Source organism: Lineus longissimus, chromosome 13 (assembly GCF_910592395.1).
Source record: "Lineus longissimus chromosome 13, tnLinLong1.2, whole genome shotgun sequence".
Taxonomy (NCBI): domain Eukaryota; kingdom Metazoa; phylum Nemertea; class Pilidiophora; order Heteronemertea; family Lineidae; genus Lineus; species Lineus longissimus.
This window is the reverse complement of record NC_088320.1, coordinates 6670810-7075906: the sequence shown is the minus strand read 5'-3', so window position 1 is coordinate 7075906 and position 405097 is coordinate 6670810. Positions and strand designations below refer to the sequence as shown.

At 40.8% G+C, this 405097-nt stretch overlaps 17 protein-coding genes and 1 long non-coding RNA gene across 27 annotated transcripts; 9 read left to right on the top strand and 9 right to left on the bottom strand.

The window, feature by feature from the left end:
• Window positions 1–10733: 10733 nt before the first annotated feature.
• Window positions 10734–29497, top strand: LOC135498220 (mucin-like protein). Its single transcript, XM_064788431.1, has 28 exons — window positions 10734–11325; window positions 11696–11817; window positions 12368–12685; window positions 13265–13478; window positions 13750–14001; window positions 14341–14544; window positions 14854–15056; window positions 15415–15582; window positions 16154–16334; window positions 16776–16942; window positions 17271–17394; window positions 17572–17904; window positions 18476–18658; window positions 19324–19584; window positions 20006–20128; window positions 20832–20957; window positions 21229–21357; window positions 21763–21888; window positions 22252–22377; window positions 22503–22625; window positions 23217–23326; window positions 23513–23577; window positions 23878–24050; window positions 24857–25000; window positions 25682–25810; window positions 26192–26270; window positions 26433–27231; window positions 27452–29497. The coding sequence occupies exons 2-27, from the start codon at window positions 11707–11709 to the stop codon at window positions 27217–27219; spliced, it is 4959 nt and encodes a 1652-aa protein (XP_064644501.1). The 5' UTR covers window positions 10734–11325; window positions 11696–11706; the 3' UTR covers window positions 27220–27231; window positions 27452–29497.
• A 5862-nt stretch (window positions 29498–35359) lies between these two features.
• On the top strand, window positions 35360–71292 carry LOC135497858 (sonic hedgehog protein-like). Its single transcript, XM_064787825.1, has 4 exons — window positions 35360–35515; window positions 47174–49623; window positions 64725–64986; window positions 68344–71292. The coding sequence occupies exons 2-4, from the start codon at window positions 49315–49317 to the stop codon at window positions 69015–69017; spliced, it is 1245 nt and encodes a 414-aa protein (XP_064643895.1). The 5' UTR covers window positions 35360–35515; window positions 47174–49314; the 3' UTR covers window positions 69018–71292.
• An 8265-nt stretch (window positions 71293–79557) lies between these two features.
• Window positions 79558–132476, bottom strand: LOC135498078 (prohormone-3-like). 3 transcript variants are annotated; one of them, XM_064788238.1, is made up of 5 exons: window positions 132155–132476; window positions 99769–99810; window positions 92204–92279; window positions 84768–84818; window positions 79558–81219 (listed from the first exon to the last, which is right to left on the bottom strand). In XM_064788238.1, exons 1-5 carry the CDS (start codon window positions 132284–132286, stop codon window positions 81056–81058), a joined length of 465 nt encoding a protein of 154 aa, XP_064644308.1. In that variant the 5' UTR covers window positions 132287–132476; the 3' UTR covers window positions 79558–81055. The 3 variants fall into 3 exon arrangements, with proteins under 3 accessions (XP_064644308.1, XP_064644306.1, XP_064644307.1); XM_064788236.1 differs by lacking the exon at window positions 84768–84818 and adding an exon at window positions 84886–85077 and having other exon boundaries at window positions 132155–132472; XM_064788237.1 differs by lacking the exons at window positions 84768–84818; window positions 99769–99810 and adding an exon at window positions 84886–85077 and having other exon boundaries at window positions 132155–132473.
• Window positions 132477–134890: 2414 nt separating this feature from the next.
• On the top strand, window positions 134891–137813 carry LOC135497916 (poly [ADP-ribose] polymerase tankyrase-2-like). 2 transcript variants are annotated; one of them, XM_064787939.1, is made up of 3 exons: window positions 134891–134975; window positions 135162–135295; window positions 135790–137813. In XM_064787939.1, the coding sequence occupies exons 2-3, from the start codon at window positions 135215–135217 to the stop codon at window positions 137494–137496; spliced, it is 1788 nt and encodes a 595-aa protein (XP_064644009.1). In that variant the 5' UTR covers window positions 134891–134975; window positions 135162–135214; the 3' UTR covers window positions 137497–137813. The 2 variants fall into 2 exon arrangements, with proteins under 2 accessions (XP_064644009.1, XP_064644010.1); XM_064787940.1 differs by lacking the exon at window positions 134891–134975 and having other exon boundaries at window positions 135045–135295.
• A 13943-nt stretch (window positions 137814–151756) lies between these two features.
• LOC135498030 (FMRFamide receptor-like) lies at window positions 151757–305769 on the bottom strand. Of its 5 annotated transcripts, XM_064788161.1 has the most exons (7): window positions 305504–305769; window positions 276856–276884; window positions 269542–269611; window positions 261491–261551; window positions 179617–179682; window positions 157114–157502; window positions 151757–154305 (listed from the first exon to the last, which is right to left on the bottom strand). In XM_064788161.1, the coding sequence occupies exon 7, from the start codon at window positions 154180–154182 to the stop codon at window positions 152893–152895; it is 1290 nt and encodes a 429-aa protein (XP_064644231.1). In that variant the 5' UTR covers window positions 154183–154305; window positions 157114–157502; window positions 179617–179682; window positions 261491–261551; window positions 269542–269611; window positions 276856–276884; window positions 305504–305769; the 3' UTR covers window positions 151757–152892. The 5 variants fall into 5 exon arrangements, with proteins under 5 accessions (XP_064644231.1, XP_064644229.1, XP_064644230.1 ...); XM_064788159.1 differs by lacking the exon at window positions 269542–269611; XM_064788160.1 differs by lacking the exon at window positions 269542–269611 and having other exon boundaries at window positions 157323–157502.
• Window positions 288411–296624, top strand: LOC135497580 (dentin sialophosphoprotein-like). Its single transcript, XM_064787337.1, has 7 exons — window positions 288411–288570; window positions 289528–289665; window positions 291109–291190; window positions 292034–292151; window positions 292483–292623; window positions 293241–293359; window positions 293678–296624. Exons 2-7 carry the CDS (start codon window positions 289532–289534, stop codon window positions 295625–295627), a joined length of 2544 nt encoding a protein of 847 aa, XP_064643407.1. The 5' UTR covers window positions 288411–288570; window positions 289528–289531; the 3' UTR covers window positions 295628–296624.
• Window positions 305770–311875: 6106 nt separating the features above from the next.
• LOC135498017 (proton-associated sugar transporter A-like) lies at window positions 311876–318850 on the bottom strand. Of its 2 annotated transcripts, XM_064788131.1 has the most exons (4): window positions 317886–318850; window positions 313514–315124; window positions 312651–312826; window positions 311876–312498 (listed from the first exon to the last, which is right to left on the bottom strand). In XM_064788131.1, exons 2-4 carry the CDS (start codon window positions 315105–315107, stop codon window positions 312268–312270), a joined length of 2001 nt encoding a protein of 666 aa, XP_064644201.1. In that variant the 5' UTR covers window positions 315108–315124; window positions 317886–318850; the 3' UTR covers window positions 311876–312267. The 2 variants fall into 2 exon arrangements, with proteins under 2 accessions (XP_064644201.1, XP_064644202.1); XM_064788132.1 differs by lacking the exon at window positions 317886–318850 and having other exon boundaries at window positions 313514–315197.
• A 1364-nt stretch (window positions 318851–320214) lies between these two features.
• On the bottom strand, window positions 320215–322886 carry LOC135498129 (uncharacterized). Its single transcript, XM_064788303.1, has 4 exons — window positions 322721–322886; window positions 322493–322618; window positions 320807–321053; window positions 320215–320380 (listed from the first exon to the last, which is right to left on the bottom strand). Exons 1-4 carry the CDS (start codon window positions 322883–322885, stop codon window positions 320283–320285), a joined length of 636 nt encoding a protein of 211 aa, XP_064644373.1. The 5' UTR covers window position 322886; the 3' UTR covers window positions 320215–320282.
• Window positions 322887–324675: 1789 nt separating this feature from the next.
• Window positions 324676–326417, top strand: LOC135497906 (uncharacterized). The gene is made up of 4 exons (XM_064787899.1): window positions 324676–324878; window positions 325151–325276; window positions 325510–325756; window positions 326202–326417. Exons 1-4 carry the CDS (start codon window positions 324714–324716, stop codon window positions 326297–326299), a joined length of 636 nt encoding a protein of 211 aa, XP_064643969.1. The 5' UTR covers window positions 324676–324713; the 3' UTR covers window positions 326300–326417.
• A 761-nt stretch (window positions 326418–327178) lies between these two features.
• On the top strand, window positions 327179–335196 carry LOC135497905 (uncharacterized). The gene is made up of 17 exons (XM_064787898.1): window positions 327179–327259; window positions 327443–327482; window positions 327886–327906; window positions 328163–328320; window positions 328664–328777; window positions 329077–329176; window positions 329518–329648; window positions 330005–330085; window positions 330391–330575; window positions 330974–331008; window positions 331556–331667; window positions 332511–332639; window positions 332987–333051; window positions 333444–333563; window positions 333857–333982; window positions 334420–334629; window positions 334838–335196. Exons 1-17 carry the CDS (start codon window positions 327185–327187, stop codon window positions 335155–335157), a joined length of 2022 nt encoding a protein of 673 aa, XP_064643968.1. The 5' UTR covers window positions 327179–327184; the 3' UTR covers window positions 335158–335196.
• LOC135497907 (uncharacterized) lies at window positions 335197–338394 on the bottom strand. 2 transcript variants are annotated; one of them, XM_064787900.1, is made up of 4 exons: window positions 338311–338394; window positions 337850–338057; window positions 336975–337177; window positions 335197–336670 (listed from the first exon to the last, which is right to left on the bottom strand). In XM_064787900.1, exons 1-4 carry the CDS (start codon window positions 338314–338316, stop codon window positions 336629–336631), a joined length of 459 nt encoding a protein of 152 aa, XP_064643970.1. In that variant the 5' UTR covers window positions 338317–338394; the 3' UTR covers window positions 335197–336628. The 2 variants fall into 2 exon arrangements, with proteins under 2 accessions (XP_064643970.1, XP_064643971.1); XM_064787901.1 differs by having other exon boundaries at window positions 337020–337177.
• A 17495-nt stretch (window positions 338395–355889) lies between these two features.
• LOC135498079 (homeobox protein rough-like) lies at window positions 355890–359638 on the top strand. Its single transcript, XM_064788239.1, has 3 exons — window positions 355890–356971; window positions 357629–357863; window positions 358280–359638. Exons 1-3 carry the CDS (start codon window positions 356464–356466, stop codon window positions 358440–358442), a joined length of 906 nt encoding a protein of 301 aa, XP_064644309.1. The 5' UTR covers window positions 355890–356463; the 3' UTR covers window positions 358443–359638.
• A 5850-nt stretch (window positions 359639–365488) lies between these two features.
• Window positions 365489–371645, top strand: LOC135497787 (uncharacterized). The gene is made up of 5 exons (XM_064787677.1): window positions 365489–365892; window positions 367270–367514; window positions 367873–368191; window positions 369147–369277; window positions 369462–371645. Exons 2-5 carry the CDS (start codon window positions 367448–367450, stop codon window positions 369779–369781), a joined length of 837 nt encoding a protein of 278 aa, XP_064643747.1. The 5' UTR covers window positions 365489–365892; window positions 367270–367447; the 3' UTR covers window positions 369782–371645.
• On the bottom strand, window positions 365886–367077 carry LOC135497788 (uncharacterized). Its single transcript, XR_010448958.1, has 3 exons — window positions 366769–367077; window positions 366529–366620; window positions 365886–366303 (listed from the first exon to the last, which is right to left on the bottom strand). It is a non-coding gene; the product is annotated as an uncharacterized LOC135497788 (long non-coding RNA).
• LOC135498358 (acid-sensing ion channel 1-like) lies at window positions 371256–379036 on the bottom strand. Its single transcript, XM_064788615.1, has 6 exons — window positions 378774–379036; window positions 375186–375442; window positions 374616–374941; window positions 374173–374271; window positions 373117–373288; window positions 371256–371320 (listed from the first exon to the last, which is right to left on the bottom strand). The coding sequence occupies exons 1-6, from the start codon at window positions 379034–379036 to the stop codon at window positions 371256–371258; spliced, it is 1182 nt and encodes a 393-aa protein (XP_064644685.1).
• Window positions 379037–380484: 1448 nt separating this feature from the next.
• Window positions 380485–384624, top strand: LOC135497785 (E3 ubiquitin-protein ligase Midline-1-like). Its single transcript, XM_064787675.1, has 3 exons — window positions 380485–380546; window positions 380869–380957; window positions 381771–384624. Exon 3 carries the CDS (start codon window positions 381786–381788, stop codon window positions 383763–383765), a length of 1980 nt encoding a protein of 659 aa, XP_064643745.1. The 5' UTR covers window positions 380485–380546; window positions 380869–380957; window positions 381771–381785; the 3' UTR covers window positions 383766–384624.
• Window positions 384625–389049: 4425 nt separating this feature from the next.
• LOC135497918 (cerebratulus toxin A-III-like) lies at window positions 389050–391591 on the bottom strand. The gene is made up of 5 exons (XM_064787943.1): window positions 391484–391591; window positions 390912–390997; window positions 390403–390550; window positions 389694–389776; window positions 389050–389186 (listed from the first exon to the last, which is right to left on the bottom strand). The coding sequence occupies exons 2-5, from the start codon at window positions 390967–390969 to the stop codon at window positions 389116–389118; spliced, it is 360 nt and encodes a 119-aa protein (XP_064644013.1). The 5' UTR covers window positions 390970–390997; window positions 391484–391591; the 3' UTR covers window positions 389050–389115.
• Window positions 391592–401805: 10214 nt separating this feature from the next.
• LOC135497902 (cerebratulus toxin A-III-like) lies at window positions 401806–404352 on the bottom strand. Its single transcript, XM_064787892.1, has 5 exons — window positions 404240–404352; window positions 403668–403753; window positions 403159–403306; window positions 402450–402532; window positions 401806–401942 (listed from the first exon to the last, which is right to left on the bottom strand). Exons 2-5 carry the CDS (start codon window positions 403723–403725, stop codon window positions 401872–401874), a joined length of 360 nt encoding a protein of 119 aa, XP_064643962.1. The 5' UTR covers window positions 403726–403753; window positions 404240–404352; the 3' UTR covers window positions 401806–401871.
• Between the last annotated feature and the right edge of the window lie 745 nt (window positions 404353–405097).

Here is a 405097-nt window from a genome sequence, read left to right as displayed (position 1 = left end):
AGTTTTTGCAGATTCCGCGAATAATCTCAATTACTGTAGAATGGAAATATTTCGCGGATTTAAAATTTTCGCGAATGCCAAGCGATGGACATTTCGCGAATCAAGATATTTTCTTCTAATGAAATTTACATTGTCTACCTTGACATAGAGCTCTTAGTGAATAGGCGCTGCGATGTGGATGGCTATATGAGAATACTGAAATCCACTGCCAACAGGTCTCAAAGTTGAGCAGTCTTTGGCGCATTCAGATATTTCAACTTCAAAAGCTAGTTCTTTAAGAAGACTAATCAGAACCCTCAAACGCATATCTGAGACGGTCATATATCACCCTCTTATAGAAATCCACCTGATTGTTATAAAAAAACTGTCTCTTAACAAATCATAAACTTAAATCAATCTAATATCTCATCTATTGATGATTTCTTTGACATCTTTGAGATCACACATCAACCATAAACCCTGAGCAGGACCCGCATATGCCGAAATTAAATTCTCTTCATTTTATGTAACCATTCAGGTAGATAATCACCGCGTTATAAACTTAATACAAGTCGATCATCTCAAAGAGTTTAATCACAAAATGTATTCATCCTTGGGTTCATAGCTTCACATAAAACCGGTCGATATATATTTGTTATTGTCACCAGTCACGAATGCTGTCTACAAAAAATGAAACAGTCTTTCTTCCAACTTGAACAATCGCTCACAGGAATGACATCTTGTCTGATCAGAAGGACAACAGAGCCATTCAGATGACTCAAATGGCCCGTATATGTCATACATTTTTATAATATAATCTATTTTGTTGAATTACCACAGCAGTGTTTTTGGGGAGAACAAATTTAATCTCAATTTTTTTGATTTTCCGTACGTTAAATTGGGACCCTGTCAATCAATCAATCAGTGTCGGCATTTATAAAGCGCTCCAATTACTCAGCGAGTGGGTATTCTGGAGCGCTTTTTTCCCAAAGGCTTCTGCAAAAAGGTAGGCCTTTAGGATTGATTTGAAAGTCTGGAGGGAATCAGTGTTACGAAGCTTTTGCGGCAGCGGGTTCCACAGTTTTGGAGCAGCCGCCGCAAACGAACGACCACCAAGAGTCTGGCACTTGAATCGAGGAACCTCAAGGAACATCGCAGGTCCTGATCTAAGGCCTTGGCGATTAAACCTTCTTAATTGAATCATGGATCTGAGATATCCCGGAGCCTCCCCATTCAAGCACTTGAACACTAGAAGCAGGATCTCGTACTGGATTCTGAACTCGACTGGGAGCCAGTGCAGGTGAACCAACACAGGAGAAATATGGTCGAACTTTCCCACCAAACACACAACTCTCGCGGCAGAATTGAAAACCCGTTGGATTCGGTTTGACAACTTGATGGGAATACCATTTAGGAGAGCATTACAATAATCAAGGTGGGCGATGATAAAAGCATGTACTAGGGTCTTGGTGGATTTTTCTGAGAAAAAAGTTCGGATTTGTCGTATCCGATAGAGACCGTAGTAGGCCTTGGCAAACACTTTGTTTACATGTGTCTCCATTGACATGTTGCAATCGAACCATGCACCGAGATTGCGGACACATTGGACTGGTTTGATTATGTCCCTCCAACCGTTATTGATGCAATGTTCACCTTTGAAAGCTGCTGCCGTGTGCCAAAGATGGCAAACTCAGTTTTAGTGTCATTGATCATGAGTTCATTTTCAATATACCATGCTCTAACTTCAACTATGCATCTCTCGGTGGCTTCCACCGCTTTAGTCTGGGATGTTAGTAGCATTGGTTTAAAGGCAAGGTACAGCTGATTGTCATCTGAGAAACCGCGGGCAGAAGGTAGATATTTTGAGATGAGGCTGTACAATCTTGGCACGTAAAAAAGAAAGAGAACGGGGCCCAGGCAGCTTCCCTGTGGCACGCCACATCTAAGCGTAAAGTCCCCCGACTCTCCCCCTTTAAAACAACGTGTTGCCTCCGGTCTCTAAGGTAACAGCTTAGCCAGCCAAGGGCACTACCACCCACACCAAAGTCAATGTTCAAAGTCTCCAGACACTTGGAAGTGTCTACAGTATCGAATGCTGCACTAGAGATCCAGCATCACCAGGAGCACGACTTCTTGTTTATCCATGCTCATGAGAATGTCATTTTGAACCTTGACTAGAGCAGTTTCAGGTGAGTGGTTCTTCCGATAGGCGGATTGCACCACAGGCAGTTGCGCGAAAGACTCACTATGTGCAACCAGTTGTTGGACTACCGCCTTCTCCACTACTTTGGAGATGAAACTCAGGTTACTTACAGGTCTGTAGTTTGAAAAGACCAGATCAAGTCCTGACTTCTTCTGTATACCGGCAATAAATCTTGTTGTCGTCGTCTGGTAAAAAACGTTCCAGATTATGAACTTTATCTCATCTACTGATTTGTTTGACATCTTTGAGATCACACATCAATCATACACCCTAAGCATGACAGGTATATGCCGGCATTAAATTCTCTTCATTGTAACCATTTAAAAAGAAAGCCACCGCGTTTACAAAAGAAATCATAAACTTAATACAACTTACAAGTCGTGTCTGTCAAAGAGTTTTTATCGCAAAACGTATTCATCCTTTAGTTTATGGCTTCACAAAAAACCGGTCGATATACATGTCGACCTGTTATTATCTCCAGTCACGGGAAAAAACTTAGTATTTCATCCAACTTGATATATCGGTCTACCTCGTCTAAGGAGCGGCTTTCGCAATGTGATCATTGGCGTAACTTAAATTCACAACCAATGTCCAAAGCCACTTTACAACACTTGCGAAAATCACTATAAGAGATCAGCATAGAGTCTGATGATATACATGGGGCGGTGCATGGTGGCGAATAGGCACATTATACCTTAACGACTTATTTTGTAACTTTGAACAACTTAACGTATAGTCATTCACTGCACGGTTCTGCCTGTTCACAGGTTATTTCATTTACTGCACAGCCAGCACTGCACTGCACAACTTGATGTTAATTGTTCTATCCTGCATGAATAAATAAATAAATAAAAGGATTGTCTTCATCAAAACAGCTGTAAACGTTTGAAATATCCGAGAGTGGAAAAATACCAATACACTGTAAGACAGTTTTGAAATGATTTTGAAATCCAATCACCATTACAGCCATTTTGTTTCTAACTCTACCTGTTTCTAAGGATGAAGTAGATAATGTCTGCTTTGAATAGCCATTCGTCTGTGTGTGGCAAAAAGCAAGAGATTTTCGCGGCGAAATTTTTATGTTCTACCGTATATACATCAACGTACTGTCATGTTAAAAGTCGTGGAGGAAGATCTTATAAGTATAACAGGACAATAGTCATAAATAAAACAAGTTTTTGTAATAATTTAATATAGAATTAAAGTTAAAAAGAAAAAGAAAAAAGAAAAGAAAAATCATGAAAAAGTAATATCCGACATTCGAACCTGGGTCGCCCGGCCCGATTCATAAATGAGCGGTCCTAACGCCTACGCCGCAAGGCCATTCTTGAGTTTAAGACGAATGTAGATTATCATGATTTGGACGAGTTAGATTAGCATGAATTATCAATGAATCTATGACGTAGTATCAACTTCGTGACAACGTCTCCTGTTACGCCTCTAATGTTAGAATACAAGTGTATACAATACCATCCTGCGGTGATCATACCTATATACATAGTTTTCAGTTACAGTAAAACTAAAGTTTACACCATGACCCATCCCAAACAGCTACGACTACAGTTGCGTCTTCTTTCGACAGTCTAGTGTCATGTTTTCCGATTCGTTTGCCATAACTAAAATACATGAACTTTTCAATTCAATATTTACATATCTCGTTTAAGATTCTAGCGGCAGTCTATCAAGCAGCAGATACCGCTTCAACCCATCTTCCGATCTGCCGTCATCGAGCAACTTTAGCTATTCAATACGTCAAACTTCTTCAGGAGCTTCCTACAGCCTGCCGTCGATGTCATCTTACTCGTCCTTCGATCAACCGCCATCGAGCAGCGTAAGTGGTGGATTCTGGCCATCGTCAGAGAGTAGTGGAATCTTCCAATCAACGGCATCTTCTAGCAGTGACTCAGCCTCGTATTCCTCCTATCCGTATTCAATTTACCCAACAACTGGCGTTACCTATCCAAGTTCCTCAGCAAGCGGGACCTCCTATTCACGTTACTCAACAACTGGCTATACCTATCCAAGTTCCTCAACAAGAGGGAACTCTTATTCACGTTACCCAACAACTGGCTTCACCTATCCAAGTTACCCAACAAGGGGGAACACTTATCTACGTTACTCAACTACTGGCTATACCTATCCAAGTTCCTCAACAAGGCAGACCTCTTATCCACGTTACTCAACAACTGGCAACACCTATCCAAGTTCCTCAACAAGGGGGAACTCGTATCCACGTTACTCACATACTGGCGTTACCTATCCAAGTTCCTCAACAAGGAGGACCTCTTATCCACGTTACTCAACAACTGGCTTTACCTATCTAAGTTCCTCAACAAGTGGGAACTCTTATTCACGTTACCCAACAACTGGCTTCACCTATCCAAGTTACTCAACAAGGGGGAACTCTTATCCACGTTACTCAACTACTGGCTATACCTATCCAAGTTCGTCAACAAGGCAGACCTCTTATCCACGTTACTCAACAACTGGCTATACCTATCCAAGTTACTCAACAAGGGGGAACTATTATCCACGTTACTCAACAACTGGCTATACCTATCCAAGTTACTCAACATGGAGGACATCTTATCCCCGTTACTCAACAGATGGCTATAACTATCCAAGTTCCTCAACAAGGGGGAACTATTATCCAAGTTACTCAACAACTGGCTATACCTATCCAAGTTACTCAACAAGGAGGACATCTTATCCACGTTACTCAACAACTGGCTATAACTATCCAAGTTACTCAACGAGGAGGACCTCATATCCAAGTTACTCAACAACTGACTATACCTATCCAAGTTACTCAACAAGGAGGACATCTTATCCACGTTACTCAACAACTGGCTATAACTATCCAAGTTACTCAACGAGGAGGACCTCTTATCCACATTACTCAACAGCTGGCTATACCTATTCAAGTTCCTCAACAAGGGGGAACTATTATCCAAGTTACTCAACAACTGGCTATACCTATCCAAGTTCCTCAACGAGGAGGACCTCTTTTCCACGTTACTCAACAACTGGCTATACCTATCCAAGTTACTCAACAAGGGGGAACTCTTATTCACGTTACTCAACAACTGGCTATACCTATCCAAGTTCCTCAACAAGGACGACCTCTTATCAACGTTACTCAACCACTGGTTTCACCTATCCAAGTTCCTCAACAAGGAGGACCTCTTATCTACGTTACTCAACAACTGGTTACACCTATCCAAGTTCCTCAACAAGGGGGAACAATTATCCACATTACTCAACAACTGGCTATACCTATCGAAGTTCGTCAACAAGGAGGACCTCTTATCCACATTACTCAACAGCTGGCTATACCTATCCAAGTTCCTCAACAAGGGGGAACTATTATCCAAGTTACTCAACAACTGGCTATACCTATCCAAGTTCCTCAACGAGGAGGACCTCTTATCCACGTTACTCAACAACTGGCTATACCTATCCGAGTTCCTCAACAAGGGGCAACTATTATCCAAGTTACTCAACAACTGGCTATACCTATCCAAGTTCATCAACAAGGGGGAACTATTATCCACGTTACTCAACAACTGGCTATACCTATCCAAGTTCGTCAACAAGGAGGACCTCTTATCCACATTACTCAACAGCTGGCTATACCTATCCAAGTTCCTCAACAAGGGGGAACTATTATCCAAGTTACTCAACAACTGGCTATACCTATCCAAGTTACTCAACAAGGAGGACATCTTATCCACGTTACTCAACAACTGGCTATACCTATCCAAGTTACTCAACAAGGGGGAACTCTTATTCACGTTACTCAACAACTGGCTATACCTATCCAAGTTCCTCAACAAGGAGCACCTCTTATCCACGTTACTCATCAACTGGCTATACCTATCCATTTTCATCAACAAGGGGGAACTATTATCCACGTTACTCAACAACTGGCTATACTTATCCAAGTTCGTCAACAAGGAGGACCTCTTATCCACATTACTCAACAGCTGGCTATACCTATCCAAGTTCCTCAACAAGGGGGAACACTTATCCAAGTTACTCAACAACTGGCTATACCTATCCAAGTTACTCAACAAGGAGGACATCTTATCCACGTTACTCAACAACTGGCTATACCAATCCAAGTTACTCAACAAGGGGGAACTCTTATTCACGTTACTCAACAACTGGCTATACCTATCCAAGTTACTCAACAAGGGGGAACTCTTATTCACGTTACTCAACAACTGGCTATACCTATCCAAGTTACTCAACAAGAAGGACCTCTTATCCACGTTACTCAACAGCTGGCTATACCTATCCAAGTTCCTCAACAAGGAGGACCTCTTATCCACGTTACTCATCAACTGGCTATACCTATCCATTTTCATCAACAAGGGGGAACTATTATCCACGTTACTCAACAACTGGCTATACCTATCCAAGTTCGTCAACAAGGAGGACCTCTTATCCACATTACTCAACAGCTGGCTATACCTATCCAAGTTCCTCAACAAGGGGGAACACTTATCCAAGTTACTCAACAACTGGCTATACCTATCCAAGTTACTCAACAAGGAGGACATCTTATCCACGTTACTCAACAACTGGCTATACCAATCCAAGTTACTCAACAAGGGGGAACTCTTATTCACGTTACTCAACAACTGGCTATACCTATCCAAGTTACTCAACAAGGGGGAACTCTTATTCACGTTACTCAACTACTGGCTTCACCTATCCAAGTTCCTCAACAAGGACGACCTCTTATCCACGTTACTCAACAGCTGGCTATACCTATCCAAATTCCTCAACAAGGGGGAACTATTATCCACGTTACTCAACAACGGGCTATACCTATCCAAGTTCGTCAACAAGGAGGACCTCTTATCCACATTACTCAACAGCTGGCTATACCTATCCAAGTTCCTCAACAAGGGGGAACTATTATCCAAGTTACTCAACAACTGGCTATACCTATCCAAGTTCCTCAACGAGGAGGATCTCTTATCCACGTTACTCAACAACTGACTATACCTATCCAAGTTACTCATCAAGGGGGAACTATTATCCAAGTTACTCAACAACTGGCTATACCTATCCAAGTTACTCAACAAGGGGGAACTCTCATTCACGTTCCTCAACAACTGGCTATACCTATCCAAGTTCGTCAACAAGGAGGACCTCTTATCAACGTTACTCAACAACTGGCTATACCTATCCAAGTTCGTCAACAAGGAGGACCTCTTATCAACGTTACTCAACAACTGGTTTCACCTATCCAAGTTCCTCAACGAGGAGGACCTCTTATCAACGTCACTCAACAACTGGCTATACCTATCCAAGTTACTCAACAAGGGGGAACTCTTATTCACGTTACTCAACAACTGGCTATACCTATCCACGTTCCTCAACAAGGACGACCTCTTATCAACGTTACTCAACAGCTGGTTTCACCTATCCAAGTTCCTCAACAAGGAGGACCTCTTATCCACGTTACTCAACAACTGGTTACACCTATCCAAGTTCCTCAACAAGGGGGAACTATTATCCAAGTTACTCAACAACTGGTTTCACCTATCCAAGTTCCTCAACAAGGACGACCTCTTATCGACGTTACTCAACAACTGGTTTCACCTATCCAAGTTCCTCAACAAGGAGGACCTCTCATCCACGTTACTCAACAACTGGTTACACCTATCCAAGCTTCTCAACAAGGAGGACCTCTTATCCACGTTACTCAACAACTGGTTTCACCTATCCAAGTTCTTCAGCAAGGACGACCTCTTATCCACGTTACTCAACTACTGGCTTCACCTATCCAAGTTCCTCAACAAGGACGACCTCTTATTCACGTTACTCAACAACTGGTTTCACCTATCCAAGTTCCTCAACAAGGAGGACCTCTTATCCACGTTACTCAACAACTGGTTTCACCTATCCAAGTTCCTCAACAAGGACGACCTCTTATCCACGTTACTCAACTACTGGCTTAGCCTATCCAAGTTACTCAACAAGAAGGACCTCTTATGCACGTTACTCAACAACTGACTATACCTATCCAAGTTCGTCAACAAGGAGGACCTCTTATCAACGTTACTCAACAACTGGTTTCACCTATCCAAGTTCCTCAACGAGGAGGACCTCTTATCAACGTTACTCAACAACTGGCTATACCTATCCAAGTTACTCAACAAGGGGGAACTCTTATTCACGTTACTCAACACCTGGCTATACCTATCCAAGTTCCTCAACAAGGACGACCTCTTATCCTCGTTACTCAACAACTGGTTTCACCTATCCAAGTTCCTCAACAAGGACGACCTCTTATCCACGTTACTCAACTACTGGCTTAGCCTATCCAAGTTCCTCAACAAGGACGACCTCTTATCCACGTTACTCAACAACTGGCTTAGCCTATCCAAGTTACTCAACAAGAAGGACCTCTTATCCACGTTACTCAACAGCTGGCTATACCTATCCAAGTTCCTCAACAAGGGGGAACTATTATCCACGTTACTCAACAGCGGGCTATACCTATCCAAGTTCGTCAACAAGGAGGACCTCTTATCCACATTACTCAACAACTGGCTATACCTATCCAAGTTCCTCAACAAGGGGGAACTATTATCCAAGTTACTCAACAACTGGCTATACCTATCCAAGTTCCTCAACGAGGAGGATCTCTTATCCACGTTACTCAACAACTGACTATACCTATCCAAGTTACTCATCAAGGGGGAACTATTATCCAAGTTACTCAACAACTGGCTATACCTATCCAAGTTACTCAACAAGGGGGAACTCTCATTCACGTTCCTCAACAACTGGCTATACCTATCCAAGTTCGTCAACAAGGAGGACCTCTTATCAACGTTACTCAACAACTGGTTTCACCTATCCAAGTTCCTCAACGAGGAGGACCTCTCATCAACGTTACTCAACAGCTGGCTATACCTATCCAAGTTACTCAACAAGGGGGAACTCTTATTCACGTTACTCAACAACTGGCTATACCTATCCGAGTTCCTCAACAAGGACGACCTCTTATCAACGTTACTCAACAGCTGGTTTCACCTATCCAAGTTCCTCAACAAGGAGGACTTCTTATCCACGTTACTCAACAACTGGTTACACCTATCCAAGTTCCTCAACAAGGGGGAACTATTATCCAAGTTACTCAACAACTGGTTTCACCTATCCAAGTTCCTCAACAAGGACGACCTCTTATCAACGTTACTCAACAAATGGTTTCACCTATCCAAGTTCCTCAACAAGGGGGAACTATTATCCAAGTTACTCAACAACTGGCTATACCTATCCAAGTTCCTCAACGAGGAGGACCTCTTATCAACGTTACTCAACAACTGGCTATACCTATCCAAGTTCCTCAACAAGGACGACCTCTTATCAACGTTACTCAACAACTGGTTTCACCTATCCAAGTTCCTCAACAAGGAGGACCTCTTATCTACGTTACTCAACAACTGGTTACACCTATCCAAGTTCCTCAACAAGGGGGAACTATTATCCAAGTTACTCAACAACTGGTTTCACCTATCCAAGTTCCTCAGCAAGGACGACCTCTTATCCACGTTACTCAACTACTGGCTTCACCTATCCAAGTTCCTCAACAAGGACGACCTCTTATTCACGTTACTCAACAACTGGTTTCACCTATCCAAGTTCCTCAACAAGGACGACCTCTTATTCACGTTACTCAACAACTGGTTTCACCTATCCAAGTTCCTCAACAAGGACGACCTCATATCCACGTTACTCAACTGGTTTTACCTATCGAAGTTCCTCAACAAGGAGGACCTCTCATCCACGTTACTCAACAACTGGTTTCACCTATCCAAGTTCCTCAACAAGGAGGACCTCTTATCCACGTTACTCAACAACTGGTTTCACCTATCCAAGTTCCTCAACAAGGACGACCTCTTATCCACGTTACTCAACTACTGGCTTAGCCTATCCAAGTTCCTCAACAAGGACGACCTCTTATCCACTTTACTCAACTGGTTTTACCTATCGAAGTTCCTCAACAAGGAGGACCTCTCATCCACGTTACTCAACAACTGGTTTCACCTATCCAAGTTCCTCAACAAGGAGGACCTCTTATCCACGTTACTCAACAACTGGTTTCACCTATCCAAGTTCCTCAACAAGGACGACCTCTTATCCACGTTACTCAACTACTGGCTTAGCCTATCGAAGTTCCTCAACAAGGACGACCTCTTATTCACGTTACTCAACAACTGGTTTCACCTATCCAAGTTCCTCAACAAGGACGACCTCTTATTCACGTTACTCAACAACTGCTTTCACCTATCCAAGTTCCTCAACAAGGAGGACCTCTTATTTACGTTACTCAACAACTGGCTATACCTATCCAAGTTCCTCAACAAGGACGACCTCTTATTCACGTTACTCAACAACTGGCTATACCTATCCAAGTTCCTCAACAAGGACGACCTTTTCTCCACGTTACTCATCTACTGGCTTAACCTATCCAAGTTCCTCAACAAGGACGACCTCTTATTCACGTTACTCAACAACTAGCTATACCTATCCAAGTTCCTCAACAAGGACGACCTTTTCTCCACGTTACTCATCTACTGGTTTCACCTATCCAAGTTCCTCAACAAGGACGACCTCTTATTCACGTTACTCGACAACTGGCTATACCTATCCAAGTTTCTCAACAAGGAGGACCTTTCATTCACGTTACTCAACAACCGGTTTCACCTATCCAAGTTCCTCCACAAGAACGACCTCTTATTCACGTTACTCAACAACTGGTTTCACCTATCCAAGTTCCTCCACAAGGACGACCTCTTATTCACGTTACTCACCAACTTTAACTTTCCCAACAACTAGTGGCACTTACTCTACAAGTGTGACTGACATTCAGTCAAGTTTCCCATTTGTAGACAGCACGGATGCAAGTTCCCGTTATTCGAAGACCTACTCAAGTGCACTCTATAGCTCTGCGACCTACGAAACAACGACTACTTCAGAACCGACTACCACAGCATTTGTGGATGGCTGTGCTGCGTACTCACCTTGTCTGAATGGTGCCACTTGTACGACTGGTGCAAGCAGCGGAGCTTTCAACTGCACCTGTGCGACTGGCTACTCTGGAGACACATGTACCGAGGGTAAGTAAAACTCTCTTAAAATAAAGGTTTTGGAGCTCTTGAAAAACCGCTTGGGGCACTACAGCGAACACAAATTCGTACTCCGTTGGGTTTTCTCAGGTTGAGTTTTTTTAGATTCTGAAAAATCTGGTTAAGTTTTTTTTCTCATTTCTCTGAAACACCTCTAGAGTGTGCATATGTGTTGGCTGAAAAGCCCTAAAGGTTTTCAAATGTCAAAACCCCCTTATTTCTATGAGTATATGCAGTTTTACTGAATTTTATGACATCGGAACAAAAGGTCATTACAAGCTTATCAACACTTAAGTTAAAAAGTAGCACAAAGCACAAACAAATAAAAAATAACAATTGATATAAAACATTTGTTTTTCAGAAAAGACTATCATGCCCTATGCTGACGCCGACTACAGTGTTACCGGTGATGACTCTTTGAGCTATGGAGTTTACCTTCCTGGAGGTATGCCTTTCGGATCAGAGAACGTTCAAAGACTATTTGTAAGTTTACACTGTAAATGCTACCATAACGAATAAACCTATGCATCTACCACTCACGACATGTAAGGATGAGGTAATTTATGTTACCCAACATTTTGTGATTCTATACCAACATATTAATAGATCAGCCAGCGGTCCTTGGTGTCGCCGCGTGGATAGCGCCCACAGAAACTGTTTGCAAATGCCAAGGAACCACGATCTGACATCCATGACGAGCGTATTCCCAATTCATGCTTGTTATAGTCGACTGCTACACCGCAGTCGGGATCATGTTAGTTAAATCTACATGATGGACCTTCGGTTTTTGTGTTTTTTGTGACAGGCAACGTTTGTTTTGTTCCAATCCGTCAAGTTCTTCGAGAGAAATATATAAACAATAGGGTACAGGACCAAACGGGATCTGCCGATAAAGTTACTTATTTGGCTTGGTGAAGAAGTAACCCTACAAGAAATGCTGTTGATATCCGCTATCGGATTCATCCAATGGCGTCCTCTTCAATAACATAAACAACGAGTATTATGAGAGTGCTAAACAACATTTCTTCTTTAGGTCAGCACCAACGGTTACGTGGTCTTCGATCACCGATACTACAGCATCTCTCCATCAACGTCTTCATTCCCCGCACCGTACGGCAAACCGCTCATCGCCCCCTACTGGACAGATCTTGACGCACGCTATACCAACGTCAAATTTGACGTCTACCACGACCGAACGTCGAAGAGAAACCAAAATTACATCATGGCGGCTCTTGGGAACTACGTCAAGAATTTTAATTCATCTTACAGTAGCTTTAGCCCCAACTTGGCTGTTGTCGTCACGTGGCCTGAAGTTCCCCCGTATCCAGCATTCACCTATCGTGGAATTGAGGTGGGCCTCCTTTTTTATCATCATTCTTTTTGTTAGCACTTTTTTTCGTTTTTCGACTCAAATTACCATAAATGATCATAAAAAGTGTATCGATCTTCCATAATCTGCTGCTAACACTTATATGTCACATAATTAGACCATGTGGAAGAAAAACCTAACTTATTCGCACTGGGCTTATTAATTCTCGAAGCTAAAAGCTAAAAAATGCTGTTTAAATCGGTCGGCAGCGTTAATTCTTGACTTAAGCTTGATTGTAAACCCAGTTAAGAACCCGCATGGAGGCATATGGTTGGACGCTTTTTTCTTTCTTTATTTGGTGTGAAGGCCAATTTGAGAGTTAATCTAAGCTATCAACATTTTAGAAGGAGGTTTCGCAACTCCTACCAACACTGAAGTATGAAGTACGACAAAGGTCTGTCGTGTCATCACCAAAACCTCTTTTGCCATGATTTATTTTTGATGTCAGGTCTAAACGGACCTGCGTTACGTGTTGTGAAAGCCCCATCACCCATCAGTACAGTAATCCCAGTGGGAGTATTCCATCGTGTTGATCATAATCATATCGCTTTTGGTTTTTAGAGCGCCACTATCCAGCTCTCGTTGGTGACCGACGGCACTGATTCCTTCGCCATCTTCAACTACTACAACATGACCTTGACCCCTACCACGTTCTGGCGTCGAGTCGGGATTGGCTACACCAGCTCGTCGCGATATGGCGCGTCTTTCTACGAGAAGAACGCCCTGTCTTTTACTACTGACTCGTACATCATTGATACCATAGCTGGAAATACCGGTGGGTTGGCCAATCTTTGTCACAGAGGTTTGTTGTTCGATATTGAGAGGATCGAGGTCCGAATCATATTTTGTGTGGAAACTGCCCAAGTAGAGTACGTTTAGTAATTGCGCGTCTGAAAGTAAATTTAGCTCCCCCCCCGAAAATAAGTATTGTTTTTAGTCTTTTTCCAGGAGTCTACATGTATGGCTAGAGGAGTGAAAACCTCAAGTCAAGTTTTTCCCAATCTGAAAACCATGTGGTTATATTATACGGTCATGTATTTTTTTAGGCGTGGCAGGAAAATGGATCTACAAAATCAACTCTGCCTCCAGCGGATCTTTCACGCCAGCTCGAATGTGCTTCAGTTGGCACAGCCAACAGACCGCCTTGATCGCCCGGAACACTTGCCCGAATACACATTGGCAGGCAATGGTCGACTTTCGTTACCGTTACATGCATTACATGTACTATAATGGGTACAATATGGACCCAAGGGTATATTGCTTCATCCAGAGGTTCATGCGATATGACTGGGCTAGCGGTAAGAATGTTTCGCAGTCTCTGAATCTATAGCTAGCCCTTTTTAACAGTTGATAATGAATCCGCCTCATAATAAGCTTGTTTGTTATTTTTTCAAATATGTGTAAGAAAATTGTTAATAATAAAGAATACGATTACCGCTGCCTTTTCTTCTTTACCATCTGATTCTAGATAATACCATAAATTTATCAAAGAATTCCTCAATTTGGCTGAATGGAATAAAAATGCACTCTCACCCACTGTAACATTTCTTAATATCCCTGAACGCCTGCGTTTACCCGGTGTAAAGCATCACCCGATATAAAACATAATTTACATCATTAACCTCATTTTCTTCAAGGTCAATGGATCCGTGAGATGTGCTGTTACGACATGATTTACGGATCACTGGAAACCAAGAGTCCCAACGCTGGATCAGCCATTTCTAGCCTTACCAACGATTTGACAGGGAAGTCCCTCTGCTGTTTTCAATCAAACTTTTGCCACCTGTACTATGAGATGAGGCCCATCTCCTACAGCACGTCGTACCGGAGAATGTTCTTCAGTAAGTACAGACAATATCTGAACGAGATAACTAGAAGCTGAAAGTACCCCGGACCTGTCAAACAGAGTTATGACATGTCAAACCCAGTAAAGACGAGGCGTTTTGCAGAAGTTTATGCAGTTATTCACAACTTGCAAGCGCTTGACCGACTTGCGAGGTTTGAATGACCTTAGCCAAAATGTCCCATTCGCGAGTGTTTCGCAGTACCAGGTTAACAATAATTTGATGAGGTCCCATGTCTAATTGCCAATTTGCAACATGATTCTACTGCACAAAAATACATTTATATTGTGCTTTTTTTATCTCCAGCCTGGATGTGGGGAGACCCTCATATTAAGACACTCGACGGGGCCTCCTACACCTATAACGGTCACGGCGAATACCTGATGATGCAGACTACAGACACCACCACCATGATCGTCCAGGCCCGTATGGAGGTTGCCGAAAGTGGTGTAAATGCCACCATATTCACCAGTTTCGTAGTCCAGAGTAACCAGTCGGACATCGTCCAGGTAAACTCCACGTTTTCTAGATTACTTGTCCATTGACCGCGGAGACTAATACTTGTCTGTTTGCCAGTACGTAGAAAATAATTTCGCTTGAAAATACTTTTTTTGCGGCCTATTAGCCACCTTATTTGCCTTCAAAGTCTTTCCCCAAATTATTTTATTCCTCGAACGCTTGTATGCTCCTCAGAAAGCTGATTTGTCGCTCTACAGACCGTTTCCTTTCTTACCCTGTGAGGGTTTAATCTTAGAACGGTCCGTCTCCAATAGCATCTTGATGCCCGCAGGTGTGAACCCCCCGACCCGAGATCGACAGCCACAAGCGAAACCAACCGCTTTTCATTGGAGTTTTATTCACATCTAGGTCAACCTTAACCAAGCCAGAGATGCCATGTTGATCTACGTAAACGGAGGTGCCAACAACTACACCATTGCTGACTTAGCAAACGAAACAGAGCATTTGGGTGTCAGTCTGTCCAATGCAGCCAACGGATCTCTGCAAATTACATTTGAGACTGGATTTGGTATAAAGGTAAGTGGAATATGAAAAAGAAATCTTAGGCCCTCAGATTTCTTTAATGCCACGGCTGCTCATTCAATCCGAATGTTGTATTACATTCATATCTGTTTACGACCTTTTTCCATACACCTTTCCATACACGTTCCCTTTTTATTACTCATTTAACCAACGTGGTGTAATGCTAAAGTTAGTTGGACCAGCTTAAAGCTGGCATTATACCTATTATTACTGGTTTATTGCTGAAAATAGCCCGTAGCATTATAAACATATTTTATGTAACCGACCAGTTGCTCTCTCTACTTATGTCAGTGAGCTGGCATTAGTATAACCTATGTTATCTCCTTCAGTTAAGTCCATTGAACTAAGGTTAAGTTAGGACAAAACATGTCGCTGGCGTGTTAAAAGAGCAAACGGAAGGGTGCATAAATGGAACGAAAATAGGCCTTTCTACCGCCGAAACCAATATTCTTTGATTGGTTATGAAAAGCTGCTCAGATTTCCTCATATGCAACGTTGAAAATGATTGTACTCGGAAATCTTTATTCTGGCCAACTTCAACTCGCTTTTTTTGCTGAACTTACAGTTGAAGATAGGTTACAAAGCTCTGGAGGCGGCGGTCCAGGCTCCTAATGGTTACGAAGGTTTGATCGAAGGTCTGTTGGGGAACTATGATAGTGACAGTACCAATGACTACGTGTTCCGGAACGGAACCATGATCAGCAGTAACAGTTCTGAGAGAGAACTTTACGCATTCGGAAAAACATGTGAGTGTGGCTTTAGAATATTTCTGAAACAGTAAGGTGTTTCTCTTATAAAACGTTTTATTTTATTAATACTAACAAAATATGATCTTTGTAAATAAAATCTGACACTTACAATGTACTGGTGGGTTTTAAGGTGATACTATGGAAAACTTTAAACGCAGCGTAGGGCAGCAATCATTTTTGCTTGCTTAGTGGTGATGCGATAGCCTTATTATAACAAGACAAATTCCAACTCTATATCCACGGTAATGTTGTTCAAGATGGTGGCAACTTACTGGTTCTGGAGGCGTTGTAAGGAACGAAATCAGCGCCCCTAGTGTAAAGATTGTGGTAATCAGTTTTCTGCCCTGAATTGCTGGTCCTCTAAACAGTATTTGTTATGAAAGTTGAATAATTAAATACATGTATAATTAAATGAATGAATTATTTTTTTCATTTCAGGGCAACTGACCAATGAGTTGGATTCCAAATTTACATATTTCGGCAACGAGTCGTTTGTTGGCTTCCACAACAAACCCGCATTTACCCCAGTATTCGCCGACGAGTACAAGGATAATCTGTTGTCCTTGTTCAATAACGATACATCACTGTTAGCCGCAGCAAACTCGGTAGGTTTTTGAATATACTTTGATATATTTGTCTATCGTATACGATATCTTCAAAGGGAAATAGCAAAGTCGGCTATATTGACTTCACCCGGTCATACTTCGACTCCCCTCATTCAGTAAGTTGTAAACGTCAGAATTTTCGCAGGAATTTGTGAAGAAAAGGACTGGATCGTTTTGATTGGATGAAAATTGACACTTTCGGGCTTGCGTCTCCGATTTAGTCGGGGAAATAACCACTATGAAAAATAAATAGGCGCGAAAATTAAGCGATTTACGGTACAATATTTTTGAAGCACTTCTCATCCTTAACCCCCTTTCCATTTTTCAGACCTGTTATGGGATATCTAGCTACATGTCGTGCATGTATGATGCCGCAAGTCTGGGAACAATAAACGCTGCTAAAAGTGCTGTCTCACATACTGAAGATGCCGACAACCAAGAAAACACTATGAGTACGTATCTCAGACACAATGGAGAGGTTCGGATGGAGACATTTAGATCATGAAACAAAATAGAGGGGCTACGTTTCAAAAACAGAAGGGTGGTTAGGACTAGGATTCTGAGAGGCAATAGAGTGGTAAAGATTGTAAGTAGGTAAACTAAAACTTGCCGGCGATTTCGTTTTCTAGGCAACAATCCACCGACCTTCTCCACGATGAACTCAACCTTGACTCTGTACCTGAATTCAACCAGCAACCTCACTCTAAACGCAACAGACCCAGAAGGAGGTAAAGTGACCTTCAAACTCTCAGGCAACTCGACGGATGTCGCAACAATTGACGATGTCTCCGATACTCTTTCCATCACTCCGGGAGGCAACCCGTTCTTCATCACCGTGCTGGCAGCTGATTCGGCAGGATCGTCGTCGGCATGGCAACCAAATGTTTACGTCTGTGATTGCCTGAATGGTGGAGCCTGTGATTTTTCGTATGTGGACGAACCATATTCGGAAAGTAACTCAGGTAGGGTCATTTTGTCTTCAAACATCTAACCCTGTAAACCCTTGCCAGTGCTAGCGTGAACTATTGCCACACATAATTCCCAGGAAAATAGTGAGAGCCTTTTTTCTATCATAATGCGACAGCGATACGTTCTGATCCAAAGTGAATTCAAAAGCGGTCAGAGCTCGGCACAAATGGGCTTAGAGCTCAAGAAACCTTTTAAGGCTGAACGAAAAAAATTTTAAAAATCATTTGAAAAAATATATGGAATAAAATGTGGAAAATATTTCCATTCATTTGGAGAAAATCCCACTTCTGACTTTGCAGAAATACCCTACAGCCTGTTCTTATCTCCTTGGTTAGTAGCTTTCATAGTGCGACCTTAAGTGTGATTTTACTGCATATGAAATTTTGAGCATTTTCCGTAGGTTAGCACGATGACCTCGTGATGAGGGATGACATTTCTAAAAATCGTACAGGACGGTACCTCGAATTGAAAGAATTAACTCCGAAAATGTGATGCTGATTCTCCAGGGTGATACTATGTACCTATTTATCGCACCCTATATATCTTTGATTCAATATGTTGCAGCTAATTATTACGGAGCCGAATGCACGTGTATAAACGGGTATGTCGGGGACAAGTGTGAGACAAGCCCGTGCGATGCCGAGCCCCTCCCGTGCTATGAAGGTGTTGTCTGTAGTCTAGTGGACGGAGCGGTGACATGTGGTGCATGCCCGACCGGCTTGAAAGGCGATGGAAACAAATGTTATGGTGAGTGCGACAATCATACTAAAGAGTTATTACATAAGATGACATATCTTCCTGATACCTTTCGCAAAGAAATATTGCTGGGCTTTTCCGTGAGAATGTTATTTTGCAAGAAAGGACTTTGCATCCAGAGGCTTTGAAGAAAAGAAAAAGAAAAAGAATTACTAAAACGTGTCTGACAAAAACACAGATAGAAGAAAAGTTCCTATGTGTAACCTATGTGACAATGACAGATTAGTACACGGAGCTTAATACGTGATTGCAACTCGTGTCAGAGTGTCCTTCACCTAATGAGACACTGCATATAACGTCCAAATTCTAAAATAACGCGTAAAATGTTTTCTTTAACTAGATGTATACCCGGTTCAGTTGTGTGCGGGAAATCATCAGTTACAAAACTCAGCCTTCAGTCACAGCGGGTTGTGAATAGAGACGTATTGCATAATGGAACTGTACCGGGTCTAGTGGAACCAAGCATACGTCTTATTCTTCTACTTTGGGACGCTATACGAAACGAATACGAGAATGTTGAATTTATATTGGTTACTCATTCGTCTTCGCGAAAAATATGATATATTGTGATTTAAAACCTCTCCTCTAAGGAAATATACGTTAGACCTATTGCTTATTAAACTTGTAACCACCGTATCGTTAATTTCTTTCACCAGATGTTAACGAGTGTATTGAAACCCCAAACATCTGCGAGGATGTCTGCACCAACGTTATGTTCAGTTACTCGTGTTCCTGTACCAAGGCTGGCTTCGAGGTGTCAACAGCCAACAGCAGCCTGTGCGTGGACGTGGACGAATGCGCCTATGGCTTAGATGACTGCAACGCAACCCTCGGGGAGATCTGCGTTAACACGGCTGGCAACTATAGCTGTGAATGTAAAAGGGGATATGGAAAGGACGCTGACAATTATTGTATCGGTAAGTTATTTCCGCAGGGCTTCCTTTTTTCATTCTTCAACTACCAGCGTTGTGTTGCGAGAAATTTGGATTGATGACAATATTGGGTTTATTTGGCCGGTTACATCGACTTTGGCAAGCTTGGAGAAGGAGTTGGTCACGCGCAACTTGGGATAGGGTCTTATGCCATGGAGTTGTTGGGACAAAATGCATTGCTGAACATTAGCTCTTACGGTAATTCAAAGATTGCGGCAAGCGAAGCTACTCGCTGAAGACCACAGGCCGTGTGTCCGAGTCAGATATCAGAATATCCCAATTGATGAGTAACTGCCATACCCTCCCTTTTTCTTTTTACCGTACAAGTGTCATTTTCTGCAAATTTGACCCTTGTAAAGGGAATAACTGATGTCTGATTTCATTTATATCATTTCATCTCTTTCAGACATCGACGAATGCACCGTCGGCAGCCATGACTGCGATGCCAACGCCAACTGCACAAATAACGCCGGGAGCTGGTCTTGCTCATGTAACAGCGGGTACTACGGAAACGGTACCTCTTGCTCTGGTAAGTCACACTACATTCTTTAGGCCTCGCTAGTCAAATACATTTTGAAAAATCAACCAATTGTGTTAGTGAATCTCTTACATTGCAGTGTGGCATTCTTAATCTAACATACGGTGTACTGCGAGCACTTTTCCATCATAAGCACCCGGCAAACGAGCGATTTTCATTTTGGACTTTCATTTAGGACTTAGAGGAATACGCGATGATTCGGGACTGGCTTTGCCGCGTTAAGCCCGCAGCACACTAGCCGCCAACTTTGGCGACAAGAAGCGTTCAGCTGACGCCTCTCGACGCCAAAGTTGGCGGCCAGTGGATCTCGGTCAGAGCACATCTGCCCAGAATCGGCGTCCAGTAGCGTCTTTTCCGCCTCTTTAGGCTGCCATTTTGAAATGATGTGACATCAAGACGCAAGCTGATTGGCCATAGCCTCGCCGCCGACGCAAAGTCAGGCGGCCATCCGTAGCACACATGGCTTCTTCTTGCGTTCATGTTAGATATTTGGCGTTTAGTTGCGGCAAGTGGCGGCAAGAAGCCGTTCGTAGCAGACTAGGGATTTTTCAGGCGTTCAGGACTCTTGCGGCAAAAAACGCCAGTGAACGCCGAAGTTGGCGGCTAGTGTGCTGCGGGCTTTACGCGTATGTGTTTCATTCTCTGAGGTGCTAGGAACCACATAAAATTATTTCATTGGCACTTTTTCTTACAGACACGGATGAATGCGCGAACTCTGCCCTTAATGACTGTCAAATGTTCTGCAACAACACATTAGGTAGCTTCAACTGCAGCTGTACGAGTGGATACGAGTTGAACAACGACGGCAAATCATGTATTGGTAGGTACCTCAATGTCTTTATGCGTTTTCTGCTGATAAAAGGCAAAATATTCACCCAAACAAAATGATTTTCCTGAAACAAACTTGACTGGAAAGTTTACGACATGAAATTATGACTTAGGACACCTCTTAATCAAGGACGGTATTTGGCAGAGAGAGGTTTCACATATTTGTTTTTCAGATGCTGTGGCTATCAAATAGCTCATATCAAGTACAGATTTGACCTTTCACCCATACGTGCTTATATTAATGTACTACCAACCTCTTTCAGTTGCTGCTGGTAGTGAATGCAGTGGTGGCAATACCTGTAACCAACTCTGCGCAATCCAAAATGGCGTCGACACTTGCAGTTGTTACAGCGGTTATGAACTGGACTCGATGGACAATACCACTTGCATTGGTAGGCATTTTGAGCATTGTTCATCTTAAAAGGTTCGAGAGAAAATTCAAAAACGAACCATGTAGATTACGTTCGGATGCATACTCATTCATCGTAGACGACACGGTTATCGATGTACATATAACTCGGTTTAATATTAAACGCTAAAGGCAATTGCTTTAGAACTTTTCTGGTTACGAATGTCAGTATGTCTAATTTAGGAGCAGCTAGTTCTGCGGAAGCTTTTGTTTTATGTGAAGTGGACACCTCGCTTATCACGATAATAGCATTTTTACTCTGCCCCGTAATATTGTCACGGATTCAAAAACGAAGCCCCTTGTTGGATTTGGCCCACGGCTTATAATTATAATGAAGATTATTATGCACATAATGATTTCGGGAATGTTTCAATTTATTCCTCTTTAGACATCAACGAATGCAACCTCGTCGTAAACCCTTGTACACACATCTGTACAAATAAGATTGACGGCTACAAATGCTCGTGCAATTCCTCCGGTTATTCTTTAGCGAACGACGGCTACACATGCGAGAGTAAGTCATGTTAATTTCTAATCGTTGCGGAGTAGCGGTGTCGCAGCATCTTGACACACAAGGCTCCGAGATCGCGTCGTCTCTTAACGTTGACTACAATAATGCTATTGAGGTTGTTAAGGCCCGGACAGATTACCGATTACGCATAACTGTAAGGGGTGGCGTCTACATGTAGCCTGTGGACATTGTTTTTAAAATGTGTCTGGAACACTTCGCCATCTTTTGATGAACTCTCCATTTTCTTTATCTTTCTCATTGATGAACGTACCCTCAGCTGATGTACCTTTGGCACATATTTAGATATTTTTCCCAACTTTCAGATGTGCAATTATTCTTTAAGTATTCCACTCGTCCCATTTTCAGACATCGATGAGTGCACCCTGGGTACATCTAACTGTGCCGCCAACACGAGCACATGTACCGATAATGATGGCAGCTATTCGTGTGCCTGTAACAGCGGTTACAGTGGTGACGGAACATCATGCACAGGTGAGACATGCGCTTTACGTTTCCTTCATCTTATAGGCCTACTGTACTGTATTTATTACGGGCGCAGTTCTACATGTACATTCTTTCAGCAGTGTATTTTAACCACGGTGTATTTCTTTCTTAAGATATTGACGAGTGTAGAACCAGCGATTGTTTGGCGAACGCAAACTGCTTCAACTACCCAGGAAGTTATAAGTGCCAGTGCAAACTCGGCTATTATGGCAACCCCTACACTGCCTGCAATCTTGGTGAGTGGGAAAATGAGATGGATCAACTCTTTAAGCTCGACCAGATCATGCCGCAGAGCTAAGGTCTAGGCCCCTTGCTCTGTAGCAATTCGTTGTCTAATCACTGACCCTACAAAAGAAAAGGTTAATTTTTGCAGTAAATGTAGGATTTTCTATAAGAATATGGCCTAAGAATACATCTGCGGCATGATACTGAAGACATTCATAAATCTACCTGTGTGTGCACCGATCTTAAATAATTGTAAGATTTTCATGTCAACTTTATTTTTCGAAGTCACGTTCAAAAGAAATAATGTTATCGCCACAGAACATTTCTTTCGGAAGTAGTCAAAAATAATTTACATGTGACATTCTTGATGACTAACATGAGTTTGTTCTATCTATAGTCCAAAGTACTGTTTGATCGGTGTTAGTGCAAAAAATGTGTGCAAATAACTGTACATACCAGAAGTTTTCGGCAGAAAATCAACATATTCTGAAAACGTCGCCGGGTTGATCATTAGACACGCAAGTCAGGAGGAAAGTTCATTTTGACTATGCTAAAGTTGCTATCTTCACGGTAACTCATATGATAATGTGTTTTTCTCCCAGCTACACATGCCTATACCGGCAAGTTCAGTTTGACCGCGACATTCGACAGCGCTCTCAGCGACACTACCACAACCGCCTATCACACACTTGCACAAACCATTGAGGACAGGGTAAGAGATTATCAGAAACGACCTATGTGACCCAGAGGTCGTTTCAATTCTTTCAGTTCATTGGGTTGGTTGTGATGATTTCACAAATCGTGTTTTATAAGTTGATATCGACTAATTTAAAAGTTGAAAATCAGTATACATGATATTATTTGCTTTCTCTTAATCACGTATACATTTCCTTTTCAGCTTTTTAGTCATTTTCTGACTTACTTCGCAGTAACATTTAAGAACGTAACAATGGTAGGATTTAGGTAGGCATATTCAAACACATATTTTAAAAGATACTGACCCCACTCTCATATAAAGCAAAATTGTAAAAGCCGATAACTGGTTTTGAAATGCTGAAACAATATGGGCTGGTACATTTCCGACTTATTTTTACAGAACGGTTTTCCTAAATTTAACTAAGTACGACTTTGGGTCGGGTGACACACACTTAAAGCGCATTGGCAGGAGGAAATACTCCTCGTAGAATTGAACCTCCGAGAGCAGAGCAGACTCCTAAGGAGAAGAAGAAGCTTACAATGTATGCCTATATTTTTCTGTTTTAGCGCTGGAAGTACTGTCGCCAGTTTTTCGCTCACCTTTGGCGCTGGCACTAGCATCTCCAGCCCGACCTTAAGCAGTGTAAGAACTACTCTCGGCACACTCACCTCCAACTCCGGTGGCAGATGCTTCATACCAGGAATCGGAGCATCCGTGTGTTCAAGCGTCTCTTCAGCTGGTACGTGGTTTGTGCGGGATTAGTGAGTTTTCGCCAAACCCCCGAAACGCCAGCGCGAACGCTTGTCCCATTGTTCGACATCGTGATCAGGAGCTCGAACAATGGGATAGGCGTTCGCATTTGCGTTTCGGGGATGATCCCTAACTTTACTTGAGCAATGAAAACATATATTCAACGGTTCTAAATAACATCTCTTTTAGACATGATGTAAAATAGAAATAAATTGAGAAAAGTTGAGAATATATTTGGTCACATGATGTGCAATGTGACCAAATATTCTCAACTTTTTGTGATCATTTTCCACCTTATTCAGAGTCTGAAACATGTAAGTTTGAATTGTTACTAGGAATATGATTAAAAACATGTTTTCATCACTCAAACCACGTTAATAGGTTACTGAATTCCTCCACAAGGGAGTTTTGTGTACACCAGTGACCTTTTTGTACAGCATTGTGTACTTCTGTTTGTAAACAAACCCTTGCCTTGGATTGGAAGATTAGCAGCTCTATAGCACGTAGGAACAACACCATGAATTATCATTTGTTGAAGCGAGGAAAGCGTGTCAATCAGTCAAACAATGAGAGGAACACTCAGTAACGGAAGCACTCAAAAACCTAGCACCGCGGTTCTCTCATTGTTCTCAAAAATGCGTGCGCGGACAATGCGAGACTTGTACAACGTAGTGCATTGGCATACACAGGCAATGTACAAGTAGGTTGCTGTCGTGTTTAGAAAAAAGCTCCTCTGGCATGATGTGAAGGATACTGTTTCTCTACAAGTTGTCTTAACAATCCTTCTTTTTGCAGATTTCGACGAATGTAGCAACAAGGCTCACAACTGTACGGCTTCCAACACAAAGTGCTCCAATACTGTTGGATCTTATGACTGCGTGTGCGTCTCGGGCTATACATCGACGGGAACAGACGCGAATGGAAATCCCATCTGTGGCGGTGAGTTCACTTTTGCTATTGCTATCCACCCTAGGACCTCATGAGCACTGACCAAGTTAAAAGCAGTATGGTCAACCACATGTAATTTATCCTTTTAGTTCCAGCTTAAATTTGCCACATGAAGTGATCCCCTTCTCGCAGTATCAGTCCGATTCATAATTATTTTTCAAGCAAGGCAGCATATCAGCCTGTTTTGGACCATTCTGATGGGTCTGTGTGGATGTATATACTCAAGTTCCAGTTATTTAAGACCGCTTGATAAACTACTTCCAAGACGAAACACTGGCCGAGCCGGAGCAGGACGTAATGACCAGCGGACAACTCGGTGTGGCCAAACAATTCTCTATCCAAATTAAACGTATAGTATGGCATCAAATGAATGAGCTTAATGGAGTATTTAGAACCGGTCTTTCATATATGTATATGAACCTAGAATACGTATATGCATTTAGATGTATTAAGGTGGTGATCATCGCATTAGGTGTAGGGTCAAAGCTATCACTATGAAGCTAAAAGTGATCGTTATCAGCATCGTCGTCACCATCATCATTTTGGCGTCATGGTCGAGACATGGTCCTCTTCATTCATCTTACTAGGCTTGCTACCTTTTGAATACTCACAATGCGTTTTTAGACCCCGGGGCCAGTAATTAATGAAATAACATTGTGTTTTCTTCCACAGATGTCAACGAGTGTTTGTCGACCTGTACTCTTGCCCACAGTGAATGTACCAACTCCATCGGGAGCTACACTTGTTCATGTGCCTCCGGGTACGTCAGCAAGGACCCCGAGAACGTGGCATGTTTATATGGTAAGCTTTCTAAGAAGGCACAGGCGAATTCTCGTTAGCTGAAAGCAGGGAAAGTTTCAAGTGGTGTGGGGTGGAGTGGGGGTGGGACATCCCAGCGGCAGAATTGTGCTACATATATATGACCAGTCTCCCACTTCTGCCAAATCTATCGGAATATGATTTTCGGCCAAATCCGATACACTATGACCTCTATTTTAAACCCAACCTTGAATGATTTGGCCAAGACCAGAATTGTATAATTTACCAATAGACACAAGTACCCCGAAACCATTGGAACCAACCGAAGAAACTAACCGCCAGCTTTCCAGTTCATCAATCAGTTTATATGCTTAGTGATAAATTAATTGTGCAACTTTACCTGAGATTTTTGCCTCTTTTCAGATGCCTGCGATTCGACCCCATGCCAGAATGGCGGCGCCTGTCAGTCCGATTCTTCACAGTCAAGCGGTTACACTTGCATGTAAGTTATAAACATGTCGTACAAAAATAAAGTACACGTTTAGCCTTCATTTAGCAACCAGGTGCTAATCACCAACTTCACAAGAGGGGAGTAATGAAACTATCTGTCTGCAATTGCCTAGCGACAATACCGATTGTTGAATAACGTTTTTTTCAATTTCAGTTGTCCGAGTGGCTACTCCGGCGATAACTGCGAAACTTACGAAAAAGTCGCTTCCAACACCATAGTTGCCATTGTGGTGGGTAGCGTCCTTGGTATCATTGCCTTCATCCTGATTACGATTCTGGTCATCCTCCGAGCCACCGGAAAACTGTCTTGTCTCAGACCAAAGAAGACGATTGAGCCCATCGGCTTGGTGAATGAGGACCCAGTTGTTTCCATGAGCAAGCAGAACCGCGGTTTTACGATCGATTCGTACACGAGTGAGTCGGACACTCCGGTCACACAGAGGGACGTCTCTCGACATGGTTACCCCAGCGAGAAGGCGATGTATGTTGAGGATATGATCCGGCAACACCCTGTACCCATGGTACCTTCGACTGCTGCCGCAACAGTCGCAGATGGCCATCATCCCATGCAGGTTGATGAGCGTCCCAATACTGGACGGGCGGCCAGTGCAGGCAAGCAGGGATCCATTGCCGCAGGGATGGTGGTAGCTACTGGCAATGTTGGACGTGGCAGTGCCTCAACACAAGGAAGGCCAAGCTCGAGCAACAGACGGACCTCTAATGCCTCTGGAAAGGTTGAACAACACAGCCCCGATGTTGCCTCCACGCCAGTCGGAACTAAAACCGAGTCGGCACTCGGTCAGGGCGGAAGTGGGTCACTGCTACCCACGGAAAACGAACCAAACTTCTTTGACGTTAGGGGGAATGCTGAAGTAAGGATACCGTCTGCTAACGCCAACGCTGCTCAGTCGACCAGACCAGGATCGGGGACGTACATGTAATTAGTGAGTGTGGTAAGTATCTTATGAAATGTTCAATTCGACGAAAGCTTGGGGAATGAGTGCTTCTGTAAGAGCGTAATCAATGGCCGTATACAGCCACGCGCCATATTTAGTATAGAGAATAATGATTAGATCTAGAGTAAAGAGTAGGAACTCGTGAATTTGTGAAACTAATAAATTGGCTGCTAGGTTTGAGGCTCAAATTGGCAATCTTTTACTCTTTTAATTTCAGACATCGCCAAATGCCTCCACGAAAAATGAAACTGACGACCTTAAGGGATTTGCTGTTCTTGCATGATTTATTTTGGAGGGAATTAAATCTTTTTGAATAATATTATCAATGTATCTGTATTTTTTAACTACTGTTCGAAGTCCACAATGCGAACTACATTTGAAGCCAGATGATCAATTCGATGTTTTGCTAGTACAGGAAGCATTGGATAAGGAGAGCGGATGTGTCCCTTCCTATCCAACACTGAGCAAAACAACAACGAATTGTCAGGAGGGCTTTAGTTTTGGATGCTGTTCTGACATGCAAAACAACTTACTCTTTTTACTTTTATGAGGTCATTTGTTGAAGAGTGTCCGACTTTTAACCAATGCGTCGTGGTTCGAGGCTTAGCCAGTGACACTCGGTAATTTTAACTGGCCAGAAACGGACCTGTGTTGCACTGTATGGTCGCTACTTGGTATATACCGAAATGTTTCTCGACTAGTGTTCAGGAGTCATTGTTCACATGTAACTCAACATACCTTACATAAGTGTAAATAGAGTATTTGCAAACCCTTTGGATACAGGGATATTGGTAACATATATATATAGTTCAGTCTGGTGTGCGCTAGTAACTTTTTTGATATTCTTAAAACCGCTAAATCTTTGTGGGATTTTATGTTCGTGGCTTTCGCTGTTAACCTCGATTGGTTGAAAAAAAATTGATTGGAAAAACTAAAAGGACTTTCAAAGTCTGCCAGAATAAAAATCATAGAAGTTTTATTCTGTTTGAGATATTTGCGAAGATTTGACGGTTTGTGTAGTAGTAACATGCCATAAACCTATAAATATTTTGAAACATTCTTAATATGTTGAGGTTTTTTACAAGCTTTCTGTGATAGCAAGTACATGTACATGTAATGTTGAGTGAACCAAAAAGAAAATATTAATAGATGGACATTATTCATGTTTCTCAGGACAAAAACATGTAAAATGAGGTTAAAATCCCTGAGATGTGAAGGGGTTTTATATTCAGGTTGAAGGATATGTAAATGTTAGCATCTAAAAATTGAACACAAGCCAGTTGTATCCATTCAATATGGATATGAAATCAACATACATTCCTCGTTTCATTACCCTGGCGTTATATTCATAATGCAATATGATAGTCACACCATTCTAGAATATGTACATGTATTTGTACTTATCGCTAGTCAGTTCGTTACAAGTCTTTGTGGGGAAAATATATTAAAAGTGCCAAAAATTATGTACATACCTGTAGTATATAATACACATATCCTTAGATCTCTGTAGCTATTTCATGATTTCTTGAACCGGTTTCCCATGGAAGGAGTGAATGGGTACTGTCATAATGGGTGTCACCTGTAGCTGTAGTACAATGCATTGCACTGCATGCACTGCTAGTTTTGCCTGTTCGGCATAATCAATATCCTCATGTGACTAAATTTTCTAGCTAAAAAAAGAAGCCGTTCATTTCATACGTTTCATACGTACACACAATTTTTCTGATTGAAAGTATACCCCTTGTTACACATACATATAGCTCTATCGCCGAAACTACCACCTGCGTACGTATGCAAGAATATCGACTGTCGATACTGGCGAATGTAGCCGGGCCTTTGGCCCAGTTGATGTCGTCTCCTGCATCATACTCAAAATGAATACTTGTTTTTGTGCGAATGTGATTCAATATCGTTTGTTTTTTCGTACTTGTTAATATTACGAATTTCCGCGAGTAAAGATATTCAAAGCAATGTGAACATACCATGTGTTCTTACGGATGTGTGTATTTTTTATGCTGTTGCTGAATATAATAGGCACTATGTGATTGTTAAATGTTTTGAGTTTTTCAAAAAAGAGTTGATAAATCATTCGCTCTAACTGCTGTGAAAATATATGCATGTTTGTAAATAATAAAGTCTAGATACACTTTCAAGTAGCAACCAGAATTTTGCCTATTTGACCTGTTGGATGGCGACCCTGGTCTCCTGCATGTTCTAACTTGTCGGCTTTTTATATACTTTTGATTTTGGAATAAACTGTTGATTGCAAAAATGCCTTCTCCACCTTTCTACTTGCAGATCCATGAGGAATTAGGATGTGTCCACCATGAGATAATCTAAGTATCAGATGCTAAATGTTCTCTTGAAACATGTTGAGGATTCAGTGAAAGATGACGAATAACAAATGAGGGAATATTAGGGCCGTTTATCAAACAAACCAGACCAGACAAGACCAGATCACATCACCCACGGCCACTGATCACATTCGTGCGGCCTTCAGTGCATTTCAGATTCGTTTGCCCTTTCATCACATCGGGTAGATTTTATTTGGGTATTGTTGCTACATTGTAGTATGTCAGTGCATATCCGGTACATTTACAAGATTTATCGATTGACTTTTGGTGAGGTGGTCGAATCACTGTGCAGTTATCTAATCTGTTCCAAAAAAGCGATTGCAAATGAAGAACAAACGCATGCTAATCATTCAGATCATTTTTCAAAATCAGAACTGCAGATTTCCTATCGTCAGTGCTTCTTCGAATAAATAGCCTATCTTTTGCATGATTGTGCTGAATCTGCATTTAGTCGCCGACGGGGGAGATGTTAGTTTTTGTGTCCCCAGGGGAGGCGTTTGGTTTCAATTCTAGCTCCATTTGCATCCTGCGGGGGAGGAAAACTGTCAAATTGTTGACTTGGCGGAGATGAATATTCAAAAAGTGTTGCTATAAATCTCCACAAAAATGATCGTATGATAAGAAATGAAAATGAGGTTGCAACTGCATAATATTAGTTTTATTTTTCAGTGAACAGGACACTTCAACTGACATGCTTTTCTCCAACGCGGAGTAAAAATGTTTACCTTGTTTGCCGACATGGTAAAGTGAACCATTAAATGTCTTTGCACAATCAGAATGAATTGAAAAAGGACTTTTGCTAGAGTGTTTGGTATGTGCCCGTCCAATTGGTCAGTTACCGCGCCAATCATGGCGTATTACTTTGGGCAGGGCGTCACCCGACCACGGCATTTTCGCTCCTGAAAGATCTTCACCAAAGGAGTAGGACCTGGGACCAGTTTAGTGCAATGAAACCTTCGCGACTGTGCACGTGCGTTGAACGAGTATCGTGACAGTCTCTCAGTTGAACAGTTAGCTTTCTACATCTTGACCCTCAATGTATTGACATTACTCAGCTTCCAGACAACGCGCGTCGGTGGAGGTTACGGAGGTAATACCGCTGGAAGTTCAGTGTGGCTTTCTTGGCGAGGGACGTTAGATAGGTAGGTACCTGGGAACCGGTCAGTTCGTATGGCGCCATGACCGAGTCGTATCCGAGTGCATTATTGGCGAAATATCTGTAGTGTCATGAGGGGCAAAGCCATGGGAAGCAACAGGTTATTCGGCGTACGAGTGGAGTGATAGACATAAAGAGAGGTATTTTGGTGCCGGGAAATCCAGCGACTTGCTTCATCCGTGCGCTAACCCATCTTGAATCACCCCTTGACTCGGCCTGCTGGGGGCACAGCGAAACCAGATGATTGAGGGTTAAGACACACAAAGGCCATCTTAGTGATTATCTGGTTATTCAAAATTCCTAATGCGGTTGGTAGGACTCGGAAGTGTCATTAACAGACGCCAACCGCACAAACAAGTCATTTCTACTTCAGCGATCATTTTCCATTATTATATCAATCTCAATAATTTAATAGTTACGCAGTTATAGCTTATTGCTGAGAAGAATATCGATGCTCTAAGGCGATTTTATCACGGATGCATCCGTGATTTTATGCTGTCTTCGCTCCCGCCATTCCAGGACCGACATTCAATCTGGACTATAGTGCATGCGCCCGTGTCCTCGATTCATCCTAGTTTCCTCGTCGATTGGTTTCGGTGGCGTCTAACACCAACACTCCTCGTGCTTGTATACCTAAACGAGTGTCTGGCGAGCATGCTTCAACCCGATTTTTTTCTCCTAGAGGTTGTTGTCCGGAGTTGGTAATCGGGCTAGTCAACCTGGCGACCAAGCTAGTTCAGCTTGGCAATCGAGGCGAGCAGACCAGTGATCTTGACCAATATACTATCGGAAGATTTCTTGGTGAAGGTTGCTGATGATAGTTGCGCGGGTAATCCGGTGTAGAAGTTCGATTGTCCTGTGATAGAGTTCAGGGAACAAAAGAATCATGCGCTTATACATGCTTCCCGAAATTGGTGGCTTGCATTGGAACTAACTTTTTCCCCCTTGTCCGTCATTAAAGGCATTCAAGTGTGTTGGTCAACCATGACTATCTCCTTTGTCCCTCCACCATAAGGCCTAGTTTCCCCTTATGACATCACTATTTCGGACACTCAGCGCCCCATTTCTGGAAAGGTGTATAGTCTCTGAGGTGTTGACAGCCATGGCATCTACAGAACCTTGTACCATAATCCGTCAGAATAAAATAGGGCCGGACCCTTTTTTCAGGAGGACATTTGCTACTTCTGCACTTGCCACAAGACTAGAGACTGCAGAAACGCTTGATTACTATACGGTCGCCGAACTTTGGAAAGCATCATGCAAGCCAATCGGTTTGCGGTCATGCCATAGTTACTCAAAGTATTCGATAATTAATTAAGAAGCTAATCTCTTTGACGCAAATCTACGCTATGGCGGTACGTTTTTTGCATCATCCGTTTTTAGGCAACTTGTGTTGTTCAGATGATTTATCGTTTGAAACAGGAGTTGAATTTGATTAACATGTAACATGTTACTTATTGAGAAGACGAAACGCATGTTGCTGCAATGCCCTCGGTTGACAAAGTTCTACCGTATTATTTCGGTAGTTAACTCTGGCGCCAATGCGGAAGAGATCGCGACTTATCTATTAGTTTGCCGGTCACCATAACGACCAGAATTGATTGTATGTCCCTGGTGTATCCCTGGCAGAATATTAAGGCAGATATTGCCCTCTCCTCGGGACGTGATCTTTGTTGACATGGAAGACGTATACCGGTAAGTAATCAGTGATCAACGATCAGACGGGTAATGCTGCCCAGGACTTACGGGGGCTCGAAACGTTATACTAACATCATAGTTGGACACCATATTCAGAGACATCGCTTATGACCTTGGGCAATGGACTGTACATCGACCTCGATTCTCACGTCCTGTTATGAGAAGTAGAACGGCCCGCACTTGTTGCTCTCGCCAAGCAAAATATTACATCTGAGAGGACAGTCCTCATACGGTGAACCGTTTTACTGATCCAGAGCTTACTATCAGTGTTCGTATGCCAAATGAGTGATTGGCTCTATCATAAAACCATATCCAGCTGAAAGAGTCAAACCAGGCCGTTACAACTTTATCATTTTCATAAACGTATTTTGAGAGCACTCCCACTAGGAGACAAATGACTATGTGCACCAAGTAACCAGACTCAGTGACCGATTCATGGGAAACCTGTTGACTATACGTCACATCCGCAATTACTGTTATTCCAACAAGGCTGGCCATGGTTTGACTCGGACGGACGCTGAGTGAGAATGTTCAGGGGTTGTCGATGAGTGTTACACACTTTTGCACCGACATGAACACTCTGCTACAAATGGCACCCTGGCATTCTTCAAATTCTCTTCTTCCTCCTCATATCTCTTTGCCTCCCCCTCCTTCTCTTCCTCACCCTCTTCTTCCTCACCCTCTTCTTCCTCCCTTCATTTTTTCACTTCTTCGTCTTCGTCATCTTCAGCGTTCGTGTGAGCACCGGTTGCGTTCTGTATGGATCGAGCAGGAGAAAAACGACACACAAATAACCCAATAACTGTTTATTTTGACTTGGATTTGGCCTGTTGGCTGCCTTGGCAGAGACAGTGGTTCAAACTCTGACAATATCTGAACCTGTACGCACAACACCCATTCAATTATTGGTATTTTTAAGTCCTGTGTTTTTCAAAATGACATATTAAGAACTTGGGGTATTAACTTGACAAGCAATATATCGATTTTAAATTACATTTCTTTGACATTTTTACCCCCGTAGATTATATCAATCAATTAGGAAAAATGTGGATGCACGCTGAATAACACAATGTATAAATGATTGATTTGGCGGGTTCAAAGAAGATACGGTCAACCCGTTTCAGCATATAACGTGAACACTATGCTATCCTGGATAAGCGACTTCGAATTCAACTGACAATGTTACTGATCCTGTGGAAAAGGATGTGTCTAAGACCATGGGTGATATGAATAAAGACTAGCAAATGATTTTATCTAAATCTCCATGTACATTTACACTAGGCCTTCCTGTACAAAACCGGAGTAAAAGCATTTGCTAGTCTTTATGTAGACAGAAGGAAGGCTGGAATATGTGGTACTATATTATGTACATGTTTATCGAGAAATTTAATGATGACACCATTAGAATTTCGATCCAACTGATGAAAAACCAAACTGTCCAACTTTTCCATTGTTTCTGTAGTATCGAGCTCTTTTAGGCATTAAAATGACGTTTTTAGGGGATGATGTAACGTTGCAACAAGGTACAATCTATGTATTTCGCCCCGTTTTATGCGGGATTGTGGATTTCTAGCATAGACAATTATATTGTTAAACGTCTAGAACCGCACAGGGTATTACTCAATTGCTGTAACACTTGTTGCGTGAGAAGCAGTAGTGGGATCAAGTAGCTTTTGACCACGGATCGGACCTGTCCGCCGACCTTTCCGGCGGCTGCAGAGTTCAACGCAGTGGGGTAACTTGACTGTGCTCTTAAGGAAACGAGGGTGGACATGTGAGGGTTTTACTCAACTGCTGACGGACTTTTGTGAACGGGACAACAGTAAACGTTCTAACATGATGGAGGTGGCAAATGCTGCACTGCATTCTTTGTTTGGCACACCGTATGCGTCACATATGATTCACGTAGTTTACTTCGAGTAGGACACGGCGTAATTCAGTGTCAATTCAGATTAGACTTAGAGAACCAATCTCAAGGCAACTCAGGGGAATTAACGCTGTAACTGCCTTCGACGGCTGAGTTCACCACACCGAGAGTCATCAGCAGTGCAGGAAAATAAATTCTGATATTTGATCACGACCCAAAGTAAGGGCTGTAAGATTTTGGCTGGTGACATCCAAAAGCTATGAGTCTCTTCTTCACATGGTTGTGGAAGAACGGGGTGAATTAATCAGAGATGTCGTTGCACTGTGCTCAAGGTGACGCCGATGACTTTTAGATTTGAAAGAATTGGATTCAACGCAGTAATCCAACTAAGTGAGTAAAATAATTGACAGACCAAGGTGCTTCAAGGTTTTCCATGTACGTTGTACGAAAGTACTTGGCAAAGCAAGCAGGAAAACAGACAAGAGAGGAGAAAAATCAGCGAAAAGCTTCAAATGAGGCATGCAATTGGGTCAATAGAAACGATCTCCAATGTAAAACCGTTAATTCCTGGGTATACGACAACATTAGTGGTATTTATTTTCAATCTGATCAGGACATCTAAGAATGAATTCTGATTCTTCCCCTCACATTAGCAGTTACCAAAGTAGATAAGGCCAAGTCAAGTTGAAGCTAGCGTTTGTGACGAAATTTGCTATCAATACCCAGACTCAGAGTATGTAATTGGCAGGTCTCACTACTGTTTACACTTATTCAAGTTTCTACCGGTCGCCCCTGCGCCGTCTGTCCGTTATAAGGGAGGAGGGTAAACCCGAAACGACACTCTGTCGCAAGCTTCGGCAGAATAAAGGCTTAAGGGCCATTTGGGTTAAATCTCGAAGGAACCGCAAGACGTGTCCGATCCCCTCAGCGAATATCGATCCCTATTTCTGGGAATGCAGTAATTATCCAAGAGGACAATGTTTGTGGATCAAACCAGCGGGTCACTATTACTTATTGAGCGAGAGAGTTAGGTCGCGACGACCGGACCGACGCACAGACGGTGGGGTATATAACCTGGACCGCGGAATACTAAAACACTCGATGATGTTATCTGGATCAGTTATAGAGGAGGCAGATTTAAATCGGTCCTTTTAGCTTGGTTACTGCTGGTGTTCTCGGATTACTTTGAAGTTGTACAGTTACAAGGTAAGTTACAGTAGTTTCTTCCAGGTTCTTTTTTTAAATGGTGTAAGCAGTTGTCGTTCATTTAACTACATTTTTTTCATCTTGAATATAATTGTTGCGCAGTGTTGGTGCCGAGAAGATGATTATACCTTTTACTTTTTGTGCAAAAGACATGATCACAAAAATAGATATTGATGTATAAACAACATTTTGGTTTGATATTTTGTTTGTTAATTTGTTGCTGATTACATAGATGTCAGACGTATAACTTCCAATACGCTAGTGTTGGCTCAGGTCACGCTTATGCAATTCTCCGTCCGCATCGATTTCCTAAAGGTCTCCAATGGATTTAAAAATCATATATACTGTAGACTATGTCCACTGTATGTTGCATTCATGATTAAGTTGGTGCTTGTTCGAAATTGCTTAAAATCATATCTACACGAACTTCGGAATGTTCGCTGATCGATTCCGCGTAAAATCTTGATGCGAAAGAAAAATTCGCGAAATACATATTTTGTGTTTGGAAAAACCGAAAGAAATTACGTAACCACATTGTTCTCCAGTCTATCAAAGAGTCATTTGAGTAAATCTTGATGACGTCGATCCCCTATAAAAAAGCTTTCAATGTGGTCGATGGACCTAAACAAATCAACGTAATGTATTATAGGAGCCAAGGGAATCGTGGTATTTGGCCGGGATTAAGACCGCGTTTACGTCTACCGTTTATCATGTTATTATCGATTATGTTGGCTCCTCGTCGATCGGAAAAAGATCTTGGAATGCGATTTTTCTCTTGATACTTGTTGCATCAGAAGCAGTGGAAACAAGTAGTCTTTGACCGCGGACCTGTCCGCCGACGTTTTCCGGTGGCTGCAGAGTCAAACGCTGCGGGCATCTTGACAGCGCTCTTAAGGAACAGAGGGTGACTGGCATGTTGTAGTTAGTGTCGTTCAAGAGAGTCTGGAGTACATTATTGGGTTCCTACGATGGCCACATCTGGTTCCGTGGAACCCAGTTAACGAGCGGTGGTGTAGTGGTTATATTGGATGCCGAACACCCGACCAGGTGGTTGGGGCTCGGGTCCATCTCAGAAAATGTATGCTCTCTGACGGTAGTGGTCGAAGATGAATGGTTAGCTACTGCTCTTCTTTGATATTCCTCAAAGACCTTGGAAGCCAAAGCGCCTTTGGAAAGGATTTAACTTCAATTTCTGTATCAGACACGAGGGCAGCCTCTGATAACAAACTGCTAATAAAGGTTCTCGGAATGTGTCATCAGTCATCTGCTGAGACATGTTTAAAATCTTTGAGTTTAGAGATAATTTGTAGCGGATTGTCTGAGATCTCTTCGGTTTAGCTGCTCACATTTGAGGGCAATAATCAATATTAAGGTAACGCTTGTGGTAGGAATAAGGTCGTGACATGTTGCTGAGGTCTTTACTTAAGTTACACTTCCTGCAGATGTTGGGCGAGTGTTGTATCCTCAAACAAATGAACAAAGAACTTCGCAAACTACATGTAGGGCTTACTCATACCCCAGGCGTCGATATATTTTTATCATAGTCGGTTTCCCACCTCATCTTTGGCTGACAAAACGTCAGTAAGTCAGTGTATTCCTTTCCCTGTCGGCAACCGTTGGATGACTGTGAATCGAAATGCTACTTTGTATGTTTCAGAGTATATAAGATAAATCCCCATTCTCAGAGATCGCGTGAAAACAACTTCGCTGGAACTGTGCTGAAACTTTATTCGTGCATGATTAGGAATTTGGGCCGGAATAGACTCGAACTAGAAGTCTTGCCATAAGGTGATTCTCGAAATAACTTGAACAGAGAGCTGTTTTATGGGACACATACTGTTATCAGTACGACCACTTAGCTATGAGTAATGTTACTTTCAACATGTTAAAAGTTGGAACTTATATGTTTTAGTGGCATAAATAACGGAGATTGATTCACCTGGTTAAGTCAATATTTGTGTTTTTGAGTCAATTGCCAAATAACTTGGGTATAGCACTTCACTTACATTGAACAACAAACGTCATTTTACACATATCTAAAAAGGAAGGCCATAACTCAAACGTTATCTCTTGATAAAATCACTTTTCTCGCTGATGATATGAGCTTGTTCTAGTTCTGTTAACACTATAAGATCATATCATCAACGACCAACGCCAAACCCAGCGATTTGTGATTTTACCGTTGACGAGATCTTTTAGTCGATTATAATCACAGGTCGCAGCGATAAAACTCGCCCGTTTGCGCGACGCCTAAAGCTGCGGAAAGCGAATGATCGCCAAGTGGTTATCGGGTGAAGAGGTTAGTGTGGCGTATCGATGTCGGAGAGGGAGCGGAGGAGGATTAAGTCCTCCTTGACCGGTATATATCTCGGAGTGTCCTCACTGGAGACGTAAGGGGCGGGAAATATTGATCTTGGTGGGTAATTGACGAAAGAGTCACACTGCACTCTTAGAAAGAAAGGTTTTTCAGCTTTCGAAAAACCCGCGTCCTCACAGTTCAGCACTAATGTCGAAATATTGCAATCGACAACCCAACCGCGTTGAACTGCGTGATATTGATGATAAACCATTGAGCGGACAAATGAGTTATTTGTCTCAATATCGGAGGCTATTAAAGACGGAGTAGCAGTAGTAATGGCTTAATCTCTGACTCACACTCAAATCTGTTGCTACTGTGAGAAATCCGGGAATTAACCGCAAGTGGTCAATTGCGATATTGCTCATTACTAGCTTGATAACAACTTGGATGAGTAACGGGGCAACTGATTTGTGATCACAGGCGATGGTAGTGAGACAGTGCAATCGGACACCGCTCGGGGTTAATCAATTTTCAGACTTGAGTTCACTTTCCTTTGCACCGCGCTGTCTTGTGGCGGTGGCTTTCACGCCCAGGTTGCGTGTGGTTGGTCTCAACCGCCCTTCGTCCAAGGGGTAGTGGTATGACGGTGATGCGGTGAATTTTCCCGAGAATTATCACACATAGAGAGCAATTAGTGAACATTTCCTTAACGGGGAAACAAAGTGTAATGAGGTCAAGATTACATACTTGTGTCGTATGGAGCCTAAAGGTTAGCGTGATTGAGTTGTTGCCTAATGTCCATCGAGATCAATCATGGTGACTTGTGTATCATTAAAACAAAGTACTTTGGTAGCTCATAGTCCACAGGATTATCAGAGAGTGCGACGATCATCCTCCTACCAGTAGACTCCCTGGGCAGCCCATTGCGTCAACCTAATGGGGTCTCACGAGGCCGGCCCACTACGTCCGGAGTGTACACAGACATGATATACTGAATTTAGGAGATTCGAAGCCATAACCTCAGTCTCGGTCGTAAGAACATCATACAAGCCATGCATTCAACCACATTCCACAGGTTGCAAATAATTCCTTCGCGACTATTCGAAGGTGACATCATCGTCAAAGATAGACTCGTTTCGTCTTGAGCTTCAGGGTCAGATGCATTGAGGTTTCGCCTAATGCCAATCAGCATCCATATCGATCACTTTGGCATCATTAAGGACATGTCAATCGGGAATCCTGCGGTGCGTCAGTGCTAAAAAAAGATGCAGCGTCCTCCGGTTTAGGTAAAGTTGGCAAAAAACTAAATTACTCAGAAATAGCGCCAATGTACGTGGGAAATTTCTAGAAAGTCACTCAACTATAGAATGAACTATAGTTCTCAAATTGGTTCGTTTCTGTGGGGAATTGTGGTTGATGTTATATTCATTTCATTGTCGAGAAACTCAGCATCCGCCACCACGTGGTAATCAACACCATTCGTAGCGTCACCTCACGGAGTGGTTTAGTCCAGGGCAACCATTAGTTCCCGTAGCCCTCCATCGATCAGACAAAGCTACCCCGGGAAGCCGTCGCTTTCATCTCGGGAAGTGGTTTGTATTCATACACGGTCATATCAATGAGCACTTGATTACATACTTCCGTATTCGGCGTCTACGGTAATTGGTCATTCAGTAAGGTTAGCCGATGGCGTCGACCGGCTGAGGTAGTCAGTGCAGGGGCTTCTCTCGTCCGGGTGTGTTGACAATCAAAGCATCAACACAAGCAACCGAATTGGTTTAACCTTGTCTTACGCCGGAGTGGAGTGGCGTCATTTTGACGACATTTTAACGCCAGCGTTAGTGACATAACTTGCTTTGACTCGGTGGGCCACTTGCATGGTTACTTGTGTGAAGGAATAAAGCATGTCCATGTGGGGGCACCCACATGTAACAACTATCTCAACCTCAGAATAAATGCAGATCGGTCTCTTTGTGAGCGACCACATTTTATAACCAGAAAAAAATATATGCGCAGACTGAACCAGTTGATCGACCCGAAAGATTGGTACAGTCCAGTATCTGTAACTTGAAACTATTCCTGATGATTCTCAGCCAGACTGTACCGCTGGAATGATTTGGCGAATACTATCTACTCCCAGTGAAGGGATTTTGCTGGCTGGTCGGAAATCTCTGTGTGAGAATGCGATAAATCTGCTGTCTGAGGCTATTCCGGGTGCGCCGTGGCTGGCGGCCTGCCGAGATTGAGGTACCACTACGGACAGAGGTGTCTTGTTTCATTCAATTTGGCAGTCTGGGTCTTTGGTAGTACATTACTGGCAGGTATAGCAGTCTTGGTCTTTGGTAGTACATTTTTATACGGGCAGGTATAAATAAAGCGGTTCACAAATAAACCGGATTAATGATGCCAAAAGCAAAGATGCGATCTTTCTTTCCCCCGGAGATTTCTGTTGCGGTGTTTTTCTATTATTTTACATTTTATAGTCCCGTTTTGCGATGGAAACGAACACTGTACATGTACTTCTAAATAAGCTATGTCGAATGACATTGACATCTTTCGTATAATTCCTTTGGAATGGTTACAACCACGATGTTTTTCTGTTTACTCAATCCCTACAAGACATTTTAATAAATCTAATCTTTCGAGACAGCTCTTTATATTTGTTTATTGTAAGTTTTGATTGGGATTCGGCGGCGTCAACGTAGCAGCGAAGAACGCAATCTCATCAGACATCGTATCACCGATTACCCTCGATTACCTTGGCTGTGACCAGTCGTAATGCCTATCGCAGCTAGGATCAGACGGGTATAATTCCAGGGGCAGTGATATCCATCAATGTGGCATTAGTAAGATCACTGTCAAAGCATTAGGGAAGCTCTAGTTGAGATAAGGCGAGATGACAAGCAGGTTCTTGCTTAAGGACGGTATGACCAATCACACGCCGAGTACTGTCCTTCATTGGAACAGTTGTGCTTTTCCGTGAAAGCATTTGACAAACGCTTAGCGATAATGGGGCGATTTACATGAAGGAAGGTGGTAATGACTGGACTTTGAAGTAACTGAACATACTGTTTCCTGAAAAGACCACTCTTGATAAATCCATCTTAAAGTGTACAAGATGTCTCGCTGAGAAGTGATTGTCAATAAGTACACTTGTTGGCCGAATAACATGCCAAAGCCTCCGATGCTTTATAATGTTTCCAAGGTAGAAAGAGGATTACCATCCAAAGTCAACAAAGCTTGCGATCGACACAAATTCAGACCTACTCTTGCTGTAGTTTTCTAAAGCAACTTTTGGTCAATATACTGACTACAGCTTCAGGTCACGCGTACTACGACTTGGTCCACCGCCAGGCAGACAGAATACTGTCTAGCTTCATGTACACGGAAGCTAAATGTCCACAGAGCGAGGGATCGAATTGCTTAGATGAGCAACACATTCTGCTGGCTTCAAATCGAATAAACTGTCATTCCAATTGTCTAGCCGGGTTGACGAGGCGAATGATGTGCCACTACGGATCGTACGTAGTAGCGTTCGTGTACACACCGATACGGCAGAGCTGGGTGCTCTTATCATATTATGTGATGGAGAATACGCAGAATCTCTGTGACAAGGTGAATGTGATAAATAATGCTTCTGTTCGATCCGTCCACTGTGGAACATCAATTCCTAACTGCTTTTATTGATTATACATTTTTTAAAAGATTACCAATCTTATCCATAGAGATTCCATTAATCCGTTTAAACACTGCTCCAAAATCGCTGTTGAACATACCAACACGGTAAAATCTACAGAATAGGCAGAAACGACAAAAGTATGAACTTTTTATGCTCATCACATCAAATCAGAGCCATTTTTAGGTCAATACATGGTTCTTTACTGCAACCGGTGCAGTGGTTTTGAATGTCCTACAGCATAGAATGTCCGGGGAACAAGTGTTCTATTCTGCGTTTAAATCCCTAATCTATCAACGGTCATGCCCTCTATAGAACTAATGCGTCAGAATACAATAAGACCGGACACTTTTTCCAAGGTGACATTTTCTACTTCTACACCGGTGCTGAAGAAGGGAGGATTTCGCCTCAAATAATTAATCGGTTATGGGTGATGTCTCGACAACTTTTTGAAGAAAGTTCCAGAAAAAAAACATGGCGTCGAGATGGCGTACAAAAGGTTTCAAAAACGCGAAACCAAATGGAAAATAATCACTTCAATAAAATTAAATAAACAAATTACGCTGAAAACTCATCAGATTTCATAACTGCATGCATAAAGGCGTTATCTGATCGCAAAATCCAATAAACCGGTCATTAAATTCAAACAGAAATATAAAGGAGGCAGGACGGAGACGGTAAACTTAACCAGTGGAGCGAGCGGTGCCTGGCCCGGGCTAGACTCGCGGCGCTGGGTCCCCGACCGTAGACACGAGACTATAGCGATTCGGTTCCCTCAAGGAGATGCTCAGGAATGGCTAGAGCCATCCAGACTCGCCAAACAATGGTTAAGATGCTCTGGGTTATTGGTAAACTTGTTGAATGAGGGAAAATATTAGCTATAAGCAACGTCTCCAAGATCTTAGTGGAGCCACGATATAACAGTAGCCAATTGGAGTGCGTTAGAAAACCGTTAGTGGTAATTGAAAATGTTTTAATGCGTTCTGATGTCAAGGTCTTTCGACTATTTAGCTGTTCGTTTTTTTTATTTACATATTATAAACATGTTCTTGGAAAAATAAACTTCGAAGTGTAACCGATAGAGTGCCTTGCTCATCTTTATGACTGTCGCCAGATCCAAACTATTCTGAGCGAACCTTTCGCATCAGTACTGTTGGCAATGGGCCACTTGGTCAGCGCAATTCGGCAAGTCAGTCCTTTCCAGTTCCTGATGTTAACCATAGATGGCATTATAAAAAATGAGGCGGGCATAAAGGCTTGCTCTTCCAGGCCACAGGAGGCATGAACAAAGCATCAAACCCTGTGAAGAAGGCACAATTTGCATTATAATCTATCAATCTGATTGGCTCATTCAAACGCCATCAGAAATATCTGTTCAGTTCTGTAAAGGCGAAGAAGTGTAGCTTATACAGTACGTCTCCGCGTGTTGGCCACTGCGACATGTCCAGCTAGCAACATGTTCAGCCAAGCAGTTTTCCCGACCATTTCCGAACATGAATTAGGACATGCGAAGATAGCCAAATGCAGAAAGGCTTTGACTTCGCGGTCCATCGTCAATGTATTGCATGTGTATACGTCGCAGCGACCAGAAAACTTACCCTCAGACTAGGAGCCCCTCTTTACAAGCTTTCGACTTTTGGTCCATTTGGTCAACTGGTCCTTTATCACGTGGCGTGACCAACTTCTTTCGATTCACAGGAACTGTGGACATCTACGCAATATCTTTGGTCATAAGCTTACCATAAAATCACAAAGATAAAAGTGTACGATGGCTTGACAAATTTGTCTAACAGATTCTGGGATGAATATTGCTATGCATTCGAGACCAATATCAACAGCGGAGATGACTGTTTTCGAGTTTTGGTGACAAACCTGCTTGAGTGAGGAATGATTGAACGTGTCTGCTTCCAAGAAGGGCCAGTTGGTGCCGCGTGCACCTGAATGTACGCCGAGTAGACGAAAACTCCCATATCGACGGTGTCCATACATTTCGTTTTTGCCGTTGCAAAGATGTTAAAACGACATCAATATCACTTCATATATATCGCGATATCATATTCATTGATAGTGTCATTATTACATGTAATGTACATGTGAAATGCTTTGAGAATGCTGTACGTTGTAAAAAACTCTATACGAACTTTTGAAACACATCGCAATATGGCAATAATCAGCTGTTGCATTGCCCCGAGGCATATATACTTAGCTGTCGTTTGCAAGATGGTACTGTGTGTTCCTTTTATTAGTTTTCTTATAGGCTCCCAATGACACAGGCAGACAAGCAGGCAATCGTTATTGTATCTGATTGCTCAGAAATTACTCTGATTATAATTGACAAAGCACAAGATTCATAGGGGCACATATTCCGTCCGTACTGGCGCATATCCGGTCGGTTAAGGTGAAGTCGGGAAGTCAAGCAACTGCTAAGAAGTTAAACATATATGATAATACGCTCGAGAAATTAAAGTTAGAAATCAAGACAGGTAAATGAAGGGCAAAATAGGGTATTTTCAAATTTGAACTCAAACAGTATGAATGGTATGTCCTTTGGACGCATAATTATGCCGGAACAATACTCACCTACCGCAAGGGGTTAACGAACAAAGGGTCTGAACCCATACAGTAACAATATAACCATGGGTATATTTACCAAATAATCACAACCATAGTCTACAACAGACGCTCCCGCGGCGTCGCACGATAAGAGAAATGATTAAAAATCTCCACCAACAGTCGTCTGCTGGGAACCAATAATTGGATTACTCTAGTAAATAGTTGTTAAAGCAGACTGATTAAATTGTTGCCTTTGAGTCTTTCCGTTCCGTTTCCGCATACCCGACTGTTAATGTTCAAAGATCCCGATATGTAGAACATGGGTAAATGACCTAGCAATATCATGGCTACTGTTTCGTCGTTTGAGGGCAAGGAGGAAAAAGGAAGTACGTCACTTCGTTGTTTCTGACATACCCTATGAAATGCCCTCTAGACGACATTCAAGTTCCACAGTGCGCGCACATCCGAGCTTCTGCAGACAGAACCTCGTTTTTCAAAGGGCTTCCCCAATGACGTCACCGGCACGTGACATACAGAACAGCAGAAATACAAGGGATCGGTCCCCTGTGAAAAAGTAAAAGTGGCACGGCAGTAAAGCAGGAACTCTAATATAACACGTAGAAGACGCTCTTCCCCTATTCTCCTTGATTCAAGGCAATGGTCCTATTAAAATGAGTGCCACGACTGATATTTCAAGAGAGCACGTATCGTGTGCCGAAACAAAAAAAAAATTCTCGAACTTGAGAAGGTCCAGACAAAATTAATGGTTATTGGTTAGATCACTGTTTCAGCAGACTGTTGCTCAATCCACGGTGAGTGAACATTGCTTGAAGCAAGATCAATTATCAATTATCAGCTATCAGCCTCTTTTGAATAACCCTTTAGAGGACGCAATGGGACTTCGTGATGGTGAGATGGGGATAAGAGTGACGAATCTGGGAAACTCGCATCTGTTGAATCGGTGGACACAGAAATGCACTAATTGGGAAAATGAACATCGGAAACAACAAATATTTCCCGGAATTGTCTCGTTTGACTATTAAACTCTCAATGATAGAATTTTCTTTCTGTGTTCTTTCTGACATAGGCGATGCATATACCGTAGTCATTGAAGGATGTTTCGCAACAAGCGCAAGAGCCCACTTTTTATTTTTACCGCCCGAGAAATGGTACCTTCTCATTTCCTGTTTAAAAGTCTGGTGCACAGTTTGCTAAATTCAGCGAGCCTAATAAACTTGTAAACAAAGGGGCCCGCAAAAGGGCTCCATTCATAAACTCGCAGATGACTTGACGATGCATCAACTACTTTGAAACCGACTGAGGCGTGAGAAGGACATTGAATTGCTCCTTCGAAATTCTCTTGAAGACCAGATAAGCCAGAACAAACACAAATGCAATAGTTTCTCCGACCTGTCTGGCAAGGTGTCAAGCTTTTAAAGTCAATCTCTATTCTAAAAAATCGTTGAAAAAAGAATGAAGCCATCACTTCTGAAAAAAATTGATCGGTCACTCAAGGAGTCTTATGAGCGTTTAAGCCAGAAAACAGGCGCCGTGTTTGGAATATTGCCACTCAAAGTATAACACCCAAAACAGATCACAAAACTAAAATAGAGACGAGGCCATTGGGGAATTACGTGTGGAGGGTCAAGAGGAACATATTGCATACCGGGTTGATAACTTGTGGTGTTCCTCACAAAACGCTTGTCAAACATGGGCGGATTAACATTTTTCGTCCTTGTTGAGTTTTGTTCCCATTTTTTGAATGTTTGGCGCTTTGTAGTTCGGTGTCATTTGAGCAATTATCGGGATAATGAGAGGGGATGTTGTCATAATCCAAGGCAAAGTTATAGCGCACGCGACTCATTACATTCTTCGACAAGAAGACGGTGTCCCCAAGGGATTATTCTAATAAGCTAAAAAAGTAAGGAGAGCAATTTAGTATCAATCGACTAACTTTGAAAAAAATACTTTTTGACATCATAAAAAATCATACCACCGATAGGCAGTCTTAGAATGGCTACCCTTTCACATGTTTACACTTTTACAGCATGATGAATCATATATCGATCAAGTGACTGTTGCTGTATTAAAGAGGTACACCATTCCGTCACATATGTTTATTGATAGTCCAACTACTTAGTACATGTATATATATTTCCCATTTTGAACACCAGGAGATGACGTAAGCCTTTATTATCAATTGATATTACTAAAATCACTCAAAGACATCTTCCTTTCCTATTAAAGCATGACTCTTGTTATGACATAATGTACAGATTGGTGTTCCACACGTTCCCACTTGTCGCGTATATCACACTGAGAAATAGTTTAAGCAATGCATCCTTTAATGATATCGCCATTGGATGTTTTCAACAGATTGTCGTCAATTAAGTATCTAACCGCAAACACGGGCACCATAATGAGTGATAATTAATGTCATTCATTGATGTCTATGATCTCGTTTGGTGGTCTGGGAAACATTGAATTACACCAAAATGCATCGATTGTTCGGCTGTCCCGATATCATGGAAAGTCATATTTGACAAATCATAATGAACTCCAGCGGAACTATTCGTTACGATGACTGGTTTTGGGAAAAGTCCCCTCGAATAACAATGATAAAGATGCCCGTAATTGAGATGTACAAGCCCTACAGTTTTTTCACTGCAACCAAAATATCGCTTATCCGATTACAGGTTTTGTTGTTTTTGTTCATGGTCTTTGACATCTAGTTCATCTTAGTAAAGAATATTGGAATAACTACAGGTGCAAACTCATTAGCGTTTGACGACACTAGAGATGACGATTTAATTAGAATTTATGCGCCTCTTGGACTTGAGCGAAAAATTAGAATGGTTATTTTTACTTTTAAGAACAATCCGAAATACATGTATTGGGGTGTCTAGCAGTTTTTGCACCTGAGCAAAAGTAAAAAGATATCAAGGATTCCTTGTAGTTTTGAAAATAATTAAAATGGCACATATCCAAACATCAATTACAGGGTATAGCAAATAGCCCCAGCGTTACATACTTAATACCACATTGCACAAAATCCTAGCTTGGATTATACACTCAACACGATTTTCTATAGTTAACCACATATGCATATAAACTCAATTTATACTTTCAGCTTTCGATTGTGCGCTGCCCTTGTCATAGCTTGAAGAAAACGAATGGATAGACGAGATAAAACAACGTAATATAGACTACTTATGGTTCGCCTAGACAAGACGGGATTTAAGACGTTTACAGGCCAATAATAGCCGCGGACAATACTTTAATTCTGAACTTTGAAGGACTGTCATTCAACGATAGGTCGCTGTGGGCATTGGGAGAAATGTGAGATCATCTCGGAATGCGATCGATTGGAATTGAAAAAGACACTAGGCGTGCATCCACAAGTTGAAAAAAAACCCTCAATTTGAGAAAGGAATTAAATGATATCTGGATTTTAGCCAGTTCTTGTCTTTTGGAGATAGATAAGCTGTTATGAGAGAGTACAAATGAATTTCAGAGGATTCGTTATTTCAAAACAACCGCAAAATAGGATATACCAAGACTTACTGTTTTATTTATCAGGTCTGTGACTGTGATATATTCTAGGATATTTTGTAAACGTCTAATAAAATAGTTGATTAGCCTTGATTTGGATGCAACTGTCTTCATTTCTTGCAGAAAGAAACGCATATCGTCCTATAGAGACGTTTGCAGCAGTTGATAATACACGTCAGAACTACTGGACGCAAAAGACAATATTATGAGATCGTTGGCCTGTGCGGCTCTGGTGCGGAGATAATCAGACTTTGCCGATAATTCCATCAACAAAACGGACTAGTTGAACCTTTAGGGAGACCATATTCTGAAACCTTTGTTTTTATCTAGCAGAGATAAAGTAGTGACGCATAGCGAAGGTCTGATATCAAATTTATTGTTAGTAAGTTTTGATAATCTCATATTTGGAGTTGAGCGGTGAAGCGTAATGAAGTTGCTATCTTGTTCTATCACAGGATTTCGAGGAGTCTGTCTGTTCTAGAAGCCGCTATTGGCCCTCTGACCGACCCAGGCGATGACGGACAGCCACTTGTTCTCGACACCGACGAGGCCACTCAACACTGTCCGTCACATTTAGTCACCAATCAGCTCCGATGGTCGGCGACCTCGTCAACAGACGAGATCAACACTCCAATGATTTCAACCACGGTGCATCATGTCCGACCACTCTTCGCACGCATTCCCTCATAGGAATATAACCGAAACTAATCCACGTAACTTCCTCGTTTCTCATATTAAGGAATTTGTGATTTTGCCAAACTTTTCACATCTTCCAACCTGAGGTTTAAACTCATCGTATAGGCATAAGTGTAATAGTGTTAAGGATTTTTGGGTGTCATAGGGATTCGGCCAAAATTGCAACGCAGAAGGAGACGGTGCCATTCTCAAAGTTACTTGCAGAAGTGTCAAATCGGCATCGAGGGACATCAGGGATTGCGTAGCTTTTCGTGACTCTTCCTGATGTAGGTCTTTGAAGACATTAATTTCGTATGAGACGAATAAACCAATAATTATAGTACATTCGATTTGCACAAAATCTCTATTGATTTGCCAAGAGTGGACCAGGTCGGTGTTTATCAACGTCCTTTGCATTCATATTGTCTAATAAGGTTAGACACACAAGCTGATTTTTTATTGACTGGTCAAATATATAGACGACATACCGACTTTAAACGGCCAAACACATTACAGTGACTAAACCTTTCCATGGGATTGGTGAGATAAATCACAAAATACGTTGAATAAAGGAAGAGAGATCATTCTTTCAGTGAAGTGTCGTCTTGTCTTAGTTGGGATATCAAGAACGTGGACCCGAACACGAGAGGACCTTTGGCGCTGATAAGAGGAGAGCATACAACTGTTTGTATAGAACAAAGTGAGTCACATAAATGGTACAATACTATATATGAAAGTAAAACTAAAGGGAGATTCGGTCCATTGGAACGTGATTAAGTCGAAGGCACAGAACAAGCTCCTCTAAAAGTGTCAAATAACTATTTTCAGGTTTAAAAACGGTCCAATATCCTGTTAGTTGATACGGAAGTGCCTGTTTTAGGTAACTCAAAAGTTGGTTCTGCTTTTTAAACTTATGTGTCTTGAATAAAACGTAAAAAGGTGGATTAGTGTCGCTCAAGGGATTAGCATTCGAAGAAGACAAAAGAAAAGACCTTCCTTTTTCATATCGTGCTTATCAGCACCATTGCGAACTCACAGCACAACATGGCCAACAGGACGAACCAAAACATACAATTACTTTTCCTACTCTTTCTATTACTTTTTGAGCCCGCCTCCCAATGCGGCCCAGGGCGGGGGTCGGGGCGGCGGAGGGGACCCAAGAAAATGACTCCATTAGTGTACAAGCAGCATGTGCCTAATGTCTCGGAAAATACGCTCGGAGCTAGCGGGATTGGGGAGGGAAAGATATCAAGGACGGATAAGAAAAAATTCAATCAGTTAGTTGTAAACCATAATCCAGATATCGTATTTCGGATGGAGGAGCGTACGGATGCTGACAGACGGATGACTCAGGTAAGTGCCTTCTTCATCTTCAGATCAAAAACTGTTTGAAGTTTTAAAAGTTATCATTTTGTCTCATTACTAAACTGTTATACTTTACCATGTTGGCTCGGTTGTGAAAAGTAAGATATGTCACCAAGCTGGTGTTGACCTTAACTCTTGCAGTCAGGCCCAGTAGAGGTACATTCAAGTTAAGGTTAACGTCAGTTAATTTAGTGATTAACTTTTTTTAAACAACCAGGGCCTTGCAAGTCAATTTAGTGATTAACTTGTTTTAAACAACCAGGGCCTTGCTCTCGCGAAAGTTCTCTAGTTCTTTATCTCTTGCTCAGTTTCACAAATATAAGACCAGTTGATTAATCACTACACATCGAAAGAATGACCAAGCTAGAATATGATGCCACGACCACTGAACAACCAATGATTTGCATGCTGCGGCCAAACCGTTGTCTTTCCAAAAAAGAACATACAAATTTAATGGCAATGAAAGACCATACGAATATTCTGAGGGACTCTCGACAGCAACGGTCTTAGATAGGCGAAACTAGAGTATGGTTTGACAGCTTACCATGCGTGTGAGTTATAACTTGTGAAGTTTTCTTTCTTTTACCAATCCAAGCTTGAATTTAACTTCACCAGAACACGGACTTACATTGTTAAATAAGTCACTGCAGAAGATGGAACAATGTTCACCAGCCTGTCGACTAAACAGTATTTAACACCCGTGAAACCTTTTTCTTAGGTACATTGTAGATGCCAGAACAGCAGAGACAGATTTTTAAGATGGACGCTTTCTGCATGCATGTCAGTGTGACACCCTGTATATGCCTTTCGGGTCAGCCAGCGACAGGAAATGAGCATGTGGTATTTTCTATCTTTAACACAAAAATTCGTGTTTTTATAAATGATACCAGATTGACTAAGGCTTATAGAGGACATATCTTGTATTTGTTTTGACCCAAGGCTATCGGGACACAGACTAGTGTCTCGACCTTGTTCATGCATACGTTCAGGATTAACTCTTCCTTTCTCTGAAAATTGTTGTCCATCGAATTTCCCCACGGGGCTTAGAAAATCTTTATATTGCAAGGTTGGTTTGCTCAGAAAATTTGAAATTTGAAATGGAGTTTGATACTTCAAAATTATACCAATGAACATACCTCATATGAAAAGATACATTGCAACTATATCGTTGCGCTCACCACCATATAAAGCACTAACATACATTCCATAGGCTAAGGTTTTATCACGCTGGTGTGTCAACTTTTTAGCCCCTTCATATCTCCAGTTAACGACAGCGCATTCCAGCTCACATTTCAAAAATCTCGAAACCCCTTTTCATTAAATAATGACAGGTGCCTGACACCTCGGGAAAAACGTAATTGCGACATTCCTAAATACGCTGAGAAAACTGTGCAGTATTGTTAATGCAAAAATCATTATCTTTTTTGAATGGTTGCTGGTGTTATACCGGCTGTATCCATGGCCGAGACTACAATGGTGATGTAACGCCTGATGATCTAACCTCGTAATCCACAGACAGGTTAGAGAATGGGAAATATTTGAAGCAAAACCGCCTACCATATTTAGGCAATGTTTGGTAATATGATTTATTACCATCAGAAAAGTAACGCCGGTGTAGCAGTTTAAAATGTCCTAGGATAGAATGCCCGGGAAACAAAGGATTCTATTAGGCGCTTCAATCTCTGAGCTATTGACGGCCAGGGTCTCTATAGAACCATATTGCAGAATACAATAGGGCCGGACACTTTTTCCAGGGGGGGCATTTGTTACTGTTACACCGGGCAAGCTGAGCAATTAGGTCATGATGCTGAACTATGTTTAAGCAAGTACAATAGGATAAACTTTAAAGTTTAACTGTCGGAATAATTTGCACCAACTATCACATAACGTATTTTATGTAATTCCAAGACACCTTGGATGCAGCAAAGCACTATTTTTAGTGAATAAAAACACAAGGTGCCTCATTTTCGTGGCAGCGGCAACCGTATCCGCTTGAAAATAAAAATCAAATTCAGTTCTTTTTTATTTATTTCTACAATAAATGAAAATAGTTGGTAATGACACTACGTGAATTAATACTTTTTCGGAAATACGTACATGTATATACAATTGATATTAAAAATCTATTATAAAGATGTTGATGGGTAACACATTGACCCCACCTATGACACCTTGTTTATTATGTGCATATCAAGTGGACAATCCCGGCTCGATACCCCGAAGATGTTTAATCTAAGTATCCGTATATTGATATTACAGCCAACCTGTGCATTTACGTCCCTCCCACCAATTTGTTTTCTATAAATAGGCCTGCTTTATGAAACTCCCATGGATTTAGAATAAATAGCGAATAGTTTTGGAATACCAGACAATTGACATGAATAAGACTGGCTGAAATAATCAAGTTTTTCAAATTGATGTATAAATCCTGAATGTTTCATTTGCGTAGCCTTGTAGACTCCAGCTTCTGACGTATTTTGAAATGAAGTGGCGTACAGGGTCGGTCATGTTCCCCCGGTCGGGGAGCTTCCTGCAATCAAAGCAGCTCTCTTCAAGCTTTACCGAAAACCAATTATAAAAGTAAAGTTAGCATGAAGGTAAATATGGCAGGTTTGCGGAACGGAAATGTTCCATGTGCTAGACTGTGGGCAACTTGTTCGGGGACGTAACGATGATCTGCCCGCACTGTGAGTACTCCAATGCCCACTGGAGCTAGGACATCCGGATTTTAAGATATTTTTCCTTCACCAGGTTTCGCAATCACAACCAGCGACGGCGTGCGAAGTTCGAAGGCCAGAGGTGTCATTAAGTCATGTGCAAATTCATAAGCGACACTCGTAAATCATCTTCTCGAAGTAATAGGGGAGATTTTCAGAGAAAACCATGGATAAAATACATTTACATACGCATACTTCGCACATGACGGTCGTAGCTCTTCGTAAGGCTGGGGAATCCTGGCTAATATCGTCTGGTTAAGACAACCGTTTTCAATATAACCATGGTAACAATATAACTTTATTGGTCTGATTTGGAGAAGTGTTAGCATTAATACATATTTTGGATAAAACATGATAAATTCCGCTGTTGCGAATTATACTCTCTCACTTAGCATGAGGATAGAGATTAGCATACCATTGAATAAAGCCCTGACGTGATTCACACAGGCATGTAGATCACCCCGTCCAACAAAAAAGAAGGCATTTTTTCTTAGCAAACACCTTTTCATTGTGAAACAATAATTGGTTTAAAACATGTTGAGTGGTAGCCGAGAGTGGCTATGTTTGTATGAAAAACCAAAGCATAATATGAACGGGCTGTCATGAGGTGAAAAGGTCGCGCGCCTTGCTAGGCGTAACAGATAATTGTTCGATTTGCTTAAGGTGTGTTGGACATGATCCTTACGTAACTTCTGTGTTGCATGTACGGCCGACAAGCGGTCAAAACGCTCGAGAAGGAATGTTTTTTTATTGAGATAGGAATGCCCCTCCAACCTTTGTTCAATTAAGAATTGTCGTCGCGATCAAAGAAGGAGATACGATAAATAGTAGAACTGGTAAAAAAATACACGGTCGTGAAGACGTAGAAAATATAACCCCTGATTAACCCGTGTTTTGATGTATTTGCATCGATGTGAGAAGACTTATGCATTTTATGAAGTCTTGCACAACGTCTGTTTATCCGCACTTATATTAATAGATTAGGCCCGGTGTAGAAGAAAAAATGCCCCCTGGAGGAAGTGTTCGGCTCTATCATATTCTGACGGATTATGGTATACAGAGGCCACGGCTGTCAATACCCTACGCCCCTGCACACAGTCGACCTTAAAGAACAGCAAATCCAGGATCAACATGATGGCACATAGCCTTAGATTTAGTTTTAGTAGCTGATAATGCTAACAAATACGTCTTTTTCGTTTGGGAAGCCAAAATATAGACATGGCGATATAGATTTCCATTCATGTCACAGTCACAACATTCTTCATAGGCTTTGGCACAGATTAGTGTGAGAAACTACCAGAAAGGCAAAGAAACCCGAAAAGCAATGTTAGTCTATAAATCGTAACTGGATAAAAAGTTTAGGAATTGGCTTACCAAAGGCTCCAGTCTGTGACCTAACCCTTATAGGCCTGGTGCAACAAAGTGCAGGTCAATATAACGACATCTGATATGTACTGACGGATTTGGCAAATATTTTCCTACGGTTTTGCACACACGTCGTCAGAAGGCTATCATATGTCTTATTCTTGACATATCCTAACTTAGACCTACACAGCAAATATGCCTATGCGTCTCTGGGCCCACGCCGAACATACCACACCAGCGTCCGCCTAAAACGATAGCACCAACTTATCATTGGAAAAAAAGGTATGACTGGATTCTTTTTTACAAGTATGAAAGTAAGGTTAAAGTGATTTCAATGGTGTACGAAACGTCAGGTCGAAGCTTTCAGCCAAAAAGAGAAACCAGGTTGATTTTAAAGTTGAGTTATGATCTTTGCACAAACAAGACGACAAACATTGTTCATCTCTTCCTTTCTCTCGCCATTTTACAACCATCCTGGAAAAATCTTTTGAAAACAATACCCTGAAATCATTGCGAGAATCTGATTTAAACGCGGGTCTTGTGGTCTGAGTGTCATGCATATCGGGTTTCTTTAGAGATAATCTATCATCAGGAGTATGGCCATTCTTAGGGATCCTCTCTGGCTCAGCATAGTGTAAATAGGCCTACTTACCTATGAGTAGACATGATAGAATGATAATTGGTCATTTTAGGGTTCCGGGCTATGATTGCAGGGCCATAGATTGGTGTTTGAGTATCAATTTGGCCCTCTTCAGGTTGAGATCGTGGCTTTGATGTTGTTTGGAGTTGTTTCAGAGGGGTCATCGGCAAGACAGGGAGACCATACGATGGTGGGAATTCTGTCCCATTGAATTTACACCAATATATTTTTGCAAAACTTTGTGACGTAAAAAAGGAATTTCTAATCAAGCTTGCAAGGAATCGACCTAGTTTTGCTGCAAAATCGGACCAATTCTTGCGTCAATCTTTCGTTAAGTACGTTCTGCCATAACTGATCGCCAGAAAGAGATTCTTGCTGACAGCGTATGTTCTACCGGCGTCACCAGTTTTCTCCTACTTTACATAACAAATCGTCCAGTGTTGCATTTCAGCTATAATGGTCATCATCTTGACCACCACCAAGGTTTTTGCATCTTATCAAAATATACCCCGGCTATGTTTAAAGGGAGTATAAACCATGTGGTTATAGTCAAACGCTCATCTATAAGATTTTACAGCATACATTATCGTTCCTCTTGGGGTTGTAGGTGTTAAGCGTAAGCAAGACGCGGGAGTGGTAATATAGCCGTCCTTAATCCTCTTGTCAACTATCCATGTCACCAACACAAACCAAGGTTTGCATACAACTCCCCCGGCCAGATATCAAACTGAAAAAAATGAAACACTCTCCTTGATATGGGGTAGTATTTAACCTTTTTAAACAAATCCGATAATCGGGTTTTTGAGAGAATTTGGTTCAAAAGTAAAGCTTGTTAGAGGATGTGTATACATAATACCTGACATGAGAATATTTTCCTGCGTGCCACATGTACACCCCACTGACAGATACAGTTGATTCAAACGGCTTGAAAGCTCACACGTCTATAAATAAACAATTTGATCGATATATCTTTTTCCTACGCCTACAACGTGAAAAAACGTGGAAACTTTTTATTCAAAAATCTCTGAAAAATTTATCAACTTTTAAAAGTGGTCAGTATTTCTTTTGCCCATTTGATATGGATACAAGCAGTGCATCTTAGAGTTACCAGCTACTCTAGAATACAATACAGTGTTTCCTGTGCATATAACATAAGATATATTCTAAAGCGATGCTGTTTAAAGTTTGAACTGCGAAAGTATTCGGTCTCTTTTCCAGCACGAGGCAGTAGATCATTGCTTCAAAAGCACTGTGATAGCTGAACCATATCGTGTCATACACAAATATTCCTGTTTGTGGCATCGCCACGCAAACTTCTTAATATCTAGTAACTTATACAGCTGTATTGCAGAGCATTAAAACGTTCGCTCCTGAGTAGTTATCGAGACAATTTGTCAGAAACCAAGCCCTTGGGACTGGTCTATCACTCTCTATTTACACTCGCGGAGCATTGAGCTGAACGACGATGTATTTGACGACTCCTTTTAGTGTAATATTAATATTACCATAGCTGTCGGGCATGTTTGAATGTTTAAGTAGCGGACTTAAATCTATTGCAATCCAAATATAACACCTATGTGCTAATGTTGAAATGTTTGCGTGAGAATTCGCTGAAAGAAAATGATAATGACTCCAGATAGTCATGAAGGTATTGATGGCGATCGTCGATACGAAAAGCTATAAAGTAATACGTACAGGACGCCAGCTTGCGAAGAAGAATGTTAAAAATTGTCGTCAGTTGCCAGACTGAGCATGTGAGGGGCTTTTTCGGTTTTTTTAACAAGGTTAGCATTACTTAACCTATGGACATCTCTGTAACACCATGTAGATGTTTGAATAGGACCGAGTCAAGTCGAATACTCTGAGGTCACTATCAGGCAAAATGGAAAAGGTTTCCGATGACCATGTCTTCAAGCCCCTTTGAGGATTACTTAGCCCGAGATGAATCTGTGTAGTGGTTTCGTAGATTGCTGTCCGTATACTGCGTGGGCGTCGGAGCGATGGCCTTCAAATAGGCGCCTGCAGCCGCCTTACTGACATGGTTTCGCTTGCGGCCAGGAAGTTCTCAACAAGGGTAATGCCATTTCCGGCTTGTTGTTGCTCAAGACGACGTATACACACGTATTCAGGCAGTTACTGACCATATATCGGAGAAGCACACATCAAATATACCCCCCCCCCCTCCCCCACTGCGATAACTTGATATGTATTTAAAGTTGCATCGTAAAGAAATGATCCTCTGAACGTAATGTATCTCAATTACGTTACGTTTTTTTGCCCCTTACACGTAATGATACCCCCACCCCCTCCTGCCCGAATCGGAAAACACTACTTCCGGTTGCATTGAGCGCCACACATTTTCTGTTGGTACTAGTTCGGAAATCCCTCTATACCACCTACAAAAGTATTAGACACTGTTTATGATAAGTAAGATTATAGTTAACTTGAGTCAATACAGATCAAAGGACACCTGGGTCATCCGCGGGGAATGTATGATTTTGGGATAGTTTATTGTATTTGCTTTGGATCATCATTACTTTTATGACGCATTTTTATTCCGACTGGTGACCGAAAATTCAGTTCGTATGATAGTCGAGCTGGAATTATAGGATGATAATGCTAAATATATATAATTAATATCGGTAATAATAGAGGAGCACTAAATGCCATAAAAAGCATCGCTATACGTGGCCTTACGACACGTGAAATGTCTGCTCATTTGGTGTATTTTCCTCAGGAGGTGAACACGTATTTTCAAGTTATACCGATACCACTCATATCAATACCGTCACATTTTATCCGTTCAAGTCCTGTTGAATCTCTAATGCTGCCTTCTTACTTGAAAATATAGATAACCAAGTGATTATTTTTGTCTGGCCAAAGCACAAAACAAAGAAGTTTGTTGTTACTTGTCAATATCATAATATGTCACTCTAATGTGGGCAATGCGTATTGGTCAGATGATTTTCCACCCTCTTTTGCTACGGCATAAGAGTTAATTTCCGTTCGGCCGATTTAGACTTTTTCAAAGATCCTCGCTGGATATTGATGTTTTGAATGAAACCCAAGTTGGAAATTTTTACTCCGGTTTTACCATAACAGTACAGTACTGAATCGTCAATGTCTTTGTCACAAAACATACAAAGAGTGCGACTGTTGACCATTTCGAAAAGCTAGAAACCGACTATGAAACGCCGAAGTCACACACTCTCGGAGTAACCCGAATCCCAGAAAAGAGGGAAAAGATGGATCGGATTACAGCCATATATTTGCACAGACAATGGCATCGGCGACAGCCATGTTGAAAGAATGACGAAACAGTTTGAGCGACATTCACGAGAGAGTGAGAACCGCGAGACGGGTATGACTGGAATTCGACAAGTGAATTTATCACTTCTTTAAAAGTATGTTTGTCTTTGTTGGGTAAACACGATCGATTTGGAAGTATCAATGTATACTCATACCGTGCTGACGCGAAGGACACTGGAGTTTTGATCAGGTCCTTTTACGTTCTGCCGCAAGGTGGGGATGCAAGCAGTAAAAAGTCTCTAGCGTCTTCATTCTGCGGCTAGTATCAAAGGATGGGACCTAATATGTATGGGATACTTTTAGTAGTTGAATTGGCTTGATTGCATTATGCAGAATCTCAGGTACTCATCGTAGACTCTTTAACTCGAAGAGACTTAGAGTGTTGGCTTAACCGGTCACACTCTGCCGCTAGAGCGGTGGAGGGTCAGGGTACACAATCGAACTAAGTGAGTACCATTCGGAATCGAAATCAAAGGTTGCGTGCAAACACTAGCTATAAATAAGAACGGATCGGTTTGAAGAGAGCAAACTTTCGCAGCCCTCTTAATTTAGGAGTGTTTGACCCCGTAGTTAAGTCAAGAAGTAGTTCAAACATTTAGATTGGCGGTTGTCAGTTTGGGAGGTTGTCGAAGAGGCCGCAAGTTGGAGTGGAAACAGTAAACCTGTTTTTCGCGTCCCCTCGTCAATTCGGCCCGGGAGTTTCGAACTCCTCATTGAACCTACCAGATTGCAGTAGTTTCTTCTTGAACATATTAGACATTTGATCAAGATTACTTTTTGTATGTTTTCGTCCTCTGTACTTTGTCGGGCTTCTTTCAAGAGATTAATTGATGCATGTAGTTAAAATAACGTAAATTTGGTGCCATTTTCTCTAAAAGCTCAAAAACTAGATGCTCAAAAACCGTTATACTTATGAGTGTGTGAATGTCTTTTTCGTGTCTTCTAGAAAAAAGCCAGGCGAAATTTGTTCTGTGATACAAACTCCTTCTTAAAGTGGCTGAGGTTTCTTCACTCGTCAGTCTGATCAATCGCAATTCATCTTTCGAAAAATGACAAGGCGCATCATACCTGTGAGTATGGCGGACGATTTCCACCAGTTTATCATAGCATAGCTTCACCATCATTGGTCCCAATATGACAAGACATGCACCATTCACAGACAAGACAGGTATGTAACTGGTCTCGAATAATTACGGCTGTAACAAGCCAAATTTTTACAACAGTTTGCTGCTCAAGGTCAAAATGTTTGTCTGACTGTCTCCTCGCTTCTTGATGATGTCACTGTGATACCCTTGCGTCACCGTGTAGTTTCCTGGAATTCCGTGCATTTATGAACAACGGAACATGCAATTTCCGGCAGCACATGGCGATTGCTGACTTAGATGGTATATCTCTCAACAACGATTGGCCAAGACAAATGAAATCCAAACCACCATAACTGAAGGCAAACAATGAGTAGTACATGTAGTTGGCCTCTGGGAGGAACTACCTTGCAGGTTGAAACCGCATCGTCAAAGTTTATCATACTCTAGCACTCTTTTACGTATAAATTTTAGAACTCCAACTCTGACGTGTTTCATTAGAAGTTGCATTGCAATTGGTGTAAGATGTAAAATTTTGAAATGCCCTAAGGATAGAATGTCCAGGAATCAAATGATAACATCATGCGCAATTAATATTTGAGTCATTAACGTTAATGGTCTCTGTGAAACCATATGCCATAACCCGTCAAAATATAATAGGGCTGGACACTTTTTTCAGGCGGACACTTTCGACTGCTTCACCGGCTTTGTTGGCCAGTGCTAAGACCAATGGTCTGAGCCACCCTGGTTGAGGGTTTGAACCAGGGTTGGAGTACGCCTTCGTGTGATAGAGACGGTGACTATCTCTCTCTCTGACATCGAAGGTTTCCTGTGAGGTCTACAGTTTCCTCCTGCATTACATCACAAAACTCCCAATGTTGTTTCTAGAGCTTGAAATAATGTCCGAGTTGACGCTCAGCTCTCAATGTACTACCAGTGATTGAATACTGCTTTATAGAATAGCATATAAGATATTCACGAAAGGCATTTGTATCAGCAGGCCCTTATATACAGAACTCATAGCTATAATCATGCAATAAATGGCATTATATGCGGGTTAAATGGTTGGCAATGATAAGTCAATGAATGTAACACAAAAACACAGACACGAAAATGCCAACAATGTTTTGTGCAAATATTGATGATTGATATAGTTCAATGAGTTTATCTTGTCTCTCGAAACTATTTCCTATTGCACGTTATATATAAGTATACAGGCATACAGGGAGCATATATTTGGTGCGTCATGATCCGTACAGTTTATTCACGCCCCCTTTATTAAGGCGGTTCGACCCGACCCTTTACGCAAAGATGAAGGTTTTTGAGCTCTGGGTCGAAGCTCATCTTGCGCGAAACGGCACGACGCACCAGTACCCTTGTCGCCCATGCCCATATCAACAAGTCATTTAGATTGATGTGATAGACCATTTGTGCGAATTCCGTACCTTATAATAATGAAAGTGTTTTGTCTTTAAGACCATCCATATTCAATGTTGACCTATTTCGCATTCCGCAAAAATCGCCTGAAGGCAATAACGTGACGTAACAACGTAAAAAAGACATGTACATTTGTCGACTACAAAGGTCTCAAAGCCCACGCGAAGAAAAAAGATGTTGCAGCAAGTGCACTGTGTGAAGGATGGACAAAACTGCATCTCATATCCTGCAGGTGTGCCATCTCTTTCAGGCCGGGTGAGACTGTCCAGGCCAGACGGAGATTTAGATGCGCTTTCCCGCAAGCGGTGCGGAGACATCAAAGAGAGCCTGCTTCATCGCCATGAAGAGACATGACTGAAAGGTCATCGACTGGAAATCTACGGTGATTGAGATGGTCCCTCCGTTATCAACCAACGCCATGTTCAGTCGGTCAGCGTACTGTACTGTCTTGATGATATGGCCAGTCCGGTCAGACCACGCGGAGGTTAAGTTCACCACTTGAGAACATGCGACAGAACAAGGCGCTATCAGAGCGATAACACTGTATTAATATGATTTATATTGAGACCAGGAAATTATTTGAGACGGTATTGCCCATTAAATGAACATTTACCTTTCGAGAGGAATACCTTTCGGGGCCGCCTGGTCGTTCCAAAATCCTTAACTTTCAATTTTGTTGACATATTTGGCCGTCATCATAGCCCAGCACTAATATAGCATGGTCACTTCAGCGTGAGCATGCACAAAGCCTTGTCGGATACTTAATAGCTAAATCACCAAGATTCTAAAAGATGGCCCTTATTTCTCTAACACCTGATACGTGGAATCATTCCCTAAACCTACCCTCAACTTGTGGACTGATACATTTCCTGAGATTTCTCACTTTCTCGCCGTGAAGAATCGAGACAGCATTCTATTTCTGATGTCTCAAAAGTCGTGATATCTGCTTGTACAATACATGAACAATAAAGCATAGGTGTAATCGGTAAACAACATACATTTATTGTGATAGAGACGAGGCAAATGCCTTTGCCGAACCGCTAAAGTGGGAATATCATGTAGGCGAAGGTATTTCTATTTAAACAACTAACTACTTTGTTATTCTGCGTTTCTTGACCTACGTTCAAGCCAGAGTGTACACTTTCCCTTTTAAGGCCTGTGACTGGTTTCATATGCCCGATCAAACACGTCAAATTGAAGTGGATTAAGAACAAAAATAGTAATGGATAATCCTGCCTATTTGTAAATCTGCCAGACCGTATTGTCCTTTTTTAAAACTCGGCTGACGTTTGATTCAAAATCTGAAGTTTTCAACTTTTTTTCTCGCCTACTACAAAGGATCTTCAACTCCCTGTGGATTTCTTTAGGCATACCTGTCTACAGGGCTTGACTACTTTTGGTAACCACACACCACAGATCCCTAAGTTTGACATAAGAATTTCCAATATTGTTCAAAACGATTTTTTTTCAAATGACTTTAAGTGAAGGGATTTGTTAGGGATTATTCTAGTTGATTTGCACTCCAAACGAACGTACTTGACTTTTTCGCTTGACCAAAATTGCATTAAGACTTTTCGGCTTGTCTTTCACTTTAAAAGAGCCGAAACTAAACACTGTCCGATGATCATGATCATCCTCAACACTCCCATGATATTGGTCCGCTTTGTTTATGTCATGACTAGAAAAGCTCCCAGCACATTCTTACTCTGCTTTTTATTGAACATGGGGCGGTGCACTGCTCTTTATAGATAATAGGGTTGTACACTGCTCTTTTCAGACCACAGGCTGGTACACTGCTCTTTAAACATAGGGTGGTACACAGCTCTTTATAAATCATAGGGTGGTATACTGCTCTTTATAGATCATAGGGTGCTAGAAGCGCATTTTTGACGGTAAGTTCGGCGTAGCTCAGACCAAGTCAAACATGGATCGAGAATTGCCTTTTCCAGAATACGACAAAAACGGTATATAAACGTGGGTTCTATCAACCGATTTTTGTTAGAAATGGCTGCCGGTTTATGACGCTGATCAAGCCCACTTCAACGTTCAGCCAAAACTAGTTTTTTTCTTCAAAACTCAATCCAGAGGACATCTCACAACACACACATACCTCCACCACATCAGGTGACAGTGAACAAAGCGAAATCCCCTTTCATTTCCAATTATCGCCCTCTGAAGACGCTCCCCGGCAGCCACTTCAGACCTAAGTCTGGTGTAATGATCCTCAAATGCGGCGGAAAATTGCCCCCCAATCATCGTTAATTTCCAATACAAAGGATTCATTTGCCATTGTCACACATTTACAGACTGGTACCTGTGTACAAATATTTTCTTACAGCATATTTAGCTTGTCTGACGATTCAAATGGTGTCTGTCACCTTTTGATTCCGCTGTCTGTTAGAGAACAGAAAAAAGTGCGCAGGGCCTTGTCTATAAGGGGAAGTAGGAGGGCGAATGACCCCCAAAGGTCACCAAAAAGTTGTTGTTTTTTTTAGATTCGAAGACAGATATTTCTTGTGCCCCTCCTCCTCCTACCATCTGAACCACCAAGGTTTTACATCTTATCATACCCCGGCAACGTTTAAAGAGAGTATAGACCATGAGGTTAAGGATGCCTCCGCCCTGACCAAAAAGCTGGTGTGGGCCTGGTGTGTCCCGCAAAACATGACTTTTCTCTTTAGACTACATAACTAGCCCGGATAAACTACATAATTAGCGCGTATAGCCAGACCTGTCCGGAGATAACCGGGTGAAAGTGTAAAGTCTTGCTTCTGACGTGGATTCAGCACTGAGTCAACGTTAGCCCTTCAGACAGCTCGGATTATGAAAGTGATACCCGGCAAATCACGGTCTTGACTTACCAATCAAATGGCGAGTAATTGCAGTTGAGCGTATGATTTATACAGACCATTCCCTACCACGAGAGACGCGAGAGGATCGTGCATGGCTTGGTCTGCTGTAATGACGAGCAGGATCATTCTGTTCTCGACCTTTACTCGGTTTTAAAAGAGCTAGGACCTTGGTGCGCCTTGCTTGGGGCGAATTATCTTACGTCAATTCAAACCTTGATAGTCCAGGCAATATTGGAAAAAAACATGCCAATTGGCAGGCTCCATCACTCGGATTTAGCCGAGTGACGAAGGTTTATTTCATCATGACAAAGTTCTTTGTATGACGCATTCGAAATGAGTTTTACAGCCAGGACACTGCAAACAATCTGTACACTTTTTCTCGCCCAATTAGTAAATTACATAGACCCTATTGTATTTACTGACCATCGCCGGAAAGGCGCCGCTTGTCCCCAAACCGTGTGTCAGCCGTCTCAAATATCCGTTAAGCTTCGGAACCGACTTGACATTTACAGCTGCGGAGATTCTTGCCAAATAGTGCATTGTCCATTATCAAAGAAGATCAAGTTGCAGTATTTACGAAAGAAATGGAGCGTAAAACTTACAACATCTCAAGAGAGGTGGCTCCAAAGTTCAGGTCAAATATTTTGAAAATATCACTGGCGTTAAACATACACGGCTGAGTGCGTGGATTTTGGAAGGAATTTGGTCCGTGTATGTACATGCATATTTAGTAGCTCTGAGACAAGTGACTGCCAGTCGTCACCATAAAACCAGACATCAATTGTCTCAAAAAAGCAACAGATGTTACAAAATAAAGCGACAATGCGTGCAGAAATGGTGAGATCAACATTACACAGCTCAGCTTGAGGCTTTTTAGTATATCACGCCAGCTGGCACAATGGCACTATCGTAGCAGGATGATTGATATGTACGGTCACAGGCCTTTGTGTTTCAAAGAATAATTGCACTACAATTATCGATAAGCAATTATGTGATAGAGTTATGCATAGGTCTATGTAACGCTTGCGGTCACAATGTTTTAACGAGAAACACATCGTCATCCATTATAGCGGTGGACTTTCGATTGCAAGTGCAGCAGAATGATTCTCCTGATAAATGTAATCGTTTGTTTTGGTAAATTCGCAGGTTTCCGCCGATTTTATTCTCTTTCAATCACCGAATTGATGACATGACTTCGCAACTTACATGCACTCTTCATTTTTTTCTTTATGCATATTTTGTGGTGTACGACAAATGCACTTAATTTTTCGACAGCATTTGGTAAATTATATGACAGAATAAACTGTAAAATGCAGAAGGAGCAACCTGCATTTATCATTGGATGAACTGCGACGGACAAGAATAATCTCACTTCCTACCATTTTCAGATTGTTTTGCAAAGCAGTGAGGTGAATTCAACTACTACATTTGACTTCTTCCACAGACGTGCTACACACTCTAGCTCATGGTAGTTTCCTATTTTTCTTCGCAGGATAGGGATCACTACAAGTTACCATCCCATGCAGTCACCTAGCTAATTACCATAGTGATCTTTACGCATACTCCCTAACAGACTGACGGCGGGAAACCCCCTTTTATTTTCCAGCGCTGTAACGACAAACTGAGAATGTTAGCGGTATCAGTCATGATGGGTAACCTCAAATGCTATCCCCTCTTTTATTTCTAGCGCTGTAAAGACAAACTGAGTACGTTAGCAGTGTCAGTCATGAATCAGTGGCCGGGGGTCAGACTGAGAGTGACCGAGGCCTGGGACGAAGACAACGAGCATGCCAGGGATTCATTACACTACGAGGGCAGGGCGGTGGATATCACGACCAGTGATAGGGACAGGGCGAAGTACGGGATGTTGGCCAGGCTGGCTGTGGATGCTGGCTTTGACTGGGTTTACTACGAGTCGAGAGGACACATCCATTGCTCAGTAAAATCAGGTAGGGTATTTATCTTTTAACTAAGATTTATTGCCGATGTGTTGGCAGGGCTATGCACGGTAAAAGCCCCCCCCCCCCCCCCCCCCAACAAAAAACCCAACTACATTTAGAAATTAATAAGGGTACCATCATATACCCTAACGCTGCTTCTACCCTTTGATACCAAATGCTTCACACACGGAAGAGTAACCTCAAATTCCGGCTACTGTATTTGCAAGATGTCCACCACGGCTTCCTCGCAGTTTTTATCACGCCAGTTATTGCGATCACAAATCAGAGATAGCACTGACCTTTTCACTTTTACTGTTATTTCTTGTTAGTTAATTGTTTTCACCTGTCATCAGAGGGCACTTACGATGGCGAACAGAGTATGCAGCGTTACACAAGATTTATTACTAGAACACTGCATACGAAACTAATTAGTGAGGCCATTTCGTTAGGCAAAAATACATCATGTTACATTTCAATGTACTATTGTCATATTTCGTCATACGGCCTATAGAATAATCCGTGACGATTTTCTTAATTAAAAAACAAGCATGTTGTTGATATCATCATGTTTAGAACATGTTATCTTAAGATAACTGAGAATATTGATGACCACCTGTCAAAATGGCGCATACTTGCTAAGCTTTTCTTCGTCATGTTGACTTTAGATGTCGCGCTTCGTGAGCGAGCCAATCAGTGCGGGCGTAACAAGTGTGTTCGACAGCTTAAGTCGCCGGCCAAGAGTCAAGAGCATATTTCGGCTCCAGTTAAAGGCTGCTCGACAATCTATCAGTCGTTCACATAAGATTATATTCTGAACTTGACGATGTCAATTTAACGAGATAACTGTCTTTTCACTTTTAAATAATAAAAGAACTACCACTTCAAGAATGGCATGAAATGTGGATTGGATTTCAAAGTTGGGTAAACCGCACCTTTCGATGAGGGGGTGGTCATCGTGTGTCCCTGGCCTGGCGTAATCAATGTTTTTACCTACTACAAATGCGATATCGAAAGGCTTACATCCCTCAGGCCTGGATAGGAAGATGAATATCCGGTGCAGACGTACTGTTATTTTTCATATACATACGTCATTTGAATTTTAAATGTATTTAGTGTCTTTGTTCATGTTTTTTTTCGAAAACTGGGCCCATGTCAGATGTACAATGTATAAGTAATTGCATATGTCGTGCATGTGAATCGATCGGAATACCTTTGCGGAAAAATTTCATACTGCCATGCCAAACTAATCAATGTTGCCAAAATGTTAAGTGCCATAAGTTTTATTGCCCATACGATTGCGTTCTTATCTTAGTAATCAAATAGCCACACAATTAACAATGGTCAATTGAGAGTATCACGTATTGAGTTGAGAAGACGATGATGAATTGATCCGGTCGTATAGGTCAAGTGCTGAGAATGATATTGAGAGGGGATTTGGGAACGGTGAACAGGCATGACAGCTGATGTACATTTTGCCTTGAAAATGAAATGCGAGTTCCTATGCCATTTCCATCTTATAGTACATGAGTGTACACAAAGTGATAGGTTAAGGTGCATGGCAAGCCATGTGCCCAATAATTAAGAAAACCTGGTTTTCTTCTTTAAAGTAGTTTCATGGAAGAAAACCACGTTTGGTTGGGGCCATTCAGGCCTTCCGACCCTGATATGGCAAACACAAACATTACAGAACACTTGATATTCTCCGTATTTTGAAAATGAAGAGCATTTAAAACCATAACTAGTTCAACAGCCTTCAGAATCTTACTCTCCTGGTAGTACCATGTCAGTTCTCCCACCGAGACATTTAAGCCTCGACGCGAATAAAGAACAAAATTATCCCCACTTCATCTTAGGTGTTACGACTATCACTACTGCTTCCTATTGGCACGATAGCTGGTCAAGTAAGCGTGTCTATATCAATCCTGGATCGAGACCATTTGTCACCAATCTAGCGCAAACAGGACAATCTAATCATCGCAAATATTGTCAAAGGGTATTTGTTTGTCTTATATTAATACAGGACGCCAATCACGCTGTCTGCATTGCCAATGGGAACCTATCCAAGTCATCCCTGATCGTCCCTAAACAGTCTATCAATTTATGGTCCCATGGCCATTAGCACTTCAGACTCTACACAAGTCGCAAAGAGAGGAGCTGAAGTGCGTCACTTTGGGGATCTTATTGTACTCTATGCATCAAATCTTAGAGCAATCGCTAATATATTCTTTTTTTTCATTAGTGACGTACCCCATTAGTGACAAGCCACTTAATTACCGAACAGCAGCCATTCGAGGCCTGATCTGTTGTAGGGGAAACACTCACAGACGCTACACCGGTGCAGCAGTAGAAAATATCCCCCCTGGAAAAGTGTCCGATCTCCATTGTAATCTGACGAAGTATAATATACATTTTGTACATGTACATGTTGTTCTATGTCTAAAGAGGCCATGACCATCAATTGCTTAGAGATTAAAACACATAACAAATCCCCGTACAATTCAACCTTCCACACCGACACTTATCTTGGACACCATGTACGACTGAATCCATCGCGTTCGATCCGTCGTGTCTCTGTGTTGAAGCAAATAAATTTGATTGGCCGCTTTTGCGCATTTGTGAAATGTGTCATCGGTATTTAGTTGCGTGGGTTCGGACAGTGCAGAAATCTGATAATATTTGCCCGGAATCATCGTATTTCCTTTGAAGACACCGTGGTCATGTTCACTCCAAGTTATATTTTCAAGTTTATCCGTCTCTGCACCCAGTTATTTAACACCATGGGCACGAGGGCTAGTTACCGAGCATATGAAATCCTGCTATTTGGGTCACTAAATGTTGTGTTGGTTGTTATGATCTTTTGTTTCAAGACCTCTTCCAATGTGGCCGCATCTGCAACCAATGTTAATAATGTCTGTTCCATCACCCGGCGACAAAATGCAAAACCACAAGTTTGAATAATATTCAGGCAATCAAACGTGTTGTCAAATTATGAGTTCTGTTCACCTTGGTGTCCTCCCTTTCTATTAGCATCAATCTAAATTCAAGTCTGGTTGCCAACGAGCGGCATGGCCAAACCGCCTCAATAATCTTCTCTTTCGTAGTGGACCGTGACAGCGACAGGCGGTTATGCAATCCTTGCTCGGATAACTGCGATAACTGGGTTCCTGATTCGATATTCCTTCCCCGTCGAATACTGCGGATCCATCACCAGTCGCATACACATAATCTGACCTGGCCCGTGTTCAATTTCAGCTGCTATGATCCGCAGGGACGAAACTTTAACCAATAAAGAACAAACACTTGTGATTTAAAAGCAATGTTGTTCGTCTAGATCACTTTATAATATTCCTTCTGTTACTTTTTCAGATTCCTCGGCTCAATATGGCGGAGGATGTTTCCCGGCCGAGGCAGTCGTCAACACTGAAAAGGGTGCAAAGCTAATGCGAGACCTACAGATAGGAGACAGCGTTTTAGCAATGTCCAAATCCGGTGAGGTTCGATTCAGTGAAGTTATAATGTTTATGGACAGGCAACCAAATGCCACAGCATTATTTTACCAGCTCACAACAGATGCAAATACCACCCTGCAACTCACTCCGAGCCACCTCGTATACGTCAGTCGTATGCACCAATCAACAATACTACAAGCAAAAACAGTGTTTGCTAAAGACGTCAGAATTGGAGATTACATGTTCATCGCGAGCGGGCGGCGGAAGGTTCGCCCTGTACGGGTGGTGTGGTTGAGCTCGTCTGTCGAGCAAGGTATATATGCGCCGCTCACGGGGGATGGGACGATAGTAGTAGACCGGTCACTCGCTTCATGCTACGCCGTTATAAACTATCAGAGTATCGCTCATTTTGCATTTGCGCCTGTCCGATTGATTTCCTCTATAAAATCAACCTTTCGCGGGCAAGTATCTGAGCAGGATAAACGAAGGGACACGGAAGAAACCACAGGAGTGCATTGGTACCCTCGGACTTTGTACGACATTGCTCCCTATGTTCTTCCCGATCGGTTGCTCTATTCCACAAATAATTGAGAGCTCATTTCATCGCTATTGAGATTATTTATTATTTTTCAAAATTTGAAGACGTCGGTTGTTCGTTGGTCGTGCCTATGGGGCATGGTCGGTGAATAGGTTTGAAAGAAGTGACAGTGCAGATTCACCTGCGCAAGCATGGCTGTTGCATGCCGGGAACCGGAAATGGAAGCTAAATGGACATCGCTTTGAGTTGGAGTACGGCATCACAGCATCAAAATTATCGAAAGGTGGTTATCTCTTCCACGTTCACGTTGCATTTGGTAGCGACAATGCGTACGTCGGGAAAGCAGACTGATGTAATACAATGAAGAAAAGGTTTAGAAAAACTGTAGGACCATAAGGTAATCTCTTAGGAGAGTTCTAGCTATATTCACAGCGGTTTGAATATAGATACTTTATTGTGACTAATACTGAGCAAGCTTTTCATACCGACGGTCATTGGCTTGGAGATTGATGTTGAAGTTTTCGAACTCCGAGTGAGAAATTCGTAAATGTCATCTGATACTGGGATTAGAGAGTCGTTAGCGATATACTAATAACCGACTATGATAAATCTGCCTGAGGAAAGATTGCAGTCAGTGGCAGTCTCGAAGGTAACGGCGTTTCAGTGGTTTACGAGGAATCATGAACGTAACTCATTTTAAGAATTCAGAAACAAACTGAAGAAATATAATTGTCCTTTAAAAACCGAAATTTCGATTACACATATACTTGTAGTGCTGCTTACGAAAACGGTCATCATAACCTTACCTAAGGACTAATAGCAACCTTATAGTGCTGTTTAGACCAGCATCGGACAAACTTCTTGTCATTATCAAAATGACCTTTCTGGTCGATTTACATTTGCCGCAAATTTGCAATCGTATATAAGGCCTAAATTGCGGAGGCGGGATTGGGTCAAGCAAGAGACATTCCTGTGAGATGTTTTACAGTTTTGTCTTAGCACATGATCTGAAGAACGCGATTGACCTATATGAAATCTCTGTCATATCGATCTGAGTTATAAGAAACGGTTTGTGCCATATTCAAGTTTAATGTACAGGCCTGCATGTACATTGCGCGATCTGAAACCTGATGTACGAAATTTCTGGTATTTTAGGGAAAATATCACAAATTTTATTATTGATTCTAATGATATACCTACGTGCATGTAGATATTGGCTTGTTTGCTAACTTTGACTTAATGAAAGATCAGTGAATGATGAATTGACCGGGCTCATTTTGGAAGAGTAAGGGAAGCTTTTTTGAAGCAAACAGCTTGTATCAAGGTAATATCAAATATTAAATACTGCAATACTGCACTAGGGTAAATAATACTGTACAATGTGAAATACGCTACAAACCGTTCAGCCAGGTCAGTCAAAAAATGATTTGATCTTAAAATTGCGACGACTGCCTTTCGATCTGTTCCAGTTCAGCGCAAAGGGAGGGTAAAATAGAAAATAATTGCAAAAATTTCGTTAAAGACTTGATTCCACTCCTTGAAAACTATACTCGGGTTCAGCGTTTAAATAAAAATTTAGAAGGTTGGTCAGAGGCTGAAGACGCTAGCCACAATATGGGGAAATATTTACTTATGCGCTGGAGTCGAGCGCAATTTTCCAGCCGCGGCGACCGCAGCGAGATTTTAAGATAATTGTCTTCATTCCTGATCCACCCAGGCGAAAGATTGTAATGCCTGTCTCACCGGAATCCCTCCACCAGGACCCTGGGAACCCGCTTACTATTCCATGATCGAATGGCCGTTGAAGCCCGTCTTTATCAATAATTGATGTCATATATCCATCGGAGACATCAAAATAAACTTCAGACAGAAGCCATTATCCTGTCTGACTGCCATGGGAACTGTCTCCCGCCGTATGACGGGCTCATTAAATCTACGCACAATTTCACGGCGGAAATGCACACGAACCGTCTGGCTGTGCTCAACCATGGTGGCATGTCTGGGTTTAGAGTAACCATACTCTCTTTACTTTCATAAGATCAGTTGTGATTCCTATTACTAACATTGGCTCATGTCTTTGGACTGCGATGCTTTTGGTCACAGTCTCTTTAGGCAGGCAGGGCCGGGTGCTGGTACTCCTCGTATACACAGTTCTCGTGTATGAAAAAAGAACACTCGAAGAGGCCAGAAATGAATACATGTATCCGAGACTGACCTAACCGAAGTAAAAGGAGGTGATTTGATTTCAGAATAATGCAATTTGTTAACTGGCCCTATTTAATTGCATTGGCCTTCAAAATATTGAAATATAGCGAGCTGTGTTTTTTTTATTTTCTTCTTCCTCTTCTTCTTTCCATTTAGGGAGTTTTCGCAAATTCCCCGAAACACCAACGCGAACGCCTGTCTCATTGATCGACCGCCTGATGACGAAGTCGAACAATAGGATGGGCATTCACGTGGACGTTCCGGGGGATTTGCGAAAACTCCCTACAAAGCTCTCGCGCCTTTCTATTTTTGAGATTAGCAAACATTTCAGAAAAAATAGCTTTCTTCAGTCTTAATTTTGGCGGATTGCAAACATTCCTTTCGTTTTTTTGAAAAATATTTTCGCGATTTTTTATTTCGTTAAATCTGCGAAAATAAAAAGTTGCAAAAATGTTTGCGATTTACTGTATTTTTAGAAGATGCATGTAAATATTCGATCGCATGTATAGGCGGGTGTACAATGTAGCTGATCACATCGTAAAAATCGCCCTGGAGTATCAACTGAGTTCAAATATTTCTAACTGATAGAGTTACACAGTGATTTCACTATAAACAAGGAGACAATCATTACACGACAATCTTTATTCTGATGAGTGTTATTAATTTTTATATTGTTGTACTTTCTGTGCCGTTTTAATATCCGCCGTGAGGTATCACTAAAACTTTTTGATTGAAAAAAAAACTGATAGTTTTCGCGCTGCCTTTTCGACGATGGGTCGTCTTATTAGAGAGGTCAAGAAACATTCCAGGTAACGTAAGCACCAGTGTTAACGTTAATCTTAACGAAAAGTTATCTTAATCTCTCCATTGCCTGATCTCACGTTTTTTCATGTCGCATGGCGTCACTTATGTTCAAAATATTGAATGAATTTTCTTCTACGTGTTAGCAAGTATACATTAGTCCATGCTTGGTATTAGGGTAGGAAAAAGGTAGTACTTTTCAGTTTCGGAAAATGAAGGCATTGAGGTTTTAAAACATTTCAAGGGGATATAGGTTCGTATTTTCAAAAACGTACCGGCGATATTTAGGTGTGTAAATATTCAAGCAATAATATATGTTGAATATTTATATCCAAACAAATAAATTGACTATTATAACAATACCTGATTGGGTAATACTAACAGCAATATGTATACCAGCAAATTGCATAGCATTGGCTGAAGTTGGCCAGTCGGTGAAATTGGCCAAGCCTTAACGGGAACTGCTGTATCCCGAGAATTTCGTCTTACGATTCCGTAAGATTCGCGAGTCATGGCGTCAATGTTTTGTTCCCCGCGGAGTTTTCTTCAAGGAAGAGCATGGTTCTACACGGGAAATGAGTATATCCTGTAAAAAGTATAATTTTACAAGGCCGTTCAAGATCTGGATTTCCCCCCCGGTAAATATATACTGCAATACCTAATACAAAAAAATAAACTGTATGTTGTAAAATCGTTCAATTTTGATGGACAATGTAAGAGCTGGAATAACTAACCATGAAATTTATTCAATTGGGATGAGGAATAAGTTATTAGAGAGGCTTGTAAATGTACCATCAAATTGCACGTTCGGTCATTCAGTGCCAGCGGCGAATTACAAGTACAACACAGGATGAAAATCACTTGACCATTCGAGTTTTACTTCTTGGCACCGGATGAAGAGTACATGAGATCATACGATTTTGCCGTGCCTTGGCTTCAAATGGTTCACTCTACCATTGGAATGCAGAGTGTCAATTGTCTGAATTTGCAAGGTTACACGTGATTCTAGCTTTCCTCTTCATCACTTTCGGGCATCCAATGAGCGTTGCTCGCGAAGGAAGGGCGACGACACTTACAGAGGTTGTTTCACGTATAGGCATGCGCAGCCACGCCCTGACGACGATAACTGCTTCGATGTCGCCGCTCATTGTTTGTGCCCAAATAATTGTTTCCTACATGTGTTTGAAATGGCTTTGAGTCAGCACGCTTTTGTGAAGGTAGATAGCTTGAGCATCATAAGTCGCCGACATTACAACTATCATGCAACATCAACTCGCTCCATTCTTCACTGTCTCTGTCGTGACGATAGAGTCAGGCGCCCTAAATTTGTAGATCAGATAGTTGTTGTCAGAAGCGGTTCTTTCGTAATTCCTGTTCATCTATTATTACTACACAATACATGTATGTCTAATATACGTGCATGTATGTGTCTTGATTTATCAATCATACCCCTCCCCCCACCCCGTAATGTGTCTTCGTTTCAAACCTATATTTTACTACGTATAGCATCCCTTCGCATACCCATCATGCCACTCCTTCCTCCTGTACAAACAGCCCTGTCTGGGGTTTGTCTGGAGAAAATTAGATATATTTTTGTATCATACAGACAGGGCTGTGTCATCTAGTTGTATAGCAGCCCGTGTGGGCTTTTTGTAGTTCGTCTGCTTAGCTATGCAACTGCAATTGTAATAAACGTTAAATGTTAAAATCAAAGTGTTACTTAATTCATTTAATAAAATCGTCAAAACCCTTCAGCCAATGTAATATTTTTAATCACGATCTCTGTTCGCGTTGATGTAAAAATGGTTCAAAGCCAGTACTTGTTTCAGAGGTCAATGGGTTTACCTCGTCCAGGTCAATATCTCTAGACATCGCCAACACCACCACCCTGGAGATTCGGAGGCCAAAACGTCTACCTTACCTCAAAGCTAGTGAAAGCAACATATCAGTTTCAGACAGTCACGAAGTCGCCAAGCCGGATTTAGAACCAATGTTCGTCAGAGTCCGGTCTCTGGGGAACTCGGTGTCTAGGTTCGCTGGCGCTGCAATGTTGCCCACGGAATTTATTCTCGTTGCTTACGTCTTGGTCTCATCCTCAACAAGGCCCTTGGGGAAACTTAGTTTAACTTGGATCGTGTTGATACAGAACTACCCAAGAGGTGAAATGTTTGCGGTTAGTTTGTTGAGACGTATTGAGCCTGTTCATAAGGATCAAGTATTAGTTGATCGTTCGAATGACGTTTTCGACCTTTTTCAAGGATATTCGTTGGAGGTGTGTGAGAAGCCGATATGTTGGAGTCGGTACTTTACTCATTCCCATTTGTTAACTGTCGTATTGAGCTCGGCGCATTGAGGGGAACGAACCACCTGTAGCCGAACTTTCCATCTATAAGTGTCTGCATCCGCTTCGAACTGCATGTCCTCACCCCGAACATGTTTGCTTACTGTTGATATTGGCCTATTTTTGTAGGGAACCTGTGTAATTGGTCTACAAGATTGATTGATTAGGGGATTTCCCTATTGAATATTTCCTATCGAATTGATTAGAGAGAGATTATTGGATTTGGTCATCAATGTCTGTGGTCCGCAGTAAGCCGCTATTGTTATTAAGGAGAGCTGCAGTCAATTAACCCGAGTATCATCATGTAAACGCCTGTATCGAAATACTCTATCTAATTGCTGGCGAAAATACACCATGGTAGTCTCGTTCTTCCGAGGCGAGGGGGTTTCCATCAGTGCGACGGTTGTGAAAAAGGAGAGTCCTGCTGCCCAGGGTAGGTCGGCCTGAACATTAAGTTAAACGAATATGCATCTCTGATAATAGAGCAGGAAGATGGCACTCGATCAGCCCTGGTCGGCAAGGTACATGTATAAGCTTGAATATAATAGCAAAGGATATTCTGAGAACTCAAGCCTTGGCGGATCGCACCCGTGGGGCTTTGATCGTCGATGAAAGGACGTAGCCTGTGAGATTGGCCATCTGAAGAAGAAATCCCGTCCAAAGACGGAAAGAAGCAAACTCTCAGGCGTCTCATCGGGCCTTAATGCAATTTACTGTGTATATTGAACGTAGAAGAATATCAGAACAAATCCAAAACGGGACCTGCCACTAACATCGCGAAAATATGAAGGTTTTTCAAGAACTTCCACGTCACGAGAAGTGATATATTTTCAGCAATCGTACTAGATTTAAGCCATTCACTCGTCCCAAGGGAAACATGCCAAATTAGGCTATTTGTATGCCGTATCAGTCGACCTCTCGTAATCAGAAATAGCTTGAATAATAACTGATAGCGAGCGAGTTTCCTTTGGGAGGTGTAGGCGGTAGCTGCGATTACGATCTTCACTTTTAGACGGGAAAGCGATTTTACATATCTTGCTGTCACAATCAGTGGCCACTGGGGACCTAATAGAATTTTTACTGTAAAGATTGAAACGAGGGCATTCATAAAATTGACGAATGTTAGCTTCGATATTTTTGTTACCATATATTAAATAAGACTTGTTATAAGTTAAAATAAACTGCGCAATCATCACAATACAAAAAAACCCATAATTTGGAGATAATTTGGAGACTCTACCAAATGAAACCTTATTAGACCGCGGGGGTGTTATATGCTGCAATTTGCACGACCGTCGTCAAAGTAAATCAAGTCACTCTTGATAAATAGTCTTTTCGTATTGTCCAATGACTGATTAGTGTTCATGCTAATACTAACAAATGCCTCAAGGGAGCTCGTAAAATTGTTATAAAGCAAAGAAAACTAACACACTCCGTGGACCCCTCCTCCCGAGGAACTGTATCAAGATCGTGACCCGGCATTAACATCTTCGAACTTTCATAAGTTGATGCATAAACGCAAGTTGGAGAGGAACCCATGATGTCATTTTCTTCGACCATCTTCCCATCAGACAAACACTGTCTGATCTTTGGCGTCCTTGTTGGCAAGAGGATAGGCTTTTCCCCACAGCCATTGGCTGTTAGTTGGACTGTGGAGCAAAAACTCCGCCGAAGTCACATTATCGATTGCGAGTCTCTGTAAGTATGAAAAGCCATTGATGGTATTGCCATCTTTAAGAACAGCACTTACTCATTCTTGGTCCGAACCCATGAACACATTTAAAAACAATTGTGGTTTTACATAGTTTTGACTCGTAGTCTTGCTGAAGAAGCAAGTATGACCATTTTTTATTTTAAATTAACAATGCACGTTACATTTAGTTCAGACAACTATATATTATGTAATGTAACAATTTGTTTCATATACAACGCCATCTATGTTTCCCAACTGAAAGGTCATAACTCAAGGTTTTAAATATCTCTAATCGAGTTGAAATATCCTCCTACTCCTCCTCCTCCTCATCATCATCATCATCATAAGCTGTGTCATGATCCTTATAGCGATGGACCATGATCTTGACGTTTAAAATGTTCTGACGGGGTGGCGAGACCTATATGCAGCCCCGTGGACGTACGCAGGGCTATCGATTTCATCACATATTCATCGATTGTTTAGTTTTGTCTGTGTTTTCCATGTGCCAACCTCTTTATGGAGTTTCATAGCAGAATAAACTCAAAACCAGGTTACATCATTATCTTCGAAACATACTTTACCAACAAACAAACACCATAACATTTTCAGAACAACATTAACCAAAAGATACGTATAACGAGGCTTCTCTCCACTCGATACACTGGCAAGTGACCAATAACTCACAACACAACATCATTTCTATCCACGTTCTCGCCTCAAACTGTCTTTCAAATCCAACACAAAAATATGGACCAACTGATAGATCAATCATAGCCTGCTATTGCTACGTTTCAAATTAATGGACCTCTTGTTGCATAATATGCTGGTCTGTAACACCAGGCATACGAATATAATAATGGTGAGCAAGATCCCGGTGCCTGCCACCATCACACACATTAAATTACTGCCATAAGTCTTGCCATGGCATTCAAACGCTCGGTACAATCCTGCAAACTGGTTAAGTCATGGTCAAAAGCATATGAACTGAAAACAAGATACCCTACGCAGAAAGTCTGGCTGATACAAGTCGCTGCGATCGGCCAGCTTAATCCATTCAACTTTTTCCGCATCCTTGCAACAACGAGTTGAAATAGCACCACTGTGGCCCCGCACCAAATGCTGGTGCAGATGTAGTACATGTATGACCGGAAATAAAGTGACGCTAGCCCCATGAGCAAGATGAAGGTCGCAGATGGCACAATCACGATGGTAGCCCAGCGTAAACTGTTTTCCATCCGGAGCCACTCGGCGACTGCAGGGTTGTACTTGGACAGTACCCCGTGGACGGAGATTGTTCCATACTGCAATGGTGACGTACCGCTGCTTGACACGGTACTTCCATCGTGATGATTTCGTGGAAGCAGTTCTCGTGGAATACGCGTTTTCTGTTCGTCGACCGAAAAGTCTCTCAGCTCTCTGATTGCGCTGGATTCCCCGCTCTCCAAAAGATGCTGTGATTCGTCGTTGATGGAATTACCTATGGGTGGTGTCTCCTGTTCCTTTGACACGCTGCGATATCCATTATACATGATGACCTGAAGCGTTTTACGAAAAGAAAGGATATAACAACCCTAGAGTAGCTCAACCACTATCTTGCAGTACATTTCAGAAAGTTGCCTGTGACTGGCAAATAGCGGCTTCACACTCTCGCCACCTATCGCGAGTTTATACGCAGGAACATTACAGAGTTGGTCGTCGATTTTTCAGTCTAGTTTGAAAATAACAGTCGTCGTCGATACCTTGCACAGACATACTCACGTTTATTTTGACTCGATATGTATACCTGTCGATTGACCCATCGATTCAGCCCGAAGTAGGAACGTAATTGTGTCAAAAAGACAAAACTGTCTATACATGTATATGGTTGTCGTTTAAAGGCCGATAAAGAACAGTTATCTTCCACTCGCTCTGTAATTTAAAAATGCCTATACTCGGCTCGTCTAAGTAGAGGTCTAAGTGTGCGCGTTCCAGAAACACATTCGGGAGTTTAAGAACAGCAACTTTTCACGAATCCTTAAACGTACGTATACGGATAAGACTGCGCAGAAAGCGGACGAATTATGTGTACAGTTCCATCCGTATACGCATAAGGATACGTGATAAGTCACTGATCTCAACTTCCCTTTTATTCAAAGATGCCTTGTCCAAATCCGATATGCTGAACATGATATTCGACGCGTATTATTTGAGCATTGTACAATGTGTATACTTACTTACCAGGGTCTTTTAAAGATGCAGATTCAAGTCAGAAGGTTTCTTTGCAAGATGTCTTCAATGTACAGGCATACGGAGGGTACTTGCAACATGTCTTCAATGTATAGGCATATCGAGGATAGAACAATCTGACTAGGTAGGTGTACTTGACATCGTGATATTCTAACCTCAATAGTGTATGTGAGCCCTTTAAACTGCGCATCTAGATTTAAAGTAGCCGTCCTATATCACATACACGAGTACAGATTAGTAGAAAGCAAGCCTTAACAGAAATGTAGAATCATCTATATCGCTTGAAAGTCTTGGCATCGTGATCCAATGTCTCCTGAAAACAGTGGTCAGTCCGCATCGTGGAGTCTATCTGCGGTCTAGAATGATTCAGTAGGACGGGGTTGTTTTGGGTGGCGTTTTCATTGAGTTCACACCGTGGTCTCCACGTCTTTTCATATACTGTTCACCAGTTGGGCAAGGAGTGCTTGCATTTACGCAATGTTTTGTAATGTATGGATAGGCCACGCCCTCTTTTAGCGTCCGTATTCCACGAATAGCATCAGACAGGTGACCGTGACCTCTATCGCAAAACCGTATATTAGGTCAAACGATCAAAGGTACGTTGGACGTCGTCTTGTAGTAGGTCACGACACGTTCATGCTGGTCATCCATTATTTATCTTTGTGACTATATTTAGAGAGAAGTATTGGACGTCATGATATATTACGTCTTTTCATTGGCAAGCACAGGATGGAGGAGTGAAGCCTCGACTACCCGAACTCTGCCAAGACGACATATCATCGCCATAGGGTTTTTAGTTTCGCTGTTGCCGTACTCCAGTTGCCACTGATGAATATCTGAGACAATTTCTAATCAGCTGTTAATAGTCAGTTGTGTATATACACGTACATGTACATACAGTCGTTACAAGATTCTTATCCTTCGTTGACATCATCTTACTACATGTATTATCTTGTAGAATTTGTGCATGCGCAAGACACTAGGGCCGTTTAGACGACGCGAAAAAATCCGGATGCGTCCCGAGTCCGGATTAATTTTTCGTCGTGTAAACGCAAAAAGATCCGGATCAATGTGGTTGCATCCGGACTAAAAAGGTACCATCGCCTTGGGTGGTTTTAATCCGGATTCATCCAGATTCGATCCGAATGCGGTCTTTTCGCCTGTCGTCTAAACGGCCCTACTGTAGAGGAAATTGAATGTAGATCTTATATTCGGGATTTCTAACCTGTGTGAAGGTGTATGAAGCCGTAAAGTGGATCGTTTGGGGTCTACTTACATGTATACCTGCAGGTCCTTGTTTTTCGTAATAAATAAAGCAAAGCGCATATTCTCAAAGTAGTCTTCTTTAATTCACTCATAGGTTAACATTAAAACAAAAATGACCGTGAATAAATCACATTCACATGATACACATTGATATAGACACAACATACCCAAATTAATAGGGCTGATATTTCTCAAGAGTATGTTAGTTGATAGGAAGGTTATGTTTGACGGTTTATTATCGCACTGTTTTTGACTTATTGATTGTTTCATTTTGTCGGCACCAACATCCTTTGTCTATGTATGGTCAAGAAGACGAAGATAAAAAATATCGCTTATATATATATAATGATATTAGTTCATTCAGGTTGTAAATGATTTTTCTTTTGTTTAATGGGCCTGATTAAAAGGTTCAGCCACTCTCACCAACGACGAAGAAGTAGAAGACGTGGGAGTCGGTGATATGGTCAATCCCTGCGGAATTTATATTGAACGAGCCTCACTCGCAAATCGGCTTTCGAACTACATGTACGATAAATTGTAAGTAGAATCGGGGACATCTTTAAAGAAGATGTTACATCAAAAGTACATAGACCTTTCCACTGCGAATGGCGTCGTTGGTAAGGTGGGAGACCTAATCCGATTGTAACATTGTACGGATGAAATTAAAACCGCCTTATAGATTCTCGCAAAAGCGAGATATGCGATTAAATTGTATATGTAAACATACATGTAAGTCTACTTCAAAGAACCGGAAAATATAGGGATTGTGTACAGTGAGGTTACAATAAAAGGATTAGATATGTATTAGGTCTCCAACGATCCACGATCATACATTAGACTAAACTATTTCATAATTTCACTTGATGCATACTTCAGTCTTGAAACCATTCTTTATCTTAAAAACGAAGGCAAAATCGCCTGACTGAGGTCCCCGATCTCAGATCATCTTTTACTCTCAAATTATGACCAGCTAGTGTTTATAACTCTTATCTAACGTTGCGAATAAAATTCTGAAATAGCTTAGTGCTACATGTACATCCGATAAATGAGCTTAAACTATTGTAACGAGGGTACGTTTATTTGTCTTTTGCAGTATCTGCGTCGTTGAAGATATTGCATTGAAATTCACCAACCTGCGGAAAAAAGGTAGCGTCAATTCCAAACGGGACCCTAATGATATTGGAAGAGGTAATTTGAGAAAATGATAAATTTTTGATATTCGATCTGTTGTAGATCGCCGCCAAAGGATACTTCTTATTGTTATGCCCGTACACTATTTCGCTGTGTAGATGAACAGCTCGATATATCAAGACCGTGTACATTCCGAATTCTGTCACGTGTCCTTTAGTCACGCGATGATAGTTCGGCCAATCAGATTCAAGAACCTATGGTGTCAAGATGGCAGCGGACTTTCTCTCGATGAGTTAATCATTCGTATATTTTTTCTCCCAAATAAATGTATAACTATCTTTCTCCAATCAACTTTTCCAATGAATTGAGGTTAGACATGTCAGACATTCAAAGAAGGTATTTAATTATATTCTGTCTATATGATGTGTCTACTTCTTGATGATGTTGTTCCCGAAGCTGGTGCTTTTGATACACTTGTTCAGACCCGAGATTTGGTGGCACATTTTCTTGGGCTTCCTTCTGAAGACTTGGACATACTGGCAGCAGAGGCCATCAGCGATAGAGCAGTCCGAATTATCTTCACACACATCTCCTGAAAAAATAGGGTCAAGCATAAACGTATTATGTAATTACAATTTCGATATGTTAGAAATATACAAGATGTAATGTAACCAGCACGACTTTAACATACATCAATAAAATGTAGTTTGTTATCATTTAATGAGCCGGGCCCCGGATTGTGTAAGCTGACATGTGGCCACTGGTAGGGTAACGAATTGCAGTGGTTTATCATAACACTCTTTGACATTCCGGGCTTGATTGTCCAATATTAGTGTTACAAGTAACAGGAATAAATCAAGTGTAGGCTGTCCATATTAGGGTCACAAATAACATGAATAAATCAAGTGTAAGTTCTCCATATTAGTGTCAAAAGTCTTATGAATAAAGCTAGTGTAAGCTGTCCATATCTATTCATATCACACGTAATCCATCCATTCTGCTTTTTTACCGATACCAGTGTACAAGGTTAAGAAAGATGGAGATGCTGTTTGCCTCAACAGCATCACCCGAAGAAGCGCTTCTCTGCAATAGCAACTATTTCTCAATCGATTGATACCAACTTTGTTGGTCTGATATAAAGATAAAAGGCGGCTCTCAGAAATTCAGTTCCTCGATCTGTTTGAAGCTAAATGCCAGTATTCACCACCATTATCACTATTCCCTCGACTAATGTCAGGCACGATGCCTCTCCCCAAATCCATGTAAGACATACTTTTCACATAACCTTTAACAATGTTTGATCTCGTACCGTAAGTCGGTTTTATGTTGGCATGATGAAGTTTATTCTCAAATGAAACCTTTAACAACATTCACATAAGATTTGTTTCATATGTAGGTTTACATAAGGGCAGGGATTTTGCCATACATAGGACATTGACGAAAATGTATTACCGGTACAACATACAAATGCCTTGAGTTGTCTTAAGACCATTATTCTTTTTCATATTATTCAAAGATACTTTCACTTCTAGCGATGTCCAGAAACTGTTACCTGCTGTAAATATGTACAATTCAAACACACACAATCACTTAACCTTCTTATTTATATTTTCAATCATTTGCTACATAATCCTCTAATTCGCATTTGTCTGTTTTACAATACATTGTAATTGAAGAAGGGTTAAACCTAAAAGACACGCAAGGGAGTCGTTTTATTATAAAACTTTCTCGGACAGGATGACATGATAAAGTGAACAAGGGAACATCTCCAGTTCATAATCAACATTCAACACCAGCCGTGCACTTGAGAGCAATTCGCCCATGGTTCTAGGTAGGTTGGGATGAGTATGCGGATGATGCCTCCATGCTTATGATGCTCGATAGATACGATGAGAGTAGACATTTGGGGTCACGCAATAATACACTGAAGAAGGCTGTGGAAGTGAGTAATGGGGGAATGCGTGTATGTGTGTGTCATTCAGTTCAAACGGTTATAGAGATGGGTATACCATATAGGGCCGGTATATAATAACATATCGGTACTTGGTCCCAAAGAGAGCATTCACTAGCAGTTTCAATGCAACTTCAAAACGTGCTTTACAACTTACCGAAACTATTAGCTTTGTTAACAAATAAAACTATGCAAGGAAAAATTATGAAATTTAGCTTACGTGTACTGTCAAGTGAGATATACTGTACTTCCTAACCTAAGGTTAACAGTAAGGATTATGTCCGCCAAGAATAAATTATTTCCGGTAATGCCCACTGTTTGTAATTTCCCTTTGACAGGGGTTTGAGGGTTCAATTTGCGTTTCAATAGTGATTTTAATTCAGTAGTCATGCGTGCCAACAATGGACGTGTGCATTACAGGAAATGTTATCCGAGGCCTGGTGATCATTTCCGCATTTCTTGATAATCGGGCACTATTATTGTTTATATTCCTAATATAGGTAAACTAGGACATATTATGCATGAATCTATGTCAGTGGGCGGCCAAGTTTATGCTAACCAGGTATACTAAACCGAGGCTATAATCTGCCAGCAACTGGGTCATTTTGGATATCAGTTACACTTTGGCTACCCAGAGCACTCACTGCCTGGTATCTTTCGTCACTTTCCGCAGGGAAATGTTTTGTCTAGAAATTGAAATAGCAGAGACGTTAACATGATTGGGATGAACATGATGAAAGCGCTATACACTTTATTTAACCATTTTAGCATTAAGCATTTTGAGAGGTATACTAAGAGAAACAGCTTATCAGCAGAATTGTTGTTTCACTTGAAAACAATAGACTCATTCTGAGTTTATCTTTTCTTGAAACCTTCAAACCAACCATTTGATGCAGCAAGGTTTGAGCGTTCAGGTTTACTAGTTACAATGTCGGCTTGGGTTTCTTCAGGAAGCTGGTCCCACCACTGTTGAAACTCGATCATCGCCCTCTCCTTTAGATCTTCGATACTGACTAGCATACCAATTTGTCTTTTATCACGAAACCACTCCGACATCTCAACTTCCATCTCAGGCCAATACCCTGAAAGACAAAACATAGTAATTCATTATTTGCAACCTGACAGCCATATTGAATATCGGATCACGCCAAATTTCGCAAGGAACCTTCCTCTATAGTCACCCCAAGATACACAACAACAAGTTTCATGGCAAAATTGTCCACAAACGTACAGACGGACATCGGACGCTACGACAATACCCGTCGGGCTGATGGGTAAAAAAGGTGCTATACAGCAAAAAAATTGCTATACATGTACACGCCATAGCACCTCTATTGTAGCCCTAGTTTTCAGAGTGAAGGGTTAAAGTGCAACTCACCGACATCGCGGTCCTTGACCTTGCGCTCTTGGCCCCTTTTTTTGCTGTGGTCAAAATTGTGGCGAATTGTCTCCTCCTTGCGCAACCAAGACAGGAACGTGGCCTTCTTGATGTTGTGCTCTTCTGAATACAGCCTTACGCATCTTTGTTGGTTTCGGTACCCGTCTATGTGCTTCAGCTTTTCTTTTAAAGAGTAAGACGCGAACATTCTGCGTGCCATGATTATGCAAGCTGAGCTAGGGCTTCTATGAAGTCTTTCAAGCAGTCATGGTCTTTATACCATGCAACAATGTTCATTTCCACTCAAAGCTCGTGACAGTTGTTAATTTCACTCTACTTCAGATTTGTTAGTTTCACTATTGAAACACAGATTGAACCAGTCAAACCTCTATCACGCCACGTGATGGCCTTGGCTATCACTAAATTATAAATGGGCATTACCGGAATAAATTATTCTCGGCGGCCATATTTCTCACTGTTAACCTAAGGTTAGGAAGTACAGTATATTGATCACAGTCAAATATCAGTAAAATGATAGAAAGAAGGGAAATTGTACCACTAAGAAACTGTATAGCATAGACATTTAGTTTCCCCACACCTTGAACACAGAGTGAATATTTTCTCGAGAGGATTTCCCATCCAAACTTCTCCTTGAGGAGTATAAACTACTATCGAATTCTAAGCAAAGGTATCCTCAACATTTTTACCACTCGAAACTTTTACATTTACACATGCATATTTTGGATTCGCAACCTGTAGTATCAAACTAAATTTTGACACGAAGACAGAAAACACTAAGGAACGCACTTACCGATTCGGCTGCCCTTATTTAATGCATAGGTTTCACACTCCCCTATGGAGCCTGCAACAAACAACAGAAAAATAAACGGACCAATAAACTATAACGCGCATGCTCAGAGTCTACTTACCCGGTTGACCCGACTCGGCCTTCTTGCCAGTGCCAGTGTCAGCGGCAGTGTCAGTTGGCTCTTTGCACATGCGCAGTTTAACGGCGCCAACCTGGGCCACAGTGGAGCATTTTGTCCAACCAGGGCAGTCACTGTCGGTCTCGCACACGGGAATTTGCTCTTGGTCCTCAGCGCGGCAGAAACCGCTCTTTCCTGGGAAACAAAACGAAAGAGGGAGTCAGTGTGAAGGGAGGAGAGAAGACGAGACGACAGGTGGCAGCACTGACTACAGATTACAGATGGGGTTGATAATGATAGTGTTTTACAACGGAAATATTTTTTTCAAAACGCTACCCGTTATTCCTTTTCTTTCCCTGCAACCAAAGCTGTAGTCACAGGGATACACATTTCAGTTCTACATGCAATTGCGAGATGGCCGGATCGATTGTCGTTTTCGGACACAAGCACACATTAAATTAGATATCTTGTATCAGACTTGTGTCAAGAGATCGTTAAGTTGTTATAAGATTTCTGATAGCTGTGTCGTTACCGCAGCGTTATGTTGCAACCTCTCATGCAGTATAGGTTTTTCGCAAAATGGCAAACGCACTTGTCGATTTCTCTTATTGGGTAGGATTTTATTGAAGGAAGATCGACCTAAGGGGTCAATAAGATATTGACGAAGGACGAAGATGAGGCATTGGGTGTTTCACGTCATCCGTAAAGGCGGACAAACTCGACAGAAGATTTGTCATAAAGTCTTGCTTGTGATCGACCGATCTTTTTTTCGATGTCTGCCCCTAACCACTTTGAGAAGTGGTTTCTGTGTAGTATAGACCTGAGGTTTCTCAACGCTTTAACACAGTCCGAGGTACCGGTCAAACAGCGATTTCTTGCATCACCTCATGCAGAATTAACTAACATGTTGCCAATAGAAATCTTCCCGAGAGGAATCTCCGTTCTATATAACTGGAATTTTCATTATGATTACTCGTTGACAAAGAAGGCGGGTGGTGAATAACAAGTAAACAAAATATTACATTTTGGAAAATAGGTAATCAAATTTGTTTTTTAAATTGTCCATATTTAAAAAAAAACGGCTGGTAATGATCTTGTTGCAAATATCGTTCTACGTGATAATAGAATTCCTGTCCAGCTGCATATCAGAAAAAATATGAAACACCAATATTGCTGATCTCCAGAAATTTGAGTGCAAGCCGGCAGGGTATGACAGCATTTTCTTTTGAAAAAAAACAACAAAAAAACAACAAAATTTCCCTCTTCTGGAATCATTATTTTTTACGATGAAAGTGTGGAAACATATCAGCCACCTCGTAAATCCCAGAACACTCTTAATTTATTCGCGATAGTCGACAGCTTTTGCGAATTATAATAGCTCACATGAAATATCGACGGTTTGATGTTCAAAATTTGAATAACTGGTGGCATTTATGCGCAGCTTGTGAGTCCCTCATATTCGAGGTTTTCTGCAATTTGCGTCTTGCATATTAATCAAAATAACTGGCAGTTGTTTCCTTTGGGTGAATATAGCAATTAGCCAAAGCTCTGATCGAGGCCAGAAACTAAACGTAACGATCTTGCGTGGTAAAGAAATTATCCGTGTTCGACTCTTACTCCATTTATCAAGAAATGATTGCATAAACACACAAGTGCTATGAAACACAACGTGTAGCTTCTCATGGACAGACGAAAGTGTGATTGGGCGGTTTCTTGATTGTTGCTTCAAAGCTTCGGGTTTGGTAAGCGCAGAATATAAGGAGATTTTCTTGCACGCGCCGGGTTGTCAAAGTACATGTACATACTACATGTACCAGTTGCCATAGTCACAATGGTATTGTCAGAAGCTGTGTTGGGACCTAGCTGTTTCATTAGGAATTTGCACACTGGCACAATCTTCTCTTTCTCGTTCTGCTTCTGCCTTGGTGGGTTAGATAACCAACCCAAGGAATTTTATGATCATGCTGTATTCTTCCTTGCTTCCTGTCACGCTATAGTCCATAGACATCAAGATTTGATTCGATTGGAGAAATACATGCTTCCAGACCGTACTCTCCTGCATGCGTGCATTAACCTGGTTTCGCAGGCCGCAGCGACAGCCCCCGGATCGATTGTGATGTCCATATTAGTCTCGGCCCAGTGATGCCATGTCCGGCTACTCATCAATATAAACCTTACCATTCTACTAATCAATCAAGTAAAGACAGGGCCATTTGCCTCTCGTGATCATTGCATGTGGGTGCGGTGCTATAAATATAATCGTACACGCTCTTTTGCTATTGGAGACAGTATGTTGTTTGGCTAAAAATAGTTCAGGGAACGCATACTCACTCCCTTTGGTATACCCGGACAGGGACGTTACGGCAACAGACTATTCATTCCTTACCTCAATCAGTATGATCAGTCGGGGAAAGATAGTCTGGGCTGGCCAAGGGAAATTACTTCGGATTGGTGTTGGAATTGGTGATGCGCGGAAAGGGGAATTGTTGCACCGCAGCTACGGGATACGTTTGGTGTTGGTGTATGTGTTATCTCATAAAAATGCTTCTTTCCTGAAGTAGTGCAATGTACTCCTGTCTCTTAATGCTAAGTTATGTTTCTTAAAGTGTAAAGTTCGATGATAACCTCTACTGTTGTTGGTATATGTTGGCTATAAACCTCAAACTTAACTAGAATCTTTAATGAGCGTTCATCGGTTGTCGAAAAATATGATGAAGTCTTACTCGCTATTCGCGGATTGGAAATTATAAAAATCTAAGTACTGTGAACAGATGTCACGTTTACACTAGCAATATCATCTACAGTATCAAGTCTTACTCGCTATTCGCGATTGATAATTATAAAAATCTAAGTACTGTGAACAGATGTCACGTTTACACCAGTAATATCATCTACAGTATCAATGTTTGATACAGTATTGTTAGTGATTTGAAATAAAGAATACGTTCTATTCTCACATGGGTTGACAATCGTTTCCGCTGTCTTTATTCTGAACCAAGAAAGTCGCGTCTATGTCCTGTAATCACTGAAGGCAGATAGACAATAGTTGTCACTTGCAAACCCTGTAAAGCTTCTTTTGTCTCACTTAATTAACTAAATTATTTACAAACATGACAATTTGCATCCGTTTATCATGTACAAAGAACACAAAAGGCTCTGCTGAATATTCATAAATTAAAGCCGACATCAATAACGCGGGAGCCAGTTCAGATAAAAACAAGACATATCGGCTGGAATATCGTGTTTTGATATAGCAGCGTCTCCCTTTCCTCTAGAAAAAGTCAGATCTGTCATCATTTGTTCGAAGCATATTTCAATACATTCTATTGGGGTTTAGAGGTTTTGGCAGTTGGTTCTAAACATCAGGAAATATTGGCTAGAAATAAATTGTCTTAGAAAGTGATTGCATCCTTCGATTAATAACAAGAGCTAAATTATCAAGTCAAGAAAATTGATTTAAAGGACCGCCCGTATCTTTTAGCGTGAGGAAAGTCTAATACATTCGTGCCTAACACATGGCTCAAGAGCACATTGCCGAATAACTGTCTTTAAAAATATGACGAGATTGCCAGACGCAGTAATGATGTGTCTCTAATGGAACTAATCCGAACATGGGGCTGCATCTTTCCTTGCATTACGGTAAATAACCATTAATGAGGTATATCATTTAGGATTCACATCTCGATCAAAAGCATTGCAACAAGAACTTCCTTTACCCGTAGTCTGTAGTCGGTGTGCCAAAGAAAATAAAACGGAAAACAATAATATTTTGATATCAAGTTTTGATGACAAATGAATTGCAAAATCAAATGGTTACTAGGGTAGAGTAGTATCTCCTCTACACGGTGGCTAGTAAGTATATATTATTCGGGGGTTTTGAGAAATAAGTGTGAATTTTTCCCCGACTTCTCACCGGAGGGATTAGTTATTATCATCACAGGTAGAATAATCCTAAACTGAGGTGGAGACTATTGGCTGTGAACATAGTTTCTACCCGAGGTGAGAATAATTTTTACGTAGGGTGAAAATGTTTCTACCTGAGGGAGAATAGTTTTTACCTCAGGCTTCTACGAGGTGATAATTTTCCCCCCAGGTAAGAATGTTTCTACCTGAGGTGAGAACAGTTCTTACCTCAGGTGAGAACGTTTCTACATGAGTTGAGAATAGTTTTTACCTAGGATAAAATTGTTTCTACCTGAGGTGAGAATAGTCTTTACCTCAGGTGAGAACGTTTCTACATGAGTTGAGAATAGTTTTACCTAGGATAAAATTGTTTCTACCTGAGGTGAGAATAGTCTTTACCTCAGGTGAGAAAGTTTCTATATGAGTTGAGAATAGTTTTACCTGGGATAAAAGTGTTTCTACCTGAGGTGAGAATACATCTAGTTTTAACCTAGGATGAAATTGTGTTTACCTGAGGTGAGAATAATTTCCACCTGAGGTGAGAAGTCGAAAAACTAAATTTAATCCTATCAAAATAACCACGATACTTACTAGCCAGCGTAGGCCCAGGGTCATTTCGATTGATTACTATGACCAATGTTGATCACAAAAAAATTACCGCACTACATTTGCTGGAAAACATGTGCGTCGAATGCAGACCAAGTCACATATGATGCATGCAGCTTTGAGAAGTTCGAAAACGTATTATAATATACATGCACCATACACATGCTCATGTTAGACACTTGTCATCATTCCATATTAGAAACAACATCACCCACTTTCTTCAAGTAACATTTTGAAATCCTATCGAGTTGGCTCATAAGAAGCCGTGAATTCTGCTTCGTTGAGGCATACACAAGTCGTCAGCAAAAATTAACCAATCACGGGGGAGTAATATTTTATGATTTCTGATTGGTGAATTAAAAAAATATTTTCATTGTAGCCAACACACGATAGAAGAGAGAATTTAAAGAACATGCAGAAAGAAGGTAATCATGCAGGATAGATGAGGTTTTTGGAGTAACTCGGGTGGTTTCAATAACTTTGACGCATGGTATTAGGGTGAAGAAAATGTTTTTTGTGGCTCAGCTTGCAGTAATGAAATATTACCCTTGTTGATCTAGGAACTGTGAGAACATTAGGGCCACTGATTCTGCCATTGTACAAATTAAACATCAGAGGCCTCTGAGCGAAAATGCTCTCATTCATTGCATTCAGATTTCAATTATGTTTAAAGCACGAAACTAATTTCGAAATTGGGAGAAGTCTGGGTTTTTGTACTCAAAACATAAATAACCAGAGGCGCTCCTAATCTAATAGAAGATGCTTTTGAATAGAATTACTTCATTTTAATCTCAATTTCGGTTGAATTCAATCCGACGTCTCCTTCAAAATAGTTGTTTCAGTTTCTTCGAAAAGGTTCAAAGACTGTGTCCTACATATAGGAATAGGCATCGCGTGCGAGTGAGCTTGTGCAGGGGAAGGGAGGGGGACAGTTACAACAAAACTGGATTCAACCGACGTCAAAGTTATTGAAAAAAAGCATCTACAATCAGCTCTTAAAGGTAGCACACACCTACAATGTTACCCCTGCATCAGACCAAGAGCAAATTCGAGATCACGCGACCTTTAAACCTGAAATGTGCAATTGCAATGCTGGATATACAATTATTAGTTACGTATTTGTATCCACTTGCTTCGTTCTTGCTACCCATGTCGATCAGTGTAAGCAAGGATTTCTTTTTAAAACGTGACATTTGACGATATAAAGGACACACTGAGACATTTATAAAGCTTACAAATAGCTTTAAAGAGACTTTGCCTGCCAAGATTCCACGTAAAAAAATACCAAGAGCAACAATTTCTTTCATGAAACGTTCGTATTAGAAAGACGCACTTTATTTATAACCATTTTTCGTGTCATAGCTATTTCCGTTATAGTGTATCTTTCTTAAATCAAAGACAATTTGACACATTAACATCACACAACTCTGATGGAAAAACGCACGAATCAAGCCAACATCATTCGACAAATGTTAGTTACAGATATAACCAAGTAAAGATTGATCCATACTTGATATTACGAAAGGACTACATAATGTTAATTCACTACTCATCAAAAACGCTACCACGTATGCATACTACTTGGCCCAACTCACGAAACATTACTTAACTATACGTTATTTTCATATACTTGACATTTTATACTAAACCAACGAAATAACAATAGCATAATTTATTTCACATGCTAAAACCTTAAAACAAACTGTAATCAAGTTCATGCAAAATACTTTGAATATTCAATAGCTTTTCAAGAAAATTTAATTAAGGCTGAAGTCAATTTGATAACATCATTCCAATAATTCATTCCTAGTAGGAAAGTATATCTAAGTGGCCGGTGCACCTAGAAGCAATGTGTGGTTAAGAATGATGTGACCTAGTATGTTTTTCACCGATAGATGGCGTACCTTTTTTTAACTCTATTGTGAATTTAATTCAAAAGTGGAGATTTTGAAGAGTGTGTCTGGAGATATTGCGAATTGTGCCAGTACTGGAACTGGCGGTGAAACAGAATATAAAGATTCAGTGTAAGACAAATTTACACATTCACTATTATTGTGATGCATCTCATGCAAAATGGCCGACCTCCCAGTTATGCATTGTTTTTGGTCGAAACGCATCTTTCAACTAGATGTTTAGCAGTTACTTATTACTCTGAACAACACTACTGCAAAAGGCCGACGAACTTTAAAGGTCGACGATTGCAAATTAATTTGATAACTTGAGAAATCCAGCATTACGAATATCAAGACGAGGAAAATAGATTCGTTCCCGCGGGCCCTTGCTATCGCAGTGAGCAATTACCACGCTATAACTTTGATAATCGGTGCATTTTTGTTCCGGTTCTCACAGTTGCAGTGAATTTATTGCCATCACAAACGACCGCAAAACTCAAGGGAATTCGTTTATCGCTTGTGTTTTAATGACAGGAATTAAAAGTGAACTTAATGCCATGATCTTATGACCTTTGTTAGGTGGTGACTCTACACTGCGCAGAGTGGTGAAACTTTAGCTGAGGTAGAGCGAGGTTCGCGACGGCTATATGTATGTTTGCAATAATGACGATGTTTCTCGGACATACAATCCGGCAATACAAACCTATTCTGTTGTGTGTGCTCTTTGAGTGCTGTTAATCTTTACGCTAATAACAAAACTATGCATCTAATAAATTGGGCTATCACATGTACTCTAAACGACGCCATCTACCGGTGAAATTAGAACTGTCTCAAGCAGGATTAGACATGTACTAAAGCGTGTATGCTATTGTGTTTGATAAAAGGCTAGTCAACCTAACAGGCTTCCGTATTATACTTACCGTCATCTACGGTGGCGCAGTAGTACCCTTTGCAGCATTGGCTGTTTTGCCAACACAAGTCCCGGTTTCCGCCGCACTGCAAATATACAAATGAGATACAAAATAAAAAACGGGTACGGTAAATCACCAGGCCTACTTATACACACAGTTGTCGATCATTCAAACTAATTCAAACCAATATTATGTTAGCTTATGGTGGTTGAATATTCTCTTACCTTTACACTTAAAATCAAGCAAGAGGTCTTACAAATGTCAGGGAAGGTACATGTAAACAAAAGTCATTATTTTTCTCTAAAATGACCAACCGCAACTTTGGGTCATTCCAATGAATTGAAAGTACGTCTTTGGATCTACCGAGGAACTTTGCAGAATTGCTACACCTGGGCAAAAGATTCAGATACAGATTCTCAACTATTTTAAAAAAGGCCATTCAAATGATTAATCAGCTAAAACATTGTTTCAAATCATCACTGGACTATATCATTACGACATATGGAGAAGAAACTGCACAATTTTGAAATGCACAATTATTTGGCGGAGAACTATTTTAGCCAATTCACTTTGCCACCTGCGTGACTTCGTCACGATCGTCACGTGGTGGCGACAAATAACATTAGAGAGACGACGTCTTCAATATCGTCCCCGAGTAGACCCTCTGTCATTTAGAATGCTCATATAACATAATGGAAGATGTAGATATTGCGAATGGAAACTCGTACTAGTCGGATGTTGTTTTCACCAGATACATTAAAGCTTTAGGGAGAAACCGCAAACGAAATGAAAATTTAAAAAAAAGGAAAAATAACAACAACATTGGAAACAGAAATAATTGTAATCTCCCCAGAACAGTCGACAACTCGTGATCTAAAAGAACATCAACTTATTGCAGCAGCACACGCAGTAGGTTGATGCCTTATTACAGTCATGCCATTGCACCAATGCTTCTCAACCGAGCCGTGCATCAGGATCTTGATGATCTAACTCCCCGAGGCCCTGTTGGGTAAATATTGAAGAATCAGCTCATTGCAAAGGCTGCTGTGGGATCCCAAACAATCGGCGCAAAGATCTTAGGACGGAACATAAGTTCAATTTCTTCTGCAAGATTAGCTGCTCCCTCCTGTTTCTTTATGGCCGAGCGAAGGAGATAGCGCTTAATAGCACACTCGTGTTTAGTTTGTAGTCCCTCTGGGTCCGAGATAGAGAAAAACAAAATTGGATATTTCCAAAGAGGCGGATGTTAGATAAGGTCACGTACTGCACATGCCCTTGCAAAGATTGTAACTCAATGATGATTTGTGTCATTCTGCTTAGCTCGTGGAAAACTTGATTGCTCATAGAATGGTTAACACGACTAAGAAACGACCCTTTAAAAACTGGGTAGTTTTCAAAGGCTGAATCATAAATAACATGCACATTATCTTAAACCAAGCTGGTCAATGCGAGATATTGTGATATTCGGATAGTCGATCACCCCGTTCATTGAAAAGGCTATGCAGTCCAACCTCGCACCCATTATTGGTAAAGGCGTACAATGACTTGGGACGATGCTGCGGTTGCCTTTTACCGACCGGATATGACTTTTGCCGTTGATAAAGGGGCAATCATTTTGTAATTAATTCAAGAATAGATTTATTTAAAATTGTATTGGAATATTAGCAGTTCATTGTCAGTATAACAAAATTTTGTTCAGATTGGAATCGAAGAGCTTCGGGATTCGAGAATGATTTCCAGGCTCAATAGAAAATCTATGTGTTAGCGACTTCAACAAACAAGTTAGGAACTATCGGACTTTTAAAATCAACAATTCGACATATCGAATGCAGACTGGTGCATGGGTGTCCCTTCGAATTTCATGTATCGTGGAACTGTTCTTTCAACTTTATGAATACGTACTATAGTCGAGTGCTCTTCTTTCTTTAACAACACGACTCACTGCTAGAACATTCACTGACTTGATATTTCAACTGTGGCTGAGTTCAGTAAGCGACAGCTCCTTATTCACACCAAGAAATGCTCGTTTCCAGCCTACTTTGCCCTAATCCCCAACAGGTCATGACGGCAACCTCCTCGCGTTTATCATTTTTTTCAGCATGACTTTGATAAACATTGTTTGCGCAAGTCAGTCTACCCGGCAGTACCATTTCGACTCGCCACTATTACAGAGCAAATAAAGCGGCGCCGCGGAGCTGTCACGTAAAAAATGAATGGGCAAGCAAATTAGGCGGATGTGTTTAGAGGGCAAGGGGTAGCACTGTATCAATGTTGTATTACTTAAGCGGGATGAGGCTCAGGATGTTAAGCATAAAAAAGGAAGTATGTGGCTTTGTTGGGCTGTAGCTAGCAACAAAGAAAAAAACATGGCATGACAGCTAATGCTAAGGGATCAACAGTATTCGATCACGATCCATAAAAAGCAAACTTGGCGAAAGCCCCAACAGCCTCCACTGGCAAGAAATATGTTGCTTTCAGCTGTGACCATGCCTCAGCTGGCCACAGGTGCGAGAAGAACTCGTACATGTACGATATAGTAGACGGTAAGTGGTCAGCACGTACCTTTATTGGACAACCTAAATGACTAGCGGAACGAACATCGACGCAGTTAATCAACCTCTCATTGCCAGTAACTGGAAGGCAGTTGAAGATGATGTGTTTTTGATGGTATGATGTGACATAAGGTTGGGAAAAAATCATATAGTGCAGCATATTTTCTTCCGGAGGTATCGACTCACTGGGGAAAAGTACAGGTGTCTGTCAAGTGGATGAATCGGTCATATAATCGCGCGAAGGACAACCAGGACGATGATACTGATCGACCAAGACTATTTGACCCAGTGATGTATGCGCATGTCAGAGGTGGCTAGTTGTGTCGAATATGACTGATTCGGCGAGATTGGTAATATCTGATGGATGCCTTGTCCTGCTCCGATGTGATGCATTTCTGGTATTCATGCAGATGACACAATGAAATAGACAATGCGCTCTTAAGTGTTTTACTTTCATGTAGCTTTAGAAGTGGAATAGCTTGTGCAATAAATACGCTATATTCAACTAGTCCATTATGATTGTCCATCATCTTTTATTGGTTAGACAATAACTTTGGACTCGTTTTAATCAACCAAGGTAACGGAACTAATGGAAGTCATCATCATGGTTTAACAGCCATCTGTTCTGAACTTATTGTCCATTTGAACGCAAACTAGGCACATAACCTTTAGAAATGCTTTCCACAAATTGCATAGCCTTTTGGGGATACGATGTCTTTTCTTGCTTATTTACAACCTTTCGTACTGCCCGATGTGATTAGCAGTGTTATTTATAACAATTGGAACTACCCAATGGAACGTTTAGGAATTTCACAGGCGTATTCCAAATTAAAGAATGCAGTTAAACTCTCAGGGACGCAATTAGCACTATATTTTGTTTTACAGCCCACTAGGTCTGCATGTTTAAGTTAATTGGAACCAATTAATACTGTTCAGGGCTCGTAGTGTCCCGTTGAGGCTGCTTATAAAGTGGCACCAGGACACTGATTATACACCATGCGAATATTATCGTACACGGGGACCAGGGGAGCCAGCACGATCGATGCAATTGCATCCTCCCAGTTGGCCAATTAAATTCTTTTCCATTTTTATCCTTTCTTCAGTATTTATGATTTTTGTCCGATTCTACCACTCCAACACTGTAATGGGAGGCCCTTGTTTCTATTGTGTTGCAAAGGTAAACCAATACCTTTACCCACCATGTTTTTGGAATATCGATATATTGTGTTGGTTATGGACGGTTTTTCCCGTTTTATTGTGTCTGTCCCCTATTGTTACTCTTGTGAAAAGCACGGAAATTACCCCCATTAGCCAACCGAGCTTCATGATTACACCAAGAAACTCGTGTTGGTCTTCTGTCGATATAATTACATGTAAGTTTCCAGTGAATCGTACTCGTTTTGCTCTTGATAGCCTTGTGTGCTTCAGCGGTTGATCAACCAGCGAACAATTCTTAAAGTAAAAAAAATACGTTGTGTATTTTGCATAATAAATCTCCTCGAATTCGATGCTTCAGAGGGAAATACCCAATAACAGACAATTATCTTACAGCAGTGTTTGGAATTGCACCCAATTATGAATCGATTGTGAAACTGCAGTTGGGGCAATAGCTTTTTGAAGCACAAAAAAGGTAAAGAATGTCACAATTTTAAACGAAATGAGGTTAACGATATTTGATCGTTGACACTTAAGGAAACTTTATGAGAGATTTAGTTGACTTCGAAACTACGAAACTGCTTTACCACATGCGATTAGTGAGATTTCGACTCGGAGGAGAATGCGCTAACCACGGTCAACAACATCAAGGAAAACATCAGGAATGTTTCACGTCACGTTTGTGATAGAAATTAGTCGTTGCTGTATCTTCCAAAAGATGGATGAATTCTTTGTAGCGTCTAATCATAGGATATTTGTATTGGGAACGCCAGTAAAGATGGTTCTCGGTTCTATGTGTAGTACTAATCATTTCGTGACTTATTTTGTTGTCAACCGTGCTGCAGGGACACCAATACACAGAAGACAACAACATGTGTTACACTGGGACCAACTGCTGCCTAGCTTGATTTGAACTGAGGTGACTAAAGCATGCATTGATAAATTATGCAGCAAGACAGATTACTTTTACTTCCACCCTTGAAATAAAGTACAAAAAAACCAACAGTGTTCTCTTATGGGATGACAATAACTAAGTGGGCTTCTCAAGGAAAGTATCAGCATAACCATTACCATCTAAAATAGCGTTAATGACTCGGATAGTTCGCACTAAGTGAATCAGCCTAAAACCTGACGTGTTTGCTAATGAGTCGCTTGTGCGGTACCTGATCTTTTGATTGGACCTGCAAAGGTTGGTGGTATTTTTGTAGTGATTGAATTTGATATTATATTACGTAAATGCATGTACATATACCTACACATGGTGTCATCAAATGTATGCCGATCAGAGCCAACAAAAATGTTTGTATTTCTTCCGTTATGGACTCCGGGAGCATTCACCTCATTTGGATATCTTTAATTAGCTTCCAAATATACTCCTAGGTAAAAATAGACTGGGATGAGAACAGCGGAAACATTGTCTCAGGATACCTGTAGGAATATAACAGCCTGTCTATCTAGAGCGGCTGCCTCACCCTATTAAAAGTCTAATGATACATGATTTTTTTCGAAAATCAGCCATCCGCTATTAAAAGGGACCGAAAAAAATAATAAAAGGGTTGAATATCTACTGACGAGGCTTTGATTACAATGAACTGACATTGTTTGAAAGCCATATTTTACTTCCTTTTTCTCAAGATGTAAGATGCTGACAGTGTCTTCAGGAGGCATGTGATTATATTGCATCAAAGAGTAATGTTTAGGTGAAAAGCGTTATTATGTAGGAAAAAAAGATCGTATGTTGTAGCAATCAACAACGGAAGATGAAGGATTATCTTCTGTTCCTATTCTTAGGACTAGTCGTAACTATAGATTAAAATTATAACTGATTAAAAAATTAAAATTGTAAAAGATTTAAGTTAAAATTAATATAAAAAAATGATTCCGGGGTCAATGCGGGCCTTTATACCGTACCATAACAAGATTCAAGCAGAGTGTCATTTTCTGCGCGGGATTACGGCACCAGCGTCCTCACTAAAAATCGCTCCGATGAAAAAGTGATTCAACAACATTCACACTTTTACCACTATCAATGCTCCTTGGACATTTCAATACCGTCCTGGTGACCACGCACCAGTCAAATTGTAGCATGCTTTTCTGTTTGTCACATTGAAAAAGGGATGTATCCAAATCTTGACAAGCTTTTGCTATTAAAACGTGTTCAAAACATTATTCGGCTCCGTATCCGAGTTGACTGATCTCAAGGCAACAGTGTCTGTTCAGTCAATAGTTTTGTTGCGCATGATTTGATTACGATCTTCCTGTCAATATGGTAATTTTCTCAAACCGATGGCATTGCAAATTGTTCGGTTGATGCGCACTTTGGCCAGGAACTCATTTTTCGATGGAATCGACTGATGGTAAATTACGAATACGAATAGCTGCATCAATTTCTTTCAAGATTGCGGAATCGTTCCACGCAATTGAAATTAACTAACAAAATTATCGTTGAGATCTGCGCCACATGCCGTGCCGATAACAGTTTCAAACTTGACACGAACTATTTTTAGAGACTAGCTAAAGGATGTCAGAGTAGACAACCAGTTCACCGAAGGGAAGTTGCGCAGATCTGTGGCATTGCTGTCGGTTCTTGTACATGTAACATACTTTCAATTTCTTGACTTCTGTCGATTAGGGGTATACTAGTAGTTGATGGTTCATCCCGGATTATAAGAACTAACCAACAATGAGATAACACCTTATGCGTACAGATCATAGTTCAACGAGGCATTTGCACCAAAGCAGAGAACGTGATGTGGTCGTGACACGATAGTATGAATAAGTCACCACGCGCACGAATCTAACTCTAAACAATATAACATTTCTAAAGGAGGTATTAAACATAACAATAATCCACTATCAACCAAAAAGGGGGAAAACGCAAAAGAAAAGGACAATCGACAGCGAGTGAAACCACACTGTTCTGCAGTCAAAATGATTGATAGCTGATGTATTCATCATCACGGAACGATATAGATTTCGCCAAAAACCTACAAATCTCTTATCGTAGTTCTCACAAGAGCATTGCACCATCTCGAGCTCCCAACGATAAAGAGGTTAGATTTCTTTTCAGTGCATTCATTACTGCTGTAAAAACAGGTTTCACTTTTCAAAAGCAGCATTTAAAAGCTTGGAGTTGGCCAAATTTAGGTGATGATCACTTTCGAAAAACGCCCAACTTCTGCTTGAATCATGCGAAGCACTAGATCGTGCACATTATACATCGGCAAGAACCCGTAATATGTAACGGGTTACGCTGTCTTTTTGCTCGTTACTCTCACCCGACATGCCCGATGCCCCGCTATTTCCTTGATAAATATCGTGCATCCATGCCTGCAAATAACGATGCTACTAAAAAGCTGTGAATTAGTCTTGTCGTGATTGGGACGGCTACACCTGCATTGCAAATGAGGTCAAATTAATTGGATGAAGCATAGGGTGAAGCGGCTCACTGCATCACGATGGCATGTAATATGTCATGTTTTCGTAAGCAGGTGAAGGAAGTGAGGTTTCATGATCCTAATGTCGTTAGATATTATGAGGATGGATGTAAAACTCGGCACAATAATCATCCACTCGGAAACACCAGTTTGATACAAGAAATGTCTTCAAATAATTTGAGGGCATTATCACTGAATATAGAATAAAATCGTCCACTTATTACTCGTATCTTTGCTGGTGATGTTTTTGATGACTTGAAGTGTAACAGTCTACATAGCGTCGGTTTGTTGACAAACGCGGCTGCAATGACACGTTCCTACCACTGGACTTACTGTACCACACAACTAGTGCAAGACAACACCGTGCAACTGGACACCCATGATACTGTGACCAAGATGATCGCCACATAACACTTCTAGGCCTACCTACCTTAGCTGGTGCGGTTCTCCAACCACCGTGCCTGTACAAACCCTGTAAAAATGAATATAAATAATTTCATGGCCAATAACCCCTTTCTCAATTCTAACCAAAAGTTTCGGAAAGTGTCAGTGTCCAATTCAAAGCACGACAGTCTTTGCGGATTGCTTAATACAGGCTATGTAACCAGAGAAGAAATACACCCTTGGGTGGAACTTGGGTTTATCGCCATACACCATATAGGACACTAGAAAAAGCAAAAAAATTAACGAGATGTTTTGCGCGGCATTTTGCAAGCAAATCGCCTGATAGCACAGGAAGATCCTTTTCCGCGTGGAATTAAATAAAATTGAGAACTTTTGTTCTGATAATTGGTTTAGTTCACTATCGGCTCTTCCGAAACATTGTCACATAATTAGGTAATTAATCAACTATTCATCAGTCTAAAGTGTACGGAGAGGCATTTCTAATTAAGGTGTAACTTATTGTTTCTTTTTTACTTTTTTCGCTCCCTTTCCTTTTTTCTAGAAAATATTTTAGAGCATCGCACTTACACCATGATCCCTTTAAAAGTGTAATCAAGATGAAGATATCTATTCAAAAATATTACTTTGGCAAAAATATCAATTTTCTGTTGTACCATCCGAGTTAAACTTAGTTTTCGAGCTTTTTAGCAGCATACAATATATGCAGAAGGCTATACACCTTTCCAGAAATGGGGCGCTGAGTGTCCGAAATAGTGATGTCATAAGGGGAAACTAGGCCTTATGGTGGAGGGACAAAGGAGATAGTCATGGTTGACCAACACACTTGAATGCCTTTAATGACGGACAAGGGGGAAAAAGTTAGTTCCAACGCAAGCCACCAATTTCGGGAAGCATGTATAGCAAGACGTGTACAGATACCAGTAAGTTGATGACGGCGATATGGCTTCAAAGCACTCTCTCGGTTATTCACTAGCTAATAACCACGGCTGTGGCTAAAGGTATCGGCTTGCCCAAGAAAAATACGTGCTTACCCGGAGAGGAAATGACGACACAAAAGAAACATACACAAGATTAGTTCATACTTAGGGGCGTAAGGCCCGCATTTATCATTTCTATCCGATTCTACCCCTCCAACACTGTAATGGGAGTGCCTTGTTTCTATTGTGTTGCAAAGGTTAACCAATACCTTACCCACCATGATAAGAGAATAGAGTCTGGTATCCCATTCACCGCGGTGCATCTTGATTTTCGGGAGTATTGCGTGACACTGTCTCCTTTGAGTACTGTGTGTACAGAAGTTACTTTGATATACAACACTGCAATTAATACGTATATCAATAAACCTACGGTTGATAAGCAGCCGAATCGATCTATCGAAAAAGTCAATGGTGTATTTTTAGCAGAGTCAGTACTGTAAAAAGTTCGTCGTTCTTGATGATTGGATTGAGGTTTTGTCTGACGTAAAAGTGATACTGTTGAAAGAGGTGGATTCACATTAATTGGCCGACGGGAAGATTGATAGTGAAATTGATATTGTTGACCGAGTCTTAGATTCGCACATATGTTTCAGTATATAAAAAACATCGACACAACTTGAAAAGTTGAGAAGAAAGAAAACTTACAGTGCTTTCAAAGCAACTTTATTTCTTAAAAGAATCTACGAATTTGTTGGGTGATACGCAGCATCTCTCCCAATCCAATTTTCGCAGGTTGTCTATTGTACGATTTTGATACGGAGATGACTGAAGCAGATAGGACGCAAAAACTACGTTCTCTTTTAAGCAATATTCTGTACCTACTACCGAAAATGCTCAGACTAATGTACTGTATCCCCTATGAGACTCGGCAATTTGCAAAATAATGTATAATTCAATTCGATACGATATCGTAAGAATTAGATAAAAAACAGTTGTGAAAAGGCAACGCATTTCCTATTACTGGATTTTCTACTTCATGTAACGGGAAGATTGAATACAAGATAGAAACTATGAGTGTGCATAAACTGCACACTCAATGCACTTTAGCAGCAAGGAGCAGTGCTGATAATGAAATTTGTGGTACGTGATTGTATCGGGATTTGGATTTGAACTCACTATGTTGGTTTGTTGCTTCGGATCTTGTTTACAGTTGCGGCGTTTTTCGGGGTTATCGACATTATCGAAAGCTGTTTGACATATTTTATTTTCGTTATTAGAATTTGTTTTTCATACAAGTTCTACAAGTTCTACAGGTTTTATACGCCACAAACTTAAAATAAATTTGATCTGTTCGCAATGCTTACGATAAACGTGCAACGGCCTTCTTGCCATAAACACCACACTGACGAAACAATCACTGCTAATCAAGGCAAAAGGTTGACCCGTGGTGCTCCCAATGGCTCATCACTTCTTGGTAAGGGCTGAACCTGATAATTACCAGTAGACAATGAACACCATCACAGCTCATTGGCCACAAGTCTGATAAAGCTGTCTAATGTTTTCATCTAAAAGCACCATGAATACGCAGTGCATCTTTTTCAATGCAATAGTGTACATCGATATGTACGTGTATTCGCCAAGTTGGGTTGAATTTGATCCGTGCTGTGCAACTTGGTGTTCTGTGGGCGGATGCATATTGTGTGATGAAAACATAACGCGTTAAATTAACCGAACACATACAGCCTGGTAAACACAGTATAGGGTAGGTGTGTAGACTTAGGTGTCGTGTAAATCACATCATGTTCATTCATAACAAAACACCTCAAAGTAACTTTTAAAGGTTTCGAAATGTCTGTCTTTGCTTCTGATCTTTTATCTACATGAGAATGCATTTTCACACTTATCCATAGTGCTAAAATGTGCGTGGTGATATTAACAATCACTTAAAACTGCTAAAAGTGTCGCCTGTCATGGCTTTTTGCAATTTACTTGCAGTCTTCTAATTAAGTCAGAATCATAGCACATGTAAATGATAACAAAAGTGTGCCTCTTGCATGACAGTGTTGTAAAATAGATTTTGACAGGCCTTATGGATTTATTTGTTATAAATGAAAATGCCAAAGCGTCGTATATGACACATTCCAAAGTTCACTGTGTATGTAACAAGGAGAATTATCTGTGTTGCTAAGAATAGTTACTTTTCAGTATCTTTGACGCCACCCGTTCGAATGTTTGATACATGCGTTGCATATCAACGGCTTATGAGACCCACGTGGAGTTAAAAATAAATGTGAGGAAATCCACATGTCAGAGCGTGTAATGAGCCACGATCATGTTTACCCTGTTCCCGAAAATAACTCAGTTTCTGCACATGATTCAGCGTGCCCGCACAGGTAGACCTCAATAAGCGAAACATCTACCTCCTCCATTATTGAACGTAATGGCCAATGGTATCGGTACATTAATCATAGATAACGCGACTCTCCCAGGGGTAGTTTGCGGGCACTGCCCTGGGCACAGTATTGATAGAGACTGATGATTGTTCATATGGGTTTTACAGTTCTATAATTGTCTATCAGTTCCTTGAGGTCTCATGGAAGTTAACCGAACACCGGTTTGTTTGGACAGTGCCGCCCGAGTACGGCTGATGTTACCATTATTTCTGTGGCGGTTGGCGTAAGTCTTTGAGGCTAACACGTTAAAGCGCCCGCACACGAGCAATTTTTGTCGCTGCAACCGGCTATCAAGCTCACATGAAACAAAAAATCGCTCGTTGGTGGTATAGTCATCACAGGTGCCTGCGACAAGAAGCGGTGATCACTATCGAACCCAGCAATTACCAGTTTTACCCACAGACGCGAGAACTTTTTGTCGCGCGTACCTGTAGCAGCGATGGTTCCATCTGTTATCCAATAGCCAATTTAGCGATGTAATTATACAAGTATCTTGAAACAGTTTCGTCTCTGCTATATTTGAATTTTCGAATCGTTTTAATAATAATAAACATCAGGTAAATTCAATATAATCCTTCTCCATACATGTGCCCACCCTTGTACTCTTTTGACATAACTCAGCATGGATGTGTAGGCCTGTGATGTGAAGTTGTTTTTTCCCTAAATCCCTTTGATATGATTCGACAAACTCGACAATTGTCTAAATAAGCACATAGGATGAAGAACATGTGACCCGCTCTACCAAAACTAGGCGCTTGTCGCATCTGAACTTGACAGGTTGATACGGACGTGTTGTTCATTTCTCTTTTGTAGACCTTTTGTGAAATGTGACCAAATCAGTTTGTAATAGATTTCACAAAAGGTCTACAATAGGGAAATGAACAACAAGTCCGTATCAACCTGTCGAGTTCAGATGCGACAAGCGCCTAGTTTTGGTAGAGCGAGTCACACATTTGGTGTCACAGACAATATGACTGGTCAAATTGAAATAACTTTTCTCAGTAAAATACAGAATGAAATGAATCGGCCTAGAAATCTTGGGGATTGGTAAACCCCTTTCTTTAATTATCTTTTCAAAGTAAGTCAGAATAATATGTCCAATTTTGACAGTTTCGTTTTGGTTGGCTATAGCAGACCATCGTTCTGTCTGTCAACTTGTAATGGATATATGAACCCCCGGCAAATATTGGAAGACATTGCATGTATTATCAATCATTGTTCCATCGCTCATTTATATGTATTGCAATTATCTTTACTGATGACTTGAGATGGTGCGGCTAGAAACACAGCTGGTGCCGCGGACGTCATGTATGATGGATGGTACTAATACTTAGAGTCGGGAGCAAATTTGACCACCATAAGGTTTAAATTTTGATCCCACTTCAAATGATACCATCTGGTTGGTAAGGTTAAGATAAGAGTCATGAATTTATATAGGTTAAGGTTGTGGTTTTAAGTCTTCTATCTGATCAGCTACTCATCATTTCGTTGGGGTATGTCGCTTGAACTGACAAATGCCCAACGGTACGAGGAATCTATCCTAGTTGCGTGTCTCATTCGAAGGAGGAGGTAATTTTAATTTAGGGTGAAGTATCTTGCTCAAGGTCAATGTGAAGGTTGCGGTTTAAAGTCTTCTACCTTCTTTATCTTCAGCTTCTCAACGTTTCTCACTTGGTGGGGGTCTTTTGCTTGATCTGACACAGGCAACAAGTACAAGGAATCTATCTTGGTTTTGAGCTTCATTCGAAGGAGCAAGTTTAATTTAGGGTTACGTGTCTTGCTTAAGGAGACGTAGACGAACACTCGGCGATCCTTCCTAGAGACGAACCCACCACGATATGAAGTTAGAATTCGTCTAAACAAAATAGTTCTCGTTCTAAACAGTATCCCTCCACAAGTAATGAATCGTCTTGGTACCAGTATCCATCACTGCTAATATGACCCCAAGGACAATGATGTGACAATAAGATGTATTGGCCACAGCGTACAGTTGAGTAGATCTGTTTGTCGATTCTGAAATGGCGGCAAAATCTGTTGACTTTGTGTGGCGTGAAATTGTGTAGCATAATGTGTTATTGAGGCAAATGAAAAAAAGGCAAATAGGTAGACGAGAGACGGCCTAGTGAATTGAAAAGGATTTCGCACGACTAGCGTGTCAGCTTCCTCTCACTGAACGTTGCAAGTTCTGGAATCCCAGTTCACAAGCTAACGGGTCGGTATCACATTGCAGAGTTCAAACACAAGTATTTGATTAGGATTTCTGTGAATGCAACAGATGGTGAATACGTTTATGATTGTATATAAGCCCGCCTTTCGATGTAAAAAATTACATTTTGTAAATTGCTGTTTAGTCATATAACTATGATACAAACAACTGAGAGTTGCCCAAAGTCAGTCCCGATGATTTGACGGACCCACTAATTGGTCTGAAATGGCCGCCTAATTCACTTGATGTGATTGGCAGACCTGTTGTCACAAATCACCATAGCTATATTAGATTGCTAATTGCCTTTCAAGTAGCCAGACGGTAATTAATCTACAGGGATTGCTATTTATCAAGAAACTGAAAGCATTTTACCGAGTTGGCGTTATTACCACTGCATGAGAGGGAGGAAATTTTCGGCTAAAACTTTATATTGAGATGCAATTAGCGGGTTAAAGATATCAACAATAATTGTCAAAAACTTTTCGCATCGGTCAATAATCCAGCATGGCAACGATTGCCAAAAAAATACTGATAAGTGGTGGAAATATTTTCAATTGTTTCATGCGTGATATAAACTAGGATGGAGTAATATCGAATACTCAAACTGTTAACCGCCAAAAGTTCGCAGGATTTCAATTTTTGCAGATTTCGTAAATAACTAAAACAATGGATTTTGTAATCCGCTAAAGTGATATCGTGACATTTTTATGCGAATCGGAAAAATTATTAGGCGGGGAAGTCTTACCATTTAACAGTAATATAGTATATACAGTTTTCTGACTTGTTGATTTCATTTCATCATTGTACGTTTTTGATACAGGAACGTTAATTTCTTTGTTGCTTTGAACGTCATATTAGCTATCCATATTGCATGTCGTTTTTATAGTCGTTATCCGGAAGATTTAGGCTACACTTGTCGGAAACGTTGGTAAAAACATGTCAATATCAGCCAAAAAGCACCCGGCCAGAGACAGATAAAGCTTTTAGCTTTGACTGATGTGTACATAAGTAGCTAATGCGAACTTGCTATCTACATGATGTGTCTGATTATTGCTAACATTGTTTGCAGGAGTGACGAAAATAGTGATGAATGTTGTAAAGTAAGGTGCAGTTATGTGGTTCGTTGACACAGAACCATACTGAAAACATATCGAAGACACCCTTATATTTCCTATTTTTAATGATGGATTACCTCGATTTAACCACAGAGATGTTTCAGGCAACCATAACCTCACATAACCATGACCCTTGGGTTGGTATAAAATGTTTCGCAATCAGATCCCCGGTGGATTATGCCTAAAATCTATCACTTTAGATGAGTTTTCATAGCAATTGATACCTTGCTGTTGTTGTTGCGCCCAACACCGCCAAGGCATATCAGGTACAGCTGTTATTTGACCCCAATTGAACCTCAGCTGCCGCCTTGCTTTGGGCTTACACTTTAGCTCTACCCTCGCGATGACTTATGAGACAACCAATACCTCCATTTCGGTAAGGCAATGGCTGCTTGTTTTTGAAGAAAGCTATGCATCAGACATATTTACTCTGATTTGTTTTCTGTTTCAACCAGCATCAATGAATCAATCACGGAATACTATTCCTAGCAAAACAATCATGACAATTGCTGATGGCACAAATAGCTAATCTATTAGGATTCAATGCATAGATAACTTCGCTTAAGTAGTTGTTGGCGCCATATATATATATTTACCCTGGTGGCATGGCCTTCCGCTATTAAGTAGTCATAATCTTCTTTCGCTAATCGTGTGTGGGAGGGAACACCACTGCAACTCTATGTAACTAGGGACGCTATCGCAACGAGGGCAAATAGGTACAAAGAGCACATGAAAAAATACTTTGAAAATTGCTAGGGATTTGTTTGATAGATATCGGTGAAAGGAATCTTAAGATATCTTGTGAAAATTGTATGTTAGTGTAAAATATAGCTCGAAGTGAATGTTCTATCAACTAGCCTAAAAAATCAAATCAATAATCAGTATGCATTAAGATAAAGAATGTACAAGTTGCCAACTTTTTAATTAGTTGTTTTTCATTGAAACATTGACGCAAGAGCATTATCGTGACGTCATATCGCCGGCGACATTTTGATTTATGAATGGAGTCGCTTCCCTTTTCGTCTGAATCAATTTCTACCAACTCGCTGTGAGGTTTACAAGCACAAATATCTCATGATTTATTCACATTCTCGATTTGCGACATGTCAACAAATAAAATGTGCCGCTCACGAACGAAAGTATAGATTCATGGATTGCCACTGTATGCACGCTTGCCTTGATTTGGTTTTCGACAAAAATTGTGTGGACATTACGAAAGAACGCCAACCACGGTGGTGATTTGAATTAAAATACCGGTTACGGCTACTACAGATTTGCTGGATACGTTTGTCAAAATAATTATTTCCAATGTTTGAAAACGGTCGGTTTGCCTTTTTTGTCAGTGAGCTTCATGAGAGCTAGCTACATCCAACTGGTTTATTAGTCCACGATATCTTAGAGCGTACTCACCGACGACACACTTGTTTGACACAGACCCGGCTACAAAGTCCCTGCAATCAGTTACCAGGCGGTTGTCCCATCAGTATTGTGATTGCTACATTGGCTATTATATATATCTAATTGTGATACTAACGGTCATAATGGTGCAATCACGGCCTACTTACGAAGGTGATTTACCCAAGGACCCTTGGGTGTCGGGCGTGATTGACCACTTGTTGGATCGAGAGTTATTGATATGTTCGGGTGTGTCTCCCGTCTGCGCATGATAGCCACGCATTTTCTTACGTTCATTTGCCCTTTCTGGTTTTGACCCACCTGAATACTGTTTCGTGGGGGTCGATGCTCTCAAGATTTGACAACCCCTTGATAAGGCAGGATAATAGAACGAGGTGCAAGCGGGCTTTGATTAAAGATAGTAGACTGTGTATTGGCCTAGGCCTGAATTCTGTTAACTACGAGGTAGGGACAAAATATCGTAAAAATTGGTCTCTAAGAAACTATCAATGAAAGCTATTATAACCGACGTCTTTATCCTACCGAAAGGCACGATATTTCTGTAATGATTGCATCAAAATAATGATGAAAAAATCTTCTGATATTAGTTGTAATCTCGTGTAATATGTATTCCTATGTCGTGAATTTTACCGAACTGCCAGGAATAAGATAGAACGAAACTAAAGTCTTTAGAAATGATGAAACCGTAATAATATGCATTTCCATTCGATGCGATAAGATAATCAAATAGAATGACGCAAAAGTTAAATGAAAAGAAAGCGCGAGATAGAGTCTTACACAAAGATGAGCTAATGATTCAAAAGCAGTTTGATAGTCGTTGATATCTCAGAACATGGCACAATCAATGTCACTTGAGTGTATAGATCGGTGGAGCTGTCTAATGGACCGATAGCCAGTTTACGTGACTCTGGCCCGAAGCTGAGGAAGACGTGTTGCCTGATTACGCTAAAGCCGCACCGGCGTATGCTACAAGTGCTTTGAAGAAATAGGGAACACTTTTATCCGAGATTTCGTATCGGTGTCCGATTGCCTCGTATCGGATCTTTCTTTCCGCCTTGATTGATATGTTCTGTATCAATGTAATGGTTTTAGTTAGGGAGACTCTGTCTGGAACGATAGAACAGGGCGAAGACCTGTGTGATATCGATGGGGATGATGATCAATTCATGTAATCAGAGTATTTTGTTTGAAAGAATCTGATGCCTAACCGTTGTGGCACATACATACTCATGCCGTCTTGGAGGAGGACTACTACCTGCTCCCTGTAGATAACACCTCCAAAAGCAGAACGAACGCTGGGAAGAAGAGGAAGATGAATCGTAGCTGCATGCATACAATGTTGTGTCACCCTACCAGTCTGGTACACACTGAGTGCATACAAATCCATCCTTACTTGGAAAATACACTACAATTATCTGCACACATAATCTATTTGCTCTAATATTTTAAAGCCGGGTGGCAAACAGGAATTGCATTAGCACGTGTTGGCTAAAAGGTTATTTGTGGCATGTGCAAATCTTTATGTTTGTACAAATTGATGATCAAGGATACTGTTTTCGCTTATTATGGCTTTTTGTGGGGGCGGGGCGGAAATATTTAGGCATGGACATGATATATCACCGGATACACAAAGATTGACCTGAACTCAGTGAATTAAGCGAGAACAGCATAGTTTGTACTTGAACTAATGTGACCGCTCGTAAACACTCTGTCAAGAGGCTGCCGCTGGTAAACTAAGTTAACTTCGAGGAATAAGAGGCAAAAAACGTGATATAAGGTTAGGTTGAGGGTAAATGAGGGTAAAGGTAAGGTTCCAACGTGACTAGGTCGGGGTCAGCACGTGCTATACAAGAAGACTATGCATCAGCATATATATATTCCATTTCAACTGGGTCACATAGAATCTGGGACGTAAGGACTGGGAGAGCCACTTTGATTTGGGGACACCCAGAATCAAACTTCACCTGGTTATTTTGGGGTCGCATAGACCTTCGAAACACATACATTTGGGACTTATAGAAACCGGGACGTATTAGTACCCATCCCCTTAAAATTGAAGAAGTGCCCTTACGAAACTGTCGGCATAACATTGACAACAAATATGGCGCATCATGGTACAACGTTGTCCCTTTTAAATTGTTCTAGCGAAGGGCGCATCAATGGATAAGAGATGCGGCAACCGGGTCGGCAATAAGGCAAAGTTGACAACTCAGACCTTCTCAGAACCGACACGTCACGGTGCCGCCTCGTTTATTTACAATCGAGATAAAGTTCATTGCGAGCAATTTCGGAATTGAAATATTACGCTAAAAGGGCTTATTTTTTAAGTTTTCGTAAGTTCCTTTTAGCACGAGAACATCAAACGTTAATGCATAGCCTCATGTATGCCGCAAAATACTTTCACCTTGGTATTTGTACTCTGAATACGACACGCAAAGTCAAACAGTTCAGCGGCCTTTTATCTGACATCGCCGCTGAATCTATTCGAGGCGAAGGAGGTACATGTACCCTGCGTCACGTTACCAAATCGTTGAGGTAAAAATAAAAAATAAAAGTGTTCTATATCTTTCTGTAACGTTTCAGTATAAATGTTCTCTTCTCTCATAAAGAGTTCAAATAAGGTTGCTAATGAAGGACAGCACCAGAAAACGAAGTAAGTAAACATACGAGGCGGATGCGAGGGCGTTAGTTTTCATTCCGACACTTGACATTATTGAGGTCACCGCAGTCCCCCTACTCCCCAATGCATCATATGAACTATTGGCTATTGATAGCCGAACCAATTTAGTGAATCACTCGTACAAATTGAGCTGCCGAGTCTATTGCTTCTGAGTGGTGATTTGGTTGACATGGTTGATCTTTATGCCCGTCCCGGCCCGGCTGAAGATTAACAGCGCAGCATAGCATATCATTTATAACAAGCTATGATTTGATTTCGGTTTACATAACGATGCACGTTTGGCATTTACTTATGATAGGCAGTCCGGGGTCTAGCGTGAACCCAGTGTCACAACAACAGATAACTCTCGACTGAATAGCTTTTAGGAGGACTCGGAGTAAGCATGAAGCCGGACTTTACAGCAAAGTTACATTTCGAAAGTTCTTTATATGGCCACGCAGTAGCCGGTTGAGCGACGCCTGTACATCATGCCTATCTTACATGTAGTGGTAGGTCCATGTAAAATAGAACTGCAAAACCGGCTATATAATAGCGTCGAAACAGTGTTAACTACCTCACTATATCCTTGTCAAATTTACGATTCCGTTCTTACAAAACACGGCCACCTTCAATGGTGGCGGCGTTGAACAGCGGATATTTTGAATTCACGAATCGCGACTATTCGCGAAATCCATCAACATAAAATGTCTGCTACCAAAAGCACATGTCTGCATGAATGACCCTCTCTTTCTCAGAAGTTATAAACGACATGTTACTCTTGAGCATACTGCCTGCCTCACACAATCTATAACGCATTTCTTCAATGCCAAAAAAACACAACAAAAATACACTTACAAAATCGTTTCTAGCGGATATCATCCGACATGTAAGAATAAGCAGTTGTTCGCCTTTCTCACGACCGTGATCATTACAAAAGAAACGTATGATATCAAATGCATCGCTGAAAGTGAAATCTATAAGAATGCCTTTGATCTTAGGAATCAACCTAAATGAACAATGTAGATGCGAGTCATTATAAGGATCGAATCCAATCATGGTGTTTGTACTTGAGAATTGGGTGTGGCTATATTGGGATATCGTTAGTCTTTCTGTCGTAAGGCTGTTTCAGTTCGTTTCCGCATGGTTGTCGTGAATTACAACTCGTACGCTATTGATGGGCAGAGTAGTGCCTTAGGGCATTTATGTATTATTACCCCAAACGGAAAAGCCACCCTATCTCCAGCAATATTCTACACCGAAATGATCGCCATCGCTGTCACCAATTGAAATCTCTCTCTCTTAAATATCCCATGTGTATCGCCTTTACAAAATACCCGGCCTTACACGTAACTATCTTCATATCGAAGCCACTTTTACTGACCGTTCCAACAATTACTGATGCTAACCATACGTCGTCGAAAAGAAGCCCAAGAGCACTGGCAAAACGTTGACGGCTCAAGCTGCAAAATGACCATGATGGTTCGTATATCACATGCTCCACTTCTCACAATGGTCGTATTTAGCATTCCCGGCGTCACGGTAATAATTCTTACCCTTGTCCTCTGAGTGTTCTATTTCGTTCGAACCACTTATGTAGATTTCATTAGGCGTTTGGCTGATGCGGCCAGGTCTGTGATGAAAAGCCGTCAGACCGTTATGGTTCTTTTTCTACGGACACATTCAACAGGAGTGGCGAACACAAAGATACGGCGTACCAGTCGTTTGAAACATATCTGTAAAGCAGCGATGTACACGTAATTGTATACGCTTAAGCCATTTGCAATGAGAGTGACCCGACCCATATAAAGGGTTAGTGCCTTGGTCATGAAATGGAGATAGTCTTTGAACAGAACGAACACCTAACATCTGGAGCCTTTGAGAAAAAAAGCATGATGATCATTAAATAAATGTAGAAAAAATGACCTGGAATGTACATGATTGGAAACTGTACTAGTTTACGACAAGTTTACGACAATGACCTTTGTGATGACCGAGAAGAAGGCATAAAACACGACTTCCACGCGGTCATATTGAAGTCCACTGCACCACGAAACAATTCAAATGCCTCTTAACCGTCACTTTAGTAGGTGCGTGTTTATAAGTATTTACATTTAGACAGTGGAAACTGGTTCACTTAAATTAATGAGTCCAAATTTGCAAATAGATTGCTTTCAGCTTCGCGCACGCTTCCATCTAACTGATGTGAAGAAAGTAATCAAAACGAAATCTTGAATTCAATTTGAAGAAACGAAGTGGAATTGTTCCGTAGGATCACTTCCTTATCTCGGTCAATTCACTTCCTCATTCTCTGTCAATTCAAACTGAACTGGTAGACTGCCCCATTAGCCAAGCTATAGAATTTCCTTTCGCAGTCCAAGGCTTATCCGTGTTTTATAAATCCCAGAATATCCCCTACTGGCATGTATCAATAGCCAAGATTAGGCAGACTGAATCCCCTATACTGTATGGGGAGGTTCATTAAGACAGCTGTAGAATCTCATGAGAATGGCGAAGCTTCTAGTCTACTCTTGCAGACTGCCTAGCATTGGATCCATTCAAGATTCAATGCCACTTTACAGTTAATCCCTCCCACGAACACATTGAGATCTTAGCCAAATGTTCGTTATAGCGAGTTGTTCATTATACCGAGGGTGGACGCATATTATGCACAGCTACAAACACATGTAACTACACTATACAGTATACACGTCTGGCAAGTCCGAGTCGTTACCCCGATCGACCAAACTTCAAAACTGATTTTTAAATGAAAACAAGAATTTGACACTGTAGTAGGCCTATGAATTATGTGTGGACATTTGTACTGACCGCATTCTTGGTTACCATCATGACAAAAAAAACTAGCATTGAAACACGCAAAAGTAATTTATTGCAATGCAACATAATTAGTTGAGATTCTTAAAAAAATTATATTTGACTTTGACGTGTGTCGCAATTTTCCTTATTTCTTAAAACCCATTTGAAGCTCAATGTTAATTGGTGGGGCCCTGTGGGATAGACCATGATTTACCAATCATCGACTCGTTTCACCAATGCACAGTACTAACAATCCATCGGAAGCGTCTCCCGAGGCCAGCACTAAATTCTATCAATTTCGTATTTATCGTCAAATTGGCCATAGATCCCGACGGCCTCAGATGAGCGAGAAGATGTCGGTGGATCTCGATCTATAATTTAGTTCTTAGGAGAGAGAGGTGTTATCTGTTCTATGAGGTGCCGTGAACCATGACAGGGAAAACGTGTTCTTGAATTGAGAGTGGTATGTAATAAGATATAATGATGTCTGGTTTGATTGTGTTCAATGAAGTGATGTATCATTCACAGAGGAGAAAATAGTGTCATTATTTTATTGCCTGTCTGAAAAGTACTTCGTTTGTCTCTTTCGAATAGGATTATGAGGCTGGTTTCCTCGTGATCCGCACGAACGACCTATTACCAACTACAAAGATGGTGGTGTCATCAGCTCCTGTGCGAAATCACTTAAAATAGTTGATGCTCGGTCCGGCCACGGCGACAACCTTTCGAAACTCCTCAATTCGAACATGCCAGGATCGAGATACCAGACACAATACAGCTGTCTTAAAAACTAAGAAAGATTCCCCATCCGTGGATATCAATGGTTTTAAGCCCCTGGTAGTGGAAGTATCCCGTTGCGTTTTTTCTTGACCACTCTGTATTGTTTTCTTGACGGTCCAGAGCAGTCGCTTGGGTTTCTCCTATTCCTGATATATTACAAAACGTCTTTGTTTTGTTCTGTATTCATATGCAGTAACAACCGCCCAAACCCTGGCCCCACGTGCTCCCGGTATTCAATCAATCGCATCACTCGCATGGCTGTCATGCACAATCACCCCGTGCAGAAATGGCTCAATTCTTTCCTCCAGTTGCCACCTTTTTACTACATGAGCGATGATCACGCCTGATATTATTTCATTACCCAATATCGACCAGAAATTGTGATCCAAGTCATTCGTGCTGCAAAATCGACGCCCCCGTGTAAGCTGGAGGTTATACTTTGTCAATGAGCCAGAATTGTGTAATATGCGTTGGTGTAAACCAAGAAAAACACCATTATTCTAGCAACTGTATCTGACTTGCCAGCCAAATCACCAAAGTGGACAATATACTTCTTGCAAAACAATACAAGGCTGAGACTACTTGACATTTCTTATCCGCGCCATGAAAATTTAAGGAAAAAACCGCACTATAGATTTACCACATAACTTGTTTAAAATCTCCAATTATCAAATCATATCCTATCCAACTTTGTTCACAATCAATCCGAAAACTGCTTTACAATAGACTTTCAGACGGTTTTCGAGCAATTTCTATCGGATTCCTTTACGAGATCTATAAGTTTCTAACGAGATACTCCCGGATCGTTAGGAAGTGCACAGCCAGTAATGTTCCTTTCGCAGCCAATATCTTAAGTCGAGCGATTTGTTGGCAAAGGAGGTTCGATTTTGCGATGAGAAGAAGTTTGCAATAGATTAAAGGATAATGTGTTTCGAGGTCAGTTTTTCTGCCAGTGCATTGCCTTTCAAAAGTGTTTTTTGACAAAAGTATCCAAATGACTGTTTTTCTGACTCTGACGCTTTGGTATAAGGTACTCACTATCAATGTCCATCATAAAAACACATCGTTTTATGGTATTTTACCAAATTGGTAACCAGCGTAATCTATGGCTGCCAGCAAACAGGCAACACACATCTAACCAGAGAAAGGGCGATTTCTCTATAAAAACGTCACTGTATCTATTTCTGACCAGCATTTCCATAAAAAAAGGAAGGGTGCTGATACGACGATCACGACCAGTCGGCCATGGGATGCACTTGGGCCCGTTCAGTGAATAGTGCTGCATCCTATATACGCCAGTACATGTGGTCAGGTGATCAACCACAAATGCACCACGATCCTTCCGTATCGTGCATGCGTATCGTGGTCGCAAGGTTTACTTGCAGTGTGTTCACAACTCATAGTCGGGTCGGACAGTGAAACGTTTTAAATGTTCGCACCATTTTCCACGCAGCCGAATCTAGGTTAAAAGACCCGAAAGGATCAAATGACGGAGAATGCAAATCGGTCAGATTTCCATATCAAATGTCAAATCATGGCATAATGACAACGATTTTGAGTAGGAAATCGAACTTTATTGTCCGTGGAGAGATTTGTCTGTCGTTCTTGAGTGATTGATCACTGAGGCGTAGGGGCCTGCAGCTTGTGTCCAGGGCGGGCTTCGCGGCGAGTCATGACGCCTATCGCACGGAATTAGTTGGATGCCAGTCAGATTTGCCGATCATTTGCCGATAACTTTATACAGATGCACTCTCGAGTATAAAGTTACGAATGTAAATTAATCGTCATTCAAACTTAGAATCAACATTTAAAGACGCCAAGCAAAGTTCACTTTTAGCCATCTTTGCCGGTAGGGTAACAAGAATGGGGCTTCAAATATGCGCTAGGCATGAAGGCAACATCAGTTTCAAAATCGAAATGGAAGCGTGGTTACATATTCGTCTTATAGTTTGACAAAAATATGAAAAGACAAAAAAATGTCGACAAAGTCTGACGTCTTATTAGTCGTATTTGAGTTATAAGTTGTACAACAGCTCCAAATTGTTTTGCTTTCCAGTACATTTCATTTTGGTAAAGAAACTAAATAGAGAAAATCTGTCTCGATACTATGATAGATCACTCAAAAATGCTTCGAGCTGACGCGCTCAATTTCCCCTAAGATTTGTAGCAAGATTAGAAAAGGATTGATTCTCTGTGAGACGTCGTCTTGCCATGAGATTTCACGATAATGGTAACTCAATTGACAGATCACAAAATGCTCTCCAAATGTTTTCTGCTTGAGGCGTTTTTGCTCTGACTAGTTGAATATGTCGTTGGAGATTCATCTAACGCAGGCTGTGTGAATCCGGTGAGGGTTTTTGCGCCTTTTGAATACTGCAAATTGGGCTGATGAAATTTCTCGGTAATCATGCATGGTATCAAAAAAATTTGTGTTCAAAGAGTTCAAAAACTCTCAACTGACTAGCTGAATCTGTATTTGTAAAAAGCTGCTGCCTCAGTAAGTACGTTGAGAGGCGCAAACATATTATGTACTCAAAGAGCCACATGAAGGCTCCGGTCAGCTATCGCAAATTACGTCACGATTGGCCATAATTGACCTGTTCGCTTCAACAAAGGTTCCCTGAGGCCAACTTCACCAAACAGCTATCTTTGTAGATGGACATTCTTAGCGCTGTCGAGATACTACACGTAGTTTTGTATCCCTGTGATATATAATGCATCAGTGTACAAGTGCAGGTATTCAGTTAGCGTAGCATACAATGCGTCTGCCCCTTTCTCTCCTCGAGACAGAATTCCATTTTGGTAACGACATTCGATTGCCAGGTCATACACATTGTCACGGCGGGACATAGATGTCTAATCAAGTTTGTCTGTATCCTAGTAACCTGGTCTGTGAACCTGCTTGGGGACGCGTACTTTGTCCTGTGCAGTTTGCTTGATTGGTATTGGTTGCAAGATATACCTCCGGTCTAAAGTTCCGATTAGATTCTTAGATGCAGTGCACGTAATTAGGAAAATTAGTTTGTTTTCCTACGTCATCTTTCCCTGCAATACACACTACTACAAAGAACCGATTTAAATTAGGTTGTTTCAGATACAGCATGTGTAACTCGTAGGCATATCGGTTACTCGGTTGGGGAAGGGTAGGAGGTAATTGCAACGCATGTTGAAGGAAGACGTGCAGCAGAATGCAAACACCATGCAGTCCACCTCCTACGAAACTGTCTCCTGCACCAGGATCTAGTAAGACAGAAAATTCTGTCCTGCAAACACCAATGTCGAGGAAAAAAACAGCAAAAATAAAGCTGTTACTTAGTAACTTTATGGCAGATCAGGCCAAAAGCCACATCACTTATAGCGTCATTTAAGTGAACATTTACAAGTCGCCATAGACGGACTCAGCACTATCCACTTATCCACTGATCATTCATGAGGTTTTTTTGGGTGATTTTTCTCATGCGCAAATAGCAAGATTTATGACAGCATTCATGCCCAATCTGCCGAGTAATTTGTCAAATCAAGAAAACCGAAGTCTTTATCTCTACACGTATCTAAGAACAGCCCAAAGCAAAATCGCAAAACAGCAAATCAGCAGAAACCAGCCGACAAAATCCAAAACAGAGAATCTGATGGGTTTTTTTCCAACTGCGCAACAGAGTAATTAGAAATCCCACGGGTAGGAACGGACTATCGTTGGGAGTTCCTTCCGACTTTTATCGGAGTCTTTCTTTACTTTGTGTATTGGTGAAGGCGTAGCAATTGTGCCCACGGCGAAGGAGGAAGATGTCTCCGCAGCGACAACATCGAAAACGACACGAATGCTATTCTGGCCGATCGCGAGGCTGTCGTGCATAGTACGAGGTGTGTACAGCTCTTCTCATTGCACACCCATGTGCCATGCCAAGATAGCTATATGACTGTGCAGTGTATTAATTTCGGACAGGTTAGCAAATATGCGATCACTTGACACCGATATATCGTCCCGGAATATTTTTTTGACAAAGGCCAGTGTTAGTTTGATCAGTGGCATATCAACATCAATTTCAGGAATTGTTTATTAGTGCTAAGAAATTTTCTTCATTGGGTTATTTTGCTAGAAGGAAGGCACCAGAGGTACATGTAGATCTGTATTGCTATGTGTACCTTTTCTGGTAGAAATCTGGCAAGATCTTTACCGGTGAAAGTAAGAGTTCCGGCTGAATGACTCGATGAATTGACAAAAATGTTATACCACAAACGCCAAAATTAACGCCTATCTACATCCGAAAAGAAGATGCCCTGAAGTCAACGCGTACGATCACGTCTCAGAACAATCGGGGCCCAATTAGGTAAACAACGCGATCACAGTAGGCGATCACGCAGTTATTTTCTTTCTCTATGAATTAGAACACAAAGCAACGACGTGTAGTCGATAGATATCTCGTCTATCGGGTTCCCCGGCTCGCTTATCATCTCCTATCTTGCTGTTTCATCTACGGACGTAACAAGCTGAATAGCAGTCTGACCTGGAGGTATGCTTTCTAAGATTGTGAATGAATCCATGTTTTTGTCAAAGCAATGCGGAGGACGTCATGTAGCTCTTAAACCTTGGTTCGGCTTTTTTTTCTTCAGGATTGTGTTCACTCGGATGATGGTTTCCTATAAATTGATATTCCCGAGTAGGTTATCAGAGATGTAACAGGAATAAGATTGAAATAAAACAATGCTGAAGCCGAAACGAATCACGGCTGGTATTGTGTTGGAACCAGGTAATGGTAAAAGAACCAAAAAGGTTGTTGTTGTTTTTTACGCACATGTTACTTGTAAGTGGGAAACTTGGAGTGAATGTGTTTGTGTGGACGCATCGTGGACGCTTGTTGGGGGAGATAATCATGATTATTAAGGCACATGTATCAAGATTAGATACGTCACCTTTATAAACGTCTCTAATGCCGGTGCTGTGGTTCAGTTACAAATATTTCAATTAATTTGGGCTTCGAATACTCAGAAGAATCTTCTAAACAAACTGATAATTGAGTTGAATCGCTAATCAATTTGACCATTTAATTGCGCTGCTGCAATTGACAAAATCAACCATTGACCACGAACCAATTTGAATCCTTCATTAATTCCATATCGATATTTTTCTAACTTAATTTTATTTTTATATAGAATTTAAATCTAATTGATACGATACTTTTTTATTGGAATGTGCAAGCGTCCTTAAGGGAAGCACTCCTTAGTTACTGATAACTTGACAGCTAGCATCAACATTCGTATCAACATAACTTTTTATCAACTTAGCATGTCACTTGATATACATCTCCAACTTTCAGTGTGGACAACTTCGACTCTATGGCATCAGCTACTAGTATATTGCCTCTGCAGACACTCATTGCCAAGCTTCAATTAATTAGAAAGGCAATGGCGCACGCCTTTTGGAAAGCCTGATTAATGAGACGAAGAATTAAACCAATGGCTGCTTCATGTCATCAGATTTGGCATCATAGCTTCAATAACGGCGACGATAATGTACGTCACAGGATGACAGCTGCAATCAGCGTAATGTCTTAGTTTCAATACTGTCCATTTCAGAAATTGGGTCTTTGAATATCTAAAGAATGGATTGTCGAAGGGTGGGGGCGTTAAATTTTACTCTTAATTGAAATCTTGGAGGATGTCGAAATAGCGATTTTTTTGTGCTATTGGTCTAGAAAAGCATAAGAATAAACGTGCATATGACGTGCCTGATTTTCCGGGTTGAATGCCTGTATCAACTAGAGTGTTTCACCGCTTCGGTCATCGCCGATGGAAGACTCCGCTTCGGTCATCGCCGATGGAAGACTCCCCTCGACCCCTGCGGCTCTTGGTGATAGTGTCAAATTTCTCCTTCGGTGCGGCTGGTGTCTTTTGATGGCTCTTCCGCATTCCACCAACCTCGCGGGCGGGTATAACGTACCAAAATGCCAACTAAGACTGGACGTACAAAATGTAGTTTTCACGCTGGGGTCGCAGAGGCAAAAAGGTCCTGGTGAAATCAAGCCTTGATGGAATGAGTCTATTCGCTGGCATTTCCGGGTTAGTGTGAGAAAGAAAAAAGTAGCAACGGTGTAACAGCTTGGCGATAATCTGAATTGTTGGCGTTTGAACCAAACAAGACGACCGATCATTGTATTCCAAACCAATTCGTCAGATTTTCCCTATCTCAGCTGTCCAATCAAAGTGTGCGCAAATCAATTAGTATCACGTGATTAGCTCTGTCAAATCAGTTTCTATTATTCGCGTTGATTGACATGCTGTTAATGGCGCAGATTGAGTGCGTGGGACAATTGGATTAATCGGTCATGATACTCGATCAGATATAGCTGTTGAATGTCAGCAGATGCTTGTCAAAGGTTGCGTGAAGTTGATAGCGTATTTTGGTGTAAACCTTTGATCACGATTTTGCTTGAACCTTTCCCTCCGCGGCCGCGGGAAATATCAGTGTTCTGTCCAAACGGTAATGTTATGATTAAAATTTACATGTACCCGCTAGTGCGGTTTGAGTATTTTGATTAACCCCCCCCCCCCCTCAAATGAATGCGCTAACCGGTAATTTTGGTCAAAGCCCGAGTGAAGCTTTGCTTCCGCGACCGCAGAGGGATGACGCCCTAGCCGGCTTTGAGTTGCGTCCCCACCATGTCTTTTTCAGTTCCTCGGCCTTCCCACCAACAGTCCTAAATCAGTTGGTACCCCCACCCACACACCACCAAAATCAACATCCACTTGACCACTACCACTTAACCTTCGGGACCAGAATAGCATATCAAATTTACCGTGATAATGTCAAATGAGTCGAAGTCCGGGAGTCGCATAACAAAATCGACTGCACACTATAGCCACTTCAATAAAAATATCGCGTTTTTTCAGGTCAAGAATATGAGGTACTCAGTAGCAGAGTGGCCATGTCGGTCTACGCACGTGACATTTTGTCAGAGAATTAGTTGTTTTGTATACCCTTCTGGTTGAGCCAGTGTAGCAGACGAAATTGTCCCACTGGAAAAATGAGTCCGGTCCTATTGTATTCCGACGGATTATGGTATGTTGTTTCATAGAGATCAAAAGTGCATGATGAATTCCTTTGTTGCCCGGATATTCTGTCTTATAACATTTCAAGCCTTTACGCCCTGCCCCTTTCGGTGTAAAATATTTTAGTATTTCCTTTTTTTGAGTGCATGATTCCCCACTTTGAAGGACAGCTTGGCACGTGTTTTCCAGTTTCCCCCAACTCAAAAAACATTGCTTCTCCAGCTGTCTACTGCATGGATACTCTGACATAAGAAGAACACCTAAAACCGTTTTACCGACCAAGCAAATTAAGTAACATATATGGCAGTTGCATATGGACTTCACGACTGGTCTTGTGAGACGGGATCCATTCTATACGCGCGTGATACCTTAGATAGTTCTAGATCGATATAGTAAAGTTAGTGGCCCTACAACCCTTTCCTAACCAGGTTTGAATGTTAGATATTTCATCAAAATGTTGTTACACCAATTTCAGATCGTAGCAGTTATATGAAAACCTCGTCACAAACCCATCGTGTTCAATAAATTATGCGCAAAGTGGATAGCTCTACCATTTTATAAATCATAAAGTCACTGTCTTTCTCGAAGTCGATTTCATGTCACTTTGTTAAACGAGTTGTACGTATTGCATGGGTCACTTGCACTGGTGTACAAGTCATATCGACCGACTTAAGGTGAAATAGACATTTGATGGTTCGCCTTAGGTTGAAAACATAACGATATGGTTATTGAATTATGGTTAAGATATCGGGTTTCAATTCAGAAAATGTACAATGTTTGTGGCGTTCTTGGTGGGAGCAACTATATAATATGTACTCTGAATTTGCTCAATTTGCGTAATTTGCTAGTGTCCAATTTCCTAGATTTGTACCTAGAGATTATAATGGATAGATATCAAGCTTTGACAAGTTTATTATTGAAATGCATTTGACGTCGTACAGGAAACGTGGGTGTAAGGGAAGTTGTTAGCAAAGAGTGCGTTCTACTAAATAGACAAAATAGTGAAAGTTGAAGAGTTCAGACACGATCTGCGCAAGTGGGCGTTCCCCACACTCGCCTGCGCTTTGAAATCCATGTCACAGAAAAATATGATAAACTTGGGGACTGGTGTCACTCTCATTATACTAGTGGAGGTGGTGATTGGCCACTGAGGAAGCCTTCGAAGCCAATCCAGGCTCTCTGAGTGGAGGCCCGTTTGTGCGCGAAATGCAAGAAGGTTAATATCTTTTCTATCGTAAAGAAGTGACTCAAATCAAGGAATATCACTTTCATTATCACATGACCAGCGGTGTGAAGAAATGATCGAAGATTAATGTGGCCTCAAAAGCGCTATACTGCATTGAGATCAGTGCCTTATGTAAAGTTTCAAAAACCAATGTTTTCGAGGTAGCCTACGCCTACTCACTCGTCAAAGGAAACATCTACTGACAATGGCAACCCGGTTATCTTGGTATTCATGGTTAAGAAGAAGGACTGGTACAAATACATTTCTTTGAAAGGTTTAAAACTCCGAACTGAATGTGACTAAAAGCAATTTGCTCATAGCCAATCAAGCCCCAGGCGTCAGTGAAGGCTGTTTGTGTAACTACGGCGCGAATATCTTCAAGCAAGCTCTGGCCTGACTCTCGTTGATGCATTTCTCAATGAACAGTCGATTTCGGTTGTGCGTGATATCGCCACTGACATACTCAATACAGATTGATATGATGAGTTTCACGTGTTTTGACATGTCTGAGTGCATGTCTTAATGAAATATGCATCAATACCTTAAACGAGAGCTCTTTCGCACAGCTGCTCACGGTATTGAGGTCTTTGTTTTAGCAGATTCATGTGATGCTCTGCGTGCAACCATCCTGATACGCAGTGAATACATTAGGTTGTGTGCATTGCTTGGAAAGATGTACACTCCCAATCTATGGTTGTCGGACATTAGTTACGAACGAAAACAAGTCGGAGCATTCGGAGCAGGTCTGACTTAAACAAATTTTCAGGCAAATAGATGGGTTAGAGAATTCCTGAAGTGGATTATAGGCTCCATTACTCGTCAGGAGAGTGACCGGATGTATAGCATAATCATGAACATTGTCTAAAGCCCCAACTTCGCCAGCTCTCTTCGCCAAAAATAGTTTGTGGAAAGGTCGAGACTTGGATATGGTCTAATGGAACGCGGTTTTTCTAGTTTGGCCATGAAGGAAACGACAATGAATTGCACGTAGGTTGCTTGAAATATGCATGGATGGTGATTATCATTGTAACCACTGCAGATTAGAGTAAACAAATGATAAAAAAGTTGAGAATCGCTGTATTTTAGTGATTATTGGGCGGATTTTGATGAAACAATAACTAAGCCGATTTGGAAACCCCACTACTAGACAATATTTGCTGCTCAAAATAAACCATCATTGAAAAAAAAATGTCTAACATTATCTTTTGCCATTTACCTCAACACCCAGTAGTTAGATCAAAAAAGAAAATAATGAAAAAATCTAAGCTGTAATATATCGCATTTGATGAAGCCCGAATATTGACAGAATAATTGATAACTTCGTTCGTTTAAAAAAAAGTTTATCTAAACTATTATTATTACGGACACACGAAAACCCCGGGGGTTGGGTTGTGCCTTGAAAGTGATTCTATGTTCGGAACTGCCATTTGTAAGGTTCGATTATTCGATTATTCGATTATATATTGTTTGTACATGTCGGTTAAAAGATACGTCAATATCCGGCCCATCTCTTCGTAACTTAGACTTGGAATGAATGGAAAATAGATTCCAATACAGAATCTGTCTCTGTGCAGCACTACATGTACATGTACACGTGTTGTTATGTATTTTCATTACACGATGGGTCGTTTGGTTCACCCAGCCTGGTAAAACAACGCACTCCCTGCGAGATCTCGTGAAGATTGGGTCGTTGGTCGATTGCTTCGGTCAACGAAAACGTAGCTACAATCCAACCTTGCGTCAGGAATTTGCGGAGACGCACAATGGCCTGGCGGGGGACGAGGTTATTGTTCGCCAGAACTATTTTTGGATGGGGTGGCAGTAGCTATAGGGGGAAAAGTTTCACAACCCGCGAATATGTGAACGGCACTACCACTTTATAGATTATTCTCATTTTTGCTTCAAATTATGAAAATATTTGACTTATTTTCTTCTGTCTGCAAAAGTAGAGCATCGCACTAGCGCCACACCAGAAACGGCAAAAGTTAATTAAGTAAACATGGGAATTCGAAGCGGAGCTGGTGAAGATAAAGATTTCAAAAATTCCGCAATCGATAAAGCAAATAAGCTAAAACCAAGTTAAATTTACTATTCGAATTAACAGTTCTTATTCTATTTGACTCCATTGTCACAGAAAAACCAACTACGTTAGTTTGCGGTCGCTTTGATTTAGCCTGTCCTCGCACATCGACAGTAGGGTGGGTTCGGAAAGCTCACGAACTCAATCACGAATTCCAGGGAGCGACACTCGTCCATTCACTTTTTTCTCTTAGCTCCTCGGAAATATTCGTGAATCGGCGTCATTATTGTACTTATACCCGACATTGTGCTTCCTCGTATGCCTTCTCGTCGCATTGGATCGAGAATACAATCGATTCTTCAAACAGTCTGAGACTTTATGTAAATTTACAAGCGAAATTGCTCAGTACATTATCCTTTAATTACTTCACGTGAATCTGGTATACCCTTATAACATCATACATGTAGTATGCGCACATGTACGATATGGCAAGTCAACCAGGTGCAGTCCATGATATTATTCCTACGGCAGCGCTCGTCCTGTTATATTGTTCAATGCCAAGTTCGGTCCAATGGCATCTTCCACCCCGATGTTTCTTTCTAATCATCGGTGCACCGCAATCTAATATTGGTTCGGCAAAGGACATGAAACCTGCGTGCAGAAATAAGGGCAAATGCATTATAAATCTCTTTTCTTGTCAAAAGATGAATAACATTACACTGGTATTTCAACTCCTGGGTTTTGAAGAAGGTTGCAAAATGTCATCTGTCAGAAGTCTGACATACATGTAGGTAGGAGTGAGTCCATTTCAGCAATACAAATGATATCATGTACAAAAGTAAAGTTTGTTTATTGTAGTGTCACCCCTAATGAAAGGGCCAGCCAGCTTTTTGGCTTATGAGACACTCTTCACTTCCAAACTCCTATCTCTAATGCCAGGCGCCTGGCGAGAAGGCAGTTTGTACCCTATATTTAACTAGCTGGCGGCTCACCAACCGGCCGCATCGGAAAGAGGTTACCAGCGGGCCTCGAACCTTCGACCTTCCGTTCACGAGGCGGGCGCCTTAACCACTAGGCCATCGAGATCGGTATATCTGTATATTAGTCGTAATATTGTACCGGTGTAATGTTTTTGAGTGTTTCTGTTTTTGAGTGTTTCCCCTCATTGTTTGGGAACGCTCAAAAATAGATTGACAAGTTTTTCTGTGTATCCCCCCTATTGAAAAGTCGTGGTCTCTCTAGCTGCCTATTGTTTGGAAACACTGACACATGGGGAACAACCACAGATGTTACACCGGAACATAGCTTGAGTGCAATGATCAGTGATATTCGGTAGCATACCTGGGAAAACTGTCATCACGTCAAAAAAAATTAAATGACAATGCCAATGACAACAATCCCTATAACAATGAAGCTAAAAGGTATTTTTAAACACGACTGCTATTGAGGCTATATGCGCCCGCTAACGTTTTTCAAAGCAGGTGTTAAGGTCATGCTCTACTCTCACTTGAAGATGCAACCATAGGTAGATTTCCAATTAAGAATAGCTGCATCATAAGGCAAATCGAACCTCGATGAGCGCCAACTAATGCTTTCGGCCACACAAAACCTTTAAGTCTGATGCGTAGATGATCAAAGGTGACAGGAATGATGGAACAGTCATTACCTCAGCATGATATTTTACACCAATAACGCGCTTAAAGTCGATATTCACCACTATATACCGCCCCATGGTAAATAATTGAAATGTCATTCCAATAAGAGGTTATGAATAAGAAAACAAGCCAAAAGTATCAAACACAGTCGGATGTTGCATGCTAAATAAAGAGGTACGAACGTGCGTCAATATGCCAAAGATATGTCAGAGTTTCCTGAACTGTGCATCATAAAGAGCAAATATGCTCTCTATCAGTCATTTGTCATACTTATTCATAGTGCAGGTTACTTTTTGTGAGGGAATTGCTTTTATTTTTGGCTAAGAAATATATTCGTAACCTTTTCCTTGGCGGTATATTGTTGCTAAATAACAAGCCTTTGGTGTATTACGAATACATCACGGCGTTTTTCATTGCATAAAAGCAAGAACATATTTGGTAAAAGGGATGCCTAGCCGGGATATCACAGTAATAGCCAGTATTTCATGTGGCGTATATCGGATATAGCAAATTCCTGAAACAACGTCATTTATTTCGCGAGTTCTGCGCAGAAGCACTGACTTTGCCGAGAGAGATTCTTTAGTTCGTAGCCTTTGATGGCATTTTCATAAGATATATCGGGTGGCCATAATTAAACGTCCTCAAGTTTAACGACACTCGACTTACATCAATTAGTTAGTGATTTTCGGCAGATCCTGGGATGTGGATACTGTTATTTCGTGCTTAAATTTCATACATCTACTATCTTGGAGACGAGTTGCTCTATTAATACCAAAAATAAAAAAGCCTAGTCCATATTCGCAATATTTTCGGCTATATGTCGAGAAACTCAAATCGACTGCCTTAATTTTTTTTCTGAACGCAATTCCCTAAAAATTCTTAAATGTTAGATTCAATATCGCAGAATTTTAGTTTAATTGCTGACACCTGGGGGCCAGAAAACCACAGAAACAGTTACTTAAATTAACACATTTATTGTGTAATATTTACAATATATGTACAATAAAACCCACTGAAAAAAAACGGTTTCAGAGAATAATGACTTTGATTCAGAGGTTGTTGTTGAACAGCATGAACAAATTTAATAGTATTTTTTCCAGAAGGTCAGCAAATCCTAACATTGACGTATTAGAAGGAGAGGAAGCGGAATATAAAGTATCATTTATATTGCTTTTGCCAAGACATGACATATCTCTGAACAGTTATTTTGACGTGCTCGCAAAGTAAGACGAAGTGTCTTCTACGGTTTCCCTATGACCAGTGACACTAATATCGTGCAGGAGGAATTAATTCGATTTGGTTTCCGGCCTTGACAAGTATACCATTGTCAAACAAGTATGAGGTACATCGTCAATTTTTGCACCGGCAAATTTGTTAGGGTTTGTATAATAATTGCAAAATCGTAGGGAATTAGATAACATGTGCTTCACACTTATGACATATGGGTTCTTAAAGGAGAAGTATCGATGACCGAACTAATTTCCATGACGCATGCATTGCACCCTAGGAATGAATATACTCGTTAATACGCAGGCTTCACAAACCTTAAAGGACGATGATTCGAATTGGCTAACACGGCCAGGGAATCAACAACATCTCGAATAATCGCCGTCGTCGACTGATTGGAAAAAAAACAAAAAAACTCCGTACTTCGACGTTCGTAAGGGTTGCGAAGTCTGCGTAATGCAGATTTCGCTCAAGTGGTCGCGAGTGAGTTGCACTTTTGCAAGTAAATACAACCACACAAAATGTAAAGTTATGAAAATAAGCCATTGATCAAATTTTCCGCCGAGTGTTTAGTTTGATAACATAGGAGATGTAACTGCAACTCGACGTTCTCCCACCATGGATATGCCCATTTCGATCGACTGGCTAAGGTCATGCGAGTGGGTACAAAAGAAATGGAAGTTGATGCGCATACATCTCTATCGAGTATGCGTGTTTCGAATCCTTCATCACCACTCGCCAGCCACTGCTAGCATTACAACTTAAGAGCACATGTGTACCATTGAAACCACATGATGACATTTAAGGACTTTCATATTCAGCACGTTCATGTAGTTACTAATAATTGTCACCAAACGAGTGCTTTCTCTGAAACGGAAATACCATCTGTAAGACATGTTCTTACCAGCTTATCTGGCTGTATATAGTTCATGTAAGTATACCAGCTACATGTCACAATACTTAGTGAAGAGGTTTCGTTCATCATAATCATCATGTACCGCAGACGTGCGCACTTTTTGCGACACTGAGCTATTGGGTTTTATCCTCAGCAAGACAGATCATGTCTCTGGTGTTCGGCCAAGTCAAGTTTTTTAAGTCGTCCATATACAAGTTATCTTCGGTCGGCCGTCGGCGCTACTCCATACAATGCCCGGCAAGATTTCCTTGTTCTGGTTGGGACAGATCCCTTGTTTTGTTTTCTGACATTTTGTCTGAGTTTCCTCCAATTATTCTGCGATGCTGTTTGGCTAATATGGCACCACCTTTTCCCCGTCTTTAGAAAGTGAACGAAACGTCAGATTTCCAATACCAGGTTTTTTGGTGTATGTTAACATCGGTTTGAAAGAGAGCTTTGTTAATCGAGAGATGGGAAGGCGGGTCGCGTATAACTGTTTTATCCGACTCAGGTACTCTCCAAGAGCTCTTAGTCTGTCAGTTCCAACTTTCTTTGTCTGAATCAAACTTGTCGAGTTTTTACCATGGGCCTGCGCTTTTCCCTTTTTACCGATTGATTGTCTGAGATTGTTCTTGCGGGTGGTGACATGACTAATAACCCTGAAGCGACACTCATCACCACGTGCAGCAGTAATGCAACATCTCAGTCAAAAAGATTGTGAATTTCCATGATAACTACGACAGACAAGGCCTTTGTCGCTAAACGGTGTGCGCATTCCTAAATCTTAAAAAAAATATTCGTTTGCAAAGACGTAAGTCTTCAAGCGATGAGAGTTCGATATACATGTAGCTGTGTGAATTTTAAACAATTTCTACATGACCTTCACCGATTAATGTGTTCGTACATCTAGGTATCATAAAGATCATCTCTGAAACTTCTTTGGGAATATGCGTATTAACTTTGTCTGGATGTAGTTTATCCAAGGATGCACGACGTTGGTTATAGTTTGTTTGACACAAAACTTGCTGAGATTCTGGTTAAAATCATGAACAAACTTCCTAAAAAGTTTTTTTCCCCAATAGCTTAAAGGGTTCTGGTTAAGATCTTAACTACATGTTATAATCATATATACACAAAACTGGTTAAGATTGTATACGACACAGAGTAAAAAACAGCTTAAAGGGTTCTGGTTAAGATCTTAACTACATGTTATAATCCTTTGTACACAAAACTGGTTAAGATTGTTTACGACACTGAGTAAAAACCAGCTTAAAGGGTTCTGGTTAAGATCTAAACTACATGTTATAATCCTTTGTACACAAAACTGGTTAAGATTGTTTACGACACAGATTAAAATCCAGCTTAAAGGGTTCTGGTTAAGATCTTAACTACATGTTATAATCATATGTACACAAAACTGGTTAAGATTGTATACGACACTGAGTAAAATCGAACTTTCACTGAGAATCTTTAATTTGGAATCTTATATGAGTCTTATCGGGATTATCGACCAGGGGGAGAAGCGATCCCGGAATAAAAACAACAAAAAACTGCCAAGAAAGGACAAACAATTCAATTTGTCGATGTGACATTTCTTGCCAGCTTTCCCTTATCAAATTGATTGACGACAGTTTACCTGTATGCTACCAATTACTGCCTCCCCGCAAACGATGTTTTGATTTCATTATTGCTGTCGGCGCGTAAATAATTATCAAATGACGCTTTCAGAGTTGCATTGATTTGCTCGCTTAACGAAAACATCTTATGGTCATATTGTCGTAATTATTGCCATGTTTCATACGTCAGCTAACAAATTGATAATTCAGCCATGTCAGTCGAATTGACTGGTCAGGGCGCTAATGATGGAGGGATGTTGATAAATGCCAAAGTGTGAGCAGGTATTTTCGATAATGCCATTATCAAAATAGCATATTGTTTTGTTTGCACAGAAATTGCCGGGAAAATGTTTTCAAGGAAAACCGTCAATAAATTACTTTTACATACTTCGTTCTTCGTCGTTTGGCGCTCTTCGTAAGGGTTTCGAAACCTGCCTATTTTAAGATATACGAAAGAAATGTTAGGAGACAGTGTAACACGAGTCGGTGTCACCCAGAACAACGAGCATAATAAATGGCAATAGAGACCAATGACCTCAGCTACAATTGCAGAATATCTTTTTTAATAGCGGCATTTTCTGTTGTATACTTTGCCTATCTTATGAAAGTATACTTTTAGATTCCAATCGATGTATATAATTCTATTTTTCTCTCGGTTTTTTTATGCTTGAACGATCATGTAATAGTTAAGAACGTAAAAGAAAGTTTATATTGGTATAAGGTTTTTAGTTGGCCATCATAATGCCCACATTGCATGATTCGTAGATCTAGAGTGATCTCAACTTTACGGGCCAATGTGGTTATGTATGATATTTCATTCGCTCGTGGGAAGGACATATCGCTTTATAATGATGTTCTGATGAAATGTTTCGCTCGAAGGTAGGCCTCGGGCTAGAGCTATATTCTCACTCAATTGCCTGTCGCCATCACATAATAAGAGAAGAGATCGTTCTCAGCGTCAATTACTCAGAAGAAAGTCTCTGCCACGTCCCACGCTATTTCAGATCGAACTTTGTGTAGGACCAAAGTATATACCGGGTGAATCGAGTCAGGAGCGAATGAATATCCAGGCAATCAAGCAGAGATTGCCTGATGCACTCAATGTCAATTATTGTCTTTTTTATAATAATGATATGTCTCTGTTAATTACTTGATATTCTCTGGTTGCAATGAGCTAAGAGCATGGAAATGAGAAATCGTAGTTTACGGTATTAGCGAAGAATCTTACTATAATCGTGTAAATAATCAATTCTTGTGGACCTGCATTGGCTCCTCATAAAATCACGTGTCGAGTACAAGATACTTCTCACAGTCCATAAAGCACTTAGTGGACTGGGTCCCGCATTTAAAGAACCGGTGTACCAAACTCCCAAAACCAGGGTCACCAGGACATCCTCTGGTGCCAATGGCGTCCGAATTTTTTTCAAGCTGACCCGTTTCTTTGGAACAAACTGCCCCAAGCCCGTCGAGCAAAGACAAAGCCTTGAAAAATTCAAGAGACAGTTGAAAACGTTGCTTTTTGAGGTGTGGAGAGGGGCGCTTTGAGCGTGGTTAAACCTCGGAAAAGCACCTTACAAATGAAAATTATTGTTATTATTACGCGCATTTATGGGCGATTAAAACTGAATATCCTTACTAATAATCTTTTACGCATCTTAGCATGATTTTTTAACTTTGACTCGAAATTGATTCTGTTTTTGTCCGAACAAAATTAGTTTACAAGGGATCCATTTTCCTTGCCTATTAAATCGCGCATGGTAAAACAAGCTGACTATAGTTCTGTAACTCAGTAGTTGGATCAACTGCAAATACAATTTCGGCAAGAAAATAGACTAAAAGCAATGCAGTGAAGCAACTAAACGAGAAAGTGGAGATTGTTATTGACTTTATATTGCCCTGATTTGATTTGCTGTATTGGGTTGGAACAAGGTAAAATGGGAAGACAACCTGCGGTCTCCTTATTAGATACTCAACTCACTCGCCAATAAGACCTGGCGTGAGGTTTCAATTCCAGATCGTACCTTTGGATGAGATGAGTATAATCAAGCCGCGACCCACGGGAAGGTCATTATACTACGACTTGACATATACGACTTCATTTTTTCCAGCCTGGGAGCTTACCATTGGAATTTTCGAAGACCATGCAAATCTTGTTATAATTACACATACAGTATATACCGCAAACATAAAATGACTAATCAATTGAAAAGACTGCGTCACTTCTTTTAGGGCGAAAATATATATTTTTTTACGCCTGTAAGTGTACATGCTGCGCAACCTATCTAATACTTCAGACTTCAGTCCCTTCTTTTGTAATAAAATCAGTTAATACATAGGATGATGTCTGAATTCAAAAATATGCTTACCCTCCAACTCCGCCTGGCCGGGATCCAGCTGTTGTAACCAATACTATTCTCGCCCGATAAAATCCTTCCCCATCCTCTCACGCACCCGATAAGGATGGCCAAAAGTCCGAAACACAGCACTGCTTTCATCATACTTGCAAAGTCTTCGTTTTGAAAGATTTAAACCGGGCTCCACAACTATATCAACTCTCCCGTGCCCAGTCCACGTTTATTATCGGAGACTGTAAGAGTGGGGACTAACTATGTATCGGCCGCTGATTCTAGTTCGCGCTCTTGTGCTGTCGTAATATTGATCGTGTGTCGCTCTCAACTAGATGCAGACTCCACGCTTTGTCTCTTTTATTCTAACGCATGGAGATTACGGTTTGTTAACCGAACGTCTTACGCATATTGCTTTCTTCACCAAACCTGGAAACAGTGCTGTGGTGACGAGGTTGCTGGTCGCCATACTTCACGCATTCTGCGTGGCACCATAAATGTCCCTGCTATATCATAACATAAAGTTACCAGCCTGGTTACTCTAAGCTATAACCGATGCATTACTCATGTTACTTGGGGCCATTCTAGTACTTCATAAGAATTATAAATTTAAAAAGTTGAAAAATTCTTTAGAATTACATTCTTTTTCTGATCAGTACGCAAAGCGGTATGGAGTTTTCATGAGAAATTACGACTGATATATTGTGGGGCCAGTGCAACAGCCCTTGGTGATTCGAACATGACGCTTTTGTTAGCTGTAGCGTCGAAGGCAGCAGGGACAGACGCCAACCCAGCCTCCTCCCACCCCCACCCGTCATTAACAAACTCATTTGCAGGAGAACATTTCATAAAAGGCCGGGTCTATTTGGCAAGCCGCCCGCCGAACAGGCATCTTTTTTTGTCCTGTTTGGAGAGCCGCTTGCCAAACAGGTAAAACATCTACCCTGTTGGCGAGCAGGAGACTTTACTTTAATATTGATGAGTTCGACTCTCCATTCAGGACAAGAAAAAGTCGCTGTTTGGTAAGCCGGGCTTGCCAAGTAGTCAATTCCTTCATAAAAAAAACAACCCCCTCGCAGTCGAAGACTTAATCAGAGCAACCTCATTCGCCGGCGGAATGTCATCAGCAACCTCATTCGCCGGCGGGATTGTCATCAACAACCTCCTTCACAGGCGGGCTCTCACCAACAACCTCCTTTGCAGACGGGCTTGTTATCAGCAACACCATTCACAGACAACCTTTACTCGTGGGGAGGCTGTCATCAACAACCTCGTTTGTAGGCCAAATTGTCATCACCAACCTCACCCGGAGACGAGGCTATCATTAACAATCTCATTCATAGGCGAAATTGTCAGCGGCAACCTTGTTCACAGTCAAGGCGAGGCTGTCATCAACAAACTCTTTCCCAGGCGAGGTTGTCATCAGCAACCTCATTCGCAGGCGAGGATTGCATCAAAGACCTCATTTGCAGGGAAGCTTGGCATATAACACTGCATACATGTATGACGGCAGCGTCATCTTACGTCAAGTTTTAAAAGATTTGCGCTCGTTGCTCTTCCAATAACAGGTCAGACGTTTTTGAAAGTTTCCGTTCCTGAGTGTTTTCCCATATCGTTTCGAACGGCGAAAGATAGAATGACATGGTTTTTCTGTGTTTCCTCTTGAAGAAATTCATGGTCTCTAGCACTCTACTGTCTGAAACACGGATGAAATATGGGAAACAACCACGAATGAACCCAAAAGAAATCGATGCCACTGCCATCTTTGACAAGTTTGAGACGACTCTCACTTCGCCGTGCGGCTATGTGACAAAGTGTTGCGAAGATCCATGCAAAGCTTTTTTTCCAAGGACCTCTGTATGGTTCTGTAGAGGCCATGACCGTCTATACCTGAGATTAAAGCGCATAATAGAATCCTTTGTTCCCCGGATATTTCATCCTAGGACATTTTAAACTTCTACACCGGTAAAGGTAGAAACGAAAACAATTTTGCTATCGTCGAAAGTTAATTGTAGATGGCGATAACGCGGTGTCTCTGTCGTGTCTGGTCATCGATTGCATTGATGGAGTGAATCGGTACATCAAACTAGTTGTGGTACGATGGTACTGTATGATCTCGTAATTTATGGTCATTCCGGGGTCAAAAATCACGATGATAAGATTGCTAGTAAAGATCGTTCATGATAATTTTTAAGTTTAATGAACATTCTTTGCCGAGTTCTTGTTAGATACACAGGCATGACGAACTAGTTTCTTTCTTTTCTAGTTTTCTATGAAATTGAAGTCAGCATCCACCACATTATATAAAACTAGTGAAAACGGTTGTCTAGCTTTTTAAAAGTAGGTGGTCTATGAGTATCTCTAATGACTGTAGTTAAAGGGGTTATCATTCACCATGTAACCATCCTAAAACTCCAAAGATCTATAGCATATATTCAGAAATACCTCAAGAATGCACAAGCTCTTAAGAGTGATCGCGACATCAGGTGCGCGTTCAAACATACATGTACGCTGGGTGATCCATGGTTCATGATCTCGGGTTCATAGGAATGAGAATTCAATTCGGAATCATGACTATGTAAAATAATTTCGAATCACTATGAATAAGACAGCAACTTCCTGGTTGTTATTGATCATAACTGTGCACGTAGGCATGTGACAGGACTATAAACATTGCTTTGTATGAGTTATCTTGCTTTATGCGCGCAGTTGTTGACATTCAATTGTTGACATTCTAAGGTCGTTTTCATTGGCCAACAATGGTGTCAATGAAAGATGTATACGTTATATCCTTTTTGTTGGTCGTTCTGTTTAAAATAAGCACGGAGCGTTTTGAATATAGGTATATTATAAAAATTTTGCATATATTTGAATTCGATTGGAATTATAGTAAACCAGATGTTTTGTGGCCTCCCGCGTTGAACATATTCTGTGCTCTTCAATCTTCGTTTTATAGTTCTCTACATTATTGATGCATCTGCGTTATATATAGTGTACATACATTATGCGTTTTTTATCTTTGTTTTAGAGAACTTACTCTTTAAATACGGACCTGTTTTATTTGACTACACGTGGCTGAACATGGAGGAATTGGCTGAGGAAAGCGCGTGGCAAAAACTCCAAACTCTTCTGGCAACCATAGGCAACGATGATATTGACGAGGTACGTATGAAATTGTAGCTGCTTTTTTGCCTCATTCCCTATCACCCTCTGTCACACTTATCTATTTTTGTATACCTCCAAATACGAAAATACGTCCCTGTCAAAGTCACTGCTCCGTTACAACAAAACCATGCCGACCTCCGTAATGACAGGAACACACCATCACATACATTTGACTGTTTCATTGGATAGTTTCACCAGAAGGAGGGCCCTAGAACCGAGTTTTCCATATACTGTACTTGTTGGTGCTGTTCTGCAGTGGCGCATATCTAAAAACAACTACGTCAACAACTATTTTAACAAAAACAAGTCAGCCAGGAAAGTTATACTGTTTTTCAGATTTCTTCTCATACATGTACGGGGCAAGGTATCGAAAGCCCCTTTCTGGCCTTCAAGTAATGTGCCCCAACTAGGATACATATCCTTTGAGCTACGGTAGTTGAAATGTTTAACCATTTTCTATACATGTACCACTGCTTTGCCTTTCTTTAAAGCTTGAAAAGACACGCATCGTTGGATCTCACAGCAATGAAGATATTCAGTGTGCCTTAAGGATAGCGGTTAAGAGACGGAGCTTTGATACAGCTAAGTTCTTACTTGAACAAGGCGTTTCACCTAATGAGACGGACAAACGCTCTTCGTCGCCACTAGCGATTGCCTGCTCAAATACTGATATGCCTATGGTCAAGCTGCTTCTATCGTTTGGTGCCGACCCGTACCTTCTTAAGGTTGATGGTGACAAGAGTCCGATTTCAGTTGCACTGCTAGACTTTGCTATGAAAAGAGGGGATTCAAACGAGGAGGTGTGCAAAGAAATATTTCGGCTGTTACTTGACGTTGATGAGTTGGCGAACGAGTCCGAACGAAATCGGCCTATGGCCCTTCTGGCCGCAGTAGAATCGGGTTGTTTGGACAAGGCCGCGAGGATCCTTCATAGTGGAGTGTGTGTCTCAGAAAAGATCACAGTTGCAGGTGGCGAAGGTGATGAGGTTGACTTAAATCCCATGAACGAAGCGTGCAAAAACAGAGATACTAAAATGATGAAGTTGCTTTCCACCTATGGGGCACAACCATTCGAGCATCCAGCTAGCGATGACGATGACAGTGATATTTTCGATTGCGCTGCAGGCACGGCCATCCTGAATTCTGATTATGACATGGTAGAGGCCATACTTGATCTCGATCCGGAGGGAAAGAAACAGTACCTTGGTTTGATATTGTTCATGTTATTTTGGAGGGGGCAGGTAGAAATCATTGAGAATGTATTGCTACATGTACCAGAGTGGAACATAAACATGGACATACCATGTGAACGTGAACAGGAGGCACATCTTGTATCGCCTCTTCACGTTACCATTCATTCAAATCGGCCCGAGATGTGCTGTTGGCTCTTGGAGAATGGTGTCGATGTTAATGCGTCGAAAATAAAAGGGTCTGTCACTCCTCTGATGTCAGCTTGTGAATGTGGATTTTCCGATGTTGTCCTCTGCCTTCTAGAACGTGGGGCGCTTGTTAATGTTGTCGATGCAAGAGGGTACACTGCAGCACATTATGCCTGCCGCTCAGAAAATCTTGACGAAGTTCACTCTACCATAAGACACTTGCTTAATCACGGAGCAAATATTCAAACAAAATGCCGAATAGGACATCGCGAGCCAATTGAACACCTGATGGATAACCCCGTGGTCGAGGAAGACCTGTTTTCTGACAACAATAGAGCTGCTCTTGCAGGATTTGCAGAAGCTCTCTGTCTATTGCTAGGAGCAGGGGCTAAAGTACACGTTGATACCCTTCTTACAGGATACAATAATAATTGGGATCAAATTGACAGTCATGACGAACTTGATTCTCTCTTTTCTATATTTCTGCGTCATGGAACCCAATATCTTCCACCAAATTTTACAAAACTAGTCACAACAGTCGTCGAAACCGAAAACTTCTTTTTAGAAGAGATAAGTGATCTGTTAGGGAAGCTAAATTCTGAAGCTAATACGGTTAGTATTCACCGTTCCACGAATCCGGAACTCCTTAGATCCATAGCGTTTTTGCAGGAATACCTCAAAAATGCAAATTTGAAAAGTCTAAAAGATTTGTGTCGCCTTAGGCTGAGGCAAGCAATCCGCCCCCCTCTGTGGGCGACCGTGCAGTCAAGGCAATTCGAGTTCCCAAAATTGCTGAAGAAATACTTATTATTTGAATAATTAGATATGCACATGCCTCATTCATTTTGTCATTGTCATGGTCTACTTCAACTTCATCGGATTTAATCTTGGTGCCATGCAGTGTGGAGGTATTTGACAAGGACAAACGAGAATGCTGAAATACTACCCATGATATACGATTTAAACGTCTCTGGGAATATCATTCAGCTGTCGATGCAAACACCTCAATGATCGACGCCAGCTAGGCCACACACGATGTCTGACTCTAAGACGATCACTTCTCGGTTACAAATGTTAATACCGTCTAAATCTAGGAGACCGAATGAGAAAAATCTAGATGATAATAAATTGTCAGTATCGTGACTCATCAAATTTAAACGTCCATCGTTTCTTTTTTTATCAATCGTACAATGTAATTGTGAAATAATGTCGATATTCTGGCGAACAATTTAACTACAAAATATTGCCCGACTCTGCCATGACAGTTCGAGGCTTCGCAAATGAGAAAATGAGGACCAGTACGGTATATATCGCATGATGTTTATGCCTGATTTTCGTATTAGTCGCCCGAGTGAAGCTCTCAAGTGAAGTTGCACTGATGGTGATCTCCTGGCGTGCGTTCACACATTTGCTTGGGGTAATCTAGGGACGAACCTTGCCACCCTCCGCCCTCCCCATGAAATTGGGAGATGAGGTGATCCTGGCGCGACGAAGTGATGCCACCTTATAGAGTGAGTCGTGCTGCCATCTGTGAGGTGATCGGGTTCCAATCTATCCAAATAAACACCATGTCAGTTTTTAACTTCCACTGGTGATATGTAGATGGCGATACTTCGACAACCTGACAATGCTGATGTGCTTTGCCTCTAGCTTTACTTTCCATTGAATCCGTGCAGTGAGGAGACGTAAGACGGATCTTAAGGGTGCTTTCGCAAAGCCCCCGAAACGCAAATGACAACGCCTATCCCATTGTTCGAGCTCCTGCTCTCGATGTCGAACAATGGGACAAGCGTTCGCGGCGGCTTTTCGGGAGATTTGCGAAAACTCGCTGTTCTATCGAACGTACGAACGCCAACCCTTCGTAATCTAAGGTCACTGTATCTTTCTAAACACGGATGAAATATGGGAAACAACCACGAATGAACCCAAAAGAAATCGATGCCACTGCCATATTTGACACGTTTGGGGTGATTCTAAGACTCCCACTTCGCCGTGCGGCTATGTGACATAGTGTTGCGAAGATCCATGCAAAACGTTTTTACAAAGACCTCTGTATGGTTCTGTAGAGGCCATGACCGTCTATACCTTAGTGAAAATATTCTTTAGTTACGTGTACATTAACTTTTACATTCTTCACGTGATTCTTGTAAAAACGATTTTTAGTTAAGATTGTAACTAAAAGTCAGACAGGGAGTTGCAAAGAATGTGCATGAACATGTACTTGTCATGCATGTATTCAAAACTGGTTTCGACCTGGCCAGAATCTCGAGGCAATAAGTTCACTTTCACACCGACCCGGATACCCAGAAGAGACCATCTGAATATTGAATGAAAGGAGCACTGAGAAAGCAAATTGCCTTGACTGGGATTTGAACCACGTCATCTTTGGATGGCCGGTGTAGTAGAAGTTTAAAATGTCTTAGAATTGAACGTTCAGGTTACAAAGGATTCTGTTATGGACTATAATATCTAAGCTATTAGAACCATATACCATAAACCCGTCAGAATACAATAGGGCCGGACACATTTTTCAAGGGGGACATTTTCCACTTCTAATCTATTGACACTGGTCCAATACACCACCAACTCAGTATGCATTAGTTGCCTGTTTTCATTAATCTGAATATAGAGAGCGTGCTCGACACACACAAACATTCACACGGGAAGAAATTCCGAGAATTGCATAAAATGTAGTTCCAATATCCGTCGTCAGAGGTCTCAGCAATCAAACAGGCACACTGCCAAATAAACGATTCAACCGGAAAGTTCTCCCCCACATCGTAAATTCTCCATACCACCCCTGATAAGAAATTCTCGTCAGGCTCTGCGAAAGGCTCGTGATCTGGTGGACAATTCTTGAGATTCTCAGCAGCCCATCGATCGATTCTCGCCATGCTATTGCCAACAAAATGGACAAGTCTGTCCTATAAAAATGATTAAGTGGAAATCCATCGAGTTGAGAGCATACAAGATGTAAAACAGAAGATCTAAGTTCGCATTCTCTATCTCTATGCAATTCATGAAGAAACTTATTTAAATACCAGACGGACACAACGTTATCAAATTCAGAGACTCCAGAACACAATTTTTCAACATAATAGAAAACTCTCGCGTTTTCAAAGACAGCCTGGTCCGGCAAGGTGAAAGGTCTACCCGATTCTCGGCAATTTGGGGAATGATTCTCCAGGACGAAACCAGGCTCCTCAGCTGTTCGTTTGTCACGTTAGAAAAAATATCATTCATGGGCGAGCCTACGACACTGTAATCCACTGAACCACCATGAAACACGTTATGTGGGGGTAATGCATAAATACTAATAAAAAACCATATTTATGAGTTTTATTGTGTTTTCTTTTAAGCACATGTATTTGTAGTATACAGACGCCTATTTTACTCGGCGCGACAATATCGTTGCGTGCGGTGATTGTGTGAAATCGCCCAGAGTCCTAAAAAACCGCAAACTAGGCAATCAAGTAACGGCATGGTGACGACTGGCGAGGCAATGTTTCCTTTGCGGATTACTCCCTGAATTCCCCGCCCTCTTCAGAATTCCACAATGTAGATGGACGATATTTGCACAAGATCCTCAAGTGTATAAATGGAAGGAGATATATCAATAACATATCAGAACTGTTGAATACACCATACCTGCGGCATTCCGTTATGTCCGAAATGTTCCGATATAGTCAAAGGGACAGATTCCAAAGTATCCTGATTCCAAATTATCCAGTCAGCTCCTGTTTATAATGCCCAACGTTTCCTTTCGTAAGCACGCAACCCTTACGCATCAACTGAATGAACATGCTACACTTTTTTTTCTAATAGAGTAACTTTAAGCAAAAAAAATTGCAGGAAAATTCATCCAATTCCATTAGCAACTGTGAAGAATTAACGCATACTTGCAGATGTTATTGGAATATATTTTTTGTCTGCGCCCTGGCTTACGAGTGATGCTGTTCCCAGGTTCACGATTACATGCATTAAACATGCGCAGCTGAGTCGGATCGATCAATACCTTTTTTGTAGACACTTCCCTTAGTAGGGCAGTATGGTAATCTTATGGTAGTAAACGCAAGTACTAAATAATACTGAGTTTATCATTGTCCTGCTATTTGATGGAACTAGTAACAGAAATCTCTCCAGAAAGTGTGTAAGCTTAATTTCTAACAAGTCATAGGAGAAAAAAATGGGTACAGGCAACTGTCTCTCATCATCTCTCACCTATCGCATCGCAGAAATATGGCCTAAATCTCAATCTTCTACATGGCCCCTTAAGTGGCGGAGACTAGCACTCTAGATGATTACGTTCATCTCACCCGACCTCCTTCAACCTTTTGTAGTCCCTGTCCATCAATCTTCAAGATATTCATTGCGGCACTTCTCATGACAGACCCTATTCAGACATATGCAGGATACAATCGCCCAAGCAGGGACCTTCGATGATCCATCCGCTTTCTGAGGATAACCTCAGCAGAATCGCGCACTCTTTTTCCACTTGACTAACAGCGAGGAAATGAATTACCATGACAATACTGCAAGCGATTCTATTGCTGAAAGATAAACAAGTCCGAGAAGCTTTTGGAATCCAGCTTAGGTGCGCTTTAACTTCCCCAAATGTTTGTAAAGAGCACCCTTTTGCAAACTTCTTACACGTTTTACCTTGGTCATTAATTAACTGTTCGGTGGCATTTTCTCCGTTTCGTGTCGTATCGCTTTCGTATATTCGTTTACCAGCTGTCGGTGCTCCTTTCGATGTGTTAACTTCCCTAAATGTTTGTAAAGGGTTGTAATTTTCTCCGTTTCGTGTCGTATCGCTTTCGTATCTTCGTTTACCAGCTGCCGGTGCTCCTTTCGATGGCTGTATTCAGAGAAATCGACCCGCTTTACTCTGTCCTGTTCCACTTCCCATTTCATCAGGTTCCGATTGGAACCATCGTGACAAGCAAACATATATTCCCACTGGAAAGTACTTCTAGTAATAGTGTTCAGGGTTAATCCCGTCAGTATAACTGTTACCCTTTTGGTAACCTCAATATGCATGATGATTGTACCACAGCGACTCCTTGCGCTTATCCGCATTATAGCTGTCACAACATCCGTCGGCTAGCCGATTTTTAACTCAGAGTTATCTTCAGAACCATGTTCAATCAATAGAGGAATATTGGCTCCTTTCATAGATTGCGTCTGCTTTTGGCAGACCAATTAACGACTTGCGGACTGATTACCTGAAAACGTTCTAAATCATTCACTTTATAAATAAACACTGATATATCATCCTCTAGTTCTTATCAACTGAGAGCATATTGGCATTACCGATCATGAGAGAAATCCTTCTAGCTCTTGGCAGGCCGAACTGATCAAGGAAAAGTGCTTGAGCCGTCACAGGGAAATATGTTTACCAATGACTACAGTGATCAGTATACTCCATCTGATATTCTTCTGACACCATACATAGGCTACCATTGACGTCATAATTCACATGTAGCTTATTTACTCTAAACGTTATAAAAATATCCTTCGAAGCCAGAATATTAAGTTATTGCGTGAAGGTGGTTTCCTTTGAAGTAAATTAGATCAGTGTGGCTGAAGGTAAAAATGTATATCATAAATGCATTGGATCCTGACGTCGAACACTAATCTAGACTTGGAAGCGTTACATTAATATCCGAGTGTAACAGTCCAAATCCATGCAACCAGACTAGACACATTGAGGAAGCAAATGTCTCCAACGCTCAGCTGTTCATTGATCCGATGCTCTTTTAGATCTTGTAATTAAATATCCGAATGGTGCTCCATATTGGCCTTATTGGTAATAGCCAATCGCAGGTACGTGTCAACAGTCGAATATACGGCTCTTGGAAGTGGACGACGTCTGTTTCCGTGGCCATCTTAATCGAGCCGTCGATACGTGCAATTGCCACAAATGGAGGCAAAGTCTTTGTATGCTGGGTCTGTGTAGATTTGATGGCTATGGTGGGTATGGATTGTTACATCTGATGATCTGCCGAAATAAATGAACAGTTCCATTGATCCGATGACGTCCCATCAAAGAAAGACGAGGGCAATATCCCTGTCGTTGGGATTAACATATACAGGGTAGCCAATTAACCAATGCCGCAATCAAGCCAAAATAACTGTATATACATGCGAGTAGCCGCGGATTTACTGTTGTGTTGGGTCCTGGTATCAATAATAACGAATGTTCGTTCCCTTTTATTGTTTATTTGCTCTCTAATAAAGGACAGGGTAGATGAATGTGGCTGTCTATCTCCATCCAAGGCGTGCTTCCTCTACGGGTTGACCCAAAAAAGTCATGGGGTCCTGTGCCTGAGTAGAGGCTGAGGATGACCATAACAAGGCATTCATAATACAATATCACTATTTGACGATGACTGATGACCACCTCTGGGAACGAGAGTACCCGTGCGCAGAACAAAATAGTGTTCTGAGAAAAAAGTGCGTGACGATTTGTTTATTTTGTGACTTATTGCAGTGATAGGTCTTTGTCGCCGAGCACAAAACGTACTAGACATTGATAGTTGCTGACAGGGAGGCTACTCGACATTCACCCGTGCAATCTCCGAGAACATCGAATACGGGACGAGCCTTCCTGGCCAGTTTATTTCAACCAGGACAGTCTGCGAACGGAAGGACTATGAGTTCACCCCATTGTTGCCCACGCGCCCTCGTTGTCTCCTGGAAGGAAGCTGTCACTTGAGTGGGACATGTTTAAGTTCCAGAATCACCAGCAATCAGGAATCCAGCTTCCTTGATTTCAAGATGGGCTCATAATTCATTCTGGTAGACCGATCGCCTGCTGTGAAACGACATACAGAGAGTAATAATGAAATTGGCATGAACTGGCGACAACGTTTAGAAATCTCGTAAATTGCCGCTAGTCTGGGCTAGTAGACGGTTTTTTTGCCGGGGTTATATGTGCTAATCATACATTCGGAGAACTACACGGTTTTGAATGTTCTTGCAGTGGTATCCTAGGTCAAAGATCCGAACTTCGAATCTTACGAGACTCCTGGAATGAATAATATGTATTTGTCCATATACAAGAAACTAATTAAGTAAGATCATAAATATATAAGTGAGCTTTATAATTTTTTTGTAAGATCTTAACTAAAGCTTAAAATGATTTCTTATCTGGAATGGCGTCATAGTGCACACTTGTAAATTAGAAAAGCCAGTCAATATAGTAGTGAATAGGTACGGGGCCGCAAATCTGTTACTTTGATCAAATTAGAAAAAAAACATGAAGTCAGTTGACATCATTAGAGAGAAGTCATTCAGTCAATGAACTAAAGGGCTCCTCACTGTAAAGAGAACTTCGGCCGACAACCCCTCGAAATGACTCCTCGATTCGACTATGCCTTGGACATAACACGGAGTGTTTCACCGAATATACCTAGATTTATATATCATATCTGCACCTGGCCAAATGTACATCATTTTACACCCATGAAAGTGTGCGATATCTTGTTGCCGATTGTCAATTTGTGTTCTACACCAGAAGATAATTCGCTCACGCAACAGCGATGACTAACGATTCGCTAAAAGAGACAGGGATCAGCTTCAATTTCATTTAACCTTTCGGTAGAATCGCTTGCCGCAAAATGACATGAAAGATTGACCTGACATTACGATATTGCTCTCCAGTAATCAATATCATACATGTATATAAATCCGCGATAGATTGCCGAAGATCCGCTCTCGGTATATCGATTTGATTCTATGTCTTTACTCGTCCGTTACAGTCGCCCACCTGTCGACAAGGCGCTTGCTGGAATGCATCATCATCGGGAGCGGCAACAGTGGCAGTAGGAGCAGCCGATGGAAAAAGGCTGTGATGAGCTGAACATCTCGTGGAGACATGGCACAGTAGAACCAAGATCATCCAGTGTTAGAGTACACTGTACAGCCGTTTCCGATCTTTGAATTTCATTTCTAACAGAGAGCGTGCATGGGGATTCGCCTCCACGTGCGTCTTTTGATTTGTAGACCTAGTGAATTTTGCCTCGGGGAAACTCGATTTACACCAAAAGGACATCAAGATCTGTAAGTGTCAGCGCTGTGTCCTTTGCTACAACAGACATGGCTCGTTACAACGCACCGACGAAAGAACGGGTTCCCTTGCGGTCAGCAATGGTTAATCAGTTCATCATTAGGAATAGCCTGCATAAAACAAAGCAATCTCCTCAGATTTTTAACGTTGTTTCGCGGATGAGAATTTCCTTGAAAACAATAAAAAGAGGGCTTTGGATGTGGTTCTTAAAAGAGGCAAGAGCAAAAGAGGCGTTTTTGACCGGTTTCTTTGTTCATCGATGTTAATTCCGTACTTTCCAGTGACCCGTGCTATTGGGAAGCTCGGACCCAGATGTACGATCGTAAAGAAAGTTAACCCATTTGTGCTTACGAAACGTATTTAGTAGAAGAGTAGTTTTACCTTGTTTATATCTAAATTATGAAGCAATATATGTTTATTTCTACCGTACAGCGGCACACAGTTTGTCTTGTCTCTCCATAGGCAGTATAGTTGGCGCTTAAAGATTTTGAAAAAAATGGTTTATTGCCTAAAATCACTTTAATTGGCCAGTAGTAACCAAACTAAGGTACGATAACACAAAATAAAAGGTTTAGAGATAGATATTTAATTCGAAAAAGAAAACTAATACCGACAGCGACCTGGCGTAGACGTGTGTAATGTCCTAGGTTATGTCGACCGCAGGGAACAAAGAATTCTATTTTGCCCTTTTTATATCTGAGCTACAGACGGCCATAGGGAGACCTTTTCGGGGGGGGGGGGCATTTTGTACTTTCTATACACTGGCTAAGGCGAAACCAGTTGCATAGATATGTGGCATGATCATTCTGTGCACTTAATCTCACTGTCATGAGCTGACACGTTTGTCCAAAATCTCAGTGAGTGTGAAAGAGGACATCACTAAGCCAGTGATATTTACCACTATCATTTGATTCACAGCCAGCGAATTCAAACCACATCATAGGAAAATGAACAAAAACAACGATACAATATATTATTTGCTTTATTCCAAACCAATTGGCATATTTCGATTAAATTTATCTTACATGTTCATACAACGACTGTCGTTATAAACAATAATCTATTCACAGGTCGAGGCAAGACGAAGCGATTTAGATATTGAAATAGAAATAAAAAAGGCCTGAAATGGTTCGCCTCAACATCACCAGGATTACCAGAATCATATCTAGTTAACATACTGTAACAAAGATGCATGTATGACCGGATGGTATCAATCCAGAATAAATTGAAATTGATATTGAGTTGTATAGCCCAGGTGAGATGCTGGCGTTACCAGGTGGTGTTGAACGAAGCATGTAGCATACATAAAGTCTGGATGAAAATTACAACCTACGTTGTGCCACTCATAATTTAGGCTCTTGCTATATTTGATTCTAAGAAATGGGTATTCCGCTTTCGTAGTCATCCATAATATCGCTAGCTCTGAAATATAATGTACACCAGTCACCGCACGCAGAGAACTCAACAGATAACTTCTAAACAATCCAGTAAGATTTGCATTCAACATTTACCAACTAATATTTGGCAAACTTCTGACACAGATGAAGTAGTATTGTTTCGATTTGCCCAAAGATATGGCAGTTCCAATATCATAAGTAATGATAATTAACGGGACTTATCAACAAAACATGTGTAGTTATAAAAGTATTAAAGCGAGGCGCTGTACTCCTGCTAACGCATTCCCCAGTTGAGACACGTATCTCAAATGTTGTTAAAGAATAGTTCCCATTTTAAGAATGTCGATACTTCACATTGGATTACTTGCACTTAACACTGTTAACTCGCTAACTTTGAATAATGCTCCAGGCAAATTTGGAGGTAGAAACTAGAGCCCATTTCAAACACCAACGAGATGAAAAGTTAATACAGGTTTACCCGCTGGCATGGGTTCAGTGTAAATATCAGTCGTGATTATCATGCTTGAGCTGTCAAACTGACGAGTTTAAATTGTGTGCAGAATTCCCTGTGGGAATAAAGTTAAAGCACAAAGATTTGAGATGGTGTTAAAACGAAATACTGACTAATGGTACATAGCAGCTTGAGAATCGTCCGGAGTGGCATTTTTATTAAGGTTATTATTGACCTGTATAATTTCCCTCAAGTCGGTATAGACATGATAGGTCGATATGAGATCCTTTCATCATCATAATCAAAATATCTTTGAAGTCCATGTAACCCTATTGGGTTTTGAGCTGATATTAATGAGTCGCCAGTGTGACTGATGAGTGAACACATGATCAACCTTGCTCACATTCCATTTCTCAAAGGCTGACATCGTTGATTCGCGTTTAGCAGTAAGGCGATGCAGACTCAAACGGCTGGTGTTTTGAGTGGGGTTATGGGTCAGATTATCGCGAGACGAGGCCTGGATTTACACTTCTTGGCACCTATCAAAAACTACGCAGTCCTGAAATTATAAAGTCTTCAAGAACATGTGTCATGTTTTGAAAGCGTTCTTAAAAACTGGTACCACGACAGATTTCGTGAATAGTCAGTGGTAGCGGCATACCATCACGACATCATGGTCGCATTTGTGACCATACTTAAAATCCTAATAGCTAATAAGTCTTGAAATAAAATAGATAACAAGTGCCATAGAGGATTGTTGAGTCATATATAAAAAGTATCAGTCTGTGAGGACCCAATACTGTTTTGTCACGCAACCACAACATTTCGCAAGGCGCAAGATTGAGATCAACGACTTTATCATTAACTGCTTGGGGGCTTCCCATGGGCTAATTTCATCGTTTCGAAGACGTTAAACGGCATTTTAACAGTGTCTAGGGACAGATTTGCGGCAAAATAGCATGGCGTGCATGATCTAACTTTCGTAAGACTTGGAAGTGTCATATGGAGATACCTTTTTGCCTTCGCCCGGAGGATGCATTTGTGAATGTGTAATCATTTATCAACTTAAATTTTGATACGTCTCAGGGCGTTCACGTGATCACAGTCATATACACCATCAAGCATAATTATTTATCACTCATTCCCAAACTCACACGCACATCATAGACAGTGCTGTCATAGACATGCAAGCAAGAACAACTGAATAAAGCAACGGCCAATGCAAACCTTGTAACCCCCGGGCCCCCCGCCGAGATGACCGAAACTTAGTCGAAACCTTGCTTGGCTTAGCCAGCGATTTTGTCGCCAACACAAAGTCCCGGTGATGCAGTCAAATCCCCCATCCCCCGGCGGAAATAGTGTCCGGCCCCGTTGTATTCTGATGGATTGCGGCATATGGAGACCATGGGACCATGACCAGAAGTTATGATCGTCAATACCTTGGACTGTCACGCAGTTATTGGTATCAAAAAGTATTTTCCTTTGCACCACCAAATCGCAGCCTCCCACCATGAGCAAATTAATCAATCTTACCGCTGGTCGAGCTGATTTGACCCTCGCGTGTCATTATTGATGTGGTAATCATCAAGTGGTCCAGTGACTACGGGCAAAGACTTCCCGGTCAAGTTGGTAGCCAAGGTCTGCATTGCGGCCAGACAAACATTCATAATCATGTGTGTTAGCATGCACATTTCCAGCATGAAGTCGGTGTAACGAGGATCAGTGTCACCCTGGAAAACGATATATTTTGTTAAGAGTCGGAGAGTGGATATCAACACCAATATATTGATCAAGATCAATATCTCAGCTATGATCGCAAATTGTCCCGTCGGGTGGTTAAATCAATGTGCTACACCAGGACCGTATCTAGCGGGGATGCAGGGGAAGGGTGGGGTGCTGTCGCTAGAGGTCTCCGAAAAACTTGTTATTCATGCGGATGAAACGTAGCGTTCTACTTCCAGAGGACCACAGAGCTAAATACGCCCCAATACACCAGCTTGCGCGGCAACAAGCCGAAGACCCTGGTCGACAAAGCACAAAACGAAGCCAATAGATTGTCTTGTCCATCTTCGTATCGGGATCTAAGTTCATCTGAGCGGAGAGAAGTCCGGCTTTGATATTACCAAAACGATTTTCGCCTCTGTTGCACCGGTTGAGATACCCCCAGAAGGCGTGTGAGAGCAACATGCAGAATACCATAACCGATCGAGCACCAAAAAAGGCCGATAGATTGTTTAATGCATCCTGGCATTAGGACCTACGTTATCCGAGCGGAAGGGTCCTGCTTGATATGAGCAAAAGGTTGGCGACTGCGCCACACCCGTGCACATACACCAAAGTGTGAGAGGCAACAAGCCGAAGACTTTGGCCAATCAAGAATAAAATTACTCCGATAGACTGTCCTGTCTGTCCTTGCGACGGGATCTAAGCTGATATGAGCGGAGAATTAAGTCCGGTTTTGATATGAACAAACGATATACCCTCGAATGCGTATGAGAGGCAACACGCACAAGACCCTCTGATCGATTAAAATATCGAATTCCCTGGTAACAAAAACAGACCACGTGAATATGAAGATATATTGGCAATATCAAAGTTTTCCCCGGAAAATCTGAGTCACTTAGTCCTCCATTATATCAGCATTGAGTGAAAGGCCGACCCAATTGAGCCCTTGCATGTCGATATTAATGAGATCTACCAGCGTGAGCGAGGACACAAACCAAAGACGCCGCACGATCTAGCACTCAATCAGGCATGACCAACATCACACGCCGCATAATCTAAAGACCGTTTCAAAATCCTACTTTCATGACCTGGGGATCTTACACAGAACGACTTGGAAATGGAGGACATCGTTCTGCCGGAGGATCACAGAATTACCGTATTCTACTTATTCGGGATGCATAATTTCGCTAATTTTTGTTTTCGCATCTTCTTTCCTCTTCGCTTGAGAACACAATTCACCAGCAATAAGGCATGATCAAACAGAACAAAATAATAACGATCAACAGGATTCCTTCTTTTCCTGTTTTTTTTCCTTCTTGATGCGGAACACACTTGTGTGACATAATCCAGTGCCAACAACAACATTTGAGAATTTTCAATCTATCACGCCAGTGGCAAAAAACGCACTCAGAAATCCACTTAAAGGAAATGTTCGACCAGAAGTCGGTCGTTACTGGAAGTTAAGGACTGTTGGCCTACCACAAGAACGGATAACAATACCAGTTACTCAAAGCAATTTTTCAAATTCCTGTATGTTACTGCATTTAAGTTATGTGGGCTTGGAGAAATGTGGTGGACGAGAATTTCGACACGGCCATTAGTGACCAAGATGCAGCTCATCAACAACAATCACACCAGGCGTCAATCAATATCCAGACATACACCAAACTCATGTCACACACGCCATCAGTCTTAATAGTGTCCGCTTGATAGATAATCTGATTCACCGAGTCATGGCACGGCGACAAGTAGCGCTGGCTCATGGCCCTTGCTGCCAGTTTTGCTCTTGATAGACGTAGAAGCTATTCGAACACAAAACGTATTCCAAATACTTTGGAATTAGTTGCTTTTACATGTACCGGGTATCCCTTTTTGGATAAAATTTTGCATCCCATGTGTACCCGTAGACTGCGTAGACATTACAAAAGTAAAACCACCTAAATAAAGCATTCATCCTCCACTCATACATATCAAACAAGCTAATCATTCAAATCACACATATTTCGTGTTTTTCGAATATATAATCACGACGAATCAAACATCTGAGAGACATCAGTGTATTTCGAGAGATCATTCTGATCCTCGTGTTCGACGTTTGCTGCGCGGGCTGCGATTTAAGGGAACGACAAAATGATGCAAACGGACTACATGTACCATATTACTGCCAACAACTGCTACACTGTCGTGTACTCTCTATATCAGGCTACAACTTCTGCCGATTTTTATGCTTTTCAGTTCAATCAGGGATTCCATCCGTGGCTTAATGCTTTATCATCATGTCTCAAACATAATGTGTTATAAGACGTAATGGCCACATTGCGAGGGCTAATTCATACGCAGTTTAAAAATGAATGAGGAACCAACTGTGTTGTCATTTCCTACAGTAATTGTCTTTAATGGGTTTTCTCGGCGGCTTCGCCGGATATTTGGTTGCTGACGAGCCGATTTTTGACATTCTGACAGCTGGGGTCGGCTTATCAGAAAACACTATTAATAATTTTAGTCCTAAACAATCCCAATAAAGAAGTTTCTCATCAATTGTGATTACATCGGCAATGGCTTAGGATTGACTAAAAAAATATCAACCATCCTCTGAAATAATTTCCAGTCGTACATGTAAATATCAGAAAAAATATTTTTTCATGTTATTTATTGACGGCCCTAAATCATTGTGTTTGCGTTAATCATTTCAATGTAATATTTCCGTTATGGGTGTGGCGCGTTATTTTTCGCTGTTTGGACGTTTTGACCCCCCCCCCCCCCAAGTCGTAGAACGCATTGCTTTATCTAAGGGCCATCTTCGCTTGCCCTTTAGACCAATCAAAGTACCCGATACATATCGAAGCCAATGGACATCGATGTCACTTCTATAAATGAACTATCGTACGCCAAAACTGAATACAGTTTTGAAAAATAACGGACATCAACGCCACTCTGATATTATTAAGAAACTACAAGTTCTTTGATTAAAAAACCCTCTGATTTGCCTAGACAAAGATAAATATATAAGGTTGAGTTCATCACCCCTCGGTTCGCATCCAATCCACATGATTTCATTTGGTTGACCAACAAAGCCCTTTCTCATACATCACTGTCATTGTCAATTTGCCGGACGTGGTCGCGGTTAGAGAGAGGCAGGGTCCAACTAAATAAACCGGACGGGTAACGGAGACGAAACCTACCGTAAAATCATTATGACTGGTTCAGGAGACGGTTTCCGGCGATGGCGAAAAAATCTGTTATACGTAATTACTATTTTCTATGTTTCAATACCGCTTAAAGCGCTGCAAGCAGGCGCCCTTGAGGAGATATACTGGATTTTATGGTCAAGATATCAAATGCTAGAGCAGTCATTTTAGTTCATCATTTCACTCCTAGCTGGCCGAACCTGCTTCCTTCACTTCTGCCCCCTAGTAGGCCTCCCATGGACTAGAATTAGTTTTAATCTGTTAAGAGCAGATGATTTCCTGGAGACTATATGTCAATACCTCTGGCTCAGGAGGAACTATCTTTGCGGGAAATATATTCTATGTTTTAGGTGAAGTAAGCACGTTACTTAATTTCCCAATATATATATTATGTACGTTTACACTGCCCCTAAAATGTTGCCACGAATTGAAAAACATTCTGGAATCATAACAAAGCCACCATGACAAATTAGTATCAACGTTAATATCGGTGGCCTTGGTCAAATTGGCTGCGACAGACACATTTACATCGATCACAAAAATAAATGAGAAGGGACGGCCGTCATTCATGACATTGGAGGCCAATTTTCGGCCAGTCTCATTAGATTGTGACAAATTGACATTTTGGCCCGGGAATGACATGGCGGCAGTCAAGCAGTTTGTCCATAGATGTTAAGTTACGGATGGGATGTAGATTTGGTGTTCCGCCCGACCCTTGAAAAATTTTGTGAAAAAGGGATATTAGCTAGAAGGTTTCAAAGACGAGAGCAAAAAGTGTCATTGAATAGTTTAAAAGTGCGGCAGATGAGAACAACAGAATTATATGGAAAAAAAACTCCGCTATGCCAAACGGGCCTGGTTGTTCAAAACAAGTTAAAGTCACCAAATTTGCGTCACTTTGGCATCATCCTATTCAGTTTTGCCCATTTCAAATTAAACCTAACGCCAGGTTGAAGTAAACACTAAGTTTGCGCCAAACTTCGCCAGGTCCAGGTTAAATGTAGTGTGAGGGACTTATCAGATCAGAAGTACCTACGAGCAACAAAAATACGAAATGATTTTGAAGACACTAGCACCTTTTATTGCCGCCGGTGTACAGCTTATATGAAAACATGCCCGAGTTGTATACAAGCACCCAGCAAACCAAAGAATATGATCATTGGACTCTTCCCCATGGGTGTATAGCGCGGTATGCTTGTTCACGACGATTTTATGAAAAAACTAGTTGTGTTTGGCCTTGTCATTCGGAATTTGTTATCTATTCTTGCTGATACCATAATACGAGCTGAAAACTGTATCTAGACTTGCCTCACAAAAGCACTTTAAATCATACTCTAACTGCCAGAAAAAATTATATTTGATCCGATCCATCACAACTCAATATCATACACGCGTACTGTTCGTTTCTTTCGTGGGCGTGGTCGAATTCGGCTCATTTGAGTTCGGTGACGGATCGGGAAGTTTCCTATAATGCGAATCGTCAGCCTCTTTTATTTTCTCCTTAATGCAACGCTGAAAGAATAATGACACAAAGTTCTGCCTGAAACCTTTGTTAAAGCCACAATAAAGGACAAAATTAATTGCTGCATTGACACCTAATAGCATGTCCGTAATCTCACGAATACCCTTGATTAGGTAATTAGACTCGTCATGATATCCTGCGCCAACAATGGACATTATAGCGTCCGGTGTTACGCATGTTATGAACACAACAATGACACTTATCAACATTATAGTAATTCTATTCCTGGACGAAAACTTTTTGTTATTTGCTCGACTCCGATTCAGAGCTTTTATGATCTTAAAGTTTACCACTACTAAAATTGCAATCGGTATAATCGAACGTAACAAATTTTGTATCCAGTTGAATGAATCTACGAATATTTGATTTTCCCACATTTTCGTCGTCTCCACGTCGTAGGAACTCGTGTTGGTTGTGTTGTCGAAGACGCGGATAGTCCGGTACCGGAAGGCATAAGGCAAGGCAATGACAGACATGACGAAAAAGACGGATGTGCTCACTACTCGGGCCCTTTGTATTGTACATATTCCCCGAGCTCTGGTCGCGTGACACACCATAATATATCGTTCCACAGCCACTGAAATAGTCAACCAAGACGAAATGGAAGTCGAAAGAGAAAAAATAAAATGTGCATAGGGATATAAATGGCCGTATAAGATGTTTCCAGCTTTCGGTTTCACACGGAAGAGCAGGACAGTCACAAAGTATAAAGTATCGTTGACAAGCTTTATCAAGTCCGCAACAGCCAGCGCAGACAGATACGTGTTTGTTGAAGTGTGCATATTCTTCTGATTCAGTACAATCAGAGTCAATGTGTTGCTTATTATCCCTAGAATACACACGATTGGTATTATTACACCACCCGTCACAAATCGAGCCGTTTCGTAAAATTCTTCATAAGCAGTCTGCGTGGAATCTGCAGTGACATTGACTGTGACGTTGGTATCAGTTTCTGGCGACGTCAACAGAATCTTTGATGTCGTCACGAATTCCGTTATTGTCGTTCTCGCACCCGGCGTGGTTATATTGCTAACCACGCCGTCCATGAATGCAGTGGTTAAGCCACTTAAGAGTGTTGGCACCTCGTCCATTGTCATATTTGTATTGTTTAATTCCATCTCTGATTCTAGAAGGCCGGGATTAGCTGGCATTTCCTAAAGGCGCATTCCATAGTTATCGCGTTAAGATGTTCGCTCGTTCACTCGTTAATTCCATCAAATCTATCTCCGTTTTTGAGAGAGAATTTCGTCGATTGCCTTCTCATGCCGCAATTCCTGAAAGTAAATATATGAACTTAGAATCAAAATCTTGACTACTTCGACAAAAGAGAACTATTTCACCTTCACAATTTGTATTCAGTCACTCATCAAAACACCCCAAGTCGAACATCCTGACACGAATTTTAGTTAACAGCTATAATTCTTTACAAACATCGCGTAAAGGTTATTTCATGATAGTAAAACATCGTGATAAAGAATCTTACAAGAATAGTGTGAGGATTATTGCAAGTGAGCATGTCAACGAAAATTAACCTTGCCTTTGGCATAACAAACTGCATTAATCTCCATATTTCTGTTCACCACTTATAGCACACATAGCTAATTCGATATGACGCGTATAAAACCTGGGATGTGCAGTGAATAAAGGGATAAGACTGTATATGAGCGCGAACAAAGAATGTGCTATTGAGGCAAGCTGAACTCAAACAGGATAGTAGACTTCCTAACAGGACATATACAATAATCAACATGTGTTCTTGAATATGATGAATTAATTTTTTGTTCAGCCTTAGACGGGGCATCCAGCGGCGTGCGGGACCAACGGCAATGCACCACACTTGTTGAGAGGAAAAACAGGGTATCATGACAGATCATATCCACATTGCAATCTGCACGACGATGCTGCTGCTAACGGAAGTCACCATGTGTGACCAACAGTTACTGGAAAGTTTATGGTCTCAGCTTTCAGCTTGCCTATTGCACCGGTGCCGCAAGCCTTTGTCAGTTGATCCCTTATAAATATGAATACTAGAGAGGTTTAGATTTCGATCCAAGAGCGAAAACGAATTGAGATGGCTTATGTTGATGGATGTTTAACATACTTTACACGGTACACTGTCAATCAGAATGAAAATACGGGATGTCCTCGTGAATAGCGGAAGCCTATCCTTTCTGTACTATGAAAGTAAGACCATACATTTCGGAGGTCCAAAAAAGGGTATCACTAGGACTAAGTAGGCCCTCGTCCCGCCTTTATTGTGACGTGTCATGCACAATCTGCAAAGCGCCGCTTCCCATACCGCCCTGGAACATTGACCAACACCAACACACGCTGGTGTGGCTTACAGATCATTAGCCAATGACTGTGACGACCTGTGCATACAATAACATCTAAATAATACCTTTCATGGAGTATAAATAGCCAATTATAGTACATGCAATATATGGCACCCCAAGAGGCCACTTCAAAATGGCACCCGATACCGGTATTCACGAGAACGACCTGTGTTTTATCCTGATATCATGCAAAATAATATCGAAAGTTCAGTAAGGCCGTATCTGCGAATCCATTCCAAAATATTAAACTTTTATAGCCTTGTACATGTAGGTCACCCCATAAACATTGAGATGTCCTTTGCTGATTAAACGGTAAATCATCGCTTGTTGTCGAAGCTGGGAGTCCATTCCAACTGCTAACAGTTATACGGTCTGCACATGACATACACCTCCTTTGATACCAGCTCTCGTACTTCAAGAAGCAGCAAATGTTGCCCACCTACACTTGTTGAGAGAGGTATTTCAAACTGCAACCTTTCGAAGTAAACAGATGCAATATGTTCCATACCCACAAGTTGCAACTGGATAACCTCTGTTGCATGATAGGCAAACAACTTAGACCTGAACGACTGGGTGTACCTTCCCACACTTTGTAGCCTGATCCTACTTGCCCTAGTATCATTGTAATCTGAGGAACGATACACCTTTTACGATAATCGCAATGTACGGTACCGTGCCCCATACAACAATTATCTCAATACAACTTCAGTAATCCACAAAAAATGTCAACGTGCTTTGTATTGTACATCTCCCACTCAAATGTGAAAAGTCACGAACTATAACGGCCTAACCATTTGAAGAAACAGACAATGAAAATGTAATGCATCCGACTTATTGCGAATAAAACATAAATAGCACTCCACTGAATGCAGCCTACGGCTCACAAGGGTGATGTCATTTTCGTTTGAACTCTCAATCCCATAATACGGTTTCCTTTGAAATAATAATCCGCACCAGCTAATTTCAGACTCTAAAGGCTTGTACCCACGGACGCGATTTTCCTTGCTTTTGCCGCCGCGGAAAGTCGCAGCGATAATCGCAAAGAATGGTTCCTAGTCAATTCAGTACATGTGTTCCCACTTGAGCGATGCTACAAAATCCAAGCGATTTATCGTGCTTTCTCGTGCTTGGCCTTGCGCGCTACGTAATTGAGATTGTAAAAAGGGCAATCTATGCGACAAATCGCGGCGACCGGTTAGGTCATTTTGACTCAAGTAACTACCTTTGGGTTATTGACAGACAGAATTACGTAATGATTTGTGGGCTTGTGTCCACAAATAGTCCTCAACTGTTCACTTGGTCATCATTTTGGGTCCGTCATCACCAACTCGACATGTCTGAACCCGATTTTTTGGAACGGTTGATCCTGGAGATTGAGAAGTTCCCTAGGATATATAACAAAGGATTGGAGGAATACAAGGATCCTGACAAAAAAGATGACGCGTGCAACGTGTCCAAAATGAACTCCGCAAGTCCTTGAAGTCGATTAGCAAGAGATTATGTCGTAACCTGACATGAGTACGCTCCATTATACGCTTCAGTCGGAACAGGTTACGAAATTCGGCGCGCAACGACTTGTCGCGGCGGAATATCGCAGCGACGTTTTGTAGGCGATAAATCGCGCCCGTGGGTACAAGCCTTTACTCTTTCAGACTCTTACTCTTACTCTTACTGCTTCTCATCACAACACTTGCACCCAAATCTATTACTCAAAACTCGTAGACGCCTTTAAGTGTTAATACCTACCATCAAAGTACAGTATTGAGAACGTCTGTTTCACGTGCACCTACTTGGGAAGATCTGGTTTTGGAGCGACTCATCAATGAAATGTCATAAGTACACTTCACTTATTAACAACTCGACAACAAGTGCATCGAATTCCAATACATCCAGCTATTCTTGGGACAAGATGTATTACTTTCGGTATAAATATAGTTGTCTATACTGAATATCACCTTTGAGCTTGGAAGTAACTCGAATTCCCTTCTTAACCTGATTTGTGGACAGTGATTCTTGTTCGTATTAGTAAGATCTGCCTCTTGAAGTATCTTTTTCTGTATGGTATGACCTTTTCTTCGGAGTAGTTGAGGGAGACGAAACAGAATATACTGGCGACGCTACATGAGGAACGAGATCTGAAAGTACAAATAATGCAAGAATGTAATGAGTATTTTGGGGGAATGACTTCTCGAAATCACTTAGATTCTTTTGGGATGAAATTGTAAGAAAGAATACAGTTAGTCTCATCGTCAACAAAATGTCCTCCATCTAGGGCGACTCGATATGCACTGTTGACAATGCGGATACAGCGCCAGGTCGCTCTGTTCTCATCGGGCGATGTCATCTGGTCGGAGTGGAACCATTGAAACATGGAAACTTGCATTAGCGCCTGTCTCTCTGAGGTCTCGGTTTCGATTCCCATTACACTCATGATAAAGAGAGGATGCGGTTTGTTTGGTTCGTGGATATTTTACAAGTAGTTCCTTTCAATAAGAAACAGCGTCAGTTGCCTAATACACTTCCCAAATGAGATGTCATCCCCTGTCTTTCAAAAGCCATGATTTGATACTCTGCCTTTACGCTGATCAACACATATACCCAACGGACCACTACCAACGTCGTTTCACAGATGTAGGAATATGCCAGAATGTTCATGTTCGATCGATTCCCTTGTGAATTCAAGATACAAATCAATTTTTAAAATCTCGTAAACATCTCGAGACATCGAAATTTACATTCACAATGTCGTGAATTTGTGTTGGGGAATTTTTTATTTGATCAACTGCGTGGTTTCGTTGTTCATCGCAGCAAGAGAAACATAAATCCCGAAATGTTCGGCACCAGATCTATGAATCAGTTACCTAATCTTTTTATTTAAAATGAAAAAAAGATTTCGCTGTGCTCTTAAAGAAGTGATTGTCAAATTTAAATGACTTCTTAATGTCATCAATCTTTGACCTTTCTCAATTAACAAACTTTTTGTTTTTAGAACTAATGACCTATTTATCTTTGTCTGGATTTTATACGATTTCGCCCCAAGGACAGATTTGCAGTATCTAAATGAGAGCTTTCAAGTATCACGACAATTAGTTGCAGAGGACTCTTCAACGCTGTCAACGTAATGTGCTTTAGATGACGGTATCCATTTTGCCTAGTACTTAGACGTTAAGAGCACCTGATTAGAGAGATTGATATGTCCGAATAATGCAAACCATTAATCGTGGACTGGATAAGGACGGTGATTAAGACGGGCAGCGTCTGGCTCTGATAACAAATGAATGTAGAAAGACATATACTTCATTGTAAAACAATAGATCAATGGGAGGTTAATGCCCATCCCAAGCCCAGCATTAAGAATTTGGACACTTTGGCAACAACCCCATTAGGCAAGGCTACAATAAATCATCTCACGTGCGAAGAGAAGCAAAAGCCCTTGGTATGGTACATTGGTTTTGAGGTCAGTGTGGAGGGGTCAAATTACCTCTCGTGACGTCCATACATGTAGGGAGATATCAAGCATAGAATCCCGATAATTGATTCCTGGTTAAGATGCTATTCTCGCATACAAGCATGCAAATCGAAATTATTACAAGACCCGTGTAAGATCCCGATTTATTATCTCAAGCCAGAATCTTACAAGTATTTGGTGAGAATCGTATTTCAATACCATCTCTGAATCAATAATCCTGCGTGACTCTTTCTTCGGAGTTTTGTCATGGGCAATATACGCTAACACAGCCCCAGGCAAAGAAAAGGTAAATAACACCAGATAACCACCTTGACACGCAAGGCGCTGAGATCGCCAAGTCTCAATAACAAGGGTGTCTACTATTTCGGTGAGAATTAGACCTACTGGGGTAACTGGCAACTAGCTATACGTGTTATTAGCTTTTAAGAATCGTATCAGGATTATTGTCACATTAGGAGTGTTTAAACTATACGCTTCAACCTCGAAGGCATCTTCATAACTCTTAATACCTAAACAGCATTGGTGAATATCTTGCTACGGAACACTGTATTCGTTCTAATAACGGAAAGCCAATACAACATAGTTTTGGAAAGTGGACTCGATTGTATAAATCTTGCGTTAATACCTGATATCCAGTCTCACTTACGAGGAAATCAATGTAATAAGTAGCCATAATGCCTTGGAAGGAGCCCCGAATGCTCATCGGCAAGACCATTAAGAGGTATCTATTTCTGTCGCACTTATAACTCGGTGTCGTTGATAGACTACCGGAAGCGTTTTTCAGTCAACAAAGAGAGAAAGAGGAAACTACGATACTTCAAACGAGAAAGCGAGCTTTGAGAGCTTTTCAGAGATGTTGACAAATATCTTTAAAAGTTCTACTGAGCCAAACGACTGAACGTTTAGAAGAAGGAATGTGGTGCATTCCCAATTTATCACAAACGTTTTGTCTCGCATGGTTCACTCTAAAAGTATGTTTTGCTTTTAGTTTAAATGACCCTTCAGTTTGTTTTAGCCAACACAATTATGCTCCCCGGAGGTTTGTTTTTTCCAAAAAATTACATGAGTTTAAGTTTGTTTGTTTTTTAACTTGAAGGCGGTAAATATTTCTGGTGGCTGAAAAACCGTGAAAAATTTCAGAAGCCAGAAATCCTATTATTCGTATAAGAGAGTTGTCGACTGTGAGAATGTCATCATAGTGAAGCAAAGAATGCATTCGAAAGTAACGAGCACATACATGTATGTACCACATCTGTTCGTTTTCATCATAATCTAGGATCTTTTTACAGAAAGTTTGGCTCCCCTTGAAGTTGTTCTTGATTAATTGGGTAAAAACGTTAATGATGAAAATAGATGCGAATGAGGCAATCCGACTACTATGCTATAATATAATTCTCGACGAGATAAATCGTTATCTAGTGTTAATTATTCGTATGTATCAACAGAATAGTTATCGGCTAAGCGCAATGAAATTTGTAATTCAATCATTGATAGAAGTTTGATAGAAAGTTTGCCACAATATTGGTCTGATTTGGTTTATTCAACATGGTATCCAAATGAATTGATGGTAAATTGCTCAAGCAATTTCATTAAGGATTCGCCCGAAAAGTACATTAGCTATCACGTTTTCACCCTTGGGGTTGACTTTTAATTAAGGGCTTAGACATGTTTTTTGTCGCTGAAATCGACGTTGGAACTTTGCTCAGTTGAAAATGTTGAAGTGAGCACCATTCAAACCGACTTTCGATATGAAGACATCAATTTGCCGAATTTTGAAATTAAGTCGGATGAGAAATATAGAGTGGGCATAGATTTTATTTTTGAGAATGCAGTTTAAATGAGAGTGAATTGCCTGCTGGAACTCCATTAATATGGTGAAAGAATATATAATGAGAAATTCGTTTGCCCCCATAGACTGCTAGATACACACTTACGCTAGCAAATCTCATCATATGAGGTGTTCGTGTACGTTAAGGAATACGCAAAGTAAGTAAAACTTGAAATTAAGGAGGAAAATACCTCTGCACTTCTTTTTCGCAAGAATAGCTCAAGTAATTAGAGGAAATCGCCCCCTAGCAAGAAATGACTTTTGTGTACAAAGTTGATGCAAAAATACGACGTAAGAATATTTTTTCTCCACCACATTGGATGTTAACAAATCTCACACAAGGTTACATGTCGTTTACCTTAATTAGTTCCGATGTAGTAACGGTTCGGATATCACTCGGCTCAATACATGGGGCAATGGATCCTGTGATTCCACCAGCCCTGCGGCATTTATTGTCGTAATTGCCGCAGCGCCATGTCTAGGAAGGAAACCCAGGCTGAAAGCGCCGGGTAAATAGACACTCTCAGGCATTAAATGATAAAAATGAGCAAACAGTGGCCATGGCGGACTGGGTAAGTCATAGGGTCATGTGATCCTTCTTCCTGCACTGCAGCGGTGTAACAGGATTATATGGTGACCCTGTAGAAGCTTTGAGTTTCATTTTGATTTTCGATTCAGGCGATCGCGCTTGAGAAAAACAATTCATCCGTGGTATTAAATGTACGATACGATACGATTCGCAGTTAAGATCTTCTACTGTTTTGAATGCATTGACAATCTTTATACGATTATCATAAGATTCGGGTTTTAGATCTTAAACAGGAATCTTACAAGAACAGTATAAAGATTGCACATCTTAACTAAGAATACTATTTTATCGGTATCTCCGACCTTGGGGTATATAACAACGATAAGATTTCTGCAAAACCAACAAGACAGACAGGTCTAGGAGGTAGATTTGAACTATAAAGAATCTTAAGAATATGTATTCACCGGGACTTTTCATGACCAGGGGTTGCGTTGATGGACCAAATATGGCCTACTGTATGTGACTTGAGTGAGAGCAGTATGGTATTTCGGCTAACCCTTACCACCGATATCGCCAACAGCTATCACTCTTACAAGCCACAATGTTCCAAACACCAGCAAGAATATCCTGTCAGCTAGTGTCAACTGTTTGCATTATCACACCTACCATTATTAAGTCAGCTCGCACCAAGGGACACCTGGTGTGGGGATGTTATCTCATCGCATTCCTGCAAATTACTCCGTAACAATGTCACAATCTTTGCGTTAAATGTTAACGAGGTATTGTGGCACACAGTCATGTATGCATATTAGACTATTAGCCTTGGTGACATTACGGTGCTAGAGCAAAAGTGTGGTCTCAATATCTCGATTACCGACCATGGCGTTAGAACCCCAACCTTCCATGCAGCAACGAAACGTGATAATGATTATTTTCCATTTTCCATTACCAGGGTCGTACATTAGTTGGAAGGATTGTCCCGTGAAGAAAGGAGAAAACAGGTGTTTTTGCCGGAAGAAAGTCAATAAAGATGGAAGAAGCTTCGGGGACCAGCCGAGAACCAGCAGCAAACTGCCGATTTTGTCGCCACGCACAGGCTAAGAATTTTATGGTTACGAAAAATTGGACTGTGAAGAGGAAGAAAAGGTGTAGATTATTATAATTTTGAGGAAATGGAAAGCTTTCCATGGAAGATAAAAACCTAAGGAGTGATCGTCTGCATGATGAACATTAAGCGAACGCATCCGCCGCATTCAAAAGAGTTAATTTTTTTCTCATCTCCAGTTAAATTCCATTTTTGACTAGCTGGCCACACGTGTACGTAGGCTTAAACACAAAACGTACTGTAAACTCTGCCAGTTTATGTTGACACCAAAAAAGCAAAAACAACATATCAAACATGAACCAACCGATAAGGTCCTCTCTGCCATTTCGTTTCAGTATACATCAAAGTCATTCCACCTTTTAGATATAACATCAAGCCCTATCGTATATTTGAAGTGATTGCCACAATTAGTAACGCAGAGATTGACAATCACGAAATGATGACCGAGCAATGTATGGTTGCTAGCCTGTAGACCAAAATAGTCTTGAGGTTGGTGTTTGATCATCGCACAAAAAAAAATAAATATCTATTTTGGAATTATCAGGTCACTTAGGGAATGCTTTTAGCCGGGACTTCACTTCAAAAGCACTGCAATAAGCCGCATATGACAAAAGCTAATTCAAGTCGTCTGATCTGTAGTTTTGACCTTAAACTAGTAGATGGTAAACTTCACAGAGTTCACGACGTCTTGCCGTAAGATACGTCCATGTCAGAGAAATATAACGGTGCCCGGGGGTATTCGAAAAGACTGGATCACTGGACTGCTGCATTAACTGGATTGTGACTCAGGATCACCTAGGCCTGGATGGATTCCAAATTCCTGAATCTCTATCGTTTCCCATTATGTGCTTCAAGTGCACACACGGGCACTGCCAACATAAGTCCTCAGAGTCTCAGGCTAAAATCGCCGGGCTTTTACTGGCAGTTCTTCATGAACTGCAAAGCTTACAGAATGTAGGTATTGTAGGCGATGAAATTCTTAAATCAATATGTGAATTATTATGGGAGTCTTATTATGTTCTGTGAGGCAGAGTATTGCAACACACGGTATGCCTACCGGTGGGCTACACTATGAAGTACCAGCTACAGCAGCTGTGCCGGCGCACACAAGATATATCGATATATAAGCCAGGCAGTGCTGATCCACGAGTCACAATCCAGTGAATCAAACGATCCAGCGATCCAGCTTTTTCGAATACTCGGTGTCCGGTTGCTAAGGTATGTGTAGAGTTTGGTCACGTCTGAACCAGACGCCTATAGTTATATTATCGTATTATGTATTAATATGCATGAAATCAATAATCTACGTTCGTCTTTATTTCTCCCCATTCGCCCAACACTATTAGGAACTTATAATCTAATAGCCAACTCTCGTTTTGGCCAATGATTTTTAATCTCCCGGGGCTCTAATAGAAATAACTAGCCTAATGTGGCTGTGGATGTCATGCTGAAAAGTAATTCCAAATTACTTCTTAATCATTGATGATACGGTGCAGGCAACTGCATGGGGATGTGAATTGAACTATCAGTATATGTAATAACGAGTAAGTAATATATGTAATAACGAGTAAGTATCGAGTCCCTCATTTGCAGCCAGACCTTGAGCAATATATTAATCAGAAAGGGCTAATGAAGCTACGTAAGGAAGAGGATCTCACTTCAGTAGTTCATCAGAATATCTATTGAGTTGACATTATTTGAAGCTAAAATAAATAGTATTGAGAAAACGTCAATCAGTTATACAGAAATGTCTTAGGAGGCATTGAAAAAAAAGATCATCTCACTATAGTAGTTCAGCAGAAATCTAACGTTGGTGTTATTCTAAATCAAAATAAACCGCGGAGTCATTTTACGAAAACGTCTTCTATTATTGTAAACTATGAAACTTTTTCCCCCCGATTTATAGCAGGATTGTGCTATTTGTTTTCTCTCGAAATCTTGTTGTCAATCTCTAAAGTCCGATCACGTCGATCGGCACACGTCTCCCTTGTGAAAACAGTTGATATTCCGCGTTCTCTCAATCGGGGTGCAGTTTATTCAAGTCACAGCGGCAAGGATCCACACCATATTTCTCTAAGTGTTATGTTTGGCTGTTCAACAGATAAATGTCTTCGGTAGGCTGTTATTAAACTAAACATTGCCAGTAGGTTTTATAGAATAGCATATCAATCATCACTAATAACTTGTTTTCACTATATGACGTTTTCACGCTGCGGTCGTTTGCCGCCGCAAAACTAAAATCTCCCCAGCGGGTATTCGTTCGTAAGGCAAATTACTCTCTATGACAAATTTAGCGCGGTTGGTTGTGGTTGGAAGCAGTCTTGCCAGTTTGAATAACATTCTAGATGAATTCACATAACTATCTAACTAATTAAGACTGATGTGCAATGCTCAAACGAGCCCTTTTTTAAAGGAAAATTCTATACTTTCTTTGATGACAACGATACTAATCGATACTAGTTAAAATTGATATTGAAATCATTTGCTGGATAATATACATGTAGTCACAGCGTGTGAAAAGAAAAGCTGAAGATACATCGGTTAGACAGTCATTAAACTTTGGTAGTTTAACGCAACGAGTAAAAAACTCACATTCGCTGATAGTAAATCTCTCGCAGCAATCATTCACCATGTCATTCATCATTTACCGCCTTCTGTCTATCTCACCCTTGGGACCAGTAGATATAAAGTTGCCGAGCGCCTGAAACAAGCAGACGTACTCTAGCAGAAAAAGATTAGAATGAATGAATTTTAGAGCAGATTTGATAGAATTCCGCGAACAACTGGAGGTCGGCGGCAGTTATAGCGATTGCATCAAGACACTACATCCGCTACATTTCATTCCATTCAAAAATCTAACTCAAAATAGGTATCGGAAATCTCGCACTGAATTGACTTCGGTTTTTCGTCAAGGCCGAACGAAAGTGATTAAATCTTCGGATTCTTTTACAACATCCACTTGAGTTCATCGCCATGATCATATCATAGAATGGATAACGTTCATTCGCAGGATTCATCGCCCGATTACATTCTAAGATTGACATGACTCGACCGACCGATGAATGAATTCGAAGCGTCTTCAAAGGTGACATTCTCTGGTTGAGCTAACAGATACTAAAAGCCACAGTTGTATACCACACAATTTGCAAACTGATAATAGCCTGCCAATGTGACTGACGATTCAGCTCCGCGAACAGAATATTTTCTTCTAAAACCCAAGTTATTGAATAGCAAGATACCGTTAAGTGAATTGGCCCGAGGCTGGTGTCCAGTCATGTAACATATCTTAATGTGAGCTTACAGCAAAAAAAAAATGTTGCATATTGATAACAATATATTTCAAAATTTGTCTTAGTTCCATCCTTTATCTTCCATCCCCATAAAGATGATACGTTTGACCGTTAAAAATAGAACTACATGTATTACAAAAATAAAGAGGTCATTATTTAAGTTTTGAACAATCCTGCAAAAATATCCGTTTCAAATTAGAAATCTTACCAAGTGGGTAGGTGGGTGCATTGCTATCAATTTGTTTCATGATGAAACATTCCACTTAATTAGTACAAACAAATCAATTCGCAAAGAGCGCCATGTGGTGCTGTCCGAAATCTACATAAACTTTTTTTGCGGAAAACCTAGAATTGCTTCAGACATATAAAATGACGTAATGCAGTAGCCTGCATCGGACGATTAGTTGCTCAATAGATTTTCATACTAGCGATATGAAATACTGCTTGGTAAACTAGCAATACACCACATTAGAGTCCACCGATTGGAATCTTGTCTAATCCAGACAATGAATAAACCTAACCTTCTGAAAAGTTTGTAAAGTCTTACGGTATATAGATCGTAAACTGACCCAGGTTACGGACGAGTCAAGTAATGAATATTAACCTTTTGCTTAATCATCTTTCATCGAAGACGACACTAAAAAAGATTAGATGTTCTCGAGAAAATCTATATTTTCAATTATCTGGTGACACTTAGTATATATAGTTGAGAATCCATACTTGCTGACACGATGATGCAGACCAAAAGGTCAGCCATGGAGGAATTTTCGAGATTAATATACAGACCTGCGTCCAAACAGCTACAAAAAGGAAGAACGAGGGCACTACAGAGCTCGATCTCCAGCCGATATCTATATCTGAAATAATCACGAAATTCCTTTCACTTTTTCTATTCAAAAAATATTTTGCGCGATTTTTATTTCTGCGACTATCACTCTAATCGGTTATTCGCGAAAATAAAATTCCAGTTGTGTACACTATATATTTATTATTTATCAAAACCTTATGTAACAGAGGAAAAACATCAAGGTCCAACCAGGGATTGAACCCGGTGTAATGTTTTTGAGTGTTTCTATTTTTGAGTGTTTCCCCTCATTGTTTGGGAACGCTAAAAGATAGATTGACAAGTTTTTCTGTGTTTCCCCCTATTGAAAAGTCATGGTCTCTCTAGCTGCCTATTGTTTGGAAACACTGACACATGGGAAACAACCACAGATGTTACACCGGGACCTCTCGCTTACAAGGCCATCACTCTACCGACTGAGCTAAAGGGAATTTCCCTCTAGCCTGGGCTAGTAGGAATGATGCCACCACTACATACTCCCCCTGTTTGGGAAAGTTGTGTCCACACAAACGGGTTCTTCCGTGATACAAAGGGTTAATTCATTATCCAAAGACACACCAGCGCCTAAACAAATTATTAGTACCCTTTTACCACGTTGGGCGCCAAATGTAACAGAGGAATAACATCAAGGTCCAACAAGGGATTGACCCGGGACCTCTCGCTTACAAGGCCATCACTCTACCGACTGAGCTAAAGGGAATTTCCCTCTAGCCTGGGCTAGTAGGAATGATGCCACCACTACACTTAGAACAAGCAAGGACAAGTTAAACAATAACATTGGCAATTTACAATTAACACACGGTAAAGTCATTAGAATGCTCGAACAAATAATCGAACCAGACCCCAATCATCCGAGCCCGGGTTGCAGTGGCTGTCGTCGCAGAGGAGAGGCCTGAGCAAGTCAATATCCCTCAGGGCAAAGCAAGCGGGGCCGGTCAGAGAAAGCAAGAACAGTCGGTGATAGAAAAACTTGAAACGTTATGGAGCATTCATTTTAATCATTCTGGAAGTCAAAACCAGCGGTATTGCCTCCGTAGCCCTTGCCCTTACCTCACTTTACGGTGCGCCTCACCCAAATTTGATCTGATTCTGCCGTATGCATTGTACATTATCTGTATACGGTACACTATAACGCAGCGTAATGGTGAGCCCGTTTTTCGATCAAACATACCTCACTTTTCATGACCACTGCGCTGCTAATATGAACTGGATTTAACAACAACTTCACGCGCTTTGTCCTTTTTAAGTTATCTTATCTGGACACTGCGTAAGTTTCAACGCGAAGTATATTGTGGTTTTTGTATGAGGCACAAAAACGCTACACTTGCCGAGATATCGGACCGCTAAAACTCAAGCGATAATAGCGACGGTCAGTGGGGTCACGCTAACTAGTTTACCATTGTGCGTATAACCATGCCGTTTATGAGTTCAGAGTAATAGCCGATCCACTTCATTTGGAAATAGATTGCATACAAATGTATGCTGTATTCTTCGTCAAGGTAAATACTGATAAACCAAAGTAAACTCTTTTCAAGACCTGTCCAATCAAGGAAAATAACTTCTTCTTCTTCTGAGTTCAGAGTTTTTGAGATGCACGCCAGACTGTCAGTCCGTTTTTGGTAACAAGAGTCGGCTGTCCTAGAGAGTTCCACCACAGAACCCAAGACCTTTGAGGTCAAGGAATAGAACTGAATGGGAACATAACGTTCGCTTCGTGATTATGATATTGGAGATAAGTGGCAAATATTGAGTTTTGGTCATTGAATTTAAATTAGCCTGATAATCAGTGACCTGGTCTAACCTCCCGTTATCCACTGCTGCGGGGATGAAATTAAAGAATAACATTCTCTGACGTTATAGATAGAAATTTGTCATCAAGTTAGTTATATGATAGTATTCCAATAACACTATTAGTGGAAAATGATGCGACTCTGGATTATTCCTTCTAGAACGAGCATCAAAAACAAATTCCAATACCGGCGGCGTAGTTAGATATTCCATATAACCCTTTTAAATTTTCATATTTTTTTCTAGAATGGCATGGAACTAAATATCCGTATGGGCCCTATCCATAAGGTAGAGTTTCCATCCATTCGGCTTTACATATCCCATGTAATTCGTTTGAACATTCTGAAACCTCTAAAAATCTGTATGTGTGCACCATCCATTAGGTAGAGTTTCCATCCATTTGGCAGTGGTCAGGATGGGCGTGACACACCAATTAAGATCGAATATTTCAATACGATTCTTAGAAAGGATTTTAAAAGTTTCGTGTAGATGTACATTGCACAATTTTCACGAAATTCTTGTAATCTTTTTGATAATACGATCTTAAACCAGAATCTTACGAAAACTTTGTAAATATTGTAAATGAAAACTCACATGTCGGCTTATGATATACTGAATAAGATCAAACCATATTATTCATAATAATCATATCCGGATTTGCGACTTGAAAAACATGAATAAAATTACATTACCAAGTTTTTAACTTGAACACACAGGTTAGACACTATTCATTTCGCGACCATAGACGACTACCACAGAATGGGTAATTCTATCCTTTTTCGATAAATTCCCTTAATCTCCGATGATTTGTATAACAAGAATATTGATGAGTTTATCAACCAGAAAATAGACACAGCAGGTAGTAGTCCTTTGGGTAAATCGGAGTCTATATAGTCAGTAACCACATTTATAGCTTCTGTTGCCCACGGCTAGACGCCTCAAACTGAGTTGTCCTTGCTTGTGTCCTTCGGAGACTTATATCGACTGGTGTGCATGGTAAGGTTCAAGTCGGAAATGTTGCGTTTAATTACTGTGGATGACAACGAAATAACAAAACAGCGGTGGCAGAGCAATGAATCCCACAAAAGGCTGCATCCAGGTGGGTGAAGAGCGTCGAGGTTCTTGGTCTGGCTCTACCCACAAAACTTTGAAATCGTATATGATGCGATGGCGGGCAGGAAATTTCCGAATGATAGGCACGTCTTCTCTAGTTTCATCTAAAGAGAATATGAAGTCGACGATGTAGTGCTTCCCGTATCAAAGTGAAGATTATGGAAGGAGTGTGAATCAAAGTATGTGTTCACTTTTCATGTATGTTTTTGATTATGAATCATCAAATAAAAATAGCAATTACATATTAAAAACGTCATCTTCGAAAGGCTGAATTTCAACACAGGGGCTCGCTGGTAGTAAATTCCCTTTGTTACAATAGAAAGTAAAAAAGCGGATAATAGTATATCATGTGGCGTGTTTAAACCTCGCCTAACAATCCTAACCCACTCATGGGACTTACAGCAAAACAGCCCGAAATGTCAACAGGTATTTTCGATGCATTATTAGGTTACCACACGCAATTTACTCTTCTGCAGTGTAGAATTGCTGTTGGAAGTTGCGGGGATTACTAGGAAACAGATCGGAAAAATTACGGCAAGCAGACTGTGTACCTTGAAAAACAGGAGCTGGATAACAACTATGGAGGAAGGTGCTTGTGATGCGATTTAGAAGAATCGATAGCAGATTTAAAAGCCTATGCCGCTCGTTAAATATTGGAAATTTGTAACTGAAAGTGCAAACGGCGTACCATTTTAACATGTGGCCGACTGGGCATTGAGTCTAGCGTGATATGTGTACCAAACGATAACTAGGAAAAATGAAATTGAAGATCGTCGAGTTATCTTGATTTACATCTTCTGTTCTTTTTTGATGGTGTCATCGCGTCAAGGCGCTTGGCTCTAGTCCTACTTTCATCACCACGACAAGAAACAATGACTCCAGGGTAGTTCATGACACAAGAAATGCGTAGGGTATCCTTTACGCTGCAAGTGGGTCCTTGTTCCCTGTCTTTCCGTGTCATGATTCCCAACATTGCTGCTTTTAACACTTTCCTTATCATATGCCCATACACGCACAAAATCAGTCCCCCAACTTGTGGAGTACGGTACTGGTAATTTATTTTCGTAAGCAGGCACGCTCATCACTAAGGACAGACATAGCCAGATGGTAGGATTAGTTAGAAAATATTCTTAAGTAACTCCCGTTACACGCTTTTCGTTTCCTTCTAAAGTAAGCCTATAAGATTTCGAAATCTGATCGGCCTACGGAATCCAGGAAAAAGGAACCTCAAAGAATGGACTCCAAAGAACGTCTAAGATGCAAGGTGTTCGTCCCCAAATTTTCACGCCCGCTTTGTCAAATTGGCATTATATTTTAATTTTTTCGTCATTTTTTTTCCAATTATTGTATTTAATCAATGTACACGAAAGCAACTATAAATCACAAAAATGCCAATTGCGGTATAACTGTACACCATTTGATCAGTGAACTCAAAGTTTTTAAGCAACAAAAACAAGAATTTAAACCATAACATGCAAATTACTTTTTTAGCTTAGACTGTTTACACCGTCAGTACATATAAAGCGCCCAGAAAAAAAACGTACTCTGCTTAACCAACGATCCAATTTAATTGGTACAAATAGTCAGTGAATCGTTTGGCTGACAGTTGAGGCTTAAAATTGCGGGCTCTTGATGAAAAATATACAATAAATCACGAAGAACAATCGAGAGTATCGATTAATAACAAGCATTCTTGCACCAAGTAAAAACATGATATCGCGTTGTAAATGATTTCCCAAGCGATCGGGGAGTTTTATTCTATTCAATTACTTTGAAATATACGGGAAGACTGTTTTTTAAGCATTGTTCGAATTTTACTTGCAAGTCGTCTCTACGGACTGTATCCCAATGCAAACACTTTTTTAAGACTCGAAGTAGTGATTCATGGTTGATCGTGCATACCCCACGGACCTATTAGTATATAGCGAGCACAAGTTCATCACTGTAGTCTGAGATCTTGATTGTTTGCCAAATACATTCTTGGCTACAGAAGTATCTAGTCAAACATATGATTCAGCATCTTCAGCAAAGGAACCGTCGAAGTGCCATTAATCATGTCCAGTGATTTTGCCTACACGCATGGAAAACTTTGATGAAATTGAATCTATCAAAAAAAAGGCTAACAGTGAAAAGCAGTAGTTATTTGATAAAAGCTCAATCATGTACATGCATCATCCTAAACCCCTTCCACACCCAAAACTACGAAAATGATATGACAATGATGAAGAAGAGTAGAAACAAGATATAAAATGACGCAAGTTCTATCTAACTACAGAAGCCACTCACGACAATTGCCTCAATGCATAAGTGATCAGTCATATTCTATTCATTTCGTATGCGTAAAGAATTTGCAATCGCATCCATCACAAAACCCACAACACCATCTCCAGCATTCTGACAGTAAAATCCGCATTCGTTGGACTCAATGATATCATCTTTTGATCATCCGCAGTCCATATTTTCACAAAATCGGAGTGGTTATTTATACAAAGAATACACCATACAACGTCGAGTAGGTTGCCAACACTTCTCATGATCGTAATTGGAAGGAATCTTACCCACGGAAATGTTTGTGGCATTACATTTTTCTTAACGCAGCGTGCCTTCTACTAGTCGTCGTATTACCGAGCATTTTATCTCGGTGTTACAGTTTACCAGTGTTTTGCTCTCCTAATGAGAGAAGCGGCTATACGCAGCTGTCGGCATGCCGGATACGACGATGGCGTTGTAATTTCATTAGAAAGTGATTCCCTTTTTGAAAATACACTTTTTGTAACAATGCCTATGGTAACAACACGGAGGTACTGCATTTGGACACATATACCTTCGTACTTCGTCGTTCGAAACGATTGCAGAGCTTGCCACCACACAAATAACGCACGAACATCGTGTCTAATGAACCGAACATCAGTGCTGCTCGCAGTTGTTCTGAGGAAATGCCCTTAGCTTTACGTTGGCGCTTGAACACGGTGCAACAACCCTACCGTCATGTCAAGCCCCAAGCGATCTGCCTTTGCCGTTTCGACAAAGTTAACGACGTTAATGATATTCATAATTGGAAGTTCAACCTCCGCAGAATCATCATTGTGTCAATCTGTTGTTTGCCTCGCTGTTATCTCGATTTTCTTTCCGTCCAAACATGTCTAATTACTCCAGGGTACGACAGTTGAGATTGTTAAGGCCGGCGTTGAGAAGAGATGTAATCACGTCCCCTAAATCTTGTTATGACTCTGACTATCCTGTTATGGGTCGTCATCATCTTGGATCGTTTGTTATCGGCGGATTGTCACAGCCTTGTGTTGACACTTTATCTTCGACCCGATGTGACAATAATAGTCTACACTCGATGTGACACCGTTCTGGAGATTGTCGTAGGCTAATTGTAATTCACCATCAGGTTAGCACAGTATGTTCCTTTATTCCTTGGCCATGAATGTCCCGTATGCTTGCTTTCACGGCATGATAAGAGTAATATGTAAAGTCAAGGACTTAGTGAGCCCCCCTTTAGGTCGGGGGAGCTCCCCCGAACCACCCTACGAGCATATGTTAAGTGCAAGCTCTAACAACTACAGCTGTTACAATGGGGGGACACCCCCCAAACCCCCCTCCGTCGACATAGGTTTTTACCAGTGCGTTGGGGGGAAGCTCCCCCCAAACCCCCCCGGTGGACAGTCAACTAGCCCTTCTGTGTCATACTGCTGGAGGGGGGGGGGTGCGATGGGGCCATCCATCCATCCTTCCGACACATTTTTGTTTTGGTAATGTAATACATTGTGATTGTCCTTATTCACGGGAATCGGGCGTTTCCAGTGATATACGACACAAATAGGTTGTCCTCATGCATTCACTTTGGAAATGCATTTTAAAATAGATGTTACGTCCTGTTAATGGGGCACGTCATCATCGCGTACATTTGGGAAAAACTCCCTAACGAGACCGGAGCAGACAGCTGAAAGTAGTTTAATTATTGGCCGCTAGGGTGCAGAATGTACGCCGCTCACCCGAATTTTTCACGCAACTATAGCTAAATAGAGCTAGTTCTAGTTTGTGATTCATTTTGATACTTCAGATTTGGGCAGTACCCAAAATATAACTTAGTCGTCAGTGTGGTTTTAAGCAGGGAAAACGTATTTGTTTTTCTTAAAGTGCCCATTTTGGACGGGTGTGTGCGATTGTTTTGTTTATGTCACGCGACCTCGACCATGTCGACACAAAATTGAAATAAACCACCCTTTTCTGTCATTTTTTAGGACGGATATTTCTCTAATAAAAATATTAATATAATTGGCCAATTTCTTAGGCATATGTAGCGAATTCCCATGAAGATTTAAATTAGATGTTCTCGTAACCTGTTACAACTGGTCTGATTTATAATTCAGCGCTACAACTGGTCTGATTTATTTATTCAGCGCCATTTTGAAAAACCAAAAAAAATTGTTTGTTGGATATACAATTGTTACTCTCTTTATTTCTCTTCATTCATTTACATTATATACTCCCGCACACACGTGTATCTTAAGAGCCCCTCCTAAGAGGGGGGCTTAAAATACAAGCAAGACACAGTCGAATTTCTGAAGCCTTGCCAGCGCCGCTGTGGGAACCCGTGGGTTGCAGGGATTTACATCTCAGTGCTGTTTTTAAGGATTCTGTATTATTTATTTAATAAAGCAATGTTGTTGTTTGTAAATGTCCATCCCCCATCGAAACCAGAGAATACGTTACTCACCTTTAGGAGCAGAGCATTAGTCGATAACGTGTTAAACGTTATAGAGATCAGCACGAAGAAGAACGGTATAACCGACCTATAAAGTGCCCGATGTTTGATTTTTTTTGATACAGTCATGTACATTAATTTATCGTCAACCGCTCCTCGCTGTCCTATTATTCCGGCTTTATCTTATCATCGCTTCGCCCTTACCAAGGACAAGTAAACATGACAATGAACTACCAGCAACAAGCTGCCAAATGACCAAAACTGTGTTCACTGGTTCCATTAAGTAAATGATTGATTAAAAACAGGGGTCTCCCAGAATACAAATGCTCCAGAGATAGATATTCCAATATCGCTTAATTCTTAGTCGTAATTAAGAGGGTGATTTAGTATCTGCGGCGGGAGACGAAGAGCAACAACTGAATTACCGCGTTATTTCTCCGGTTCAGTAAACGGCAAGCCTAAATGTCTTCTAGAGGAAACATCGTTCATTATTAGAACATCCCTATGGCCTATCAATCAACATCAATTAAAAAGACTGCAACATTTTGGGCTCCAGCAGCATAAGAAAATCGACACATGCAGGCAAATGCCATTACGTTCACTTGGCAGGTAAATACCATCATGCTGGGTGGGCGGATAGAGTCTACTATGTACATGTACTTGGGATCAACACGACTGCGTATTACTGGCTCTCAATTAATATTGAAGCATGTTCCGTCTCTCTCAAAAGACCGTGGCGCAAAATGACTGATGCTTTATGAAGGTTACGAGTCGAATATTTAAGGGAAATTGTCATGGCGTAGATGTATGTCAGATTGAGTTAGCTTTGGACTAAAATGGGCCGCCACCTACTAGAGTATCCCGGCAAATGACGAAGGCACTGTTACAAAACAGCCCCGTGCTTTCAGAGATATCTCGACCGAGATCGAACCGCCAGATAATGATCTACACTCGGCTCACGCTATTATACCCGCGTCATGGCACAACTTAGTGGCTTCAATATACTCCGCCTGTCGATGGCGATATTTCAATTCCCAAACTTTGTATACGGCGAAGGAGTAAAAAACCCAGGATATCAGGATGTTATACGCAAGGGTAATAGTTTAGACGTAGCAATGCAATTTTGCAATGGATTGAATAAATGCAGTCATCGCCTCCAGGATAGTTGCAAGTTAATGTGCAATTCGATGTTACAAAAACTTTACAGTTTTGACGGCAAATATTGATTGGGGAAAATTTTGCTATTAAAAGCCGTTAAGTACGATTTTTAGGCCTGCGCTTTACCTTTAAGATACCAGTTGCTGCGAGTGCGTTTTCCAAACGCTATCGCCGGAACAACTACGCTCCCCCCGCGAGTGCGTTTTTAAAATTACAGAATGAACGAGAGGTTCTCTGCAGGAATTTCCATTACTTACCTTCCTGAAAATTCCTTTGGGTTTCAGGCGTCGTGTTGCTAGCCATTAAGACACAATTGGCGCGGATGATCTTCTTCCGTTCGGAAGCCATGAGTAGAAACATCAAAGCGAGAGACACTATCCAGCTCCGGGCTCAGATAAACTACAGGAAAATCGCGTATATTAAAGGTGTGATTTCTTCTTTGAGGTGTAATTGTTAAGTGCAGGAGATTGAATACTAATAAAAGAACAATAAACTCCCCTGATACCTGACAGCGTCTGATAAACCGTGATTAGTCTAAAGTGTGCCAAAGTCGTGTGCAATTTACACACAGACATGATACATGGATGAAAAACAATGTTATTTATGACAGATTTGGAAGAAAGAAAACGCGGCCTGCCTTTTTTATGGCAATAACAAGAGAATAGAACGGTTATGTAATCCTTGTTGATGTTTCAAAAAGTAACAGCTGCCCTTTAGAAACGGCCTTAGCAAGTAAATGGTCTCATGGAGCGGTACTGATGAACTTCGCAAATATTGATCGCCTCAGAAAAGCAAAGATGGACGAAACGACAATAACTCATCATACACATGCTTCCCGAAATTGGTGGCTTGCATTGGAACTAACTTTTTCCCCCTTGTCCGTCATTAAAGGCATTCAAGTGTGTTGGTCAACCATGACTATCTCCTTTGTCCCTCCACCATAAGGCCTAGTTTCCCCTTATGACATCACTATTTCGGACACTCAGCGCCCCATTTCTGGAAAGGTGTATAAGAGATCTCAAAGTGAAACGCAATTATATATTTGGATTGTATATCAAAACCCCACTGAATAGTATTGAGTATTGAGATCACTGCTTTGGTATCGGTTGCCGAAATGATGATAAATAATGGTCAAAATGTATCTATGTTAAGAAAATCTCGAATTTCAATCGGGATGTGTTAAAAGTCGTTGCTCTACACAGTATTTTGTTTGAGGAAAAATCGATATTGCCTAGAGAAATGACGTCTGTTCCCACTTGGACTATTCTCCACTGCGGTAGACACCGCGATAAAACTACTATCAGCCCCTGAGCCAAACATAACAAAAATTAAATCTGATTAGGTAAAAGTGCAGATAAAACTCCTAAGACAGCTCAAATTGTTATTTTCACTGTAAGCTTCAATAAACATTGACAGACTGCGGTAATAGGGCAATTACATGTTTCGAAGAAATTCCAATTTAGCGAAACAATCAGTCAATGCCACGAAGTAATTTCAATGAAATCGTAGACGATATAGTTTTTGCGACGGAAATGTAGAATTAGACGAATTTCGACGTTTAATATTCATCGTAAATCTTTTAGCGGCTCATGGCTGGCGATGGAACGACCTCGTACATTTGATACTTGGCGATTTAGAGTATAAGCTGATGGAAACTTTATGCGAAATCTGATCCGTTTAGCGTGGGATAAGAACGGTATGAAAGGTTCGTTGCCATGACGAGTCAAGGCACCTCTAGTCGATCTGAGGCATATAATCTGACCTGTCAGTAGAATTGCATTAAACTTCAATCTTCTGCCTGCTGAATTAGGGATCATGGTTGGATTAAAATATCAATCGACCTAACATTACCCAGTGATATGTTGTTAGAGCGTATTATGTTGTCGGTCTTTTCAATGTGGAAATGTCAGTCAAGAACATCTAAAACTATATACCACGAAGAGGAACCTTATAGAATATCATACTCTGAATAACCAAACCCACTTTTGTCATGTAAATCGGATCATTGAGCACGGTGAGCCTCGCTTGCCCCTGTCATAATGATACTAGGATCATATAATACTGGTATCGGGAAAGGGATTTGCAATGGAAACGAATCAAGTGGCGTGTGATATCGAGATATCGAGTTATGATGATGTGCATGTGATGGACGACAGATAATCGGGGATTTGCGTACGACGGTATGAGGGATCATATGTCACAGTCGTGGTTACCAATAATTGGCGTCGGGTGTCGGTGCTGGTCATGATTTTTGTTAGAGATGGAGACCTTTAAAATATTCCGGTTGGAAAAGTCGATATCAAACTGATTATGCCATGTCAATGATGTGTTGGAGTTGGGGTTAGATAAGATACTATGCATGGGTATGAGAGGGTAACAGACGCAGGTTGATAATCCCGTCATCATTTTCATAAGATCGTTGTTACATCTTACATCATACAATACGTCAGTATTTTTGTAATCTTACAAGAATCCTTTCATGAAGATCCCCATGCCAACCGTCATGTTTCATCATTACTGTGATTTAACCTGCGTGGCTAAGGTCGCAATGACCAGTTTACTGTTTTCGTGCGAGCTTTCCCCTGTCTGACGTCATGGAATTAACCCCCTCCCCATCTCGGACCCAACCATGTGTTTGACGCATTCCTCCATTACGTCCCAAGAATAACATATTCAGCAATAATAAAGTATTTCTCAAAACGTGTCGCGTCTATTTAAACAAAGTCGAAGTTTACAGTTGCTTTAGACAATGAATAAATTGTCTCACCTACACAAGGGAAGATTAAGAGTTGATGAACTAGTTGCTATCGACTTACGACTACGACTAACTTCAGACGTAAAAAAACAGTCTTTATCTTCAACTTCAAATTTCGGTTTCTTTTTTCATTGAAAACGTAGATGATATTTGAATGTAATCTAGGACTGGCTTACAAAGATTAGAATGTGCTGAATCTCCGTATGGAACAAATTTGTGGCTTGTTTGTTCGTGATTCTATCTTTTTTTTTCGTTGGCCAGATTATGTTATAGGTTGGAGAAAAATCCACTCTGACTCGTGGTAGTTTGGAGAACTTTCAGCTGAAGTTTTGGTAGCCGAAGGGCACGGGTATCTTTCTATCTAATCACTTGTATCAAATCCTCACTAACAGCTACGAGACAGGTAGTGTTTTTAGTCAAAGAAACCGGGATCTTTCCGATTTCTTTGCAACACACGACAAACTTGTAAGAAAATGCCATTCCTACTTGGCATACCTCCGCATAATGAATTGATGAACAGCTTGGTCGTGTACACGTGTACTCCATGTACCAGTGCGGTTGTCAATGGCCAGCCAAACATAAATCGGGCCATAGTACGCCCTTGCGTCCTGATAATGTTCAGGAGGAGTTGATGGGCATTTTAGATGCTTTGATCGCTGTGACTACAGTAATGAAGATCAGCTTAGCTCCCATATGCTTTTTCTTTAAACTGATCATGAGAAGTCATTTTCCAAATTGTTTGTTGAACTCCATTCCAAAATTGATCGTTGACAGTAAAACGGTTATAGCAATTTTGACGTGTTGTTAATGCCAAGAGATAATCATCTTATACGAGCGAAGAACTAAGATTAAATTCATCTCAAACGTGATGCAAACACTCGTTTGAAATAATTACTTTAATAATTTGATTGGTAAACACTAAATCTATCACGTGCTACGTTTGATTCGCTTCATTTTCACAACACTATTATAGTTATCGCGAGAATGAAGAAGCTGAATGTAGTAAACACGTGACATCATCAAAAAGAAAGGCGGAATTAACAAAAACAAACTGTGATGACATTTTTTAATCGGGATTAACCGGATTACCAATAGCGTGAGATGCTAATCTGTTTTTTATCAACACTTTGCACATGGTGACTTGTGCGACTAAATTACGCGAGGCGGTGTATTTATGTAACGAAGCTTGATTGAGTTTTAGTTGAGAATCGTCGCTGGAACTATCGAACGTTTTTCCTCAAGGGTGATAGAAAACAATTCTCCCAGTCTTTTGATTTATACGTTATCCAATACGGAAAGGAAATTAGCCCAGCAGTCACATGTTAAAATCATTCCTTTTCTAACCGAGTGGTAGCAGAACGGTTCTTTAATTACATGTACCTTACATTAATAAATTCCATTGGCAGGTAAGTAGGTCGGAGTAAATTAGTTGCACCTGTGTTTCTTCTGTCGAAACGTATTGTAAATCTTCAAATTAATGAATTTGGTGTTGAACCTTCTCAAAACTACCAACTAAAAACGTCAGATGCACTAGTTAACTTGGCGCTTGGGGGAATCTTATCAGGAGATTCGACCTGGGAATCGGTGCCAGCGACGTCTTCGAAATTAGATTTACTCATTCCGACAACGTAACCAGCTAAACGTAACGGTACTTACCAAACGCGGTCCAGCATATTGGTGTAATCCACTTTTGTTGGCGTCAGATCTGCCCCAATGCCATAGCTGAAATGACGAAAAAGGAGCCAACTGAAACTAATGTTAGCATTGAATACTTTATGAGCAAGGGACCGGTCAATCTTGCCATCCAGCCAGACTGAAAACTAAAACCCATTTAACAACTTGTTTTTTTAGATTACAGAAGAAGTCTTCACGCATCCATCTGATGATTCTATTAGTGAGATGTTTTCAGTACAAGACACCAGAATTCCGATCCGAAGGCAGATTGAGTTTGTGTTGCGCAACAGTTCGAACAACACAGTTATTAAAAATAATAATAACTGATCATGAACTTTGAATGAGCTATCGGCATTTTTGCTACCTTTTCGCTTTTAGCGTTAAGAAAATCTGTGGCAATTTACTTCAAGGACGCCACTCCAAAACCGCATCACCATCATAATTATTGCAACGTTGAAACAGGCTATCCAATTAGAGGAGGATTAAAGGACGACGCCTGGTGTGATCATTCATTCTAAGTTTAATGGCTCTTGACAGCTGATTCTATGAAGCCAAGTTATGAATAGCTTCAACATTATCATCAAAATACGGCTTACGGGGTGTCCCAGAATGTATGGTGGAATGTATTCTAGGATTTCACTTGTTAACTCGAGAGGTATTCAAAACTGACACGATGAGGTCTCTCAATCATCATAATTGTCACGGAAGTGCAGAACCCGGAAATATGATTACCCGGTTTGTCTTTTAAAGTGCTCTTATCCCGATTCAACAAACGCATGATAAACCATGCTTCCTGTTTATTCATTCGTATGTCTATGCAACCCAACGGGCCCCTGTTGTGACGGCACACATAACACATTCCACTAACATGTGCAATGCCCGTTACGTGTTGCACGCACGTATTCCTTGGTGTATGTATCATATGAAAATGTGTCATGAGAATGTGGTCGCAACCGACTCGACAGTGATAAAGGACTTTTTGATAAGATAAATAATCGCTTCATCGACAAGTGCATTTACATGGTTAGGAGCCTGAATACACACGCTGTGGGTCATCCTAAAAATCAGTTTTTTTTCATTCCTTCGTCAATACAAACATATGATAATATAAATATCGAGAGGCGGAGTATATTAAAGACAACTGGCGACATCATGATGGCGGTGATTGGGACTTTCCATTAGAGACTCGGAGTATCCGCCGGAGAGTTACCTAACTTGACATCTCAATTTCGCATTTCTTCCAGGTACAACTCGATCGATTAGTGGGGACGCCATTCCCTGGGCACTGTCCTCCCCCGGGCGGGACTAGTCGGTATTTAATCAGCGAACGCTTCAATGTCATCCTCAACCCTCTGATTGACAAATTTCACATGATTTTCCAGTCAATTATATTTGTGATGGAATACTGCCGTTTCATATCCCTTACGTTGACAGAATCAAGCTGATTGGCATCAATAATGTGATGCTTCCGACATCTACGCATTGCCAATTACGCTAGCGTTAATTTCAGGGGTTTACTATTAGAGGCAAGCAAGCGCTACAGCTCATTTTGGCTGTTTCCCACCCTATGCTGCAAAAGTGCATTAGAATAATTGCCAAGTCAGTCAAACAGAACAATGGCCTTACACAGCAGATTGGAAAATTACATTATGACATATCTGACGCTGATAGATTGTTTGTAACGACTATTTGTCTTGAGATACTGGAGTTGAAAGCTAAGGCATGGGTTTATGGCTATTCGTCCGTGTCTGAGGCGTGTATATAACAAGATGATCACTTGGGTTCAAATAATTTCGCTTTTACGAAGCTTATCCAAATGAAGTGAAGCGCACATCGGCGCTAATCGGTCGTGTTATTTCATGGAGGAAGTATTTGTATTTATTTTGCGTCAGTTTGATATTTGCGGAACATGTATTTGATATAAGAGGTTATGGTGGAGATATTTCTATGCACTGACCACTGAAAAACAAAAGGTCGACAGCAAAGCAGAATTAGGTTCGTGAAGGTGTCATGCATATGGCTGCAGGTTGCCAGAGACAGTTTAACAGGAGGACCTGCGATGTTTATGTCAAATAATTCAAACTCCTGATGCTTGGTACGCCCGAATGCACACCCTGGCTTCTCTTAGGAATTTTTATGATAGATACTATCTCGTTAGCGTTCTTACTCGTCAATTATCACAATAAAATGTTTGCAAGGTATAATCTCGCTTTTGGAATACAAAGATCACGATAAGGATACATTACCTTGAATGCACCGGACTGTACATTGACAGACCAAAGAGATGAGATAATGTCTAATTCAATACAATATGACAATAAAAAGTGACTTTTGAAGCTTTTACGACGGTTTGCAGGGCTTTATAGGTGCTTTATCATCCAGCATCATACATGTCAGCATATTATCCCTATTAAACATGTTATTATCAATAATGTAGACTTTTCTTATTTGCGTGGTGTATATTTAATATCAACGAATGGAGTCTCTCGTCGAGGCGCTGTATTTTTATGGCAGCTGTATGACAAGTGCGGATGCACAGTGTCTTGAAAGGAGTGCCGGTGTAACATCTGTGGTTGTTCCCCATGTTTCAGTGTTTCCAAACAATAGGCAGCTAGAGAGACCATGACTTTTCAATAGGGGGGATACACAGAAAAACTCGTCAATCTATTTTTGAGCGTTCCCAAACAATGAGGGGAAACACTCAAAAACAGTAACACTCAAAAACGACCGGTGTATAAAAGATAGATGACTCCAAAAATGTCCTAGGCTTGGGAACACAACATTACATTGCACGACATGACACTTATATGAGGTTGACGACACTCAAACCTCTTACCCGGCTGTAGAGATGAAGAATGGACAAGCTGATTGATAGGGGCGTAACTGATACGCTGTTTTCCATACCCCGCTCGAATTGGTTGAAGAAAATCTACAGTGTCATTCATTGTACGATGGGAAAAAAATACTGATTTTAAATATCCTCTTAGCGTGTGTTCTGTAGCTTCAATGAAATGCTTAATGTCGAATAAATCTTGACGAATTGCTGTTGACTAAACCGTTGATGGATTGAGTTAGACTTCAGATATCATTTGCTGCAATTAAATTGGATTATGCTGAATAAACATCTATCAGGTCTGTAGCTGTGTCGATCCAGGCATGTTTGGACAACGGCAACGACGAAACAAATCTCAAGTTTACCGTTCTGTGTTAGTTTGACGATATTAACTTCTGGTGAAATACAGTGTTGATGATGTTGACTCTTAAGCACGTAGTCTTTAGGCCATCACTGATTATGTTGTTAAGTTGTCCAAGTCCTATCGTATTGCGTTAATGATAACGGATGACAAATATTGATGATGCGTTCCAGTGATGTTAGCTTGGAGCTAATCCAGTCGTGAGAAAGAGAGGCCGCTATTGGGAAAGAGGGTTTGCCCTAGGGTCAATGATTATTTTCAAAGGTATGTTCAAATAATGCTCCTTGTGTGCTTCCTCTGAATACCCTAGGTAGATAATGGCATCGAATGCATTTTGGCTCCTGTTTCGTGAATAATGTTCGAAAATGCAATTCCGATATTATTCCATTGACTCTTTACACTGTTCAAAGAAACACGAATCAATATTGTGCCATCGCCATTTGAAATGATGTTTGGTCTTCAAACGTTCTGTTAAACAAAACGTTTTTAAACTCTAACACGTGCTAGTCATTGAAACACTCTCTATTCTATGTCAAAGACGTACACAACATCAGTCCAAGGTCGAATCCAATGACTTAAAAACCGTATAGCTGGCCAAGCGAATTCGCCGTCTGTCAAGCAACTAATACGTGATATTTGATTTTCTTTGGTATGTCTAATGTTATTCAATATCCCCGGTGCAATTTATTTGCTAAAATGAAGTAATTTCCTGAAGTGCTCGCGATCACAGTGAATACTTGACCTTTACGATGTTCAAGTGACATGCAACCGGTTGGAGTAATTTTTTGTATTGAATGGCTTTTTCCTCCTCTCGACTGATGAGCGACTGCGACATAAGGAATTTACGAGAAGCTATATGTTGAAATGTCACGTTAGATTTATCTACAGCCATACGACATATGTGATATGATCAACTGGGGAATTAGAAGTCTGGCGCTTTAGCAAACGACTAGATTTCGTCACGAATAGGCTACATCAAATATTTAACAATTTTAAAAAGGTATCGCCTCATGTAAGTGGTTTATGACGACCTATTAAAACTACATTTTCCACAAACAAAAGCAGTTCTGCAGAAGTTGAGGCAGATATGGCGAAAGACCATCGTCTTGAGCATCATGCGCAGATGACTAAGCATGTACAATGCATCCACTTGTGTTCGGGTGCAGAGGAATTGAATGAGGACTGGATACCTGTAGCACCAGACTCGTTTGTCAAAGGCAATGCAAGCTAAAACGCATCATGTGAGCAGAAAAACAAGGGGAAGAAAACCTGAATGGATCGTGCTCACGAAAACCCCTGCGGAGCGAATCACTGAGTAACCATTACGCCATCGCTTTGTGTATCCCAAGAAGAATCCTCAATCGGTTCAGTCGTGCTCGGACTGGTCAATTCGTACTTAGTCACTCGGAGAAAAGAGCTTACCCAGGCTTGGCGAGGAGTGCCTTTAGCCACGAAGACTGTGTCTATGAATAAGGAAAGGGTAATTGGGACGAGCCAGAAATGGAAAGCGGATGCCAGTTCATTTAATGTATCAGTTATTAGCTAATTGATTAGCAATTTTTTGGTCAAACTAACTAAAGGAGGTATTCCTAGTCTCATCATGCTTACTGGCACCGACTCCAATCTGCTATTATCAGAGTTGTCTCTTTTTATAATCTATAAAAGAATGGTCTCGTTCGGGAATTGCGCCAATTAGGGCACCTTACTTTCAGCGCTTAGCACCCAGTGACAACTAAAATATTACTGATCACACATTAATCTAGACTGAAAACGCATCGTGGGAACTCCTGATAACTAAGTTACTGAATTACTAGTATCAGGTGAGGACTAAAACTAAGTAGATTATTGGGGCAGGAGACAACAGAAAGTTAAACGAATAAAATCGAGGTCTTAATGATATACGACGAGTAGCTAACTCATGGTTAAACTGGTCGCTGTCAACAGTAGCCTACCAAGGAAAGTACAAGTATTCAAACTACGAAATAATCGTAAGACTTGCAGCCAAATTGAAAAATGCTGAGAAGCACGACTGCCCTTCCGGGCCGAAAATCCAGAACAGATTCGTATTAGAAAACAAAACTAAGAATCTGATCTAGATTTTTGACCTTGGTCTGAACTAGATAGGCGTTCACCGCAATCTCGCAACCGCATCACGGAAACATATTCGGCTCCGTGTAATTTGCCATTCAGACAACGTGTTATCCGATAGACACGGTCGATCAACTGTGAAAGTTCACAGCCTCTGGCTCGAGGATGATGATCCGTATGGGTATGCCCGAGACGAGATTACACGACATTGACTCCTGCTGATATTATCGCAAGCGAGGGGATTTGTTGCAGGGTAATTGTCCAACTAATGAAGGTGCCCTCCTGCGGGAAATGGCGAGGGTTCTTTAACCCTCGAAGCATTGGTCAATGACCGACACTAATTTTTCGTGAAATTGCGAGGCTCTTCGTCAATGTCGTTGTGGGGTAATTGTCAGGTTACTGAAGCTGCTACCTCGGGAAAGTAGCCTACCTTAGGTAAATATGTTGATGTATATACATGTATAGAGACCGAAGAGCTTCAATACATCAGAGCAATGCGTAAAATATAATCCTTTGCACCAGGCCATCTATCCTATGACATATTTTTCTACCACAGTCGCTACTAATGGGAAGTCAATCTGCACAGTCGAAACATAAATAGTACATTACGTTTACCAGCGCCTTAGAACAAGTCGAACAATTCAGGTCGTCCCAAGATCGGGCCTATTGTTCCGTGAGCCTAATCCCTGATCGAACAGACAGTCGAGCATAACAATGGGGTATCACCTCTCGGACAATGGGCGAGTGATATGACCGACACTGGTCAAACTAAATAGTTATAAACCCGTTACACGTCAGTCAATTTTAAATTTTGAAAAGGCAACAGTTAGGAGAATACATTTGAAGGCAAACTCGCTTGTCTTCAAAAGCATCGCAACAAGATGTTCTACCTTTTTTTTCTTTGGTTACTGGACGATCACACACAACTGATTTGCCTATCTGAGGATTAGAAGACAAAATCTTAATAATTCGTACCGCTCAAAAAGGCGTTTTATAGCTGTACGGATGGTTTTATATTCAAGAGGCTGTAAACGTAATGGACCTTTTAACTGATGTCACACCCTTCGTTTGCTTAAAGATGTGATACGAATCCCATTCATAGGAAAGATGATTTGAATTTCTTTCATTTGATGATCATACAAATCTGAATAGATGCAAGATCGTAAGGTCGAAAAGTGGTCATAATGCTGGCTTCTCATGGTCTTGAAGAGGCATTGGCAGGGGGAAACATCGTCTGTGCATTAGGGTATAATCAATGAAGGGAAAATGATATCGAGCAAGGATGAAGCAGGTTCAATCATCATTTGATAGTAATTTAACTTTGCATAAAGCCTTTTTCGCAATCGGGACTCTGATCAAAGTACTAGTATCTCATTCGAGCATATTTGGTCAATTACGTGAAGCAATCAATGCGTCGATCTTGTCCAATGAAACTACCAAAGACCTGACTCCAATATGTCTCTAAGCAGGTTCATCAGTAAGGCAAACTAGGGCGGGCTTTGAACACCTAATGAGTTTACCTATGAATGTCAAGCTTCTTGACAAATAATGACATACTTATCTAGTGTTCATCTCAACTCAGTCATGTCAGTAGGGAACTGAAATTTGCCATAATTAGCTTGAACCGAAGGAATACTTTGATCAGGTACTAATTTTGTGGTCGCGTGTATGAGGTCCGATTGCTTGCAATTGCGTGTGACCTTTACAACTTGTTACTATGAATAGATTTGTCGGGCAGACTGACGGTTGATGATGAGACCCGGGCATCCCTAATAAACTACTGCAACTATTCGGAGTGTCTGAATTGGAGACTACTTACAAGTGTTCCGCATTTGCGCGAAGTCTAAAGATCGCACGCGCACGCGTGGAAGCTGTAGTACAGAGAGCGTTGTGTCACATAGCATTGCACATCAATCATGTCAAAGAGCTTACCCTAGGCAGAACTCTTACGTTAACGCAAAGAACGTATTATCTACACTACCAGAAATGAATACATGTACTAGTCGTCCAAGCGCAATACAACCAAACAGCTGTCACCCAACACATAACACCAAATGCAACAGATTGCTTTGCGTCTTCAAAACAAAACGACTCCCTCCTATGAAGACCATGAGGGCGAGTCAATAAAGTCAACTATTAGGGAGATTAGCCATTTATCCCATGTCAGAGACTATCGACCCGCCAGAGGCTAATTCATGAAAGATTAATTCACTGGCTTGCAGAGGCTGGAAGCTTTAAGCATGCCATAAATCTTTACGTGGCTGGCTCCAGGAGATTCACATGGATTCCTGCCCTTGTAGGTCAAGACAAGCTTTGATAAGCCTTAGAGGAATTGGATACGCAGCGGCCTGAACGCTTTAAATCAAACGTCATTTGTCTCGACACCGGCGTACATTCTGTCATCAGATATCAATATTGTTTTTTGAGCGGGACTTGGTTCCTAGCAGACAACAAATTGCAGATACTTAAACCATATCTCATACACGAAAACCAGCTCTACAAACGGCGAGATTGAAAGCAATGTAAATCGTAGAAGAAACTTTGATCAGTGACGGTGATTATAGGTTGTCTGAATTCTAGTTCCTGATCCACTAGTCACTCTTTTACCTCATACTTAGGCTGTTTTGACCACGTACAACGCTCTCAAAGTGGAATTACAAGAGTAGTTAAGATGGATGGCTGGTCTTAAGGGGCGAGTTCGGGTTTTAGATGTAATTCTGCCGCGGGTATTGGCTGGCAACCAAGTGCTTAGAATAAGGTCAACGGCCACGTCTCAAGCAATTTTCCGCGATTCAGTTGAGAGGTAGCCACAGGGGAATCTAAGGAACTGCCTCAGAGATAATTCAAGTCAGCGTGAAGAAAGTTTCGAAAATAAATGACCCATGGAAAGAGCCAATCGAAGGGTAACGTTAGAAGGACATGTGGCGTACAGTACTACATCCATGCACGTAAAATAAATTGGCAGCAAATTCAAATCTCCTCCATAGCCTGATACTTAAAATGACTATTCAAATACAAGCAGGGGATGAATTTTAGGAATAACGCTTCAAGCTGATCCATATTGATAAAATGCTCTATCCAGGCTGGAAATTCTGATAAGATTGAGAGTTTAATTCTTAGTCAATATCTTATTCTGTATGTGCCTACAATGTTTACAAAATCTTGTACGATTCTGATTTTTTCTCTTTACGTTTATCCCTTAGAACCAAAATTGAACAATTCAGGAACTCCCAGGATTGGGCCTATTTATTGTCCCGTGAGCTTAATCCCTGAACAGATAGATTACTTGTTACGATAGTGACATTCTTATTCTGCCTATAAGTCGTCGAAGCTTAGTTCACGTTTGGTCGTTACACGATGTGGCACTTAACCTAAATTCCATTCTTACGCTTACAGGCCCCAATTGGATATCAGCTCTCGGACAATGGACGAGTTAGATCAAACAATGGACAGCGCGCGATAGGACCAACATTGGTCAAACTAAATAGTCATTAACGCGTTTTTTTCACTCAATTTTAAATTTTAAAAAGGTATTCATTGAAAAATATATATTTGTAGGCGAACTGTCTAGTTTGCAAAAGCATTGCAGCAAAATGTTGTAGCGTTTTTTCTTTCGTGACTGGACGATCACACAACTGATTTGCTTATCTGAGGATTATAAGATAACATCTTGATAATTCGACCGCTCCAAGAGGCGTAGAGATGTATGAATGGTTTTATCTTCAAGGGGTTGTAAACGTAATATAAAATATATTGTAAGGTTCTGATTCTAGATCTTCAATCAGAATCATTCAATGATACGATCATCTATATATTATGAATGTAGGTAAAAATCCTAACGGTAAAAAATCCTAACTGAAAAAATCCTCACTGTAAAATTCCTAACGGGAACCATGGAATTTTGTGTGTGTGATCCATTCACGTAATTTATGTATTAAATCTGTTTTCATCAAATTACTTGTTGTGTTTTATTTGTCAAAATTAATCAAAGATGTGGAACAAGTCACCTGACATCCTTCGAAAAGAAAATGTTAGTGTTTGATATCTCCCCCCCCCCCCCCCCCCCCCTCCCCAATGAAAAAGTCGAGGAGAAAAACAACTTTATTGGGCTGGTTTTTTCGGCAAAAATGTTTTTGTTTTTAAAGGAAAGGAATTTTTATTAAATTAGTTTTTTGAAGAAATAATCTCTTTTCAATTTTTTTTTTCAAATTGGTAATCAAATTGGTAAAAAATGCTAAAATTAAGGGAGTTTTACAGTTGGGATTTTTACGGTTAGGATTTTTACTGTTTGGATTTATACCGATAGGATTTTTACTATCATGGTTTTTACTGCGTACCATATATCATTACATGTAAACGAAACCGTAAGACCTTGATTAAAAATACCTTAAACGTGTTACCGTACGGCTTGTCGACCTGGGTGCTTCCTCACACAGTTCAGTATAATGTCATGCATTACATTCTGCCACTAAAATCAAAGACATCATGTCTAACTCATGTAAAAAGATTTTGACTCGTAAGTCATTAACCTGAGTATCATCACGCACATTCCGCCTTTTTTTGTACTTATCATTTGCGTTAGGGAGATCGATGAACCAAAGGCCATATGCGGCACAATGCTGTTGCTAAAATTCTTACGAACACCTTTTCATGAAAATGAAAATACAATTAATCTTAAATGTCAGTACAAGTGTGAGAGGTTACACCACGAATATCATTCCGTTCCATTAACAGCAGAACAAAATACATAGGTTTGAAAAAAATAGTAAGGAATGCTTGATATTCGTACTGTAAATACCGTAAATTACTGCCTTAACGACTAAGCACACTGTCTTCAATAATACCCATTATTTCACCGGTAGCGCCCCGCTTTCTTTACGAAAAGTGATTTTTAACGCTTCTATTGCAGGATAATGTCGAGGTATACATAACGGGTAAAGTGCGCTCTCGAGCATCTTTAAAAAACTTTCCGAAATGTTCGCAGAACTTTCCCGGAAAAGAATGAAACGTATTCTTCGAGAGCGAACTCAATTACTAAAGAGTTTAGCCGCAGTACAGCTCTAACGAATGCGTAAAACTCTACGAGCCGGTTGTTGGCTTTGCACATCTCAGTTCCCTTTTTCTACGAGGCAATTCTAGGAAACAGCAGACTTGATATCAGCAACTCCTCTTTCCATCCCTTTCTTTGATATAAGCCACGTCTGACAACTGCAACGATCGTGATACTGGCATTACGGCATCAATTCAATAAGAAACGACCGTGAAGGTTATTCGCGTTTAATTAGGAAGTCAATAAAAGTGGGTATTTGCAAATCCCATTGTTCGTCATCGTGATTAAGAGCTCGAAGAATGGGATATTGGTTCGTGTTGCAGTTCCGGGGGCTTTGCCAAAACCCCCTGTTACAAAACTCCTTGAAGTGCCTTTTGTAGAAATGTTGGTCCGTTAAGACCTCAACAGCAGAATCTTACAAAAAATTGATCAAAATTGTCGGTGTCTGCCTGAATACCCAATATATACTCTAACCGCGGACTTGTGAGTTCTGTGTCGCGTTCATAAAAGCAGGCTTTTCTACGATCTCATGACGAAAGGAGTTATATGACAGGTAAATTTCCAACATTTAGGCAACACTTGTAAATCATATTTAATTCTTAATATTGTTGGAGGAAAAGGTGATCGTTTTAGCATTATTTCTTCGTACATTATATTGAATTCAAATCATGAAGTTCCACACGGTAAAAAAAGATATGCGAAACTTCCCTTATACGTTCGAGGATAGAGTACGCGAATCACGGCAGGCTTTTCGTCACGGGTAAAGTAAAGGAAAGACACGTTCCCTTTTGCCGCGTATATTCTTGATAACACAACAATAATCGGATGGCCTAGCTCCAGCATATAGTCACCATTTGACATTGTGCACGTTGCTGGTTTCAACAAACGAGCATATACGCCTTCCCTCTTGCTAGCATACTGTAATGTCATAACCCATTCATAGCTTAATTAAAAGGCCCTGGCACGCCGTCTGCGATAGTCACGGTTGCTATATCAAAGAATACCCAAGAGCAATATATCCTGCTGTGCATGCATGCCGTGCAATCAAGCATTCTATTGACTAAACGAAGAAATCCCAGATTAGATTCAGTGCTGCAACTCGAAGCCGTTTTTATTCTCGCAATGTTGTCTTATTTCGAAGAAAAAAATTACCATTGGTGGATAACAAGATGAATGGTTGGCGTCGATCGGCGGAAAGTAGATCCTATGAACAGGCTATTGCTATTTTAGATGTCATGATCAGGTTATAAGTATTACTTCACCTTCCGATTTAAAACTGGAAGTAGTTTAAATCTGTTATCAAAACATAATTCAGACTGCGAATATACATATTTGACATTATTGCACCAGCGAACGGTCACACGTTTAACGGTTATCGTGTCATGTCTCAAGTCTTCCCAGACAGAATTTATATAGAGTTCAAGTTATCTTTAAATGTGTAGCATGTCAGTTTAAGAATTCAGTTCGGGAATTCAACACGTTTTGAAGGTGTCACATTCGATATCCCCAGAAGAATTTTAATAGAAATCAATGAATTTCTACGACTAATTCAATTTATTCCATCAAGGAAATATCTTCGATTCAATATCGAATGACTTTTAAATCAATATGGCAAATTGCCCCTTGTAATCCATTATTGATTTTATTTCACTCCCATTCCAAAGAGGCATCAATACGCCATCATTAAATTCGAGCAGAAAGAAAAATGTATTGGGTAGAATTGAGTTCGTCAGCATGTGTAGTTAGCGGCCCGAATTCGGAATTCGATAAAGATTAATCTAAACGTTTCGTAAGAACCTCACAAACCAGGAGTGCTGGGGATATGAAGGATTTTTGCAATACCCTCTCCCAGGCCGAAAATCCTCATATAATATATTCATTGTTAGATTATAAGATGCGATCTACTTATGTTTTGTATACCGTCAATATACATGTACAATTTATACAAGATTCTTAGCCGATCTTACACAAATCTTGTAGGATTGTGCATTCCTGATCCAAAAGGCATTGGAGTTTAAATTCATAAATCAAGAGAGACCTAAAACACACCTGACTTCAACCTCAAGTGAAAAATATGATATTATGATTTTGATATAGAAAAATTGATTAAAATGACCAAGGCCTATAAAAACAAAATACCGAATATTTTATTTTTTTCATTTCGCAGTAAAACCACCGTAATTGAGTTTCCTTTTCTATTATACCATATGCCTATTCATTTACATGACATGCCATTCTATTCGTAGCCGATGCACTAGAGGGATGGATATCCTATTCATCCACCAGGGCACCACTTAGGTATCTCGAAATACTTCCACTGAAATGGCTTCTTTTTTCCTCCGAAATGCACTCAAGTGAAATGTGTACCATTCGTGCATGGTGGGAACGTAAATGATGTTGCACTTATCGCGGGGAGGAATCAAGGGTTGGATGGCAGTTTTCAACTGATAAACATCGTATTGAATTGAACGAGATTTATGATATTTGAGACTTGGGGGATATTTCAGTTCATAGCACCGGTGCCATGTATTTCAAATTATGCACTGGTGAAGATTTTATAACATTTTACCTTCGATCGTCTTCATTGTAGTGAATGACACGGCATATTAATCAGTAAAGCGCAGCCAGCATTGCTTCAATCGATTGTTATCATTATTTCACTCCCAGCGCATATCAATGCTGTTTATGAACAAGCCACGTCAATAGACCTTTATGAATAAGAACACTCCGAGCGTACATGTACATTTTGAAGCCGCCAAATTATGGCAATTGATAAAAACCGACATTGTACTATGCCTTAGTTTTCCTAAATAGCCAGTATGATATTTCTTCTTTCCTTTTCCATAGGTGGCCCCTTCTTTTTACTCAGTTGAAACATCACGATTTTTTTCTGCAAATTTAATGTTAAGTGCGATCATGAAACGTATTACTGCTAAACCTTACATCGTCTACTTCTATATATCTCATGGGCATTCAAATCTTAGCTCTCATAGACATTTTAGCATACTTCTTTCAGAAGAAGAGCACCAACAAGCTGTATTCGTAATATGGCTTCGATCATGTAGAAGAAACAACAAAGTAGACACAAACAATTACTCGTTGAATCCAGCAGTCTGAAACCTGTCAATCAATATAAGGTCGGACTGAGTTAGCTCCATACCGAGTATGATCAGTAAGAAAAGTTGGTATGCAAGCAACTTTCCAAAATATACAAAATTACAAAAGGTTTATAATGTTAGAAAATACATTTCTGTAAAACTACAAATTTTCTCTATTTCATGATTTATTGACATATAACTGCTTTCTTCAGCCCACAAATTCTGCTATCATGATTCCGTCAGCTGTTTCTTTTCTAAAAACGAACGGGAGGCCATTCCCATAAAAATTAAGTATCTACGGGAGCGCAATGATGTGGGTTCAGCTGTACTACGTGTAAAGCGTATTTAGCAGATTTGAACACTTATGAGTAGTTCTTCCACCAGTGCATGTCCCACATGCTCTATATGACTGCAGTAGTCGCTCTGTACTCTGTCTATTAGTTATCTATCTGACAATGTAAGGTTAAGGGAAAATAATGGCAGTTGGCTCTTGCACTAGTTGCATGATTCGGCCAAACAAGTCAAAACCACAAAATAGAATCCACGCTTATATTTGAAGCAAATTTGATACCTCAATAATCTGCACTGGATACAGACTCCAACTAATCGAATCACTAGCCGCAATTTGTCCCATAGTCTATTTGTACTCCCGCAAAACAAATTCTACGATTTACTGGCGTCTTTTTTATATATTCAGTAGTGGCTAGAAAACTAAAGTCTGTCAATAGTTTTTTATCGGTCGCTGTCAAGAGAATCATATCTCCGGGAGACAGGGTGACGCTTGGGTGATCCCTGACAGACACAACTGCTGACGATTTTCAATCAAAATGATTGTCATTGCGATCCAGATGTTATCATCTGACGTATTTGTACTTGCCCGATCATATTATTTGTCATGTTTTTGATGAATCTAGCAGCTGCGACATGGCCAAGTGATTGTCTATCGGTGATATTGATCAGACGGTCGAAGGTGGCGCCTCGCCGCTAGTTCATGTGTGCTGATGGTTAGGATATACATAGTGGTTTCAATGAATGATCTTACCTCTCAAAATAAGTTATTTTGCCTTGCTACATGAATATACCACTTGCTGTTACGCGATTAGGAAAGACACCAGAAGCAAAATAACAAAATTGTAAGAAGTTTAATCTGGGTCAGTATTGTAGGCAAATGGTAGCACATGTTTATAATGGTCCAGCTTCTCAGATTGTGACGGAATACAGTTACAATCATTTCGTCTATATCACTGAACGGATCACTTGCCAATACATTCCATTGGGATTTGTGTCAAAACAGACCAGAAGCTTGGCTCGCTGTGGTTGCATGTGTCTCCTGCATTGAGTTTGTGTCAACACAAGCTTAAATATGGCATATTATGGAATATTAAGCGGAGACAATTTGTCAAGATGTCTCTGAGATGTCCAAAATATGGCTCGTCAGTGATGATGTAAACACATACCGAACGGCACGGAGCTAGCTAGATGAAAATCATGGAATTCGTTAGGGTCGGTTCCCATGCCCTAGTAAATCTGCAGAGGGCGTAGACATATTATACATGACAATGACAAGATATGAATGGATCGCCAAAGCCGATTAACAAATGCCATAGCCTAACTTTCTTGACAGGATAAGGATAAGCAATCAACGAGTTTGGCAAAAACGACATAACCTACTGCAAATCATCTGATGCAATATTCATTTTCCACGCTATTTTCCAAACCAGAAATGTGTTGATAGAGAAAATATGCCAATGACATTCCGCGTCAACGCTTCTTTATGCAACATGAATTGCTAATACCGTCAAACGTAAAAACATGACCGATCAGATCGTCACCTTTGCGCACCATGGCTCACGATTCTACAAACGTTTGATCGATTAAATTAATGTTTTTCAACTGTATAGTTAGCGACGCATGACTGGCATTTCGTTTTTGCGAGCTGAAACATGCTAATGTCAAAATGGAGACGAAATGAAGACGAAACAGAGACGAAGACCTACAAATACGAACGCCTAAGTACAAATAATGCAATTGTATCCAGACGACAATTGAAAAAACGATCACCTTTTCCTCCTACAAGATTATCAATAAGTATTAATGATGATTTACAAGTGTTGCATATATGACTTCGCAGGTGACTTGATGACACCACAGTTTTTTTTTCTGGTGGATTGTCCTGCGTAGATGTTGCAAAACCTGCCTAATGGAGGTTCCGTGAGTAGACGAGGTGGAGCACTGCAAGAAAAGCACTTATACCGAGCTACTTAACATACTGTATTATATGTAGTTGTCTAATTTTTGGGAGATTGTGAACTGTCTTAATTCTGCCTGAAGTATTATCGTTGACCACACTAATGTTCTCAACAACGACACCTTTTTCTACAAACAACAAATCTGAGAGGAGGACATCTTGCGTGCAAAGTATAACATGCTTTAACTAAACGCGCTTGTTTTAGAAACGCTGCAACAAGAAAAACTAGACTTCAGCGAGACATCGATGAAAACTCGATTGAATACATGTGATTTTATTATTGAATCCTTTGTTACAATTGTTATAAAACTGCATCGATTATTCTACCGACACAATAGGCGCTTCTTGCAGGAAATCAATAGCACGAGCTCATCAGGTTTAGCAGTGCGATATTCAGAAGAGCAGGATCATTTGTGATCAAACTCGACATAATTCAACACTCGACATTGCCGAGTTGACCAATGAATATACCGTAGTTTCTCGCAGAGCTCGCCGTCTGATCCAGGCCTGTTTTGAAATTTTTGGTAAGTCCAGCGAAGTTGTCAATTCTTACTCTAACAATAGCGATGATGTCCATTTTACTCCAACAATAGACATCGATGACTCGAAATATTAAGCCACCTGCGCGTAACGGGATTATATAAATATTGCACGTCAACCGATAGAATAGTCAACATTATTTGTCCAGTAAAACATTATTTCACGAGGCTTACCCACTCAGTTATGTCAGTCCTTGAGGTTACCTGGCATTTGCGAACAATGCTGAAACATGTTACATTGTTCATGTGTTGTCAAAACTTCAGAACATTTGACTAGTGTACAATCCAGTTTGCCTGAAATAACGCAAAATCAAAGCTGCCCTTAGAAATGGGTAGTGCGTTGCAATCGTTGAATGCTTCCGACGGATGATACGTTGCTTCGTAAATGAGGGAAGGCAGATGCATTATTTCAATGGCAACTAACTTGCCATTCCTTTCACCGAAATATTTATACATTTTATCTGATGAAGCAAAGAACAATTTTGCTTATTCCTAATAATCTGGCTTTTCGTCTAAAAACTGTTGATCATCTTCCTTGTCACTCTGTTCAATTTCAGCTAATTGTCCAAGTTCTACTTGTTGACCTTTTCATTGTCGTCAATAATTGAGCTGACGGCTATCTCCAGCTCCAAAAGTGCGCACAGCATCAGCACTGATCCTCTCATCCCAAGACAAGCTGATCATTTTCATGACCTCTCGAAGTTCGATTTGGGGACTTTCCCAATCATCCACGATGTGACCGATTTTCGAGGTTTTCCAGATGGCACGTAGTTGACATTTACAAGCTTTCTCGGACTTTTAGAAGCTTACTGTACACCCGTACACTGCCGGACAGTGGCAAAAGCCTTTTCGTGCGGGTAATCGTGTTAGTTGTAACCTACGCAAATACCTGGAAAAATGCCTCGATGAGTCTATGTCGACTTTGCAGACAATAACAATGGGCGAGATTTTAATTATGAAGATCGCGAAATATCTTATTATGATTAACCACATTTGCGCCTTGTTCCTGATGTCTAGATTGATTCGTGGGGAAGGTAGATACCAGTGTACCCTCAGAAACCAGACATTACGTTTACAGCCCCTTGAAAATAAAACAATTCGTACCGCTCTAAAAGTCTTTTGGGGCAGTATACTAAGATTTGGTCTGATAGTCCTGAGATCAGCAAATCATTTGTGCGAGCGTCTAGTCACGAAAGAAAAGAAGGGCACGGAATGTTGCTTTTAGATACTAGATAGTTCGCCTACAAATGTATTTTTTCTAACAAATAGCTTTTTCAAAACTCAAAATTGACTTAAAAATAACGAGTTTATAACTATTTAGTTTGACCAGTGTTGGTCCTATTGCTTGCTCCTTCGTTTGATTTAATCCGTCAATTGTCTGAGAGCCGATGCTCCATTGTAATGCTCGACTATATGTACATGGTCTAGGCTCACGGAACAATAGGCCCAATCTTGGGAGGACCTGAATTTTTCGAATTTGGTTCCGAAGGCAGACGTTACATAGACGTTCACTTTTCACTCCTCACGCCTCATTTTTCACGGGTCATTGGTGAACACAAGAATTAACAAGGTATTTTCAATGAGCCCTGTTACATAGGCTTTCATTTTGTACGTTGCTTCGCTTCATTTCATTTCTGGCGTGAGGTCATCAAGTTCATGCGTGAATCAAAGAATGGACATGTTCATTCTTTGTGAAGTGAACCGGACTAGAGGCAGGACGTATTTTGACTGTCAAGGTATTATTATCTTGAACAGCTTTGAGTATTTTGTCTTGTGGGAGTTTTCTCGAATTACTACAGCACTACAACCATTTGCCGTATTTAATCCGATAGTACTTCCAAGGATATAAGGGGATGAACAAGATTTTAAAAAGGGCCTGTAAACGAAATGAGTGGAATTTAGGTTAAGTGCCCCATTGTACGACGAAAAAACGTGAACTAAACTTCGACGTATATGCCAGAGTTAAAAATCGGGTTTAGCTTTTAAATACGCGAGAACAACATTCCGGGGGCAGAATAAGAATGTCGCTATCGTAACAAGTAAGATGCTTACTTTTACATGGAACAAAACTTCCCGCAAATAGTTCTTCTGACATATTGACATCGGTGACCAGAAAATCCTGTCAACTGAGAATAGGTAAAGACGAGTCTTAGTTCTTAAATTGGATCTAGGTGGCAGCGTTGCATGGAGTAGGTTAAGCCACCTAGGAGCCTGTAGCTGAACTAAAATAACTTTGGTTTGTATGAGATCTCGGGCGAAAGATGCCATTTGGAAGTAAACTTCATTTACAAATGTCTTATGGTAACTCTACTTCGTTAATATTGTAGACCATGGCCTCCTGCAAAGCTATACATTTTTTAAGTTGAAGCGAGTGCTTCCTTTGACCGAAGTAGACGACAAGCTATTTCATACTTCACGCAGTAAAACTGAATGCGCAGCGTTCTGTCCGATTTTAGGAGAGACAACTGCCTCTATGCTGTTTTCACCAGACATAGATAAAACAAATAAGCTGCTATGTAGAGCTATTACCTCAGCTGAATGTGTCCGCATGAAACATGTCAATCACGGCCAAACACGAGAGATTGCGCCGTCTACAGTCTATAATTATGAAATACGACAATTTCCTCAGAGTTGCAAGCAAATATACTTGGATTCCAAATGTCCTGAAACCCTCAGAGATGGGGAAAACAGGATATACCCAATTCAACCCGAGTTTGGGATACTGATTTATTGTCATTTTGGAGCAAATGCATCCGAATGTAAAGAGTATGTTACAGTATATCATCAGAATTATGCATCGTCTCAAAAATATCACCACAACGGCAACCTTTGGGACTATAGAGGGTTTACTTCTTACAGTAAAATTCGGTTCAAACCAGAGGTGAGTATGGGGTATTCTTCGCTGCCCTTCCATTGCAAACAGACTACATTGTATATTCTTATGTCCCTTTTGCAACTTGCTGAGAACCTACATGCGGTTACCCACGTCGAAAGATCCTCACAGGAATTTTGTAAATATTTAACATGTCCAAGTATCCAAAACCGCATAAAACCTTAAGTAATAATCTTAAAATATAATATCATCGGAATTTTCGACTTTGGAATATCTAAGTATGCATAGCACAATCGTTTATTGTTGTTAACATGTTACGAGTGTAGTCTTGCGATTTTCCTTTAGAAGACAATAATGGGAACAAGCTATCAACAACTTAGCAACAAGTTCGCCCCAAAGCAGATTTTGAAACCGCAAATACAATTGGAATGTGATTATAGTTAATAGAGAGTGTTATAAATGATACTCGTCAGTATCTTTTTTATTACGGACTTCTAAAAATATTCTTCATTTTTTTTGAAAATGGAACTGGATGCGGAAGATACTAGATTTGCAACATACAGCGACGGTGTTTTCACGCCAACTGAGTCCTGCTTTTATTGTCGTCCTGGTATTGGAAGGCTGTGTGTTGCAAATAGGTATAAACCTTCAACGTTCAAAATTGATTTGCGCGGAACCGACATAGCAGTCAGTGAGAAGGTAAGCAGTCGGGTAAGGATGCCCGAACGAACTGTTTTTCCCTTCAGATAAGACCAGCCAATCGACCTTTCCACCGAGTCTGGGATAATGAACGCCCTTTCTAAAACAAGTTTGCGCAAAACTACGAAAGCCTAGAAGGTTCATCTGCTCAATAAGCCAAACAATGTGTGGCGCGCGACAGCGAACATGGAACAGGGAAAAACTTTAGCGCATAAGCGGAACGTCGAGTCTGAATACGCAGGGCTTTTTGATAAAAAAGATGTGTATTTTCAGACTAAATGGAAGGCCTTTTGCAAACCAAGACATATCTCACCAATCTACCAGATTAAAAAGACGGCAAACAACCAAGTTGTTCGTGCTTCTTTGACAGGCGGTTATTGTTTTCTCCGGGTTGATTGCCATGGCGTATTCGACAAGATAAAGCCTTCGATGAAATGTCCATTCTATCCTCCTGTAGCTGTTGTTATGGTCTAACGATAAACCGAAAGTTTTACAAAGATTCTGAAATTGACCAAACGATCATTAAGTTTGTATGTTCACAGTTAGGCCGATTGCAAGTTTATTTTTTTGGAGTTAGGCACTAGCAAATTGGTATGAAAACCCAGAAGGTTCATTTAAATGCAAAATTCATCACTTGAACCTGGACTTGGTACGTTTGCGAAAGAATGTTTGATGTTTTCTTACTCGAAAATGAATTACATGTACTTTAATAAGGGTGCGTGCGTGGGTGTGTGTGGTGTAGGTGTCGACTGATGTCAACTAACAATATATCCAACGTCTCACATCCTAATTCCCAATTACCCGAATTCAGTAACGCTTGAAACACAGACGTAAAGGAGAAAAAACGATGCAATCCTAAACAAACAGAATATGTAAGCTGAACCCGTCAATCCAAATCCAAGTGTCGACAAAAGCGGTCATCTTGTGGTGGCTTTTAGTCGACAAACAGTTTTCTTTAAAAGTCGTTTAAAATGTGCCTGGATGTAGAAATTGTTAGCAGCAATCCCAAAGTGGCACTATATTCCATCGGCGGCGACTTAAGGCAGCTACTTTGTCATATTGTTAAAACCCACCGATAAAGAAGGACTATCATCGGAGTTTACTGTGGGGGGATAGAAGAATTTCACGGAGCCATGCTTTCAGTGTAAAGTCGAAAATGTTCAAAGCTATGCGCTAGCATTTCGGATTATCACCGGAGATACATGACGTCAAAAACAGCTTCGCTCAATGAAACTATTTCTCCGGTTACTTTGCAATGCGGCAGAATAAGCTTTAGATACAATCCAGGTGGGTTTTTATACGACATTTTACGATAGTTTTCTGATGAAAATTGCAACGCGTCAACGTGTGATCAATACCATCGAGTTGAATTTCAACAGTAAAAGTCAGTTCTTTTTTAAAAACAATTTATGCATGTAGCGCTATCTACAGAGTGGAATTAAATAGTGTTACAGACATATTTCGAAAATAACTTTTCCGTGTTTTTCCGTGTTATAAAAAAGTATTAAGAAGGGTCAAACTAGGTGAAGTTCTATCAACATCTTTTGACAATAATAGGCCATTGCACTTATGTGTCACAATAGGCCATTTTGCTCTGGTACCTATGAGACGTGCCAATTGTTAAAACTTCGCCTTCTGCCGTTGACAAACATCGGTGGTTTTGCTAAAACTTCGGCGTTTTCTCGGTGTAATCGATTCAGTATTAAACAGCTGTATGCGCGGTGAAGCCCAGTGAATAAATAGCAGCCCATTAATGGATGGTAATGGCCTCAGTCGTCGAATGCCGGACTGCCGTCGTGCACTCATCCATTTTTGTACGCTTCATAAAAATCAAGTAATTTTTTTCTTCCACAAGGCCGACCCGTCCACCAGCCACAGTACAACGAGTTTCCCATATACCAGTAAATGGAAATCCAAATTTGCCAATTGACGCTAAAATGTCGCATTATCGGTTCTTAGTAAGAATAATAAGGACAATATGATATATCGAGAATAGATCTAGCAAGCAAATTGAAAAGTGATTTGCGTAGATATGACCTGCGTTATGGATTCATTTTTCCAATGGTGTACTTGTTCTGGACGGGATAAGTTCAGTATAACGGTTTTCAGCTGTGCCCTATACCGCGGTGCTCTCTTTCAAACGCCGGCCGTGATATATGAGCACTCTGTTTCGCACTCCCACAAGAGTGAGATTAATTAGCACTAAGCATTGGATACTTTGGAATGTACCATCTTGATTAGTAGGGCCACGACATCCATAAAATGAGTTACAACTTTTTCTTTAATTGGAAATTTTCGGAGGCAAATAGTGAATTGTATAGGGGCATATTAATGAGGGGCAATATCACTGCTATCAATTAAAGTTCGGCCATCGAGGCAACGAAACTTACTGCGCTAACTAAAGGTTGATTTCGTGGCTTCGCTAACGGACTTGGACGGCCATGAATGACGGACGACAATGGTCGATGGACGCCATGGTATTGCGCACGTGAGCTCCCCATGGGCTTAAAACTATGACGGATAATCTAGAAGGTTTTTCAAAAGAAGACAATCACCAGAGCCCGGTTGTTCAAAAGCTCAAAAGTCACGTTATCCCTAACGGGCAACATTAAGTATCCTCAAGGACGTTATCTCATTCAGTTAAACCCACTGAAATGTTCACGTTAAGACTTAACGTCTCCGTTAAAGCTAACGTGGTTTTGAACAACTCAGCCTAGGCTGTCATATACCATCGAAACGGGAATAATTGCCTGCCGTCAGAACGTTCTGCCAAGTGATATATCAATGTGAATGGACACCAATTTAAACAATTCGTCAAACCTCATGCTCTCAGAACCCAGGAAATAGACAAAAATGGAACAACGCATGTTAGCTAAAACGTAGGGCATCGCCTTGTCGCGTGACTGATTGAACATTAATCATGGGTAAATGGTGTCGAACGTGTCATCATCCAAAGCGGTGATCATTTAATTTACGAATGCTGTAAATCATATGGTCGTGGAATACAAATGCACGTTTCATCTAAAAACATTAATCTATTTTCCGGCAAACAAGCTACACCATTTACAGAGTAGTTGAAAAACTAAATCAGTCTGTTTGTTTTCTTCAACCAATTTATCTTTAGTTAAGGACTGGGGGTGCCATAGGAATCTGCAATTCAGTATCAGCGCAGTCAGGTCCTTTGCCGGATACGCTTGTACCACCTAGGGTCGGGAAAACAAACCATCTTTACAATAGATCGTCACGGTAAGCGGCGCCAGACAATGCCTCTCGACCGTGAACATCTATTGTAACGATGGTGTGTTTTCCCGACCGTATAGGCGGTACAAGCGTATCTGGGGGCATATTGCTTCGAATCATTAGGAAGATGCTTTGCGGCGAGCTTGGACTTCATCGCAGACAAATCTCTTCGATGATCAATTGACCTGCTAGAATTGTTTCCTCACGTCGAATACATTCTAATGCGGAGATGTGTGCTCTGTCAACCTAGCAAGAGAGAAACATGAGAAAGGGCACCACCGGAGAGATGAGAATGATTTGGCTTTGGTCACCTCATGAATAGCAACAGCATCAAAAGTGAAGTGGCCGGCCGGTTCAGTCGTTTCCAATGCCAATGTCCCGCGTGATTTTTTATTGAGAGGACAGAGATATGAGATTACTTGCAAAGGATATTCGTGAAATTAGTCTTATTTGTTTGGTCCAGCAGACAAGTTCTAATATAATATTGTATTATTGGCCGTAGTCTCGCTTATTGTCGAGTTGCACTAAAAGAGTAGCGCTTAAGTGGATATTGCATCTGGCCGACTTAGAAGAAGACCTTCGAGAGAGGGAAAACTACTTGTTTGAGAAGTCATGTCAACATGAATAAGCGCGTTATAGTTCTACATGTTTATTGTTTCGCTTGTTTGACATCCAGTAGGACAAACGTAGAACATAATTTTGACGGATATTACATCTGACAGAGTTTATTGATACGGTATTTTATTTCATGGGTTTTATCGAATTCAGTACTCCATCAGCAAATAATACTTCTCGAATCTCACGAGTACCTAAAGTACAAACGAAACGCACAGTAAAGGTGTAATTTTCCTCCTCACGAAACCCTCAACGACCGACCCCCATTTACCATGTTATTATAGAAGACGCGCCAACGAGAGAGAAAAATGCACTTGGGAAAAGCCGTGTCCTCTAATGAATATTCTAAGAGTCAATTCTACGTGTTGAACCAACTGATAAGTATTTATATTGCCACTGTAGTTTCTCCAAGTGTATTGTTCTTATCAGCAAAGTGACAGTGATGTACATATGCTTTGAAGAATATTAACCGCTGACATATTTAGATTCTAAAAAGTCCGACGTACATAGTTGACGAACCGCTTCCAGACTATTAATTGGGGAGGAAATTTATAAGTTAAACGTGCGTTGATTTGTAATGGTAATTACCGCCTGGCAAATAAATCTCGCATTATAATGTATTCCCATGAACTCGCCATATTTATGGAAGAAAACGATCTCAATATGGCGCAGGAATATCACCAAGGGATGGGAAAACTCGGAAAAAAGTACCTGCGGTTTAGACTATGTCTCATGAAATTAAATCAGTTGCATCTGGTAGCTAATTCGATTCACCAAATGTGCGGTAGTCAAAACAATTTGGGCAAGATTATTTCAGATTTATCAGTGAAGCCCGAACATCCCGAATATGATTATTGAGTTATTGGAGCTTAGGTTAAGTGTAAATCTAAAAATACAATAATTGCCTGATTATTCTGTAGTTTTCTTAAAGGATGGATAAGAACAAGATATACATGTACATTTGGATTCAATAAATAGTACATTTGGATACAATAATTGCCTGATTATCCTGTAGTTTTCTTAAAGGGTGGATAAGAACAAGATATACATGTACATTTGGATTCAATCCTAGCTTATAATAATATTAACGGGATTTTCGACCAGTGAAGTACTGTCACATTTTCTTCAAATTAATGACCCAAAACTACTTATTTCTCTTCAACAGGTTTATCGTATAAGAAACGTTATTTCTAGTTCTCTGTTCGTTATAGCATTTCATATATTTCTGTCTAATTTTTCATCACAGTGCACGTCGTGAATTTGTCGGATTCGCTTAGTGCAATAAACAAGACATAATTTGATCAATTCTTCATCCATTAGCCCAAGAGAGTTTTACACTATATACATGTACGGTGCTGTGAAATGCAAGAACATTCAAAAGATATAAAGGTCATGTGATACCTTTGAAATGTCACTGTGGAGGAAATGGGTTAAATATCAGTGAGCAGTGTGAGAGTCACAATTTGTGAAGTAAGGCTAATTAAATTTTCTTCCGCACACCTGGGTTCCTTATTTGTATGTAGTCAAAGGAAGATGGGGATGAATACATCAGATATCATGATCAAAATACAATATGAATGCAAGCCGCGCCTATGTCTTCGAATCTATGTGCTGACACAATCATATGAGCTTCAAAGAGGCATTTTAGGTGGCCTTGGCGAGAGAGACGAAGTACAAAGAATGCAATTGTATCCAGACGACAATTGAAAAAACGATCACCTTTTCCTCCTACAAGATTATCAATAAGTATTGATGATGATTTACAAGTGTTGCATATATGACTTCGCGGGTGACTTGATGACACCAGAGATTTTTTTTTCTGGTGGATTGTCCTTCGTAGATGTTGCAAAACCTGCCTAATGGAGGTTCCGTGAGTAGACGAGGTGGAGCACTGCAAGAAAAGCACTTATACCGAGCTACTTAACATACTGTATTATATGTAGTTGTCTAATTTTTGGGAGATTGTGAACTGTCTTAATTCTGCCTGAAGTATTATCGTTGACCACACTTATGTTCTCAACAACGACACCTTTTTCTACAAACAACAAATCTGAGAGGAGGACATCTTGCGTGCAAAGTATAACATGCTTTAACTAAACGCGCTTGTTTTAGAAACGCTGCAACAAGAAAAACTAGACTTCAGCGAGACATCGATGAAAACTCGATTGAATACATGTGATTTTATTATTGAATCATTTGTTACAATTGTTATAAAACTGCATCGATTATTCTACCGACACAATAGGCGCTTCTTGCAGGAAATCAATAGCACGAGCTCATCAGGTTTAGCAGTGCGATATTCAGAAGAGCAGGATCATTTGTGATCAAACTCGACATAATTCAACACTCGACATTGCCGAGTTGACCAATGAATATACCGTAGTTTCTCGCAGAGCTCGCCGTCTGATCCAGGCCTGTTTTGAAATTTTTGGTAAGTCCAGCGAAGTTGTCAATTCTTACTCTAACAATAGCGATGATGTCCATTTTACTCCAACAATAGACATCGATGACTCGAAATATTAAGCCACCTGCGCGTAACGGGATTATATAAATATTGCACGTCAACCGATAGAATAGTCAACATTATTTGTCCAGTAAAACATTATTTCACGAGGCTTACCCACTCAGTTATGTCAGTCCTTGAGGTTACCTGGCATTTGCGAACAATGCTGAAACATGTTACATTGTTCATGTGTTGTCAAAACTTCAGAACATTGGACTGGTGTACAATCCAGTTTGCCTGAAATAACGCAAAATCAAAGCTGCCCTTAGAAATGGGTAGTGCGTTGCAATCGTTGAATGCTTCCGACGGATGATACGTTGCTTCGTAAATGAGGGAAGGCAGATGCATTATTTCACTGGCAACTAACTTGCCATTCCTTTCACCGAAATATTTATACATTTTATCTGATGAAGCAAAGAACAATTTTGCTTATTCCTAATAATCTGGCTTTTCGTCTAAAAACTGTTGATCATCTTCCTTGTCACTCTGTTCAATTTCAGCTAATTGTCCAAGTTCTACTTGTTGACCTTTTCATTGTCGTCATTAATTGAGCTGACGGCTATCTCCAGCTCCAAAAGTGCGCACAGCATCAGCACTGATCCTCTCATCCCAAGACAAGCTGATCATTTTCATGACCTCTCGAAGTTCGATTTGGGGACTTTCCCAATCATCCACGATGTGACCGATTTTCGAGGCTTTCCAGATGGCACGTAGTTGACATTTACAAGCTTTCTCGGACTTTTAGAAGCTTACTGTACACCCGTACACTGCCGGACAGTGGCAAAAGCCTTTTCGTGCGGGTAATCGTGTTAGTTGTAACCTACGCAAATACCTGGAAAAATGCCTCGATGAGTCTATGTCGACTTTGCGGACAATAACAATGGGCGAGATTTTAATTATGAAGATCGCGAAATATCTTATTATGATTAACCACATTTGCGCCTTGTTCCTGATGTCTAGATTGATTCGTGGGGAAGGTAGATACCAGTGTACCCTCAGAAACCAGACATTACGTTTACAGCCCCTTGAAAATAAAACAATTCGTACCGCTCTAAAAGTCTTTTGGGGCAGTATACTAAGATTTGGTCTGATAGTCCTGAGATCAGCAAATCATTTGTGCGAGCGTCTAGTCACGAAAGAAAAGAAGGGCACGGAATGTTGCTTTTAGATACTAGATAGTTCGCCTACAAATGTATTTTTTCTAACAAATAGCTTTTTCAAAACTCAAAATTGACTTAAAAATAACGAGTTTATAACTATTTAGTTTGACCAGTGTTGGTCCTATTGCTTGCTCCTTCGTTTGATTTAATCCGTCAATTGTCTGAGAGCCGATGCTCCATTGTAATGCTCGACTATATGTACATGGACTAGGCTCACGGAACAATAGGCCCAATCTTGGGAGGACCTGAATTTTTCGAATTTGGTTCCGAAGGCAGACGTTACATAGACGTTCACTTTTCACTCCTCACGCCTCATTTTTCACGGGTCATTGGTGAACACAAGAATTAACAAGGTATTTTCAATGAGCCCTGTTACATAGGCTTTCATTTTGTACGTTGCTTCGCTTCATTTCATTTCTGGCGTGAGGTCATCAAGTTCATGCGTGAATCAAAGAATGGACATGTTCATTCTTTGTGAAGTGAACCGGACTAGAGGCAGGACGTATTTTGACTGTCAAGGTATTATTATCTTGAACAGCTTTGAGTATTTTGTCTTGTGGGAGTTTTCTCGAATTACTACAGCACTACAACCATTTGCCGTATTTAATCCGATAGTACTTCCAAGGATATAAGGGGATGAACAAGATTTTAAAAAGGGCCTGTAAACGAAATGAGTGGAATTTAGGTTAAGTGCCCCATTGTACGACGAAAAAACGTGAACTAAACTTCGACGTATATGCCAGAGTTAAAAATCGGGTTTAGCTTTTAAATACGCGAGAACAACATTCCGGGGGCAGAATAAGAATGTCGCTATCGTAACAAGTAAGATGCTTACTTTTACATGGAACAAAACTTCCCGCAAATAGTTCTTCTGACATATTGACATCGGTGACCAGAAAATCCTGTCAACTGAGAATAGGTAAAGACGAGTCTTAGTTCTTAAATTGGATCTAGGTGGCAGCGTTGCATGGAGTAGGTTAAGCCACCTAGGAGCCTGTAGCTGAACTAAAATAACTTTGGTTTGTATGAGATCTCGGGCGAAAGATGCCATTTGGAAGTAAACTTCATTTACAAATGTCTTATGGTAACTCTACTTCGTTAATATTGTAGACCATGGCCTCCTGCAAAGCTATACATTTTTTAAGTTGAAGCGAGTGCTTCCTTTGACCGAAGTAGACGACAAGCTATTTCATACTTCACGCAGTAAAACTGAATGCGCAGCGTTCTGTCCGATTTTAGGAGAGACAACTGCCTCTATGCTGTTTTCACCAGACATAGATAAAACAAATAAGCTGCTATGTAGAGCTATTACCTCAGCTGAATGTGTCCGCATGAAACATGTCAATCACGGCCAAACACGAGAGATTGCGCCGTCTACAGTCTATAATTATGAAATACGACAATTTCCTCAGAGTTGCAAGCAAATATACTTGGATTCCAAATGTCCTGAAACCCTCAGAGATGGGGAAAACAGGATATACCCAATTCAACCCGAGTTTGGGATACTGATTTATTGTCATTTTGGAGCAAATGCATCCGAATGTAAAGAGTATGTTACAGTATATCATCAGAATTATGCATCGTCTCAAAAATATCACCACAACGGCAACCTTTGGGACTATAGAGGGTTTACTTCTTACAGTAAAATTCGGTTCAAACCAGAGGTGAGTATGGGGTATTCTTCGCTGCCCTTCCATTGCAAACAGACTACATTGTATATTCTTATGTCCCTTTTGCAACTTGCTGAGAACCTACATGCGGTTACCCACGTCGAAAGATCCTCACAGGAATTTTGTAAATATTTAACATGTCCAAGTATCCAAAACCGCATAAAACCTTAAGTAATAATCTTAAAATATAATATCATCGGAATTTTCGACTTTGGAATATCTAAGTATGCATAGCACAATCGTTTATTGTTGTTAACATGTTACGAGTGTAGTCTTGCGATTTTCCTTTAGAAGACAATAATGGGAACAAGCTATCAACAACTTAGCAACAAGTTCGCCCCAAAGCAGATTTTGAAACCGCAAATACAATTGGAATGTGATTATAGTTAATAGAGAGTGTTATAAATGATACTCGTCAGTATCTTTTTTATTACGGACTTCTAAAAATATTCTTCAATTTTTTTGAAAATGGAACTGGATGCGGAAGATACTAGATTTGCAACATACAGCGACGGTGTTTTCACGCCAACTGAGTCCTGCTTTTATTGTCGTCCTGGTATTGGAAGGCTGTGTGTTGCAAATAGGTATAAACCTTCAACGTTCAAAATTGATTTGCGCGGAACCGACATAGCAGTCAGTGAGAAGGTAAGCAGTCGGGTAAGGATGCCCGAACGAACTGTTTTTCCCTTCAGATAAGACCAGCCAATCGACCTTTCCACCGAGTCTGGGATAATGAACGCCCTTTCTAAAACAAGTTTGCGCAAAACTACGAAAGCCTAGAAGGTTCATCTGCTCAATAAGCCAAACAATGTGTGGCGCGCGACAGCGAACATGGAACAGGGAAAAACTTTAGCGCATAAGCGGAACGTCGAGTCTGAATACGCAGGGCTTTTTGATAAAAAAGATGTATATTTTCAGACTAAATGGAAGGCCTTTTGCAAACCAAGACATATCTCACCAATCTACCAGATAAAAAAGACGGCAAACAACCAAGTTGTTCGTGCTTCTTTGACAGGCGGTTATTGTTTTCTCCGGGTTGATTGCCATGGCGTATTCGACAAGATAAAGCCTTCGATGAAATGTCCATTCTATCCTCCTGTAGCTGTTGTTATGGTCTAACGATAAACCGAAAGTTTTACAAAGATTCTGAAATTGACCAAACGATCATTAAGTTTGTATGTTCACAGTTAGGCCGATTGCAAGTTTATTTTTTTGGAGTTAGGCACTAGCAAATTGGTATGAAAACCCAGAAGGTTCATTTAAATGCAAAATTCATCACTTGAACCTGGACTTGGTACGTTTGCGAAAGAATGTTTGATGTTTTCTTACTCGAAAATGAATTACATGTACTTTAATAAGGGTGCGTGCGTGGGTGTGTGTGGTGTAGGTGTCGACTGATGTCAACTAACAATATATCCAACGTCTCACATCCTAATTCCCAATTACCCGAATTCAGTAACGCTTGAAACACAGACGTAAAGGAGAAAAAACGATGCAATCCTAAACAAACAGAATATGTAAGCTGAACCCGTCAATCCAAATCCAAGTGTCGACAAAAGCGGTCATCTTGTGGTGGCTTTTAGTCGACAAACAGTTTTCTTTAAAAGTCGTTTAAAATGTGCCTGGATGTAGAAATTGTTAGCAGCAATCCCAAAGTGGCACTATATTCCATCGGCGGCGACTTAAGGCAGCTACTTTGTCATATTGTTAAAACCCACCGATAAAGAAGGACTATCATCGGAGTTTACTGTGGGGGGATAGAAGAATTTCACGGAGCCATGCTTTCAGTGTAAAGTCGAAAATGTTCAAAGCTATGCGCTAGCATTTCGGATTATCACCGGAGATACATGACGTCAAAAACAGCTTCGCTCAATGAAACTATTTCTCCGGTTACTTTGCAATGCGGCTGAATAAGCTTTAGATACAATCCAGGTGGGTTTTTATACGACATTTTACGATAGTTTTCTGATGAAAATTGCAACGCGTCAACGTGTGATCAATACCATCGAGTTGAATTTCAACAGTAAAAGTCAGTTCTTTTTTAAAAACAATTTATGCATGTAGCGCTATCTACAGAGTGGAATTAAATAGTGTTACAGACATATTTCGAAAATAACTTTACCGTGTTTTTCCGTGTTATAAAAAAGTATTAAGAAGGGTCAAACTAGGCGAAGTTCTATCAACATCTTTTGACAATAATAGGCCATTGCACTTATGTGTCACAATAGGCCATTTTGCTCTGGTACCTATGAGACGTGCCAATTGTTAAAACTTCGCCTTCTGCCGTTGACAAACATCGGTGGTTTTGCTAAAACTTCGGCGTTTTCTCGGTGTAATCGATTCAGTATTAAACAGCTGTATGCGCGGTGAAGCCCAGTGAATAACTAGCAGCCCATTAATGGATGGTAATGGCCTCAGTCGTCGAATGCCGGACTGCCGTCGTGCACTCATCCATTTTTGTACGCTTCATAAAAATCAAGTAATTTTTTTCTTCCACAAGGCCGACCCGTCCACCAGCCACAGTACAACGAGTTTCCCATATACCAGTAAATGGAAATCCAAATTTGCCAATTGACGCTAAAATGTCGCATTATCGGTTCTTAGTAAGAATAATAAGGACAATATGATATATCGAGAATAGATCTAGCAAGCAAATTGAAAAGTGATTTGCGTAGATATGACCTGCGTTATGGATTCATTTTTCCAATGGTGTACTTGTTCTGGACGGGATAAGTTCAGTATAACGGTTTTCAGCTGTGCCCTATACCGCGGTGCTCTCTTTCAAACGCCGGCCGTGATATATGAGCACTCTGTTTCGCACTCCCACAAGAGTGAGATTAATTAGCACTAAGCATTGGATACTTTGGAATGTACCATCTTGATTAGTAGGGCCACGACATCCATAAAATGAGTTACAACTTTTTCTTTAATTGGAAATTTTCGGAGGCAAATAGTGAATTGTATAGGGGCATATTAATGAGGGGCAATATCACTGCTATCAATTAAAGTTCGGCCATCGAGGCAACGAAACTTACTGCGCTAACTAAAGGTTGATTTCGTGGCTTCGCTAACGGACTTGGACGGCCATGAATGACGGACGACAATGGTCGATGGACGCCATGGTATTGCGCACGTGAGCTCCCCATGGGCTTAAAACTATGACGGATAATCTAGAAGGTTTTTCAAAAGAAGACAATCACCAGAGCCCGGTTGTTCAAAAGCTCAAAAGTCACGTTATCCCTAACGGGCAACATTAAGTATCCTCAAGGACGTTATCTCATTCAGTTAAACCCACTGAAATGTTCACGTTAAGACTTAACGTCTCCGTTAAAGCTAACGTGGTTTTGAACAACTCAGCCCAGGCGAAACGGGAATAATTGCCTGCCGTCAGAACGTTCTGCCAAGTGATATATCAATGTGAATGGACACCAATTTAAACAATTCGTCAAACCTCATGCTCTCAGAACCCAGAAAATAGACAAAAATGGAACAACGCATGTTAGCTAAAACGTAGGGCATCGCCTTGTCGCGTGACTGATTGAACATTAATCATGGGTAAATGGTGTCGAACGTGTCATCATCCAAAGCGGTGATCATTTAATTTACGAATGCTGTAAATCATATGGTCGTGGAATACAAATGCACGTTTCATCTAAAAACATTAATCTATTTTCCGGCAAACAAGCTACACCATTTACAGAGTAGTTGAAAAACTAAATCAGTCTGTTTGTTTTCTTCAACCAATTTATCTTTAGTTAAGGACTGGGGGTGCCATAGGAATCTGCAATTCAGTATCAGCGCAGTCAGGCCCTTTGCCGGATACGCTTGTACCACCTAGGGTCGGGAAAACAAACCATCTTTACAATAGATCGTCACGGTAAGCGGCGCCAGACAATGCCTCTCGACCGTGAACATCTATTGTAACGATGGTGTGTTTTCCCGACCGTATAGGCGGTACAAGCGTATCTGGGGGCATATTGCTTCGAATCATTAGGAAGATGCTTTGCGGCGAGCTTGGACTTCATCGCAGACAAATCTCTTCGATGATCAATTGACCTGCTAGAATTGTTTCCTCACGTCGAATACATTCTAATGCGGAGATGTGTGCTCTGTCAACCTAGCAAGAGAGAAACATGAGAAAGGGCACCACCGGAGAGATGAGAATGATTTGGCTTTGGTCACCTCATGAATAGCAACAGCATCAAAAGTGAAGTGGCCGGCCGGTTCAGTCGTTTCCAATGCCAATGTCCCGCGTGATTTTTTATTGAGAGGACAGAGATATGAGATTACTTGCAAAGGATATTCGTGAAATTAGTCTTATTTGTTTGGTCCAGCAGACAAGTTCTAATATAATATTGTATTATTGGCCGTAGTCTCGCTTATTGTCGAGTTGCACTAAAAGAGTAGCGCTTAAGTGGATATTGCATCTGGCCGACTTAGAAGAAGACCTTCGAGAGAGGGAAAACTACTTGTTTGAGAAGTCATGTCAACATGAATAAGCGCGTTATAGTTCTACATGTTTATTGTTTCGCTTGTTTGACATCCAGTAGGACAAACGTAGAACATAATTTTGACGGATATTACATCTGACAGAGTTTATTGATACGGTATTTTATTTCATGGGTTTTATCGAATTCAGTACTCCATCAGCAAATAATACTTCTCGAATCTCACGAGTACCTAAAGTACAAACGAAACGCACAGTTAAGGTGTAATTTTCCTCCCCACGAAACCCTCAACGACCGACCCCCATTTACCATGTTATTATAGAAGACGCGCCAACGAGAGAGAAAAATGCACTTGGGAAAAGCCGTGTCCTCTAATGAATATTCTAAGAGTCAATTCTACGTGTTGAACCAACTGATAAGTATTTATATTGCCACTGTAGTTTCTCCAAGTGTATTGTTCTTATCAGCAAAGTGACAGTGATGTACATATGCTTTGAAGAATATTAACCGCTGACATATTTAGATTCTAAAAAGTCCGACGTACATAGTTGACGAACCGCTTCCAGACTATTAATTGGGGAGGAAATTTATAAGTTAAACGTGCGTTGATTTGTCATGGTAATTACCGCCTGGCAAATAAATCTCGCATTATAATGTATTCCCATGAACTCGCCATATTTATGGAAGAAAACGATCTCAATATGGCGCAGGAATATCACCAAGGGATGGGAAAACTCGGAAAAAAGTACCTGCGGTTTAGACTATGTCTCATGAAATTAAATCAGTTGCATCTGGTAGCTAATTCGATTCACCAAATGTGCGGTAGTCAAAACAATTTGGGCAAGATTATTTCAGATTTATCAGTGAAGCCCGAACATCCCGAATATGATTATTGAGTTATTGGAGCTTAGGTTAAGTGTAAATCTAAAAATACAATAATTGCCTGATTATTCTGTAGTTTTCTTAAAGGATGGATAAGAACAAGATATACATGTACATTTGGATTCAATAAATAGTACATTTGGATACAATAATTGCCTGATTATCCTGTAGTTTTCTTAAAGGGTGGATAAGAACAAGATATACATGTACATTTGGATTCAATCCTAGCTTATAATAATATTAACGGGATTTTCGACCAGTGAAGTACTGTCACATTTTCTTCAAATTAATGACCCAAAACTACTTATTTCTCTTCAACAGGTTTATCGTATAAGAAACGTTATTTCTAGTTCTCTGTTCGTTATAGCATTTCATATATTTCTGTCTAATTTTTCTTCACAGTGCACGTCGTGAATTTGTCGGATTCGCTTAGTGCAATAAACAAGACATAATTTGATCAATTCTTCATCCATTAGCCCAAGAGAGTTTTACACTATATACATGTACGGTGCTGTGAAATGCAAGAACATTCAAAAGATATAAAGTTCATGTGATACCTTTGAAATGTCACTGTGGAGGAAATGGGTTAAATATCAGTGAGCAGTGTGAGAGTCACAATTTGTGAAGTAAGGCTAATTAAATTTTCTTCCGCACACCTGGGTTCCTTATTTATATGTAGTCAAAGGAAGATGGGGATGAATACATCAGATATCATGATCAAAATACAATATGAATGCAAGCCGCGCCTATGTCTTCGAATCTATGTGCTGACACAATCATATGAGCTTCAAAGAGGCATTTTAGGTGGCCTTGGCGAGAGAGACGAAGTACAAAGAATGCAATTGTATCCAGACGACAATTGAAAAAACGATCACCTTTTCCTCCTACAAGATTATCAATACGTATTGATGATGATTTACAAGTGTTGCATATATGACTTCGCGGGTGACTTGATGACACCAGAGATTTTTTTTTCTGGTGGATTGTCCTACGTAGATGTTGCGAAACCTGCCTAATGGAGGTTCCGTGAGTAGACGAGGTGGAGCACTGCAAGAAAAGCACTTATACCGAGCTACTTAACATACTGTATTATATGTAGTTGTCTAATTTTTGGGAGATTGTGAACTGTCTTAATTCTGCCTGAAGTATTATCGTTGACCACACTAATGTTCTCAACAACGACACCTTTTTCTACAAACAACAAATCTGAGAGGAGGACATCTTGCGTGCAAAGTATAACATGCTTTAACTAAACGCGCTTGTTTTAGAAACGCTGCAACAAGAAAAACTAGACTTCAGCGAGACATCGATGAAAACTCGATTGAATACATATGATTTTATCATTGAATCCTTTGTTACAATTGTTATAAAACTGCATCGATTATTCTACTGACACAATAGGCGCTTCTTGCAGGAAATCAATAGCACGAGCTCACCAGGTTTAGCAGTGCGATATTCAGAAGAGCAGGATCATTTGTGATCAAACTCGATTTAATTCAACACTCGACATTGCCGAGTTGACCAATGAATATACCGTAGTTTCTCGCAGAGCTCGCCGTCTGATCCAGGCCTGTTTTGAAATTTTTGGTAAGTCTAGCAAAGTTGTCAATTCTTACTCTAACAATAGCGATGATGTCCATTTTACTCCAACAATAGACATCGATGACTCAAAATATTAAAGGTCATATATCAAGGTTTTTTGCCATTTTCTGCTGTAAGACGATTTCAAAAGTGTACCTAACACTTTATACAATACAGAAAACCAAATGCAATTAGCTCCATCCATTTTGAAGATATAGCCAATTATGTGTTTGACAACTTGATTACCTGATCAGGCTAGCAACTGGCTTGTTAGAGCCAGGCGGCGGGTTCAGCAAAAGTTGTGATGTAGATCAGGTCATCTGTACATGTCATGCAATCATAAAAGCAGGAGGGCCTTAATTAATTATGCACACCTGGAAGTAATGTGTTTCATTCACTATGGTGTATTGTGTGGCTCCGAATTGTGTCAAGGCTAGCACAAAGAACAATCGAATGACGGATGGGACCCATTTTCATGAATTTCCAAAGCCAGTTGAACGAGAGAGGAGGAAGATGTGGATTCGGAAGTGCAAACGTTTGGAGTGTTGGAAGCCTGGGCCTTCGGCCAAACTTTGCAGTGATCACTTTATCGATACGGATTATCACATGAAGCCGGATATCTGCATCCAACTGAATATTAAATGCCACTTGTTAAAAACAGCTGTTCCATCTGTATTCGATTTGACCAACCCCACTTACATGCGACAGCCTCCAAAGGAACGTTTGTTAGCCAAAAAACGTAAACATCAAGAAGTGAGTTGAACACTATCTCATGATTTATACACTGCTGATGCACACAACACTCATACTACCCAAATGGCACATGTCATCCACTGTACAGTGGCTACACAACCATGTCAATTGCATTTAATGCCCGAGGCTGCTGAGGTCGGTTGTTATACATAATGTGTAGGCCCTATTGGGGCCTGTGATACCGCATAGTGTCTTCTTGTGTTCCAGCCATAGCAAGGTGACAGCGAGGTGACAGCGACACAGGTCAGTGTCAGTGACAGCCACTGTCAATGACAGATTATTGTCATCTGACATCTAGGCCTATCTAACGTTGCACGGCATTATATCGTCACGACAAGATGATTGTGCATAATACCGTCACTTTTCAATAGTAGTTCAGCGTCATGACATAACTGGCGATACAACACTGACGAGGCGAAACAATATTGTGCAACATTAGTCTGTTCAAAAATCATACATGTTATGCATCTGCAACCGTCTATCAATGTCTTCTTTGCTATATTGGCAGGTCTGCCATGCAAATTGATTAACCACAAATTCTAATCACTTTCGTCCGAATGATCACTCTCATTATGATCTAGTGACATTAATGGCTCGAACATGTACGGCTCAACGTTTAAATATCCTTCTGTATCGACCAAAACATCCTCAAATTCACTGCTCTCACTCTCTGAACTGTATGCGGAAGCCATCTTGCTTTGTTCTGACTGACCTGACCTACGTCATCAAAAAATCCCTAGCGGCCACATGTGGAACTAATCTAAATTCAAATAGTTTCAAATTGAAAATTGAAATAACTAAATAATGACTTTATTATTAGAATTTTTTTAATGTCTGGTATCTTGTTTTTTTAACCCTCAACATATTTCATGAGTATCAAGCATGTTTTCAAACCTTGATATATGACCTTTAAGCCACCTGCGCGTAACGGGATTATATAAATATTGCACGTCAACCGATAGAATAGTCAACATTATTTGTCCAGTAAAACATTATTTCACGAGGCTTACCCACTCAGTTATGTCAGTCCTGGAGGTTACCTGGCATTTGCAAACAATGCTGAAACATGTTTCATTGTTCATGCGTTGTCAAAACTTAAGAACATTGGACCAGTTGACAATCCAGTTTGACTGAAATAACGCAAAATCAAAGCTGCCCTTAGAAATGGGTAGTGCGTTGCAATCGTTGAATGCTTCCGACGGATGATACGTTGCTTCGTAAATGAGGGAAGGCAGATGCATTATTTCAATGGCAACTTGCCATTCCTTTCACCGAGATATTTATACATTTTATCTGATGAAGCAAAGAACAATTTTGCTTATTCCTAATAATCTGGCTTTTCGTCTAAAGACTGTTGATCATCTTCCTTGTCACTCTGTTCAATTTCAGCTAATTGTCCAAGTTCTACTTGTTGACCTTTTCATTGTCGTCAATAATTGAGCTGACGGCTATCTCCAGCTCCAAAAGTGCGCACAGCATCAGCACTGATCCTCTCATCCCAAGACAAGCTGATCATTTTTATGACCTCTCGAAGTTCGATTTGGGGACTTTCCCAATCATCCACGATGTGACCGATTTTCGAGGCTTTCCAGATGGCACGTAGTTGACATTTACAAGCTTTCTAGGACTTTTAGAAGCTCAATGTACACCCGTACACTGCCGGACGGTGGCAAAAGCCTTTTCGTGCGGGTAATCTTTTTAGTTGTAACCTACGCAAATACCTGGAAAAATGCCTCGATGAGTCTATGTCGACTTTGCGGACAATAACAATGGGCGAGATTTTAATTATGAAGATCGCGAAATCTCTTATTATGATTAACCACATAAGCGCCTTGTTCCTGATGTCTAGATTGATTCGTGGGGAAGGTAGATACCAGTGTACCCTCAGTAACCAGACATTACGTTTACAGCCCCTTGAAGATAAAACAATTCGTACAGCCCTAAAAGGCTTTTTGGAGCAGTATACCAAGATTTGGTCTGATAGTCCTGAGATCAGCAAATCATTTGTGCGAGCGTCTAGTCACAAAAGAAAAGAAGGGTACGGAATGTTGCTTTTGGATACTAGATAGTTCGCCTACAAATGTATTTTTTTCTAACAAATAGCTTTTTCAAAACTCATAAATTGACTTAAAAATAACGAGTTTATAACTATTTAGTTTGACCAGTGTTGGTCCTATTGCGGGCTCCTTCGTTTGATCTAATCCGTCAATTGTCTGAGAGCCGATGCTCCATTGTAATGCTCGACTTTATGTACATGGACTAGGCTCACGGAACAATAGGCCCAATCTTGGGAGGACCTGAATTTTTCGAATTTGGTTCTGAAGGCAGACGTTACATAGACGTTCACTTTTCACTCCTCACGCCTCATTTTTCACGGGTCATTGGTGAACACAAGAATTAACAAGGTATTTTCAATGAGCCCTGTTACATAGGCTTTCATTTTGTACGTTGCTTCGCTTCATTTCATTTCTGGCGTGAGGTCATCAAGTTTATGCGTGAATCAAAGAATGGACATGTTCATTCTTTGTGAAGTGAACCGGACTAGAGGCAGGACGTATTTTGACTGTCAAGGTATTATTATCTACAACAGCTTTGAGTATTTTGTTTTGTGGGAGTTTTCTATAATTACTACAGCACTACAACCATTTGTCGTATTTAATCCGATAGTACTTCCAAGGATATAAGGGGATGAACAAGATTTTAAAAAGGGCCTGTAAACGAAATGAGTGGAATTTAGGTTAAGTGCCCCATTGTGCGATCAAGAAATGTGAACTAAACTTCGACGTATATGCCAGAGTTAAAAATCGGGTTTAGCTTTTAAATACGCAAGAACAACATTCCGGGGGCAGAATAAGAATGTCGCTATCGTAACAAGTAAGATGCTTACTTTTACATGGAACAAAACTTCCCGCAAATAGTTCTTCTGATATATTGACATCGGTGACCAGAAAATCCTGTCAACTGAGTGAAGATGAATCTGAGTTCTTAAATTGGATCTAGGTGGCAGCGCTGCATGGAGTAGGTTAAGCCACCTGGGAGCCTGTAGCTGAACTAAAATAACTTTGGTTTGTATGAGATCTCGGGCGAAAGATGCCATTTGGAAGTAAACTTCATTTACAAATGTCTTATGGTAACTCTACTTCGTTAATATTGTAGACCATGGCCTTCTGCAAAGCTATACATTTTTTAAGTTGAAGCGAGTGCTTCCTTTGACCGAAGTAGACGACAAGCTATTTCATACTTCACGCAGTAAAACTGAATGCGCAGCGTTCTGTCCGATTTTAGGAGAGACAACTGCCTCTATGCTGTTTTCACCAGACATAGATAAAACAAATAAGCTGCTGTGTAGAGCTATTACCTCAGCTGAATGTGTCCGCATGAAACATGTCAATCACGACCAAACACGAGAGATTGCGCCGTCTACAGTCTATAATTATGAAATACGACAATTTCCTCAGAGTTGCAAGCAAATATACTTGGATTCCAAATGTCCTGAAACCCTCAGAGATGGGGAAAACAGGATATACCCAATTCAACCCGAGTTTGGGATACTGATTTATTGTCATTTTGGAGCAAATGCATCCGAATGTAAAGAGTATGTTACAGTATATCATCAGAATTATGCATCGTCTCAAAAATATCACCACAATGGCAACCTTTGGGACTATAGAGGGTTTACTTCTTACAGTAAAATTCGGTTCAAACCAGAGGTGAGTGTGGGGTATTCTTCGCTGCCCTTCCATTGCAAACAGACTACATTGTATATTCTTATGTCCCTTTTGCAACTTGCTGAGAACCTACATGCGGTTACCCACGTCGAAAGATCCTCACACGAATTTTGTAAATATTTAACATGTCCAAGTATCCAAAACCGCATAAAACCTTAAGTAATAATCTTAAAATATAATATCATCGGAATTTTCGACTTTGGAATATCTAAGTATGCATAGCACAATCGTTTATTGTTGTTAACATGTTACGAGTGTAGTCTTGCGATTTTCCTTTAGAAGACAATAATGGGAACAAGCTATCAACAACTTAGCAACAAGTTCGCCCCAAAGCAGATTTTGAAACCGCAAATACAATCGGAATGTGATTATAGTGAATAGAGAGTGTTATAAATATGACTCGTCAGTATCTGTTTTATTACGGACTTCTAAAAATATTCTTCAATTTTTTTGAAAATGGAACTGGATGCGGAAGATACTCGATTTGCAACATACAGCGACGGTGTTTTCACGCCAACTGAGTCCTGCTTTTATTGTCGTCCTGGTATTGGAAGGCTGTGTGTTGCAAATAGGCATAAACCTTCAACGTTCAAAATTGATTTGCGCGGAACCGACATAGCAGTCAGTGAGAAGGTAAGCAGTCGGGTAAGGATGCCCGAACGAACTGTTTTTCCCTTCAGATAAGACCAGCCAATCGACCTTTCCACCGAGTCTGGGATAATGAACGCCCTTTCTAAAACAAGTTTGCGCAAAACTACGAAAGCCTAGAAGGTTCATCTGCTCAATAAGCCAAACAATGTGTGGCGCGCGACAGCGAACATGGAACAGGGAAAAACTTTAGCGCATAAGCGGAACGTCGAGTCTGAATACGCAGGGCTTTTTGATAAAAAAGATGTATATTTTCAGACTAAATGGAAGGCCTTTTGCAAACCAAGACATATCTCACCAATCTACCCGATTAAAAAGACGGCAAACAACCAAGTTGTTCGTGCTTCTTTGACAGGCGGTTATTGTTTTCTCCGGATTGATTGCCGTGGCGTATTCGACAAGATAAAGCCTTCGATGAAATGTCCATTCTATCCTCCTGTAGCTGTTGTTATGGTCTAACGATAAACCGTAAGTTTTACAAAGATTCTGAAATTGACCAAACGATCATTAAGTTTGTATGTTCACAATTAGGCCGATTGCAAGTTTATTTTATTGGAGTTAGGCACTAGCAAATTGGTATGAAAACCCAGAAGGTTCATTTAAATGCAAAATTCATCACTTGAACCTGGACTTGGTACGTTTGCGAAAGAATGTTTGATGTTTTCTTACTCGAAAATGAATTACATGTACTTTAATAAGGGTGCGTGCGTGGGTGTGTGTGGTGTAGGTGTCGACTGATGTCAACTGACAATGTATCCAACGTCTCACATCCTAATTCCCAATTACCCGAATTCAGTAACGCTTGAAACACAGACGTAAAGGAGAACAAGAGGCCCAAGGGCCTGGCGCTCAGCTGAGTTAATATCATTAATATCTTCCCGGTGTTCAGTTCATTATGCATGAAAATGGCATGCTCCATGGTATTTGATATCCTTTTACGTTCACTACGGTACCAATGTTTTTGGTTGACATAATTATGCCACTGTTCATTCCTCAATCCTGACCATAATTCGGGTGAAATCATCGTATGAAAATATTTACCGAAACATGAAGTTTATGCCATGAATGAGGACACTCATTGTCATAGCCTCGTTTACAAGTACGAAGTATTTTCCCGCGAATATTCAAAACTGCTTGGCTCCTTGCCAGTTAAATAACATGTGACTATACACAAAATAGAAAACTTTGATGGAAATTGTAAATCATTTTTTTCATCAGGGGAAACAAGCTGATGATGATCAAATAAATCATTCATGAGAAATCGTTTTGTTGCTGAAGCTTGCATGACGAAGTTAATGCTAAACCTTTTCTTGTGCTCTACTGCGCCACCGTAGTTTTCTATTTAGACCAGCGATGACGTCATTTATGGTGATTCCCTACGTTGTCCAATGAGCGCTTTTTAAAATGTGCCATTTGGTATTGTACAGTATGCAATGTATTTTTTCAGCGCTGACAGTTGCCGAACAGAATGCCGTAGCTCCCTCAACTTCCAATCAATTTTTATGGGAGTGACATTATTGTATTGCTTAGATTGTCTACTTTTTACTCATGAAAGAATCGTAGAACTAAAACTTAATAGGCGAAGAGAATCATGCCGATTCACTGCACATACTGTGGGAATTCTCCACTTCAAAATACATCGGCGATGTCATCGCGAACAGAGCATGCACTTCCGATATCGTTTTCACAGAAATGTGGCCAAATTTTCAAGAACTAATTTCTGAAAGTAGTCTCTAAAGACCTTATGACTACCACTGAAACAAACTAGTGATAATATCGCCTACCAGACTACTTTTTAAGCAGAAAATTGGGTACTTGAGTGTCATTCAGCTCCAGGCGTAAACAACATGCCGCCATTTTGTCTCCGCTTCGGTATTTCGGACGCCGCTTATAATGCACCTTCTCAATTAAAACCAACATAATAAGGCCTTACATCGTTGATTGAATAGGAACACCACACAAAACACAATAATAAAGTGGGGGTACAATCGATTACGAAGCTGAAGTGAACAGTGATTTATTCCTGGAGCTACTGCTTTTGTTGTGTAGCTGCCATGTTTATTGTTTTGAGAACTGGCAAATAGGAGACTTCATTGATGGCTGACGTCATCGGGCGGGAATTTGAATCGGCAGAAATAATTAAAAGGCAGGTAGCGCCCTCTCCTGTTAAAATTTTGAACTTTTTCTCATTAATATAGATTTACAAGAATTTTATCTTAATATCAGAGCATATTTCGACGAATTCTGCTGCTCCTAGGCCGATATAGGCCAGTTTCCTTCATGCACTCTCGCTCGCAGGAAGTAGGTCGAATGGCGACAAATTTTGTTTTGAAAGTAGAGTTTGACCAGAAGTATCCAGAAATGCAAAATTGAAGTCTCTAGGTCTTACGGTTACAAAATGTGCACCATGGGTTTAACGGATGGACGGATGGATGGATGGATGGATGGATGGACAGACGGACGCCACTGAACAACTTATTTGACAAGCTCGGCTGACTTAGTCAGCTGAGCTAAAAAACGATGCAATCCTAAACAAACAGAATGTGTAAGCTGAACCCGTCAATCCAAGTGTCGACAAAAGCGGTCATCTTGTGGTGGCTTTTAGTCGACAAACAGTTTTCTTTAAAAGTCGTTTAAAATGTGCCTGGATGTAGGAATTGTTAGCAGCAATCCCAAAGTGGCGCTATATTCCATCGGCGGCGACTTAAGGCAGCTACTTTGTCATATTGTTAAAACCCACCGATAAAGAAGGACTATCATCGGAGTTTACTGTGGGGAGATAGAAGAATTTCACGGAGCCATGCTTTCAGTGTAAAGTCGAAAATGTTCAAAGCTATGCACTAGCATTTCGGATTATCACCGGAGATACATGACGTCAAAAACAGCATTGCTCAATGAAACTATTTCTCCGGTTACTTTACAATGCGGCTGAATAAGCTTTAGATACAATTCAGGTGGGTTTTTATACGACATTTTACGATAGTTTTCTGATGAAAATTGCAACGCGTCAACGTGTGATCAATACCATCGAGTTGATTTTCAACAGTAAAAGTCAGTTCGTTATTATAAACAATTTATGCATTTAGCGCTATCTACAGAGTGGAATAAAATAGTGTTACAGACATGTTTCGAAAATAACTTTACCGTGTTTTTCCGTGTTATAAAAAAGTATTAAGAAGGCTCAAACTAGGTGAAGTTCTATGAACATCTTTTGACAATAATAGGCCATTACACTTATGTCTCACACTAGGCCATTTTGCTCTGGTACCTATGAGACGTGCCAATTGTTAAAATTTCGCTTTCTGCCGTTGACAAACATCGGTGGTTTTGCTAAAACTTCGGCGTTTTCTCGGTGTAATCGATTCAGTATTAAACAGCTGTATGCGCGGTGAAGCCCAGTGAATAACTAGCCGCCCATTAATGGATGGTAATGGCCTCAGTCGTCGAATGCCGGACTGCCGTCGTGCACTCATCCGTTTTTGTACGCTTCACAAAAATCAAGTAATTTTTTTCTTCCACAAGGCCGACCCGCCCACCAGCCACAGTACAACGAGTTGCCCATATACCAGTTAATGGAAATACAAATTTGCCAATTGACGCTAAACTGTCGCATTATCGGTTCTTAGTAAGAATAATAAGGACAATATGATATATCGAGAATAGATCTAGCAAGCAAATTGAAAAGTGATTTGCGTAGATTTGACCTGCGTTATGGATTCATTTTTCCAATGGTGTACTTGTTCTGGACAGGATAAGTTCAGTATAACGGTTTTCAGCTGTGCCCTATATCGCGGTGCTCTCTTTCAAACGCCGTGATATATGAGCACTCTGTTTCGCACTCCCTCAAGAATGAGATTAATTAGCACTAAGCATTGGATACTTTGGAATGTACCATCTTGATAAGTAGGGCCACGACATCCATAAAATGAGTTACAACTTTTTCTTTAATTGGAAATTTTCGGACGCAAATAGTGAATTGTATAGGGGCATGATGATGAGGGGCAATATCACTGCTATCAATGAAAAGCTAACCTCGTGCTAAGTTCGGCCATCGAGGCAACGAAACTTACTGCGCTAAATAGTTTGATTTCGTGGCTTCGCTAACGGACTTGGACGGCCATGAAGGACGGACGACAATGGTCGATGGACGCCATGGTATTGCGCACGTGAGCTCCCCATGGGCTTAAAACTATGACGGATAATCTAGAAGGTTTTTCAAAAGAAGACAATCACCAGAGCCGGTTGTTCAAAAGCTCAAAAGTCACGTTATCCCTAACGGGCAACATTAAGTATCCTCAAGGACGTTATCTCTTTCAGTTAAACCCACTGAAATGTTCACGTTAAGACTTAACGTCTCCGTTAAAGCTAACGTGGTTTTGAACAACTCAGCCCAGGCGAAACGGGAATAATTGCCCGCCGTGAGAACGTTCTGCCAAGTGATATATCAATGTGAATGGACACCAATTTAAACGATTCGTCAAACCTCATGCTTTCAGAACCCAGGAAATAGACAAAAATGGAACAACGCATGTTAGCTAAAACGTAGGGCATCGCCTTGTCGCGTGACTGATTGAACATTAATCATGGGTAAATGGTGTCGAACGTGTCATCATCCAAAGCGACGATCATTTAATTTACGAATGCTGTAAATCATATGGTCGTGGAATACAAATGCACGTTTCATCTAGAAACATTAATCTATTATCCGGCAAACAAGCTACACCATTTACAGAGTAGTTGAAAAACTAAATCAGTCTGTTTGTTTTCTTCAACCAATTTATCTTTTATAGTTTAGGACTGGGGGTGCCATAGGAATCTGCAATTCAGTATCAGCGCAGTCAGGCCCTTTGCCGGATACGTTTGTACCACCTAGGGTCGGGAAAACAAACCATCTTTACAATAGATCGTCACGGTAAGCGGCGCCAGACAATGCCTCTCGACCGTGAACATCTATTGTAACGATGGTGTGTTTTGCCGACCGTATAGGCGGTACAAGCGTATCTGGGGGCATATTGCTTCGAATCATTAGGAAGATGCTTTGCGGCGAGCTTGGACTTCATCGCAGACAAATCTCTTCGATGATCAATTGACCTGCTAGAATTGTTTCCTCACGTCGAATACATTCTAATGCGGAGATGTGTGCTCTGTCAACCTAGCAAGAGAGAAACATGAGAAAGGGCACCACCGGAGAGATGAGAATGATTTGGCTTTGGTCACCTCATGAAGAGCAACAGCATCAAAAGTGAAGTGGCCGGCCGGGTCAGTCGTTTCCAATGCCAATGTCCCGCGTGATTTTTTATTGAGAGGACAGAGATATGAGATGACTTGCAAAGGATATTCGTGAAATTGGTCTTATTGGTCCAGCAGACAAGTTCTAATATAATATTGTATTATTGGCCGTAGTCTCGCTTATTGTCGAGTTGCACTAAAAGAGTAGCGCTTAAGCGGATATTGCATCTGGCCGACTTAGAAGAAGACCTTCGAGAGAGGGAAAACTACTTGTTTGAGAAGTCATGTCAACATGAATAAGCACGTTATAGTTCTACATGTTTATTGTTTCGCTTGTTTGACATCCAGTAGGACAAACGTAGAACATAATTTTGACGGATATTACATCTGACAGAGTTTATTGTTACGGTATTTTATTTCATGGGTTGTATCGAATTCAATACTCTATCAGCAAATAATACTTCTCAAATCTCACGAGTACCTAAAGTACAAACGAAACGCACAGTAAAGGTGTAATTTTCCTCCTCACGAAACCCTCAACGACCCCCATTTACCATGTTATTATAGAAGACGCGCCAACGAGAGAGAAAAAAGCACTTGGGAAAAGCCGTGTCCTCTAATGAATATTCTAAGAGTCAATTCTACGTGTTGAACCAACTGATAAGTATTTATATTGCCACTGTAGTTTCTCCAAGTGTATTGTTCTTATCAGCAAAGTGACAGTGGTGTACATATGCTTTGACGGATATTAACCGCTGACCTATTTAGATTCGAAACAGTCTGACGTACATAGACTATTAATTGGGGAGGAAATTGATAAGTTAAACCTGCGTTTGTTTTTAATGGTAATTATCGCCCGGCAAATAAATATCGCATTATAATGTATTCCCACGAACTCGCCATATTTATGGAAGAAAACGATCTCAATATGGCGCAGGAATATCACCAAGAGACGAGAAAACTCGGAAAAAAGTACCTGCGGTTTAGACTATGTCTCATGAAATTAAATCAGTTGCATCTGGTAGCTAATTCGATTCACCAAATGTGCGGTAGTCAAAACAATTTGGGCAAGATTATTTCAGATTTATCAGTGAAGCCCGAACATCTCCAATATGATTATTGAGTTATTGGAGCTTAGGTTTAGTGTAAATTTAAAAATACTATATTTGCCTGATTATTCTGTAGTTTTCTTAAAAGGTGGATAATACCAAGATATACATGTGCATTTGGATTCAATAAATAGTACATTTGGATACAATAATTGCCTGATTATTCTGTAGTTTTCTTAAAGGGTGGATAAGAACAAGATATACATGTACATTTGGATTCAATCTTAGCTGATAATAATATTAACGTGATTTTCGACCAGTGAAGTACTGTCACATTTTCTTCAAATTAATGACCCAAAACTACTTATTTCTCTTCAACAGGTTTATCGTATAAGAAACGTTATTTCTAGTTCTCTGTTCGTTATAGCATTTCATATATTTCTGTCTAATTTTTCATCACAGTGCACGTCGTGAATTTGTCGGATTCGCTTAGTGCAATAAACAAGACATAATTTGATCAATTCTTCATCCATTAGCCCAAGAGAGTTTTACACTATATACATGTACGGTGCTGTGAAATGCAAGAACATTCAAAAGATATAAAGTTCATGTGATACCTTTGAAATGTCACTGTGGAGGAAATGGGTTAAATATCAGTGAGCAATGTGAGAGTCACAATTTGTGAAGTAAGGCTAATTAAATTTTCTTCCGCACACCTGGGTTCCTTATTTGTATGTAGTCAAAGGAAGATGGGGATGAATACATCAGATATCATGATCAAAATACAATATGAATGCAAGCCGCGCCTATGTCTTCGAATCTATGTGCTGACACAATCATATGAGCTTCAAAGAGGCATTTTGGGTGGCCTTGGCGAGAGAGACGAAGTACAAAGAATGCAATTGTATCCAGACGACAATTGAAAAAACGATCACCTTTTCCTCCTACAAGATTATCAACAAGTGTTAATGATGATTTACAAGTGTTGCATATATGACCTCGCGGGTGACTTGATGACACCAGAGATTTTTTTTTCTGGTGGATTGTCCTACGTAGATGTTGCGAAACCTGCCTAATGGAGGTTCCGTGAGTAGACGAGGTGGAGCACTGCAAGAAAAGCACTTATACCGAGCTACTTAACATACTGTATTATATGTATTTGTCTAACTTTTGGGAGACTGTGAACTGTCTTAATTCTGCCAGAAATATTATCGTTGACCACACTTACGTTCCAACAACGACACCATTTCTTACAAACAACAAATCTATAAACATGAGGACATCTTGCGTGCAAAGTATAACATGCTTTAACAAAACGCGCTTGTTTTAGAAACGCTGCAACAAGAAAAAATCTAGACTTCAGAGAGACATGAATGATTACTCGATTGAATACATGTGATTTTATTATTGAATACTTTGTTACAATTGTTATAAAACTGCATCGTTACTTCTGCCGACACAATAGGTGCTTCTTACAGGAAATCAATTGCACGAATTCATCAGGTTTAGCAGTGCGATATTCAGAAGAGCAGGATCATTTGTGATCAAACTCGATATAATTCAACACTCGACATTGCCGAGTTGACCAATGAATATACCGTAGTTTCTCGCAGAGCTCGCCGTCTGATCCAGGCCTGTTTTGAATTTTTTGGTAAGTCCAGCGAAATTGTCAATTCTTACTCTAACAATAGCGATGATGTCCATTTTACTCCAACAATAGACATCGATGACCCGAACTATTAAGCCACCTGCGCGTTACGGGATTATATAAATATTGCACGTCAACGGATAGAATAGTCAACATTATTTGTCTGGTAAAATATTATTTCACGAGGCCTACCCACTCAGTTATGTCAGTCCTGGAGGTTACCTGGCATTTGCGAACAATGCTGAAACATGTTTCATTGTTCATGTGTTGTCAAAACTTCAGAACATTGGACTAGTGGACAATCCAGTTTGCCTGAAATAACGCAAAATCAAAGCTGCCCTTAGAAATGGGTGGTGCGTTGCAATGGTTGAATGCTCACGACGGATGATACGTTGCTTCGTAAATGAGGGAAGGCAGATGCATTATTTCAATGGCAACTTGCCATTCCTTTCACCGAAATATTTATACATTTTATCTGATGAAGCAAAGAACAATTTTGCTTATTCCTAATAATCTGGCTTTTCGTCTAAAAACTGTTGATCATCTTCCTTGTCACTCTGTTCAATTTCAGCTAATTGTCCAAGTTCTACTTGTTGACCTTTTCATTGTCGTCAATAATTGAGCCGACGGCTATCTCCAGCTCCAAAAGTGCGCACAGCATCAGCACTGATCCTCTCATCCCAAGACAAGCTGATCTTTTTCATGACCTCTCGAAGTTCGATTTGGGGACTTTCCCAATCATCCACGATGTGACCGATTTTCGAGGCTTTCCAGATGGCACGTAGTTGACATTTACAAGCTTTCTTGGACTTTTAGAAGCTCACTGTACACCCATACACTGCCGGACGGTAGCAAAAGCCTTTTCGTGCGGGTAATCGTGTTAGTTGTAACCTACGCAAATACCTGGAAAAATGCCTCGATGAGTCTGTGTCGACTTTGCGGACAATAACAATGGGCGAGATTTTAATTATGAAGATCGCGAAATATCTTATTATGATTAACCACATTTGCGCCTTGTTCCTGATGTCTAGATTGATTCGTGGGGAAGGTAGATACCAGTGTACCCTCAGAAACCAGACATTACGTTTACAGCCCCTTGAAGATAAAACAATTCGTACCGCTCTAAAAGGCTTTTGGAGCAGTATACTAAGATTTGGTCTGATAGTCCTGAGATCAGCAAATCATTTGTGCGAGCGTCTAGTCACGAAAGAAAAGAAGGTTACGGAATGTTGCTTTTGGATACTAGATAGTTCGCCTACAAATGTATTTTTTTCGAACAAATAGCTTTTTCAAAACTCAAAATGGACTTAAAAATAACGAGTTTATAACTATTTAGTTTGACCAGTGTTGGTCCTATTGCGGGCTCCTTCGTTTGATTTAATCCGTCAATTGTCTGAGAGCCAATGCTCCATTGTAATGCTCGACTATATGTACATGGACTAGGCTCACGGAACAATAGGCCCAATCTTGGGAGGACCTGAATTTTTCGAATTTGCTTCTTAAGGCAGACGTTACATAGACGTTCACTTTTCACTCCTCGCGCCTCATTTTTCACTGGTCATTGGTGAAACCAAGAATTAACAAGGTATTTTCAATGAGCCCTGTTACATAGGCTATCATTTTGTACGTGAACTAAACTTCGACGTATATGCCAGAGATCAAAATCGGGCTTAGCTTTTAAATTCGCGAGAACAACATTCCGGGCGCAGAATAAGAATGTCGCTATCGTAACAAGTAAGATGCTTACTTTTACATGGAACAAAACTTCCCGCAAATAGTTCTTCTGACATATTGACATCGGTGACCAGAAAATCCTGTCAACTGAGTGAAGATGAATCTTAGTTCTTAAATTGGATCTAGGTGGCAGCGCTGCATGGAGTAGGTTAAGCCACCTGGGAGCCTGTAGCTGAACTAAAAAAACTTTGCCTTGTTATGAGATCTCGGGCGAAAGATGCCATTTGGAAGTAACCTTCATTTACAAATGTCGTATGTTAACTCGACTTCGTTAATATTGTAGACCATGGCCTCCTGCAAAGCTATTCATTTTTTAAGTCGAAGCGAGTGCTTCCTTTGACCGAAGTAGACGACAAGCTATTTCATACTTCACGCAGTAAAACTGAATGCGCAGCGTTCTGTCCGATTTTAGGAGAGACAACTGCCTCTATGCTGTTTTCACCAGACATATATAAAACAAATAAGCTGCTGTGTAGAGCTATTACCTCAGCTGAATGTGTCCGCATGAAACATGTCAATCACGGCCAAACACGAGAGATTGCGCCGTCTACAGTCTATAATTATGAAATACGACAATTTCCTCAGAGTTGCAAGCAAATATACTTGGATTCCAAATGTCCTGAAACCCTCAGAGATGGGGAAAACAGGATATACCCAATTCAACCAGAGTTTGGGATACTGATTTATTGTCATTTTGAAGCAAATGCATCCGAATGTAAAGAGTATGTTACAGTAAATCATCAGAATTATGCATTGTCTCAAAAATATCACTACAACGGCGACCTTTGGGACAAAAGAGGGTTTACTTCTTACAGTAAAATTCGGTTCAAACCAGAGGTGAGTATGGGGTATTCTTCGCTGCCCTTTCATTGCAAACAGACTATATTCTGATTTCCGTTTTGTAACTTGCTGAGAACCTACTTGCGGTTACCCACGTCAAAAGATCCTCACAGGAATTTTGTAAATATTAAACATGTCCAAGTATCCAAAACCGCATAAAACCTAAAGTAATAATCTTAAAATTTTCGGAATTTTCGACTTTGGAATATCTAAGTATGCATAGCACAATCGTTTATTGTTGTTAACATGTTACGAGTGTAGTCTTGCGATTTTCCTTTAGAAGACAATAATGGGCAACTTAGCAACAAGTTCGCCCCAAAGCAGATTTTGAAACCGCAAATACAATTGGAATGTGATTATAGTGAATAGAGAGTGTTATAAATGTGACTCGTCAGTATCTGTTTTATTACGGACTTCTAAAAATATTCTTCAATTTTTTTGAAAATGGAACTGGATGCGGAAGATACTAGATTTGCAACATACAGCGACGGTGTTTTCACGCCAACTGAGTCCTGCTTTTATTGTCGTCCTGGTATTGGAAGGCTGTGTGTTGCAAATAGGTATAAACCTTCAACGTTCAAAATTGATTTGCGCGGAACCGACATAGCAGTCAGTGAGAAGGTAAGCAGTCGGGTAAGGATGCCCGAACGAACTGTTTTTCCCTTCAGATAAGACCAGCCAATCGACCTTTCCACCGAGTCTGGGATAATGAACGCCCTTTCTAAAACAAGTTTGCGCAAAACTACGAAAGCCTAGAAGGTTCATCTGCTCAATAAGCCAAACAATGTGTGGTGCGCGACAGCGAACATGGAACAGGGAAAAACTTTAGCGCATAAGCGGAACGTCGAGTCTGAATACGCAGGGCTTTTTGATAAAAAAGATGTATATTTTCAGACTAAATGGAAGGCCTTTTGCAAACCAAGACATATCTCACCAATCTACCAGATTAAAAAGACAGCAAACAACCAAGTTGTTCGTGCTTCTTTGACAGGCGGTTATTGTTTTCTCCGGGTTGATTGCCATGGCGTATTCGACAAGATAAAGCCTTCGATGAAATGTCCATTCTATCCTCCTGTAGCTGTTGTTATGGTCTAACGATAAACCGTAAGTTTTACAAAGATTCTGAAATTGACCAAACGATCATTAAGTTTGTATGTTCACAATTAGGCCGATTGCAAGTTTATTTTATTGGAGTTAGGCACTAGCAAATTGGTATGAAAACCCAGAAGGTTCATTTAAATGCAAAATTCATCACTTGAACCTGGACTTGGTACGTTTGCGAAAGTATGTTTGATGTTTTCTTACTCGAAAATGCATTACTTTAATAAGGGTGCATGCGTGGGTGTGTGTGTGGTGTTGGTGCCAGATTGTGGTAACACAGGTGACAAATGTTGTATGATTTCATATGATATAGGCTACACTATCCATGCTTTAACGCAGTTTTGTAAAATAATCAAGATGTTCTTAACTATTCAGTCATTTAAACATGTGCATGTATACAATCTCAGCTTCGTAACCTGCCCTTGCTCCCATTATTCGAAGAACCCCTCCCCCCTAAGGTATTGTCCTCTACCATTATGAGTATCAACGGCCACCAATTGACAATTTACCCACCAACTGACAATTTACCCAACGTCTCACATCATAATTCCCAATTACCCGAATTCAGTAACGCTTGAAACACAGACGTAAAGGAGAAAAAACGATACAATCCTAAACAAACAGAATGTTTAAGCTGAACCCGTCAATCCAAATCCAAGTGTCGACAAAAGCGGTCATCTTGTGGTAGCTTTTAGTCGACAAACAGTTTTCTTTAAAAGTCGTTTAAAATGTGCCTGGATGTAGAAATTGTTAGCAGCAATCCCAAAGTGGCACTATATTCCATCGGCGGTGACTTAAGGCAGCTACTTTGTCATATTGTTAAAACCCACCGATAAAGAAGGACTACCATCGGAGTTTACTGTGGGGAGATAGAAGAATTTCACGGAGCCATGCTTTCAGTGTAAAGTCGGAAATTTTCAAAGCTATGCGCTAGCATTTTGGATTATCACTGGAGATACATGAAGTCAAAAACAGCTTCGCTCAATGAAACATTTCTCCGGTTACTTTGCAATGCAGCTGAATAAGCTTTAGATACACTTCAGCTGGGTTTTTATACGACATTTTACGATAGTTTTCTGATGAATATTGCAACGCGTCAACGTGTGATCAATACCATCGAATTGATTTTCACCAGTAAAAGTCAGTTCGTTTTTATAAACAATTTATGCATGTAGCGCTATCTACGGAGTGGAATAAAATAGCGTTACAGACATGTTTCGAAAATAACTTTTTCGTGTTTTTCCGTGTTATAAAAAAGTTTTAAGAAGGCTCAAACTAGGTGAAGTTCTATGAACATCTTTTGACAATAATAGGCCATTACACTTATGTCTCACACTAGGCCATTTTGCTCTGATTAAAATGAGACGTGCCAATTGTTAAAACTTTGCTTTCTGCCGTTGACAAACATCGGTGGTTTTGCTAAAACTTCGACGTTTTCTCGGTGTAATCGATTCATTATTAAACAGCTGTATGCGTGGTGAAGCCCAGTGAATAACTAGACGCCCATTAATGGACGGTAATGGCCTCAGTCTTCGAATGCCGGACTGCCGTCGTGCACTCATCCGTTTTTGTACGCTTCACAAAAATCAAGTAATTTTTTTCTTCCACAAGGCCGACCCGTCCACCAGCCACAGTACAACGAGTTGCCCATATACCAGTTAATGGAAATCCAAATTTGCCAATTGACGCTAAACTGTCGCATTATCGGTTCTTAGTAAGAATAATAAGGACAATATGATATATCGAGAATAGATCTAGCAAGCAAATTGAAAAGTGATTTGCGTAGATATGACCTGCGTTATGGATTCATTTTTCCAATGGTGTACTTGTTCTGGACAGGATAAGTTCAGTATAACGGTTTTCAGCTGTGCCCTATACCGCGGTGCTCTCTTTCAAACGCCGTGATATATGAGCACTCTGTTTCGCACTCCCTCAAGAATGAGATTAATTAGCACTAAGCATTGGATACTTTGGAATGTACTATCTTGATTAGTAGGGCCACGACATCCATAAAATGAGTTACAACCTTTTCTTTAATTGGAAATTTTCGGAGGCAAATAGTGAATTGTATAGGGGCATATTAATGAGGGGCAATATCACTGCTATCAATTAAAGTTCGGCCATCGAGGCAACGAAACTTACTGCGCTAACTATAGGTTGATTTCGTGGCTTCGCTAACGGACTTGGACGGCCATGAATGACGGACGACAATGGTCGATGGACGCCATGGTATTGCGCACGTGAGCTCCCCATGGGCTTAAAACTATGCCGGATAATCCAGAAGGTTTTTCAGAAGAAGACAATCACCAGAGCTCGGTTGTTCAAAAGCTCTAAAGCCACGTTATACCTAACGGGCTACGTTAAGTATCCTCAAGGACGTTATCTCTTTCAGTTAAACCCACTGAAATGTTCACGTTAAGACTTAACGTCTCCGTTAAAGCTAACGTGGTTTTGAACAACTCATATACAATCGGAACAGGAATAATTGCCTGCCGTGAGAACGTTCTGCCTTGTGATATATCAATGTGAATGAACACCAATTTAAACAATTCGTCAAACCTCATGCTCTCAGAACCCAGGAAATAGACAAAAATGGAACAACGCATGTTAGCTAAAACGTAGGGCATCGCCTTGTCGCGTGACTGATTGAACATTAATCATGGGTAAATGGTGTCGAACGTGTCATCATCCAAAGCGACGATCATTTAATTTTCGAATGCTGTAAATCATATGGTCGTGGAATACAAATGCACGTTTCATCTAAGAACATTAATCTATTTTCCTGCAAACAAGCTACACCATTTACAGAGTAGTTGAAAAACTAAATCAGTCTGTTTGTTTTCTTCAACCAATTTATCTTTAGTTTAGGACTGGGGGTGCCATAGGAATCTGCAATTCAGTATCAGCGCAGTCAGGCCCTTGGCCGGATACGCTTGTACCACCTAGGGTCAGGCAATCAAACCATCTTTACAATAGATCTTCACGGTCAGCGGCGCCAGACAATGCCTCTCGACCGTGAACATCTATTGTAACGATGATGTGTTTTCCCGACCGTATAGGCGGTACAAGCGTATCTGGGGGCATATTGCTTGAATCATTAAGGAAGATGCTTTGCGGCGAGCTTGGACTTCATCACAGACAAATCTCTTCGATGCTCATTTGACCTGCTGGAATTGTTTCCTCACGTCGAATACATTCTAATGCGGAGATGTGTGCTCTGTCAACCTAGCAAGAGAGAAACATGAGAAAGGGCACCAGCGGAGAGAGGAGAATGATTTGGCTTTGTTCACCTCATGAATAGCAACACCATCAAAAGTGAAGTGGCCGGCCGGGTCAGTCGTTTCCAATGCCAATGTCCCGCGTGATTTTTTATTGAGAGGACAGAGATATGAGATGACTTGCAAAGGATATTCGTGAAATTGGTTTTATTTGTTTGGTCCAGCAGACAAGTTCTAATATAATATTGTATTATTGGCCGTAGTCTCGCTTATTGTCGAGTTGCACTAAAAGAGTAGCGCTTAAGCGGATATTGCATCTGGCCGACTTAGAAGAAGACCTTCGAGAGAGGGAAAACTACTTGTTTGAGAAGTCATGTCAACATGAATAAGCGCGTTATAGTTCTACATGTTTATTGTTTCGCTTGTTTGACATCCAGTAGGACAAACGTAGAACATAATTTTGACGGATATTACATCTGACAGAGTTTATTGTTACGGTATTTTATTTCATGGGTTGTATCGAATTCAGTACTCTATCAGCAAATAATACTTCTCAAATCTCACGAGTACCTAAAGTACAAACGAAACGCACAGTAAAGGTGTAATTTTCCTCCTCACGAAACCCTCAACGACCGACCCCCATTTACCATGTTATTATAGAAGACGCGCCAACGAGAGAGAAAAAAGCACTTGGGAAAAGCCGTGTCCTCTAATGAATATTCTAAGAGTCAATTCTACGTGTTGAACCAACTGATAAGTATTTATATTGGCACTGTAGTTTCTCCAAGTGTATTGTTCTTATCAGCAAAGTGACAGTGGTGTACATATGCTTTGACGGATATTAACCGCTGACATATTTAGATTCGAAACAGTCCGACGTACATAGACTATTAATTGGGGAGGAAATTGATAAATTAAACCTGCGTTTGTTTTTAATGGTAATTATCGCCCGGCAAATAAATATCGCATTATAATGTATTCCCATGAACTCGCCATATTTATGGAAGAAAACGATCTCAATATGGCGCAGGAATATCACCAAGGGACGGGAAAACTCTGAAAAAAGTACCTGCGGTTTAGACTATGTATCATGAAATTAAATCAGTTGCATCTGGTAGCTAATTCGATTCACCAAATGTGCGGTAGTCAAAACAATTTGGGCAAGATTATTTCAGATTTATCAGTGAAGCCCGAACATCTCCAATATTATTATTGAGTTATTGGAGCTTAGGTTTAGTGTAAATTTAAAAATACTATATTTGCCTGATTATTCTGTAGTTTTCTTAAAAGGTGGATTAGAACAAGATATACATGTACATTTGGATTCAATAAATAGTACATTTGGATACAATAATTGCCTGATTATTCTGTAGTTTTCTTAAAGGGTGGATAAGAACAAGATATACATGTACATTTGGATTCAATCTTAGCTTATAATAATATTAACGGGATTTTCGACCAGTGAAGTACTGTCACATTTTCTTCAAATTAATGACCCAAAACTACTTATTTCTCTTCAACAGGTTTATCGTATAAGAAACGTTATTTCTAGTTCTCTGTTCGTTATAGCATTTCATATATTTTTGTCTAATTTTTCATCACAGTGCACGTCGTGAATTTGTCGGATTCGCTTAGTGCAATAAACAAGACATAATTTGATCAATTCTTCATCCATTAGCCCAAGAGAGTTTTACACTATATACATGTACGGTGCTGTGAAATGCAAGAACATTCAAAAGATATAAAGTTCATGTGATACCTTTGAAATGTCACTGTGGAGGAAATGGGTTAAATATCAGTGAGCAGTGTGAGAGTAACAATTTGTGAAGTAAGGCTAATTAAATTTTCTTCCGCACACCTGGGTTCCTTATTTATATGTAGTCAAAGGAAGATGGGGATGAATACATCAGATATCATGATCAAAATAAAATATGAATGCAAGCCGCGCCTGTGTCTTCGAATCTATGTGCTGACACAATCATATGAGCTTAAAAGAGGCATTTTAGGTGGCCTTGGCGAGAGAGACGAAGTGCAAAGAATGCAATAGTATCCAGACGACAATTGAAAAAACGATCACCTTTTCCTCCTACAAGATTATCAATAAGTATTGATGATGATTTACAAGTGTTGCATATATGACTTCGCGGGTGACTTGATGACACCAGAGATTTTTTTTTCTGGTGGATTGTCCTACGTAGATGTTGCGAAACTTGCCTAATTGAGGTTCCGTGAGTAGACGAGGTGGAGCACTGCAAGAAAAGCACTGATACCGAGATACTTAACATACTGTATTATATGTAGTTGTCTAATTTTTGGGAGATTGTGAACTGTCTTAATTCTGCCAGAAATATTATCGTTGACCACACTTACGTTCCAACAACGACACCATTTCTTACAAACAACAAATCTATAAACAGGAGGACATCTTGCGTGCAAAGTATAACATGCTTTCACTAAACGTGCTTGTTTTAGAAACGCTGCAACAAGAAAAAATCTAGACTTCAGTGAGACATGAATGATTACTCGATTGAATACATGTGATTTTATTATTGAATCCTTTGTTACAATTGTTATAAAACTGCATCGTTACTTCTGCCGACACAATAGGTGCTTCTTACAGGAAATCAATTGCACGAGTTCATCAGGTTTAGCAGTGCAATATTCAGAAGAGCAGGATCATTTGTGATCAAACTCGACATAATTCAACACTCGACATTGCCGAGTTGACCAATGAATATACCGTAGTTTCTCGCAGAGCTCGCCGTCTGATCCAGGCCAGTTTTGAAATTTTTGGTAAGTCCAGCGAAATTGTCTAACAATAGCGATGATGTCCATTTTACTCCAACAATAGACATCGATGACCCGAACTATTAAGCCACCTGCGCGTTACGGGATTATATAAATATTGCACGTCAACCGATAGAATAGTCAACATTATTTGTCTGGTAAAACATTATTTCACGAGGCTTACCCACTCAGTTATGTCAGTCCTGGAGGTTATCTGGCGTTTGCAAACAATGCTGAAACATGTTTCATTGTTCATGCGTTGTCAAAACTTCAGAACATTGGACCAGTTGACAATCCAGTTTGCAATCGTTGAATGCTCACGACGGATGATACGTTGCTTCGTAAATGAGGGAAGGCAGATGCATTATTTCAATGGCAACTTGCCATTCCTTTCACCGAAATATTTATACATTTTATCTGATGAAGCAAAGAACAAATTTGCTTATTCCTAATAATCATGCTTTTCGTCTAAAAACTGTTGATCATCTTCCTTGTCACTCTGTTCAATTTCAGCTAATTGTCCAAGTTCTACTTGTTGACCTTTTCATTGTCGTCAATAATTGAGCTGACGGCTATCTCCAGCTCCAAAAGTGCGCACAGCATCAGCACTGATCCTCTCATCCCAAGACAAGCTGATCATTTTCATGACCTCTCGAAGTTCGATTTGGGGACTTTCCCAATCATCCACGATGTGACCGATTTTCGAGGCTTTCCAGATGGCACGTAGTTGACATTTACAAGCTTTCTAGGACTTTTAGAAGCTCAATGTACACCCGTACACTGCCGGACGGTAGCAAAAGCCTTTTCGTGCGGGTAATCGTGTTAGTTGTAACCTACGCAAATACCTGGAAAAATGCCTCGATGAGTCTATGTCAACTTTGCGGACAATAACAATGGGCGAGATTTTAATTATGAAGATCGCGAAATATCTTATTATGATTAACCACATTTGCGCCTTGTTCCTGATGTCTAGATTGATTCGTGGGGAAGGTAGATACCAGTGTACCCTCAGAAACCAGACATTACGTTTACAGCCCCTTGAAGATAAAATAATTCGTACAGCTCTAAAAGGCTTTTGGAGCAGTATACTAAGATTTGGTCTGATAGTCCTGAGATCAGCAAATCATTTGTGCGAGCGTCTAGTCACGAGAGAAAAGAAGGGTACGGAATGTTGCTTTTGGATACTAGATAGTTCGCCTACAAATGTATTTTTTTCGAACAAATAGCTTTTTCAAAACTCAAAATTGACTTAAAAATAACGAGTTTATAACTATTTAGTTTGACCAGTGTTGGTCCTATTGCTGGCTCCTTCGTTTGATTTAACCCGTCAATTGTCTGAGAGCCAATGCTCCATTGTAATGTTCGACTATCTGTACATGGTCTAGGCTCACGGAACAATAGGCCCAATCTTGGGAGGACCTGATTTTTTCGAATTTGCTTCTTAAGGCAGACGTTACATAGACGTTCACTTTTCACTCCTCGCGCCTCATTTTTCACGGGTCGTTGGTGAAACCAAGAATTAACAAGGTATTTTCAATGAGCCCTGTTACATAGGCTTTCATTTTGTACGTGAACTAAACTTCGACGTATATGCCAGAGATCAAAATCGGGCTTAGCTTTTAAATTCGCGAGAACAACATTCCGGGCGCAGAATAAGAATGTCGCTATCGTAACAAGTGAGATGCTTACTTTTACATGGAACAAAACTTCCCGCAAATAGTTCTTCTGACTTATTGACATCAGTGACCAGAAAATCCTGTCAACTGAGAATAAGTGAAGATGAGTCTTAGTTCTTAAATTGGATCTAGGTGGCAGCGCTGCATGGAGTAGGTTAAGCCACCTGGGAGCCTGTAGCTGACCTAAAATAACTTTGCTTGCATGAGATCTCGGGCGAAAGATGCCATTTGGAAGTAACCTTCATTTACAAATGTCGTATTTTAACTCGACCTTGTTAATATTGTAGACCATGGCCTCCTGCAATGCTATTCATTTTTTAAGTCGAAGCGAGTGCTTCCTTTGACCGAAGTAGACGACAAGCTATTTCATACTTCACGCAGTAAAACTGAATGCGCAGCGTTCTGTCCGATTTTAGGAGAGACAACTGCCTCTATGCTGTTTTCACCAGACATAGATAAAACAAATAAGCTGCTGTGTAGAGCTATTACCTCAGCTGAATGTGTCCGCATGAAACATGTCAATCACGGCCAAACACGAGAGATTGCGCCGTCTACAGTCTATAATTATGAAATACGACAATTTCCTCAGAGTTGCAAGCAAATATACTTGGATTCCAAATGTCCTGAAACCCTCAGAGATGGGGAAAACAGGATATACCCAATTCAACCCGAGTTTGGGATACTGATTTATTGTCATTTTGGAGCAAATGCATCCGAATGTAAAGAGTATGTTACAGTAAATCATCAGAATTATGCATTGTCTGAAAAATATCACCTCAACGGCAACCTTTGGAACAAAAGAGGGTTTACTTCTTACAGTAAAATTCGGTTCAAACCAGAGGTGAGTATGGGGTATTCTTCGCTGCCCTTCCATTGCAAACAGACTATATTCTGATTTCCGTTTTGTAACTTGCTGAGAACCTACTTGCGGTTACCCACGTCGAAAGATCCTCACAGGAATTTTGTAAATATTAAACATGTCAAAGTATCCAAAACCGCATAAAACCTAAAGTAATAAACTTAAAATATAATATCATCGGAATTTTCGACTTTGGAATATCTAAGTATGCATAGCACAATCGTTTATTGTTGTTAACATGTTACGAGTGTAGTCTTGCGATTTTCCTTTAGAAGACAATAATGGGAACAAGCTATCAACAACTTAGCAACAAGTTCGCCCCAAAGCAGATTTTGAAACCGCAAATACAATTGGAATGTGATTATAGTGAATAGAGAGTGTTATAAATGTGACTCGTCAGTATCTGTTTTATTACGGACTTCTAAAAATATTCTTCAATTTTTGGAAAATGGAACTGGATGCGGAAGATACTCGATTTACAACATACAGCGACGGTGTAATCAAGTCAACTGAGTCCTGCTTTGATTGTCGTCCTCGTATTGGAATGCTGATGGTTGCAAATAGGTATAAACCTTCAACGTTTAAAATTGATTTGCGCGGAACCGACATAGCAGTCAGTGAGAAGGTAAGCAGTCGGGAAAGGATACCCGAACAAACCGTTTTTTCCCTTCAGATAAGACCAGCCAATCGACCTTTCCACCGAGTCTGGGATAATGAACGTCCTTTCTAAAACAAGTTTGCGCAAAACTACGAAAGCCTAGAAGGTTCATCTGCTTAATAAGCCAAACAAAGTAGTATATGTCACATGTGTGACGCGCGACAGGGAAAACTTTAACGCGTAAGCGGAACGTCGAGTCTGGATACGCAGTGTTTTTTGATAAGAAAGATGTATATTTTCAGACTAAATGGAAGGCCTATTGCAAACCAAGACATATCTCACCAATCTACCAGATTAAAAAGACGGCAAACAACCAAGTTGTTCGTGCTTCTTTGACAGGCGGTTATTGTTTTCTCCGGATTGATTGCCATGGCGTATTCGACAAGATAAAGCCTTCGATGATATGTCCATACCATCCTCCTGTAGCTGTTCTTATGGTCTAACGATAAACCGAAAGTTTTACAAAGATTGTGAAATTGACCAAACGATCATTAAGTTTGTATGTTCACAATTAGGCCGATTGCAAGTTTATTTTATTGGAGTAAATAGGCCCTAACAGATTGGTATGAAAACCCAGAAGGTTCATTTAAAAGCAAAATTCATCACTTAAACCTGGACTTGGTACGTTTGCGAAAGTATGGTTGATGTTTTCTTACTCGAAAATGCATTACTTTAATAAGGGTGCGTGCGTCGGTGTGTGTGTGGTGTTGGTGCCAGATTGTGGTAACACAGGTGACAAATGTTGTATGATTTCATATGATATAGGCTACTCTATCCATGCTTTAACGCAGTTTTTGTAAAATAATCAAGATGTTCTTAACTATTCAGTCATTTAAACATGTGCATGTATACAATCTCAGCTACGGAACCTGCCCTTGCTCCCATTATTCGAAGAACCCCTCCCCCCCCCCTAAGGTATTGTCCTCTACCATTATGAGTATCAACGGCCACCAATTGACAATTTACCCACCAACTGACAATTTACCCAACGTCTCACATCATAATTCCCAATTACCCGAATTCAGTAACGCTTGAAACACAGACGTAAAGGAGAAAAAACGATACAATCCTAAACAAACAGAATGTGTAAGCTGAACCCGTCAATCCAAATCCAAGTGTCGACAAAAGCGGTCATCTTGTGGTGGCTTTTAGTCGACAAACAGTTTTCTTTAAAAGTCGTTTAAAATGTGCCTGGATGTAGAAATTGTTAGCAGCAATCCCAAAGTGGCACTATATTCCATCGGCGGTGACTTAAGGCAGCTACTTTGTCATATTGTTAAAACCCACCGATAAAGAAGGACTACCATCGGAGTTTACTGTGGGGAGATAGAAGAATTTCACGGAGCCATGCTTTCAGTGTAAAGTCGGAAATTTTCAAAGCTATGCGCTAGCATTTTGGATTATCACTGGAGATACATGAAGTCAAAAACAGCTTCGCTCAATGAAACATTTCTCCGGTTACTTTGCAATGCAGCTGAATAAGCTTTAGATACACTTCAGCTGGGTTTTTATACGACATTTTACGATAGTTTTCTGATGAATATTGCAACGCGTCAACGTGTGATCAATACCATCGAATTGATTTTCACCAGTAAAAGTCAGTTCGTTTTTATAAACAATTTATGCATGTAGCGCTATCTACGGAGTGGAATAAAATAGCGTTACAGACATGTTTCGAAAATAACTTTTTCGTGTTTTTCCGTGTTATAAAAAAGTTTTAAGAAGGCTCAAACTAGGTAAAGTTCTATGAACATCTTTTGACAATAATAGGCCATTACACTTATGTCTCACACTAGGCCATTTTGCTCTGATTAAAATGAGACGTGCCAATTGTTAAAACTTTGCTTTCTGCCGTTGACAAACATCGGTGGTTTTGCTAAAACTTCGACGTTTTCTCGGTGTAATCGATTCATTATTAAACAGCTGTTTGTGTGGTGAAGCCCAGTGAATAACTAGACGCCCATTAATGGACGGTAATGGCCTCAGTCTTCGAATGCCGGACTGCCGTCGTGCATTCATCCGTTTTTGTACGCTTTACAAAAATCAAGTAATTTTTTTCTTCCACAAGGCCGACCCGTCCACCAGCCACAGTACAACGAGTTGCCCATATACCAGTTAATGGAAATCCAAATTTGCCAATTGACGCTAAACTGTCGCATTATCGGTTCTTAGTAAGAATAATAAGGACAATATGATATATCGAGAATAGATCTAGCAAGCAAATTGAAAAGTGATTTGCGTAGATTTGACCTGCGTTATGGATTCATTTTTCCAATGGTGTACTTGTTCTGGACAGGATAAGTTCAGTATAACGGTTTTCAGCTGTGCCCTATATCGCGGTGCTCTCTTTCAAACGCCGTGATATATGAGCACTCTGTTTCGCACTCCCTCAAGAATGAGATTAATTAGCACTAAGCATTGGATACTTTGGAATGTACCATCTTGATTAGTAGGGCCACGACATCCATAAAATGAGTTACAACCTTTTCTTTAATTGGAAATTTTCGGACGCAAATAGTGAATTGTATAGGGGCATATTGATGAGGGGCAATATCACTGCTATCAATTAAAGTTCGGCCATCGAGGCAACGAAACTTACTGCGCTAACTATAGGTTGATTTCGTGGCTTCGCTAACGGACTTGGACGGCCATGAATGACGGACGACAATGGTCGATGGACGCCATGGTATTGCGCACGTGAGCTCCCCATGGGCTTAAAACTATGCCGGATAATCCAGAAGGTTTTTCAGAAGAAGACAATCACCAGAGCCCGGTTGTTCAAAAGCTCTAAAGCCACGTTATACCTAACGGGCAACGTTAAGTATCCTCAAGGACGTTATCTCTTTCAGTTAAACCCACTGAAATGTTCACGTTAAGACTTAACGTCTCCGTTAAAGCTAACGTGGTTTTGAACAACTCATATACAATCGGAACAGGAATAATTGCCTGCCGTGAGAACGTTCTGCCTTGTGATGTATCAATGTGAATGAACACCAATTTAAACAATTCGTCAAACCTCATGCTCTCAGAACCCAGGAAATAGACAAAAATGGAACAACGCATGTTAGCTAAAACGTAGGGCATCGCCTTGTCGCGTGACTGATTGAACATTAATCATGGGTAAATGGTGTCGAACGTGTCATCATCCAAAGCGACGATCATTTAATTTACGAATGCTGTAAATCATATGGTCGTGGAATACAAATGCACGTTTCATCTAAGAACATTAATCTATTTTCCTGCAAACAAGCTACACCATTTACAGAGTAGTTGAAAAACTAAATCAGTCTGTTTGTTTTCTTCAACCAATTTATCTTTTATAGTTTAGGGCTGGGGGTGCCATAGGAATCTGCAATTCAGTATCAGCGCAGTCAGGCCCTTGGCCGGATACGCTTGTACCACCTAGGGTCGGGCAAACAAACCATCTTTACAATAGATCTTCACGGTCAGCGGCGCCAGACAATGCCTCTCGACCGTGAACATCTATTGTAACGATGGTGTGTTTTCCCGACCGTATAGGCGGTACAAGCGTATCTGGGGGCATATTGCTTGAATCATTAAGAAAGATGCTTTGCATCGAGCTTGGACTTCATCGCAGACAAATCTCTTCGATGCTCATTTGACCTGCTGGAATTGTTTCCTCACGTCGAATACATTCTAATGCGGAGATGTGTGCTCTGTCAACCTAGCAAGAGAGAAACATGAGAAAGGGAACCAGCGGAGAGAGGAGAATGATTTGGCTTTGGTCACCTCATGAATAGCAACAGCATCAAAAGTGAAGTGGCCGGCCGGGTCAGTCGTTTCCAATGCCAATGTCCCGCGTGATTTTTTATTGAGAGGACAGAGATATGAGATGACTTGCAAAGGATATTCGTGAAATTGGTCTTATTTGTTTGGTCCAGCAGACAAGTTCTAATATAATATTGTATTATTGGCCGTAGTCTCGCTTATTGTCGAGTTGCACTAAAAGAGTAGCGCTTAAGCGGATATTGCATCTGGCCGACTTAGAAGAAGACCTTCGAGAGAGGGAAAACTACTTGTTTGAGAAGTCATGTCAACATGAATAAGCGCGTAATAGTTCTACATGTTTATTGTTTCGCTTGTTTGACATCCAGTAGGACAAACGTAGAACATAATTTTGACGGATATTACATCTGACAGAGTTTATTGATACGGTATTTTATTTCATGGGTTGTATCGAATTCAATACTCTATCAGCAAATAATACTTCTCAAATCTCACGAGTACCTACACTCTTAAAATTAAGTTGTAAAAATAACTATTTTTTAGTAAATTTTAACTAATTTCGATAGTTGCTATTGCACCGACTAAAACATTAGTTATTTTTACTAATTTGAAATAGTTAAAAAAACAACTAAAAAAATAGTAAATTTTCAACCATTAATATAGTTATTTTCTACTACTTTTTTAACTACTAGTTAGTTTATCTGACGTAATAACTAATTTTGTCAGTAAGCTGGAGTGCAGCTGTTTCCTCTGTTTTTACAAAGTACAAACGAAACGCACAGTAAAGGTGTAATTTTCCTCCTCAAGAAATCCTCTACGACCCCCATGTACCATGTTATTATAGAAGACGCGCCAACGAGAGAGAAAAAAGCACTTGGGAAAAGCCGTGTCCTCTAATGAATATTCTAAGAGTCAATTCTACGTGTTGAACCAACTGATAAGTATTTATATTGCCACTGTAGTTTCTCCAAGTGTATTGTTCTTGTCAGCAAAGTGACAGTGATGTACATATGCTTTGACGGATATTAACCGCTGACATATTTAGATTCTAAAAAGTCCGACGTACATAGTTGACGAACCGCTTCCAGACTATTAATTGGGGAGGAAATTTATAAGTTAAACGTGAGTTTGTTTTTAATGGTAATTATCGCCCGGCAAATAAATATCGCATTATCATGTATTCCCATGAACTCGCCATATTTACGGAAGAAAACGATCTCATTATGGCGCAGGAATATCACCAAGGGACGGGAAAACTCGGAAAAAAGTACCTGCGGTTTAGACGTTTAGACTATGTCTCATGAAATTAAATCAGTTGCATATGGTAGCTAATTCGATTCACCAAATGTGCGGTAGTCAAAACAATTTGGGCAAGATTATTTCAGATTTATTAGTGAAGCCCGAACATCCCCAATAAGATTATCTAATTATTGGAGCTTAGATATAGTGTAAATTTAAAAATACAATTTTTGCCTGATTATTCTGTAGTTTTCTTATAAGGTGGATAAGAACAATATATACATGTACATTTGGATTCAATCTTAGCTTATAATAATATTAACGGGATTTTCGACCAGTGAAGTACTGTCACATTTTCTTCAAATTAATGACCCAAAACTACTTATTTCTCTTCAACATGTTTATCGTATAAGAAACGTTATTTCTAGTTCTCTGTTCGTTACAGCATTTCATTTATTTCTGTCTAATTTTTCATTACAGTGCACGTTGTGAATTTGTCGGATTCGCTTAGTGCAATAAACAAGACATAAGTTGATCAAAGCTTCATCCATTAGTTCAAGAGAGTTTTACACTTATATATATACTATATACAAACGGTGCTTTGAAATGCCAGAAGATGTAAAGTTCATAAGATACCTTTGAAATGTCACTCTGGAGGAAATGGGTTAAATATCAGTGAGCAGTGTGAGAGTAACAATTTGTGAAGTAAGGCTAATTATATTTTCTTCCGCACACCTGGGTTCCTTATTTATATGTAGTCAAAGGAAAATAGGAATGAATACATCAGATATCATGATCAAAATACAATATGAATGCAAGCCGCACCTGTGTCTTCGAATCTATGTGCTGACACAATTATATGAGCTTCAAAGAGGCATTTTAGGTGGCCTTGGCTGGCCTTTGTGTGATCTGTTATGTATTTGGCCGGTAGCATCGTCCGTAAAACTGGGTAATGTCAACTAATCAATCGGACTCGTGCACCTACTTTATGTCAAACTATTCCACTTCTGTAAAGGACAGGTTCCGCATGTGCGACCGCTGCAACCAATAACTACATACTCGCGAGACATGGCAAATAAAAAAAGCGACCGCGATTCATTTTTCATTTTCTAGCTTTTGATAAATTGCGATCGTCTTGGCAAACATGACGGGTAATTTGCTGGCTAAGGGGATCTCCAGACAGCGTAAATCCTTCGCCTAAGTCGATCGATCATAATCGTTTCGCAAGAAATCGTCGTTTTTGCCCTGTTCCATACCACGACAAACCTGAACCAATCTATCAAGTTTATTGATTAAGCATGACGGACTGAAAAAGTTTACAATAGATGATGCGAGCCACGTGCTTGAGAAAAAGCCGTTAGCCATTAATTTATTATACGTTTTAGTTTTGTTTGTTTGTTTATATTGAGTCAAGACACTGTTGGTATCAGTAATAAGAGATACATGCGCTGGACGTGTGGTTCGTTTTGTGGATTACAGTGATAGCTTGCTGATGCCGGCATGTGTAATCGCATGGCAGTCATACACTCGCAGGAGATTCATTCAATGGAACAAAAATCTGTTTTCTATTTCGATAATCTAACGTGATTCATCAACAAGCATTTATATCACAGGTACAGATAACTAAGACACATATATTCTTCAAAAAAGACTACTCCGGATGTCACCGCATGGTTCAGTATTTGAACTAGTCGCCGAGCAAACACGTGAACAAACTTAATGGTTATTTGAGTTGCAAAATGTAGTTGCTTTGTTAGAATAGTGGTGCTGACAGAATTCACTTGATAATGACATTAAACACATCACGACCCTCAATATACCACAACCATCACATTCAATTGGTATTCCCCCCGATCTCCTTGTAATAGCATTCATTGATGGCTATCAGACTATAATTGATCTCTATATTCCCAGTTGCAGACACTTTTGGCTTACTTCAAATTTAGATTGCTCTTGAGCGGCGAAGCGATAAGGATCGCTGCTCATCACGAGATATAGTCATCGAGATGGATTCTTCTTTCACTAAGGTGAAAGGGTGAACAGAAATCTGCGGATATGATTTTAATACGAGATCGATTTCTTACTTTCATTCTTCCTGCATTGATCCTTTTTTGGCAGTCAAACTTGCACGTCAGATGTATCTACTCTCTAGTAATCTATTCGCAGCAGTCAGTGGAGTAAAACATGCGAGCTGGATTTTAGATAATGATATCTGTAATTGGAAATAGGAATTGCTGTTGTTAATAAGTCGACGAACATATTCACATGTCGGGTAACTAAATGTGGTTGTCGCAATTGGAAATGATCATCAAAGATGAGGGTTTATTAGACACCGGCTCGATACGTTGAACAGATCAGCCATAAGAAACAACTGGAGAGAAACGAATAGGTCAGAATTTGAATATCGAATTAAGGACATTCCATTTAATCATATCAGTTTGTTTCGGTAGATCAGATAATTGATTTTACACCAGGTCGTCAGCGCATAACTAGTCATATATTGTTCGTTAAATGAAGCACTCTACGTTATTGGAAAATGAATTTTTAATGGCACAGTTTGCATACTGTATATCAATGGATGATATCATGTATTTATACAGGTCGTCCTCGTGAATACCGGTATCGGGTGCCATTTTGAGGAGGCCTCTTGGGGTGCCATACATTGCATGTATTATAATTGGCTATTTATACTCCATGAACAGTGTTATTCAAATGTTATTGTATGCACAAGATGTCACAGTCATTGACTAGATACCTGTAAGCCACACCAGCGGGTATTTCTAATGTTTTGTTAGTCAATGTTCCAGGGCGGTATGGGAAGCGGCGCTTTGCAGATTGTGTATGACAAGTCACAATAAAGGCGGGACGAGGGCCTACTTAGTCCTACTGGTACCCTTTTGTGGACCTCCGAAATGTATGGTCCTACTTTTATAGTACAGAAAGGATACGCTACCGGTGTATTAAAGTCACTCGCCAATTCAACCACCCCCCCCCCCTGCTCCTGCATATAGCCCCCCTCCCCCCCCCCCCCCCTTTCAACTAGATATCGTAACAAGTCTTATCGAACATCTTCTTCGAATTCATACAAATGGACATTGGCTATACCTTTAAAACTACACTTTTTCACTTCGTTTCCTGGTTGAGACCACTTTATTATCATTTTGAAACCACGGGGGCCCATAGTGGGAGACAAACAATATAACCATTGCTTCACTAATCATCACATTCAGAGGGTACCGCCTGCGGACCTGAGGCAATAGCAAATAACAATGTTTTGTAGTTAAAAGAATTCAATAGACCTTGTCAATCATTCACTGTAGTAAATGAGATATAGATTTAAACGAACTTACCAACGTAGGTAACAGATTATCGACGTGTCACAATCTTAGGACAAATCTAGTTCGAATTGTCTCAGGATAGGCTAAAGAGGAAACAAATGAAACGGTATTTACATGCATAGTACCCAGTTCATTTGATAAATGTGTCGGTAATGGTTGGCATTGGACATGTTTGGAATGGGCCACTGTTGAAAAGAGTGTTTGTTCCCTTAGTGGGTTGCATTGGCTTTTATATTTCTCTCTTGGTTTTTTTCATCTTTTGTTGATTAGGAATAGCATGTCGTAACATAAGGCAGCAAACAAAGAAATATGTTCGTGTTGGAGTTTTATGAAAATCTAGTGTATCGTTTTTTTTTCTTTGGGATGTTTACAATAAGTATTCTTTTGTTAGCCCGGTGAAAAATCAGGCGATCACTTCTTAACACTCTTTTTTGTATGGGTACTCTTGAGTTCCCTTGAATAAGTATTTCTTTCGGGCATCCTTGTCAAGGCGTGTTGTGTGATACTGATACGAGTGCGATATGGCCCTGGGGTAGACGCTTAAACGAGGCCCTGACAACTTTAATTTTTCAAACTATAATCTCATCAGTTTTGTAAACACAGTCAGTCGATTTTAATAACAAACTGACACATTTTCAGGACACCTGTCAACGTGGTGACATTCGCAATAATCACTTTATAATTTTTAATGCTTGACAGAAAACTGACTTTTGTTTTGGTTATAAGCTGTCTTGAATTAAATTTGTGTCGTCAAATTTTCTTTAGATACTATCTGCAACACTACTTTGTCTTTTTAAATTATCAATAATGTCATTATCTAATTGGTTAGATTACTTACACCAGTCCTGACACACATGCAGGCTTGTTTTTTTTATACGGAACGAACCTTATTGGGATTTTTGACCAGGGCCAAACGCGCCCGTGAGTACATAATGATATGTGTTTGTTAGCCACAGATTAAACCGGGGGAGCATTTTTCAACATGTCATACAAGTCTTCTTTGAAGAACATTATCACCATATGAACATAACAATATTTCGTTGAAATGTTCCAACTTACCCATTTTTCTTCCAACTTTGTAAAATAACTGTTTCCTTCCCAAGGAGAGGCCAGCATGGCAGACAGAAAGGACCACTATGTTCTCGGCAGTCTGGGGAATTGATTCTTCCAGGGTGTACAGTCCTTCCAGAAAGTAAATGTCCACAGTTTTTTTTATAAATGACAGAGAGAGAATCATATAATTGAATGTGGTTTTCAGCAGAGAATGGTATATCTAGTTGGTCATATATATGTTGTATTTGGTCCCAACTACTCCTGTCTCTTCATAATTATGTAACAGCCAATTTAAAAATGTCCAAAGAGTAACTTTTTTGTTTTATTTTATTATCGTTCTTTTAGGTTCTATTAGGTGCATCCAAATACAATAGATATATGACCAACTAAATATACCATACTCTGCTGAAAAACGCATTTAAATATCTTATCTTATCTCTGTGATATTTTTTAAAAAGGTGGACATTTACTTTCTGGAAGGACTGTGCACGTATATTAAATCGCACCCGCTGAATAGAATGATATTGCGCATTAGCAAACTAGCGATCAGTCGGTGCGCAACTCAATACGGTGTGGCGAATTAAAACGGACTGAAGCTGGAGAATCAGGGAGACAATCGCGGAACGAGAAGAAGGTAAAAATGCAGGCTGCATGCATAACCTTTACAGCCCCCTGAAGATAAAACCTTTCGTACAGCTCTAAAACGCTATTTGGAGAGGTACGCATTATCAAGATTTTGTCTTATAATCATAAGATAAGCAAATCAGTTATTTGATCGTCCAGTCACCAAAGAAAAAGGATACAACATTTTGCTGCAATGCTTTTGGAAACTAGACAGTTCGCCTACAAATGTATTTTTCAAACAAATAGCTTTTTAAAAATTCGAAATTGACTGAAAAATAACGAGTTTATTACTAATCATTTAGTTTGACCAGTGTTGGTCATATCGCGCGCTGTCCATTGTTTGATCTAACTCGGCCATTGTCCGAGAGCTGATACCTCATTTTAATTGGACTTTGAAATTTAGAGGAAAACCATTTGACTGTGAAGTTCCTGCATAATCATTACATGTAGGCATAAGCATTTCTTGAGAAAAAACTAACGTTTAACAGTTTTGACGATGAAACATAAACAATTCCAGTGAATACCTGGGATTTCAGCTGGTGCCGTCAACACGGAATGATAAAATCAATCGATGCAATGCACGGAATGATAAAATCACTGCTTATCCACGTTGCATTTTGTTTTAAATTTCTTTAAAATGACCAGTAAACATTTCCGATTTTTGTAACAATTATATTACTTATGACGATGATTTTCCCCTGTTTGATATTAATCGTCAATCTATCCAGGAGAGCGGCTGTAAGTTTATTGAATCTAACCCCGGTGTAATGTTTTTGAGTGTTTCTGTTTTTGAGTGTTTCCCCTCATTGTTTGGGAACGCTCAAAAATAGATTGACAAGTTTTTCTGTGTATCCCCTCTATTGAAAAGTCGTGGTCTCTCTAGCTGCCTATTGTTTGGAAACACTGACACATGGGAAACAACCACAGATGTTACACCGGGTCAATATTTATTTCTGTAGTTGCACAATGTTGGCGTCTAATCAAATCGATTAACCGGACGGCCGGATATGACAGTGACAATAGGCACAGTTGTTTTACAATGTAGTGGTCTCGACCAGCGTGAGGTCATCAGTACGAAACAAGATAAATTAAAACGGATCCAGATAAAATCATTTTATTTGAGACTTAGTAAAATATTGTTCTGTTTCGCTGGCATGCAGGTGTACATTATTGACAATATCTTGTTAAGCTTGAATATGCCTATACTCTAGTTTCTAAGACCCGTTCTCGATGTTCCATTCAATATTTTATATTATCAAGCATGAATCTCTAATCAAAACTTGATATAATGCTCATTGTTCTTTGAAAGGAAGAATGCCGCTTGGCGTAATCACGTATTACCTGAAAAGAATCAAAAATAGCCGTGAAACAACCGGCATGAGAGAGTGAACGCAAAACGCAAAATCCACTTGTCAATCATATCAAAAAGTCAGAAAAAACACAAGCTATTTCATCAGAAAATTTCTGAATGAAACAATGAACGTATAACATGTAACTGAAGCCGAGTGGTTTCCGTCAAATCGATCAATGCGTTGGCGACATTTCTCACCCGTATCGTTAGCTTAAGTCAATATCGATGTATCATGTTGATGGTAAATTGTAAACTAATGCGAATAATACGAGCGAGGATAAGTAGACGTGTTAAGATGTCAACGCGTCTATTTACATTATAGCATTGTATGTATCAACGCGGCCGGTGGAGGGAAAAAATACGATCGGGTCGAGAATTCATAAATTTGATTCTTAGTATTGTTTTCCTCGTTATTACCGACAATGGATTGAGAGAAAATACCGTTGTCTAATTTATATATGTCTAATTTACCCGCATTCATACCTTAAGAATCAAATCAAGAGATCGCTTGACGATCGTGTGACGAGAAGCACCTGTCGCCGCATCTACAAACGGCACAGCTGTAACTCCTGGATAGCGAAAAAAATAAAATCCATTTAACCTTTTCATTCCAGTTCGCGAGAAAAGCACCATACCTGCCAACTCTCCCATCTCCTAAAAATGTGTGTGGAACGGTAACAAGTTCATCGTTGTTCATCGTTGTTCATAAATCTTTCTGATTTTTTATTGTCAGACCATATTTTTTCGTTAACGAAGGCCAAATCATTTTTTTTTTTTAACTAGCGCCAAACATATCAGGAAAGAAGATAAGCGCCAGTCGTGTACCTCTGAGGCCGTGGTACACTATTAACATGTTCGATAAAGTAGCAATGCATGACCTATTAGGTGTTACGCACGTCTTTATTGCTAACCAAAAGTATATACCTGCAGTTATAGCAAACGTCCAACCAACAACAAACATCGCACATGTCCATTATCTAAATTTCAAACATGAAAATTGAGGACGAACCGATATCTAGAAACGCTCTTCAAAATGGAAATCGGTAAATAGAATATTCTTTAAATAAATTATTGCCACGGCGACTGAATGGCTTATCATGCTATCTCGAGAGGTTATTTGCTAAAGCAACGGATGGATATTTAATAGTTTGTGTCCAGTGAGATGCTATTTTACTATTCATGGTGAGGTGCGCACTTAATCCATATGGGTAAGTTCAAATGTGAAAGAAAGACTGAGATACTTCAAGTACAGATGCCCGTTTGGGATAGGAGACTTGAGTAAATTTACATCAATTATTTACTTTTTAGAGAAAGGAGAGGGGACCCTCTTTTTATTCGCAGCCGCAGTTCATTTAGGACGGAAACTTTTTGCCGGTCTTTTTTTAATCGTGTCACTTACAGCTGGAACGCCCTGCCCATGCGCGCGCGTTGTGCGGCGAGTCTTAATGTGTTCAGGCGCTCTGTCGGTGTTTACTACAATGAGCTGTTGACGGGGCGCTTTGACCCGGACAATGCGTGCACATGGGTTGGGCGTTGCAGATGTGCTAACTGTAGATTTTAAATCTCTCTGTGCCTGTTTTTTTTTTTTAAAGTCCAATATTGATTGATTTTTATCATTTTATGTATTAATTTTTAGGGGACCCCTATTATGGGTCTATGATCACTCTGGGTGTCCCTATTGAGTGCCATCATTGTGTTCCTTCGTTAGTTTGTATTTTTATTGTTTATGTTCTGTACTCTTGTATATTGGTGCTCAATAAACTTATACAGTATTAATTAATTAAAAAATCAACCTGGCCTAAATAGGAGGTACAACATCTTGACGCCAACCACGCCAAACGAATTCATTGGAACGAAAAAGATGCCAATAATGAGATCAAATAGACATCTTGTTTCTAGTGTCTCACGAATCGGTATTCATTGCATGTATTACGAGGTTGTTGTTATTATTTGATGTGACTGCCAACCAACCGCTGAACTAGGAAATTAAGATGGTATCCTGTTGTAAGTCCCGTTTCGTGCCCAGTGGCCTTCATACAAGCTGATAAAAACAACATGTTCCAATAACCGCCGAAGCGTTATCTAGATATGAAAGAGCATCTACATTAAACATGTCTGATATCCTTTAATATTGAACCACTACCAATTTCCGAGTGTCTCGCGTCGTCGGTGAAGCCCCTGATTGATTTTCGATCAAGTGACATGTTCTTTGAACAGAGTACACCGTAAGAAATAATGCATCATGCTGGTCTACGAGAGAGTAAAGAAATAGTTAAGTAACAAATCAACATAAGAGAAATATCGCAAAATAGCGACACATTCGATTACAGTCTTAAAACACGCCACTCTCGACCTAACATCTGAAAGCACACTCAACGTAACCATAAGCCTCAACGTAGCCATAAGCCCATTAATAAACAATAGGATTATGACTTTTTCTCAAAGGGGAATAAAGTCACACCACCACCGCCAGACCAAAGCAATACAGACTCACCTAACAAAGTAAATTTACCCTACTCGGCATCAATTTCCAGGGCAAGTGATTGTTTGCTTTGGGAAAATATTTGCAAAGCCGCCAAGCCGATATCTCGAGGCGAAATGTCCGGCAACTGACACGCGCTATCGCGGCTTCGAAGCGATAAAATTAACAACAAACCTCGTCTAATCTGCCGCCGTATTTATCACGGAAGACGTCTTTATTCAAACGTGACAGCGATTCTGTGATATAGCATCACTGTTTGAGGTGCAGAGTCTGTCTGGCGCCAGAAAAAGTGATCCTCGCGATGATATGTCTGCACATTTTGCGCAGTTATTCACATGCCGATATGTGATGGATGTCAGCGATTGGCATCCAGGCGCCTTCAGTGTCCTCGCCAATGGAAAATTGCTGGAGGACCACACATCCTCGACATGGCATGTGCCAAGATAGTACTGGAAATTTGCATGCAAAATTTGATCTGTTTATCATGTCGACCCAACTTTTATCAACTCAGATTTTAGTGTCCCAATTAGCTCAGACGCAATATCGCGGAGCGCTGTTGGAACGGTCCATAGAAAAAACGATTAAGGCATTGCGGTCAACACAAATAAACAGCCCTTGAGGTTTTTAGGAAAAAATAAAAAATCTCTACCTCCAAAAGGTTTTCTATTCCCAATAACGTTGAGGATTGCATATTTGTGCTAGCCGACAATTTTTTTATTAAATCGAGAAGAAACTTTAGTTTTAGGAGCGTATGGCCTTGAGCGTGTTTTGTTTGCTGATTCAAGCCCTACAGTTGCCACCGGGCCAGGATAAAGCCCGCGGATACGCGCTCTTGTCCGTGTGACTTAGAGTGTGCAACAAGCCATGCACTAAAAATAAAAGTGAAATTGATATTGCTCAAGGCGATGTCAATAAACGCAAAAAAACCCATATAATTTGCTGCCTTGAGCTGTTTTCACTTTTGATCAATGCATCGCTTGCGCTTAATGCACACAAGTCATGCGAGGAACATCTCAAGATTTATTCCTGTTTTTAACTCGGACTCAGAGTTCGGGCTAAGCAATATTCGTAGTTGGAGGCGAAATAACTAAATGAACGGCACAAATGACAATATGCTCAAAATCAGTCCACTCAGGGCTGCTGCTTTAAAAATATTACAAGGCCATAGCGACACGTCTTATCCAACAAAACATCGCTCATGCCGTTAGCACGATCTCACATGAGCTCTCGAGCGCCATGGGCTTTTAGCGGGTCTGGTTGAACAACTAAATATCCCTTCGGAGCCTCCTTGACACTTAGTGTGGATGTTTACTCTTACTTATCGGGCAGTTCCTCAGAAAATGACTCTTCCGGCAATATCACTTCGAATTACGGTCGAAAACAATTAAACACCCCTTCGGATTTTCCTTGACACTTATAATGAGGAAACATTTATTCATCAAGCAGTGACAGATTGCTGATGGCTCTTCCTGCAATATGATATTTATTTACTGTTGGCATCTATGCCGCTGACCTTGATAAAATATTTACCACATACGTTTGAATTATGTCTTGGACATGATGGCAACAAGATAACTTATTGAATGATGGACGACGGCTTCGGGTTAATGGCAAAAACCAAGGACAACAATTTTCCTTCAAGACCGCACTCCGTAGGAATGACTCGTTCATTGAAGCACTGCAAAAAGTCAGGAGCTTCACCTCACCAATAAGGATCAACCCCGTCCAGAAGTCTTCCCGTGCAACATGAGACAACCCAGTCAGGCAATATGATTTACACTTCTTATCAAAGGCATGCACCGCAATGTTGCCATGTCAAACCGGGTCAAGGTATTTTTTTCTTCCAGCCTTCAATCGTACATGGCCACGTAATCAGCTCCCAGTATTAGTTACGTGTCTATTGAGAAGTGACATGACAGGCCAGCCGTATGTTGTGACAGCCGCACATACAGGGAAGCTTATTCAGTGTGCCTCTTCTAAATCATTCATGGCTGCTTTTAAATCATTCGATGTCTCCAGTCAGTTGTGACTAGGTTGTCCGTTGACCCCCAACAACGTTTTCAGCCGACCTTTGAGACGTTTTTACATGTCAATAAAACGTAGGTGTTGTTTGGGATTCGATAAGGGTGTGGTCACCATATTCCTTTGCTTTAGTGATATATGAACTTGCAGATGACATGCATGAAAGAATCGTGCCGATTCGCGAACACCAAGTTACCAAAACATCAATCTCCCCGTCGTGTTTAATTTTCTCTCTTTGATATTGATGTTTGATTTCATTCCAATATGCAATGAGGAACCGGCGCGATTTATCCGCCGCGTGGCGCTGCAATCGATCATACCAAAACTCTCCATTTCCAATGCATTATCATGTTATTTCTGAGCCCGAAAACGATCGCTTATTTTCGACCGATTTCGGCGACGTTTGCATCTTCCTGTTTTAAATCTATTGAGCTGTCAGTATCTTAAGATAATTTTGCGGAAAATATGCGCGATGCCAGTTATTGGGCACGTTTTCTGTTGTTGAAATCCTGTGCAAACATGTACGCAATGGTTTCCCGTGATTGACCTCATGCGACGTCAACAGACCAGAAAATGACGTCATGGCGTCAGAAGATACGATCGATTGTGGTGCCGCCACTGGCATTTATCTTAACGCCGGTTCCTCATTGGAGACTTCTTGTTTTTGAATAATCTCTAAATGGCTCTCAGTGTCAGCCTAAGTATTCTGATATGAATCAGTCATGTACTGGGAATGGTGTTTTTGTTGATGGAAGTGTCGGAGGGAATATGTTCAAGCTAGATTTGTCCACTTGGCCAATCCGATATTCCTAACGAAAATTTAAAAAGAACTCGAACTTGTTTGCAGGTTATCAGAGAGGGCTACTTTCTGGTATGCAAAGAATTTCCCCAAACGACCAATGAGTGTCACTTTACCTCAGCCAACGTGTTTGAGGTAAGTACGATATAGAATTCCAACGCCCCCGAGGCAACTGTAGAAACGTCAACTGTCAAAGACATCCTCTAAAAAACGCAAAGTTTTAATGTGCCAGTCATGTTAGCCAGCGCTAATGGTATGGCACATCCTAGAGCAATATTGAAATACCGGGTGGGCTACGAAAACATTAATCTCAGAAACGTTTATACTTTTTCATATGGATTTTTTCTACCCGTCATGTTGAGGAATTGCTGAGGGAGTTTTTCAGTCGTTTTTATTTCTCAATCCGTTTTCCTGTTTTGAGAGTCTTGGCCATTTTAGCAAAAGCTAATGAGTTGATCAAGATGTCCAAAGTTTAATTTTTGACAAGATGTGTCCATGTGGTATCGACGTCCTAAAGGAAAAACTTACGGGGGAAAGAAACGTTACGAGATCGACTGTTTGATAAAAGATTAAATACATCATGATTTCTTCGCGCTGTTCTCGCTATAGTGCGATTAAGTACTGATCTCTGAAACTAACATACGTAAGTAACATCTCTACTATAGCGACTTGAAAGGTATTTTTAAGGAAAAGCGCCCAATCAAAAAACGTATGTAAAAGGCTTAAAACTTCCATCATTTTAAGTTTGAGGATAATCCAATATGCGGAGCTAGAGAATTTGAAATTAGCTTATTCTATCAAAGCAATAATGCTTTGAAAAACCGATACAGCTAATAAGAACTTAATATCATAATGGTACAAGTGATATCATAAAAATATCCTAATAAGCTACTTCTAATAAAGCAAACTTCGTACGAGTAATACAATGCTCTTACCACACCTCAGTCGGTATCAAAGAACTTGATGCATCATCAAGTCATGCGCGAGTTTCTGATTGGAATCCGGCTGCAGGCCCTATTGTCCACATGTTCATCTGGCCGAGTCTAGCTGACCGATATGTGCTATATTTATAAACAGAAAATGAAAAGGTTTATTTTCACCGCAGGAGAAAATGTAAAAAGTAGGTCAAAACGTTGGTCGTGTGAGATCCCCTTTAACAGCGAACAACGAGAGCTTGAGCAAGGAATTCAAGACGAGTTTTTGCAGAGACTTTGAATTAAACAGAGTTACGTATGCAGATACGATTACAGTAAGTTGCAGCGCTGGGATGATTAAATATCTGTAAGCCACACCAGCGGGTATTTCTAATGTTTTGTTTGTCAATTTTCCAGGGGGGTATGGGAAGCGGCTCTTTTGCAGATTGTGCATGACACGTCACAATAAAGGTGGGACCAGGGCCTACTTAGTCCTACTGGTACCCTTGTGTGGACCTCCGAAATGTATGGTCCTGCTTTTATAGTACAGAAAGGAAAGGTTACTGATATTCATGAGGACATCCCGTATATTAACTGAGGATCTTGCAAGAATCTGTTGAAGAATGTGCATTTAAAGTTAGATGTGTACAAACTGAATAAGATATAAACTAAGAATCTTGCAATAGAATATTATCTGAATTTTCGACCAGCGTCCGAAGCGGCCGGTCGTTATGTTGAGATGAGACAAATGAGTTTTAAAATACCGATGTTGCCTTTAAAATGTTCAAGACGATAACAGAGTAAATGCCAATGTTTTTTTCAGGTAACTCTTTAGGTTATTAGCAAGATTATGAGATTTCTATAATAATGAAATTCCATTAATTTCGACACGACGGCCTAATAAACTGACAGTTTCTTTATTTCCAATTACTGAATTGCATTCGCCTGCAACCTTGCGAGAGGCTGTATTTGGCGGAAGATCCTGGTTTGCAGTAAACGAAATGGAGTTTTTTTATTGGGAATATCTTTTACTGAAAAAGCGAATAATGAAGGATTGGTTCTAGGCCAATCCATTTGAAATGAGATATCAGATGTTGTTAACGTCCTAATGCACGGAGTAATCCCCTGCATGAACGCTGGGGTGGAATAGCGATGAAATGTGTCTATGCGGTGTGCCCCAGAACGCATTCAACATGTGGCATGCTCTCTTTGTGACTCATAAATAAAGTGTAGTATCACCCCCTACTAGTATTTTTCCCGCAAAATATGTGCTTGCTCTCTACGAGTCTGTTACAACCATTGATTTCTTTGGCCCTTACAAATGATCAGAGCAGATCTAGACTAAACAAAAGGATGATCGTTTCGAATGAGTAGTTTCTATTGTATGCATGTCCCGCAAGTTTTTGAAATTGCAAACCATGTTTACATAAATCATTACTTAAAACAACCACGACTGCAAACAACCAACTAGCGGAATCGAATTTTCAAATTTACTCGACGTCTTTCTAATGCAATTTTCAAAGCAAATCAACTCCTCGCAGTTTTTAAACAGTCCAACGGCGATTTAATCACGCGCGCATTTATACGACGTCGAATATAAAGCGAATAGCCTTGTGCATTTTTCTGAAACACGTTTAGCAATATTGCGAAGTGGTTTGGTAAGGGGAATAACGTTGGCGAGTTTAACCCATTACCTTCACATGTTATTATGATAAGCCGATAAGATGGAACTAGGTTATCTTTAGTTTGTATACTTCGTATTAATTTCTAGGTACAAGTACATGTAATTAACATTTAAAAACTATGGTTATTGAGTATATCTTCAATAATTTTGCCAGTCTAGCAAAGTTATCAATGCCTCGACACGCCTTCATTGCTTTTATTAATGAATTATTCTCCCACACAGCTGTTTTCTTCATTTCGTAGTCCGTCGGGTAGGCGATGTAATTGGCTTGACTGGTAGAAAAAAAGTGGTGACCTGATCCACCTGACAGCTGAGGACAGCACCGCTGGCTGCCGCATCATCAACAGCGCATTGCTCAAATGGCCAAATGACTGGCGGGCGTGATGTTGCTGTGATTTTTAAGTCGAGTTCATCAACGGTATTAAGTTCAGTCAGATGGAAAAAAAAGTGTAGTGGGCATCATATTTGTTTCTGCCCCGGGCTTGGAGGGCACTACCCCAGCCCTAGGGTTGTGTTGTAAATTATGTGTTTATATTGCATTGTTTTTCTTTATTCCCACAGGATCCAAACACCAAAACCGTGGGTTTGGTTCTGCGATTACGCTGTGTTGCGCCCTCAGTTATCACGATCTAAGTGACATTTCAAAAACGACCTCTTCAGTCAATAAGTGCTGAATTGAAAGTATCTCATTCGAGCTTTTATTTAATGGCAGACTGCAACCGAAACTAACCTACCGTGATTCTAAGACCTCTCTAGTCAAGTGCTAAATTGAAAGTATCTAATTCGAGCATTTGTATAATGGCAGACTGCAACCGAAACTAGCCTACCGTTATTCGAAGATGCCGAGCGACAACAAATCAAACACTGCTATCCAAACTCGATGTTTTCCTAAAGAGAGAAGAAAACGTACATCATAATTGTTTTATTTTGCAAAATGATTTGGAGCATAAGTTGATAAATCCCGAGGTGAATTAGTATTAGATATATCGACATTTTGATTATATTCATCAACGATCTTTTAGTACCAATGACATAATCAACTGTAATCAGGCATGTATCAATTAAGCCGTCTTTAACGGTTCAATGTCATAAACAGTAACCGTAATCGGCGATCGTAGCTCCCTGCCATCAGTATCGAACCCAGCGGTTGCATGTTTTACCAGCAGACGAGAGAACTTTTTGACGCACACGGTAGCAATTATAATCGCAGGTAGCAGCCAATCGCTCGTCTGCGTGGCGCCTAAGATTTGGATCGGTGTCGTTTTCTTAAATTTATCTCTTCGTAACAAAAATCTACCAAGATAGGCTGATCCCGCTATTAAGTTAACTCATGTCAAAACAGGCACGAGGGGAGACATAAAGTACATTGCACTGACCCAGGCAGCGCAACGATTTCAGTGAAGAAGCAATGCTGTATCAGCGCAAACTAGATCAAGTCAATTTAACTCTGTAACGGCAAATTAGACCAAAAGACTTTTTAAACAGTGACGAGATTGTAGCACAGTAATTTTGTTTCATTTTTGCAGACGGTGAACGGGAACCTGTTTGATGAAATATTTATTGATGTAGATTCCATTAGCATAATTTGCATCAGATTGTCGACCTTTTTTAAATTGCGCCCGCACTACGAATTCAAAAAATACGATGATAATTGCATCCTTTAACAGGCGAAGGTTGAACGTCCTTATGATTTCCTGATCACGAAGGCATGTCACGACTGTCTTTTCCTCGTCTTGTCTTGTCTGATTGCAACAAATTGGATTATGAACACATTACGGAATTCAAACCTTGACAACATTATGTTTACAGTCTCTTAAAGATAAAACCATTCGTACAGCACTAAAGAAAACGCCTTTTTGAGCGGTACGAATTATCAAGATGTTGTCTTATAATCCTAAGATAAGCGAATCACTCGTCTGATCGTTCAGTCACTAAAGAAAAACAAGGGTACAAGATTTTGCTGCGATGCTTTTGGAAACTAGACAGTTCGTTCATATGTTTGGCTGGAAAATGTCTTACAGTGTTAGATCCCCATCGGGATCATCACTCGTATCTACACATTCTTCGAGATGTGTTTTCTTTCGCAGGCAGAACTCGAGGGATAGCGACGCGAGACTCAATAATTTATTGGCTCAACTAGAGCGACGTCTCCTATCAGGATTTTACAGCAATTTCACATCGACTGACCGAAAAGCAAAATATTCCTCCGGGCCAAACTACAATCTGCTTTTCCATCAGTAACATCTGGCATGAGACGTCACAAATGGTACATGGGGATCATGGTGAAAAAAACACGTCATAGCCATTCGTTTGTTCCCATACGTCTATATTGATTTACAAAAACAGGAGATTCCCTTCTGTCAAGTAACTGACGTGCTCAGGTTTTTTCATCCGCAACCTGCGCCTGCCACACTTACATGTTTTTTTAGCTTGTGTTATCGCGTGCTAGATTAGAATGCTATGGCGCGTAAAGGAGACTTATTGCCCTTTACGAACTGGGCATATGGCCAGACAGTCTGTTATTTGCACACAGGAGCTAGTGATAGCGACATACCAGTTCGATGAAGCAACACTGTCTTGAATATGGTTCGTGATGGTATTGCTTGCCGGGATATAATAAGGGAGTTCACTCCGAACCAAACCAAACGATGAACAAAATCAGACCAGGGACCAGACCATATCAAATCGCTCAAAACGTCATTTGTGAGGTAATCTCAAAGTTATGTACTGCATTTACATGACACAACTAAGTAGACTAAAAGTAGAGAGGGGCTAGTTTTTTTACCGGTATGGACCTGACCTGACAAGATTGCATTCGTGCGCATTTTCACGGCAGACCCAGTCGAATCACATTAGCCCTGAATTACTGATATATCTACAACAATCAAGATGCCCCCGGAAAAAGCATAAATTGCGTATGATGGAAATGCCTGTAGACCAAGCTCATATCGGGACTGCCCAGGGTGGACGCATTTAGCCATTTATTTCCCGGTATCTACGGAAAAGGTTAATTGGAGGCCATTTCTCTTCGGTAATGAGAAATTCTGATTGAATAGCTCTGGACCGCAATATATGAGCTGCACGATTGCGTAGAATAATGAAGTTGTTCGCATGGCAGTCAGGTTGTTCCATATGTTCATTATAGTTTTACTGCATAACATTTGTTTTGGCAGTGCGGGATTAAAGCATAGAAATCACCTGTTGGCGTTTTCGCATTTGAAATAATAGTAGGTACAGAAAAACTATCAAATGCATATATTAGAATGTCAATGTTTCGTCCCCGACTTTCCGGCTCATTGCAGCCATGGACTACATTAAAGGTTGACGCTACACGCTTGCCTGTGTGTAGGAAGAGGCTAACTGCTGTCTTTTGAAACCCAACGTAACCCGGGCTTACAAAAGACCTAGTCCAAGCGTTGTTATCAACGGATTTATAGAGACCATGGTTTATCTATTACCTTGCTGGGAGCAACCGGAATGAAGTGGTACTACGTACGACCAAATAGTGTAGATTCCATACACGATACAACGAAAAACAAACATCGCCAGTCAATTTATTATAGAAAAACCTCGAGGACGCACTCAAGTAGTTTTTTGCCCACCGAGGTTAATTTCGGGCTATCTCAAGTATATTCGCTAATGAAAATTGTGATTGAATCATCATGCTACTAGAGATATAGATTCGGTCGAAGTTAAACCAAAATCTTCTCTCGGCCATCTCGTGTTTTATAATTGTTCCCGTGAGTCATTTAGCATACGTTTGTCAAACAATCGGCATCAATAGCTTATATCAGAACAGCATCACGGTGACAGTTTTATTAATAATCCATTTATGAACCAATGTGCGTCAGACGGATATCCCGCTAAATAGAATCGGCGATGAGTTGTAGACGTTAGGGTTGACGCAAACTGCACAGAATAGGGAGTTTTCGCAAACGCTCCGAAACGTCAGCGCGAACGCCTATGACATTGTTCGACATTGTCATCGGGAGGTCGAACAATGGTAGAGACGTTCACGTTTGCGTGTCGGGGATTTGCGAAAACTCCCGACCCAACGGTTGACCGTGTAAATCTCCAAATTTCCTTAAGCGTTTCTTGATAGGCTTCCTTTGATACCTCAAAATGCTTGCTCCATGACCTGAGAAATCGGCACGGCTATATACAATTGATGTAATATGGAAGCATATCCACACTTTCTACAGGAATATCGGCTGCCTACCTTATCAACAGTACAATTTTTCTACTAATTCGAATATCACGCAATAGGATAACATGCTATCTGTAATTTTATCAGTAGTACTGCAGTGAGAAAATGCAGCGTCTCGGGAAAATCGTGATGAAACAGAAAAAAATTCTGATAAAAATTGTTAAGTTGCATGGAGAAATTGCTATTTTGGGCGAAGTAGATTCTGCGTATCTTAAAAGGATCTGGAGAAGCCCGAGAAAGGCTTTATCGGGAATAACGTACGTTGCAAGGCATTGATTTAGTAACGGTTTACTCATCACTCCGTATAGTCGGGCTGCATAATGCAAAAACGTCTGTTTAATAAATACCACGGCTACACAATGTTTTATGGCGTCACGGTCTATAGTGGCCATTGCCGTTACGCTGGGATATTTAATAAACTAATGTTTAGGACATTTTCATAACTGACTCATGATTTGGCTGCATTTCGTGGTCGTGGGTTTGATTGCCACCAAAGATCGAAAGAAATTTGAAAAGACGACTATGAAATTCTTAATTAAGATCTAAAACCGGAATATTTCAAGAAACCTGTACAGCTGTAAAGCATAAATCTATATACTCGAGTGCATCATTGAATATTTAAGTGAATGACATCTGGACTAAAAATCTTATTGACTACATTTGAGTTCTTACTGAATCAACAATCTCGTATTGTCTCAGGCAGCACGATCATAGAAAACTACTCACTCCGATAAACAAGTATTTTCAGCTGCATTAAAGGTCAAACCAAGAGGTGAACTACGGAGACATTTAATAATTGTGCCTCGCACGGCATATGCTATTTACATCATGGTCATCGCAGACGCTCAAGCAATCTGACAAGCCTAACCATTGCAATTAACAATCTCATTGTCTGTGGCAGCAAGGTAATGGAAAACCACTCGTTCTAATAAACCAGTCAATTCATAGCTGCATTAAAAGACAGACGGTGTTATTAAGGGGATGATTAGCATCGCATGCTGTCGGCTACCCAGTTGGCACTGAGCTGGAAATGACGCAAACGAGTGATTTTAATCGCTGCGACCTACAGCTATGATCCCTGCTATGTGCGACAAAAAGAGCTCTCGTTTGCAGGCTAATCTCGCAATCGCAGCTATTTGCGTCAGGTAAAGGTATAAGGGTTTTTCAAGTAAACTTCGTTCGTGCTTTATCCCGGATCTGAATACCATACCCACTTCAAGTCAAACTTTTCAATGAAGTCACCTTTAATGAAATAAAGTCACAGCAGAAAATTTACGTTTACTCGAAAAGACTGACCCGAGAAATGGATTTATCGGCTTTTGTATGTGAGCTCTCTTATAATGTTCTTAATACGACAAGATCATATCATACATTCATGCAGCTTCACTCTAATCTCATCATTATATATAAGAAATCTATACCGCTCCGTGGGAAATACAATAGAGGTACATGTGTCACTTGGTGTTTATGCCACGGAACAGAGAAAACATCTGGAAACCGCAATATCTCGCCTTGTTATTTCTGCGATTCGCAAAAAAACAGAAAGAGGTGTTCGAGATTTTTATTTGAATAATGGATAACGTGTGCGAAGTTTCTGTTGTAATTTTCAATTCATTTTTTTTCTCGCAAAGCTTAATTTTGGGACCCTCGTCAGTTACTTCGTATTTGCAAATTAAACACCCGCGAAAATATAGCGGTCTACAGTAACTGTTAATTGCTATTTTATCAGCACTTGTGAAGGTGCTCCCCAGATGGTTTCTAAGCCGATATGGTCGAAACGTACATTGCCTCTAACATTTTGTCTAAAGACGGAGAGACAAAGGATTAATTGATTATGCTACGTGTGCTTGGATGTGGTCTACAAAACATTGCGGAGAACACTGGCCAGACGATGGGCAGCTCCTCGAGGGAAATCAGTATCCCCCAACCCTATTTCCGCGGTGATCGTTGAGTCCAACGAGTGAATATAGGATCTAACAATATGTATTGTATCTAGCCTGTGCGTATTGTAATCAAAAGGTCTGTTGACCCACAACTGGTATACTGTATGGCTGGTGGCTGGTGCTTAGGCGATTTAAGGTTTCTGTGAACATTGGTAGATTTCGAGAAAGTTTGCATGTACTTTCGTTAGAAATACAGTATACTTGTAAACTACACCAGAAAAATTAATCCCAACTGATCATGACCATGAACTTCGGCCATATTGGCAAAAATGACGTCATCCTGATTTGATGACACGAACTAGAAAAATGAAATTTCTTGAAATAGTTTTCTCTTGTTCGAACGCTCAAACGGCTAAGAAATATTCCTCTATGCTGTTATTAGGAATATTCCATCATGCTTTTATCTAACTCAAGGTGAGTATTGAAGTGACGCCGTGTTACTGAACTTGCACATCGGGAAGCAAACGCGCCATCGGCATCTGGGCCAATGCATCACATATCCTCGAACTTCCAACATGTCTAAACGTCTCTAGTCTGTCTTTGGATAACAGTGTAACATATCATACAATGCACGGCACTGTTTTATACATAGGCTCTGGTTTGTATTCACGGGGTGACTGTACTGGCCATTATAAGGTTTCGCAAGTTTTCTGAAATGTCATTTGACGGGGTCACAGTGGAGCCACAGTAATGACGAAAATGTCACACTACCACGAATACACGTTCATCTGACTTTTAAAGTACAAATTGAAGCCAAAAAAGAATATTTTCCTGAATAAGCAATTTTTTAAGTCGGCCTCACCTTTAACATGTTAAGACCACGACTCCTGCTTTTATGATTGCATGACATGTACAGATCCTCAAAGAGTAGACTTAAAGCTCCGCATTAAATCAAGTTTGATCAAAATTGAAGCACCCAGTCCAGAGATAAAGCAAGATTAACTGTTTTGTTTACATGTTATGTAACAGCCTTGGTTAGGTTTCTAAGTGAAGTCAGGCGGCAAGTTTACTGACATAGATCAGACTGATGTTTGATTTCTTACTATAATGGTATAAATTTGTCTGTATTACCTTACCTTATTATAGGGTATATCGAATGTCAATAAAAAACAGACTTCATATATCAATTTTAAGAGCATTCATTGATATTTGTCCTCCCAAGTAGGGCTAGAGCCTGATCTACATCACAACTTTTGCTGAACCCGCCGCCTGGCTCTAACAAGCCAGTTGCTAGCCTGATTCGGTAATCAAGTTGTCAAACACATAAATGGCAATATCTTCAAATGGATGGAGCTAATTGCATTGGGTTTTCTGTATTGTATAAAGTGTTAGGTACACTTTTGAAATCGTCTTACAGCAGAAAATGGCAAAATACCTGGAGTTATGGCCTTTAAGTCGTTCAGAAAGACACCAGTTGTACATCTTGTTCATTTGAACATGATTTTATTGAAGTGCTGACGAAAAAGACGGTAGTGATTTCAGTCAGGAAATTGTTGTTGGCACATCATCCCATAAACGATGATAAATCAACTGAGTCAAAACTTTATAAAACCTGACCTCTTTCTTGTGGGCCGACTCTTCGCATTTGATCGCAATTTGTCTATATGATATGATTTCAGACTTCGTGCGCGATAAAAGTACATGCACAATACAATTACATAAAAATACTCCAGTAATACAACATTTTATTGAAGAAGATATTACCGCACAAAACTTCCTTTTTAAATGTTTTAACGTCTATACTTGCTTTTAACAGACGATGGAGAAATGTAAATAGACCACTATTTTCCTAAATGCAGTATTATCTCGTTCTTATCTAGTTTCTACGCTTTTAAAGTAAACTATTCTGAATAAATCTTCGTGTTGTTGTACTCGAACAAATGTGTCTGGTGTCAGCGCAGGAATAAACTGGGAAGCCGGTAAAAGCTAATGCATTTCTCAATGACAGCTTCGCTAGCGATGATATGGAAAATAGAAAATATAGTGGCATCAAAGATATCCTTTCACGGCTAGATCGGTTCTTGTTCACACCCACGTGCTTCAGGACGGCATCCCGCCAAGCAGCTTGTTATGATCAGGATTGTGACGATGACATTTCACTCCTGGAGTCCCTCACTCCAAGTTCACCATACCAGATTGAGAACACAACTGAGTGTGCAAATGACATTTGCGACCCGTCTCAGCAGAACGAGGAGGCGGATGTCGCAAAGAAGATGAGCCTAAATGACAACAGGAATTGATGGACTCAGATTTCATAAGAGGCAGACAACAGTGGAAAGCACAACCAGCTCGCCTCAACCTGCCAAGCTCAGAGCGACATGTGCCTGGATTTGCTGTGACTGACGGGTCGCATTTGACTGATGGTAAAAGACAAGGAGAGTTATCCTTTATATATATAGTGTGCTGGTCCTGCTCCAGTAAACTATTATTCTGAAAGGGATAGATGTTTTTCACATTTTTTTGTACAAACTCTTAGATGATAGAAAACTGCGTTATTCGTTAATTTCGCCCGTAATCAGAATCAAGAACACATCATTACTGAATAACAGTTGCCTTAAAACTACCTAAGTGCTACTCTTTGTGTAGTGGTGGCATCATTCCTACTTGCCCAGGCTAGAGGGAAATTACCTTTAGCTCAGTCGGTAGAGTGATGGCAACGGTTTTAACATAAATCCACGGAGAAATGTTAATACTCCACTCCTCTACGAAACATATATCAATCACTTACTTCCTATTTCAATGTTCTTGTTCCCATCAGGATGGCACTATTCTTACACTGCGAGCGGTTTCGTGTTCATCTGAAATTCGGAATTTGGTGTCAGCGTAGATACATGTCGGAAAGCCGTCTAAAGCTATTAGCCTATAATGCAACATTATTCGCTAGTCTAGACATGAATGATAGCAAATATTGTAACTTTGATGGTAGACAAATACAAATATTGCCTTCGTGAACCGTTGGAGACTCAACTCGTCTTATGTTATGTTGTTCAGTAACATAACATAACACAAATACATTTTGTAATATCACGGCTTTCTAGAAATGGGGCCCTAATCTCGAAAGCGTCGATTCGATTATTAAACAAATATTTGGCTGATCATTCTCCTAATGGATACCATTTTCTAATTGAGGAACTAGCGGTTGCGACTTTTAGAGCCGCTTACCCCACAGGATGACCAGGTTACGGAGATTTTCCATCCATCACTTTCCATAGTGCAATTGTCTTACGACACCTTCATTTGTCTTGACCGACATCTTAATTTGTTTTGATTCGTCTATACATGGCTTCGTGCGCGAGTTTCATGGAGAACATTATTGGATTTTTTGCTGTCGCACGCCAATGTTTCCAACTCGGTCAAAAGAGGTCGTCCTGTTTTTCCTAAGGCGCAACAGTTTTGCTACTTAACACTGGGTATCAATTTCAGAAACCAATAAAGACTAAGTCAAATACTTGAAGAATGTGATATTTGATTTTTGCACTGACATCAAACGCCCAACATACGGCATGTATTAGTTCCATCCGAATGATTACGTCTTCGCTCTGATTAAAACCCGATTAGGCGAGAAAGCAATTTTCATTTGACAAAATATTCATTTTAGGAATTCATAAAATGACGTGCTATAAACTTCGCTTTTAATTTTTGCAGCATAATTGATCACGTCGATGGATAAGCCTTATTTAATGTTATGGACTCTTCTTTTAGTGACATGTGCCATGTTTATTACCCAACTTCAAAAAAATATATCGTAGCAGATCAATGTCCTTCAAATCAGGTGATTTTGTTCACCCTAAAATATCAAGGTTGTTTTCTGTTGCAACTAAATAATAAGCATGATCATTATAATTTTGGTTATTAGTAGATTCTCTTTGATATATCAACTAAAGAAAAAGAATTGCAGAGCGAGATTAGGTAATTTGTTGTGTTGGCATCGCCTTCTTGGGAAGGAAAGCGGAAGACATATATGAGATTGCTGATTTTTGACCTGGCAAGAATATTCATACATGTCCCCTTATTATCAATCAATAAGCAGGTAACTACACCACCTCACCCAGGCGATTGCTCCTTAACACCATTGGCAGCTATAGAGACGACCAACTTGGCTCAATATCGTTATTATTACTTTCATCCCTGATCCTAGACTGATCTGTGTACGCCAGAATGCGATTCATACTATGGGCCAATAAGGCTGGGGTAATGAACCGTCGGTGCCTTATTATCACCAGCGTGAACACACGACCACCTGCTAACCGAGGTATCACATGTGAAGATCTTCCAGCCACCATTTACGTAGTTTGGAAGATTGTAATATAGCTTTCTATAAACAATATTAGATTCTGCCTCAATACGTTAAGTACGTTATAAGGAGTAGTGAACTTGCAGAGACGAAGGTTGCAAAAGTTGATTCTGATCATTTGTGAGGACGATGATATATTGAAGTATTATTAGCCGTAGTTGTGCATCTGATTATGTGTATGTGGTGCATTTTGTCCAATATAATCCATTGTTTACCTCTACGAATGCCCACATTTTTACCAATCTGCCTTTAACGTATTACTAGGTTGCTCTTCGATGTCAGTTCCCATGTGTCTTAGCAGTCACAAAGGTAACATTCTCATTATATTCATTGTGATGGTCAATTGTCTAGAGGACCTTGACAAGACAATTGAGAGGAGACCCAACTACTTTGGACACCAGCGATGTTCTGTATATAAGGGGTATAGTAAACGCGTCTAGGGCATCCGGCTTCTGTAGATAAAATCCCTTTCAACAGGCCGCTTACCATGTGTCACCGGGTTGCATTTTGATGTTTATCCTCCACATCTCCTGGTAGAAGTACTTGAAAAAGGCCCTTTCCCGATTTTCAATACAACAGTAATTTGTCGAGGCCTTTGATCAGACAATATACAGAAGAACAAGGACATTGGATATATCTGGTGTCGAGCAACAGGGATGGTGAACTGGTACTTAATGTCCGACATCCACCTGCGTCATATAAAGACGAGGAAGATACAGTTTCCAATTGTACAAGACCTTACTCACAAATGCTTCATTGATACAGTGGTATTCTGTGTCAAATAGGATTTTGTTTGAGACCGTATCGCCTTCGTCCTTGAAAATGAAGCTGAAAGGGGTGTGCTTTATTGAAAAGAATTCCTCTCCCTCTTGGGAAATGCTAAAATGGTATTGATTATCATATAAAGACGAGGGAGATAAAGTTTCCAAAACTCAACTAAACCTCTAAATTCTTCAATGAACATTCGTCTTCTGTGACAACTTGGATTTTGTTTGAGCCCATATCGCCCTCGTCCTTGTGAATGTAGGTAAAAGATCTGCGCTTCATTGAAACAAATTCTTCTCCCTCTTGGGAAATGATAAGATAGTAATGATCATAGTCATAGTATTCAATTGATCAAATGGTCGTGGTAACACTGGTATCTTCAGCAAGACGTGTAAACGCGTCTGGTTACACCTCCCAATGCAAACCTGCCTATGAATGAGAAGGTTCCGTTGGAAACCCTTTTCTATCATTTGAAGCTATAACCGTGAAGACAGATACTGACGCTTCTTTACGTGTACGTCATATCATGGATCAATGATATCTGTCTATACAAATGGGCTAGGAAGACTTAAATCTCCTGGCCGAGGATCGTCGTTTTTCTAGTTATCTTTCCGGTCACACAGGAACCGTTGCATTCTGTTAAACATTTCAAAGCAGAACGCCATCATTCTTACACAAACAATTGCTGGCAGGACATTGAAGACAGCCTATAAATAGCAAAGTCAACTGGTAAGTATACCAATGGCTGGGCTATGTAAAAATCGCAGCATAAACAGGTCTCAAATTTCCGATACCCACGTGTTCGTTCTTTATAGTCAGGAAAAAAATATCTCCTGGAATCAATGGGCAATCTCTGAGAACTGATTGAGGATAAGGTCCAACACATTAACCTTAATTCGTATTTTTTTAAATTATAGATCTGTTCAAGAAACATCAGAATTCGACTGCCATGACTACGGTGTGGAGCTCAGTCACTTCTTGTGTTTGTTCGGAATTCAACTGGTGGTGTAATGTAGACCAATAGCATGCAGTAAATAAACAACGAGAAAAAAACACAGCAAGTTGCTGAATTCTACTGGTAGTCGAATGCTGACTACATCCACTGCTAGTGTCGTTGATACAGAGGTTTTCCTTGACAAAGAGGTGTCCGCTAAGGGAGATTCCACTGAATTTGGCCAACATTAAACAACCGAGCCCGACCGCGAATAACGAGCACTTTGTGTTTATCATATTTGCGGCAATGGGTAGATAGGGACTTTTTTGCATTTTCTTAGCCAACAACAATTTCTCCAATTGGAGTTACGTCACTTTTTCTTTCAAGGACAACGAGTAGATAGCCCATGATAGCGCCATAACGACCAGTTTCTAGCTAACAATGTCTGCGGCAATCGGCCCCGCCGGCCTCCAGGAACTTCTGGCTTGTTTTCGCAATCATGTAAAGATATAACATGATACATCGTCCATTACATATATAAAGACTGCGTTTTATTGACACTGCTTTGATTTGTTAAGTTTTCTGATTGCAGGCTCTTGGTCGCCAACAGATGAATTTGTCATTGTTATTGTTGTCCGACTTTGGCCAACTATAGACGTCCCAGCTACACCAAAACAACTCTTTAACTTGTGTTGCTATCGATATAAGTGATATATATATAGTAGAACCTCTCTATTAAGGACACCCAAGGGACTGACAAGTGCTGTCCTTAATAGAGAGGTGTCCTGACTTGAGAGGTGAATTTGAATGGAAACAACCAATTTGGGACCAAAACTAGTGTCCTTAATAGAGAGGTCGTCCTTAATAGGTAGGTGTCCGCTAAGAGAGGTTCTACTGTGTATAAAGACTGCGTTTTATTGACACTGCTTTGAGTTGTTAAGTTTTCTGATTGCAGGCTCTTGGTCATGGTTATTATTGTTTGACTTTGGCCAACAATAGACGTCCTATCTACACCAAAACAACGCTTTACTTTGTGCTGCTATCGATATAAGAGATATATAAACATGTACATGTACACGTCGCTTCTGAAATCAAATATATTTGGCCAAACTCAGATATATTGATATATTTGGTCGCTTTAACCAAAATTTGTCATTCATATTAGTTGTACCGATAATTATGTAAATGATAAGGTTGGGTTTGTACTAACACAAATTCGAATAAAAAGTGAAATTTACAAAGCCAATTAAAGGAAAAAACATCCTATCCACAATTTCGTTATCAATTTTAATCAACCAGTGCTTGGTAGGTATGTTTCTGAATAATGGCGCATTGAGATTGACAAATTACGAATTTTTCAGTCCGAGCGTGGTAATGTCACCACCAATTTTCAATAAATTACGCGCAACCCTTGCCAATTGGCCGCTACCGTTGTTGCTATCTGTTTTTTGACAGGTAGCAACTCTCGTGAACTACCAAGATATAAAGGTCGACAGTAGTGTCATCCCGAAAGACGGCAGATTTCAAAACTATCGGCAACTCGGACCATTGCATTCGTGTTTTAGTTATCAATCTGCTATTGGCCATTGTAGGCAATTACCTGAGATATCGCCATTATTGCCTGTTAAGACTACATAATCCACACAGCCGAGGTGTGAATACTAAATAAACCGTGTACTCGTGTACATACAGGTGAAGTCCAATCAACTACATGACTATAAATAGCATCAGCCAAATACCGCCATAACCTGTAGTTCGCAAAGTTCGACGTGTGTTCATTGCACCCAGGAGATAGCTTCCGTCTCCAAACACTACTTGCTATACCATCCATCATTCTAATGCGACTGCTCACCAATTAAGTCGTTTTTTGGTGTGTTTTTCTCATCAACATTAACCGCACGAACTTTTATTTCTGGCGCAGCGTACAAAAACTCCCCCTGAAGATAGTCACCAGTCAAAGTAACTACACAATTAAGCCGTCTATAATTGTTGATTTATTTTTCACTTTGAGATACCCAGGAGACAAGTCTATCCATAAATTCTGAATAAACGACCATGTCTGGCTTATGCTAATGGTATAAAGAAGTGCACGACAAAAAACAAACAGACATTGCGAAGATATTAAGAAGAAAAAAAGGAATATCTTATCTAGCTTGTCTTATCTATGATTTCTTTATCATCTTAAATGGTCACAGAGGGACTCCGTTTTAATTTTTAGGAAATACATTTTTTATCAGCAGGGCACTTTTTTGCGGGGAAGATTGAATATGGGGTGTTAAAAATGCAGGCTGAAGCAATCGGACATGTTCAACGGTAAATGAATTAGAACTAATCTACATGTAATCACAGAAAGCACCATATGCTCGTAATCAGAACGGAATGCTAGTCTATCTAACCAATATCTTGTTAAACATTTATCCTTAAACCTCACTTCCCATTTTTAACCCTTTTTGTCTGTTAAATTCACGATATACCGCCTGAATTATTTAATTTTGTTATTTTTATGTGTCTCATAAGCCTAATGAGGCTGGCTTTTCTTTTAAAGGTGACACTTTTTAAATAAACAAATATATATACAGAAGAAATTGGTAACTATTTTACCTTCATTGCCTGTTGATTTACAAGTATTTTTAACAGTGTACTCATAACTTAACTACACGTATATTGAAGTATTACCCTTGTATGAAGCACAGAGTGATTTAAACGCGGAATGCCTCCCATCTAGTAAAAATTGTCCTTCTCAGTTCAGTTCACCACAGACATTGGGTGATATGAATAAAGACCAGCAAATGCTATTATCAAAATCTCCATGCACATTTACACTAGCCGAGGGCTTTCTGTACAAAACTGAAGTAAAAACATTCGCTAGACTTTATTCGTATCACCCATTCTCTAGAGGATCATGTTGCCCTTGTCAGTTCAGTTCACTACAGACATTGGGTGATATGAATAAAGACCAGCAAATGCTGTTATCAAAATCTCCATGTACATTTACACTAGCCGGGGGCTTTCTGTACAAAACTGAAGTAAAAGCATTCGCTAGTCTTTATTCGTATCACCCATTCTCTAGAGGATCATGTTGCCCTGGTCAGTTCAGTTCACTACAGACATTGGGTGATATGAATAAAGACCAGCAAATGCTGTTATCAAAATCTCCATGTACATTTACACTAGCCGAGGGCTTTCTGTACAAAACTGAGGTAAAAGCATTCGCTAGTCTTTATTCGTATCACCCATTCTCTAGAGGATCATGTTCCATTTTCTAGGGCAGCAGTGATTTATGGTAGTCCCCCTCATATGATTTACTAGATTAAAGTGATTTTCCCAGTCCTTATCTCCATGTCTTGTGTGTCCCTCACGGGCAGAATGGAAACGGGAAAGCACCACGGCTGTTCCCGTGGGTGGTGTGTTCCGTCATACCTCCTTAATTCTTGTCGTTTGCTATGTTTATCTTTTAGCCACTCTGATCCCCTGCCCAATTACGCTAGCCTATCATATTCCGAATCAGTAATCTGTTGAGGAGACGGAGCTATATCCCCCAGGCAGGGGTCAAGGCAACAGCTCATTTAGATTTCCCCAATAGGAGAGCCTTCAAAGATTATTGGCAAATTGTTCACACAAAATGACTTGACTTAAAGTGAAGCTATTCCGGCCGCTGTCAAACTCATCTTCAAGTTAACCATTTCGAGGCTGTTCACCGTCTAGTATCGCATAAGCAGTGTTGCATGACATTCCTGCGATGTTTTGGTTAATTTACAGCCATCCTTGGCGTTGAGGTGTATAAATTTCCCACCATGTTACAAAATATCATCTTCCATTCAACATATAGCCTGAATAAACCTATTCGCATCAGCTGTGTACTTTGGCCAAGCAGTGTTTTGGCAGCCATTCTTGGCTTTGAGAAACACAAGGCATCACTTTATTTTACAGCCCGCAAGGTTGATTTCGAGGAAGATTTCCTCTATCAAACATGAAAACTGCCACTCACTCAGATATGACATTTTGTACTTTATTCTACAGCAGACTTGAGGAAATGAAAATTACTTTACCTTTGTCCTAATAATTGCCGTCAACATACCTACAAAATAAATAACGAACATGATTAAGCAATCTTTTAATATTCATTCTACACGGGGCAACACAATTTTACGCGAAGTTTCTTTCAAAAAAGTCAAAAACAAGAAGACACGGGCTGAATAGTTCGGCAATTATATAGAAACAGCTTGATATTGTGAACAAGCGTACCAAAGTATCAGTATTAGTTCGATCCCTACCTTGATAACAGGCAGCCTCGTCATCGATGCCTTGGGGCCTCTAGCTCGTTTCTTAAGATGATCAGCTTTTTTCAGTGGCAAGCTTATAAACGAATAACAAGCGTATAAAAAAGGGGAAAAACCAAGCAATTTGAATTCAACAAATACACTCATGATAAGAAGTAGGACTACCCGGTATACCTTGACAGTTGAGCACTTCATTCTCCACGACGCATTGGTTTTCGATATTTTTTCCCGCAGGCAAAGGAGCTAACGGAAACGAACTTCGCCCAAACAGCACTTAATAAGACATCAAATACGTTGATGAGACAGTTACACCAATTAAGACGTTCTGTTGCGGTTATCCTAATGGTTATACATTGCATCTAACGAGTCATTCGTATGCAATGTCGGTTTTTAACAAGGGGTCTGTTGCATCATGGTGACAAATGGCACCAATGTGTTTTCGAGATAGTGGCAGTGTTTATCGGGTGGTTATCTGCTTGACAGGTCCAGAACTAAGCGGTCAGAAAACATGGCGTACAAGTTTATGATCCCGAGTTGTGTCATATTGTAAAATACTCTTCCTACCGCACCCGGCGGGACTGACTTTACTTTCATATCGCACCCGGCGGTGTTCAAAGTCAGCAAGCCGCGACTAATAATTTCTGTCTGAAGATCCTTCAAGCATCGATCATACGCCTAACGATACTCATAGCCGCCAATACCCTCACCGTCGTCAGACGACCTGGATCCCTTTTGGTAATCCGTTACATCAAAGTGATTAACAATCAATAAGAGGACAGACTCTGACGGGTATTCGAAAAGCTGGATCACTGGACTGATGGATTTACTGAATTGTGACTCATGGATCACTACCGCCTGGATGGATTGCACACTTCCCAAATCCCTAACGTTTCCCACCATTTGCTTCAAGTGCATACACTGGCTCTGCCAACAAGGATTCCTCGGTCTCAGACTCTTCATCGGAGAAACAGCCGAGGTGTTACGGGCGGTTCTAAATGAACAACAGTTACAAAGCTGACAGAACGTTTGTATTGTAGTTGAAGAACTTCCCAAGTCAATGTCATTGAATGATTATGTACTTCAGTCGCGCATTCGATTAGAAAGAAACTGTTGTGATAATAACAACATGGCTGAGTTTTGCAACATGAACGGTAGGCCAAGCTGTAGGCTACACTTCAGTACAGCGTACAGCTACGGCAGCGACCCCCAATCCGGGCGGGGGGGGGGGGGGGGTGATCCATGAGTCACAATCCAGTGAATCCAGGTGTCGAGCGATCGAGCTTTTTCGATTACCAGAGTCCGAGTCTGGTAGATCTAGAGGAAGCGAGAACATAAAAGCGAGACATGTAAGAGAGATCTCGCTCGTTAAAGGTTCCATGTTATGTAGTAGAAACAGTTTTCATAGCCAAACGAGAAGAATATGAAATATGTATCTTAAGAAAATTAATCGAATGGCATTGGAAGGAAACGCTTAGCATAATCGAACAAGTTTCATTCTATTGCAAATGTCTGAAAAACAATTACCAACGAGGGGAGCTGTGTAAAGGTCGCACATATAAGCAAAGGACAACTAGTTAATAACAAGATATCAAGGGCTAATGCAATTCTCATGTCATTCATTAGCAATGATGTGTTTTATTGCTGTTACATGTAGAAGAAGTGCCAAAAAGAAACATCCGCAATTCACAATGACAGCTCCAGTGAACAAGATCTTATCTGTAATTATTGCTGCTGGATAGGCAACAAAAACTAGCATTCGCAATATTTATGACAGGGGATGCGTCATTGTAATCAGGCAAATTGACCTGATCGTGCATCAAAGAGATCACTAATCCAATAATGTTCGGGATCTGGTTCAACTGGTGTGGTGCATGACACTTCACTTATCACGCTACCAGGAGAGGGTTCCGAGGACTTGCATCGTCAAACTGATTTCGTGCCTGCAGATTCGTATTCATTCCGAGCTATCTGAGGTACATGAATTAATTCATGCCATTGATCTTCATTCTGTTGTCAGTTCATTCTGAACTATCAGAGGTACTCCGTCCATAGCCTCCCCGCATAGCTGCCGCCGAACTATATATCGTTGTCACTTCGACTAATTTAAACATTCAGTGTTGAAACACTGCCTCATACCAAGGAATGATGAGTTTCGTTGTCAAAGATGCCAAGACGGTACTAATTTATTCAGGAGTTGAAATTACAAAATAAGGAAATTGCTACAAAATGAATCCCAGTTTGCTGATGCTGTGGTGATGGACCTACAAGTTGAAAGTGCAGACTCGAAAACGAAGAGTGGCTGCGTCGATGAACTAATAATGGCCTATTTGCACGAATCAGAACTATGGAAAGAACAATGGATCAGGCAGCTGGCATTGATCTCGACGCGCACTCTAGGACGTGTGTCGAGGACGGATCTGATTACGGTACTTCTGTATTGTTTGGAGAATGGGAGCCTTCGTCTTGAGCTGTTATTATGATGGATGCTCTCATCATTCATGCAGTCCTCCCTATCATTCCGTCACTGCAAGACGATGGTGTTTGTACCTTTCTGGCCATATGATATGAGGTAATCTATATATTGATGGATGCGCTATAGGCAAGGTGGTCGTATAGAATTCGAATAATGCGAGACTAAGGGTGGAATGTGTCTGAGTAATACGATCTGTTACATCTGCTACCAGGGGGCGAATTGTACGCATGGTACGCACAAGAGTATATATGCCTGTATTGACTGACAGCACTTGGCGGGATGTTTCCAGTTTCCTCGATCTAGGACAGTGAGAAAAACAATTCACAAGTAGAGCGTCTTTGAAGATTATTAGCAACAGTTAATAGGTGTACATGCCACTCTTCCGTCAGTTACGAAACCTGCCTCACATTGGCACTTTATTACCATTAATTGCACAGTGTCATAAGGCAACTTAAAAGGTATTGTCGATCATCCTTTTTAATTTTTTTGTTTTTGTTTATTGTTGGCTTCGTGTTCAATTTGGGTACACTGATATGATCCAATACAAATTGTTTTTTTATGAACCTATTCCAATTAAAATGCTACCAGCAATCACGTTATCACTGCTGGCATCGACAAAAACCCGTCTAGATCAATTTTGTACAAGCGGTCACTCTGGCAACGAACAACAACTACTTCGTATTTTGCCTGATACCGACAGAATACACACTAAAGAGGACATTCGTCTTCCATAAAGAGCACATTAGCAACTATAACACAGACAATACATACATACAATGCAAAGCAATATCGAATTATGACTTATGAGATATCCGAAGTCAGGCGGGAATAAACTAATGGGATGATAAGTGTTTCGTGGAGGCTATTTTATTTACACGACGTGTGCCAGCCTATTGTCTAGATGAGATGGTAAGCATTTTATTTGTCGATGAGTAAGCCCTGCCTTGCCAAAGCACATCGATGCACTTTGCAGCGCGCGGCATGTCAACTGACATGCATCGTTTGATCTGAAGAAGCCAGCTGGAAAATCGTTTCAATCTTCATGACCAAGAAGACGCCTAAAGAGCTAGGTGTGAACGCCATTTGCGAAATCCTATTAGTTTAGTCAATGAGGACTGATTGACTATTGACCACCATGACCATTAGTATTGACTCTCAATGGATATACAATCAATTACCAGACAGACTGCGCAATTGTCATATCGGTGTCTTCAGTTTTCAATGGGAGAAACCTCGCCAAGCCTCTTCAGTGACCTTGAAATGGAATGGCGTCACATGGTAAAAGCACGCGCGACGAGAGGATATTGCGCAAAGTTCGAGGACGCGTTCAATTCGATAGAATGGCATTCGCTAAACGTCATATATACAAAACACTAGTTAAGAAACCACGCCCCAGCAAACTACAAGGACATGATTGTTAGCTATAACGGCTTAGAATACAGCTTCTGGTCCCAGCCGTTAATGGTCTGAAGACAAGATCGCGTGCTGGCTATCGCTGTCTGAATGTAAGTGACAGCTTATTATCTTATCTATTGTATCCTTGCCTGGTTTAGGACATCGATCAGGTGATGGTTGAATATCGCGCGGAAATCGATTCGATCTCTGCTAGAGGAATGTTCTTGGAAAGTCGATATGATTCACCAAAAATTGAAGACACCATCGATTTCACTCTAATATCGCAGTGTACCAGCCTGGTAAAACCACGCGCCTCCCCTGCGAGATCTCGTGATATTTGGGTGATCGATCGCTCCGGTCAACACGTAGCTACATTCCAACCTTGCGTTAGGAATTAGCGGAGGCGCAATGACTTGGGACGAGGCTGACAGTGTACAAACGAGCAAGCTGTATCTCCCGGAAGTAGAGTCCATTGATCACATTCTTTTGTTACGATAGGGTATTTCAATGCGAATCGGCTTTTTTAATGGGCTATACCCCGTCGGAATTAACATGTGCACTTATGTTAGTTATGTGGGACATTACTGCTGGCGTAGCAGTTTTAAATGTCCGAAAGCCAGGTTAAGGATATTGTTAAATTTTAAATCAAGATCTTACCTACGAATCTAATACAAGAATCTTGTAAGCTTGTACATTTACATGTATCGGTAATTGAATAGGATCTCAACTGAGAATATTCTAATAATTTTAATCGGTATTTTTGACCTGAATGCAGGGTGTCCTTACCGGCTTCTAATATTTAACGGGGAAATAACCACTGGGTCAATCATAGCTCGGAGTTTTGTACACAAGTGTTTCTTTTGTTGTGGGTGAAGACTGCCCATTTCAAATTGCCTTTAACTCTAGTAACAATTGATATATATTCGGCCTTGACGAGAGTTTGTCGTCTCAGTACCTTTTCTCCGGGGAATTCCTCAAATTGACAAGTCCACGACAAGATATTTAAAACGTTGTAGAAGTTTGGGATGGAATTCATTTTTCCCACATGCGCACTCCCAGAGGCGGATACCATTATCTCAGCCAGTCTCCTTGAATGTATAACCTACTTCTGAAGGTCAAACGAAGAGAGACCGATGAGGTCTGCACCCATTAGTGTTGGATCAACATTTCAATTTCTTCAAGATAACCACAAAACTCACTAATCCTAGAGGAGGACAATTATATTCAAGTATAGTTTGCACATTTCTAGAGCCCATGAAATACAAGAAGTGAATGCATTGTGGAATATTCCAAGGGGATGAGTACTCTTAAAGGGCGCCAGCGTTGATATCACTTGTGTGAACGAATAAAGCAGTATCACTCACCATATTTACTTGTCCTAGTGTAAATGGATGTATTGGCATTTAAAGACGTCTGGGTGTGCACGACTATTGAATTAACTCCGATCAGTACGTGATGAGACACACCGACTAGACGTAAGTGGTTGTCCTCCGCATGATCATGACAATTCTCCGCCTCATTATAAGAGTCTTCGGCATCGTTTTGATTGGGAGCAATTGTGCATTTTAATTGGAGGCAATTAAGCTCTGCCAACAGTCCAGTCCTGATCGTCTTCAACAGAGTATTTCAATAAATATTTATATTGGAAGACTCTGATCTGTAGGACAATGCCTCTTGCGGTGAATGTGCAATATCTTTATATCGAAGGAAACATAGCGTAATAGTGTAATGAAGTAAGACTCGAATTTGTTGCATGCTGGTGCAGTGTTGTTAAGTAAATGGATAATGCAGCGTCGGCTTTTCTGAAACTGCACAGTTAATTTTGTGTGGAACAGCAGAATTTATTCTAACCCTTCACCACCCCGGAGAATCAAGATCCTAAACTCCGATCATTACGCGGTTACTTGGCGTTATTCATCATTATCATCATCATCACGTTCCACAGCCACCCAGCCATTGGGTCGAACCTGGTCTGTTGACCAAAGGCACCATGTACGGTTCTATCCTTAACATGGTGGATCAATACCCGGTGTAACATCTGTGGTTGTTACCCATGTGTCAGTGTTTCCAAACAATAGGCAGCTAGAGAGACCACGACTTTTCAATAGGGGGGATACACAGAAAAACTTGTCAATCTATTTTTGAGCGTTCCCAAACAATGAGGGGAAACACTCAAAAACAGAAACACTCAAAAACATTACACCGGGTCTAGTCTAGTCCAGTCCTTCACGTCACCCATCTGAATTTGCTTTGGTTGGCCACATCGGCATGGTTTACCCTCTACGGTGCCCTACAAGATGGCATTTGTTAGCGTTCTCTTGGATCTCGTAGCATGGTCAAACAACCTTAGTTTGTCTTCTTGGCAATGGTTAGAAGGCTTGTACGGATGTAGCTGGTGGGAGTTTTGTATTCGATGCCAAGTGGTCTCCAGCAGCTGATCGCAAAAGCGTTCATCCGTTTCTCCAACTCGGCGTACGTGGTCCAGGATTCTGCCAAATACAAGAACACTGAGACCACTAAAAATCTCACCATTATTTGGCGTTATTTACTAGCATGTTCGCTCGACAATCGGCGGAGATTATGATTGTGATGTTTCGGTAAATCTGAAAAAAAGCTCCCGAGTGATGTCATTTGCATGCTGATTTTACGTTTGCCGCAAATTCGCACTTACCGCAAAACACTTACAATCAAAATGCACGAGATTAAAATTTAAGGTTTGTCCAGAGTGTGAGAGAAAATTTAGCCACGTGTGCCAATTTTTTTATCTGCGCCTTAGACTGGGGTCGTTCTAGAAGCAGTTGGAAGTTCAGACTACTTGAACTTGGTTTTGGCCACTAACATACCGATCAAAACCCGTATCACGTCCAAGTCATTCCTATTATAATGAAAATATGTATCCGGTATTTGATCCAGCCGGGTTATAGCCGCCTAAGTGGCTCCTAATCGCAAGAGAGAGCGATATTGCCTGGTGGGCTTTCAAGCAATATAGACTCGTAATTTACCATTTTATTCTTTTACTACCTCAAAGCCGGTAAGTGGCGCATTGATGAGCATACAATGTACCAATAATTTAGAGTTCGGCTGCAAAAAGGCTGCGATCTTTTTTAGAAAGTGGATGTTTTATTTGATCCTACTAGGCACTATAGCATAAAAGAAGAAGGTTATTGGCTGTTCAGTACGTTGCCGTAAAGTCGCATCGATCATTACGTCAGCAGCATCGTCTTGGATCTGGGAATCGTATAGTTAGATTCGTTGACCGTAATCATGAACTTGGCATTTGTATAACATCTTCCACCTAGATATTGTACACGGTTGACGGAATATGCGCAATCGTGATTTACTTTGTCGATGTAAATACGGGTGTGTTTGGACGCCTGGCACTGTTATCTTGCAAAGGACTTTCGTTGGGTATCAGTTGAGGGAAATTTCAATGATATACACGTAACATGCTTGAATATCAATCAACCTTTTTCAGACGTAGATACCCTAGCCTAACATTCCGTTACCTTTTTCTTTCGCGGTCCTTAATGTGCAACGTTGTATAACAGTGTCAGTGTCTCGCTCAGACAGGGGCCCGGGGATATGGTAATAAATATCATTTTGAACATAAAACATCAAACGATGTCATTTTAATTAGGAGATGTGGTTAACCCTTGATATATAATGGTAAAGGGTGGCATTTCATTATGAAATTTAAAGTTATGGCTCAGCGAGCAGTGGAATTGTTAGCAGGGTCGTTTTGTCGGCAGTGTCCTTTGTGATAACATTGCGTCTCCCGGGAACGGGGCTGATGATATCGAGGGACCCATTGTCAGGGGAGCTTACATTACATCAGGAAAAAGTAAAGAGAATCCACTTCTTTTACTTAAAAATAGCAGACAAAGAAGAATGAACTTTTGTAACGGTGGCTTTTTCGCGAACTTCGCTCTTAAAAATGATATACTTTTCATAGAACCCTTTTATTGTTAACAGCACAAAAGCAAACGTTGACTTTCATTCCCCTCAGGCATTTGTCTCGCGAATATATGAAAAGTAACGAGCTTTGACTCCGCGACTTCACGTTTTCGTTCTTTCGGACAATAGCCTTGAAAGCAACATCCAACTGTATTTACGCAGAAAGTTAGGACACTGAAAAGTTGCTCTCTGATATTTTGCGTGAGCAGTCACTGACATTAAATAAGTTCACCACGAACTCCATAAGTCCAATAGTTGGTGTAATTCATGGTTTAAATGTCAATGACTGCTTTGATCAGTCTAGGTATAATTCGTTGCACTTGTAATGCTGAAATATGAGGTATTATCATGATACATTTTAAAAAGATTGGTCTGAAAAGGACGCAAATAAAAGGTCGAACTATCCATGGGGAAAAAGACGTCCGTACCTAAATGGGCCAAAAAAGTAAAACTCAGTGAAGAGATCGACTGAATTTATCTGAACAATTCCCAATGTGATCGAAACCTGATCACGCCTGTTTTCCAATAACCATCAGGGAGATGTAAAAACTCTATTCGAATATCCCGAAATATCGAAATCATGATACCGATGATCATCGCTGCTTTAATTTGTTACATGCCTGTATAATAGGTTTTCTGATCGTGAAAGGTTAACTACATGAAACGAGGTTATATTACAATAGATTAGGTTTTTCTCAAGTCAGACGATCATCATGTTACAATGGCGTTACAAATAATCATCTCGATAGTTTATGTCTAGGTTTTTTGGGCGTGAAAAGTTAACTAACTCTCTCATTGGTCAGTGGCCTCGGCAATCATCGGAAATATCCGAGCCAAACCAAACGACGTGTAAATAGCACTTCCCAAATAGAATAGAAGCACGTTCTTGCTTTTTGACTGGGACAGGTCCATCACTAACAGCTTCTGTCTGGCAACTTGTGATTTGCTATGCCTTTCCAAGAAAGATGCATTTCCTAGCCTATGCAAACATGAGGTGTGTCACCCACGATAGTTATGCCAACAAGCTTCGAGCACTTCCTTGGCAAACGACGGTAAAATTCTATATTGCCGCTAACATGTCTTCGACATCCGGCATTTGATGATAATGATAGTTATAAGCTTAATGGCGATGAGCAAGTGGCCGTGAGGCAAAGGTTATACAACGAAAATTAGTGGAAGGGTCTTCCGGAATATAACAAAACAAGAGGGGCACTGGATAGAGGAATGTTGTTGTTTTTTATTCTACAGTCGAGATAACTCGTGTTTACATGTTTAAGGGTAATGTGCGTTGATTGTATCATATCAGAAGCTCATTGCTAAGATGCAGTTACATCGATTACTAGTATTCAAAATATCACCGAGGGAGCAGAGGTCATGAAGATCCTTCTCAAGCCGTGCGGTTGAAAGGACTGTAATGGCTTGCCTCAGAACACATAATTCCCTGCTCGGTACAGCAATCGGAATAATTCATTTGATGTGGCACAAAAATAGAAGAAAAAACCCCATCCTCTATAGATAATAAAGTGGGTGTAAAGCCCGAAGAGAGAACAGAAGAGCCAAATGCAAAGAAGGAATACAGATTAAATCGGGCTGTAATCAAAACGGTAATGCATATTTTATGTACCTGGTCGAAACATATCAATTCGAAACACCCTCGGGCATATTTTGCTAAAGACATAATTGTTCAGAAGCACAGGGAGGGCCACAGTTTATGATTGCTTCTTTTATTATGCGGTACTGCGATTTCAAGATTAGGAATGATTAAGAATAATCATATCTTAGGGATAGTGTGCTCACATGGGCCAAAGAGACAGTAGTGAATAGATGAACAATCCTAACTGTTGTAGTCAGTGTTTTTGACTTTTTTTCGGGTAAAAATGGAGTTTGCTGATGAGAAGAACTGGAAAATCCCACGTCAACTGATGACGGGATACACGCAAAAGGAATCACCTCGGAATGGGAGCTGAAGGGGGATAGAAACATTCTGGTCAATAATATCACCCTTTTGTCTTGTCACGTTTGCCTATTGTTGTGCTGCATCGCCTCATAAACAATGTTTATGCATACGTACAGCTCGACAGGAGAGCAATCCGCCCGGTAAAGAACAATTATCGAATTACCTGATACATTTACGAAGACTAAATAATGCAATCCACGTCCACCCATGACTCCGCAATGAGCCCCGGTGGTGTAATTTACCTGATGGACAAGTAATGAAATCTGGGTTAAGCGAATTGAACTTTCGATCATATTGGCGTTTCGGACAACCGCGGCGCAATACAAGTATAGGCAAGTATCGTTAACTGGCACGCTATCAGTTCGACTTGGCTCAATTTTCAACACAAGCTTTTGTAATTGTAGGCTCGTCATCACCCGATGAGTGACTTTTCCTTTGTTTTGAGAATGTAAGTGAGCGTACAGGTTGAGATCAGCAATGCTTGAACGTTAAGGGAGCCCATTTTGGGCAAAACGTGTGAAATTATGACTGCATAACTGTGTACGTGTCGGGGGAAATGGTCGATGTGCGAGACTAGTGCAGATGTGTTAACACTTTTTCTCACTCAATGGCACATTTAGAAAACCTGGTACTACTCGTTTGAAAAGTAGTAGATGCTTATACATACTCAGTAAAGAAATTATAGAATTCCGATGGTGTACCAACTACCAACAACTGCAGGATCTTAGTAATTTCAATTTACGTTCAGGTAGTAGGATGCCAATATGCCAAATAGTTCTGTACAATCACTGTAGAACAATTTAGCTAGCCGATGTACTATTTAATAGTATCTACGCCTGTATAACAGGCGTAGATGAATGAGCGAGTTGAGACTAACATGACCGAAAAATATTTACATCTTCTTCACCACGTCCAGGTAATGTCATCGCTGACATTTGTATGGCTGGCGGTGCATAACCAAACATCTGTGAATCTGAATCTTAGATTGTGCTTCTAGGAGAAGCCATACACTTTCTTTGAAAACCATGTTTTGAACGTTTTTATAACAAACACAGTTTTGCCTTCCGTCAGCGGTTACTGCCAATGTGACATGTATGTGCAGCGATGCAATGCGACTGGCCCGTATACACACTATATGTTCAAGCGTTATCAACATACTAGGACTGGGTACCAGTTACAGAGTACCAGCTCTAACTGGTCCCCGATCTAAAGGGTGTCCGAGAATTATTTTCCCTCACACAATGGATACACAAAGATATTCTATTGTGCGAGGGAAAGTAATTCTGGGCCACCCTGTAGATTAATAAGGTCGTCCAAGATTCCCGACAAATTCTCCCAAAATTATTGGCTTCAGAAATCAGACCTAACAGACAGCTGAATTAACAGTCAACAGAACCAGGCAAAATCGATGCATTGGTACAAGCGCGCATACCCTCCTAGATCAGGAAAACAATGTGTAACCAATTATTGACAATTTAGTCATAAACATGCGTACATTCAACGAATGATTGGTAGTCGGCTCAGATTGCTCACATTATTGTAATTTAGATAAACATACAAGAGAAATATCAAGACTTATGATTTATTCTGAGGTAATTGTGGACGGGTTAGAAATTGTTCCCCTTTGTCGAAAATCTATATATGCCTTGGTAACCTAAACTGGCCCACCATTTCATTCGGAGACACCCATTCCAGCTGACATTGGGTAAGTGAAATTCTCATTTTTTGTTCCTTCTCCGATTTTCAAAAGTCTTCGGAGCTGCCTCATCTTGCAGTCGTGAATATCTTACAGCGAAGCAAAGTCTGCTACCCCTGGTGTTAAGGTAAATGTAGCCCCTTGAAGAACCAGTCACACTGCAATACCTAATGACTCCCTAAGTTGAATGGTCAGAGAAACCCGTGACTATAATCTTAGTTTAATTTGCATTAGTCCTGGTAAAATTTGAAAATTGATAATTGATTCTCGTTCGAACCATAGTATATTAGGGAGTTTCCGTATCCTTATGATTACGATTACGATTACGATTTCAAAGTCGTAATCGTAATACTCTCAAAACCGGCATGAACCAGAAATTTTGTTTCCGCATTCACACCAACGACTTGGTGTACTGTAGTATAGGCCCTATATTCTGCTCTCATGCTCTGAGTGCACTTTTCTCGGCGCTAAAACATGATCAAAATCGCCGTTGATCACATTAAATGCAGTTCCTATGTTTGACATATATGTTCTAAAGTATTCTTCAATGAATATTCCACCTTGAACTTGATATGTAGCGTGGAAAATAGGTTTTTCGCTAATCCATGTAATCGTTTTTCGACTTACGAAGATCAGCCGGAATCCTCGTAAGAACGAGACGAAAGTACCATCGACGATTTCGCTGCGGATGACGTAGCACCAAAAATCGATGACGTCAAACACAAATCGTAATCGTAATCGTAATCGTAAGCGATGCGGAAACTCGCTAAGGGAAATATGCCCGTAAAACCTGAGTACATCAATTGCCCCTCCCCCCTAACCACACATTGAAGAGACCGCAAACATTTTCAGGGTTACATTGGGTCAGCCAGTGTAATCGTGGCTGTTTGAAGAGGAACTTTGAGGCTGACCGGGCCTTACATGATATATCGTGCCTCCAGTGACAGAAGCTTTATATAATTTCAGCGCAATGAAGTACATCCTAGGTCTCCTAAGCCTCCTGGCCTTCTCGGCCACGGTAGAGCCTTGCTGCTTCCCAGACCAGATGTCTTTCAATTTCTCCATAAGCATGAATACATCATTTGTGAAAGATGTGACTGGAAGGTGAGCATACACGGGTTTTCGAATACATCTTTTGTACCTGATATAAATGGAAAGTGATCATCCTCGGGTTTTTGAATACATCATTTGTACCTGAAATAAATGGCAGTGAGTATACACGTGTTTTTGAATACATTATTTGTACCAGATGTATATGGAAAGTGAGCAAACACGCGTTTTCTGAATGCTTGTACGTCATTTGTACCGAACATAATAGAAAAGTGGGTATACATGTGTTTCCTAAATGCATCATTTGTAGTAGATATAAAAGGAAAGTGAGCAAACACGTGTTATTGAATATATCATGTGTACATGATATACATGTAAATGGAAAGTGAATGTGCACGTGTTTTCTGAATACATCATTTGTACCAGATATAAATAGAAAGTGGGCATGCTTTGTCAAGGTGGTATTTCGTCAATGTTGAATATGGCAGGGCGCACTCCTTTTTTCAATCAGCACAGAGCACAACCTAAAATGACGTTTTTAGTGGATGTTGAAAACGATGTACTAAACTTAGTCTGTTCTTTTTTTGATGAATACGCAGAATGCCACTGTGCGGTGTTCCTACATGTATCCTGCCGGGTTAAATTTTGTCATTATAAAACAACTGCTTGCGTTTAGCTACGTGCAGAATTCTACCCCGGAGAATATACTGAAATCAATCGTGTTGAACATGCCAAATGTTTTGAAAAAGCTAATTGCTGCATTTACCTTGATATGACGATGAGATCATTTTGAAAGAGAGATAATTAAACTCTTATGATGACAAATGATATAATGATATAATTATTGACTGAACATCAGCATTCAGTCATAATCGACACATTTTCCTATTCAGAAGACATAACAATTATTTGTCCTGAAACATAGGTCTATTCAAAAAGATAAAATGTCGCTGCATGAATGGCGACTCATAATGATACATCAGTCTGGCTGAAACTGTTGGTAATAACCCCCTAATTAGGTCGAAATAACATGTTTAGCTTTGCTGGTTGTACTTGATCAAAGGTATTTTTGAGGACAGATGATGAAGCTGTCCGATGTAAGCCCCGACTCACGTACACGTACGATGGGCGACCACTAATTATGTGTCGAATTAGTTCATATTTTGAGAGAACATATTTTTCTACCCGTCGATTCCCCATTGAAAAGAAAAAAAACAAGCAGTGTCGAATGTCTTTGAATCCCATCATCACTGAGACAAAAATATATTAAAGCAAGTCTGAGAGGAAAAACCGCTCATGTCTAAATCAGTGAGTGGGTAATGTGAAGAGAACTTGGGATTAAGCAAACTGAACCACTTCAATTTCACAGGCAAAAACGTGACATATTATCTAGTTTGCATTATGAATGCTTTTCCTCAGGAAAAATCGTTTACAAAATGTATGCACACCGTTTTGGCTCCTGGAAGCTCGTAAAATATATCACATTAATTTTTTCAGCGGAGCGATCGACTTCGTGAATCAGCGCCTAGCTGTCTTCATTCCTCTATTCGCTAAGAGAATTGTGGTAGACCTGAGCAAGGTACTGTTATTTCGAGAGCGAAACGTTATTACACCCTTTAAAGGGGACTTTAGGCAGGAGCGGGGGGGGGGGTAAATGGACATCTTCGGGTGACTAATATGCAAAGGACGGCGCCTGGGTCTTGTCTGATTCACGACTAAATATATTCCTCCCTCGTACAAGCGTAAATAGTTTTGACAGACGTACCACGAGATGGGAGGATGGGAGAGACCCCTACTGGCGACTTGTGTATCTTTATCTTGCCTTCTTAGCTCCTGCCCTTAGAATCTCTTTAATGATAGGAGGATCTTGAATATGAAAGTGGAACAAACCATGACAACATATACACAGCGGCCGTTCATATTTCTTATTCACAAATTTGTTGTTAGAGTCATATTATGCTATAATTATTAGCTAGGCTATGTAATGCACTAATCTACAGTACGTGTACATGCCCTCACCATTCACAGACCATGGGTCTTGAATGGGTATGTATGTTTGTGACATGGTATGTGTATTTCACAGAGAGCGTTCTATACTTAAGCTAACCGTTGCAGGTCAACTGTGCAGCCAATAGAATCTCGCCGCCCGACATGCCCGATAATTTTTGTTAATCACGAACTAGCAGGTGCATGTACTAATTGGTTTGAGACGGGCATTTGTAATCGTACCGTTACGTGTTCGCCAATCAGGGTTAACTATATCGTTTAACGCGTTCGCCAATAATGTTAACTATTTATTGGAATTATTATACACTGTACTAACACATCCAAATCTCACCATGAACGTGTGGTATTCCTTCTCTTTTTAACTTCTTTTTGTCACCATAAACATGATAAACAAAAGCCATATTCTTGTTTACAGCAACCAGGCTTCCAAATAAGCGAAGTAAGAATTGCTGGTGCTAATGGCAAGGATACTGTAAGCTGCTTCCAAAGTACTGTCAACGGAACTGTAGGAAGTGCATGGCAGTGCTTACTAGGTAGGTTTTCGGACGACTTCCACATTGACCACACGATGAGTTTTTTATAGCAAAGAGGGCAGGTCCGATCACGTCACAAACGGTAGTTTGCTTCTCGATCCAATGCTACCATGCGCCAAGCACATGTTTTTAAAAAGAACTATAGCTAATTTCAGTGTCAATATCATTCATGGACGTAAAACCCGCGAACATTTTCAAAGTGTCTTGCTTCCACGAATTGTTTTTCTTTAGAACGAGTAAGGTTATAGTGTGTTTTAATTTCTATGGCGAGTTGGTGTGAATTTACCAAAAATGCCTCGTCATTAGATTAAATGAAGATCTCTTTTTTCAGACAATAGTAAATATTTTACGACTATAAGTGGTGGACCAAACTACGTGGTGAACGTTCCCGAACTCTTCGATGGACCAATAACTATGCAGACGGACGAATGTCTTCCCATTGGGGCCGACGTATTGTTGAAGAACGGCCAAGGTAAGTGAGGTCAGAATCTTTCAATAAAATGAGTCTGGTCACGGCAAGTTTCCTGTGATCCCGCAGCTCTCTTGGGCTTCATGGAAAGACTCTGATCAGGTTGAGCATTTTAAACGAACAGCTATAATGCCGTTGCATAGTGTGTCATTATCATCAAAATGAGCAGGTATTTTGCTCAAAACTATCCTAACTGAAAAAGGCCTTGAGCTTGATTGGAAGGATGAACAATGGTTTTCTATCTGCCGTTTTAGTGGATAATGAAGAACGAATAGTACCACACCTCAAGCCCACTGTTAATAGCATACGAAATACCCTTAATTCTCTGAAAAGCCAAGTCTATCAGAACATCCAAATAAGATACTTATAGAACAAAGGTCTAATTAGTTTGTATATAAATGTGCATGTACGTTCGTGACAAGATTATTGAGCAATTCTTGGTTGTCGAGTTTGGGAGGCCTTGATCAAGTGATCACTGTACATTACATACATTTCATTGTCGTTCAACAATGAAGGATTGGCTCAATGACGACAGGGAAGGAAATTCAGCCTTTAAAATGGGTGACTTCAACTCAAAAAACCAAGTGCAAAAATTTCGATTTCATACTTCATCGTTCCAGGAGATGTCAGCCCTGGAATCGCAATACAGCTCAAACTCAATGCGTCGAAGACTATTGACAAGGAAGCCTTTGAAACTTCGTGTGAATTGACTAAAGTGGAAAAGGGAGATGGCATTGTGGTATGTAGTACAGGCGTCATCTTCACATGACGCAAGACTGTCAGTTAGAAGCGAAGCAAAATCTCGACAGTCAAAGTGCTCTTAGTTGTTGTCCAACAGCGGAATGATTCATTTTGTATACTATGCTCACACAACCGCTAATATTCACATTATCTCAACCAAGAGTGTGCAGCTTCTGTCTTTTTTTCTATTTTTTTAGATTAGTAAAATAGGGAAGGGGTGATTCTACTATGCTTAGTTCGGGTTCGGGGTTGTTGAGTTTGGGAGGATGGAATATTGTAGACGCTATATTTATATTAGACGCACATTTTTTTTCAGATACCAACACCAGAAGAATTGGTCATGATGGGACAAAATGCGGCGGCCGACTCCAATGGCAAATCACAGGAGGTCCAGAGTAACGAGGACAGTAATCAGTCCACTAGTGACGAGGGCTTTGGTGAGGTTGATAGTGACCAGATTAGTGAAAAGACCACAAGTAATGAGAGCAGCGATGAGAGCTCAAGTGAAAGTGACAGTGACAAGAGCTCAAGTAAAAGTGACAGTAGCGAGAGCTCAAGTGAAAGTGACAGTGACAAGAGCTCAAGTGAAAGTGACAGTAGCGAGAGCTCAAGTGAAAGTGACAGTGACAGTAGCAAGAGCTCAAGTGAAAGTGACAGTAGCGAGAGCTCAAGTGAAAGTGACAGTAGCGAGAGCTCAAGTGAAAGTGACAGTGATGATGACGACAAAAAAAGAGCCACCAGCAATAGTGTTGACGATAGTGATACGAGCAGTGACGAAAGCTCAAGCTCAAGTGAGAGTAGCGAGAGCTCAAGTGAAAGTGACAGTGACGTGAGTTCAAGTGAAAGTGACAGTGATGATGACGACAAAAAAAGAGCCACCAGCAATAGCATTGACGATAGTGATACGAGCAGTGACGAAAGCTCAAGCTCAAGTGAGAGTAGCGAGAGCTCAAGTGAAAGTGACAGTGACGTGAGTTCAAGTGAAAGTGACAGTGATGATGACGACAAAAAAAGAGCCACCAGCAATAGCATTGACGATAGTGATACGAGCAGTGACGAAAGCTCAAGCTCAAGTGAGAGTAGCGAGAGCTCAAGCTCAAGTGAGAGTAGCGAGAGCTCAAGTGAAAGTGACAGTGACGTGAGTTCAAGTGAAAGTGACAGTGATGATGACGACAAAAAACGAGCCAACACCAAGAGGCAAATGGACAGCAAACATGATGAAAGTGACCGTGACGTAAGTTCAAGTGAAAGTGAAAGTGATGATGACGACAAAAAAAGAGCCACCAGCAATAGTGTTGACGATAGTGATACGAGCAGTGACGAAAGCTCAAGTGAAAGTGACAGTGACGACAGCTCAAGTGAAAGTGACAGTAGCGAGAGCTCAAGTGAAAGTGAGAGTAGCGAGAGCTCAAGTGAAAGTGACAGTGACGTGAGTTCAAGTGAAAGTGACAGTGATGATGATGACAATAAAAAACGAGCCACCAGCAATAGCGTTGACGATAGTGATACCAGCAGCGACGAAAGCTCAAGTGAAAGTGACAGTGATGATGACGACAAAAAAAGAGCCACCAGCAATAGTGTTGACGATAGTGATACGAGCAGTGACGAAAGCTCAAGTGAAAGTGACAGTGACGACAGCTCAAGTGAAAGTGACAGTAGCGAGAGCTCAAGTGAAAGTGAGAGTAGCGAGAGCTCAAGTGAAAGTGACAGTGACGTGAGTTCAAGTGAAAGTGACAGTGATGATGATGACAATAAAAAACGAGCCACCAGCAATAGCGTTGACGATAGTGATACCAGCAGCGACGAAAGCTCAAGTGAAAGTGACAGTGATGATGACGACAAAAAAAGAGCCACCAGCAATAGTGTTGACGATAGTGATACGAGCAGTGACGAAAGCTCAAGCTCAAGTGAGAGTAGCGAGAGCTCAAGTGAAAGTGACAGTGACGTGAGTTCAAGTGAAAGTGACAGTGATGATGACGACAAAAAAAGAGCCATCAGCAATAGCGTTGGTGATAGTGATGCGAGCAGTGACGAAAGTTCAAGTGAAAGTGACAGTAGCGAGAGCTCAAGTGAAAGTGACAGTGACGAGAGCTCAAGTGAAAGTGATGACGATGATGATGACGACAAAAAACGAGCCAACACCAAGAGGGAAGATGCGAGTGACGACGATGATGATGATGGTGATGGTGATGATGATGATGATGGCGATGACGACGACGACGACGACAAAAGGCGTAATGCAAAGCAACCAATAGTCCCATATTAAAGCTGAACTTACAAAGAAAATGTATTTTGATGCTATGCTACAAGCAGTCCGTGCGTGACTTCATTTAATTGATGGAAAAGAAATATATAATTCGAAACATTGTAGCAGTACTGTCCTACAATATCGCCCTGTATAGATTTTAAGATTGGCATATTTTTTGTCATTTGTATCCAGTCAAAATCACAAATGACATCGTGTCAGTGGTGCGTCATTGACGCGCTACCCAGCGCGTAGGTCGCGCCTAAGTCGCACGTAGGTCGAGTACTGGTGCATCATTGGCGCGCGTCACTAACGCAAAGCAGGACCGATGTCAATCGTGATTCAGACCGTACTTTTGCTAAGAAATGAGATTGTCCCAAAACGTGAGGCTACTCATTGAATATGACTGATAAGCATTCTTGCTGCGTTACCACCGAGTACATCGTGCTCATTTCCCTTGACATCTTTAGACAAATGAGTTACCCACAAATAATTGAAAATTCACGTGGTAAAAATGATCTCGACATACTCGCCCCATTCTGTTCATAAACTTGGCTATTTGTTTAGAAGAAGTGTCGATGATGCCATGCTGATAAGAATGAAGACTAAATATAAGGAGTTATACATGACATTTCTGGTATCGTTTTCAAGTGGTTTCATATAAATTACTCACAGCAAGTGTGTCATAGAACTCCTTTTATTTACGATTTGTTTTGTAACCGGCATACGATCATGTAGAATCAGAGTCATCCTATTGACGACATTGTAAATGCTTCATTGATATTTGCCAAATATTGAAAAATAGCGACTTGAAAGTATAGTATTGATGTTGATACGAGGCAAAGCCTGCTTAGAGCCACTATATTGCTGACAAAGAACGCTTCTTAACTGTTCGAGATGAATAAAACTGGAGGATTTCTAGCACAAGACGTATTATATGTGAAAGAGCAGACACGCATTTGCAATACACGTACATGTATTATTGTTAAGAAATCTAATAAATTTCAATGTATGCTCACCAGGGACCATTGTCGTTTCTTTCTGTCTCATTGTTTCAGGTGGATTATGTTACTTCTTTAAAAAGGACACTTCCAGGGTCAAAATCCAGATAAGACCCCTAATATATCGATCAAAGGTCTCATCTTTATACTTGTTGGATTACGAATCCGCCGGGGTTCATTTTTTGGGACAGTCGAACAAATATAAAAGCCCTGACGACTGTCTTCGACACATTTTTTTTTCTTCCCCAGACCATAAAATAGAGAGAAATGAAAAATATTTTTCCTGACGACCAATTTCAACCAATTTTCATTTTTTAAGTCCCCCTTGTATGATCTGAGACTAAAATTGATACAAATAAGCATGTTTTTAATTTATTTCCCTCGCCCAACATAGATTTTGAGTCTGATGGATTTTTTTTTAAATTCCCGCCCTATATAGATTTTGAGACTGAAGAAAAACATTATTTTTCTTTTTTTATTTCCGTCCCACCCATAGAGGTTTTGACTCTGAAGATTCGTAATCAAACAAATTTTAAAAAGTGTGGCACATTCCAGCAAGATTCTTGTATGATTCTCAACTAAGATATCAACTAGGAATTTTACAAGAATTTGAACAGTAGATGGCTTACAGTAGGCGTTTCGGGTATATGCGTTGGGAGTTTTCGCAACGCCCCGTAACCCCAAAGTGAACGTCTATCTCATTGTTCGACCTCCCGATAATGAAGTCGAAGAATGGGATAAGCGTTCACATGGACGTTTCGGGGGCTTTGCGAAAGCTCCCTTGTGACAGAGGAATTAAATGTTTACAGATCTTCCTCTGCAAAAGCTTAGTCACCAGTGTGCACTTGGCCGAGAGGCCAGACCCTCAACGAAATCTGAATAATAAAAGTGATGCTAACTAGAAACGAGGGATGTGTGATGACTAACAAAATCCAATTCAATTCCCTGTACCGACTTTCTCAATGAATTCTTCAACAACGACAGATCGCATTACTTTCCTTCTTAGGACCAAAGAGAATATCGTGAGCCGTAATATGCTATATTTGCCTGCTATTTCATGATACTTCAACCCCAACCCCACTGACACGGGAGCAAACCTATCTAGATCTGGTATGGTCTGGTCTTTTCGGGTTTGTTTTTTCCCCGTGTAAACAGCCTTATTTTGTACGAATCATCGAAGATAAAAATCGCAATCGCAAAAAGGCCCGCGACAAATTCGCAGTTTACAGTTTGTAATCAACATTCAACCATTCTTAATGTAAGTTGGTTACCATAATGGTTATACGTACCATCAGTCATTATCTAATGATTTTATATTCAAATGGAATTTATATATTTGCTCGATCTGGTATTAGAGAATTCAGCAAATTCGTCTAAGATTTGATCAAAGGCTGAATTACCTTTTTGCTTCAATTTTAAAGGTGCCTGCGCTTGCTTAATAGATTAGTACAGTCATAGTCAGTATTCACTCTGTTAGGTTAGATTAAGTTAGTTCAGATTGATTTATGAGATAACTTTAAATGAGAAACCCTATTTCTAATAGAATAGAGATAGTTGGCCCCTTCCTTAATCCAAATACCATTACTATAAACTCTAATTTAATTTTCCGTCAAATTGATAGGCTGAGCCCTTTGAAGAACAAGTCGAGTAATTCCTTTAGGGAAATGTGTTAAATCCTTCAGTATTAAAGCGTCAGTACATCGCGTTTAGAATTTTTCTAAATAAGTTTAATTGCGAGTTCTTGCCGAGATATTGCCACATGAAATGCATTTAAATCAACTGTTCGCAAAGGTAATGTTCTTGGCTTGGTGACATCAACCAGAGAAAAAAGGCATCCCGTTCTCGGATCAAAATCGAAACCTCTCGAGTTTAATGACACCAAAACCCGTTCTGTACAGCATTACCGTCGGTACAAAAAATGGCCATTTCGAAGGCTGCTGAGGCTCAGTGCTAAAGCCAATCAAATAAAAACACAAATATTCTTCAACTAAATTTTAAAAAAGGTTCGCTTTAAAACGGAATACTACGTTTATTGATGCGATCACGGGAAATGTTGCCGAGTCGCAAAAGGTTGTTAGGTCATTTGCCGTTAGCCAACTACACGTGTGGGCGCCGTGCAAGAATTCAAAAAATGCACGCTACGACCAGACTCTTTCAGACTCTGCTACACGACGAAGAGCACTTACATCTGATTTAAGATCATCACCGTGGCAATGATAACATTACAGATCTAACCACCCTCTATAGCTAGTTGCTATAAGTCTAAACATCGATAATATGATTATCACTATAAATATGATCTCCGTGGTTGCTTTTTTTTCGCGTTACGTGTGATCTCTGCTAATGAGGTCCCAACCGCCGTGAAGGCGCACATCCGCTAGCTTGTCACTTTCGCCGTAAACGTATTGATTTTCCTGTTTATGCTCTTTTAGGTGAGGATGCGTTGCTTTTTGCTGTGGTCGAGGCAGTGATGGCGAGGTTGTATACAACAGGCCGCAAACACTGCTGCGGATTTGGTTGCCTCAGCTATTCTGACTTTGTGATGCGGTTTCTTCCCCAAATAATTGTTTGTCGAGACACTGTCGGGTTTACTTTTTTGTACAAACTGTACATCATGAAAAGTCACTGTCCTACTTTATAAAGCAACTTTTGAATGAAAACCGACAGGTACCACAATCTCATTGGCCCTTAAGCGGAACGAAGGAACCTTTCGTCAGGCTCTTGTCCTTCAGATGTATTCATGGTTAGTAGTGCGATCACACTGCAAGCTGAGTGTAGTGTTCATTCACTCCATATTCGTGCTGTGCAATCGCTCTGTTGGTATGTATTAGCTGTACTGTACACTTGTACATGTACAAGCACGCATGCACTTAACTGTGTCATTTTGACGAGCAAGGGTCAAGTCATTTGTAGCCTGCCATGAAGCGATGATAATGTGACGAGTGCACTAAGCTAGATCTTTCCCATTCCCTTTCACTTAAAGAGATCCAGTCGTAGCACGAGTCTTTATTTAGACTAGCTGAACGTGGGAAAAACAACTAAATTGGAGATTAAATCTCATGCAGCTCATTGGCTACATAATCTATTACCTTAAGGGAACTGCTAGCATTTATCTATGGAAGCTTATTCCTGCCCAACTCCTTCATTTTTATAACCGTTTCGCTAAAGGTTTTCTTTAATGAGAACGAGCGAAGAGTGGTGACACTCGATGCTATACGCATATGAGATCATCAAGCTCGCATTCTTGTCTTATTGGCCGTCTCATCAGGAGCGAAATTGAATTAATTGCGGAGACCTTGTGAGTAATTGAATTTGGCTGTCAGTCTTGTAATTGTAGCAAGACATGGCTTTGGGACATATCTACACTTACAATTTAATCTACTTAAAATTTCAAGAAAAAGATAAGGGAAGGGAAAAGGTTTCATTAAGAGCTATGATAATTTATGTGATAAAAGACACTGTTCGGGTTGAGACCTGTAATTTTGTATGATGAGTTGCTTTTGCTGATTAAAGGGGTGAGCGGATTTCTCCTTAATTACAGTTTAAATGCTTCTTTTCCTGTTTCGATCAGTAGTAAACTCTTCTCCTGGAAGTTTCCGTTTGTACTTTTATGCAAATGTTGTATCAACTCTAGATACTAGGAGAAACACACAGTATATAGTGTTTTATTATGTTCAGCACGCTCAACTTTTGTCGCTGAAAACTTTTCGCACCTTCCGAGTACAACCGTGATTGGACATGTCGTCACCTCATTGCACGGCGCTAAATTCATTGCAAGATCCGTCGTGCTATCGGTGTTATCGAGACCGACTCAACGACGTCATAATGCAGGTTCTCACCTCCGCGCAGTTCATCGTCAATGCAGCGATCCGTACAAACTTGATCGCCACGCAGAAGCCTTACTTCGGACGAGTCGGGATTATTGAAATTGGCACGCATAATATGTATCATCAATGCCTGGAAGGTTGCACAATAGACATGACAGTTTTGATTGCTTGATGAACTTGCTCATCATAATAAGAAATCCAACGGGAGACAGCTGCTGTCATTCATAACATGAATACCTTAAGTTTCTATACAGTTCGCACACAACAGATTTCAGATGAACACATGTGCAGTAAACATGGTAGATTTAATATTTTTCATTGTATATGACTGTTTTTCAACATGAATGTTGACAGATAGGTCTCTCTGATTAAACAATGTCACGGGCAAGTATCTACGTGGTGAACTTCGGCGCCATGTACAGATTGAATAATTAATACGATGTCTGTCAAATATACTTCAGTTCTTAATTCTGCTTCAAGCGCGATGTTAGGGTGGAAGAGTGTTCGACTTGTGGGCGGAAGGCCGTTGTTTTTTTTTGTCTTTGAACATGAATACGGATACCCTCAATACTACCCTACAAAGGTCAAATGTGACTGAGAGAGAAATTATGGTCAAAATTGAATAAACAAAATAGATCAATGAATGATACGTAACACTTGATATAGCGGCCTTTTCACTGAAAATTTACCAATTTGCGAAATCTCTCCAATTACAGAAAAATCTCACAAACGACTAGCTTTTTTTGACTTTAGTGTCATTGAGACATCTAAGTAAAACGTTGAATTAATTTTTTCATCGTTAATGTTACTATTGAATGACGATTCGGAATGATTCTGCACCTACCACCTGTTGTGAGGAACTACCTTACATTCGAACTACAGTGCAATCGTTCTGACCGAATCTGCCCTTAGAGTAATCGACCGGAAATCTAGTCCAGCACATAACGATATTAAATCTATTCAGCTAATTAAATCAAGGAAGTTTCCTCGAAGGCGGGAAGGGTGTACATCTTCCTAGTTAATTGCACTAACTGGCGTCCAGGGCCGTTAATCATTGAAATGTACTGACGGTTAATTAGCACTCCGTGATGAGAGCTGACAAATTTCCGGCCATTTTGTACCGCATACAACTTAATGACCTACGCAACCTGGGGGATGTGATTGTCACGGTGGATTTTTTTTCCCTTCTATTTGGGAAGTGTAGTGCTTAATCAAGTTGCACTTGACGCCAAGACTATTACGCGTACACCCGGTGCAAAAGAAGCTGTTTCACCTTGCAATGGAAATTCAATTAAAAGAGTTTTAAACACGTAGGATAGTCTTAATTATGTGTGGCTCTCATCAGCTTCCTGTAATGCACTTCTTTCAAACCGGTCTTATGTTGTTGAGAAAGTTTTTCCGTTACCCGGGCCTCATCGTTTTGGAATTGCTATTTCAAAAGAAGCACGCAGCACAAGACGGTTATCATAACTTCTGAGTCCAGAGCACCTGAAAGAAAAAAATTCGCCCTGCTCCCTGCATCGGACAATACATGCTAGTACACCAAAAACAAGCCATTTGATGAAGCAAAACACCCTCAGATTTTCAAGCCCCTTTGCCTTTCTTTCCGTACAGTACCATCTGTTGATGAAGTGGACTATTCATTGATTTCACTCTTTTCGGGAAAAGTGGCATGCCCCTCTCTTGACTCTCAGCATTGTATTGACTATGGTCTTATGTCATCATTTATATCGGTACATTTATTGAGCAGTATAACGGTAACGAAATGACTTATGTTTATTTTCGGGAAGTGCCGTTGCATGAGTGAGATGCTATTTACTAAATACAGCAACGCGAAACATAAACACAGCTTCGCTCATCGATTCACGTTAAGATGCCGCGCTATTTCATATCAACGAAACCAATAAGATATTAGAGATTATGATGGTTGTTGGTTTTCTTTTGCGAGCGATTGTAGCTGCGGCATCGCATAATTGTCTTTACAGATTAGATCCAAATAGTTTAGGATGAAATGTTCTAAACCTGGTGTAACTATAAATGTTGTCTGTGTTTATTCCCAACATTCCAGTGTTTCCATAAAGCAGAGAGCGAGAAATGCAATGATTTTTAATAGCGGAGGGGAAGGGGGAGGGGCTCTTTCATAAGAACAGATGTATCAATCTATCGTTGAGGGTGTTCCCAAACAATGGGGGGGGGAGCGGGCGGGGGGAGCTTGGGCTTTATAAGAACAGATGTATCAATCTATCGTTGAGGGTGTTCCCACTCAAATACGTTTACACCCGGCCATCTAAACCATACAACCTTTTCTTTCTGATTTTATCACAGATCTGCGCAAAAGGTACTGTAAAGGGAACGCCCATGGATTAATTCTGCACTCGTTACGTGCCTGACGAGGCAACTGGGAATTATAATCCGCCAATATCGTAAAGGCTAGAGCCTGTTAGTATTTAACTCAAAGCTATTAGAAAAAAATACTGGTTTAATCACAACATATGACAAAGACAAAGCAAACCAATACGAAAAAAATGCAAATTCTTGAGTGCATATATTGATATGTAGTGGGTAATGAATGTCACTTCAAACAGGAGCAGACGTGATAGACAATGCGAGCATGCCTTTTGACCGGTTTGAGTATAATTTTAAGGAATAAAACAAACGGGAAGGAACAAATAATGACTCCCATGTATTTTATTTTGAACCAAATGATGAAGGTAATTAATAGAGCGGCAACAATGCGTTATGCCCGCAGCACACTAGCCGCCAACTTCGGCGTTCACTGGCGTTTTTTGCCGCAAGAGCCCTGAACGCCTGAAAAATCCCTAGTCTGCTACGAACGGCGTCGGCGAACGCGACTTGCCGCCACTTGCCGCAACTAAACGCCAAATATCTAACATGCTTGCTTTTTGACGCGTGTCGCCGCGTTTGAACGCAAGAAGAAGCCAGGTGTGCTACGGATTGCCGCCTGAATTGGCGTCGGCGGCGAGGCTATGGCCAATCAGTATGCGTCTTGATGTCACATGATTTCAAAATGGCAGCCTAAAGTTGCAGAAAAGACGCTACTGGACGCCAATTCTGGGCAGGTGTGCTCTGACCGGGATCCACTGGCCGCCAACTTCGGCGTCGAGAGGCGTCAGCTGAACACTTCTTGTCGCCAAAGTTGGCGGCTAGTGTGCTGCGGGCTTTAGCATTTTTGTCATTCGTAATTTGATCACGCAATACCTTACACTTGGACGGGAATTCGGCCAAGGCTGAAAGGTTGATTCAGAGTGTATCGGAAAGCAAGAGTACAAAGACTTCTTGTTACAAATTCTCCGGCCGTATATCGTCCGCTAAAATAATCGGCCTGATGTTTACAGGTTTCTCTCCTTTGAAAGCCCAGAAGAGAATCTTGGAAACAGAAGGCAGACGCATTCATGATCAGCCTACGGTATTTGGCCATGCCAAGGTCACGTTGATGTGTTGCTTCAAGGGACAAAATCAGCGCACCGTAGCCTACTTATAGGTATAAGTATCATTCTATCCATCCTGAGTTGTTTCGATATAGTTTGTGTTGTCTTTGGATTGTTTTGTGCGTTTTGTGGGAAAATAGGTAACAAAACTTTCAAAAGACCCGCAAATTCTGGGAAAAGTTTATGTTTACTGATGTTTGGACTTCGTCTGCATCTACAACCTTTGTTAGGTTTATACTTGTCATGCTAAATCTCCGCGTCTGCCTCGAAAACAATAGCTGGGAGCCGATGATGCCATCAAGTGTACTAAAGAAGTCAGTGAGTTTATCAAACCGGCTACTGGATATGTTGAGATCGCCCCTTTACTCTGTCGCGATGATTACTTATGATATTTAGTTAGGCTTTTGTTTCATCACTACCTGACGAATACCGCTATTTCATCAGTGGCTTTCAGCATGTGTTTACATTGTACATCACGCCGACGTGATCAAACTGAACTTCATACCGCAATTCAAACAATGCGGACGGATATTTCGAGTCAAATGAAATCATGATTAATTAAAAGATGATAACAAATCTGAAAAACTTCATGGTCGTAGTAACATGAAATCAAAGACTACATGTATATACTATGACTCTCAAATGTCCTTGGACGAAAACGGGTAAACATGGCAATAGCGAGCATGCATATATAAAGAGTACTAACAGACGAAAAACTAAGTTCTTTGGATAATTATAGTCCTGAAATTCATTCTTAACCGACTCAATTCCATCTTTATGAAGTCATAGTATTCATTCTGAGACACCCTGTGACGCTATGATTGATGATGCTGACGGAATCTTTGATCAAAGGTTGATTACTTTTGCGCAAAATCACAAACATCTCTACTGATATCGTCACCAAAGAAAACATTTCCTTTTTACAAACTTGCCAACGGTTTTATCAAACGACATCAAGGCCATAACCTTTAGTCACACGCAAAGTAATGAATGCTTCAGGAGGGAGAAATACTTTAAAAAGATTCGGTATTCGCTACAGTTCCCGATATACCTCAGTTCATGAGTTTGTAACCCGAAACATGTAACGTTTCTTAGATTTTCAATAAACATGCATTGATCTTTTTTGATACGCCGCTAGTTTTTTTTCTAAGTTAAGATTTCACACTGATCAAAGGGAGTTTGAAGATGAATTTATTTTTTGTAGAAGCTTTGGGAATGTCGTGAAATGCCGTAGAATGATTGTTTGTTTTAAACATTGGTTACAATATGATTATATTTAGCTGTTATAAGCCTTTGTTGATTTATGAGTGTTTTTATCACATAAATTTGCGTATTTGGTCGATAAAACTTCTTCCAAATAAAATGATCGTTTTTATTTTGGTTTTTACTCTCGACTGTAGATGTCTAATTCAATTTGTTCACGGTTTCAAAACTGTGAGCTACTAAAAGAATTGTCACACCTTTATACAGTCATGTATCTACAAAATCATAATGCATGCAATTAAAACCGATTTTGTAAGGCCTCTTATCATTTGGAAAGCTCTCTAATGATAATTTAATCCATGACGACTCGAAGCGATATAAAAGAACGAAACATCAAAAAGGAAACTATAATCCTACCTTGTTCCTCAAAATATAATCCTTCAGTGGCGTTAGTTTCTAAATCCAGTGTCTATCCAACCCGACAAGATTCCATGAGTAAACACCAGCAACTGATGCAGATTCGTAAAAACAGTTTTAGATCGTTACTGACACTACTGAATTCCCACTTAGCTTTGCATCTCTGAAACGTAGCGTGTATTGCGGCAAAGTTTCGAACTACATCTGTCACCACGAAGGCTTCACTATCGACTGAACTATTTCGCACATGTTGTCAAGACTAACTTGACTTTCTGCTGCTCATGGCGCCACTGGGTTATCGATTTCAGCACTTCTGTCGGCCTTCAACGTACGTATTTCTCCATACTGGTCTTTCGAACATTATTGACTGCAAAAACGATGCGATGGGTGAGGTCAGAAATCGTTTTGCGCGGCTTATGCCAACTTCGGAGAGTACCATGCCCCACAGGATGTATTCCAAATATGGAACCTGAAAAAGCGAACAATCATGAGACCGAACGAGGCTGTAGCAGGAAGCTATCCTTGTTTCGATTGGCCCATTGAAATAGACTCTGCTGTGCGATGTGTTGAATTTAACCTAATTTTGATGGTCAGACTACCCTGTGCTATTTTTAGGATTGACCAGACGTTCACCAGGTGCATGCCCTGTGTTATCGGTCAATCAAGTGTATGGTGACTTGTGCCGCCAGGCGCAACGTGAAAATAATCTTGATACATGCAGCATCCTGAACCTCGTGGTATTATACTCACAGTATATCTTGATAAGTTGCATTTGTGTTCAAGATGAACATGCAGTTGCATTGTATTGTCTTCGGCCCTATTATCACTGAATGGAGAAGTGGACAGCAGCATCAGAAATGGTGATTGTCATGGTCCAGGGAAGTAGAAAATCTTGTGCCGAAAATAATGATTACTCATCTCGCGATATCGCGATTTCTCATCTCGCGGTTTATAATAAACCGTTTTGCTCAACTCTACGAAGGCAAACCGTTGGATGATCAGTACTGGTAATAGATTTGGTGATTACGTCATACATTGATATTTGAAATGGACTCGTCGAAGTCTTTGTCTAGGCATTTTGCATGGGTATATGAGGTACACAGACTATAAACAACGGAATATCCCTATGCAAAGGCCCCGAAAGTGAACCAAGGAACGCCGTGATGACTTCTATTACTGTTAAGTGACCTTGGTACACGAATATGGAATTTGTTCACCTCCACGTTTCAAGAAAATGTCGGTGTGTAATGATAGTACACCTTTTGGTGAAGATAGAAGCAGCTCCCAATCAGAGTTTGTTCTTTATTTCATTGTACTGGTCAGGTCAGGCTGGCTACCTGCCACTGGTAGCCCTGTAATCCAGTGCCACCTGTTTCAGGTGGGTGACTAGAAATCAAGGTTACTAGTCACTCAGGGCGGATGAGCTCGTCATAGGGTCAACGGCCGACTAGCTTTCCCCTAGCATTGCCTAGCGGAAACTATGTCTCCCAGGTAACTAGACACACATGTGACTGGTCACCTAGGAGTAACTGGGTAGTCTGGGCTCTTCAGCCGGGTTATGGCAACCAGACTAGGAGACGGAAACTCCGATATAAAACCTGACCGAAGACGGAGCGCACCGGCCATACTGGCGTCTAACCGGGTACGCACGCATTTACAACCTAAAATGCCCCCTAAAATGCCTTTATTTCATTGTAATCCCGACCAAAAATATCCGTGCCAACTACAGAAGTACATGCACAATTTCATTTCGACTCTAAAATGGCTCTAAAAATTTGACTCAAAGTTCGTTTTTGAATTTCATTCAAGATATCTTTGATGTGCTGCTCTAAGGAGAAAATTAAGAAGCGACGCAGGTGCTTTACGACAGCAGTGAATTAAAGCACCCAATTAAATCTTGTTTTAACGAGCCGCTCTATACATATCAATGTATAAGATGATGAAGTGTTAGCTACGTCATGCAGCACGGTAAAAATAGTCCCCGAAAGCAGATCGTTGGGCACGGTTAGTCCTCCAAACGAGGTCATATGAGAATTTTTACTCCAGAAAAGCCGATTTAACTTGTCTTCTTGACAAGTTTTGACATTTTCAAGATACTATACGTTTTGCACATTACCTCGCAGTTTATAGAATTCGGGCCAAGCCAAATACACGGTCTATTGTCTTTAAACGAATCCCGCTCACACCTGGGCCTCAATTCCCATTGTTCTACGGTCTTGTCAAATGGTTGACAGAGCAAATCTTAATTACATCGACCTCAACATTATACATTTCGTGGAGGATCGATCTATAGGCCTTCACCGGCAAGGTACCTTTTCAGACAATTGGATGAACTATGTTGTTATTTGCACGTGATTTATAACCTATAGGGTGCTCGATCTATTCATCGGGGAAGTACGTCATAACCATGCATTCTTAGTCCCAATTTCCACCCACAAGGATTCAATCAACATCGACATACATTTCCCAGGATCCTTTCAATAGCGCCTCCCATTCTCCGGCGCCTGCCAAAACTGTCGTCAGCTGGCCAGAAAGAAGCGAATCGCACTGAGGCACCCAGCATGATGCGAAAGTAATGAAACAGTTATGGCACGATAACGCCTGGTCAACGACAAAAGAATTGTGATAGATTTGTCTTAAATGCGAGAGAGAATTGCCACCGATCATGTTAAACACGGTGGGGGCTTGCTTTTTACGCGCCGGGGTGATACATCGAGCTTGCTTCTTGACGGTTGAGTCGTGAAAGGCATTTTCCATAAAAATTGGTCTATTATACTTTCCTCCGGGGGTAAGGGTAAAAGAAAGTGGTGTTTTCATTGGCATTAATCATTGTTGGATGATATAAATCGGTAGATATCCGACATGCTGACAGAAGAATCAGCCAAAGACTTGAATGACAAATTTGTTTCTTCCCCAAACAACTCGATAACGTACATTAACAATGAATGCATGCTGTCCCGAGTGACTATACGTCTCTCCGCTGAAACATTTGCAAACAAACGCGTGTTCGACAACCAATAGTTGCATAACAATGGCTCCTCCAACGACTTCCTGTTTTATTGGCCAATCAGGAGCCTTCAATCTTGTTTCACCGGCACAATCTTCAGAATTGACCCAACCAAAATTGACTATTAACGTGAAATATTTGGTCGATTTCGCTTATGAGTGAAGTCGACAAAAATGTAGATAATTCGTCTAGTGGTCTGGCTCCTACTTAACAATCGCATGTATTTTTTGTTGTTTTGGGCCACATGGTACTGAAAATAGCCACTGCGGTCATGACGCTGACATTCGTAGAAAACATATAGCCTCAAACAAGACGACTGAAGAGTAGTTAGTTTCGCCCCGTTGAAGTGAGCAATTAATATCCGCTTCTGATAAATGCGAGGCGTTTTTGCGACTTGACCCGAGAAAAACTGGCTATGACACTCTAAAGACGTATCATTTTTCTAGATCAGCTGCTTGTGGTTAGGAATTACGATGATGGATATTTAATGTGTATTCCCGGGGGGTTGCCCAAAACATTCGATCTTGCGTTCTTCTTTCAACCACCAACATCGAACATCGGAGGGAATGACAAAAGATTGTTTGATCTTGCGGGGAGTTTTTGCTGATCCTATTAGTGAGGCTGGCCATGTTAGTGACTTCAGCAACGTTTGCGCCATATGACACAGATTAATGACATCAGCGGGCTTGCCGACGAAAGACAATGAAAATCACGTTTACCAACCTCTTTAGGCCTAAAATCGTTTGATACAAACCCCTCAGCTGTTCTATTGTGTTAAAAAGAAGATCATTCTGCTCAAATGGAACCCAACGATAACCAAATCTTGTAATGATTGCATTGCACTGGAGATACTCAGACTTGTTGATGGTTGGTGTTAAAAAAACATTTGTCACTTTTGATTTATAATAAGTTCTAAACTACTACTGTGATAAAGACAAAATTTTAATAGTATGTAACATACACCCATCAAATTTCCTGGTAAAGTTTTGGTTGCGTAATGAGTTAATGTGGTTTTTTAACACCTAGTATTATCCAAAATCAGTCTTTTGAGATCAAAGTGTGCCGGGATAAGACCATATTTAAAAAAAATATTATCCCAGTTCGTCAGACGAAGGGAAAAAATGATGGTTGTGAATGCCCTTCGAAGCCACCAGACACCGCGGTACCTCAATAAACATTATACATTAAGAAATGTCGTGCAAAACGTTAGCACGAACGAACACTTTGTCGACGACCCGAAGAGAAGACACACCTGTTCACGTTCCGTAAGCACATTAAGGTTCTACTCATTTTTAATCTAATTGAATGGAATTTTCCCCCAATCGAAAAGAAAACTGCGCTGTCTTTTTAAAAAATCTATAGAACGCGGCTGGCTTATCAGAAGTATCATGTGTCGTCGAAGCCGTTTATACCCACTGAGACCAATTTTTACATCCTGTTAGAATGCCTTGATTAAAGTTTGAATTACATGAATCAACTTTTGATATGTGGACACGGTGTAAGATCTAATGGTAGTAAGAGTTGATTACTAGCTTTGACGAGATGTCTTTGAGTTTCCCTTAATAAGGACAGATTGTGTGGCAAACAGGAGAGGAAGGAAACGTGTCACCTGTGATTATACTCGCTGCACTGCGTGACCAAAGTGGTAATCACTACATGTAGGTTTGATATTATCGAATGTCGCTTCGTTCACTGATACTTGTCGCAGGCACCAGCGATGACCGGCGTAAATGTGAGGCGCGCCGATAACATTACAAATCATTGTCCAGTTTTTGGAAATACCTAAAGTTGAACCCCAAACTGCCAACCAGTCATCCTCTCTATTGACTGTATGAAGTCAACTACTCTCAGTGTTTTGATGATGAAATATATATAATTGAATTTCAATCACACGCGGTAGACTTCAAAACAAACTCCTCATCATCAGGCGACATGTAAAATTAGGCAGAGGGTTCGTAAAATGTTCTGAAAGCTATCGTAATTTTAACGTCTAGCTGCTGACAACTTAACAGGACCTCAATAAGCAGAAATGACCGGCCGCAGGACAATTTCATCGTGATTTCTAAACCCGAGGACATACTGAACTGACGAAGGCTAAAGCTATTGATGTCAAATATTTGAGCGTTTATATCCCTACCTGACATGATTTAAGTCAAAGTGGAGCATAGATCACATCCGCTGCTGGGCAGATTTCGCAACAAGTAGCTAGCCAGGTCATCGATCCCAAAGCAGGTCCCAATTTCAGATAAGATTTCTATAATAATCTTCGCTAAGAACTTTTTCAGCTTTGTACACATTTTCATGTACATTCGTTACAAGATTCTTGTAAAATTCTTGTAGCTAATGTACATGTGCTTGTACACAACACTGAATAAGACCGTCGAGGGGATTCGCACGACCAACATTTCGGTCTCCTTTCTGTTTTTTTCTGCGGTCGGTGACATGAACCTTCTCATTTCCTATTGATAAGCCCGGCGCAGACCACTTAGCGAGATACGGCCTGATGGGCAACTACAGGCCCCGCATGAAATAGGGTTCCATTCAGAAACTCGCCTACGAACTGATGATGCATCAGTTGCTTTTGATATGGACTGAGGTGCGGTAAGGGCATTGTATTGCTCGTACGCAGTTCGACTTAACTTGTAATCTTAAAAGTTTTTTGAACAAGGCTATTCTTGAGATCGTCGCCGAGTGATGCTCGATCATCTGCCAGGCCAACGGTTTCGCCGCAGTGAGTCCATCGTGGTGTTGTTCCTTGTTTCAAACTAACTTAGGCTATATTACAGCATACCAGAACGTCGAATACCCCATCGGCGATATACTGTATAACCAATTCAGGACCGTTTGTTAAACAAATAGCCCTATAACATGTAAGAAAGGCACTTTGTACAGGAGACCCCCCTCCCCCTCCCCCCGACACATAATTTAATTGGGAACCCGAGGTGAAGCTCGCGACCAACAGTGCTGACATCTGAACAGTATCCGGTAAACGGTTCCTCAATGGTTCGCTCGTTTCGTTGACGCGATTATCGGCCAATACACGAGCTTTCGACAATAAATTGTGTCATTCTTGACATTGTAAACAGATGGAAACACTTGTTACGGTAGCCGAGAAAAATCTCAAGTCATAAATCCCATTAGGATTCTTGTATGGTTTTCAGTAAGACCTTAACGAAGAATCCAGATTAGATTCTTATAAGATTATTCTCCTTCTCGGTTCCGTGCATGTACATATACACTATATTCGCAACACGATTCTCAGTCAAGATCCTAACTATCTGGCAAGCATGTTACTGTACAACTTGTACATTGGCATGCATACGAAACCTTATAATAAATGAACTAAGAATACCATAAGAGTGTAATCTGGATTTTCGACTTCGGAGTAGACTTTTGCCACATGATCTTGCAGCCATTTTAAGGTATATACATGTATGCTTCCAGATTTTAATAGGATTTGATTGGAGGCTAATAACATAATGACACTTGGTCACGCAGTACATGTATATTTGTTTACAGTCACAAGCAATGTCCATTGCTACAGAGTACCCTACATGTCGATGGATATGTATGACGGGCGCGTACTACTTCACTGTAGTTAACATGTTTTCATTTAAGTATGCAATTGGAGTCATATCGCATAATCTCTGTCCGATTCCGAACCCACGGCAATGTGCTTTCGCGGAGAGCCTGGCCTGGCATACGACTCTTGGCAATCATCCGTTGAATTCACGCGATTCGTCGTACATAACCGAGCCTACAAGTCCAAGTACATTACTTTGCACGCCACCAGCGAGCCAATCAGGCTAAGAACAGCTGAACTCCAAACGATTGTGACGGTACTTCCGGTCACGTGCACGAGACTACCCATGCCGCATGAGAGGACCACTTGACCCACAAACACCATGCTGCTGACGACTGCCACGTCGGTGCCTAGTCCTCTAATCTCAACTGGTTTCTTGGTCTTCGTTGGTAGAAGTTCATCAAACTGAAAAGTACAAGAAAATATATATGGAAGTTCTGAATGACATTTCCTTTCGCTGGCTTGACTTTCTGTAGTGTAAGGAATTCTGGCGGAAAGGCGTTGGTGTGAGTTTGAAAATAGTAGTTTCTGCCAGGGCCTGATTTAGCTTTACTCACCACGTTTTGGTCATGGTAATGGGCCAGTAGAATGTACGGCATGGTAAAGAGGGTGGCGTAGATTATCCCTACGGTCGGCGAACACATGATCACAGCCACGGGGTGATTTGAAAACGCCATGACGGCCGTCCCCAGTGAGGCAATCAGGTGGCCACAGATGTACACTGGGCGTGCACCTGGAAAAATGGTAAATGGATCAAATGCGAATAGACCTGATAAGCTTACATAAAAGTTCAGAAAATCTTTTCTTGTGTGTCTTATCATTTGTACCTGTGATTTCTGGCTTTTGAACCTGGTCTTCGGTTTTGAGTGTTTCCCCTCATTGTCTGGGAACGAATTGTTTTGTTTCTGTTTTATTGAAATGTAATGGTCTCTCCTTTCTTTATATTGCATGACAACACTGAATGATGGGGAGCAACAAGCTCCCAATTACTATTACAGTTTCTTGCATAGTTTCTTTGAATTGCAATGGCAACAAGTTGTATCATCATTTCACTTCGATTGTGTCCAATAACGTTATTTCTACTTTTAGCATTGGGCCGTGTTCAATTCATATCACGTCTTATGCTTCTGGGCTATCACTGATCGCTCGCCTCAAGCCACTCCTTAAGATAGCCAGCTGATTCACCGGCCAATATTGCTTACTGATTGATAACCATAACAAGATTTGCTGGGCTTATCAGTAGGAAATAGATGACAGCGGTTTGACTGGCATCTCAACAAAGCAAGGCATTCTGAGCCAGATGTAGGAAAGCGATAAATCAGGCCGTTATCCGCATTCAACATTAAGCTTTTTACTGTAGGAGTCACTTGTACTGCTTTTAAAGACATTTTGAAAAAGACCTGCGATATAATATACTCACCTAACTTCTTCACCAGCTTCTCTATAACCAATGAATACGCTGAACACGATAGCGAATACAGCGACATCGCCAATGATCCTAAGCGTACACCAGAGGTGTACGCATCGTGGGCGGCACTACCTTCCGGCTCCGTCGGGTCTCCGCCATAGACAGCCTGGCCCACGTAATCTGTGAAATAGAGCGAGTAGCACAGCATAGCCATCCATGAGAATAAGTTAGTCAAACATAGCCAAAATATTGACTTCGGTAGATACAGAATCGACAAAAGGTATGTTTTCAGTGAAATGTCTTGCTGTCGACTTTGGTCGACTTGACTTAGACCTTCGATTTCTATATTTCCGTCGAGTTCATTACCGAAGGACTGATAACCATTCCCCACATTACCTTCTGTCTCATCTATATTTGATTGAGATGTTCCATAATCGACTACGTGATTTGCATCTTGTTTGCCTTCCTCATAATCGGAAGAATTCTCAATTTTCTCTTGTCTTTGAGTATTTTCCGGTTCAGTATTGTACTTTTCAAGCTGGAAAGAACCCTGCACTGTAGAATCGCCTAACTCTTCACAATCTTCCTCATTGGTAAATTTATGGTATTTCCCGTCCGCAGCTTTCTTTACGTCCGCTTGGTGACGCTGTGCACTTCCAGTAATCTCGTCCAAGGAAACCTCGGAGAAACTCGAAACTGTCAAAAAAACGCACACCAGATGCAACAAAACTGCTACTGCGAACACAATACGGACATGGTCCATGAAACTCGGCTGCCCAATGTAACTGCCCCAATGAATGCCACCTATTATGTAGCCAAAGAACCCACCGATGCCTGATATAACTGTGAAGCTAGACAGGCCCTTACTGTGATCCTCCGGGATACATACGTCAAGTAGATACGTCCTACACGGCGACTGGGAGGCGTCACAGCTGAAATCTAAGATCATGACCCCGATTATTGTGATCAGTATTCCAGCTGTACAAAGCTTTTCTTTCGAAATAAATAAAGGATCCTCTGAAATTATTGTCTCATTGGTGGGCGCGGGGAAACTAATGTTCGGAAATAGCCCCGTGGTCGAGATGAAATCGAATGATTGATTGGACAGTGATGAATTCATGTCACCTCCAAATGGATCACAGTCATCTCCGAATTTCTGTCCGATGACTTGTCCATTTGGCACTAGAAACAGTCCGAAAATCACACCAAGGGTTAATCCAAGAATAAACGGACGCCTTCGACCCATTTTCACGCGGCACCTGTCGCTCATGGACCCTAACAGTGGGTTTAAAACCAACCCCAGGAGTGGGCTCAAGACCCAGGCAAAAGTCATGAGAATCACAGGAACATGAAGACGGAGCAGGATCGGACTGACGAAAGCTGTTTCCGCGGCATACGCAAACTCTATCCCAGCAACCGCAGCGCAGAGCCGGAGTAGCTCCCATCTTGTCTTCGGCCGCTTCAGGCTTGCCCCCACCCCCAGCGGACAGAATGTCTCGGCGTACTTGCGCTCCGAGGTCTTCACCATCCTGTCGACCTGCTCCTGGGAATATTTCGCCAGTGTCGCCATGGCTTGTCGCGGGGTAGAGAATATCGATATGGCCATGGTGCCTTTAGTATTACCTGCAATAGAGAAGTGTACTTAAATCGGCAGGTGAATTGCACATATAGAAAAGGCCGGATGTTGCTTTTTATATTATTTTCTATTCCATCCCGTTTAATATATATATAGTTTATTTATCGTACTCTTGTACATTTTACAGTATTGTGCATTGTGCGCTTACAAGAAAAGGTGCATTGAACAAGACAAGAACGTAAAAACAAAATACATGTATCAAAGTCTATTTATGAAAGAAAAATTCTCATGGATCCTCTGCCGCGGGGGGGGGGCAAAGGTCAACTTATCATTCGCATGCTAGATGCGTAATAGTATCTGACAGCTCATCTCTATCAAAGAGGTGATAGTCACCCCTGTCTCTCATCAGTATAAGATCCCTGATCACACTGCCTATGTCATTCGTTTCGATATCACCAACTTTGTTACCCCTTCTAATAAGGTTGTCCCTATCGGTCCCTATCTTCTCACATAGTACATTGATGTTTCCCCCGACGGAGGAACTACTTCCGTAAATGACTAATTTCGCAGACAGTTCAACCAGTTCATTATTACTTCTCAGAGCAGTCTTAAAAAATTTTAAAAACCTGCTGTGCATCTGAAATTCCGGATTGATATCCCGGCATATAGTAGGCAACAAATTTGAGTGTGTCCGATACGGTAATTTGAATAGTTTCCTTATACATTTCCTCCAGGTCGTAAGCAGTCTATCCATGTGCCTAGAAGAAAAATCCCACAGTACGCTGCCGTATAAACACATGACATATGTTTTGAACAGGCGATATTTTACATCAATGTCGCAATGACCAAATGCAGAGACAAGTGCATTAGTTCGGGCAATCATGTTTCCAATAGCTTGATCAATAAGTGTCTGCTCGGCGTGGGGGCCTATGATATGGCCCAGGTGATTTGCTATATCTTCTACCTCAAGTCTGTTGTTTTGCCACCTTAAAAAAGTATCGGCTGCTTCTTTTCCAAACAATAGGAAGTGTGTTTTAATGACATTGAACAATAATCTATACTCCTCGGAATATCTATCACAAATCTTAAGCATTTCCTGCATGCCATGTCTAGTGGGGCACAATAGAACTACATCATCGGCGTACGCCAATGCCCCTACAAATTGTTGGCCAATATAACATCCATAATATTTCACCACCTACATTGACGTATGACTTACTCCGACTGTGTACAATAGTTGACGTACATGGTATTTATTCTTACTTGCCATAGAAGAGTCTTTCAATAAGTTTTATATTGAAATACTATTCCATACCTAATTCAAGAGGATGTGTCATAAACTAAAACTCTCATCGCCTAATGGACAGACTGCCGTTAAGGAAGTAGATGATCGAGTGTGTCTGTGACGATGATCGGAGAACAACAATCGGTGAAAGTAATGGCGGGGAATTGCAATTTAGATGAAAGGAAATCGATCAATGAAGCGTGTTCTTCTTCAGATCCTTTTTTAGGGATTGCACAAACCCGATCTAGGTTGAAGACTAGAAACATCTGGCAGTACACATTAGGTGTGTCTTGCTCATTCTATTTTCGAACTATTTCGCCCCACATAAAAAAGCGAGAGCGTTTAAAAAAAGCGTTTAACTGGTTTGTGTTCGTCGAACATTCCCTAACGCCTGGCACTTTAACTACAGATTTAATAAATCAATGTTGATCAATCAACTCTGTCATGTATCTTCACCATGTAAACTCATTAAGGACCAGTGTATATACTGGGGGATTGATTCTCCAGGGGGATACATAGGTCAGCTACTTCAGCGATCGATAAGTAGGCATTGTGCTCTCCTTTGTGAATTACCCTGTATACATTGGGATGTCTGTTTTCTTTTTTAATAATGGCATGTTTTAAGTTTTTTATTCTTATCTATATCAGTGTTAAAACGGTTTTCTTAACCATTACACATTTTGTATACAACCTGTGCTTCTAGATTTCAAATGCTAATTTCCGTTTCGTAATACTGCAGTCTGAGACTTTCGCAGATTCACCCAAGTTTATTTCAAACCAAGCGTACGTGACAACCTGTGCATGACATGGAGTGTTGCACTGACTATCCCATTAATCACAGCCTGAAACCCATTGACGAGATAGTCCACCCAAGCGTTGCAGGCAAAACCTGTGCATCTTTTAGTACATCACTGTAGTACATCAGTCCAATTCCATCTGAAATCCAAATTTAGCAATAAATCACACCTTATCTTTGCTAATACCTCTTTTCTTAGGGAAGATTTTCCTTTCAGAGTATTAAGGCGCCGGAATTACCACCAGGAAGGCTGCTGCCGAAGAGGCGTTTATCAGAGGAAATGTGTCGTGGGGCGTAGTGTTGATAAGTATGGTGGTTGACTGATGATCACCATCAATTTCCCAAAGACGAGTTATTGGGTATAACTTGCTATTTGTGACATATTGGGCAAAGTAGTGGCGCAGAATATAATTCCCAGACATTCTCGAAGTACGAGATAAGATGAGAGAGCAAACAAATAGTTTGTATAGCAATTTCCATTATTCTTTGAAATGGCAAGTAACCACAAACGACGGCCTTTTGGAGAGGGTTTTTAAAGTGTAGCCAAAACTCATGTTGAATTTATACTTTATCATTCTGCGGCAACGACATCGCTATAGGATAGAACCTGAAAGAATCTGTAGCATCATCACGGCAAAATGAAAATGTAGAATGGGACGTCTGATGACTGTTACTGAATATCATTTGCGGTAAAGCAATAGGCACATATCTCCCTGAAGTTACTTACCACTCTACAAACTCTGCAAATTACAAATATCAGAATTCCTTCGGGAAGTGGGTTCAAGAGTTCCTCTCCACACTGTTGTTGGACAGTCTCACACAACGTTTAGTGCACCCGTCGATGGAATATTATAGTCCGAAACACATTATACTGAAATCCTATTAGTTGAAAGACTAACGGTAAAACCCGCTTTGAAGTAAATATTTCACTTTCTGAATCCATCAACTGCTTCAGGGCAGTGTAACAAGAGACGATGTGCGCTTGGTACGAGTGTACCTGGCGTGTTTAGTTTGCGATTCACAAGACGAATGGTGGGGTTTTATCCGCCAACGCGGCTTCTGTCACCTTCCACGTCGGAAATAGGGAGCTATATCACTTCCTTTGAAATAATACATATAGGAGCTCCTTCATAGACTGCCCAAAGTGCTTAGTGTAAATTTCAGACTCGTCTCCTCGGCGATTAACTAAACTGCCTGATGAATAGTTTTCTCGCTTTTAAAACTATAGTCATACCCTGGTCGAAAATTCAATCGCGATTTTCAAAGGATTCTTTGTCAATATCTTATTCTTAAAAGAATCTTGAAATGATTGCCCTTTCACATTGTATAAGAAACTGAAAAAAAACTTGGCTAAGAATCTATAAGAATATTATCGAGATGTTCAACCTTGGTAGGCCTTTAGTACTGTGTCCTCACGTACGAAATATCGACAGTTCTGAAGGAGCTCTAATCAGTTGAATTGAGAAGGTTTTTTATTCGAACGACATAACACTTTTCGATCACAAACAGTTGCCATGTTACATCCCCTGTGTGACGTTCCCCGGAGCAGGAATGTTTAGTCACCTTTTCCGCTGCACTACTCCGAATAACATCACAAATCTCCAAAGGTCGGCTGTACGTTACCTTGTTGCAAAGCTAATTGGACTTTCAGAAAATTACCGGACTTTTAAAACTATCCTAGCTCCTGTTACATTCGCGCTTCTGCACTCCCCGAAGGAAGATTTGTTGATACTGTGATCAGCGACCGACTGCGTTACCCAGAACAACATCGCAACCACGTCGCTGAGCCGCAAGCAATAAATATGTTTGGTGACAACGCTGGGATAAACTCTCTCTATCAAGCTTAATTAGTCACAAAACTAATCCCGCCATGTAAAAGCAATTATACCTTATTGGTTCCAATCAGTGTTTCATTGAGTTAGGTGGGGAATTACCAAGACGTGTGTTGTGAATCTGAAATTAACTCAACGCTGGTCATGATCAGACAAGTCGTATGACAAAAAGTTTCGATTCAGAAACTATTCAGGATAGACCGGTGATATAAAAGTGTATAGTCACGATATCATTTACCTCCTGATCAGTGTGATAACGAATTGAGCAAAATTGTTTTTAGACAAGTTCGGTGTAGCATGTTTTGAAAGTATGCATGTACTGCCAGCAAATTAGTTGATTAAAACGATTTTAAAAATTCAACAAAATACAGAGCTGGAGAAAAGCAATGTTACAGTACCTCAGCGAGATTTTTTTTCAAATATGAAGACTTTATTTGAAAGACTCTGATACAGATGGGTTGATCATAGTGAATCGCTCCGACTAGTCCCGCAAAGGATTACTTCCTGCAAAGTGATTAAATAATCCGATGATGGCCTTTGTGCATTGGTACGTGTAGCCACATTGACATTAAGGAAAGCAACTATATCCTCAGTCATATCAGTAGTATTCTCCTATTGAAAAGCAGGAGGAGTGTCTATGTTTACGGTTCAGTGGAGTACCGTTGCATGTCATCGACTTCTTTATTGCCAGGAGGTGAAGGGTACTTCGTACGTGATCATGACTGACAGCCATCGACATTGCTGAACTCAGGTCGGAAATAAAGATTATATTCTTGGTTAAGATCTCAATAGGTTTCCTGAACTTGTAAGTTTGTTTCCAGATTCTGGAAGGTTCGTGGTTGAGATCTTAGCTAGGGATCTTGTAATGAATGTACATGCACCTGGATGTACACGAAACTGAAGAAACTAAATGTACACAAAATGATAAGAACTTAGCTAAGAATCTTATAAGAATAGTATATGTGTTCCCTACCAGTGAGAGGAGGCTGGTGTTAATACGTTTTGTCTCTCGAGATAAGGAATTAAATGCAGCCGCTTCCACGCACTGTGTTCCACAGAAATGAGTAGCGTCTGATAACGAGAAAGTGGAGACTGGATAAAGGTGGGTGTTAGAAGTCTCCTTGTGATCAAATTAGTGAGATCAGACACTGACGCTACCAACTCTTTCACAAACCAACGTGGAAACTAAAGTAAGGCAACTAATTCTTCTCACTTTTTCACCTTTATTGTTAACGAGGAGGCAAACACACAATTCCATCTTTTCAGCACATTTCAAAGAAACGATATCCGGACTAAGAGATACTAATATCAGCGCACGCGAGGAACTGTTCTTGATTTCCTAGTCCAATGCCGGACCGGCCTGTATCGGGGTCAGTGCCCCAGCTATTACCTGAAAAGAACAATAATAATGATGATAATAATCGTTTTATTACTCCCTTGGAAACTTACATAATCATCCGATTTACAGTAATACACAAGGCATATCAAAGAAATTTACGTTAAAAGGAAACAGTTATAATTAAGCACAGTTGTGACGACAAAGAAATTAAGAAACAAAAAGTCAATTTAAATCGGTGGTTTGGCATTGTCCGCCAAAAGAATATACTATAGGAGGGAAATACTTGCCAATGTTAGCGCTACAACTCGCTCTGGTCTCGTGCTGTCCGATATTGGTGAAGTCGGTGTTTGTAAACCCATGTGCTTTAAACTTTAACGATTTACATTTTAAAGAATTCATTTTGCATAACTGCATAGTTTTCTGTATGTACATTTAATCACAAAATAACCGGCGTGCCATATTCTCGTGAATGTTTACCTGCATTATACTTCCACTGTAGCACACACTGACTGCACGTCATCCCCGCGGGCAGCTGGGCCTTGACCTTGTATACTTTGACCGCAGATCCAATGGACCACCTAGTCGAGCCGTGTTCCGGCAAATACAGAAGAGTTTGGTTCAAACATGCCTCCGTCGCCGGCTTTGTGACGTCATTGTTCGCGCAGAGTTTGAATTCGAACCATCCCCAATGATTGGCTGTGATGTCTACTTTGATATCTATGATCTGCGAAGTGGAATAGAAGGTTGAGGAAAGTTTTAACAACGGGCACGTACACTAATCGCTAGAACGAAAATATTATCTACAACTAAAGTTGGGGAAGTTCCTGTTATGGCCTGTTATGTGTAGCACTATGCGATTCACTGATTCATTCAATATTTCAGTCAGAAATCGAATGAATAGCTTCTTTAGTGAAAAATAAATCAAATAAATTGTCAATCGAATCGAATGATAGGTTGTTTTATCAAAAATGTATTGGAAAGAGTTTAAAATATCAAGACCGAGATCAAACAATCTCATTCGATTCTTACAAATCACCTATTCAATATTAATCGCATAATTCGTCATATAGATTAAAGTACATTTCGATATAATCAAATAGTTCTTACAAAAAATTGAATGATAATTTGATTTTAAGAATGAATGTTCATTCGATTCCATATCAAATGAAAAGCAATATTCGATTTAAAAATCAAATGGTCTATTTGATTTAAATCGAATGACCTATTCGATTTAAATCGAATGAGTATTCGATTTCTAAATCAAATGGTCTCATTCGATTCTGCTCCTATTCCATTCGATTCTAATTGGTTGCTAGTTTGTCACGTGACTATGATTGACCAATCAAAATCGAATAGAAATCTACACAAAATCGAATGACCTATTCGGTTTTAAATCGAATGGTCTATTCGATTCTGCTCCTATTCCATTCGATTCTAATTGGTTGCTAGTTTGTCACGTGACTATGATTGACCAATCAAAATCGAATAGAAATCTACACAAAATCGAATGACCTATTCGGTTTTAAATCGAATGGTCTATTCGATTCTGCTCCTATTCCATTCGATTCTAATTGGTTGCTAGTTTGTCACGTGAATACGATTGACCAATCAAAATCGAATAGAAATCTACAAAAATCGAATGACATATTCAATTTTAAATCGAATGGTCTATTCGATTTTAAATCGAATGCCCTATTCGATTTAAATCGAATGAGTATTCGATTTCAAAATCGTATATACTTCTTATTTGATTCTGAAATATACTTTGATTAAATTGAAAGATTTGGTGTAATTAAAATTGAAAATGCTTCGTTTTTTGACCAGTTAATGCGATATATTTGAATCTGATTTTGATCTATTTCTTTCACCTTTTGATTTTTTCTAAGTTATATTCGATTATGAATTTATAGTGTTTGATTTGATATACAACAAGAACAGTATTTTTTGTTGATAAATGTTTGAAAAAAATCGAATGAATATGCAAAAAAATCAAATGATTGAGGGAAGAATCGAACAAAGTTGATTAAAATCGAATAGATAGGCACAAAAATCGAATTTTAATTGCAATGTTGCTCAAATCGAATTTTGCTACAAAAAACATGCCATATCCTGTCGTTGTGACCTGCTTCAAATTCAATTTGGCGGTTGCATGAGTTTCCCTACCTGTCCCTTCTTGTAGTGTCTGACGATCACACCTTTGGCATATTTCCCTCCAGCCTCACTCTTCCTTGGACCTGGATACGAGTCACCACATATCCCGCACTTGCCGCCACTTCTATCGTACTGCATCTGGAAGAAAGGGGTATCATCACATTGTGCAACTTAAGATATACTACCGAGTAACCCTGAACAGAACTAAAAGTATGAGAAAGGGAAGAAGAAGCTACCTACTCCAACGCCTCCGCAATTCCAGCCATCATCGTCATAATCTACAGGAGTCTTGAACCCAAATCTCCATGCGCTGACTCTGGACGGGGGCTCAATTAGCCGCCCATGGCCAGCAACCATCGAAACTACCCCGAGGAGAACGGACACCAACAAACTATATGTTGCCATCACTGAGATGTCATCCGATTAAAAAAAATAAGTGGTTCATTTTCCTTTTAAATTACATTTTTATCAAATAGATTTCTGGGAGGTGCGCAGGTGCTACCTTGGACTGGAGCTAATAGGTTAATTGTATCTAAACTTATACGAAATGTTGCCTCGATTAGAGACAATGTTGGTCAGAGGAAGTGTTGTCCATTAGAAGCTTGCCCATTGTTGGCTTCAATCGTACGTGCAAATTTAAACCGTAGAAGTCATCATGCAATAGCTGTGAAAAAGAGGTGTAACTTGTGATCAAGGCCACAAAGCAAGCAACATTGGCTGTGGTTATAATGAACAACTGTTTTGACTTGTTTAGCAGCTCGATTGACGAAATTGTCTGGGGTTTCTTCTGAAATTACACTCTCCTGTAATTTCAGTGCTATTCTCAAAGCTCAAAACAATTGAATTCCCCCAATACTGCTCTTTATCAGCAATAAAAATAACAAAGTCTATTAAACATCCAAAAAAGATCTCGACTTCAGACGGCCAACACATCACCAGATCTCCCCTGCATGTGTCAACTTGAATATGCGTGTGAAACATTTATCCCACCTGTCAATTTTTACACTACAATACATGTATGTGCACAAAGGTCGTATGCAGACTAATTTATGTGTTCATATATTTTGCGTAACTTATCTACTCTCACCGAAAAGAAGTTCCTTTTTTTTACTTCAGGGAACAGCTGGCGAGCTTGGCCAGAAACCAGGAAACGTTCGTGCATGTGCTGTCATCGCAATATCCTAGCAATCAAACAGAGATGCAGAGGCCTGTATGTTATATGCTATCAGTCAGCGTTAGCACTAACGTTGGCGTTAAACGCATTTACAATGAAACGTGAACTATAGAAGAACATGATACAGGTTAACGACCGTCCTCTGTTTACAAATATATACTTTTCACCTTCGAATGAAATTCTGCTTTTTAAAAGAGAGGTTTGATTCTTTACACGGTCGAGGCAAGCTGCACCAACTCCATTAAAAAAAATCGACGGGTATTCACTTTGATAACAAGGATACTTCAATAAATATTTTGAATCAGTCGTAATTAATTTATGATAATTCTCATGGAAATGGAAACGATTTTCGTCCACAGCTATACACACCATTTTACACAACTCTCCCATGCACGGAATGATCTAATGTGGTCCCAGTGTCTGAGATTTTTCTAACATGAAATTGTCAATAACGGAGAACCATTTGTAAGCACTTAGAAATGTCAAAGGATTATCATGGAATCATTTCATTGAATCATTGCTGGTCAATGATTTCTCTGATGGAATAATAAACCGATTATAGTTTTGTACAACAGCGTGGGTCTTGAAACACTACGTTCAATCGCCATCATGTTGATCGGTGCACTGTAGTTCACAGGCTCTAAGGTATCCACGACTACAAAACAGGGGCTCTGTCTGACGGATCTGGAACAAGAATCTTTTCGATCTGGGTTCCAATGATGTAAAACGCGTTTGGTCATTTGCTCGATTGATAAGCACACATTCCAATGTGCATGCAATTATGCATTAATCATTTGACATTTGACCCTCTCACGCCATTCGGCGCCTGCTGCACGAACTCCAAGCTTTTCCCGCATATATGCCAGAAAGATTTCTCAGTTCTATCTTGATAATTACCTCCGTTAATTGTGTTAAATGTGCAGTGGTTAGTATATTGTATGTGGTCGGAAACATCTGCCAAATCTCACGAACAAGGTTGATAAAAATTGTTCAAAAACATGACTGATCCCAAAAACCGACATTGCGCGTGAAGGGTCGGAGTCATTAACTCTAATAGCAATGGCTTCATTTTTTTCTCTTTGTGCGGTGTTGCTTTGCACCATTTCGATGGTAGCTGGTCACGGGCGACTGATAAAGCCCCCATCAAGGTCCAGCGCCTGGAGATACGGGTTTAGCACGCCCGCAAATTACAACGACCATGAGTTGTTTTGTGGCGGATTTGGGGTAAGTTGACTCGATCGCTGCTGTTCTGCCCTTTTCTGTTCCTTCAGGCGTTCTCACCGGCTGGTAAGTAGCAAGCAACACCCGTTCTCGGGAGCGACCTGGGAAAAAGAAGAACAGGGTTGCAAAATCGTATTTCGATTTGGCCAATCAGTGCTTGAGAGGGCCTTTTCAGTTTTCTCTATGCGGCCCATAACAGCCGAGGCATCCATCCTTTCACATGGTTTGGACTGGACGTTGAGGAAAATATAAAAGCACTAGTTGTTCTTTTTCAGGTTCAGTACGGCAAGAATGGCGGAAAGTGTGGAATTTGTGGTGACCCCTGGCAGGGCCAGAGAGCAAACGAGGCTGGGGGAATATACGCAACCGGTACAATTGTTGGAAAGTACCAACAAGGAGAAGTAAGAAACTACGTTATCAACATATCAAATTTCAATCAAGTACTTTTGGGCCGCTGTGCGAGCTACTGCGCGGGCCAATATCTTCAAGTTTTGTTTTCCTGAATCATCTTTTTACCTTTCTCTAACCATGTTTCCGAAATAACTTTTGCAAGTATGGCAACATCGCATAATCCAGACAAATTGAGTAGAATCATGAAATTGGGTTTGAATACTTTTTCTGTCTTCTGTTGCAGACAATCGACATTGAAGTTGAACTCACAGCCAATCATCTCGGTTGGTTTGAATTCAAAGTCTGCCCCAACAATGACTACACGAAAGCCGCCACGCAGGAGTGCCTGGACAAATACCCCATCTTTCTCCCCGAAGCAGGCTCGAACAGGATGAAGATCGGATCGAGGCGAGGAGTTTACAAAATCAAGGGAAAACTCCCAGAGGGATTGACTTGCACTCAATGCGTCTTTCAGTGGATTTACAACACTGGTAACTACGTCTGAGACATTGCCTGTCATTTATTAAACACAAAACACGTCAGATCACAGGATCGAACATCCAGATGTGATATTGATAAGATTCTTACTTAAAATCGTATTCCAGTTTCGTATACAAGTGTATGTACAATCCTTTAAGATTCATGTCATCTTTATTTCAAGATTCGAATTAACTAGAATCTTGTGCATGTTGTGACGAATGTACACCCACATGTACACGAAACATAATAAGACCGTAACCATGACTCTTATAATAAGAATCCTAGTGGGATTTTTGACACGGGCCATTTTTGTCAAATGCATTTAACGATTATATAATATATTCACTTTACTATACTGGTTCACCACGGGAGTGGGATACTTCAGTGAATTATTATTTTTTAATTTTCATGGATTTGTAGCACATTTGATACCATTGTTTTTCCTTTTCATTGTAGGAAACAGTTGGGGCACTGACCCACAGACAGGCCGGGGATGTCTCGGCTGTGGAAACCAGGAGCAGTTCCGTGGATGTGCAGATATCAGTATTTCCTGAACGTGAAATAAAAAGGGGTTCTGTCGTGACCGTCGATGTAGTTCCTAGTTTAAAATTAGTTATATTTAAGAATCAAATTTAAATACGGGTTCCTGAATAAATGGTAATTTGAGACGAAGCTTCTTTCTTGTTTCAATACTTCATTATAATTTATGCATATCGCTTATGCATGTACTGTGAACACGCGCATTGAAATAACCTTGATGAGGACACGAACGTTCCAGCCAATCAGATCTCTATGGTTTATTCTTGTCGGTGTTCAATCAGTTCCTGCATTGGAGGGTCAGACCAAGCTCACCAATGCAACATCTTCCGTTCAGCCTTGGGTGACGGGGAAATCAAAATGTAAAGCTGAAAAATACGAGGTATCCGCATATTACAAATTTTGACTCGGCTAGTGCGTGGTCAAAAGTCAAAGGTTTCTTAGGAGGTACTTGCAATACTCTTAGTACTGGGAATACATCAGGAAAGGCATTATGTTCTGTTTCCATATGTCTATACGATGGCGCAGGTGCGGCAAAGGTAAATGTGGACGAGATTGCATCACTAAAACAAACAAAAGTAAAATGATATCTGAAGTTATACTTACCAGTAAATGACATCACAAGAGTAATCACCAATCGTATATCGATTGTTGAATCTACAATTATTATTCAGATTCGCCCTGGTTCGCGTACAGTTCATAATCAGATAACGAAGTTACAGTCGGGACTGGGTATGGCAGATACGGCCAAAGGGCACGTTCGTGCTGTAACATCCTTTGATCGAGTTTATGACATCAAATAGATCTGATTCAATAAAGCTGTTCAATTCACAGAGAAACTAGGTAAGAAAATGATAGACAACATAAGCGATGGACCATATTAGCCGTTGCACTCTTCCAACATGGATGGGTCAAAGCTGTTGCTGGCGATTGGTTTGATTCTGGGGGTTTTCTTTGCGTTTGCAACCGGATTGCAGGTAAATACAGTCTATTCGTTAATATTTTCTCCGCAACGATTTGGGGCACAGGAGCGCGAACTAAAGGCTAAATCACAATGTACTTTCAAAATTGAGTTATCGTTAATTTTTAGCATTGGTGCAGAAATCGAAAAATATATTTCCTAAGCCGAGTGGTCATTTGATTGTACTGCAATATTTCAGCGATGGAGAGTAAAGTTTGCCGTTGCTCTTTTCCAAGATTGTAAGTAAAATATCAACAGAATAATTATCTACCCATGCGTTTTTCATCGATTAGTACACTTTTGTTGCTTAAGTATTTTTGCAATAATCGTTCAGAGCAGTGTGTCTAAACGCGACGAGGAAAATAGCTTAACACGTTGATTTACATAATCTGTGTCGATGTCATTAGCTGACAGGAGCAATACGACCGAATGTCCCATTGGAAGGTACACTTATTCAAAGTAATAGGCGTGCACGTTGGATTCAGATAGATCGCATTAGAATTCACGAAGTCGCAAACAGGCGTCCATGCTTTGTAACACTAACCACGCATGGACGAGGAATATCAAGGCGAATAAAGCAAAATGTAGCATCATTTCAAAACTAGAAGATAATATTTCTATTTCAATATGCATTCTCTTCAGGGGATTATCGCGTCAACAGAGGTTCGTATTTGATAAGATCACGTGTACTACCAATGAAACCATCATCGCCATCTTAGAACCAATCTTTGAACTGCTCCTAACATCTCACAAATTAAATGAACCATTGTGAACTAGTGCATATAATGGCAATTTAGTCTACAAGAAATACTTTGTTCAAATGTAGTAAACTCTTGTATTCAAATAAAAGACTTCAGCATGAAAGAATACATTTTGATGGAAAATGCATGCGTAATTTGATAAGCGTGTTGTCTTTTAGAACCGCCAACACAGCAGTTCACCGACATCTCCAAGGTGTATGCGGACAAGTCTCGCATGGATCTAAGCTTCGGTGCATTTGGAAAGAAGTGGATTTTGGAGCTCAAGCCAAACACTGCCCTGTTCGGGAATCAGTTTACATTTGACTTCATTCGAATGGCAAGTTATAAAACAAGAACAACTTTTAAGAAAAAATAATTCGGTTCTTTAACGTAATTGTTGGATTTTCGTACTTAGGCAATCAGATGGAGTCGTTCGGCCGATCGTTAACTTGTTTGTTGACAGCTTCGCGACAGCTATCGAATACGGGTCGGGAAGGCGCCGGAATGAACTGGGTAGTTGAGGAGAAAGACCCCATACACATATCACGAAGAACTATTTTTAATGGCAGTTCATACTGCACAATATACTGTTGAAACAACACAAAAAATGCAATTTCGGATTAAGAAACCCCACTTCGTTTGAAACAGGATAATGCAATTTTATCGTTTATTCTTTCTAGAACGGTCAGGTTACTAAGTTTCGATACCCACCACAAGAGTGTTTCTTTATCGGTACCGTGACAGCTGGACCAAATGAAGTTGGTTATGCCTCAATTACAACATGCCACAATAAGGTATGGCACTTACTTTTGAATGTCTACGGGAATTCTTTCTGCCGTAACGTGTGCTCGGTGTCTTCAGCATCCAAACACTGGAAGTACGCATGTAGGTGCAGCTGCGAAGTAGGCTGTACTTGGAAAAAATCCGCTCATGTATATGGCCACTCCGTAACACTTGTACACAACTTCAATTCACCCAAAGTCCGTATCTTAATTGCGACGTCCAGAGTCAAGTCATTCTCCTAACATATCTCAAAGGCAAATTTACAAACGGACTTTTGGGCTTAGATCAGACTTATTTTTCTCCTCCACAGATCCAAGGTTATATCATCACAAACATGAACGACTATGCCATCAACCCGTGGGTTCCAAAGACAAATCAAGGAAAAAAGAAACGGAGCGATGATAACGAAGGTACTAAAATTATTGATTTCTGTTGTTCTTCACATATATATTCGACGGAAGTAACAGTTTAACACATATAAATCTGTAATCCAGCGTGACAGTCATTTGAAGTACCGTATTGCTCGACGATGGATTAAGATCCGTGTCTATGCTTAGTATACTGTAGAAGCCAACCGATATATGATGGACATATAGTCCTTTGTTCTCTACACCATCTGGACAGTGGTCTAAGATCTTTGTCACCACACCAGGGATTTCGTATAATTTTCTCAACAGAAGTGGACAATCCCTCACATTTTCTTGAATTGGCGTTGCCAAATATTCTTACTCCCAAGTCCAACCATTTCCAGAACGAGCTAAGCGCTATCCAATTTACGATCCCAACATGCTAGACGGCAAATGGGTTGATGCCCACTTCGAGCCCCTCTTTATGCCGAAGGGGAGGAGGCTGAACATAGAACTTGGAATGTCAATAGAGACGGTAGGTTCAGACTGGCTGGTAGGCCCGAACTTTAATTGACCTAACCGTATGCGAACACGCCTACTTACAATTTCAGTCAAACTGCTCACTTTTTTTCCACCCACACAATTGAACACCAGCATGCTCATTCCACAGCTACATGTACATGTAAGTCTTTGCTTTAGGTCGAACATTCTACCTGAGGTGCTTTTCCGATTTAAAACCCGAGTATCCTTCAATTTCAAGATTTTTACATAAAGTCCCATGTTGACTTAGTGTGTAATTTGAGATGCTAGATAAACGGAAACCAAACTAACCCTACACTTTTAGGGAGCAAATGTTTTCCAATTCCTCCATTCTTTTGTTTTCATTTTCAGTCCTACAAGAAAGCATTCGAAACAGAGATATCAACCAATGAGGATGACCTGCTAATTCATCTCGCCCTCATCGCACAAAATGTATGTAGTTATTTGTACGTAGGTTCCGTTGTAATTGTCTAATTACCTTTTTTGTCAAGGGCAGCTCCAGTACATTTGGTGGGAAGAACTTGTAGGCCTACCAAAAGTACAGTTATGAAGATGAAGCATGCTTCGTTTTCATGTTGTGTATTACACTTGTAAGTCCATTAACATACCCAGTTGTACATCCACCCCTTCACTCGGCTGCTTCCAACAAGGAGATTGTCGATGACTTATTTTAAAACCAATAGCCTGAATCTAAAAAACCTTTTTTGCAGACCAGTTTAGTTTTGTTAAACTTTCAGGCCCAGTTGTGGTACATCCACCCTACCCTCGGCTATTTGTTCTGGATCACCCTGCGAAAGATTGTGATTGTCGAGGACCCATGGATAGCGAACGTCAACGGGCGGGCACTTTGGAGTGTGTGCAACTGGCACCGTCAAAATGTACCCGATTCCCGAAATTGGGATGGTGCCGTGTTCATGTCAGAGTAAGTCAGCGACATTGTCATCCTACAAACGGAATGATTGGAAACCAATGTTGTACTGAGTTTTGAGCTCGCCACCGTAGTTCATCTTGACCATCGGCACGTTTCGGATCCCCTCCCCGGTTGAGGTCTACTGACGGAGTAGACCTACCTCTGATGGTTCAGAATGCCGTGGTTTGGTGGTGTGATCTTGATATGGTGGGAGTTTGGAGGAAGATTCCAACTAGGCGATCGACGAGAAACCAATGAATCTTCAAATAATCTATGCACTTGCGACTTTCTCTTAGAGACTGAATTTACCCTTACACCAGCTCATGTTCAGAGCAACACAGACACGGTGTCATCTATCCTATCCGATTGCATTGATAATGCCCAAATCGCTTTTTCTCTCACTCTTCCAGTGATTTATCATACTGGAATGGTGGAGAAGGCCTAGGTAAGTGAAGAATTGTGCTGAAAGATTTCGTCATAAAATAAAAAGTTGTTGCTTTCTGGATGCCCGCCTCTTCCTCGTACTTAATACTGGATGATAACCAGACGGTTTCAGGAAGTCATTTGTCGATCGCAGCATATTCTTTGTGTTTGTTTTTCCCACTTCACACCGCTGTGGGTACCCTCCTCGGTCGAAAATCCCGATAAGATTATTATATAGGATTCTTAGTTCAGCTTGTATTCAGTTTCGTACGCTACAAGTACATGCACACCCTTATCAAAATTGATGTGAGATTCTTAGTCGATTATGGAAGTACAAATTCTTCAAGAATCTTGGATGAATTGTAGATTTATATATAAACAAGGAACTGAATCAAATAAGGACTTATTACTAACCGAAAGCCTACGAGAATCAAACGGATATTATCTAACTTCATTTGAAATGCAATTTTGTTGATTGGTGCGCATTTTAATCTAACTAATCATGGACACTTATGCCAATATTACATGTAGATGTTATCACTATTTGTCAGAGGGCTTTTTTCGCACAGGTCAAGTAGCCGGAATGTGCAACACTGGTCTCAACCATTGCATTGGAGTCGGAAAGAAGGGATTTCAAATGAGCACATTGACCAGGGTGGTCACTCATGAAATGGGACATCTGTAAGTTTTAAAAAATTTAAAAATTATAGTTTGGGTTTATAGTCTGATATCAAATATATAATAAAGGTTATCAACCGACTTTACACTTTAACCTCGGTCTGTCCTTTCAGTAGACATCATACGAGCTGCTCAACCAGCGATACAATCTGAGTATTTCTGACCGGTACCCATTCATACAGTACCTGTGTGCAGAGAGACAAGTAAGACAAAGAGACCTGCCTACAGTCTCACGCCGACACTGGGTATCAAACCAGGGTTCTCTTGACCGCTTTTCGAGAGTTCCAGCCACTGCACTACAGCGGCTTCATGTCTTCAAGGATATTGGAGACAGCCATATTAGTATTGTCACAAACTTGATGCTTGAGGCAGAATGTGCTTAACTATATGATCGGTGTTTTGTATGTTTCCCATATACTAGTGTTTCGATACAATCAGAGACAGCCAGAGAGGCCATGACTTTTCAATAGAGTAAACAGGAGAAACAAGTGTCAATCTATCTTTCAGTGTTCCTCAACAATAAGCGGAAACACTCACAAACGGAAAACCTCAAACACGTTACATCAGAATGCTTACTGAATGTGTACGCATCATGATCCAGGAAGCTCTACTTGTTCGATTTGACATTCAGTTGAAAGAAATTCCTTAAGACATGTGAGATGGCAATGATGTCGCCTAATGCCAAAACCAGTTAGAAGTCATGTCACTGGAATCTTGCAAACCGCTCGTGTGTTTTATTTGTGTATCCTATATGTTTTGCAGCTCAATAAGCTGCGATTCTGATTCTCCATTTTGTTCAGGGTGCTGAGGCAAACATGAATCATGGCACATTCCTCCTCTTCTTAGGTTAGGCATGGCTGATGCGTACTATCCACCCATTTCTAAACTGTGCTACACAGGTCTAATGAGGCAAGGCGTCTACGAGGACAACGACTGGGGAACGTGCGGGGTCCAGAGGATGGAAAACTTTATTCAGTAAGGCAAAGAATGACAAAGACTGATAAATGGCTCTAGGGTGGGGAAGGAGATGTTAAGGAGGGCGAACGACCGCCTTGGGGAAATATGCATTGGCATTGACCGAGAAAAGTCCTTGAGCTAATTATTCATATCTAATTGATCCGGATTCCTTGCAAATCTGGAAACTGAATGGCACCCCCATAAACGCAAATTGGAAGAGGCCAGTAAGAGAAGTTTGACCGTGTAACAAAATTACGAAATAATTCAATTTATCATTGAGGTCGTGTCGTGCAATTGAATTAGTGCGACGGATTTAGATTGTGGAAATTAACCTTGACATTTATGTTTTTCATCATTTATTTCAGTGTTAAAGGTAAACGGTGTGTTCAATATACTCCGAGTATGACAACATTGCATCCAAGACTACCATGTAAGTACATAATCCTTGATTAATGTTCACTTGTCATTTTCCACACATGATCCATTCTTGTTACTTAATCACGTCTAAAGTGAAGTCGGTATTTGGTACATTTAACACAGCTAGCGATATCAACAAATACGGGATGTCCTCGTATGTTACCAATACCTACACAAAAACTTGCCCTCAGTCACCTTATTCTCCAGCATGTGTCACTGATCTGTGATTGGTTAATCATGTGTATAGGCTTGCTGAGCAAGGTAGAAGTGTTACCTGTCGTCACCAAGCCGGGTTCACTGAATGGGAATGATTTTGAGTTCCGTGCAGCGATTGAGCGGCTGACCAAAGAGACGAACAACAACACTTGTTCAGCGACCTTTCATAATTTCATGTTTTCTTAACAGTCAACGTGGCCTGGAGGGCCAAAGCCTACCAGAGTAGCACCTACCTGAACGAGAAAATCTGGGGTGCGTGGAAGGCCACCGATGGTGCTCTGAATGGGGTGCCTTACCTTATGAAGAACGGTGAGTATGGTAACATGGCTAGCACTTTACTCTAAGAAAACTTACAATGCACGACTCCTGCATCTGGGAGAATTTTGATTGTATAATGCACATGTACTTGTACAGTTTTTCCTTAAAATGACCGTTGCAAAATGTCGAAAATATATGCTCAGGGAGACTTGCCTCACTCAGAGAACGACATTAGAAGTGCTATGTGGTTGTTGCCCCCGAGAATCGAAAACAAGGCTGGGCAAGAGTTGATCTTAGAAGCAGGCTGGGATCTTCCTTTTCTATTGTTATGCTTTTTCTTGCAGAAACTCTGGCCTCCTGCACCCAGACACTCCTTGAAGACAACCCATGGCTCATGATCGAGCTGCCCAGCGTATACTCCAAAACAATTATCACCAATATTCACATTTATAACAGAGAGGACTGTTGTGGTAAGTATACAAATGCGTGTTGTTTTTCATTTGCAACCTTAAAATTGTAGAAAAGTCATGCATAGTGCATGTAATTCTTGTTATTAAAGCGGTTCTCTTTTGAATGGGGTGAAAGGTGTATCCGCAACGGCAAATCCCCGAATTCTAATTCTAAATTATCCCCTCGCATCATATAAGGCAAACTGCTTACCTGTTCATTGCCGGATTTGAACGCCAGCGGAAGGCCTCTGAATACATAATTTCAGTCCTGAGACGATAAAATACGCGACATCTCTACACTCCAAATGGCCGTAATCATTAAGGTGATCTTTCTCAATCTTATAGTCTTATAGGTCCATGCACATCCAAGATAAACACAATTTAGCCAGAATAACAAAATATACAGAGCAACGTACACCATTCATAGAGTTCTCCTTTTACTGCAACATTTTTTCCAGGGGACAGACTAAGTAACTTCGAGGTCCGCATTGGAAATTCTCCAAACCTCAACTGGAACCCCGTATGCAAGTACCACGCCAGTTCAGTCCCTGGCGGCAAATACGGCATGATCAACATCAAGTGCGACAGCCCGCTGTCCGGGCAGTACATAAGCATCCAGAGGAGGCAGAGGGGTATACTCACTGTGTGTGAAGTGAACGTCTTCCAAGGTAAGATGATGAACACCAACCATGCATAAACTATCAACGCTGACGCACAGTCAGTGATGCCACTATCATTGCTCCCACTTGTGGTAAGGGACATTTATGATAGGTCTTTGGCAAGTTTTTTTTATTGTGCACAGACAAGTATGTCACTGATTTGGTTTCACGATTTGTCATTCTTCATGTACATGTACTAATTCACGTTCGCATTTAGATATCGTAGTACCACAATTCTCACACGCTGATGAGCCCTGCTTGGACGAGGTCACCTCCTGTCACAAGAGTTCGAGGGACTCAACTGGAACTTGCCCCAGACACAAATTCAATTCATGTCCTTTCACATGCGGGCAATGTGACCGATATGGCCTCTACAAACCTCAGCGTCTCCAAACCCAGGACATCACCCAGCCCACATCCGAGCCAAAGCCGTATTGCAAGGACACCAATGCCTACTGCTATCACTGGAAAGCTATGGGTTGGTGCAACAAGTGGAATTCGAAGAATCAATGCAAGAAGGCGTGTGGTCTATGCTGATCGTTACTTGATAAAAGAATATACATGTAAGTCTCGTAGTATTTGGGTTATTTTCCTTTATTCTTCAATTCTGAAGTCGATCATGGAAATGAGTATTGTAAACAAAACACTTTAAACTCAGTTTTACATTAGCCGTTCATAATTCCAGTACCCTTGAGACTAGGAGAATACCGAGTGTGGCATGAGGCGTTTTTGTAACTATTCTAAAACAACTGGGTTTAGAATGAACCGCACATTACAGTGTAAAGGCACTCTGCGCCAATGAGGCCTCGTTTTGAATTCAGCGGTTATGGTTAGGCAACCATAACCGCTTGGGTTGGTACGAAATGTGGAAGCATTTCAAAAGCATTTAAAACCACATTATTCATTATTTAATTTGAGATGTTTTAGAATCGAAATTGATACCTCATGACTGTCGGTATTGATTGTGAGACAACCAAAACCTCCAGTTCGGTATCAATTCCTAATAAACACAGTTTCAAACGTAACCTATATTCACCGCGTGTGATACAGTAATTTAACCAGCTAGTTCAACGGAAAAGGACCCCATGCCGAAAAAATATCCCTAGCCCTACACGAGGTGGTTTTTCACTTTGGGGCTAGCTTGACGCTGGGAGAATATGACTTCGGTAACGTGTTCAATACATCGGAATTCAAACCGTAGAAGACTTCTGTGACGATATAACTAATATCTGAGCAAATCAACCAGTCTCTGGCTGAGAGTTTTTCAAATGCAGTAAACCGTCCCCTTTTATCACCAAAAAAGTTCTTGCTATCACTCCGTACAATATTGAAGTTGTTGTTGTGGCAACGGACACTAAAAGGTCGACGTTAGTCCTTTTCATCAGCCAATCAGAGGCTGCGGCTCAAAGAATTGGGTCAAGACACACATACAATGGGACGCGATAGAGGAAGTTTTCGATTTTCTGACTTCTTGCAAATCTCTCAATAGTTCACTGACAAATCTATCATCGGACGCTGGAATTCGAAGTAGGATTTTATGAGGATACGGACTTCACTCGGAGATGATCATTTCGTGGTGTCGTATGTGTTTGATGGTGTTCGTTCCCCTTGATTTAGGTCTCCTGGCCCCGGGGCATCGCGTGAGTATACATTATACATAGTATTTCGCTGTTCATGAATGTCTTTATCAATTTGGATCGCATGAAAATTAGTTCTGCGTGAGTTCAATATCGTATATATCGCGTATCAAATGTCAATTTCGCCGTGTGTTGATTCTGTGACTGTTGGAGTTGGAAACTTGGCAGTCACGATCGGATCGTTAGTATTGGTAGCATCTGCAGCACACTGTAATCGCACGTTAGTGGAGCCAAGGACAGGTGGCAGCACGGGAGAGATTGATCATTCCGAAAGAATAACGTAAGTAAATTACTGTCATTATATTTTATTGTCTCTTATGTTTGGTTGTATCGAACGCCAACCTGTGTTTTTCGAGGGCGCCTTGGTGACGTCAATGATTACATTTACATTTAGTGATGGCCAAGTATGCAAACTGAAAAAAAAGAAGTACTAACAAGGTGTAGATATAAAGGATTCGGATGCATATGATTTAAAGCACCTTTGAAGGAAAGTGGTGGCTAAGCTTATGTCTCTTGCAGTACAAACTGTAGATAATTTATTACAAGAAGTGTTTTTAGCTCGGCTGACAAACTCGGCAGAGCTGGTCAAATAGCTATTCGTGTGGTGTCCGTCCTTCCATCCATCCATCTATCCATCTTTAGAGAAAATTGGGCATTTTGTAAACGTAAGACCTAGGCACTTCAAATCTGGCCGACAGTTAATAGTATTTTGCTTACCTCGACGCTCTTAGTGCTACCGTAAAGATCTTGAAAATTACTGACCCTTCTATGCAAGGTTGGTTGGAATGGCTCGCAGCAAGATGCTCCGCGGCCGCACACGCCAAAACAATAGCCGTCAATGAATTCCAATTCGGAAAGGTACTTCGTGCCATTGATGATCAGCCTGTACCTGTAAGGGGAGGACACCGACTGGCAGTGACCTGTAAAGACCAGATGATATAAAAATATAATTAAAATCAGATAGAACGTAACTGGTCGCTCTCGAGCAAATTCTGAGCATTCGTGTATTTCTCATAAATCATGAACGAGCCAGAAGTTTCGATTTTGCTATGGGCACCTGGCGTGGATCCAGACCATTACAGTGTGGCTAGTTTTTCTCGTGGCCAAATCCATTGATTGATTTATTTATTTATCTCTGCCCTGTACCATCGCTGTGCAAGCACATGTTAGCATTTTGGTGGAGTGTTTTTTTTGCATTCATTAAATGCTAATTATTATTAATGAAGCGTGCAGTTATAAAGAGAATCCGTTCAAAATATGCATATGGTCAATACTTTCGAATGTGCCAAAATCAACTCAATACTAAGTATGACATACTACATACTCGCTAATACACATGGTGGGCACTGAACAATTTTCAGCAACACTGTTTACACAAGACTGATATATACCTGCCAAAGCCTTTCCAAAACTAAAAAAAAGGAAATCAAAAACAAAATCATTCTCTTGATGATACACTGGCAAACCTCTGATTCAAAGTGAGTAGTTCCAGGTCCCTTAGGAAAGATGCCATGGACTAACCCGTTGTTAAACCCACTTTCCAAAGTGATAGTGGCAAAATAACAATTCAATGAGCGGGCGTGCTTACCTACCTTTATCATGTCTCTCGTCGCACATAAGTGAAATAGTCTTTTGAAACGCCGGTTGCTCACACTCAAGGTGATGATCATCCATTGCCCAGCATCCGTTCGGCAAGGGAACTTCGGCAGGGACTTCCGCACCTGTATCGTGGACCGATATCTTAAGAAACACGAGCAGCCCAATGAAGACACGCGTTGATCCAGTGTTTAACATGTTCAACTGGAAATAGCATTAGTAATCCAATCACTATGTTTATATTAATCAACTAAGCCAGAGTGTTTCAATATTGAAAGACTCTGTAAAAACTTGGTGACCACTCACAGACTAGTAACTATACAAGCCTCAAATATCCAACAAATGCCTCCATTTTGAAAAATTATGCGGTGAATGACAAAGTTGAAGACTATTTTGCAAGATAATGAAATGTTAAAAGCGAACAATGCGCTCAAAAAGACAGTTCGTTGTTACTTACGCTCATCAATGCGCAGTGTTACACAATGTTACGAAGGTTTAATTGTATGTGAGAATATCGACACAGTCAGCTGGTTGAACAAACACCCAACCTCATTGTTTTGGAATAAATTTAAATGTCAATCACTGATTATCTCTTGCGTATATACCGTCAGGTTGAATAAATTCCCATTCGCATGTCCTTATTTGCCTACGAATGCACTGTATTTCACCAAATATCTATAAAGACGATATATATACATGCACATGATTGATTTCACCCAATCCTGATATTAGCTCCAATTCAGATGGAAACTTATCAGCATTGTGTATATATTAGGGGGATTTAAAAAGAGGATGCGATGTGAAACATATCAGTTACACTAACATTATTTGTGATGATGTGTTATATCATAATATGATATTGGTTCCCATTTTGTCCATCAGATGGAGTCCTCGCAGTCCTCGTTGGATGCTGACGAATTCATTGTGATCGGCAGTGTCGCTCTGACATGTCTGACCATTCGTGGGCATTTGTAATGTCATCAATCACTTCGAGATTAATTATGATGATAAGCCGTGATTGTTGTCATTTCTAAAGCTGCGAACTTGCTTTTTTTTAAAACATATTTTCCTAACATTTTCATAACAAAAGAGACGAGAGAGGGAATTTTAGAAGAATGGGAAGTCGGCGCATGTTTCATGTCATCTTTGAAAGCGAAACTCACCAGGAGGTGTAATAAGTGTTAGCGTCAAATCAATGATAGTTATACAGTTAACTGAAAACATCTTTGAAAGGTTAAGTAGTTTGGCAAGATTCGCGTCCAGGTGAAAGCACTTTAAACGCCTGAGTGAATGTTGGTGTCAAAACCGATAATTTAAACACCCGATCGCGACCCCGTATCGATTTTCAGAGTTAAAATGGAGGGTTTTAAAAGTCCTTCGTCAGAGGTTTGCCCGTGTCACATCCATCCTCTTTCGAGATTTCCTTGGTCGGGTGAGTTGTGTAGACCCTGGAAATAACACTTTACCAGTTTTATTGACCTCACCAAAATAGCCAGGAGTGTTATTCAGAATCTAGGGTTATTTTCATCAAGTAAATAAATATCGCGGAGTTTTGGAGAAAAAAAACCACACGAAATATTGAAAATCACGCCAAACAAATGTAGATCTGCTAAAACGTAGAGGGATCTGTTTAAAATTCCTCAAAGTCCTCGAAAAGAAATATCTGTGCACAGTATATATGTATATTTTTCAGGACCAAAGACATTTAGAGTTATGATCATTGATGCCTCCATTGGCTTTAAGTGAGTGCGCACTTGAACAAGGTTTGGGTCAAACCAACTACCAGTACTGAAAGTCTGACCGCCACTTTTCCTGAAGCACAGTGTTTTGGAGTTTTCGGTGAAAATAATTGGCCACGGGCATGCCTTTAAATTGTGACTTGTAAGTGTAATCCGATGACGCTTCAATTGGCGAAAAGTTGCTTTTATATCATCAGTATCAAAAGTTATCCATATTTGATTTGTCCTGTAATCTTTAAAATCTTGTAAAAAAATAATCTTTGTTATGTATGTGTAGGAAAGTTGATAAGATCTTTGCTAAGAATCTCAACGGGGTTTGCGATGTGGGGACCGATTTTTCAGCGGTTTTGCTGAACAAATACAATCCATGATATTTACGGGTCCAAGAATAAGATGTAGATAAAGTTCATCATTTTCCTTTGCCGAAATGCTCCACAAATCTGAAGAAAAACAGCTGGTCCGTAAACTTTAAACGAAATAAATGGAGTTTAACTTTTTTTCCAAAAGCGTGCGCACTTGCAAATATGCGATGGAGAAATCGATGGGTCGCCAACGCCAGGTGGTGGTTTGCCGCTGGTGAGCCTACCGGGCTTGCCGCGATCACGATCACTGTTCACGCTTCGATGGGCGCATAGGGAACGGAGCAGGTTCCATCGGCGTCTTTCATGAGCGCAGAGAACATTTCGAAATCTTTTGGCGAAGTAAGATAAAATTTGTGTCAAGGGTCATCCATGTTTACAGATTTTAATTCTTGGAAAAGCAATAGGACATGTCCTGAAGCACTAGATGTCCATAAGTTAGGTAAAATACTCACCATTCTTTAGAATGCATATTTTTAACTATCATGATTCATGGAACTTTTTGACAATCTAACTTCATCAAACCTCAGCGAAGTATCGCGGAGAGGATACCAAAGAAAGTAAGAATTTCTGTTCTTGTATGATCATCATACCCCTGTTCCTTCTCAGTAAAATGGAAAAACTCGCGATCGACTACGGGTGAAACTCGCGAACGAATTTCACGACTGCGCGAGCGTACTTGGATCTCAAAGTAAGTTTGCCTTGCGATCGGGTAAGGAGAGGCGCAGAGATCAAGAATTTTGACCAGATCCATCAAACAAAATAATAATACCACACTTAATCGAACCCGGGAAGAGCAAAGACGGATGCCACTCTGATAAGAAATCGCTCCTGGGCTTGGTGAAGCGTTACAAACACGCCGGGCCCTTTGCGCTGGGTTTTCGCCCCTCTTTCTAAGCGCTGTCTCAAGTCTAGCGTACTAATGACCCAATCTCAACATTTGTTCATATACCGTGCTTTAAAAACAAATCATTTCCCGGAGAACGCTTCGTTTAATTTTTCGAGAGTAGTGCGATGGGAACTGTGAAAAAGCCCGACAGCTGATCGCGCCAGATCAAAGCCCGCCAATTAGCGTCGAGTATTTCAATTTGTGCGGTATTGATTCTACCTCGTGCAGACGATCGTTTGAAGGACTCCAAACAACCTCGTGCCAATAACTATTCGTTTGTTCTTCCCCAACAGAAACATACAACCACGGCTTTCGCCAGTACGGTTCGCCCAACGTTAAGGCGAGGTTGTTCCAAGTCGCCACACAAGCGATTAGGCACACGAAAGCATCCGCATTGCACTATCCGGCCTGCGTGGAGATTGCACAACTAGGTTCCGGAATCCTAGGGCTAGCCAGAAAGATATTGACATATTTATTTGCCTGTCAATGCTCCCAATACTGGGCTCAGTTGCTGACCCCAGTCGGTGATGTCAATACCGTATCGATCACGCATCCCCAACGACTATGTTAACCATTATTGGTCCTAGTGATGTATTAGAATTAGTATAAGTATGAATTGTAAATTTATATGAGACGAGGCATGTGCGTGTTATGGCCACTCTTTCAGTCTCCACTCACGCAAACCTCCAAGACACCGAGGTAGCGGGCAAGATACACAGCTATGATTGGTAGTGATGGTTATGTATTCATTTTTGACATAAACATGATAAAGAAGGTATAATAATCGAATTTCGTAATGCTGTATCGGCGAAGCAAAATCTTCAATTCTCATGGACTATATATAATTGAGATATTAAATGAGCCAACCAGAAGCTAATTCCTCAATTCTCTTCACAATTATTGCCTGGTACGAGTTGTACCTGCTATGCATTTTTGTGAAAAATCCGGGAGACTTACGTAAAATCTTCGAAAACTCATGTTTTGCCTGTCGCAGCTAAACAAGATTGGTTCTGATTATCGAAACGTTATCAAACGATTTTTTAAAGCAATCCAATTGCTGTAGTTTAATTAATATCCCAAAGGGTTTTCATGATTTCTATAATTGATCGCTTAAAGAAACATCGTCGGCAGAGTTAGATTGCCGCGAGAAAAATCCTAACAGGCATCAAAATCGCTAAAGCTGCGCTAAAATCCAATTTATACTCTTATGCATGCTAAACACGATAGCCGATTTTGATTAAACTCGAACAAGTCTTATGGTTATATCTGTTTCGATGAGGAATAGCCCAATCTAAATATATATCAAGCGAGAGTGCAATTTACCTTTTAGAGTAATAATTGTTGGAATTAGAATTAAACTCAACCGTGAGACTTAGTTAAGTTTTCGAATTTCAATTTCAATGATTGAAATGGTAATGCTTGCTAGTTTTCTCTCCACAGAAATTGATATGGAATTAAAATGGAGTCGATTAATTGAATTCTGTTTAGGTCTCGTCGTAGCGGCACAATTTCCCAAGTGAAATGTTAAACAGATGAATGATAGCTTGGGGTGTTATCTATTCTGCACTACATCTCATAAACACATTTAAATTTGAACTTAGTATTGAAATTTCTGCTTTTAATCTAGGGTCGTCGAGCATTTCTTTTTAAAGTGTGCATCGCAACCTCGGTGATGATTTAAGCTTTCATCATAAATAATCTTACTACACAACTCCTTCCGTGGAATTCTATACATTCGATATGGATTCTTCAAACTACAAGGAGGACACGAAATTGCGTCTGCTTTGCCGGTCTAACAGTGCGGAGAACGATCTTAGCCATGTACATGTATAAGTAAAAGTTTAAGAAAGCCCGCCCTCTTCTGCAGTGGCCACTTATTAAAATGTCCACACTATATCAACTGTGGTCCAACATGTCTAGATCTGACGACGTGTGCCGTAAATGTACGTCAAAATAGTACTCCAGTGACATAAATATCGGTACGAATGATCTCCCACGAATCAGCGCCTTCCAATATGGAGATGGTGCGATTTAACGAGATTGCCCGCAGCCACGCACATGGGTCGAGAAGAGGTGTTTAGGGCCAGGAAATGAGTCTATTTTCCCGCAGATGATTCGCTGAGGTAAACGGCAAATTGTCGATAGCCATGAATCATGCAGTGACACTTCTGTAATGAAAATATTACTTTTATAAAGCAGGCGATATTAATATAGATTACTTGCATGTTCGTGTGTATTGGTTATTGCGGAGAGCGTGTTGATTATCGTAATTACCCGGATGTCAATCTAGTTCTTCAGTAGTAGTATATGGTTGATTCTCAAACCAAAACGGCGATTTTTGTTTTGGGAATACACTATAAAATCCACCAAAACGGGCCTAAAATCCAAAACCAAAACGGAATCCAAAACCAAAACGGGATCCAAAACCAAAGCGGGATCCAAAACCAAAACGGAATCCAAAACCAAAACGGAATCCAAAACCAAAACGGCACTAACGGAATCCAAAACCAAAATGGAATCCAAAACCAAAGCGGAATCCAGAACCAAAACGGAATCCAGAACCAAAGCGGAATCCAAAACCAAAGCGGAATCCAAAACCAAAACGGAATCCAAAACCAAAACGGCACTAACGCTGCCTCAAACCATCGGTCTTCGTCCCTTCAGCTCTACACGTCGGTTACGATATGCAGAAAAAAACACACCATGTCCATATCAACCCGGTCCAGGCATATCGTCCATCAATACATTGAATGATGTATTTGTTGCTGCCATCAGGTTTAGCGTCTTCTGCTCGTCAACCTGCTGCCGCAAAGAGCATTCTTTGATTTTGGTCGCATTTGTAGTTCGTCCGTGTGACACTGGAGGCTCTGTTTGTATTGTTTCTCGATATATAGTCATATGTACATTTGTCAAATATTCTAGACACTTATTGGAATTGGGCTGTAGGAAGCCCAACGATTATGTTTTACAATGTATCGTTCAATAACTGAGGACTGTTTACAATATACTTTTCTAATCAAACCAAAAATGGAAGAAATCATGGGGTTTTCATGCATTTTTTAAACACTGGTCTTTTTACCGCCAGCATTTTTTGCAACTGTCCCATTCGGTAATCGATTAATAAAAGAGAGTGTTAAGATGAACATTCTGGTTACACGGGCATGTACAGTTGTCGCTACACCGCTCCGATGTTTGACGCTACACCGCCTAATGGCGCATCAAGAGTTCGTGTTTGGGGTTATAGTTTTTCTATATGAAGTATCGGCTATTTCCTTGGCTAGCTTTGAGTTGCATCATTGATCAAATGAATCGGACATCTTGCCTCTAGTAAGGGCAATCATTATCGGTTATGATGTTTATTAAATTGGATAAATTTGCCTGGGGTTATTCGGCGGAATGATGGAACTCGCCAAAACGTCGATCGGAAGTTTCGTTGACCAATGACTTTAACTTTCGGACCGTAGCGCTGGAGATTGTCAGAAGATATTAACATTCTCCGAAGCTGTTTGGATGACTGTATCGTATGTCCGGCCTGTAGTATATTTTTTCCCAGTCACTGGAGGGTTAAACATCGTCGATTTATCTGAAGATCATGTCGTGTAGATTTGAACCACTCGATGTGGATAGATTGTTGGAAGACTCTTTGAGAACTTGGGCATTGCTTGTCAACGCTCTGTGGGAATTTGTTTATCTGGCTGCTTTTTTAGCTCAGCTGACTAAGTCAGCCGAGCTTGTCAAATAAGTTGTTCAGTGGCGTCCGTCTGTCCATCCATCCATCCATCCATCCATCCATCCATCCATCCGTCCGTTAAACCCATGGTGCACATTTTGTAACCGTAAGACCTAGAGACTTCAATTTTGCATTTCTGGATACTTCTGGTCAAACTCTACTTTCAAAACAAAATTTGTCGCCATTCGACCTACTTCCTGCGAGCGAGAGTGCATGAAGGAAACTGGCCTATATCGGCCTAGGAGCAGCAGAATTAGTCGAAATATGCTCTAATATTAAGATAAAATTCTTGAAAATCTATTTTATTGAGAAAAAGTTCAAAATTTTAACAGGAGAGGGCGCTACCTGCCTTTTAATTATTTCTGCTGATTCAAATTCCCGCCCGATGACGTCAGCCATCAATGAAGTCTCCTATTTGCCAGTTCTCAAAACATGGCAGCTACACAACAAAAGCAGTAGCTCTATAGGAATAAATCACTGTTCACTTCAGCTTCGTAATCGATTGTACCCCCACTTTATTGTGTTTTGTGTGGTGTTCCTATTCAATCAACGATGTAAGGCCTCATTATGTTGGTTTTAATTGGGAAGGTGCATTATAAGCGGCGTACGAAATACCGAAGCAGAGACAAAATGGTGGGATGTTGTTTACGCCATGTGCAATAATCTTGGAGCTCAATGACACTCAAGTACCCAATTTTCTGCTTAAAAAGTAGTCTGGTGGGCGATATTATCACTAGATCGTTTCAGTGGTAGTCATAAGGTCTTTAGGGACTAAATTCAGAAATTAGTTCTTGAAAATTTTGCCACATTTCTGTGAAAACGATATCGGAAGTGCATGCTCTGTTCGCGATGACATCGCCGATGTATTTTGAAGTGGAGAATTCCCACAGTATGTGCAGTGAATCGGCATGATTCTGTTCGCCTATTATGTTTTAGTTCTACGATTCTTTCATGGGTAAAAAGTAGACATTCTAAGCAATACAAAAATGTCACTCCCATAAAAATTGATTGGAAATTGAGGGAGCTACGGCATTCTGTTCGGCAACTGGCAGCGCTGAAAAAATACATTGCATACTGTACAATACCAAATGGCACATTTTAAAAAGCGCTCATTGGACAACGTAGGGAATCACCAGAAATGACGTCATCGCTGGTCTAAATAGAAAACTACGGTGGCGCAGTAGAGCACAAGAAAAGGTTTAGCATTAACTTCGTCATGCAAGCTTCAGCAACAAAACGATTTCTCATGAATGATTTATTTGATCATCATCAGCTTGTTTCCCCTGATAGATAAAAAAATGATTTACAATTTCCATCAAAGTTTTCTATTTTGTGTATAGTCACATGATATTTAACTGGCAAGGAGCCAAGCAGTTTTGAATATTCGCGGGAAAATACTTCGTACTTGTAAACGAGGCTATGACAATGAGTATCCTCATTCATGGCCGAAACTTCATGTTTCGGTAAATATTTTCATACGATGATTTCACCCGAATTATGGTCAGGATTGAGGAATGAACAGTGGCATAATTATGTCAACCAAAAACGTTGGTACCGTAGTGAACGCAAAAGGATATCAAATACCATGGAGCATGCCATTTCATGCATAATGAACTAAACACCGGGAAGATATTAATGATATTAACTCAGCTGAGCGCCAGGCCCTTGGGCCTCTTGTTAAGATTGTCAAGAAACATGTATCAAAGTTATAAAAAGACGATAGTTTATGTTCTTGATTTGTTTTTGTCCTCAGTTGTCAACGATTTTAAAGCCATTCCATTAGTTTAACTGCGAAAGACGGCTGATTTCGATTTTATCAATACCACATTTTGTACCAAGTATGAACTAATCCATACCTGATGCTACAACTGTTCGGTCAATTCCTGATCCCAAATGCGCTGTGTCCAAAGGCACTGACAGATAACTGATGCTATCAGGTAACAAAACGATCTACAAGGTTAAAGTTGATGTCGTCCCGCAAAATAGATCATTTGTGTCAATTTTGGTATAAAAATGAAAGACGTGACGTCGATTCCATTGATATTTTTTTGCTTGGTCATCATCGCCAATTCCGATTGTGCCCCTCGTATCTTGAAAAATATTTGACTACTAAGCAGTAGAATTATTTTTTTAACGGTTATCGCGACATTTTCTACGATATTTTGAATTTGAGTGGTGAGTCCAGTTCCAAATTTATCATGGATTACCGATAATTAAATTCTGCAAATGCCAGAAAATTTTAATTGAATCGCCTGGACCTAATTATGCTCATTTGATCAGTAATTTGATCTGTCACAATTTGATGGGTATGAATTGATGGCATTGCATGATGATCGGGAGTGTAGGCGGTGAAAACTCCATCTGTGTTTTAGGAGGGCAGTGGATTTTCAATTGTCATTAACTGTGACATTTCGAAATGAACTTTAGGAAAATGAATTCCATCTCTATGTTGATTCCTTCATCATATTTTACTCGTCAGGATGAGGCTTTTCTGGTAAATGACTGCTTTCTATTGAGAAAAAGCAGATGATATGTGATTGCCAACACTAAGAACTCATATCTCCGTGTCCATTCCGTTATGCCCACCAGTGTCACAGAAACCAGTGTCCTCCTTTAAGGTGTTTCCTAAATTTTTTCAGGAAAAACCACAGACTTTTTTTTTTACAAAGTTTTTTGTTCATTTGTCGAAGACCGTTAAACCCAACACAAAAATTGTGTAGAAAACTCAGTAAACGAGTCAGTAAAACGGCGCGTTAATTCATTCTAATATCAATTTATTATACTCGGCACGCAGAATATCAAACATGCAGTGTTGCTCATTTTCAGAGTTTTCAGAGTCTGTTTGAAATTACATAATAATTGTATCAGTACATCTTGATATCAACAAATAATGGTAAGACATGCTTGTTTTACACGTACGTTATACATAAAACATTGACTTAATAGTTTTCTCTGAGAATTCAAGTTCGAAATGTTCCTTGAAAAATGACGAAGATGCTTTGCCTTTCTGGATGCATTGATATAATTCGTCCATCAATATGTGTGTCAAGGTAACGTGCGCGGTTAGTAAATCGTGCTTACAGTCATGGCTTTTTATTCTATAGCAATGAGCCTTGCATGACGGCAGAATATTTCATTGATTATACATTCGATGTCAAATAAAGATAATGACAAAAATCGTGTATGTTTTTTTTAGAATGTTTACAACATCAGAATTATCATGAATCGCTGTTGCGTTTCGAGCCACCATTGACAACTATCGCCTATTTTGACTTTGAAATGAGCAAGGTCATACTTGTTACAAGAAATTCTAGGAATAGGGCTAAGAATTAAGTATAGATTCAAAAACTGATTTAGAAGTCGTGCCAGTGCTGGGCTCAAAAGGCTACGCATGTCTTAGTAATAAGTTATGTGACATTGATTTTGCTCGACATCCATATTTTACAGTTTACACATACATGTACATGTAATGTATTTGTATGCTATACAATATTAGACGTAAAAAAACACCTCACAACAAATTGAGACACAGAATTTTAACATTCAGTAGGTAATCATGCCGGGAATTTCATTGTACTTATCTACCTGTTGCCACAACGAGATCCATTGCTTCGACTCGAATTGCCCTATTGACCATTCTTTTTGCCCTTGCCATTGTTACCCTTCTTGCCCTTGCCCTTGTTACCTCTCTTGCCCTTCTTGCCCTTCTTGCCCTTCTTTGGACCTTCGGGACATAAAGTTGGATTCAGTTTGCAACACCGCCGGTTACGTGTTACAAAACCTTTGGAACATGTGGCTGGGACCGTTTTGCAGCACTGGTTTGAACGAGGACGTGCACCCCGACGCGCATCAACCGGGTAGGTTGCGATAGCGATAGCGATAGCAACCAACAAGAAACATGCGTATGTCAGCTTCATCATTCGGCTGAAAGGACAAAAACGGACTCTTGGACATTATATTGATAGACAATCGTGTTAGACTGACTGAGAAGAGCACCAGCTATGCCTCTAGCCCGGGCTGACCTTCCGATCACATATCGACACTCTTCCTCTTCCCGAGGTCTTTTTAACCAAGTTTAAACGTCGCCCCCAAATTAGATATGAGAAGTGCGACAAACATTGTAAAACTAAGCGAAAAAGCAAATGGCCCGCTTTTTAAAATGCACTACTAGTATTTGAAATTCGGTAAAAATTGGAACACTATTTGAAATTCGGTAAAAATTGGAACACTATATGAAATTCGGTAAAAATTGGGGCGTACCTGAGGTTTCCTTTGCTCTGTCAAAAAGTGTGGCTGTTGATTAACAAAATATTTGCGAATGAATGGGACAACGCCTTTATATACCAATGCGCATAGCGCCCCTGTGGTCAATTTGCGTCACAAATATTTTGATTCTACCATCCCGCACAATTACAAAGAATAACACTATTCGATTTATGATATCCCTCCTCGTGACAGTACTAACTAACAAAACTACCTCTGGTTATTAGCAAACACCACGTGCCAGGGCCCCCCCCCCCGAGACATATTGATGGAAAAATCTATAAGAACTGAATCAAACAGGTTCGGGGTGGATTATCTGGACAGCTGCCGTCATTGATAATGGCCAAAGTCTTGCTTCTCTTAATTGTAAGGCCTGTGTACTTTTTGAAAAGTCTTGGTCAATGGCAGTGTCGTCAGCTGATTCACCAGCTGATTCACTCAGCTTTAAAGACCACACGGAGGTTTGTAGATTCAGTCTATAATCATGATTCAATCATTTCCCTGTCCGTAATCAACCGAGAAATCGCGACACAATTACCAGACGAAAAATAAACGAATAAAATTTCGTATTGATTGGTCGCTTCGAAAAGCGTCATATTCCATTTGTTGCCTTCGATCTCGTGATTCTCTGTTGATCTAGACTTTTTTTCAGTTGAACCATATTAACAACAGTAACAAAGGGACAATTGGCAGGTAGAAATCTCTTCAGAAAGAACGTTATCAGCAGTGTATGACCGATGTCGTGGCTTGTATATGGTGTACTGCGATTATCATTACGATATCAATTCTTTCCACGAGTGACTCGAATAGTGCGAAACCCCGGCCAGTGTCCCGGCCAGTACCCCGGCCAGCATTTACTTCTTCGGAAATTACACTTCGCGAAACAAATGAAACCCAGTATTGGTCTCGGAAATACGTGCTTACCTGGAGAGGAAATGACGACACAAAAGAAACATACAAAAGATTAGTTCATTTTGTAGGGCGTAATGACCGCATTTATTACAAGTATTTTTATCAGATTGTACCCCTCCAACACTGTAATGGGAGGGCCTTGTTTCTATTGTGTTGCAAAGGTATAAACCAATACATTTACCCACCGTGGTTGTGTCGAAAATGAGGTATTGGTTGTCCCACCAGCAGGCTACATGTACGTAATCGTCGTCATACATGACACGTCGTCCTTTGGGTCAAAAATTAAACCTAAAGTGAATACGTTCATCACTCGAGTGGGGCGCAAGCTAAATGTAAGACCTTGCGGCCGAACCTGATCTCGCACCATCTTGAATTGGTCCTTAGCTGGTCGAATCATTGTCAGACCCCACAAAGGGATACCATCCAGGACATCACGCATCAATGTCATTATTAGAGCACTGAAGTCGTATTAAAATCGTGGGGGCCAAGAACCTGCACTTCAATTGTGGCCATGACATGACCTCAAGCGGTCTCACTCATCGTGAGATGGGCGCATTGTGATGTCGTCCACTTTACACTCTTTGAGTGCTAGTTTGTTTTCTTTATCTGAGTATGGAGAATTCATGCCGAGGTACTGGTGGTGACCGTCAACTCTAAGACTGAAGGATTGATAACACGCACAAAGCCGGGAGATCGGCATGCGGGAATTAAACATAATGGCCGTTCTAATAGAGGGATATTCAAAGAAATTGAGATGGGAGGATGCGTGAATGACTCTATTTCGCGCGCGCATGTATATCAAGGATGCCTTTTAATTGAAGCACAATCACTGTTGTTATAGGGTTCTTTGATGTCATGGTCAGCTGATGATATGTTGATTATAATGGGGTATGATTTTATTATGGTCATTCTGGTATTATTGTATTGTGTCTCTTGAATGCTCTGTGTGCACGATGCACGCGTGCATGTGGGGGCGATAGCTTTGCCTTGGTCGAAAATCATGATGAGATGCGTATTTATGATATTGTTCAGTTCCGTGTAAATGAATATGTACATTCGTTACGAGATTCTTTTAAGAATATAACTCTAATCTCATTTTGAAAGAATTCTAGGATTTTAAGTTCTAGCCAAAATGGTCGTGGTGCATGTGGTCAACCCTTAATCAAATCGTGTTCAAATGGCACATGGACTTCCCGATCTGCTCTAAATGTGTTCTTATTTCATTACCTAAATCACAATAATGAAGTCATTTTCATCAGAGCATCCGGGGAGTTCGTCAGGTGTTAGTCGACATACAAAGACAAACTCAGCCATCAAAAAGCGCTATCTGGTTACATGTATTGACTATTCCCCGTAAGCTCAACTGTTTTTGGTCACTTAACCAGATAATGGGTTTAATTACGGCTTCGTGTGGATGAGCTTGCTCTCTTGATTCCGATGACTGAGGATGGCCTCCCATTGACATCCCGTTAATTATGTCTTCGTTGATGTTGATTTGTCGGTGCGCCAGCAGGTGATGTTTTCACGCGCACGCATAGATTATTTCCTGCAGTTATGCATCCATGCAAGCCTGGGGTGCTGTTTCGTACGTCTTTCTTCAGACTTCAGGAGACGTAATACTGATGTTAAGCTTCTACGGCAGTTGCATGCCTGTAAAACCATATGTTCTTGGTCTACTTTGGGTACAACAAAAATCGACGGCATTTAATTTGATGGTGCCGTCAAAATCTGAGGACACATTCATGACATTGGATGCAATTCAGCGCTCATAACTATTGCCTGAGGAAACTATTGTTGTCCAATGGTTTCAAGAACAAAAGATCAAATAAAAACTGAAGTTGATGCTAGAACCCCTGCGAGATTTCAAGCTCTAGCTTACGAAAATCAAGTACAGACATGTCGTTTTTAAAACAACTTCATGTTTGCATACCTTACCCACGTTTACCTGCTTGTTCAACCTAACCTAACCTAACTGAAAAGTATATCTTCTGTGGCGCGTCTTACTGCCGTCTATTATATGAATGGTACGTAGCTCCTAAGCCTTTGGGCTAAGCCCGGCATGCCCGTGCAGCAAGGACCACCTTGTCTCGTGTGAGAGTAGCACAGTCCGGCGGAGTATACCCTTTCGCGGAGTTACCACGTTCTCGGGCCGACAGGAGACAAAGGACACTGGTGCTTGTCTTGGCAATGAAGCTAATTATAACAATTTAATGACGATTTTTCCGACAATAACGCCAATCAAAGCACCTGTTTAAACCGTAAAGCGCCCGCAAACGAGCGATTTCAATCGATGCGCGCGACCTGCGATCATAATCGTTAGCACGAAACAAAAACCGTTCTTTTGCGCGGCGAGACAGTGCTTAGCTGGTTAAAAATGTTGTTTTTTTTCTTCTCCTTTTCAAAAAAACAGGGAAGTGGGTCGAGTTTCGACGCTGGATATACCTCGAATCAGATTAAAGTGTACATAAAGGATAATCGTCAAGTGTTATGACGACAATACCTGAGAAACAACAGGTGACGCCATGTTCTATCCCGCAGCAAATGAATAATAACTCCGCACCAACAGCGTCATCTCATTAGTGATTGGTCGATTGGTTTCATTAACAACTAATTGGAGAGAAGGTTTCACTGTTCCTGGTATGCCTGGTCGGCCGGGGCCTGGTTCATTGAAATGTCCTGTATCTGCTATGCGAATATACATGTTTTACGAAAGGATTGACGTTGGCTGCTGGTGTCTGGCTCTTATGCAAAAGGTAGTGTGGTGCACAAATGTTACCAAAAATATAATTATATTTAGGGCGGCGACAAGATCAGAATCTGGGGGGATGAGGAACACATTTTTATTTTTACTCTTCCTAAAGAGCGGAACGAGTCAATTATCAACAATGACTTACCTGAGTGAAGATAGCTTATCTGGTGTTTGATTATTAAATCCGTATCATGAGGAAAAACCAAGGGCGGACGGCCGGGATGAGATTACTTTAAGGAGAAAGGCGTTCTGATGTCATGCTGATACATTGTTATCTGTATTATCATGGTGATGGAGATAGATGCGGAGAGTTGAGTAACCCCACAAAGAATATTACTATATTGGATGAGAAAAGGTCCTTGTCGATAGGAGGTTGTTTTGATTTTTGTATTGATAAACTACCACGTGTCTTTCATTATTGTTGATTTCATATTGATTGTGACGGGTATATTTAGAAGAAGATCCAAATACACATCACGAACATTCCCGAGTGCTCGGATTCGGTCTTACTCGGGAATGTATATATCTGATTCATGTCTCCACCGGCGACCCCATTTTTATTTCCCTGCTCCAATGTGTCCAACCAGCCCTGTCGGAAATCCTAGAGATTTACTTTCAGGGGGAACCTTCTTTAGGTTTTTCACAGTCTAAAAAACGTTTTAGGTCTTTTTATTTATCAGCTCTACGGGATGCTGTTGGCTATACCTTTAAAAATTCTTATATTTTAGAGTGTAAATTAGATGAAAATATTGGCAAATATATTTCTGTCGCAAGGTATATAATGCAGTTAATGTTATCGCCATGAATCTAGTATGCATAATTGTAATTTCTGATTTGGTAATCTTAAATTCGAGTAAAAGCTGGTACGGTTTAATAATAGTGTTATTCTGCAGATATTATTAATTGATGATTGATTAATTGGTTAATGTTACAGTATTCCAGCAATGTTAGCAAATATTGATAACAACGGGCGGCCGCGACGGTTACCGTGCGAATACACCATAATGGTTGCATAAACCAGGATTCTGATGGATATTTCTGTAAATTGGAATATCTTAATAAAAAGATAATGCCGGCGCTTCCTCTTCTTATCGTATCGTCTTCCGAAGCGTGCCGTGCGAGGGACGACTGACTGCCCAGTTAGATCTGGGAACTTCCTCGACGGGTACACCAGCCAACGAAACCCCCTGGACTGCCCATATTGTCCCCAAACCGGTCTATATCCGAGTATACCTCGTTAAACACGGGCAATTGAACACCGCCACGTGTTGCGCACGCGCCGTAAGCAAATCACGTCGCATCGCGTCACGTGATCTATTGCGGGACTTCGTCCCTAATGAGTTGAAGACTCTCAACGCGTTCACACTTAGTAAATTTAATTAGACAATGATAAGGATTTGATGCACACGATGAAATGATACGATCATTAAGAAGTGCCCTTGTGCTTGCCCACGTGGTTTTAAGCAGCTCAGGCCACTACGCTCGCGGTCATTGAGAATAGCATAAAGACGGATATTGTTAACTGTAACTATAGCATGAATAAGAATCCAAAAAGAGGAATAGCGGGTGGTTTTTTTCCAGCGATGTGGGTGTCAGTGCAGGGTTTCATAAAACTGATTTTTTTTTCTTTCTGTTTGACAGGGGTAGAAGGGGTAGAAGGGGTATCCATATTCAACATGGGATTTTCCAAGTCAGATGTAAAAAAACACTATTCTTATGAAGAATTATCAGCTCAGATCTTATTCAGGTCCGTATACATACACATTTGGAAAAAAAAACAAATATTATAAGATTCTTTCTTAAAGAATCTGTTGTAAACAAAACTGAATAAGATTAAATAAGAACCTCAGAAGAATTATATCGACAATCATATTTTCGACCAGAGAGTTACCCGAACTGTTCCTTTTTTCAGGTAGACTATACATCTATATCATCTATTTTGATGATTAAATTACGGAGACATGATGTTTCGTATTCTGTGAAAATTTCTCGCATTGGCGACTGAGATATGCGAGCAGCAACATTTAAAAGCGCTTTTGAAAGATAAATTTCGCGCATTTCTATGTGGAGTAGTGTACTCAGGAACTGCGGAGAACTCACCATCTAGATCCCGGTGTAACATCTGTGGTTGTTCCCCATTTTTCAGTGTTTCCAAACAATAGGCAGCTAGAGAGACCATGACTTTTCAATAGGGGGGATACACAGAAAAACTCGTCAATCTATTTTTGAGCGTTCCCGAACAATGAGGGGAAACACTCAAAAACAGAAACACTCAAAAACATTACACCGGCCTTTCACTGTTCATATCGTCACGCTAGTGGAAAACAGCACCAGTCTTGCAGTAACGGTAACACGCACTTGAAATTTCTTACAAAGACCGATTACACGGACCAAACGGATCTTGATTACACTATGAATCCCAGATCTCGTATTTGTCTCGTATTTCGATCATATTCTGCATCAGCATCGTCATCTCTCTGTCGTGTAAACGTGCACGAATGTGATCTCGTCTGGCCCGGTCTGGTTCGCTCTACATATTCACGTCATTCCGAGACATTAATGCGTCATTCATGACGTCGTGAGCGATCTGATCTGGTCTAGTCTGGTCGGGTTTGTCTTGGTCCCGTCTAAACGGCCCTACTTCATGTAGCTTTCAAAACGAACGACTAATTTCCAAAGAGGATGACACTACGTTTTACCCTCTTGTCATGTTATATCATATTTTGAAGTATATATGATATGTCAATTAACGGACCTGCACGTGACAACTGACACGTGACACTTAAACTAGGACAAGTGACAACGTGAATCCTCATATAAAAACCGGCCAATGATGTAAGAATAGTGAGCGTAGTGTTGCTGTTAAAATAACGCACCTTGAACGAATCAGCTCGCCAAGATGAAGCCCAACGGGACAGAAAGTTCCGGGTTTTGACTCTGCAGACAGCTGACCCATAGGTTTGACACCTCAATTTCAATCGACGATGACTTATGCGCACTGCCTGTTTCCAAATCGCACTTCGGATTGAAAATAAAACTGTATTCGAGCTGAATATTATAGACCTTCCAGGAAGGTGGTAAGCACAGACAATCACTCTGTGAGTTGACTGAAAATGTTGGTTAGCCACGCCCAGTGACGTGCTCTCCCCTAGTTTCTCTTGCAACCTGCTCAAGTCACCATCACGTTCTATTAGCACTTGTCATCGACCACACATCGTCTCCAAGCAAATTGAAATAAACAACACCGCCGACCAATCAAATCCTCGGAAGTAATTAGCTGCGGAAATGGGGCCGTCTGCGCATGGCCGTCAACTCGTTAGAGCCACGAGATTGGTGGAGAACAAAACATTGATAAATCTTATGGCAATTCGGGCATAGTGATGAGGAGAAGCGGCTGTCTGACAAAGACGTGTCATGCGTAGGTTCTCAGGGCATGGCGAGGCTATAAAAGCTGTTAAACTTCTCAAAACGTGGCTTTATTCGTTACGGCATTTGATAACGTACACATGGTTTCCTAATGAGCTATAACTCGAGGTCGAATTCAATTAAGGAATTGATTGCTTGTTCAGACTGACAGTTTGTCTTTTGAGACAGTTTCCTAAGAACTGTCGGTAATTTTGAACATTTACGGACTCTTGATTGTACTCTTGGAACGAAATCTGACGAGAAATAATTATGAATGATGTTGGCGCATTAAGATACGAGTCTGTTACTTCTGTTAACACCTAGTCATCGCCTGCAAAACAGTTCCCAACCATTGTCTTTGAAATTGTTCCGCAGCGAAACATACTAGGATATGAAGAACAGCCTATACGTCTGATGATGGTCGTGAATGTACAGCTTTGGAGGATTTCGCACAGTTGGATAACACTTCATAAACAAAATTCTGTTGATATCGAAACGAAAATGATCGCTTAAGGATTTGGTAAAGCAAACTATATCGACGTCCGTAAAACTGGAAAATACATCATGAATTTCGAAAAAATGCTCGACGTGAAACCACCGATTTCTGAAACGGGCAGGGATATTTGTCAGAGTGTTTTCGGGACTGGAAACCCGATGAGTTTGACACCAACATCTCTAACTAACCCGTTACCGACTCTTCCCGTGGCTTCGTCTTCTATTGCCCCAATTACTTCACCGATGCAGGGACCCTCAACGCCGCTACTCAATAACACAATGCCTAACTCTTCGCCTGGGCTATCCCAGTTGTCAACCCCTTTACAGGGGAACCCCTTAGGAAGTCTAGTCACAACCTCAAGTGAAGGACGCCTCTCGGCATTTACGACAATCACACCAACTCATAACAGCCAATCAACAAATAAATTCATGGACTCCGGCAGCTTTGGTATTCATTCAAGGACTCAGCTTTCAATGGACCCGTTACGGAGTCAAGCAAATAACCTGTCCATGTACCCAACTCAGTCAATGTTTGGAGGATTGTCGGAATTTTCGTTAACGCCTGGATTTGGTTTATGTAAGTAGAACGCACATGTTTATGTAAATGTTGTATGTAATAAGAAGTATTCCATGACATTATATATTGTCTTAGTGAGCATGTTGTATCATCGCTGTACATTTCAGATGTTCATTATATCATCTTGATTCTTGCGAGTGTAGTCCTCTTTCACTCGCTTCTACGAAGAGCATAACTGCATTATGTTCTTCGACCTAGAGGCGCACCACTTAAACTCAGTTTCACTTTATCACTACTCCGTACGGATAGTGACCGTGGTTGCTGCGCTGATAACCCCCTCAAAAAAGTCCCTTTTAAGATTAATCCCAGCTCCAGCTGGTTGGCTAGGCGCCGTCCACCTCGCTCCATCATCATTCATTCAATCGTGTATCACGGACCTGAATCGTTGTGCTTGGGCCTTTCAATCTCCTGGAGCGGAGGAAAACCCCTAGCCCTGTCAACACATCTTCTGTACCTCTCCTTGGTAGTCCACTTCGAAGACATGATAAAACATACCTTGGCCTATGTAACTCAAACCTTTGGCATATCGGTTACCAATACAGTCGAACATCCATTAGCGGACACCTCCCTATTAAGGTCTACCTCTCTATTAAGAAGACTAGGTTCCAAATTATTTGTATTATTTGAAAAAAAATAAAATGAGGTCATTTCTTCCAGTTCCCCGTCGTCGCCGGAAAGAGAATCGACCACGACGACAGCGGACTACTTTTACTAGCGAACAGACCCTAAAGTTAGAGCTGGAGTACCACAGGACGGAATATATAACGCGGCCCAGGAGGTTCGAGTTGGCCGAGATGCTTAACCTGACAGAAACACAAATAAAAATATGGTTCCAGAACCGTCGCGCCAAAGATAAAAGGATAGAGAAGGCACAAATGGATCAGCACATGAGGTAACCGCCTAATGTAATTACATCAAAGTGAAGAGCCTCATCGTTAAGTTCGGTATGCGCCAATTTAGAGTATTTGCGGTTAACCATACCATGGCATTGGAGACTTGTCTGTCCAAGTTTCACAGCCTTTTGGGCCAGAGGTAAAACTTCCGACTTAGGACAACAACACAGCAACTAGCTACGGCCACACCTTAATTTACAGTGAACAATTGCAATTGTCGACGTGATTGGTCATTGTTAGTTACCCGGTATGCATCGGGGAAATTCATGAAAGAAAATGATTTTTAGGCTCGAATGGGAACAGTGTTTTCGTATCTATGTGAATTGTTCTTTAAAAAAATACAAAATAGCTCATATTTCGTGACGAACTTTCCGCAAGTAAATCATAACCTTATGTCGTGTTTCACTACTTTCAGAGCACTAGGCCTTGCGAATTCGACCACCCCCTATCAGATGGGAAGCAACTATCCAGGATTCTGCGGTGCATGCTATTACAAACCTCAGACCACCGTGCCCACAACGTTGTCCACTCAGTTCCCCACTCCTCAGAGCATTGGGCACCCGTATCAGCTCGCGTAACAAGTACGGAGGATAGTTTCTGGCATGAAATCGTATCTCTCATCATTGAGGAATAAACTGTGAAGGAAGAAAACCGAGTTCGTCGTTCACCAGAAATCGCATGAGTAGTGCATTCTTCTTGGAGTAATTCTGTGTTGACATCTGATGCATGCAGACTGTTCAGCTCCGAATGTGTTCTAATTCAATCACCACGGTGCGATATTCTCTAATCCTCCATGTTGTTGGATAGCGGTATCGGACATTGGACAATTTGACGGAGAGCCGTGTACTTCTTTCGAACTCTCAATACGATGAACCACAATCATGGGTAGAGGTGTAGTGTGAATTGTAGCCAAACAGTTTACAAGGAAATTGTACTTGATAGTGTTATTCCTTATGACAAAGTACCTGGTACACTACAATTTTGATAGAGTTTCCTCGCATTGTTGGATGGCGATTTCAAAAATTGGACAATTTTACGGGAGTCGTATACTTTTTCGAACTTACAGTCTGATGAACCACTATATCATGAGTGCAGATATCAAGTGCGTATCTTTAAGAAAATGGTATTTGATAGTGTTATGCCTAATGACAAAGTACTTCATCACAATTCTAACAGGTTTTCCTCATGACATTGACCGTTTTTGTGCTTTTGTTGGGTTTTCCCTTTGGGATATGCTTATCTCTATCTAATAAGGCAACGAATGTACAAGCTTTGTTCAGATGTAACAATAACCTTTGTAGTCAGCCTTTCAGTGATCCGAAAAGACAGTTGAAGAAACTCTGTATATCGTGTCATTACGTATGCGTTAGTTCATTCATTCAACGGAATACATATTTTGACACTTTCGCGAAACTACGATGTGCAGTTTTGAGTATGATGCATTGGAAATGAACTTTTCGTTTCTGGCGAATTCAAAACTTTGTAATTGACCGTATATATTTCGTGCTCCGAATGACAATTTTGATGACTCCCGTAATGTAAGGGAATGACAATAGTCGTCAGAAAGAAAAAAAAAGGCCATGCTTCCGGGGTCCAAATCTTCACTGCTACATGTACTACTCTCGCATGATAGTTACATGTAGTCGGTCACCTAGTTCTTGAAAAACAATCGTCCTTGCTATCGCCTCGTGGTACAAGATTCCCTAATAGCTCCCAGGATCATGGCTATGTGCAATAATCATAACACATGTTTATATATTCAATACATGGTTGATACGAGGAATAAACAAAATTATTGTCAACTGATTGGTACCGTTACTATTTCACTACTCCCGGAGTAGCTTGCGTACCAAAACTGCATGAAGCCAAATCTTCAGCTACCTGATTGGAAGATGCTAGTTAAGTTCCCTTTCTCCATTCCTCTCTGTCCGTCACTTCTTCTGCAATCACATTCATTGCCTGATTCCAATGAGAGCGTTTTCCTGCCGTGGTGTAATAACTACACTTGTTCCGAGCGGTTATTTGGTAGGACCCGAGTCTTTCGAAGACTCGGGTAGGACATAGGTTGAAAAACAACCTGTAGAGCTGTTGGCGTAATTTGCTTATACTAGGTGACACAAAAAGATTAATATACTTTTGAGTTTGAATAATGAAGCTATTGAGATCGTACCATCTGGAAAAAAGTATTGACCTCATGTTGCCGCAGTTGGATAAACGCATGATAAACTGATATTTTAGATTTTATTCAACATCAAAAGTACATATTTTTATCTGTCAACTAATACTTGCATGCTCACCACTAACAAGTTAGTGCTGGGTATTTCGAATTTGAATATATACTTCAACCATATATCGACCATGACGAGGAAGAAGAAGAAGTAGAATAAAATGATGGCGTCACTGATTCAACTTCAATCCCTACCTTAAAAAAAAACCCAAATAAACCCCGCTCGTTCCACCTTGGAGGAGGAATACTCCAAGGGGAAAAACACCTCAAATTACAGAACGAACGCAGAGGAAGAAGAACCACCAAAAGTGTCGCTCAGTTTTGTTCAACGGATGGGCACTGCACTGTTGATTTTTGATGTTACATATTAAGCGTTTGCTATCTCAGAAAACTGAAAACAGTCAGACATCATCGTTGGAATTGTGTTAAGAATTAACTCGGGAAAACATTTAAATACGAAACACCGTAAAAACAATTTGCGCGATCCGAATAGTAATTACAATACACATTAAGCAGTTTCCGGCAGGGCAGGTGACTTCTGTGTAATGTCGTAATTTCCGACTTGCCGGGTGACAAGGATTGCTATTAGGGATAAATTTCAATTGGAATTGTTATCGCGAGCAATTTATGTTTGTATACACTGATGTGAAATATCTCCCAAGGAATACATTTGTTGATGTTTAACGTTGAATTACCCCTGCCTTTAGCAAACAATCTCATCAATTTTTAAGGATTGTTTTGACACGGACAAGCTGATCTTCGTGATCTTTGAATGCATACAAGAATGTTATATTGTTTCAGACAGGATTAATGTCATATCAAAGTGACCATCTGCTTTCATTGTTTTATTATCAAGGCGATGCATGGCAGCAGTAGCCCGACCACTACACCCTTTGAAATTTCAAGCAGAACAACTACCTTCTTGTGTACAAAAAATTTATGAGTATTTTTATTTCACTGCGTTAAACTGATCAAAGTGCGAATAAGTTGGCGCATAAACGTAGATCCTTTACCTGATTGTCGGCGCTAGTTGTAGGCGTATATATCGCCAATCACATGCTAATAAAGCACCCTGAATGAACATCACCCGAAGATAATCTACTCCCCTAATAGCCGCGTTTTCTGGCAAGAAATATCGGCCTCGTTTCCTGCTATACACCTGCCCAAAAACTTGCTTCATTCCCTTTCAATCTAACTTACCAAAGTCACCCGTATACTCCTCTATAACGAATTTCCTTTGATGTGTACAAGGTTTTGGCAGGTTTGGTATGAAACGAGCGATAAATGTTACCATTTCGTCGCCATTTCCTGTAAGCAGAATTGCCTGCTAAACTATTAATGGATTTATGGAAGATATCGTATAATTAAAATGCGATGATAGATTAGGATCGAGGATAGTCGGCGAACAGATGGTCTGGGGTCGGGGGACGCCAGCGGAGTCGGAGACACTGTCATTGGGCGAGGAATGGAAAAAACAAGTTGACCAATCGTAACAGTCATATTGTCAATTTCATCTGCAAGGTAGGAATACAACATCATGAGTACAAAGCCCGAAGTCCATAAGTTCAATAGTGAACAGTCTAGATTCACAACGTAAGGGCAGACTAAGCCCTACTGTTAGTAGACAAGAAATTCCATCTTTTTGGCCATTGCTGTAACGACAGTATTTTGATATGTATTCCTACTCCACATCGGTGTTATTGGTGTAAGGGGTGTCAGAGCTTTGGTCTGTCATGACCATCATGCCCGAATCCTTGCGCCGGCGCGGTCACTAGCAGCACACCAGCAAACCCGCCGCCTCCCTACCTCTCTATGGAACGCGATCACGAAGATCTCCCCGCAACGAAATCACAGACTCTCCTCGACCTCTCGAGAACAAGATGCCATGTTCTCATTCCTATTGTCATATCGTCAATAGCCCTGTTATGGTTACAAAGATAACTGATTGAGCGTTCACAAAGCTGGGCGGCCTCTCCCATTGTGTTCCTTGACATCTCAACCGTGGTCCTAATAGTCGCTTTGATGCCCGAGTGCCAGAGCGGATGGTGCGGTTCCCGCGAGGCGGGCGGGGACGAGAGATCGACGATTCTTAAGATTTCAATAAAATTTAATTTAGCATTGAAGTTTAATCATTACTCGAATTTGAGGTAATTAGTTTGGCTCAAATCTTGATGCACTTAGTTTGCAGTTTTGATTGTTAACACTCATCTATGCGATATTTCTTTCGTGCATCTTTCTGGAATCTTTCTCAAATAAGCTCTGCAATGTTTTCAACTGGGTTGAGGACTGTGTTGTTTTATAGAAGTCGGTCGTTGGTGTCCTGTCCGTGATTTTGGTTCTGTTTAAATGATTTTTTTCGGAAAATTGTTGATGTTTTCCGATGTCTTGTCGGCCGGATCCGCGCACATGCGGTATACGATGAATCGGGTTCTAGGTGTCTAATTATCCTAATGTTTGTCGAAACGGATTCTATTTGTTCAATCTATCAAAATTAATTCCTATTATCGTCACACCTAATCAGCCGTTTCTGTGAGAAATAATTGCGGCACAATAAAAAGTTGCCAAGTGTGAAAAAACCAAATGCCACGTGCCCTGACATGCCCGACGCCCGTGACAAAACGCACCGGCGTGTCACCCCCAGAGTGAGCAAGGGTATCCGCGGCGCGAAGTAGAACCCAAGGTCACAAAAATCACACGAACCAGCGCCTCCTAGCCCAGTCACCGTCGCCCTCAATTTACGAAAATCACTTGAACGGAAAAATTCCTCCCGAAAAACAATCTTCGGTGAGAATATGCTTTGCAATTAACCAAAGACTGTCATTTAGCCAGCCCACATTGCTGCTAATTTGTAACCCTGTGGAAGAATGAAGGATAAGACTTGGTGATCATTAGTTTTAATTGCCTAAATTGTGGCTGAATTTTGAAAGTTAGGACTTGAAGTTTACCTTTGAGTTTGATCACAAGAAAATATGAGAAACACTCACGCTTAACGAAATCACCTCATTCATCATTTTAGAAAAAGAGTTAGCATGCATTATCGTTAACATTTTCAAGAGGGTTTTACAATTCCAAATGATGTGAAAGTATAAAGTTAAACTGAATGATATGAAAAGAATTTGCTTAAATTTCGAATTCCTTAACGGGGAAATATTTGGCAAATGGATTATTATCAGTATGGTTCAACTACACGGGAACATGCACATCCACATAATAAATTGCTGTCGTTCAGTAGCCCATGGTCAGCTATATAGAGTGATCGACCCAACGGCCAATGGGCCATATGCCACTCATGGCACTAACAGTACACTTATCATTCCAATCTACCCAATATTTTATCACGCATCGCAAATATTAATATAAAATACAATTAAGATGTCACGACGCTTGACCCGCGTCCTATCCACTCGTGTAACCGATATACGTGAGACGCTGGTTACGACGCCAATCATTTTCTCGGTTGGGTGGTCGGGGCTCCCGCAAGGCACCGACAGGAATCCGATACCAGTAACCATACCAGGTGCGCTGGTTCGGAGATCTTCTTCGAAGAGATATCGATTCTTAATAGTAGCCGAAGGAGATTTTACTTGACCAGGTTTAACGCAGTTTCTGAAAGATTTGCTTGGAGGTAAAACGAGCTGTGAGAAACGGGCTACCGTGATATACATCATCATTTTAGTCCTATTTTCTCACAGGTGAAATATCTTAAATCTCCTCCGTGTGTCTTCGCCAAATCTAATTTTCTCGTTATGTTGTCCCCTATCAACATGACTAACATTTACAGTATCTATCGCAAGTTGATGCCATAATTGAGTTCTCTTGGTACATCAAACCATTAATGATCGCTAATTATTACCCAACCATGATTCGGAATTGTCGATTACGGTTGCTGAAGGAGGCTGGGTACGGGGTCCATTTTGACGTATGATGACAGTGCGAAAATCGTCCGAACATACTGAAAAGATTCAGAGCGTATATTGAATTGAACAAGAATTTCAAGTCATAACGCAAAAATCTAAAATTTTAACAGTACTCAAGTCCAGCAGATTCTCTTTGCTTCATGTGCAATGGTTTTTACCGTTCGGGTCGAGATAAAAGTCAAGCGATTTTAAGGCAACGTTCATTGCAGAATCGTTTTCAAATCAAATTCAACACTCCATGTATATAGCCAATGGTAATATTTCTCCGACTGATATGAATGAAACAATGATTATGATGCTGATGACAGAGCGATGATGACCATGCCACGATGATAGAGATGATGATGATGATATTTGCGTATTGTAAGCACTACTATACATTCTTTGAAATAAAGATTTGTGCGCCTTTTTGCGCTGTGCGCAAGTGTGGGCCGAAAAAAACTAACGATTATTTTTCAAAAGCTCAAAAGCCTTTATTTCGAATAGTGCATGTTCCTACGCACTGAGATGCTCAACAATCCGATAACTCCTCTCCTCAGCGTCCCCTCATAAGCCCCTTCACAACCGATTGCGCCCACCATGGGGGCTGACCTCCAGCAAATCAGACACTCTCCTTTGCTTACCACTCAATTAAAGTAAGTAAAATTCGCACCTGAGATCAAAGCAATTCAACACATTACCATAACTTGCGGGCATCAGGAGCAGAAAGCGCCCAACGATTATCAATGCGACATCTAAGGAAGAGAGGAGAAACGGAACGGTAAGATCGACAGAGGTTGGGACCGCCAACAACTGTATGATATCGTTTTGCGCCACAAAGCTTTGTTGTCAAAATCGGTCGATGGGCGGAGAGTTGGGTCCGGGAAATCTGTCTCACAGTTTGTGTATTGTACGGCTAGGAAATTCTTACGCAGGGTTTCTCGATCCGGACGAACAGCAAATTGGTTCTCCCCGCCACCGTTGGTCGTAAAACCTAAAGCGATGTATTTGGGGAACCAATTTGGACGAACAACGAAGGTAAAAGTATGAAGGTCTGTCGTATCATCGATCCCTCTGGAAATTAATTTACGTGCACTCGTAAATTATCTTAAATCTATACTTAGTTGTAGGAGTCACGTTAGGCTGGAGGAAACTGAAAAAATACTCGATTTCGTAATTGGTTATCGTAGCTTTTCGCAAGGCTTACGTGCATTTTGTCTCTCTTGGGGCGCTTTTTAAAGTCAAGGGTACTAGAAGACATGAGCATAGCCAGTGCAGTGGAAGTAATGACATCATGCCACATTGTAACCACTTTTGTAGACTGCTCGCCGAGCTGCCAGGTATTATGTACTCTTCGGCATACCTTATTACACGTATAAGTACTCTTCGGCATACCTTATTACACGTATAAGTACTCTTCGGCATACCTATACCTATATCGAGCTGAAATATTGATCAGCTACACCCGCGACATATTTTACGAGCAGCACATTGAAATGCGTCGTGATATGAGTGCTGCCGTGGTTTAGTGAATGGAAGAACTGAAAATCATTCTATATCATCCTAAAAACCTTATCCGCGTATTGACCGGACTTTTTTCACAATTATCATAGATTGATGTCACGATGATGTCATGCACGGAGATGTATACAATAGTAATTGGGCCATCGATGTTGACATCTGTTCTAACCATCCGTCTTATCTCTCATTGTGGGGCACCAATGCCCATTATTCGAAGGCGTACCATATCTCTCCTTCAATATATCCTTTGCATTGCTACTCGTGTACTTGATAGGCCAACCTGTCAGGTACAAGTCTAACCCGTATTTCGACATCCGTCCCCAAAATATCTCATATCATTTTTAACAGAGACGCGGCTGTATCGTTTATGGACCTTATTGAAAGGTGAGTAAAAACCTCCAGAACATAAATACAGAGTTTTACGATTATGTGGTTATATCCATTCCGTCTGGACATTGCGGTCAATATTTTGGTAGATTTTGGAAAGACTGATGAAAATATAGACTACGAGCGACGGTCTACAATTTACTAAACACGCCGTGCTCAATATGCCGTGCTCACATATACATTATATAGAAGTATTTCCTATGCACAGAAATGTATATTGTAGCTAGGTTCAATAAATATTTCAAGAGGCCGCCCTCTTTTCCTTCTTTTCGGTAGTATTTGTCACTGAGTTTCTTCCGGTCAGAGTCTTGAAAGCCCCGACCAGTAGGTTCAGCAGCCATTCACCTAGCTCCATGATACTGAGGATACTTGCTCCAATACAGAAACCAGCCTGGCCGCCTATATCCGCTAAAACAGGAGAGAGAAATCAATCAGACTTTCTGTGGGACTCGATTCTAAAGGAAAGGGGAACAATTAGGGCACTGAAGATGACTATCCTTCAGCCTAGTGTGTTCCATCATTTTTGACACAAATTCACTCCACTTATTCATCTATAAAATGTAATAAAAGTCATAAACCCAGGACTTTTTAAGTATCGTTTGTTGGAGAAGCCACACACAAACAATAACTCACCTATTAGCTGTTGTGATGTGTATTCTGGTTCTTGTCTTATCCATTTGTAGTTCAATTCTTCAAAGAAAATCCTGACTTCTAAAAAGTTGTGCCTGACGACGTAAAACGAAAGAAATTGGAAATGTTACAACGAAATGGCGAACCCAAAGCCTTCAAAGCGATTTAAAACCACTACAACAGTGGACTACCCCGGCTGCCTCGAAAGGGTTATGATATTGTAACCTCGAATCGAATAAATACCTGCGGGAGAAGTGGGGATATGAACACGTTGTTGTAAAACACTTGTGTATTTTAGACTGGCACTACTAATGGTATCAACAACAACAACGTGAACATAAAAGGATATAAACAATTGTGCCTGATGTACTCATCGCCTGATCCAGCTAGAGTGTCAGGGTAATGCACTGCTGAGATCAATTGGCAGATTGAACGACCGCCATCAAAATCAATATAAACTGCCCACCAATGTTTCCTGCATAAACCGTCAGCTTAGCAACCGGCCAATGCAGATATAACGCTGGCTCTTTCAACGAGATACACAGCCGTTGCCAGTAGTGTCGTGTTGATCACAGCCTATACATGTATATACATGTACATGAAAATCATCAGAATATACCATGATGTGCATGTTGGTGCAGGATGACAAGAGTTCGAGGGGGATAGAATTTGTGTAGCCTAGAACTATTACGAATTTAATTCACTGGTCATAAGATATTGCCAATTTCTTTCTTTTCATTTGAGAAATCGCCTCATCCAGTCAGCAACCGAGTTACACGACAGCTAAGTGACTAGTGCGTGTCGATTATTACACACACACACACACGGGATTAGCCTGCTTGGGTGTGACACCGACAGCCTTTTATTGAATGCGTAACAGTGTTTAAGTCCGTATCCTGGGTTCGAGGAGTAGACGTCCAAGATGGCGGACTATATTTTCTCATTCGTAATTCCGCTGGTTGTTTTTATGGCGATGAGGATTCCTACTGGTAAGTGCATGTAACGAGTACCGTTGTTACCCCCTCAGCGCACCCACCCCCCACCCCACGCACGCCGCCCACCCCGTCCTTTCCCGAGATGCATTTGCCCAACGCCGTTACAGGCGTGTTAGGCGTGACAGGTGTCCTTGATAACAAAACAAATTAATCTAGAGTGGATTAGTATGATCTCAATAAGAAATAAAGCTATTTGTGTGCATTTCCAACGAGTATTTGGCAATTCCAATCATGATTCCTTATTTATTATTTCTGTTTTGTTTTGAATTGAGACCAGTTCATAACATAGCTCTCTACCGAGTGTGCATGCTGTCAAACCCTCTTGTGACTAATCAGTGATGTCTACTTTCAGCGATGTCGCTGTCATATGCATCATGCAAAGGCGGCTATTCTACCCGATATTGCCTGTATTACTTAAGTACAGAATGCTGTTCCTCTGGCTTCTACAAAAGTGCCGTCTGCTGTTCGCCCCAAAAATGTTTCAACGGATATTTTGGATACAACACCTGTTGGCAGTACACCAATTCAAAGTGCTGCTACCGTACCGCAGGCTCGGGTTCATCGTCCTGCTGCAACAGATATGATTATTCCAGGTCTAGTAGCTCTAGCTATTGGTCCAGTTATTCACGTTCTAAGACACTATATGACGACTATTATACTGCACCGATCGGGTAGGTATATATTTTCCAGTTTGTTAGTCTAATAAGATAGAAAACAGTAGATAGAATTTGACTCGACGTATGGCACAAGGTGTTCCAAAAGTAGTTCATCTGAATGCGGTCAGAAAGATTTATTCTGCACTGAACGGTTCCACTAAGTTCCACATTCAAGTGCTTGAAGAGTGGGCGAAGTTATCACCGAGTCTCATTTGAACATATTTTCAACAGAATCGCTATTCAACAATAATGAAATAATGATGACGAAAAAGCAGTTACTAAACACGTATGGTATTCCAAAATGCCAAACATCTGAAAATTGTCAGTGTTTTTTCTTCCTGGCAAACAAGGTTTGCGATGGCTAAAGCTAGGTGCACACAGAGCTTAGTGCCTGCGTGATCGCAGCCGCAAGGCTTTTTGCGAGGTCGCAAATGTCTGTGTGCACTGGAGACCGCAGCCATTTAGTGCTTGCGTCCTGGGGCGCAGTCGGAATCGCAAGTATCAAAATGATTTGATATTTGTCGGAGCCGTATTCGCCGCAGCCATAGGACGCAAGGCTGCGCAAGCAGTGTGCACCGCTCGCCTGCGCGTGAATAGAATTTTCCGACAATCTATTACCTCTCGACCAGTCAAATCGTTGCTGTTACACCACATGATTTCAAGATGGCAGCGCCCACAGACATGGTTGAAGAATGGAACAAGGAGCGAGATGAAACATTGGTGATGATTTGACGTCGTCGATGTCACACATGATCGCAACAGTCTAGAGGATTGCGTCGTCGCATGACTTTGGGGGAAACGGCTTGCAGCTGCGATCACGCAGTCACAAGCTCTGTGTGCACCTAGCTTTAGGAAAAACGCATTGACCAAATGCAAAAGGATTTTATGACAAGTTATCTCTGCCTTTCTTTCTCAATGGTTATTTATACCAGGTTGGATCTGAAAAATAATATTTACAAAATTATTGCAGGGCAATCATTGGTGGGGTGATTGGTGGAATCGTCCTTCTCGTCCTAATCATAGTGATACCGGTCGTCGCATGCGGAGTATGCGCTGCTGCGGCAAACAACCGTAGGAGGCCTGCCCAGCACACAGCCGTCAGTAAGTGCAGACAGCGAATAGTCCCGAGCTTGGTATTAATCTTTTAGATACTTAGGCCGATGTTCCCTTTACGCAACTCCGATAGCGTTCGAATAATCAACGACTCAACCGTAATTTATGACTGTGTGTTGTATTTGATTCACCACATATGCATATATAAGACTATGATGTCATCACTTTTCAGTTACCCAAGGTCGGGTCCAACCAGCGCAAGGGGCTTATGTCAACCGGGGATATGCACCTCCAACGTACGGGCAGGTGATGCCTCCACCAGGCCCAGGGTTGCCTCAATCTGACCCCGTCCAACCGCCACCCTACAACCAAGTGATGTTAGCGGGCCCGGGGCATGCAGGCGCACCACTAACAGCGTCGATGTACCCTCAACCCGGCGGCCACTACCCTCCGCCTACCACCGTTAATCCCCCACAAACCGGAGGACAATACCCGCCTCCAGCGGCAGAAGATCCCAGTAACATGAAGAATGCGGCTAATACGCGATATTAGAGTTTAATGGATGGTAGGGACATTTCCCTGGATTGTATGAACGGTATGAGAAAGAGACTCACCATATCTTTGTTAGAACTGACACCAAAGGAAGGGATACTTACAACTCTTAAGCATAATTAACACTGGAGTTAACTCATCTTGGCGCTATACCCCCTTCTGTCAAGTCATGTGGACGTGTATACAGTCCTGTAATGCCAAGTTAAGCTGATGCCAGCGTAAGTGACAAAACCTTTTTTGAACAACCAGGCCCTGTTTTGATTGACACAATTATGTCACTAATTGAGCGCCCATTAAACTTAAACGCGAAGTTAAGCCCGCAGCACACTAGCCGGCTTTTTTTGCCGCAAGAGTCCTGAGAGCCTGAAAAATCCCTAGTCTGCTACGAACGGCGTCGGCGAACGCGACTTGCCGCCACTTGCCGCAACTAGACGCCAAATATCTAACATGTTTGACGCGTGTCGCCGCGTTTGAACGCAAGAAGAAGCCAGGTGTTCTACGGATTGCCGCCTGAATTGGCGTCGGCGGCGAGGCTATGGCCAATCAGTATGCGTCTTGATGTCACATGATTTCAAAATGGCAGCCTAAAGTTGCGGAAAAGACGCTACTGGACGCCGATTCTTGGCAGGTGTGCTCTGACCGGGATCCACTGGCCGCCAACTTCGGCGGCGAGAGGCGTCAGCTGAAAGCCTCTTGTCGCCAAAGTTGGCGGGTAGTGTGCTGCGGGCTTTAGGGCCGGGTAAACGCCGTAGTGACTAACTTTTTTTTGAAAACCAACACTCGGCGTATATGGTGTGCCATACACAACTCACCGTATATGATGTTCTGTAATATCAAAAATATGTTCCAAATCTTGAACCACGTGGTCGCCGGGGTAGAGTGCCGAAGACAGTCGAATGTCGTAGACGATTTGTTGACAGGGAATGAAGCAGTCACAGCGGAGGAGGGGGTCTTCGGCACGGGAATACTCTCCTAAAGACGATTAATAGGTTTAAAAGATATCAAAAATACACTAAAGGAACATTAGCCCGCTTTAAAAACGCTCATTCTAAATCTGTTTTGAGCTGCAAACGTGTTATACTTTGTTCCTGCAGCTTGTATGAAAATGCCAAGACGTACCCACTTCACTCCTCATGGCATTGTCACACAATAGAAAGCACCTCCATCGCGCTGAGATTTCTGTCACGATATTATTTTGCACTGCACATAAAGGTACTCACGCACTGGCTTTAGATATATCGAAATTCACGGACAGATTGCTTTCATACTTGAACTTGGAATAAGATGAACACGTGCTATCTCATTCAAAACTGTTAAAAGCAAAGAGAGCAATGGAATTGTCTTGACTGCCACTGACCCTAGTACGCAAGTCTTGGCTGAATCGCATGCTCCTGGCCTCTCACTGATAAGCCGATGAATGCTTTTCTGCCAACCACGTGGCCGTTCTGCAAAATATAGCCTGTACACAAAGCATTTACTTACTCTCCATCGTTAGCTCACAAGCAAAATACTCATACATCGTGCAGTAATTCCCTGGCCCTAAAATGAATAATAGGACACCATTATTAAGAAGTCCAGAACAACAGGCGTTATCAGATCATATTAAACAAAAATGATGAAACAGTTCTGAAAGACCATTGAAGCCGCATGGGCCATTGCCAGACAGCAAACGAGGCGACTTCTTCTTTGCCAAAAATGAACACTGTCCCTGATCCCAACGGATAATAGTCGCATCCTCACAGACTTTCAATCAATCTCAACGACCCTACAAAGAAAATAAAAATCATGTTCACATCCTCCACGCTACCAAAGAAGTGTATGACTTATGCTTGGCTTACTTGCAAAAAATTAAATGTGCTGTTTCTTTCGTCGTTTACGTTGTTTTATTACTCCGAAGGGCGACTATAAATGGCACCACTTGATGTTATTGAACTTGCTAATCCGCTGTCCCGGTGTCGTGATAGTTCTTTGTAAGTGTGATGCGGGAGCATGCCGGCTTTCACAAGTGGTCGTCAAAGGGCATACCGTCGATCATGTCGATAACGCTGGGTGTTACTGCTGTGCGAATACTGTTAGCTGCCTAAGATGCTATAAAGCGCCCCTACCCCCAAACGAGCGATTCAAAACACAGCAACCTGCGATTATGATCGCAAGTGACAAAATTTGTTAGCTTGCCATCGCTCGTGCTTGCTACAAGAATCGGTGATCGCACCGACTCGAGATCAATACAACATCAAACTAAGCGATAACCGGCTTTACCGCAAACGCGAGATCTTTTGTCACCCATGGCAGCGATTGTAATCGCAAGTTGCAGCAACAAAAATCGCCCAAGTATTTCAAAACCATGCTGCCATGCAAAACGCGATGGCTAGGGCTGTATGACTCTGGTCTCCTCTTCACAATTATCTTTATCTTATCATAGCATCTCAATATGAGCATGATAGGGCGCCAACTCAACACTGACATAAATTTTTTGCCCTGATAATCACGACTATCACGCCATACATCGGCCTTAGTGACTTCTTTATCGCAATGTTGCAGATTAATCCAGGCCCAGTCAAGTCCCACAGGAAATCTCGACGCCAGTGCCACTGACACACAATGGATCCGTTGTTTTATTTGTTATAAATCATCAGCTGTTTACTCGCAAGTCGAGCACATCATGTTTTATGCTTTCGAAATACCTCTTTTTTCGTTGGCAGTAGATTAGTAATGGACGAGAGTGGTACGTATATGTGCGTTCGAGACAATTCTGATCCAGGGTGTCTTCTGGAAGCTATATTTACAATCTCCGACCTTTTCATACTCAATACACGGCTCGGAAACAGTATTTTTATGCAAATCACTCAGCTCACCAGTCACAAACGCCAGTATTTCTCTGATATGTCTTACGAATATTCAGAGTGGCAAACAGTTGGTATACAGACCAGCAAGGTGTCTGTTACATCGCTTTCCTCTCTCAGTCCCACGAAAGAAGTACTTGATTGAAGACGCGGGTAGTTAATCAGGACACGGGAGCTTACAAAGCTGACTGTGGACGACTTGCAGGATTGAACTGTATCGAGGCAAGGTGAAACTACATGTATATGCCAATCCAAGGAACACCAAAACTCTTTCACACACCTCAAATGGGACAAGATATTGTTCGGCGGCCATGCAGACCAAAGGTTACAATGTCTTCCGATTAATACTTTTATCATTTTGTGGGTTTTAAATGAGTTTTAGGTGTTCCTCATATTGGCATAATGGAGTGCTTTAAAAGAAACCAAAACGCCACTGGTGATCAGGTTTGTTTTTTTTTTAGTTCAAAACTAAATATCTATTGCTCTTCTTACCTGGCATGAGTGCACCTCTGCACCCACACTTCTCCAGGGTATAGTTGGCTAAGCATTCGTAACGACAAGCAGAATATGAATACGTTGGATAAAACGCCAAAGGGTTTCTAAATCCTGGTCCTGTAGTGTCTCGGCAGTGTGAATTCTCAGCCGGTGGAGGAAGAAAGGAGTGCTGGAATTGATACAATTCGAAATGTCAGATGAAAATAAATAAGTGCGAGTTCTTCATCTAGCGTTTTATACCCTGCACCTGTCTGAAAACCCTCTACCATTCCCCAGTCTAATCCAGAAGCATTTTGTAGAAACCAAAAAGCGCTATCCGCCTGGTTATTCCTAAAAGTTGAATCATGTTCAGATAATTGACAAAGCTGTGAGAGCGCGGCCTCTGACATGTCTGACCAACTTATCGAATTTTGAGATGATTTAAAAATGATCAGAAAATATCGAGGTTTTGAAGGCTGTACGTGTACATGTACATGCTGCAATATCTCATATTACATGTATTATGCGCTTATAGTACGAAAGTATGAAGTTGCTCACAGTTTCCTCTCAGCCGTCTCGGTAGCGTACCGTTGTAATTGTTATTCGACAGACCTAGCCAAATCCAAACATGTGCTCCCTGGGGCTGCTCGATCGGTAAGCCGATAATTCCTGATAGATCATTAGGCTAACCACGAAACCATACCGCAGGGGAGACATATCATTCATTCGGGTTAACTGTGGAGTGTCTGAATTGCCCATTATTGTCAGAGTACTATCAACAAGAATGAAATGGGTAATGCGTTAGCCCGTTAAGAGCAGCCCCAAATCGTAGGTTCAGTCCTCCTTTTAACGCTCCTCTTTTCATTAGACAAACCTATCATCAATGGATAATCAAAACCACGCACAGGTTAGTGAACTGTAGACTGTCTGAGTTTAAACTACTATATACATGAAATATAATATACATTGAACGCCCTAAAGGCAAAACTCTTATCTCATCACTTTGCCAGAGGGATGTTGTCATGTGTACATATACAACATATATGATAAATAAAAAGAGATCTAGTGGCTGACCTTCACCTGCCGAATCCCCATGAAATTTTCAGTGCCAGGTGTGATTGCCATGCCGTATTCCTTCACCAAAGGTAGAGTGTCCGCGTCGTGGAGCATCATCTGAAGCAATGACAACACATTTATAGACGTTACAAAAAGTTGGGAAGGTAACTTTCATAACAAGACATTGCGAAGTAGTTTGATGTAATTACATACGACACGGCAAAAGTGAATATTCAATGTCAATCGTGAATTGCTACATGTCAACGTGGGTCACAATTGGCGCCAATGATGGATGCTAAGTAGTTGATTTTGGAGGCTCAAAGTCTGTTCTAAGGAATTACAAGAGTTGAGATCTAGCAGCTCGCTATTAAATTTCAGCCATATCATTCGTTGAGACGGGTATTGGTAGAAAGCCAGTGAGGGTAATGGGCACTACGACACTGCCCAAAATTCGAACACACCTTGATTCCTGCAGAATTTGACAATGGATTCTGCAAATAGTACTCCAAGTGCTCTACAGTCATCCTGAGATGCAACCCGCTATTACTCCCTGTAGCATTTGTCTGCAGTTTCTCATTCTTCTCTTGAAACTCCCTCGAATTGAAGGTATAACATATTCCGAAGTCCGTGTAGGATGTAGTGAAGAAATCGTACGAGGGGATATCATCCCCGTCCCATCTGCAGCCCCAGATCATTGGAAGGAGAGGATGAGCCGCTTCGACCACTATGTCGTGGTTGATGGTGTTATGGAGAGTTTCGTTGATAAGTGGGTCAGATTGGTTAATTCCTGAAAAAGATCCGACCAGTTGAACACTTTACTTGTCTTCGTTTGAGACGCGATTACATGTACAAAGTACAATATAATGGTTATGCTGCCTGTCGAATGGTGGTTGCCTAATATTAGAAGTATATTAGGAGAAACCATGCAAAGTGAAAGCCACGTTTCTGTGGCCAGAAAACGTCCCGAAAGTATTAAATATGGCCACCTGACTTTGAATGTGCTAATGACGTCAATGAGGAGATTGTATTACCTTCTAAGCCAATATACTCTGATGAACTCGACTTGTACGCTGATTGCATTATCGCGGCGACTTGTGGTCTACTTTCTAGGATGCTCTTCCGGTAAGGATTGAAATTACAAATGGTGACGGCCGGGAAGGTCATGGGATGGGATCGCTCAATACTGATCTTGGTGAGGACGGGGTTCCGTAGGTAATCGCTCAGTCTAGGTATGACGGCGTTGAGGAAGAAGGCCACTGAAGCCACGAAGCAGCAAGCCCAAAATAATCTGAAAATTAAGAAACAGATAATGAATACATGCATGGTATAACCTAAGAAAACGTTTATCATCTCTTGGCTCGCTGAATATGTCAAAGGTATGATTCCCGTAGGCTTATATAATGTAGTTGCTTAAGCACGTTCAGGAAGAACGCCACAGAAGTCCGGCACATAATAACCCGATTATCCACAAATAAACGCTTGCAACTGAAGGAAAATAAAGCAATCCGAATCGATTCAGTCAGTGCAACTGCCTGGAAATAAAATGGCGAGGCGTCAATTAAACAGAAAACAAAACTGTTTTGGTTTTGCTGGTTTTGTCTTTATGTTCATGTAGTGATGGCTTTTTGCTTTCATTATGATCATTTCCAAAACAGAGGATATCTTAGCTTTCGAAACAAACCTATGCTTTGGAAGCAACCAATTGGTGCTCATTTACCTCAGATTCTTTGCTGGTTGACATGAATGGTCACTAGTGCTATGGGTCGATATAGCAGTAGCGGAAATAAAACCCGAAGTTAATTACCGTAGAGATGAGCTCACAGACACATTACCGAGCTGGTTCAATTGCGATCAAAGCCGTTTTGAATCTTTCACATGGTACGGCTTGCGATATCTCGCTGAGTCAACTATACTCTCGCGAATTCATTACGATGTATAACCATTCAAGACATGCGTTCTCCGTATAGTTCCGAAAATGTGTTCACAAAGACGGACTAGAGTAATCGAGTAGGATTCTCGACAGAAAAATACATATGTGCAATTATTTGTGTTCCAAATGATATAAATACAAATTACTTGAAAAACAATCTTCTTTAAATCAAGCTCCGTTCATCATCATTCTCTTGGCCATTATTGTGTGAATTGCCATTAGACATATTGATGGATATTGACACATTTTTGTTTCAAACTATATTGTCTTTTTTATTTCAAGGAGGTGGTTAATTCTCTATTTTGGTATCACGTAGTGTGACTGTTGTCGAAAATCCCAAGGATACTTCGTTATTCAATTATCTATCAATTATAACTGACGTCCCCGCCAGGACATCCGTGCTCGTTTCTTCGTTATAATTCAACAAGGGCTGATGCAATGAACGCATGTCACGTTTAACTTCTCGCGAGAATTGAAAAGATAAACACCAAAAGCCAGATGGGAACTTTAATGGGCGATTAATAGATTTGCAATGATACTAGCGAGAAAATGTGAGACGCAACTGTATTTTGAATAGGTTACACCGAAGATGTATTCGATCACTTCTAGTAAAATGTATACATTGTATACCACAATAAAATGGGCTTTTTGTCTTGTGACGCATAATAGGTCCCTCAGTTACCCCCAAATCGCCGCCGAGTTGGTGGTTGAACGTATTTCTACCAGTGTGCTCAGGCCGCATGGAGGAATCGTTCTACGAGGAGAAAATAATCCATCAGGATTTGTGAGCGTTCTTGCTTAACACTGCTGTCAGGCGCCTTTTGGTTTGATCTGCCGATTGAGTCCGACTGATGGGTATTGTAGGGGAGGGGTCGGTCCAGGCTATTGTATACGTTGATGGGGTCTCCTTGCCCTGACATCGATAACAGGGATACGAGACATCGATAACACAGATACGAAACCTCGATTTTACGTCTTATTCGAAATACGAGGCAAGTTAGGTTAGGTGCCTTGCACCGGACACTATGTGACTAAATAGTAGTCATCCAGAAGTGTCACTAGTTGGCCACATAGTACCACTTGTTCGTCTCATGCGGTTACTAAATCTCTTTATCATCCCTTGGCCAGGCAAAAATATGCATACACTGTTAGACAAGTGCTACTAAACAAAAGAGATTCGTTCTAGATGGCGCATTTTAGGACTGTGCACGATGATTACCTCTCACTGCGATAAAGACACATAGGGGACCGATTAGATGTTATTGTGAGCAAGATTAAAAAGATGCACTAATAGTGCTTGGTGGCTTGTTTCGGCCACGGCCAGAGTCTTTCAAATAAATGTATTTTATTTGAACGACTCCGTTTCTGTCCAGGCCGCGATCACTGTTTTCGAGGAGTGCACTGTTGAAATGAAAATGGCCGAAAAGCTGAGACGCCTAGACTTTAGATTGGAAGCAGTCGGTGATATCTTGGGCATTGTAGCGTATGACACCATACATTTAGTTGGCCTTATGTGGTACTTACGGGTTATCAACTTTAATTGGATGATTAGTGTCACATATGGCTATCCTTTTGTTGTCTTTGTTTGTTTGTTGTTTTTGTTTTTGTGGGTTAGTGGGGTGGGGGGGGGGGGGGGGGATATATCATTCTATTTAGTCACGCACCATACAATCCGCCTGTAAACCCAGAAGTCTGAGATTGGGCTCACACTGAGTACTGGCATTTTACTAATATCGCATTTGCAACATTGACTGACCTCATATGGACGTTGGTAGTCTTGGAACGAAAACATTCGAAAAATTAATCATGTCAAATAGTAAAATGTAATTGTGTTGATACATTTCACAAAAATCATCTCGCTTTTGCGGTATTTCAAGTGATTTATTATCCAGTGACATTGTTGATCACAGTCTTTTTGTCATCAGCATTGATGTGGAAATAATGTGTCGCCACTGCCTCTAGCCGACGAGCTTGTACTCTGAGCGAGTAGGCAAAACCTTGTTGACGTTTTTTTAGTAACAGGGGAGCCCTCAACTAACTCGTAACGGATGTTTCCGTCAAATAGTATACAGCCTCAGATACATCAGCAACTCTCGCGGGTTTCTTCCTTCCATGATTCTGCGGTTATCATTAATAACAACTGTGATTAACACAGAAGCCAATCCAATGCGCTGAATGAATTTTGTTTAATGCATTGCGATTTGCGCAACTCAGCACACATCAGGTCTGATCTATAGCATAACTGTGTTATTTGATAGAGTTACTTAATTTGCCTTAAATTAAAAAGGGTAAAATTGAATTCCTTGAATTATTACATTATATGTATCGGATGGCCGACAAAAAACCCGAGTGCAAAGCCACATAACATTGACTTGTACACATTCTCTAAGGGCTGTGCCTGTTACATTTCAGCAACATTGTTATATGGATTTTTGCTACACTCGGAGACAATATGTTTCGATATAATTTGTCAGAAGCGTTACCTTTTAAAAAAGGGCTAGTATTTCAAAAGCTTTTCGAAGTTAATATTGCATGAGCAATGTAAATGTGCTTACCAGTTATATTCAACAAACTAACGAAAGGTTTGTGAGAGAAGCACAAAAGTAAATTGTAACAAAAAGAATAGAGATATTCCCTTCAATCTTGACACTAAAACTAGAACCTGCATGTAAGTATAAAATACCCTTACCTTCGGAGTGCAGGGTTTACAGATGATCCGATGTATTGCAGACCATGCATTGAAGACTGCTGTGTGAACTGATACGTGATTGCTTCTGCTTCTTGCCTAACTTCAGTAAGGGCCTCAAACCTCCGCTGTCCATCAAAGTAGCCACTGCTACCCCTTGACTTGCTTGTCATCGCAGTATAATCCGAAATCTGCCGCGATCCAGGTCGACAGATCCCCGCACTGAGAGAGTCCGTGCTCGATTTTGTCAGCCACATTGGTAGCATGGTTGCTTATGGCTGGCTTTCCTTTGAAACGCTGAGCGCCGCCTGCGTTTATGCATCGAGCGGGTCCGAGGTAATGAACCTGATGAGGTCGTCAGACATTTTTCCGGATTTTTTACTAGGCAAGCGACACTTGCCCAGTCATTGTGTGATGTAGTAGAATTTTCCCGCGTCTTCCAGTTGCCCGATTGTGCCCGTGGTCGAACTTTACGCAGAAGCGGGGTCACGGTGACGTCATGGTGAAGTTTCTCGCCTTGCGCGTCGCATCGTTCAAGCACTGACCCACAAAAAGATGATTGCTGCATGGAGGTTCAAGTCGGAACGGAAATCAGAATAGCATGATGATTCATTCAGGTTATGATTTTTCTCCATTTTAACACGGAATTCGATAATGGGAACTACATGTATAACCGTCGCGTGAAATGTAATTGGGCACCAGACAGCTTTTTCAGCATTAAAATGCCCTTATAATGAATACCTTGTGTCATTCAAAAACAAGTAGGGCCCTCGTTTTTCAGACAAAATATCACAACTTCAGCCTTTTGGCCGCCCGGACGCTCGTGATTTGGAAGACATGTCACTAGAAACTTGTCCCAGACCGTGTGTTGTGACTGTAGCTTGTGGCCTGGTTCATAGGGAAGTATCAGTTTCAGAATTGTGTCGCGGTCGGGTCATATCAATGTTGCCATGTAAAACCCAACTACTCTTGATGTACAACTTGGTGGCTCGTGACTCCGGCTGGTGCAAGCAGTTTATATTTATGCGTGTGGAGAGCTGGAATGAATTGATACACGTACTGTCAGTGAGGCCTATGATCGTGTACGCACAAGAGACTATCTCGTGAAATCTGTTTACTGCAACTGACAAAAAAAACCACATTAACGATCACTGTATCAATATGATAGACGATGCACCGCACCCCAATTACCGTTAAAACAGGGACACTGACGACGCATTTTATCTTCTGTATATTTGATCGGACTGTTTCTTGGAAAGGATGATTCTGGGCGACTTGTTATAAACTTGCGAGATAGCGAGATGAGTAATCATTATTTTCTGCCCCGTCGTTTTATGCTTCACTGGACCACGACATTCGCCATTTCCGATGCTGACGTGAACATCTCCATTACATGGAGGAGGCGCCGAAGACAGTGCAACGGCTGCATGCAACTGTATGTCCAAGCTCACGCACGACTAACTTCTAGGGAATTCGGCAATGATCTCTGGCATTGGCTCACAGCAGCTAAATTCAAAAAAATCGGCAACCGAATTGGTTTTTTTGACCGTTAACCTTGATTGAAAAAATAAATCGCATCGGAGTCAAATACAAATCCTCATCCTAATAAGGATAGTTCCCTATTTACAGTTGCCTCGGGTTTCTCCCACCGAGTTTTTGGCATCACGCCATTCCGCATTCCGCGGCTAAGTCATTCCGTGTCGCGTCTCTGACACAGAAACATGATCGGGCAGTGTAGCTCGAGATTGTCCCTGAACTGATGAAATTGGCTAAAAGGTAAGCTTTTTTACGAATATCATTCTTTGATGTTTGACTGAGAAACAGAATGATATTTTCTCCCCTTTATCCTTCTCAAAACGACGATTCTTATTCGTCTTTTTTTATTCTAAAAAGTCCAGTTTTCTTCTCCTCGCGAAGATTTTTGGGATTGAAGTGCATGCGTAGTTGCATCAGTGTATAACTGATGGTGGTTGATCGATTAAATTAACTTGTTTGAAACACAACGATTCAATAAGGTGTCTGATCTCAACCCCTCTATCGTTCATTTGACTAAACACCATCTAATCCATTAATTAACACATGCATTTCTGACTTTCAGGAGTTGCCATATATATTATTCGTTGACAACAGGACTCAGTTGATATGCTCTTCAGTAACCCTTGATCCGAAGGAGTATGTAATAGACAGGTAGGTTTTCAATCAATTCGTTTCGGAAAATATGTCTTGTTCTGATAAGGCATTACAGCAAATCGCAATAATTTAACCTACATCACTATCATATCTTAAGATATTTACCACTCCATATTTCTTTGACTCCTGACTCCTGATTCTGAAATTATCCCTTAAAACTGCGGATCCTCAGACTTTTCGCTGGTGTAGTTGTTCCTTGTTTGCTTGTGACCTTGTGACGTGCCACACATAAAATGTACCTCAGTCTTGCCTTGTTGGATGTTCCCAAAGTTTGTACCGGGGAATGTGCAATGGAAAGAATGAAAGCATTGTCACAAGACCACAAGGGATGGATACGAAGCTTTACATTTTAAATGTGCACAAGTCAAAAACAGTTTATCAACTGTTGGATGATCAAAAACTCGCCTCGCCAACAAATGGCACACGTGTATACTGTAACTAGGGTGAAGTATTTACCACCAGAATTACCGATATTAAGTTGGTTTCATATTGATGGACTAAGCAGGCCAAAGGAATGCTGCTACATTTCGTAGCCCACACTTAAAAGCATGAAACTGTCGCAATACTACCGATGTAACGAAATCGCCCAGATCATGTTTCTACGCAATATACATAGACATAGGAGAATCGAATATCATTTTATCTACTCATAAAAAACAAGGAAGTCATCAACAGATGGTCCGCATGGGGTTAGTAGGTCAATTACATTAAATAACCATGTCAATGGCCACCCTTATTCATCTCACTTTTTAACACAGTTATAGAATTGCAATCCTACTAATCACATTTCTCGATGTCTTATTTTCAAAGGTTTCAATTAAAATCATGGCGACCGATGATAGTTCACTCCTGAAAGAACTTGAGTGTTCCATCTGCTGCGAAGAGTACCGAGAGCCGGTGATCGCAGGGGGCTGCAATCATTCCTTTTGCATGAACTGCTTGCGGCGCTACATCGAGAAGAAGGCAAGGTGTGGTGAGTTCCTGTGTCCGCTATGCAGAGAGTTGTGCACGGTCCCGGCCAGTGGAATAAGCGGACTTGGCAAAAACTTTACTCTCGAAAATATTATCAGGAAGTACAATGATGTCAGGAAAGGTTTGAACCAGATAAAATGGGACAAGTGTACTTTCTGTGCAGACAGCGATAAAAAAGTCAGCTCGTCCCTCGCTTGCCTTCAGTGCGATAGTATCAGTCTCTGCAAGGACTGCGGCCTGGAGCATGCGAACCACCCAAAGACTGGAAACCATGTTGTCGTATCGTTATGCGAATTACATGGCAAGCCCCTTAGTCAGTTTTGTAAGAGTTGCAGTAGGGCTATATGCGTAGTGTGTTTTGGGAAACATTCTAACAGCATTGATCATGATGTTGTTGACTACAAAGACGTGATTAAGATTGATAAAGAAGACATTGAAATTATTGCAAAAAAGGCAGAGCAGAAAACAGGACAACTGACCAAGCAGGTTATTGAGTTGGAGAGACTGATGATAGCAAGAAATGATAAAATAGACGATGCGAGAAAAAACGCCGTCGAACACTTCACCGCCGGAAAAAAGAAGTATGAAGAAAACATTGCCTATTACACAGAGTGTGCTGAGTACCACCGTGTGCAGACGGAACTGATGAACCAGAAAAAAGACGAAAATACCTACCAAAGTACGAGAATTCAGGAGTTAGAAGAACAGTTTCTGAACCACCTTGCGAAGGACCATCTAATGAATACTGATGAAATAAAAGATGCCATCTGGAGTACCACTACCATACAAGAAGACATACGAGAAGGGATGGAGCAAAGTGATGCGTTGATTTCCGAAAAACTCCTAACAGACAATCTCCACGATGAGATCACCAAGACCAAGACGGAACTGCAGGAACTCACTGTTGCATCAGAAACTGATAGGGTAGCGACGTTGCAGGAGTGGATGAAAACCGGTGGTGGTCTGAGTGAGGAGTACGTAGCGACGGCGGGGCAGTTTTCATCAGCTTCACTAAGCATCGAGCTGAAGTTTTCAGAGGGTAGGTTCAGTGTATGGGGTGTATCGTGCATGTCCAGTGAACGCATAGCTGGCGCTGTCTGGTCAGCTGGATCTTTCAGAATATTACTGTGGAATCTACCCTACCTGGCACCAGAAGAAATTGCGAAAGATGATGTTGCTATCATATACATAGCAGCATTGGGACATGACAAGCTGGTTGTCCTGCGCCGAGTATCACCAATCCTGAAAGTCATCGATGTTGTGACAGGAACGACACGGGATATCGATGTAAAGCTTCCGAAAGTGGCAATAGAGAAATTGTGGTCTGTGGAGGTTGCTTACCGGGGACACTTCCTGGTAACATATAAAGACACGAACATGAAACACCACATAATTCTGACCGACAACGAAGGGGTTCTTATTCAAGACATTGAAGTTGATCATGTTTACCGACCTACGTTATGTAGAATGACTGGTGTGATTACAATATGTACCAACTTGACCGACACAGTCTCATGCTACCATCTGAATGATAACAGTCTAGACGAAGTTCTGTCCGTTCATCATGGTGTGGATGGGTTTCATTGCAATGATATTTGCTCAAGTAGTCTTGGGGAGATATTCATTGTCGGGAGGATGACAGGAGAACCACCGCGGGAGATCAGGTTATATCAGCTTGACATTGACTTGGACAATAAAACTGTGTCAATGAAGCGAATAGATATAAATGATATAGATATCAGATCCAACGATGTTCCAAGGTGTTCTGTAAATGGTGACTGCCTGGTTATCGGGCACTATAACACGGTTCAAGTACTAAAGCTTTCGGCATGAAATGTCTTTTGCTTTGATGAAAACCTAGGGTTTAGTATATTATACACAATTTTTTGGTTCTCAAAAGGAATTGTTGATACAAAAATTATTTTCAAAGATTTTTATGGTTGATATCGCATTCAGTGAGCGGGAAAAGACCTTGTCTGACCCAACTTGGGAAGCCTCGAGGAAAACTACGCTAGGTTAGGTTGGTTATTTGGTCATCATGATAATCAAATGTTAGCTGCCGCTGCGATTGTCTTTTAATGATTCTTCTCCATCCCACTAATCCTGCAACATGGTGAATTATCACACAAACGCTTGGGCAGAGCGTCCCATCGCAGCTAAAAAACGCGCAAATGGATTCAGGATATGTAAAATTGATTTAGTTATTGAATGTAATACAATACATGTACATACCTTACACGTGCATTCAATCAGGTCAAATGACTGATGCGGGCTTTGGCCAACAAGGATTGCGCAATTCGTTTTTTCCTACACTCTGTACAAGTATTCTGTAAGCTCGAGATTCTTACATTGAGAGTCAAATTGGTTAGATATATTGCCGTGTACTAAATATGTGGAATTTCAGACGAAAATGTTCCACACACTTGATTGAGAAATGAATGGCGCTGTCAGGCCGGTTAATAAATATGTCCGAATTTCATACATTCTGCCTGAATTCCGTGCTTACATGTACATTATGAAATATTTACATACTCTGATCCATCATACATGTATCTATATGTAACATTTACATAATACTCGTTGCAGTGTAACATTGAAATACCGTATCATGTACTGTATACATACTGTATTAGTAATAATACAAAATCCTCTCCTTTTCGAAAGATGAGTTAGTCATTAAATGTAATTCGTATAAATGTAAGTAACGTAACTTGTGTTTTACAAAGAATAAATATGAACAGGTATCTGTCGTCATCGTTATTTAGGAAGCAGTACTCCAGGCATGCCTATTAGATATATACGCATGGATTTGTCGTGTGTAGCGTAGAGGTCATCAATTCGATAGAATATTATTGAAAATAATAATAATAATACATGTACTAATACTAACAATTTACTGACCTCCTGATAAGGAGAATAAAACGTACATTTACATTTTTCATTTACGTATAGGAAGAAGACTGAAAGAGCAGGTGTGCCACAGTGCTGTTGCTGCCCCTGACAAACATACACTCCACGACAAAACCTGCTCCTCCAAACTCTAGCCGAGAAACATTTTCAAAAAACAAAAACATTTACATAAAACATAGCAGTTCAATTGGATCACAATAGAGTGATGAATTGAGCAATACTGAATTGAATTGAGCAATACTGACGAGTATGGCAAGCCAAAGCGGATTTTTTAGGACAGATTTTTTACACCAGGACTGAATCTTACGCCAGAACCACGCTGAAAATTTCGAAACTCTCAGGACAAAAATTTGACAACAACAGGTAAAAGGTTCCTAACTGTATTTGTTTTCCTTCAGATTAATTCATTTTCAAGTTTCAAATATTTTTTGTCAGTAAGGCAAAACACGCCAGGACTTTGTTTTCGTCCAGAATTATTACGACCAGGACGCACTGATGACGCCATGAACCATGATGATACACTTCATGATAATTTTGATGAGAACCTCCAATTTCGTTCAAAGGCTATCATTCCAGAGATTTTTCTGAGGAAAATATATCGTAGTCAGTAATTGTGCTATCTGTATCTATTAGAAAATACATAGTAAGTGATCTTAATGTTTTTATACTTGGTTTTCTTGCTTTTTAATGTATTTGTACGGATTCATTTTACGTCAGTCATATCACCAAAAGAGGCGAATTTTGCATTTCTAGACACTTTAGGCCATAGCTTTGTTCGAAAAAAGACTAATAAGGGTCTAATTTGTTAGCCAACTCCTTGAGACACAAAAGATTGTCGTGCCTTTTCCACAGGCTAGCTTGCCAAATTAAAGTGCAATTAGACCGTAATTACTTATTTCTGTCCAAAGTTAGGCCTCTTTTTTGACTAAAAGGTTTAGAAATGCAAAACCTGCCTCATTTGGTAATATTTGTGGTAATGGGTGTCCCCAAGACTCGATCATCTGACTAGTCACGGGTAGTTGGACCTAAGATCTTTGGATCTCAATGTCAATTGTCAACTGAGATATCCTTCATCAACGATTGTTTTATCCTTACTAATATCTGTCACAATAACCTATATCTAAAGATGATGAGCAAATGTCAATAAACATGAATAAGCAGGGACAAGTCCTGATGCAGGGCGGTCAAACAATCTTTGGAGGACACCATGTACTTTTTCTACACTGAAAAAATCAACATGAAAATCATACAGCCGACGCACATGCATGTCAAATGCCTGTTCCGCCATTTTACAACCCGCAAACACCAAAATACCAATGGCTGCAATCAAATTGTTACTCTTTTTGCGCCCAATATCTTCAGGATGTTCAGGAAGTCACCTGAATGGATCATGGGAAATCTTTGCGTCCTTGCAGATAAGAAGACGAACGATCATCCTGACTTACTTAGGCGTTTTTAAATCACTCAGACTGATTGCAAACTCTCGTATAGTTGGCATATTAGAGTTGGAACAAACCGTTCACACGCTAGAGACATCTTGCGGCTGAATACTTATCTATCTCCATCAGAGTTGGCAAAAGTTGGAATCATGTCCATCAGAGTTGGCACTATTATAGTGTTGGAGAGTAACAACGTGCGTCCTGGTCATAAAAATTCTGGACGAAAACAAAGCCTTGGCGTGTTTTGCCTTACTGACAAAAAAAATTTGAAACTTGAAAATGAATTATTCTGAAGGAAAGAAAATACAGTTAGGAATCTTTGTTCTAAAATGCGTTGCTGGGTCTCTACGAACCTAAAAATGCGTAGGGTGCGGCAGTCATAACTGATACCTTGCCAACACATTCAACCTGCCTGTCGAGTCTGGCAATAGTTGCGCGCCAGTCAATTCCTATAGTTTCACTTCAAGTCAAATTTGATCAATGAAAAGCCGCAACACCCCTATGTTTTTTGATTTGGGATTTAAGAAGATTATTCCCCTGGCTATCACATGGCTGTTGCCTTATACGAAGACATACATATTAATTCACCAATCTATGACCAGATGAACTTGACACACATCAGGCCTATTTTGGACCAATTTCACACCATTTCAAGGATCCGTGTGGTACAAAAAGTGACGCCCCTTATTGGCGACTATCAGATAAAAATCCATCGAAAGTGCTCTAAACGTCTCCCCTAGGTCTGTAGAAATCTAAAAATGCATAGGTTGTAGTAGTTATGGACAAAGGATTAAGCTGAGAAGGATTCCAGAACATGCCTCGCATCCTAGACCTCGGCCTACTCGTTGGTTCAGCTGGAGAGATCCTCCCGCACTGGCTTGTGAGACCTATTCAAACCTAAATCACGCATGGAGAGGTTGAATGCAGCGCGCTCTATATTCAGTCGTGCTATTGCAATCAAAATTAGATTTCATTAGAATGTGAGTGAGAAATATAGCACAATCAGACACAACAACCTCGAAGTTGAGTTTTGTGTTCATCAGATGCGTATTGGAAATCCCTACAAAGATGGCTGCAATGCAGGATCCATTGGGTATACATGTATTTCTTATTATATTTGCCTTCACGTCTATATACAAAGTAACCTCTCTCAGCGGACACTTCTCTATTAAGGCCAACATTCCTAATAGACACAATTTTTGGTCTCAATTTGTTTGTTTCCATTCAATTTGACCTCCCTAATCAGGGCACCTCTCTTTACTCATTACGCCGTAGCACGATTTTTGTCGCGGTCGCGTGCAATGCGCAAAAAAGCTGAAAAAACCCATTTTCAACCAAAATATTTAACAGGTAATATTGCTCCGGATGACACCTGGTGATCCTCGGGAGACAGTTGTCTTCAGACCTCAGGGATCGCCGGGGGTCGACGGATGGGAAGTGCTCAGACATGTAAGCAGGGGCAAGTCCGTTTCTTCCTTTGTATAATATGAGTAGCATTATCCTGACGTACCCTAGATCCTTGACCAACCATTATCCTTTTGATATCAATTTTTTTTGACTTAACAGTCGACTTCCGCATGAGTATCCGAAATCAGTCTGTTCATCAATAGATTGATCACACGATCTATCGATTAGAATTGTCTCCATATCACGTTCTCTGGCACAACCAATGTGAAAGTCCAATAAGCCAACAAATATCCATTTTTGCGTTTGGCGCGTCACAAGGTCACAAGCCAACCCGGAAGAAGAAAAAAGACACCTGCAAACCATCTAGTTATTCAGAAACCGAATATTAGGCTTCTACTGTATTTTCGTATAGTTCTATAATGTCAAGGTACGGTAATACTGATTGAAATATTGTAAAAGTTATAGTTTTGGGTTGATAGTCTGATATCGACTTTATACTTTAACCCCGGTCTGTCCTTAAACCTGTCCAGATGAGCTGCTCAACGAGCGCTACAATCTGGGCATTTCTGACCAGTACCTATTTGTACACATGGGTGAAGAGAGAGGCAAGTAAGACAATGATACCTGCATACAGTCACATGCCGACAGTGGGGATCGAATTAGGGATCTCCTGACCGCTGGTCTAGAGTCCCAGCCACTACACTAGAAGATATCTGACTATGCATCATAGGTCAACTGCGGTAGCCAGGATTTGCAGGGAGGGATAGTTTTTTAGAACTCATCGTAAATCTAGAGGAAAAACGCAGCTCAAGGTCAAGATCCCCAATGCACCCCCGACCCCTCTGGCTACACGTAAGGGTATATTCTTATTGACGCGTTCCACCCAAGTTCTTCATTTTGTGAGTTACGATCAATAGCAAAAGTGATACGCTGGTAAACACGACCGTGTAACATGACCAAACGCCAAAGAAGTTGTCCCAGTTAAAGCGCGGACATGCAGTTAGCAGTCTCCTTATTAACCTGGTGTGTGAACTCGGTTCGGACCGACATGAATTAGATGCATCTCATGCATACTGCCATTGGCATTGAATGGCGTGTTATTCCTTTTGGGGAAACCAGTCCTCTGAAAGAACGGTAAGAATGACACGATCACTATCCTTCAACGCACTTCATTGCTAAAAAAATCGTTCGGCTCGTTTGCAAGGAGCTTCAGGGACGCTCCTTTTGGCCCTGCATTTGTGCCAAAACAATTTGAGCTCGAAGTCGGGACGTTTGACTATAAATCGAAATAAAGTAGACACGTCTGGACTGGTTTTGTCTGCCCTCTCTGTACCAACAATGATCAAGCAAAACGAAGACAATTTACAGACAACTAGTTTATTTCCGAAGGAAACTACAGTTAACCGAAATAGTTATCGGGTTCATGTCTACTTTCCCAACGCTGACTTAGCAAGTCCGATGATGGCAGAGACGGCTTTATCGGAAACCTTCATCAGACCTAGAAGACAAAGAACCAGCATTACTGACATTGTATTCATCAACCTCGTACATGTAGGTCACAGTATAGTAAAGGTTTATTGCTCAGTCTTAAATACGCTATCAAACATATCTTGAAGCGTGTCAAGTAATTTTCACTCTGTTTTCTACCTCAGAAGTGAGATTTTGCCGTACATTTACTTAACCTCTTTAGACGGTCACACAAAGCACTATAAATAGGAGTAAGTTAGGAATTACAGGGACGATTACAGTGACAACAAGTTAAATGACCAACAGCAAAATGACCAAGCTGTCAGCTACCCAGTTACTTTTCACGCTACAGTTAGAAATTCTCCTTCTCAAGTGAGCCTCCGTGCAGCGATCGTTGCTTTGATGTTGGGTACGATGACTTGGGAATGCATTGCGTGAAGCTTGAAGTTTGTCACCTGAACACAATCGTGACATTAAGACGAGAATTGAAAGTTCATTCACCAATGTTGAGTATATGTCCCGAAACAAAATATCTCACCTTTGCCGACTTTCTCCACTGCTTGTGCGAGGTAAGCGTTGCAGATCTTGCTCTTTGATTTCGAACCGTCCTTACCACACTTCCTGTAATGAAATCGCAATGTTGAACAGCAAAATAGCTACACATCTACATGACATTGTATATGTTATTAAATGAGAACAATGAATCTTTCTCGCCGCTGGTACTGGTGAATCACGTGTTAAGGTGGATTCCTCAGTCTGAAGTATCACCACGTTGACCACCCTGATCATGAACTCACTCTCCCTTCTGGACGAGCCAATCAGCCTGTTATTACATCGCAATACTGCTTCCCTCCGAGAAGAAGTCTCTCTGGTGTTCTTCAGTAAGTTTTAGGATAGATCGGAGTTAAAGTGGAAAGTGGAATGATAATCTATGCCATCTTTGATGTCAGAACCATAAAGCCTAAACGTTAAGTTTATTAAACTAATAATGTGTGTGGCAATTTTTTACCCCGTCCGAGCCAAGCCGCTAACTTAAAACACCGTGCCGATACTGACATTATTAAGTTGAGACCTCATTCAACTTCGTGTTCATGTGTGTACAATCTACACGAGACTCCTGTAGGCTGTAATTGTTGAAATTCAGGATTGTTGATGTACTTCGAAAAACTAAACTAAAGAAGATCTGAACAAATAATCTTATAATTAAGAGAATGGTATTTTCGACAAGCATGCGCATTCCTACATACTGCCAGAACCTCTTCCTTCCCAGGCAGAAAGCCTTGCATGTGCCGAAGCGGGTGACAATGTTATGGCTTGCACAATTCAAATTTTTTTGGCAAACGCTTGATCTAATTTCTTCTTCTCCTGGGAAGGTCGGCCACGTGGCGGCAGCGACTGAAATGGGTAGAAAATAATGGAAAGTTTGCATAATCTTCAAGTAGAATTTATCATGGGTTTACAAGTGTTGTTTGTCGGTTCCGAGTTGTAAATAGAACTTCAAATGTCAATAGAAACCTCAATGAAACAGCTCGAAATACATTTTTTTTTAAATGGCAAAAATGCAATGAAACCAGACAAATCTAACGTTTTGTTATTTTCACCAATTCGATAATGAATATATAGTGGCTTCAGTAACCTTTTGCGGACGAGAAAACAGTATAATTGAAATTAATCATTTTGACACTTTGCTTAGATTTATTGAAATCTGAACAAAACAATTAAAAGGCGAAATTAGATGATTTTCATGTTGTCCTACCTGAGTGGATGGTCAGAACCACGAGAAGGAAAACGGATATCATCTGTTTGCGGTCCATGACTATATCTCTTGGTTCTAGGTCAGTGCTATAACAGGTATGGAGAACGGAGTATGTTATGGGTTATTCAAAAATAACTGGAGTTAGAACGAACCGCCTCTGGTGTGCTCCCCAACAAAATCAGTTGTCTTTTTTTAGAAATTATGACTATAAGGAGGTGCAAAAATTGATAGGTCGCTCTTTGAAAACGTCTTGTTTCTTTTTTCATGTCACCAAAAACACTCATTATTTCAAAAACACATTACTTTGAAGTGACGTGTTTTTGATGTCACTCTAATGACAAGTGAAACGTGCCACGCTGCAGTTAAGAAATGTGAAATCTATATATCAGCCCGGTAATCGTGAAATCGGCCTAATTTGCTGCTGAACGCTGAAGAGTGCCAAGTAAGTATCAAATAAACATGTGTTTCCAGTGACTGGTGTATCATCAAGTTAGCACGGACCCTGGACAACAGCAAGCGACTTCATGCAATTTGCCCCGAACACCTTCAAATCGACAAATATATTTCCTTACCGTGGGAGAATGTGATGCGGCTCGTCTCGGAAGTTGACTTCGAGTGGCAGGTATCAGTTTGTCTCGCCTAGATAAGCATGATTTTGCCAGATGTCACGGAGACTTAATATACCACTTTAGTCGAAATGTATTTTCAATTAATTTGCGGTAATTGACTTGAATAATTTGTCGATTTAAAATCAGACTGATGATCCAGATGGCTTAGCTTTTGAAAAGTAAACACTGCGCAGTCTGTTGTCTGTTGTTGTGTTAACACACTCCGCCCGAAATGATATCCAGTATATGCCAGTTACCCCATTTCCAACTAAGAAAACCTATCGTCACGTCTCCTTAACCACTCCTAGATTAAATAAATTACATGTCATGTTTAATTATATGTTTAGTTGACTATTTACTAAACAAAACTAGACCTTTGTTCACGGTAAAGTAAAGTAAAGCTACACATGTTACGGTTGTTATTAACTACATCAGATAGGAGCACTTCCACTCATCAAATTCTCTAGTTGATGTTAAGTTCATTAGGAGAAAATCACTGTCTTCCGGAAAAGCTGTGGAAGGTCGAAATTTGGCAAGCCAAATGTTAAGAAGCTTGTCTTTGAAGCGTTGGGCTGGATCTGTCTGGAGAGACAATAAGCTACACTTCGAGTGGTCCACTGCCAGGGAGGGACGTTCCAGCAGCTATCGATCGGAGTGTGAGGCATTCGGTGACGCTCTCGTATGGCTGAAGCGCAACTCTACTCCTTGTGAGAAGGTTGCCATCCTTAATGACTCCCTGAGCCTGGTCAGCCGCGTGGAAAAGGGCCAGGTACAAGTCGAATGGAAGGACTGCCTGGACACCATCTCTGCTGCGATTACGGTAACCTACATCCCAGGTCACGCTGGAATCAAGTATAACGAGAGGGCCGACAAGCTCGCAGGGATGGCAGAAACCTTCGGCGAACTAACGTGGACACCGGCGGACGTCATCGCCACCGTTGAATCGCTCCTCATTGAGGAAGAGATAGCTGAAGCCACCACCTACTGGTCGACAGAGCGACTCGTCGAGAGAGGATGGACGTATGGAGACGGACGGAGGAGACACGAAAGAGGACGGGACAAGTGGTTATTTAACCAACGTGAGCTAGGCGTCCTAACCGCAGGAACTTTGAGAGGCATCATAGAGGGAGGAGGGCCCGAGCAGCAGCCAGCGCCGTTACTCCTCTGTTAGCGGAAACAGAAACAGAAACAGAAGCGTTTTCGAGAATCTCTGGTGTCATTTTCTCCTGGAATGCATCAAAATCGTCCATCAGTTCTTCATTCAAAACGTAATGCCCATTGACCTTTTCCAGTGTGTGCATCGTCTGTGCATCTCTGGCCCACAGCATGCTCGCACCCGTTATGCCAAAGAGCCAGTGATTTTCTGGGACAGCATCCCATTCCGTTAAATTTTCACCCCTTTCCGCTCTTACAGCCTGTCTTATTTCATCATCATCCAAAGGCCATTCAGCATCCAGAGGTAAAGTATCTGATGGGTCATCGGGTCCTTCATGGGGTTTTCCCATCGACACTGTTGGGGACTGCAGGTCTATGGAACCACGCACATTATCTGAGGTATTCTCGGTACTCTCAAAAACACTTTCGTTTGTAAATGCATCATTTGGGTTCAAGTGTGCAGCACCGATACTGGGACTGTCTGCCTGATGCTGGGCTCTTCAAGGCTCGTGTAATGTAGTTCAAAGAGGTGTCCTAGTACGAGTCTTGGGCACTGAGTGGTTTCAGCAGAAGGGTGGATGGTCACAGGACGATCAGATACGCTCGAAATTTATACCACAATTTGCATTTTCAACATCTCTGAAGCAGCGCGCAGAACTAAGTGGTCTCCCCATGTACCTTGGCTGCTCATTCGACTCAGGTACTCCTCCCAACTGTTGTCACCACTCACAAACGAGAATTATTCGGTGCCATCTGACATCCTTGGGTTGTGTCGTAAAAACTCGACGATGTCTAGTCTTAGCGTTCTCGGGTTAAAATCGTCTATGCCGACGCGTTCCAACTGGTCGACGAGAGCTGCGAACATGCAGTTCCCATCGCCTTCAATTTCTCGTCTAACCTGGAGACCATGATTGGTGATGGTTGCGAAGAATCGCTCTTGCATGCTATTTCTTGACTGGTGTTCCAATCTTGAGCATTCAATTGCTTGGTTGAGTTCAATGAATTCCAACATTGCCTCCACAGATGAGGAAGACGCTGTATTCATTAAATACTCCTCGAATAGATATTCCTCTGTTGTCTTTGCAGTTCTCGGTCGGCGTTTCGCTTCTTCTTCACGCGTCATAGACGTGATATTTCTCACCTTTTTTCTTCTTTCGTTCACCACGTTTTAGACAGTCAGTCCGGATTTTATCATAAAGTCGGTGGTCCTGCGTAGCTGCTGGAGATCTCCATATTACTGGTGATGGATTCGTGCTCCCTCTGGCCAGGTCTCCTTCCTCAGGTCTGCAAAACTTGAGCACCTAGCTTCCCAGTATGTGCTCAGCAGTCATGGGCTCTTCTTGGTTGCATATGCAGGTGTCGCTCTCGCCGATGCGGAATTTAGTGAACAGGTGGTGTTTTAGCCTGTTGTGTCCGGTTTGCTCACCGAAAACCATCCTTCATTTTCGGCATCATCTAGGATGTATTTTACCCTGTAACGGTACTTTTGTTTCCGAGCCTTTGTAACGACCCCCTCGACTGCCTTCGGTGCCTTCACCTTCTTTCCACTTTTCCGCTGTTCTCTACCTTGAATCCGCACCAACACTTTATCCCCAATTGCGTATACACTTGGAGGTGATTTGCCAAGCTTTTTGTTAACCATCTTCTGTGCGTATTTCTTCGAAGTCTTTCTGACATCTTCTCTAATTTCATCGGCAGCTGCTTTGAAAGCTTGAAGATCATCCAGGGTTGCACTACTCTCTTTTGTATCCACCTGAAAAAGACGGGGAAACATTGAGAGTATGAGGCAAACAACGGGAGAGATTTTACTTTCCATGTGGGTCATTCCATGCCAAAACAACACCCCCCCCCCCCCTTCCAATTTGGCTCATCTTCAGCATACATAGGGCCCATCGAAGAAAATATCACATGAGGACGAGGAATATTCGAACCTACCACCTTCTTTTTTTTCGGGGCATTAAGTCGTGATTTCTAGCTCAGGTGTTCAACTATCTTGGAAGCTCAACACAGAAATTTCACCAGCACCTCTTTACTGATTTGTCACATGAAAAAGGAGCAAGCAAAAATAAACCCGCTGGACGAAGGATGACTGCATCACGCATCTAGGAATCATCTATAAAGGATAATCACCCCCATTTCTTCTTTGTCCTCCTCCTTATGTTCGTCATCGTCCTCGGTTGTTGTTCCATCGTCTTTCTTATTCTTTTCTTTACTGCCAGGCAACCAAGGCGCTCGGGCGAAGTACGACTCAAAAGGACAATATTTATCTGAAAAAGGTACACATGAAAAGCTGCCGGGCAATTTTCCATTGCTTTGTGATACATGAACCTGACTTTTGTCTTCCCCAAAATATTTTCTATCCCTCTGATCACAGACGAAAACTTTCATGTCCTACTAGGAATTCCTAGGGGTATTAATTCAGAGGGGGGTATGAGGAGGGGGCAAAATTTGATGGCGGATCCTGGAGATCTCCAAGTACTGTAGTCTCCTCGGATCATAAAAACATTTAGATGTGTACTTACTCTTAAAAACTTCGTGCGGGGAGTTGTTGTACAGTCTTGCGTAGGACGGCAATCCTTCAACCCAATTATGAGCCTTGCCTGTTTGCACAAATTGTGAAATGTCAAACGCGAGTTTCTCTTTTTACGTTCTTTGTACCCTTTCAACCTGAAAACAAAGAACAGGATTATTATTGTTCGTTAAGATTTATTCACAAGCACGAATTTCATATCTGCGGGACCTATAATTTCATGGAGGAGTTCAAGGGTTGCAGTAACAACAGGCGACAAATGTAAAGTGATCATGACGATTTGGATATAAATTTATTCACTGACAGTCGGACCTACCAGTGGAACTACATATGTCTCCAAGACCCTGAGTTAAATTCATTTTCCCAGGGGGTCCTTGCTCAGATTCATTAAAACAAATTCCAGTCTGTCCTACTGTACTTGCATTTTTTAAACATTTAAGCGCATTGAAACTAACCTTTCCTTGGGTCTGGGGATGATACGGCCGACCCTTGATGATTTTTACGTTTAACCTCCCTGCTAGTCTGCTAACCATCATCTTGAATTCTCCGCCGTTATCGCAATGGATTATTTTGGAGCAGCCCTGTTCCATAAATATTTCACACAGCTTTTCAGCCACCCCAAACGACCCTTTGTCGCAAAGTGGCCTCAGCCAAAGATATCTTGAGAAGATGTCGAGCACTGAGACAACGTTACAGTACTTCATGTCGTCTATTTCAACGGGCATGTTTAAGAAGTTCACAAGGTCCATTTGGATCCGGGCCATCACTGATTTTGCCAGAACAGGCCGAAGCGGAGCTTTGTTGGAGAAGAGAGGTTTTCGGCTCTGACTCTCTTTCATTTTTACAAGATATCGACGTACAAACTTTTCTCCCATCGCACAGTATTGCCTGGATATAACGGTGGATAGTTTCTTGGCAGCGAGTCCTTTATATTGGCCAAAGAAATACCTGACTATAGGCTCAATTTCTGATATCCTCGGAACTATCCTATGTCCACTGACTTCCACAATTCTTTCCTCGTCGTTCCCATTTAGCGGATTAGTTTTTCTCATGATTCGGTACCTGCCAGAAATCTTCTTCTGGTATGCTTTCATTTCCGCAGGCGTTGAAAGTTCCCGCCATCGTACGTCTTCCGACAGAAAACGATACAACTCCTTGTAAACGTCATCATCGATCGGGTAAACCGACAAACTCCGAGGCTGCTTTGCATTGTCCTGAAAAAGCAATGAAAAAGCTATAGCAGTTGAAAATGCTCGGTGAAAGGAAAACTTCCCATCCACCTCATCATTGAGCTGTATCTGCCCTGAAAATTAAGGCGTCAGATGTATTTGTTGTGGTAGTGTAAAGTGCCGTATTCGAATGAAATGGCCAGGGCCATTGTGCATACCTCTCGTCAGACAGACACATCAGCGAAGTATTTGACCACTGTGGCCTTGGAAAGTAGGTCAAATAAAAAATTCGACCAAGGTGATGTGTAGCCTTATTACATACCGATGATGAAAGTTTTGCAAAGATCTAGCCAATCTAATTAGTTCAGCAGATATAGCTCTTTTTACCGTTTTCGGTTTTAGCCACCTGGTGGCCAAACTAATAATCTGTTTCTGTTTCTGTTTCCGCTAACAGAGGAGTAACGGCGCTGGCTGCTGCTCGGGCCCTCCTCCCTCTATGATGCCTCTCAAAGTTCCTGCGGTTAGGACGCCTAGCTCACGTTGGTTAAATAACCACTTGTCCCGTCCTCTTTCGTGTCTCCTCCGTCCGTCTCCATACGTCCATCCTCTCTCGACGAGTCGACCAGTAGGTGGTGGCTTCAGCTATCTCTTCCTCAATGAGGAGCGATTCAACGGTGGCGATGACGTCCGCCGGTGTCCACGTTAGTTCGCCGAAGGTTTCTGCCATCCCTGCGAGCTTGTCGGCCCTCTCGTTATACTTGATTCCAGCGTGACCTGGGATGTAGGTTACCGTAATCGCAGCAGAGATGGTGTCCAGGCAGTCCTTCCATTCGACTTGTACCTGGCCCTTTTTCACGCGGCTGACCAGGCTCAGGGAGTCAGTGAGGATGGCAACCTTCTCACCAGGAGTAGAGTTGCGCTTCAGCCATAAGAGAGCGTCACCGAATGCCTCACACTCCAATCGATAGCTGCTGGAACGTCCCTCCCTGGCAGTGGACCACTCGAAGTGTAGCTTATTGTCCCTCCAGACAGATCCAGCCCAGGCAGTGGTGTTGCCCCTCACGGAGCCGTCTGTGGCGATGATGATCGTGAAGCCTTCCTCCTCTAGCCATGCCCTGACAAGACTGTGGTTGCAGTCGCCAGTACTGTCGCGCCAGCTCCTGTCACCAATCTTCATCAAGCTGAGGTTGTTGCCTCTGTAGCCTGTCCAGTTGATGAAATATACGTTCTCGATAGGGCATACTGTACATCCTCTGTGATTTTCCTGCCCGTGATGACCCAGGATTTTACAGTTTTTAGCCTCTGCAGGACGCGGATGTCTTCTCCGTCTTCAAGCTGTCTCCGTAGCGGGTGGGTTCCCGGGGCTATTGCTCGCAGGAACTCCCTTGCTGTTCGAGTGTTTTGCTGCGTCGTGATGTTGGGTCGGCCCACCCAGAACCGGAGGCTCGCACAGGCAGTTGGCTTGACTGCCCACGGTTTTCAAAGATTTTGTTTACACCAGGACTGAATCTTACGCCAGAACCACGCTGAAAATTTCGAAACTCTCAGGACAAAAATTTGACAACAACAGGTAAAAGGTTCCTTACTGTATTTGTTTTCCTTCAGATTAATTCATTTTCAAGTTTCAAATATTTTTTGTCAGTAAGGCAAAACACGCCAGGACTTTGTTTTCGTCCAGAATTATTACGACCAGGACGCAATTGACCACGCAAACTGATGACGCCATGAACCATGATGATACACTTCATGATAATTTTGATGAGAACCTCTCATTTCATTCAAAGGCTATCATTCCAGAGATATTTCTGAGGAAAATATATCGTAGTCAGTAATTGTGCTATCTGTATCTATTAGAAAATACATAGTAAGTGATCTTAATGTTTTTATACTTGGTTTTCTTGCTTTTTAATGTATTTGTACGGATTCATTTAACGTCAGTCATATCACCAAAAGAGGCGAATTTTGCATTTCTAGACACTTTAGGCAATAGCTTTGTTCGAAAAAAGACTAATAAGGGTCTAACTTGTTAGCCAACTCTTTGAGACACAAAAGGATGTCGTGCCTTTTCCACAGGCTAGCTTGCCAAATTAAAGTGCAATTAGACCGTAATTCCTTATTTCTGTCCAAAGTTAGGCCTCTTTTTTGTCTAAAAGGCTTAGAAATGCAAAACCTGCCTCATTTGGTAATATTAGTGGTAATGGGTGTCCCCAAGACTCGATCATCTGACTAGTCACGGGTAGTTGGACCTAAGATCTTTGGATCTCAATGCCAATTGTCAACTGAGATATCCTTCATCAACGATTGTTTTATCCTTACTAATATCTGTCACAATAACCTATATCTAAAGATGATGAGCAAATGTCAATAAACATGAATAAGCAGGGACAAGTCCTGATGCAGGGCGGTCAAACAATCTTTGGAGGACACCATGTATGTACTTTTTCTACACCGAAAAAATCAACATGAAAATCATACAGCCGACGCACATGCATGTCAAATGCCTGTTCCGCCATTTTACAACCCGCAAACACCAAAATACCAATGGCTGCAATCAAATTGTTGCTCTTTTTGCGCCCAATATCTTCAGGATGTTCAGGAAGTCACCTGAATGGATCATGGGAAATCTTTGCGTCCTTGCGGATAAGAAGACGAACGATCATCCTGACTTACTTAGGCGTTTTTAAATCACTCAGACTGATTGCAAACTCTCGTATAGTTGGCATATTAGAGTTGGAACAAACCGTTCACACGCTAGAGACATCTTGCGGCTGAATACTTATCTATCTCCATCAGAGTTGGCAAAAGTTGGAATCATGTCCATCAGAGTTGGCACTATTATAGTGTTGGAGAGTAACAACGTGCGCCCTGGTCATAAAAATTCTGGACGAAAACAAAGCCTTGGCGTGTTTTGCCTTACTGACAAAAAAAATTTGAAACTTGAAAATGAATTATTCTGAAGGAAAGAAAATACAGTTAGGAATCTTTGTTCTAAAATGCGTTGCTGGGTCTCTACGAACCTAAAAATGCGTAGGGTGCGGCAGTCATAACTGATACCTTGCCAACACATTCAACCTGCCTGTCGAGTCTGGCAATAGTTGCGCGCCAGTCAATTCCTATAGTTTCACTTCAAGTCAAATTTGATCAATGAAAAGCCGCAACACCCCTATGTTTTTTGATTTGGGATTTAAGAAGATTATTCCCCTGGCTATCACATGGCTGTTGCCTTATACGAAAACATACATATTAATGCACCAATCTATGACCAGATGAACTTGACACACATCAGGCCTATTTTGAACCAATTTCACACCATTTCAAGGATCCGTGTGGTACAAAAAGTGGCGCCCCTTATTGGCGACTATCAGATAAAAATCCATCGAAAGTGCTCTAAACGTCTCCCCTAGGTCTGTAGAAATCTAAAAATGCATAGGTTGTAGTAGTTATGGACAAAGGATTAAGCTGAGAAGGATTCCAGAACATGCCTCGCATCCTAGACCTCGGCCTACTCGTTGGTTCAGCTGGAGAGATCCTCCCGCACTGGCTTGTGAGACCTATTCAAACCTAAATCACGCATGGAGAGGTTGCATGCAGCGCGCTCTATATTCAGTCGTGCTATTGCAATCAAAATTAGATTTCATTAGAATGTGAGTGAGAAATATAGCACAATCAGACACAACAACCTCGAAGTTGAGTTTTGTGTTCATCAGATGCGTATTGGAAATCCCTACAAAGATGGCTGCAATGCAGGATCCATTGGGTATACATGTATTTCTTATAATATTTGCCTTCACGTCTATATACAAAGTAACCTCTCTCAGCGGACACTTCTCTATTAAGGCCAACATTCCTAATAGACACAATTTTTGGTCTCAATTTGTTTGTTTCCATTCAATTTGACCTCCCTAATCAGGGCACCTCTCTTTACTCATTACGCCGTAGCACGATTTTTGTCGCGGTCGCGTGCAATGCGCAAAAAAGCTGAAAAAACCCATTTTCAACCAAAATATTTAACAGGTAATATTGCTCCGGATGACACCTGGTGATCCTCGGGAGACAGTTGTCTTCAGACCTCAGGGATCGCCGGGGGTCGACGGATGGGAAGTGCTCAGACATGTAAGCAGGGGCAAGTCCGTTTCTTCCTTTGTATAATATGAGTAGCATTATCCTGACGTACCCTAGATCCTTGACCAACCATTATCCTTTTGATATCAATTTTTTTTGACTTAACAGTCGACTTCCGCATGAGTATCCGAAATCAGTCTGTTCATCAATAGATTGATCACACGATCTATCGATTAGAATTGTCTCCATATCACGTTCTCTGGCACAACCAATGTGAAAGTCCAATAAGCCAACAAATATCCATTTTTGCGTTTGGCGCGTCACAAGGTCACAAGCCAACCCGGAAGAAGAAAAAAGACACCTGCAAACCATCTAGTTATTCAGAAACCGAATATTAGGCTTCTACTGTATTTTCGTATAGTTCTATAATGTCAAGGTACGGTAATACTGATTGAAATATTGTAAAAGTTATAGTTTTGGGTTGATAGTCTGATATCGACTTTATACTTTAACCCCGGTCTGTCCTTAAACCTGTCCAGATGAGCTGCTCAACGAGCGCTACAATCTGGGCATTTCTGACCAGTACCTATTTGTACACATGGGTGAAGAGAGAGGCAAGTAAGACAATGATACCTGCATACAGTCACATGCCGACAGTGGGGATCGAATTAGGGATCTCCTGACCGCTGGTCTAGAGTCCCAGCCACTACACTAGAAGATATCTGACTATGCATCATAGGTCAACTGCGGTAGCCAGGATTTGCAGGGAGGGATAGTTTTTTAGAACTCATCGTAAATCTAGAGGAAAAACGCAGCTCAAGGTCAAGATCCCCAATGCACCCCCGACCCCTCTGGCTACACGTAAGGGTATATTCTTATTGACGCGTTCCACCCAAGTTCTTCATTTTTTGAGTTACGATCAATAGCAAAAGTGATACGCTGGTAAACACGACCGTGTAACATGACCAAACGCCAAAGAAGTTGTCCCAGTTAAAGCGCGGACATGCAGTTAGCAGTCTCCTTATTAACCTGGTGTGTGAACTCGGTTCGGACCGACATGAATTAGATGCATCTCATGCATACTGCCATTGGCATTGAATGGCGTGTTATTCCTTTTGGGGAAACCAGTCCTCTGAAAGAACGGTAAGAATGACACGATCACTATCCTTCAACGCACTTCATTGCTAAAAAAATCGTTCGGCTCGTTTGCAAGGAGCTTCAGGGACGCTCCTTTTGGCCCTGCATTTGTGCCAAAACAATTTGAGCTCGAAGTCGGGACGTTTGACTATAAATCGAAATAAAGTAGACACGTCTGGACTGGTTTTGTCTGCCCTCTCTGTACCAACAATGATCAAGCAAAACGAAGACAATTTACAGACAACTAGTTTATTTCCGAAGGAAACTACAGTTAACCGAAATAGTTATCGGGTTCATGTCTACTTTCCCAACGCTGACTTAGCAAGTCCGATGATGGCAGAGACGGCTTTATCGGAAACCTTCATCAGACCTAGAAGACAAAGAACCAGCATTACTGACATTGTATTCATCAACCTCGTACATGTAGGTCACAGTATAGTAAAGGTTTATTGCTCAGTCTTAAATACGCTATCAAACATATCTTGAAGCGTGTCAAGTAATTTTCACTCTGTTTTCTACCTCAGAAGTGAGATTTTGCCGTACATTTACTTAACCTCTTTAGACGGTCACACAAAGCACTATAAATAGGAGTAAGTTAGGAATTACAGGGACGATTACAGTGACAACAAGTTAAATGACCAACAGCAAAATGACCAAGCTGTCAGCTACCCAGTTACTTTTCACGCTACAGTTAGAAATTCTCCTTCTCAAGTGAGCCTCCGTGCAGCGATCGTTGCTTTGATGTTGGGTACGATGACTTGGGAATGCATTGCGTGAAGCTTGAAGTTTGTCACCTGAACACAATCGTGACATTAAGACGAGAATTGAAAGTTCATTCACCAATGTTGAGTATATGTCCCGAAACAAAATATCTCACCTTTGCCGACTTTCTCCACTGCTTGTGCGAGGTAAGCGTTGCAGATCTTGCTCTTTGATTTCGAACCGTCCTTACCACACTTCCTGTAATGAAATCGCAATGTTGAACAGCAAAATAGCTACACATCTACATGACATTGTATATGTTATTAAATGAGAACAATGAATCTTTCTCGCCGCTGGTACTGGTGAATCACGTGTTAAGGTGGATTCCTCAGTCTGAAGTATCACCACGTTGACCACCCTGATCATGAACTCACTCTCCCTTCTGGACGAGCCAATCAGTCTGTTATTATATCGCAATACTGCTTCCTTCCGAGAAGAAGTCTCTCTGGTGTTCTTCAGTAAGTTTTAGGATAGATCGGAGTTAAAGTGGAAAGTGGAATGATAATCTATGCCATCTTTGATGTCAGAACCATAAAGCCTAAACGTTAAGTTTATTAAACTAATAATGTGTGTGGCAATTTTTTACCCCGTCCGAGCCAAGCCGCTAACTTAAAACACCGTGCCGATACTGACATTATTAAGTTGAGACCTCATTCAACTTCGTGTTCATGTGTGTACAATCTACACGAGACTCCTGTAGGCTGTAATTGTTGAAATTCAGGATTGTTGATGTACTTCGAAAAACTAAACTAAAGAAGATCTGAACAAATAATCTTATAATTAAGAGAATGGTATTTTCGACAAGCATGCGCATTCCTACATACTGCCAGAACCTCTTCCTTCCCAGGCAGAAAGCCTTGCATGTGCCGAAGCGGGTGACAATGTTATGGCTTGCACAGTTCAAATTTTTTTGGCAAACGCTTGATCTAATTCCTTCTTCTCCTGGGAAGGTCGGCCACGTGGCGGCAGCGACTGAAATGGGTAGAAAATAATGGAAAGTTTGCATAATCTTCAAGTAGAATTTATCATGGGTTTACAAGTGTTGTTTGTCGGTTCCGAGTTGTAAATAGAACTTCAAATGTCAATAGAAACCTCAATGAAACAGCTCGAAATACATTTTTTTTTAAATGGCAAAAATGCAATGAAACCAGACAAATCTAACGTTTTGTTATTTTCACCAATTCGATAATGAATATATAGTGGCTTCAGTAACCTTTTGCGGACGAGAAAACAGTATAATTGAAATTAATCATTTTGACACTTTGCTTAGATTTATTGAAATCTGAACAAAACAATTAAAAGGCGAAATTAGATGATTTTCATGTTGTCCTACCTGAGTGGATGGTCAGAACCACGAGAAGGAAAACGGATATCATCTGTTTGCGGTCCATGACTATATCTCTTGGTTCTAGGTCAGTGCTATAACAGGTATGGAGAACGGAGTATGTTATGGGTTATTCAAAAATAACTGGAGTTAGAACGAACCGCCTCTGGTGTGCTCCCCAACAAAATCAGTTGTCTTTTTTTAGAAATTATGACTATAAGGAGGTGCAAAAATTGATAGGTCGCTCTTTGAAAACGTCTTGTTTCTTTTTTCATGTCACTAAAAACACTCATTATTTCAAAAACACATTACTTTGAAGTGACGTGTTTTTGATGTCACTCTAATGACAAGTGAAACGTGCCACGCTGCAGTTAAGAAATGTGAAATCTATATATCAGCCCGGTAATCGTGAAATCGGCCTAATTTGCTGCTGAACGCTGAAGAGTGCCAAGTAAGTATCAAATAAACATGTGTTTCCAGTGACTGGTGTATCATCAAGTTAGCACGGACCCTGGACAACAGCAAGCGACTTCATGCAATTTGCCCCGAACACCTTCAAATCGACAAATATATTTCCTTACCGTGGGAGAATGTGATGCGGCTCGTCTCGGAAGTTGACTTCGAGTGGCAGGTATCAGTTTGTCTCGCCTAGATAAGCATGATTTTGCCAGATGTCACGGAGACTTAATATACCACTTTAGTCGAAATGTATTTTCAATTAATTTGCGGTAATTGACTTGAATAATTTGTCGATTTAAAATCAGACTGATGATCCAGATGGCTTAGCTTTTGAAAAGAAAACACTGCGCAGTCTGTTGTCTGTTGTTGTGTTAACACACTCCGCCCGAAATGATATCCAGTATATGCCAGTTACCCCATTTCCAACTAAGAAGACCTATCGTCACGTCTCCTTAACCACTCCTAGATTAAATAAATTACATGTCATGTTTAATTATATGTTTAGTTGACTATTTACTAAACAAAACTAGACCTTTGTTCACGGTAAAGTAAAGTAAAGCTACACATGTTACGGTTGTTATTAACTACATCAGATAGGAGCACTTCCACTCATCAAATTCTCTAGCTGATGTTAAGTTCATTAGGAGAAAATCACTGTCTTCCGGAAAAGCTGTGGAAGGTCGAAATTTGGCAAGCCAAATGTTAAGAAGCTTGTCTTTGAAGCGTTGGGCTGGATCTGTCTGGAGAGACAATAAGCTACACTTCGAGTGGTCCACTGCCAGGGAGGGACGTTCCAGCAGCTATCGATCGGAGTGTGAGGCATTCGGTGACGCTCTCGTATGGCTGAAGCGCAACTCTACTCCTTGTGAGAAGGTTGCCATCCTTAATGACTCCCTGAGCCTGGTCAGCCGCGTGGAAAAGGGCCAGGTACAAGTCGAATGGAAGGACTGCCTGGACACCATCTCTGCTGCGATTACGGT

What these genes read in the sequence shown, in the direction of transcription:
- LOC135497906 (XM_064787899.1), top strand. Translation starts at nt 324,714, where the DNA reads ATGGCTTCATTTTTTTCTCTTTGTGCGGTGTTGCTTTGCACCATTTCG. An exon ending in TGTTTTGTGGCGGATTTGGG is followed by an intron (nt 324,879 to 325,150) that starts GTAAGTTGACTC and finishes GTTCTTTTTCAG; the next exon opens with GTTCAGTACGGCAAGAATGG. An exon ending in TCAGTGGATTTACAACACTG is followed by an intron (nt 325,757 to 326,201) that starts GTAACTACGTCT and finishes TTTTCATTGTAG; the next exon opens with GAAACAGTTGGGGCACTGAC.
- LOC135497916 (XM_064787939.1), top strand. Translation starts at nt 135,215, where the DNA reads ATGGAGGAATTGGCTGAGGAAAGCGCGTGGCAAAAACTCCAAACTCTT. An exon ending in GCAACGATGATATTGACGAG is followed by an intron (nt 135,296 to 135,789) that starts GTACGTATGAAA and finishes CTTTCTTTAAAG; the next exon opens with CTTGAAAAGACACGCATCGT.
- LOC135497907 (XM_064787900.1), bottom strand. An exon ending in CGACGAGAGACATGATAAAG is followed by an intron (nt 337,178 to 337,849) that starts GTAGGTAAGCAC and finishes TGGTCTTTACAG; the next exon opens with GTCACTGCCAGTCGGTGTCC. An exon ending in GTAGCACTAAGAGCGTCGAG is followed by an intron (nt 336,671 to 336,974) that starts GTAAGCAAAATA and finishes CTTTTTTTTCAG; the next exon opens with TTTGCATACTTGGCCATCAC.
- LOC135497785 (XM_064787675.1), top strand. Translation starts at nt 381,786, where the DNA reads ATGGCGACCGATGATAGTTCACTCCTGAAAGAACTTGAGTGTTCCATC.
- LOC135498079 (XM_064788239.1), top strand. Translation starts at nt 356,464, where the DNA reads ATGAATTTCGAAAAAATGCTCGACGTGAAACCACCGATTTCTGAAACG. An exon ending in AACGCCTGGATTTGGTTTAT is followed by an intron (nt 356,972 to 357,628) that starts GTAAGTAGAACG and finishes CATTTCTTCCAG; the next exon opens with TTCCCCGTCGTCGCCGGAAA. An exon ending in CAAATGGATCAGCACATGAG is followed by an intron (nt 357,864 to 358,279) that starts GTAACCGCCTAA and finishes CACTACTTTCAG; the next exon opens with AGCACTAGGCCTTGCGAATT.
- LOC135498220 (XM_064788431.1), top strand. Translation starts at nt 11,707, where the DNA reads ATGCCCTATGCTGACGCCGACTACAGTGTTACCGGTGATGACTCTTTG. An exon ending in TCACCTATCGTGGAATTGAG is followed by an intron (nt 12,686 to 13,264) that starts GTGGGCCTCCTT and finishes TTTGGTTTTTAG; the next exon opens with AGCGCCACTATCCAGCTCTC. An exon ending in CAACCAAGAAAACACTATGA is followed by an intron (nt 17,395 to 17,571) that starts GTACGTATCTCA and finishes TTCGTTTTCTAG; the next exon opens with GCAACAATCCACCGACCTTC.
- LOC135497787 (XM_064787677.1), top strand. Translation starts at nt 367,448, where the DNA reads ATGGCGGACTATATTTTCTCATTCGTAATTCCGCTGGTTGTTTTTATG. An exon ending in GGCGATGAGGATTCCTACTG is followed by an intron (nt 367,515 to 367,872) that starts GTAAGTGCATGT and finishes GTCTACTTTCAG; the next exon opens with CGATGTCGCTGTCATATGCA. An exon ending in TATTATACTGCACCGATCGG is followed by an intron (nt 368,192 to 369,146) that starts GTAGGTATATAT and finishes AAATTATTGCAG; the next exon opens with GGCAATCATTGGTGGGGTGA.
- LOC135498078 (XM_064788236.1), bottom strand. Translation starts at nt 132,286, where the DNA reads ATGATGAAAGCAGTGCTGTGTTTCGGACTTTTGGCCATCCTTATCGGG. An exon ending in CTGCGCCACCGTAGATGACG is followed by an intron (nt 85,078 to 92,203) that starts GTAAGTATAATA and finishes TTTGTTTCCCAG; the next exon opens with GAAAGAGCGGTTTCTGCCGC. An exon ending in GGCCGAGTCGGGTCAACCGG is followed by an intron (nt 81,220 to 84,885) that starts GTAAGTAGACTC and finishes CTATTTTTTCAG; the next exon opens with GAGATGTGTGTGAAGATAAT.
- LOC135498358 (XM_064788615.1), bottom strand. Translation starts at nt 379,036, where the DNA reads ATGCTACCAATGTGGCTGACAAAATCGAGCACGGACTCTCTCAGTGCG. An exon ending in GTAAACCCTGCACTCCGAAG is followed by an intron (nt 375,443 to 378,773) that starts GTAAGGGTATTT and finishes CTTAATTTTCAG; the next exon opens with ATTATTTTGGGCTTGCTGCT. An exon ending in CAGAGGTGCACTCATGCCAG is followed by an intron (nt 371,321 to 373,116) that starts GTAAGAAGAGCA and finishes TATTCATTTTAG; the next exon opens with GGCCAGGGAATTACTGCACG.
- LOC135497858 (XM_064787825.1), top strand. Translation starts at nt 49,315, where the DNA reads ATGGCCAACAGGACGAACCAAAACATACAATTACTTTTCCTACTCTTT. An exon ending in CTGACAGACGGATGACTCAG is followed by an intron (nt 49,624 to 64,724) that starts GTAAGTGCCTTC and finishes TTTTATTTCTAG; the next exon opens with CGCTGTAAAGACAAACTGAG. An exon ending in CCATTGCTCAGTAAAATCAG is followed by an intron (nt 64,987 to 68,343) that starts GTAGGGTATTTA and finishes TTACTTTTTCAG; the next exon opens with ATTCCTCGGCTCAATATGGC.
- LOC135497580 (XM_064787337.1), top strand. Translation starts at nt 289,532, where the DNA reads ATGAAGTACATCCTAGGTCTCCTAAGCCTCCTGGCCTTCTCGGCCACG. An exon ending in GTGAAAGATGTGACTGGAAG is followed by an intron (nt 289,666 to 291,108) that starts GTGAGCATACAC and finishes TAATTTTTTCAG; the next exon opens with CGGAGCGATCGACTTCGTGA. An exon ending in TTGTGGTAGACCTGAGCAAG is followed by an intron (nt 291,191 to 292,033) that starts GTACTGTTATTT and finishes TCTTGTTTACAG; the next exon opens with CAACCAGGCTTCCAAATAAG.
- LOC135498129 (XM_064788303.1), bottom strand. Translation starts at nt 322,885, where the DNA reads ATGGCAACATATAGTTTGTTGGTGTCCGTTCTCCTCGGGGTAGTTTCG. An exon ending in GGAATTGCGGAGGCGTTGGA is followed by an intron (nt 322,619 to 322,720) that starts GTAGGTAGCTTC and finishes CCTTTCTTCCAG; the next exon opens with ATGCAGTACGATAGAAGTGG. An exon ending in GACACTACAAGAAGGGACAG is followed by an intron (nt 321,054 to 322,492) that starts GTAGGGAAACTC and finishes TCCACTTCGCAG; the next exon opens with ATCATAGATATCAAAGTAGA.
- LOC135498017 (XM_064788131.1), bottom strand. Translation starts at nt 315,107, where the DNA reads ATGGCCATATCGATATTCTCTACCCCGCGACAAGCCATGGCGACACTG. An exon ending in GAAGCTGGTGAAGAAGTTAG is followed by an intron (nt 312,827 to 313,513) that starts GTGAGTATATTA and finishes CCATTTTTCCAG; the next exon opens with GTGCACGCCCAGTGTACATC. An exon ending in ATTACCATGACCAAAACGTG is followed by an intron (nt 312,499 to 312,650) that starts GTGAGTAAAGCT and finishes TGTACTTTTCAG; the next exon opens with TTTGATGAACTTCTACCAAC.
- LOC135497902 (XM_064787892.1), bottom strand. Translation starts at nt 403,725, where the DNA reads ATGGACCGCAAACAGATGATATCCGTTTTCCTTCTCGTGGTTCTGACC. An exon ending in GGAAGGAAGAGGTTCTGGCA is followed by an intron (nt 402,533 to 403,158) that starts GTATGTAGGAAT and finishes ATTTCATTACAG; the next exon opens with GAAGTGTGGTAAGGACGGTT. An exon ending in AGTGGAGAAAGTCGGCAAAG is followed by an intron (nt 401,943 to 402,449) that starts GTGAGATATTTT and finishes TTTGTCTTCTAG; the next exon opens with GTCTGATGAAGGTTTCCGAT.
- LOC135498030 (XM_064788161.1), bottom strand. Translation starts at nt 154,182, where the DNA reads ATGCCAGCTAATCCCGGCCTTCTAGAATCAGAGATGGAATTAAACAAT.
- LOC135497918 (XM_064787943.1), bottom strand. Translation starts at nt 390,969, where the DNA reads ATGGACCGCAAACAGATGATATCCGTTTTCCTTCTCGTGGTTCTGACC. An exon ending in GGTTCTGACCATCCACTCAG is followed by an intron (nt 390,551 to 390,911) that starts GTAGGACAACAT and finishes TACCCATTTCAG; the next exon opens with TCGCTGCCGCCACGTGGCCG. An exon ending in GGAAGGAAGAGGTTCTGGCA is followed by an intron (nt 389,777 to 390,402) that starts GTATGTAGGAAT and finishes ATTTCATTACAG; the next exon opens with GAAGTGTGGTAAGGACGGTT.
- LOC135497905 (XM_064787898.1), top strand. Translation starts at nt 327,185, where the DNA reads ATGGATGGGTCAAAGCTGTTGCTGGCGATTGGTTTGATTCTGGGGGTT. An exon ending in CGTTGCTCTTTTCCAAGATT is followed by an intron (nt 327,483 to 327,885) that starts GTAAGTAAAATA and finishes CATTCTCTTCAG; the next exon opens with GGGATTATCGCGTCAACAGA. An exon ending in TCGCCCTCATCGCACAAAAT is followed by an intron (nt 330,086 to 330,390) that starts GTATGTAGTTAT and finishes TTAAACTTTCAG; the next exon opens with GCCCAGTTGTGGTACATCCA.